A 576,716-nucleotide genomic window follows, 5' to 3' on the forward strand; every position below is an offset into this window, starting at 1 on the left:
AATAAGCAAAGTGTTGAAGTTCTCGGGCTTCATGTTCAAATTTGTTTTCTGAAATCACAAAGCTCTTTCGACTTACATGAACAAGAAACAGCACTTTAAGGTTTTTATTTTGTGCCTTTAAGCCAGTCAAATTTTCCCAGTAAAATATATAAGTGTACTAATTTCATGAGGATTTTGAACTTCAATTTAGATTTAACTTTATTGCTTTTCATACATGTAACAAACAGTAAACACCTTACGTTCATAAGAGCACTAAACTAAGTTCAAAAAAGACAACTGCAGTAAACTCTACACTAATATTACAAAGTATTATAAATCAAAAACCTTTGTTCACATAGTGTCTACTAATAAGCCTGATATATAAGAATTTAAAGAGGCAGTATTACGTAAAACCAGCGTTTTTTTGAGTTTTATGTCATTCTTCCTATCAAAAACATACCTGGAGTGCTGCTTTGACTTTTTCATGCATGATTGAGAAATCCTTTAATCTCCTAGAGCAGCCATTCAGCTGCGCAAAACGCCTGGGTGGACCAAGCGCCACCTTCGAGGCGTAGCTCCTCCTTGGAGCTGCAGTTTCTAACCTTCTGCCTCACAGAGCAGCCATTCCCTGCAAACTCCCCCACTAAGTTCTTTCAGACTAGCCAGCAGCAATTAGCAAATCCCTGGTGGAACTGCACTCATTATACCAATTACTTCTCCGTGAATTGCTGGTAAAAATAATGTTAAAGGTTTAATAGAGGAGCACTGTTGTGATGACTTCCTGAAGGCAGAGTTTCAGAAAGAGCAGGAGTTTTTAGAAGTCTATGTCCAAGCCTTCCATGAAGGCTTGATTTATATGTTTCTTAAATCAGCTACAGTAGTTCAAACATGCCCAAACTTGTGATATCCAGATTCTGGCTACAATAATACTTGTCATACCTTATTTGCTCTAAGTATTTGCTACTCTTCTCTTTCTTGTCTCTCCAAGCTGCCTAACGAGGCAGGATTAGAAAATCGCCCATTGCCGTACACACCTCTTCCTCAAGGATCCAGAGATGCCAGAAACCACAAAGGTAAGACAAATCGATCAGCCTTTTTTTTTTTGTTCTTTTTTTTTCACTTTTTAGTCAGGATGTCTGTTCTCATATCAAATTAAACAAGGCAAACCACAAAACTCCATAACTTAAATTCTTCATTGAGAGCCAAGGCTCTTGGATTATGTAAATCTGGGGCATACCCCTACCAGCTGAAGAGGGTGGGAATCTGCTGAACTTGAGCATGTGCTGAAGTTATGTTATCTATTCTTATTGATCTCATCGTCTGTGTGATGAGTTGATAGTGGGAATAAATCTGAGTGTTGGTGCACAGACTTCTACCACAAGATGAAGCATCCTTGATCTGTAGACATACACATTGATTAGGCCTCACCTTGACTGAGTGTAGTCAGTTATTGTAATTATATAGCAACTTCTCAACATCAGACAGTGCACTCATCATATTCATTAAAAAGACACAATGTTGTAAATCAATCCTGAAGGTTATCTTCTGAGCTTAAAGCATGTTTTAAGGTAAGAATGAATACAAATAAAAAACATTGGTTATTCATTTAAATTGATAATGCATTTCTCATATGTAAGATTAACCAAAAGCAGTCTTGTCCATAAACACAACAGAGATGGACAGAGTGGGATCTCGAACCAGAAATTCACAGATTACTGTGGATTACCACCCTAACACCTGCTTGAGTGAGAAGAAAAATATAAAATTGTGAAACAATCTAATTGCTGTGAGAATCATGTGACTAGGTTACAGTGAAATCCCAGCAGTGCTAACATTAACAAGCTAACTCAATTGTTAATGAGTCTGGACTGCATTTAATCATATTTGGTTGAAACACATGAAACACCAAGCCTATGAGAATCACAAAACCGATTTATTTTGTGAAAACACAAGACATCGTTACTGTTTCAGTTTTAAGACAGAGCAAAAGACACTCTTGTAAACGTAAGGTGTATCATCTCATCTCATCTAGATGTTTTATTATACCCCATTCATGCACTCATGAAAAATCTTAACATGTTAAAGATTTTTAAACAGTTTCTGCCAAAAGTGAAAGTTTACTCTGCCTTTTTCTGTCTTTTATGGTGGCTATTGTAATGAGCTGACCACCACTGACTGAATGACTTATTAGCAGTGAGTGTCTCTGCCCTACACAGAGTAAACTAACAGCCCAATTTGTTGTACCAAGGACAGATCTGTGTCGTTAAACCCAGGACAGTGGCAGCTCTTGCGAGATGCGAGTACAGAGATGCCTTGTACTTTGTCAAAATCAGACCGGTTAAGAACAGCCCATTTAAAGGTGAAAGGATCTGACACGTGGAATATTTCCCCCCTCTGTCTTAGATCTGAGCAACAATGACAGTCTTCATTTGTTATTTTTATGCTGTTGTGCTGCAGTCTTAGATAACACAACCCTCATATTCGCCCTTCACCTACGTTTCATATCCCTGCCGGAAGCCCCCACCCCAACAGTTTTTTGGGGGTTTTTTCCACTGCATTTATTTATCCTCTCCTAAACTTTGCAGTTTTTTGTACTGAGAGCTAGATGGTCACGGCATGTTCTCATTTAGAGGGAACAAAGTAATGCCAGAAACATTCCGTTAACAGAGAAAATTTTTCAGACAGTAATTCCTCTGTGTTTACTCAGCTAAAACCTGGATGTAAACAATAGAGGGCAGACAAAATGCAGCAGGATTTTAAGCAGGTTACTGCAATGTTTTTGTCTCTGGACACATTTTACATTTAGCTTTTTAACTTTGCTTTAGTTTTTTTAGTCACACTTAAAAAAAAGAGTGACTAAAAAAACAGTTTTCTTTAGTCAATCTTGAGTGTCATTTTGTCAGCAATGACAAAAAGTTCTCTTGTCATTGCTGCTTTTTCAGCTTTGTGAGGTACTTTGTAATCAGTGCCTGCTATAGCATATGTTTAGTAACTCAGCATTCAAGTCTGTTTTTTTTGTTGTTGTTTTTTTGTGGGGGGGGAGGTTTACATTATGTGAAAGTGACAGACTTTGCTTAAAAAGTTCATTTTAAAAGAGTAACAGGGAGGCCATCTAGTTCTACCCTCATTCTTGCAGCATTTCTGACATCCCTCCTCTGGACAGCGCAGAAAGAACCTCTCTTTCCTCTTTTCAGTTGTCTGCACCCACCATGTCACCTGTGTGGAAGCCCCAGAGCCTGGGTGCCAGAGGTAATTACAGCAGCAACAAGCTCTCAGAGCAGGGCAGCACTGGCAGGTCACTGCCCGAGAGAGAGGGGTAGAAACCATGGCCACAACTCATGTCGTGATTGGTGAAGGAATCAACCTGGAGGAGTTAAAATAAGGCAACAGAGACAAGAGCTGACGGGTAACAGAGGAAATGTGTTTTTGGTGTGGTTATAGACTCAAAAGTATACTTTTTCATCGCAAAAAATAATTGGAAAAAGGCAAACAAGAAAAGTCACAGAGAAAAGGAGCATTAAATGTTGAAGATTAGACATTAAGAAAGAGAAAACTAGACAAAAAGACAAAGTGAAGGAGAATGGGGGAGCTTTAGTGTACTTTGGTGAAAGCGTGACATAGAATGCCATACACAGTCTGGCAGAGGGGCCTGAGGATCTTCCACTACTGTCACCTTGACTCTAACTCTTGATGCTGGTCCAACTGCCAGCTTAACTCTAAATCTGGCTGTAGAAAATGGAGTCTCTGCCTAAAGTACACTACGCTTACACAAAGAATGGTATGTACCTTACGATTAACCCATGGCCAATGACACTGCATTCTTTTCTATTTCCATGATAGCTTTTTTTTTTTTAAATCTGTCTATTTTTATTGAATACCACATAAGGGACATGTACCTTTCTTCTCTATTTGTATTTGGGCTTGTTGTTCACAATGGATATGTTCATATTCATAATACAAATAACAAAACATATTCAAATAAAAAAAAGAAAAAAAACATGAGCCCAAGACAGCCAAAAGTGGCCAGAGAGTAATGATGTTCCAATGTTTACATGGAGAAAAGAAAGAAGAAATACCATCAGAAAGCAGTAGGCATCCTACACAATGGGCTTCCTACACATGGATTTAAAAGCACCAATAGCAAAATCTCCCTGTTATTCATCTCTGTGGTAAATGGCTATTTGATAAAAAAAAAAAACTGTATTTCAAGATATAAACGTGTTGTTGTCATTCTTTAATACACAAATGTGCACCAGCACTTCTAATTCTTTCCACTGCTATTTGGCAAATGTGTGGGGATCGTGGCATGTACATTTTTCTAAAAAAGAAACAAAAAACTATTTTTACTTGTGAATCAATGCAGTACTCTAGTGGTCAAAATGTTATTGCAGAGACACATACTACTTTAACTCCATAAATCTGTAAAAATCCATGTTGTTTGGTCCTAAAATATTACTTCAAGCTAATGCTTCACGTCTAGTGAATGGAAGGGAAGTTAATTTATTTAGACAGCAGCTGCAGTCAAATGGCCTCTTCTTTAGCTCAGACACAGAAACAAAGCTGATACAGCTAATCTTCATAAGTAAACATTCAAGAGGAAACTTTGAGTATGTGGTTAACGTATTTTTGTAATAAATTTATCAATGAAAATCATAGATGTTCTGTTTAAAAGCAATGAATAGTTTATTAATTTCAAGATGTTTTTATCATCTGTCTTTACAATATATTTTGCTTTTAAAATAAGATTAATTATATAGATCTAACTAAAGGTGTAAATGCAATTAACTCTTTCACTTGTTCTGTTATGCTAGACACTAGTCACAACCTTTTTACTGATTTTAAATCATTTTTACTCTTTGCATATTTCTGTAGTTGGAGTATTAAATGGAGTAAACAGACAAAAAAAGATTCTCTGAAATATGTCTTGCAATACTGCGACAGACTGGTGACTTGTCCAGGGTGTACCCCGCCTCTCGCCCAGAACATTAGCTGGACATAGGCACCAGCACTCCTCCCGACCCCACTAGGGACAAGGGTGTACAGAAAATGGATGAATGGATGGATGGATGTCTTGCAATACAAACGTAGGGCCCATTTATTCCTGTTGTTTTTGGTCTCCTTTCAGCTACTTTATATGTATGTATCTTAAAATGTGCACAAAGGTTTTTTTTTTTAAATATCAAGAAGAAAACTGTGTTTAAAAAGGGGGGGGGAGGGAATAAACTTCTTCCTGATGACACCCATGGGGCACCTCACATTTCTTTGAAAGTTGGATTTTATTGCACATTGGTTATCCGCACCAAAACTCCAGCAGAACCTCACTTTTGCATTGTCAGTACCCTCCCCCTCCGAAAAAGAAAAAAAATAAAAATAAAACATAAAAATGGAGCGATGGGAACAGATCCAAGCAAAGAGCAAACTGCTTTACAGTTGCTGCACAACAAATAAACAAACATCTGGAAGCATTCAGAGCACCCCATTAGAAGGGCTCTGGGCTTTGCCAAAAAGGGGTAAATGATGAGGAATGGGCTGTCGAGAGGCTCGTGGAGACAGGGGAGAGGCCAGATGATGGAGCTGTGGGTGTTAAGCACTGCCTTTTAGAGCTCAGCTGGGCTCATAGAGATCTACACCTGCTGCTATCTCCTCCTCCCCTTCTCTTCTGCACCAGACATCTGGATGGGATACATGACTAATGGATGACTAAACTGCTCATGTTGAAACTTAGTTGTCATTATGAAGAAAAAGGTTGTTGGTGTGACAGATGACTCAATGTTATCTCTTAATGCAAAAAGTGAAACTAAAAAGTGAGATTGACGACTGAAAAGTGGTGTTGCATCAAAGCATTTACTTAATGTGTGTTTCTCGTTTTTTTATATTAAGCTGATCTAAATGCCTTGCTTATAACTAAAGGATAATTTGCATGTTGTGAGGTTCTGCTGGGTTTATATATACAGTATCTATATATATATATGTGTGTGTGTGTTTGTAAATTAATTGAATCATTACCCAACAGACATCTGTTTCTTGACTCTAGTTAGTCATTGTACGTCATTATTTCCCACATTGTTCATGAGTGATACTTTAGCTCTGTTTGATATCATTCCATAAAAACTCCCATCGTTTCCCTGAAATTCTTCCCGTTCTCGTTTGGACTGCCCCGACGTGTTCTGTGAGTATGAAAATGTCCTCACTGGAACTTTTGAGAAAACACAGAACACCTTTGATGTGTCCCTTTAGACTCCATGTCCAAGCTCTGAGAGATGTTTTGCTCAGGCCCATAATGAATATTTCAGCAGGATCTGTCCCCTGATAAACATCATGGTTAAACACCGCTCATTAGTTATACAAGGGCGCAGGCCCCTGTGTTACTAAAATGAGTCATATGGAAAAAGCAAAGAGTAAACGTATCTTCCAGATTCTTTTAAATGCCATTTGCAAAACCACTGTCCACAAACCTGGGTAATAAAGCAAGCAAAAGGTGATGTGAGCACTCAATATTGATGGCAGATGACAGAAGATAAAATGTTATTGAAAATTATACTGAACAGATCAGACTGCCAGATTTTCAGCTCTAACAGCGAAGCGACACAACCTCTATCTAGAATGTGCTGAAATTATTTTATTAAACCTTTAATGAATTCAGTTTATACTTTTTTTCTTGGTGTTTAAGTTGACATTATTTGCAGGTTGTGCATCTTAATTGATTTAATGTTTATTCTAAAACAAGGTGAAAGTTCAATCCTGTCTGCCCCCGGATATAAAAATCCTGCTGTTCTTTGTAGCCTTTTAGATACTGCCTAAAAGCTATCAAAATGTCAATCAAGCTATTTTTACCTTTGTTAAACAAAGCTTTACATGTTGCATAAAGTTTTTTTTTCTTTTAATTCATATCATTAACCATCTTTTTATCCATCCAGTTGTAATTTTTGTCACCCTCTGGGTGGTGTCTATCTGTTATTTGTACCATTTCAATACTCATGAACTAATAGGATTAATCAATATCCTTTATGGATGGATGTGCCCTGAATTGATGTGCCAATCATTTGAAAACAGTTGTTATGTATTATAGAAGAATCTGGTCCTTAAAATGGTTTATCCTTACAGTGCTAGAGCTTCTCTTCTTCCATCTAACATGAAATTATGATGAAAAAAACAAAAGCTTTAAAACTCTTTCACAGTCACATTTAACTTTCTCTGATTTCATCTGTTCCATATCACGACTGTAGCATCAGTATTGTAAATACTCCCCTTGTATTATGCAGCCTCTATTTCCCTTATCTGACTGAAATGATGCGGCATTATTTGTCTCTGGAGTGGATTGGAACAGCAACAAGAATATCCATTTAAGTCAGTCTATGGAGATAGATGAGGGTAGAGGGGACAAGGGAAACAGGGCCTGCAATCCCTCATCGTCGCTGTAAATGAGAACACTGCTCCACTCGCATCCAGAGCTCTGTTTTTTTATTTACTTATTTTTTGTTCTTTTTTTTTTCTTTTTAAGGCGTGTCTGTCCTTGTTATTGCTAGCCCTGGAAATCACCTTTCTGCATTTTCTCCTTCACAGTCAAGCTAGATTAAAATGCCAAGATAACCTCCTCAGCGTCCATGACAGGCTTCACTGCCAGCATCTGACGAGCAAGTTCTAAACTGCTTTGAGAAAGCAGCCTTCCACCAAGTGTCATTATCTCGCTGTTATCGGATGGCACTTCTCTAGCAGTGTGTGAATAATTCTGTTTGTGCTGGCTTTGGGGAAATGTCAGTGACACTATTGTTTTTTACCTCGCCCTTTGATGTCGCTGAAAGAGTCTCCTGAGTGTCTTGGGTTCTTAAACTGATGTTAGGTGTATACAGCAAAAACTTAAAGTGAAAAGATAGCACTGTCAACTTCTTAGCCACCCCTAAATATTTGTGAGTTCCTTTGCCACTGTGTAAAGGCAAACACTTTTCTCTGTGATATTCTGTTTCATAAATATTGCGTTGTTCAAGTTCACATCATTTAAATGTACTTCTAATAGGCCTATTAAAGAGTTTTATTATGATGAGCAGAAGATTTCAACCATCAGTTTTGGTTTTCAGAAATAATTGTTGGGAGCAAATAAATCTGATCCAGAAGGTTTTGTAAACCACTCTTGTGTTGTTGATAAACGAACATCATTTCCACTTAACTTGGATCTACTTTAGAACTGTTCCATCCATCTTCAGCGTAAAATTATTATGACGTTTGAGTCATTTTCTCAGCAGCAGGAAAATATTTAGCCTCTTAAATCTTTACAGTCCGTGACCATTACAGTCAAACTTTTCTTATTTTTGATGACACAAAGCCAGTTGGACTCAACTGTTAGGACTTCCTTAGGCACACAGATGTAAGTTTGTTGGCTGCTTTGCATGATGTCTAAGGCAGCTAGACAAGGACATGAGCTCCTGCCAAGCACACCCAGCCCTCTTGGAAAATCATACAGCTGGTGCTCTTGACACTGGTCCATATCCTAGTTGCTCTGGTCATTCTCAAGGAAGCAGCAGAACATGAATCATCCAGTGTGGATAGGTCTGCTAAACTCAGCTCTGACTCTTATGTAGCAACATTCTTTTTTTTTCTGTTTTGCTGCAAGCTTCAGCATATCAGGATTGCAGAATATCTATTTGTTGTGTACTTTTTACCTCATACTTATATGTTGTCCAGGGCTTGATTTTGTAGAAATGACAAAGTCAAAACTTATGTTTTGTTTTTGTAGCATTTGTGAATACTAAACTGAGAATCCATTATAATGCTTAAGGTCTCGTCTAAGCTGCCAGATAGTTTTGGGATGAATCTGCTTCTGGGAAGCCACTTATTAAGCTGGCAGATGCTAAATCCCTTGGGATTCTGAATAGGAAATGATCAGATCAGTTAGCTTCTAAGTGCTGAGCTTTCCAGGTGTTATTATACAGAGTTAAACCATTTCTAATTTATATTAAGAAGAATATGATACCAATTTGTTAAATCGTGTGGGTTTGTACTTCATTTGTCTTAATCTGTCTGTTCCTCATGAATTATATTCTCAGTAGACTGTAGACGCTAATGCAGGATAACCGATCTCGCACTGTAATCATTCAAGATGAGCACATGTCTTAATTCTGCTCTGTTTAATGGTTCAAACTAATTAAATTTCAGTTCAGTTATTAGCTTGTTTATCATGCTACTTTTCTGAGCAGCTGTGCCGTATTACCAACCCTTTTGGTCCAGTATAGTAACGCATAGTGACTAATCAGAAGTAGTCAGTGTAAATTCATACAGCAGTATGAGAACAAATGTTGGACAGAACCTTATTAACATATCAGTAAAGTTTTAAATGTTTCAGAATTGCACTAAATAGATGATTTTTCACATCCACTGATATGTTTTTCACAACTTTTGTAAAATATCTACACTTGCATTTTTGATAGACATTAAAAGTGCCAACTTTGTATTATTTTCTGAATAATGACACTTTAATGCAAAGTTGGCACTTTTAATGGACTTTGAATGCAACTTTTAGGTCAACTTGGCATTAAAGGTGTCATTATTTACTGAATGATACTTCATGACAACAGTCATAGACATTCATAAAGACTCCTTCATGTTCATTACAGGTGTTATGTCATGTTTATGACAGTGTCATGTCAGTCTTATGCACACCCCTTCAAATAAAGTGTTCCTGACATACAAATAGCAATAATCTTTTGTGGAGTATTGACTGGATTGTCTGTAGAGGAGTCTGTCTGAATACATTATTTGAGGAGGAGTTTTGTGCCTGTAATGTGATACACTTCAGTGCCCTAGAATTCTTTCATAGTGTTTTAATCATAATTTCCATCCATTGTTTACGTCCAGATTTATCATGTCTGGCTTCTTCTGGTGCAGAAGAAGCCGGACATGTCTGATGTAAAACTCAGATGAAATGTGACAAGACTGGTTAGACTGCAGACTCTTTGAAAACAATTAGTTATGTATCCATTTTAGTTGTACATACGAAAACGGCATAAATCTGGCGGGGGTTTTGGTGTGAATAGGGGAAAGTGTGTGGTGTGTTGAAAAGATTGAAATTAGGCCATTTAAGATTTCATGGAAAGGTCAGATATGGGTCACATTTGCCTGCATAGCCTTAAGTGTGGATTCTTTAGGCTGAATTTTACCAAAATAATATAATAATTAGGCTGCATTTTACCAAAGTAACAGAGTAAGATAAGTTGGAAAAGTTTTTTTGTATTAAATTTGACTGTACTGTAAGTTAACACTGCAAGTGAAAAATTTATATATGACTAGCCTGTCGGGATTAATATAATTTTTGCCAAAAATATTTATGGCATAATAAATATTTTGCCATGATTTAATCACTTGTTTTATTAGACAATTGTGGCCCCTGAAACAATGCACACTTCAACACACTCATTCGCAGGTACCCTCAGTGCTCAAAGCTATAGCAGTGAAAAGTGAACTCATCTGTCAATTACGTCGGGCTCCATTGGACCGTTGTCTGAACTGTTTTTTGGGGGTTTTTTTTACTCTCTGGATACACTCTGGTGGATCCAGTGATTTATTGTCAGCAGCCTGTGCGTCAATATACAATTGGGAGACACTGAGCAATAATGTCTACACAAACTATTGTCAGAGTATCAACATTTCTCACATTAAGCACCATTCAGTTTATTCACTGCATTAAACTGTCGGAAATCCTATTTGGATTTTCTGCTTCGAAACAGAAGCCCATTACCTCCATATGTTTGAGTACCAACGCAAATAATGGGAGCTTTTTCCTGCAGACTTTCAGGCTTTTCTTATTCATTTATTTATTTGGTTATTTAAATTAAGTGCATTATTTAATCTTTAGAAAGAAGAACCTTGGTTTCAGGAGGTAATGGACCTTTTTTATTTCTTGTGTAGAGGCATCAAACTAAAAATGAAAAGAGCGAGGTCACTGAAATGCTACCAAGTCCAAAACAACCTTTTAATCTGTCACATTGATTTCCTCATTAAGCCTCTTTAAACAGACAGAGCAGGTTTCTCTGTCATGGTAATACAAGTGGACAAGTTATTTCACCATCAAGGGGTTGATATGAAAATAGTTCCTGGCATGTAGCTGCAGTGCAAGATGACTGAGCAGACAGAATATTTTCTTCGCTTTGCATAGGAATTTAACCAAGATTATTATTTTTTTCAAAGGTAGTGGAATTCAGTTTTTGTTGTTTTTGTGATACCTATCAACAATACCTTATACTTGCATTGCATTACCTTAAGCTAAGGTAATGCAATGCAAAAAAGAAAGAAAAAAAAATTCTTCAGGAAGGCTTTATCCAACCTCCCTCTCCTACCTCCCGCTAATGAATAGTTGTTTTAGTAAAGTAAAATAGACGCTCTTTTTTTTGTATCAAGTGTCAAATGCCAACAGAGCCTCATAAGAAAGCTAAAATATGTCTCGTAGCTTGACATCATTAGCAAGTGTTAACACATGACCTTTGGCAGCATCTGCAAATGACTCCACACCATTTTTGGCAACTTCTACAGCAATAACCCTGACTTAAGGATCTGGACAGAGGGATAACAGAAATAGGGCAGATGGCATGATATTTGCTAGATGTGGTTAGCTTTGGGAAATTTAGATTTTTTGAAGACCTTAAGTTACAGGCTTTCCTGGCCAGCACAATGCATTTTTCTTCTGTTGGATCGAATATGTCAAATCACCTTTTTTATTTTCTTAATATTTATACTGTTCCTATGAGGAAAAATATATTTTGAGCCATATTCCAGATTATTCTTAAGAAATTAAATAATATTTAGATAACCTTGGATTGAGGTGATGACAGAGCCACAGGCTTCTGTTGTTAGAGGTCTTCTGTATTTTTTATTGTTTACACTTCATAGTTTGCAAAAGTATTGATAGGTCCTAAAGCTTTGCACATTTTATTTAATTTACTGCCTTAATCTTTACACAAGATAGTAGAGAAATATCTAATGGAAGGAATGGGATTTACTTTTTGCAAGTAAATACAATTCTTAAAGCATAGCGAGCTTTTGTATTTTGCCCTCTTTACACTGATGCAGCTAATTTCAGTTTTATTGACTGAGTTGTTTACTAATAAGTTACTTATTACTTATTAGTAAAGGTAGTCCAGCTTGGCATAATTTAATCTCAGCATAAATGCAGCTGCACTTTTGAAGAGAGAGCAGTTATGGAGACCTTTATAGCAGGATTATTGATATAAAAGCAATACACCAAGGTTTGAACATGTAACAGAGCATTGTTCAATCCATCATTCAAGAATATAAATACATATGGCACAACCTCTAACCTAATAAGACGAGCTATCTCCTAAACTGACGCAGCAGGCAAAGAGAGATTTAATGAAATAACCTGATAATAGGAAGAATTTGTCAATACAGCCCACAGTTAAACATGGTGGTATGAGGTTTCATCGCAAGCATTGTGTCGATGTTTCTCTTCAGATGACGATTAACGACTGCAAAAGACTTGATACTGGGGTGAAGAAGACACCTTCCAAGGCGACAACAACCTTAAGCCTACACCCAGAACTATGATAGATTTGTATAGACCAGCAGTTCTCACAATTTTTTACCACTGACTCAATAAATGCAATACCTTTCAACCAGCTCTATCCTGACAGTTTAGAAACCATGGACTTTTTTAGGGTGTTTTATGTGTTTTGTTATAAAAACAACAACAACAACAACAAAACAATTCTGTTAAATGTTTGATTGGTTTCATCTTGTGTTTTATCTCAGGTTATACGATTCCAGAGTAAAAGTTTGGAAATAATGGATTTAGAAAAATAATATTTGTGTTAGAATGGCCCTGTCAAAGCCCAGTTTTAAAATTATTTGAGCAGTTGTGCCAACCCTTGAATATTGCTCTTTAGACACTACTCGTCCAATCTAACTGAAGTTGAGCTATTTTGGCAGAAAAATTTAAAAAATGGACAGAAATGTTAAGAATCCCGTATTATTTCCTTCTCAATATGTTCTACATTGAAGCTTGTTGTTGACAAAACATGGATACATTTAAAGGGTGTGAATTCTTTTGCAAGGCTCTGGATGTAAAATTGCTTTATTGTGTTTTTTTTTTTTGTGTTAATTTGTTGTTGTTGAAACCGATTCCTCGCTCTACTGATAAGGTGATTTGTCGTTACCTGTCAGGGCGTGGCAAGGTAATCTTGATAAATACAATGAACAAATCAAGGGCATTAGCGCTTTGATGTGAGGTCGATAATATTTGGCTTCATTAATTCCCATGCCCTGAGATGACATCCCACCCCTATTAGGTTTGAAATCTCATCCTCTTCTCCTCTATACCTCAGCTGTGACTCAACCAAGCAGCCAAGCAGATAATACGCTCTGAGCTCTGAAACATGTACCATTATAATTAGCTTTGTCAGGTCCTAGCCCTTATAACCCTCATGCAGATAATATGATAATATGTCTTCATAACCGGCTGACCTTACATGCTCAATATTTCTCCCCTTATGAAGATTACATGTCAATAAAGTAATTGAGTCCCGGGGTGTGTGGCAAGTGAAGATTTAGGTTATTGGACTTTTTGGGGCAGTGATGTACGAGCGTTATTATTCTACCTGTCAGGAGATGTGGAAGGGCTGAGGACAGTCCGAGGGTGTCAGGGGAGGAAAAGGAAAGGTGAGGAGAGGAGAGGAAAAGAGAGGAAGACGGAGATCAGTGAGAAGAGAAAGAGACAGGAGGATGCTGAAAGAAATGAAGTGAGCCAAAGAAGGACACAGACAAGGGAGAGTGAGAGAAAAACGGAAATGAAGAGGAGGAGGGAGCAAGACTGGGGGAGAGCAAAGAAGCTGGACTCATTTCTCACAAGGAGGGACGGATCCACAGTTAATCATTCCTTTATACCTTCAGCTCTCTATCCCAGCCTTTACTCTCTACATATGAACAGGGGATGTGTCATATTAATTAAAAGAAATAGAGTTACAGTGGAGCCATTCATCTGAATGGGACACGGAGAGGCCAGAGGGGCTCGAAATATTCCACACAACACAAAGCCATCATCACCTCAGCCTCACATCTGGCTGGCAACTGTGAGCTCATCATTTTAAATTCTAGCAGGAAGTGACAGCTTGTAATTTAACAAAGGCATATTTTTCAGCTGCACGTGGTGTCACCAAGAATCCATTTTTCATCACTTCAACATTAGCTGATGCTACATTTAGATATTCAGTCTTGCAACTTTTAAAGCCATGTACCTGATTAAAGATGATTTTAAGCTCAAAATAATATCTTCATATGCATTATTTATTCTCATATTTTACATACGAATCAACATTAAGTCAGGCAATTTTCAGATTTAACCCACTGGCTGTACTCTTCAAAGCCCAAAACAATGCATATGGATGGATAAATAATTTATCCATAGGAATAATATGAATAATTTATCCTATAGGATAATAATTTATCATATATATATATATGTATATATATATATACAGTACAGACCAAAAGTTTGAACACACCTTTTAATTCAATGAGTTTCCTTTATTTTCATGACTATTGACATTGTAGATTCACACTGAAGGCCTCAAAACTATGAATAACACATGTGTAAATATGCACTAAACAAAAAAGTGTAAAACAACTGAAAATAGCCCTTATATTCTAGTTTCTTCAAGGTAGCAACCTTTTGCTGTGATTACTGCTTTGCACACACTCTGCATTTTCTTGATGAGCTTCAAGAGGTAGTCACCTGAAATGGTTTTCACTTCATAGGTCAACCTGCCCTGTCACGTTAATAAGTGGGATTTCTTGCTTTATAAATAGTCATGAAAATAAAGAAAACCCATTGAATTAGAAAGGTGTGTCCAAACTTTTGGTCTGTAATGTATATATATATATATATATATATATATATATATATAATATGTTTTCCCCCTTTTTTTAACATTCAACGGAAGAAAATTAGGAACTAGCCTGATTTGTGCATTTTCATTCTGGATTAAAGTTGTAAAAGTAGGGGCATGCTGTGGTGGCGCAGGGGGTTAGCAGCAATATAAAATCATTGCCAAGTATTTATTTTTGAATCATTTCTTTTTAAGAAGTCTGATGATAAAGTAAAATTACATTAGCTTAATTTATGTTTATTTTTAACAGTGTATTTTTCTCTACAGTATGTTCTGATCTCTGCTTCTTTAACTCATTTTTTTCTTGCAGCATTAAGTGACACACTGTGCTAAATGCTATGTGTCGACCTACCATTTTGCCCATCATAATTTGACTGTTAGCGCTGGAGACAGAGGAAATGGGATGTGAAAATGAGCGTATTCGATTGAAGTCCAACAATGAAGGTTACAAACAGCTGTGAAAAGAGACAGAAGCAAGCGAACACACAAAGGCGGGGTGGACGAGCAATGTTAAAGGATATTTTACCATGTCCCTTTGGATTAGGCCTGGAGATTGATATCTTCCAGTCAGATGAAGCCCTGACGTGAGTGATCCAGGCCTTCCATCATTGTGACATGCGGCTCTTGGCTAACGCTCATTCGTGTTGATGGGCACACCCTTCGCCACAAGGGCCTTGGCTAACATGCCCACCTTACTCCGTCCCTATGTATGTCTGCCTCACTCCACCATCTCTGTTCTTTTATTTCTATTGCCCTTCTCCCCTGTTTTCTGTCACCATGTCATGTCCAATCACTGTACGGCTGGATAGGCACTCAGTTGGATAGGCAGGAAGCAGGAGCCCAAGGTAGAGAGCTGCCTAACAGGCGTCAGGATGGGCACTGAAATGACTCTAATAATGGCGTCTCCATGTGGGCCAGACTGGACAGTCAGTTAGCAGAGCCAAGACGGAGAGTAATAAGTGTTTGATGTCTGCAGGCAAAGGAAGTGTGAAGGAGCATAGCCAACCATGGGCACTCTGGTGAGACAGGTGCAGCTAGCTGGGCTCTGAGGCTGAAGATTGTGGAACAAGATGTCAGATTGGTGTTGATATGTCACACTGCAGGTCACGAGGCTGTTTGTTTAAATAAGTGTCTCAGGGCGGTAGTAGCCATGCATTAATTGATGTCTACATCAGATGAGAGAGTAGAGGACAGCCTGATGTGTCTGTCGCTCAGGGAAAGGTGAAAGCTTCAATAAGCAATTGTCAATTTACCAGCATTACCAGTGAATAAAGAGTACAACATGAAACTATATCCTCAGTCCATGTTCATATGCATGTGTAAAACTCCAGCAGTGCCAACTCTTGTGGGTAAAGTTCTCGGCCATCTTTGATTTGATGGAAATTGCTACTGACAAGCAGCGAGGTGCCATTCTGTCTGCTGATGCGTGAAGTCCATCATTGTCTGTGTAGTTGAGTTTAGTTAACATGACACTTAGCGACTGACATTGCTTCAGAGCCGGCAAAACACTGTCATTGTCATGTCATTTATCTTTTGCTAGCCAATTTACAATGTGTTCCTTTCTGAATGCCTCACTGAGCACCTCTTGGTTTTTACAGCCGGCATGAGTGGCTCGACAGAGCTTTGATGCCCTGCGAGTGTATGTCAACCCCTCAAAACATTTTTAAACGCTGCACCTTCCGCTAATAAAGCCACAGCTGTCCTTTCTGTTGTGGCTATCTGGTAACAAGCTACTTCCCTTTGAACAGTTTTATGTGGTTGTAATTGACCTGACAATGGGGTTCATTATGCAGTCCCTTTCATGCTGTTTTGCCTGATAATTATTATTTAATGTGTTCAGATGGAGAGCATCATTAATTCATCCCTTCCTCCAATGTCAAAGAGATGAACAGTGAAGTTATCACTCTCTGGTGATTAATATTGCGCTCTTTTGTTATTGAATCCTGTCCCAGTGATTAAACCTTCATTGAGTGACTCACCAGCCGCTCTTATTAACAGCACCATTAAGGAACACAGTGAAACCTCTAATTGGAATTTTTACTTTTTTCGTCTATTTTGGTCAGAGGTTTGAACCACTTATCTGTGCTTTTCTTTTAATTAGAAATCCTGGGTGTAATGAAGTACTCAATCGATCAGTGTCAGGTCATGCAGTGTGCATGGGTGGTGATTTGTGAGCCACATATTAACTGAGAAAATGAGCGCCTATGATTACTTGCATCGTTAGTGGCTTCTTGTGCCCTTAAGGTAGATGAACTCTAGCAGTAAATAACCTGCTTGTCATTGTTGTGCTTAAAGTTCTTTTTTGTTTGTTTTGTTTTTCTTGAATCATGCAAGACGTTTGTATTCTGGCTTGATAGTAGAGAAAGCTCCATAGATATCTTTGACTTTGTAAACTGGCATACATCCACCATCATTATCTTATCTCCAGACTTCAGAGCTACTGTAAGAAATGTTCTTCCAGGCTGTGTGTCAAAAATGTCACTAAAATTAATTTCACATATTTTTAATTAGAATGCCCACAATGGCAACATAATACTGATGTGAAATTGCTTTAGATCCAAATTCAATTCCCTTTCTGTCCTAATAGAGTGAAAACATTGTGACTGGTAACATGTTCAGCATGTCTTAAGTTTAAGTTGAATGGATGTATTACTTAGTAAAGCAGGACTTGATTTGAAAGGTTTCTGAAACTACACCAGTAATCTTCTTAAACACACTGTCCCCACAGTGAAACATGTCGGTGGCATCATGCTTTGGGAAGTTTCTTCTTTAGTAAACATGGTCAAAATTGAAGAGATGAAGCTAAATACAAGGCAAAGAATTGGTCAAAGTTTTAATCCATAGAATTGCAAAACTGGCTGGACCACACTCCATAAGACTTGCAGCTGAAATTGCAACAAAAAGTGCTTTTGTAATGTATTGACTTAGGGAAGCTGAAACGCAGATGTATGCCAAACTTTTCATATTTTTATTTATTAAATAGTTTAGCATGTATTCTTTTTCTTCCACTTTTATGTGCTACTCTGTGTTGAGGATACAGAAAAAGAAACAATTTGTTAATGTTGCTCTTCAAAAAGCTTCATCGAGCAAAAATCTGCTTTCTATTGATTAGGGCTGGTTGAGTTACGACTCCTCAACCTTTCTCAGACAGGCTATCAGCCTTTGGCAACAACAAATCTTTCAACTTCTTATCTCATGTATGCAAACTCCCACACCATTTATCCTCCCTCTACTGGCACTTTTGTGTTATTTTGTGACCATTTTGCCCACTTCCTAAATATTTGTGCAAAAAACACTTCAGTCCATTTTTAACAATTTACCTTCTGATATAAAAAAATGTAGAACTTTTACCTATGATACATAAAAATATTGTTAAACAAGTTTCAAATTCCCATTTCAAAAGCTGAATGCTAATATAAGAAAAGTACCATGTTCTGTATGTCTAAGTATTGGTTTAAGCTGCAGGGTGTTTTACAATTTATTCCTGACATGTTTGAGAAGTACTAATGTTATAACCTGTTTAATATTTCCTTTCATTGCCCCTTCTCTTTACATTTTCCCTTGCCTCCCACTCAGTGAAAAATGAGACACATTTCTCTGATAGCCTTTGTGAATGTTGAGTATTAATGGCTAATGAATTGCCGATGAACATTGATGTAAATTAATCTCCTTGATGTCCCAGGGTGATATGGTGGCCATTTAAAAGTTTAATCAATACACTAAAGTCGAAAACATGCAGACGATGTTGTTGAATGGATGCAATAAATGATCAGGAGGTGAACAGTGGAGGTAAATAAATAGCTGCCATGGACCATAATGGCAGCTATTTATGTTCAATGGCTTAAGTAGTATTTTTAGCTGTTTAGGCCAAATAAACATTATTAAGCTTAATTAATAGAGACAGACTCACAATAACACACAAACTGAATAGAGCAGCAGTCCATTGCCTGTATCATGGTGCCTTTAGCATGAAGTAATTTGCAGCACTTGTCTCATGTCACTTTAATGCTGAAAGTTACTTATGGCTGATTTATTTGAGTTTCAAAAAAGAGACTGTAAGCTTAGCATTAAAAATGTAACAATGTTGACCTCCCATCGTAATCACTTTGTGTTACTTGCAGTTATTCACTTTACTCCATTTTTTTCATTTGACTCTGGCTTCATCTTCCTGATACACAAACTTACCATAATATCAAGTAATCAAAAAATTTGATCTGCCTTTATGTTGAACATGATGACATGAAAGACTTGCTAATAGTGCTCACAGACCTGCACATCTACCTTGTTTTTCAATGTTGTACAACAATATGTCAGGTTCATCAGTCCAGTATCATATTTCTATACATCAGTAGCATCCATTAATTGTTCTTCAGTTCCTCCAATCTGTTGTGAAGCCCTATTTCCACAATACCACTGCTGCAGTTATGCAAGCACTAAACAAATATTGCATCAATAACTCGATAATTACAGTAATAAACCTCCAGCCCAAGTTGGAGATAAATATAGAGAAAAATATAAAACACACTACGCTTCCACCACTATGTTAATTTTAGACCTTCCACCTACTGCACAGACAATATATTTGCTAAAGCAATATCATAAAACAACATCCTTCATGTATGTGACATAATCTCATAGTTTATATAAAGTGCCGTATTTGTTTGAATTACAATGTTCCTGAATAGCATTTCTAGATATGCCAACATACTGTATATATCAAGATAAGACCTTTACACCAGCTTAAAGATTTGAGATGAAAACTTTATAATGCCAATAATATACAATAATGTTTACCCACATTTCAAAGGTGCTCTGTAGCTTATGTGACTGTTTATATAGTTTAGATTTTGTAGACTGATTAAAATTATGAGTCGTCCTAAACTAACGATTGATCCTGGTGAAAGTTGACTTTAAGGAAATTGGTTGTCTGAAAATGTCCACAGGTTGGCTGCAATTGCATTAAAGGCATGTGATGCATCATAGAGATAATGTGCTAAAATCCTATTTTCACGCAAGTGTCATCAAACTTATGTCACTTTGTTGGTGCTTCTGTCAGTGCTTATTCCACCTAGCTGTTTTAAAATGGCATGGGTTTAATTGAGTTGCTTCTGTATTTTCAGTTAGTTTGGTAAGAACAATAGACAGAATTTTGTGTATATAGATTTTTTTTTCAGCTTCTTTTAACCCATTTGACCAATCCTAATTATTAGCATGATGTGTAGTATTTTTAATAATTACATTTTTTGCATCTACTTGATATTGTTGAAGAATTGTTCTGATGCACAGAAATAATGACTATGTGGTCCAAGTAATGAGTGTGGGTCAAAACAAGGGAGGTCAGAAAGAAAAGCAAACACTTGAAAACAATCAGAAAATAAAAATAATGAGCTGAAGACTCCAAAGAAGAGAAAGGATACTGCAAGGGAGAAAAAGAGAAGTGTGTGCAGTCAAAAAAAAAATGGGAGGACAGATTTGGAGAAGGGACAAGACAAGAAAATAGGAGTGTGCAGAGCAAATTCATTCTGAGAATAGATAACCTTGATGTTAAAAGCTACATCCGTTGGACATGTCTTTCTGTGACATATTGATGGCCCTTGAAAAAGAGTCGAGCTGATTTTATGCAGGGAGCAGTCATTAAACCCACTCCATCTCCCATCTCTCTCTAACTCCCCTCTTGTGAGTGTGTGCTGATTAAATGCAAAACTCTGGAGCAGGCTTTTAGAAAATATGGGAAGGAATTCAGACAGATTCATGCATGCAGATTCATGGAGGTCATACTTTTTCATCTTACGTGTTTTCAGCGAACAATCAAATTCAAAAATTCAAAAAAACACTTGCATTTCCAGTGGTTATGCACATCTAATAGAGGGTCTATTAGATGTTTTGTTTTGGCACAAATCTTACCTTAAACCTAAACTTGGCTCCTATTCTACATCTAAAGGTCAACGGACAGAATCAGAGTAGTCCTGCAATGTTTGAATTTGTACCCAAGACCACAGTGATATTTTTGCAGTATTGTGTGATGTAGTGACTGCTAAATTACTGGCCTGATGTGGTTCGGAAGTGCCTCCTGGGCAGTATAATTTTATCATTGCTATGGAAAACTCAGATGGAAGGAGCAGCTTGGACTTTGTTGATACTTGTCACTTTCAGGTCAGGTAGCAGAACTCTAAAGGCCAATTCATGATGTCCATGCCCACAAGGGTCAGAGTGACCTAAATACTGTAATCTGTCCTATTTTTCAAGAATCGTTACACAGACCAAGACTGGTAAACTTCAGAAAAGTGTGCAGTACAAAATTAACTTCAGTGTGTTAGGGAAACCAACCTAGTGTTTATTTGACTTGATGTACAGTCATATTTCATGAATTAGAATATAAATTGCAATAAGGTTTGTTTGTCAGATTAAAAGTACCTATACAGGCAATAAACATACTTTTCATGACGCTATGTTGTATTAAAAATGCTTTTAATGGTCTGATATAATGGTCTAGTGTTAAATTTGTTTTCATTAAGCTGCAAGTGGAAAATGTGCAATGTGCTTTACTAAGTGAATCGGTTTACCTAAAAAAATAATAATTTTTAACAGTATTCTAATTTATTGAATTTGTTCATAGTAGATTCCTGTTTTTAGGGAATTTGCCTTTAAAATGTGTTTCATTTTCTTCAAATGACCACAACCAAAGCAGAACAGAATGCTTACACTAATGTTAGGAGAAAAGTTTTTTTGTCATAAAAGCATTCACCCTATGCTTGTGTTATTGTAGTCTGATACAAAATACCAAATCCAACTAAAATCCATCCATCCATTTTCCGTGCACCCTTGTCCCTAATGGGGTCGGGAGGGTTGCTGGTGCCTATCTCCAGCTACGTTCCAGGCGGGAGGCGGGGTACACCCTGGACAGGTCGCCAGTCTGTCGCAGGGCAACACAAAGACATACAGGACAAACAACCATTCACACACAAACACACACCTAGGGAGAATTTAGATAGACCAATTAACCTAACAGTCACGTTTTTGGACTGTGGGAGGAAGCCGGAGTACCCGGAGAGAACCCACGCATGCACAGGGAGAACATGCAAACTCCATGCAGAAAGACCCCGGCCGGGAATCGAACCCAGGACCTTCTTGCTGCAAGGCAACAGTGCTACCAACTGCGCCACTGTGCAGCCCCCAACTAAAATGATACCACAATAAATTCTATTTAATGCACCATTTTGAATAGGATAGCCACTTTATTTATTTGTGCATTGTCAAATCATTTGAACTATTGGCATTATACAATACAACAATATGTTCCTGTGAAATTAAATATTACTGGATTTTTACAGCATTATTTTGCAAATAAATCAAAAGGTTAAAGAATGTAATAATTCCTTTGTCAATGCCATAAAATCCATCCTTAATGCTGCATCTGCAGGGGATAAAATGTTTTGAAGGTTTTTACATTTTTGGTGGTGCTAGTTTGACTCAGGAAAAAAATCTCTTTTTTATATACAACAAGATGTGTAGCGCAAAGCTGTGACTGTTACTCTACCAGACCATTATGGAAGCAATAGCCTACTCATAACTTTGTTAATCTGTCACGTCAATGGGGGTTCCCACTGTTCTCATGGAGCGCAGTGTTTGTGTGCTGAAGATGTAAATATGTATGGGAACATGACAGTCTCAGTGATATAAGCACACTCAACCATGGCTTAAGATACACAGAGGATACTGTGGAGCACTGAGTTTGGCATGGTAATATTTGTCATTAAGTATGAGTTCATCAGGCAGAACCCCAGAGGCATGAGCGTAGCCTCCGAAGGCATTATGTAAGCGTGAGTTTGGCATAGTTACTCCCTTTCTCGTTTCCAGCAGGCCAATCTTTCTCCTGGTTTCTCTTGTACTAAGTGCAAGCTCTCGCTGTGAAGGGGAAGAAAGCAAGCTGGAGTGTGCTGTTTATGCACACAATGCAGCACTTAATGTAGTGCAGAAATGGAGTACTGTCACATTTGTGCACTTTTTCACCCACTGGGAAGCAGACAGCAGCCCTGATCTTTGTTCTTCCATTTCTTCTAATTTACTCCTCTTCCTCTTTATTACACACAGGCGTACATTAGCGCTGCTGGAGAGCTACAGGTCACTCATCGTCCAGACCTTTCCAATTGGTGCCGGAGAGCTACAAAGTGTGGCCTCTCCAATCATTCTCAGTACCCATGGGCTGAAGTTGAGTTCAGCAGAGTGTGAAGGCTTGTGGGGGGGCCTTTACTTTAGTTCCTTCATCTGTGAAGGTTATCTCTGAAAGGCTTTGGTTGCAAACCTACAAATATATCCCCTCTAGGTAATGTCTTATAGGAGACTTGGTTCTGGTACCTCAGTGGGTAATCTCTTTAAGGGCCCTACTCCTGGAGAGAGTGAGTTTTTCGCTGGGTACACTGTGAATATGTGAAAGATCCTGGCAACCATTTGATCTGAGTGCTGTGAGATACCCTGAGTCCTGTGGTGTCAAGCCCAGTATACAACCGTGGCACCTTTGTCCCAAGGCAAATCACGGCAGCTGGAATTCATCCCCCCATTCCCCTACACTTCCAACCTCCACACTGTCAAAAAAAAAAAAAAAGCATATACACACTCATGCACACCCCAACACACGCATGTATACATCTCTCATACACCGGGGGAGCAGGCAGGCATGGAGCTGGTCTTGGATTTTATCGGAGGTGACAGCTTCTCACACTTCAGTGTTTGGATCACCTCAAGTAGCTGGGCTATGAGGGGAAATGAGCACTGCTCCACTACAAAGTCCAGATTTAGATTGACTGAGCTTGTCCCCGGGCCTGTGGGCTTCTGCTGCTGCCGTACTGCTCCTCCGCCTGACAGAACACCCACCACTGCTGCAAGGGACTGGTGCGCTGTGTGGGTGCGTGTGCATCTCTGTGCACCACATGTGTGCACTTGTGTGTGCGTGTGTGTGTGACTTGGTGGAGCCTACTTTGAAGAGTCAGAGAGCGCGGGGAAAGAGAGCGATGTGTCAAGTTTGGTTAGAATTGAGGGTGGCATCAGAATATGCTTGGCACTAATATGGCACCAGTATCTCTGTCCCCGTTCCTGCTGTCTGTCACTTAGTTGCCATTCTCTTCCCTCTCTTGACAATGTCTTTTTGGATTATCTGATTGGACTTACCACTTGGAGCGTCCCTCATCCCTCTGTGACACTGCCTCCCCCATATGTCTCTCCACTCCTGCCTTGTCTCTGGCCTGCCTCCTTTCCCCTCCTCCTATAATGCACTTCATGTCTATTTAGAAAAGCTGGTGAAAGCCGTATCTGTTCTGCTGTCAGAGGATCATTGACAGCACTAATGCCACTTGTCCTTGTCTCATTTGGAAAGAGATGACACTGAGGTACAGCCCTCTGCACTAATCAAGATGGGATGTTAGTGTTTGTGACGTTAGCATCACAGCAAACTGACCACAGAGATTTGGGCCGGCCATCTGCCTGAACAGCACCACCTCTCTGTACAACAGAAAACCACCACAGACAACCTTCAGTTTTATAACATTATAGTTATGTAGAGAGGGACCAAAGAAGTAGATGCATATATTATAGCTTAAGTTTGTATTTCTATTTAACATTTTTAGGTGTAAATGATTACAGGTTTATCTAGTTAACCTCTTCTTTTGGAGCTAATACATAAACTTATTATTCTTCTTTCAATATTTAACATAATTACACAATGAAAACACTTTGAAATTACTAATATTTGTTCATTTTAGTCAGTAAAATATATTTTAAAAATCTAATTTTTATAAAAGACTAGTTTACCTTTGTAAAACAATATGTATGTATTAGAAAAGAAAACTAATAATTTAAACCAGGGGTATCAAACTCCAGTCCTCAAGGGCCGGTGTCCTGCAACTTTTAGATGTGCCTCTGCTGCACCACCTGAATAGAATAATTAGGTCATTAGCAAGACTCTGGAGAACTGAGCTACACAAGGAGGTAATTAAACCATTTCATTCCAGTGTTTTGTACCTGTGGCACATCTAAAAACTGCAGGACACCGGCCCTTGAGGACTGGAGTTTGACACCCGTGATTTAAACTTTTACTTGAATACTGTATTAAATATATTAATTTATTTGTAAAAGAAATGTACCTTAGACAGTTATGATAGCAGCTATAAAAACTAGATGGATTTCATGTGGATCTAAGTTGATTTCACTTGTACCAAAGCAGCATTGTGTCTGATCTCTTAGGCAAAGTCATTTTCTCTATACAAGGAGAAATGTTTGTCAGTTCAAACAATTTGTGTAATTTAGAAAGTAGATCTACAGTGTTTCGGTGCTATTGTCTCCAGGTGTCAAATGACCGTTTTTTATTTGTTTTGAGAGAAAATCTTTCTTTAACTTTTTGTTGCTGTTTTATATTTTTTACTTGCTTTCCTGTCATCTGTATATCTGTACAACTTTGCTGTGCTTCATGGAAATCAAGCAGAACTGCATAATTAGTTGTATAAACAGCATTTTTATTTTTGCCTTTCTGTTGCAAGTAGTGATGAATGATTCATATTAATAGCGGAGGCAACTTTATATCATGGAGAAGTCATAAATCAGTTTTACAACAAAGAAAAATGATTACAGAGCTAACTTGTTTTTTAACTGTCTTTGTTGCTTATTTGGAATCAGTGCAGTCTTTTTTTCTGAAAAATGTGGTGTTTTAACTCCACTCTGAGATTTTATAAATGATGCTAAGATTTTTTTTTGACAAACCTACAAACTGACAAACAGGCTTAAACGAATAAAACAGTGCAGCTCTGCTACAGCCATTCAGCCTTTCTGTTATCTGCTACAAACCTCTCTCACTTTTTACAGCTTAAATGACGTGTCCTTTTAAATGACTTGCCGCACTACATCCACACTGAAGAGTGTTACTGTCATCATGAACAGCAGTGCTACATTTGTTTCGCTCGCTGATTGGAGAACAATTTTGAGTGTCTGACCAGCCGGTCACCAGACAGGCTGATCAAGCTCAAAACTTTGCAGTTCTGGTCACAAGTCGATTTTTCTGCTTCTCCAGTCATAAAAAGATATCCATGATTTACACCTAAACTTTGTTTTATTCTCTTTTTAGGGGTATTCGCCAAGTGTCGCTACATCTACTATGGCAAGCACTCAGAAGGCAACAGATTCATCCGAAACGATCAGCTCTGATGTCCACAGGATGCTCTCAGAGGAGTCGGGGTTTTTTTATTTATTAAAACCACCAGGGATTTTTTTCAATCACCTAATCTACTGCTGGAAAACAAAAGATACATTTTAACCGAATATGCTGTTGTACTTATGCATGATGAGTACTTTCTTGTTCATATAAAATTTTAGAGCCATTGTTTTAGTCTCCTCTTCTGAGCTGAGCCTACTTCTGTTTTCTTGCTTGCAGCTCAGAGTCAGAGATGACACTCCCACTGACATGATCGCCTCTAAACATCAGTTGCAACACAACTCACACACACGCACAAGGACCTTCTCCCTGCCTTATTGTCTTACACACAGCGAGCAACAAACATATCCAGACAATTGCTTCCTTTTCTTTGACACCCATGATGGATCACTTGTCCACAACAGCTACTAATCAAGGGTGAAGGGGGTGGCGGTCCCACACCTGGGCCCTGACATGGACTCATCTTCTTCATTCTCAGATTTTCCCTTTCTTTTTTTCTCCTGCGCTTGTGCTCCCAACTGCTATTTAAGTCATTAAGATAAGAGGTGAGAGAAACTGGTGAAAGCAGCAATAGCTGAGAATTGGTGTCTTCAGTAACATGCACAGCAGCATTCCAGATTTTGACATTGTTCTAGACAGTGAAATTGTATTTGTGGGAGCTGTAAATAGGTTTCTATTCTTATTGCTGTTTACATGTTACAGAGCATTGTGGGATTACATCCTCCTACACCATTTGATATGTTTGGCCCATCTGGAGCCCTAATTACCTGCATGCCCTTCAAAACCTGAAACTTTACTCTTTTTCTTGCCATTAACAGTTCTCTTTTTGGCACCTGCTCTGTTCTCCACTAAATCTGTTGAAATTTCTACTGGATTCACTGTTAAATTGGAAGATTTTTATTTTTTTATTTTTTTACAATTTTCTCTAAAAACAACTACCTTGGTGAGGATCCCCAATAAAAGAATTCATACTTCCCATAAATTGACATTCTTAAAGATTTAGGCACCCTGGTCAAGTTATTTGACAACTGATCTCCAAATTCAACTCAAGCAAACAGTTGTAACAAGTTACAGATTAAATATCTGTAAAACCATGCCTATGAAAAATGTTCATAAAATGTCACCAGCATTTTATGTTTAAGGTAGATGCTAGCAGTTTATCACCATAAACACGAGTGCATATCTAGCTACTGACTTGTGCAATGTGCATAGTTCACCACACATGGTTTATAAGCCCTAAAACAGTTTAAAAGAAATGTGACAAACATTGATGTTACCAAAAAGAGAGATACAAAGTGAACTTATATCTCTAAAATATTGAACTAAAATCATTAACACAAACCTCTGACTATATGCTTATCACACAACATATTTTTTCCATCTGTCCATTTCTGGTAGACGTTTAGTGAAGTCTGATCAGATTGTTGTACAGTTCTAAATGGCGGCCTGTGAAGACTGATGAGGCTCGTTCCAATCTTTTTTCTAACCTAACAATTTAAAACAGCCCAGCTTCTCTCCCAGGAGTAGCTTTGCATGTGTATGACAACATGACAACAGGTAAAACTCATCAAATGGAGTGTAAAATTTATCTTTGGGATACTTTTCCTAAAAAAAGAAAAAAATGTCTGACTGAAATAATACTTTAGTATTGGATTCTCATAATTCATCTAACATTATTGTTCTTAATCCTGTTGAGTTTTTCCCCACTATGTCTTAGCCTTTGTACTTGCTGTGTTGTTTTCTTTATTTGAACTGAGATACACTTTCAAATTTAAACGAGCTGTGAAGATATACACTGGAGTTTCTAATTGACTGTTCTGCTTATGTGAATTTTCCTGTTTTTATTATTATTATCAATCTTGTACACTGTGTTTCTCGTACTATGGCTTCAAGGGAACCTTCCAGATGAAGATTTTGAACAAACATTTAATTTCTAACAGCTGATCTAAGAAAAAATATATATCATTGCTGTGTGATTAAAAGGGCTGGACTCAAATATGTTGAAGTTGTGTTGCTATTTATGTCCACTCCTGGACTGGTTCAATACATTGATACCTAACGATGAAATATTATTAGTTTTACATAAATCCTATAAAATGGATCAAAAGTTATTTCAGTGTTACTTGTTAATCCAAAAAGCTGAAATTTTATTTCTTATCATGACTATGTTTTAGTGCTGAGAAGAACTAATTTGTGAGAAGATTGAGAGGTTTAATATCTGTGGGGCTCAAAAGCAACCATGTTTATGTTCAGTGCAGCATGTCATTCATCTACAAGCAGATAAAGAAAAGGTCAGAGATAGCCTAATGCAATGTTTGTTCACAATGTCTCTCTTTGTTTAGTTCCCTGTTTTTATTAGCTTAAACACTTATTCCAGTTTCAGAGATGTGTGTATGCGTGTGAGGAAGAGAGAGAGAGAGAGTGCCTTCCTGCATGTGTTTATACACTTTACAACTTCCTACAGGATTGTGTGACCATATTTCAGATGACATGCTGCTCAGGAGCCTGGTCACTAGTGCTGGAGCTTCAGAATGACAAGGTTTATTTGTCTGTGTTTTGATATGCTCAGAGGAAACTGGGGCTGACAGCCGGAGGAGGCAGGAAGAGGGGAGCCACAACAAGTCCCCCCCCTCCACAAAACACAAAATGTCATCCTTCCCCTGGCTGCGGCATGCACCCAGCCATCCTGCTGAAAAGAGCAGACATTTAAAACTTTGTGACATGTGTCACAGGCACTGCCATTGAGCCTGTGCCACTGACGGAGCTGGAATTGACAGGCTCCAAGCCACCGGAGCTGGCTGGGGGACACACCGAGTTTGGTGTGTGTCACTTCCCATCCTTGTCAGGGACGCATCCTGAGCTGCCACACCAACACAAACTGCATTACAGGGTGGGTGGGGACTGCCAGAAAGGGTTGACATATGCTTGACATGCGCCTCTGTGCATGTGAAGGCATGAATGGGACGCTCAGCATCACAGACAGTAGATTAATTAAGGTATGAGCCACAGATCTACCTGTAGGCAATGACCCTCGTGATCCTCGGCTCTATTGCTGGTGCTGTATCTTAGGAACTTCGCGGATGAACACACCACTTCATCACTGCAGATTACTGACATTCTACAGTAACCCTGGAGGCTCAACTAGTAGCCTCAGTGTGTGCATATATCTGTCTGAAGGGGTTCACTTACATGCTGTAGATGGTCTAACTTTTAAGCTCATTATTTTTACTTTGTTTGCACAAGCCTTAACTAGCTGCGTGTGTGCAGTTTTATTTATTAGTTCCCTGATTGTGCCAAGATGAACGTTAACGTTGCACAAACCTCATAATCCTGTTGTAAAATTTAAAGTGGAGCTTAGTTAAATGTTACTCATTAAGATCTACAGATAACAGCTGGGGTGCACCAAGAAAATCTTATAACCCACCTCTGGTCATCATTTTTGTAAAGCTCTGACCTGATGTATCCAATTTGAGTAAATTCCAATTTATTCTTATGAACTGCACTTGTTTCTCTTTGTGGACAAATTCAAAACTAAATTGTCTTAGCAGGAAAGTTTGCAGTGCAGTTATTTCTAGGTTGTCTACTTTTAAGAAATTTGTAAAAATCTGAATAACCTTGTTCCACATTATTATAATATGTGTAGAATTTTGCAGAAAACGATTAATACAATTTGTTATAAGGCTGTAATATAAAATATGGGAAAAGTGAAACACTGTGAATACTGCCTGGGTGCACCGTAATTTTAAAATATTTTTATTTTTTATTAGTAACATGTGTCTCTCTCTGCTTTGTTGGAAATGTACAAATACAATCAAATCTTCCAGGTTGTGGAGCAGCAGTATCCATCCAAACAAAACCTAATTAAAAAGAGGAGTCTATTTGTGATTGGGCAATATTTATTTAAATTTGAACTCATGGCATCATCCCACTGTGTGAGTGCACATTCAACATTACACAACTGTGTAGATGTACAAGATTATGCTTTTATTTAAAAAAACAAACATAAAAAATTATTTGAGTTTACTTTTAAAACTGTCTTTAGAATTGTACACTAGTAATCTTATTACAAAAGTACATGGATGCCAGAATTATAATCGCACATTGAAGAACTGATGGCATACTGTTGACAGATGTGGTGTTTCTACAGACTGGAAGTGAAGTTGACATTTTGGAGGGGTCCAACCAGAATCCTGCCTTCCACCCTCAAAAGCTTGAAGCTCATCACCAAAGATAAATCCTCAAAATGCTCTTGATTTCAATGCTCTAATACCAAAATGAAAATAGCTAACTGATCTCTCGGTAACAAGTTGCACACCAGATTGTTGTCTTCAGCACAACCTGATTGGTATGGGGCTTTCACGGATCATAAGAAAGGTTGGATTTTTGAGTTGTTATAAGCTGATAACTAATGAGCACTGGTCAAGAACAAAATCATGTTCACTGGCTGATTTTCTGATGAAGCTCTACATTATGATGCACTAGATTTTAAAATGTTCACTGCTGTAGAAAAACATATCTTAAGTTCTAGAAATAGTCCATGCTATGTTGACTTTATCGAAACTTGTGGAAAATAGTTTCAGATTTCCGGTGTATTAATAATGTGTTCAACTTTGTTACTTTTTTTTAATATTATGTAAGGCACGTTTTCTTGTATGGAACATTTCAACAACAAACAATTCAAGGTTTTTTACATAACAACAAACAAGCAACAAAACATTACATTTTCTCAAATGTCTTAAAACAACATGAAGTTACTAGATTATTAGAGATAATCTACATTCTAGTTATAATGAATCAAAGGCAACTCTAAGCAAATGAAATGTTAACCTTGATTTAAAGGAACTCGGCGTTTCAGTCCTTGCAGTTTCCTGGAAGTTTAATTCCACATCCTGAAAAGCAGTGGGATCTGCAGTGAGAGACAAATCACCCCATCAGCAGCAATCAGCCCACAGCCTGATAATTGATTGACATTACTCAAGTTAAAGAAGATGGAAGTCAAAAAAAAAGAAAAAAAAGACGTCTTTATGAATGACAACTGTCCACCGTACAGAGGAGCAGCCCTCCTTGCTTAAGCAACATCTTCTTCACGTTCTCGTTCCTATCCTCCATCTCCCTCTCTCTCTGTCTCTTGCTGACATGCAAACCCTGTCTCTCCTGCACCTGACTACATTTGGCAGCACGCTGCTGTCTCATTTGATCCAGAGAGGCTTGAGGGGGAGAAGTGGCCGTTATTTCCGGGCCTGGCTGGTCCTCGATGAGTAACATTTGTCATTCAAGGTTGTGCTGTTGTAATTAGCTTGTCAGTGGACACCGGGCTGAGCTGGCTCTTTCTGCTAAGAAATATGGACAGACTGACACGGGACCTGACAGCCAGTCGATAATGTGGCAATTAATGTCATAAATAATTCCACTGCCAATTATATCAAAATGGACCCTGTTCTTTCACAGGGCCTGCTAGTCCCTTATCATTTCCTCTGATAAGGGGGAACACCCATCTCCCTCCTCCCTATAATTATTAGGCTTTTTATATGTAAATATAATCTCACTTCTCTAAGTGTTTATAGAACAGGGGTGCGCAAGTAGCTGGGAAGAGACAAGAACAATAAAATGCTAATACAGTGCCTTGCAAAGTATTTTTAGACCTTGAAATTTGAACGTATTTTATCGAACTTTCACGTGTACATACAGTAATGCATCATTGTGAAATAGAAGAAAAAGCACTGTTATACATATAAAAACCTGAAAAGTATAGCGTTCATGTGTTTAAAATCAAGCGCAACCAACTTCCATCCAACTTGTAATTAGTGGCTGCAGCTGTTCTTTATGTGATTATAGAACAGGGGTGCGCAAGTAAATACAGCTGTTCTGGGAAGGCCTCAGAGGTTTGTTAGAGAGCATTTGTAAACAAACGACGTCAAAAGATCAAGGAACATGGCAGACATGTCAAGGAGAAAATGATGGAGAAAGTTACAGCAGGGTTTAGGTTGTAAAACAATATCCCAATGTTTGAACATCTCATTCAGTTCTGCGCAAGTCATCATCTGAAAATAGAAAGAGCATGGCAAAACTGTCAGCCTATGAAGACATGACAGTCCATGCAAGCTGCCACTCAGGGCAGAAAAGCAACCAATAGGCAGAATAATCTGTTAGCGTGACAATTAATAGTCTTGTTCCCCAAATCTGGGGAGCACGACTTGGGAAGCACGTAGAGAACATAGTAAAAATGAGGATGGAGGTGTTCTGGTCAAATAAGACCAAAATCGAACATTTTGGCCTACATCCTCCTCTTCGGCATCGGGAATGATATCACCCTGAAGACACCATCTTCAACTGGAGACATAGTGGAGGCAGCATCATGCTGTGGTGGAGTATTTCTTTCTGCAGTGATACAGAAGTTGGTCACAGATGATGGGAAACTGAATGGAGGTACATGCAGGAGAATCATGTGTATAAATATACAAACAGAACTTTATTGGAAATATTTCTTAAAGCAGTCAAAGCCCAGACCTAAATAGAAATAAGATATGTTACAATCTGAATTGACTTACGCTAATTTGGAACTTGCGCAAATAAATCACTTTCTAAATATGCAAATTCGTGTGGCATGCCCCCAAAACAGCTGGAGCTGCGGTGAAAGCTGATACAGCAAAGTTTTGAAACATGGGGGCTGAACACAAATGCACACCACACTTTTCAGATATTTTTTAATTAATTAATTTACTTTACTTAGCATAATTTTTTTTCCTATTTGGCATTATTGTATTTTGTTTATCTCATATCCCAATCCAAATAAATCCCCACTCCGATAAATTACTCAGATATTTAAAGTTGGAATATGACACTATTCTGAAAAAGTCAAAGCACATTATGGGGCCTTGGCCTTCATGTAGATTCAACAGGAAGACCAGATGTCACTGACATGATCAACGGTGAGGAAGAAAAACTTTACTTGAAAGTGTGCACAATGAAATGAGAGGTATCGATTTGAGCTGATATTCTAAAGGTTGCAAAAGCTTAACCAGCAGTGAGAATATTGATCCTGACATCAGTTTGTTTGGTGGGAAAAATTATATCCATTCCCTGTCTTCAAGATGCAGGTCAATCAATTACAGCAAGTGAGAATAAACGATGAGTCCAAACCCACACGGGGTTCACTGCATAGTAAATGTGCGGCACATTGGAAGGAAGTAAAAGCGGAAAAAAGGGGAATTTGCCCAGAAATGCGTTATTATCCAGCTCCCCGGCCTGCTTCCATGAGCTCATTTGTCTCCACAAGTGACTCACTCACTGTGAACGGCCCCCATCAGCACGACACTAAACTCTCCCTGTGAAATGTATGAGCAAATAAAGTGAGCTCAGCACATGTAAAACCCTCCTAATGCATTGTAAAGCAGCTTTAAACACATCAGATGTATCTTCGGCGTCTGGAAGGTCGCCTGGATAGTAATAGATGGTCTACGCCGAGGAGTCTCAAGGTCGTGTCAAATTCGACTACATAATGCATGATTTCCCGTTACTCACACTGGCACCAATCACACGGTGCACGGCCTTGAGATGAAAATTTTGCAGAGTAAATCAGCCTCCTCAATGGCGTTTCTATTACCCTCCATGTGCAGTGACAGAGTAAATGAATAATTCTAAATAATAACACATAGCAACAAATCATATTTATTAGCGCATGAGAGAAAAGCAGCAGTGGATATAAAATTGTTTTTTGTTTCATTCTTTCATCTTGCCTGTATGGCTTTAACATCTTTTTTGTTGCTGTTAGTTGTGTTCAGATGTGTAAACATGTCCTTTGTACTTTATGGAGATGAAGGTGTCACTCCTCCACTTGTCACTGTCCTCTTGTTAGATTGTGTGTATAATTATTGTGTCGTTCACTGCACGAGAGCTGCTTTCTTTGAATCAGGCAGTTAAATGACCCTGTTAGCATAATTAATTTAAGCATCCTGGGGGGGCGGCAAAGTTGCAGACTCATGAATATTAATTATTGTCAATTTCAGCTCTAAATATTGTAATGAAACACGCTTTTGTTTTCTGTTTGTTTTGAAGTGATATGTTTGTTACATCAATTCTTGATTTTTACCTCCCTCCAATGCTCCTTTTAACAGATTTACGTAGAAAATGGCAAGATAAATATTTCAGCATACATTTTCATTTGTTTATTTTAACAATCATTGTGCAGAGAAACATTCATTAAATATACAGTTATGCGGCAGAGGGCATTTGAAATATGTATTTGAATGTTAGGTCCTACAACTACTCTTCATTCAATGCATCAAAGATTGATTTTGAACAAAAATTTCAAGAGAGGATTTTGGAAATATTGGCATGGAAACACTTTTTCGATAATATCCAGAGGGAACAAACCAAACTGTAACATAAACATTTTTTCTCACAATTATTATCTTGCAAGACTCCTTATTTCATAAAGAAGTAAAAGTATTTTGCATCATAAGACATGAATCAACTACTAAGCCAATGTAGCTTGATAATAACTGAAAAAGTAATTTATTTCAGTAAAACAAGTCAAAACTGAAACTCTTAAAGGCTCCCCACATACTACTCAATCACCTGAAAAAGAGACGATTTGACTAAAGGTAATTGCTGAATATGTTGTATCTGGTGTCCATTAACTTTGAGCCACAATCATCAAAATTAACCAGAATAACACCCTATGTTTAATTTTATAAATACAATAAGTCAAACTAGAAAACTTCTAAAGAAATTGAAACGGGGCCTGCTAAAGTGTACCTGTCAGTTTTAAGCCAGCCGCTTTCCGCGAAATCGGAAGCTGACATGCAAAGTGTCCATTGTGAGGGTCATGTGTAGCCCTACTCGTTTGTCATGGCACCAATGTAGCCTTCCTCGCTTGGTTGTTTGCCACCTTCTTCATTAGTACAATACAGAATGAAACACTCTTCACAATGTGACTTTGACTGCATGCATGTAGTCCCACAGCTCCACCAGCATTCCTCAGAATTCTTTTCGTATAGTTTAAACAATAAAACAGTTAACAATTACTCAAAAACAAAACAGAACTTCTTCCATGAATCATTCAAAAATAACATCCAACAACACAAAAGAGTAAAATAACAGACAACTGCCATAGCAGCTACAACATTCACAAAACACTTTTTTTTATATATATATATTCATAAATTTATACTTTATACCCACCTACTACAATGCAGAATGAAACACTCTTCACAATGTGACTTTTACTGCATGGAAGTGGCCCCACAGCTGAAAAATAAGCTGTGCCCTGACTGAGTGGTCAGCCACACACACCAACTGGAGCAGCTCCCACTCATAGGGTCATATTTTTCCAGCCCAACCACCAGAATACTTTACAAATTATATTTGTAGATGTTAAATGTTCTTACAGTATTTGGTTAATTGTTGAACTAGAAAAATATGACCCTAAGTAAAAAAAATGTAGTGAAGAGCTGCTTCACTCGCATCTACCTCCACCAGCATTCCTCAGAAATCTGAGAGTGCCTGAAGGACCTGTTGCATGCAGTTACTCATCACACCACTAGGTGGTTCTAAACATATGCATCGATTAAAAATCTCATTATAAATATTTATTATTATTATTATTATTATTATTATTATTATTATTATTATTTTGAATAAAATTTACATGCACATACGTACACACTATTCTCTCTGTTACACATGCAATATATGTATATAAATGAAACATCCTATGAAACAAATCATGGACCTTGAGTGTTGTGTGAGCAAGGGTATTTCCTGTGGTATTACCTGAGGCTCTCTCCTAGGGGTCCTCTGGAGGGCAGCCTTCTAAAACCGCCCAGCTTGGCCTGGCAGATGACGGTGACATATGGAGGAAGTCAGGTTTTGACAAACAGCTGTGAGTAATGGTGGGGAAAAGGTGTGGGAGATCTGTCTTAAGATGTGGAAATCCAGCTTGCCTTCCCCGGGGTATGGCTAAGAGCAAATGAAATCCTTGAATCATGAATACTCTAGAGGTAAAGGGAGTACTGTATATACTGCTGCCAATCTTTGGTTTTCTTGAGATAATAGTCAGAGGTTTGGTGCTCATGTTTTAAGAAGGTTTTCTTTATATGCAGTTTGATCTTTGGAACAATTACAGATTTCACTTCGTGGGGAGTTTCCGAATTAGGATGGACAAACTCAGGTTTGTTCCCTTTTAGCATCTACTGTCTTGTTAAAAACCAAGTGGTTAAAAAAGTGTTCAGAGCTCAAAATTCTTAGAAAAGCTTGTTTATGAATACACATTGGGAACATTTTGCATCCTATTATAAATCAACGCATGAAGAAAATTTAACTACACTCAAAAGAGAGAGATGGGCAATATTTAGGTACGTATATAAGACATTGTTTTTGAAAACAACTTACTTAAAAAACTTAAAGCTAAGATAAATAATGCTTTCCTATGAATCACTGTATATTTTAGGCTCCACATATGTATCAATTTATTTTATATTTTATTTTTTACAATGCTCATAGGTGACTGTTGGCCAGATTTGATCATCCTGGAGCTCAGAGCTCCAGGAACCATCACTAACTGGATGGTTCAGTACATTCAATCTGTCTTGGTTTGGTTTCCAGTTTTGAACATTTGAGATCATTTTACAGGACCAGCCTATTTCTGACTCATTGTATATATGTTCCCAATCGTTGTTCTTCTGTGCCGTTTCCAGACAGTACAATTTTACTCAGTTTTCCAGAGAGCAAAGCATTATGAGTAATGTACACAACATTAATTATTTAAGCCACACTAGTTCGTTTTTTTTTTTTTGACAAAATAAGCATTTCTGCACTACTTTTATGTGGGACACACCTCTTTTCAATTATTGATGCAGTTGTAGACATACAGTATCATCCCTTCCATCATTGTTGGGCCTGTTTTTCTTTTGTTTTTTTGTTTGTTTTCAAGTATTTCCCACATGTACATGTAATTACTATTAAAAATGCTAATTGATTTGGAAAGTGATGCTGGACTGCTGTTACTCGAGAAACAACTGTATGTTTTTGAATTTGCTTGTGTTTCTCATTGAGCTTCATTAAATGCAGGTCTGTCAATAAATGGTTACTGAGGACATATAAAGTTTGATTGTTTAGCACTTTCGTATCCAACCTAAGGCAACTTGCCAGTGTGTTTTGTAGAGTTCTAGATCACATATCAGACACTTCCCTGCACCTTAACTTTAAAAAGACCGGATGATTCAAAGATTAATTAGCACTGAATTAAAAAGCCTTATCATGGATTCAGCTGGCCATTCAAGCTGCTTATGTTGAGCTTATTGTTCTGTTTTGGACAAGTTTCATCTGTGAGGTCACCATGACAGATGAAAAGCAATACCCAAAGGAAGTTGAGAATAATTTCAGTCAAAGTCTATATGCTACAAACACTTCAAATCATTTACAATTCCAAATATGCTTGTGGAAATGTAATTAAGTAACAGAAAATATTGATCTCCTCACAAGAGTTAGTTGGAATGTCCCTGAGCTAAAGCTTTATTGGTTTTTATGCTTCTCATCTAAGCATGCGTACAGTTCAGTTGTTAACCTTCCCAGTTCTGAAATGATTTATGTTCTTTTTCTGTTAGAAGGGCTGAGAGGCCTAACCTTGTCTGTCTTTCCAAACATATTGATCAGCTTGTGAGAAGAGATAGGTTATGAAACCAAGTGCAAAAGCTAAGCTACAATTAATTATCTTTGCTCTAATAATATGCAAATATTCCAAAATAGAAGTTTCAGACTCTACCTTTATTTTATTACTGACAATTACTGATGGCTAATAAAAAACTATAGTGTTTGTGCCAGCTTATTTAATAAGTTTGTATGCTTTATTAAAATAAGGATCTGCCACATGTAAGTCTAAGCTCTGAGTTTCAAATTAGAAACCTTTGACCTTTGTCACATTTGACCATTTTACAACCACAAGCTACAATATATTATGTGGAAGAGTCTTTCTGGTCAGATGAGACCAAGACTGAACTTTTAGGCCTAAATGCAAAGCACAATGTGTGGTGAAAAATCCACAGTCCTAAAGAAAATCTGTTAGAGGCTGAGTTGCGTGTCTTCCAGACTCTGTTTTGTAAGAGACAGCAAAAACCTGAGACTGAGGTGAAGATTCAGCTTCCAGCAGGAGAACAACTGTAATCACACAACCAGAGCATCAATAGAGTAGTGTAGATCAAAGCTTATTTGTGTATTAGACTAATCTAATCAAAGCCCAAATCTAACTCCTTTGGAGATCAACACTAAAGTGTGTGGTTGCTATGTGACAAATGAGGCAAATGTGGAAAAAAAAGTTCAAGCTGTGTACACAGATATTAACACACTCACTGTTTTTGAGTGTGTTAATATCTGTTTTTTGGATAAAAAAATCCTCCTATCAGCGATAGGATTAGACACAAAGAACTTCACCAGAAGAAGACATTCGACTCAAATTACAAATGGCAGTGTCAGGCAGAAAAAAGGGAAAAGCCAACCCTTGTGCCTTTGTTGTTCTGCTTTAATTCTGTTAATCGCCCCAAGGTAAAGATTAGCTGCTCTTGCCAATTTAATTCAGCCTCAAATGATGTTGCTACAAGGTCACTACTTCTTTTCTTCATCTCTTATTCTTTCTTTTTACTCTTTCCTTTCCTTCCTCCCCCTCCTTTCCTCCATACCACCTTACACTCTCCCCCATTTCTCTTTCTTGGCGAGCAGGATTGAGTTGTCATGTAGTTCTAATAGGCAGCACGGGGAATCATTAGTCCACCCCAGCTCCCTGACTGATGGGTATTTCACTCCAATCATCTGAGTACTGTGCGTGTGTTTGTGTAGGTGTGTGTGGATGAGAAAGAGGGGAGTGTCTGGCCTCCCCCTCCAGCACACACACACACACATTTTCTGCCACGGACACTCCCGCCCACCAGCATTTCGTCCCGCAACGTGTGCCTGTTCTATTGACGGTGTGTCAGAGCTGAGGAGAGATGTCTTAATCAACTTGGACACACAGGGCATTGATTTGACAAGCTGCTGTAATGACCTTCTTGTTCTCGTAAAGGATCACTGTTTATCTGGGCCGCAGCCGATGCACGGAGCATGCCTCATTGTCATGGAAACTATTATCATGGATTCGGAACGATGCTCCGTCTGCAGATCTCTCCTCTACTTCTCTGTCACATAAAGAAAACAAATTGTAACTTTCACACTACGCTGCAGACGTTGATACAGTTCGAGGTGGCCTGTGTGAGTGTTTGTTCGTGATTGAGATGTTTAACGCTTCGAGACACAAATTGTCAGGGGTCAAAAGGGAGATGGTGTAATTGGTGTCAACATCTTTCATGTCAATGTTATGGAAATCATTACAGACTGAATGGATTGGCTGAACAGGCTCAATACTCCCTTGACGGACGTTACATTCACTTGCCTCTGAGCTCTTTTGGCAAATGCTATTAAACATTATAGCTCATTGATTTACTAAATGACCCTTGAGTACATCTGAAACTTTCAATACAAGTCAAAAATTTAATTTTTAAACAAACATGGCGTTGTGCGAATGTACTCAAAGCCATCAAAACATCTTCATATTTTGTTAGAATTGCAATCACAAACTTAAATGTCTTTTACTAAGATAATAAATAATATGCAGAACATAAGTTTGAAGGGTAATAAAAAAAAATCAATCATTTTCAAAACTGTTTCTAAAGTATCTAAAAAAATGTGGCATGCATTTGTGGTCACCTCTCTGAGTCAATACTTTTCTGAAAGCCTTTTACAACATGTTTCATAGATAGTTTCTTTAATCTGAGTTGCAGATCTCTGAAGCCCACTCAGAGTTACGCAAATGATGGCCAAGTCTTAGCAGATAGTAAAATTATGGAGTGAAGTTCAGGTGGGCTCCATCTGCCATTTAGTTGACTTCTCGGGGCATTTGAACAGCAGAGTTTGTTTAGGGGTTACAGTAAAAAACCCTTTACAGGATTTATTTGCAAAAAAAAAAGAGTTAACCACATTCTCTTTTCTTCATCTACTTTGTAATTGTAAATTATAACTTTATAATTTATAATTAATTTTATTGTAATGATAAAATTACATTTGTAAGGCATTGTAAGCAGAAATATTTTAAACCATAAGTTTATTGAGTTATCCCTGATTGGTTTAAGTCTCCAATTTAGGCCAATGAATGTTGAAGGCGAAGAGAGACACGATCCTTTTCGTGTTTAGCCTGGCACCGCACCACATGGCTCACGACCACAAACTCATGTTCCTTTCCTTAAAAGAAGAAAAGAAGACGAGCTGATTTGTAGGGATCTCAGGTTTCGAATGCTGTCAGCTTCTGTCAGGGCAATCAGCAACTATCAGCCTCCCTTGAATGGCCCCGCAGCAGACGGTAAATATTATTGGCATCCTGACACCCTCTCGCCGCAGCGAAGTGTGTAAAATTGTTAATAAGGGACATGATGGGCCCGCTGTGTGCCGTCCTGAGAATGGAAAAAGCTCACTCTTGTTGGCAATTATCTAAATAACAGGATGAGGCGAGTGAGCACAGGTGATTTAAATCCTCAGCTGAGTGGTGGAGAGCTTTGTTTTGGCAGGAAGGAAGTGAAGGAAGGTCAGCGGGGTCGCATGGTAAATGCCGTCCTTGTGCTTTATTCATCTGTAAAACTTCTTATAAAACACGCAGAGATCCTTCTAGGCGTTGTTTGTTAAAATTACTGAAGATACAATTTATGTACAGTACAAGGTACTTTAATGCTTGAGGGCTATTCAGCGTTACATATAGTAGTAATCTCCAAGATAATAAAAAGCCAAGGCTAAAGGTTGTTGGAGGTGTCAGCTTTAAGTGTCGTTGCTTGTTTACTGAAATCCGCTGTGAGAAGTTATTTCAATGCATCCTTCTGAAAGTCTCAATGTGACACTGTGATAAGGCAGCCGCTGTTCTGCTCTTTGCATAGAGCAGGTTGGTCATTATTTCTGAAGGCATACTATCTCCAAGTTGCAGCAGGACGCTTTGATGGGAGAATAAAGTACATAATCGTAAATGTTTATGCTGGTATTTTTCACTGTATGATTACATTTTTATGGGCCGTGCTCTGATAGGGCTTGTTTTCCCTGCCACCGGCAGAGAAATGAGACTGGGGGCCCCGCGAGGCGGCATTTCTCCTCTGCTTTATGGCGAGGGAGGATGCCTTGAGGAGGGTCCTGCTCGGCCTCGTTCGGTAAACACACTGCCAAGCTAAATGGCTGATCAATCAATTTCAGTGGGATCGATCTGCATCAGTTCTGCTTGCATGCGCACACCCGGAGCCACTTTATTGTAAATCAATCATTTTGAAAACATCTCACAGAGGGGGCCTGTCCTCACTAACAAGCCATCAATTCCAGCTGCCTCGTGTAGCACCCCCTTATCAGGCCCACAAATCAGCCGCCACACTAACATCTGCTCCATTTTCATCGCATTCTCACCCCACCTCACTCTGTCTTTCAGACTTGCTCTGTCCTCTCCGCTTGCCGGATTTTGATGGTGTTGTCTGGCAAGAAGCGGACAGAAGAGGCTGAGAATCTTCACCACACCACTTAAGATAACCCAAGGGTAATAGTGTTTGCACATTTGAGAGAGAAATGAGGACAAATGCCAGGGTGGGTCATACGTTCTCCTCTTGAGCAGCTGTTTGACGTTGGAGTGTGAAATCGCACACTTCAGCTCAGGAGTATAAAGGAGGAGGAGGAGACCAGGGTTCAAAGATGTAAGAGATGTCCTCTGATATTTTCATTTTATTATTATTTTCTAACAGACAGGTCATTTCAGCATGTTTAAAGAATTCCTAATTAGATATGGCAGTTTTGGACATTGTAGAATAGCTTTTTAAAAGTGTACACACCTCTGTTTATATGGCGTAAAGAAAGGGAACCATGATTAATCATGTCAAAATTTTACCTGCAATGTAGCATGTGTTCAATTGCAAAACAAATCAGGTTTGAGAATAAAATGGATAATTAAATGCAATACACTAAAAGTATGACTTTGTTGCAAAACCTTTTGAGCCAATTTTAGCTCAAGAAAATTGAGCTAAAACAAGGTATAATTGTTGGATGCAATTATAACTTCAATTATAGTGAATTTGATTATCCAGAAGTAAAGTTCACCTGTTATAGTAGAATTTTCCTCATTTGTGTCCCTTAGGGTTAAAGAATAGTTGGCAGCATTGTTACATGGGATAAAAATTACCTAAAAGGCATCAGTCAGGAGAACTGTACTATTTCATATGCAAAGCTCTGAAGACAGTCATCGATGAGTTGAGAAAACAGGACAGAAGGATCATAACACTTAAAATGCTGTAGAAATTTCTATTAAAACTTTTGGGGCATGGCATGCTGTTTCTTTTTACCAGAGGTGGGTAGAGTAGCCAAAAAATGTCAAGTGGCATCAAGTCAAAATGTGGCTGACAAACTCCTACCTAAAAAGAATTAATGCAGAAATTGAAGCAAGGTGCTTAAACAAAGACTTAGTTTAATGGAGAGCAGTGGATTATTTAGCATTTTTTATTTTGCCATCCAATAGATTTGTTTTTCAGGTAAATATGGCTCACATATTTAAAACATTCACATTATGAATGTTATGTGAAACCTTTTGAAATGAAGAAATAATCACAGTCTCTGTTCTTTACATCACAATAAATAAAATTTTTAACAGAAGTAAGTAGACTTCTGGGAGTTACTGAAAGTACAAGCAGATTATTTGAGGCGCAAATCTGTTCTTGCCAACGTTAAATGTCCTTTAAATTTAGCGCTGTCTAATGATACTCTTATCTCTGCAGGCTTTGCTTTGACATGTTATTGCTCTAGCGTGGCAAAAAGAGGATTATTTCCTCAATGAATCATTTCCTTCTTGAATAACTGTATCTGTGGGCAGAATCCACATTAAGAAGCTAAGCATCCTGATGCATCCACATTCACAGAACTGATAGTGAGATACCTCCAGTGATGTCCTCTGCTCATCTGTGGTTGTTGTCTCCGTCCAGATATATGAGCCAGCGTGGACAGAATACTATTCCCACCCATCACCGAGCATGCCAACCTGATCGACAGCCTGACAGGTGAACGTGATGGAGCAGCTAATAGCATGTCAGCAAATATAAATCAACAATAATGCCAGAGCCAATGGAAAAGCGGATTGGTGGTGCAACTTGAATGGTGGGGTCAGCAACTTTTGGCATGGGGGAGCCGGTCAGAGGACTGATAAACTACAGTGAGCATTAATGTGAATCTGATACTCAAGGTCACTAACATCTCCTTCTCCAAATGTCTTCCTGCGCTATTTTTGCAGCACACACTATGTCCTGATATGACATGCAAACACACACAGGTAGTATGCATGATATTTCTCGTATTACCAAAATTCAGATTCAAGCCACTTAAAAACAGGCTTATACCCATACCAAATCCTAGTGTAATACCTCAGTACTGTCAATGTCATGCAGAGCCAGTTCAAGGTTGCATTAAGCCATAAGAAGATTTTTATTTGGGACACACTTCTTGCAAATCTTTTTTTTTTCTTTTTGCAAAAAGGTAATGTGGGCCACAAACAACACCAATACTTTCATTAGCTTTGTGTACAACTGGCAAAAACATTACACCTTTCCAGACTCTTGTCTCTATAGTTTTAATTCCAGTCTACTGCTGGATAGATGGGGATAATGGGAAATTAAAGGGAGTCTAGAAATACAAATGTTTCAACATTTTAATTTTTTTTTTTCCCCAGACTGTGTAGGAACCCTGAACTGTGCATCTCATCTGCCGTATGGATTAAAGACCCTGACAATATTTACTTACTTGAAATCTTGGCAGCTTTAGAGTCCAGTTAAAACACACATTACATTTTATTATTACATATACATACAGCTGTATTATTGAAAAATCACAAGTTCTGCTTTGGCTTTGTTTGATGCAATGTGTGACACATAGATAACTTGGCTTGTAAAATATTTCAGTGAAGGTTCCAGTTAATCCTTAGTGAACACAATTTATGTAAAAGGTTGTTCTCCTGACCACTTTGCTTTGAAAGATGTAAAATGTATTAATAGTGTTTCAGTCAGATGGGCGCTGCACTGCAGAGCACAACACTTGAGACAAGCAGATAACTGAATCTGTTTTACTAAGAACATTAATGTAAAGGTTCAGGAAAACTTTGGAAAATAATCTGATGGACCTATAAAACACGTTTGCAAGTCCTGCACATAAAAACAAGCTATCAATTTTTAAGCTGTTCCCTGGAGAGGGAGGCCCCTTATACTAACTAATTCAATCTGGTGGCAGCAAAAAACCGTCTGAGTTTGTGTTTGGAACTAGATGTTTACATACACTGAATAAAAGAATTCATACCCCTTTTTCCATAAATATATATATTCTGTGCACCAAATATACCTCCATACATATCTATTCATTTGCAAATGTTAGTAAATTACTATACTATGGTCCCTTCTGTGTAGAATAAAATGGTAAGAAAAAGTGAAATACATGAGGACGTTTCTGGTAAGAATAAAAGACAGAGATCCAAACCTTAGAACACAAATACATCCATTTTAATTTGAGAAAATACAAAAAGAAACCATGTACAATCTATGTACAAACTTTTTTGTACAAGACAGAATATTTATCAGCAGATTATATTTGACAGAGTCAGGTAGATCAACTCAGCACCATCAAATAATCCGTTTATCCTTCATATCTAAAACACATCCAAACTAATTAGAATGCTATGTCAGACTCCTGTATGCTGCAATGACAATATGTTAACAACTCCTACCTGGGATAATCAACAGTAATATTCTGAAATCTTCCTGAAATGATAAAAAGCAACATATATTTGGACAAAAGTGCTGAACGTAACTTTAATGTGTTATTAAGACTTGAGACCTCCCTCCATTCCCCATCTTATATATCATACCTAGTACAATGTCCTGCAAATAATTCATATCCATCTGTTACGGCTAAAAAAAATCTAAACAATAATACTGAAAATAAAACTAATGCAACATACTGCCACATTAACATATTCTTTGATCTCAGACTGAAGTTGAAAACCATGTGTGAAGTAACATCTACGGTCTTGTGTGTGAATCCTTCAGTCATCCATATCTCACTGTACACTGTGACAAGACCTGCAGCAGAGACAATATGCATGATTTGACCTCTGGGGGTTCTAACTCCTTCTACTCTCTGCTCCAACCTCCTGAATGCCACTTTTCGCTTTAGTGGGACTTAATTCTAGGCCCTTCTTCTGACCTACTGCACTGCCTGGCACTGTACTGGCATGGAGGCATTGGTGGCTTGGATGTTCTCCATGTCAGTACAAGACTGTTTCTCACAGTTGGGGGGGAGAAAAAAAACAAGCACTTGGACTTGACTGGATGACTGAAGGATGCTTGCTCAAACAAAAATTCATGGCACTTAAAAAAAAAGGTTTAGAGGTATACAATACAAAGACATTGTTAACAGTGCAGGAAGAAGACACATCTTAATCCACTTTTCATAACGCTGGTTTGAATGAGTTGCATGATGGGGGCTCAGGTAGAAAAGTCATTAAGTATATGGAAAATAAATTCATGTGTTGTCAGTTTGAAGCATTAAATGCCTTAAAGGTACCGTGTAAACAAATCAGAAGCAGTTGTGACAGTTTGTGACAGATAATGACAAGCTGACAAAATGGAATGTAAATCTCGGATTATAACAAAGTAAAACCCAGGAAAGCTAACAATGTTCTCTCTTTTGATAACCATTGCTGAATTGGTGCTACCTTCTACCTCAGATGTTTAACCACATCTTACTTTTCCTTAAATAGTCTCTGCATTCTTAAATAAAACCCAATATAATTTTTTTATTCTTAAATTTGTCAGTTCAGTTTGAGTCATTGTCACATTAATAATTTCTTAGCATTCAGGCTAGCAAATCTGCTATAAACATCCCAATTCTACAAATATTTTACTCACTTTTTTTTTTTAAGAAATCTATTTGCTACAATGTGTGACAATGATGTAATCACAGTTCCAAAAGTTCACTTCAGGACAATGTGTATGAAGCGCCATTATAGTTACACCCAATAGACAAACACTTAAGCTCGGATCATTTTGTTTGAGAAAGACGTGTGCTCTATATCATGGGTTGAGTTTACACAAACATATTTAGCACAATATATATTTTTTTCCATATTCCAAAAGGGCCTCCTATGTTTGGAGTTACTTTTCCTTTACAGTCTATAGAGAAGAGAATCACTGCAGTAAACAAACAGCATCTCCCAGGCATATTTATTTATTTTACTAAATTATTTTGTCTCATGAAAACACTAGCACACTGTGCTGTAATTTTCGCATCTTCTTTCCCCACACTAGAGACCTAATTTAGGTCAAACATGTCTCCTGAAGGTCAGTTAGTTCTGGCCTGGACACAGTGGGAGCAACTTCTTCTTCTTTGACTCTTCACTCCAGTTGCTGAATTCCGTCCCCCACCCCTCAAAAACATAGTTCACCTCCACCTACCCTTACACATGATTTCATAGACACAATGCACCTAAACTATGCGTAAGGTGAGCTCAAGTTCATTTCTGCATGCACTCAGTGGAGCCGAGCTGTGAGTTTTGTCTGCTCCGGAGCGATGCATTCTGTTAGAGGGTGCAGCGGGTGACGGAATTAAATAGTGAAAATAAATAGCGCTTTTTATTTCATAAACTCAATTGATATGTTAAAGATTCTGAATATTTATCTTCCAAAGCAATTCCTTCTAGATTATTTGTTAGAAAAATAAATATAAATCAGTTATGTTTATGGTATAAAATAAAGTTTAAATATAGAAATTCACCACCACATTTCTAGAAGGCTTAGTCCATAACAGCTGGATTTGGATCTACAGGCGTAAGCAGGCCGGCATTAAGAACACAAGCACATCTTCAGTGTACTTCAATGCTGTCTGTGGACTTGTTGCATTTCAGCCAACTATGGTTGAGCCTTACAGGATAGAGCACAGCTGGTTAACTCCTGAAACCTTTGAGGGATGTGACATCTAGATTGGCTGCAGAGAACATCCAAGCTCTTAACTGCCTCTGCGCCAACCTTGTGCCAGGCAGTGGCTCAGATCAGAGAAGGGCTATTGATGCCCACTATTATGCGCTATGTGGCATTTCCTGCTACAGAGACCAACTTTAGGGTGACACAAGAAAAAAAAAAAAACATTCAGAAAATGCAGTACTGTTCTTTTTGATCCCTAGTCTGCCGCAGATGCCACGGCGATATGTTTAGGAACGCCAATCAGCTGCCGTTCATGCTAGACCAACCATAGTTGGGGCTCTTTCATTTTACCTTTAATGCAACTTGACTAGTTGTAGATCCAAATCCTCTAGTTTTTATCATTGTTAGTAACTTTGCTTTAGTACTAAGATCATACATGCAGTTCCCTCCAGGTGCAGACCAGTGCATACATTCCAGTGAGGGTGGATGCTTTACACTGACACAGGAGATACAAGTGGCTGAGATGCACACTTTTACACACACAACTTAATGGATGATGCAAACACTATAGTGTTTGTGTTAACAGTGGCGGTTTTTGAAGTGGACCACGGCCCACTGCGCAGGGTAGCACACTGCATGGGGCATTCTGGCTTTTCTGTTTATTTGCACATCCAGTCAACATTTAGCAAATGCTACCAAGTTTTTTTGCGCAGTGTAAACAGAGTTAAAACACACATTAGAAATGTCTGATTATGTTAAATTAAAAACCAATTTCATCATTTTTGTTTGATCTCGACTGGATTTGTTGAAAATCCAAAATTCTTAGGCTGATCACACCTGAACAGTAAATTTCTATACTGGACAGAAATTCACTGAATACTGCTGAAATATTCTGTTCCATTTTCCTTCTATTCCTCTGAGGATTCAGACGAAGGGGCTTGCCTAGGGTACCATTTATATAGGAACCGCCACTGTGTGCTATAAACAGGGATTAGGCACACATTTGAGGTTGAATGTGAATCTCAGCCTCGGTATTTGACATATCTGCAGAAAACATATGGGTACAGAGTTGTCTTTCAAGAAAGCATGAACCTTCATTGCACCATTTTGAGTTAATAGATTTCTGCTTTGCAAGGTGATTATGTTCTGCAGGGCTGGAATGCTCTTGCTCAAAGTGACGATTCAAGGTAAATCTGCAAACCATAAGTAACATGATGGATAACAACCGAAGAACAAGATTAGTATGCATCCAAAGCCCAGCACCCCTTCTCCAAAGCCCAGCACCCCTTCCCTTTCTTTTCCTCCTCCTTCATTCCATCCATATGCAAATCTCCTCTGAGACAATTTACTGCTGAGGGGGTGGGGATGGGGGTGGGGGGTTGATGCTTCCAGTTGTTCTGTCAAAAGAAGCCTTTTTTTCTAGTTTTAGTGCAAATAGTAAACAGAAGCAGACAGAAGATATGATGACGATGAACCCAGCTGGTTTTTACGCAACGCATCTGGGTGGATCTTTGGGAGATGATATTGTCAGTTTATCGCTTGAATCCTCATTCTCCAATAACTCATCACCACCTTAATCCATGGTCTTATGAAGAAGTGAACTATTGCAAAGAATAACAGGAAGTACTTTTTTTTCTTGTCAATTCTTAAAATAATTCCAAAAAAGTGCTAGAGGGAAGGGGCTGTACAGTCCTTATTTGATTGTCATTATGTACATCTTTATGGATACATGTGTAAATTAAACAGAGTCCAAAGTATGGAATTAACATTTAGGGTATACACACAGGAGGTCCCTTCTTGTCCGTGTTTCTGTCCAACCCTTGACTGGAAGAAAGAGTGAAGAAAAATGTGTCAGTCTTCAATACCCCTGGGGGCATTATCATCCACTGGTGATCTCGGTTCGTCTCTTCAGACAGAGCGCACAGATGTCTGGCGAGTAAGCAAAGAAACCCTCATGCCTCTGTTCAGCATTCATCTTCAACTTCTCTGATTGGTGGAATCAGGCTACTAGTGGATTTGTATTGGTTGACTTGGTTGGCCATGTGAGTGCTCATGGGCTTGATCTGAATGTTCCTTGGGTAGGCATTTTCCGGTTCATCTGTAAACCATTTCTTTTCTAAAGAAAACAAGGCAGAAGAGGAAGAAAACTACAAGTTAGCTTGGAAACGTTTGCGACGTCAGGTTACTTACAACCAAAATGCCTCAGTTTAAGTGAGATCAGTATTGGCATGGCACTGTTTTGCAGTTAATCTCAAAGTGTAAGGCATATAAAACAATTGGAAGCCAATTTGAAGTTCACACAGTGGCATACATTTTCAATACATCTTCGAAAGCACATGTGAAAATATCCATTTCAGTTGGATAAAAGACAGTAATAATATAGTAGCTTTAGTGCTACAGAGTGAAACGTTTGGTTATGTGTACAGGCTTTAAGACATCTATCTTTAAAAGATTTTGGTTTCCACCAAAATATAGAACTAAGAATAATGTTTTAATTTATGTAGCAAACCTCTTGCTTCAAGAAGTTTAGGTTGTACCATTACAGAAATGTATGTATTGTTGTAGAATATTGAGGTAAATATAGTTGTTGCAGATTTTCCAAAGTTTTTATGTTGTTTCTATTGTCACATAGTCCTAATATGTCTGCGAGCTTTAACATATTGGTCACCAAGATCGACTTAAGATATCATAAGCAGCAACAAAAGTCCATCCAACTGTTTAAGAATACCAAAGCCTATCATATATTACATCCAAGAATGAAGATAATGCACACATTAATAATGTCATGAGGACTGTGATTCTAAATATTAGTATTGTTTGATATTAGTCAGACAGCTGGATGCAACAGTTTTAATTTTTGTTTTAATGCTGACCATGCCATTGAACAGTTAATTTATAGTTTAATGACCATCAATGTCTTATTGTGTATAGATTTTTTATATTTGCACTTAGGGTTGCCTACAATTATTGTAATTTTCCCCAGAATCTTATGTTTCTGGTTAAAATGTACAATATTTAATAGACTTTTAAAAGCATAATGCCAAAGTTAGTCCAAGCTCACATTTAGTGATGTAGTGGCCCTGAAGGTGTTTGCCACTACTTTCTGAGCACATGCCACTAAAGCAGAGAGACTGTTTCTAAATTGGGCATAGACAGGAAGAATTTAACCTTGTATTGTTTTTTGTGTGTTTTTTTGCATATAACTAGCTGGAAGCAAAAAGTAATAGTATACCGACACTGTGATTAGTTAATACGAAAGAAATCAATTGAGAAAAGCTAGTAGGAAGGGAAACTGTTTAAGCAAAATATAGTTTGGAATAGTGTTGCTTCTCAGGGTAAACTGCCCTATTTGTTTTAATAGGCTTCCTGCTCTAATGCAACCAATTAATATGGATAAACTGTGTCAATAGCTTCTACTAAGCCTTGCAAAAGCCCTTTGAAGCAGGGAAACCTGCTACACTTGCAAGATAGTTTGCCTTGAAGAGGTAGGCCCAGAAACACTGATCAACATAAGCTTATCATAATCGCAACTCTTTAATCTAAAATCAATTTGGAGTTCACAGATTTAGCAAAATAGTTATTGTTTTAGAAACACGTTTTCCATCTTTAAAAGAACATGAGTACATTTCTGAGGTGAGTGAGGAGTGTATTGCCAGTTGTCAGAAGTTTGTAAACCCTCACTCCTCACATATCCCTTTCAGGTTTAAGTTGTAACAACAAATTTTAACTTTGCTAGGTGGAGAAATGTGTCTGGGTGTGTGTGTTGGCTTGAATGTGTGAAGATTCATTTGTGAGGTGGGGTGTCTGTGTGTGCATCAGCAAGTTTAAGGCTGCAGGGCTGTGTGTTAGAGCACAGACATTTGATGTGTAGAATCGTGCCCGAGGTGAAGCAAGATGTCTGCCATCTCTCTCCGCAGTCTGCTGTTGATACGGTAACTTAGTGATGTCGCCTCTAACCAGCATATCAGGTGAACAGGGTTACAAGGAGGGAAGTTACAGACTCATATCCCCCTCTTTAATATAAACTTTAAATTGGTCACACCTCCCACTTCTCAGTGTGACCGATGGCACAGGGCTGGACACACTTTCTTTTAAATTCTGTGAAACGGTAAGTAAATTCACTACATCAGGGAGGGGGAGAAATAAATGAGTCTGACCTACATGCGAGTTAACATGTGAGTTTGCACAGTTGAAAAACTTGTTGCCACTCTGTGCTTTAATTAAACAGTTGCTAGGAAAAAAAACAACAGTATCTTACAACACTGCATGGGAACATATGTGTGACATCTTAAAGCCTGCTACAAGTCGTCTGACAGCATTCAAACAAGAGGGAAGATGCACAGACACACAGACCTCTCACACAATGCAAATCATCCCAAGTTCAAACAAATCATAAAAGGGGGCATGGAAAATAATGTTAAAAAGAATGCATTTCAGAGAAAAAGAATACTTAGATCATCAACTAAGGAAAATGCACAAAAAAGTGGGGAGGGTATTGTCTCAGCCTCATGCAATGTGGAGATGGGCCTGGTCATGGCAGATAGGAGGCAGGAGCAGCAGCAGACATTTTGCTTTCCACATGAAAGCAAAGCTTAAACTGAGGCATGGTTTGCTCAACATCTGGAGAAGAAAAATAAAGAAAGCAAACTCCCCTCGTCATAACAATATCCACAGGGGACATAGTTATGAAGCAGAACCCCAGGTAAAAGTTGCTAAGTCATGCAGAATCGTTAACTTGCATACCTTGGCCCATTCTATTCATCCTTGTTGCACTTCAGAAAAAGAGGTAAGTAATCTACTGTAAGTAAGTAATATTTACAGTCAATACACAACGGACAAAATTACCAACCACTCTATTTAAAGCTTGCATGTTGTTACTTCTGCATTTGGGTCAGTTTAATACATCTTAATTTCAAGATGTATTGAGAACATCTCATCTTCACTTTGGTAAATCCTGAGTGTAACCAAAACAAATCTGCATGCTTTTAGTATCTTGTGTCACGGTTTTAAAATTCATTTTTATATCTCAAGCATAATATTTTAAGGGGAGAAAGAGCGGAAAATGAATACGGCACCCTTCACAGTTATCTGCACCGTCTGACTTATGGCTTATAATAAATTAATAATTTCTCGCAGTAGAATAGACTCACAAATGTTTTTAGAAAATTCCAACATTTAACACTGAACATTTATTCAGTGAGGGGACAGAATCTCAATACCTGCCTGATCCAAGACATTGCAACTTGGATCAGAAGTTGCAATGTCTAATTTCGGTGTTGTCAGATATTTTGTGTTTTAAATTTAGGTTTTTGAGTTGCTGCTCCCCACTGAGGTAGATTACATGGCACATTAGGCTCATGATGAACTACTTTTAAATGTTTCCAGACGTTGCCAGTTTGCTGAATCTCCAAGTTTCTGTCCTCAGATATTTTTCCTGCCTTTGTCTTCTCCACTGGATAAATCTCATCTCATCCAAATCTCATCTCACTTTATTAACTCAAATTGGACCTGTAGACTTTTCTGTTGCTATTTTTGTCTTCAGTGGCGTTATGCACTGATGCCAAAGTTCGGCAGTCCAGACTGAACAATGTCGGAACACTCGGCAATGCTGCTGAGCAGCCTTTAGTTCAGACCCATGGCGATTTTTGTGCAGTCACAGCTGAAAAGACATGTGCAAGCAGGACATCCTACAAACGTTCAAAAAACTATTTGACACAAATCATACAGTTTAAAAGATAACTACACAAAATGAATGTAAACTTCTAAATGTGAAGTAAAAAAAAAAGGATTTAGGAAATTAAAAATAATTCTAGTTATACCAACTGACCGAATATATAAACATTTAATTCAAAATTATTGCTTTGTTTAAAACATGGCTATGTGTGATTTAATGCAGTGTATGTAAACATTTAGTTTCAACTATTAATTTAAAAACCCAGCAACAGATAAGGGAAGGTTTAGATACTCACCATTTCATAAGATCAACACATATATGCTTTACGTGAATCAGATGTTTTCTAGTCTTTCCATTTTTGAGATATGGTTTTTGAGTCACTTCATGTTTATGCTCCAGGGAAACTAAGGCCATAATGGACTACTAATAAAAAAATTGTGATGCTTTAACCAAATGTATAATCTGATTCATTTGCAAGTTACATTCATTTAAAAGAAACTGGTTAGGTCCAGATAATTTTGACAAAAGTACTGAAAACAAGCAAGATATGAAAACTTTGCTCAACTTTTTTTAATGTGAGATTATCCTACTTCAATGAAATATAAATTTTTTAAAGAGTTATTACACTTTTTTTACCAGGGATACTAATAAATGTGGAGGGTGCTGCAACAGAAGTAAGAATCCTATACTAAACTTGAAATAATTTTAGAACTGACTTATAAAAAGAATAGAAAATAAAAGCCTTGTTAAACACGGACATGCAAAAAAGCACAACAGATGCACCATGATTGAGAAAATATCAACACCGCTAATGGTGAATGATCTTATGAATAGTACTATATCTAAAAAGCAGATTTCCTTTATTCTCAGCATATCCCACTATACATCACGGAACACTACAACCATGATCTAGTCACTGATCATGTGAACAAATAACCACTAAACAACAACTACAAACGGCACAAATACACCAAGTTAGACATGAAACAGCTACACAGAACAGGTGGACCCAACAACATACTAAATGTTTGTTATGATGACATTTTTACTATAAGCTTGTTTCCAACAACAATCAGTGTCATCCAAGCAAGAAGTTAAATTATATGCTTTGCCAAGAATCAATAAGAAACAAGTGTGAACCGTTTTTCTAGCAGTTTTATTGATTTTATGGTTTTTTTTCCTGTTATGATCGCTATGATGTGAGAGTGAAAACTGCATGCAAATGGTTGTGAAGAAAAATAAAAACAGCACAAACCACACATTACATTGTCATCACAGCCTGCACACAAATACACACAGCTAAAATACACAGGTCATGTGTAAAACACTTAACATGCAGATCAACAGCACACAGTACACACAAGTGGCACCTACTTCTGTTTTTCCCTTGCCTCTCTGCTCTTACTGCTGCGGTTCTGCCGGTTGGAGGGAGGCACCGAGTGCACAGAGGAACTCTTTTTGCTGGAGGAATGGGAGGAGTGGGAAGAGTGGGATAAGCTTGTCCGTGACTGGCCAGCATTGTGGTCAAACTGCATGAGGCAGAAGATCAGGTCTGTGGGCACCAGTTCAAACTCGTACGGGGGGTTTGTGATCACATATCTGGCCAAAACGAGAAACATCGGAAAGGTTGATGCACGACTCATTTTATTCCCAATAATGATGAGCTTTGGTGAAGAGAAAGCTCCGACACTGTACCGTTTTGTGCACTGGCTTGGTGTGCCGAGATGAGCATCTCTTAATCTGTAGATCCCAAAACACAGCATGTTGTATGTTTTCAGGGCTTTACAGAACAAGTCACCGTAGCAGCCACCGTCCTGGTGAACAACAAAAGAAAAGTATGTTAGCTAATGAACTCCTTCATTATCAGTAAAATTAATCAGCTCTTTACTTGCTTTTTATTCCAAGTGAATGCCAACTTTTAGCACTAGAGACTGCAGCAATCAACAATGTTTGTGCACCAAGCCATAATGTATTCTAGAGGAAAAAAATCTGCAGAACTAGAAGCTCTGAATAACAATAAAACCTTGTAAAAACAGGTTGGAACCAATTCAACTTGGTGTTTCCTTTGCAGCACTCTTTGTCCTCTATCAAAGTGTTCTCCGCCCACTGAGGCCTGCTTTTTGTGATTACTGTTGCTCGCATAGGATTAAGGATTGCAACAAGCAGAGGCGACCAGATGTGTGCTGCTGGGTAATGCCAAAACGTTGTCATTTCCGCTCAAAGCATTTGCTTACCCCTAAGTCAGCAAACGGGCCGTCATACAGGGCCAGCTGGGCGACGCGACACCTGTCTCTGTTGGCCAGCGTCTGTGGCGTGCTGTAGCCTCCTCTGAGAGCGTTCTCCTCAGCCAGCAGGGCCTCCAGCTCTGGCGTGGCTCCTCCCGTGACTAGTGTCCGGATTAGTGTGAGGATGTTATCGTTGAAGTATGTCTGAGGGGGCACAGATGGGTTCTGTGTTAAAAAGAAAAACCTCCCCCAGTCACCACTAGAGGTGTGATATGAGAATGGAATAAACAGACAGCCAGTTATGTTGACCTTTACTATGTCTCCTTGCAAAGAAATTAAAAAGAAATGAGCTGATGACCCAGGGCAATAGTATTTTTCACCTCTATATTTTATTGACTGAAAACCTAAAAAATATTCCCTTGTGTTAAGTCTCACAACTGAGAAATAGTGAAAATATTTTTTTTAAAGAGCTTCCCTTTATTTTTTAGGCCACTCTTCGTAGCCCCTGATTCAATTTTGGGTCTTAAATATAAATTATATCTGATTCATATGCTCCATTTGAAAGCCTATTTTTTCTAGTACTCAGTCCAAAATACAACATGAACCCCCATTGAAGTTTGAAATTTTGGGCAACTTTGAGACAGACAGTGCTGTCCCACCTCTGTTTCTAAATGTTTTTCTTACCATGTAAAATATTTTCTGACTATATAAAATGGACTGAAAAGACCATAACATTTAATATCTAAAATTGATGAATTATGTGAAATGTAAACTTTTAGTATATTTTAAATTTGGAATAACTGATAAATGTACTACTTGGAAACATGTACAAGCAAATATTTAAAGATAATAGTCATAATTTAATGCTGCCAGATCATTTGTGTTGCTTGTTTCTATGATGTTATACATGTTACAAAAGAAATAATTGATCGTTTTTGGTGTCTGCCCTTATTGTCAGCGTCAGTACTGAAACATTGTGCAACAGATACAAATTGCAGACCCAGTGAGTAAAAGAAGGAAATAAGCCCAGCTTTAGAGTTTGTGCAACATGCAAATAGTCAAAGAACAATTTATCAGATATATTAGAGGATCATGGTCTTAAACTGAAAGTGGGTTCCGAGAACCGATCTTACCAAAGGCCCTATTGTTCAACCTGGCCAGCGGAGACTCTATTTAATTCATAAGTTAGTCAGATAGAAATGTTTGAGTTTACCTTTTAGAACATTATATACCTCAAAAAGTGGACAAGTATTTTCCACTTACCTACTATAAATCATAGAGCTGATATTTAGTTTTGTATAGCATAGCATGGATTAGCCTGAGTATATTTCTGAAAGTCCTTACCCATTCTTTAGCTTCAAACCTCTCAGATCTTCTACATAGCTCCTTTAAGCTGTTTTTAGATCAAGGTTCGTTGGTTAAGAAGGTCTTACCTTTAAAGAAAAGGCATAAAACCTTCCACTGATGGACAATGTGTGTTAATCAATTATTAATTCTGGCTCACATTGTGAGACTTTTTTGTTTTTCAAGCCTTCTCATAACATACAGCAGCCTTGATAAACCAAACCACTTTTACTTACTTTTTAAAAAGGACTTTTATGTAGTTTTTTTTAACCTAAATACAAATATTTCTCTGATTTCCTGGTGTCCATGGGCATTTTCCACACAAAAAAGCAAAAGTACTTAAATTGTCAGTACTCTAGTGTGAATGCTGTTCTACACACTGAGCAATATCTTCTTTTTCTTCTGGGAAACCAGTTAGACTGGCCTCTGTAGGTGTCTGGTTCACTTGTCCTTCAAGCTGTTCAGGCCCAGCTTTTTCCTTACGCCAAGACAGCCGATGTCACTCGACGGTGAGGCCAGAGTGGCAGCGCCTCTCTCTGGGCCCCTGACAGACCTGCAGAGCTTCATGATGGATGAGCAGTGTCCATTAGCCGGTTTCACCTCTGACCACTTCTAGACTACAGCTGATGCCTGTTTTACTCCCTGCGCAGCTCAGCACCTCTCGGCCCCCTAACCTCTCATTCAACTGGACGACTGCAGGAATTAAGTCATCACACCAGCAAATGGCGAGGGAAAGAATTACGGTTGGTCGTGAAATGGGGGGAAGAGGATTTACAGAAGACTTTCCTCCATCTCCTTCGCAATTTTATCTCCACTGAAGCGTTGCTGTTGTCAAAAGATAGAAGAGGGTTCATTTGGTTGTTATAACCAAGCTTGTGTCATCACTATTGCGATAACCTTCAACATTCATTTAGTGTTTAAAGATCTAATGAGGTTCTTGAAAATCAAATTTATGATAGTCATGTAAAAAAAATTGTTTTAGACATCAATAGAACTGGCAGGTGGATGTGATCAATGTGCTTAACTGACTCAATTACCAAAACTCTTAAATGTTACATAATGTTACATTTTTAATCCAAATTGTATTAATCTCCTTCCACAACATTATAGACACAAATAACTCACTAAGACAGTGTGGATTTCTTTAGGGTTTTGCCAATTTATAAAAAAATATATATATATAAAAAACAAAAACACATAAGTTTTCACAGCCGCTTTCTACTTTGTTGATCGACCTTTGGCAGCAATTATATTTTAATGTCCTTTTGAATATGATGCCTAGCAAACCCATCTTCAGGCAGTTTCTTCCATTCTTATACAGTTCTTCTCAAGCTCCTGTCAGGTTGAATGAGAAATATCTTTGCATCCATTTTCACATCTCTTCAGAGATGTTGATGCAACCATCCATCCATAATCCTTCCCCAGATTTGTGCCTCAAAACAAAACCTCCTGTCTCTGAGGTCTAGAGACAATTAGTTTGATTTCATGTTTGGTGTTTGACCTCTGATCTGCACTTTCAAGTGTGGATCTTATATAGTCAGGTGTGTACCTTTATAAATCAAGCCCTGTCAACTGAATTTATCACTGATGGACTCCATTTAGGCTGTAGAACCATCTCAAGGATGATAGGTGAAAACAGCTCGATTAACCTTCATCAAAATATTACTAAGTTAAGGCTATAAATACTTATGTAAATGTGATTGTTTCAGGTTTTTTTATTTTTAATAAATTTTCAAAAAAACTCAATGGAAATAGATGAATCTAATACAGCTGAGAATACGAGTGCAATGTAACAAAATGTGGAAAAAGCAAAGTGCTGTAATACTTTTCAGATGCACTGGAAGTGTCTAATATTACTACCTATAATGACTTTTTAAAATGTGTGTCACTTTGAAAGGGCTCTCAGAAAACTGTGTGCTCCAACATAAACTATGCAGTGAAATGTAAAATTACAGCAATTTTGCAGCATGATGAAAAGCTCACCGCACTCATCAGGGAGTCGAGTACACTGACGGCAAAGGCGGTGCCGCAGGCGAAGGGCTGAGTGAGGTACAGTTCCGTGTCTGGGTCGTCGTCATCGTCTTGGTCCAGGAACTGAACGTTCGAGTCATTCACTGAGAGACGGGAAGAAAAGCTGAGTTAGTTAAGGTCAAAGTGAAGGCCACACACGCCAGCATATCTGAGAGAAATGTATAATTTTAGTTTATCTTGGTTTTGAGTGTTGGGCAATAATGTAAAAGGAAAAGACTCAGGTACACATGTATCACTGTGTTGAAAATTGCGTTAATTTGTACAAAAGTGATGTTTTTCAATGGCCTAAACACTGTGCCCTGAATTAAAAGCCGTAGAAAAAAATTATCAAAACTAAATAAACAAAGACAAGGTGCAAAGCATCTTGTCTCTTTTTGCAGTAGCATAATCTCACATTTAAAAAAAATAGCTGCTAAATGATTTTTTTCAGGCTACAAAGTTTGGATGGATTGATGGGTGGACACTTAGATATAACTTTTAGACAATGTGAAATAGAAAAGCTTCAAAATTGTCTATTTGTTTTTCTTCCTCTCTTTTCACCTTCTTACTTATCAATATAAAGAATTAAATCAAAGTCCATTGAGAACTCAAATTCCCTTTAGCTAAACTGTACAAATAGGCAAAATTAAACTATTTTCTTGCATTTTCATTTCCTGTCTTATGAAGAAAAATACACATCACCCTTACTTTAGTAATATTAGTTTAGTAGTAGAAATATGTCACTGTGTCAGATCATATTTATACCCCAGGAAAACAAGAAATCATAAAATTACATTTCATTAATATTTTGATGAGCTTTAACAATTAAAGATTAAATAAAGTGTAAAGGGTTGAAGTTCAAATGGTGGTTAATGGTTTATATACTGTATATATATATATATATATACTGTATATATATATATATATATATATATATATGATGTATACACACACACATGAATAATGTTCTTTAGCTTACTTTCATTACCGTGAGATCATGCTGCCGCAACAAAAACATGAATTTATTTGAAACCATTTAACAAATCTCTATCAGTGGTTTCAGTAAATGTAAATGGGGCTGTATATTTAATTGTAGATTAGTGCTTGAATATGAAGGACTGTTTCCTTCACATAACATGCAGGACATTCTCACACACAGTTTCAGAAGTATTTCCTGTACATCATTTTCGTCATACACAGTAGTAACCATTGCAGAAGGACCCAATTTTAATGCATTACATTTTGTTGTTCTTCACAACACCACATGCGCAATATATCTTAAGCATTGTTGCTCTCTGTATTTCATTTAATCAAGAGTGATCAAATTTAGTAGGATGAGAATCTCTTTGCTGAAGAAAACTTCTCATCATGATTTACTGTAACTTCAACAATGGCTATTACGTCACATATGGACATCGTGCACTTATCAAATCATGCTTTGACTTTCAGAGTTTTCCTTGATGCATGTGTTTGTCACATCATCATTGTTTGAGAAACTTACATGTTTACCTGTTCCCTGAAATTCAAATTAAAGTCAGGTAACAACACAGTTTTGTCATCAGGTGCAAATGTGGTCTGCTAAGTGAAATGGTTCAGTGTGAATCACATCACAGAGTGTTTTGGATTTTAGGCTGAAGTATCAGCATTACAGGTCAATCACAATAAATTAGAATTTCAACTAAGAGTTGATTAGTTTCTTCAGTGATGTAAAGTTAGTTTGTACTTTAAAACAAAACATATACATTCATTGCATACAGATTTATATATCTTGATAATTTTGGCTTTTTTTAATGAAAGCCAAAAATATGTTCGTCCACTGTGTTTTATCATAAAATTTGGGCCGATATCCATGCATCCATTTTCTAACACCCTTGTCCCTAGTGGGGTTGGTAGGGGTGCTTGTGGCTATCTCCAGTTAACATTCTGGGCGAGAGGCGGGGTACATCTTGGACAGGTCGCCAGTCTGTTGCAGGGCAACACAGAGACAGACAGGACAAATAACCATGCACACACACACACACCTAGGGAGAATTTAGAGAGACCAATTTACCTAACAGTCGTGTTTTTGGACTGTGGGAGGAAGCCGGAGTACCCGGAGAAGAACCCATGCATGCACAGGGAGAACATGCAAACTCCGTGCAGAAAGACCCCGGGCCGAGAATCGTGCTGCAGGACCTTCTTGCTGCAAGGCAATAGTGCTACCAACTGTGCCTCTGTGCAGCCCTGGGCCAATATCAATATCCAATATTAGTATTGTTTCTATGGTGAATATATATCATATATATTTCAGATCCTTGCAACACTTTTACAAAAAAACCCCTCAACAACCACAACACTGACATTCCTTCTCATCTCCAGTTAAAAAGCCCACAGTCCTCCACCACATCATTATTACACATTTTCATTACATGCCAATGAAAACACCTCATAGCCAACCCCTTTCCCTTCCCTCAAAATGAACATACGCAAACGACAGCAAGATGGAAACGGATATCAGGTATTGATATCGGCCCAGTTTTACTTATGCTAGTTTGTACTTTACCAATGTCTTAAAAAGTGAATACAATTGGTCAATGCTAGTGGTAACCCTGATTTGTTGTGTATCCCTAGTCAATTTCTTTAAGATGTAGAGCTAAAATGTTAATCAAAGTGACAATGAATCAATTGGATATTGGTCAAAGAGCGACCGGTGGAATAGGGTAAGGGGTGGGGCAGCCCAGTGTACAAGAGTGTTTGGAAGAGGAACGGGAAGTGGAGTGGAGGTGCAGGGTAGCATGTCGCTATGAAAACAGCCAAAAGGACAGACCGCACGTGATCAAAGGGCTAGTGATGCATTGGAAACACACAAAAGGAGGGCAAAATCATTAAAAACATGGCCGTCAATTTCAACTAGAACAGAGAATAAAAATGTTTTTAAAGTGAAGCCATGGGAGCAACGAGGGCCTTGAGTGCAGCTAGATAAATCAAGACAAGCTGATGAGGAGCCAAGCAGTGGAACAAGGGATCTGACGGCAGCAGAGGACAAAGGCTCAGCTTACCCAGCTCTGTTATCATTTGTATGCTGGTTCCACTTTTACTTTCCTGACTGAGAGAAACCAATGGCAGTAGTTTGCCAGGTTTAGCTAATGGTGATGAGACAGTGCAGAGAGGGGGAGAGACGCCATTGTTATTGAAACACTTTCAAAGGCTTTTCTAAAAATAAAAAAAATTGTCAAAGTATTGTTGTGTCGACTCCAGAATTATGCTCATGGTTCTCCAGTGTCTCTGAATTAAAGTGCATACAAAGCCATAGGTGTCACAGCACTAACCATTTAAAACCACAATCAGTTTTACCACGGTAGCACAGAACAGGGGATAAACAAGGTCTTATCCACCAACAAACCTCCTTCACACGCCATGCAAGGAAAATTGATTATGCACCTTTGATAGGGAGTGTTTTTATGCTTCAGCTTTAATCTGCTCCTGGCACAGTACCCTGAAGATATGACAATGTAATTACAGCACATGGTTCCAATGTGACATTCCAGGCACTCTCCCCTCTTGCTTGTTCCTTAACTGTGGGACAATGTTATCACATCTAGATTTGATTCTTGCAAGAAAGAATGCAGCGGCGCAACGCCAGTACTTGCTACCATTTAAGTGAGTGACTCCAACCGGACTTGGACAATAATCTTTGCTGTCAGAAAGTGTAATGGGAGAACCTCCATTCAGGTAATGGCTGGCTTGCATTAGGTAGCAGCTTTCTCTGTCTGGCCTTTTCTTAGTTGGCCTCACGCTCTATTGCTCCCTAATTGGGTCAGGGGAGACAAAGTAGCTGGTCTCTGGTGTTTGAGAAGGCCCCTTAGAGATCTGAAAGTTTCATGAGTCCCCTCACCAGTGGGAATACAACCAGTGGCATTGTTATTAATAAATGGACATATTTTGCAACCAAGGCACTTTTTGTCCTTCTACCTTTTCTCCCTCTTTCACTCTCTCCATCTAGCTGAGTTTGTCTTGTCCATTAGTGAACAAATTGCAGGAGATGGAGCTTTTGTCCTAAAAGTGCCGGCCTGACATCTTCAAATCAACTTGTCATTTGAAAGCAACTATCCATATTGAGTAATGCAGGGGGGGGGGGGGGGGGGGAACAAAAACATTAAGGTAGACTTGAAGGGAAGCAAAAATTCCAAACGATGCATTCCTCAGTCAATATGACACTGAATGAGTTGGAACTTTTGATAGCAGAATGAGGTTCTTGAATTATCAGCTCGGTTTGTCAATGTCTGGGAATGAATTATGAGCTGATTTGAGGTTACAAGGTATGGCATGCGATATCTGTGTTAGAGGTGGGTGGAAACTGGTTTACCTAGCTCTGTGATGATGGGGATGTTGGATCCGGTGGTTACCGAAGCCTGACGCACAAAGCCATGTACTGGACTGCTGTCTGGAGATGACCTGTCCATTCCAGGAGGCGTGAAACCTGGAGACAGAAATACATTGTAACAAAGAACAACCAAAAACTCATTTTAGCAAACATTTTTTTCAGGCTAGAAACTGTGGCAAATGTAAAGGGTGTATCTGTGTATTATTGTTTTTACTACATTAGGGAGGCTTTACAAACTATTTGGATTTTGTGACAGAAATTGATAAAAAAATAACCGTGGATTGTGTTAAACTTTTCAAATTAATTACCTATTATTCACATGTATACCATAAATTTTAAAAAGTTGAAAAATATATCAAGACGTTTCTATGTACTGCTTTGCCTTGCAGGGTAGTGCCTATTTATTAAATTACAGTTACGATTAAGAGGAAAAAGGCGAAAAAATCTGTTCCAACTTTAAATGTATTTTACTTCAAAAGTATCATAAGAATGAGCATGTCACCAAGGTATCTATATTTATACATTCTGCTCACATCAGCTCACCTAACATTTAGTTTTTTATGTCCCCTTTCTGCACAATTTGAGAGTGTGGATTAGGAGGAAGAATAAAAGAAAAAGAGCAAAGTGAACAAGGTGCATGCTTAAAAACTGATAGTTATTGTGCTTTTAGAGGTCAGCAAAGACAACTTTAGCATTCACATCCCTCCATCTATGGGCAGACATAAATTTTATATGTTGTTCATTTTGTTACGATAAAATTGGTGAAGTGTATCCTGAAAACCTTTTATGGTGCGGCACAGAACCATGAAATACAAGTGCAAGTGACAGCAGTACGAATTCACATGACTTCACATTTTTGCATTTTCTCAAAGTGACAAGTAAACACCCTAAATCTGTAATGCTATATGCATAATGCATCACCTGTGTTTTGACATCCATCATTTAGTGCTGACTACAGCAAAATGTCAGCTTATAGTGCCAAGGCCATGGAAACATAAGGCAAGGAATATATTCAGGTCACAAAGTTTTAAAAGCATTGCAAATTCAGTGTGCGTGAGTAGGGGTGTGTGTGTGTGTTCTTTTCTTGTCAAAAGTCTCAATATGCTGCTCACATTACAAAAGAGAGCTTTCAGGCCTTTGCAACGAAAAGACACCGAGCAGCTTAGGACGGAGTAGAAAGCACACACTGAACCAAAACCTGGTTGATCCCAACTTTTGTTAAACCAATTATTAAACAAGGTCTGACAATGCAAGTCAGCCAGAGAGCATCAGCTCCAACATCACACTGTCGAAGTCCATAAAGCCGAGCAGTGTGATACAGAGTTCTGGGGGGTTTTTGGGAGGGGTTTTTGTATTTTGCCTCTTAAATACTGCTCTAACAGTTTTTCACAGCAAACATGAAGACAGTGCAAAGATGTAGAAAAACAGCCCCTGTTTAATGCAGCTCATGCGTCAGAAAACGATGCTGGTGGGAAACATGAGGCCTACCGCTGCGCTTCTTTCAAAAACATGTTAGGGTTACAGCCTAAAGCTGCAACTCAGTATGAGCTGAAAGGCTCCAGAGAGCTGGATGTCTTTATTGAGAGTTAAATGTGTTATCTTGTCTGATCAACCTACAGTTCTGCTAAATTACCTGAGAGAATTTAATCTCAACATGAAGCATTAGCATATTAACCTAAAAAATATTGCATCCCCAGTATATAAATCAAGTCAAAGGTCTGGCTCTGTCTCTGGATTTCAATTGAATTATGTTTGTTTTTCTAGGACTTTATATATTTTATGTTCTTTTATTAAATTAATCCGGCAAAATACACCACCAGAAAGTTTTAAAAGCAGTTTCATTACACAAAATCCTCTCCATTACATTGTTGTTCACAGTGAGAGGCCGTAAAATAGTGCCTTTTGAGCTACAGTGTACAATAGACAAGCAAGATCTGGGTTACATACCCCCGTATCCTTGTAGCCCCGCGGGCACAGCTATGCTCTGCGGTTGACTACATTCTACAAGCAGCCGTGAGAAGCTCTCCCCTAGGAAAGCAAGTGTTTACTTATTCATTTGCACCTTCCAAATTCCACAGATAGCGTCTGAACGGGAGCGATGCCAGAAGGAAGGAATCCCTGAACAATAGCAGCATTTGGGTATGTTGGTGCATTTTCTATACTTTGTTTATGCATGACTGCATGTCACTGTAAATGTGTGTTTTCTTAAATGGGTAATTCGTGTAAGACACAATTATTGATAACACTCAGCTCCATGCATCGATCTGGGGAGAGGGACCGAGACCAAGAAGCTTTTGCACGGAGGTGGCTCTCAGTGAGTAGTGCTCCCCAGAGCAATGAGCTCTGAGGTTCGCCTACTGCTTATTGTTCTTTGGTGGCACTGCCACTGAAAGCTAATCACTCACTCACAGCTGGGGAAAATAGCACCACTGGCATAAACTACCAACTACTCATTGGTAGTTTATTTTAACTACCAATGAGTAGTTAAAATAAAGAATTTCCCGTAAAAGTTAAACATGTGGAAATGTTCTTTATAAAAAATAAAGACAATTCTGGTTTGCATAATAATCACTGCAGTGCAAAGATGTACACAAATCATTTTTATAATTAAGATTTATATTATTGTTGATTACATGTTTTTTAAGGACCTTCTAGAAAATATGATGGTACATCTAAAGGGGTTATCTGTGAAATAAATAAATAAGTAAACAGATAAATTGTTTTCAAGTCTCTAATAACTGAGATAACCCTTCGTTACTCAGGCTTATAAGATTGCATTGTTGTGAGTAATAAATTCCAGTTTTTCTTGTAGAGTTCCCTGCAAGAGTTTTTGGTGTTCTGCAGCACTTACAGGTTATTATGTTGGGATGCTCTCAATTTAGTTCCACCGGCTTCTCTCACTAAATGAATTAAAACATTGCAACAGGATGACGCCATGAACAATGTGTTTCATGATGGTCAGCATATGTTTAGGGTGTTCTGCAGTGTTGCTTTTCTCCCACATATAATGATTTGTATGAATTCTGAATGGTTAAATTTTAGTTTCATCTAACCAGAGCAACCAGAGATATCATGTTTGTGATATCTTCTTCATGGCTTGTTGTGAACTTCTAATTGGACTCCCGTTCAACTTTTGTGACTCCTGTAAAGAGACTAGACTTTTGGAGTGTATAATTAATGGTTGTTCAGTCAAGAGATTCTTCCTGTGGATCTCTGCAGATCCTCCTGAATAATGTGCCATGAATAATCCTCCTTCTCTCTCCAGGCCTGTGAGTTTCATGTAGATGTCCATGTTTTGTTAGGTTTGCAGGTATGATATACATTTCATTTATTTTTTTAATTAACTACGGATTACAACTGCTTCAAACCTCTCCTCAACTTCATCCATGATATGTCTGCCATGTTCCTTTGTCTTGATTATTATGTGTCCTCACTGATGTTCTTCAACAGCTGGTTTTATGTTGAGATCAAACAACACATAGGAAACAAAGCATAGTTACTAATTATGGGATTTCTAAAAGCAGATTTTATTTAGATTTTGTTTTGAGGACAAAAGAGTAAAGGAGATTGAATACAATTATGTGTTATTTAGTGTTGGTCTATTGCAAAACAAAAAATCCTAAGAAAATATAGTGAAGTTTGCCGTTGTCATGTGATAAAATGTGAAAATGTTTCCACTGTGTTCATTCCAAAGAAAGAGTAGTAAAAATATTCTGAGACTTGAATCAGCATCTCTGCTGTGGTGATGCTCGCTGCACTGAGATCAAGGCACGGCTTTCAAGGTAAACATAAACTGAGGTTTACCTGTGGGTGAGTGTGTCTGCACAGATTGCCTTGGCATGAATCCGTGTGTGTCTAAACTGATGCAAACACACCCACACAAATGCGGAAAGCGTGTGCCCGCATGTGTCGCTGTTTTGTCGTGACTAATGAGGAGCAGCTGATTTGGCCTGCCTGGTGATTTGTACTAGCTGCTTAATGATGATGAGGCCTGATGGGATGCCAGGTTCATATGTTTGTCTGCAAACATCAACAATCTGTTCCAGACGATCTGCCAGACTCCGTACCAGGGGGAACGACATCAAACGGCACAGTCATGTTGATTACATCATTAAAAAGTATTATCAGAGAGGTTTAGGAGCATTTAATTACCAGAGACAACACTGAAATTGTCAGAAAATTGCACAACATAAACTTTAAAGAATTGACATAGCAATCAACACAAGATTTTCAGTGTGCACATCCTCATGAGCGGCACTCATGTCAGCCTATGGATAATACAGTAGACTTGCAGAGAATTTTGATTAAGAACATTTAGCACTCTCTATTCCTTCCAGTGAGGCTGCTTCATCCCCTCCCTGTCTTTTCCTCTCCTTTTTCCATTCTTGACTACCGTCTTCCCTCCTTGCCACAACCTGTCCCCTTTGGGCAGCAGTGTACATGGAGTCTAATAGGATGCTCCTTACCTTGGGAATTAGCCTGTAAGACCCCAATGCTGTCATCAAACTGCATAGACTTGATGTTGAGTGATGCCAAGATGCATTCCTTATCCTGCAGAGAGGCATCTTCGATATTGTTCTGATTGGCTGACAGTATTACGCACATGTCACAGAGGTTGATGTTGACAGCCCTTAAATCTGCCCGACTTAATGGTGTACCCTTCAGGGTGAGGAGAACACAGAGAAAAAGAGCGAGACAGCAAGAGAGAGAAGAAGGGAAAAAAAACAGAACAGAAAGACATGGGGGAGAGAAAAACAAATTTAAGAAGTGAGCAGAGTGGAGCTTTGGGAAATTAGTTAACAAGTATTTTTGTTTTGAGGCAATGACATTCCACTGATCTAACCAGGCATTAGAGATTCATAGACATGGACTAATATAAAGGCTAGCCTGCGCTGAGGGCTGTGTTTGGGATTCTGCTCTGATCATCAGTCAAGCTAGGCCTAACAAGCTCCAAGGCACCAAGCCATGCCATCTGTGATGGGCACTGCAGCTACAGCATTCATAAACTCCACTTTGGATATGCAGGATGTGTCTCTCCTTAAGATGAAGGAGGTTTACTGAGCTCTCATGGAGTGATCTTTCAATCGAGCGACGTGTGTGATGGAATCAAAATGACAGCGGCCCTTCAAGATTTCAATATGTGTCTAACTGGAAAAATTCAAACTGAGCACTTACAGGTAAGATGGAGACCTTGGGGAAGTTGTGTAAAGTCTCCCACTCTCTCCGAAGGTAATCCAGCGAGCCCACAAAAACTATAGGCTTTAGTTCATGGTAGTGAAAATTGCTGGCTCTTAAAGGCATCACCAGGTTTCGCAGCCCCACCAAAGCGGACGTGACATCCCCAAATATACAGACCACTACATGGCCGCTCAGCACAGTCATGGAGGCTTCGCTCCGAGTCTGCAGGGAAACAGAAGGGCATGGGTAGATAAGGGGAGAGGAGCACAGAAAGGAACAGGGGGAAAAAGTGTTCCAGAGAAAAAAAGAATGAGACGATGCAGTTGTGCATGAATGTTACTTTCACTTGCAAAATAAGGTCTGAATCCAAATCTTGAAATTTGGCTTCATCACCAAAGTTTAGCATCGACATAACACAATGTTTAGCTAAGAACTATTCCACTCAGAAGTGGGGTAGTCTTAGAATAAAATAAATTGTGTTGGTTTTGTAGGATATAATTCAATCAGGCTGAAAAATACAACTCCAAGCTCACACCTTATATAGATAATACCTTATTCTTAAATAAAATAATAAAACAACCTGCTTTAATAAAACAGCCTCTGTCACCTGTCACATAAACTCTATGTGTTTTAAATCATATTTTAATTTACATTTGCTTCTACAGTACAACTTTGCAGACAACACAGAATATGTTTAACACCAATCAGGGATGATATTATGACTATTAACAGGCGAAACAAACAATGATTATCTCATCACTACGTTGGCAGGTGGGATATATCACACACCTGAATATTTTAATTTGACGTGTTAGAATTATGAAATATTGGCAAGAGTAAAGTTTTCAGCAATCTTGTTAAAGGCTTAATCAGATAATCCCTTTTATGGGTTGTTCCTAGACTGTGCTGTCATCTCAAGGTAGAAACAGCAGTGAAATGGCAAAAGCGTTGCTTTTGCATGAGCGAAACGAAGGCTGGTGTGCTCCAGCTACAGCAGCTCAAATTACTGAAGTTAGAACAAAAGCTTCAGAATACATGGCGCATCACTGAATAAGGGGCTCAAAGTGGCTGTGGTATTCAAATGTTATGCCTGATTGCTATGTCTGCAATTTTACATTGCTAAGGAATAAATATAATAGATTAAACTTATAAAGAACAAATATCATTACATTCCTTAAGTTTTAGGAAGGGTAGGGTAAAGGGTAAGTAAATCTTTAAAAACCAGCAGGTTGACTCAAGTGTAAGTCACACAAAAGAAAAACAAAACAAGGTTAGCAGTACTCAATTAAATATCAATGAAGTATCAGTAAACCTCTGTGTGTATATGTGTGAAAAGATTGAGAGTGGACTTGTACACAGGAAATTAAATTAAACAAACTCACCTTGAAACAACAGAGAGGCAGTGAAAGAAATTTCAGTACAAGTTAGAATATTTTTTTCTGTTACTGCAGTGTTGATCGGAAATGTTTGCGCCCAAGCAAAAATTATTTGCATGTCTACACACTACAGGACTGCAGCTGCAAAGCTGTGAGCATGCTTACCAGGATGACTTTCTCGATTTCTTTGGAAGGGCACCAGTGAAACATTCCCGTCGAGTCGTACCTCTTGACGTTCATGTCCATGTTCTCAATTTGTTCATTTCCAGGAATTAGGAGGGGATCATGTCGACTGAAAAACAGATAATACTTTTGTTTAATGCAAAGAAGATTGATTTCCAATAATTCTCTATATTGATGCACTTGCACAGTAAAATGAAAAACAAAAAAAACTGCCGGTGACATGAATTGGCCAATTTGTTGAAACCAGATGGACTCTTAAAAAAAAGCTTGTTTTCTATGGAGATTATGCGCCCTAATTAAGTGCCACCCGGTCACACTGACAATATTTACATTTAGTGTGTTGTTAAAAGTTGTTACTTTGAGAAGTCGCCACTATTTTGATTAGTAAGATGTTCAAAAAGAAATCAAAGGAAGCACAAGAGATTTAGGAAGCTCTTAGGAAGGAAACTATATTTTCTATGGAGGCATTGGAGTTGATCTTTCAGGATACAACAACAGAGAGTTTTAATGTCAGCAGCTGACTGTAAGTTAAATGTTTCACAGAAAGATGTTTTTTTTTTTGTTTGTTTTTTTGTTGTTTTTTTTTCCTTGATGCTGGATTTAGAATTTTTGTCTTTTGGGGATTTCAGAGCATTTTATTTTACTATTTCACCATTATCTTACTAGGAAATCTCTTGAAATAAAACTGGGGAACCCTGAGCAAGGGTTACACTAGTGCGGTCTACTGTGTACTCAACTAATAATTAAAATGTACAGACAATTAAAACATCACACAATTCACATAAGAATAAGTTAAATAAAATAAAAACTAAATAAAATAAGTTATACTTAATGTGTCTTAGAAACGAATAAATAAGATATTGTGTAATTGTCTTTCATTAATTTCATTTCACTTTATTGTATTTGCAGTGATGCAAAGAGGAAAACTGAAAGTTTGGTATGTTTTGGGGAAATTATTGTAATATATTAGTATAAAAATGTTATTGTGAAAGACTGGTATATTTTAAATATGTGGACAAAGAAAACAGTATTTAAGTGTTATTTTTAGCGAAATCTGAACTGGTATCTGCTACAAAATCTCAAATTTGTGCATCTTTAGTTCTAAATCATAAGGGCCTCAATGACAAAGTATCATTAACCCATCTTTTCTTCCTACTGTCAAGAGCTCAGAGGCCTTCTTTGTTCACACTGGAATGGAAAAACAAAAGCTTGAGCTTTACAGCCTGAAGGGCATGACAATGCAAGACCAATTACTGGCTTGTACCCTCCTTTTCAGTTCCCACTGCCATGTAGGTAGCATGCAAGTAGTAAATGCTCAGACAGGCTCTGATTTTAAATATTTTAAGAATTTGCCTAATCACATTTTGCTCTCTGAAATGATGACCAGAAATGTTTTAGCATCATGTCACAAACAAACAAGCTTAATCCACACCGGTGGGCTCTTGAGCTTCATCCGGTGTAACACTGACCATGAAGGGGCAACACTTACAACCAGTCCACTGTCCTTTCACTTATTATACAAGACATGTTCTCACTTTTTCCACAACCTGAGATACAGAAGTTATTGTATTTACTGTGTAACCCAAATAAGCAAGCGGCAAGTGCAAACTCCTAAAACACAGAACCGCTGAGAGACAGACGTGAATATTATGGGAGAAAACGTCCCAAGAGTTTGACATACATCTCTCTCACTATCACTTTCTGTTTCCTCTATCAACACTGCCATTCAATGACAAGGCTTTGATGTCATCTCCTCTTTCCCTCCAACCGATTGGAGAGAAAGCAGGAGTTAAATAAAAAAAGCTGTCAATTAGCCACCCTCTCTATCCAGCTCTCATTCCCCTTCTACCCTCCATCAGTTAGAGCAGGTGATAATAACACTGACAGCATTTAGTGTTTTTACACTCAGCCTGAATCTTTCATCCAGAGCTGCGTGTTGCGCCAATCAACTCCGCCAATCTGCTCGGCTCAGCTCGCCTCCTCGCGCGGGCTGACTAGCGCATGCAGGCGGGCTGCCGCTCCACCTCGCTCTGCCAAGACAGCTATCTTTCACAGAGCTGTCAGCAGTGTGACTGGCAGCCTGTCACAGGTTCCGTGCACCTCCTCCGCCTCCTGCTTCCCCTTCCTCCTCCGCGCCTCGGGCTGAACCTACCACAAGGCTCCGGGAGAGCAGACACCACTTCTGTGCTACAGGGCCACGCCCAAGGGATATCAGCTGCTGAGGATCCTGTGACATCCTCTGATAGTGGAGGCATGTTGTCAGTCATGTCCCATCTCAAATGTTTAGAGGTGTTAAAGCCATGTAGTTCATTATAATCTCATTCTATAGAATGAGATTGCTGAACAATACTATTTTAAAAAATAAACACAACCCTTAATGCAAATTTGTGATCCTTAGTTTTTTCCCCCGCCATATTTGTTTAGCAACAAAACCAAGTGTAATTCCGATATCAGATTACAAACCAAATATTTTCTCATTCAGGGTTGAAATTTTCATGACCAAATTCAATACTTTTCCATACTCAAATTACCACAATTCCTTATTCTTTTTAAACATTTTAAAGTGTTAATACACAAGTCTTTTAAATGAATTTACAGGATATATTATTGAGCAATAATAAATACAAAACTCATAAGAATGGATGGATGGACACTCAAAATACTCAAATCAACTTTTATGTCTTTCCAGAATTTTCCAAGCAGCACAGGATCCTTTAACATTTTTGAAGAACACTTTTAAGGAGCACAAGCAGTAATTCCCTTACATCCATTCTCCCTCCAGTGCCTCATGCCCCGTTCTCCCTTTATTTCCAGCTCTTTCCCGCTGTATACATTTCAAACAGAGTTGAGTTATTCCAGTGCATCAGTCTGCAGTCACAGGCTGGGGATGGGCGTGCTCCCCCAATCCCTCCCTGCCAGACTATGAAGGCAGACTCTTGCTTTGAAAATTTCCCCATCATGCAAACTGACAAAGGCATACTTTTCAAAAGCCCACAGCCAATCTGTTGATCATTATTTATTTACAAAGACCTTCAGGCAGCAAGTCCTATAAAAAAATAAAAAATAAAATACTTGATGCGTATGTTGGCTCTCCTGCTAGCTTGCTATTGTGTTTTCCCTTGCCTTGACTGGTGAATAAAGTTTCCCTGGGGCTACCTCAAGCGATCACTCTTCATTGTGCATTAAAATCCATCTCATAAAGTTAATCCGTTATATATATATATATATATATATATATATATATATATATATATATGGTATTATATGTTAACAGGGGCACTAGATTATAATGGATAATGTGATGTTCTGCTACGGGCAAAGTCTTGGAGAAAAGAAAATCTACACGTATAACAGAGGACCTGTCATGCCAGTACCCAAGAGCCAGCAGTATACAGAAGCCCCCCTAAAGCAGAGAAAACTTTGACACCACTTTGAAGTGTTTTGGAAACTGAGTAAATAACTCGCAAGGATTATTATCACTGTGAGATCAAAGCAGAGATGCATATATTACATGGCAAACAGGGACCATCTCTTAAGCAGAACGGGATGAGAAGAAAAGGTTTTGTGCTTTAAGTTAGGCAAACTAAACAGCCTTTTAAACAAGCAGTTAGCTGGAAATGTGCCAGTGTCTTGTTTTTGTAGGGTTTTTTTCTTCTTTTTTTTTCACCCTCTAAGCAAGGGCATCCTAAAATGGTACTCTGTTGCAAACTAGACTGAGGGGTATGACTCTATGTCGAGCTAATGGTTTGGCAAGTGTAAAGGCTTATTAAGTCCTTGTTTTGTGGAGAACTGAGGGGGAGGCAAGCAGGCAGGCAGGCAAGTATGCTGGACAAAATCACATAGGCACACAAGTGCAGAAGGAAGATCGCTGCCTAAGGGATCCTAGGAAAAAACTAACATACAAAGAACTACGGCTGAATATGAAGACAATACAGAACAATAAGGCATCTGTAGATACAATAACAACAAAAGAATATATACATCTTTTCAGTTTCGCGTAAACATTTTATGAGTTAATTTATTATTTTGCTCTAACAATTAAAAAACACAACTAGTGTAGCAGCACAAATGAGAAGGGCAACAGTCAGGTAATATTTAAAAAAAAACAAATATGAAATTTAAATTATTATAAAAAAAAGTGTAGCAAACTGATTTTGTGTTGTAGCTATTACAATTGTAGAGTGTTTAAGAACTGTCATTAAGAATATGCTTGAGAAAGTTTGAAGCAAGGATTTCATTTTATGCCAATGTTTAGCGACAGTGCTAAGCTCAAGCTTGCCAACGTGCGAGCAGATTTGACAGCTAGCAAGCTGAGCTTCTTTTAAGTCTGACAAAGTCATTTCTAATGAACACAACGTCTTACCTGTTTTTCAGGTAAAAATGTTCCATGCTACTTTGTTAAAGCAGACATAAAAGGTTCATCCAGTTTTAACACTAAAGAAGCGTTAATGTCAAAGTCAAAACATGGTGGCAAGCTACACTTTCTAAGCCAAAAGCGTCTGTTGCCATTGCATGGCACGTTTTAGCTGTTTACATGCCACCTTGATGGAATAGTTTAAGAATACCATTTCAGTAACTATTTAAGCATTTCATACCTAATTCTTAAACCAGTTCTCACTTTTTTGTTGCAGAGCTTGTTAGTCATGAATGCAACCTAATGCTAAGGAGGACCCAACATTCATCCAACTTATGTTTGAGAAATGTTGAAATAACTGTGAAACTGTATTCTTGTAAATAAAGAGCATTTGGTATTGATCAGTTTGCACTTGTAGGTTTTAAATATCTTAAGTAAGGTGATTCTGGATGAAATATTATAAATGCACAGCATTTATCTGGTGTTTTAAAATTTTTGATTTGTTCTTTCAAATCAAATTATATAATTAAACAAAATACTTTGAGTAAGCAAGTGAAAAGTGTTATAATTTCATTTTGTTGATAGTAAACCATTGAAAAATTGGTTGGAATTTGGTTATATTTTTTAAACCTAAATCTTTGTTAGTCAAATATATTGATTGAAAGCTGCCCAAATAACTAGCAAAATTGGTACACATTATTTTATGATTAAAGTCTAAAACAAATGTGTTGGTGTAAGCTCGGGCGTGCTGCTGTGTGTCTGACACAGCCTCTCAGTTAGAGGTGCACAAAAAGAAAGATTAAAAAGCACTGCCCCTTTTATCTTTCAAAATCAATTAACAGCAGTTTAATTCCACGGGACAGGATAAAAGGAAGGTAATATCCAAATTCATATTTGATTGCAAGGATACATCTTGCATATGGCCTTAAGTACCAGAAATAGTACTCACAGGGGTTCCCACAATAGAGCAGTAGCCTGAGGGCAAAGTAACCATGCAGGTCTCTCTGATTGGTTGCCGGTGTCATTAGTGCCAGCATTGTTTAAGTAGTACATGCGGACCAGACTGGAGGAGGTGACAGCTGGGACTTTAAAGCCAGAGGAGTTTTCAAACGGCTCCTCACAGCTGCTTTTCATGACAGAAATATTATTTCAGCTCTGTCATTAACAGCTGACAGCATGCCACCCTTAACAGTCAGAGCTTAACAGGGCATTTCTCCTCTCTTTTTTTCCTTTTGCTGAGTTTCTTACCTCGCTCTTCTGCCACTCCTAATTTGCCCCCTCCCATCCATTGAAACTCCCACCATCAGCAGCATCTCTGTCAGACACAAATTTTACCCACCCTTCTTCACTTCTATCCATCCATCTACCCATCCTTCTTTCCTCCCTCCCTCCCCTTTTCTGTTTGAAGGCTGCAAGGAGAATAAGATCATTGTCTCTTACCTCATCATTTTGGGCGAGCAGTTGGGCGAGTTTCGCATCCCCCCATTGCGCTGCTTTTTTTTGGGTGAGAGAGTCGATGGATGCTCATCCTCAACTGCAAATACATGTGCAGAGTGTTAGATCAGGGAAAGGCGGCTGGGAAAGTGAGTGATGGACCGCATATAAAAAAGTAGCCAGCTAGCAATCAATAATTGCAAACAAAATTAAATACTCAAATAAAATAAAATATTGCATAAATATAATCTAAACAGAAGAAAAGGAAACTTAATGACTCTGTGTCAAATTGAAGATATATAGAAGAAGCATTAGTAACAGATAATGATAAGTCAGGAGAGAAAATATGCATAGTAGCCTAAAATTGACATTGAAGGCTAACATCCTAAATACGCCTATGTTTACGTTTCCTTTGAAGTACATTTTCTTAAGAGCCTGTACAGAGAAAGACAAACATCTAAGTGGACCTCAAGCACTTTGTTTATGGTTTCTGGCCAAACATGTCACTTTACAACCACAATATTCAGTGTATTTCATTGGGCTGAATATAAAAGACCAACAGAAATGTAGAACTGTGAAGTGGAATAATACATAAAAAGGTTTTTACACACATTTTCATTCCAGCTAAGGGGAGATATCACCACATCATGATGCTGCCAGCTCCTCGCTTTACTTTGGGGATGACGTGTTCAACTTAATGTACAGTGTTACATAATTTTATATTTATGCCTGAGCTTTGGATCTCTGTAACTCCTTCAAAGTTAAAATTGGGCTCATGGCTACTTCCCTGATAAATTCTTGTCTTGCAACTTCAGTGAACTCCTACACATACTTGCAAGTTTGCATTTCTACCACAATCTTCCCATTTACAAATGAAAGAATCAACAGAGCTCTGTAAGATGCTAAAAGCTTGAGATATCATGTATAACCTAATCTTGCTTTAAACTTCTCCACAATTTTCTCCCTGTCTGCTGCGTTCCTTGGTTTTTATGATGCAGTTTGTTCAGTGATGTGCACTAATAAACCCCTGAGGCGTTCACAGAACAGCTGGATTTATACAGAGACCTAATTACACCCAGATGGATTATATTTACTAATCAGGTGATTTTTTGAAGGCAGTAGGCCGCACTGGATTTCATTTGTTGCCCTCACAGCAAAAGCGACTGAATACATTTGTACTCCATGGTTTTCAGATTTTTATTTTTGAAAGATCTTTGAAAATGTGGTTTTTTTTCTCCATTTTGCAAATATGCACTACATTGTGTTAGTGTAATAGAAAAAATTCTAATAAAGTGCATTCAATTTTGTAGTTTGAAAGAAGGCAAAAAGCTTCTCACTTCTCCAAGGCACTTTAACCCTCAATAATATTTGCCATTAAAAGACTTATACTATCACTGTCAGTGGGGCACAGACAAAAGCATCAACAATGAAATAAATGTGTGGTGGAAATGAATCTTAAATACATTTCTTAAATTTTATTTTTGAAACATAATTTCAGGTCCTTCTGCAGAGCACCACTTCTCCTCCACATGTTTATCTCAAAGATAAAAGAGGATTTAGCATTCAGCTCACATAAAAAGGTGAAGGAACATTAACAAGCTATAGATTAGTGAGCTATAAATTCTGAAAGCAGCTTGTAAAAGCACATTATCGTTGAGTATAAGAAAGTCATGACTGGTGTTATACGTTTTAATGAGATGAATGATTTCTGTTAAAATTCGATATGTGTGTAAAGCTTTGATGTATTCGCAGGACATTGTTCTTCAGGCACTTCTCTCCTGGTTTCTTGTCAGCTATGTTTAGCTTTGTTGAAAAATGAGAGTCTTTTTTTTTTAACTCTTTTGGGTCTCAGAGCCAGAGTGCGGCCAGGACCAGCCGTCTGAAGATTTCAGTCACGCTAACAGCAGTCTGATCTTCACTACTGTCGCCTTGTAGTTTTCAAGAGCTTTCAGACAGGCATCCAGATACTACTCTCCAATCTGCGCTCGCCAAGCCAAGTGCACCGTCACTTCAAACCCCCATCAGTCCTTTGGTTAGAAATCAATAACACAGCATGATATTAGTGCGAATCAATGTGAACGCTGCAGGACGCAACTGTTCCAAGCATGTAGAATTGTATTATTATTTGAACATCTGATCTTGTGCAACACTTACTTCTTCTTGTAAAAGATAAGAAATATGAATGTCATTTTATGATATTTTGTTTGTGGAGATGGACTTTCAGAGTATCTAACAACTTAAGCTGTTTTTACTCTGTAAATAATTATTTCTCCTTAAATATAATGTATCATTTTCCCCATACTTTCTCCTCTTTGATTTAAGATTTGATGCAATGTTTTTTCAATTATACATAAATAACACTTTAGCATATACATTTTTATAAGCTTTAAATCACATCCTAAAAGGTTTTCGCTGAGATTTTTATCCTCAAAGAACACCATGTCTGCAATATTTCTGAAAATAAATTTAAAAAGTAAATCTTTTTTGTTAAATTTAAGGTGATTATTTTTTTGTAGTTCAAAAGTCACCTAGTGAGATAACTATTAGATTGGGAGGCAAAACGGCACGGGCAACAACAGCTGCATCGGCAGTCGAGTGAACAGTCGTGTAGCAAACAAGAAACGGGAGAGGTGGAAATACAGAAAGATGCTTCCTGGTAAATGGGGACAACCTATAGTGCCTAATGTGACTAAGAGGCATGGAATTAGCAGTATTTCACCGGCAGACAGCACTGTCTGCAGACCTGGATCAGGGGCTGGCCGTCATTTCTACCAGACCTGAGATCTCGAGGCGTGATGGCGCAGGGTCACCCCCAGGTCCCAGCTCCATAGGGAGTGAGCATCCTTTACGGTAATTAACAAGGGGGATGCTGGCTGTTCCACAATTGACCAGGAGGTCTTAGTTGGGGGTGCTGAGCATTAGGAGGGAATGCATTGGTAATGTTGGAGACAGAAATAGAGCTCCTGAATGTAATGATTGGCTTTAAAAGGATCGTCTCACTCCATTTGTTGTTGTTAAACGGGAGGAAAAACTGAATGCAAAAGCCTGTATTGGTCTCTACTTATCACACTTATTACAAGTATGATTTTATTTATTAAAAAATTGTTCCAATTTATATGTACACAATGTAAGAATAATAAAAAAAAAGTAATGTAGTTGCAATAATCAGTTTGCTCTTTTTTTTTTAACTTATTTTAGTTTCAACTAAAAGCAGAAGCACCGAGGTCATGAGAAAGCAGTGATCACATTTCTTTCCCCCTGAAACTGGTGTTGAAACTAACAGAAATGTTCCTAGTGACATTTATTTTGCATTTAGTGGCAAACATGAATTAATTAGAAGCTTCTCAGTTCTGGTTCTCATTTGTGCTTCTCTTTCTGCTAACACAAAGCAGAGACACGACTCAGCTCAATCCAGTCAAATCCAATCAGGCGTTGTCATTTCAAGCATAATGTGTAAAACAGTGCTTTCATTTCGAGAAATACGAAACTGTAACTAATAATTTATAAATATTACTAATGCAAAACCTTTTAGCCATTAAAGATGTATTGCTTTCCTTTTGGATTATGTATAAAGATTAATTTCAAACAAAAAAAAATCTTTGTTCTATTCTCAAACAGTATGCTTACTTTCGATTTAGCAAATGACAATCACCAAGTCCGATGACAAAGTGACATATTTAACATGATCACATATAATTTGTATACATACAGCTAATGTTCATCCAGCAATGTGACGAGACACACACACATACATACATATAATCTGACTATGACTGCAGTCTTGACCTGTACATCTAAATGTACTGTAAAGGTCACAGCACACTGCAAGAAGACAAACGAGGAATGTGAGTAAAAGATCTGCTTGCAGAGTTGATTGCAAAGCCCTTTTCTTCTCTTTGGTACAGAAAGATGGTTGGTCGGTTGGTTGTTTGGGCGAGGGAGCAGGCTTGGGTGGCCCCGGGCAATAAACAGACGTTTATCTCAGCCGTCAGCTGCCGCCTTGATTTACAGGGCGCCACCGATAGCTCCTGGATTCATCTGGCCCTTGTCAAACACGTGCAGCGTTACACGGTGCTTACCCGCCCTGGCAGGTCCACTGTGCATCCTGAACAACCCAGACGGCAACTGTCCCTTCTTGAAATGCTAATCGCGTGATGGTACTGTCCTGCATGCAAACCTTATCAGATCGCTGTGTCCCAACGTAAACTGGATGACGAGGCGGGGGGCATATCAGTTAAAAAATGTTTACCGTTCCACGTGAGCAAAGCTGGCTTTGCTTTAAGTGTTAACTGCATGAACAAGCTTTGTTCTTTAACTGCATCGCCACAGCAATGGGATTGCTCTTTAAGCCATGCAATTTTGTATTAATACAATTAGAAATAAAACTGATATTGATGCAATTTCTTTTAGTTCTGCTCAAAAGGTAGCCATCATTTGTTTTAAAAAGGAAAAAAAAATGTTTTAAATATCAATGTGCCTTGCAAGTAAAAAAACAAAAAAAAACATAAAATGTTAAACATGACAATTAGTCTTTAAAAATAAAACTTATTCTTATCTGATACAGTGACAAGTAATTAACTTAGCAGTTATATACTACAGATTTACCTAGATTGCAATCAGCTTTGAATCGAACGCCAGCCTCTTTTTGGCTTCCACTGTTCCGTGGTGTTGTAGCGCCATCTGCTGCTACATGCAGCACAATACAAAATAGAATAGAAGAAGAATTTTTCATGGAACTACATTCCATGCCATTCAGAAAACACAAAAAAAAAACTTATTTCTACTACGTATAAACACCAAGAATGCATTAATTTATGATTAATATGTGATTAGATAAAATAGTTATGGTTATGTTTACTAGTTTCGTTAAATATTTAGCATGACACTTTTAATTTCAGTTTATAGCTACAGTTTGGCTCCTTGTATGACACAGAGACAACAGAATTACATTCTAAAGGAATTTGGGACAACAAAGCAAACACTACATGACGTGATGAGGGTGGCTACAGTCTAAACACAAAGCTAGAGCAGAGTGGAGAAGGGCAGAGAACACACTTACGTGATCTGACAAATCCATTATACTTATATTTAGCTGAGGAGACTGCAAAGACAAGTAGCAGGTCACACAGAGGGACACATCAACACAAGAGTGGTGGAAATGATTAAACCAAAGCAAAATCAGATGTGTTATGATTTAAGAGGATGAGGAAAAACTAAAAATAAAGACAAACTGACAAAATTCAGATGGCAGTGCTAAAAAGTCAAAGGCTGATGGCAAAACAAAAATGGATAAAACAATTTTTAATAAATGTACATTTATAGTGAGCCATGCCTTTAGGAAAGTGTATTAAACTTGTAGAAAGATGAAATGACGTCTAATGGTAAATTTAATAAAATTTCTGAAGACATAAATGTAACATTATGCATATAGTGCAGATATATCTTTTTATATGTGTAGAGGTATATATTTTTTAAAAATAGAATGTTGTTACATGTGTGTTTAAAAATGGCAGGGATTACCTAGTTTGTATTTAAGACAAAAAAAGAAATAATAAAAAAATACACAAGAAGAATCATTCTGTAGTGGATTGAGAATATGCTACACCCAAACTGACAGAGCGCTGACTTCTTCACATGTGCAGTCCAGACGGTTGGCACAAACACACATTTTAAAACTGGGATCTTTCCAAATGTGAATTTAATGCTGCACTTCCAATCTTGAAAAGGACGGACCATGTTCTCCGTTTATGTCCGTGCTGTTAATTCTCCAGGAATTACCGCTTTTGACCTTGACCGACAAGATAGTAAAAACTGGTACTTCCTCAACTGCTACTGCAGTGGGCACTTGAACTGAGCTCAGAGCTGCTGAAGAGCCTTGCTCTTTTTTCAAAACTATCCCCCAGCAATAAAGGTCACAGCGAGGGCCCAGGGCTGACCTATGACACAGATCTTCAAAACAGGGACCCACAGTGGCCCTGGCATCTGTCTCCAGCAATCTGCCTGCACCACAGAGGCGGCAGACTAACTGGCTAGCATCTAGGGCGTATTGCAGCAACATAGGATGAAGGGTTGTGGTGGGGCAAGCCTGCCTGGTGGACAGGAGCTGTCAAGGCAAGTTTGGTGACAAACCAGCAAGGCTGGGAAAATGAAAATGCAAACATAATTTCTGTGTCAAAACAGATAAAAATCCTTTGGAATGAGATGTAGATTCACACACATGCTTAGACACAAAGATAAAAGTGAATGCACTCATAACGCGCTCTCCCACATGGGCCTGGGGGCTGTAAACGCCTGAAAGCATCTTCATAGCCCAAAGTCCACAGTCCATGTCCATACATCTGCTACACATGGGCTTCTTTCTCTTTTTTTAAACAATCCATGTTGGAACCATTTCACATATTTTCTGAGATTTTTTTAAATTATTTTTGTGGTGACTAGCTGTTCAAGCAAAAACAATATGTGAACAATTAAGAGGAAAGCATTTACACAAAATAACTCAAAATTATTATTTAGGTTAGATTTTTATCTCTTTAATTCATAATTTTCTCAGATTTTTTAAACTTGCTCTAAGTCATCTACAGTATGCTGCATATTAAAAAAAAAACTGAAATTATTTTTCAAATATAGCTTTATATGTCCACACAAGTGAACAAGCATTAAGTCAAATAAATAAGTAATACTATATAGAGAGTCAGAATTATAAAACATAAACTGTGTATAAATAAACATATTTTACTGTGTTGTAATATTGTTTGGTAACTTTTTAGTCCCATTCATCTCCAAGTCAGCTATTTGTTTCAACTCTTTAGGCCCTCTCTATACTTTCCTCGGCTGAAATGTATATTTTAACGAACAATTCTACAGAAACTACCAAAGTATTGTTTGATTGTATTGTATTGATTCAGGAAATTGGTAGTAGAAAACTTACCAAAAAAATCAGTTAATTCAACATAACTACCACTCAGCGTTTATATGTCAGGTACTGTATTATTCCAACTTTTAAATTGGAAAGACAACGAATAACCACACAACTGAATTAACCTACAAACATTTTTTAAGTTAAAGAGAGTAGTAATACATTATGTTGCTTTTCTTAGCATAATATAAAAATAACTGCATTCAGATGTAGGGGTAAAATATACTATGTGATGCATTACATCTGCATTACAGGTTAATACTTACAATTTTCTTCACACAAAAATCTATAGTTGAAATGTAGGTATTATGTTACTCTATTTTCCAAATAAACAGCAAAAATGATTATGCAGTACTAGATCTATCGGTTAATTCACTGTATTCAACAGAATTGTAATAAACTGAATCTGTTAGTTTATAAATCAACACAAAAATGTCTGATATAACCCCATTATAAAAGGGTCTGTGTGTGTGTTACACCTGCCTTGAATTGGAGCACAGGCTGTACTAACTAAAAAACTCCTATTCATCAACTTCAATAAAAGTGTCTAAAATCAATTTGTAATGAACAAAGCTGTGGTTATTATAAATAAATCTATCTTTTCTTCTCCATTTAGTAGGAGGAGGAAATCCAACCACCCCTGTTTGACAAAGCCCAGTACTCTCCATCACTAAAGTCTTTCTTTGTTCATTCATATTTAAAAAGGGAAAGAAATCTAAGACAGAGGAGGCTTTCCCTAAATCCTACTGAGGGTTGAAGGAAAAGTGAGATCAGTAACCATGTAATGGCCATTAATTGGTACCGAGGGATATCAGTGCCGGCCCAACTACAACAGGCCAAGCCAAACTCATCATGCTGTGTTTGACACTAATCTAGGCTGAGTCGGCAGACGGTGGGAGAATGTTGAAAAGGAAATCAGATCTGTACGTCTGAACCCAAGGCTTTGATAGCAAGGCTTACTGCTGCCATGTCTAATTGACAGACAATTTAGTATTTCCACGTCCTCTTGTTAAAAAAACAGAAAGGAAGGTCTCATCGGGAGCTGAGTCCTCTCACCTATCCTCAATAAAACCAACATCACTTTTAACTTATTTCACCTCTTTGCTTTTTTCTGCTCTTTTTTTTTTTTACAATACAAAACCTCCTTCCCTTACCCCCTGATTTTTTTTTTTATATCATTCACCCAAATCATTTAGTCCTAATGAGGAAAGTGTTAATTGTGATCCATTAAAAACCATACACAAGTCATCAACAAGAAGAACACTCAAAATGCAGGCTGAATGAGACATTATCAATACAATTTCATAAACCATCATAAAAATTAAGAAAATTACCTACATGTGTGTTAGATGCAAGCATTGCATCATTAAATCCTATAAAAATCTCCAGAAAACTTTTTTTTTGTTTTTGCCTTCTATCTGAAATGCTCAATTTTAGCAGTTTTCTAAAGTACTCAGGTCTGCTTTAATTAGTTAACTTACTGGTCAAAAAGCGGTCAAATGTGAGTTGTTTTTTTTTTCTCTGAGATGTGCCAAACTAGCCACAAGGCAAGGAATATATTTTGGTGAATATAGGAACAGAAGAAAAGCCTGAACCGTTAACGAGGCCTTCAAGGAGTTCAGGAGCAGCATAGTGTGTGGGAGGAAATAACTTTCTTCAAAGTGCGCTTTGCACTTTTTCACTTTCTAGAAGTAGTAAATATGTGGAAAAAAAATCTATATAGTGTAAAACACAAAAAGAACTATTAAACAAAAGCACAGTATGTACACTGCACTTTTATTTTACATTCCTGGACCAGAGTCTCAAATAACTCATTTTCTGCTCTGCTTCTTATTAAAAAAATAAATTCAATATTTGCACAACTAAACAAAAGATGCAGAAAAATTTTAAAAGTAATAAAAACATCTAACTAAAATATTGTATAAACTTAAAAGTCTCTAAAAACATCAGGCAATTATGCAACAATCAGCAAATTACAGCAATACAATTATTGCGAGTGAATCGCCATTGATGTATGTGCAGAAATCTTACCTTGAACAGTTAAAAAACATTTAACATCACGCTTGAGAGGTGACATTTTCACACAACTGCATGACTGACGCAGCATGCGGTAGCCACGTATCTAACACCTACAGTACTGTACAGTACCACCACAGAGCCACACCACTCAAAACTGCCATTTTGAAACATTATACCGCAATGTAGAGCAACAAAAATAGCTAAGATATAATCCTAAAACAAAATTCACATCGGCCACAGCTTCACAAACTATGGTGTCACAAGAAACAGGTCACACCACGTAGACGACATACAAACACACTGAATACCTCCACATGAGAAAAAAACAAAAAAAAACAAAACCACACATCACAGACATGTAACGACATGTGTTGGGCGGTGTAACTTACAGGCACGTAAAGTGGTTGCGCAATCATGAACAGAGACAGAGGAAAGTGGGTAGGCCCTCTGAAGGGTGTCCATGTTACTATGTACACTGCCTGACATGCAAGAGCAGTCTCGCTCTGAACGGCCGCAATCAAAACAACATGCCAGTTTCATTCGTTTGTAGACGGACATCTTGGCTACAGTCATGTTTTGGGATGAGAGGAGAGGAAAAGCAGCAGGTTAATGGCAAAAGGAGAAATATTCATTTAAGGGGGAGTTGGAAGGTAACTGTATCAGAAAGTGCAAGCCTTAGCCACCTGCTTCACAGACTTGAACCCCAATTTACATCAAAATGCAGTCATTTACAATTTACTAATTAATTCATCAAAGTTCACTCAGTTTTGCTGTTTGACAAAGTTTAAAAGTTTTTATAAAGGAACAATCACATGGGTTCTGGAACATTTCTGATTCTTAAGGAGGTCAAGCTGTGTGCTAAGGCTGAAATAGGTTCAAAAGACAAAACTGTAACTATGGGAAAGAGAGGCAGAGAACAAGGGGAGAGTGAGGGGGGAGGCATTCAAGGAAAAAGAGGCATGAGCAATATTTTCAGCAGCAAACCTTATATGTACATTCTTTCATACATCTGTACATCTTCTATCTGTTTGCCTTCAGAGCGGATCACGTACCTGTATCCCATCATGCAGCCGGAGGCTGTGTCCATGGCATCACACTATTCTACTTTACTAGACTGGTCACTTCATGCTTTTTCCAAAGCCTGCAGTTTCACTGCTCCATTCCCCAAAGGGTGTTCAGTCTGCTGTGAATGTTGATTGGTTGCTAATCTATTGTATAAACGTTTAATGGATTGCTTTGGTGTTATTATGCTGTGTTAATGAGACCTGGTCAACTCTGAAGGGAGAAAAGCCTTTTTTTCCCCGGGTAGAAGGAAAAATCAATGATAAAGTCAACCTGTTTAAAAACAGCTTAGAGCTTTGTTGCTTTTTATGACTTGTAGTATAAGTTAACTAACACCAAGTGGCTTTATTCAAGTACAAACTTATTCAAAGAATTGTTTGTATTATTTGAAATATCACTTTTGATTAGAGCTGCACCAAGCAATCTGCTGAAACTGTCTGATTTTAGAGCCTGACCAGAAGTCAGAAACTCAAAAATCTAATCTTTTTTCTGATCAATGAATTCCTCACTTGAGCACTGCTACATTGCAGAGAAACTCACTGTAAGCTACTGTTATGTCTCAAACTCAGAGAAAGTTATTTTAAACAAAACTGTATTACATAAAGATCTGTCTTTGGTGTAAAGATGTTCTATAGCAACAATAGTCTCACATACAGTGTGACATCACCTTTGCTTCCAGTATAAATAAACAATGTCTGCTCACAAGAAGGCTAGAAGTAAATACTTTGAATACTGTTCTTATAAATACTCATACCAAAGGGAAATAGTCCATTCAATTCATACTCAAAAAACAGATTTTCTGAGTTTGTAATCAGGAAATCTTATTAAAAAGACCCTTAATGTAGGAATTAAGCAAAGACTGACTTTCCAGGCAAATTGAGAACAGCCTAGAATTTAATTTGCATTGGTAAATTACAGTATATTATGTGTTACATAAGTAACATTGCATTACCTTAAACTTATTAATGACCAGTCAACCACATATGCATGGCTATGTGTTGGTCTGCATTGTATGAAACCTTGAACCCAAGGGGGAGCAGTGAAAATCCCCAGAGCTGCATCTGTAGATTGCTGTGACTCTGGGCAGAAACAGTCCATGATCCCCATTCTCTCAATGGAGGGGTGCAAATAGACAGCACAGTAATACAGTCTGGCACCCGTGCAAAGACACTTTCAACATCCATGACCCATGACTCAGATTGGGAAAGCAGATCATGAATGAAGTAACAGGTTTAAACTTGGCAGAAGGCATCAGGGACTGTTTTATCGAGTAGCATGCACGTATGCTTCGTGAGCATATGAACAGCATGCAAAAAGTGCAGTTTTGCTGTGAGCAACAGGAAAAGGAGAAAACTGTTCACATTAATGAACCAGTTCTGGGGGAGGCATGGGCAAATAGGTGCAGTGAGACTGTAACATCATGCTGAATTTGTTGAAACTCAGAGTTTTTGCATGGCCACTTGGTACACAGTATATATAAGTAACAATGAGGATTTCTAACAAAATGGAAAGGGAGAGATGGGGAACAAAAGACAATCATACATGTACTCACTCACACACATTCTGACAATGTCTTTCACTTCTGACTTCACAGATAACCAGATTCTGGTCGAGGACCATGAGCTGTTCATTATAGGGCATCGGAACTGATAATTCAACATAACATAAACCGAGATAAACTGTCTGCATGGGTGTTTGATAAGTCCCTCCCTCTTACATTTCACCGGAGGACATCACACTCAAACAGAAGCATTCGGAGGTGATATGTTGAATATAAAGGATGTCCTCAAGAGAGCAGCATTCTGATATAAATCCCCTCCAAAAGCTTTTTTTTTATCATTATTCAGCAAGAGTGCAAGGAAAGTGATACAGATGGCTCAAATCCTTTGAGCAATGAATGTATCATGTAAACATAAAACATCAAAGAGTACAAAATGACACAACAAATTAGGTGTGGTTAAATCTGTAAGACATGTTAAATTTTTGATTACATGTATTTGACAAATCCACACATCTATCCTTGTATTTTTGCTGAACAGCTTTCAGGAGATTTTAGTTTCATCCACAGACATCAACATTTACATTTAGTACTGTACATGACTGGAAAAGTATCGCCATCTAGTGGCAGCAGAATGCTATGACATTTATTGTTTCTGCATTTCTACAGGACTTGTCACCCAGGGCAGCGAGTCTAAAATATGAAGAGCCCAGCGACTTTCCAGATTTGAAACGTGCAACACTGTTGCAGCGGCATTTCAAGTCTGAAGGGAGAAGATGATCTCTGAAAACTCAGCCAGAGTTGAGGAAATATGGGGGCTGAGATTACAGAAAAAAGTGGGACAAGAAAAAGACCAGATTGTTTTGATTGTGTTTTGGCAACTTCGTGTGTTAGGATTTAACAGAACTTCCCACAAGGACAATTTCTGCTCTCTGGGAGAGAAAAAAAAGGAAAAAAAAAAAAGAACAGCCGCACAAATGTTCTTTTGAATGAAAACAGGTCAATTTAAATGTCACCAGCTCTTGCCTGCATATAGTTACACTTTGACATCTTTGACCCAAAAGCAGATTGGTTTTTACATAAAGAAGATGAGATTAGATTGCTTCTCAATTTGTGACCAAAAACGTCAAAGGTCCATAGTCACATCCAATTAGGTTGAACTTAATTTCTTTTCTTCTAGTTAGTCTGTGTGTCGGTAAAGGAAAATAGGAGAAGCCCTGATGCTGGTTTTAAGTTTGATTTATGCTCATTCACTTTGGTCTGGTTTGAGCACAGTGTAAGAAATGAGAGGCGAGGAAAGGGATGCAGAAGCTACACTGGTACATGCAACATAGATACAATATACTATTGGCTAAAGAGGAAAAATATAAAACACACTGCACTCTGGGTAATAAGACACCCATTTTTTGTTTTACTCACAATAAATCACTACCAATGAGTAGTTAAAATAAAGAGGTGTTTTCCAATGGCAGCAGGGAAGGAAATACATCAAAAGTTTGTCACTGGTCATAAAGAAACATGGAAACAAAAACAATAAAGGATAACAGAACATGATATACCAGAACATACTGCAGGGCAGGGTTCCACAGTAGTGAAGGAACAGATGCCTCTACAAATGCAACCTTTTGGGGCAACTTGTATAATATCATTCAAGATATTGTTGCGTCCAGAACATATTATGAATCCTGATGTTTTTTCTACTTGAAACATAAGTGGCAGTGGTTTACCTTGTTTTTTTTTTTTTCTTCTACCAATTGGCTAATATTAACTGGCAACTGACATAAGTACAAATATTATGCTATGTTTTTTTATGCTATATCTAAATTGAATTTTACAGACAAAAGTTCTGCGCCTTATGCTGTCAATGACTATCATGTACAGCACCCTCCAAGTTTTTCAAGGTCCCTTGTAAAGTGTGTAACAATCTCTAGATTAGTTCATATTTTATTGTCATAACACAATGTCACACTGAAAAATCCTCCATTAATCTTGTTTATCACAGCTCCAGTTATTTGAAATTCATCAGCATCAATAGTTTGAGTTGACATAAAATTTTTATTCATTTAACTTTCTTAAACCATTAAAAAACTGTTTATCCTCACTGAACTGTGTGTGAGCAGAAACCTCAGGGTATGATCAGTAAGGGTCTGGGGTGTGTGTTTTTGTGGTTCTGCACCAATAACTGGCCAACGTTCTCCATGTTTGTAGTTTAAAAACAATCATGGCAGAAATAACAGCTGCTTCAGTGAATACAAGTTTATAAAATTACTTCAGTTTTCAAATGTTCCAAATGGTTTAAAGAACAGGAGTACTAAGATGACAATATACGGGGAAGTCTGATTTCCTTGGTGTAACACAGTAGCACAAGAGTGCTGCATGAGTGTCTGAATACAATATATGACTCCACAGGGGTGAATAATAAGCTGATAGAAAAAGTCCCAATAAGTTGGTTTTGTTACTGAAGTAGGACATGGAGTCTGTTTGCAACATTTTCCTCTGAATAAATATGTGTGAAAACATTTACACCACAATCTGGAGTCACAGGTGGTTGTCTAAGACTGTGCCTGCCCATGTTAATGCAGCATATCATATATTTCTACATATGTTTCAATCACATTTAACTGTGATGTTGTCAACATTTAAATAAATAATTTTCCAAAAAACAATACAAACAGCCAATAAATGGAAATCATTTAAATGGAAAAGTCACATTTTAAATAAATGGGTTTTCTCAAGTTCCTAATGATTGAAATTAGTCCTATTTTAGTTTATTTCCAGTTCAGTCTTATCATATTTGACATTTACAACATACTGGTTATTAAGATGTTTTGCTGTAATTAAACTTGTATACATTCACTGTATACATTCACCAACATTTAACTTGTTGGTGAGTTGGCACCTGATATGTGGCTATAATTCACATTTCAGTATTGTAATGTTTTTACCTATATTTTATTTTATGATCTGCAATAAATGCCAAATTTGGTTGTTGAAACTAATTAATTAAAATAAAGTTGCTTTTGATTTTTGAAGGAGAGATAAGTCAACATTCATCAATTGGTTGAAAGAATTTGTCATTCTATTAATCAAATAGTTGTTGAGGGTTTTCTAATAGACATTCCTGCACTTATGAAAATCACTATTCATCTGGCTAACTCAAAAAGCATATTATTTTGCCTTTCCCATATTGAAGAGTGTCTAAGTAAAAACAACCTTGTAATATCATATTTACATCTCAGAGAAACAGGAACTCATAAATTACCGAAGCTCCTAGACATTGAAAAAGTTAAAATTATGTAAAGAGGTTTTAGTTACATTTACTATATATGAAATATGAGAAGTGCCACAAAATACAGTATGATGTACATGATTTTAAGACTTTTTACACATCTAAGTGTGGAGGGTGATGTACATGAAGTTGTTTAGAAGGGCAGCTCAATAATAATTGCTTTTATTATTATGTAAAATGACTTGGTAATATTACATTATATTTGAATATATTTAATATAATGTAGAGCTATAAGGGTACAAATTGTTGGATATACTGCTATTAATTGTTTCAAACATTACAAAGAAAACTTGTTTCTTAAGTCTGTTAATAATGGCATTTCAACTTGATATATTGTTTTTATTACACTTTCCTTCATTTTTAACTTATTCTTAGTGTAAAGTAGTTATTTGTTTCTTACACTCAAGGAAAGATGCACTGTGACGACAACATTTAAATATTTACCAAAAGACAAAGAAACTCTGGACAAATGAGCCTACCATAATGGATGATATGGAAGTTCAAATGGGACCCATATCAAACACTTTCCTATGAGTATAATGGTGTGATGACATAAAACACATTAGCACTGAACAGAATAACAATGGCACAATGAAAGGCTTTTAGATTTGTGTTGTAGAAACCTGATGTGCTAAAAAGAGACAAATAAACCCACAAGTTGGTTTAGGGATGAGAGGAAGGGGAGGAAAGGTGCCAGTGGTGTCCAGTACCAGGACAGATACTCACGTCGTTTGCAGCCGCACTTTTTGATCCTTTTGGGGTCTGTGATGTCATCGTGACAAGCTTTGCAGTAGAAAAATGCTCTAAAAATGACAGGAAAATGTTAAGCACTTCAATTCCTCAATCCCTAGATTTGTTTGGAGGTTTCTTTTCCGTCAGGGATGTATAGTTACCGCTTTACTTCTTTGGCATCGCTAGCAATAAAGAATCCCAGTGTTCCCTCCTGCAGCTTGACGTGATTGCCTGGATTGATGAGGATGCTGGGAAATCAAGGGCATACAAACAGAAAAAAGGCTTGTTAATGTCCAGACATTACTCAGATCATGCCCACAACATGCTAATCAAGAGGAATGGTACACACACTTGTTAAGGCTTTCAATCTGACTAGGACAGTATCGATATGAACTGAGTTTTATCTTTCTGTTTACTCCACTCTAATTTAGTGGTTTTATGTGTGTCAGGTTAGTAAGAACAGGTATATATCCTTGGCTTTAGGGCAATTTGTGTATGTGATACTCACACAGATGGACAAAATGTGCAACAGTATGATCGGACACTGAATTTTAATTCTTTTCTCTCTCACAAAATGATACTGGATTGGTCAGTGGGTGAGAAGAGGGACAGAGAGGTACAAGTAAAAGGGACAAGCGCAGAAAGAATTAAAATCATGGCCATGGAGTGGTTTTAGTCTCAGCACTCAAATACAGTCATCTTGGAAAACAAAATTTATGTTATGATGACCACTGAGACACGACTGCAGTATAGAGAATGTACAGTTATAGTAATTGTTTCAGTTAGTAATTGACAGCAGGATGCAAGGGAATGAACAGCTCTTTCTGTCAACATTTGTGAAAATATATTTGAGTGCTATATGAAATATGTTATTGGTTACAATAAAACATAAGAAAAAATTAAATAAGTCCCCTTTAAAGTAGTAGTACCATTTAAATTAATATGGTAAAAAATACAAAGTTAATATTTAGATCTAATTTTCACTAGAATAATGTTCCATCACAGGATATATTCTAATATTAGAAATAGTTGTTTTGGGGGTTTTTTTGTGAGTGGATTCAATTCAAAACTCTTACAGTGATTGGCTGTATCATTCCCCATTAATTAGACTACAACACAGAATACACACATATATACTGTAATCACATACACCCCCACACGCACACTGGTCATTAATGGTTACCTGGAGGCAACAATCATCAATGATATGGGTGTCAACTAAGGTTTTAAAACATCGACCCAACGACCCTTTAAAAATTACACTCCGTCAAAATAAAAGCTCAGATGACAAATTATTTTGTTTTTTTTTGTCTCTTATACTTTTTTGAATAATTGAAAAAGAGGAGATGTTTCCTTATTGTCTTGATTTACATTAATAATTATAGACACGTGTTAAAAGTGACAGCTGTTTTTAAACAAAAATAAAAACAAAACAATCTTTCCTCTGAGCTCTAGAAACAATAACATTGAGAAAATAAAACAAACATCAATCAGCCATAGCATTATGAACTCCCATTAAATATTGAAGAGATCCCTGTTTGCCAGTAAAAAGGCTTATTTGTCCTGGACACTCAGATCTTACAAAGGAAGCATCTGGAAGTGTCTAGTACAAACATTCTGGGTCCTGTAAAACATGTGGTAATGTTTTTAGATGTTGTGGTTGTTCCCGATTTGCAGACATAGACAATTTTTTTGGCATCACACATAAGGATGTGTAAAAAGCCTTAAAATAAATGTATCTTTCACTTAGGTAGCATTACCTTACACTGGTAAAAGTACAAAAAACTAATCAACTGTCTACATAACAACTGTAAGATTCCATCTATGTGCCATCCAATCAGTACTTTGAGAAGCACAGAAAAAGATAGTGCTGTCCCTCAACCATTAAAATTAACACGGAAAGTTGAGAAAATGCCACAAAAACTGAAAACTACTATTGCTCAGTTCTTCAGCATCTAACAACTTGATCTGGATTTTTGGTGAAGGAAAGAATGAAAATATAGAAACACACATGTTCATCATATATGTATATATGATGGAGAATCTGTGATTCTGAGGGCCACTTTGTCTTTCAAAGGCCTTGGAAGCCTTGTTAAAAGAGCAAATACCAGGAGATAATAAATTAAAGCCTCATCAATGCCACCAGTCAACTGAAAACAATCCATTACTGAGTCTTTCCAAGGGATGACAAGTGAATAAATCAAAAAATTACTTAAACTTCTATTGTCATCTCCATGGTCATAAAAACTTCCTCTTAAAGGGGGTAAACAGAAGATGATAGGGTAAAAAAAAACAACTAGTCTAGAAAATCTAGACAGAATAATACTCCAAGTCCCCTCACTTTGTATGCTCCAACCTTATGAAATGACACAGGTGAAGTCAGACAGCAAATTAGCAAAAGGTGCTTGTACCAAGCATTAACAGTGGAGTTACAATGGGGTGTATTAAGTTTGAAGGCTTTAATATTCCAAAATGTAAGCTTATACTAGTGAAACAAAGGACGAATTGAATAGTAGACTTTCTACACATTCCTGCTGGAAGGTGCCAAAAAATTTGTTTGCATATCTTCAGATCTTCCAATAATGTATCTGAGAAGTTTGTGAACTCCTTACTCTGTTTTTTTCTTACTTTTTCAGGGCAGTTTCTGCCCTTAAAACACTCTATAAGATAGTGCTGTGTCAAGAGAATCATTCAGTCACATCACAGATGATCTGTGCTACTGTGCTACTCACCCACATTATCCTTAGGTAATCATAACTCCATGGCTGATCATATATATATATATATATATGCTCATATTTGTGGTCATATTGCACCAGTCATGCAGATCGAATTGTTATTTCCATGTCTATGATATACAGTCCTTCATATGGGATGGCCCAAGAGAAGTAGACAGGCAGTATCTCTGGCATGCTATGTAGTTAAAAGTACATCAACTAATTCCTCTAATACAGTTCCACAAACATTGCTGCCCAAATCTGAGATTTTACAGGCGTATCAATCCATGACATCTTTCTGAAATCAGGTATAAACTGGTGAAAGTCAAAGGTACAAAACCTCACATTGTGAGCAACAAGGCAAGCATCAAACATCTTATGTGACTGTATTGGAGCATGCAGTTACCAAACAGCATGAAGAGGACAGGAATCAAACAGAAAGGCATAGCCACCGCAGTACAGGTATAAGGACAGGTACGTAGATGCAGACGGTTGCAGTAACTTCTGTGCAGTTGGATTGTTTCTCAAACACCAAACTGACAGGAAGTGACCTCACTTAGGAACATCTACTCAAGAGACGCACAAGCATGACTGTACATGGTGGCTGAGACGCACATGGAGAAAACAAAATGCACATCCAACCACAAAAATCACCCTCTCAAGGTAGTCACACATACTCAGACACACAAACATGCACAAATGGATACACATGTAGCACAGAATATGAAAGGGTCATGGAATGCAAAAGTGAATTGTGGTGCTTGTGAATTTAAAGTTTAGCTTTGATCAATCTACAGCTTTCCAAATTCAACCGCTCCATGCTTTTTCTAGAGTACGGCATTATCAGCATAAAAGGTTGACGTGAGACTGGTATTAAATCCATGAAAGCAAAAAACATGCTGCTGTGTCAGCCACTGTCTATAGCAATGTAAAGCAACGTGTCTGTCTAAAAGTTAATATAAGCAGATCAGTGCTTATCAACACCACATCTGATCCAACATGTTTGCACATAAACTAATCACTGATTCTGAGACAAGGAACCACAAAGTACTGCTCTGACACTGATATAAAAACACCAATGAGTGGAATGCTGATCTTCTCTGAGAAAACACACATAAAAAGGGTTTCAACTGAGCAACACTGAAAAAAATCTGAACGTGAAGAAAAAAGAAAATCAATCAAGAAGGTTAAGGACAAAACTGAAAAAAGACCAAAATTGAGGTAGATATGAAGAGGGTGAGAGTTTGGCCTTGGTACACCGACAACAGCAAAGACAAAGAAACAGCACTTCTACAAACATTTCCAATTTATCTATCCTCTCTCTCTGCCTGCAAAGAAGTTAGTGCATTAAGCACAACGGACACCATAGAAAATCAGAAAAAAAGAGGCCTGTGAGATAGTGTTTGGAAAAATATCCTTGGGGGAAACTCCCAAAGTCAGAAGCTTTAAAGTGGTGGAGATTGGGTGGAACTTTGGAAGTAAGATAAGGTAGAGGGCATACCGCTTTCGGCTTCTGCAAACAACAAGAAAAAATCTCAAATCAAACAGTTATCATTGACATAAAAAGAAGAGGATAATGTAACTGTTGCTACATAATTCTCTGCATGTTCACTAAATAGCCCTTATATGGCAGCATTTGATGCAGGTCCGATGGTGAAGTCTTTGCTCCTAAAAATGACCTTATGATTACTTTAAAAAAAAAATAAAAGGTTCTGTAAAGATAGATTCCCTTTAACAATTGCATAGTTGCACATATTTTGTAGGCAGTTCATGGAAAGGCCTGAGAATACATAAGAAAAGAAGACCATGATGCCATTAAACTCAATATACAGTGGCTATCAAAAAAGTATAATGATGATAAACACCCAAGTTTTAGGATAAAAATAAAGACCATAAAAATGTATTCAATGTTTTTTTATACTTTTTATATGAAAAAGGGACAAGAGCATTCAAATGAAAACAAACAAATCTGTGAAAGGGGAAATGTAAAAAAGTAAAGCTTCAATAAACTGGATGCACATGTGTGATACATATTTAAAGTAGATTTTAGTTTTAGGTTTTTTTAGTTCACAGCTCCCAACAATTACAGTCAATTTACCTAATCTATAATAATGTTATCTAGTGCTGTAATTTTCAGAGAGGCAAATAGGAATCAAAAGAGCATACAAGTCGCTCCGAAACAGACAGAAATATGATATAAAACTGGCCAGGCAGGTTGAAAGAAATTAAAGAAACTTTAACTTCTGGGCCACAATTCCAAACAACGCTGTGCATCACAAAAATAACACCACACAGGAACATGTGTGGTGTGCCAGTGGTGGTGCCAGTGGTGCCAGTGTCATGATCTGGGATTATTTGTTCTCAGATGAAGGTGACGTTGAAATCAAGAATGTGGAAATTATAAACTAGTCTCAACACCCGTCAGTTTTCAACCAAAATTATACTTTGTCAGACAGTTGCAGGTGAACATGAATTTTGTTTTTTAGCATTACAGTAAGTCCAAGCATACGTCCAACTCAAGAAATGATTGATTCACAAGACATCTGGCTTTGAAGTAAGTACTTCAAAGGTTGTAGTATGGGATGCTGATGGACTCCTATCAAACAAGTGCACATGAATACAGATTATTGTAAGCTTTTATTTTACTAATATTTTTATTTTACATTTTTACATCTAACAGGTTTGTTTGTATTTTTAGTTGATTTATTGGTTGTTTCTCAAATTGAAGAAAACAAAGATGTGGAATAATGAATCGTGCTAAAAGAACATTTATATCACAAAACCTACATATTTTAACAAGGGTGTTCTTTGAAAACCACTGTAAAGGGGATCTGTTTAAAGTGAATCAATTTGAAAGACATACAAGCAAACAGCATCATGTTATAAAATGTTAATATTAAATGAAGTACCAATGTCAAAATGAGCATTTCTGTAAATGGACATTATCATGCAGCTTTGTCAAAACACACAACAAACCCATTTCACAGGCGAAATGGGGAGGGGTGGGAAGGATTTGGCAATTGAGGTAACAGAAGAAAAAAAAAACACTTTGTGTTGTCATGTAGTAAACACTAAAGCAGAGTAGGCTGTAATCAAACACACTCAAAGGGAACACTATACAGTTAACATCCGGAAACACAATGTGGAATTTGATTGCTCAGCATACTAGCAATGTAAATCTGCAAATGGTATTGATTGCAATAGGAAGGTTTTAATGCAACCACTTCTTAGTTGTCTAAAACTATTTCTCAATACAATTAAGCTCAAAGATTTTCATGTCTAACAGTTTTTAATTAATCTTTTTAGTGGCCTAGTCAGAGTCCTGACTTGAATCTAATATAGTCTATGGAGGGAGAAAAACTTAGAGCACATCACCAAATATAAATAATCAACATATGAGTAGAAATAGGCAAAAAGCTGGTTAGCAAAGTTTCCATTGCTGTAATGCTAACAAAGATTTTTCTACTGATTATTAAGAGGTATATTAAAGGAGTTTAATGTGTAAAAAAACTACTTTGGAGCTTAATATCATGTTATGTTATTGACTCATAACAAACATACCTGGTAAGTTGCTTTGATTCTTTCATATTTGAGGAATCCTGGAAACTCCCGTGGCAGATATTTACAGGTGCCTAAATGCTTTCTGTCACAAAGCGCCGCCTATTTCCACAAAGCTCTTCCTTGGTTCTCTAGACTACAGCTGAGCTTTCAACTCACAGCGTACACTGCGTACCTTCCCACTCAGTTCCACTAGGCTAGCAACTGCAACAATTAGCAAACACCTGGTAAAACTGCAAGTCTACTGAGATTGTCATGCAATCTCATTCTCAGTCCAACACCCTATGAATGGTTGCTAACGACCTAAAGAAGAACATTATTATGATGACAGCTAAAGAGCGGAAAGAGTAGGAGCTTGTTAAAAAGACAGAGGCCAATTTTCAAGGAGTTAAATTTCTTTTAAGATATGCTTGATATGTTTTAAGTTATGCTATACAGCATTTGTATAACAATTGAAGGTAGCCTATTTACTAAATTGTGCTATGAAATACACCTGGAAAATACACAATATCCTCCAAGTAATTTTTGACATTTTTTCGTAATATGTAAATGAAAAGCAGTAAATGTATTTCAGATTTCCTACTGCATTTTTGTTTAGATGCCATTTCCAACCAGAATACAACTATTTCAAAATCAGTTTCATTAAGTCTGAGGACACATCTACTGCAAGACAATCCAATGAATACTGCTTGAAACTAACCCCTAAGAAGTTAACTGTTACCACACAGATGTGACAGAAACATTCACTTCACAAACCTGCTCTCTCTCTGCTCAGACTTGAATTCAATGGCAATAAGCAACAGCTTCAACTTCACATAGCACAACCTGGAAAACAAAAACTCTGTATTAGCGAAGAAATATACAAAAGCACTTGATGTGTTTGAGCATTAATAATGTTATTTACATTTTTTTTAGAAAACACAACTTTTAGCAAAGAGTGATACTCACTCGCACACAGTGGGGAAGGAGAGGCCTACAAAGGCACTGGACAAATACTCTGTGTACATCTCATTAGCTACTCCTTCTAGGTAATACTTCTGCCATGTGTCCTCCTCAATCTGAGAAGAAAAAGGATGGAAACCTCAAATGTGGATTTTTTTTTTAAATATGAGAAGGAAAAAGCAGCACAGTTTCCTTTCTAACATCTGTCCAATGTGGACTGCAGATGTTCTCCTGCAAAGCATCAGCCGGGTCATTATTAGATGATCCATCATCTTTATGACATGAAAACGGGTCTTCAATAGAAGCAACCGCCTTAGTGTTGGGCCAAAGAAACACTGAACAGATTCCAGATGAGTTGTCACAAAAAAAAAACACATGCCAAAATGACTGTAAACACTGCAGTGAAAGCCTTTCTCTGCACAAGGATGGTGAAATTCCCACAGACCTGGCCCATCCGTCACCAGATAAGATATAAAACAGAGGTTGTGTTAACCTCAGCTTCAGTCATGTCCAAAAACCATCTCCAGAATGCTGAGAATGAAATCTGTGACACTTTGGTGTGTCCAGATGGATAGACAAGGCGAGTAAATTTGTTCCTGTGAGTTACCTCAATGAAGGACCTCATGGAGAAGAGATTGGCCAGCATGGTCGACAGGCCCTGTGCCAGACAGCTCTGGGCAATGAAACCAGCCTTCAGCTCAGCCAGGCATATAGCATCATCACCTTCCTTCCAGTTCCAGCTGGGAATGTTCAGCAGATGGGCCTTCAGAGCAGGAGAGGCAGAAAGGTCATAAAACAAAGAAGACCATAGAAACGTTTGGTTCAGACACTGCTTAAGAAGTAGTTCATTTTGGCAAACAGTTGATACAATCTGGACATTTATACGATCCATTTAAGGTTTGACTCAACTGACAGCTAGAAAACTGTCATTTTATACAAACATAGCCAGTTTAGCTGGCTTTAGTAAACTGTAGCAAACTACCAAGATTATTTAAAGGGCTCTCACTATGTCTAAACCTCTTATGAATGTGAAAATACAAAGCACACATGAGACAACCAGCAGCTGGTTAGCCAACTCAAAACAGTACAAAATTACAAGTGCAGCATCAAGCTATAGAATATATAAAAATATATTTTATTTATAATTTGTCCTCATTGAATAGACAATTAACATTAAATCAATCAAATACATAATTCTAAAGGTTTTATGTAAATAGCTAAAGAAAATTACAAAATATAAGATTATCCATCTTAATTTTAATACAAAAAAAAACAAAAAACGTGATTTTTTTTTAAAAACATATTTCTGATTTCACTTGTTTCTGGCCTCACAATTACACTGATACTCCAGTCTAGTAGGGACCATAAAGCACCAAGTTTTTCTGCCAGCCACAAAGAAAATGCTCGCTGTTTTATCACATGTATATTTGGTTTGATTCTGTCATGTAAATTTATTTGAGCTGAATTGATAAATATCGCAATTTAATGTGATAATCAAGCGTAATTAATTGTACCAGTGCACTCCTTTAAACTCATATTATACTCTGCTGTAGCACAAAATGTATGCGAAAATACTCTTAATCTTAGCCATTTATCATATCAGTAAGTGCTTATGTGGTTTTCAAAACACTACTTTGCTCCTACTGTTTTAAAATTAGCAAATAGTTTTTAAATGACCATTGCTGAAAAGGTACCATTGTCATGATTTTAATATGCTGTGGAGCCCAAGAGAAACATAGTGAAATCTTACATACTGATAATTGCTTTAACACTTACCTTATTGTGATACTGTAGCATCTGTGTTATTATTCTGATCTTGGGATGATAGTTCTTGATGGATATGACCCTTGAAAAACAACCGCAGAGATTCACCATCGAAATGTCACCATAAACAAATTATTTCATACCGATTTCACTTTCCACAGGACATTATACCTCATGATGTTAGAAGCGTCTTCAGCATCAGGATCTGCACAATATTTGTTGGCCAAAATTAGACAGGCATCCGCTGACTCGATCTTTGTGGGAAGAACCAAATAAGCAAATGGTTTTAAAACACAATAATGGCAAACAGAATACATATTTTATCCAGTCTTTTGTTTTTACCACTATCTGTTTTTGAAAGCATGTTATTATTTCTCGCAAAATAGTCTTTTTCAAACTTGAATGGTCTGCAGAATGAATGCTATTTATTTTCAAAAACTCAATTTAAAAGTAATTTTGACCATGGCTGTCTGAGTGTTGTTTGGATTTTGAGGGATTTGGTCAGGAATGATACCTTCACTCGGGCCAAATCATGAGGGTTGAGAACCGATCCCTGGTAGAACTCGACTTGAGTAAAATGGCGTTTGAACAAGGCTTCCAGCTCAAGATTAGGGGAAATACTATCATACAAAGAACACAATGAAAAGGATTAGAAAATGTGAGGACACCTTCTATAAAGCATAACGTTCTGCACCATCTTACATATTTGAAGAAGGAAAATATGAACTTACTTATGGAGAAAAACAATTTCTACATTGACATCATCCCTGTCCTTGTGTAGGAAGTCTTTGAGGAAGTTGGAGACACTTTCGAGGGTAATATGACCACAGACCACAATGTGCCTGAAAGGGGGGAACACATCTTGAGTGGCCAGCATAAATCACTGCAGACACTGGCATATCTCCCAAAGAAAGTCAGACAAACCAAAGCAGTACATTAGCTCAAATAGAAAGTGGAAAAAAAGGCCTCAACCTCAATGTTAAGTAATGCATTTTCAAAGCAAACCAGTAACTGAATTTAATCTTTTTTGCCATACGAGTGAATTTTCCCTCCCCCCATTTAATGGAAGAAGTTAAATTCAGTGCAATCAAATACTTAACTCTGCACCACTACAGAAAATCTAAGATATAATCACACATCCCACAATGCTTGGACTGTCATCCGTTCTCAATATAAAAACTGTCCCTTCAGCCAAACCAGCCCTTTGTGAGCATAAATGATTTTGACAAAGACATATACATCAATAACCTCGTGCTTTTATACAGAGCATTACTAAAACTCTCAAAATGATTCAGAGGCCTGTGGCTGACACAGACTCTAAACAGGACCACAGAGTATTTGACAGCTCCTTGGCAACTTTCAGCATTATGACTGGGGAATCTGACAGAGAACGCATAGAGCTGATTACAGCCAAAAGAGAGACAGGAGTTGCTTAAGATGATTCTTAAGGCTAAGGCTATGTCCCTGTTTTTCCTCAAGTTAAAATTTTTAACTACTTTAAAAAGAAATTTAAATATTAATTGTTATGTCTGACCATGTGGTACTTCAGATAATTACTTTTTTTGTGCCACAGATCTAATGTGTAGGAGTTCCTGTTGATGAAATTATTTTGCTTAGTAAAAACTATTCCTCTCTCATTCAACAAGTTGGTATATTTTTAAGAGTAAAGCTGTATGTAAGTATTTTGAACACACTTCTGGACATCTTGGTGATTACTACTTCTGTTAAAATATCACTACAACTGGAGGTAAAATACTTTTAGTACTACTGCACTATCGCCATTGTGACTGGCGCTTTGGAGTTCCAGCATCACGATTTTACACTGACACTATAGCAATCTTATCTCCAGCCATGCCAGGTTGGGAGGGATAATTTTAGTATATCAGAAAATCATCTGCTGGGAAGGTTGCATTTTAGAGACGACATGTAATATGGTTTCATTTTTGTTTTTTGTTCCAAAATAACACTGTAAGTCAATTATTATATTTGTTTTTTCTGAAGTCTTGCTGCATAGCAGTGGACCACCCTTCAACTAATATTTTGTCAGAACACCTTCTGGTTATTTTAAGCAGTCTTCTTAGTTCACACCTATCATCAATTATGCTGAATCTGATTAACTTGTAATAAAGGTCAGCTGTCCTTGGATTTTTGATTTTATTATACAAGCGCAACCTTGGTTTAAACCCATAGTTTGCAGACACGTTGTAAAGGATTAAAGAGACCTCTCTGTATGAGGGTACAAAAAATTCCCACCATGGCACAACAGGGAAAATCATGAATAAATATAGAAAATATGGGACAATATTAGCATGGCAAAAAGTAATTGGTTAGGAGACTGCCAAGAGGCAGACAGCAACACTAAATGTCAATGTGGCAACAACTTACTGTATTCTCCACAGATCTAGGATAAACAGAGTTTACTTTTCTTTCAAAGCAAAACAACCATTGCAAAAATGCCTGGAAAGCTTGCAGAAGAACATGTTATGATCTGATGAAACCAAACCAAAACCTTTGGGCCAGGATTGCAAAATGTAACTTCAGCAAAAACAACAACACTGAGTATCAACAAATGAACATGACTTCCACAGTAAAATTTGGGAAAGGTGGCATCATTCTCTTGGGTTATTGTTTTGTTTTGTTTTTTTAATCAAAATCGGGGTTTTCCCAAGAGAGATGAAATTGTTAATACTTCAAAATACCAATAAAATAACATTTACTTCTGACCCAGAAGCTTTATTGTCTCCAGGCATACATCACAAGCCACATTAGAATTGTTTGGCGACAAGACAATTAAAGGTTTTTAGTAGGCTGGGTATGTGCCTGAACTAAATTTGACAGAGAATATATGAAGAGGGCTATTTCCTCTAAATCTGAGAAATTTGGAGAATGATTGCAAGGTAGATTGGGCGAACACCATCAAGTCAATATGTGGCTGCTAAAGAAAATAGTCAGGTTGCTAAAAATTAATTAAAGTGGTTTGTCATATTATTAGTTTAGTGTATGGACCTATACAAACAAGTCATTGAGCTTTTTTCATTCCAAAAATTTTTTTTTCTTGGATAAATTGTACCACATAACTAAAAATACATTTTGAAAAAAAAACCCTGATATTATAGCAAAGTGAACGGCTCTGAGCAACAAAATGCAACACTCTCAGCAATGACAAAAAAATCACTACTCTCATGCAAGGCTATGCAAAATCTCTAACAGTCAAGATCATGCCAAATATTAAAGCAACTCCATCAACACTGAAGACAAACCAGTTTTCTGATTAATTCAACTGTTGAATACTTGACTACTTGGGGGGAATTCATAGCCTGTGTGTAAGTTATAGAAATTAAATACACAGGCATTTGGGCAATAATTAAGTATGGAAAATACATCACCTTACTGCATTGGTAACATAACAAAAGTAACTAAATATACAAATTAGGATAACAACAAAAGTGACATCCATACTTAAAAAGATATAAGGCTTGGATGTTTTTATTAAATGTGCTTCATTTCACCTGATTTAAATACACATAAAACTACATTTTAGATGCACCAAATAAATTAGAATATTTAAAGGTGTGATGGTTACTTTATTTTCTGAAACATATAGCTTGTAGAGATGGATAGCTGTTCATTAGTAGATAGATTTAAACAGGAGTAAAAAAAATCTGTTATTGTATGTTCTACAGTATATAATACACGTTTTATAAACTGTGTGCAAGGAGTTACAACCTTTTACATCATGCAATTGATCGAATTAGGAACGTTAAATAAAATCACTCTAAGATTGTTTTACTACCATTATTAAAAAAACAATTTTTTGGTTTCAAGTTATGATTTGTCTCATATCAAAAAATGAAAATGAAAGCCACTTTGAGAACTTAATTTCCATGGCTATAAGCTACTTTCCTAGCATTTTATTAAAATCTCAAATATATTGTACAATTTAACTGTTTGGTATTGTTTAATTGAGTCCAGTCTTCATATCGATGAGGATTAGCTAAGACAGGAGGCAGATATACTAAGTATCCTATGAAGACATGTACAGCAGCATGTGTCATGACCATGTTCTTTTTCAATACTTGATGTGCCAGAAGATAATTGAATCTCTTCAGTTAAAGTGCAGTTTATTCCAAATATGTTGGAAAGATGTCATGATCTGAATTAACACACTTTTTTCCTAAATAAAATTTACAAAAAGCATTTTGCAGTCATATTTTTGCACTGTGTAAAATCTTATCACCTTTTAATCTACCATAATGCTCTTATGCACAAAACGGAAGCTCTGGTGAAGATATTAACCTTTAAAGTCAAGACTTAAAACTGTACAGAACATTACTGAAGTCTGGTTCAATCTGGCTTGTTCAAAGGAAAACGTATTTAGTGGTGTTAGATGAAAACCATAGTCACGATCACTAGGTCTTCTGCGCTGAAACATATGGTCTTGGCAGGACTGAACTGCAGCAGACTTGGCAAAGTAATGCCACAGCCATATTAAGAGAATGACAGTTCTGGGATGTTGTGGGACAAAATGCTTTTCACAGATGTTGCCTCTGACCTTTACCAGAAACTAATGAGTAGTTGTGATCAAATGTTTGGCTAGAGCAGAGCTAAAAGGCAATTGTGTGGTCTCACTAGCTGATGAGCTGAGATGTCTGTGAGAAGCTTGCTCTATCTGGCACAAGATGTTTCTCATTTCTTAAAAAGTAAAAAATAAAAATAGGTAGTGTTCCCTTATTTGAGTAACCCCTGTATTAGTTCAGAAAAACTATATAGGAAAAACTGTACAGAAAAACTATTTGGTTGAGCATAAGATTAGAAGTGCCAAATACACAACTGAAATTAAGAGTCAAGATTAAATTACTGTAAAGGCCATATCCAGAAAGAATGTATTTACATATTAACAAAAGAATTTGCTGCTGTTTTTCCACAACTAGGATTTATTGATAAATTAAACATTATTTCTCCACATTTAAAAATATTTTTCCCACAATCAAACCAATATTTAGTCTTAAGAGAGAAGTATTTACTTGACCGAAGTCATGGATAGTGTTGTATTTTTCACCTTTCTTTCTCATAAAGGTGGGTTCAAATATAACAACATTTTTGGGTTTATATGTGTACAATCCATACTCGCTATAAGGCAGCAATGTGTATTGTTTGATCAAGAAACAACCTTACTCCCATCTAGTTGACATGTAATTTGCAATTTTGCTGAATCTAAAGTGCCTTGCAAAAGTATTCATGAACTTTTTTACGTCTCATCACATTACAAATACAAACCTCAAGGTATTTTATTGATATGGTTAAAAATCTAAAAAGCAGTCGTTTGTATTCAGTCCCCTTTCTTCTGATGCCCATAAACAAAATCCAGTGCAACAAATTTCCTCCACATGTTACCAAATGAGAAAATAGAGCCCACCTATGTTTTCTTTCATCCAAACATATTTTCAGTTTGTTTTGTGAAGACATAAGGGAAGGTCAGTAAACAAACATCATCATGACACTAAGAAACACATCGGACAGTTTAGGGAGAAAGCCCTAGAAATGCATAAACAACAATCATCTCCAGTATTAGGTATGCCATTTTATAAAAATCCAGGTTTTATGGAAGAATATTGAGGGAAAAAAAGCACTGCTCAAAGAAATCTTTAAGTCCTGTTACCACAAACATATGGATGGAAGAAGTTGTACTGATTAAATGTGTGCAGTTTTTAATTTGGACTGTTGTTCTACCTAATAAGATCCCCCAATAATACACCACAGAAAGCAACTGTAATGTAATAAAGTTGTAGAAGTATGAATACTTTTTTAAGGCACTGCATCTAAAAAACAAAAATAAATAAAACAAAAAACACATTATTGACACAGTTCTTTACGATAAAACGTAAAAATCCAGAAACTTAAAACAAAGCAAAAAACAAGCAGCACAAAAATATTAAATGCAACAGGGTATATAATTGCACATGCACACAAAGCATGCACATAGACAACATCCCGGGATGTCCTTAGAGGAAACAAGGAACATGAAATGAACACAGAGCTCAAACATCAGCAACAGAGGTCACTTAATTGCTACTGCTCTAATCCTTAAGTCAGCGATGAAAATTTATGTAAAGCCTGCCACAAAGATGTGTCATTTTCAACTTTAACTCAATGTTAAGTTTTCAACCCACTTTCAGGAAACTGTGACAGCAATAGGTAATACTACATCTAAAAGCTATGTACTTTACGATGTACCGCCTTTCTCTTTTTGTCCAGAGTGAATATGTCTTGGTCTGCACAGTTCAAATGGATAACCCTTTTTTTTCCTCTGACAAGGTTCAGCCAGGTTTGAAATCAGTTTCCATGCCAAACCGTCGGCTGAAGTCTGGGCTAATGGAAACCACAGTCTCATAATGGAAACCACAGAGCCCAAAGTACAGTGGACTCCAACAGAACATAACCCTTGTCATTACTACATCAACATACGAGCTGTCAGTGTGCTCATGGGTGTATGCTACAGTGTAGCAGGAAATTTCACCAAAGCTAACATTAAACACAAATCTAACATCAGGAGTAATTTCAGTTTCCAAATAGCCTGAAAGGTTTGTTTTAAATGACAGCAGAGTTGAAACCTTAGTTGCATTTGGAATAATTTAAAATGTATCATGATCTCATCGATTGAAAGCTCCATAATCAGTCAGTTGCAATAATCTCCTAATCTCATTTCCATTTTGCTTTTCATGTGTTGACAGCTGCTATATGGTAATGTATGAAAATCTAGGCACTACCAGAAAGCCACATGACAAACCAATTTTTGATAATAGCCTCTTCCTAAACTTATCTAAATTTGTTCTGCAAAACTCCAGGGCTCCTCAGACTTTGCGTGTTTTGTGGGTATCTTGTGATTGTTACCATGTGTCTGACCAAAGGGAGTGACGGAAAGTAGTGCAGCAGGAGAAAAATAAAGTGAGAGGGAGAAATGATCCTCAGTTTTGACAAGGGCTTCACTCAGCACCCTTCTACGAGTGAGAGCTGAAGTCACTGGCTAAACAACATTTCATCAATCTTATCTCAGTGGCAGGCGGGTGTTACAGAACAAAGGCTTTTTTTCTTTCCTTCAAGCCTTACTGTTCTGCTGACTCTACAGATTGTCCACCACTGAGAAGAGTGACTGAAATTGATGGGAGCAACAATGGAGAGGAGTGAAAGAAAGAAACAGAAAAGGCAAGATGGTACCATGAAAAATTTGCAGAAAAGAGAGAAAAAGAAGAGGACTATCTGTCTGCTCTGAACACATACAGCATGCTCTTTAAAATATAATTTTTTTTTGCTGGCGTGCTAAAAACATGTTGTATTGGTCTAAATTACTTTTGCCATGACATCACCATCTCCTTTCAGTTATTTCTTCATAGTAAACAATCAACTGAACACCTGGGCATAAGATGTAATGCTTTAAGAGTGCCCCCAAGTGGTCAGATAAGTACTAATGGAATTATTCAGAAAGCATGGCACATGATGTAAAGCACTTTGAAATGCCTTGCTGCTGAAATGTGCTATACAAATAAAATTTGATTGATTGATTGATTGATGTCTACCATGCTGGGGCGCCACATGGCTCACTGATAGAGCAGGCGCACCATTTACAGAGACTAGTTTTCGACATAGTTGTTCCCAGTTCGACTCCAGTCCCCAATTATTTACTGCATGTCTTTCCCTTGTCTCTCTGCCGTTACTCCTATTTAACTACTGTTGAATAAAGGTCATTAGTGGCATAAAATCCCTTAAAAAAGAGCAACTAACATGCTAAGGTGACTGAATTTCCATTAGTGCAGACAGAATAGGGTGGCCTGAGCATAAAATTGAAGCTATGACTGAATTAAATATAAATTTCTGTTGCAGAGGTGCAAATATGCATGATGTATGAAAGCAGCAAATGTTTGCTGTGGAAAATTTTTTCACATGTCCTGGTGATTAAACTGTGTGTGCTACAATGACGCTGAACTGAAAGGTAGATACCCAGTAGTGTGATGGGGCTTAAGGTTTGAGCCACAAAGGGAAAAGAGGAGTAATGTACAATAAGCATTGTGGCACTCTTGTACAAATAGTAAACTGACCAAAGAGTCACACAGACTTTACAGTCAAATCCACACGCACGGCAAAACAAATGCTGACACCACATAGACACACACGAGAACAGAGGACCGAGCAGGCAAAAAAACCAAGCAAAAAGCAATTGAGAGCCTCCAATGGGAGCGAGGCATCCAGCATTCAAGGGTGTGGGAGCTGACTGAAGATCAGGGCCAGAATAATGTCAAGCACGGATGATGCAATGTGCTACAGCAGTGACAAACGACGGCGATTAGGGCTTTTTCATCGGGTTTGCAGGTAATGAAAAAGCGACAAGACGGCAGGTCGTAAAGAACATCCCAGGTATGATGCAGCTGAGGAGAGGATTAAGGCATGCAGAACTAACTCAAGCAAAATAAAATAAAAAAATAAAAATAAAATATAAAGTAAAAGAACTTATATCCTGCAATGGTCATTGTGATTGATGATGCTTGAAAGGACCACCAATAATAATGCACTTGCAGATGTTTCAGTCTTTCTATGCTCTCGTGGGAAAATCCTTGAAAAGTGGATAGTAGGGATTTCATGACTCTTTGCTTCATTTTATTTATTTATTTTTTAAACTGAACCCTTTTATGGATGCATTGGACATTTGTATTGCAGAGAAGCACCACAGGTCAGCGTGTTGCAAGACTAAAACGTTTAGCAGTCATGAAAGCTCTATTGTCCAAATTAAATTATAGCGCAACACAAGATGTGTTGAGGTGGACAAAAACAAGAAAATAAACAGCACACTGATGACTTAAGGAAAGTGTTGAATGAAGGAAAGAGAGAAGTAGATTCAGAAAAAATGGTAGGTAGAAAAAAAGTGAAAGAGTGAAAGCAAGAGTGAGGGGGCATGAACATGTGTGTCCTAATGGCCAAGGTCTCCAGTCACGTAGTGTGACTTCATCTAACTTTATTTTACTATTGTACTCAAACTTTATGAACATGAAATGTCAAGTTAACCAACCCCTGATATCTTATAAACTTAAAACAGGGGGTGCACTTTAGTCACACAACCACACCTTGTCTGGATTTCAACTTACTTTCTGCCTCGTGTTGAGTTATAACTCCCTCCGTATTTCTTCCGATTAAGGATGAGAGCAGCAATTTCTGGCACGTAGCGAGCAAACATGGCCTACATGCATGGAACAGAAAAAAAAGAAAAAAAGGCATGCAGAGAGGGTTCTACCGCACACTTAAAAACAGCAGAACCATCTGGAATACTTACTTTCTCCCATTAACCGCACTATAGGAACCACCATATTTCTTGCGGTTTCCTATTAACTCTATGATTTCAGGGACGTAGCTGGCAAACATGGCCTAAGGAGGAGATAGAAGACAGAAGAAGAGACTAAAAAAGAGACTACTATGCCAAAGAGTGGGTAGTGGAGAATGTGCATCCAATTTATTATTTTTTTTCTTAGATGGGACATGTTTTTGCTTGCTAGAAATCTGCTAAGATTCATATATGGGCAGAATGTCTTCATATGGAAAAAGATTTTATTGCATTTCATGTTTTAAGCCCCACTATATTCAGACACAAATTTTGTCACAGCTGAATAATTGTCAGTCTGTGATGGCACCAAAAGCCTTTCTTTGGGTGGCAGAAATTTAAAACTGAAACCTATGTGCCATGTTTTGTCCAACAAACACAGATGATCTGGCAGGTTGATTTGAAAAGGCCCACCTGATGGTTCACAGCTGCAAAACACATCAAGACTCATTTGTTGGGCTAGAGAATGAGCTGGATGCATTTTGCAAAGTTACACAGCTTCGAAAGGGATAAGGGTTGAATTCAGTAGAAATGCCGTCATTAGGTCAGTCATTGGTGTTCATTTATCAGTAAAAGCTTAAATATCTACCATAAAGCTATAAGGAGAGGACATGCGTGAGAATTAGGCTGGTCAGCTCAGACAACTTTAAGTTTGACTGGCTCTGATTACTGACTGGACATTTAGAAATGTAAAAAGAAATGTAAAAACATCTTTCTCTGATCAATGTTAATGTCAGCTTGCACTACCCAAAACACTCTTTGGAGTGGAAGTTGTTATTGTATCTTAAAGATTCAAAGCTAGCGATTTTTAGGATACAAATTAAGTCAAAGGAAGAACAGCAATATCAGGAAAAACTGGGTTTTTAATGAAGGGATGACAGCAGAAATTTACACATTATGGGAAATTAAAGGATATTTCTATTCTATCTATTCAGGCTAGGAGTTAGACATTATCAGCACGGACTAAACATTTCACTCCTTCACCATGTTATATTCTTAAGGTTTTAGTCAATTTGTTTCACATCAACGCTGACATTGGAATATAACATGGCTGCTCTGAATTAATAAACACCTTTATTTTTATCTCTTCAAATTATTCTCCAATATAATACTACATGTCCTCTGTTGCCGAACATGTAGTTAGTCTTTCAAATTACAAATTTAGAAAAATGCACACTTTTTAGATTGCATTGCCAATAGTAGTCACACTGCTCACTGAGCATATAATAATAATAATAATAATAATAATAATAAAGACAATTTTTAAGTTGGAAAATGGCTAGACTGTGCTTGGACTTGTTCCCAGCACAAACAACCACCGGCACTTGGTCCTATTAAACTTCTGTCTGATTTAGTTTCATACTGAAGCAGACTTTCTAATTTATTTCACTGCATTTTTATTTAGAGAATAACTTAAAGAAGTGAAAAATGTGCATGAAAAACTCACATTCTTTGTCTGTTGGAGTTCTAGATCACAGACAGTTTTGCCTTGCAAATTACAAATATCAAAATTTCTTCTGGGAACCACTAAAAGCAGCCCAAGTACCCCCTCTACTGCTTTTACCACAGTCTAAGAACCACTGCTCTAGAGAATACACACTGAGGTGAGTGTTATGTTAACTGTGCTTATTGAACTAATTACTCATAAAGGATGTTAACAACACAAAGTTTCACTTCCTAATAATTTCATTAATTTCACATTAGTAAAAGTGTTTTGCAGCAACTACTGTCTCTCACACACATTGCAAGTCATCACTGGGCTGAATAAACACAATACTATCATTATCAATGCCCGCTGAAAGCAGGGAGGCTACAAGTAAAACTGATAGGTATGGTTTTTAATGAAAAATCAGGTCAAAGCTTAACAACAACGGAATTTGGATATCAGGCCAAAATGTCATATTGGATCAACTAAAGTAAGGAGTAATGTTAGGGGTTTAATTTGATCTATGTTTCTAAAACTGCTCCAGACTGGAATCATTTTTCAGCCACTGGTGCTGACAGAAAGCACGCTAAGTTGCTTACATAAAGACTTCAAGAGCTTTCAGCTCTCTGAAAAACACACCATCTATCATCACAAGCACAAAGCTACATATCGTCACACATGTGTAGGTAATATTTAATCTGTCATGGATCCAAATTTAGAAATAAAAAAACTAACTGTGATTAGGGTAAATCCTTAATCCACAGCCCTCCAGCTTTGTGCCGGTGCTCATGAGTGCTTACAGGTGTGCGCATTCATGCATGCCTGTGTTTACGTTAATGTCCTTGTAGCAGCCCAACAGGATACTAGATTGTAAAGAGGTGAGGGAGGAGGGGGTTACTGTGGTACCAGTCAGGCTGGCCTGAGCTTCATCTCCCTGCCCCTGTGTTTGTTGGAAATGTGGGAGTAGACACGGAAGGAGGGGTGTCCTGAAACCGCAATTGCTTTTATAAGAGAATAATATAACAATATTATGAGACAGAAGCATATACTTTAATCCAACAGATATAGGATGGACACAAGGGGAGCAGACAAAGAAACACCGGGACCTATAACTAGAGCAGACAGGATACAGTAGGCTAAACACAAGGATACTGACATATAAATAACAAGTTCAGGTAAAGGCAACGGAGATTAAATTATTTAAAAACATACTTTGTTAACATATCACATATTTAATACAATTTGCAGTCATGATTTAAATTAGGTCTAAATAATCTATTAAGGAAGGATATAAAAGTGAGGATAGGGAGGAAAGAAAAGTTTGATTTTACCAAACCACCAAGGATGAAGAAGACCATGAACAGGCGGCCCAGGGTGGTTTTTGCATAGACATCCCCGTAACCCACTGTAGACATCGTCACCATCAGCAAGTAGACGCATTCCCAATAAGACAGCGACTGGGAATTTTCAAAGTTTTCCCACGGATCCCCTGAGTTTTCCACCTACAGTGGAAATGGGAACAGAAATAGTGCAGATGATTAGACATAACACTCATCAGAACTTCCAAAACAAATTTCTTAGAATTTAATACATTCAGCCAGCTGGGATATGTTTTTTCATCACATCAAGCTTTGACTACCATCTAGTGGTGATATTTTATAATGCATGATGTGTTGCTGAGCAAGGCTGTTATATAGTTTATAACAAATTAAATAAATTATGTCAATTTCATTGTTTGGCTAGTTAGTGTTCAACAGCATTTAATGAAAGAAACAAGATAAATAGGGAAGAACAACTTTGGGCCGTTGTCATTATTTACATATTGATTTTATTTCTGCACAGATATAATAATCATTAATTACCAAACAGGGCTTCAAAAATAATACCTGATGAAAATTTCTGTTGTTTATATGTCAAAGATAATTTTTCTATGAAGTGAATAAGATGATTACTTTGCCATGTCAAATTGTTGCTTCAGTGTCACTACAAGATGTGTCTCCATATACAGTTCTGATCAGATGTTTGTCAATTCTGACATTAGGATCACAATGTTACTGTTGTTATTGGGGTTATCTATTATTTATTTGATTATACACAATATATTTCATCTTCAATATGAAACTATTTGAGAGAAGAATGATGATATCTCAAAACAGGGGTTGAAATAAATATTTAAAAACTTTGGGTGAAATTCTTGCATTCATGATTATATACAACCTTCTGACCAGAACTGAACAACCTGCAGTCAGAATATTTCAAAGAAATGTAAATATAGCAAACCATTCTCAACTCGGGTCACTCAGTACACTGTACACAGTACACATACTATGTGTACTCAGTACACATAGTATACACTCATTTTAGTATACTATGTTAAAGTTTACCTACCAGATGTATAAATCCAGCCGCCGTGAGCCACGTGCTTATAAAGATGGAACACAAGTTCACCAGCTTGATGGAATTGCTGGGTTGGAGACGAACAATCAGACAAATTACAGAGAAACACCTGACAACAACAACTGGTTCCATACTTCCAACTGGTCAATCAAAATTAGCATAAATAATAATCAATGAGAAAAGATATAAATTCATAATGTAAAAGCAAAAATACCTTTTAAATACATGTGTAGCTTGTATTTACACATGTAACTAGATGTGTAAATACAAGCACAAGTATTTACACATGTAAATACATGTGCATGTATGTATGCATATAACATGCATTCTCTGCATGCATGTTACATTTGCATGAAGAGAAATGATTACAATTAGTAATTAAATATGTATAAAAGTTAAGTCAATTTAAGATGAAGATTATTGGATATAAACATTAAGGTGGTAAAATTTTTAATTATTGTTTCAAGTTTTAATACATAGAAAAGGTATTTTTTTCTTACCTTGTTTTCAAAATATTTAGGAACTGTAATATTTCTGAGAATTGAATCAGTCTTAGTGCTCTCAGAAATCTTAAACCTGTTTGAAATAGAAACACATACAGAAAGAGAGTGAGAATACAATGTACAACAGAAGAAAAGAATTTTAAGGAATAAAACACAACTTCAAAATAAAGTATTTGGATAGACACAAATGGTAGAAAATTATTTAGTCATGGCTGGGAAAATATTCATACAATGACAAACATTAGTAGGGATGTTATGTGGAAAAAGACTCCATGAAGGACCAGCAAATCATCATTGTTGTTTGCTGCAACCGCTCTAATCCCATGAGAAATGTATGTACATCTTTAGGACCAAAGTAAATTGTTGTGATAAGAATTTCCACTAATATATTCTGCACAATCAAAAATGTCTGACCATTTAATTGAATATTTATCAGACAACTAAATAAAACCTAAACTCCAGATTGAACATATGTCAGTGCTAAGGCTCTTACCCCAGTTGGAGAGAATGTGCATACAGGACCAAAGTGTATGGTAAAATCCAGTCTGCCCTCTCTTGTCATCCTGGCCATGATGGCTCTGCCTCACCCTATAGCCATTCTGAAAGAGATCTCCGCAAGACTTCTTTCGCCTCCAAGTCTCCTGGAGGTTCTCCAAGTTAACATCGCAGTGTGTACGGCGGTAGACGAGCAGTTTAGGAGGAATCATTGTTTCAAACCTTCCAATTGTAGTCAGAATATTATTTGAGAAAAATTCTGTCTAGGTTTCTGATACAATTATAAGAAAAATGTCCAACAAAAATCAAGGGCTTCAGACTGAAGAGCTCTAAAAGTAAACGGTTATCATGACAGTCCAGTCTCAGAATGTCTATGTAATCAAAATGTCAGCTCTAATAAGTGTTTTTTTCCCTCTCAGTTGTGTTACAGTGCCCTTAATCCCCACTACACAAACCGATTTACCTTTCTCTAGGCCCCTGTCAGAGCATTACCGTTAACTCCTGCAGAGCTCTCTCTCCCTCCATCAGCACACAGCTGTGTTGCACCTAATTTTCAAAAAGGTCTGCATCCTGCCAAGGATTAGCAGATATGAAAAATAATTCAGAGGGGAAAAAACAATAATCCTTATTCAAAAGGGGGTGTGTTCTGCTTTCATTGTGTCATTTCAAATCAACTCTAATGGTGGAGAAATCTACAGTGGCATCATATTATCATTATTCCCACAACCCTGCAGGCATAAACCGGTATAGACGCTGGATGAATGATATGATAATAATGATAAAAATTACCAGTGTTGTATAAAGTACTGAAATCTCAGAGTCAAGTAAAAGTACAAGTACCTCTCCAAAATATGACTTTGGTAAAAGTCGAAGTCACTGACTGAAATGTTACTTGAGTAAAAGTCTTAAAGTATCTGAAACGTCTTGTACTTAAGTATGGAAATTACTGTAAAAATGGATGTACTCAAGTAATGTAATGAAAAGTACAAGTAAAAAGTAAAACAAAGCAAATGCAGTTTGAATGACATTTTTTATATTTTGGTAAACTTGTCAAATACACTTAAAATAATGTACCCAACCAAGTGCAGGCAAAATTAAACCTGCTAATAGATATACCTGCAGGCATCATTTAGTTAAGAAAATTAGGTGCTTGCTACTTGCTAATCAGTAGGTGGGGTCAAAACACTTGCGTGGGTCAAAACACTTTGTTTCTCTCTCTCGCTTTTTTGTAACGAGTAACTAAACCACACATTGAAAATGTATCGGAGTAAAAGTACGCAATTAAGTTCGGAAATATAGTGAAGTAAAAGTGAAAGTCATCAAAAATTTTCATACTCCAGGAAAGTATGAAGTACTCCAAAATATACTTAAGTAAAGTAGTGAAGTATTTTTACTTCGTTACTATACAACACTGAAAATTACTAACGATTTACATTTCTTATTAAATTTTCATTGTGAATCAAACCTAGCATCTATGAACAGCAGCCAAACAAGAACACATTTTCACAATTACAGACGTTGGAATTACAAAAAAATGTGTCTCAGCTGACGTATATTTTTATGCACTGTTTGCATGGAGTGTTTGTTCTCCCCATCTCCTCTTATTCTCAGTTACAAATTATCTTGTTCTCACTTGCTGCTTTATAACAATGCATGACTCAACATTAAATTATTTTTTAAGGAGTTGTTTAGGCTTTGTTGCAGCTCTAGGGGATATCTGTGGATTACAAATCTCCTTCCTATGCATTTTTAGAATAAATTTGTAAAATGATCTGATTAAAGATAAATTTTCTGTGAGAGTGAACATGTTACATTGTATATTTATAATGTTGCAAAACGGAAATAACACTGTAATAAATAACATTTTGTCATGTGATATTTATAATATTTCAATAATACTATCGACTTCCTAGTTGGGAAATTAAGAAATGTAAAAACAGAGTTCTCGCATATAAGATTAATTAAGTATTTAGGAATAAACTAATCAGTCAGTCAACTACAACTTTAACAGATATGTTGTTTTTTCCCCCCTAAAACAGAGACTGCTGGGAAAATTTATATTGAAGAAAGACAGTCTTTCAGAATGTAAATCTTTATTTGCTTTTGATGTAATTTACATAAAGATACATAAATATGGGAGATGTGTTCTTAAATATATGCAAATTAACTCATTCTAATGTGGGGCAACTGTTCCAGTGCAGAGAGCCGCAGAGCTATTTGCTTTGTTTGTACTATTTTAGGAGCAGATCTGTCTGTGCAGGTTGAGATTTTGGTTAGAATAAATTTACCACTTTTCAGGCAACAACGTGGCTTTGTGACTTTTCTCCTCTGTGATTAGCTGTACAATTACATGTCCAAGTAACTTTACTCTGGTGAAAATGATCACAGCATAACAGAATGGTTTTACTGAGGCAATTTTTTAGTGTTGACAACTGCCCACTTTGATATATATTCGAGCTATTGAGTCTATTTATATTTCTCTTTCATTTTTGCATTTTTCATAATTTAAAGTTGAAATATCAGTATTTGTGCTGTTTGATTTTCATTCTAGAGCGATTAGTGCTATGTGAGAAATCCTTTTTTGATCAACAAAGTCACACCAAAAAGTGAGTCGATATTTGGGAATTAAACATTTTTGCACAAGACCCACTGGTGGTCCTTGATCAGTGGTTGGTTATTACTATTTCCCACCTCTACGCACTACAGGGTGACGCTGACAGCAACACTCATAGGTGTGAAAGTTGTTGTCTCAGCCAGCTATTTTCAAGTGTTTAAAATTAAATTTCAATTTTGGTCAGAAGAAGCACAAAAGGTGTAGGATGCTTTTAAAAAGGAAATTGATGTCATGTCAAGTGTTCAAGATTGCTACTTTTAAACAATGAGTGAGCACTGAGTAAAAGCAGGAAGCAGCAAGGTGCTCTAGTATAATCTTTAAATGTTTAGTTTATAAAGAAAGTAGGAAGCAGTAGTTTGTTGATATTTGTTAAGAAATCAGAACAGGCTAAACTTAGAAGAGATTGGGAAAAGTCCGCAAAATCCCTCATTAGTACAAAAAATATATTTTATTTTTATTTGAGAAACTTATGTTTATTTAAGCTTATGAATGGGCTTTTATGATTACAGCCATGTTCATATTTATCTAAGAATATTCTCATATGCAAATCTCTGAGCTGTTGGATAAATAATACTGAGTTTCTAACTTGGACTTAGATTTCTCAAAATTAGTTCCATCACACAGCAACACTTTGGTATATGGTTGTTTTTACTCAGTATGAAGCATTTGTGCCCTGCGACAGACTGGCGACCTGTCCAGGGTGTACCCCGCCTCTCGCCTGCAACGTAGCTGGAGATGGGCACCAGCAACCCTCCCGACCCCATTAGGGACAAAGGGAGAACAGAAAATGGATGGATGGATGGAAGCATTTGTGTTAGTATTCCGCTGTGTATCCGTGTATGTCAGCAGTAGTTTTTTGATGTCCTACACACTCCTTGCTCAAAACTCAGAAGCAAATAAAAAATTAAGAAAAATCAAACACATAAATATAACAGATGTGCTTAAAAGTTCTCACTAATATGATATTTTACATGCATTAGCATCCACATGTCTAAAAAACATCTCAATGAAATTCCCTTCCATTGAGTACATGATTTTGAATGTGAAAATCTCTTTAACACATGCCAAATCCTATTGCACTGGCAACTATCATGAATACATACACACACACACACACACCAGCTCACACGATGCTCATTCAAGAAGGTTTTTAGGGGCTGTGCCAATGCTTACTTCATTGAGGTTAACAAGGCACAGTTCAGCCTCTAAGTCACGTGTTTTGGCAGAATTGTTTTATCAATCAGCAGCCAGAGATGTTTCATCTGGACTAATACTAACAGTCAACTAAGCCAAGCTTAGAATACACGATGCTGAACTGCTCTTACCAAGCAAACACAATGACCAGTGGTTCTTCTTTCATTCATGAAGAACACAAGATCAACAAATATCAATATCTTCGGGCTAAGATAGCAGTTATAACGCCAATGTTTGCCCTTTATATGTTTACTGCCAGTAGCTTATAGGACATGCAGTATAAAGCAGTTGCACTCACGACCCTGTCAGGCACATAAGCCTCTTTCATCACCATAAGGGATAAGAGAACGGTTTACTAACTCTCCACTAGGAGGCAATAGAAAGTAGGAATTAAAATCGCTGCCTCAAAGCTACAACCCTAGAACTTCAATACTGCTTTTTCACCCTGCAGTAAACAGCTGAATATCAGCAGACAGATTTGCACAGTCAAATATTTTATTTATGTTTTAAGTAATTTATTGTAAAAGTAATTTCATGTTGCAGATGGGGGAGAGTGTGAAAGCAAAGGCTCAGTAGCCACGAGATCTATGAGCATCCTTCAAATATCCACATGCTTATCCCACCCAGCCTCTCCCTCGAGAAAACATGGGTTAAAGATGTTAAAGAAGATTAATTTCTCTTCCTGTAGAAGCAGAAGTCTACATGCTCTTCTAACATCAGCCCCACATCATTATTCTCTTAATCAACATCTAATTTAAAGGAGCAGAAAAGAACAAGCACTGAGTTGTGAAAAATCATATATTCTTCTATAGGATGCATAATAAGTGGATACTCCATGTCAGGTTTGCAGGGCAGAATCTCTGGCAGGGGCCTTTTCATAAGCACACCTACAGCAGACTTCACATTCAGTTTACAGAGTGTACAGAGGTGTGATATAATTGTGATGTACTATAAAGATTCTGTGGGTTCTTTAATGGTGTATGGAAAGTAATCTGGGGGAATTAAAAGCACAAGACCCGTCCTAATAACCACTCTGACTTCTCCTAAATAAAACCTGAATAGAAAGTAAAATTTAAAAAAATAAATTAATCAATTAATAAAAAAAACTTGTGTGTTTACAGTTTTCATAGGAGAGATGTATTTCTGGAGTGTTTCATAAGAAACTGGTTAACTTTTCACTTTTTACTGCAGTTGTCCAACAGTTGGAGATATGTTTTACTTCCCTTAGGATCCTTCTCAATGTGCATAATGCCAAAAAAAGAAGAAAAAAATTCTCTGACATTGCTTATTTAAACAATTAAATGATTTCCTTGACTGTATATACAGGATGGAGCAGTTTTAAAAAATAAAGTTCAAGTAAATTACAGATTAAAAATAAATTCATTAGGTACATTTGTATTTCAGGAATTGTTCAGGGTTTTAATAAAACAAACACCAGTGATTTTGTAACACCAATAAAAAATTATTTCTGGATTTTTGAGATGTTTTTGCTACTTTATATTATTGCAATAGAGGATGAATTTCTTTCATTCTTTACACTGAATGAACATGATTAAGGGGGTTGCTGCAGGTTTACTAAAATAAATTTAGTAATGCTTATAAGACACTACCCGTTATATGTGCATAACCTACTTAAATTGCCACCACTTCAAATTATTCACCTAGTTTTTTCTTATTCTTCAACACATTACAAAGACAAAAATGTCCTGAGGTTTAGATGATTATTTTTCCCCCTCCATTCTGTTGTTAGTTTTCCCTTATTTATTTATTTTTCTATTGTCTTCAATAGCTTTCCTTTGCTAATCTTTCTGCTTTGTAAAATCATTTGAATAGGTGGTGAAAAGCAGGACTGATTTTAACAAAAAGGGACTAAAAACGTCCACAAGATTCTCTTTTTATGTCAGGAATTCTACACTTATTTTTTGGAAAGAAAAAAAATATTACAGCTACATTACTTCCCCAAAAGAAATATACTCATTCCCAAATTCCGGCACAGGGATTTTTAATATTCACAGGTGATTCCTCACTAAAATAATATTAGCTAGCGGTCACACTACTGTTTCAAACTTTTGCATCATCCTCATCAAGACCCTAACACTCACAGCTTCCTTTGGCTGAGATGAGGACACCTTACATCATGAGTAGCAGGAAGAAGAAACACTCGCTCTCTTCATTCATTATGCTGTTTTTCTTCTCTGTGAAAATGTTCAACCATTCCTCAGAAAACTTCAGGCTCTGAAGTAAGGCTTTTAACTATTTTAATTTGATTTCTATGGTCAATAGCAGATTAAATACTCTTATTTCATCAAAAGAGAATTTTGATCCACTCTCCATTTCAAAATTTGCTAAAAACAATATATAAAAACGAATGTCACCTTCTATTTACTTTATTTCACTGAATTAACAAACTCCTACATTAGTGTGCTGATTTGTGAGCTTTTAGTTGTGAATAAGTAAAAAGATATACAAAAAAACGTAAGTATTATGAAGTGATTTTTTGCTGGATTTTGGAGATTTTCAGATATTTCTCACTTACACTTCATTCCCATATTATTTGTGGACATATTTAGAATTTATGTAGCTACAAACATGAAAGTAGGCATGAAATAATCATTTTTAAGATTATTGTATATTAAACGTATTAACTGATATGCGGTGCCAGCATGGTCCATTCGTATAACACCATGACCAAAAACAACATCAAATGTTCAGGCACCCTGCAGATCAGACAATGTCAGTATTGGCAAACATTTAAATGTAGATGCTATGGTCATAAAAGAACCAAAAACAATTCCTGGATTAGAGCGTCTTTGATTATCAGCCTGATGTTTTTTCAGCATCTTATCAGAGGTAGACACAAAGTGAACTCAAAAAAAGAGCAGACTTGGAAAGAAACTCTTTTCTCTGCAGTATAATTTAGGTCACGGTTCTCTGAACACAGTGGGAAAAGTAGGTCGTTATGTAATGCAGGTTAGGGTGTTTTCCAGTCTGCTCATGCATGCGTGAGTGCAGCAGTGTATACTGGGATCACACATGCTTTTGCATTTTTCATGTGGGTGTGAATAAAGCCATTAGAGGGCAGTTATTGACTGCTGTGAGGCATTACAGATGCAACTCCTTAACAAAACTACTAGATAATCTAAAGCCACACACACACAGAGAAACAAGAAAACCACAGCCCCATTCTTTCACTCCCATCAATCCATTCACTCTGCTGTGTCTGTGTTAGCTGAAACATCAGACGAACCTAGCCCTGTCACTTCTAATGATGAGGGAAAGTTGACTGCAGCCTCAAGCAACAAGGCCTCACAGACATGCCCCCACCAAAGGGGAGACAGACGGGAGGACCGGGAGTCTCAGGGAGAAACGTAGAGGTATGGAAAAAGAGGAGGGCATGCAAGGATAGAAAGAAAAATGGAATAGGGAACAGGATTTGCTAAATCTTACCATATATATTTAAACTTACCAAGCCAGCTTCTGTTTAGGTATACAGAGACGAACACAGGAGGAACGGTGAAGAAGTCGACCACTGAGTTGACCTCCAGCCAGAACCACAGCTTGTCATTGGCTGCTATAAACTGCGAGAAAAGAAAAGCGACAACAATGCTACTCAGCATAGCGACTAACCTACTTTTATTTAAACAGCAACCACAAAAAAGCCCAGTTGTTTTTCAAACTTGTTTGTTCCTTCAGCAATGATGAAGAGCTATTTAGATGACAAAAGCTTCATCACATTTGCTGAATCATGCAAACCAATGGCAGTGTAAGCAGCTTATGTATTTATTTATCCATTCATTCAGGATGTCAAGCTTGTTTTTGCTAAATTAGATGGCTGCTTTGGTCATTACAATAATGTCAGTTTAAAATGTAGAGATACTTTATGTATGATCCAATGTGGATTTCCTATAAAACAGTGATTTTAATACCAATTGCACATGATTTATTGAATTTAAATGTGTACTATCACATACAAAAATATTTAGAACTCAGAATTATGTATTAATGAGGACAGTAACAAAACAAGCTTTTTGAAGGATGCTAAAGCTTTTGTGTAGAAGATTCTGTGCAGCATTGGTATTCCCTCTGAATTAGACATTAGTATAAAGCATGGGCCTTGAATTCAGTTATCTTGCTTCTTAAACATCACTGTATGTCATTTATGTGATAGACTCCCACAAAAATAGTATGGTTTTCAAAATATTCAATTAAACCCCCGTCCATCCTCTCCAGCTTCCCCCATTTACTCTGATAGCCAGAAATCACATCCAGTGCAATCACCTAACTAATAAACCCAGCTGTTCTGTGAAGGCCTCAGAGGCTCGTTAGATAACAACCAGCATTATAGAGACCGAAGAAAACAGCACAATGTCAGTGATAATGTTGGGTTGTGTAATACAAAAATATCCCAAGCTCTGAGCAGCTCCCTTTCGTTCCCATCACCTTGAAATGCAAACAATATAGAGCAGCTGCAACCTACCAAGGAGAACACAAATCAGAAAAGGAGTCAAGAGCCCAATTATAACTCTGATGAGCTGCAAAGATCCACAGCTAAGGTGGGAAATATTATTATTATAACCATTAGTAGTACACACCACAAATGTGGCTTTAGAGAACAAATCACCTATTGTTGAAAGGATGGCATGAAATGTACAGTTTAAAAGTTTTACCACAGCCCTGTAGGGGACACAGAAAAGATGGGGAAGAATTTGAACTGATCAAAGGACTTACAAGTTGCTTTTACAATAAAATACAATAAAGGTTCAAACCTAAACACAGTCCATGCATTCTGATTGAGTTTAAGCTATTTTTGAAAATGAAGGCCAAGGGTTTCTTTCTTTAAATGTTCAAAAATGATTTCCCAGACATGCAGCTGTAATTGTGGCAATGTTTTTTTTATCTGAGGGGGACTGTATGCAAATGTACCCAACACTTTTTAGATTTTCATTTATGAAAAGAAAATCTGAGATGCACTGATAATTTTCTTTTGACTGAAGAATGTGTGCTTATACTGTATATGCAGGTCTGTGTGTGAATGCATGTGTGTCAGCTTACCCGCAAGCCAAAGTACAGGAGGAAGAAGACATTGAAGGCCATATCGATTTGTAGTGTAAAATCTTTGTAGAAGTTCTGGCAGGATTCTATAGGACTGAAACACAGAGGCAGAAAGAGAGAGAACAGAACATTATGCTCAGGTCAAATGCTTATGAACTGATAACATACAGTATCTCCTCTACTGTACACCCAAGTTGAGAGGAGCTTAAATAAAATGATGCTGACGATGTCAAATTATGATGCTCATCAAATATGGGTTACACAGTCTTATAAGTTACTAAGCAACCTCTGGTAACCTCTGATAAAAGTAATTTTATCAAAATGCTGATTTCAAAATTTCATAATTCAAATCCAGATTTCTGCATAGCCACTACTTGTAATTGTTGCTTGTATTCGATCCAGTGAGCCAGACGAGGACTGAGAGTTACATGAAAGCCTCATTGCAGTGCCAATCACACACAGATGAAACAGCTGAAAAAGAACTGAAACTCCAAGCTGCTTTGATGCAACAGCATGGTTGAATTATTTAGTGAGTGTCAAACCCAAATATTATAAAGGATATTTCCTCAGCTAAAGAGAATTCAGGACTGAGCTTTTTAAAAAACAAAAAAAGGAAGCTGGAGATAAATTATCTGCAATCTGTTTGTTCTCTCCAAAAATGTGCCTTTGTAGAAACAAAGTGATGATTACCCATTAGGAAGTGAGTGTCTAAACACAAAACAAGTAATCAACTCTCTCTATTGTTCCTTTGGGTTTGGGCTCATTGGATTTTACTAGAGTAATGGGGGAATTCTGCTTTTGCAAAAACAGCAATCTGCTTAATCCATAGACTCCTACCAAAGTCCAGTCAGTATGTTCAAATCAATCTGTGCTATGTTTTTTTGTGTGCTAACAAGACTAAGAGACAGAAACAAATTCATACCATAATGTAATTTACAGAGGTAGAAGAAAGGCTTAATCTTCATATTAAAATCACATTCAGTCACATGCTTTATTAAAGCAGCTGAGGTCATTATGGAGAATATCTCCTAAACAGGACAAACAACCAAATAATTTATGATTGAGTGGCCTGACATAAGTATACTAACTAGTAAGACCTTGGGAGTAAAAACAAGAAAGGAAAATCAATCTTAGTACCAGAGTTTTGGTTTTTTTTATTAGAGCCAGAGGGAGGAGTATGCACACATACTAATCAATACACTCAATACAATACTGACAAAACATTGTGCAAAAAGAAAAATTACAAAATTACAATAACACCAAAGTTAATTTTAAGTTGAAATGAATTTTTTCCTTCTAACCATCCATGCTCAGGTCACAGGGGCAACAGATCCGGGAGGACGGCGTCGGCAGAACCAGAACCAAACATGGAGAAGCAACATTCCGTCTTTTTGCACCACATACACACGGCACATATATATATACACTCATACGCATAAACACCCATATCTACACAAACACACAGATGGTGAATACTGAAGACACCATTTGGAGTGGTCACTGCTGTGCTCCCCCTCAGGCTAAGGTCTGGCCTGATTCTGAATAACTGCTAATCTTAAGTCATGTGACCCAAAGCACTCTTGGTAACATAAAAATAATGGCAGAAAGCAGAAGGATCCCTAGAATTGAAGGAATTTGCTTTGCTTTATAACTCTGAGTGCGCACATTTAATTTCAGTTATGTACATGTTGCACTGAGCCTTATCATTGACTAAAGTACTTGGAAAAGTACACAGTGGTTTCTCTGTTATATTAAGATCTCAATGGGAAATGACAACCTCATCATTTCACCATGTGGGTGTTTTTCATTGCTTGTTATTTCAGAGAAGCTGAGTGTGTTTCAAACCACTGAAATTCATAATGTGAGCCAAGAATAAAAGAAAAAATAAGAATCGACTCAATTTTTAATACAACTCCAAACTCAGATGAGTATATACAACTCCAGTCAGGAGTTATATTAACTCAGACATTAGTGTCACAATAATTTGGGGCTTTTAAGGATGCATTGAACCCTTTTTTTCCACACATACAACTTCAGTGATTTTGGAAAAATGAAAATGGGTTCACAACTTTGGCTTTTTTGCCTATTTTCTTTTATTCATACTGGGTCAAAATGAACAGGTTTTGGTAAATACATACAGTCATGAAGGCTAAACTACCAGAAGATCTGGAATAAAGATCTTTAGGGCACAGCCAGGAAACAAACAAATTGGCCATTATTTAATCTTTCAGCACAAAACGTATGGTGAATGTATACAACAGAGATCTAAGAATGGTGGAGGAATTACAGATGAAGCACTAGGGGGAATAATCAATTGCCTTTACTTCTCTTTGTATGCTTAAGCATTATCAAATGTTTCATGGGAAACTTAAGTGCTGTCCTATTGGAAGGGGGTGGGAGTATTGTACAATGTTTTAATACATTTAATGAAACTGTTTGGGAGGTGTTTGTTTTTTTTATTATTATTTTTCAAAACCTTAGCTGCCAGCAAGACTTATTTTACTAACCATGAGGAGATGCTGCAATCTGCGAGTCTGCCACTAGATGTCAGTAAATTTAATAACCTGCTTGTTTAAATGGGGCTGAGAAAACGGTTTGCGTCAAACATAAAAATATACTTACAAATACTTAAAATTCTATAAAAACAAACAAAAAGAATACTACCACTGAAAATAAGATGTGGGTTGTATTGATGCAATGAATCAATCAACAAGGTTAAAGTAAATGTCCAGAAGTGATGTTTTTAACTTCCACTCTTCACTAGAAACGTGATGCACGTTGCACACAATTCAGCTGTATGCAAAATGTAGCTTTATTTACTGGGCTTAAATTACGTCATACTAACCAGGTGTTTGTGTCACTGAATTCCTTCACGTGAATTCTTTATCAAAGAGGCGAGAGGTAAGACAAGACATGTTGCCACCGTGTGATTTCAATGTCACTTTACACTCTACAATCACAAGGGATCTCTGGCAACACATTGCCAGTGTTCTACAGAAAATAGATCCGCCACAGTTCTTATTACTCTTTAAGTGCTGGCACAGCCTGGGGTTACACCATTCTGACTGACAGGAGGAGGACACCAGAGAAGAGAAAGAGCATGGGAAAGGAAGAGCACTTGAGGTCAGGAGATCTAAAACTGATTTAAAAAGGCTAAGCACATCTGTACTGACTAACAGCAATGGAAGAAGAAGATCCACTGTCCCAGTTAGCATAGACAAACTTTTCAACCACCCATGTTGTTTTGTCTGGAGCATGGACATCTATTTTAGGATGCACAATTCTTCCCCATCATTGTGTCCTACAATCAAGAACACCAGAAAACACAGCCAGAAAGGTAAAACCCATTATTCTCAAGGGCAACAGAAGGTGTTGACGATGACATTCCAAAAATAGCCCAAAACACCTTCAGTCAGTCAGTAGGAGCCAGTCCTTCGTCAGCCCGGACATGACCTTGGATAGCTGCAGGAGCGACAGAAAGGCCGTCCCTCGAGCAAACAATAACAACGCACTGCTGCCCACTTGACTAATGCTCACAACCACGGTACAACACACACCAAATAAGAGTCATTTCTGTGCTGCACAAATGTCTTCCTGCTCTACTAATCTTCAGGGAGAGGTGAAGCTGAAAGGAGACCAGATTTGCACTTAAATGATTGATTTAGGTCAAAGCACCATTACTAAACTAAGAAACAGTTAAGTGCCTACAAGGATAGTGGACAAAAAAAAAAGTCTTCCGGGGACGCTAAAAATAGATGACTCCGTTTTTATGTGAACTGAAATGGCTCGCATCCCACTACAGACGTTTCCCCTACCGAGTCATTTAAAGCACTCTGTGAATGAAAATAGCACATCACCAAAGCAAACACAGGCATTGTGCAGTGTGTCTAAAAACAAAACAAAAAATAATTAGCAAAACAGCAACTAAACCTTTAAGCAGCAAAAATTACAATGCGGATTGCTAAACATGGAAACCCCATGCACACATTATCCTGTTCTCTTTTTAGCCTGACCTCAGGTAATTTTATCAAAGCAAAGAATTACTTCAACCAAAACAGTTGTCTGTCAGTAACACAGATGTTTCTCTGAAAATTAAGATATCATTGAATTCAATTATATTAAAAAGTGAAACTCATATTATATAAAATCACTACACTCAAAGTGGGATATTTTATTTAAGTAATTATTTCAGTTAATTGTATAGTTATAACTTGCAGTTTCTCACTCAGAATAAGTAAATCATTTGTGTCAACTAGTATTTGAAGAAATTATCCAAATCAGATCATTTACACCTTGATTTCTGCAATAAGATTAAAAATATCTTCTCTTGATAAGTAAACACACTATACTGAAGGCACTTTTTAAAGTAGGAAATTAAAGTGAAACCTTAAGCAACTCGTCTGTAGAATAAAATTTTAATTATAGATAAAATTAAATACGATTAAAACATTTCATACTTTTTCTTTTTAATTTTCTAGGGCTAGCAGAGAAGGTCCTGCTGGCCCAGACAGCCCACTACTGTTTAAAATGTCTTATGCACAAAAGTTGTATTTGCACTTGTTTCCAACTGACGCTTCCTTTCAAGACATGAGACACAACTTTTTACAGTGTGTTTTAAGTCCATGATCAAGCCTAGTCATACACTAGAAGGTCTGTACTGAAATAAATGTTTAAATACCAAAATCTTACTGAGCAGGTCAAAAACATCCATGAACATTTAGATTTTTTTTATTAATATTTAACACGCTGGTTTGGGCAAATGACATATTTTGACCAAAACTTTAGTAGCTTCTATACCAACCACTTTAGAAATGCTGCAATATGAAAATAATCTAACCAAAAATTTTATAACACCAAATGACATAAAGATTTCATAAGATTAAAAAAACTTTGCACCAATAGGCAAACAATTATAGCTATGTAATTAATTTGAATGTTGTTTTGTTCTTTTGCACACAATGATTATCACCAGTCTTCTAGTCTGGTGGGGTGCTGCTGTCCATGGTACTGAGTAGTCAGTTTGACTTTATAAGTTAAAGAAGTACAATAGTCTAACATTTAAACTATGTGGTTTATTATGTATCAATCAAGATAACTTAAAATGATATAACTTAAACTTAAAATTATTTTTCTATAGCATATTAAAAGGTGGCCAATGTAGAGGTGACAGGGGTTTTGGTGAAATTTATCCAGCAACAACAAAAAAAAGGAAAAATTAAGAAAAGGCAATGATGTGTTGATTAAGACCTGATTATATAATTTTACATGGATTTTAATATGTATCATTCACTGTAAATGATGCACTGTTATGCAGGAACTGCAGTGTAGGTGCAGCACAACACCGTTATTGGGTAAAGCATATCTAGACTGTGGACATCCAAAATGAGTCATGCTATTTTAAACTCAATGTAAAAAGAAACCCAGCTAAATGATTGTCTTTGCTTCTCACACTGAATTGAATCACCTCTAAAGCATCTGCTGTCACCAAAATCTCAATCAATCAATATTTCTGTACTTTATGGATCATCATTAACCCCCCAAAACTTTATAAGACAAAGGGATCAGAATAAGCAATTACTTTGAGTTTTCTTGCAAGGGATTGACAGTAACAGAACAAATGACATCAGCTATAATTCAATGAAATATTCTATGAAAACATTTGATAAAACCTCTTTTTCTTTGAGAGAGGCAAAGGATCCAAAATAATAAGTGAATGCTGTGATTTTTCACAATAAATGTCTTTTTATCTGTTAATATGTTGTTGACGCCCAATTAGTAGACAAGACACAAAGTTAAAGTGAGAAAATAGCCTTTAGTTAATAAACTGCTGGCATTCAGAAACTACACCTTATTCAATTAGTCATCAATTTTAGCAAAACCTTCCCCTTTGTATGTTTTATAAACTCCTGTCATTCTTTTAAAGACTAAAATGTCACCCTTCCTACATCTAAATCCTATCAGCACCCAAGAAGGAAAGGTCCTACTCAGGGCTACCATTTGTCGTCAGAAAGTCTACAGAGCATGTCTTGCTCCTCTGCCATATTTCCCACCTTACTCCATTAATTAGGCATTAAATGCTGTTTCTTTTTTCAGAGCTGTCAATGATCTCACTCTACTGGTAGAGTTACAGATGCTGCCTTTAAGGTATCTTGAATGCATTTTAAAAAATTACACAGCTACTCCTGCCATTTAACGTGACTGTGCAGGAGCGTTCACGCACACACGCCCGCACACCCACACACACAAGTATGCATGTGTGGCACAGTGAGATCGAGAGGGGAGAGAAATAGAAACTGAATTGGAGCAGGAACAAGGGCATCCCTTTAGGAGCAGCCTGCAGAGACTTTGTCCTACATTCCTCTTTGTTTCATGGGAGCACAGAGGAGGAAAAAAGAAGGGATGGAGGATAAAAGATGAGCCAAGGTATTAAAGCAGATTCAGATGTGGGTGGGTTAGGACGCACGAACCTCCCATTGAAAACGCTGTGAAAATAGAATTGGTTTGGCAAGCCGAGTGTACTGCAGAGGAACAGAACAGGCAGAATACTGTGATAAGCAACCACATTGTGAAAACAAACAGTATGAAACTCATTTATATTAATATTGCATCTTGAAAGTTAACAATCCCCTCATTTAAAGTTTGTTAATGCGCTCTGGCAGAAGGGTTTTCTGTATTTTTCTGCAACCAGGATAGCACCCTACAGAAAGGTGGAAACAGCACGGAGAGTGGTTGTGCTCTACTCTAGTAGGAATACAAAATACATATTTATATTTAAATATATAGAAGCCCCTCGCATGGCTCCAGGCTGCCAAGATATGAATCAATGCCATTTATTTTCCCCAAATGTCTCGTTCTTCAGCACTCAACCACTCCCTCTCATTAGTGTTGCCTTTTTTCCAGACAATTTCAGATTGTTTTGCACTTAATCCAATGGCTAAAATAGAAGATTGGTTGTTGGTAGACAAACCATTGGAGGCTGCCGGGTCCAGGAGAGTGTCCACCTTCGGTATTTGGGAGAGTAATTGCTTCCATTAAAAGAGCGACCTATAAATCTGTGCCTATTGATTGCTCAGTTATTAACATTTAATAGCAAAGGAGGCTGAGTGGGGAGAAGGTCATCTGTGAAGCAGTTCACCTTGTGAGTATGAATAATACTGAAAGAAATTGTGTGAAACATAATTTTCTTATTTGTAACCAACCTTTCATTAGAATTGTCAACATGACACACATTGGACTGTTTAACAAGCGAAAATAAAAATGTTTTCTGTGCACATTTAGTCAATTATATGTGATGGAATCAAGCGTATAGCACAATCTTTGGGGTGTTAGTGATGTTTAAAACCTCCAGGGTGGGATGAATCTCTAGTTTCCAACACAGAAGCATGTGCACATCACAGTGACAAGCCTGACCTAATCACTATGATGGTTTTCATTGTCTCAATGGGAGCACAAGAGATCAGGGAAGAGCCTCTGGGTAGCCCAATCACAAGTAAATACAATCTAGAACCAAAAAGAAACATTGCAGACAGAAATCAAAGCTTTATGTTAACAATTATCACTTTCTGCATGTTTGCTATATGTGGTACATTATGTTTTCAATCATTCATCTTTGTTGTATTTTTGTGTTTCTTAGGTAGAACTACCAACCTGGCTGAACAGTCCACCACTGCTCTGTCTGTGGTTTAATTAATGGATCAGTGTAACCATGTAACCAATCATTTAGGATTATTGTTTATGATTTAGATGAAAACGATTTAACTCAAAACATTTTTAAATCATTGTTTGATTATTGGAAAGTAAATTGAAAGACTTTCCCAAGATGGAATATTGTCAGAAAGAAATATCACAGACAAATGACAAGATACAGGCACGAAAGAGTATATAAAGCGAGCCAGGATTTAGAGGTTTTTATCCTGAGGTACAAAAGATGACTATATTCATGCTAAGAATAATTTTCTACTGGTGCTAAGAGATAAGACTGAACAAGCTGGATTGTACTTTAGATTTATTTCAGCACATTTTAAACAGTATCTCTCTGTGCCTTTGACTAACTTTCCTTCAGGACATAATTTCACAGCTAAAAGACTCCCAATTAAAGTGAAAACACGCCACAAAAATGTGCATATGACTTTTATTGTAAAATCCTGCACACCATCTAAGAGGGAAATAAATCTGATGACAAAAAAACAAGCAATTTTATTGACCTAGTTTATAATTTGATGTCATGGTAATTAATAATAGAATAGAATAGAATTACTTTATTCATCCCAGCAGGGAAATTACTTCGCAGTTACAGCATAGAGACAAGACACAACAACAACCACCACTGAGTAGCAGTTGTAGACAAAATAAAAAATAAAAATAAAATATAACATGCTGTCAATATAAAAAGCAAGTTAGAGCAGTCCTTGCAAAGATTCAAAAAATGCAGATACAGTTGTATATGTAAATATTTGTACAGCAAGTGTGCCACAATGCAGTTGTGCAAAATTGGACTGATTAGTGCAGAACAATGATTTAGCTTTTATTGTACAGTGAGATGGCATGTGGCAGGAAGGATTTCCTGTATCTGTCCCTACGACAGCGGAGCTGGAGAAGCCTATGTGAGAAGGTGCTCCGCTGTCTGTCCACTATGTTGTGGAGAGGGTGCTGTTTATTGTCCATAATAGACAGAACCTTCTTCAGTGTCCTCCTCTCCACCACAGTTTCCAGGGACTCCAGCCTTAGTTCCAGTACAGAGCCAGCTTTCCTGATGATTTTGTCTAGTTTATTAGAGTCGCTGGCTCTGATGCTGCTTCCCCAACACACAGCAGCAAAGAAGATGGCACCGGCAACAACACTGTGATAAAAGGTCTCCAACATCTTGCTGCACACTTTGATAATAAGAAAAAACTTTAAAAACTACAGATGATGCATTAAATACCTAAAGTTTTCCTTAGTAAATACAATACAGCCAATTCCAAAGTACAAGCAGCTATATTTTTTAGATATCTTCATTAAAAGCAAACCTGCTGCTCTCTATCTGAGAAAACGTGAGCCAGATCTCAATGGGTTATCGTGATGTTTTGTTGTAACTCTCAAAGTTACAGTTTTCATTTATTTTGCTGCAGCTCAAAATTAGTCAAAATTATTATTCATCCTTTAAAAATGTTTTTTTTTCTTCTTTTTTTAACTGACTTAGCAGTAGAATTTTATTTGACTGACCATAACAGTAGTAGTGCTTAATTGTGAAAATGAGACATGGCATTCAAACGACTTTTTACAGATAAAAGTGTCAGAAAAGTGTGGCAGGCATCTATATTTATTTATATGTTTTCATGGTAATTGTGCCTATTCTTTTCTGCATTGTATCTCAAGCTCCATATATCATTACCTTCTAACAGTGACAATATTTACTCTACTTTTTTTGATCTATTCAATAAAATCTAAAACGAATATATTGATATTTGAGGTTGTAATGTGACAAGTGCAAAAAAGTATGAATATTTTTGCAAAGAATTGTATTATGCATATTCATAGGACTAGCACGGCATGACAGCAGAGTCTGTTTCCTCTGTCTTTCAGTCAGCCTACTCAAGTGGCTTCAATGGCAGCAATTACAGTCACACTGCACACATTCTCTCACCACCTATTAAAAGGACTTAGAATGAACAAAACGATTTAAGTGTCTCTTGATAGCTGCTGTATTCTGACTTTTTACACTGTGGTACACACTGCAGAGGTGACAAAGACGATAGACAGACAAAGACAGTGAGAATCCTAAAATCCAAGCTATCCCTCTAAAAGCTAGAAAATAAGTCAATATGTTGAAAAACTAGCGGCAATGGGTATGGGAGAGACGCCAGGACTGCAATCTGTGTCTGGGCGAGCACCAGCAAGGGATTCGCATAAACTGACAACATCCAGAGTCCTGTGCACACACACGGAGCTGCCTTTGCAACATACACACCGAGTATCCCTGCTGCCATGGAAACTGATAGGCCTCCCATTGACAAAACCTCAAACGCATATGGGTTTACGATAGCATGCATCCTTTCAGTGGTGAAAATATGTCTATTAAATCTTCAGTACACATAAATCTATTTATAAATCATAGTCAGTTCACTAGCTAAGAATATAGAATGAGTAGTGACTTGACTTTTAGAGATACTTACTCTGAGGAGTCTATAAAGTATATTCCAAGGGCTCCAATGCTGAGAGCAAAGACTAACACCACCTGAGGAAAGAATGACAAAAAGGAAAGATTACTTGATGTACTCAGTGGCATTAATCTTCTAAATATGCTGATTAATGTGGTGGTCAGTAAAACAGGAGTTGTGTTCAGCAGCACTGAACATAATCCACAGCAGTAGTTACAGCCTCTGTAATTAAATAGTGCATTACCTCCTGCTTTACCTCCTGTCGATTGTAGGACCCTAGACATTTCATAGAGCATGCACTGAATAATTAATGCCCCCTATATGTCAGCAAATACAGTCTATTGAACTCAGTCAATCCAGCACAATGAGAAAGAAAAAAGAAGAAAGAAAAAAAGAAAAGGGACACACAGCTGTCAGAACTACTGACAGAAGGTCAGTGTTTAATTCATAGTGTTTGAGGATGGTTGACAAGTATGGAACAGCATCCATAACATCCTACATTGAGTAAATACTTGGACTGTGAACATTTTAATTATGCAGGAAAGTTGCGCATGTGCGGATGTACCTCTATTACTCATGAGTTTAAGTAAGAAGCAGGGGTATGAGAAAGTATTCACATATTATTATGTTGCAAACTTAAAGCCCAATCTATACAAAAGCAGCCTCTAATGCCATCATATGCAAGGACTGTGCAGCAATCCCCTCCAGCAGCGCCATCTTGCCAAAATGAGATTTCACATCCCCATCATTATTGCAACCATTACAATCATCATCTTCGCAACAGCTGAGCAGTGGAGCGATACATAATGGTTCCTCCCCAGCGGTCCTTCCTCCCATTCAGCCATCTCACAAAAGAAGCCCACTGTCCCCTTTGATTGGGCCATCCATTATTGATGATGAGAGCTTGATTACTTTCATGCGGCACTCCTTTGTATCCATTCAATGCATTGTAGCCGATATATAAAATAAACACCAACAATCCTACTAAATGTTTTATGGTTTGCCACTGGGGCTGAGGATGGTAGCACTAAAGCCTTTTGAACCAAAGACATCAATGATGGTTTACACAAAGAAGACAATGTGAAGGCTCAAACAGGACACTGTTATAATACCAGTCATATTTCATAGGAGAAAGTCAGAAAGGTATAAATAGACTAGAAGGCATGGTATAATTCAAATACTATAAAAAAAATAAACACCAAAGTCAAGCTGAATTAACACAAACTGAACATGGTTAATGAGTTCTGTATGTTCAGGAGTGTCCGAGAAAATGAATGTGTTGCTAAAAAATTACAAATCCTATAGTGGATTTTCTATTGTCATGTATTGTCAATTTCTAACACTCTGTGGCATTTTTGTGATATGGCTAACTACCGATGGTGCCAGGGCCACGGCGACAGTTTAAGTACTCAACAAATTAAAAAACTTTTTCTGTAGTTGCAACCTGGTTCTCTATCAGGACTCTACAAAACTTGACGATCTGCTGAGAAGGCAATTTAGCCATTTGTATCAGGTATGTTGGAGCATAAATCCATCTTTAAGATATAGTCACATGACTTGGTTGATGCAAGTCTCAAAAAGTGAAGATAAGTGTTTTATTTAAAATTGACACCCTGTTACTCTAACTTTTTATTACCAAGCCAGCAAATAAAGACTGTCTATTGTCTGGCCACAACACTCCTTAACTTCCACATTTAAAAAGCTTTAAACAGCTTTAAATTGCTATATTTTGGACCTCTACAGAAAAAGGAAAGTGTGACAGAGAGACACGCCAAATTAAAACAAAGCAATTACAATAACACTGAAACTGGCTGTCCTTTAGTCACAACATTAACAACACAAATGGTCTCATTTCCTTAATGCTACCATTTAAACAATGGGATGCATTTCATCATCTAGTTCTTTATTGAAAATAGACTAACCAAACTATGACTAGATAATTCCAACTGAACAGAAATTCAGTTGCAGTTTAAATCACAGTTTAAAATTCATAAACTCTTTCTGTAAAAAAAAAAAAAAACACTTTCTAATGAGTTGGCTGTATTTTTACACTCTTACATAAAACATAAATTTTATAAAAGGAAATTGTGCTCCTAGTGTGGCAGTACTTGAGGAATAAAATGTGAAACAGCTTTCAAACTGAACAGAACCTATTTAAACAGTAAAATCAAACCACCAAGTCTCTAGACAACCAACAATAGATTTATGTTGTCTTTAATATCTAAAACCACAATTTTAAGAATATCACACAAATTGACAACACATTTATTTCTTTAGGACATTGTATTCTGGAGCACTTAAGAGAAAATTAACATTTCCTTGAAGATAAGCTTCTACTCCAGCAGCGGAAGCAAAATAAGGGTAGGAATAGAGGGCTGGAAATTGGCCGAGAATGGAACGGTTGTTGAAAAGCTGAGCAGATAACAGTGAACACCCAGAGATGAGCTGAAGAGATAAGAAACACCGTGATCTTAAACTGACCCAGTTATTCAGCTGTTAACAGCCCAGCCACCACCTTCCACCTCCTCTTCCTTCTCTCTGTGAAAGGGTTAGAATAATTTGTTTCAGAAAATCAAAACCCAGCATGTGTTGAAGTGTACTTGCTACCACTGTAATCACTGCAATTACTTTAAGGTTTATAAATTATAAGCGTAGAGGTTGAGAGTGAGTCATACTTGTTACCAACTGCAATCATGTCAGCAGTACAGCATGTGACATATGTGATGTCTGTGTTTCCTCTTAAATAGCTGTGTAGGTTTTCATCGGTGTATCCCTTTCTATATTTAAAGTGCTAAGCTATATCTGTCAGATGTTTTCCAAGGTGCACTTTAGCAGGCAATAGCGGAAGAGTGCAAGTATAAACTGGGCTGCGACAAACGTGTGTAGGGGTGTGAGTGTCTTATCTTTAATGTGCGTGGGTTTCAGGTTCCAGGTACTGCAAGCCTGCTAAAGACGGCGCCTCTCACATGACACCGTCAGAATTGTAAACACATAATAATTTACCCACCCTAACACACGACACTCTGTGTTTATTTGACAGTTAAAATAACTTTATAAGCACACAGTGGCTCGCATGTGGAAGTGCCTTAAAAGTGAGCCAAAGTCTTACACTCGACTTCCTCCTGCGACAGGGATCATGTCTGATAGCAAAGAGCGCCGGCCCTGTGACAAGAGAGCCGCAGAGTCTCAGAGACAGGTGATGCAGGCTGACAACTTACAGGATAATCACTTCACATAAGGGTCAACCACCAAGGTCAACACACCACTGAGTAAAAATTACTTGTCCTCTTCGAATTTCTGTTCGAGGCAGATTGGGGATATGAAGCGTGTCTGTACAGTTAAATGAAATTCATAGAAAAGCATCTTTTTAGGGTTAGTGGGTAAAAATGACAGAAAAAGGTTTCTAGTTTAAATCGAAGCAAAATCAAAAACTTGAAATCCTGTTTCAGATGTTTTAAATTAAACATGGAAGACTTCCCTGAACTGCCGCACACCTTTCAATTGCAAATTAATTTAATTTCCCTCATGGTAGAAATGTGAACACAAAGTCATTTTGCACTTCTTGGAAATTCTGATCTTTTGTTGGACTTTCTTACCTGTGAGGCATGAACCTCAAAATCCTGAAGACACTGTTATATAGATCAATTTGTAATAGGGTACAGCTTTTATTAATCTCTAAATTAGTAAATTATCTATTAATAAACGTTTAGCAGTAGAAATAATTGATAAGTGAAAGCTCTGCAGTAATTTCCTTTATTTTTATGGTCAAATGTAGTTTTTTTAACGCAAGTGTTTAACATACGTAAAATATTTAAATACCAGAAGAGACAGCCCGCATGTGCTACATGTGTTTATTTAATCTTTTAGTGGTTATTGGTTATAAAAATACATTAAGTATGCAAAAGGGAGTTTGGCACCAAAGCTTTGAGAAAGGATCACAAAAGTATATGATTTAAAAATGTTAATTAACTCTCATATATGTTTCCAGTCTTCATGTATTTGAAGACTGGAAACTGCAGCTATGGTTGAGTTATACAGTCTCAGACTAGAATACAGAGTTTGTGTTTTTGACAGACTGCCAGATCACATATACTTCCATGTAGCTGCTTATCACCCCCTGCCATTTGTGCCAAAGAAAAAAGGGGAGATAACAATGTGAGCTGCAGTATGGATGGATGTGTGCCATTAAAGTTTTATGCGGGTTTCATTAGTTGACATGTCCCTGAGAGGCCTACACTCTCAACTAATGCACTGACATGTTATTGGGTTTTCTTGTATGTTCAGTTCCTTATTTATGCAGTGAAGCAAAGACAGATAATGCTGGAGTGCAAATTATAAAGGCAAACCCTTGCATGCGAGTGCATGCAGATTTGTGCACTGCAGTAAAAACCTTGTGGTGTGAGCTCGGATAATTGCATCTCTTCTCTTCCACTGTCATGTAAATTATGAGTAAAATCTATAAAAACTATGAATGAATATTTATGCACTGCAGTCCTTCTCATTTGTTTAAAACCTGCTTTGAAGTTTGATGCATGACAGGCTGAAAATTTGCAGATAAAAACCATAAATAAGCAGAAATAGTAAAACAGCTCAGACAGAATTTCGCCTGGCTACAGACCTCTGAAGTCTATTCCGGCTAAAGCATCAGACATGCTTTTAAAAGCAAGCAATATTTTTTCTTTGGGATGGTGGCACCAAGCAAGGCTGAATTAATGAACATGCTTGTGCTGGTAGCAGAATTTTATTTATTTATGTTTTTGTAATTTCCTAACCTGGTTCCAACGAGGGCTGCACAGTGGCGCAGTTGGTAGCACTGTTGCCTTGCAGCAAGAAGGTCCTGGGTTCGATTCCCGGCCGGGGTCTTTCTGCATGGAGTTTGCATGTTCTCCCTGTGCATGCGTGGGTTCTCTCCGGGTACTCCGGCTTCCTCCCACAGTCCAAAAACATGTCTGTCAGGTCAATTGGTTTCTCTAAATTCTCCCTAGGTGTGAGTGTGTGTGTGCATGGTTGTTTGTCCTGTATGTCTCTGTGTTGCCCTGCGACAGACTGGCGACCTGTCCGGGGTGTACCCCGCCTCTCGCCCGGAACGTAGCTGGAGATGGGCACCAGCAACCCTCCCGACCCCATTAGGGACAAGGGTGAACAGAAAATGGATGGATGGATGGATGGATGGATGGTTCCAACGAGTCTTGTTCATTTAATCTCAGAAATAATGTGAAAGAAATTTGATGGGAAAAAGTAACCGAAGATCTAACAATTTTCTCAAAATCTTTCTATGCATTTTATATAAGATGTGAACTGTATTGGGCAAATGCATATGTAGTTATAAAATAAGGACTAATAGTTTATTGCAGATAAAAAATTTTTTTATAGTATTTAAAAAACAACTTGAATGACTAAGACAAAAAATATTGTTCGTCTTAAATTAACAAGTCCAAAGTCATTTTATTTCTTTTTTACTTGTGACTCATTACAGTTTCATCTGCTACAACTCAAATAGCCAGAGGCCTTTTAAAATATTAATACATTCTGGGTATTTATACTTTCAGTCAAATCTCTCCTGTACTTCTGACCTGAGGCTCAATAAGAGTTTGAAAACAGAATGCATCTCGGTGTGTGCCGATGTGACAAATAAACAAATTCTTTGATCTCACTAATGAAGCAGCCTGCCAATAAGATCGTTTTTATGCTGTGTGTTTACAGCTGCTGAAGTTGGTGTGAATAAGAAAGGAGTATCTGTCTAGGAACATTATTTAGATCAGTGGTGTCAAACTCCAGTCCTCAAGGGCCGCTGTCCTGCAACTTTTAGATGAGCCTCTGCTGCACCTGAATAGAATAATTAGGTCATTAAGGCTCTGGAGAACTGATCTACTCCAGGAGGATTAAGCCATTTCATTTCAGTGGTTTGTACCTGTGTCACATCTAAAAACTGCAGGACAGCGACCCTTGAGGACTGGAGTTTGACACCTGTGATTTAGATGGATATAGTCTTTAGAGACAAAGCAGTAAACGATTTAGTACTATAAGCAATCCTTTATTATCATATAAATAATTCCCAGTACACCACAAAATTCATTTCAGTTTTTCTCAGTTTATTAATACAGCAAAAGATCATAGTAAAAAGCACATTTATGGCACTCAAATAAATGTAATTATATCGAGACTCAGTTGTGTAAAAAATGTGCCTAATGGATGCAATACATTGTATTGAGTGTTTCAGGGAATTTCTCATCCTAATAAAGCATGAGCTGATGGCAAACAAGAAGCCTCCTGGTGAATGATTTTTGCACAGCACTAATTTAAGACTGCTTTATATACATAATCATGATTATGACATGATTTTACTACCTTTTAAAAATGGTGGCACAAGGACTTGTTGACAGCAAAGGGATGAATTAGATAATGATAAAAGTAATGGGTTAAAAATAAAACATTTGTGGTTGAATGTTATATTTATGTTCGTTTGAGCCTGCTGGTTTCATAAAAGTGAGTGAAAGAATGAGATGGTTATGCGAACATTGTGAAAATCATAAAAGATAATTGGGATGATAAAATTACTCGGTAATTATGTGAGCATTAAAGGAGCATTTCAGATTTTATGAAAATGGGTTAGGTTTAAAGATCAGAAAATACCGTATTAATAGAGGACTTTGTTGTGTTGAATCAATTCAAATCTAAAAAAAATCTCATAGTATTTTATAGCATGCAGACATAATTTTATAAATATCTTTTTTTCCAAAGCAGAATTCATTCAGTGGTTCCAGTCAGGTTAAAACAACACGAAAGACAACTAATGCAGTACAAAAGACAACATATTATTAACTTAATTCTTCCCCCCTTTGCCTTCATTCAGAAACCACTAGGCTACAGAACCACATCAGTCTTCCAGGTGTCAAATATAAAGATGCAAAGGCTCAATTTTAATCACACTCAAGCACCATAAACATTCACCAAAAATGCAAAAAGAAATGTGAAGTTTATCATTTTGGTGAGAATCAAGCATATTTGGGTGTTTATAATAAGAAATCAGTTTGATCAACCAACTTGTTCTGTTTACAGTCAGTATAGCACATATGCACTACTGCACTATTTAAAAAATAAGACAGAAAAAGAAATATCTACAGAAATATGTCACCTTTTCATTAGTTCACTCTGCATCTTCTATTTCATGCTTTTGTGGTTTCAGTCAATAGTTTGAAAATGCAAACAAGCAAAATATCTGCAGGAGATTCAGTAGATACAAATAAGGTCAAATGAATTACAGAAAAGTTTCTGATTCATAATTGTTTGCCTACAGTCTTGTGTTTTCTAATTTGCTGGATTTGAAAACATGTTTTGGAAATCTTAGTAATACTATGTGGTTCTAAATTCTCCTAAAAAATACACACTGAATCAGCTATTTAAAATTACTTAGTTGTTTGTCATGCAAATGGCATTTTAAAAATACATCAGCTAAATAAAAGAAAAAAAAACAAAAAACATTTTTTTGTCTTTGGCATAAATCAGCTAATCTCTCAAACACAGAGGATCATTTCCTCTACTCCAAATATAGATAATGAATGGCAATGTGATTCAAACTGCTGTGACTAAGTCCAAGCAATACAAAAAGAAAATCAGGGATGGGAAATCACCTTGCTGCATTTCAAATTCAGATTTTAGATACTGCAACACAAAGTTCACAAAACAACTGCATTTGCTGTGTTACTACATCTCAAGACAGTGGAAAGAAATGGAAACATTTCTACTAAGTCCTCACAATGCTGAAAAGTCAACTTCACACTGTCTGCTAATAACCAACCTGTGAACAAACCCACTAATCACAGAAACGACACTTTTATTAAAGATGCATTCCTTTATTAATACATTAAAAATGTTACATTATTTTAAGAAACTCCTAATATTCTTGTTTAATTTCTAATAACATCCCAAATATGGACTTCATTTGAGTAGGAGCTACACCAAGATGGAATAAAATGTTGCATACTAACGCACTTTTTTTTTGTCAAGGTTGCCAGGAAATAGTGAAGGCAAAAATGAAAGATGAAAATAAAATTAAATATAGAAGCTTAATAAAAACAATTACTCTCCTGCTCTGAAATGTCTTCCTCAACTTTTATTCTGGTCATGGCGTGAACTTGAAGCTCTAGATCTCCTGATACATTTCATCCACCAGCTGCTTTTCATTTCAGTAGCTGCTATATGTGCAAGTTTATTTCTATGAAAACTGAGTTTTTATATCTGATTTCTCAGGTGAGCGTGGAGGAGGAGGAAGAGACTGAAGGCCTTATATAACGTAGAGAGAAGCTGCATCACGCCTCTTATCACGTCTTCTGCCCGACTCAGTCCCCAAACTCCTTTTGTGTTACCATCCAAGGTCGTACAGACATCATCTCTGGAGATGAAACCCTGCGAATAAAGGATTGCTGGAAGGACATGAACCTGTCCTTCATGAGGCAGCTTTTGTCATTCATCTATAAAAGGCATACTTTGTAAAAAGAAGAAAAAAAAAAGAAAAAGTAATTCAAGCCATCTGAAAATGTTGTAGCAGAAGTGAAATACGAAATTGCTTTTGCCTTTTTGTAGAGGTCCTGATATCTGTCAGTTTATTTCAATCTATGAGCAGTAAATAGCAATCAAACAAAACATCCAGCTCGTGATGGAAGACCACATACAAAGACATCTAAAGATGGAATGAGATTTAGATTATTATAAATAAATTGACCCTCATGCATATATGGGGTATTTTGCTCGACAACTTTTACAATAGTCAAAACGCCAAAAAAGCAAAGAAAATGCTGTTTTTGTCTCTTCACAAACAGAATGTTTTAAATCTCAATTTGTCTTAAGGAAACTCTAATCTGTGTAGAATCAAACTAGTTCAGGTTTGATTTGTTAAACTGGTTTAGATTTTGAACTAGATGTGATTAGAAACAGTGTGAACTTGGCATGGGTCATCATTCAGCATCAAGACTTTGCGAAGTTAAACGCGCCTACATGCTAAAATTTTAGGTTATCTTTTGGTTTTAAGTGGTTTTTAAATAAAGTGCTGGAAAAAGTGCCAGGATGACCAGTTTTGGTACCAGCTATTTGCAAATAGCTATAGGACAATAAAGTAACAGACCACTGCCCTTCTTTCACCTGTTTATGTGAACTTCTGATCAGCTGGCTGATGAAATAAAGTTAATGCACTTGTTATATTCCTGGTTCCTGAAATTATTATGTGGAAACTAACAGAATCAAATATATATTTTAGGGGGGGAGTTGTCTTTTTTTCATCATTTTTTTTATTTTTATAAAAGGCTGTATTGTCATATATATATAATTATAATCTGTAAAATAGCCATTTAGTTTCACGTCAAAGCAGATTTTAGCTATAATGTTGTCCACAGTTACCATATTCTCTGTAATGATACATCGTTTTTTACTTGTCACTTTTTCAATATTTCTTCTTTCACAAAAACATTTAAAACATTGCCCAATGTTATCCAGTACTTTTATAACAATGTTGTTAACCAGTCCAATGAAAGGTCCTTTATCACCAACTCAAGCAGGACAACTCAAGAACTACTTTCTTTCTTTCTTCAGAACAAGACTCACTCAGATGGATGTCCAACTTCAAGCACATGCTTCCTTATCCAGGAAACATAATAATAGCCTGCACTTCACCAGATGATATTACATGCTAACAGCCAGTGAGCAGCACTTCATGAGCCTTCGCACCTCAATAAATATTGTCTCATGTAAATATAGGGTTCACCTCTAACTCCATTAGCTCCCTCTCCTGTTATTTATTTTGACATTTTTTAAGATCCTAACATCTCATGCATTATAAATCTTAAAATTAGTAAACGTTTTAAATCTTTTTGAAAACAAAACCTGTTCATGTAATGAATTTCATGTGTTTTTTTTTTTTTTTGTTTTTAATTTAACACTGTGACCTCACAGATGGAAGATTTTCAGTCAAAACTGGATATTTGCATTTGTTTCTGGGTAGAGTTTGCACCATCTCCTTGTGCCTTTTTGGGTTGTCTTTCCACCAGGTGCACTGGTTTTCTCCCACAGTTCAAAACCCTCATGTTGGAGTAATTGGTAATTCTGAATTTAGGTTAGCCGCGAAAGTGTGTGTGCACGGCTGTTTGTCTCATTTGTGTTGGCTCTGGTGTACTGTACATTGGCAATCTGTTCAGAAAGAACAAATGCCTGTTCGCTCGTGACAACTGTGAAAGGCTCCCAGGCAGCATTTAACAGGAGGAGGTATTAGTCAAAAAACCTTACTATGAAGGAAAAATAAACATTTTTTTAATATCTAATCAAATTAAGCCTTGGGAATTGTGTTCTTTTCTTGTTGTTTTACCCAGATCTGTCATATTGTATTTTATTCATAAAAAATTATTTCTCTATATGATTAAAGATTGTTGGTTGACACAAAATTAAACACTATTGATCGCTGAACTATGCTTGCTTCCAAAAATAATAATTCAGTTTTTACATCACAATGGGGAAAAAGCATTTACTTTCATTCAAAATCAAAAAGCACAATAATGTTTGTGTCAACAAGATCTGTTTGGTAAATGGAAACATCTGAAAAATTATGAGGGGCTCCAAACAGATTCTTACAGTTTTCTTCTTGTCACTCTTCCAGCAAGGGGAAATTTGATTAGAGCATGATTTATAACTTTATGCTAACAGATTCTCTCCCATGAACAGCAGACATCAGCAACTACTTTGAAGTTAACACTGGGCTCTTGGCTGCTTCTCTGATTTAAGCTGAGCTCTTAGTAGGTTTGTAGTTGTGCCATGTAATTTTGTAAATGGTGATCTGTCTACATCTTTGTCCCCAATCTACCTGCTTGCTGTTTCTTCTCTGATGTTCCGCAACAAACCTCCATGCAATTCACAAAACAGATGTTTATATATATATATATATATATATATATATATATATACACCATTTAAATGTTAAATATTATTAGTGAGAAAAAAACCTTCAAAGTTTCAGAAGAACTGTCCCTATACTTGATCAGCTACCTCGGGGTGTTAAAAGAAGTTGCAACAACCCTACCTGGTTTGGATCTGGATTACAGATCTGCAACAGATCTGGGCTGGATGTGGTCCACAGGTGCAATAAAAATACTGCATTTGGCCCAGATGTGACACAGATTCAGAGTTTTTATTTGATTTTCTGCCTGATTTTGCCCAGACTCCAACTGAATCAGAGCCAAAACAATTTTTGCAGATGTCGGGAAGGCTCATGATCCCAGTCTGGTGCGGAGCTGGCTCATGTGTGTAAATCTCCTCTGACTCTTGTGCAGAGCTAGTGACTTGTAAATGCATTTGGCCCAGATATGAATACTGTCCAAGACCACCCTATCCCACCCCTCTGGCTATCAACACAGTGTGCTCAACCCAGCCGCAGTAGTGCAGGACAGGGCCAGGAAGGCCCAGATCTGCATTCCAGTGGCTCGGTGCAGGTTTCCATGACGGGTCATGCACAGGGTGCAGCACAGCAGATGAAAAAGCATACAATGGACAAGGCCTATCAAAGCTATCATATTACGCTACTTGAATACATTTCACAAAAAATTATTTAGTGCAACGTATCGTAATTGTGTTGTGAAAACAACAGTTCTGAAACCCACCCCATGAATAAATGAAAAGTATTCCTGCAGAAATTAATGTATGTCCTGCCGTTGTTTTCTTTTCATCAGTATCTTACTGGTGGAGGTTGTCATGTCCAAAGTAACCACTGTACACCTGTTGGCTTCAAGATGCATTTTCATGTTCCGTTGCTTTCTGTCGGCTGCTACAGAATCCATCCTCGGATTTTACTCTTCAGAAAGTTTGTTGCAGTGTTCCAAAGTGCAAAATGTTGTTGGTTTGAAGTAGCCTTTCAAACTTGCACCTTATTGGCTGAGACCAATAACACAAGCATTTGAGTAGCCAAACAAAGACAGTTATGCCTAATGGTCAGTTTTACTCTGTTAACTAGCTGACTTAGAACACAAAGCATTCTAGAATATCCAAAATTGGTATTTAAAACCTGATTTCTTCTTCCTTCAATTAGTATATTTTACAAAAACTAAACAAAATAAACTCACTCACAGTATGTTTCTTTTATTATTTTTCTCAGTCTTTGGTCTGAAGACTTGTTCCTGGTTTTACTGTAGAAAGTCACATATTTACTCACCACACTATACATATTTGTATTTGTAAACAATTATGCAAAACTCTGTCAGTCTATCATATAAAATCCCAACACATAGATGTTTGTGGCTGTAGTGAGACCAAATCATGAATACCTTTGCATGTGAGTGCATGAGCATTCCATGCAATTAATGAGTACCATCTTTGGGAATTTAAACCTAAAGAAAAAACAACATAGTATCATATTGCAACGTCCTTTTTTTCCATCTCTGATCACAAATCAAAATTCCATGTTGCTGCACTCTAGGAAATGGCTCCCTTTAACCTATGAGGCCCATATCAGACAAATGCCCACATACTGTTGCACCTTAGTAACACAGACAGCAATTGACAGAGGAAAAGGTGGAAAGGGGGTCGTTATGAAGGAAAACCTTTTGGATCTGACAGAATGACAGCTCCTAAAATGAGCACCTGTCTGTGGGAGATGAACAGAAGGTCTGCAGGGATTTGGTCTATACACATAGGACAACCTGTCTGAAAAATCATCTCTAATAGCTTCTCTACGGCATCTTTGATTCTGAAAAGGAAATATTTGTTGCCACTTGTGCAAAATGAAATTGCAACGCCCACGCATAATTCATGTGAAATGCATTGATACCAGAGGAAGGTAGCCCATCCTTCCTCACAGCATCACCTTTGAAGGGCGGTCTTTTGAAACATGACCTTCAGGGAGGGGAGGTAGGGAAGAGTGGAAATTAAAAAATGAAAGTGAGGTTGGCAGACGATGGAAAAGATGAGGGAATATTGGATAGAGCACTTCACTTCCAATGAGACATGGGGTGCATTAAGAGGTGGCGGGAACGTGCAAGAGCAAAAAGAGACAGGAGAGGAAGAGCTTGAAAGATGGAGAATATTAGAGCATGTCCTCAAAGGCACAGCAAGAAATTAAAAGGCACAGCATGTTCACGTCTGCACAATGCATCTTCACCTCACTATGCGCTTGTGAGTGCATGCATACCATGTGTTCAAGTCTTCACTGCCACCATATGTTCAACCTCTGACTTTGCCTTTGTTCAGGAGACAGAAGGGAGGAGCCTCGTTGGGATTTATCCAGCACAGAAAAGATGAGAGCGCATGTCACCAGCCTACAAAGAGCTTCTGACAGAGGGAAAATTCTCCACCATCACATTCAGTGTCCAGCTGTCATCTAGAATATGAAGTTGTAGATGGTTTCCAAGGGAAACTGCAGAATGTTAAATGAAACCTGCTGCTACAGCACCGAGTTACCACAATATGTTTAATGCACATGTGTAATACCCGGGTCAGACTCTGGCTCCAACATGTAAGGTTGGATGGTCAAGTTTTTTATTATTGACATCTTTAATAAACCTTGGAATAAAAAGTTTCCCTGCTGGTAGATAACTGTATCGATACTATCAAACTACAAAATGGCCAAACGGGGTGAAGTGGAACGCTCTGCGATCCGGAGGGGGCGGAGTGTGAAATGTTTCATTCACATTTAAAAAGACAGCAGCAAAATGAGCTGCTTTAAAACACACACCAAATTAGTGAAACAAATCAGAGCTCTGCAGTTCTACTTTATATAAACCATAAGTGAATGATTTACAAGTGATAAAGAAGGATTTTTTCATATTCATAAGGCTGTAAAGTTTTAAAAAAGAACCAGAAAATAAGTGTACACAGAAAATCATTTGACTTTGAAAAATTAATCTAGAGAAAGTAAAGTGACATATGGAACACAGAAACTTAAACCACAAACTTGTGGCTAAAGTTTATGAGTCATGAATATTAAAGCTATTATTTTAACACTTGATTTAAGAAGCTGAAAATGCTTTAGACACATCAACTGAGTCGTACAGATGAACAGAGTTACAACAATGCTTTGGCAGATCATCCATCATGTTAACCTAACCAAATGTGAAATATGATAAAAACACTGCGTTTTACCTATTTTTGAATTAATCAATCAAACTTTATTCCTAGAGCAAATAGGAAATTAAGATAAGTACACAACATAATACAAATTGAAAAGGAGACACTGGATACAGAAGAGGGTTTTTGAATCTCTAAGATTTTATATAAAATTCTCATAAATGGATTTTGCTAAATTAACATTTACGTTAAATTCTGTCACAACTGTCAGAAAGTACTTTTAAATCCTAAGTCACATTGGGGCATATGCACAAGTTGTTTTTAAGAAGAAGGAAGATACAATGCCATTAGAAAAATAAAAATCTAACATTGCCTTACTTTGCATTTTACACCATAACTGACATAATTTTATTACTAGATCAGCTGGGCAGCCACAGATTTTCTAGGCATGCTGAATAATTCTGCAGTATGAGCACCATAGCTCTGACACACCATGTAAACTGCATACATGCGCGATTACTACAGAATCTATGCACCTCTGATACAAATGCTGCATTTCCCTTCAAGAAATTAAATTGGACAAATGTTGTCTCACCATTTCATTGCAGCAGAGAGGAGATAAACTATCTGTAGGACTATGCTTTTTTTTAAAAAAAAAGACAGAAATTATGGCATATACCCACAATACATTTGAAACAGGATTAATAGAGCATATGATATACAGTGACAACAAAAAAGGACAGCCATTAGATTACAGCTAACTAAAGAAAGTCCAATTGTTTCCCCTTCCCTCACCGAAGTAAAGCGAAGTAAAGACCGCAACACCTCTCCTTAGCCTTCTGTCAATCAGGGAATCCTTAAAGTTTTAAAACTGGGTATGGCATCTGTATTATGGCATTTGTGAAACACATAAGTGAAACAAAAAATCTGAGATAATCTTGCTGATTTAATCTGGAGCAGAATATCAATTTTATCAATTCATGGCTGTACAAGTGTTTAATTCCAACCAGGAAAAACAGATAAAATAAGCATTGCATGAGAAGATATTCTTTGTGCAGCAATAAAAAGGACAGCATTTACCTCGACTCTGAAAACAAACCAATACCATAATAATGCAATCATAAAATGTGGATCTGGCAGGATAAGTAAAGACAGTTTACTTTCTATATACTAAAAGGCTGTGTTTAAGTAGCTGTATGTGGTCTACAGACCATAATATATTCAGGTCACTGCACAGTTGGCCAGGCAGCAGTTACTGCCACACAATCCCATTATATACGTTAAATTACAGCATAAATCACTCCTGCCAAAGTTAATAATATCAAAACTTTATCACACTTTTGCCTTCTCTGTTGCCGTTCTGTCAGTGCAATTACTTTGCGTGATGCATATTACACAATTCAGCACAACCTTTCATTTCTTCCCCTAAAAGTCTTAGTGCCTTTGGCTGCCATGGGAACAGCAAGGCCTTTGCAAATATGGCATTAGGAATATTTCTCCTCTATAAGGTAGAAAAATTTGCTTCCATTTAGGTAATCAAACTGTGTGCCTGTCCTATATTCTGTCTAATTTTCTTTTAAAACTACCTCAGAATGACACCAAAACATCCCCCTATAGATAGCTTGCTTCGTCTCTGATGAGATGCAACGGTGACATGATCTTTATCTAATTAAATCAAGGTTTCGTTTAATTTCCTGAAGGTTAATGAGTTTATCATCTGTGTCAAAGCCCACTTTCTCCGATGAACAATGTAGAGATTCAAGTTCTGGATGAAAGCCCAAGCGCAGCAAAGAGATCACGGAGACGGAAAGGCTGCATTTGTGTCCTCGATTGTCAACTATCTCTCGAAAAGAATAACAGCATCTCAGCGCGTTCTGCCTCTGTTTGTGTTCTGCTGCATCCAATCAGGAGTCACACACACAGCCTACAGGACTAAATAACAACACATGACTGATGCCTTCACCCTTTAATAACAGAAGGGAAAGTGTCACAGTAAGCCCCTCAGCAGCTGTTTTTACCAAACAAAACCCACAGTTAACTGCAAGGAGCAAATATAATTAAAGGAAATGTCATAGTAAGTTTCAGTGTTATTTAAAAAGCCTTCTGTGTATTATTATGGTTTTAGGACACTGGAGTAGCAGAGGAACAAAAAGGTAATTTGCAAATGGTTTGTGGCCAATTTTCCCACTCTGGTGTGTATTAATAGATGAATTTGTGCTGCAAAGTACTTCATTTGGTAGATTAGTCTGGATCCCACAGCTAAAAGTAATTCAACTCCATTACAAAAAGTATTTCAGGTTCATTTTAGGTAGAATCTAAAACTCATCATTCAAGCTTTTAATAACTTTGATATTGCAATTCAGTAAGATTAGACTCCAGATTATAATAAAGATACAGCACGGGGTTTAGAAAACTCTAAACCAGCATTTTATGGTTTTTGAGGACAAAAACCTCAAAAACCATAAACCATCAGTTATAGTCAAGTGAAAAAAGCGAGAACACCTCATTAAATATTAAATTCTTTTAAAACGACTTTTTAGCTCTAGTGAACCTCATTTTTACAGTAGATTGAGAGGAAAGTGGGTTGTGAGAGCGGGAGAAAATATGAGGCAAAGGTCAAAGGGCCAGAACTTAAACTTGTGATGGCCATGTCAAAGACTGAGGCACTGAGGTACATGGGTCTCTCGTTCTACCACCTGCGCCACTATGGCATCCATCCCCTCAAAAAATTCCTCTTTTAGTAGACTCATAATTAACAATTATTCACTTTAACCCAAAAGTATGAACCAAAGGAATTGTCGGTGGTTTAAACAGGACAAGCCTCCTTCAAAATGTTAAGTACCAATGTCCAAAGCTTTTCAAAGTAAGAAAAAAGAAGGCTTATAGAGTGTCTTTCATTCTCAAAGAAAAAGCACCTGTTGAAGCTAAATGCTCATATGGTAATGGCTTCACACAAAGTCCAGCTCATTTTACATTTCCACTGACCATGGCATGCTGGCTTGATTGACTGCTGACCACCACACAAACAGCCATATCAATACTGAATATCCAACATGTTCCTTGGTGAAAAGTTCATCTGTCTGCGGCCTCAAATGCAATTTACGTGATTAGAATTATTTGACTAACTTTATAATTTAATTATCCTATCCAAAATTAACCTAAACTAAAGGTTAATTTTGGTGAAGTTTTTCTCTCTCCTTGCTCATCTTGTCCAGTCATTTCCCCTTTTGGTCCTTCATAGGGTTCTATTTAGTTCTAGTTCTGATTTGAAGACTTTGCAATATATATGGGATAAACAAATTAACATACAGTATAAGGGTCAAACTACTAAATTTAAATATAATTTACGTAGACGAAGTATAGGTGTAGGTTTAAATCTGGGCTACATTTAAATTTTAACATTGACCTATGTCTAAATGAAGTCTATGTCTGGGCTAACATTACTATAACATCATGTGAAATCTATAAAAAAAAAAAAGAACTGCAGCGTTTATTTTAGTTTAGATTTTAGATGTACACGAGAGTTTTCATCTCAAATGACACGATCAGGATGATTCCAGACATCTCAAATGAATTATAACTTTCCAAAAGTATCCCTTTGAAAAAGTGTCTATAAAGAGAATAACTACCAGGAGAGAAACAAAACAGTGAACTGAGAGCACAAAGCTCATTCCATTGAATAAGAGATGTGAGATGTTGCCTCGGTGATATGCCACTTGTGGGAATAACTGTGAATGCAACGGGCCAAGAGAGCCAAACATCTACAGCAAAGTAATAAAACAGAATAACAAAATGGAGACATTATTCAGTCTTCAGAGGATTGCTGGTCTGGCCTTTTAGTGCCGTTGTCAGGTGGAGGTTTATGTCAGTATTACCTCAGCTCAAAAGTCTGAGGTATCTCCCTGCTATGCTTTGCATTTAGTTTATAGAGACAGTTATGTCAAACTATATTACACTAAAAGAAAATAAATGGTGAAAAGTGATATGAGAAAAATAAGTTGGAGTATCAAGTCTCCACTTACAGCTTATCCATCATTGAATAATGTATTATTAACAAGTTATATATAGGTGCATCTCAAAACATTTTAATATCATTGTAAGGTTAATTTATTTCAGCAACTCATACATTATTTACAGCCTTCCTACCTGTCTATTTTCATAACCATGGCTTACAGATAATGTGAGCACAGGGCCTTGAATAATACAGAACTATAAAAATAGATTTTTAACACAGAAATGTCACCCTAGTGAAGATTATGTTGATTCTATGTCTTTCCAACTCTCTCTCTCTCCATAGTCTTCTTACAGGGAAAGCTTAATGTAAAGTGGTCACTTGACGTCAGCATAATAGTCCAATCATGTTTTCTATGAAAAGGTAAAACGCTTCCAATATTGTTCCTGGTTCAGGAGTTGCTCAACACAACACATTTCATTGTTGTAGTCTATATTTCTATATTTTGGATTCATCCAGGGTGTGCTTTTTGAAGCACTGACCCCAACAAAAGCCTGCATTTTGTGAAACACAAAAGCTTGTTGCTTGCGCTACCACAAGCAACAAGCTTGTGTTTTCCCTCTGCTCAGTTTTCCACTAGGATGTTTGGACACGGTTCTCTGTGAACAATCAGCTTCTTTTGCCTGCTGAACAGCTGTCAAGTCAGCAGTCTTAAAAATTCCTGATATTGATTGTCATTTGATGTTATCAAGTTAACAGAAATTAATTTTTGTGTCTCTCTTTGGCTTTTTAAAATAAAATAAATTTACTTTGTGATTCAATTTACATTTACTGAGCTGCACCTGTAACAACGTTTCTCCTCAGAATGACATTTAATGATTGAATAATTTAATAACATTTCCCTTTAAATCATCCTGTATGACATTTATCCATTTCATCTAAATTATGTGAAGCATACGTTGTCCTTTTCAGGTACAGACAATAAATTGTCACATTAGTAATATATATCACATATTATATGGTGTTAAATACATTCTGCTTGTAGGATGCCAGGAAAGGACAGGAGAGGAGAGAATAAACCGAGCCAAGCTTTACTGCTTCTGGTCCTTCTTTGATGCACTGAGGCTTTGAAGTCAATACTGATGTAATTTAGGGCCGGAGGCAAAGACAGGCCTACAAACCATTTAATTAGCACCTTGCTATTGCTCTTAATAGGAGAGTGAGGGAGTAAAGAAGCCAAAAAAAAAATGACCTCCTTTTCTCTGTGTGACTAACATGTAAGACTGGATCTTGTTAAAATATTTAACCAAACTTTAACAAGTTGAACCCATAAAAAATAAAGGTGGTAGAGGAAATCAAATATGTGTATTGTTAAGACGAGACAGAAAGCTGAAAAGGAAAAAAAAAAAAAAGTTTGCTGAAATACAAACCCCGGACCCCCTGCCAGTCATGTGAAAACCTTCTTCCCTTCCTGTGTCTCTTACATCACCTGGGATAATACCTTAATGATCTCATGGAAACTGTGAGCAGTAAGTGACAGCCTGGTGGAGGTTATGTGTTTTAGGGACGCACTGCGGCCATCCCATCCCAGGAAACAGAATCCCAGTGGGGGTAAACGGAAACCTGGCTTAGCAGATGGTCCCCATTGAGCTGACTCCTCTGATAAGCAATTAGAAGAGCAAACAAAACACAAGCGGGAAAACACATATTCAGGTAAAAAGAAAAAATAAAGTGAGTGTCGCAGCCTTTCGTTCCAAAAAAAAAGCAAAGATAAACTCCAATAAAGGCTGTGGGTGGTAACGGGTGTTTTGGGATTTGTACGCACTTTGCCGATTCATTTATTGTTAAAGTTGAAATAAAAAAGTCTTGTAACTTAGTTGAAATAATAAAAAAAAATAAATAAATAAAAAATACTTTCCATTTACTGTCCAAGTGCTCAAATGTTCAAGTGTTCAACTGTTCAAGTGTTCAAATGTTCAAGTGGTCAAAAAATCATTCTACCAAAACCTCCCGTCCACCCCAGACATTCACCAAACAATCCACCAAACAATCCAGCAAACAATCCACCCCGCACCCAGCACCCGGTGTGTTCTTAATCGCTCAAATTGGTGGGCGGGTCTAACGATTAACAATGTAATCTAAATAATTCCAAATATAAAAATCAACCACCAATTTTGAATCTAAATTAACTTAAATATATTCCTACTACACAAAGAACAAAACAAAATTGGTAGAAATTATAAACTACAAAACTTTTACATAAATGGCCACGACATCCCGGCCCCTAATTCATGTACAAGAATTACATCTAACATCTGCATAAGTGGCCATTAACAAATGCAAAATTAATATCATTAGCAGACATAGCTCTTCAACAATATTTTCTATTAACAAATACTTCATTTAAACATTAACTTATGCAGTATACAATGTTTTTTTTTTTTTTGTTTTTTTTTTTTAAGTCCATATGTCTTCTTAGTGAAAAATTAAAAAAGGTAAAAACAGTCAATGTTCCATGACTTCCACGTTCTTCTCTTGTCCATGTGCATGGTCTGTGTGTGTATAAAAGTGTAGGTAGTAGAATGAGATGTACAGCATGTCAGTAAATGAGTATCAGTGTAAATGTAGAGCCAGAGGTTCCAGAACTTAGCTTAGTTGGAGACAAACATTTGCTGTCGTCTCTACACAGCCTCCAGCAGGAGACATATCTTGTTGATCGGCTTCTCCAGCTCATTTGTTCTCGTCTTTACTCGCACACGTCGTACCAATCCACTTGCATCTGCCATGGTTTCTGTGATGCGTCCAATAGGCCAAGAATTTCTTGGTGCAGCCTCGTCAACAACAAGCACCACATCATCAATGGCAAAGTTCCTGCGAGTCTTGTTCCATTTCCGTCGCTCTTGCAACATAGGGAGATATTCTTTCACCCACCGTTTCCAGAACAGGTCCACAATGTATTGGGCTTGCCTCCAACATCTCCGCGTGTACAGGTCCTCCTTTTTGAACAAACCTGGTGGCAGCACAGGCTTACCTTTTAACTGGAGCAAATGATTTGGAGTAAGAGCCTCTAAATCATTGGGATCTTCAGAAGAAGGTGTAATCGGGCGATCATTTAATATAGCCTCCACTTCACATAAAACTGTGTGCAAGCCTTCATCATCTAGTACTTGCTGGTTTGTGATGGAGCACAGTATTTTCTTTATTTCCTGCACCAGGCGCTCCCATACACCACCATGATGGGCTCCATAAGGAGGGTTAAAAGTCCACTTTATGCCATCTTGTGCTAAGCATTTTTGGATTTTACTTTGCTTTAGCTCTAACATGGCTTGCTTCAAACTCACGATTTGAGCTGACAAAGTTGGTTCCGTTGTCCGACCGGATTTCCTTGACTTGTCCTCTGCGGCAGATTAATCTCCTGATGGCGTTTATACAGGAATCTGTATCAAGAGAATGTGCCACCTCAAGGTGAACTGCACGACAGGTTAGGCATGTGAAGAGAACTCCATATCTTTTTACAATAGTTCTCCCTCTCTTCACTTCTATTGGTCCAAAGTAATCAGCACCAACATAAGTAAATGGTGGAAGATCAGTTGAGATTCTGTCAATAGGAAGATTTGACATTTTTTGCTCACCTGGCTTTTGTCGTTGCCTTTGACACACCATACAGTCTCTGATGATCTTTCTGGTTGCTGAATTAGCATGAGGGATCCAGTACTGTCGTCGAAGGGTAGAAAGCATGTGATTTCTTCCTCTGTGTCCAACCTTTTCATGGATATGTTGAAGAATGAGCTTTGAAACATGGCTTCCTTTAGGCAATATTGCAGGATGTTTTGTTTCTTCAGGTAAGGCTGCTTTGCTCAGTCTGCCTCCCACTCTCAACACACCATCATTAACAACAGGATCAAGCTTGTACAGATGACTTGACTTCTTCACTGCACCAGAGCTCAGAGCAGCCATTTCATTGCCATAATGTTTTCTCTGCACAACTCTCACTATGGCTTCCTCTGCCTTGGACAGATCATCAGTTGTGAGCTGAACATCTGTTTTATTGTCCTGTTTATCACACATTTGATTTCCACAGTGTGCAGTTAGCAACTTCTTTGTTTGTAGCATTTCTTTTAGTTTCAGGAGCCATGCTACACTTCTTTTTAGCTTTGTCCAACTGGAAAAGTACATTAGCAGCTTGGTGGTGGGACACACTTCTTCCAGCACAGCTGCACACGTCAGGACTTGATCTTTAACCTCTGGATCAGCTTCCAAATGGACAGGTAATTCTTTAATCACTGCTGGCCATTGGATCTCAGGTTTTGTGAGGAATTCTGGCCCACTGATCCAGGTGGAAGACTTTAAAAAAGAGCCAACCTTCATGCCTCGAGAGGCTGCATCAGCTGGATTCAACTTTGAGCTGATGTATCTCCACTGAGTAACCTTTGTAAGATCACGAATGATGGAAACTCTATTAGCTACATAAGTTTTGAACCGTGTTGTTGTGTTTGCAATGTACTGCAGGACGGTTGTGCTGTCAGACCAGAAGACTGATTCACTCAGACTGAGTCCAAGTTGAACTAACAGCATTTTGTCCAGACATACAGCTAAAACTGCAGCAGCAAGTTCAAGTCGTGGTATAGTGATTTGTTTTAATGGTACTACCCTTGCTTTACCAATAACAAAGGAAACGCACACTTCCTGTTTGCTATTAGTTAGCCTAAGATAAGACACGGCACCAAACCCAGTTTCACTGGCATCACAAAAGTGATGCAGTTGTGCATTTCTTATTTCCCCAAATCTTTTGGGTGTGATGCATCTTCTGACACTAAAGTTGTCAAGAAGAACTAAATCTTTGATCCATTTTTTCCAAACTTGTGCCATTTCTGGTGGAATTGTCTCATCCCAGCCAAACTTCAGTTTACATAAATGTTGAAGAATCTGTTTAGCAGGGAGAATAACTGGAGCTAAGAAACCCAAAGGGTCATAAATAGAGCTGACAATGGACAAAATACCACGTCTTGTTAGTGGTTTGTGCTTGTTTACAATGCTAAAGGTGAAAACATCCTGGTCAACATCCCATTGTACCCCCAGGGCTCTTTCAGTGGGAAGCTGGTCCCGGCTAAGATCTAGCATCCTTACACCTGTTGCTCTGTTTTCCTCAGGGATCTGCGAGAGGACAGAGCGCTCACTACACACCCATTTATTGAGCCTAAATCCCCCCTTGGCACACACCTCAGTGAGCTGTTGATAAAGAGAAATGGCCTGCTCAACTGTCTGTACAGACCTGAGACAGTCATCTACATAGAAGCTGTGTCTGATTGTATTAATAACCTCTTCTGGGTACAGATGTTGGTTGTCATCAGCAGTCTTTAAAAGTGCATATGTGGCACAACTAGGGGAAGAGACTGCACCAAAAATATGGACCAACATTCTATGTTCAACAAGCTCTTTTGTGATGTCACCGTGGGGCCACCAGAGAAAACGTAAGTAATTTACATGTTCCTGAGCAACTTTGACTTGGTGGAACATCCCTTTAATGTCCGTCATAAGGGCTATTGGACCTTGCCGAAAACGAATGAGTACACCTAATAAGGTGCTAGTCAAATCTGGTCCCTGTAACAGCTCTTTGTTCAGTGATGTTCCAGCAAACATTGCAGCACAATCATAAACAACCCGCAGTGTTTTCTTACGGGGGTGGTAGACCCCATGATGAGGTACGTACCACACCTTTCCTTCCTCATGTTCCATTTTATCTTGTGGTACGATTTCTGAATGCCCTTCCACACTAACATTATGCATAAATTCTTTGTACTCTTCAAAGAATAACTTATCCTTCTGAAATCGTTTTAACAGACATTGCGCCCTCTGCTGGGCCACCTGTTTGTTGTTGGGCATTTTTACTTCAGGATTACGAAAGGGTAACTTCAGGTAATAATGACCATCTTTAAGTACCGCTGACTCTGACATGATATCTATGAACTGTTTGTCTTCTACAGACATTTCAGTTCGCTCATTGCACTTGTGCTCTACAAAATCCTGATTATACTGACTGACCAGCATTTCTTCCAAACTGCTTATTGAGATACGGTTCACCTGAATAGAATTAGCAACATGTCCATTTCCTTCACTACCCTGATTGAGTGGACCATTAACAACCCAACCAAGGCGTGTTAGCACAGCATAAGGCCCACTACCTTCACTGTTAACTACTTTCCAAGGTTCCAATGCTTTGGGAGAATTTACACCAATGAGCAGCCCAATGCCGGCATCTATTGGTGTCAACTCAACAACTTTCAGATAAGACCATTTTCTTAAGTCTTCTTCTTTAGGGATGTTTTCTTTAGTGACAGGAATGGACTGTTGAGTATAAACATCAGGCAACTTCAAGTACTCATTTTCTTTTAAAGCAGCTACTTCCAAACCAGATAATCTATAGCTACTTGCGGGTTTTTCCTGACCCATGGTTTTTAGCATGATTTCCACTTTCTTTCCAGGTGCATTTAACTGCATCATCAAAGCCTCTGTACAAAATGTTGCAGAGCTGCCTGGATCTAGAAAGGCATAAGTCTCCACAATCTTTGTCCCCTTTTCCAACTTTACTTTTACTGGGACGACTGACAGAACACACTCATTAGACCCGGCCCCAGTGTAGCTACCAACATTCAAAGATACAAGAGCATTTGAGATTGGTGACTCTTTACCCTCAGCCTTAAATGCTTGGTACTGCTGCTCTGTTGGTTTAATATGCAGAACAGTAGGGTGACTTTTATTACAGGTGAGGCATGTTAGACGTTGTGGACAGTTCTTACTCATATGTCCCTTCTGTAAGCAACCAAAGCATAAACCCTTACTTTTAAGGAATGTCACCTTTTCTTTGTTGGCTTTCTGCTTGAATGAGTCGCATTTTTCCATGCAATGATTTCCATCACAAAATAAGCATCGAGCTCGAACCAGCTTTGTAACCTCATGGTTAAACTGGACCTGTTTGTCACTGGTCTGTTTAGAAACCACAGCAACAGAAGTGGCAAAACTGCTGCTTTTAGTTTTAAAAGGAACCTTTGATGGTTTTAAAGTCATCTTTTCTTTTGCAGTTTGACCTTCTCCATAAACAGGATCTAATGCAGCTTTTGTTTGTTTTTCCAGAAAATCAAGAAGATCTTTAAACCTTGCTCTACGATCATACTTTTCTGCTATGTCAACCACAATTAGTCGCCATGTATCACGAAGTCTAAAAGGCAACTTTGAAACAAGAATTCTCATATTGGTTGAGTTTTCTAGCTCTTCAATAAACCCAGTTTCATCCATTGTGTTGAAACAACTTCTTAAAAAGAATGTATAAGCTCTTAAAGCTGCAGCATCATCAGACTTTAAGACTGACCAATTCAGAGCTTTGTCTATAAATGCAGATGTTATTTTTGATCTGTTACCAAAGTTCCACTCAAGCTGTCTTTTTGCTTCCAAGTAAGCAGTTTGTGGACTCATGTGCATACAACTTCTCACTAAAGCTCTAGGCTGACCTGTGGTAAACTGCTCTAAGTAATAAAGCTTGTCCTGCATGTTATCTGTCTTAGTTTCTATTCCTTGCTCAAATGCCTTAAGAAAGGACCTAAAATGCAAAGGATCTCCACTAAAAACAGGGATTTCTACAGATGGCAGGAGTGACAGTCTTTGTTGTTTTACAAGCATCTCAGTGATTTCATTCTGCTTCATCATAATCTCTGTTAATGCACTACTATGAACATCAACCTGAGAAGATATTCGTCTTGGGCTTTCCCCTTCTGGTTTCACTTTTAATGTTTCATTAATAGGTGTATCTTGGGGCATTGGCAAAGGTACAAGAGTAGACAATGGTTTCTGCGTTCTTGGAGCCTTTTGAGCTGTAGCAGCGGGTATGAACTCAGTAGATATCGCAGAAACTGATGTATCCTGATTTATGACACCAGAGCTGGAAACATGACTTTTCTGATCTTGCGTAGAGTTGTAGATTTTCATCTTTGCATCCGCCTTCACCAGCTTGGTTCTCAAAACCAATGCTTCTTTTCTTGTTTTTAACTGAAGTTCTTCCAGCTCAAGCGCATGTTTTTCTTGCAGCGCATCCACCTCCGCTTTCAGAGCGGCTCTTTCCACCTCGGCTTCCATCAGCGCCATTGAAGCCGCACGGGAACTTTTACTCCGCGAACTAGAAGCCTTACTCACTATACTGGGCGCTGTGCTGACTGGTTTAGCTGCGGACCCAGATAGCCTTTCAGAGTCTTTGCCGATCCTTTGTTGCGCAGTCTGTGATACGCTGTCATCCGGCTCAACGTTACGGTCATGAGATGCCGCCTTTGATTCAACGTTCAATGCTGAACATGCTTCGCTCTTCTGTGCATCTGGATCGCCATCCATCCAATTTTCGATGTCATCCAAGAACTCTTTAAAACTGATCAGCTTTGGTTCGTACCAATCGCCGTGATCAGTTTCTTTTTCTTCATCGCTAAGCAGTCTTTGAACTGAAGATTGCAAGTCCATAAACTCCCCTAAATAATTATTTAAAATTTTCATATGCTCCTCTATGGAGGATTTTGATTCTCCAGCATCAATTAAAGCATGAATGTCATTTCTTTTTCTTGTCAGCACGCTGAGTTTGGTTCTGCGCCTTTTAATTAAATTAAAGAGTTCTTTTTCTTTTTGAAATTCTTCATCTTGTTCATCCATTTTCAACACAAATTTCGTTTCTCCAAATCCAAAAGAAAATTGTCCAAAACAAACTTTTCACTTTGCAGTTCAGTCTCTGCTCTTTCCAACAAAGCACCGCATTTACTCACGAACTTTGCGTCCTCTCCAAGTCCATTACGTGAAGTTTCAGTCCTCCAAGTTCGATCATCCAAACGTTCCAAGCCAGTCCAAGAAAAATAAAAATATAATGATTTTTTGACTTAAATGTCGCAGTCTTTCGTTCCAAAAAAAAAGCAAAGATAAACTCCAATAAAGGCTGTGGGTGGTAACGGGTGTTTTGGGATTTGTACGCACTTTGCCGATTCATTTATTGTTAAAGTTGAAATAAAAAAGTCTTGTAACTTAGTTGAAATAAAAAAAATAAATAAATAAAAAATACTTTCCATTTACTGTCCAAGTGCTCAAATGTTCAAGTGTTCAGCTGTTCAAGTGTTCAAATGTTCAAGTGGTCAAAAAATCATTCTACCAAAACCTCCCGTCCACCCCAGACATTCACCAAACAATCCACCAAACAATCCAGCAAACAATCCACCCCGCACCCAGCACCCGGTGTGTTCTTAATCGCTCAAATTGGTGGGCGGGTCTAACGATTAACAATGTAATCTAAATAATTCCAAATATAAAAATCAACCACAAATTTTGAATCTAAATTAACTTAAATATATTCCTACTACACAAAGAACCAAACAAAATTGGTAGAAATTATAAACTACAAAACTTTTACATAAATGGCCACGACAGTGAGTATACACTGGGTCCATCCTCAACAATACAGGAAGCAGAAAAAACAGACAGAAAACTATGCAACACAGCAGTGTTCTTATATCGAGTTAGCACTTAATTATTAGCCCGGTAAGGATCTCAGCAGCACATTGAGAGGGTGCTGAAATAAAATGTCACATGACAGCTGCTTTGGCCTCTCTTATGTTCGGCTTTTACGGAGAGAGGATCCTCAGCATCCATCTTCCACCGTGGATTTTGCTGCAATAATAACCCGTCCACCTTATAAAGCAGAGGTTGGGATGAAGTCACCCCCATCTCCACTGATCCCTGCACTCCCACACTCACTCTTTGTGTGTGACTCAGACCTGCTGATGTATAGATGATGAGACAGGCTGAGAAGAGGAGGCTGTTGCTGCACCACACAGCAATCGACATGCACCATTGCAAGCCTGCATCGAGAAAATGTGGAATGTTAACGCAATGCCTCATTAATACCCTTAGGAAACATTTTTAGTGGTCCATGTTCCAGGGAAATGCAACACCCCAGGATAGACATCAAGGTCATTTCCATGTCATTCTTACTATTAAGTATTTAAATGTGTGGTACCAGTTTTTAAATTTAGGATGTTATACAATATTTATTTTGGTATATGGAAAGCTAACTTAGCTATTTATATTTAGATACCAGTTTGTTCATATTAATGCTACAATACAATAAATACTGGTACCGATATAAACTAGAGTACAACATGCATTAAGAAACATCAAGTCCCATCACATTTATGAAGTCTCGTACTTTTGATGCCACCCCATTTTGGAAAATATGTGAGTATTGGGATCAAGGATGTAGAAATCATGGTGTTGTACCACTGTATTATGTCAGAATTGGTTTTGATACCTTTTGTGAGTATTTGGTTTTTCTGTGTGTTAATTTAGGTTTCTGTGTTCAGTTGAGTCTCCGTGTTGTCCTGCCTACGCCTTGATTGTCTCCAGCTGTTTCTGGTTTCCCCTTGATTATTCCCTGGTGTATTGAACCCCGCCTGTGTCTGTGTTTCCCTGTCGGGTCCTTGCCGTTTGTCTATTCAGTCGTGCCTATTCTGTTGGTCGTTTCTGTCTCAAGTTGTGTCATTTCTCAGTTGTCTTCTCTGATGCCAGTGCTACCAGTGTGAAAGTCATTGCCGTTACTCGCTTGTGCTGCCTGGCTTTTATACCAATTGCTTGCAGTGTCTGAGCTCCTTGCCTCTGCTCACCTGTGCTGCCTGGTTTGTGTATTTTTGTATTTCATCATTAAAAACATCATCATTCACTCTACAAACCTGGGTCCACCGCATCTACCTCACCTACAAACTATACAAACCATGACACCTTTGCTGTGATGTCACCATCCCAATTTTTTCCCCAAAATCAGGGTTTAATGACCATCTGCAGATAAAAGACATTGTACACTGGGATACTTAAGATCTCATACACACAGACAGAAAAGATTGCTGGACATTAGCCATCGGAAATTTATTTTAAGAAGTGTTGATTAATCTAAACAGAACATGTTCAAAAAGTATAGATGTAAACTAGTGAACAGATGCCAAAGGTGTCTATTCTTTAAAAGAAAATGATAGGGTCATAATTGTTGAAACACGTTTTATGACACTGATGTGTGGCGTACGTTATAGCTCAATAGGTGCTATGAGTGCCACCATGTCATCAAATAATTATTAGATTAATTAATTACAAAGAAAGTTACCCTGTAGTCTCTCTCTCCACTGGCACAGGCAGAGCAATCTCAGATTATTGTCTGAGATTAACATAATTTCTAGCTACCTGCTTCTAAAAGCCTTATTGCAGTAATGGAGAATATAAAATAGTGATTCTACAATGCAAAACATATACCACTAAATTTGTTACATACCCAAAATATGTAATGAAATTATTTATACTGTAGTATACAATGCATAGGAATGTGATGCTATAGTTTTATTTACCCCATGGACAAACTGCTTCTTATCTTGCCATGTTTTGGCATATTAAAAAACATGGCAATAAAAGTCATATTTCTATATAATCACTTTGTCCTACATCATTGAAGTACATGTTCAGTAGTATCAACTTGCCAGAAAATGATACAGCAGCTAAACCTTGGATGAAAGGGAAAAACTGTGTAGGTGCAAAGCTATAAATTTGGAGACATGAAAAGCTATTCCACATTTGACTTACATTATACAGTCTAAAATAAAAATGGATATCACTTGAAAACACTGCATTGTTGCATTTTTTGAGACTGTCCATTTTGTGCTGAAAAAGCATGCAATTCCGTGTGATGATAATTTGACATGACAACAGTTTTTGTTTGTTTTTTTAGCTCATATACCATCTGCTGTTATTAGCCGGTTTCACGTGTCTTGTTCCCCAAAATATTTTGCCATTTGTGTGATATTGTGGGAAAAACGACATGTATAAGAAACCAGTCAGTTGCAGTGCATGAACCGATATCACAACAAAACCATCTGTGTAGAAAAAATGACATGGATTTAAGACATACCAAAAAGAAACATACATGTTTTACTTTATACATATGGTAATTAGACCAAATTTCTGTTGCAATTACTAGTTATACCAGATACTACAAGTCATTCACGCAGCCGTATTTACAAATCAGCACACAATCAAGCACCACACTATTATACATTAAGGATAAAGACCATGTCCAATTTTTCTTTTTCTTTTCTTATAAGAAGTTATTCTCTACATATGGTAATATGTACATTACTTTTGACCATTTGAATTTGCTGTGATGATCAACAATAGCTATACACTAACTAATATGATTCTACATATTATACTGCAGTGTCCTATTTTTTTTCCAATAAATTCCATTACATTTTCTCAAACAACTATGTTAAACAATATATAAACAAAATAGAAAATAAAAAAATATATATATTTATTATGCATTATTATTTATCCCACAAATTATTTATTATTTATTATAACAAAAAAATAATGCAACTACAGGACGTGCTAGATGATTTGTGTTTTCTTTTTGTTTTTCTTGTGCCTGTCTTGGTTTTTGCAGGTTGGTTTAATAAATCCCCAGAGTCCAATTAATGTGTAATTTTATTCATCTTTTTATTCACTTCTATAAAGAATAGTAAAAATTTGCAAACCCCTAATTGCTGTCCATTAATTACTTCAAATTTGCAGAAAAAACAACATGGAGAAAAGCCTGTCTGTCCAGCAAAGCAGTCAGCTGCACAACCATTATTATTGACCTATAAGGCCCTGTTTACACAGAGCCAGTTTTCAGTTAAACTGACATTTTTGATGCCATCCAGGCTAGCGTTTACACAGTTCTAGTGACCGAAGTCTCCGACACAGGCACTTTTTGAAGCCAGGTCTCAGAATGACTCTTTTCGAGAATACCTCCGGTGGAGGTGTGAAGAACTCCGCAGGTGTGACGGCGCACATGAACAGACTGAAAGGTTTGAACAGACTGAAAAGTTTGTTCTACACATTCAAGGGTAGGTAGCAACAAAACAAATGAGAGATAGCCTTGTGTTGTGTAGTTAGCATAGATGTATTGCATGGTTTTACATGTATTACACTCGGTTCATTGAGACATGTTACTGTTTCCTTAGTGAAGTGGGAGCTGAGGGTAAAAAGCACATGTGCATTTCGATGACATGTTTAAATTACAGTACCACATAGAGGCCTGGCATGACAACAGCAGGTTCTAGGTGCATTGGCGGTCTCATGTAAATGTACCCTAAGGGCACTTGTTTCTTTTAAAGAAATTAAAAAATATATTCTAAAATGTGTATGCTCAACTTACATATAAAAAAGGCACTTTTAACTTTAGCATAGTAACCAAATAAATTGTTTTAACTAGTGTTTTTCAATGAGATTTAAGAAATGTGTCTGGCAATCAGAATGGTGTTAGGTGTGGGAGGATTCATATGAGGTCCTGATCCATTAGTTGTGAGTCATATCAGTGGTACTGAGTCATTCAGTACTCCCTCCAAAGACCTTACAAGGTAGCCATGACAGATCAGTCAAGGAAAGGTGACAGAAAGCTTCAAATGGCAAATTTGAAGCTTTGAGCCACTCTGTCTGTAAAAATAGTCTTAGCTTAAAATCCATCAACTACTGTCAGTTGGTTGATAATACTTAGATTTTCTAAAAGCTTGGACATTTTTTTCTTTTTTTTAAGAGTAATAGTGGACTTGCCAAATAATAAGCTAATATGATTTTAAGTAAATTTCAGGGCTACCAGCAGCAGAGATGTTTCCAAAAAATAACACAAGTAATTTCATTTTATTTAATCTGATTTGTGAATATTTTTAGAATGAACGTGCCCAGGCTGAAAGAAACAAATGAATGCAGACTGTCGCCACAGAGTCTGAGACACTTTGCTTAACAAGTCACAGGGCAATTTGATCTAATAAGGAAAAGGCTACGGAGCCACCAGAGCAAAACATCACTTTTATGTCAACTCTCTCAACCTTTTACTCTGTGAAACAGTTTGAAGGTGGGTGGAATAGGCAGAGGGCAGGGGTCCCTGCAGTTAAGGAAGATGGTCGTAGGCCACTGCGTTTTTAGCAACAGAGGCACAGGTGGCAAGTGCATGGGTTAATAGATAGGGGAATGCAGGAAAAAAGCAACAATGAGTCATCCCATGGAACGCCTCAGAGATATGACAGGCGTAAAGGAGGGATGCAGAGAAAGTCATTCATGAGGACAAATTGAGACCAGCCATTTCGGAGATGTAAAACTCTCCCCTGTGCTCTGCAATTTAAAAGCACTAAAAAGCTGAAAGATAAAATGTAACATAGGGAGTTGTGCACTACGCAGTATTAAGCCTGTCTTCTGTGATTTATTCTGCAGTTAAGAAATGTAAGCTTGACAGAAGGTTTTCTGATAATGAGGTGTGCTGTGTCAGTACACCGTATAGGCATGCTCGGATGTGCAGCACTATGCTAGCCTGTGGTGAGAAAGCTGTGTGTGAATTTCTAGCAGATGAAAGTAGACAACACGATACCAGAACTCCCCGTTTGTTCCTACTGTGACACCCTGCTTTTCCTCTCATTGCCGCCTCCAGTTCCTATTAAAAACTTTCACCTTTCAGCTTATCTTACTTACGTGGCGGCTGCCCAGAAATACTACGGACAAACCTCAAAAGTCTAACTTGTGGGAAAAGAAATTATTTCACAAATACTGGATTTTATACACTAGTAAAACATGTTATTTGTCCTAAATGTCTTTAAAAGCATAATAATTTGAACTTCACATATTGTGAAGTTATTAAATTGATACTGACTGGGGGCAGTAACATGTAAGAGGCAGAAGGAATCAGGTGTTGACCTTTTACAATCTAATCTTGTATTACAAACATTCTAAAATTATTCCAAAGGAAAAACAAAAATAGAACTGCTTTGACGGAGAGATAAAAAGTCCCCAGATTTCACTGAAAGATTAATAAATATACCTCAAAGTGACAACATAATATACTGGAAGACCAGATGCTATTTTTATTATATGGTTTGGTGTGTTCACCAACTCAAAGAGCAGAATCCATCAAGTAACTATATATTTATCACAGAAGAACCATATGGAAATGAACCAAACATTTGGCCAAGTTTGATGTTTTTTGCACTGTAATGAAAAAAAACATTACAGTGCAAAAAGTAATTTGATATTAAAATGACCCTGATCTTACAACTGTGGTGCTACCTTAAATATTTTCAGTAAAAGCTGGTACACAAAAGTTTAAACACGTTATGTTTGTTTATGTGTATGTACTTCCTGTTTTGTTTTATTATTTGTTTGTTCTGCTGCCTTTCCTGATGTGATTGCAGTGGCTGTAATTTCCAATGCTGCAAAATCTTCAGATCGAGACATCCAAGGGAAAAATGGCATTGTTGCTCCTTACCTGTTAACTGAATGTTAAGAACAACAATCAGCTAAGTAGCGTTTTTATACTGTCAGAGTATTACAATTGTTCTATAATCAAGTGACTAATTTATCTGTTTTATACGTGTTATTTTGATATTCAAATGGTTGTATTAATATTTTTAATGCATCAGGTGTTTCGTTGGCCTTTTCTGTCTGCAAAGTTGTTGAATGAATTATGAATTGCACTATAAGAATACACTTATCTTGTTTTGCTTTACTATTTCAATTATTTTCATCACCATTAGTTCTTTTTTTTTCCTGCGCCATTTTGTCCTTATTTTTAGCACTCTCAGCTCACTACATTGTCAGTTAATTGCTTCCCACCAATAAACCTTATAAGGACTAACTTTTTTATTATGTCTTGAAAAGTAAGGTTCAATACATAATAAAAATAAAAACCCTACCCAGTTAAATATCCAGTGGTATCATATATACCAATATTTTTGAGGTTTAACAGAAAAAGTTCATGACCCAGCCTTATTGCAATGGTTATCAAGTAAAGTTTTTTGATAAACAACGTAACTTGGTACATTTAGCATGTGACAGTCAATCAATTTAAACTGTAATCAGGCCAAACACAAAATTAAAAATCCTAATATTGATTTCTGTTGTCAATATGCTTTTGTTTCATCTTTGAAAACAACAAACGGTGTGCTAGCTCCTTTGAGTCAGTTTGTTATCCTAAGAGCTTGCCAAGCCTGCACCACACCCATTTCTTTCCTTCTACTCCTTCCATCTCCCTCTGCCTGCTGCAGGGCACGTCTGCTGAGGTTTGCCAAGCATAAACAGCAATTCATCCTCGTAAAGACAAATCACATCAATGCTGAGTGGATTTTTTTTGACGGAACTGATACATTTTGGCAAATAACCAGTGAAGACACTGTACAGCAAAAACAACAAGGAAAAAGGTGAGAGAAGCTCAAGATGTGGAGGGCCTGAGGGGCAACAGTTTCTAATGAAGAAATAGGAAGGGAATGGAGTAGATGGTTAATTTAAAGCCTGGATTTAAACACAAAAGACATGACATAAAATACAAAGAATTGTGGATTTGGTGAATTACAACCATTTTATATTAAGCCAATTTTCATGTTCTTGTGATACCACTTATTTTGTGAAATGGACCAATCCCGCTTGTAGTAAGAGGGAATGGAAATTGTACCCAAGGATGATCTAGACACATTAACGTCCACCATTTTCTCCCTGATGTATATAGATTTTTCCATGATGTCACACAAGGAAGCAGTGTTTGAGGTGTATTTTAAAATTCACACATTTGAGTTTAATATTTAAACTTAAATGTATGAATAAACTTATCACAAACCACAACATAATTATCTGTATTTTCCAAACTTATTAAAGGGAATGGTAATCTTAGTTTTTCAATTTTAAATAATAAAAACATCTCTAAAAGATCATTCTGGTATTTATGATGCAGAACATATTTTGGTAAATCTAAGAGAACCAAAGTACAAAATATTAGGCCTGATTTATCAGAGTACAAAAAAGCGTGTTACTTTTTCACAGTGTATGTAAATATCTGGTTTCAATTCTAAAGAAAATATGGTGTGACATTTTCCTCACATAGGTAGACACACACATTACAATGACATAAACAATGTCAGGCTGAAAAGTGTGAATGACAGCTGTTTTCTGGGCAGGGAGGAAGGCAATCATGGGGATGTGAGAAAACATTTATTTTCACCACAACGGGATGTTTGAGGAAACACGGAAATAAAGTAAAAAAACAAACTAAACAAAAAACAACAAAAAAACACCATTTCAAAATGGTACATAATCTCTCCTTACTGCCAAAGCACACAGATATGCATACACTGAGCAAGTTTGCATACACAAGCTGATAACAGACGAGGACAAAAATGCTGGCAAAAGCACACAGAGAGAGGAAAAAGTGGCAAAGAAAAATGATGTGCCCTGTCAGAGGTTTTACTCTCCAACATGACTGTTTGAGCTGGATTTTTGTCGCTTTATATAACAGTGATTAGAATGCTTTCACTTTTTTGTGTAAAGACAGACAGATGTGTTGCATTTATAGTGTTTCCAGATGATAGGGGTCAAAATGCAGAAGGCCAAGAAGTGTGAGGGTGGATGGGAATAGGCAGAGGGATGACCACAGGGATTAGAGAGCGAGCCGTGTGAACAGATGGTCCCTGGTTGCCACCCAAGATCCCATTAAGAAAGATGGCAGGCCTGACCTATTTCTGGACCCACCATGGCATGTAAATCCACTGTCCATAGAGATAGGGAGAATATCTGCATTCAGGTTTTATAATCCTTGCTATTTTTCTTGGACATTATAGGATTACATGCATTGTTACAATACCAGATGCAAAACATAGAAATCGACTTTGTGAGATGCTGGGATAATGTGGCACACAAATCCTGTCCAAGTAGTCGCTTCCTTCTTCATATACCGCGCCCTTCAGAGCTTAATGAGGTTTTTTGATAGAGCAACTGGGATGATGTGGCTGTCAAAGAACCGATGAGTTATCCATTTCGAGGCCCTCCCACCTACAGAGGATGGGCTTTTCTTTCACTCTTCTTCCAAATGCAATGCCACTGTGCAGACAGCTGAGATACTTCCTCAGTCGCAGGTAGTTTATCTCTACCAGCGACGATTCACGATTAGTTGTAGCAATAAACTTTATTTGAGAAATATTTATTTTTTATGTAAAAACAATACAGTAAAAACACTGTATTGGTTTTTAGAAATTGAAAGGAAATGTCACACGGACGTTGCCATGTCGTTTACGTTGCAATGCATTCTGGGTACATGACGCATGCTAGGTTCCAGCTCCGTTCAGCCAAAACTGCAACGAGTAACGTCGTTAAGCCTTTTCAATTTGAATGGAAGCACATGAAAATTTGTGACATTGTAGAAATCACAAAGGATAATGAAGATGAAGAGAGGCAAATGGAAAAAGGAAAGATTCGGCCGAAGAAGCTGGTGTTTTTGTTGCTTCTGCCACCTTCAGCTTCCTACATGAAACAACGAATGACATGTACCTCTGGTTGGACTGTGTGATCCGGTCAGTAGTTGACGTGCTCTTAGGATATGTAGCAGGTGAAAGGGAGCTTCATGGCAACAGTGAGGCAAAAGTCAAAAACCTGACAACAGTTATCAAGTGTTTAGAGCCTGAGATGATAAATGAACAGCTGAGCAATAAGCTTGCAAAGAAAACGCTGGTTTGAGTGACGTGAAAGGCAATTGTGGCAGGTAGAACAGGCTTGCAATCCAAAAGTTGTGGGTTCAATTCCAGCCTCCTCCTGCCTTAGGTTGATGTGCCCCTGGGCAAGACACTTAGTACAAAAAGAGGTTCCAATCTATTAATGGTATTTGAATGTGTGTGCATGTTGGAAGCTGAATATCAAATGGTCTAGGAATATCTGTTTGAAATCCCTAGATATCAGATAGACCTCTGCAGTGGTTATTGCACCACTGCAGAGGTGATAGCAAACTAAATAGCAAAAGCTGAAGTCCTACAAGGAGTAATTATAGTAGCAGCAGCAGAAGAAGAAAAGATGAAATGAAGCTTTAAGGTGTGTAAATGTATTGTCTTTCAGAATGTTGTTTACTCAATGTGTTAAGAATATAGCGTGTAGATGTACACTAATATTGCAGGACAAATTTAAAGTCTATGTATCTGTCCATCTAGGTATCTAGAAGTTGTGTTGTACTGCATGGTAGGCATAAAACGAGTATTATCGCTCAAGAATGAGAATTAAGAATGAGCTAGCAACTGTTACTCCCACGCCTAGACAACTAGACTCCCTTCTGTTGTTAGGGTTAAGCAAAGATATTGTTTTTCTATTGAAAGTCGATAAACATGTTTTGAATATCAGCAGACTGTTATTCTACTCAGACCTCAGTCATTGAAAACAGCATTTCACCTACAAACTAACAAGGAGCCGTATGGCAATGATTGAAATATAAATTCCGGTACTGTTCCAGCTTTGACAAGTGAAAAATACGACTGCATATTTTATATGCACTGCAGATGTGATTGTTTTGAAACATAAAAATAACATATGTAAGAGAGTTCATCACAAGATATATGACAACATAAAAGACAGCTTGTTTGGCTAGACCATACTAAAAGTTTAATCAGTCTACTTCATTCATTCCATAACAACTTTTTTGGTGTGTTTCAAACCATTTTCCTGTTGGAAAAACCCAACTGTCACCAAATAAACCTTTCTGCAAAATTTTGCAGGATGCACAGGGAGTGGAATTATGAGTTTGTCAGAAAACTATCAAATAAATAAGCTCTGTGTTTTCTAATAAGTACAGTGGTGAATTTTCCAGTCTGCGCTGCTTGCATGTCCACAATAATACATTATTCACTTAAAGAAGTTAGCAAGTAGATATTCCTGTGGTTTGAATGTGTCCGGCATCAAATTGTCTGCCGTTTGGCTAGTGAGAAAGAGTCAACCTCATACAACAGTGAAACCTATTAATTTCAAAAAATTTTATACTGTAAAATATGTTTGCTGAATGAATTACTTACTGATGCTACAGGAAAAATGTTATGCATGTGCAACTCTAGAAGAAAGGGTTGCAGAGAACTACATAACTCCATACCAAGTGAATATTTGCCAGACAATTCAATAAGTTCGAGGGTGTACTTGATCTTTCACTAACAGCAAAGTCATCAAGGGAAACAAATGATCAGGAATGGAGGGCTCTGACTAACACAAACAATCAATCTTTATCAGGTTTTGTTTCTTTTGCCACCAGGATGGAATGAAGAAACTTATTTTTTGTTTGTTTTGTTTTTTTTTGTCCTAGCTTGCTTTCCCCAGGCAGACAAAGTCCTTAATGTCAGATGACTGAGCACCGCCACACAGCAGTTCCTATGGTTACCAACCAGGTTCTGCATACACGGATACTCCTTTCAAATTCTGATCTGCAGTGAAACACTGATGGAAGAGCAAATTCTTCAAAAAGAAAAAAAAATCACCTCACCACCCACATGTGAACACATCCACACATGCACACATATACCGAAGTTTTCATGCTCCTACAGCATGTATGGAAAAATACTTTCAAACAAGAACTCACAGTTGCACACGTTCCACCCACATGATGAACCAGTCACTCACCTGCATGGAGCAATTTTGCAGTGTTGTGCTGCATATCGTTACAGAGAGCATGTAAGTAAACACAGCCTGCTGGGCTGAATTATCAGCTTCACCAGAAGTAGCGCATATCACAGTAGGTGATACACAGGGATATCTCTCTAAGCCTAGAAACCCCATTCAAAGCAGCCAGTGCCTTATTTCTCCTTGGCTGGAACAAACATACTGGTTTACTTTTAATTTGCTTCTATGTTTTTGTTGGTGTTTCTCTCTGCCCCTGATTTCCTTGCTTCAATTCTCTCCCTCACACTTCCAGCTAACAGAAATATACATACAGGGCAAATTGGGAGCACTCTGTTAGAGCAGAAGATGAAAGGAAGAAGAGAGATGCGTTCCATGCCAGGAGAGCTGTGTGAGTGGGAAAGTGATGAAAGAGAAGCTCATTTAGTAAATTGACAGCTCCCTTCAGGATTTTTCATCCTCCCCACTATAAAAGGACGGAGCCTTCCTCAACTCTGAACTATCCTCATCAGGCATGAGGAAGCTGTCACATTCCAGCAAACGTTAACAATGACAGCATTCGTATTTTATGTTGGATTCATCTCTCTCTCTCTATTTCCAACTCCCACGGATGTTTCATTCAGTCCACAAATGCACAGTGGATGTCTGTACAAAACAGACCAAGTGTGACTGAAAGAGAGCTAGAAAACAGCAGAAAAAGAAAAAACAAATGTCCTTAAACATAAAGTCAGCTACACTAGCAGAGAATACCAAAACCCATCGACTGAGAGTATAGTAGTAGCGGTTGATATAATTGATACAATTTGTATTGTTTTAGTTTGGTCAAAATTGATATAAACCGAAAAATCTCATCTCCCCAAAGTGGCACACAATTTCACACGACAATACTGCAGACAGAAAGATGTAGATGAAGTTGCAGAATAAAGGTAAAAAACAAATATATTGGTCAGATGAGTAGGGATGGGCTGCACAGTGGCGCAGTTGGTAGCACTGTAGCACTGTTGCACTGTTGCTGCAAGGCAACTGTGCCTTGCAGCAACAGTGCTACCAACCCGGGGTCTTTCTGCACGGAGTTTGCATGTTCTCCCTGTGCATGTGTGGGTTCTCTCTGGGTACTCCAGTCTCTCTAAATTCTCCCTAGGTGTGAGTGTGTGTGTGTGTGTGCATGGTTGTTTGTCCTGTCTGTCTCTGTGTTGCCCTGTGACAGACTGGCAACCTGTCCAGGGTGTATCCCGCCTCTCGCCCCGAACGTTAGCTGGAAATAGGCACCAGCACCCCTGCCGACCCCACTAGGGATTAGGGTGTTAGAAAATGGATGGATGAGTAGGGAGGTTAGCTACTCCGGGAATCAATAGAAAAGTCTTGGTGTTGCACTCTAAACTAAACCAACACCAGATCATGATGGCCTATTTTCGGCCAAATAATGTTCACGAGTATTTGTACTGGAACACACGTACAATACACGCCGACAGACTGACCCAAGAGAGGGAGAAAAAAGTTGGGCTACAGCTTGCAGAACTACACCATCAAAACAGCAGAGATTAAGCAGCAGAGACTTGTCCAATGTGGAAAATGGACAAGACAAACTTATTCCGACCAAAGAAAAAGTTTGCATAGAAGTTTGCATAGAGAATAGCCAAATAATTTGAGGCTAAAACATTTTACTTGATCTGAATTGTTGATTTAGGTCCGTTGTTTTCATTCATGTCTGAAGAAGAGAAACCTACCAGAACCCTGCCTGTGAGTGTCTGAGCGGAGATCATGACACCAGCCCAGTCTTTGACTGAAGTCATCCATCCCACCTCGCTGGCTGCTGCCTCCTCCTTCTCATCAGGACCTTTTGTTGTCTTGTCTGCTGTCGGATTGTTGGCAGGGTTATTCACCTTTTGAGCCTCCTGGGAAAAAAAAAAAAAAAAAAAACAATCATATGAGTAAATAAAATGGAAGAAAGTTCATTTATGTTTGTTGCAAGGATAGGGATCATGCCATGCCGACTCCCATCTGCTATATACCAAATATGTATGTCCATGTATGATTTCACATAATGACAGAATGTGTTGTGCTCTAGCCGAGCTGCACAGATGGTTCTTTATATTAACTGTCCCTAATGTCACGCAGGCATTTCAGCACTCTGTCTTGCATCCGAATGACTGAACAGAGTTGCATTGCAGTTCGTTGACATGCTATGCTTGGCAGAAACACTGCGTGCAGCTGTTCCTCTCCAGCCATTCACTCACTCCTGACTTGACACTAGCTGGCATTTAGTTTCCCTCTGCTCCTGGCAAAAAAAATCTAATGAGTAGATTTCTTTGTGTTCTGAAGCCCCTGAAGCATTGAAGTCCTCCCATTTAACATAGATTCAAATATACCAGGAGGTTTTTCGTGCATAGTATGGAACTCTCTCATTAAAGCTGCGGCTGGGCCTCAGTGATTGCCTCCGAAGAGAACCAATGGAACCACATAACCTTTAAACGTGTGATGTCAGGATTAAAAGTTGACCCAATCAAAGGAGACACAGTAAGCAAACCATTACTCACTTAGGCTTCACATGCACTTAAAGCAAGTCTTAAAATGCCACTCTTCACAGTAACAGTGGACAAGTAGCCATCAAAGCAGAATGTTTGCTCTGTCAACGCAGCAAAATGTCTTCAAATGTTGGATGTCAAATGATGACAGCTTTTTTAGTATGGCCTTCCTTTGGCTGCATCTAAAAAAAAAAGATGATATAAACTGAAATAAATTGTGCTTAGACTGACTTTTCTAAAAGCGGCAGAGGCCAAAGAACCACCAAGTTGATCTAATCTCTGCGAACATTCAATATTCAAGAAAAGCACAGTGAAAACTTACTACGTCTGCAGGGTATAAGAACAGAGCTGTTACCCATGAACCCAAGAGTGTTCTGTCCATATCAAGAAGCTTGCTGGGTCAAATTGAATTACATTTCATAATGACATGGCATGGACACAGCTGCCATTTTCCTAATTTCATTCCGACCCCATAACAATGCTAATAAACTGGGCCTAAAAAAGCCTGACTTAGTCATCAGATCATTATCTGTTCATGCCATAGGGCCTTTCTGTGCTCCAGTAGATAATTCATTTACTTGAGCTTTATCCGGGTTTCTGCAGGGTTTTAAATAAAGCCTAAAAATATCTCAAAGCTCAAGAAATATTTTAGTCTAAATCTTAACTTTCAGCATGTAATTAGCTTGGGAACCAAAATACAAAATCTCAATTACGCTTTGCCATGGATACATTTTTATTGTCGCAGATTTATTTTGTTGGGTTTTTTTTTTTATGTACGAGTCTGTTTATCAAATAATTTTTTATATCAGAAAAAGATGGCATGAGCAGAGGTGGACAGAGTCCCCCAAAATTTGTACTTATGTAAAAGTACAACTGCTTCAGCACATGTATAGTTGAAAGTAAAAAGTAGCCTCTAAATAAGTCAGTGAAGTAAAAAAAAAATGGTAACAAGTCTATTTAAGTACTTTGTAACAAATAACATTTGATTTAATCTTTTAAAAATTATGCAATTTTGAAAATCATATAATGAAATAGACTAAAATATACATTTATGCACAAAGTATTTTAAAGGCGTATATCTATATATTATATTAAGTAAATATTATAATTACTAATTAACAAATTCAGACACAAAACACTTTTCCAAATTCCAAAGACTTCTGAAACCAATACTTTCAGCAGGTGGAACAGGGTAAAATACTTAAAGTCACAACCTCTACTGTCAATAGTTATTAATTTGACCTCCAAATGGTACAACAGGCTCAGCAGGTAGACAATAAAACAATGAAGCTTGTGGACACAAAGTATCAGTTTAGCATAAACTGTGGGTATTTGTGTCTGGTTTTTGGTTAAAACATGTTTAATCCTCATTTAATTGTTTCTCATAGTGGGGAGAATTTCTAGAACTGTCAAGCAAGAGTAAAATTTGTTTTTTTATTTTTCTAACGTAAAATATAAAAGCATGGTACAGTAAAATTACTCCCAAAAGTACTTTTACTTTACTTGAGTAAAATAATTTAGTTAAGTAAATGTAACGTACTCCTTGTAATCATCAGAATGTTTCTATGCCAATACGAGATGAGACTTTATGGTCATTTCCATTTTGGAAAAATCCATGGCTGCCATTTTTTGTCAAATTGCTTTCTTACTATAGAATTATAAACATTGACTGAGGTTTGGTGGAGTCCTAAATACTTAAAATTTGCTTTATTAACAGACTGATGATGTTGCTTCTTATACTATTAAATTTCATTAAATGTGGACATGATGTGTTACTTTCCAAGATATTTTAGCTTCCTTGAAGTTGTCAAACAGCTTCTGTTTAAGCAAATTCTTGATTCTACAGCTCTGGAAATTTACCTTTTACATTTAATTAGCATTTAACAGGGGGTATAATACCTTTCTAAATAGAGCCAGGTTGATTTGGATAGCTGTAGCTATGCTCCTGTATGCATCTCTGCTGTCTTTTGCTGCAGTTACTCCGCATGCATGCAGATCATTTTGTGCTGGGATGTGTGAAGTTTCACAGAATAGTTATGCGGGTGTGTCATACACCACGTCATTTACTCCGTATACAGAAGATCCCATCCTCATGTGCACACAGCACACACCACTAAGGAACAGAAATCACATCTAGTTTGTGAATTCCAGGTCTAGCTCTTTCTGGCACGTGTGTGCATATTGGATGCGATTATATGAATAATGGATGCAGTCACAAATTGATGGCTTTGCAGATCAGAGGAGATAATGTAAACAACGTATTTCTTCCAGTTCATTTGAGTCATCCACAGTAGGCTAGGCTAGGGGGAAGAAGCACTGAAGCATACTGTTATGGGAGAATCCATCTGCTAGCTATAAATAAACCCCTGTGATGTCAAACTGTTGGGGAAGACAGGGAGCAGCCGCAATCAGAGGATATTTTGCAAGAAAATGGCAGGCTTTGCCCATTTTTTTCTTTAATATTGTTTTTTAATAACAGTTTTCACTGCTCATTCTGCATTAACAAAATGAATGTACATTTTTGATACTAAAACTCAGTCACTTTTGATGTCATCTCTTTTATAGCACTCTGTTTCTCCTTAAGGTTTTCATAACCAATCAAAAAATATATATTTTACAGGCATAAGTTCAAGCTGAGAGGCAAAAAGTAAACAAATCCTATTTCCTATTACCACTTTTGGGTAATTTTTACATTGGTAACAGAACAGGGAACCAGTTTTCGCAGTGAGCTATGACAGGAGCTGCAGGTAGCAGGCTGTGCACGTCCGACTTCCCACCAAAGCAAACAACTTCACCGCACCCCGCTGCTGCGTGAAAAACTACTCCAGACATGCTCGGCAGGAGATCGGGTGATGCAAACTTTTAGTGACAGACTTAGTTCATTTTCTTTTAAGAGCTCCTCAGAGTGTTTACTGCGATACGTAACCACTCAATGAGTTTTTACCACAAGTAGTAAGCACTGTTGTAACCAAATCATACGAGACTAAGCGGCACTAAAGTGTCAGTGAAGTGCTACCTTTGAGACCTAGATGATGCAAAGTGATTCCTACTTGATTGATTACAGTATCGCTTCTTACTTGCACATTTGATGCACAAAAAATATTAAAATGCCTTATTTTTCTTGGATTATTATGCAAGTTATTAGTGTCTGCTTATTTATTCACATAATATGAACAAATATCACATAGACAACATCCAAATGACCTCATTAGGTTGTTTTTTGTTTTTTGCTTTCACCCCTGAACAACTCAGTCTTAAGCACACGTTTTGAATTTCCAGTTTTAAATCTTCTTTATCTAGTTCATCTGCCTACATCAGGGGATCTTTTTATGTAACAATACAGATGAGCATTGTTAATATTAGGACTGTTCCAATTATGAGAATAGTCAAGGGAGGTCGGCTAATAATCTGCAAGACAGTGACAGAAAAAAAAAATCCTTGACACAAGAAGGAAGTCACAAATTAACTGACAGAGCAAAATCTACAGGACAAAGACAAGAAGACAAGGCGGAGAAGTCATCATATACCAATAATGCGAAGATAGTAGATGTAATGTTGATAAGCATGAAATTAAAAGACATCATGAGGCAGACAATTGTAGCAAAAATGACACCAAGAGAGAGGTAGGACAGCCACTGAAAGTAAAAAAATGGGCAATTGAAGAGATCAGATGGGAGACAAAAAGATAATGGTGATGTGTAAGACTAAAAGAAGAGGGAAAAGAGACAGGAGGTCATGCCCATCTGACCCCGCTTATCTAACAGAAGTTGGCTTCTAGGCAGCTGTTCCTCTGGCTTCAACTCGCATCGCTCGGGAAAACTCTACTCCAGTGTGGTGGGTTATTTATAGCCTCAGCCTATGAGACATGAAAGTATTGAGACTCATAACTTGCCGCAGTTACCCTGTGTCCCTGGGTTACAGGCCTCCACAGGGTCAAAACAAACAGGAGAGCAGGAGTGTATTTAAATATTTATTTACAATATTTCATAAACATCTGCTTAATCCATAAAAAGGTCAAGCTTGTTGATCCATATAGAATGATAAGGCAAAATGGTATGAGAAAATCACTACCAGATCACCTTTTCTAGGGCATTACTGCAGACAATAAAGCAAAAGGGTCAAAATTAAGCAAAAAAAAAAAAGTAATTATTTTCACTTCAGACCATAGGAATGTTCAGGTGAACTTTACTGTTCACCTGAACAGTAAAGTTCTGTAGTGTAGATCTTCAAGCCCAGTGTTTGCCCAGACTACCATGTGTCTGATTTAAGGATTACACAGACCGTAATCCATCTGATCAGAACAGCGACAACGTGAATCCATATCCAAACAAAATTCATGCACAGGGAATGAGAGGAAAGCCAGTAAATCTTCATATGTAATAAAGTGGAAACTGCGATCACTTGGGTAGAGAATACAAAAGTAAAATATATTGTAAAATATCCAAGAAAGCAGAGTCAACAGAAACAAATCTATGCCAAAAAACACAATGGGCTAGAGAACACTTCAAAAAATGTTTTAGATCTTTAGTTTTCTGTAAAATATTGTTAGTTTTCTTTGTCACTGTGTGTATATGTTACATCCCTGAATTTTGCCGTGCATTTACATGTGAAATGATGGAATCTGCTTTGTCCCGAGAATTCACGCAGGTTACTGTGTGCCAGAATGTGTAAGGCTTCGCTGAATGGCTGTGTGGGTGCATCATACGGCAGTGTGGAGTGTCAGCACGGCATATCATAAGACGGGTAATGTTATTATTCTGTCATTGCAACAGAATCTGAGTAGCACTTATGTAAAATTTATAGCAGTGCTGCAAGTGTGCGATATATGCGGATTTTCAAGGTTGTGATGTTTATTCATTGTGTCAACAAAAAAAAACTGCCAGTCGGGATTGACTGGCCATCAGATTGTGTCTCCAAACTATTGTGTCAGATGCATGCAGAATAATTATTTACTTATAAATATCTCTCTTCCAATGGCTATATTTTCTACTTCATCACTTGTGGCTTAGTAGAGAAAAAAAAATAGTAATAAATTTTTTTTTTTTTTAAATTCACAGAAACAGCTAAGGCATAAAATATAACTTTTTTTATGGTAAGTCAATGACTAAATCTTCGGAAGATACAAAACGTTCACCAATCTGCAGAATGCCATCATTCCCTTCATACTACACTCGTTGTGAAGCTTTGTAGACACCAAACTATAATGTGGGATTTACAATACAGAAAAACAGGGAAAAAACGCCACTAGTTTACGTCTCTTTGCATCCCCTTCCGGAAAGCTCACCCATCTGCATAACAGGAGAAGAGCTCTCCACCAAATTGCTGAACTCCAATTCCCCTTTTTGTTCCAACTGTGACATCCCTTCAACTGGCAGAGAGAAACAATAAGACAGTGATACACAAAACCCTAATGTAAGCCTGGCAGCGCTTGCTGTCCAAGACCCACATTCTTTCATGTCTCTTAGTTCAACCAAAAAAAGAAAAAAAGGGAAGAGCAATGCATCTGCATTAGTGTTACTTTCTTACATTCGCAGGGAAACTAAAAGAAAGAAATATCTTGAATGTACAGGCCTGCTGATTCATAGCGCTGGACTAAACTTTGTCCATTCATATAGCATTATAAACTTCAGAGGGCATGGGTAAAAATCGATTATGGAGTGAATTGTGGGTGACTGAAACATCAGATCATAATGATAGTCAGATCATTTCATATAAATCTAAAAAATGCTTTTTTCAAAAGTAAAAAGTTAAAGAATGGTCAAAAATCTGTTAAATATTTTATGTAATAAACAAGTTCATGCCTCATTAGCTGAATGCATCACAAAACAAACATCATAGATTTTCTTCCACTGCCTTGCATGAAAATTCAGTTACTTTCACAAAACTCATTGTAGTTTAAAGGTATTTTATGTTATAGACTACATCATAAACACATTCTTGGTGAGATTTAAGTCTGAGCTATAACTCTACTCCCACTACTGTTTTTCAGTATGAGGATGGGTTAGATAGTTTTCCTTAAAGTGAAACTGTCTAAATATGTTAGTTAGGGTTCTATCTTTATGTTTCTGCACAAATGTTGAAATTTTTTTAGTTATCTAAAGAGGAACGGAAAATTGCAGCAAATGTGATGTTATTACAGTGGATAGCACTACATGTCCATCATACGTGCACATCTAATAATCGGTTGTTTTCAACTGCCAACCCATTTAATTCATTTTCCTCACGTCAACCTGGACATGGCTTGTTACTATGGTGATACACCAAGCTCGTGTCCGTGTTTTCTATGCAAATTAGGTGCAAATGGAGTACGCTTCAAGTTGGCCCATTTAATACACCAGGCAAATCTGCTTCAAGGTGATTGCTGACATGAGGAGACTTTAGGAGGGGCAGTTATTGTACCGAAAACACAAATTAAAGTAACACATTGTTTGCAGACTCCCTGTTATAATTATTATTAGTATTACCTCCAACATCACTTTTCCAGAGGTGCATACTGTACACATTTTTAAGTCTGTCAGAGGGAAGAAAGGAAAAAAATACCAAAATTAAAAACATTAACCTTTAATTATGCCACCTGAGGCTAATTTCCACTTTACTGTACTCTGATGTGCGAGCAAATAAATGTAAAAGTAGGACAATTACGACAAACTCAGTTAAACGTGCCAAATCAAAGTCCAAAATGATTTTGCAGTCAGATCTCGCAGATGTCTTTAAATTTGACCCCTCACAAGCCTCGAAGCAGGCTGCACATCATAAGAGCTAAGTGTACTAAACACTAAAATGCTGTTGCGGGTTTTTCAAAATTATGTCCATGTGATACTCTTCCTGTTTATCTGATGATAGCAAACAAAATGGACTTTATTTCAGAGGAACAGACATGTTGATATATACAGTATGTGCATTTATGGCATTTACTAATTTCCAGTTTGGTAAAATAGAAACTCTAGTTCATTTATCAGCACAGGGTCCTGATTAAGCAGTTTTTAAATAATCAGGAATAAATGTCCCAGACTGAAGCTGTACTTCTGGTACTTGCTGTTTGTGATTTAATCAGAAACAATTGCAGATAAAAACGCCACCTTTAAAAAAAAAGTTCCTCTCATCTGAAGTGGTTGTAAAGCTGTACTAGAGGCTGTGGACATTATTGTGATGATCTAACAATCTGGTGGTGCAAATTATTTGTCATGCAGAACAGAAGCGGGCAAGCAGTGGTGTTCTCACATATCCAATGACTGAAATAAAAACTGCAGCCTCAGACTCACTGACGCAAAATACCTAATGAAAAACCGATGCAGTTGCAGTGTGTTACTTTACAGCACATACATGGCAATTACTTTAGTTGAGTAAGAGACTTGGACTTGTTATCGGCAGGTTCCTGTTACCAACAGACTCTAATCTTGTCACGGGCAAAAAAATCTAAATCAAGACATCCCCACTCATGGCATTAATACAGAGTGTGTTCAAGCTTGTCTGGATGTCTGAGCCATACAGCCTGTGTCAGAATTCATAACTCTGTTATTACAAGCTTCAACGGTGGGACTGTAAGACGCAATAGTGGTCGGTTTTTAATAATGCAAGATTTTAAGCATGAGTGGTTATTGTAGTGCAATATGATAGATGAGCAAAGTGGAAAAAATCTAAAGCATGAACATGTACAGTTTTTTAAAGTTTTAAGTCTATGAAATTGATTCCTGGTTTTGATACTTGTCTCAAAAAGTACTGTTCAGCAAAACATCTTAAAATAAACCAATATGTCTACTATTTTAACAAATAGATAAAAAACCCTTACTATCTCAATGTCAGACTGTAGACTGGCTGATCTTTGGACTGCTTCATGTAGCCAACAACAGATTTTTCATTTTCAAGTATAAATGAACACATCTGGTGGCTTAATAATTAAATAAAAAAACAGGTATTCTTGTTTCTCTTCATTTAATGAGCAATTTTGTAATGCTATTTTCTAGAGTCTGTTAAACACCAGAAGTCAGTGAATTTTGAGAGTAGTACCTCTGACAGCAACAAAACAACCCTATCAAGCAGTCACCTGTCTTAACCTTGATCCCCCAATTACTCTCAGAACCCCTTAATGAGCCTTGCTCCTGAATACAGACAGACAGACGGCTTGTTTCTCTGTCAATAAGTGACTCAGCGAATAACAAGCAGAGCAGCTGAAGTCGGGGCCCCATTATCTCGTGCACAACAGGCCGTTGAGGTGTTTTCCACAAGCGGAAAACTACAAGGATTGAACCCATCGCCCTAATTGGCTCCCTGCTGTCTAACCTGCACTGATCAATGACAGTGCTCTATAAAGAGCAACATCCAAATATAAATGGGAGATGAACTTATCGTGGAGCATGGCAGTTGGAGGATCAGTGGAGTGGAGAAGAGATTTCAAATCAAACATGAAAACAGGCACATCGGAATCACAATAAAAGATTTAAGCCAAATAATTGAGTACATAGCAGAATAAGTTCAGGTTCATAATGTACTTATAACATGAACACGTCCTCACATTCCTCAAAATATTAAACATTTACTAATTCTTCTGTTTGGATTCAAAAGGAGAGCCACCTGGTATTTAATGAATCAGCTGCTCCACACAACATGGAACAATCAAAGCACAGAAGTGGGCAAGGCTGAATGATCCTACAGTCTTTGCATAATATATTAATGACGAACTGGTCCTTCAGCACTACAAGTCAACAGATGGGCATGTATGCAACACTATGGCCCATGCAGAAGGATTTTGGTAAACAAGTGTCGAAAATGCATGTCTATTTTTTTCTTCTGTTAAAAGCAGTTTCATATACCAGCACTGGAACATGTGCAAGTGCTTTAGTCATTTTCATTACTCTCACAGGAATGATTACCCCAACAGAGACATATTCTTCTTTGCCTTTACCTGCATGACTACCCTTCCCTGGCTGCAAAGTGAAGGTTAGCAACTGGTTTAAAATCTTCTCCTTGGTTCATTGACCCATTTAAAGCTTTGGGTTGGTTGTAGGTAACACTGTAGGGGAAGACACCCAGAGTAAAACTACTCCCAGGTATAGCATCCACCTGCCTCCACCTACAATAGGAACTGGGAGTACTTGACCTTCTATTAGACTATTTGACTAAATACGGAGGCTATTAGACCTCGACACAGGGGGTCAGGGTTCGAATCACGACTCTGGGTCCTTTACTGCACGTCTTCCCCATTTTCTTTCTCTATCCATTTCCTGTAAGATCAGCTACAAGTAAAATGCCACTTTTTCCAGAAAAACGTGGTTGGGTTTCTTTATTTTACAGCTTTGATGAGACATTTTTGCCTCTAGATCTGTCTCAAAAAGTTATTTCCTCTATATCTACACTTATCTGCACTTAGTCCATGTGATATTAAGAAAATAAACAATGTAACTGTCAAATGTGTGCTCTGAGTATCCACATATTGGATATCCCAAACACATAACCCAGTTAGTACCATCACTGCTTGTTGGAGATGGTGACAATGCTTACAATTAACTACTGTTATTTTATGTGGGAAAACATGCACAGAAAATATGTATAAGCAAAGAAAACACTAGTAATTTCTTTCTCCCTTTAATATTTGAATGTTGCTTCAAAAATTCCCCCTATACTAAAAAAAGTAGCTATTTTAAAAACTACATTTTAATTGCACTAAAAAAAGTTTCTTCAGATATCTTGACACCGTTGTATGAGAACAAATCCTTAATTATTCCACCTCATAATTATACCAGCTCTCCTCCTGTATTATACCTATGCGCTTGTCTCTTTGGTTCTGCTACATTTTCTCTTGCTTGCACCCATTTTCTCATTTCCACTTCACTCCACTCCACAGGATTAAAAGAAGCCAGGAGAGACCAAGGAGATTAGGGTCTCTTTGCTTGAGAGACAGCTCTCATTACCTCCATGTTCTCCAGAAGCAATAATGCTGCCAAATCTTTCAGCCATGTCAGTCATCACTGGGGGCTAAATTAATTTGTTTACACCAACTCTAAGCCTCTAAATTGATGTAGAACAGCAGCAAAATACATATGAGTCTAAATAAAAATAAGTATTCAGGGTTAAATTATGTTAATTGAAAAACCCTAATTTGGCTGATTGGAAACCAAATAAAACCTTGTCTGGTTTCTTAAAATGTATCAATTAGGTGCAGAACGTTTGTTCCACACTGAAGGCGTGGACAGAAGAAATGTGTTAGTTAAAGGCAGCAAAAAGGGCAGTCATCTGTGTCTAATGATTTTGAGACTTGCCCTTGATTCAAAAACAGCTCAGAGGCTAACAAATGGAAGTGCAAATGGTTTTCTAACTCTAGGCTTATTTAATCATTTTAAATTTAGATCTCACGCCTCCCACTGGGGAAAATAAATCAGTTTCCTACATAGAAAATGTGCATGCTTTAACCCTGCAGTTAGGAAGAGGAAACACCCCCCGGATTATCATGGCCTGTGTTCTATCACTTCACAATATGGCCCTCCAGCTTGGTCCACAGGGAAGGTTGCATTTCTTCATCATAACCTCAGATAGAGAAGACTTTGACCTCAGCTAACAAGATCTATTAAGGGAAGCTGGAGTCTCGATGAGACGTCGCAGCAAGTTTGTCTCCATGTTTTAAAGCGTCCATAGATCAGTGCAATTACACAAGATGGCAGCACAACAAACCAATCTGTGCATTTAAAAGAAAGGTCACTGCCTGTGGTGGAACAATGGACTGTATTTGAGCAGCATTAAGTCTCCATGTGATGTCGAGTGTAAACTGGGCTGCTGGTGAGGACTGGGGCATTGTCTTCAACCCAGACAGCATTGATGCTCAACTCTACCGAATCAAAGCTTTTTCCACTACAGAATCAAACATCTAAAAAAAAAAAAAAAAAGACAAACAGGCCGCACACACATCTCAGAAGAGCCGTGCTGTCTCCAAGCTGAGTTCTGTTTGTTTGTGTTCAGTATGAGATGCGCATTGGCTCCGGTTTCCGCTGTGATCTGCCTGTTCCTGTTAGTGCCGCTGCAGCCAGAACAGGTTTGAGATTTGAGGAGCTGACAAACAGCATCGCAGGAATTGCCTTTCGCCTGGAGGTCGAGGGAGGCATTTCCCGGTGATGGCACAGTGAGGTTGGGGGGGAGGGATGAAGGGGTGGTGTGTGCAGGTAGAGGTGAAAAGCACCACCTCCCCAGAGTCAGCAGTTTGACCCTTGCAGGCTTCATGTGGGCTGTGTCGCCGAGCTCTAATAACACTGAAAATTCAGCACAAACATTAAATAAGCGCTGTCAGGGTGAGTTAGGCAGAGAACTGGCAACAGCTTTCACATGGGATGATGTGAAGACTGAATCAGCTCTCCTCTGCTGTCCAAACTGTGGGCATTTGATCACTGTAGCAATGTTCGAACCCAAGGACAAGTCAGTGGGTGGGACACATGAAACATGTCATGGCTGCATTTGCATGACCGAGGGAATGTCACACAAAATAAATGTCTCGCAAAAATATTTACACCTTGAATTTTTGCACATTATGCTCAGCTTAGACTTGGAGCGTTCTGCTAGGATCTTATGAATAAGATCAACCTTATATTTAAGGTTGTCATATTTACTTTGGTAGTATTTAATACATTTTTTTATATATAACTACAGATGCAAATCTATTAACAAATTTCTCTACTAACATTGAACATCTAGGGATTCTTCTCTTTTTTTCCTTTTACAAAATTTAAATTGTTTTTAAAGATAAACATCAGTAAACTGCATATCATTTCTCCTGGATTATTACTGAACACAGTCACATTGCACATACAGTTGGAAGTCTCTTGGGACTTTAAAGATTTGGAGGCTGAAACGTTCCCCCATATATTTTAGCAAAAGAGCTGGAGCTCAGTCAGACTGAATGGGGAGCATCACTGAATAGCAGGTTTTAAGTCGTGCCACAGAATCTGAATTGGTTTAAGGCCTTCCCTCAATTTTCAGGACTTTTGCCTCTAACAGGTTTTCCTCGAAGATTGCCCTGTACCTAGCTCCATCTTTCTCCTCATCAGCTCTGAACAGGAGGGGTTCAGTTGATGTGCAGTGAAAATGTTCTGCAACACATTGATTTGCATGGTGGTGTAAAAGTTTAACTGTGGTCTTATCTGACCAAAACATACTCTTCTCCACATGTTTGCTTGTGGACCCCTTTCAACTAATGCTCTCTTTTTATTTCTCTTCCGCAGAGGCCGCATCTATGCAGATATAGCTATGGATTTCTGCAGTGCCTCCATTTTTTTTAAACTCGCGTAACAGCTAAATTTATACTTAAATTAAACTGCTAACAGGTTTATTTACCAATGAGATGATACCTACAGGCAGCTGGCTGCTTTGAATTGTATCTAGGGGTTACAGAGGAAATGGAGGCTGAATACAAATGCATTCCAAGTTGTTTTTAAATTTGTATTAACATTTTTAAATATTTTAAATCTGTCATTTTCCTCCCATAAGTATGACCAACTTTTTTTGTTTGTCTATCATGCAAAATCCCAATAAAACATGTGAACGCGTGTGGCTGTAACAAGATGAAATGTGTTCAAGTGGTGTAAGTTCTGCATCTCCTTTTTCATTAACACATTGACCTCTTGCATGCAGCAGTAAGAAAATTCACATCTTTAAATCTCAGGCTTTGTTCTTTTATTTAACCAGCTCTGGATGGCCTGTGAAGGTTCAAAGTAAAAGAAAAAAAAAAAGGAAAATCCTCCTTCCACTTCACTAGCTAATGGCCACTGTTAATCAATACTGTTGTAAATGCTTTTTAGCTCTCAGCACCAGGCTCATTTGTCAAAATAAAAGTCGTAAAAGGCCCGAGGGACTAATCAAGTGGAATGAAGCAACAAGGAATTTTGAGACCTGGAAACATAAAAACACACTTGTAAAAGGATGTTTTCAGGCTAATTCACATTAAAGTGAAAATGTGGACATCAATATGATTTCCTATATGATTTGACTTGGCGTATTTACATTTTACAAGAGGCAGTATCTTATTTCTGTGTTTAGAAAACATTAGGTTAATTTTAATGAGAAGCTAAGTCACAAAAAACAAAATGAGAGGCAGATAATTCAATTCAGTTTCGTAAATTAAAAATAAGCCCCTAATATTGTAGTTAAAACTAATCTGATTATTTTTCTTCCCTCCTCCCCTCCCCCCGCTGAGGAGAATTGCAGCGCTAAAGAGAAAGGTCTATGTGAAAATGGCACAGCAAAACGATGAGATCATGATGGACAAACGTCTCTTTTTCTCTCTTTCAAGAACAGTCCAGTGCTCACCGCTTGTCGCCTAGCAACAAAGACCTGGCGGGCAGACGGTAGGTGTTTGAGACACAGCGTGTGGGTGGGGAGGCTCGAAGGAGGAGGTGGTGGAAGAAGAGGGGAGGTTTGTAGAGCAACAGGAGCAGAGGAAGAGAGGAGCAAAAGACAAAGAGTTAAGTGAGAAAAAATAAAGGGAGACGGTCAGTATCACCTGTTAATTGGTAATTGTCTCAAGCCAGATAATAGTGAAAAAAACCCATCAAAAATTCATTAACTAAGCAAGTTTATTTGGGTGTTGATTTTAAATCTAGTGAAACAAGGCGTGTATTTGCATAAAGCCACTTCAACGTAATACTTAAAAAATATTTCTATTTAAGTCTGTAAATTGATCACATTCACAGTTTATATAGTTTAAGTTTTATACTGTATGTGCACATTTTTCCATATAAAAAGAGAAAATTCAAAGTTTTTGATTCCTTGTGTTTGTTGTAACAGGAAATCAATTTTAATTTTTGGGGGGAGGTTTTGTCTGAAAATATACTCTTCTTTATCTGCTACTCTGATAGATGTTTTCCCCTTTGGATCAAAGCTGACTGATGATATTTTCCAGATTTGACCCGTCAGTTACACAAAACTGTTGTTGCAGCAGTAACAGAATTTTTAGCAAATTGTGTTGCCAGTTTTTTGGGGTTTTTTATCTTTTAAATTATTGGGTAAATGTGCTGAAATCACAGCTCCAGTAGCCTGAAAATGTCTTTCATTTGATTCAAATGGAGCATATGTAAGTGTCGTAAACACAACCTTTGCACGCCATTGTACCACAACCAATTCACTCATCCTGAATTTTATAAGGGATCAGGAATGAAAAATTGCCACATTAGCTTTCGAAAAGGCCACTTGACAATGTGAAACAGTTTGACATTTAAAGATTTCCTCCTCCTGCACAAGCTGCTGCAAAGCAAACACCTGCTATTTTGTGACAGTTGTAAAATTTGCCCAACTTGACAAGTTAAATGTTAAACCTAATTTGTTAAATTGATTTTGTTTAGTTCATCTCCGAATAGTTTTAATGTCTCTACTGAAGGTAATGTAGAAGAATAACCTTGTTATATAAATTGTTTTATTTCAGCTATAATGGTTCCTGAGTATGAACAGTCTGCTTAAGGTCATTCAATTGAAGAGTGACTTAATCAGGGAAGAAATAAACTTAGGAACATAAAAAGAGTAATAATCAGCTTGCAAATGTAAATGCATTTACATCCCTTATAGTAAGTCTCTAAAAGTACACCATGTTATTTTATGATTTGTTACAAATAGTAGTAAAAAAAAAAATCCCAAATGAAATTGTCAAGGTTGCACATGTCTGATCAATACATTGAAATCAAAGATGCAACATTTGCAAGGGAAAAGTGTTCTAATAATGCAAGTGACAAAATACCAAAATATCATCATGTCATAAATAGCTTGTCAGGTGGTGAAAAATAGTCCAAGTGCAACCCTGGTGCACATTAAATCCTCATGGACCAGGATTTACAAGACATACTCTTCTGCATTCATCTAATGTCACCAACAGCAGCCAAGTCTCAAGGAAATGTCAATGACAGCAAATAGACTGTGCTGAAGCTGCAGCAGAATCCAGTAGCTCATATTGGGCTTTTACGTTATATTTTCTTACACTACATCCTTCAGAGCTCCTACAGATGTGTCACAGGTTTAACATGCTCTGTTGTTTAAAATTATATATATATTTATTTAGTGGAATTTGTGCCAGACCAGGCAGTAATCAACCTCTATGTTTATTTGGTAATACACCGATGTAAAACTAAATATTTAAAATATGTTCACACTAAAGTAATTTGGCAATATGCTAATTAAAGCAGATTTGATTGATAAAATATTTGAGCACAAAACTATTATCCTGAATATATATTATTATACTATCAATGGGCCAGATTTGAACCTCCGGTCTTGAGTTAGACACCTGATGTATGGTTTTGATTTTGCTAGATACATTTTTCTTAAGGAGTTTGAAAAATTAGAGAGTATATCAAATCTTCAAATATTAAAACAAAATTTTAAAAGAAACTAATTTATTTCTCATCAATGTGAAATATGGCTCATCAAGCATTATTCAGTACAAGTCTGCATGTGGCTTCATCTGATAAATTATAGTTATTGTGAACTCCAGATATAAAGGTGTGTGCTACACAGGCGGTGACCATGACTCACTGGGTAGAGTTTAATCTTTAGCTTCCTACAGATCTGAAACTGTAGCACTGTATAACTTTAATTAATTTGCCATTTACAAACTTTCCATTTTTACTGGGAATTTTTTTTTTTCCCAGCATGTTATTTTTGGACTTGTGGCAAGTTTTTTTTAGACAAAGTTTGTTACCATTGCTATGTTTAGAAAAATAATTCAGTCTGTGAATCAGGTGTTGGTTAAAACGTCACATTAGCATGCTAGGAAAGGTGGAAGGGGTTCATCCAGTAACCAGTGAGTTGCCGGTTCGAACCCCCGCTCTGTCTGTCTCAGTGTTTGTCTCCTCGGGCAACACACTTCACCTGACTCACCTGCTGGTGGTGGTCAGAGCGCCCGATGGTGGTGATAGCTCATCACCACCTCTGTGTGTGAATGTGTACATGAATGACTGAATGTAGTATTAAGCACATCAGGGTCCTCCACATTAGATAAAACGCTATACAAGTACAGATCACGTAGTGTTTAGTTTATTATTGATAAAATTCCTAAACATGTGTTTTCTTCTGCATTGCTAAAGAATAATATCCAATCATTTTATCAAACTTTTGACTTAAAGCAGAACAGGAAAAATATTTCAAAATAAAAAAAATGTTCCTCTTATTGGTCTTAAATAAATTGGAGTACTACTGAATCTACTTTCAGAAATTGGCAACAGCACAAAATAAAATACTGTTTCGCCATCAGCTACTACATCACAACAACTCTGTCAGCATTTCTAAAGACGTTCAATGAAAAGATTTTAAGGCATTGTTATGTGAAAAGGAGGACCTGAGGCCTGATCCTTCACAGACACTAGACAATAATTTACACTAGTTTACATTAAACATTTCAAACAGCCATCCCATTCAAAAACCACAGAAAGATCGATAAAAATGCTGCTGGTGTTTCTTTCCTTATAATGCTGCAGTATGATGATTTTATTAAGATGTGGCAGCGATATGGGTATCCTCAGAATAAAAAATTCTGAGATTCCACTATGTTAGCTTCACATGGTAATTTAAAAGCTGACCTATTTAAAGTTCTGCAACCTTTATCTGAAGGGGTGGAAAGAACCCGATAAAGGCTTAGAAACGCACCAGGTAAAACAAAAAGTTGACACAGATGACTACCAGCCTGCCAATAGCTTTGAAACAAAGGTTTAAAGTTGATCCATGTCAACCTAATGCATTTCTCATGTCACCAGAAGGGAACAGCTGTTACGTACTGTACAAAGAGGTGTGAAATTAGCCAGATATCAGGATCAGTAAAGGACAGAATAAGTCCTATATACGAGTTTCACAAAAGAGATTACCAGCAGATGTGAAGTGTTTATTTTGAGCTGCATAAATCTTGTTAAAGTTAGATATCCTACACCCATCACTGATCCTCTTATGCCAGATCTCTCTCTTCACTTTGACAGTTTTAAATGTATCACTTGAAATATGTGAAGTTTGCCTTTAGCATTTTTGATGACATTTTAAGAGCAGATTCGTGAGAACTACATGGTTAAAAAAACAAACAAAACAAGTAGTGTAATTTGAGACTCGTAAACCAACGTGGTGATGGAAAATATCCAAATAATGGACCCAATGACAGCACTCTAATTCAGTCATATACAGTATGTTGCACTTGCAGTTAAGCTGCCTCCAAATGCCCCTGTCTATTTTAAACCATGCTGAACAATGACAAACCAACAAGACTTCAATATGCCTGAAAAAATACGGCAAAAATAAAACTAAGCGCCATCGGTGAACCTCAGTGCCAGCACACAAATATTCACAATGAATATATAATCTTTAAATGCTACCAAAAGTATTATTTACCTTTTGTCTTTGAGTTTAACAGGAAATTCAATTGCATATACTTTGATGACAGATTGCTAGAAAAGCTTAGCCAAAAGCATCTTTCATTTTATCATAAACGGCATACAGTGCAATAAGAAAAATGGCAAAGAAGCATCTTAAGCTCATATTGGGCCACATTTTTTTTGTTTTTACATTTCGTCCAATATAAACTTTGAAGAGCAGAAAAACTGTGTGTGAGGTTTACAGGCACACAGAGGGTATTTAGTTTTCTTGCTAATCAGAGCACATTGATGCCCTACAGCTGTCGATTACTGTTACAGCTGGATCAGGGCCAAGTTTTGCTGTGCAGTTCCGCGGGAAAACCACATGGTGTGTTCACAGGGTTCCCAGAGATATATATATATATTTTTTTTTTTTTGGCAGTGTCAGCCTGGAGGGGAGGAAAAATCCAAAAGACATTAAAAAAAAGGCAGTCCAGGAAGCCATTGCTCTCTTTCTGTAAATTACAACAAATAAATATTTGTAAAACAAATAAACAAATAAATATTTGTAAAAACAAATATTTTAATTACATTCTACTTTGAACAAAAGCAACAGTAAATATTGTTGATGCCTAAGAGTGCAGTGCATGCTTCCTTTGTAGATGTGAATTAGATTTTAAGGTCTTGTTATTGATTCAGAAATACAGCATCAAGGTAGAGAACCCAACTAATGTTCCTCTCCATCAATAATAATGAAGCTGCAAAATCTGGGTCCACACAGCAAACAAAACACGCCATTGATAATATTCTACACATAATCAATGATTATATACAATAATCACTGTCATAGGAGCACTTTTAAAGACAGTGCTCAAAACAGCCCCAGTTGAAAGCAGTTTAACTATTGGCTCCAGCAGAATAAGATCGCTCACACTGCAGGCTACCATTTTTCGCAGTGTTACAATTAGTGACCCCTGCTCTGATATGAACTCGTCGTGAGGAGGTCGCAGGCCTCCAGGAGTTCAAAAGTAGGTCAGGCTTTACAGCAGAAAGCAGCCTACAAGCTAGAGGAACTACCATACTTAACTACTAACGTAATTCAAACTGACAATACGTAACACTATATACAGTATAAGTGACACAGTGTATGCGTGAATATGCACTCTGACTTGTGAAGCGTCATGCAAGATTAAGCTAGTGAGATAAGTAACATTAGATAACATTTCGATCATTCATTCTTGGTCTTTCTAATCTAGGCCCTTATGGTAAGACAACTCTTCCCAGCATTAGCACTGGTTTCTGCACAGTTAACTGAGCTGGCTGAGAGGACAACCCCTTTCAAACTGTGATTTTCGATACCTATTTCTATTTTTTAAGGTTTGCTGCTGTTTGCTCTTACTTTATATTCAATACCCAAATATGAGTTGAGCAAATGTAAAAATGTAAGAAACTTATTTATGTGTCTTTCCTAGCAGTTACTACGTCTAAGCGCTGTGACAAAGCAGTTGCACAGAGAAGCAAACCACCGCCCGTGTGGCATACACTGACTAAAATGTCAGACTCCTAATGCTGCTAATAGTCTGCGTGTGTGTGTGTGTGTGTGTGTGTGTGTGTTGCATTTGTGAAGAGAAACAGCAGGACTGAAGCAGACCTTGAGAAAGCAGTAAATCACATTATGCATTGCGATCTCTACATATCACAGCCGCTGCCATTTTACCCACTGACTTCCTCTTGCTTCTGTGTTTCATTCTTCTTAAAATGTGTCCCCCAAAGAAGAAAAACAAAAAAAAAGTGATATTTTCAAAGCGTCAGGATTGATTTAATTATTCGTTTGATCAAAAGTTTTTTTCCCCCCATTATTATTTGAAGAAGCAGTTTAACAAAAAAAAAAAAAAACTCCTTTAGGTGTTTGAACAGAGTGTAGAGATGACTCTGGGAGCCCGAGCTAAGAGACAGATCCTCTTTATCTATTTATAACTAGGAGCTGTATTTCCAGACTCGAATGTCTTTGTTCTTATTGCCCAACATGCATTTTTAAAATCAGATAGACCTTGTATTTCTAACACCTCGCCAAGAACGAGATGCTCTGATTGACAGGGAGCGTGGCCGTGATGGCCAGAGAGTGTGTTGTGAAGTAATTACAGAGTAGCCGCACAAGCAGGCCGAGTCTGGTCCTGCAGAAACAGGACAGAGCAGCAGTGGAGCTTACAAAACGAGGTTTCACTTCAAATGCCTTCATTTGAAGTGAAATGAAGGCATTTGAAGTGCCTTCTTCTGTTCATTGCACTGTTACATGAGAATGTGCAATGGCTAACTCTCCCCAGAAATTCTTGTCAACTTTGACCCCGACCCTTTCTGAGACAGGGGATGGGTTCCTTCTGGTCACACCTCTGAGCAGAGGTCTGTAACCTGAAGTAAAATTACCATGAAGACAAACTCAATGTGCTCATAAATACTTGGCATTTAATCTCTTCTTGCTGTCTATCCACCTCTCCTTCACCCTTTTCTTGTTAGGCTTCAGACAACCAGTGAGGTCAAGTTGATTTTATTTCCCAGAGGAGAGAAGACGGATTGTAGAATGAAAGCTTTGTGGCACAAACCAGTTTTGTCCAACACTCGTCAATAAAAAAAAAAAATTCACTCGGCGTAACTCTTTTGGGTAAACAAGATGGAAACATGAAGGTCAATGATGGATGAAAATCGTTTTAGGACAGAATAAAAGTTGAAAAAGAATAAACGTGTGCAAAAACAGAGGGGGAAAAATAAGCTACACGGACAATAAATGAAACAAATGAAGCAGACTGCTTACACTGCGGCTCTGATAATTCATCAGAGTTCTCATTGCTCACGTTCACTTGAGACAGATGGACTGTGAATCTTAATTGCCTCCTGCATACAGATTAGAGCAGGGGGCAGCAACACCATCCAGACACACCCAGAGAGAGTATTAGCATGAATCCATACGGACTGATCACTGCAATCATTTACTTAACCAGAACATTATTAATGCATAGAAGCAATAACGTCTAAAGTGTATTCCACCCCATCAATAAAGTTAGAGAGGCTGCAAATTAATTTGAAAACTATGACATGAACAGACTTCTTCAATTCCTCCCATTAATGCAGTCATATGTCATATTGAAAATTTGACATACGATAGTTCTGGTGTTTTGTTTATTTTAAACACAAGTAGGAATAAAAATAGCAATAGGTATTTTGTTCCATATAACACAGTAGGAGTGTAACAGGTAAACCTTTTATGGATGCAAACCTGACTAAAAACCCAACTGTTTAGGATTGTATTTGAAACGTAATCGATTACAAATTTATTGATGGAACCTGACTTAATGTCGTGTTTTGATTGTTGATTCTATGTTGCATTGTGTTTCTGTGTTTGATATGATGTAAAGCACTTTGAAATGCCTTGCTGCTGAAATGTGCTATACAAATAAAATTGGGTTGATTGAACACTACAACTGTTATTAAATCCTATGAAATTAAATTCAAATATAGATCAAGATGGAAAAAACCCTTGCTAACTACTCTTTACCAAGCCAACTTCTAGGCACCATTTTGTAATAGTGCAGCATTTTCAACAAACATCTGACTTCAGAGAAGAAAGAAAACCTCTGAAAGTCTGAACGGTTCTCATCACTCTCACGCCCACCAAAGATTTCAGAATGTTGCTGTCATTTTGCTGCAAATCCGTCAACCCACTGGAGATGCTTCCTCCTGAGATTAGGATATTTTTCAGTATTTTTGATATTTGGCTTGAAATGCCTTGCTGCATTAGTTTAGGTCCAACATGTAGTGACCATTTGATACATATTTTATAGCGTTGCTACTTGTTTGAGCATGTATTATTCACTCCTGGAAATTTTAATGAGCACTGTTTTTGAGAATTGAATTATACCAAGTTGTGATCGGAGAATAAACTTATAATGCAATCCTAAAACAGCGTACAGTACCTGACGACCTGTGACCTCTATGTTAGGTGTGTTCCTGATTCAACACACCAGCATAACACTTTTATTTCACCACATCCTACAAAAGCTTTACAAAAACACAGCCATTTAGATCAACCCTCATAGACATTTAAAACATGTTCAATACCAGAGATGCTCAACTCCATTCCAGGTGAAGTCTGTGAAGTCACAGTAAACTGCAGGACACAGGAATTTCTGCTGAGCCTCAGAAATGCCTTATACAGTATATATTATATTTACAGTAGACTTAGATCATGCTGGACTCCTAATGTCTGACATGACAAATCTCAATGTTATCTTTATGCTTTCAACAACTCTAGGCTGTAACTATTTAGCTATTATTTATGACGCAGAGCAGTGATTATTTCCTGAAGCTACAAATTATGTAAAATTTGACTTTGAATAGCCTCCCGCATTTCCCGAATTATCCATTATTAACCTGACTTATTAAATGCATACAAAACTGTATTACATATATAAATGTTTATAGCAAATCCCAAATTGTATTAAAGTGAACTATTCCAGTCATTAATAACTACCATATTATCCGACGGACTTTTAACACATATACCAATTAGTATCCACATTTTCTTTCCTAAATGTAACAGATGGGTTAGTGTGTGTGTATTTAGATAATTATTAGTTAATGGGTTAAACAACTGAGGGAATGCCCTCTGATTGCTGATTTCAGATTTTGCAATATTCCTTTTACCTGGGCATTTTTCGATTTTTCATAATGGAGGGAGTTTTGTTCTTCCATGAGTTATCCATAATATTATTTTTGTGGAAATATGACTCCAAAATGTATGAAATCTGTCAATTCCAAAGACTCATAAGCTGCCTCCTGGTTTCACCCCTTAGGCAAAATGTCAGCTCTGCACTTAATCTGATGTAATATGCATGATCTAATAAGCAGATCTGAATGTTAAATTTGCAGAGTAAATGTTTCCAAAGGGATAACTTCTCTTTTTGCCCTGCATTCACAATAAACAGTAAATCCTTTCACTTGTCAAGCATCCAAGAATTTAACTACGGTTCCTCATGCCAAGCAAGTCTTGAAAGGTAAATCTAATGTATGAAGTTTTGTACAAAAACACAAAATACCTTTTGATTTAAGGAAAGCCTATAAACAGATGCCAAAACCCAGAGGTTAAACATATCCACCAGAGCAGCTTTTAATTTAATAATTTGTTCTTTAAACCTTTTATTCCAAATTATGTTTTCTGTAAGATTCAATAAATTCAAGTTACTGTCATATTAAATCAGTTACCCCATTATCAGCATATTTTCTTTTGAATCACTCAGATAAATGATGGGCAGGCCAAATCAGAAATAAAAATGCTTATTATTGAATACATTTAAAACTAAAAATCACTTTTCCGGTCTGTAAACACATTGGCCTATTGTTGGCGTAGCACATTTGGTGTTTTTTCAATTCAATTTGTGTAACACAAACAGCAATTTGCTCTAATTTTTATAAAATAATTTTGGGATGGGTTTCCCCTAAATGCACACATACCTCATTAAATCCTTATGGCATTTAGTTGAAACCATCTTAGAAGTAGTTCTACCTTTCCATGAATACTAGAAACACACTTAGACTCAATTTTACCCACATTTAGCAAATACTTGGTTCTCTGTGCAGTTTTAAAAACAAAAAATTATCACAATCTGGTTTTGTTCAATTTAATTTTTGACTAAGAAAGCTTCTTCTTAGGGTGTGGCGTTGGCACAGGAGTTAAGCGTGTATACGGAGGCCTAGTCCTCAACACGGCCGTCTTGGTTCAAGTTTTGATGACCTTTGCCGAATGTCTTCCCCAGTTATAATAACCGGTTTTCCTGTCTGACCACGCTCAAAAAAAGAGGAAAAAACATTAAAAAAAGAAAGATGCTTCTTAATATACATTATAGTACAGACATCAGCAACCATGGATTTGGAGGAGAAGCTTTTCCCAGTTTCCCTCTCCAGAGCTCTCCGTGGTACTGAAAATTCTTCCACTTACAGTGAATACCTGGGACTGGTGGCCACGTAAACGTTAGATGCTGCCAAAACACTGCGATGGAGTACAACGGCTGCGTAACACTGCAGCCAACAAATTCCACAACACTAGATGAGAACTGCTGATAGAGTTACACCATCTGAATATATCAGCTAATCCCTGCTGCTCCCCTGGTGAACATTAGAGTTGGATCACACATTACAGGAAGGACTGCAAACAATCCAGAAACATACAAAGTAGGAATCTTGACAGATACGGTACAGAAAACCATGGGTAAAATGGCTGCTTTGTCAGGATTAGTTGCATTCTCTCCTTTAATAGAGAAAGAAATTTCACTTTATTTAATCATTAACAGAGCTGCCACACAAGAAGCTGGTTTACTTACTGGGAGCCATTTCAGCTCAAGTGTTTCCCTGAGGGACACTTTAGCATCCGAGGAGGAGAATCAGAAGCGTCAGCCTCGTAATTACTGAGCATGTAGTAGTAACTATAATTAGACGCATTTCTTTGACAAATAATGACAACACAGAGTCAAACCACCTCCATATGATCATCCACAATGCTGGATATAATACCTAGAACTACAAAAAATGCAAACAAACATTATGTTTATATCTAAGCAGCTTTTGTTAAAGGATTCACCTGGCATCAATGATGGGATAGATTGTGTCTAATAAACTTGATTTTACTGCCCCAATGACATCAACTCTGAAAATGTATCTTTCACTTATTGTGGGAGACAACTTTTGATTAAAGAAATTTAAATGCATGCTATAATCCTTTTGGTTACAAGTTATTGATTGTGCAGCTCTTGAAACATAAATTGACAGCAGGATGGAGTGTTTATTTAAATGTAAACATGTATTAACAATTCAATTAATAAATTTAATTTGGACTTTTAGCTACGAGTAAAAATAATTTTTTTAATTGTTGGAATTTTGCACATAATGAACAAAATTATTCACCGATACATACATGCATAAAAACGCTAACAATTACACTTCATTTATTGGTTAAACTCTAACAGCTTGTTTTATCATTGTGCAGATTATTTGTGTACATGAATTCAACATATATTACAAAAGCACATTCACCAAGATGTGTGCAGTCATGCAAACTATTGTCTGTTTTGCTTTCATCTCATAATTGTATTGAAATACTTTATTGTCCCTGAGGGACAATTAATTTGCAGTACAGTTTACAAAATCTATATGCAACAAAAGACAAAAAAAAAAACACAACAGAAAGAAAAATTAAAAATACACAATTTTTCCAGGACTCCAAGTAGTCCACGACACTGATAATATTATACACCGACATAAAAGTAACACTGCAGATAAATATTTTCCAAAGTGGAAAACTTTGCAGAAAGCCTAACCCTCCTCTATGAATCAGTTACAAAAGGATATTTTAACTGAGTTGTATAGTCTGCTACAGAGCCGCATGGCAGCTTGGCACAGTTATCCATCTTTAATGAGGCATCCAGCAATGAACCCATACTCTCTGTGCATCATTCTGTAAAAATCATGTCTACACATGTTGTCATTGGAAGCTCAGCTGCAGAAGCATCGTTTTACAACGCTCATGCTGCTCAGAAACTGCTCCGTCTCGCTTTGTTCGCGTCAAGATCCATTTCACAGCATTCAGAACTGTGCCGGGCAGTGGGGGAAACCTGAGGCCGGTGAGGCCTTCTGGGATTTCACTTTTGCGAGCATCAAAAACAAGGTAGTAATTGACAACAGGGCTATTCATTCTGTGCAGCCACCCTGAAAACCCCAGAAGAAGCCATAAGGTAACCTAAATAAGTCTCGATAATGTTCATCTTTTGTCGTCATTTACACTTTTGTTTTTCGCTCTGTAACATCCCATTTTATGCACCGACTGGAGTGCTGCCACATGAGCTGCGGTACTAGCATTGTAGCATGCATGCTACGAGGGCCAGCGAAACCTGAGCCTGCTTTTAGCCCACTAGGAGAATGACAATTAGCATATTAGTCTGGCCCCCTCTGAGGTTAATTGGGACCAGTTGCTGAGGGAGGCGGTTGTGGTGCTGATATGTAATTTTAACACATTCAGAACCCTCCCCTGATAACACAGGTTGTATTTTTGGAGGAGCGGGGGGTTTATTTGCTTGCCCACAAGATTTTATTTTCACTAAAGTTGCCAAGAGAGTTTGAGTCCCAAATAAAAACCAGAAATATTACCTCTGCTGGGGATCACTGAAGGTCACTGCCATGTCCTCTACACACACTCTGTGTGCATCACTGCACACAGCTCAAAGCTTCAATTAAACCGTTAACTGCGTTTTGATGTCTGTGTAGCGGCGCTGATCTCTCAGGATGGGCGGTGGGTTAAGGGAACTGGAAGAAAGCTGGAGGGTGGGGGGAGAGAAGGGGAGACTAGGAGATGTCTGGCTCTGCCTGATAATCAGCTCCACTAAATATTAGTTGGAGGGCAGCGCATGAGCTGAGAGACCAAGCCAGGATGTCTTCTGTAAAAGACAGAATTATAATGTGACTGCATGTCTTAATTTGAACACAGAGTTGGAGAGAAAACTGTAAAAGAGTATTTAAAAACCCTTAACTAAGAACACAAAACATTTCAATGCAGTTTCCTGGAAACCAGCTGATCATTTTTCATTGCGTCGCCCTCCATAAGATGTTTCAGTCAACTTTCCAAACACTTTAAATTAAATTAAGCATAACCTTACAACACATTCATCCATCCATCCATCCATCAACTTCTGCTAACCTGACATTGGGCCATAACCACAAACACAAATGTATCTGATTATGATGCAGTTAATACTAGTTAATCTGGATATTGGTTAGAAATATACAACTGAACACACATCCATGGGTAAGCTGAAATTCACAACCAGAATGTGTAATAGCAAATTGATTTTAATTCAATTACTTCACAATTCTAACTCTAACTCACTCTATGTGTTCACATGCTGAAAACATGGCAACAGATCAATAAAGTACAATCCATAAAGGCCAACAATAAACTGATTATAAAGTCATGTACATCAAAATGGGAGTACAGCAAAAAAGATATATAAATAAATGTAGTAATAGCTTTCTAAATGTCAGTAAATTTTAAATATACAAATAAATGATTAAATGTGGAAATCATTCATTACAATTTAAATTGATGTTTATGTCATATATAATTTATGTATTTAATTAATTATTTTATAGAATATGTGCTATAGTTCTGCATGAAGTTTTAAATTTATTGCAGTTTAACTTTTAGTCTTTTAGTTAATGAACTTTAAATATAGCAATGATTACAATCTCACCTGATAAAATTAAAATCGGTCAGCACAATTTGCATATTGTATAACAGCTCACAATTTTAAGGCTCAGTTACTTCTAAATGGTCGTACTTTAACATTCACTACACTCTGTTAATTATTTGAAATATCCAAAATGTAAAGCGATCTTTCTTTAAATGTATTTTAATTTGTATTCGCACACCCAACTTGCAAACGTACAGTCTTATTCTGATTTCAGCCGAGTAAAAGACAAAAACAGCTGAAGCGTAAAGCTACTTAACTCTTAACTATGAAACACCGAATCATCCTGCCGGCTACCCAGGCAGGTTTTTTTCTACAACACCTCAGCCAAGCTGATCCCAAGCAGCAGAAGACACTCAAACACACCGAGGATCTGTTGGCATAAGACTCTGCGGTATAGTCCCCATGATGGGGAGAATTGGTGGAGCCACATTTACAGTTCCCACTTTGACCTCAGAATATTTGGACAGGCGTGTGGCTGTCCTTTAAAAAGTCCAGTCAGTGTCTGAGGAAGCCGTAACATGACAAACAGCAGGAGAGCATCGTCTGGGAAGTGTTAGGGCGTGGATGCGACTTATGTGATAAACATAGAGTAGATTCTGCTTGTCGGTGGATTAACGTGCATCAACGTGGCCCACTACAGTCGCCCCTAGATGGCATCCAGATCACACCCAGAAAATTAGGGATTAGGGTCTAGAAAAAAAAAAAAGAGAGAGAGAGGATCAGCGCTGAATAAAACTCATGAGTCACACTTTCCACATTAGGAGTATGAGAAAAGAAAGTCAATCAGAGGTGCTGAATTTAAAAGGTTTGGAGGAGCTCCTGTTATATCCACTGTGATTCTAAAGATTAGGGTCTATTATTTCATCTGGCTGGAATTTAAAGGCAGAGATTAGGAGAAAATAGAAGGAAAGAAAAGAACAGAGATTGATGGACTCAAATACGTCTCTTGTTAATCAGCAGGCTATCGCAAAAGTTACATGGCACAGTATTTTTAGACATTCATAAAAAAAAAACATGCTCTGTTTTTATTGTTGGCATTTTATACATTTACTTTTACGCCCTGTTTTACAAATCTTAATGACTTTACTTTACATTTTACTTCACAATATTTGTTTGTGCTGATCCTTATTCCAGAAAAAAAATATTTTCTTTATGTAGCTTAAAAACTAGACAAATATTAACCTGCCCATTCAGGCATGGGTGCACTTTATTTTTTAAAAACAATAAGCTTACAATTGTAGACATTATGGCTAAACAGCTAAAGTTGAATTTTGCTTAAAAATGAAAGCTTAGAAGATATTTCAGCCAAGTTTAAGACAGTGAACAGATGTGGATTTAGTCTGAATTTAACCTTATAAGTAGCTTGAACCTCTGAGCTCTAGCTTTGAAACACGTCTATTATCCAACTGAGCATCGGGGTCACAGTGAGAAGATTGCACCACAATAACGTTTCAGTGTTTGTGTCGCAGCTCAGGGAGCAATTTTAAACTCATGCAAAATGATTGTTTTCAATCCGACCTCCATAAGGTTCAATGTTTCAGCTAAACTGGATGAGATGAGGGTGGACATTTATTTTCAAGTCTTGCCATATTTTATGGGCATTGACTGGGAGAGAGAAATCTAAAAAGGCATGCATGCTTTCGGGAGGCACTGTAGTAATCCACCTATTCAGACCTATAAATGTAAATGCAATCGCAAGTTTAGTTACGTCAGTGTCCTAATGGGATTAGCATTTAATTTCTTCAATTACATCTGGAATTCAAAAAACTCATGTGGGATGAAATGGGTGAGCTGGGCCAAGTCAGGGTGTGGTTAGTGAGAGGGACAGCTGATGGTGGAGGGGAGTGTGCTGCTCTGCCAACGTTCAGCTGGTCTGTTGCCAAGCATAAGGGAACACACAGACTCACAATATCTCCTCTCCTTCCGTGGTCCATTTTACTTAAAGGGTTAATACATTGAAGACCCAGGCCATACATTCAGCTATGGTCAAGCTACACAGAGAACCACAAATGTAGCAAACGCTGGACTGGGTTTGATTAATTTCACTGCCATGTAAGCCAGGCCTTAGAGCATAGAAATCAATAACAATCTTCCTTTATGAAAAATGCCCAGAGATGATTTAAAGATCACCAAGACTGCTGTATTTCATTAGAAACAACCATGAGGTAGACTTCTAAACCACTAGCTCACACAAAAAGAGAGAAAAATGGGGCCCAGATGCCCAATGTACATAATCAGTGAGCACACTTAAATTCTAAGACCCACATTGCATACAATCGGTAATTACTACATAAGTTTAAATTTCCAAAATTATTATGGCTGTTTTCACTTTTTAAAAGTAAAAAAAATTAATAAAATGCAGATCCTGAAGTTACATCTCAGTCATAGAACTACAAATGCTGAAACTAAAGAGACTCAAATGTGTATGCAAAGAGCAAGCTACAGTGGGGGGAAAAGAAAATTGTCTCATTGTCTTGAAAATCTGCTCATTCTCTTTCACACTGTGTCAACACCACATTTAAATAATTGCAATTTTTGAAACAAGTGAGCATCCCTGTAATCCTTACAACAGAAGAAACTACTTTCCTGGGGGGAAAAAATGGTTTGCTTTAATGTGATATGCAGAGAACATATCCAAGTATTACCATGTCAACCTGAATAGGTTTGAAAAAGTAAGTAAATCTGTTCAGGCACAGCCAAAAGCACATCTCCATCACAGTTCCTCTCCTGTTTGGACAGAAACTGCTTTACAATTCTGGCAGCTGGTGGCTCTTAAGTGTACAAAGACACTGTGTGATGCATCCTCAAAGGGGTTGTGGAGAAAGCAGAGCCATGTTTGGATAGAAAATGTCCTTTCTGACTTATACAGCAGATGTATGGTCTGTCCATGTCTAGGTGACACCATTGTGGTTCAGACAGTGCAAACAGTTCATTGTTGCCTCAGAAAACCCAGTCTTCTTATTGCAAAGTCACAGATGCAGGGTATTTTAAAACGCCCAAATCAAGATGTTTATGGGGATACAAAATCAATTTAAACTCAAGCCAAAATCATAAAGGAATATAAGTAGAAGCTGCATGGCTCAGCGGCAAAAGAGGCAGATCATAGATGACCGTTATTCTGTGACATAGATGTATCCTGCACAATTCGCTGAATGTCTTCCCACGCTCTTCTGTAACTCCTTTCCTGTCTGGTTAATGTGATTAAAAGCCACTAGAACCAAAAACTTATAATACAACATGGAACCATGCAGAAATCTTAAACGTAGTACAAAAAGCAAGTAATTCTGCGTTTTGTCTACCATTTCTTTTCTTTAACAATCCATCTTGGCAACACTTCTTATTTCAAGGAAGCTTGTTTAAGTCGCTTTTAAATAGAGCCACATTTCTAACAAAAATGCATTTGTATATTGAGTGGGCAATGAAAAAATTGCAATGCTAAACTGACTATTCTGCTATCGACTCTTGTTTGGCGTCATCTCTTTTAATGGAAAAAAAATACAATTTGAAGAAACAAGGCATTTTGGTAATTAAACAGTTTGTTCAATTAAACAGGGGTTTTAGTAGTGTGTGAGAACGGAGTACAACCATAAGAACCTGGAAATGCTCCTTCTGCTGATGAGCTTGGTCATACACTGCTACAAGATGACATTCTGCCTTTCAACCAGCATTTGTTGCAGATCGACAAATATGGTTGCATTAGTCGCTCTGGTAGAAGTTGCACATCTCATCTGATCCCACGTGTGTTTAGTAGGGTTGAGGTAGGGACAACAGGGCGGCCATTCAAACCTCTCCACTCCAAAGTTCTGGAGAAAATCTCTGAAGGGTTTGGGGATTGTCCTCTTTAATAAAGTTTGCTCCCCAAATCACAACACAAATTTCCCTATAGTAAGCGATTAATTTATTCATCTGGTTATCTTAAAACTCCTTGCTCAGTTGTTATGTTACATTCCAGCTATTATATTGCAAAAAGCAACATGTGCCAATTCACTTTAATTATTCATTTTAGCATTTTGAATAATGTGTTGCATAATATGCAATATTTCAGTTTTTTCATTCACTTTATGGGTAGAACATGATGGTGCCACTCATAATGGGGCTTTGAGGAAACTGTAACTGGGTTTCTATGCTCCTTCCCACTCAAATAAGAGAGGCATCACATAAAAACACTCACAGAGGGGGCAGGATTCAGAGAGGATCTCTAAATCTCAAGAAGGGGAGCACTAGGAATTAGAATAAAGACTGACAATAAACTCCATCATATTCATTTACAATTTATTAACACAATGTTTACAGAATGACTTCCTCCAGTGTTCATTCAGAATGAGTCGTCTCTGGCTGCAGTGTGGACACTGCAATATTGTAGCTTACCCAGGAAACCTGAGGATGAGCGCAGGCTGGGGAATAACGGTGAATCAAATTACACATGTGGCTGATGTGTGGTTTAAAACAGCATCTAGGCATAGTGAAACAACTCGCTCACTTACTTGATTTTTCTTGTGCCGATTTTTATTTTATAATCATTCTATCTCAGTCTTTTCCCTTCCCTTCTCTCTTTCTGAAATAAAACATTTCAGTTTCACATAGAGTCAGAATACATTTCATCATCAATTTCTCCTACAGCACTTAGTATTGCAGTAATAAGATGGTAGCACCTTTCAAGTTTTATTCTCAGAGGTTAAACTGTCCCGATTCCAAGAACTAAAAGCACATTTCACTTTGCAACAACCTTTCCTACTTTCTGCATGATCGCTCCGCCATGTGCTTATAATCCTAATAGAGATGAAGGCCATTATAAAGAACTAGGAAGCAGCTGTGTGTCATTGACTGAATCCAGGCAGGGGACACTGCTCTGAAAACCTTTCATCGTCCTCTCACCCGCCGTTTCCACATCCACATCTCCCCGCTCTCCCTCGGAGCTCCCACCTCCATTTCCTCGCTTCTGATTCCAGGTTCCAAGTAACGGCGCAGAGAGGCGGCCACGGCCCCAGGCCAACTATGCATCCTGTATGAGACACTTGCCAACTTCACCGGCTGTACCAGTCAGCTAGCTGAACAGGGATCCAGTTTCACCCGTCTTAATGCCCCTAACAAGCCTTTTCCCACTGTAGCCAAGTGTCAAGCCTTCCAAAGTCACCTAACAGGATGACTCTGCCTACCCTACATACACATAGGGGGAAACCAACAGGAACAAGCAGTTGTTTTTAACAGTTTCCTCCTCATTTACAAGAGAGAAGAGACAACCAGATACCCACCAGCAGCCACAAGATGGATCCCTAATTATATCTGCATGGCTGGTTTTCATCACGTTACGAGTAAGATAGTGAAAAGTCTGAAGGGTGACATAGTTTAATGCAGTTTTTGACGACAAAGTCTAAGAGTGTAGCAACGTGACAGTGAGAGGACAGTCAAGCAGTGATATAAATAGTACACAGTGCAGAGTTAGTTTTATGGTGTAAAGGAAAGCTGTTTGAATGAGACATAAATATTTGCTAATGTTTTGTTCAGCTCTGCCAATACCTTGGTGGACTCATTGTGAAAGCCTCAGTTAATAGATGCCACTGTGGTTTGAGTAATGCATTTGTTCATCCACCTATTCATTGGATACATCCAGTCATCCTTGCAGAGTCATGGGGAGACTGGTGCAAATCTCCAGGAGTCATTGGGACAGCAGTAGGTGCACTCTGACTGGGTCACCACTTCATTACTGGGCAACACCAAGACTCACAGGGCAAACAATTATGCATACACACACTCATACGATATCATAAAGGTCACTGAGAGTAGCCAACTCGGAGTACCTGGAGAGAAGTCAAAAATGCAAGATCCCAGGCAAGGATTGGGACATGGGAACTTCTTGCTGTTCAATTTTATCTTGTGGCATTAACCTGATATGTCACTTTGGCTAAATTAAAAGACAGTTGCAAATTTGTTTCTGAAATATGTATATCGTAAAATGGTAGGTACACTGCTAAAAATATTCACTCGTCTACTCCGAGACATGAGAGCTTCAGTGACATCCTGTTCATATATTCATGAGGTTTGACATGAAGTGAGTCCACTCTTTGCTGTTATAACAGATTCAACTCCTCTATGAAGGCTTCGAATGAGTTTAGGAGTATGTTGCAGCCTGCAGCTCCAGGGCTGAGTGCATCTTTTGTAGCCTCTTATTAGAAATAAAACGTGTTTTAAATATTTGAAGAAGACGCAGTTGAATAATTCCTTTGTTTTAATAAATACCTGCATTGTATCTCTGCTACAGAAAGACAGTTACAAACTATCTCCTTTTGTCAAAAAATATAAATAATCTTTAAATAAGCTGTAGGTTTTTAAACATATATCTAGCTTTTGTATGCTGGATATTCATCAAACTTTAAAGATGACCTTTTTATGAGGGCCATGTAGGATTTGTGGTTCTAATCATTTTTTATTTTCTTCTTTATTTGAATAGTAAAGGTTGCTGAAAAGTTCCTCGGGTCAACAACGTGTCAGCAATAATACAGCACATTAATTTAAAACTTACAAAAATTATGTTCTGCTCCCTTCGTTGACTAAAACTTTGACCAACGTTACCAGCTACAGAATTATAGTCCAGGTTTGCATACTGAAACACTTAGTACATTATGCAGAAGAGTACTTCTTTTAATCAGACGGATAGATAATAATAATAATATCCAATATCAAACCTGGACATTATTTTGAACCATCCAGAACCAGCAGTAGTAACAGTACATATGGGCATTAAAGAGAAATCAAAACAACCCTATACCAAACCAAGATAAAAATGTGCTGAATTGCATCAGTTACTACTGAGCCAGGTTTAGGAGAAAAGGTGATTTTTTGTAATTATTGTTTGACAAAGATGCTCTTTATGCTCTACTTCCAGCTCATTGTTTCAACGAAAGAGACAGGAAAAGGTCAAGAACACATAGCATGAAGGACGCAGACAGGATGCGACAAGGACACAAAATTTAAATAATTTTTTCCCCACCAGTCTTCACTTAATCAATTATTACTTTTTTTTTTGTAATATTTTTTTTAAATACACATTTCACACCATCACCATTCAACAGCTCCTCGATCCATCCAGGGGGACCACTCTCACTACACGCAAGAGTGTGAGTCACACATGAACTAAATGTGAATCAGCTATGATTCATCCACCCCAAGCAGGCAGCATAACAGGCATTCCATCTTATTATCCTATTTCTACATTACTCCAGCTCATAATTTACCTTCAGCACTATGCCGACATTTAAGGTAGAGCGCATTTCAGCCATGTGAAAAGCATTAAAGAGGGTCTTGGTACACAGAAATTGGAAGTATTGGGGAAAGACCTCTTGCATGGCAACCACCACAGCTTCTGTGACTGGAGCAATGTAGCTATTATCAGGACACAATCAGGAAACCGGGAACCAATACCTGATAATATTAACGTCAGTCGCTCTGTACCCTTACAACAACCACAGTAGGGACTAAAAACAGATCTGAATTGAAAGGCTTTTCAACCGACAACTATCACAGACCTCAAACAAGTGATGCCACATCTTTACAATTACAACAGAATGTAAACCAGCCAACCAAAAGTAGCCTGAAGAGAATATCAGATGTTTTCTATACTCCTGTCATATATGGGGTTGTATTCAAAATGAGTGTGTTGTATAAAACAAAATATGGCATAAATAATAAACTAATAATTGTGTCTGCAACTAGCGAACACAATCAGTGGCACTGGCTATATTAACCAGGTGATATTTATAAAAATATCATTTTTAAATTCAGCCTTTTAATTTTACAAGTTAACAAAAATAAATAAATAAAAAAGTGCCAAAATAAGTCTTAAAATAGATTGGTCAGTTTCATCACAGATGTACTTTAGAAATAATCATGAATTAATTAGCATTTAGTAACAAATTAGCTTACAAATGATTTGAGACTGTTTTTATTTTAATCGCGCAGGATTTGACTGATGTAACTGTGAATAACCACATTTTTCTTGTTAAATTTCACAAAAGACACTTGGACCTGATTACTCACAGACATGTAGCGTAAATAATAAAATATTTGTTATTACTGATTGAACAATAAATTCTGCTCTCTGCTAAAAAATTCTCAAAGGAGACCTGAAAATTCTAGGATGTAAATACAAAAACAGAAGGAACCTGATATGGGCAAATGCTTTTTGCATACATATAGTTCACTAACATAATTTTAGGTGTTAAAAAAGATGAGAAAATGAGTATGTTTTCTATTTTTAAATCTGAAAGACCAAAATGTGTATTCTGTTATGATAAAAAACAACAGGTTCTATGTAATATGGTTTATTTTATTCTTACTTTTTAATTTTCAGCTTCAAAGCATGCACGGATCATTGAGCAACATGTCCTCTGACCTGAGAAAACCTCTGTATAAAAGTGAAAATGGTGGAAACCCGACACCTCCCCACCCCTGAAAAAAAAAAAGGTAATTCTCCCTAGGGGCTCCTATAACCTTGAGCCGCCTCTGCTAGTGCAAAATAAAATGAAGGAATCCCTCTGCTCTTATTCCACCCATAGCCCTCACGCAATATCACCCCCTTCATGTCAGAGTGGGAGTAAAGAGCCCAAGGAAAAACAACAACCACGGTGTGTTCACAACTGCAATAGGCGCCTCATGTGTCTTTATATTATCCAAAATAATACCAAAAACCATTTGATATATATATTTTAAAAAATCCCATTCTGACTCCCACAGCATGTTGCATCAGTGCTTCTGCGTGGATATGATTGCTCACACAGTTTCCAGCCATTACCTTATGTTTTATGTTGCAGTGGCAGCAGACAGTCCACAGATACTTCAGGGTCCTCCATAGCAGGATGATGAAGAGACCCCCGAAAAACGTCACCATGGAGGAGGCGAGGAATGCCCACCACATGCGCTGTCCATAGTCGTCGCATGGCACCTCAGACGTGTAGGGGATGACAACGCCTTCCATCTTGGATATTAAGATCGAAGAGTCCGGATTGTTGTTATTATCGATGCTGCTTGTCCTCATAGAGCTGTCGCTTCCATGGGGATCCGTGCCATGTGCCTCGGCTAGCATTGAGGAGCCTTGGAGAGCCTGTGCCAGCGTCCCCAACCCCACTCACCAGCCATATTGCTTTAAAAAACAGAAAGAAAGAAATGTATATATATACACCCTCCCAACCCCCTTTATTTTTGCACTAGATTTTGACAGCCCCACCAGATTATCTTCATAAATATATAGTTTCTAATGCCAGAGAATTGTTTATTATTAATGACAGTGTCAGCCGCCGCGTACGCAAAGCAGACCAAAATAGCGCCTCGGTGGCCCCTTGGAGTGAGGCATTTAAATCCGCAATAATAACGACGAATCTTAGGCGCTTCTCATTCTGAGGGGCTTTTCTGCCCCTTTCACGCCATACGCCGCGACAGGGACGGCGTCGTTTGCAGCCGCCGAGGCTGCTGTTGCTTTCCCCCCAACCCCCCTCCTGATAATGCAGACACACAAACAGCAGAGGATTTAAAAAAATAAATAAAAAAATATTTTTTTTAAAAATGTTGCGGGCTGTGCTCCTTTCCCTAGCCGTCTTCCATTCAGGAATCCTGTCGATCAGCGGATGAAGAATCGATTTGAACTCTCCTTCAGTGTCGAAGCTTCGCGTGTAATTCAGTCCTAAAGGTTGAAGGGGAGCGGGGGGGGGAACAAAATAAACGCAGGTCAGAAGACTACATATTCAAACAGGCGGTTTGGGTTGTCGATTCTGCGTTAAGGAGAGGACTGGCGCGCCGCTCGGTTGGATGTCGCTGCCTCCATTCGGTCCCCCTGCAGCCCTGGCACGGAGCGGCCAGCTGAGCGAGCCTGTCAGATCCGCTCCAGAGGAGAGGAGAGCGGGGGGAGATTTACAGGTAGGAGGGCGGAGCCAAGCGCTAATAATAAGATGGACAGAGGAGCTGCGAGATTGCGACGACGCTTCTTTTTTTTCCCCCTTCTTCTTCTTTGAAAAAATAAAATAAAAAATGTTCCAGGAGCTGAACTGGTCCCTTACACTGCTTTGGCTGCTAAACTGCGCCTTTATTGCACGCCTGTGACGCACGTCGCAAAGAAGAGGCTGTATTGATCAGTCATAAATGAAAGGGTTATATCTTGCTTTATAAACATCAAGTGATGATCGTCTCCCACGCACACAAACGCAACAGTGCCCCGAGTATTCGGCTGGCGCGGGAAGGGGAGGGGTTAATATTGCGTTGATTTCTCATCAAGGATAGTGCTCCTATTTTTCCAATTACTGAGATAGTGGCTTTTCACCCATGGAGGAGGTCCTGTTTTTCATTTTTTTTAAATTAGAGCGAGAGAATGAACGTCCTTCGTGATCAATTAGTGTAAAATCCTCACAGTTTTAGCCTTTATATGAGGTCAAAACAGGTGTAGATTGGTGATCACGGTGAGGCATGGCTGACAGTAGTTCAAGTATCCAGTCAGTGCAAAGTATACGGAGTAAACAGCTGACCCTAACGAACAACTGACCGCATCAGAACAAGACAGGTGCCCATGCATTTGTGGCGGCAGGGTCCAAGAGTTCTCCAGGCTGTTTGGCAACAAAAAAGTAAAATTGTTCAGTGCTTCGTTTATGCAGGCACACTTTAGTAAATCGGAGCATCATTGAATACCATTGGATTTCAGTTCTTCCGATCAAAGCCTGAGTTCATTCTACATGCAGCATTGTACATTACACATAGGGTTATGTCATGTATTTATTTCTGTCGTCAGTTGCTTCCAGCTCATAAAAAGCCAAAAATTTCTCTAAAAATTATAATATTGCATAATAATGTGGTATGGCCTGAACGGGAACTAAGTAGGCCTGGGTTGATTCTTAAACAGTAATAATAATTGGGTACAATAGGAAAGTCTATGCTGGGTCTTAAATGATTACAGAGGAAAATTTGTTCAAACTGCTCAAACATTAAGGGCTTACACGGGGATTCCTGAGAGTTGTTCTGTATCAAACATCTATCGACAGTTGGCGTGGGTCCATTAAGTAAGCTACAACTGATCAGGTCTGGGGTCTGGTTCCTATCCATACAGGACCCAAATATAAACGTTAGCTGGATCACTGATAGCCTTCACAAAGAGCTTTTCACAAACGTGAACAACTGGAGTCTTGACATGACTGTGAAGCAAAGCCAATTTAAAAGTTAAGGCGATCTTCACACGGCATGTGCTCTAAGTATTGACTTCGGTACTATAGAAAACAGTATTTTTTATGTTTTTTTCTGGGAAACTGAAATTTAAGTTTTTGGTAATGCCTAAAATCTGTGTTTGAGTATATAATGAACCTATAAAGGCGTTAAACTGACATGTACTGTATAACTCAAGTTGAATTTGATAGTTTTTTTGTTTAGATGTATATATATGAAATTATCAGTATAATATTAACACTCAATGTAAATTCTCCTCAGTTTGACATACAATTTTGAACCAGTTCCGTCTGAGGAAGTGTGGAGTTTAAACACTCATTCTCAGGCGTAAATGTTCTGCAAAGAAAACACGTCTAAATATGATATGCATGCTATCAAATTAATTTATTACCCAGGAAATATTAGTGCTTCCACAAATATAGCCCCTGGTAACGGCTGGCTGTCATTTATACTAGGAGCAGATCTGAGTTGTAAAACATGTAAGACAATCCGATATTTGAATTATATCTCTTCAGAGTTATGACTCTATGTGCAAGCGGTTTAGCTCCACATAAAACAGGCTGCTGATCCGTCCCGACGTAGCTATCCACTGTTTGGATGCATGTTGTATATTAAATTTTGGAGCGAGAACAAAACCTAAAGTCAACAAGTTGGTTGAGTTTTTAAGTTTGATTTGCTCTGCCTTGTAACCTCTGAATATTTTCACTTTGTCAAATCACTACCACAAAGTTCAATGTATTTAACTGGAAGTTTAGACAATAGACCAACAAAAAGTAGTGCAGAATTGGAAAATGAAACATGCTTTTCGAAATGTATAAACCATGCATTTGTATTTACTTTGACTAGGCCATTCCAACATATGAAAAGCCCTTCGGCTGAAGATGAGCAGTGCCCACAGCATCATGCCAGCATCTCCATGTAGCTCCATGGATATGCTTTATTTAGGATGATTTGTAGTCTTAGCTTTACTATTGTATTATATGCTGCTTTGTATTACCGGTCTATCAATTGAAGTTTGTGGTCGTAAAGCGACAATATAAATATCTAAGAATGTAAACAATTTTGCAAGGCACTGTATGCTTGGTATTAATTTACCACAAACAGCCAGCTTTTTTAATATATATATATTCCCTTCAATAAAATATCTCAGATTGTGCTCACAATGCCAAAATTCAGTCATTAAAATTAATCATAAGCATCACAGGGGAGAATTTCAAATAATGCAGAACCAAAGGCCAAGATTACAGGCGAGATGGCAGGTCTGTGACAGCATGGCATTTCTAACACGCCCAGAATCACAGGAACAACCCACATCTGAATTCCTGCTGCTGGACTGAAATTACGGAGAGGAGGTGAGCACTCCAACAATAAGATCCGACACGAGTGCAGAAAGGCCACGGCGTCCCGGCACCGACTACAACGATCTTCCTTCTGTCAGGCTTAAGACTTCTCAAGTTCAGTTGAGCTGTCAGCAGCTGTCTTGAAACAGACACCCCAGCTAAAGGGTTTGAGGCCCGGCTTCTTTCTAAAAACAGGCAGGAGGGGACTTAGAGGACATAAGGAATTGGGACATGGCACCACACAGCTGCACGTAACAGTACAACAGATTTAGAATGTTATTAGTGACCAAAACCTTGTGCAACCTTCTCCTGAGAGTATTAAGTAACATCAGACAAAATGTTCTTGTACATGCGGAAAACTTAAGTTGACACTTTTTGATTTGATACGTGGCTCATACTTCGAGATGCTGGGTAGTTTCTTGCCATAAAGAACTCGACAGGCAGCTGGAGGGTCGTCATTTATTGTGACATTATTGGCCAGGAGACCATGTGACTCATGCAGCGCTCAGAGGAATTAACCCCAGGCTACAGGCACTCAATCAACCAGCAAGGTATGGCACAGCTCCAGGCTGTCTGAGTGGATGAAAAACATTTGGAAATATAATATTGTTTATGATTTTAAAACTGAGTGATGTTTGTTATGCTCCTACAGGCCTGAAAATTCACTTATCTGAAAGACAGGTAAAAAAAAAAAAAAGAATGCTGTTACACATTTGTTAAAGTAAACAAAGCGGGAAAGTCCATCTTTAGACAGGAAAAATAAAACGCAAACATGCAATGAAGCTCCACAAAGTGTTGTAAACATAAGAGCTGATTTCCTGAACACACTTAATTACACTGAGCAGCTGATACTAATTATGCTGACAGATTTTTTAAAACATCAGAAATTAAACGGTGCTTTGCAAGAATGGTTTAGTTTTTCACTTTACAAACATAATCATTCACGTACTCTGTTGTGATTTTGTATGATAGCCTATCTATCGCATTCATTCATTCATGTTTCATTTCATCCACCACTGAGAGGCCAAAACAAATGGGAATAAAAATATAAAGTGAAAGGATAAGGATACTTTTTTCCTCTTAAACAAAACTTTGAAATTATTGTCAGGTTTCTGTAAACCATGTCACCCTCCAGTCTGATGTCTTTCCAGACTTTAACAGGTTTTCTTCCAGCATTATTCTGTATTTAGCTCCATCCATCTTCTCATCAACTTTGACCAGCTTAGCTGTAATTGCTGAAAAACCCTATTCCATTATGATAATGCTGCCACCGTCATGTGACACTGACACCATATTAATAAAATGGCTAAAAGATGAAATTTTACAGTTATCTTATTTGATTACTGTACCATTACTTGTCTTGGATTACAGATATATATAGTATAGATAAAATATTAACTTCGGGGTGGTAAACCATTTCTCCGTTATGCCACACAGCTCTCCAATTCTGATTTGCCAGTTTGTTACCAGACCTGATTCAACACATTACTATAGTGTCCACTGACCATTTTCTATTTTCAGCAACACTAAGAGCTACCATCCTCTTTACCTGAATAAAGACCATTTACTTGTTTAGCACAACTTCCCCTCAGAGCCAGAGTGCAGCTGCAACTCCACACCTGTGTGTTGTAGAAATTATGCAGAGGGGCTGTTGGAAAACAAGCTGCAGGAGGCATTTTGTGTCTGGAAGAGCTGTTTACCAAATTATTAATAGACATCAATCATTTACTCAAACTCCCAATGTTGACAATTTTGACATCATCTTTCTAGGGTTTTTTGTTATTAGTCTCAAACTTACATTTTGGTATCTTGCTGTTTTACAGATTACATTTTTGTCTCATTATTGATACTGTCCTGATGTCCATGTTGTCTCCACTGGCCATTATACCCTCTTGCTTTCTTTAAATAAAATAATTGTCTGCTTTAATTACTTTCACAGTAAACAGCAGTCTTGTAAAAGGATTGGAGCCATGCTTCAAGGATTCAGTCCTTCAGACGCTTTATGTCGAAATCCTAAACAACCAATCACTTTAACACCTCTGTAATCTTACCTTTGCTGTCCTGCAACGTTTGGATGAATGCCTGTTCCAGCCACACCTGAATCTAATGAATGCATTCCCTCATTAATGAGTCACTCAGCTCTGCAGAGGCGTTCGTATGACTCAGGTGTGTTGGAGAAGGGACGCCCTCTAAAAGTTGCAGGTTAGTAGCTCACCTGGGCTACAGCAGGATATGTGGAGGAAAGCAGAGTTATGCTCCACATCTTTGCTAATAATACATATATCTGACATTGCTTGTGGGTCCACTTTGGTCTTATGTTGTTTCATGAGATTTCAAATTGGATTTTACTTGAAATGTTTGACATCAGGAAAACTAATTACTCTGAAATTTCGGTGTATTATTTTGCTAGCGGCAAACTAAAACCCATAATGAAAAAAGCACCGCTGGTCCTGGTTTCACAAGAAATGAGGTCCATTTTAAATTGTCCAAGGCTGAGATCCACAGACAGGTTCTCCCAGCTGACCGGACCTGTTAATATAAGACTAGAGTTTTTTTTTTTTCCATCATGAACTTTATTTTGTATCCAGTAAACAAAGAAATAAACAGAAATTGTGAAGAATAATTACTTTTTCACCCATCCATTGTCCTCTGCTTCTCTGGAGTCAGGTCGTGGGGCAGCAGTAAATAATTACTTTTTTCTTTGGTTGTCATCTTGCAAATCTGGGCTTTATTGAAAAACTAATAAGCAGCTCAATTTGCAGCTTGACACAATCCATGTAGGAGAACCAGCACATTTGAAAAATGGATTCTGATAAAAAGAACAAATTAAGGTTTTGGCCTTGAAAGCAAAATGCTATGTTGTGGAAAATTAACTCAGACACTAACATGGTGGTGACAGCATGCTATGGGAATGCTTTTCTTCAGCAGGGACAGCTAAACTGGTCAGAGACAACTGGAGGATGGATGGCGTAAGATAGAGGTAAATGCATTAAGAAAACCTGTCTGGGGTATCATATGATTCAAGCCTTGGGCAGATGTTCATTTTCCATCAACATAAACACAGAGCAATAATGGAATGCATAAATAAAAGCAAAGGCTAGAACTGGAATGGCCTAGTCAAAGTTCATCCTTCATTCCAAGTAAGAATCTGTGACAGAATATTGCAGTGTGACTGAAAGTTGAGCTATTCCACATAGAACAACCAAACCTTTTCTCTGGTATAGATATATCCCTAACTGCATGAAAAGACTGTCCTACAAAGTTTTGAACATAAATACACTCTGCATTTTCAGATTTTTATTTTGTAAAACAAAACAAACCAGATATCACTTTCCTTCCAACTCACAAACACTACTTTATTTTGATCCAATAGTATAGATTAAAGTTTATCATAATGCCATAAAACCTTTTATAAATGCAGGACTTATGCAACCTATTCTATGTAAAATGTTTCTCATTTGCTTTTTGAAACATTTAGAAGGCAATTTGCCCCAACAAATGATTTTTCCAGTTCCAGTAATAATAAATATAAACTAAGCAGAGGGCATTTACAAGAAAAAAAAACTGCATACTTGTATTCTTTGGCCTTAAGAGCTTTTGTAGATGGGGAGCAGAAAATTTGGATCACATAAGTAGTCACAGCTACTTATGTGACAAATAAACAGTTAACCTAAATACTGTACTTGGGATGTAAGATTATTATTATTATTTTTGCTTAGAGCTTAAAAGATTTTAAGTGGGAGGAGATTAAAAAAAATGGCAGCAATTTATGTCTCACATCCATGGGGGACAGAACCAGTGTATCCTCTGTTGTCTACCCCCCCGCTCCTCCATGTTCTCTTTCAGAAAAGGTCACATTTAGCTCTCCGAGATCCACAGAGATTATGTCACACCTTCCTTATCTAATCTTTGCCACTGATAGCATTTTATCAGCACCTTTTTCTATTGACATGGACTGGGCTTTTTGTCCTTTAGCAAGAATTCAGAGGACTCGAACATTTTTCTTTTCATCCTGATTCATCCTGATCCTGATTTATATTGGTTGAGGCGGCACAACGGCATGTTGAAAATACAGGGCATTTCACACAAAATGTTTCAGTGGAATAGAAAACAAGACTAAGATACAGACTGAGTCTGTGATGTGATACAGAAAATGAGTTTATTCTCATGTTAATGCTTCAACATACAAATCACATTCTTTTAATGAAAGAGTTCAATCAGTACCTGGCATCTAAACACTTTTTTTTCTCTAAACAGACAGCCATCTTATGTTGCATCTCACTCTAAAGTTGGTTTACTCTAACTACTCAGAAAAATAGTAACATTACAATTTGCTTCTTTTTCCTTTAGCCCAATAGTCACACTCAACGACAAATTTGCATTAAAAATGTGCAAGGACAAATCCCTTTTTAATAACTCAAATAAGAAGTGATCCTCTTTTTTTTTTTAAATCAAGAAATAAAAACAAAGGCCAACGATGAAATGTAAGGAACTGATGTGAAACATAAAAACATGAATTAGTTACAGTAGAAATTATAGTACCTATCTGTAGTATGCTGGAAACAAGAACAGTAACATGTTTAGGGTTCACAGATAAACATGTGCAAAAAGGAAATATAGGATATTATATGAGGATAAAGGTGTTTCAGTGGATTTTGGCACAATAAGATATAGGATATAGCTTTAATAAGGGTCATTATTTGGGGTTTATTTTTTGCATCCTGAATAATAATAAAAAAAGAACAACAGTTAAAAGTCACTAACATTTAAAGAGGTTTGAGGAAAATCCCTAAAGGTATTACCCTGCAAACTAAGCTTTGTAGCATGTCTTTAAATTGTGTGGTGTGGCGAGAAGTGACTGACAACCAACCACAAGGGAAAAAAAACAAAAAACATAATACATGCTCTTAACCTGTTGAGGCATGACATGACTGCCAAACACTTGTAGGAGTATTACCAAGTGACAATACATGGAATATATAGCTATATACGTTTTCTTCCCAGATTTAGCTGCATACTACATATATGTGGCATACTCTATATTGTTAAATAAGTGTTAAAGCAACAGAATGAGTTACACAGTGGTTAGTCTGAACTTGGAGTGCATTCTGAGGAGTTAACCTTTTGGCCGCCGTGTCGGCCTAACTTCAAATTCTCACCATCGTTACTCGCTAAAACTGTGCTGGTCTCAGATCAGCCCCTTCATCATTTGTCAACAGGTTAAGGTGAACTTTTGAAAGGAATCTAAAACAGGTCTTAATTAGTGTTAAATGACCCACGGTTGGTTTCAGATTAATATTCTAGTGTAAAGGCACTTCTGAAAGGCCTACTATCTGTCCACACACCTGGCTGCTATGGGGACCATGCATAGAGCGAAACATGAGATTGTTGGCAGGCGGCTTCATTAAACCCACTGCTACATTTTGTTATAAAGATTAAATGCATTCATTTGCATTGTTGAAGAAATGTCATGACTGATCTTGACGCTGGTATTCCACTTTCATATCACTGCTACAAACCACAATTCACCTCTGCAGAAAAACGTCATTGCGGTTTAATCGTAAAGCTGTGTTCTCACTTTTCAATCCACCATGTGCACAATAAAGAAATAAAATTAAAATAAATTATAATTAGTTGTCAGTCATCATCAAATGGGTGCATATTTGTAGGGAAACCACAAATGTCAGGAGCGGCAGAACTTCATTAGTGTTGAGGTTTATGGTCAAGGGACACTTGTATCAAATATTGAACACCGATATTCAGACTTATCTCAGAACTGTAAACAGACAATGCAGCATAACGAACACACCGACAGAATCCTCAGGGAAGACTGATTAAACCTTAACGTTAATATGCAATGCTACCAACCTGCTTCAGAGTACATCAGAAATAAAGGAGACTGATTATAAAACATAACAAAGACGAAATAAAAAATATATATATCAATAATTTACACAACTAGCTCATGGTAGTGTACCTATTGGTAAAGTGTGAAAGAGTTAATTAGTGTTTGGGGAATGAAAAGCAGAGCCACGGCTCACTATAGTGACGGCCAGGCTCCTCTAGGGGGAGCCAAGTGGAGTCCACAGGACTTTACTTTGTTCTTGATCAACTATAGTGGTGATCTGAGTGCAAATGTACGGGAGGTTGCCGCCTTGGACAATACCTGAATAGAATAAAAGAAATTGTTTAAAGATTATGGATCATTGATCACATCACAAAAACATGAAGATATTTGAGTTCCGTCTTATTTTTCAGTGTGTTTTTGTTTACCGACTGCATACACACCTGTGAAAAATTTGCTGTATTCTTGTTCTATCTTCTGCGCGCTTTCAAATTGCTCCTTGGAATGTTTTTGAGATACTTTATCCTGGAGAAAAATTGGATCCTTCTGTTCCCTTGAGGAAAAAAACAAAAACAAAAGATGGTCAAAATTGGGTGTCAATTTACAACAAAATTTTGTTGTTTTAAAATAAGAATCTAAACACTTAAAACATTTCAACACAGAAGTTAAAATTTGTGTTTTGATATGAGGTAAAGTGCTTTGTTAAACTATTTATACTCCTTGACCTTCAGAGTTCTTTATTTAAAAAAAGAAAAACTCAGCAAAGTTTAAAATATGAAATTTTGTTTAACATGTCAAGGATAAGTAAAAAACTTTGTGGTATTATTTATAGTTTGATTACTTTAATTAATTTGTTTTCAGTACTCATCTCCCCGCCAAAAATAGTTATTTTCCATATAAACACATGTTGGGGAGTTGTTGTAAAACAAGCCTTGGTTGTGTCAAGGAAAAAGCATTCATTTATATGTCATATTTTTGTGTAGCGGCAGATTTAAAATGAACCATCTTCTGAAGTCATTCATGTAAAATGTCCCAGTGACTCCAATATAAACAAGTATTTACAAACTCACAGCTGTTACAAAATATAATGTGTATAGTCCACAATTAAAATTCCCGACTGACGTTATTAAATCAATAGATTTTTTAAAACACTTTTGAAAATGATGCATTATTTTCCATCCACTACTTTGTGTTGGTCTGTCACATAGAATGCAAATGAAATACAGCAGTTTGGAAGACAAAAAACAAACAAAAAAAATGAACAATCTTTAATTGAATAAAACAAGTGAATGTTTATTCTGCTCTATTGTATTAACCACACACAGAGCAGACAGGGGTATCACCACCATCTGTGTCATGAAGCGAGTTGAAACTTACTTAATCTGCTTGGCGTTCTTGTAACGAATGAAGACCACAATAGGATAGATGTGAACACTGTGGAGTCTCTCAATGGCGTGCGGGGCGATGTCAAGCAAACAGTGACAGCCCTGTAATTTTACAATAAAAAAAAAAGAAAAACTGTAAAGTTTCTGTCACCACCACAAATACGAATTCAACAGAATCCAACACTGATCAGCAGTAATCTTGAGTTATGAGCAAAAGCAGAGATTAAGTACAGATAAAAGCCACTGGACTCCTGATAGATAAGAAAGGAAAAGGTGCTACCTTATCTGTTATTTCCTTTATCGAAGCAACGGTGGTGACATCAAAGTGTCCACTCCTGCGCTTGTAATCAATAAAGAGGCAATCTTTGACACCACGTTCAATAGCCTGCTGCGAGGCCTTCATCACCTCTGCAGACGTGGCAAAAAGAAAACTATTGATATGATGTAAAAAATAAATGCCCGTAAAGTCTCATCCCTTTGGTTAGAAACCTTAAGGATGATGTATTGTTTTTCTTCTTATTAAAAGTGAAACATCTGGATGAGGGCATCTCACCCAGCAGGCATCTGCAAAACTTCCCAGGAGATTCTTTAACCAGCATTTCCTTGACTGGGTCACTGAGAGGCCCGAGTACCAGTACCGGTCGGGGAGAGGTGCACTCCACCTTCTGGACTCGCTGGTATGCCAGGCTCACACAGTCTGACAAAGAAAAAAAAAAAAGTTAGATATAAAGCCTCCTGCTATTTCTACCCATAATTCCATCAATGTTCCTCTCACCATCCAGGAAGGGGATGGAATCAGTGCTGATGGTGTCCAGAGCCACCATCTCTTTACTATCTTTGGAGCTGCTGCGCTTGTGTTTCTGTTTCCTCCTGAAAAACGATCGGCGGGCGGCTGCAGAGAGAGTCTTGCTGGAATCTTCCTTCATTTCTGTCACACTGTGTCTGCGATAAAACTCTTGGTCCATCCTACATCACACATACACACACACACAAAAAAAACCCCAAACATTCTCTCTAAAGGTCTCCAAACTAAAAATCTTGTATAGTTCGTGGGTTGCAGCAGTATGTGTGTCGTTGCTAGAGATGCACTTGAATGGTCAGAGGCTAAAAATGGAATGGTTTTGCTCAACAGTAAATGCACCACACCGTGTGCTTCTGCGTTGCACATGCAAAAACTCTCTTCAGAGTTGAAGTTGTTACTGAGGAAAGAGGCCTCAAAGTTAGCTGTTTTCAGTCTCAACAGGGTGTTTAAAACAAACAATATTCCTATAAGGAATCAATAAAGGTGCAAGGAGCTTCTAGAAAAACATCCTACACAGGCATGTTGGAACTGAAAGCTACTTGAAGCTGAATGTCTTACTTTTGACGATTCAGCTATTATAGAGAGAATACACAAACTACAGCGATTTACACCAGAACTCTTTGGTTGGATTTAAACGGACCAAAGTTTGTTTCCCAGGTAATCTGCTCTGTTTTTGCAGAAAAGGTAGATCTCCGATCTTTTGGAGGTGACATCTCAATTTTTACATACATATACAACAGCCATAAATGTTGCTATGGCTACAGACAGACACAAAGGCTTCAAATGTCAACTCCTTACTCATTTTTGTTTGGAAATGGTGAAATCTTGCTTAACCACAGAATTGTCCAAAACGTAAATTAAGAAAGTAATTTGCTGATTTTTTTTAAATCATAATTTGCTAAATTAAAAGTGGCAATACTACGCAATACAAAATGAGTGTTTAAAAAGAACAGTACAGAGTAATGCATTTCATAAACCTTCTGATTGGTGCATCTCCAGCAAGTCGCACCCTAGTTTTATTTATTTTTATTTTTTTCCACCCACATGTATTTGCTGGGGATCTGTCCTCTCTGGATCTGCTGTGCGTTCTCATCTAGCTGCCAGGCCATCCAGGTCCCAAAGCTGCCCTTTGGTAACGACTCATCCACATAAAGGATGTCATCCTTCTTAAAACTGAGGTCTCCTTCAGCCTCCCCCACCCTGTCGTAAAGTGCTCTGTTGGGAGGCAGAGACATAGATAGATAGGGAGTTATTAAGAGAAGGGCGGTAAGAGGGCAAGACGAAGAGCGTGAAGCTGATAAAAATGGGAGAGGAGATGAGGTATGAGGAGAACCAGATTAAGGATCTTCAATGCAGTAGTAGGATGACAAAGGAGGTGCAGAGCAAGTTTATCTAGCGACACCAAAGGCCTTTTCTTTGTCTTACTCGAGGCTCGTAAGTTATTCCCAAGCAGTCTATCTGTGTCAGCCAGGCAAGCTGAGTGTATTTACTGCAGATGACATCACAAACCTGCCTGTCTATTTGACGAGTGACTGTGGCAGCTGTGGAAACAAACCGAGAATAAAAGCGAACCAATTCAAAGTTGTGGTCTCCCTTTTGAATTTAGTGTGATTTTAAGGACTAAAGAAAACAATGAGGACGAAAAGGATTAGACGACCTTAAGCGATGGCAAATTAGAATCACTGCGGTAACACAACGGATCTGTGACACAATTGGCTCGGCGAGAATGGGACACACTGTCCGAAGGGCTCTGGAGGCTATGTATAGCATAACAGAGAGCAATAAAGCTGTTACTGCTTGGTTGAGGTCCTTTCCTGTACCGTGTTAAAGAAAGTCCAAACAACAACGTAAAATGTAAAATAAATATAAATTAATGTAAAATAGATTAAATACAGAGTGATGCATTTCAAGGGTTTATTTCTGATAAGTCTAATGATTACAGTTAACAAAAAAATAACTGTAATCACTGTAATCTAATTTCTCATATAATTAGAATATTATTTAAGACCCATAAAAACAGTCCATAATTGTACATTACACCACAGTGGAGTACTTATTTTTCCTTTCATTTTTTTTCTTCCACCTGCCTTCACTAACTTTGCCATCAATAACTGTCTCCTGAACAGAGGTCAAGTATGGCAACTTCTCCATGATTTTATATGTATTAACATTGCATTTCAGTACAAAAACTATTGAAATAGCTCGCAATAGCCATAAATAAATAAAAAAAGACAAATGCTTGAAATATATCACTATGTGCAATGTATATACAGTATGTGTTACATAGATTTTTGAAAAGAACTACTGGAAAAATATGATTTTTCAAAGATAATCAACTATTCAGAGACACTCCGCTGTTCATGTAAATACGCACCGAATATAAAAGCCATCTCCGGGTGCGTCTTTGACCGTGCTGAAATCATCAGGCCGATGCTGCACCTTTAATGTCACTGTCTCTGCAGGTTTCAGCATCTCAACGTACACTTCTTCAGCCGTCTTATTCTTCATGTTCACCAAGTTATACTGAGACAGAGGAAATAACAAAACAAAACAAAGTTACAACAAAAATACAGACCAGGGAGAATGTTGTGTCACAAAAAATATAAAACTCAGAAAACTAATGACTGCAAAAACAATTTCCCCCGACTGTGAAGGCTCTGCTAGTAAATAGCCACATTTTCTCCAAGCTTTCAGCGCCATTAAAGTGTCGCAGTATTGATTTGTGTCACGTATGAGGGAGGAAAACAAACAAGGAGATTGAAGGACAGCGTGAAGCTGTGCGGTCTGATGACAGAACTGCATTGCAATTTCCACAGCAGACTCTCTGTGGCTGAGAGCTTAAGTAGGAGCATGCCAAGAAATGTCTAGCAAGAATTTGAGGTGTTCTGGAAAGATTACCAATGTGGAATGAGACTGAGCAGATCAATGAGATACAATGACATGATGGAAAGCAGTAGCACCTCGTGGCAGCAGAGGAACACAAAGCTTATTAGGGCAGAGAGGACTGAATAGCTGCAGCTTTGGCAGCAGGTATGGAACAAGATCTGCATACTGCTGAAGAAAAAACAGATCAAAATCCCCAATTCTCACCTGAAAACACTTAATATTTCTAAAGCAGCAAGTCTTTGACAACAGCATAAAATACAGTGAATACATGTTAGTACCTCTAGGATGAGATCCCCAGGAATAAGCCCATCTGGACCTCTTGCAGGACTGTCCTCATCCAGACTCTCTATGTAGACGCCCCGCAGGTTCCCCCCACAGAGAGTAACGCCCACCTCTACCCCAGGCCGGTGGACTGTCACAAGTCTGGGCTCACCAACCTTCTTGTTGCCCTCAGGTGGCACTCTGGAGGAAGAAAGGAGACGCTTTCAGGTGCTAGTAAGGTTTTTTCCTCGCATTTTTCTTATATTTTAGCTCAACTGTTTTTTTTTTTTTTTTACATGTTTACCTGACAAAACTGTTGGGGCTGGTAGTAGGGGTAGTTTGCTTGGAGGAGGGAGTGAGTGTGCCCTCGTCCTGCTCGCTGAGCGTATCAATAACAGAGTGACTGTCTGGAGTTGCAGTCCCGCTCCCCTGTGGGGTTGACTGATTGCTGACTGAGGGCTCGAGACGGGAACTGCAGGGAAAGAAAAAGAGATTTCAGCTGAATGGAATAGAATAAAATAAAATAGAATAGAATAGAATAAAATAGAATAGCTGAGCTCTTAATTTGCCCCCAATATGGGACAAATGATCCTTTAGTATGAAGTGAATCACAAATAGCAAAAAATAAATACAATAAAACACTACAAACATGTACATTTGGCAATAAACCAAAAATGAATAAAAAGCATAAAGACTGTAGCAAATTTGTTTTGCAATCCTTAAGGTGTGTATTGCAATAATACAAACTTATCTACTGGTAACAAGGGCCAGAAATTCCTAATGTAGACTTTCAGTGAGAACCACAAGAGCTCATCAGCTGCCTGGTTTAACTCATATTTAATCATTTATGGCTTTGCGCCTCAGTGATTGCTTTTGCAATGTGGGACGGTTTCTCAAATATTTGAATTTGCAGAAAAGATGAAGAATTGAATTTGAGTTAATAGTTTGAAAATCAAGCAAATAAAAGGGAGCGCTGTGACAAAATCCATCCGGATCCCTTTCTGTGCCAACCAATTCCCCAAAGGCTTCAACTAGGCCAGCCGTTCAAGCTGTATTGGTGGGGGAGGGGAGGGTGGCGGTTTTTGACAGGACTGCAGTTCAAAGGGAAGAGCTTTCAGGTCTGATTGACGGTAAAAAGACTCAGATTGTTTCCAAAGCTTAAATGTGTCTTAATGACCTTAATGAAATCAAGCATCTAAGAAAAAGATCTTCGCTAAATTTAGTGAATCTTACCAAGCTTTACATCTCTAAAACACTGCTCTACAAAACATATTGAAATATTATTTCAACTTTTATTTATGAAGGAAAGTATAGCACATGGATTTCTGAAAAACGTCTCAAAAGGTAGATTTAAAGCAAAAAAAAGAAGAAAAGAAGAAAAAACAACAGAGAACAATTTTACCTGGAGCGAGAGTGGTTGCCCAGCTGGTACATATGTGGGTTGTACTGGGCCATGATGGTGATGGTGTCACACTGCTGTCCAATGATGAGACGAGCTTGCTGCTCTGTAGCATTCCGCAAGTTGATACCGTTGAACTGATAAAGAGGAAAAGGTATAGTAATAGAGAAAATGATGAGGTCAAAGGATGTGACACTGAAACAGAGTGTGTGTCCAGATTATTAAGAGCTTTAAATGATTAGAGCTGCTTGGGGGTGAAGTTTGTGTTAACTGTCAGGGGTTTGGATTATACAAAATTCCTGCTCTACAAATTTATAGTCATGTCAAAAGTTATTAATGAATATTCAGCATTTTTCTTTTTAATACACATGAGGCACGAATTATTAGAACAACCAAAAAGAGTTTTCGTTCATTAGTGTGTGAAGTAGATTTATGGAATGGATTGAACGAGGAGTTCATAAAAAAGTGCAAATATGAACCAGCTTAAAAATGAATGCAGGTTATCCTGCATTAATTCAGGATAACCTGCAGAATTAATGCAAAGTTAGTAGCACAATTACTTAGTTTATGGAAAACCAAGTAAATAATCACATCAAAACTATAAGTTTGCTTCCTTTCATGTATTTGAGAAAACCTGTTATTTTTGTAGCCTTGAGATACGACCTGTGACATTCAGCAAGTTGTTCTTACCTCCAGTAATTGGTCTCCATACTCCAATCCTGCCTGGTGGGCGATGCTCCCTCCAGTAACTTTTGAAACAAAGATTCCTCCGTTCTCCCCACTCACAATAGAGATCCCCAGAGGCTCGACACCTTTGTGAACGATGACGTTGCGCGGTTCCTCCAAGTACGGCCTGATGTGAGAGAGGGATCAAAATTAGAAGGGAGCATCGCAGAAGCACAACTCAACACAAAAGAAGAGAAGGACAAAGATGACGGGGCACCATCAAGTTACTTTACAGGGTTTGGTGCTAAAATTTTGCAAATCAAAAGAATATCAACAGAAAGCTTGTGTTGAGATTTAAAAATGCTTGAGCCAGAGATTAACTAAATGCCCCTTAAATCTGTGCACTGATTTTCAAGCCTGATCCTCAGAACCCAGTGTCCTGCATGAATTATCTGTTTAGACTCTTAAAGTTGAGCACTCAAAGGTTTTTTCTTTGATAATAAAACACAATGTTCTGAAACAATGTTCTCATTTCTTTTTGTTGTTAAATTACCGCTATAGCTTCAAAGCTGATTAAGGCATTAATGAAAAAAAGAAAGTAAATCTTGTGCCTGCAAAAAAAAAAACTGTCATGTCCACCATGTCTGACAAATGGAATAAAATGTTTCAGCAGTTTAATTAAAAGCATGTGGACAAATCTACGTAGAAATAATTCACTGGACACCACATTAACTCCCTTACAAGGCCACCTCAGTCCACAGATGTAAATCCTACAAGAAACTTGAGGAATTAGCTAAAGAGGAGGAAGAAAGTGGTGAGGACCAAATACTTAGGATGATCTAGAAAGGTTCCCAGAGCATCAAAGATCTCTTGATGTTTCAAACTTGTGATATATTCAGTATTCCTTAGAACAGAGTATGCCATTATGCGATAATCTCATCCTTAATTTTTGCATGTTTTATAAATACTTTACCTTTGTGTGAACCTATATGCCTGGACACAACAGTCACATCTGAATGTCCCCACTGTGGGATAATAAGAGATATTTCTATTCAATTCTACAAGCAGCAGTAGTGCTGCCCAGTAGACCAAGAACGGTTACACAAAGTGTAAACAGTGGGGATCTTAATAATTAGGCCTCCAAAGATTTAATTTCTTAATGTGGAATTTTTACACAAACTTGATACATTTAATTCAATTTATTTGCATTTTTTTTTTTAAATTTCAGTAAGAGATTAGGCAACTGCAAAAAAGTAATTCATGTACAAGATCTTTTATTTATTTGCCAACAGATATGCCTAGAACTGTAGTTTTAGACATGTAGGCATTTGTACTTGTACATTTTCTTTTGCCAATACTTGTACAAAGGAGAAAAGAGGCTCTCTAGGCCTATTTGTGAAATTTTGTATGAAACATTCTTTACTAAAAAAACATCTAAAGCAAAACAGTAAAACTCAGGACGATGCAGGGCAGTGGGTCTTGTGGAACGCTACTGAAAAACACAGTTCTGGAGCTACTTTATACCGAACTTACAGACGAGAGTGGAAGGGTTTAGATCACACCACATAAATGCAAAGTGAGCAGTAAAAACACAGGAAAACGCCCTCATTTAGAGGAGACTTGTATGAACTCTGTGTCTTCATAACAAGGTTGGGCTTGTAACATGCCTTCCAAATTCATAAGCACACAGGAGAAAATGGATTGCAGCCAGAGACTGGGGTAAACAAGAGTGCTGGTGTATGGACAGAGATATGACCCAGAAGCTGGATGTTGAATAATACATTGCATAACATACATACTGCAGACTGAAGGGTGATCTGGCCTAAGGCAAAGACGCACACATGCATACAGCATTATTGGGACATGCACTGAGATTCAAGTGGGTCTTTGGACATGAACGGGGCAATGTGCAAGCACAAAAATAACACTGAACCTTTGAAGTTCACCAAGTGTAGCTAATCTGAGCTTGTGTGTTTTCCTAAGGCACAAATCATACTGGTGCATGCAAAGAAACAGAAATCTCCAAATTAAACCGTTCTCCTGGGGGGGCTGGGTGAAAAACATCACAAAACCTCTTTTTGCATTCCACAAAGTGCACGTAAACTGCAAAAGAGTGTTCTGCTCCTTCGGGATATTCACTTTCCATCCAGCATCTTATCTGCTCTAGAACATGTGAAACACTGTAGAGACTTGTGGGGCAGGGAAGGGTAAGAGTGGTGGCATTCCCTGCTTTGCAGCGTGGGTGATTGAGGACAAACCTGAGGCTCCTGAGAGAGGAGAACCTCGGCCTTGCAGCCAGAGGAATCCTTAGAAAAGAGCGATTACGATAAAGAGATCTGGAGGGAGAGGGTTGCAAAGAGGCGGGAGGAAGATAAAGAGAAGAGCGGGGAGAGACAGATATCATAGAGAGACAGACACAGTGTCAACGCCAGAGACGTACCGCAACTCCTGTGAAGTTAGTCAACAATAGATCAAATGGTGGATTATGGTGGCACTGTAGCCAGGCAACGCTGTTATACTACATCTGAGAGATGATGCATCACAGTTCAGTTATTATAACTAAAATCTTTAAAATGTACAGTTTGGATTTTGACATTTTTTTGCATCTTCTCCCTTTTTTAAGAGGCAACTTGGATACACTTGACAAACACTTCCAACATTTAAAAAATGTAGTTATGAAGTGAATAAACAACACAAACATGTCGTCCACCTTAAAGCAAGCCATAGGATCCATTAAAATAGATACCTGTCTTTTCTGCGCTCCCCTATTGGCACAGGACTGACTGAGATACGCGGTAACGTGGAAATGGAGCCTTGTGATTGGCTGCTGGCAAACGAGGAAGTCTCCAGGTTGAGTGGCGACTGCGGAGGGGTGATGAGGCTGGGACTGCTGCACTCGGAGTGTGACAGAGAGCCTAGATTCGTGAAAAGAGGAGCAGAATGGGAGACAATGAAGGTCTACAATTATAATTAATTTGGAAGTTTATAAAAATCAATGATTTAATTGTAAGATAAAAATGATTCCGCTTTATTCCACTCAAGCAACCTTTAATTTGTGGTGAGGATCTTCATTTTAGTGCTTATTTATACACATTGAAAGTACCAATTCCTGTTCATTAATCCTATAATATTAATAACCTTATTTTAATTTTAATCACAGTCTGAAAGAATTAAGTGAGGATTATGCTGTTTGCATCTGAAAGTACCTTACCTCTGTCTGAGCCCAGCATGGAGCGGGGGTAACGGGGAGTTGAGGGGATTTTGATCCTCTCTGTGCGGTACTGGACGTTACTGGAAGAACCTGGAGATAATAACACGTACAACTGAAAACCTTTGTCACAACATCCAGAAGGACGAAAAAGTGAAAAGGAGGTAAAAACCCTTCATATGCATTTGTGTGCATGCGTGGGTGTCAGACTGACCGAGCCGTGCGCTGGAGGGCAGTGAGTTTGTACCGTGTGACGCTCTGCTGCTGCGTGATGAGGACGTTTCAGAGTAATCGCTGGTGTGCTTCTGCTGGCTCAGGTCCAAGCTCAGGCGACCCTGGTGTTGGGGGCTGCATGGACACACAAAGTTAGAATTGTGCATAAAATATGCCCTCTAAAAAACAAGTGTGCGCTTTTTTTTGTTTTTAGATTAATCAATCGGCTGACTTACCCACACACACACAAAAAAAACAAATATTAAGACATAGAGGAAATTTTAATTAGCCAGTTTGGCCATTGGGAACAGAATAATTGGAATCAGTAATTTTATTGGTGTAGAGCTACTGGTTGTAACTCTAAACCAGTAGAATTACTATCTACTTAAGTTCTTTAAGGGTCCATAAGGAGCAGAACACTAAAAGTTGTGTAGTAAGACCACAAAGCAAATTTCAAATGGTCTCACAAAAGATGACAGCAATAACTGAAGGCATCCTAACTAATGACCATTATGATTCTGCCCGCAACTAGATGACTAATCTAATTAGAAAACATAAAAGAGAAACTCAATGGTCAAACTAGCATTTGTCTTGCGGATAATTAATAAAGTTACTCTGTATTAAACTGCATTTAAAAAGCACACACATCGACAGTGAAAGAACTGCAAAACATAGGAGAAAAGAATGAAACAACTATTGAATATACTGACATAAATGTTTTAATTTTTTCTGTACGAATAGTTGAAGATTTCCAAATAAAATCAACAGTAATCATGGTTTTAGTCTTTGAATTAAAATTGCTCAGGTTACCTTTGCAGTGGCATTAGCAGTAGCATAAATAATATTCATAAAAATTAAGTGATATTGGTCACCACATGAAATGTAGGGGGCTTATCAGAAAAATGTGAAAGAGCGGTGGGCCTTAGTTTGAACCTTGTGGAACACCAGTGAGGTTTTATTTTTGCCTACTGAAGTATAATAATTCTTCAAAGTCTAGATTTGACTAAGAAATTAAAGATGATGGTGGTAAATTGAAGCTAACCTGGTGTGGGTGTGCTGGTGACATATCTGAGATGCTACAGATGGACAGTTGCTAGTATGAACGCGGTGACTGCGCACAGTATATACAGGATTCCTCATCACAGCCGTCACAGCAGGGCAAGGAGACAGTCCACGATGGGCTGAATCTGGTGAGACACACGCACATGGCAGGATGTTATAGGAAATGTCATCGAACATTCTGGCAATAATTAAGCATGCAAGCAGCTCACTAGGAGGTAGGGAGCCATTGTAGACTGCAGGTATCAAGCCGACACTGTGGCGATTTGAGGGGCCGGGGGAGTGCAGTATGTCCCTGGACTCTGGTGAATGTTCATCGTTGGAGTAGCCCTGTGGAGAATCAAAGACAAATATGTCTAGGAAAGCATTTATGACTCTTTATTGGAAGCGTCCAATGAGAAAAATGACAGCAAGAACATCCTACAAAATAAAATGAATGTGTTGTGTTCAGGGGCCTGGAGATGTAACTGAGGAGGGTTGCTTAAAATCCAAGCTCTGACCCAGTATTTTTCCACATTTAGCTCCAGCCATCATCCAATCAACTATGACCAACTTCCCTGTTCCTTCTACAAACAAGCATCCCCACAGAATGACCCTGCCACCTCCGTATTTTCATCATTTTCCTACACAACCCTGCTCTGTGTTGGTCTATCACAAGAAATCCTAACAAAATGCACTGACGTTTGTGGCTGAAATGTAAAGGAGCTTAAAGGGGTATTGACACTTTTATGGACTCCATATTCATGTGTAATCTACTTACCTGGAAGGGGGGATGAGTGATCTTTGGGGTCCGACGTCGAAGTGCAGGGGCAGATTTAGGACGAGGCCTCTTTACCTCTGGCTCCTCCATTCTGGTGCGCCCAATGTCCTCATCGCATGACTTTCTTGAAGTCAGGACCTTTCCTTCCAGGAAGTAGTGGTTGCCATTTCTGTCTCTTTCTCGTTCACTCCTTTCTCTGCTCTCTCCTGCTGCCATGGAGGTGGAAGCCTCCCCTTTGCCGTCGGAGGTGATCGTGCAGTCTGAGGCGGAGCTGCTTTGATGTTTGTGTTTGAATTTAAAAGAGTCACTGCGGGTGGGAGGGGTAGGAGGAGTTGGAGTAGGGGTAGAAGAGGATGAGAGAGATTCTGTCTTTGAAGACTGTGGGGAGTGTGAAGCTACAGCTGCAATCTGATTGGCTGCCAAGTACTCCAGCTTGGAAGAGGGAGTCTCGGGGCGCTTGAAAGTGTCTGGGTCAAAGATTGACTTCCTCTGCTTGGGTGATTTATAGATGGAGAGTTGGGTGGCTGCTGAGATCTGACTAGTGTTGTCTGGAACAACCGACATACCTCCGACCATCATCTTGGGCCATGTGCCGCCACTGTGCTTCTTCTCCAGGGCAGTCTCCATACCAATGCATTCAGAGTGGGAAATGGGCTCAAACGGCAAGGAGGAAGGCGCCTTCGTATACGAACAGCACTCCTGAAATGCGCTGGGTCCGTAGCGACCGGTTCCCAGGTCGGCCAGAGGTCGCAGACTAGTGGCGTGGAGGGAAACGCTGGAGAACGGTTTGCTCACATCGCCATAAATCTCATCAGGCTCCCCTCTGACCTTCCTCCTCTCCCCAGAGGTACTACCAGAGCTGGCGCTTCCACCATCAGGGCAGAAGATGTCGGTTTGCGTCGAGCTGTTGTGTTTCAGGTTGCGGCTGTTTCTGGAGTGGAGCTCAGATAACAGAATGCGTCCGTTGGACTTCTCGGATGAATCACGCAGGCTCTCGAAGATGTTCTGGCCTGATGTGCTGTGAGGGAAAAACTACGGGAAAACAAAGGAATGAAGCAAAAAATAGATTTATTTTAAAAAAAAATGATGGATTTATAAACAACTAAGAGATATACCTTCTGTTACTAAAGTTTCTCAACTATTTAGGGCACACAGAGCTGGAGAGTTCAGGAAGAGATATTAGAACAAGCTCACCTTCATAAGGGAGAGGCTCAGCGAGTCCCTGCAGCTCCGCAACAGAGCCTCACACTCTGTCACAGATTTGTCATCAAGAGCAATTCCATTAATCTGCACAAAGACACAGTGAAAATAAGGACAGGTCACATAGGACTAAAAAGCAATGAAAGTGACTCTTCTAAAATCCCATAGGTGTTTACGAGTGCGTCTTTGGTATCAATATTCTTAAAAGAGGTGCAAAACTACAACACATTCAGGAGAGAGGATCAGTAGCTTGAAATGCGTCTTGCACTCTTACAATGGGAAAACTACAAGGAATCTAGGTCAGCACATTTTAGTTTGCAGTAAATTCAAACAGATTTCCACCATAAAAGATTCAACTTGAGCGCTATCTTATGAAACTGAGAAAGTCTGGCATTTATATGCACATAACAGACCCTACTGTTGAAAATGATTAAATATTTTTGTTTCACTTCATCATTCTTGAGTGTTTTGAAAACAATTATCCAGACTAATACTGTCTGGAGCTAATGTAGCAAATAATATATTATTTAAAGCTCTAATGGAAAAAAAATGGACATGAATATGCTGTGCAGCATGTTTTGTCCTAACTTTATGCATGTCATTCACATTACTTTAAGAGTTTATAATGCCACCTGTATAATTGTGTTCAAAACACTTAAGAATGCTGAACTGAAACGAAAATGTGTAATCATTTTCACTAGCAGGGTCTATTACGTGCATATAAATTTGGGGTGCACCAATATATAAGCTAGCCAATAAATCAGCCCCTGATTTCCTTAGCTGGAGAAAAGTCAGGCGAGTCCAGCAAGTTGTCTGGAATCTCATTAAATATGACTTTAAATTGGAGGAGCAGTATAATGGAACATTTTGTGTTTTTTGTAATCAGCTCACTTAACAAAAGGTTGGTTAAGTATGGACAGTAAAGCTCAAATGTTTAAGTTTAATGAACAGAGAAACTAAATCTTCTCTTTCTGACAGATTAACATTACAGACATCCTTACTACTCGTTACCAATTTGTTCAGTGGGAGTTCGCTGCTGTATCTGCAGAGAAAGAGAGTCTTTCAATCAATCTCTTCTTCCAAGGATTTAAGAGAAGGGATGAAAGTTCTGGATACAACTAAATCCCACCTAGCATGTCAATTCTGGATTGGATTGAGATTTGGATTACTGAGTTAAAGGAATCTGTGCTTACTCCAAAGCAATAAATGTTGAGTAAAAATTGGCTAACATAAAAAAAAAGAAAAAAAGAAGTGATTTCAAGGTGTCTAAAAATTACTCACAGCAATGAGTCTGTCTCCAACAGTGAGCGAGCCCTCTCTGGCTGCGGGACTTCCCAGGGCGATGGCAGTGACAAACACCCCACTTTCCAAACTAATACCACTGTCTGAAACACAAAGGAGAAAATCAAATGGCTACAGGGGGAAATAAAATTCACGACGACAACTATACAGACAAAATAGCAGAGTTTAAATTTAAAAAATTCAAAACTTTCACCAGGTCCTGTAGAAGAATAATAGTACATAAATGATTCAAACACAACATGAATCTGAAGAGATAACAGAAAGGACCCCAGGACTAGATAAGCTAGAAAGATTTTACAAACCATAACAGTGAAATATCCCTCTCACTCTGTCTGTTTCAACCCTGTAAGAAGACAACTCCTCCCATCGTTTCTGTGTGTGTTATTAAAGTGTAATGTACCTTTATGTCCCATTAGGTTGATGTGAACAGGGGTGACCAGCCTTCCTCCCAGAGACTTCCTTCTTCGTACCACCATGTTGATCAATCCGCCTCCATTAACCACAGCCTTCACCACCTGTTTTCTGTCCTTATTGGTCAAGTCGATGTCATTAATCTTCAGCAACCAATCGTTCACTCTGGAGTCCAAAGAGAAGAAACGATGATGAATTTAACAGACGTCTATCAACAACAATGTTTATTAAGTAGGTTCATACCTTAGCCTTCCATCAGCAACACTTCCTTTATCCACCCTTGTAACAAATATTCCACAGTCTCCAGGTAGATAGGGATCATTTACGCCCTCGGCAATGTCAAACCCAAGAGCCTTCAAGTCCATGTCCTCCTATTAGGGCAATGATATGCAGGTCAGTCAACTTATTTCTCATTACATTCGATTTGCTGTTCCCGATTTCAACTTCAGCCTCAGTCTTACCCTGTCTTTCTCAAACTCCACCACCTCCGTCTCCCATTCCAGGGAGTCCGTGTCAATGGCGGAGTCGTGAGAGCTGTGTGCCATTAGCTGACAGAACCGGGCCTCCTTCTCCAGCTGGCTCTCCATCTTTTCCCTTAACACAGAGCAGCAGTGTCAAAGGTCAGTCACCAACACATATTTAATCGGACTGAACCACATTTTTTAAATCAATACTTTTTCCTTTATCTGCCTTTGCAATTCTACACATTCTGTAGAATGTAGAAATCACAAACTTCAATGTATTGCTATTGGCACTTTATATGGTTTACTGGTGTTTGTATTTGTTTTTAACAGATGCAAATCTCAAATCTGGGCATAGATTTAACTCGCAATACATCACTTTGGAGAACCACCTTCCTGTAAAACCACATCTGCAAGTCTTTTGGTATTTTTCACCACCAGTTTTGTGAATCAAAAGATTGAAGATTGTCAGAAAGATTCTCTGTGAACATGATTTTCAAATCCAGCAACAAATTAACTGGATTTGGGTCAGAACTTTGATTGGTCCATTCTACCAGTCAAATAGACTGGTAGAATGGCCATTTGCCTTGGAATAGTTTATACCAAGGCAAATGACTTGGTATAAGTCAGCAAATGACTTGTATCAAGTTGTTGGTATAAGTCATTTACCAAGTCATTTGCCTTGGCATAAACTATTCCACTGTAATTTCTGGCTACATGATTAAGGTTGTAATATTCTGTCTCATGCATTTTATCAACATTGGCATCTTTATTGCCACTCTGCCATAAAAGCAATATTTGTAGCGTGGAAGAAATGTCTTTGCCTTGTGGACAGATTCTCCTGCCTGCTCCTCCAGAGTCTCAGTTGGTCGTTTGATTAATGTTCTCCTGGCCTGAGAAGTCAGTTTTGATGTATATTGGACAGAAGCTTTGGATATTGTTTTAAAATGTAACCTGGTTTCAAACGGTTCCACAACATTCTCCCCGAATTGTCTGCTGTGTTCATTGGTCTTTGTGATGCTGATTAGTCAATCAATCGATCGATCGCATTTATTTGTATTGCACATTTCAGCAACAAGGCAGTTCAAAGTGCTTCACATAAAAACACAAACATAAAAAGTCAATAAAACAACATACAGTCAACAATTGACAAACCAGTGACAAACATTACATTTTGACGAGTGCCATCATCAAAATCAATACAAATTGAATATATTGGTCAATGTCCCATTTCTTATGGTTCAAAAGCAACTGTAAGCAGATGGGTTTTTAGCCTTTATTTAGAGAAACTCAGTGTTTCAGCTGTTTTACAGTTTTCTGGAAGTTTGTTCCAGATTTGTGGTGCATAGAAGCTGAATGCTGCTTCTCCATGTTTCGTTCTGGGGATTCATTTCTCACAAACTTTGAAGATTCACAGAACAGCTGCAGTGAGACAAAATAACAGAGCTGAACACTGTTTACTAAATAAGAAACATCTTAGGGCAGCTGGACTTCATTTAGCACCTAGTTTACATACTTTAGATCATGATTAGATTATTTTTCTTCTTATGCCCTTTCCTTTTGTTTGTTATTTTGTTTGTATTTCCTTTTAATTCATGTAAAGCACTTTGTATTGCCTTGTTGCTGAAATGTGCTATTTAAATAAAAGTGCCTTTACCTGTACCTTTAGGGTCACTATTAGACTAAATACAATTTTTTTTAATTATAGGATTTCTATTTGCAGAACATTTCGATAACAGTGGATCACTTTCCTTCTCTTTCACTGTTATGAGCTACTTCATGACAGGCTAACCATTTAAATTCTAAACAAATTAAATTCAAGTTAGTGGTTATAATATGAGATGTTTTTTAATTGAAAGATACAAATACTTGTGAGGTACCACAGTAAATATTATCACAATTCAAAGTTCTTAAAATAGAGCTCAGAGTTTATTTTAAGACATTGGATGTCTTTATAAAAACTTTACTGCTTTGTGGGTTGTGGAATATACACTGTATTTAAAGCAGAAAAAAACTAAAAGCAGACTGGACTTGTCAGCAAGATGTATGAGGTCCTATTGAGGCCTGCCTACAAGGTAACAATGACATTCAAAGCCCAGAGGTACAAGATAAAGAGGGAATGTTTTTACCAAGTTACTGCATGATCTGAAAATACAGGAGAAGCAACTGATTTTAAGGCTTGAAAGAGAAAACAGGCCACATAGGGTCTTGATGAAACCAAAATTGTAGTCAGGTAGCAGATTCAACTTTATGCAAAACTTAAATTCAAGCCTTAAAAGTCAACAGCTCTTCATTCAAAGCTTTGACTTAGAAATGCCTGTTATGTCCACTTTCACCAGCAGATGGAGCCTTTGCATGCAGCATAGAATAACGCAAACAGAATTAGAGACTGTGTGATCTAAAATGTTTACATGTGCTTAAAACACTAATGCTTTCTGGGATAAAATGTTAATCTGTGTAAATGGAAATGAGGCCAAAAAAAAAAAAATTACCACCAAGCTCCACATTGGTTCAGTATAAGAGGAATAAGGGAGATGAAATGCAGATAAGGAGTGGAAATGTGCACAATTACTCTGATCAATAAAAAAGAATCATTTTAAAAAAACTTGAGAGGGAACTCACTTTAATTCTTTGAGTTCTCGCAGCGCATCGTTCTTCTGTTTCCTCATATCGTCCAAATTACGCAAGGCGTCGGCCAGGTCGCTGACGGCCCGGTCCCTTTCTCGCCGCAAGTTATCACACAGAGTTCTGAGGAGAGAGAGAGAGAACAGATGGTGGCAGGATGTAAAGGAATATGTGCAAATAAGTATAATGTAATGAGTATGAAAGCCCCACTGATAGTGTCTTATGTTTAAAATTAAATAAATAAAAAGAGGTTTGAAAGTACACACTGACCTTATGCTCTCCCTCTCTGCCACTATTTTGTCCCTCTCTTGGAAGGCCCAGTCCCTTCGACATTTGGCCACCTCTGCTTCCTGTGTGGCCTCCTTCAGTTCCTGGGACATGGCTTCATACTGCTTCCTCAGCATCTCTATCTCCTTATTGGCTCGTTCCATGTCCAGGGTAGCGGAGTCTTGTTTCTGAGAACATAGATTACAAAAAATCAATAAATAATGATTTCAATAATGTCAAAGTTTGTATGCATATCAAATACTTAGATGTGTAGTGAAAAATTATTAGCCAAAAACAAGAGAGGCAGAGTTTTAAGTCAAGGAGACATGTTGACAAGTCTTATTGAATATAAACCTTGAATTTTTTTCTTTATTTTTTTAATTATACAACAAATAACTAGGTAAATTATTACTTTACTTATTTATGAGTATGATGTTCTACTGAAATTATCCTGGGCTTCATGTTAATGATTTGAGGAATTGCTACTTAATTTCTAGAAATTGTCAAACATGTTAACATATGTGCACGCCACACACAGATTCCCATGAGATCTACAAGTTTTACAATCATTTCCAGGACTGACTGCAATTGTAAACTTTCCTGTACAGAAAAATGAAAATGTTTTAAGTTGTCAAACTTTTCCTATACAAATTCCAGTTCAGGACTTTATAAGTGAGGTTCAGTTAAAAGGTTATAAGTGGTGTGAAGAGCAAATGTATAAATACTATGTTACGCTATAACACTTTACATGTTCCTATTTTATTGGTGGTGCATCGCGTCCTACATACAAAAACAGAATCAAATAAACAGATGCCTTTGAGAGACTTTAAGAGCAGCAGAATGAGTGATTACTTGTCTGGCCTGGTAGTATTCTCGAAGCAGCTGATCCCTTTGAATGATGGCCTCGGTCCTCTCCTTGCGAGCCACGTCCCTCTCCTCCCGGACCATCTCGATGTCCTTGCAGGCCTGGCTCAGTTCCTTCTGGGCTTCTGCTTTGTCCTTCACTTCGTCACAGTACTTCTCCAGCAGCTCATTCCGCTCGCAGATGGCCCTGTCCCGGTCCACCAGTGACGAGTTCAGCTCCTTTACCAAAACAAAGGTGGTCAAAATTACTTGCACTGAAACGGCAGTTTACCAAACCAAATGCACCTAGCAGAAGACACTTTACGCAATGCTGCTTATGTTTTGTTTTTTTTTATGTTTTGTTAATGGTCATATTAACTACTCTGGAACACGAATGAAATGAAATTACACTGAAACTACATTTACAATCTAATGTAGGTATTGCATGTTGTTGACTAATAATATTCAATGCAACACATTTGACTGTTCTTAAATAAACATTGGATAAACCAACACCATTATATTGCATTTGGACTATAATCTTAAACAAATATTGGTTTAGTTCATAAAAAAATTTACAGACTGCTATACTGTATTTCTAATTAACCAAATTGATCTTTTCTACTTGCAGGATTCTCTGCTCAGAGAATGTGACAAACAAGGGTTAGAAACTTGACCTGTCGTCAAGCTCCTCAATAAAAATATTACAGACTATGCACGACCAAAATTATGAATTCAGTCAAAGAGTACTATCATTTTGTCAGGCTGCAAATTGTAGATTTCATAAGGATTAAAATATTGTGGCAGCAGAAGATATGCCGCACCAAACAGCCCTTTATATGTTCAAATCCACACAGCCAGAAGCAGAGGGAATCACAACCACTGTGAAAATACGCAGTCGTTTTGAGCAGGATTAACGTCCAGGTTTGCTCATTTTGCTTCATAGTGTAATTCATCCATTTGTTTTTATGTATGGGTTCCATCCCACTGTGTCTCCAATGACAACGTCAGATTTGTGCAGATCTGCATCTAATTTTCTGTGGCTTTCTTGTGAAGCCTGTAATGTAAGAACTTCACAGTATGTGGTAATCTAAATTTAGCACTGTTTTCCTTGTAGATTTGTTGGTAAGATGACAATTAAACACCACCACAGCTAAAATGGCTCATAGTCAGAGCCCTGTTTAATTTTAATTGGAGATGGAGCAATCAGGCTTTTACTGGTCAACACATATGTAGTGCTCTCACGCACCTAATTGTCAGATTGAGATTTTGATTACTCTCAGAATTATAACACCATTTTTTTTTGGTATTTATTATTTTAATCTAACAATTAGATGCTGTTGACCATGAAAAACATGCAGCAGCTTTTTAATGAGTTTGAATCCAACAGCAAATGAGGGGATTGCAAGATTATCCCCATGCGCCTAACCTTTATCCGATTTCTATTGTACTCAAAAAAGTCGCATCATAGTACATAATATTGGTGATGCATATATAGATCAAAAAAAGTGGAAGCTTCAATCCTTTTAATGCACATGACAAAAGACATTTTTAGTATCTGACCTGCCCCACTCAACCAAAATTATTTTGTCCAGTACCTGACTGATTGATGCATCCCTTATATTTACTAATAATGTGATGCTAATCTGCTTCTCATCAGACATGCAGACTAAAAACGGTGCTCACTCAGCCAGTGAGAGGGTAGAAAGCAGCGAGGGCTGCGTTTACATAACAGCACTACAGTAAAATTTGTGGGTAAAAGGGATGAAAATAAAGTGTAGACTGGGTCTGGGTGATAAATGTCTGTCAGATGCACAAAAACACAGCAATTCATGTCTGATGTAGCATCTGCACTCCAAATACAACCCCACCAAACAAGGAAATATTTCACACTCCTATTCAATCTGTTTATCTGGCTCACAACCCCTTTTTGCCTAGCAATATATATCTACTTAAAGATACAGTAGCTGAATGTTATACACAACATTTTTACACTGTATAAGTATTATAAAAATGTACTTACTCTATACATAAAATTTTTATGTATAGAGTACTGCAACTATTTTTATACATTTTGAACTTTTTCATGATTTTCTTTCATGTTACAGTGTGCAACATTTAATGTGTTTTAATTGGATACACTACGACAAAGAGGCACAAGACTATAATAAGGAACAAAAAGAGTATATGATATGTATATTTTTTAACAAATAATCTGAAAAATGTGCTCTGCGTGTGTGTTGAGCACCCTTTCCCCTTAGACTCCATAAACAAATCTACCAAATTACAGCTGGAAGTCTTTTGGGGTAGGTCTAAAACAGCTTTGCACATCTAGAGGTTAAATCATCGATCCGTCCTTCTTTGCAAAATAGCTTAAGTTTTTAAATTGGATTTGGGTCTAGACTTTGACTAGGTCATTCTAGAAGAAGGATTATGGTTTGAACTAAAATATTTAATTGTTTGTTTTGTAGTGATTGTTCTGCAGATGTTTATCGCTAGTATCCCATCACAGTGTAGATTAAAAAGTTCAGTCTGACCACTTTCGCATATTTCCTGTGTTCCCTGCGTGGCTTTCTGCTGGCCACTTTTCAATAAAAATGTCAGATTTGTGCAGTGCAACACCAATACATGTCCTGCCCATAGGTTTTTGTCACTTGAACTTTGGATTTCTGCCCCTCATCTGGAATTATGTGCAGGGGTATCAGAGTAAAAGGGGCTTTAAATACCAAATGTCATTTTCCTTCTACTTTACAAGTACTTACTACTTTGAGATGGTCCATCACATAATATCAAAATGAAATGCAATAAATAAGTAAAGATATATCATAAGAAATTTGTAAAATTCAAGGTACATAAATATTTTTGCAAGGCACTGTAAGTAATATTAATATGTAAAAGTATGATTTTAATTGGATATTGTCCAAAATACTCAATCTGTACTTTTAACTACAGTATCTTACTTGGAAAATGACTCCTCTTTATGAAAAACTATTTTTTAGGCAAAACTGCTTATGCAAAATAGATGAGTCTCTCACCTGTCTGAGTGCTTCCAACTCCTCACTAGCCACTACCCGCTCTGAAGAAGTGTTCTTCAGTCGTGCTTCAGCCGCCTCCAATTCCGTCTGCAGCTTATCCAGCTCTTTGATCACCTGGTCCCTCTCGCTCATGATGAGGCGGTACTCATTGAAGACGGAATCTCTCTCCTCCTTGTACTTCTCGCAGTCCTTGGAAGCCTTCAGCTGCAGGTTTTTGTAGCGCGTCACCTCCGACTGCAGTCGCTCCATCTCCCTCTGCAGCTCCTTGTTTTGAGCCGATGACTTGTTCAGCTCCTGCTGCACTGAATCAAACCTGCGAACCAAAGGATCACGGTAAGAATCAGCTCAGAGTTTCACCACCAACTCCTGAGACGTTTTGATTAAATCGTGGTGGGATTTCAACTTCGCCTCAGTTTGTGCTTTCACCTCCTCATCGACGTGGAGAACTGCTGCTGGTAGTGCATGGCCGAGTCTCGCTGTTTTAGCAAAGCATCTATCTGCTTCTGCAGCCGGCGGTTCTCCTCCTCCGCCTGCTCCAGACGACTCAGGTCAGTGTTGTGGTTGGCCACCTTCTCGCCGTAGCGCTTGCTGAGGGCGTCATAGTCCTTCTTCATGCCTTCCAGTTTGTCCATCGCAGTGTCGTACAACTGATTCAACACCTCCGACGAGCCTTTCTCCCTCATCACCTGGACAGGACAGCACATGTAAAACAGTAAACTATTGTCTTGCTATTGCTGTGCACCACGTTAGAACCAGATGGCATCAATATGCAGAGAGATTTCTATTTACAATCAAATAAAATATGATTTATAAAATTAAGCAGACTCATTGACCTGCACTTGTGCTCTTGACTAAAACTTAACAACTTAAACTGATTATGTACAGCGTTTGTCCTTCAGACTCAAGTCATTCTCAATAAGACTCTCTCTCTTTCTCCTGACAGTTTTGCTGATCCAGTCTTCCCGATTCCTGAGAGATCTGCTGTCACCCTAGGGCTGGATTGACCTCGGCTAAGCAACATATACTAGATATACTGTGAACTTGTAGCAACATGGTTTAGATCAGAATGCCCTTCGCCGAGGCCAAGCCCTTTTCTTCTGTGTTTGCCCTTTTCAGAAATGCTCTGCATGCATCTCCCTCCTCTTTCCTGCCCTGTTTAGAACTGCAGCAGCGTACCCATGGGGGCTGTGTAAGAGAAATTTACAGTAATACAATAAGGGTCACAATTCCCTTGGAACAAACTGTTCACTGCATAGAACATAAAAGGGTAGATTTCTATAATTTAAAAAAGAAAAGAAAAAAAACTGAAACCGTTTCTTTCAGCACAGAAACAAATGTTAATTGAATTGTGTGTCATATTCACAAAACGGCATCTGAGCTGCTTCATCATTCACTCAGTGATGTGTTTGTGTCGCAGCTGTACCTGCTGTTGTTGCAGCCGAAGGTCTGCCAACTCCTTCTGGTCTTGACTGTGAAGTCGTTTGAGCTCCTCGCAGTTCTGTTTCAGGTGGTTGTGTTCTCGGACAAGTTGGGCGTTCTCTCTCCTGACCGTTTCCATCTCCTCCTTCAGCTGAGCCTGGTCGCCCAGGACGCGGCTGTGCAGCATGCTGGGGGAAAAGATGAGCAGGAATATATCTGAACTGTTGCAGTCACAACACTAAAGCAGTTACAGGGACAGATTTTAATGGGATTTTCTGAATATGGTGACACAGTAAAGACCCAAATACTTCCTCGTGCTTTTCCAAAAGGTTACAAATTCCTGTTTCAGTATAAGCTAAAAGCCAGAATTTTCCATATTTCAAAATATTCCAACTCTCAAGCAGGTAGCACATGATCATAATCGTGGCCTCGGTTCCCAAGCTGTTACGCTGAACGATTCAATCTCATAAATGCCTTCATTTTCAAGCTTTTAAAAAGAGTGCAGGATTTCTGTACAGCCAGAGCTGTTAGTGTGAAAGCTGGCTGTAGCTACAAGGGAAGCTCTTTCAATTAGGTTAATGGAAGCACCATGCCAGCATTTGGTACAAATGTTGTAAAACAGTGCAGTAAAACTTTATTATTCCTAGCAGGTGGCTTGTGACAGAATGTTCAACCTACATTTTTCAGAAACGAGCAGAGTGGCACAGACACCACTGCTGGCTAATCTAAGCATATTGCCGTATACTGCCTTCATTATTAATGTGGAGATGAAAACAGGTGTTACTGGAGGGATGCTTACTGGTAGAAGTCGGCTTCCTTCACGGCCTCCTCACACCTCTTCAGTGTTTTGGTATGCTGGTTCTGAAGAGACTGTAGGTCTCCCATGGCCCTCATGCACTGGCTTTTCAGGCGCTCGTAGTCATGGCTGGCTTTGGGATTTGGCCTATAAAAGAAAAGCAGCAAGCAGTCAGAATTCTACCCCATATTGTTTAATAGCTCTAAAAGATGTGAAAAGGCTGAGATTTTCATTGTACTGAAGAATTTAATAAGAGGAAATGTCTCTAGCAAACAAACAAAAAAAAAAGATATGTAAGCAATGATCTCTTCTATAGCATATTGAAAAGCCTAAAGACTAAAGCTCATTCAGCTCAAGGACAAATACTCAGTGTTTGTAGAGTCAACATTATTCCAAAGTGCAGAGAATTAGCAGATGAAAAGACAGCAGAAAGAACTGATGACACTGTAATCCCAGTGACTTTGCCTTCCTGGATAAACAAACGTTACTGATCAAGCTATGCTGCTCCCATATCACAACATATCACAAGTCAAAAAAAAAATACCTTAAATGTCCAAGAACAACGTTTCAGTCCAGGTTTGTACCTGCAGTCATCGAAGGTGGTCCCAGGCGATGCCAACGCCAGACGCTTCCGAAGCTCATCCCGCTCCCTGGTCACCTGGCGGAGCTGCAGGAGGATGGTGTCCAGGTTGTCGCCGGCGTGACGGTTGTCGTTAACGGCTGGGGGAGGGGAGGACGCTTCACCGTTTACAGGGGAACCTGTAACAATAAGCCCATTAGAGTCACTTATGACACACAGCAAAACTATTGAGCATATTAACTGATTGAGTAACAAATGGCTATGAGAAATATTGAATATTGTGATAATTTCAAATATGTAACTTTTACTACACAGCCTGTCTTTTCCCAACTTTCATGATCAGAGTTTCTGTTCTGATCATGAAAGTTACATTTTGTTTAACTCAAAATTTTTAAATACTAGTAAAATGATGAAAGTAAGAAAGACGAGACAAGTTTAGGATGATCCACTCTATCTAGTAACACAGTATTAATATTATTATTAAATGGTTTATTTGAGCACTTCTATCAACAAACAACTGACAGAAAAAACTGAAATTTGGATTTTATTTATTGGAGCCATTGTTTTCAGTTTTAACTCTAATAAAATTCTTCAGGCCACTACATAGATTGTAATACTTTTCCACTTCAGTAAAGCATTTATGCTTAATTATTGTAAATCTTTGTTGAGTAGTCAGATCAGGAAGATAATTTTAGAGTCACATTCAGGATTGCTTTCTTCAAAAGAACACCCCCGGCAGGAAGTCTGGGGATTATGTGCATCTTTGAGTCAACTTTTGGATCTTTCTTGGGTTTATGTAACAGCTGAGTCACTTGGACCTCTGTCAGAAACAGGGAGAGGCAGACATGGCAAGCCTCCTTAGAAAATAGGGAAGAATTGGTAGAGTGTTTTTTGCACACATTGTGGGCTTTAAAAGGACAAATAAATCCAACTTCCTGTCCTTTAAATCAGGCATTTATAAACACATTCCTTCATTTTCCTGGATATACTTCAGCATTGTTTTGGTCCATTTTGGATTCCAATCTCACCCACCCACTCTTATACAAAAATGTGCAGCAGAAGTCTTTCATTATTATACATACCAACGCTACTGAGAGAACTGCTGCTTTCCGAGTCTGATGGCATGGTGGACAGGACGCTGTAGGTGGAACCTGCCAGGACAGGACAGCCATTCAGACGCACAGCATGAACAGAATGATAAACCCATAGTACAGTGTGCTGAGAAATTAATAATATATACTCAGCTCTTTATTTAATGCACAGTCGTGTGATAAATATGGAGCCGTGTTTGTACTTCACTTCTTCTCACTGGCTCTATATTAATTCAACTACAGTAAATTGAATTAATCAATTTTTCTTTCAGCAGCCAAGTTAGAAATCTGACTTTTATACTTGTTATATCCTATGCATTGCATTTAATAAACCTTTGCCAGATCAATGGAGAACTTGATAGAATTTTTCCGTTTGTTTTCAGAGATCAGATCCAAGCTGAGTTTGAGGTGTGCTTTTTGAACTTCCAGGCCGGTTTCTGTGGGCCTCCTCAGATTGTTACAGAATAATAACACGAAGAACAGATGTGTGCAAGATGTACTATATTTTAATGGTGCATCTTGAGCAAAAGCATACCACATATATTTTATGGAACCGTCGGGAAACTGTGTCATCCTGTGAAAACAGGGCATAGCGTGGCCAGCTTGGCTCTGAAATGCTCCACTGCCAACACTGCAGTCAAAAACCCAGAGAAGCTCAATCGAATGCAGGCATTACAAACTACGCTTCATGTAAATCCAGGTGGAAACAAAGACACACACCAATTCATATAATCTGGACAGTTTTTATTCTAACCACAATAATCTTGTGGTTAGCTCAGAATCCAGGAACTTGATTGTGTATAAAAAATAAAAATCGGGATTTAAAAGAGAGCTGAAATGGTGGCCAGCCTCATCAGTGGCAGTGAAGTCGCAGTTTGACAGCAGCAGTTCTTGACTTCTACTTCTGTCCTTGCTTCCCACTGGCTTTAGCTGCAGCTCTCCTGTGTGACGAGGCCAAGCCTAATTAACTATGAGCTCTGTGCGACTGAGCCACTCCATCTTAGGGCTGGCAGACGGAGGAAAGGAGAGGAGAAACACAAAGTGGGCATGGGCAAGTAGAGGATGGATGAAAAGAGATAGCCTAAGTAAGTCACAGAAAAGATAAGGAAGAAGTGTATATTGGAGAGGGGGGGAGGGCGGGGAAGGAGAGAAGCAAAGAGCAAAGGCTTTTAATATGTTCTGACATTCCCCGTCTGACGCTCAACCCTCCTGCTCTGCAAAATGCTTCCAGCACACAGCTTTGATTGCATATTGTTCCACCAGACATGATGAGAAGTGCTGTGGAGTTGCACAGCAGTAACTCTCTACAATCAGCACATCGATGCAAAAAGCGGTTCCTTTTTGCTTGTTGCTTTTCAATGTCTTTGGTGGCTTTCCAATGCAATATTTGACTTCTTGAACCCAGTATGTGACTGACGATGTCTCACAAAAACAGACAGGAGCCACTGCGAGGCATTATGTCAGCTTAGTTGCAGGATAAATCTTTTCATAATATCCTAGAGGCAAACTCAGTGAAGCTCTGATACAAAGAAGAAAAAAAAAACTAGAGTATTTGAGGGCAACCTTATGGCAAAGTTATGAGGACAGATATTGGATGGACAGAAACACCCTCAGATGATAAAATTCACTCAGTAGTTGCATGCATCTCATTCCTCTTTTTTTAAGACTGCCACATTTGTTTTTCAGTTCAAAATTTTTAGACAGATTGATCCTGTTTTCTTACTTTTTATTCTAAGGACTAAAACAGACTAAATATACTACAGGCTATTGAACACAGACAAAATACTAACTACCCTAACCTAACCTACATGCAACTAACCTACAAAATTGATCATGATGACTAGAGTAGTATGTCGACTGACTTTTCTTTAAAAGCATTCTTTATTTTCGGGGTGTGCTGTGGTGGCGCAGGGGGTTAGCACGCCCCACGTTTGGAGGCCTTAGTCCTCGACACGGACGTCGCGGGTTCGACTCCCGGTCCCGACGACCTTTACCGCATGTCTTCCCCCCTCTCCTCACCCTCCTTCCTGTCTGCCTACTGTCAAAAAATACGAGCCACTAGCGCCGCAAAAACTCTTCGGAGAAAGAAAAAAAAAAAAAAAGCATTCTTTATTTTCTTTAACTTTTTTAACTAAATACTAAAACTCTTTTTTTATGGTAAAATCACTAAAAAGCTACAACCAAGTTGTTGCAGTGCCAGAACCCAAAAAATGTTTTCCAAAAGAAGTATATATTTTTGTTGTTACTAAATACAAGTCATTGGTTAGCGTTTCTACTATGATACTTTGCTTTCCTTGAGAGTCGTACTCTTCACTAAACAGGTCAATTTTTTTTATTCATTTCCAGTTCACACATATTTTTTGAAATTCTAAACAAACATTTTTTTTTATTATTATTATTTGCAAATGTGTAGCTAAGGCTTTAATTTGTTGTTTTTTTTACTGTCATGCTGGAGGTAACATCTCTAGTATTTAGTTTAATAACATCTTTACATATTATTAAGTGCACTCTTTTTATATTTTTTGTGATAAAAGTTAAGAAAAAAAAGAAGAAAATAAATTTTATCAAATAGAAAATATCCAACAGACAGCACCAAACTAAATTCACCAAGAAATGAGGATATAAGATTATTTCCATTTATTCATCTTAGCATATTTCTCCAACTTTTACCAGATTTTCATGATGAAGAAAAAAAAAGTCTGAGTCAGATCTCTGGCTGATCTACTGGTGCACCTCTAAACATCACCTTCCTTAATATTTCGCTGTGTGATTTGAAAAGGCAAGCTACGGTACTTGGATAAATCCCTGTAATCTACTAAAGCCACTCACCAAATAGCATACAGCTATAACTCCTACGCTTGCAACAGTTCTGGGACAATCTTTGGAAATACACAACACGCTTTCTCTGCAAGGACGGATGTGTGCACCACAATTTCTATAATGAGATTAAAATCCCCAGCTGATAATTCAACCCAGCATGCAGCACGGAGGGACTCAGAGTGGCAAAGATGACTCAGTGGCGAGAGGCCTTTTTTATTATCGATACCAATTAGCACCAGCCACAAACTGTGAGGCTGATCATTTGTAAACACATTCACTGTATCAATAAAATGGAGCTCCATTATTGAACCATAGATCTGATCTCCACAGTGGGAGAAGGTACCAGTCTAACAGTAAGACGAAAGAAAAAGGACTGGAGGAATTCTATTAAATAGCAAAGTAAAATGTCACTGCCAAAAGTCATCGTATATTTTAACAGGAGCAGTTACATGTTACAACACACTAGCATCTAAGGTGGGAATTATTCCAGTGGAAGTCCTGAGGCAATGGCAACAAAGGCCCTTTCGCTGTCATCTAAACAGGTCAGGGGAGTGCTTGCTCCACCGATGAGGTTCCACTTCCCCCACTACTCCGTCTGCTTCCCCTCGCAGTCACACCGTGTACTACGCTACCAACAGTTGCTTCAGACAACCAGATTATATTCTTCAGCTCATAAACCAAGTCGACACACGTTGCCATGGAGAAAGTGGATGAGAGGAAAACTGACTTTGCTATGTGCTAAAAAGAAGGACACACACAACATGCAAAGTGTGGCTCCAACCTTTCGCAGTTGGGTTACACTAAATTCATTTTTAAGTCTGCCCCTACCAAAAAGATAACTAAAAAATTACAATAAAAATATCAGCTCTTCAAAATTTGTGTATTTTAAAAAAGAAAAAGTTTGATTTATTTTATTAAAGCTTATAGTATGAACACAAATTTATCTGGAAAACTCCAGATTTTATTTTAAAGCAAAACCTGAAGAGAGAAACAAAAATCTTATATTTCATTTCAATCCACATAAACTTAAAGAGCAATAAATATCAGGCTATTCAAAAGTTAGCAGTGTCTGCACTGCGCAACACAAACTCAGTGTGAAAAATAATATTCTATTCACTTTCCTGTGATTCAATGAAAAAATATTTTGTAGTATAATCCCTGGAACAAATTAGTACTTTATTTGCCATTGAGAAATGTATTTACTAAGAACAGTGGCCAACCTGGTTAGTAATGTTGGATTGCTGTGAGCGTCTGTCAAAAGAGATATTAAAAGATATTTGTAAAAGAGATATTACGGTACAGTTTATACAATTGTTCATAAGGCAACATAGTCTTATCTTTCTGTCAGTGAGCCACAATGAGTCTACATATCCCTCAACTCTAGTTTCCCCAGCTTCACACTCTTTAAACTATAGAGGAGCAAATACAACGAGCTAATGCTGCTGAAAACTACCGACTGATTTTACTGCCTATTTATGTGTAGCTAAAGGATGTGGCAGTATTAAGCCAGAAAGCAGAAGGATCGTCTTCATAATTTTGACAGCTAAACCCTGACAGGGGCTCTATGCACTATACGAATGATGTGGTTTAAATAAGAGACATTTCAGTCCCACAAATGTTTTGCAATACCGTTTCTTATTCCTCAACTTGTCGCATTTACAAAGATTGAGCACCAACCCAGCAGCAGAACTCCTTTATACCTCATTTTCAATCTATATTCTATGTATATCACTTTCTGCAACAGTTAAGGCTAGGCAATAGAAAGCTATGTACACTCCATATCTTAAACTTAGTAGATTTATAGACTGAAACAAGCTATTTTTCACACAATTCCCTTCAAGGCTTGAATGATGTCTGTTTTGCATGTGTTCCCAGGGTCTAGGAAGGATGGCGGCTCAGAGGGTGGGGGTTTAACTTGCTGTGTTACTGATATAACTCTGAGTCAGATCAGAGCTAGTCACATGGATGAAAAAATGCGTTTTGTAAAGGAGGGCTTGTTATAAAGAAGACTGAGCTCTGTGCATTTTCAAACTTTTTCAGAACTGTTTGCTGCTTCTTCTCCTTTGCAAATTAACATTTGTTCTGCCAGTTTACATGACAAATATATAGAGATGATATTTGTTAAGTCTTTCAAAAAAAAATCCCATCTAATAGGTGCTTTTTTAGATAATGAATTGAACAGACCTCATGCAATATTAATGTTTAAGACATTAATTTATAAACTGACCCCGTCTTAAATGTTGGCACAATTTTCTCCCTGACCTGTCTGCTGTGTTCTGTGGTTTGATTACTAATGTTCTCTAATAAAATCTCTGAAGCCTTCAAAGAACAGCTGTGTTCAGAAAGAGATTAAATTGCACACAGGTGGATTCCGTTTAGTAGTTGCACTGGAATTTGTGTAGAGATTATATTAAAGGACATAGTAAATGTGCACAACCTTTTTATTTTTTTTTATTTTATTTGTTAAAAATGTTAACCATGTACCCCTTTTCCTTTACCTTCACAATTATGCCATTATTTTGTGTTGCTCTATGATTGAAAAAAGAAAACATTAGAATGAATTTAGGCTTGTAGAAACATGACGACAATGTGCAAAAACATTGTTGAGATTTGGGTGAGATCTCTGGAGGCAAGATCTCACCCAAAACTCCTGGATGAACAAACTGAGTGATGACAGCTTAGCTGTAAAGGAGGACCTCATGTGATACTAATGTTTTGTGTGCAAGATAATTAGTTTTAATTTCCACTGTGTTCAAATGAGGTGGTTTAGGTCAGCAAATGTTTTCTTAGCAATATAGTAAAAAGTTTTTATATTAGCATGCTTTAAGTTAAAATAACTTTCATTCTAAGAGCAAAAGGCATAAACATGGTAATGGCTTTCATATGTAATCACATCAATCCATTGTCTATACCTGCTTATCCTACGAGAAGGTAGCAGTGTGTGTGTGTGTGTTTGGTGGGGGGCGAGGAGGATGAGGATAGAGGTAGGGGGTGGTTTGGGTCTGATGATCATTGTATGAGGGGCGGGGTGCGCAAGAACCAGATTGCCAGTTCCAAACAGGGCGACAGAGAAACAAACAGAACAAATAACTGAGCACACAAGCACACTAATTAACCTGCCAGTAGTACCTGAAGAGAACCCATGCACGCACAACATGCAATCTTCATGAAGAAAGACCCCAGGGCCAGGACCTTCTTGCTGTGAGGCAACTCACACAATGCTATCATAAAAAACATATTTGAAAGCGCTGGTCAAAATTCATTGACACAGACAGCAACACTGGTTCAAAAAAAGTTCAAATCGTCACTATGTAACTTAAAATTGCTAAGTAATTTTATACATTCTTTACTGTGTACTGGTACGTTACTGTAAACTGTGAGTGGGTCTGATTTCTGGGATGGTAGCAACACCACAGATCAGAATTCTGGGCATGGAGCCAGTGAAACCTTACAGACAGAGTGAAAGATTGATCATCTGCCTTCGAGAGTTTGTGCTTGGCCAAAAAACAATGACCACTATATGATGACTCTATGAGACAGGAATACTTCCAGGCTGGCTACATGCTCCCTGCCTCACACCTCAGTGCTCATCATAGCATGGTAAATCCCACACATCTTTTTTATATAGAGGTCCAACTCTGGCCTCTGGTGCATCTCAAAATAATATCTGTTCCACTATTGACTGAAAATCAAGACTGCCATGAACAGCTTGAACCCTAGACGTGTTTGGATCTCTGCAAGTCATTTGGGACACAGAGAGAAAAGTTTAGTCCAGTGAACCTGTCACAGCCCCTATGCAGCACTGGAATCCTAAAAAAAGCACATCGGTGCCATCCAGACCAACCTATTATCTCTATGCAAAGAGGCCTAGCTCAGCATAAACGAGGCATAATTTCCTACTGAACAGCTTGCCTCCTCCTGGGGTCAGAAATAAAAGGGTGAAAGATGTCTGCAACATGTCCTCCAAATGCTGGGTAACATGCTGCAGCTAGGACATACACAAGGCAAAACAGAGCCGGAGCAAAAACAAAATAACTGCTGAAATGTTATAAATCTTTACGATATTCCAGTCATGTTTAATTACAGATTTAGAAAAGACTTCGTGGGTTTCACTTAAAAGAGCATAACATGAAATGGCAATAGCTAAAAAAGATCATGATGAAAAGGGCATAATTACCGTACTACTCAGAAACAATGCTCCAGATGTGAAAAATAAATGTTCAGAATTTAGCATCAGATTATGTGGAGGGAAAAAAAGATCTGGATTGCTTTAGAAAATGGGTGTTCAAAAATCTTGATCATTTATAATTCCGTGCACATACTTTCTTTATACCAATCAGATGGAGCCTAAAGACACAGACAGTGGTTGATTCTGATTTGCAGCGATAGTAAGGCACATATCAGGGGACAGAGCAGATGAGAGGATAGGTTTTTACTGATCACAAATTAATTTGCAATCATAGTGCTAAATCTAAATATATTGGGAAACCAGAATTAGAAAACAAAGATTTTATTAAAAATATTACTTATTAAAAATGTCAGTGGTGTGTCTTTTGCCAATAACCCTGACTTGATAAAGAGGACAAACATGTAATGCGAATTTGGGTGTCATCACTGGGAACATTTTGTTTAAGAGCTTTAGCAAAGCGAACCATTACTGCAGTAAAACTGGGTCGGTCTCTCCTTTGTTCAGTGGAAAAGAACTGCATGTGATTTCCTTCATCTGCATTAAATTAAAGTAAGGACTCCAATGGAGAGGTGAAAGCCAGGTTTCTTCTACTAAACACAACCTGTTTTCACAACCGATAACTCTTAGGTTGTCTTAAAGCTGATTTGAGCCAGCAGACTCTGAGACTGCTGGCTGTTTTGACACAAGTACTTCAAAAATCAGTCAGAGCATTAAAAATATGGTCATATTGTGTGTGCACACATGAAAGGGTATTCATGTTTTATTTTACCATCCACAGCCATCTGTTTTCATTATTCAGAGGAGGAAAGTGTTGTGGTTTGTGCAGGAATTGAGGTTACAGATCAGAAGGTTTTCTTTAAACGGGCAATGAAAAAGGCTCAAAGCATTTGAATTTTATTTCAGCATTTTTTGGACTGAAGATGTGAAGAGCGTGGTAAACACAAGGAAAATTGACAAGAAGCAAGCCAACATCAGTTGGAATAATAGAAAGTGCCACTGAGATGGAGAATGTTTTAAAATAAGTAAAAACATTTTTACTTTGTTCAATATAGAAATATGAATAAATATGGCTTTTCCTACTCTATAAATGCTGAAGCATTGACTGTGAAGCCAGCTTTGACTTTAAACATTTTAAATAACTTGTTACATGGAGTTTGCAACTCAATGCTGATGAAAGGTTACAGTGTCAAACTGACAATTGGTGTCATTTACAGCAACACCAAAGACGCAATATATGGTAAGCTATTACAGTTGAAGCAAGATATTTAAATACATTCTGTAAAATGGCACGGATACATTTCCCCCCTCACTGTCTGACATCAAATCAGATTAATGTTTTACTGTTTTAGTCATATTACCAGAATCTATTCGCTTAATGGAAGTATAATGCATCAGAAAAAAATCTTTAGTCCATTTTACTTTCATCAAAGTAAAAATTGTAAATGCCAGCTTTCAGAATCTGGTATGACTTAGCACAGTTGTTTTGTGCATCCTGCCACAAACTTTCACGATAGTTTGCTGGACTTCCGTCGCATTACATCTGACAGTACTGGTGCAATTATGTCAGATCTGTAGATTGGCTCGCTCACACACACCTTTCCAGAATTCCTAACTTTTTTTTTTATCTGGCTGAGATCAGGGCTTTGAGATAACCATGCCAAAATATTGATTCCAATGTCTCTCAAAGTCACTTTGTAACTATTTTGACAGTAAAATTAGGACGATTGTCTATTTGAAAGACTCATTTGCACACAGGTTTTTAGCTTTCTGACCGACATCTTGAGATGCCATTTCAATATTAATAAAATATGTTCTGTCTTCATCAGGCCATGCATTTGTGAAGCGCAGCAGTTCATCCAGCATCAAAACACTCCCCCAATATGGTGCAGCTATCACGAGGAGTGATAGAAAGAGTTTTAAGTTGTAAGCTTCTCCTACGTCCTCTAAATGTAACAACGGTCATTATGGCTAAAAGATTCAATTTTAGTCTTGAACAAACTTGTCTGAGGACTTTTCCACTGAAATTAAGTTCTTCTTGTTGCCCCAGAGCAAATTTGTAAACTGTAATTGGTTCTCAATGCTGCTTTTGAGTAAAGCTTTCTTCATGTGCGAGCAGTCTTTAAGTCCAGATAGGTTCGAGACTTGTTTCCCTGCTGATAGCATTCGTCTCCTATCAGATTCTTGATCTCAAGAACTGGAGTTCAACTGTGTAAAGTCTAAAAATTTAAAAATGCAGATAAGCCTAAAATTAGATAATAATTTGAGTGGGAAAGTTAGTAAAAGTAATAAGGCCATCCTCGAGCAAGTAACCATCTAAATATATTCTAACAGCTGGCAAACTGATGGGTTCCTCTGTGTGTTCACAACACTGCTCTGAGGTGGTGAAGTCAGAGGAAGGTACAAAGAGCAATGAAGAGTAAGAAAGTAGGGTGACAAGGTAAGTGGTGGCGTGCGTCACAGAATGACAGCTACTGACGCAAACTCGGACTGACAGAGAAAGTAAAGCCAGGTCGAGCTCTTGGGAGGTATTTAAAAGCCTTGCTGGTGACAAAGAGCACCACGGTCATAATTCATTTTGTCTGGAAAGAGTGGTTTATAGGACAGAATTTCATTGACATAGAGGACAGCAACCCTCCTCCTATAACACAGAAACACTGCCCCATGTCCTGGGTTGCTGTACACAGAGCAAGCTGCTGACTGTGCACTTTGGGGGCTGCTGAACTTCTCAACAAAAGCCCTGTTGTCTCAGTCTCTCTTGCTCCCTCTGCCTATCACCCGCCTCTGTCTCACTGGCAAAACCTTTTAGCGTGCAAAGAAATATAGCTACTCGCTGGGATAAAGACTCTTGGTGAGTCGTGGTAATAGCTTGGAGGAACAAAGCCTATGAGTCCTAAAAAGGGAAAAAGGAAGATCAGAAGTCCCAAAAATGAGAAAACAAGTCAAGAAAACAAAATAAGCAGACTAGACGACCAATATAAACTAGGGCATAATTAACTAAATAAATGAGATGTTGGTTTCAAAGTTTATGTACAAGTGCATTTGTAACCAGATCCCTGGAATCACCTTTTCCAAACGTCTTCCTATGAATATATGATGCTGCAACCATCATGTTGTTACAGTGAGGAGGGTGTGTTCAGAGTGATATATGCAGTGTCACTCTGATATCACGTTTAGCATGGAAGTAGGAAAAAAAAATCAATTTTGGTCTCATCAGACCAAAAGTTTACTGTGTCTCTGTTGTTGTGTCCTTGGACAAGACTCTTCACTCACCTTGCCTTTTGGCAGTGGTCAGAAGGGCCAATGGCACAATATAGCTGCCTCGTTTCTATCAATCTGTCATAGGGGAGCTGTAGCTACAATCCAGTAGCTTGCCATCATCAGCAATCGAGTGTGTACATGAATGGAAATAACAGATTTCTTGTAAAGCGTCTTTAATACTCTTCTTGCTTAGCCTGTCAATTTAGGTAGACAACTATGACCAAAATACACTGACGTTCATAGTTGTAAAGTTGCAAAATGTGAAAATGTGTTACCGCTCTATGGATATGAATATGTAGTGTGCAGAAATCAGTACACTAGCAAGGGAATGAATAGAGCCTAATTGCTGGTGTTTACATTTGTAAAAATGTATTTAGATAAATCTGAGAACATAGAGACTGCTTTCTCTTGTTGAAAAGCAGGGTCAATACACATCATTCATGCTCAATATTTAGCAGAAATCTTTTGCAACAGGAAAGCTGCAGTGTTTAGGTACACAAATGTAAAAACAGTGCCTAAATAATCCTCTACAGAAAACATGAAGCAGTTTGCCATCTTTGCCACTAATAATTTACAGCTTGTGGGCCCTAATCAGTGCGTATTAATGTGTGCACCTGCACCATTTTCCTTTGGCAGAACGACGTGTCTTTGGATGATTTTGTACATGCGTGTCTTTGGAGGCTTTGCTGGCATAGGCGGCAAAGTAGAGAACAAGAGCAGGCAGGCAGCATGAGACGAGGACATGCTGAGAGCAGGTTGCTATCAGCAAGACACATCACATTCAGAATACCTCTCCTCTTCTCTCACACCCTGCCTTGTTCACAGACACACAACCACTCTGAGGATTTCATCCCCAATGATCCCTTTCTACCAGCTTCTCTGCCTGAAGGTACACAACTTGTCTTCAGGCTCTTATAAGACAATGTTAAAACATTAATTTGATCACCCTCACCATTCTCTCAAAATGACAACAACAAAAAAAATCTAATTAATGAAGACCATAACTGTGAAAAGAGTAAGCCAGAAATGCAGCAACTAATACAGATGACTGCAAATGAATTAAAAAGCGTGTCTCGCAGAGAAAGTTTAATCCCAGAGTGAGGAGAGCTGGCTATAATCCTCTGTTGAATAACCACAGACTGACAAGTCAGACCCACTAGTTGTGCTTTCTTTCTCCAAATACAACACATGTCACCTCCAAGGCCTGGTGCTTTAGAATAAAAAGGTGTGTGCTAAAGGGAAGCCCAAATCCACACTGCTGAGTGTTATTCTCCAGCAGCAACACTCAATACAAGGAAGTAATAAAGCTTAAGGAAGCATTAGTGATCCTGTCAGCAAAGCGGCAAGAAACCAACTCAGCACAAGTTGCAAAGGTCTACTTTCAACCAATATACTAAGGCCAACTTTGCACCACTGAACAATAGATGTAGTACTCCCAGGATAAGGCTGCTATGTTATGATTTGAAGCACTGCCTGCAAGGTTGCTTTTTTCGTGTGAAACACTGTATGTGTCTTCATCTCCTCCAAATTTCTGGATCTTAAGGCTCATCCTGAATTCAAGCCTCCGGGCCATGATGCCAGTTGCGAGCGAGCCACTGACTGGCTTTAGTCACTGGGACAAAAGCAAAACTAGGCATGACTTTTACACTTGATTTCCCTTTGTCTCTGTGAAACAGCAACCAAAACCAGTGAAGTGAAGGCAGTAGCTGTGAAGAGAGGAAACAAATCAAATGGCCACACTGGCTCTTAGTCCTTCAAATAATACGCTCATTGATAGACTGAACAAGTGGGGTGGGTCAATGCTGATCTCGTTCAGATCCAACAATGGCTGACCAGGACTACTTTGTGTAATTCAGCACTGAAAAATCTGCTAAATACAAAGATCACATCTGGGGTCCATCAAGGCTCAATTTTCAAGCCATTCAGATCATAGAGTACTATAACTCTCTCCTAAGCATCAGAGGTGTAATGGTACAGGTAATCAGTGTATAACGTAGAGGCTTTTTAGTTCAGCATGCACATGAACCAAAAAAATACAGTGATGTTTTAAACCAGACCACATGCAGAATTGCCACAAAAAAAAACTCCTCCCCAGCCAGATCAGTACTGGGAACTTTTTGAAATGCCAGAAGGCAGCACTGCTTCAGCACTATAGCAATAGAAGCCTAAATCTACCGGAATAGGCCAGATGCCAGTTGAAGGCTGTACAAAAAGGCTCCAGAAACAATCAAGCATCTCGCAGCTGGGTATAAGATATAAGCAGAAAAGGAATTTATGATATCTCATCACTGGCTGGTATAGTTTATAGAAACATCTACAAACTAGAGATCCCTGGGTCACAGCAGCAATTATCCCCCAAGGTGGTGAAAAATTACCAAAAGAAGATCAGATGGGAGCTCAAGATGCAAAAGGAAAAAAGGTAATGGCCAACAAACCAGATTTTGTGATTATTGACATTATTTATCAATGTGGTCATTCCAAATGATGGAAACATCTGGAAAAAGTAACACGTAGAACTGTAGAAATACAGTTTCTCCAGTTTCTGAAGAAAAAAGCCCCCAGGCCCCATTCTAGGGGAGCCGAAGAGGCTCTTTGTAGGGGAAGAGCTAGAAAGAGCCTGGCTAATGACGGCAGCTGTAGTGCAGGTCATTGGAGCCCTCGGTGCAGTTACACCCACACTGGAAAAATGGCTGCAACAGATACCTGGAGAAACATCTGACATCTCAGTCTAGAACAGTACAGTTCAAGAAACACTGTGAAAATCCTGGGCCTCTGGTAGAAAACTGGAGCTTGTGATGAAGAACTATCCTCCCTACCCAGGAAACAGAGGCGAGAGAGAGATGGAGAGCTAGAGTTTTTGTTTTTCTTGACTGAACCCCAAATTAAAAAAAACTATACTTTCCTAAATTCCTAAAATTAGGAATTTACACACCAGACAAGAAGTTTGTTATGGTATTGGAATCAGACCCAAATATCAGATCACAGTAAAATTACAACATGCTTTCTAGTTTCAGTAATTTAGATCTTTAGATTATTGTAATAGTCTCCTTAAAGCTCTCGGTACAAGAAAAAAAGGTGTATATCATGAAAATTAATCCTTTCACACCTAATTAGAGCAATGGCTTAAGGTTTGCAAATTCTACATTTAAAAGGGTTATGGTTATTGATCTAAATGGTATTGGACTGCAGAACTTTAAGAGTTGCCTGTCAGGTCTGAACCATCTAAATCTTTTCGATCACCAGAGAATCATTCACTCACAGAAACAATCAGCTCAACAAGGAGAGGCTGATTTTAGCTTCTCGGCTTATCAGCTCTAGAACTATCAGAAAACCTGATATGTGGAGAAACTGCTGAATCCTTCAGACTGGGGCTAAAAACATTACAAAATATACTAGCTATCCCATTAAAGGGGACATATTGATCTATTAGTTAATTTTTTAGCATGTCTAAGCAATATTTGTGCTTAAATTTGAACTTTGCCGTTTATTTCTCAATGCTACTTTTTCTGTTATATCAAATCCATTTCTTGTTTTTTCATTTCTCTTAAACATATTGTGGACCTTGAATATTTATGGTCCCATACAGGTAAACCCTGCTTTCCAATAAGACAATTAAAAATATGAATGCACCATCATCACAGTTGTTCAGCAGTTTGGTCTGCAACAAATGCATGGGTAGGCTGCATGCACACAGTCATGTATAGGTTGATATGGACTTAACATGTCAGCAGCACATCTGTTGCCATGGAAACAACCCAGACTACATAATGTACAAACTATAATGCCAGCTCATGACAAACTAGCGTTTGTGGTGGATTATAGCAAACATCGTTTGCATCTAAACAAAGCTACAATGGGAGTGATGATCTCCACATCGGGATGTTTCTGTTTTGGCAATTTGCTGAAGTCCTGACTTTCTGCTGCACTCTACTGATTTTAAAAGTCAGTCAATGTTTTAGCAACACTTCCACACGAATATGTGCAGTAACATTCCCATGCTTCCAAAATCAAAAGATTTTTAGTAGTTTTGAGCTGATAGTAAAACCAAGCTTCACGTCTTGCACGTTTTCTTGCAGCAGACCACCCAGATTGCACTCATTGCAAGGTCTATGCCACGACTGGGATCGCTCATTTCTGGATTCAATCAGCAGGCTTTTTATGAGAAGTTGGGGTCTGGGCTCTTACCAGTGGAGTGGTCCACGGGTCCACCGCCGTTGTTGCTGAACAGGGCAATGTACAGGTCAGGGTATGCCTTCTCCAGGGCCACACACAGGTCGAGGAAATGGTCGCTCTCCTTGTTCATCAGCATCTTCAAAAGGTGATCGACTTTCTCGGCGCTGGACGAGCAGTTCTGGTCCAGTTCGAACCTGTCCAGTTGACTCAAAGTACCCGAGACTATCAGCAGCTCGATCACTCGGTCCGCATCTGTTATGGACTCCAGTAAGTTCTGGTGGCACTGGTCTAGCAACTCTTTGTGCTTTGGCTCCATTGCTATCTGCCGTAGTTCCGTAGCTTTCCCAGCTAACCCCAGACGGCCAAGTGGATGTTGGGATCCTCACTGATCAAAAGTACCGAACGATTACCGAACTGAACTTACCGCTGCTCGCAGAAGTTCGTCGGAACCACCACGGCATTAGGTTGCACGGGAAATCGATTTTTATAGCATATTGAAAAAGGCACAAGAAGCCATATTTGTTGCCCAAGGCTGTTGACTGCACTAAACAGCGATACATGTTTCCATCTTCCTAACGTGGAGCAGTTCCGGTCGTTTTTTGCTTCCCCCTCACGTACTCGTCAACTGAACGCATTTTCCTCTCCTTCCGGACCATTTCAGGCTCCTTTCGCCAACTCAACTGCTGGGAAAACTCACTTAACTCCGCCGCTGATCCTCAGTTACACTGTACCCTCCGCCATGTCTGAGCAACTCAGCAGCTGCTGCCCACTGTCAATCAACGCTCCGTACGTTTACCATAAAAGGTAAAGAGGGCGGCGTGCCACAGAAAAGACGCCCATTTCTTCAATGGGCGTACACGTTCCTCTAGGTATAAGTCTAAAACTCCAGATGGATGAACCGAGAACGGAGATGAATGTTATCCAGAAAAATTAAACGTGTGTTCGTTACATTAAAAACGAGTAATCCTCTACCATAATTTAACAAAAAACTTTTAACTGGCACCGTACAACAGTGATTCTCATTTCTTATAACTTCACCAAGCGCCACCATTTCACCATGTGTTTTAAAATTGTGGGACAGCGGAAATTGAACTTTTTCCAAATGTCCCTTTTGGCACATGTAATTGATAGAAGGACCTTATGTGTCACTCTGTGACAACTTCTTTAACTACTCAAAATGTCATATAAAACAGAAGTATTTGTACATCTAAACGGTCATATTAGGTCTGTTTAAATTAGAAAGCATCTATAGGTATGCAAAATGTTACATTTTACGTAAAATTTATCAGTCTGTAACCCAGCCACTATTAGAAAAGAGCACAAACAGAATAAAGTCAAACATCTTGATTAGGCATGGATCCATGGGAAATTTCTAATGTATGGTAAACTTGAGTAAAAATACCAGAGAAAAACACAATCTGTTGCTGCTAAAAGATTATATATATTATATATATATATTATTCATGTATGACTTTGATTTTGATAGAGACAGAATTAAACAAAGAATTGTTTAATTAAGACTTTGTTTAAAACAAAGTCTTAAAACCTTAAAAAGAAGTTTTAATACTTCTTCTTAAAACAAGAAGTATTAATTCTTGTTTTTCTTCTATACTTTATAAATTAAAAGTTGCAGTCAATATGTATGCTAGTTTGGCTATCTGCAGGGGGCTTCTTATACTTGTTGGCAATTGTATTCCTGAAACAAATATTCCTTACTAAGTGTGGCAGGTGGTCTCTCCTTTATCTTCCACACATCGACTATCAGTGTTTTTAACAAGACACAAGTCTACATACTAGGGATGATCTACCGGTACATGGAGTTAAACTTTTAGCATGACATTCTTTGTGTATGTTAAACAATGATGGAAATGACATTTCTTTGTCCATAAGGTCGTCCATGATTTCAGTCTGAGCCTCACAAAAGCAAATAATAAATAATCTGAAAGTAAAACTTATCAAAACACAAGCTTCATTCAGTATTGCAGCTGTCCTACTAAACAGTACATAATAATTGCATATTTATATTTTCAATCAGAAATACAGCAAGCACTTGCTCATGCTGAAAGTAACAATCCCAACAATGCTAAGTTGTTGGAGTCAGTTGGAGTTTACTACCATTAGGCACAAGAAGACTCATTTTCATTGTAATATTTTTACCTAAAATAACAATGAACACATGGGTTGCACAGTGGCACCATTGGTAGCACTGTTGCGTTGCAGCATGAAGGTCCTGGGCTCAAATTTCCGTTAGGTTTCTGCATGGAATTTGCTTGTTCTCCCTGTCCATGTGTGGGTTCTTTCCAGGTATTCCTCCCAATTTAATCATGAGTTATCCTGAACATAATGAAGCACTGACCTTTTTTTGTGTTTGAATGGGATATCATGAATTATTTATTTGCTTTTTGCCAAATTTTGATGGTAACTTTGGCATGATCGATGATCTTGCAAATTTGCAATCCAGCCCAGACATTTTATTTGAAGAAACACCGGAAGAAAAGGTCACATTTGAGCGTGTGAAATCTATTTGCAGTCAGTTGCCCTGTCACATTTCAATCCTAGAAAAATAGGGCTCTGTTTCCCTGAGGAGCTGCATGCTGCTCTAGCTGGGACGTGAATGCAGTTTAATTAAACTCAAGAGTCTCTATTTTCGGTCTGTAAATTTATCACATAAAGCCTGCATTTTGTTTATTGTGGCTAACATATTTGTGCATTTGTCCAGGGGGTTTCAGTCGTAGTTAGTGGTATAAATTACTGAAACAATAAAAAATTTAATCAAGAGAACTGCATCAAATCAGCTGTCTGACCACATTAAATATTTTATTTAGTGAAAAATGTCATTGCAATGATAAAAATTGGAGGATTTATTTATTCCTTGCATAATGCCGCTGCTGTAGTCACAGGCTTATGCACCTTCTGAGCTGCAGCCAATTTCATAGAGTGCTCTGTCTCCATGAAGGGATAAAATATAAGAAGGCTGCACATTGTTTATTAACAACCAAACCACATATGGGGATGACAAATGAAATGTGTCTTGTGCAACACAGTGTAATGACAATGGATGCGCCCTGCTTCCCAAACTGCAGCTGAACAGAGATTGTTGGCACAGGGGCAGGCGACTGCAGGCATACCTCTCAAACCGTGACCTTATTCATGCATGCAGTGAATCTCATTGTGACATCTGCAACTCGCTCCCCTCCTCCTCTCTCCTTCTCTTTGCCCTGATGGCTACATCGCTTGTGCAACCATGTGCCTTCCATTTGGATGAAAAATGAATTACATTTCATTCATATCAAAGGGAAGCAAGTCCCCTCTCTGACACACATTGGACAATTGTGTCTGTATCTCTTTTCTGAGGACCCTGATGTGAATGGAGGGTGGCCTGATGGTTCTTATCTCGAGGGTATGAATGTGTTTATTATTTAGACGACTAAAGTGGTGTTTCAAACTGTCTGACTATTCACTGAAATATTGTTTCAAAGATTTGTTTGTGAGTAATTCTAGAACAGTTGAGATAATAGCCTTATCTTTTGCTGAAGAGACTGTCAGCAAGTATATCCATCACTTATGGCCTTAAAGGAAAAAAAAAAATCCCTGCATTTTATAGATTTTTTTTTCATCGTAAGCTTGAGTAGAGATTCAGCTAAAGCTGTCAGAGCTAAGGATGGCAAAACAATTACTGCAGTGTTCGCTCATTTTTCACACTCTTTTACTCACTGCATCACAGGAATGTATCTGTTTTATTCAAATCCTGCCAGAAAGCAGAGCATGATGGAGCTTCCAATATGTTGAGTGTTCACAGCAAATAACAAAAAAGTAAGCTGTGAACAAAGGGGATGAGTTTATTTATGCCACTTGATTCAAGATAATAGAATATTTTACAGCGACCACCATTCAGTAAATCATGACACTTTTAATACAAAGTTGACATTATTCAAAATGTCTTCGTTATGATAACTTGTCATTAACCTAGACAAAAATGTCTTTGTTATGACAACTTGACATTAACCAAGAAATCATGATCTGACAAAAAGTTGTTATAAAAGTATTACTGATTAAACTTTAAAAATTATGTAGCTTTATGTTATTAAAGCTAAAGTTTAATCAGTAATACCTTTATAACAAATTTATGTCAGATCATGATTTCTTGGTTAATGTCAAGTTGTCATAACAAAGACATTTTGAATAATGTCAACTTTGTACTAAAAGTGTCATGATTTACCGAATGACACTTTATGACAACAGTCATAAATATTCATGAAGACTTACTCATGTTCATGACAGGTGTTATGTCATGTTTATGATGGTGTCATGACAGTCTTATTCACAACCTGTCAAATAAAGTGTTACCCTTTTCAAGTGATCCCTACCATTTTCTGTCAGATTCTGGTTCTGGACTCTGGCTAAACTGTTGCACAACCTTAATTTTCCACTCAGAAAGTAGTTTCAGGTTGTTGGAAACATTCCTCTGAGATTTTGGAACCATTCTCTCCTTACCACATAACTGCTGTTCATTGGGTAGTTTTTTCATTAGTGTGAATGCTGTAGGCATTTACACTCTTGAATTCCTCCACTTTTTTCCATACACTTTTCTCCACTTAACTACTTCTGCATACTTTATGCTATTCAACCATTCTGCTTTACCATATTCTGTTCATTCAGGACATTGCAGCTATGTCTTTTGGTATTGATATCTTCTATGATTTATGAAATATTTAGCTTTTTGTGATCATCTTCATTTTCCATCGAAATGAGTGGAAAATCCCATAATTTCTGAAAAATTCTGCTAAAAACCTTGCACTCTTTCACAGATAACTATCTACTCTTGGAAGGATGGCTACAATACAAAAACTGGTCTTCTGATCTTCTAGGTGGAAGGCACAATATTTGTCAAAGGCTAATTTAAATGATGGGCTGTGGACTACGCCAAATATTTATACGACAGGGTAACTTGGTGGACAAACTGTCAAACCTCTATTTCTGCCTGATTTCAAATTTCATAAATCCATAAATAAAGCCTGAGAACAACTGTGTGGAAAATGTTACTTTGTTCAAACTTTTAGGTGCAAAGCCAGGACGTTCTACTGAGACTTGAACTTAGAGCACTGGATCCAAAAACCAGGGTGTTAGCTATTACACTGTAGAACCCATACATGACAAAGTGATAGTTGGTTTGAAGGAGCCTTGATTTAAAAAATTGCCAGCCAGATCCCACAAGTGAAACCCTCTATTTGGCCTACAAACCCAGTTATAAACATGACTTAGGGAAAAACTCTTTTAAGTGTGCTGGAAAATTGTCATTGTTATTAATATTAAGTAATTATGTTGGTTAGTTAAGTGTTTTAACAGAGCGTTCTAACTTTTCTTTTGAGATTAGAGTGCGGAGAAAGTGTTAGTCTCTGATAAACAATTATCAAGTCACAGTTGTGGGTAACTGACCAACATTCTCCATTTCACAACAAACTGTCGGCACGTTGCCAAGTCTGTCTGAAACATGCCTTTTAATAGTTATTTGGTATGTGCCACTGATGTGAGATTACAAGTTAAACATATAGGCTGCTACAGTGTGCATCCGAAAACTTGTGCCTTTGAATAAGCAACGACAAGACTGGCTTTCTTCAATTAATTACCAAGACTCTTTCTCACCTATTTGATAAACTAAATTCCACTATACAGATGAGATTTCAACAATAACATACTGTTATTGTAGGTCAACACACTAGTACTAGCCTTGATGCTATTATTAGTATTTTAGCCTGTTTTAGTCATCAACTAATTGTAACTTTTACATGGGTTTCAGCACACTGCATGGGGTAATTTATTGTAGGTCAACTTGCACCTACAGTAAGGTGACCAATTTACTGCAGGTGCATCATTAGTAACATGTAGGATACTAATCAAAGTCTATGTGCTATGATTCATATTTCGGCTAGCTTTAGCTTTTTAGCTCACCTTATACGTTGTTGTGACCTTTCAGTATAGACTTGAAAGCAGTATTTTGCAGAGATTTCTAATAGTCTTTGGGTTGGATTTTTGCATTAACTGAAAGCTTTCACTCTTCTTCAATAATTTTTAAATATGCATTTTGTCAATTTCTGATATTCCTGCAAGTTTTCTGCAATTGAATTCACATTCTTCTCCAGTTCCCACAAAAAGTTTACAGCATTCACTCTGCATTTTCACAGGAAATGCAATTTTTTTTTTCTAGTTTCAAATTGTTACTTGTTAAGTCCAAAGGAACCCTTCTGGCAAAACAGCGATGCAATCTTTCTCGAAACACCCTCAGTAGCCTTCTAATTTTGAAATCCACCAAGCACTTTTTTTTCCAATTTATTTTACTGATGTGCTCTAAAACCACTCTTCCATGTTGGCTTTGTTCAATGTCCCAAAGCCTTTTACAGCTGCTATCAGTTCCACAAACCCCCTCCTGCCGATCCCCAACCCCACCTCACCATTATTGACTGTAGTGCAGAGTCTTCCTCCACACTTCTGTAGCCAGCCAAGCGCAGTGGCCAGTCTCTGCAGCCAGGTGTGTTGAACAGCATTTTAAGTGAAGTCAATCAGGGTTTCTTTAAAAGTCAAAAAAGTTCACTGAACAGCCACACAAGTTGGCTTCAGATAAGAAAGATGGACAAAATATTTGTTTGTATATGTTGAGCAAAATGTGAAGAATTTAACAACAACAAAAAACCCACTAGCTCCTGGCATTGATCTGAAAGCTTTCATCATTTAGCTGTACAGGCATTTTGTTGCCTGTACACATTTTAACCTTTGTTCACAATCAATGATCTAAAACACAACAAGGAATGATCCATATAAGGTCTGGAGAATGGAAAATTACATCTTGGGTGACACTGTAAAATTTTAAAATTACATCACTGCCCTCTGCTGGCAGGGAAATTCAACAGTGCACTGGTACTATCCAAGTAGCCATGGAAACACCTTGATAACTCAGGATTTAAAGAGTATTCAGACTTTAATTGTTTCGCATTTATCAGGATAAGTTTATCAAATCTCTAAAGCTCTTACTAGCTGACAGGTTGTCAGTTCGTACTTCTAGTTACGCATCCAGGTTTTCTGTTGCTCTGTTTATGCTTGCAAAGTTGTATTTATTGGTGTTTCTATTTTTCTGCACATTGGTGCTAAAAGGGTTGGGATTCTATATTTTAAAACTTTTTGTCATTTTGCAATTTAAGCTTCACTGTGGAATTTGATAAGTTTGATAAGTTTTGCAAATGCTATGTGTGACATCCCCCATGCAGATGCTTTTGCATATTTTGCATTAACAAAACAAACAGCACTGAGTTATTTTTTGAATTTGCAATTTATTAGTTGGCATGCCTAGTTTTACAGCAAACACTAACAGGCACACTGGCAACCCCCCTGAAATATCAGTTGCAAACACAACACAAATATAGTAAACAGTAATGTGTAATTGGAGACAAATCACATATTAGATTATACATTTCCCAACATGACCCTGTACTTTGGTACTTCAGCATTTCTTGAAATCAAAAAACAAGATGATTTATGTTTAAAATTTCTTTTGACATGTAATCATGATGACACACTTGTAATAAAAATCCTTAAAAATATATAGCAAATGTTTATATTTCAGATTTCAAAATATATACGTCATAGTAATAAACTATTTGAAAATCCTGAAAATATATGGCAAATTTAAAAAAAAGTCTACATAGAAAAATAAATTGTTACAGGTGCTGCTGTGTAAGTGTAGCGTTTAGAAGCATTGGCATGGTGAGCAGGTATGTCATTTTGGATATAATTCATACAGAAGAGGCAGGAACATGATATTCATAGAAACATCTTAACTTTGCAAATGCACCTGACTGCTCATGGTCTACTGCAGGCTGTGTCTCCTCTTCAATCATTGCCACCGCAGAGCTTAATCAGCAGCTTCCTGTAGTCTCCTGATGTGTCTCCCTGTTAATTAGAAGTATAGCAAATTAATGCTGATATGCATCTTGCAAAAGCATTGCATTTAAAAAAATAAATAAATACAATATTTCTGAATGAGGATAAGTACTTACATGGATGTGTGTGTACAGCGATTTTCCATAGTTCTTAACATATTCCTGACGGATATCCAGCATGTCAATCTCCGAACGGGACACCATAATCCGGATCAGGGTTCTGTCTTTAGTTCCAGCTCCCTACAAGAGTTCCATATTTACACATACTTAAATAAGTATTTGGACAAAATATACATACAGACATAACTCAATAAATTAGGATAGTATAAAAGTTTCAGTAATTCTAATTGAAAGGTGAAATTCATATTTAATTTTTAATGATTTGATTATTAATGTTTGCTGTACCTTCATGGACTTGTAAAGTCTCTCTGCGAAGTAGCCTGGTGTATTTTTAATGCACTTCACTGCAAACAGAAACATCAATTATTAGCAAAAAAACAAACAAAAATGCTCAACACAGCATACACAAAGAGAAAACCAGACTAAAACACATCACGCAAAACACAGCAAAAATAATTACTACGGGATAACTATAAGAAAAACAGATAAAGGAAAATAAGTGAAACAGCCTGGGGGAAACTATTTTTCTTTTAAAAACATGCATCTGATATGTTAATTTCTACAATGGAATATCTATCAAGATACAAGTGAAATGAAATGAAACAAACCAACAGCACCAGAACGTAAACACACGAGTGAATAAAATCCAAATAAAATGTGATATCAATATTCAAATTTAAATAAGTTACTGTACCATAAACCTTATAAAAGTTTGCAAAATACAAAAGAAAACAGATTATTAGCATTTCCCAACATTTTTAACATCAAAAGTAGGTCATGGGCTGTAAAATATTAAAGCTGGAATGAACACAATATTTGTGCAGCCATTTTAGCAGATAAATGTTCCATCAAACGTAATATGGTACACTTAAAAAAACAACATATCTAATTTATGGAAAAATACAGAAACATATTGTAGTTGCCAGAATTTTATTGTATTTGTACTGTAGTTGTCGGTATTTTACCGCAAGTTAGAGACGTCTTTCTCTCCCTTTTTTTTTTAAAGTGTAGTCTTCCATGATAATACGGGAGGGAAAAAGGGGATACTGCCTCCATACAGCACTGAAAGGGTGTCAGGAAAAACTCAAACCGGTGAGAATGCATTCTTCTTACCCACTGCCAACATGCCGCTCTCGAGGTCTCCAGACATCTCTCTGTTGATACTTTTCTCGATATCTCTGCCACACATCTTCTGGTATTCATAAAACACTACACACACAAAACACACACACTGAATCAGAAATATAGACATTAAAGTGGAGATTTGAAGGGATGTAAAACAAATGACATTTTTAATGTTATTTGGGTGTTTATGTCAGGACCCAATTCTAACTAAATTAGACACTCATTTGGCACTGGAATTCTTAAGTAATGCCATAAAGCATTTAATTATGTTTTTATAAGCCAATTATAAAATATATATTATTTTATTTTGGTTTTCCAAGCCTGAAGTTGTAAATTTTACCTTCCAATGTAGTCACATTTAAGAGAACCTCTACTCTAAAAGCAGAGAAATGGGCCGACAATAAATGTCCGACATCATGGGGCTGAGATTTTGACGGATAAATTGCATGTATTAACAGGCCTGGCTGACTGTTACATTACTTTGTGTCAGAGGTGAGAGTTTTAATCAGCCTTGATCCATTCAAAGTATGACTCAGCTGCGGAAGGGATGCCCTTAAAAGCTGCAGAGTAGCAGCTCTCAAAGTCTGCACTTCAGCACCTCTGCCCCACCAGTTTGAGAAGAGAGCTACTGTCCAGGGTTCTTTATGAATTTTAACAAAAGCATAGAACACATTTTCACAAGAAGACTGGGCAGCTTGTAAACATGGGAATAATGGCTCTCGAATGTCTTTTTATGTTTTTGAACGTTTACCTGGATTGTGTTTAAGGGACACAACAAATATTTTCTTGCAAAAGTACCAATATCTAGCAAACGTTTTCACATCTTGTCACATCACCACAAATTATAATGCCATTTATGGGCAGTTTGTGTGAAACATCAGTACAAGGTTATGCATTCAGTTATATTAACAAATGTAGAGAAAAAAAAAACTGTCTATCAGCTTTGCACACACCAACAGTTTTTTTCTTCCTTATTTTCTATTTAGAGAAAATATTTTCTCTTAAGAGAGAAAATAAGGAAAAAGTATTAGTATATGGAAAAGTGTGTTAACATCAATCTGGACCAATCTAAAACACTCGTATGCTTTGATCTAAATCTGAAGTCTTTTGCAGCTTTTCACTCTTTTCTTTTAGAATTGCCCCATATTTAGTTCCTATTTCCCCTCCCTGACCAGCTATGCTGGCCCTCCTGAAGAAAAACATACCCACACTATGCTGCCGCCTCAATCATGTCAAAGGGATGTGTGTTTAGGGTAATAGTATTTCTGCATGGTCTTCCACTTGTTTGCTCTGTCTCCTACATGGCTTGTCACGAACTCTAAACTTGTGGTATTCTTGTAAGCCAGTCTTCCTTAAATAATCAATCATAATTATGCATAAAAATATATTCAGGGATATGAGATGAAGAGGAGCTAAATGCATACAAACTCCACACTTCTCAGATTTTTGTCAAAAATGAAAATAAATCGTGTGCTTTTTCTTTATATTGATACATCACAGAAAATCCCAATAAAATACATGGACGTTTAAGTATGTTATGTGACAGAATAGTTTAACAAAAAGATATATTCTATTAGGTATTGTTTTTGTACCTGTTCGGAGATGTGGTTTGCTTCTTGCACACAAAATGGCATTGAATTTGGACTCATCTGTTCCAAGTTTGTTTTCTCCAGCAGCATACAGTGCCTGCAGCATAAAAAATGGCACATGTATGTAGAATCATGTGCAAATGGCAGTGCTGACCAATTGGAAAGGATTGATCCCAGCCTATTTTTTTCTAACCAAGAAACAAGTAGGAAGTAAATTGTAATCTGTTGGCAGTTTCATGCAGAGTACAAACAGTAATCCCCAACATGAGATCAGACTTCACCTGAGCATCTTGTTGAGCCAGACTGACATCAATATTCTCTCTTTCATCTCGATTACCCTGCAAGATACAAAACGGCAATACACTCATTAGATTTGACACGGTTAGGGCAACAGAGCAGCTGCAAAGTTACATAAGTCATTTACAACACAGCTGTACCTGAGCCAGAGAGATCAGGAGACGACAAAAGTGGCCTGAGGTATCGCTTTTAATGGCATCTTCCAGGGACTTCTTATAGCCTGAAAAGAAGAAATTAGACAATGAATACAATCAACCTGTAGCTATGGCAAGCAGATATGGTTCCTGACCCGATTCATATTTTTCCACCAAGACTGGAATATTTTGATGTTTCAATCATCTTTCAACATTTAATCATTCACTTTTCCCCGCTTCACAGATATCAATTATTGTGATTGTGCATATTGAACTGTATTATTAGAAAGCCGCATATTCACAGTCCTGACGTCTCTTACTTTCTTTGTAAATCCGGTTTATTTCTTTGATTTCAGCATTGGAGCGTGAGGACAAGATCTCTATCATGCAGGCTTCGTCAGTTCCAGCTCCCTGTGAGGAAGAACAGAGCAATAAATACACTTTTTTTTTCTTCCAGAACAGTTTCCAGCATTTGAGGGCAAATTAACTCAGTGGAATCATCATATATCTTTCTGAGCACTTACCTTCATAGCACTGTGGAGTTCAGAGGCGTCCAACTCAGCCGGGCTTTTCAGCATGGCCATGACCAGGTTCCTGAAGTCTCCAGAAAGCTCTGAATGCAGATCTTTAATCAGGTCCTGGAAGTGGAAAAGAATTTTAAATGACTCACAACCCTCACGAGCTGGAAGCTCTGTGGTCAAGTCAACCTTAAGGATATTGGATCTTCCCTCCACTTTACTAATAACACCAGCAGCAGATGTCTGTCTGTCGCTCATTTCAGTTGAATGGACTTGGAGCCATGTCTGTCACTATGTTTGTAAATGGTGTCAACTATTTTTAAAGGAGGCTATTCTAGAAAGCAGCCCTATAATAATAATAACCACAAACAGAAACATTACCTTCCCGTAGGACGTTTTGTAGGATCTGAGTAAAGGTACCCGCTGCTTAATGGAGCGACTGCCCAGCAGGTCGATTATGGCCTGCTCGTCAGTTCCTGCACAGACAAGTTGAAAATGTAATGCTAGGCTCAAATCAGACAGAAAAATGGGGCCTGATAACATTTTATATTCTAGTTTTACACACAATATAGCATTAATGCATTTTTTTTTACACACTAATCTGTATGTCAAAAATATTTAGATATTTATAGACAGAGGATTTTTCAGCAGAGGAAAAATAGCTTCCAAGTTCCACTACCAATGTTACTATCATTTACAGCAGGAATATCAACATAATCTCAGGTTTTATTTAATATTTCTGTACAGTGTGATTAGGGCATCAGCCTACAAAACTCACCAAAGCCCTTCATAGCTTTCCTAAGGACCTCCACATCTTTCAGCGGATCAGCTCCTGGGAAGTCTTTGATTGTTCCCCTGAATACTCCCTAATGTAAAAGTACAGAAATCAAGATTTGTATGTAAAAATGTTTGCATGCAACAGACAAATCAATTTCTTTTTCTTTTTTTTTGCATCCCTTACATTGCTGGATGGAGCGACCGGCATGGCTCCTCCTCCATAGGCTGGCATTGATGGATTTGGTGACGGGGCTCCTCCATAGCCAGGCATGGGTGGGTTGGGTGACGGTGCTTGGGGGTATCCGGACATCGTCTGTCCAGGCTGACCGGGATAGCCCATCCCAGGATACTGTTGTTGGGGCATGGTGCCTCCTGGCTGTGGGTACAGGCCACATGACTGTAGGTTAGGAAAGAGGGCACCGCTTTCACCCACATGGGGGGCAGGTGGGTACCCTCCCGGGGCAGGTGGGTACCCCCCCGGTACTTGGGGGAGCATGGATGAGTTTGGAGTAAATGCCCCCATGCCAGCAGAGATCTGGTTGGCCTGTGAAAGATTGGCATTTAAATTAATAATGTTATAACTAGTCTTGGTTTATTTATTGCAGAGAATGTGTAGCAGTTCACACCTTGTTTGCATCAGTAACAAATATCAGTGTCTTAAATTATGGATTAATCCCACAGAAGAGAAACTTAGGTTATTGTTTCTCCTGTTTTTTGTTGTTGGGGTATTAATTTATATGAGTTCTGGGCATCCAAAGTGTGATCATGCTAATTAAATACACTTTTTGCAGAAAATGAGAACCAAAACAGACAGAGATGATGAAAACAATGCAGGAAAGAGAAAAGAAGCATCAGATTAATGGGGAAATATGCATTAACGAGACTTTAGCACATGACTGATTTTCATGCAGTAGAACAAGAGGAAAGTTGGCAAAGAAAACTGCAATGCTGAGAACTTTAGGGAGTATACTTCTGGGGTAAAATAAATCTTACCGTTAAATGTAAGAGCATCAGTTTCCACTACAGGGTGTGCAACTCAGCCTAACTGCAATACTTAATGCAATAACCTGAATATGGTGCATTACAAGTTTATTTTAACAAATGTATGTTTAATTAACACTTGAGGGCTAAACTCACCATGCCTGCATTGTATCCAGGATTGGGATAGCTGCCAGGAGCAGTGGAGGGATATCCACCAGAGGGGCCGCCTCCCCACGTGCCTGCAACAAAAAGTAAACATGCAAATGTATTGTGGAGCAAAGTGCCCAATAAAGTTGAAGGACATCCTCCTCAGTGGATTTACAGCTGTTCTGTTTGTTTAATATCTTGATGTAAGAGTGCTGGACAGAGAATGGGAGCAGTATGTGAACTGTGGACAGCAGGATTTACCTCTCTTAGCAACAGCAGAGATGTTTGCTTTTGAGGGAAAAGCCAGACTAACAAAGGGTTTTGTCTCATGACTATTGTTGCCTGTAAACACAACTTAGCTTACAAATTCTGCCTGAAATGTCCCAAAACTTGAGCGCGATGTATTCTAGAAAATACACTTACTTCCTTTATTTAATATCCCTTTGCGATCAAAGTATATTTGAATTTGAATTTCTAAAGACATAGATAATACAATCTAATTCCTTCACATGTATACTGCCAGAGTTTTAAATTACTTTAATCTTTTAAGTTAGTAGACAGTTATAACAGTTCTATTAACCAATGTATTGTGGCTTGGTTATTTTATCCATAACTTAAAAAAAGGATGCCTTATGAGTAGACAGCTAGGGAAAATGAAACACTCCCAACAGGCTATAACAGAATTTAACTTCTACTTTACTAAAAGGATAAAGTATTTTTGAGCTGTTCTTATAATTGTAAGATGATTTTTTAAACGCAATTATGCAATCTTGTAATTCTGAAGTCAACCAACTAAAACAAAATTTTTTTTTTTTTCTTAAAATGTTTGCTTACCTGTGGGTAATGGTGATGGGTAGGCTCCAGCCTGAGGAGGATAGGAACCAGGCTGCGGAGGATAGGCACCGGGCTGCGGAGGGTAGCCTCCCGCTTGGGGAGGGTAGCCTCCCGCTTGGGGAGGGTAACCTCCTGCTTGGGGAGGGTAACCTCCTGGCTGAGGTGGGTAACCTCCTGCTTGGGGAGGGTAAAACCCAGGCTGCGGTGGGTATGTGCCAGCTGGAGGGGGGTATCCTGGGTAGCTCATTGCTTTAAACACAGAAATGAAAAGCTAATGAAATATGATGCCTTGCAAAGTGTGAAAACATTTCACATTTGTGACATTAAAACTTTGTATTTTAATGTGGGGGATTTTATGCGAACAATGTGGAGCATTATTGTCAAATTACAGGCATGACATGCATAGTTTTCATTTATTTTGCAATTAAGTTTAAAGAGTGCCACCCATGATTTGTATTTAATCCTTTAACCACCTTTTTCTCCAATCATTTCTGAAAGTCTTGGAAAATGTCTCTACTGGCTTAGCACATTTAGATAAAAAAAAAGAAACTTCCATCCCAGTCTTAAGTCTTTTGCAACCTCTGACCAGCTTCCACTACTCTGATGAAGAAAAGCCCCCTCCCAGCATGATGCTGCCACCATCGTGTTTCACATTGGAGTTGGTGTTGTCAAGGGAAGTGCAGTGCTAGGTTTTGCCGCACAGCATTTTCAATATAGGCCATAAAGTTTTATTTCGGTCTCATTTAACCAGAACATCTTCCACATACATGGCCAACTTTGGAATTCTTAATTCTGTTTGAAAATCTTCCACAAGAAGTAAATTTGTGGAGAAGTGGTCCTGTTGACAGACTCCTAAACCTGAGCTGTGGATTTCTACTGCTCCTCCAAGGTTCCTGTGGGCCTCTTGGTTGGTTCCCAGATTATCGGTCTTCTTGCTAGATGATGAATTGAGCTGTGTTCTGCTAGATGTTCAAGAAATTGTTTTCTAACCTAATCCCCAATATTACTTTAAACCTTTCCATAACTTTTACCATGACCAGTTTGCTGTGTGCCTTCATATTCATGATGATGTTTGTTCATTAATTTTATCTGACCAACCTTCACAGAACAGCTGTGTTGATACTGAGATTAAATGACATGGAGGTTGGACTTGATTTACTCACTTTGTTCTGAAGGCAATCTTATGCCCAGTTTATGTCTGGAAACAGCCATGTCTTTAGCCTAGAGGTGGGCCGATTGATCGGTTACTGATCATAATTGGCCAATTTCCGTGAAAAAGTATAGGATTGGTGATCACCAATCACTGTCTTTTGTTGCCGATCATAAATTGGTTTACCAGGAAGTGACTGAAGAACACTTATTGTTATGTAGCATTCAAGTCATTTTAAATACAAGGAGGTAGTAACAAGTAACTGGAAATATCTTTCTCCCCAATTGGTTTTATTTATAGAGTACATATACATGTACATATGTACTATGCATGCACCGGTGAAGAGTTTGACTCTATATGCTGGCAGCTGGAGTGAAAATATTCGAGTAAAGAGGAAAGAGAAAGTTTAATTTTAGTTGCATTTGGTAAGAGAAGTTTGTGCTCCACTGGACTAAATTGTTCCATGGTAAAACTGACCTCATTGTAGACGGTCTTCAGCTTTGCATTCCCAGTAAAAAAAAAAAGTAGTTTGAATAACCCCACAAAGCAAATAAGATATTCAGTTAAATAAACACACTTAAACCAGATGACATAAAGCTGATAACAGCCTCTACTGTTCCTCCTTGGCTTTCAAGGATAGTAACTTTTGAAGTGTATTTATAGCTTCTACAAATATTAAATTACTTTCCAAACTCCAGTTGGTGGCTTTCAAGTTACACAGCTAATATTTACTGCTGTTTAAATGTTTTATCGAAAGAGTACAGGCATACAGTTTGCAGACACAAACTCTTCAAGTTCAAACAGATCTAATATATCCTGCAAGTTGTCAATAGAACAAGCCTCGGGCCTTTACAACCTTTCTACTGTGGCGGAGACAAGCTAGCAGATTCACTTTAATCTACCTACCCTCTTCGGCTACATAGCCATGTTCTAAGTATCTATGTAAATTTGCCAACTCTAAAACAAAGAACCACTGTAGTCTTAGCATGAAAGAGGTGCTGCATAAAGCTGAAGCTATGGCAACTACGTGGCTTGGCTAAAGGAAGTAACACAGGCTAACTAACAACGTCAAGAATGCAGGAGTAGTAGTACACTAAGCAGAGAGTCGACACACAAACAGATTTACTCTCCATAAAGCGTAATACTGAGTACCATTAGTTCTGATATTATATTTGAATTAACTTAGCAAGTACTTACTTTGTGTCCGTTTCTCTTCTCTTCCTGGAGTGAGAATGTCTGCTGGGGTGAAGCAGTGTGTCAAACCTTAATGGGTGGGACTCAAATTTTCCATGTAGGGGAGCCGCCCATCCCTGCAATGACGTAGCTTTGACACGCCAACTAACAGCGTGAAACCAAGCAACAGTGACATCGGGGGGACATCATGACGTACTCTGTTGTTGCGCTATGTCCACTTTTTTACAGGATCCATGCCCAAGGTATAGACCACCTGAGTATATTGGAGTATGTTGGCCACATGGATTTTCCGCCCTTCAGACAAAAATAATCCATTGTTACACAGATCAGGTGATTCGTCTAAATGTAATAAAAGATGTCACCATGCTATTTTTAGTCAACACCGTTGGAAAATGTGCACAACAAGCCAAACGTGTTCCTGCTCAAATGTACATAAGTATGAGTAATGACAGATACATGTAGACAATATGAGAAAGAAGTCTTGGGGTTTTTGCTATTTAAGGCTTTAAGCCTCACTCTGTCCCATTCTTGGCTGGGAAAATATATGTTATCTTTTTTTTTTTTTTACATTAATCTAATAGCTCATCTAAGATAAATAATTAACTGAGTTCTACTTTATTGACATGTTTCGTAACGTCTTTCCTCATGGCTGTGGCTCATTGAGGAAGAGTGTTAGGATAAGGAGTAGTGCTACAAGCCTTATGGTAAATTTGATGTATTCTTTTGATTGGGCTTAGATGTACTAAGTGGAAAAGACTTATGTTTGCGTAAATATTATTGGTTCCATTTATTGTTTTTGATTCAAATTATTGTAAATATTGTTTCCTTGTTTTATGATCGCTCCCTTTCTTAGTTCCTTCCTGAGGTTCACTGAAGGTAGTCTGGGTACAAAAGGCAGCTAGAAGTTGTCAGTGTGTGATGTTGTTGGTGAACACATGACATACTGTTTGATAAAATCAATCCACCACAAATTTTGTTTTATTGTCATGCTTCTCTATTAAACATTGAGACACCACCGGTGTCTCAAAGGTGTTTCGGCCCTGCAGAAACTGAGAATGTCCAAAGTACTTACAAATAGCTAATTCAGTTGTAAGCTTACAACTGAATTAAAATCTGTTATACCAGTAAAATCACAGAAAACATTGTCTCAAGGCACTCAATGACAAGAAAAGCCGGGGAATTGTTCTTTAAGTTTAGTCTAGTGTTGTTGGGTTTTTTTACACAAATCCCCACACAGGTCTAATTCTGTTTCAGCTAGATTCGCCACAAGAGGGAGCTCTTTCAAAAGTTTTCTCTTTCATACGCTATGCAACGTCTCATATGGTCTGTAAGCATTCGGTTTTCTGAATGCATGCAGGGAAGACCAATAAAAAATATAGCCTACGTGACAGAGAACTGTAACTCCTTAATTGATACTGCCTGTATGATTGTTGGACTGAGTGGTCATTGCTAATCTTACATGAAGATATCTTCAGAAAGCTGAGAATGAATAATCATAACCAGAAACTGCCCAAAGCATAAGCAAACCAAGCTGCTGCTTTGGGTCTCCAGGCCTGCAGAGGGTTCTCAGGAATGCCCAAATTCTTACAGAGTACAGGTTTATAAACATCAAATTGTTGTTCTGACTTTGAAAAAATGAGCCTACACTTGACGTTTTATAAATTTAAAAAAAACATAAACGATTTGATATGTAAGAGAGCTTAAAAATGCTGGAAGATGGCCCTGGGTTTGAATTGTTTGCCTGTTCTCCTCATGCATCCCTGGGTTTTCTCTTGGTACACCAATTTCAACTCCAAAAACATGCATAGTGGGCTAACTGGCCCCTTTAACTTGCCCATAGGTGTGGGGGTGTGCATGCATTGTTGTTTGTCTGGTGTCTCTCAGTGTTTTACTGTGATTGACTTCCAATCTGTCCACGGTGCACTCTGCCTCTTAACCATTGATCTCTGGAGATAAGTTTTTTGCTAATATGAGCCGTTGTACGTACAGTCTAAAAGCTAACAGGAGGAGCAACCTTTGAAACAACTCTTTTTTCCATTTAGGATCGTTTCACTTAATGCAGAAGCTTGTCACTTAAATAGCTTTGCAGTGCAGTGTTTCATGCATGGGGTGGAGGACAGTGACCAGGAGTGATGTTAGTTTGGCTACAGTTCTCCGGTGACACACCAACTGCACTGGGTCGAGGGGACATCCCTGCACAGATATGCCCTTCCTGATCAGCTTATCCAGTTATTTCCACTCAGTTGTTAATAAGAAGACCACGGAATAGATTACTGATGCCAGAGCAGAAACGAAAGGTGTTCAGCAGCGTTTCATGGACTCCAAAATACCTCGGTCTCCAAAACCCAATTTAAAAAAAAAAAAGGCATTTAGAGATAAACTTTCCAATGCATTTAAATTCTTGTAGAGAAAAGAAAAATCACAGTTCTATCAATTACAGAAAATCATCCAGCTTTTGTAAATTTTGATGTGATTCACACCCTTCCAAAGTTCAACCATCTCATCCTTCAGAACATGTTCCCTAGCGACTCAGGGATCACCAGTTTCCTTTGTCAATTGTGAGATTGGTCTGATTGATTTCAGTTAATGAATGAATGAATGAATGAATGAATGAATGAATGAATGAATATACTTTTTTAATCCCGTAGAGAGAAATTCACATATTTCAGTTCAACCTGTAAAAACATTTAGGCAGCCCTTCACCCAGAGAGGGAGTGCCACCCTTCAGTATGATACTATTCATTTTTTAAGCTTATACTTTAGCTTAGCTTATTTCTACAGGTTAGTAAAATTGAACTTCTATGAAAAATATTGCAGTTACAGAGTGGCCCAGCCAGACTTCAGACTTGAATCCATCGAGGTAGCTCAAGATTGGCAAGGAGGCTTTCCAGCTTACAGCAATATTTCCCAACCCTGGTCCTTAAGGCACACTGTCCTACATGTTTTAGAGGTTTCCCTGCTTTAATGTGCCTGATTCAACTGATTGCAGTTCAACAAATTCCACTGATGACTGATTTCCAGTCATCAGTGGAAATCAGCTGGATTTCCACTGATGACTGGACTGAAGCAAGGAAATACCTAAAACATGCAGGGCAATGTGCCTAGAGGACCAGGGTTGGGAAAACGCTGCCTTACAGCTTATTGTAAATAGCAAATATAAAACATCAATATGTCAGTGGAAACAATTAAGTCAAACCCCTGAAACTATAGAGTTGTCATGTCTTTAAATATTTGTCCATATATATTTCAGAGATGTAAAAAAACCCAACTCAAATCAAATCTGATTTAGTTAAGATTTTCATTTATTGCTTCATCTACCAAAACGTGTATGAAAACTGTACTTCAAAGAATATTGATACACTTTACGCTGATTGGCTGTGCGTCTAAGATGACGCAGAGCGCACTCATTGAATATTCAAAAAGAGCGTCTCTGAGCTGCTGCATTAAAGTCGGATAGCGGACCATGGGGAGAAAAGGAAAAGTTTTAATTCTGAGATGTTAGCGCAATGACTTTTTAGTAACAATCATATGGGACGAGGCTCCCCGGCGTGAGGAGGGCAGGGTGATTTACAGGAAGAAGCGACACCGACTGCCGGGGCAGGGTGAACGGGACAGCGAGAGAACTTGGGAGAGTTGAGACGAGTGCAACAGTCAGCGGTGGAAAATCCAGCTTGCGCCTATTGATTTGAAAGATGAGCTTGCTGTCTGCCATAGATACGAGCGCCTCCGTGTACCAGCCCGCGCAGCTTCTCAACTGGGTCTATCTCTCCCTGCAAGACCCCCACCAGACCAGCGCCTTTGACGCGTTCAGACCCGAACCCAACTCTTCCCACACGGATCTCAGCTTCAGCAAGACTCCCGCAGCGGCGGACCTGAGCACTTCCCTGAACTCCAACTATCTCAACAACTTTTTCCAGCTGCAGCGCAATGAGGTGAAACATGCTCCGCAACACACAGATCTGAGCCTGTTTGCGATCATGTCAGCTGAGCTGTGTGGGCAGCAAAATGTTCCAGGGGGTTTCTAGCAGGACGGCTATGCGGAACATCATGCATACACTTTTTATAATTACTGTTTGGTGGACAGCTGTAGAATATGCCTTTAAACAGTATTAGCTATTAAAATATAATGTTTATATTTATTTACAGGGCCGGCCCTATTGTTTTTTGGGCCGCACTAAACACTGTCAGTCACTGGAGCTCCACTAATGGCACCCATGTTTAAACATTGATGCATTACACATCAAACTTGGCCATTGTTATAGCAGTTTGGTAACAGGTGGGGCATATAAACCACAAGGCTACTTCGTAGACGTTAACCTATGCAACATAAAATATTCTACTTAGTAAAAATTTCCTACAGTCTGACTACATTATTTTACATATAGATACCTATATTAAACACACAAAAAACTATTGTAAACCTGACCTGTGCTAGTACTCTCTAGTACTCCAAACCCCCCATTGGTTTTGGAGCAGCTGCTTTGATTTGGGGCCCTTTAAAAAATCACAGCTCGATTATTGTCATCTTTATATTCATAGTCACTTATTTATGAATTATGCATCTAAGATCATCATTATTGTTGTTATTGTACAACAATAGAAATAACTGTGTCAGTTGTGTGACCATATGCTGTCTGTTGCCCACTCTTGGGGCCAATACTTAGTTTTTCTATGCCTTAAGTTGATTATTCACATTTTATAAGAGAGTTATTTCATGAAACTTAATGCAATATATATATATATATATATATATATATATATATATATATATATATATATATATATATATATATATATATATATATATTACTCTAAAACTGGATCCCTCTAAATCCACAGAAATAAATCTGGTAAAATTATGAAAACTTTGAGATGCTCACATCATAACATGAAGATTTTTTTTCATTCAAGCACACAAACTTAATTTCCCCTTCTTTCCCCATTGTCAGTGAATAATCCCTTAAAGGGGTCCATTTTCTACATGTCAATATGTTTCAATTAAGGGTGAATTGGAAAATATTGAGTTAAAATATGCATTGCTTGGATATATTTCTGTGCTGCAGATGAAAATAGAGCTCCTCTCTGTCTGGAGAGAACTGGCCACTGCTGGGGTCTGCTGTCTCTCCCTCCTTCAAATAGACCAGGTTGTGCAAACAAAAATCTGTACTTGTTTACATATTGTCTATTTTTGTAGCTCTGTGTAATTTTAGGGACAAATATGCTTATAATGTGTACCGGGTGCTAATCTGATACTCCAGACCGCAGTGTGCAAAAAACAGCACCCAGGCAGGCAACCGCACCCCTAAACCTCAGCCCTGTAAACACACATGTGTACATGCAGCACGCCATTAAAAAACAATTACTTACTGAACATGCTAGTGCAAAAATATACAGCTATACGTGTTAATTACACATCAGTTTAGTTTACCCTAGGTCAAGTTTTGGACACACCAAGTTTTGGACCTAGCATATTATAATACGGTACCCAGGTAGAGCTTTTTAACTCATTTAACATAAGAAGTGTGCAGGAAACTGCACTTTCACATTGCATATGACATGCAGTTGCTTAATTCTTTTCAACCCATATGGTTTTGAAGTGTTTTCAAACTGTGAGAACACACAGAGTCTGGAAACGGTTTAAAAGGTGGGGTCATTTTCAATTTAATGCACAGATCAAGCCAAGCGAAATAACCCACTGCAGACTGGTAATGGATGAGATGAGTAATGCTGAATGCTATTGTTTTTGCAGTCTAATTGGAGCGAGATTGGAATATATTGTTCCAACATGTATTCCACAGAAAATATCTGCTGTCAGTTTAGATTTAATATAAGCTAGTTTTTGGGAAAGTATTTAAATGAAACCTTTTAACCTTTCTCAACATTTTGTGCAAATCTAAATCATTCTACACATCAGTTAAATCCACTAGACGGCTCCATCCTGCTTAAAATATATCAGTGTTTGATTAACTTCCCCACATCACATTGTGACAACTCATCCTTTGGATCTGTTTAAACAGCCGCAGATGTGCTGGACTTGTTCAGATCTCTTTAGCACTTGCTTGAAGAGAGACGGTTCAGAGGTTTTTAAGCCTCTATTTAAAGGTTACAAGCAGTTAATGTATATCCTTGAGTAGATAACTCTCAGGATGTATTAATTTAGTTTAAACCAAAATGATCAGATCCCAGAGGTTGAAGATAGCAGCTAGAGGAGACAGATTTGACTTCTTCAGTCTTAAATCAATTCCAGTCTCCAGAATGCCATAGCAGGTTTATCTGATTGCCGTGATGCGAATCATGAAGCCATTGTCAAGTGTTCAGTGGGTTGTTGTTTACACAGAGACCAAAGATTATTTATACAGAAAATAAAGTTAGAGGGAGATGAGGCACCAAAGATCTTCTTGCATGAAACAAGTAATGAACATGTTAAACTTTTGAGATGAGGAGTGTGCGATTTCATAACTTCATTTGGTTTGGTTCTCTTTCTCAATACACAACAGACGAGACCACCTTGGAAATGTTATGCAGTTGCAACATCTGCTTGTTTGTGGTGATATCACAAGAAGCTGTCCAGTATGGCAAGCCATTAGTATTTATTCGAAACATTTAATCGAAACCTATTTCTGATTCCTATTTGAACTATAGATATCTGAAATGAGAGTATCTCCTGGTACATGTTCAGACTGAGCATTCACATTACTAATTCTAGGCAGGACGGATATGTAGGTGCAACTGCGAGCCCAAAACCCATGGAAAGTGTGAAGTTATTTGACCTTGGGAGAATGAGGTTTGATATGAGAGAAATATTGATTATAGATAGAAATCAGATCCAATTCTGCAGCAGTGTAGAAAATAAAATGGAAAAAGAGCATATAATGGGCTACTGGGGTTACACAGACACAGAGTGAGGACATAACATTTTCAGATCACACAAACGTCTTCTTTGTGTCTGCTCTATCTTCTCAAAGCTACAATTGCAACAGATGGGTGCTAAAACTGAGCTGGGTTCTACTAGTGGTCTCTTGCTAAAAGGGAGATTTTTCCTTTCCAGTGTTTCCACATACTTGCTTGGAACAGGGGATTGCTGCAACGTTAAAAAAATTATCCAATTTACTAGCTATTGTCTATCTAGCTATATGTTCGTTCATTTGATAGTAAACCTTTTTACCAACTTGCGTAATAAACTGAGCCTGATTGCATTTTCTCATTAGTAGGATTAAGATGGAATAATGTAATTGGATTTTAATCTGTTCATATAGTATGAGTGAAATGGAATGAATAGACTATATATTTATATTCATAAATGAGATGCTCATCTCCTACCATAGAAGGGTGCGTTTGATTTATTAACCATGGACAAGTCCTCTGCAACTGAACTCTGTATTAAATAACGTTGGGTCATTTGAAACAAAATAATTTTACATGATCTCTGACATCTTGTTATCTCTGTGCTGACCTAGTGCCACTACAAAGACTCTTCAGTTGTCTTTTTTTTGTTGTTGTTGTTTTTGCATTTTCCAAAAATACCACATTAACTGGTGTTTATTTTGCTAGTTTTCTTTTATCGTAAATGCATATGAATATTTGTAGTGGGGTAAATATTACATCTTACTTTCAAAATTATTCACAACAGTTAACAACATTTATTTAGATGTTAAATTGAATGTCTCAAGCTAGATTTATGTGTAGAATGATAAGAATTTAAACTCAGGAATCTACAGCAGCTCTGTGTTTTTTTTCTGAGCTGTGTTTTAGTGAGACTAGATGAAATGCCTCCAATAGGAGAGTCTTAATTTCACTCATTAGAGACTTGGGACTTGACTTTGAAAAAAACAATTTAACAAGTCTTAATAAATTCTGGTCTAAGGAGTGTGTCAAACTGCCTGCAGAGCTGCTAGTGCCAGAAGACGATCAGATGGTCGGGAAAGTACAGCATTCACATCGAATCCCACTGAATGTTGTATTAAATTAATCAGGTGATAATATAGACATTTATTTGCATGATTATTGAGCCAAATAATGCGATTTGTATAGCTAAGCTGTGTTCCTATATGGTGATAATCTGTATAAATTCAAATTAAAGCAGCTCAAACATTTAATTACATTTTTTTCAGTTTATTAATATAGCACCAATTCAAAATAAATATTCTCTCAAGGTACTTCACAAAAAAAAATCAATTACATTCATTGACTTCAGATGTGATGCTTATAGAATTGTAATGTCGCGGTGCGGCACTTGCTCTTGGCAGTGAAAACCAAACCAGTTCTTCCAGAACCAGTAAGGGTTCTGAAACTGCTCTGCTGGAAGACAGGTACAAGAGATTTAAGTCCTTTATAGCTGTTTTACAAAACCACACTAAAAAGATACTGAACTCTCCCTCTGAATGGCAGAGTGCTTCCTCTTTAGAGTTATCTCTTGTAGCCACTCACTCAGACACACAAACACACAAAATAAACAAACTCTCCCGCTCCATTAGCAGAGGTGTGTGAAATCTCTTTCTCTTGTGTAGGCAGATAATGGTTTGAAGCCAAACAGAGAGGGAAAATGTGACACATCATAAACAGAGCAAAGTTGTTTTGTGTAATTGTTAAAATAATTTCACAATCCTCTCCAAATTTTTCTAGTTACAGACGGCAGAGAATCGAAGAGGCTCCTGCCAGCAGAGAAGAAACACATGGCACATGGAAAACTCCAAGAAACTAAAGAGCTGTAACGTTTGATTTACAAAGGCTGCATGTAATAAATGAACATGAGTCTTAAGGCTGGAGCTGTTTAGCAAGACAATCTTACAGCCTCCAGATAAAGATTTGGCTTTCAGTCGTGGCAAAGCTGCCAAGGCTAAAGTTTCTTTGCTTTGCAACATTAAACACCAACAGTAACATTTCAAGCCAGACATAAACCTGAGTCTCGAGAGTTTCTTATTTCTTATGGCTGAGAGTCATAAGTAATAGTGAAAGTGTGGATTTCACTCTGTTTTTACTTGCAATTTGTGTATCACATATTTGCTATTTAGTTAAACTGCTCTGATTTAAGGCAGATGTCAAGCAAGGTTATCTATTGCTATGTTCCCTCAAGGTTAATGAGACTGCTTTGTGAAATATGTAAGCTTGCTCTAAAACTGGCCTACTTTTCCCGAGAAGCGGGTTGCTGTCTTGTGTTTTGTATTGCAATTTAACTGGGGAAGACAGGGATGGAGAGGAAAGGGGCTGCAAGCATTGCTTTCCCTGTTTTTAATATGCAGAGGGCATCCTCTATGAATTCACTGGGCCTGGTTGCATGCAAGGCTGTGTTCTGTCGCCGACAACAAACCGACAGAGGCTAGTTTACCGCCAACAGTGTGTGGTGACATTGCTGATGGCTGATGGCTCTATGGCTGGCCATAGAGAGCATGTCTCTCATCTTGTTTACAGTGAGTCATCCGTTGTAAAGCCCTGTCTTTCTCCATGGACATGCTCAGTACTTTTCCAGTTCATAAGCACAGCTGGGCTCATCGCCAGATGTTCTGAATTAAATAAGAGAAATGGTCTTGGAGGCCTCACATGTTTTTCTCGCAGCAGAAAATAGAACCGTTAAATATGAAGTGAAAATCTGTTGAAGGAAAACAAAGACGGCACATTGTGTAAAAGCACTGTGTTGAATCGGAGTCTTGTCTGTTCCTGTTTTGTAGGCCATAAACAACAACGTTTATAAGAATGTATCTCCCTATGGATCGCTGAACAACATCGTGGATGGACTCAACTCCCTTACGGACCATTTCTCAGACCTTTCCCTTTCTTCAGAGCCAAGGAAACCCAACAAAAGACCCCCACCCAACTACCTGTGCCACCTGTGCTTCAACAAGGGCCATTACATCAAAGACTGCCCTCAGGTGAGACACACATGTACTCTGGTCTTCTAATGACACTTATATTATATATATATAACAATGGATTTATCAATTGGAGGATATAGTTTTCCAGTACTTACTTAGCAATATTACACATTGCATTAAAAAGTTAAGCATTCATATTTTGCCTTCCTACTATATAATGTATAGTATTGACACTCCTTGAACTTTACCACATTCTCTCATGTTAGAAACACACATTTCTATTTATATTTTAGTGAGATTTTATGTAATAGACTAACACAAAGAGATACATTGCTGAATAAAAGGAAAAGGTTGCATGGTTTTCAATGTCAATTTGCAAATAAAATCAGAAATTGTGCTGAGCATCTGCCCCACGCCCCTGAGCCAGCATGTTTTAGGGTTATACACCTACCAGCTTTGAACATCTAAACTGAACGTTTTGACCCTTTTTCTTTACACACATAAGGTGAAGCTCCACTCCAGTTTCAATGCTGTTGCAGTCACCAACTGACTTTTATGTCTGCATTTAGCTACATCCATTTTCCTATCCTCTCCTTGCTTAATATGTGTCCTGTAACCACTACCATGCTAGTGCTAAACTGTAAACAGGGATTCTTGTAGTTTTTTTTTCAGCAGTGACTTTCTTCTTGTCCCTTCTCCTTTAAAGCCAAATATTTGACGTACACAATTTATGTTTGTCCTTAACAGACTCTCCCACCTGAACTATGGATCACTGTAGCTCCTCCAGAGTTAACATTCTGGCTCTACAGTATATCTGATTAATGCTCTCCTCTCCTCACCAAGCCTGTCAGATTATCTTCATATCTTTATAGGTTTGCAATTTTGTAGTCCTTTCTTTTTAGGGTGATTGGTTGAACTGTGCTCCATGAGAAGTTTTTGCTTGATGTATTGTTTTATTACATAACCGTGCTTTAGACATCTCTATAACACCACCTCAGACCTACCTGCTGTGTGCCTTTGTCTTTATTATTGTAGTTGTTCTTTAGTCTTCTCCAACCTCTGATCCCTTCACAGTTTTTTATTGATTAAACATGTGAACCTTTTCACAATTGAAATGAAATACATCGAGGTTTGTGGTTGTAACATGGCAAACATGGGAAAAAGTTCAAGGGGTGTGAATACATTTGTAAAGCGCTGGCAGCCAATGATCTTGCTTCAGTCAGCTCCTGCCTTTCTCTCCCTCTCTGTTTCTCTTGCTCTTGTTGGACCTGGACTGACCTACTTGTTGAACAGGCTGGCCTCTGTCCCCTCCAGTCATGTGTGTGTGCGTCTGTACGTACACTTGTGTGCATCTTCACAGCAAAACACACACTCTGACTAAAAAGATGTTTAACAACCAATAATTTGTTGAGATATTTTCATTTTTTCCAGATAAAAAGTAGATCTGCGTTGCATCATAAAGTGTTTGTATGTTTAAGAATCAAGGACCATGATCAGTCAGTCAGGGATACATTTTATCTTTAATGAATTTAAAGATAACTGATATAGAGTTACATTATCCACTCTTCCAGTTTTGTGCAAACTTTGCCTTTTAGGGTAACTAATGAGTTCCTTCTGCTTTTTTGCTAACTCACAATATGAACTTGTGTTAACCTTTGCCTAAAGAATCTTGATGTTTAAGCTTCTGATTTACTATTTGCTGAAGTTAATAAGACAAGGTCTTTGTTTCTGCTAAATGGTCCCGGGTGATGCAAGATGCACATATTTAAAAGTTCTAAAATCCACTGGAAAGAAACAAAACAATGACCAAGTTACATAATGATCTGTTGCATCAGCTACACAATATTCAGACGTCGCAGGAAAAAAACCTCTAGGTCAAGTTGCTGCCGGCTGCTGTTGGCAGGATGAAGGAGGCATCCTCACACATGAGGATATGAGGACACACGAAGTTCAGAAAGGGAAAATCACTGCAACAGGCTGAAATTAAAAAAATCTTATAGTCTTTTATGCTTTGTGCTTGAAGATGGGATGAAATTTAGTCACATACAAGTGTAGAAATCATGGATTGGTGCTTATTTTTTATTTCTGGTGTTAGTTGTTTTTTTGCATTTTGCCTCAGATTTAGTTTGATAAATGAGTTACAGAAATAATGTTTGAATAATTGCTAGTTGAGTGAGTAAATTCTCTAATCTGAGCACCAGGTTCTATAATGCGTTGATATTTTAGAAAAAATTATAATTTCCTGAAGGATTTTTCTTTTTTTCAACTCGGAAAAGGTCATGGAAGGTCCTATGGTCATATGATGACCTTCCATTAATCTATTTAGGACAATACTTAGCTCTCTCATCAATGATGACTGCTTCAGCCACTCATTACTAGGGGTACATAATATATTGCTAATGTATCACCATTGCAATTTTCATATTGCAAAGAACCACTTGGATTGTAACAAATATTATCTAATTATATGTCATGACGCTAAAGCAGACCAACATTAATACTCGTAAGTCAAAATGTCATTTTGACATATGACTTACATGATATTCCAAAAACATTGCATGTTTTTATAAGTTGCAATAAATCATAGAAACATATAAAAACACATTTTTGTAATACATGCAATGTGTGTATTATAAAAACATACATGTATTATAAAACATGTATGCACAGTATTATAAAAACGTTGCATGCTTTTATAACACTATGCTGCCCTACTCACTAGGCAATTTTGAGAAACAAAGTCACAAATTATGATCTGGAGCTTACCACTTAGTATGTAACTACTAACTACACTGACAAGAAACAAGACAGACAAAAATTCAAAGCTAGCATCTTCTTACAAAGCTATAAATGCAGTCCATAACTTTTCAAACAGTCTGTAATGCTGTCCTTTTTCACCCCCACACACACACATATACATATATAATGAGGGCAAACTTTATAGTTGGGACTGAAGCCTGAATATGACCTAATTTCATAAAGGGAACAGCATGGCACCATGGATGTCAACAATGTTTACTTGGAGATGTATTTTTTTGTTATTGGACTCAAGCTCTTACTAATCTTTGTTGGTTCAATTCCTCCCTTTTTGCCTCCTCTCCTTTGTCTTCTCTCTCTAGTTGAGTTACAGTTCAGCCCAGGCCTCCTAAATTACTTTTCTATGAAATAGTAATGAGGAGCACATGTGAGATTAAATTGTTTTGACTTGTTTTGTGACATATGATGACTGGTCTCAGGAGGTCTCTAAAAGACCTGAGTGCTGATAAAAAAATTTCCTGGACAGCTCAGAGCTTAGTCTATGGGAATTAGATCATCTAATAAAAACTCTAATGGGAATTTCAGGTTTTATATCATGCAACATGTAACTTTTACTTTTGTTTTCCTTGGAGTAAATCTTCACCTTTGACCTGTAATGAAATTATATCACTTAATAAAGGGAGAAGGTGTATGCTAAGTCATTTTTAGTACTTACCTGTATTAATGTACATAAATAAATTAGTCTTATTGTCCATCAGATGTCAGATGGATGAATTATTGTTTTATCTTTACCAGACAATTCAAAATGAAACTGGAGATGATTAGCACTGAAATCATGATGACATTTCAGTCAGAGATTCGAAGAAAAGCCAACTTTCTGTAATTAATGAAAAGCAAAATGTATTATTAATCAAGCTATGATCTTACATGTATTTAATTAAGCTACAATAAAAATACAAATCACTAAATGTAAAGAATGATAATAATGCAAATTTTACAATTATGTCAGGTGAGAAGAGAAAGTATTGAGAAGGAATTGAAATGTTCAAAATATTATTTAAACTTATTGAAGATTCTAGAGTTTACTAGTTTTCATTAGTTGAAAGAAAGGTGTTCAGGATCTGATTTTCGAAATAGAACAGAAATAGAAATAGAAACAGTCTTTATTGTCCCAGAGAGGGGAATTCAGGTGGAACAGCAGCAGGTATAAAGGTCCACACAAAGAAAAGTTCTTAAAGTGTTAGAAAATATATATAGAAAACAAGAATAACAACAACAATAACAATAACAGTACACTGAAAAAAGAAAACAAGTGGTCCAACTAAAAAAAATGAAGTAATTTGTTATGTTGTTAATTTAAATTTATCCAAATAAATATATTAAGTTTATGAAGTTGTCACGCTAAACAAATGTAAATAAATAAAGTTTGACAAACTTAATTTGATCACAATTTAACTCAATTATTTTTAAGTTGGAGCTCCACTCTCCTTTTTCAGTGTATTGACCATAACAGAAAATACAGTGGAGTTATTGCAAATAAAAATATCAGACTCAAGATCTAAGGGATGTGCAACTGAGTCGGATCACTTTTCATAAAATGTGCATAATGTGAATGTGTATTGAACATCAAAAAAGACATACTATTTACAGTACAGTATGTCAGTTCAGAAAAACAGATGTGCAATAACAGCGGAAAAAATATTTTAAATAGATTTTGACATATTTTCTACTTAAATCCAAGAGGGACATAAATGGCTGGATGACTTAAAAGTATCAAAGCTACTTTTAATTGAAACAACAGAACCCTCACTGATCTAATTGAATCACTGCAGGTGTGTGGTTCCCACAGTCCCATCGTTCAGCTTGACTTATGGGGAAATATTGGCATGAGAGGCTGTTGTTCCAGCTGGAAGGTCACTCAGACTGGAAGGCTGATTGTTCGGTTCAAGTTTGTTGGATGTTTTGGTGGTTCCACGATTTGGATTCAGACCACGGTTGACTAAAACAAAGATTTTTCTTCAATTAGGTTGCAAAGTGATAAGTGATTACTTTTGAGGTGTGGAGGAAAAACAAAGCAAAAGTCTTGCAGGAAAGTCACATAGTTTAGATGCATGGAATAAAGGGTATAGCACAGACAAGAACATTTATTGCAAGCAGTTTCTGCAGGGTAATGAGGCTTTACTATGACTCAGTTAGGCTGGGTCACAATCAGTGACTTCACTGGTCCTTTTTTTCTCTCTATCATAGTCAAAAACCCACCTCAGCTCTTGACAGCATGTGCTTCCTGAAGAGGAGTTGTCAAGATGGGCTGGCTCAACCAATAACAAGTGGGCTAGTTTTAACATCAGAACTATGTCACATTGTAAAGCCAAGGAAACGATAATATATAGAGAGATCTATAATAAAAACTATTGTGATAGTAAAAATACCTCTCACCTGGAGCAAGTTTCATATTTAAGGTTTCAAACTTAATATTATTTTTGAAAAAAGGCTCACTTTTCACAACTTAAGAAATCGGTGAATATTTATTAAAATAATTATGCCTGTATTATTTAAAAGCGTTCTGATCTTCTCATCTTCTATCTCAGCAAAATTAACTAATTTATGCTAGAAAAGGTTTGAGATTATATACACAAGCATTCAAACTTATGTTACTCCACTATTTATCCACACATTATGTAAAATATTAAGTCTCATGTGTTCATTTGCACCACAGTTGTGTAATAAAATATGTCAACAGTACTTTTAAAAAAATAAACTGATACAAGTTTGTAAAAATCAGAACAGTCGGACAGCTGGAGCTTTGCAGCTGATTTAGGAATTCATCTGAGCTTGTCAAAATCACTTTCAGACGTCCTCTGGTTTGTATTTCAGCTGGTCATTAAACTGCCAACAGTAACTCAAAAACTACCAAAGTCTCCAAACAGGCTCTACAGTTCAGTCCCATTGCAGTTATTTAGGTTTCTCCTGGGTTCTTTTATCCATCAATTTACCTACCACATGTGCAATGTCTTTTAAACTCTCATTGAATGCTTTGCCAGGGACAGTTATGCCTTACATCTGGCCCTTTTCCATCACATAGTTCAGGACAATGTTTTAAGGCTGGTGTTTTTCTTCAATAATTTTATGGCTCAGAGTATTGCCTAAAGCTGGCACTTTATGTACTTATGAAATGAAATGTTAAGTCTTTAATCGCTGATTGAAGAGGACCATGATTTTGAAGCTCTTCCCTGTTAAAACGCAAACATGTTCAGCGTCATACCCAGAATTCCATATTGCTTTATAATTCTCAATATAAAAGGAACGGTCTGCTGAAAAAATGAAAAGCTGCCTTGCCAGTAAACAAGGAGGGTAAGTTAGTCTGTGTTTCACCACAAACATCCCACAGTATGTTTGTCGAAGAATTGTTAGATTTTTAGTATGATATTTTCTCATTCCATATTTCTCAGTTGCGCAATATGCAATCTTGACGATGTTCCTGATTGTTTACCTTGTCTGGAGTTGCTTTGCCAGTTAAAAACGAAGCGTCTGGTGAACATAGTGTGGCTAAGTTTATCAACTTGGACAACATGAATAAGCACAATCTGATGATGTAGAAAATGTGGTGAAGAAGTATTTGCCCTCTTACAGATTGGCTCTGTTTTGTCTTATTTGTCATGGCTCGAATGACTCAGATTGTCACACAAATTTTAACATCAGACAAAGATAACCAGAGTAAACACAAAAAGCAGTTTACAACTCACAATTAATCAAGGCCAGATTTCTGGTTGACATTTAGACTTAAGAAATCACTCATTTAACAACTGTCTGACAACACAAATAAGGCAAAAAAATCTATCAAAAATCATTGCAGTCTGGAACAGTCTGGAAATGGTTACAAAGCCATTTGTAAGGCTTTGGTACTCCAAACACAGTGAGAGCCAATTTACGCAAATGGAGAAAACACAGAACAGTGGTGTGCATTCCTAGGAGTGGCCAACCTATCAAAATGACTCCAAGAGTGCATCGACAACTCATCAAGGTCACAATAGACCCAGAACATATAAAGCACTAAAAGCTTAGTTGCCTCAATTAAGTTCAGTGCTCATGATTCATCAATAAAACAAAACAGCACGAAGAGCTGTCTTAAATTTCTGAAAGAAAACATTTTTATGATCCCCAAGAGTTTTTGGTAATGTATTTTGTGGACTGATGAGTCAAAGTGGAACGTTTTGAAAGGTGTTCATCCCATCTGGCCAAAGTGTGTGATGGTCTGGGACTATTTTGTTGTTTCAAGACCTAGATGACTTGAAGTTATTAATGGAACAATGAGTCTTTTCCTTTTTTGAAACTCTTGAGGGAGAAAATTTGCCCATCAGATTGAGGTATTACATTCAAGCACTTGGGTTATGCAGGAGGAAAATGATGTTAAGCACAAGTCAATTTCTAAATGTCTCCAAATGCACAAAAGTAAGATTTTGGAGTTGTCTATTCAAAGTCTGGAGTTCAATCCAAACCTAGTTGATATGCTGTGGTATGACCCTGAACAGACCACCAGACTGCTGAAGTATAGCAGCTCTGCAAAGCAGAATGAGTTAAAATTCCTAACACAGCAATGTTCTTGACTTTTTGACAGTTATCGCAAATATTTTTTAGGGTTTGGGAGTAGCTACTTTTTCCACCTTTTTTCCTTAACGGATGCCATCATTTTCCAAAAAGCAGAATTTTTCTATTTGTTCACTTTATCTTTGTCTAAAATTAAGATTTGTTTGATTACCTGAAACGTTTACGTGTCACAAAAAAGGGGACAAATATTTTTATATAGCACTGTGTAATATTCCACCTCTACTACTTACAAGCTAGGACTTTACAGCTTAGCAGAAATTATCTTTTATAGATTTTCAATATATAACATTATTTATTCTTATTTATTTGGTCTTACTTCTTTTTCTTCTCAAACATACATATTGAAAGCACAGAGAGTAGGCATGTGAGAATTGGAAGAAAACTTTTTTGAGTGAAAGCCACAGGCCTGGCAGCAGCTGCCCAGTGCTCCCTGTCATGGGGACAGAGGTGTTATGTAAACTGGCTTTTATTCGGAAAATGAGGTCGGTCCCGTAGTTATGAGCAGAATGCCTCTCATGGCTGTGCTTTGGCAGGAGTTCAAGATGTCTTCCACTTGCACTTGTGCTTTGGTTTTTGCTCAGAGGCCTGAGTCCCTCAGCAGCTGGATACAGCTCTGATTTAAGTGATCAGAGCAATGGCATCTACTTGCTCCCTGTAGGAAGATTAATTCAGAGAATGCCACCATAGTGAGGGTGTGTGGGGGTGGGTTCTGTTGTCGTTCATGTTTTTTTGTGTCGTGAAGAGAGAGTGGGCTCTTGGGTATTATTCCTGCTCTTCCTCAAATGTTCAGGCTCTCATTCGTATCCTTCTGAGTAAAAAGCATGTATTATTTATGCATTTCTTAGAAAAGAACAAAGGAAATTCTTGTGGCATTGATTATCGGTCACTAGAACTGACAATTTGACCCATCATTTTCTTCAAGTATTTTGTGTTTTTAAATGTAGAGATATGTTTGAATTAGTACATTTAACATCTAGAGTACATAAACCAGCATTTTTTTAACATAAACAAAAACTGCATTATTTTATATTCTTCTTTACATGGCTTGATTCTACATTACTTCAATGTCATGTTTCCTTCCAAACTACAAGGAAGCATGTTTAAATGTGCAGGACAATGTGATCAGGGCAACTGATTTATATTACTGAGGCCGAAAAAACTCATGTGAACTACTAATAAATAGTTCTAAGTCCTGAACAATATGCCACTCCTACTCCCTTTGAGATTTCAGATTGTGATAAATTATAAATACAACAGCTTCTTATTATATTACTGTGTTTTTTTATCAGGATAGCACATAGTGACTGCCAACAAACATTTAAGTGAATATAAATATGATAAGTATATTTTAAACCTTTATATATGTGTAAAAAATGACACAAAACTATCTAGCTTTCCAACAAAATGTTTTCTATTGCTCTACTTCTCATAAAAATAAGGCAAAACAAAAAGGTTGAGTGATTTGTAATGAGACAAAAGGATTAATTCTAGGTCGCATTCGGTTCTTTGTTGATGTTCTTCATCCAACTCTACTCTTCTCCCAGCAGTCACATAAATCTTGCAGGTTGTCATTCTGAAATTATATTTTGTATGGCTCAGAAATTCCTCCCTTCTGTTGATGGAGCTACATTTCAGTGTTTTTAATTATTTGAGAATCTCTCCTTTTGGCTCAAAGCAGCTAAATATGTCAGACTTGAGCATAATTAAGAATAAACTTGTTTAATTTTCTCCAAAGGTTAAGGTCATATTTGTTAACGCGTCTGGGACAATAGCCATACGTGTTATTACATTTGCAAGGGATACTGCATTAGTTATCCTAATAATCCTTTGTAAGTAAGCTGAGGCATATTTTTCTCAACTCTTTACAAAGCTCTTCAGGAAAATGACAAACACTTTTCATTCAATCCCAATTCTTACATGGGGTTTTAGATTTTCCTTTGTCTGGAACTTATTCACAAGTAAATACATTTTTGCTGCACGCTGCTCAACCTTTTTGTTATCTGTTTAAAGTGTTGCTCTCTCTCTGTATCACTTGGCATATTAATTACTTTTAAATAGCTGCTTTTGCATTTCCTCTGAGCTGTTGTTCTAACCACTTAACTGTCTCCCTTACATGTAAGTAAATGGGTCCATGGAAACACAAGTGTCATCAAGGCAGTTAAAAAGTAAAAATAATAATTATAATAATGATGCTGAAAATAGATAACTCTGAGGCTTCTTAACTCAGTAAAAGAGTCTATGCTGAAGAGTGTTGTTGATTGGAAATGGCATTTTTGAGTTTTCAACTAAGCGGTCCCTGGTCAAGGCTGATAAAGCTGAAAATCATCTGATTAAAATTACAAGACAATTTCTCAGGGCATCTCTAGTTCCTTCAGTAGTATTATCAGACTTTATGTATTCAAAGGACAATGTTTGCAGCGAATTGGAGCAAAAATGGACAGATAGTTCAGTATATGAATTAAAAATGTTTGTTGAATAACCGAGGATGGATGTTATTTTATTATCTTCCCCCCCCCGGTGTTAGTCAGGTAAACCTATATGATTTAGCTATGGCTGAAGCTCTGTTAGCATTTATCTGAATTGTATCTGCGGCCATATGTTATCCAAGCTCCTGTGATACTTCCTCACAACTCATGTGGTGTAAACTTCAGCAACAGTCTGTCCTCTTTAGACAAATAGTCACCATGGTCTCCCCTAGCAGTGTAAGGACACTGAGACCCCAAAGGGCCTCTTCACACTAGATGCAAATCACACTTGGAGTAAAGTGTGAGTTGCCAACATGTGTGCTTTTCCTTCAGTCCTGGTAATAAACATAATGACTTACCATTACAGCCCACCATGACAAACCTCAGTGGCTGTTGTTCTCACAAAACATGTTTGTTTGCCAGTGTTTACCTCTGACCAAGCTTTGATGCCTTTTTTAAAAAAAATTGGCTGGTTGTCATGCTGGGATAATTTGCAGCATCTAAAAGATGTAATGTAGAGGGCATTATTAGAATAAGATAGTACTAATTCAAGGTATGTGTGTAGGTTCAAACGATGGATGGGAGATGTCGGTAAAAAAAAAAAGTACAATTTTTGCCTTTTATTGTGCCATGCATTATCGTTGGATTGAATTGTGTTTTCAAATTTTGTGATTTTATGTTCTCCTATGAAACCAAAATTGAAAAAAATGGATTGTCCAAACAGCAAACACACCAATCCCAACCAACCTGCCTGTTTTGAGGTTTGAGGGTCAATCAAAAATGAAAAGTGATTGTCATGATAAACCAGAATTGTTATGATTTTAATGATAAATTGTCTTTTCTTTTCTTTTCAAGCAACATTTACTACATTTCATGAGGAAATGGATGAGTGACAATTTTTATAGTGATGTGTAATTTGTGGCTAATATTCAGAACAATTCTGCTTGAGGTTATCAATCCTTGCACTAAAGACCTGTAATTAAATGCCTTAACCGGATTACTGGTTTGTTCTTTTATACACTGTCTAGTGCTTCTACTGTTCCAGAGGTTATAATAGCCTTGAAGTAGTTGAAAATATTGTAAATATTTAAATGAATCTGTATATTGAAAGCAGTGCAGATGTTAAAAGAATCATATTGTTTTTGCTCTTGCTGTAAATAACATAAACAAACTTAAAGGTAGGGCTTTAAGTATCCATTGATTTGTCTTTAATGCCATCCATAATAAATGTTGTCAACACAGAGTAGGTACCTTTAGATTGAGTTTGACAATTGCATTGTCTGTGGGGTGAATTGCTTTCTAAATATGCTTGTTAAACTTTTATTTGGATCCTAAAATGAGCCCCTCAGAGATATTAAAGCAAAATGGGTTCAATGATTAAAGCAACACTACAATAGCCAACATTTAATTGCAGTTTATCCAGATACAGAAGCTGGGAGCTCCTATAGTGACGTGTAGCTTCTATCTCACATTGAGAACAGCTCTGCCTTAAATCTGCGGCTCAAGATGTGTTAGTTCTGGGTCTGGACACATGCAACTGAATTTATTAACGGTCTTGGTAGCTCTCTCTTTGATACTCAGCCTTCTGCTGATTTTGCTATAGTTCCAGGGATTATGTGGCCTAGACGTAGCTTTAGATATTTCCTGTGTGAGTGGAAAGAGCATAGATCTACATTTTTCCATTAGCTTTCTTTAGTGTGTGTTTAACCAGCTCTCACCAGAAATGGCACACTTTTGTATTTCTATTTCTTTTATATTCTTCCTGCTGTTTGCCTCTTGTGGCTTTCTAATCCATTTTCACCAGCACAGTCACGCTTCAGCATTTGTCAGGAGAGAAGGCTTCACATGTCACCTCTGTGATCCTCATCACTTTATAGAGAACGTTCTGACGTGGTTATGACTATTTGCTATGACTGGCAGGCGCTTTAGAAGGGTCCCTGTCACGCCACTCAGGGTTGTTGTGTTTGCATGTGGCAGGTTTTCACAGCACAGTCTTGAGAATGGCACTGAATCTGGAAGGCAGCAGGAGACGGTGACAGGGGAGTGAGGGCACTTCCCCCGAAAGGAAATCAAAGTTAAAAGAATGATAAACGTGTTGTTTCCTGCCAGCTGGTTTGTGTTCTGGACAGAAATCCCACTCTTCCTCTCAATTTTTACTGAGACAACAATCGCACCACTTCCTGTTTTGTTAACCGTGACACTGAAAACCCCGTTTCTGGGAGGCGCCGTGCTGTTACAGCACTGAAGTCAAGTAAAGTTACAATTTGATGTGGAAAATGTTGACGGCTGATTTAAAACCGCAACTGTTGTTAAAGGACAAAAAAAATGGGCATCTACTAAATAAGGTCTAGTTGACCATCAAAAAAGAAAATGTAGGCTATAATTTACAAAGATAGGAGTACGAGATACATTTAATGCTCAGTCTCTCCCCTCGCAGAGCAGATGGCTTTAATTACATACTGATGCACTCCTGCCAGGTCCAGCAGATTCGAGGAACTGTGATGCCTCCTTTCATGCCAGGTTGCAGTGTTGCTCGCTTCTCAATCTAAAACTGACTTTCTGCAAAAAAAAACAAAAAAACATAGCTGGTACAGAAGTGACAAAAACATAGAAACATATTCTATTCTTAATCTACAAACATATCAGGATGGTACCTTTAAATCGATGGGCCATGTGGATTTTTTCAGTGCACTGCTACAGATTGCAAAAGACACTGGAATGATTCATATAGTAGCAGATTTTTTTCCCCCAAGAAGTGAAGTTTAAAATTGATCACCTTAAACAATTATTACATGTATTTTAAACATTAAATTACTAAATAAATTATTACTCATTGTAATACTTTATGACATTTATATCAGGATAAAAAACCAAAACATAGCGCTTATACATTACTGTGGACAACCAGTATAAAATGTTCATGATATGATTACTATAGGTAAAAATAGTTTGGAATCCTTGTACATACAAAGATTCAATACAAAAATGTATAAAGTGATCTAATGGTCATTACTTTAAACACAAAAGACACCTGGATAAGAGTGAAAAAGAATGTGGAACGCCTTAAGTTTCTACATGACTATTGACTTGTCCTTCACCAGCACCAGGGCATAGCAACAGGTGGTGGAGGGGCAGTGCTAAAGTACTCTATATGCCATACAGGTAGGCAAAGCTTTAGCAATTCTCATTTTCTGTGGGCTCTCTATAAGAAAGACTTAAAGTTGAAGCACACAGTAGGAAATGAAGGATAAATTACACTTTCTGTTATATTCCAGGCCACTTTTTCTAATGTGAGTTGGGCAGCGGTCCCTTTTGTTTTATTTTCTTCTTCTGGGTAAAATTAACCGCCTGCTTTCAGTTAATTGTAAGCATTCCTCACAATCTACGTGTCCTGAACAACACTAGTCTTTGAAAATGCCACGATTTCAGCTCTTGTTTACATAAATATGCATGGATTTTGGTGGAATTCTTTCCATCCAAATGCATGCATGATTCTGCATTTAAATGTGGAGGAACTGGGTCAGCACATAGGGTATTTGCTTGGTACCACAGTTTTAAGAAACAGATTTATGTATGTTTTAATTTTGCGAATTAAATGGCGTTCAGCATGAGGCATATTGTTTTGTGGGTTTATCTATGGCATTGCTTTGGGATGCTCAGATGCTTCTGGTCAGGTTTTTTTAAAATATAAATAGATTGTACACATTTTACCTTCTGACAAATCAATTTCTAAACCTTAGAATAATGACATTCTGTGAGACTGCTTCATTAGCCTTGTTTGTGTATAGTGTGTTATGTAAAACTTTACTAAAGAATAATTTTTTTCATTCACACCGTTAAGCCAACTCTGTAAAACTGAAGCTGGTATAAATACAAAGCAAATAAACAGCAGCGTGTTTGGGGCGTTCACATTACCTTATGTAATTTGTTGATTTCAGCATGAAGCAACCCAGGTCAGCTCTCATTTTAGTATTCCAGCATTTTCTTTAGTTAAAAACAACACAAAAGCACCTTAAAAGTCTACTTTCATGTTCCTGCTGGAAACAATTTTATTTTACCTACGACCTGTGGTGGAGAATATATGGTGACAACAGCTCTTATTGTGAAGCAATAACATTTCAGCCTGGGGTTTTAACACTGCTACAGTGTAACAGAGGTCATTATGGGATGAGGTTGACTTGAACTTGAACTCACATAGGACGAGCTACTTTTTACTGAAGGTCTTGGGTAGGCTGGGAGTTCAAAGGTCACAGTTTCACTATTTCTCACTAGAGTTTGATTTATTTGTCAGTTACAGAAGAATTAAACTTTATGGGATTATTCTATTTATCTATGTTTTCTTATTTATGCAGTGAATTACATTAATATTTTAAGTTAACTTTTATTGCTTCATCTATTCGTTCGTGAATAATGGTAAGCTAAAGTAGGAAAAAAGTTAGAAAATGTACTTCTCCACTTCAAATTCTGGATAAGTGTGAGATAGGTGGGATTTCTGAATGATCCAAACACTGAACAAGGGATTTCCCTTATTATCCCAACTGGTTTACTGGAACTTGTTTAAACTAATGAGCTACTGCAGCACCTTTGATTTTTGTCAAATGGAGACAACAGCTTCCTTTGCGATGAGAGCCTGGACTGAAATACGGAGAAGAAGACGAGACGAGCCTGGAGCTGCGAGCGTTGGCTCCCTGGACAGGAGCTGGTGTCAAGAGATCAGGGACTGACACTGCTGGCTTTGTGTTGCACTTGAATGGGCACCTCAGGGAGAGGCTGTGGTTATGAATGGCCACCACTGGGGAAAGACCTAGTGGTGGGAATGGAGTCTGGTAATTAAGGCAGTCATTGTGTGTGTGTAGGATAAGCTAGACCGAGAGGTCAGGAAGGCAGGGCTGTATTGTTCCCCCAGCAGGGCCCTCTCAGCATTGCAGTGGTGTGCCAGACTTAAGTATGTTTGGGCAGAGGTTTTACATCCTAGCAGGGAAAGAAACAAGAATTTCAACAACAAACGTCTCTGTTTTGGTCCTGTATTGTCTTCTGCTCTATATGTAGGAGACTGAGGCTTCTTCTGTAGTTTGATTTTGTTGCACATTTTCCCACTCTGTGTTGACATCCACCTTTTTAAGGTTACAAAGAAACTTTACTCCTTTTACACGTCATTGCTGTTTAAATAATACCCCATTATACTTGTTTCATTTAAAAAAAATCTGAAATAATAAGTTAGCTGTTTAGGGAGCTCTTGCTTGCTGTAGAGGTTTCCCTGGACCCAACATCTCTGAATCAAATGCTGTAAATAGATTCTTAGCAGGATCTCTCTGAAACCGTCAAGGAGATCATTCTTGTCTCTGTTGGTTTGTCTGCTGGAAATATTTACGTATTTCCATTTTGTTATGGTATGTAATTTGACTTGGTTACTTTTGCTTCTCTTGGTTTCCTTAATATATTGTATCCCTCGAATTTTGACGGCTGTTTTCCATTTGTGCTTTACTTAAATTTACTTTCAGTCCAGTGTGGCACCTGGACTCAAAGTAATATCTGTCTGCTAAAAGTGTGCAAGATCCTGTCTCTTTGGGACAGAATGCAAAATTAGGGTCACCAATGAATAGGCTTGGACCAGTTTTCCTTTTAAGAGCCAAAGGATAGAAAAGCAGCATTTAAAATGTTATTTGTCCAGCTCACTGCTATAGGCTGTTGCTAATTATTTTTATTAGTTGAAAGGTGAGGATACACTGTGTGCATGTGTGTGTGAGAGAAAGAGAACTCCCTGTAAAACACGGTTTTACTACTATTTTAAAATAAAGACAATTGAATTACAGAGTTCTTATAAACTGTCTCTTGCAGTTTATGTTAGCAATTTGTGCAGCTAGCACAGATGAAACAGCAATCTCCCTGTTTATTCTTTAGATAATGTTGATCGTTATCTTGACTTAGAGACTTCCAAACATTTTAAAAGGAGAACATGGGGTAACTTTGCTGTCTCTCTTAAATGCCATTAAAAATAGCTAAGCTTGTTGTTCTTTAGTGTTGCTGTCTATGGAACCCAGTAGCACTTGCATATAATGCGTTCCCTGATCAGGAAATCAATTGATTTTTTAAATTTCCAACATGTATAAGGTAGAATAAATGGATATGCTCAATCTCATCACTGATTTTAAAATCAAGTTGCTGAAGTAAAACAATCTACAGTCAATGTTTTTGCTCTAAATACATAAAAGGTATGAATACAGTTTCTTAGTAATACTTTAGTTATTTGTTTTTTTCTGTTTGTTCTGTAACCATGTTCTTTCACCCAACTGATTACAGGGCTTTTTGTGGCATTGCTTACTCGCTGCTATTATAAAGAAAATAAAAAAGGCAATTTGTGTCTAAATAAACGATATGTGTTTTATTGAGACACTTTCTCTGTCTCCTCTTCCTCTGTCTGCACTTCCCTGTTGAGACGTTCCTGGCAGGGAAAAGAGTTGGTGGGGGGAGGTGCTCCATGGGAATGTTTTCCAAGTTTGACCCCTGATCTTCCTTCCAGTTGCAGCGAAGGCGTCTGTCTCTTCCCAAGCACTCACTCTGTCAGGTTACCAAAGACCGGAGCCTGAGAGCAAGCCGAGGCCCTTCTGCAAACAGATAAGGCTTATCGCGGATGCAGGGGATCTGTATTATCAGCTGTGTTTTCTGTTTCATTGTGTCACATCAGGCAGAGGACCATCATCACTGCAAATAACTCCAACTGTCAAGATGTTTTATTTTTGAGGAGTTAAACAGAGAAGGCGTTTGTGCTGGGCTTGCCATTGAGAAACCATATAGGGCCATAGGTCCAATATAGAATTCAGTATGAGTGACACTCAGATTAGCAACACACATGCACAGCGTATCCGGTAAAGTAACTGTCAGAAAGGTGACACTCAGACACACTCACACACATAAGAATTACTGCAGATCTCCTGCAAGTTACATTTAAACCAGACAGCAAAAACACTCACTTCCTGTGACAATGTTTTGTGCACCTCTGTATGTCCCAGCGTGTGCACCCAACCTGGCCTTGTCATTCACTGGACTGGAAACATAACCCTGCAGCGCAGGAGCACAGCTTGCTGGGACTAGCTGAACTGTGGCTCAGTCCAAGGCCGAGAGAGGGCAAAGGGGAAACTCGTACCCACATCTTCACTTTGCATTGGCCCTCAACACCAAGTAAATGCGTTATGTGTGGGAGAAGGACAAGCGTATCCTACAACGACTTCTGTGTCAAGCTGGTGCGTGTTGATTCTGTGCTGGTCTGTGTTTGTGTTCTTGATGAATATGGTGGGAAGTACAAAAAATGATCCAGTGAAAACCATCAGGTTTTTAAAGAAGAGGGTGTCTTTGTTATGAATCTAAAACCCATACCCTTGACTCTCAGGGATATCCATCCGTGATCCAAGAACATGACACTGAGATCCGTGGCCGATTAGGGAAGCTGGGTTGTGGAAATCTAGGAATCTGGGAATTTGCTTTTGGCGAAACTATTCTGACCTGATGATATGCCTTTGCAGCTGTCTTGGACAGCAGCAGCAGTGATGTGTTACTGAAGAGAAAAACACAGCTTTATATGGTGTGCATGGTGTTTTTGCATTGTATAGCAGGTCTGGAGTTTACATTAACAGCTGTCCTTTGGGGGCTGGGGAATCTTGTAAGCTGCAGTATTACCGTAAATTAAAATCAAATAAGTGTATTTCCTGTAGCAGCACTAAAATCACCTGCTTGCAGCAAATTCATTATTAAAAAAAAAAAACAACCTCCACCTCCAGTTTATAAAAACAAGCTAAAATTACAGGTCATGACATTTCATTTGTGAGGAATAAAGTTAATAAAAGGGACTTAATGAAGATTTGGTTTAATCTACATCAACAGATCATCATATTGGACGTTAGCTTCCAGAGCTTTGTTTCGCTGAGCTTTGTATAAAAGCTGCATTGGTCCTTGCAACTCAAAAGATGTATTGCTCTTTTCCCTGTATTTTACTGTTTTGTCATGTTACATCCAGAAACCCTGGTGTGTTTTACTGGGAAAAACCAACAAACCAACACAAAGTAGAACAACATTGTGGTTTTTGGGTGTTCTTAAAATGTTTTACAAATAAAAATCTGAAAACAGCAGTGTGCATTTGTTCCCAGTTGTCTTTAACACAACTAAATCGAATAAAGAGCAACCAAGTGCCTCAAGAAGTGTCCTAATAACTAAATAGACACCGCCTCTGCGTAATTTAATTTCAGTATAAATCCAACTGTTCTGTGAAGGCCTCAGAGGTTTGTTAGAAAACATACGTAAGTGAACAAACAAAATCGTAAAGACCAAGCAACAGCTGTCTGGTGTCTTTAAGGTGTTATAACCTTGAAGCAGGTTTAAGGTTATAAAACCATTTGACAAACACTGAAGCTCTTTGGCATACTGTTCAGCCCGTCATATGAACAGTCATAGAGTATGGCACAACAACAAAACTCCCAAAACATGGCCATGCACCTAAGCTTACAGGGAAAGCATTAATCAGAGAAGCAGCCAAAAGGTCCATGCTACCTGCAGGAAATGCATAGATCCAAAGCTCAAATGAGACAATCTGTTGACAGAAAAAATACTAATACATTCCACAAAACTGGCCTTTGTGCTGTAGAAGAGTAACAATAGCAAAGTCGTGTGTAGCATTCAAAGAACCCATACAAGCCCGGTTAAGGCAGTTCTACAAAGTATTGGCCTGTAAGCATGCCGCTGTTTTTAAATATTTATTTTTGAAACGCATAAAAAGAATGTGTTGTTCCCTTCCGTTTTATCATCACAAGTGTTGGTCTGTCACCTAAAACCCTACAAAATACATTTAAATTAATGTGATGTGATAAAATGTGTAAAGGCTTTTGATATATTTACAAGAACTTGCAATTATTGTCTTTTCTTGGGGTATTTTCATGCAACAAATGAAACTTCTCTATTGGTATGGATGCCGTTAGAAAAATAAACAACATAAAATTGTCATGTATTTTTAAGCAATATTTCCCAATGTATCCGGATAACTGGAAGCAGTGCGATGTTTTCGTCTTTGCTACAGCTTGTCTTGATTTATCTGTTTTTCTGGGTGATATATCTGCATGTCAAAGGACAGACTAAACAGTAATGATTCTCTCATTACTGTTACATAATCTCACTGCAGTCTGAAAAAAAACCCTAAAAAGAGATCCTAATTCAGGTTTAAGATTGTGTGTGTACTGTGGTCTAGGATAAGTCTCCTGCAGTGTAAACGCACCAGGCAGGACTTTGATGTGCAGATTCTCACTGCAAGCTTCTGCCAGTCAGGACCATTTACTAGAAGAAACTCTTTTGCCATTTCCATCGCTCTGAAAATGGACTTTCGGCAATGGCTAACATAATCGTCCTCCGCTTCACGTCACAGTGAGATAAAAGACACATCTATGAAAACATGTGATCACAGAGGTTAAACCCAGAAGCACATTAAGGAGACCCTGAATGCCACTGCTCACATAAAAGTAATCAATCATATGCAGACTTAGCCGCTGGATTTTCACCGATCTGTTTAGACACATCCATTTGGGTTTTGGAGGCTTTTAGGAAATGTTGCTCGGTAAGACTGCAGTTTTGAAATAGCTGTGGATTTGATTACATACCAAAATTGTTTGTTTTTGTCCACATACCACATTTATCACTTTTTTAAAAATCCCAATGCACCAATTTGGTTAAATCAAAATGGTACCTGACAGAAATTACAAATAAAAATCACCTCATTTTGCATTTTAAGATCTGAGAACAGGTGGGTTCTTCTGCCTTCTTTTAGAGTAATAAATGGCAACATATATAAGAATAGCTAGAATAAAGCGCTTTTAGAATATGAAACCAGTTTTTTAAGAATAGCCCACAGTGACCCACATGAGTTCAGAGCAGGTGCAGAGGAGAGCTCTCTGAGTAGATGACAACCATGATGAAAAACTTAGAGGGGAAGTTGTATTTAGTGAGAGGTCATTCCATCTGATGACTAATATTAGAAATATAATGAGTGTCTGCCTGCTTGCGTATTTATATCATATTCTGGCTTCTTTATTATTAGAGCCTGAACATTTACAGGCAGCATATGTGAATGTTTCTGTCATCTTTTCAAACCATGTATGCTCACCTTGCTGAACATTATAACTAGGTTATTTAGTGGGACTAAACTATAATGGACATTTATAGGGTTGATTATATTCCTTGCTTTAAAAGGATAAAAAATTATATTCCTGTAAGTATGTATAATATCTTCAGCGTAAACATATAAGCTGAAGGTTTACCATGTTGGTATTCATCGAAAGGATATGATGCTTGGTGCAAATTTACACATGTATTTTAGTCTAGAAGAAAATCAAACATTTTTCGTAGATGTGCAGATTCTCACTGCGAGCTTCTGCCAGTCAACAGACTGGCAGCAAACTACCAGTGAAGTTTGCTTCTGCAAATCCTTTCACTTTGTGTGAAACATCCCGTTTCAGGTGATATCTCTTTAAAGATGCTTTATATTAAAGAGACACTGGGGAGTTTTAATTGTTAGCTATGATTGCTCAAATCTCACATATGAGAGAACTAGTCTTTCTCTTCTTAGGCTTTAAGACCTTTTTAACGCAACTAAAATATATGAAATATGAACGAATCATTGGTTATAGTTTTATTGCTGAAGATTTTTACTAACATTTACATAACAGCCACCTTGATAAAGGTTCAGGGTAGCATAATGAAAAGATGCTTTAAGAAAAACAACCTTCTTTTTCTTATTTTTGTTGACATGTACATATCCAGCAAACAGTAATTGTTGCACGAAATATATACATAATGTATGCCAATGCAAGATCAGCCAGTCAATTTATTGATTCTTGGCCATGTTCTAATTTGTTTTATGTTTTGGTAGTTTATTAGTTTGTGCTATTTTTTCATTTTTACTTTGAAGTTTTATTGAGTGTTACTAGCTTAGTGAGTTTTTCGCTTAAAGTATTTTAACTGGAAGGTTGAATTATTTTGTTATAGATAAACATATTTTGGAGAGAAGCTGTTCGTGTTTATGTAGTATGTGTGTAGACCTTTCTGTTCAAATATGTTAGTGATGAACTTAAATCTTTCACCTGTTGTTATTTAATACCTTAAGCCATTCCAGACAGTTATTCATGGGCCTTAAGTGAGATTTACTTAAGGCCCATGAATAGAAGAAACTGTTTTGCCATTTCCATCGCTCTGAAAATGGACTTTCGGCAATGGCTAACATAATCGCCCTCCCCTTCAAACAATTGAGGTAAGATTAAAGATAACCAGAGACTGTTATTTGTCTACGTGGAGCGTCTTGACTGTCTTTTATGCTGAAACATAAAGTTAAATCTGCCAAAACGTTCCATCACCTTAGCTAAAACACTCTTAGGTTTACAATTGATTTCCAAAGGACTATATCATTTTGTTCAGTAAGTTTTGAAAAGTTTTTAGTAAAAGTGCATTTTACTCACCGGGATCTTTGAACTTCCTGAGGCGCTAGGCTAATGTTAGCATGTGTCCTCTCTGACTTGTCAATAATTTGGCACATAGCTTGTTTTGTTAGAGTTGTCAGTTAGTTGAATAAGGATGAAAACTACGAGTTGTTCTCCTATTTTATAAACTGTTGCCTTGAAACTCATAAATATTAGCATCTAGTCTCAAAGCTGCATTTTCTGACGTGGCTGCTGGGTCAGCTTCAAATGAGCGTCCCCTAAAAATAAGCTGAGTGGGTTGACTTGCCCACTAGTGCAAAAGGTCCCCTAACATAACGACTGGTTCCGTTGTCTCTGGTGAGATTTATTAGACACATTTAAAAGACAATTATAGGTAAGGCTACATTGTTGAATTATCGTTATTTGCTATTATTTCATTTTATGAGTTTGATAGAAAACTGTGATGTATTATGACTTCTATGCTTTGTGAGCTTGAGCAGACTTGGAGCCCCACTCCATGTTCTGTGTCTGCAAAATAACTTGCAGGCTTTGTTATGTGTGCTTGGTGGTGCAGCTATTACTAAGTGTTTGAGGTGGTGTGCAGCAAATTATGTGTGATTCTATAGTTTATATTTAGAGACAGTTAAAGAAGATAAGACTGCTTATCTCGGCTTTGTGGTGAAGTCTATGCACAGCGCACACAAGCATCAAAGTGGTTCAGTCTCTATGAGCAACATGTTGAAAATTTAGGCTGAAGCAAAAGCAACCAAACCAAACCACATGATTAATAGATATGGAGTTACTAAATCTCTGGAAATATTTTCTGATATCTTAGAAAAGAATCAGACTTGATTGATCCTTTGATCCTTTTGATGTTTCACAGAGGAGAACAAGTTCTCAGGTTCAACCTCTTGTCCAAGTTTCTGCCCCTGCAGCATTCATCACAGAGCCAGGGCTAGCACGCTAACTGAAACCACATTAAAGCAATTAGAAGCCTTATCAGAAATACCACGCTTAATGAGCAAACCAAACAAAAACCCAATGCAAAAGGCTGAAAGCTAACATTGTGAAGTGAACCCTGTCCTCGCTATCTGTCAGCCTATCTGTTTCTGAACTTCAGCCAAACTCAATACAAACTCTGAGATGAGGACACAAGACCAGACACAGGCGCACTTTTCCCACTCACGGGCACATGGATATGCAATACACACAAGTTGAGTGCCGTTTTGGCATTCCTGGACTGCTCTCTGAGTGATGTCCTGGGGGATGTGGAGAGTCAGAGCGTGGCCTGAGCTCCTTCGCTGCTCCTTTGTTTACTCTGATGATTTCCAGATGCGAGCCGGTGACTGGAGCTCAGCGGAACACTGGGGAGCGGCCCAGCAGTTCAGAGGCAACTTGGACTGAGGCAGCTCTATCGTGAACGCTTGAAAAACAAACCGAGGCTCATTTAATGACTCTGCAATTGTTTCCAAAGGGTGAGAGGGTTTTGTGGGGGGATTCTGTATATGGTTTGGTTTGTCCTCATTAACACCAGCATCACGTGCAACTGCCAATGACGTCATGGGCGATTAAAGGTAATTATTAGTTGCAAAATGTAGACCTGGATTAATTTCATCTGACTGCAATTAACATACTTGTTTTCCAATCTGATTGCATGTTTCTTTTAAAAAAAATACTAGCCAAGCCTTTGTTTTGAAGCTGATTGCAAAGGAAAATTCTGCACCCTATAATTTACCCCAACTTGTTTTTCCTGTTACTTTAAGTATATTGTCTGTCTACTCTGTGCACCCTCCTTCAGATGAGATTATTTTCACGAACAGAGGTACATTGTGCTTGATTCAGGCCAAACGTATCCCTCAATCGGCGCACCTGTTCCTCCCATCACTCTCAGCCTCGGCCACTTTTCCTTACAGGCATTATGAAGAGACAGCTGCACCAGCAAAGGAGCTGACCAGAGGGAGGGAAGGAGGTGAGAAAGACTTCAGGGAAGAAGAGAGAGGGGGGGAGAGAGAGAGACGAATGACCAGAAAACAGTGGCTGTATTTAGAGCTTGCAGTGCATGGTGGGATTGATAAACAGTTCCCATAATGCACCTGGCTGAGGTTCTGGCATGGAGCTGCAGCTGTTTACCCCAGTGGCGGAAACGAGCAATAAAAAATGCTTGTCCTGTGCGCAGTGGGACACAGCTGAGGTGGTGACAGTGCCATTCTTTTGAGGTGCTTGAATTTGCGACCATCTGCATGCCCCCACTTGGTCCAGAGTTCTGGCCGACAGGCACCCTCAGATCTTTTTTTCTGTCATCTCTGTTATGTCAGACAACACATTAAACGTGATGGTTCCACAAACTAAGTTTTCCTGTTTTCACAGTGACAGGTATACATATCTCTTCCACATGTGAGTTGCCTTCATGTGGTCAGCCGAACTATTCCCTCTGGGAAGAAAAGTTCTACAAGACTGGTTTTCCCTAAATGACCCAACAAAATGTTCTTGCTTTTAACTTTGTGGTCTGTAAAACAACCTCAGACATTCTCTTTGAATAGTTGACACAGTCTCAGTTTTCACAAAACTTTATACTGTGCGAATAGTTTAACACGTCGAACAAAATCACATCACGAAGTGGAGTTTTGTGCTGCATCGTTAACTTGACTTAAGCATTAACAAATGGAAAAAACTGAGATTGTGACATTTGACAATTAATTAATTAGCTAATTAATTACAGAGGCTTAGTCGAATATACAGCAGTGTGAAGCTTAAAGTTGCCTTTTTGCATCTTTTAGCTTACTTCATGTTGTCAGACAGATTCTAGTTTAGGTATTTCTATTAAATGAAGCCAAACACAGCTGTCCAAAGAATGTGGTTCACTACAGTTAATTTATAATTGAATATGTGGAAAACGTTTTCCACTTGCAGGTTGGTTTGGATTGCTTGTTGCCATTAATAAATGAAGTAATTTGAAAACAGTTGTTTGTATTTAATCAAAAATTGATCGATGTCTGAAAAAGTGTGGCTAAAAACAAAGACAGACTAAATCTCTAGAGCTCCACATTCATTCACCTGTTGGTACTAAGAAACAATGGAGTATTGGTAGTATCTAGCATAGCGGACAAGATCACCAAGTAGATAACGGAGCACAGACCAGGTGCAAAACTGGTGTGCAACTCTTGGCTGAAAAAAACTAAACATACAGGTAATGGGCTTAATATATCAACTCAGCTGCAGTTCTTCTAAGGGACTGAGCCATCTGTTCTGTCATTGATTACATGTGCAAATGTTTGCATTGAGAAACGTCACATAGGTGAGGAGATTTGGCGTGAAAACCATGAGACTGCTTCAAAACAAGGTAATGTATTATTCTCTGGTTTACTCAGAATAGCCTAGTGAGCAGATTAGCCTAAGTCTTACCTAAACTTTCCTTTAGGTCAGATGCCAACTTACCTAAAGGGAAGTCAATATGTAGTTTTACAAGACTATATAAATAAATGCAAACCGGCTGCTTTTTATATCAAATTCAGCTTCTTTTTAATTTAAGTGGTTTAAGCTACTATTTCTTTAGTATTAACATTCTTTATCTTAAAAAAATAGTATGACATATCAGTCTCACACTTCCCTCTCAAATACCCGTAAAGCACATTTTGAAAATTAATTGTAAACTCTGGTCCTCATCCAGCCTCATTTGACACCAATTGAGTTGTTTTAGACTTTTTAAGCGATGGTCTTGTAGCCATTTCCTAATCTATGCAGATCGATGCATGCCTGTCTTACTTAAAGGCATCTGCTCTAGTCTGTCTTTTTTACAAGAGTAACTAGAAATGTTTTTTTTTTTTTATCAAATGCATTAGAAATAGTTCTGTTATCTTTATTATATATTGGGGTGACTTTGTACTGCAATAAAACTATATATTTACAGATTAGATCATTTTTATAGATGTCCTAGATGCTTCTTAAACGACTTTACTCAATTGTTTTACTCGCATAATGCTGAATGAGATTAGGTATTTGCACAGAACGTTCTGTAGACTTTTTCTCATACTTTTTTTGTGGTCTGACCTCGGGTCTAATATGAAGTCCTCACTGTCAAAGGTGCACGTGTCGTCCAATATATTTAGAGAAAGTATGAAATCTTGCCCGCAACCTTGAAAGCAGCAAGCTCGGTGATGATTCCCGTTAGGTTTGACTTGGATGAGGGTTTTAACATTAAACCAAGGCTAGCCTGTTTAACAGAGGACTAAGGTTTCAGGTTTTGGGGAGGTGTCTACAGTCTGGGGTCTGTCCGCTGGTCATTACTCGTATTGATATATGAGATCAGCTTTGACTTCAACACCACCTTGAAGACAGTGGTCAGGGTTGCATTTTTGTCCATGGTCGGTGATAGAAATATGCTTAAAACATTCACTAAAAGAAAGCTTTTACATGGTTTTGTGGCAAAACGATGTCGAAACTGGAATTTTATGATTAAATGTCTGAACCACATGCCTTTTTTAATCAATTTCACCCTATTACCTGGGTGTCGTCTTGCCTGGAATAACTCAGACACACACATTTTGTCTAATGTAGCAATGTACATAGAAGTGGTGCTCGTGCTTCGGATTCCTAATATCACTCTATTTGTGCATGTCTGACACATGTACAGTCCCTCCTGAAGATTGCTTTTTTTCTTGCCACATTCCTTCACATAATGGGTTCAGTCCAGTGTCGTTGTGGCCAGAACTTCAGTGGTATGTTAACACTGTTTCATCCCCCCACCTCTCTGTTTCTGTTTCTGTGTCTCTGAAATGTAAGGTCTAATTGAATGCAGAGCAGCAATTTTACGACAGCTCTCAGTGTTCTGCCCCTATGGAGGCCATCTGCTTTGGATTTGGATTTCCTCCTCCTTCTCCTTCTTCGCCTCCTCCTTTCTCTGTTTCACCTTCCTCCCCCCCCTCAAATATTAAAGGCTGATTGGAAGGTCTTTCTATAGTTGCTCATTGAATTTGTCCGCTTTCCTTTTCAATCACTCTGCAGGTTTTTTAGTATGTTCATCAAATCCTAAAGAAGTTTCTCCTCCTTCTCTCCCATTTTTTGTTTCAGTGTTTCAAGTTCAGCTCTGTTTATTCTATTTAATGCAGTCTGTGAGCTCATTAATCCTGCGATACGAGCCAAGGAACGACTTGTGTACTCCTGGGGGGAGTGGGGTGAAACAGAGTAGGAGTACTGCCGGAAACTGTGAACTGAGACTTTCCAGTCGGGCCTCGAGAGTGCAGGAAAACCCGTGGATGTGGAATCTGTTCAGTTTGCGTGTGTCCACTCTAAAGGACTTTGAAGCAGTATTTGCTCGTGTCTGTGTGTGGCCACGCTCGTCTTGACGCTGCCTCTGTGAGTGTGTGCATCACATATGCGTACATGCCTCAATTAACAGCTCACTGACCCAAAGTGTGAATGCATTTGTGTGCGATGCGAGGACGTGTTTCTTTTCTGAGCTCTCTGTCCTCTACACACTCTCTGACCCTTATCTTACTTCAGCTCACAAGCCTTCAGCCTCGGGACTTAAACAAACACCAAGCACTGTTTAAAAAAAAAAAATGCAGTGACAAACTCCACTTGCTGCCTTTTGGCACAGAAGTCAGCAGCTGTTTCACAATGTTTTCCTGGTTGACAGACAACTAAAACGCTCCAAATTGCTGAAATATGTCCATTTAGGTTTTACTCTAAGCTTTTATTGAGTAGTCGAAAAGGAAAACATTCACAAAAAAAAAAGAAAAAAGACTTCCCATGCAGGCTCATCTCCCATAGCGCTGTGTGGTGTGATGACGCAGTTTGATCCCATTACTCACTGAGCGGAGTGCATTGTGTACAGTTAATAAATTCAGCTTTTCTGGAAATCAACTCTAAAACATTTACAGCGGAGAGTTTTAATCTGCTTTTCACCGCATAAGTAAAAACAGAATGACAAAAGTCTATATATATATATAAACAGACCTATCTGTTTTCCTCTGCTCTCTCCGTTTGTGCCGGCTGTTATGACGCGGCTATCCAGATGTTGTTGTGGCATCGTTTCCCACGTGTTTTGTGGGGGTCTGGTGGATTGCGCAGCACCATCCGGGCCTGCAAAGTTGGTGACTTCAGTTCCTAAACTCGCTGCTTTTGCCTGAGACCTCCATGACAGCCAGAGTGTTGCAATGGCCCCATAACAGCTGACCACAGTTTAAGTGCAATGTCGAGATTTACAACTTCAAGTGTCCAAACGAGCTCTGTGGTGATTTGCAGCTATGCAAAGCCAAATTTGCACAGGGAATGTACATAAAAGTGGATCATTTTAAAAATAAAATATAATCAAAAATGATTAACACACTTTTTTACAAGAGGATTTAACTGAACAAAATTAATTTAATTGCTTAGTGGATGATTTTGATTTGAACTCTTTAGTTTAGTGTTTCGGTAAATTAAGAAGATACTTTTTTTAAATACTAATATATAGAATTGAAACCAGATTTTTACATACACTGAATAAAAAGACAAAAAGTTTTTTTAATCACTGTCTGAAGTTCATACAAAATATTTCTTGTTTAAGCTTAGTTAAAATCACCAAAAGATATTTCTATTTACTAAAAGCCAGAAAACACAGTGAGAAATTTTTTTAGAATATTTTTAGCAACTTTTCTCAATTTCAGAAGTTTACATTCTTTGTTCAGTATCAGAAATAACTGCATTTCAAAATGTATTTATAAACATAAGAAGTTTCGGTTTCTTTCCACAAACCTCTGATAAGTTAACTGACACATTTGAGTCAATTGGAGAAACTCCTGTGGATGTAATTTAAAGCCACATTTCTGTCTTCCTCGGTATGATGGCCAAAAGGAAGGTCAAAAGAATCAGCCAAGATATCAGGAAGAAAATTATGCAGCTGCACGAGTCTGGTTCTTCCTTGTGAACAACTCATCAATGCTTTAGGGTTCTGTTCAAACAGTTTCATAGAAGTAGATACATGATGGGAATGTCCAACTGCTCAGAAGGAAAATGGATTCTGTGTCGTAGAGATTAATGTATTTTGGTTCAATATTTGCAGATTGACTTCAGAACAAATCCAAGAAACTTGTGAGGATGCTGGTTCTTCACAAGGAAGAACCAGACTCTTGCAGCTGCACAATTCTCTTCCTTATATCTTGGCTGATTCTTTTGACCTTCCCATTGTGTCAAATAAGACAGCAATGTGTTTCAGGTGTGGCCTTAAATTACATCCACAGGTGCGACTCCAATGAACTCAAGTGTGTCAATTAACATATCAGAGGTTTGTGGAAGAAAGCCCAAAAAGTTTAACCCAATTCACACATTTTAAAAAACAGTTACCCCTGATGAGTAGGTGTTTGAATTTGAGAAAAACTACAAAAAAAAATTCTAAATATTTTCTTGCTGTTTTCTTTCATTTAGCAAATAGAAATAACTTTAGTAATTCTAAAGTTGTGTTTGTCTGAACTTCCGATAGTCTTAAAAACATGTTTGTGTCCTTTTATTTAGTGTATGTAAATATCTGGTTTCAACTGTAATTTCATTTCATTTTTGAAGAATGAGAATGTTCTATTAATTGTTTGGGCCATTTTCAACCTTTGTGATATTATACACTTTGAGCCCTGATTAGACCAAAAACACACAGAGTAACCAAATTTTACTGGAGTAGATTATGAGTAGATTATGGAAAGAATACTGACATCATTAGCTGTCCACGCATGTGAATAAATTATTCTGTGTACATACAGTTCCCAATGAAAGAACTGTACATAATGAACCATGTTGTGTTCTGTGTCAAATGTCTTACCCATTAAAAGTCATGATGTGTACAACATGATCAAAGGTTTAAAATTTAACATCCATCTTTTTCCTACAGCTTGGTCGTCCAGAGAGGTCTGAGGTAATCTGAAAGTCTTAAAGCAAAGGCAGATCGTGATGTGCAGCCAGAGGCCAAGGGCCAGATTCTGGAAACTAGCTTGGAGCAAAATAAGAAATGGTCATGAGGTGAATGAGTTCTGTTTCTGTTCTGCTCAGTCTTGTTTGCAAAATCAGAGATTTTAGCTTTCACATCAGTACAAACAGCTCTAGCTGGAATTATCTTCTGCATTTATTTCTAAAGGAATATCAAGGGTTAAGATTATACCCTCCGGGTATTAAGCTCTGTGCGCCCATACATTTCCATAGTGTTTACATCATCGTATTTAGGTTTTTACAAACAATAATGTCAGCTGGTTTATACTTGGACCATATAGTAGATGCATCATTTGCAGCAAAGTTTCCAGCAAAACGTTCTCATAGCACTGATTGCTATGACTGCATCAAGAGAGCAACACCAGGCAGAGTGAATAAGGACTGATGTGGATAAGGCCAGCAGGAGTCAGATTTTCCAGGCTGCATGCGTTCTCAGTTGAAGATGCAACACTGACAGTTGGGGCTTGAGGTCATGGTCCCATAGAGCCAGATGGAAGCCCAGCCCTGCATACTTACTCCGGACCTGCTAGTGATGATGCAGAGTGCTGACGTCTTTTTGGAAAGCACCAGATGCTGCTGATTTAAGTTTCTATTACTCACACTCAGGCTGGGAGGAACGGCCAGGAATACAGTGCCTTGCATAAGTTTTCTTAGACCTTGAATGTCTTCGCATCTTTTACTGGTGAGCGATTGTGAAGTGGAAGGAAAATTGTACTTGGTTTCAGCGTTTTTGATAAATTTATCAAGGAAACCAAATCATCTGAAAATAAACGGCTGCAAAAATACCAATGTTTATTTGTGCACCTTAGCTGACTGGATAGAAAAGGAGATCAATGTAAAGTTTATTATTCCCAAGGCTAATTTGCTTAGAAAAATACAAATACCATTGGTAGGAATACAAATAACCACAACATTCATGATACAACCAGGAAACGAACATAGGCATCTTTTAGGTTTGGGCATATCAGGTCAAATAACTTATGAGGCTAACACTAACAAGAACAAATTAACATTTATACCTTTTTGCATTGCACTTTATTACCATATACTGGCAGGTTGATGGCATTAACTTGTAATTGATATGGTAAAGAGAGTAGTTTCGATCAGCAAGGGGAACTTTGACCTTTCTTGAAACTAATTCAGTAGAACTGACAAAGCTCTTCAAGACTTATTCCCATTATTTTGATGCACATTTCCACAGTACTGTTTGGGCTGTGCTTATTTTTTCACCAACAAATAAAAAAAGTAGTTTGTAGATACGCAAATCAGGTTAAGACACGTAACTAAAGACTGTAACTTTAAGCTGTGGTGCTATAAGGAATTAAATCAGGGGGATGAGTAAAAGTGCATGTTGCAGATTTTTAAAAAATATGTTAAGAATCATATATCATTGTCCTTCCCTTATCAATTGTGTGTTATAAAATTATAAAACGAAGGTTGTGGTTCTAACGTGACAAAATGTGAAAAAGCTCAAGGAGTTCATGTTCGCAAGGCACTGCTCTGACTGTCACCTGTCTTCTTGTTCCCATCCGCCCCTCATCATCCACATCCAAGATGTCTAAAAATGATTCCCAAAATGATCTTGCATGGAGTCAGGAGTGTCAAGATAGTTTAGATATCACTTAAAGGCCAAAGAGCTTCCTGACCTTTTGGAGAGCTGCCATCAGCTGCATGCATGCTGTGCATCAAGATTTTTTTTGTTCTCTGCCACATCTGATATCACTCCATGCAAAAAAGGCATGTTGAAAATGTTCCTTGATTCCACTTATCTGACAGAGAGCTGGAGCCGAGCAGAGATTTCAGATTGATAATGACACGCTCTAACAAACTAACAGATACATTTATATTCGGGTTTATTTTGGCAGCCTGTGATTTATGCTGTTGATGTCATCTGTGGTGTATGTTTGCGACAATCTTCTATACGGGGGAAAAATAGTCTCTTTACCAAATGTTATTATAGTGGCTCAAAAACAGCTGCCAACATGAAGTCATGGGGCGGCGCCTTTTGACAATATCGTCCTCGGGCGAATGCTTTTTTTTTTTTTTTCATGGCTGACTGTTCGCAATCATCTCCCTGTTGAGAATCAGAGGAATAATTTAACACAGCTGTAATGGAAGCAAACGTCATTTAGATGACCGCATATCGAGCCAAAACTGTGTGTAGGAGTGTTCTGCTTGTGATGAACTTTGATATATGAGTGTAACGAAGATGGAAACACCCAGTTGTTACCCGTGTGCTACAGAAGTGTGTTTTAAAATGTCCCTCTGCAGGAAAACAACAACTTTGGGCTGTTGCTTTTTTGTTTTGTTTTGTTTTATCATATCAAGGATCTAAAGCCGAATGAAATTCTTATTTTTCTGCTGTGATAGGCCAGACCCAAGGGGGAAGGACTGACACCCTACCAAGGGAAGAAAAGATGCTTTGGCGAGTACAAGTGCCCCAAGTGTAAGAGGAAGTGGATGAGTGGCAACTCCTGGGCCAACATGGGACAGGAATGCATCAAATGCCACATCAACGTCTATCCACACAAACAGGTACATCAGCCAACATATCGTGACTTGATCTGAGTGGGAAAATGTTGCACACGGAGTCTGGCTCATTTCAACTAAAGTTAACTGAATTCAGACTGGTTCAAGGATTTTCCAGATGGCCTCACTTAAGGGAAATAAAAACCACTTTATCTACACTGATGTACAAACATTGAATAAACAAATTACATTTCCTGATGCATAAATATTTATAATTAGGCAGTTAGTCTGCTCAAGACTAAAAGAAAAAGCATTTATGAATGCCTCACGTAGAAATTTATGCCACTTAGGAAGTGGCAAAAAGTCTTGTCATGTTCAGGAAGAAAACATGAAATCATATTAACCATAATGTTTTTTTTTTCCAAACCATACATGCTGCAATTAACATGGTGCACAACCAGTGTTTTGCTTTCTGTCCAAAAAATGTTTCTCAGAGCTTATTTTGGTGCAGAGGCGAAGAAAGAATCCACTGTTTTCCAGCTGGAGATATATTTATCCCTAACACTTCATCTTTTAATATTTATGTTTCTCCACATTCCTGCAATTCCACTTCCAGAAATAAAATTAGGCTGACTGCTAGAGGCCCAGCTCTCTGCTAACCTTTACAAAAACTGAAGCTGAAAATAAAAGATCTCCCCCATGTGTCACAGGTGAAACAATTGAAAGTAAAGCTACAAATTTAATATTTGGTTTTCATAAAATTTCAGCTTTGTGATCCGATCCCTAAGAATATTGACCAAACTAACTACATTCTTCTTTTTCAATCAATAAGCTTTAAATTGTTATTTTTGATTTGAACTGTATCTGGAAGTCATGCCAGGAATTTTCAGCTTTGACTGATTGGGTGTCAACTTCTTTTTATTCAAACTATTTTAAAGGAACGGAGTTATTTTTTTCCAGGCACATTTTGCCATTTTATATCCTTTTGTATCTGAACTATATAACGGTTTTGGGAGCGTTGAACTGAGACGTAGTTTGTATAATGAGCTCAGCAGATTCTCAGTTCCAACAGGTGTTTGCTAGTTACTGCTGCTGCTAGTCTGGAGGAGCTGTGTGTGGGAAGGGTGATCTGCTGGAGACTGCAGCACCAAGAAAGACTTTTGTGGAAATAGGTGGTGCTTTGTGAGAGCAAACGTTCAGGTATCTACTTTAGGATAGCAGCATTTGAAGTGAACAAAAAGCTCAACAACCAAATACCTAAAAAGTTGCCATTTTAAACTTTTTTTTTTTTTTAGCATTTTAGTGATTGATGGCCTGACTGAAACACAGACATGCTCCAGATCCTAGAAAATGCATAACTTGTGTCTTCTAACAGAGTGCTGACATTTCTACATCGCATTTTCTCCCTGATAGAGTATGAGAGCTCAAAAATCTAAACTAAAACAACTTTCTGATATTTAGTCAGCAGCTGTGGCCTTTTATGTCTCCTCTGTAAAGTGTCACTGCACATTGTTTGCTTTTATGATGGGTTTTTGGTTTATTTAATGAGATTCCTGGTAATGCTATATTATAAACGTGTCCAGGAATATTTCGACAACAAACAATCATTCCTGAATTGGGATTATGCATCAGTGGCCTCACCCTGATATCTGATCTAAGAACAACACCAGATCGGATCAGAACAGTCCCAACTCTAATATTTTCGCACTTCATCGAACCTTGATTTCACAGCATCCCACTGTTATATCACACAAACTAGTTTTCAATAGGACAATAGTAGCCAATTAACTTCCTCAGTCTGAATGAGTCTCTTGCTCGACTGCAGTTCAGCAGGAGTAAGAATGTCCACCATGGTTCCCTGAAACCACTACGGAAGCACCATAAAATCGCCATTAGACTTTCCAGTTTTGCTTTGGGACTTAATGTCTTTGACGCAGCAGTAGTAAAGCCCCAGATCTTGCTGGAAGAGTCATTAGTGGAAGTCTGAAGTATGTCTTTGTAATGACCCATACTAACCAGGTTTCCTTTAGTTAAAGCAGTTGGAATAAATAAGTGTTTTGAGGGGGGAAAAAACTCCAGAGAAGAAAGGAATAAATGAGAGGGAAAAATTTCCAGATGGGCTGTTAAAATCACCTCCAAACGTGCTCGCTCTGAAACATTTCCTTTGTAGCTGATAATGATTCCAAGAAACCTGATGCTAATATTTCCAAACAGTCCATTATAATCAGATGAAAATTTCCCTCTTTTCTGGTACATGCTTTACAGCAAAAGCATGCTGAGGCTTTACATGTCTCTGAGCTAACTGTGTTTAGTATAAAAACCTGTTTTATGAAGAACTTCCATGTGGTGTCCATCAGGCCAGACATACTGCTGATAAAACTGCTCGCTCTGTAGTTTATAGTGTAGTAACTAACAGCTTTACTTGATTTAAATGTGCATAATCAATTCAGTTTTATGAGTCTCCATAAATCATTTTGAAATCTGAAAATGTCAAATTTCCCCTTCTAAGTGAAGGATTCCTATCACAAACAGGGGATTTATTTCTGACTGACATCAAAATGTTTACGCCTCAGTTAAATTGGAGAGATTATAAGAAGAAGAAACTTTGTGAACAGGATTTGATGTAAACGTTTATCACCAGAGAGACTGCGCCTGCCGATTTAGGGAAGGAGTTAAAATGTGGGACTATTCAGCCAATCAGAGTCTGGGCTCTGGTATCGATGTACCTATAAGTATTCTGCCAGAACTGAGAATAGCACTCTGCGACATAAAAACATTCAGATTTGCACCATCTGTTGGCAATAAGAGGTTATGACTTTATTTGTAGGATCTGGCAAACAACCTGATGGAAAGCACTTCCTTGCAGTTAACAGGTCAAAACCAAAGTGCCCTTCTTTACTTAATTAGTCTGACTCATTATTTGTTTTGTTTGTTTCTCCAGCGACCTTTGGAGAAGCCAGATGGCCTGGATGTGTCTGACCAGAGTAAAGAGCATCCACAACACCTGTGTGAGAAATGTAAAGTCCTGGGCTACTACTGCCGCCGCGTGCAATAATCATCTCTACCCAGAGGGAAAGAACTTTGCCATCATAACTCATGTTATCTGCCTATTGACAAGCAGGTCTTCCCTTCTTGTCCACTCTGCTTCCAGACGGTAGCTCTAGTCCTCTCTTTATTTCTGACACCTTCCTTCTGTAAGATCAGGATCATTCATCTTGCACGCTTTCCAACAAATTGTAAAACCATGTACTAGAAACTGCATTACTCCAAATGTATATTTAACTCCAGCAAATTAATGTATCGATGAATTAGCACCAAGCATGTATCGTATTGGTGTCACTGACGATATGTTTAGTGTCAATACCTCACCTTGGGGTTCGTTGGCTTTGTGTTTACAGAGATCTGCTTTCCTTTTTCTTGCCAAGTGAAGTATGCGATGTGGTGAACATTTTAGTCAGAGGGCTTCTAGCGATGGTAAAATGAAAAAGAAGGCCTTCGACCGCTCGTTTTAGGGGTCAGCAGCACATCTTACTAACTGTGAATTAATTGAGGGATAAAGTGCCATACATCCCGAGCTTACATTTCACATATTTATTTCCTTTTCTTCTAGTGTGCAATTTGAATTTTAACTGGGACATATGGAATATTTTTTTTCTATGTTTGTGTATCACATTGTGTTACTGCTTCCATGTGTATTTAGGAACTACTGTAGGTTCAGTCGTATAGCGTCGCTCCTCAGATGGATTTTTGAAAATGTTGACAGAAGCGGTTTCACCGAACCCCTCTAGGGATTTTTCTTTGCTTTGCAAATTTGGAGATAGCTGTATTGAGCAGCAGCAGATGTTGGACAGATTACTGTAGTTTCAAATCAAAAGAAGAGTCAATCTATAGTTTCAGTCTGAATATGATCTTGTTAAACAGTATTCTTTATAGCAATGAAGTTCTTGCCATGCTTTGAATTGAATTAAAATTTATATATATATATATATAGGGCTGCACAGTGGCGCAGTTGGTAGCACTGTTGCCTTGCAGCAAGAAGGTCCTGGGTTCGATTCCCGGCCGGGGTCTTTCTGCATGGAGTTTGCATGTTCTCCCTGTGCATGCGTGGGTTCTCTCCGGGTACTCCGGCTTCCTCCCACAGTCCAAAAACATGACTGTAAGGTCAATTGGTTTCTCTAAATTCTCCCTAGGTGTGAGTGTGTGTGTGCATGGTTGTTTGTCCTGTATGTCTTTGTGTTGCCCTGCGACAGACTGGCGACCTGTCCGGGGTGTACCCCGCCTCTCGCCCGGAACGTAGCTGGAGATGGGCACCAGCAACCCTCCCGACCCCATTAGGGACAAGGGTGAACAGAAAATGGATGGATGGATGGATATATATATATATATATATATATACAGTATATATAAAAAGCTTAGAAGTTAAACTGTATCATTTGACAAGCCAGTAAATGAATTGAAATACATTGTAGTTATATTTGGTAGTTATTTCCAATGCCTTCACCATTTGTCCAGTAGCTAACTGAATAGGGAGGCTATGCAGGAAGGCTACAGGTATGGTTCAGGTTATTTGAAAAGAGGTTTTGTTTAAAAGTTATGATGCCTGCTTGCGTTTTTATTTTATATAAATCCAAATTAGCTGAATCCATAGGCTGAAGCTAACCTCTAGTCTGAGAGGGGCCAGCAGTGTGTAGGAAAAATGTCTGGTAGGAACCTTTAAAGTGCTATCACTTTTACAGTGGGGGTTATCTGCACAGGAAGATTATTGGTGCTCTGTCTCCTACTTTCATTATTTTCCTAATATTAAAAATAATAACTGACTTTTGTGTAAAAGCACCCCAATGCAAACAATTTAAGAGTTTTCAGGTTCACTAAGTAGTGCTGGCTTAAACAAAAAGTTTTGGATTTGGGAGAGCGCATGAGCTGGTTTCTGATATTTAATCCTCCTGAGGTTTCAAAGATACAGTTTCAGTACCAGTAAATGTTTCCATTATACCGTTCATTCAGTTAAAAATTTTATGTTGAGATTCAAAAGAGACTGCAGAAGTCACCAGCATCTTCTTGGACAGTATGGAGCAATAAGTATCTTTATACTGCCCCTCCCCCATGTGTTACTGTGGACTGCCAGATGTGTGGCTGAAAGAAGGATACTAACCTTCCCAATTTTACTCTACAAAGTAAAATCATAAAATCAAAAGGAAGTACAAGAACAGAAAAACTACTACTAAATCTTGTGGGTGCTTTTTAGAGTTTTTAAGTCTATTAAAATAACTGTAAGCAATTGTAAAATATAACATTATTATAGCAATAATTAGCAATATGTTAATTATTTAGCAGCAGTTAGAATAATTGTCGCTCTCCTGTTATAAATTAATTAGGCATGAAATGTTTTTTATATATATTTTTTGTATTGTCACTCAAACTTATCATACTGTGATAATCTAATACTGGCATGTGCCTTGTGTAGGATGGTAGCTGTTCGCTTTGGTCTTTGCTTTTCTTTCAGAAAGTTATCTACTGCTGGTAAGATGTTGGTTAATTATAACTTTTCGATGGAACCTCACTTTGAAAATCCTGAAGTATCTGTTTTAGCTCAGAATAAGTGCAGAGATAATTTATAAGTGGAGGAATTGAATTTGAACTCTGGCTAAGTGAAAGGCAAAGCTGATAATTGTTATGTATACTGAAAGTGATGTAACACAGTTTTTCAGTGCCTTCTATCATAAGCTTTGTGACGTCAGGAGGTATTATCAAACTGTACATCTGAAGAATTACAGAGGGAGTTTTATATTAGTTTCAAATGATTGGAATCTACCTTTAAAGGATTCTCTTCCATGCGAGTTGTGATCCCCATTATATGTACTGTATCTGAAGCCTTTTAAACGCTGGTTGAGTATATTTTTATACTGTAACATGTACGTGCCTTCAAAAGATTTCAAGAGTAAAGGGTAAGTGCCGTGGGCTCAGAGGTGGAACTGTGTATGTGCTAACTGATGTTCAGAAAGTCTGATGGAGGTTCAAGATGTGACAAAGGATGAGAAAAAGATTAAAGCCCCTCTGTTAGCGGTTGAACTGGCATGGCGGGTGTTTGCTTCAGAGCAGTTTGCTGGACCAGCGTTTCCAGCTGGCAATAACAATCCCACTGAGGTCTGTTGTCATGGAATATCAACATAGATGTTATTTCTTTTTAGATCCTCACAACAGAACGAAATGCTTATAAAACTTTGGACCTCACGCTTCGTTTTGTTTCTCCTTATAATCTGTTGTGGTTGCATTTATCCAGGAAAATATTGTTTTTGTCAAAACAAAAAAACCCATCCACATTTACTTGCAGTATTTGGAGTCATACTGGTACATTGCTGTGTGTGTGGAAATGAAGCTAAATGCCAAACGTTTTCAGTTAAAAGGGCACTCCAGGGATTTAGTTCACAAAGCTGAAAGGCTTAACACTAACAAAAGCAAATGTCTTATTCACTTTCAGTCACTTGGAATAAACTCAAAATCCCACTAACTTGTTTTCCATATGGTCCCATAACATAATCTTTTATAAACTACACTGCCTGTTAAAAGATGACATCACACCTGGCATTAACTTGTGTTTTTGGGATGATTAAATCACATATGGAGAGCTGGAAGTACATCGACTCATGCCTGGCATAAATGTGATGTAATCTGATTTCCCTGCTAAATACAATTAGCTTACAGAATATTTGTTTGCAAAGACTAGATGTTTTTTGTTTTGCTTGTTTATTTTACCAGTTATGGGCTTTCGTGCATTTTCATTCCTCATCTGCTTGCAATGAAATGCTTATGCAAACAGTTGGCACCTAATTGTAGCACAAAACTTGTTGCTTATTGAGTACTAAAGGCATTTGGCCATATGGCTACATAAAGACCACCTCTTACTGTGCTATTAACAGTAGGATCACATTGCATTCACAGGACAGGTGTAAAGATCCCTTGTGATTTGATTTCCTGTGAATGCCATGTGGTATCAATAGTCAAGATGCAAATATTAGAGATCTCCAACCTGTTGCTGACCATTTTCACCAATTCTGACTTCTTTAAGAGCTGCACAAAACAAAACTGTCTTTTTTTGTACTTTCCGCACTCGAAATAAAATGCAATAAAACATCAAACTAAACAATGATTTTCTCCAAAACCAAAGTTAGAACACTGAAACTGTAAACAGCAGTCTCTTTGTGTGCATTTGATGTAAAAATAAATGGACTTTTAGCTGATTTCCAAAACAAAGCCAACTCTTTCAACTCCAGTACATTTCATAACAGGCAAAACTGGATCCATTAAAGAGGAAAAAACAAAGGAACTTAAGTAAATATGTTTGGCTCCCTGTTATCTGCAAATGTCTCGTTCCCTGTTTAAAAGTAGCAGTCGGAAGGAGGAGGCAAAATGTCTATAGAAAGTTGTTCCTTTCTGGAATCTTCTCACACCCTCTGTGCTTTACTTTATATCACCTTAATACTGGAACAGCTGAGTCTTCTTTCCTCCATTACAACTTCCACACTCAAGAGTGTTGTTAGTGTAAACAGTTGACTTAGCTATGACACATTGACTGACATTAAAAATGATCAGGTATAGAGCTTTTTAGGGATAAAGTCAGTCCTAGTCATCAGTTGTCTTCTTGATGCATTTCTGCTTAAAACTCAGAAGCCTTTTAATTGGTATTTCCAGATGAAGTGAGATTACGTGTCATTAGGATGCTGTTGACGTAATTTTCTCAGTCTACAAAAAGGTGTTGCTTTTTCAAAACCTGAGAATGGGCTAACTTTATTTATTAAACTGGCGGAGTGCCCCTTTAAACAGAAGATTTGGGATTTTTTTAATTTTTTACAGTCATCCATTAATGGGAACAATCCATTTGTCTTACTGTTAATGTTCTCCGTTTGCTTTGTTCAGTGACACTAACTGGTTTGCCAGACTACATACCAATGTTGCCTTATAAATTAACCTCATGAGTAACAGTGTTATTATGGGAGAAGAAAATCCCATCAGAAAGTTTGGTTCCACACAGAAACGGGACATAATGGTGCCATTATAAATGACGTCTCTAGAATCGAATGATGGACGACATTAAAAACAGAGAATGAACTTGTAGACTATTTTGAATTTTCTAGTACATCACCAGATCAGAATTTGTTTTTTGTTTTCTATAAATAAGATGTGTATTTTGGAAACATTACTAGATGTTGAAATTTCTAAAGCAATCTGCAACTTATTTCCCTGACTAAGATGTTTTATGTATATATTTGATGGCCATGAGTTCTGATGTTTATCAATATATAGCTTTCTTTTGTTTGTCTATAAAGAAGGGCCTATTGCTGAGAAATAATCAAAGCTGGGAAATTGTTTTTGTTTTATTTTACACTCGTCTGGAGGAATATCCTGCAGAAATATTTATGGACTTTTTACAACACTTTTTGTATAGAATATGCAACAAAGTTTCACGAAGAAGGAAATATTGATGTCTACATAGAATATTATTAGAGAAAAAGCTGGTACATAATTAATACCCTTTCTCATTTATAAGCCATTGTATTTTCCATGTGGTAGCAGTGTTAAATAACCCACATAGATATGCGACTAACCTGCCTTAAAGCCGTATGTATTCTTTTTGTAAACACTAATATGCAAATTCATTGTGTTAACATGCAGAGATGATGTTTTTGTTGTTTCTTATCTAGTGATGGATATTCACCACTGTATAAGCACATTAAACTGTGAGATGTAGTTTGCTTAAAGCAGCAACGACAGGAAACTGTTAGAAGAAAATGTATTTGTAGATTAGGACGTGCTATGCTTTTGTCAGGAAGGTGTGTTTGACAAATAACTGTCCCGAGTTTGCATGTGCATGTGTTTGGATCTGGATGAAATATTACTTTGTGCAATTTACACTTATTTAAATCCTTTACAGTAGTTTTAACATTATCAGCAACTTTAGTCCTGAAGTATTTCATTTAACAGAAGTGTATCCTCTATGATTAACACATATTTACTGAATGTAATGTGTTAACACTTAAATGTGGTCGAGCTGGAACGTTCTGTTTCTCTCTGTGGGGTGTGCGTGTGTGTGTGTGCGGGTGTGTGTGTGTGTGTGTATCTCTTGAGATGTTTGCAATGCAATATTGCAATAATGTTATGTTTGAATTGGACGGAACGCAGGCGAGAGGTGAATGATTTTTTTATTTTTTATTTTTTGGGGAAATATTGACCGGAGAGGTTTGGAGCGTCGGCCACAGGTCTGTTTTTCACGTCCATGAAACGGCATTCCAAAATGTGCCTTATTTGATAGATGGGAAAACATTTTAGTGCTTTGGAGCTGTTGAGAGCTTGATGAATAAAAGGCAAATTTATATCTGCTCAAAGTGTGTTTTGTTTTTATTTATCTTGTGTCTGGTTTCAGCCAATACCTCCTCACTGATTCCTGATGTCTCCAGTGTAGAAGAACTTTCTCACATTTTAGCATGTTGCAACAACAGATGAAAGTCGTTTATAAGGAATTTATAAACTACCACAACAGAGTAGTGCCATCTACTGTAGTTAGTGGAAAGGATACCCGAGTTTTCAGGGGGTTTTTTTTCTTACAAATAAAAGACAAAAAGTGAGGTGTCCATTTGTATTTAACCCTCTGAGTTAATAGCTTAAAGGAGAGTCTTTGTAGGATGTCTCTACCAGTTTGCACATTCAATGACTTTCTCCCACTATTCTTCCTGGCGAAACAGCTCCAGCTGCACTTTGGCTTGACCATTTTAATCATTTAACAGGTTATGATTTAAAATCTGGCTCTAATGTTTGGGGTCATTGTCTTGCGAGAAGGTTAACCTTCCACTCAGTCTCAATTCTTTTCCTGGCTCTTGCAGCTTTTCTTCCAGGATTACTCAGTATTTTTGCTCCATTCCTTTTCCCATCGACTCGAACCAGCTTCAATTCTGTTGGGAGACGAAAACTTCCCCCGAGCATGGTGATGTCACTGCCACTTTTTATTGCTAGAATAATGTGTTCGGGGTAATGTGCGGTGTTAGTTTGCCTTCACACAGCACAACGCATGTCATTTTTAGCACCTTCTGCATGTCTCTTGTACCATACATGGTTTCTTACGAACCTTAAATGGGGCTTCTTTTAGCTTTTGTTGTGTGTTGCCTGGTCTTAGTGATGCCATTTGCTCCCCAATGACCTTCTGACCCCTTTACAGAACAGCTGTATTTATACTCGGATTCAATTAGCCACAGGTGGACGTTAGAAACTAACAAGGTTGTAAGCAATTAGCTTCACTGGATTTTATCAAGGGATATCAGAGTAAATGGTGTCTACACCCTCTTTCTAACACTTTACAGTAAAGCACTACTTTATGTTGGTCTATCACATAAAATCTCAATAAAATGCAGTGAAGTTTGTAGTTGCGATATAGCTAAAGGCTATAAATAGTTGTGCAAAAATCTGTTTTACAATCGCTTCATTTCTATCTTCGAAGGCTCTAGCTCCTACACAGGACATAGATCACGGTGAAGAGGTTCCTAATGGATTATCCATGGTAGTTGTGTTATGCAGTCGGGTGAGACATGTTTAAAACCCTTTTTTAAAAAAGAAAAAAAGAAAACATTCCGTGAAAGTGCTGAAAGATAGCAGACACATAAAGCTGCCAGGCCTCGCATTTCAACACCCGGAGTCTGGCTGTGGATAGAACCCCCCCCAAAGACACATAAAAAAAGGACACTCGCTGACACGTGTGCTGGGTGATAAATATGAGTCATTTCGCTGAGAAAGTGGCCGGTCCCAGCTGTCAAGACGTCATTGTTTTGCACGTGTCGAGAACAGCGCCACTCTCCTCCAGGTCGAGCTTTCTTATTCACAATATTGAACACGCATTTCAAATGGCTACAAACTAAGAGAGGGTGGAGACCCAAATTATACCAAGTTTGTTACATCTTTTAGCCCAAACAGAGCGTGAGCAGGGGAAAAAAAAGTCACTATGGCAACAATGTAATCTGAGAATTCAAACAAACGATGGAAGGTCAGGACACATGTGCTTTCATTTAGGGGCGAGAGCTTGCCTTTTCACGTCGCTTCATTATTTACTTTCATGAAGTATTAGGTTGATGAGCAGCACCACCCACTCTCAGGCTTTCGGGTTGGCCCGGGCCTCCTCCCCTCTTCCTTCTGCCTTTCAAATAAAGATCCTATGTGCAAATCTAAACACATCCTCAGGTTCCTCTGTGGTTCCAGAAAACCAAATCATTTGCACTGACTGAACCCGGAGTACATCTACTGTACTTCACATGTTCATCATCTGGTAACTGTATTCAAATCGGGGGGATGTCACATCCTGCTCCAAAGGACAGGAAGTCACTTGTGCTGAAGTGTGAGTCTAAAAAAAGCAAGTGGAACGTTTTTTTTTTTTTTCCTCGGGAAGCTTTAAAACCAGCAGGGTCGGTGGCACAAGGGAGCACATGTCCTGTAATCAGACCACAGCTTGTAACAATCTGTAAAACAGCTTCTTAGTTGTGCATGAAAGTACAGAGTACGTCCTGCTGTTGTACTTTTAAAATCTCATCTCTAAAAATAAGGAGATGTTGTAAAACGTTATTTAAATAACACAGCAACGGAGTTGAGTATAAAGGAGTGCATAGTGTGTGTGTAGCAAAATTCGGTTATTGACAAGGTTTTGCAACAAAAGGCGAGGCCCTTCAGAAAATCTTTTCACGTCACAACCACTGACTTTATGGATTCTATTGTAGGTTATATGATAGAGGAAACACACATTAGTGCATAGCTGTGATGTGGTAGAAAAAAATGTTTCACCTTTTTTTTTTTTTACTAATGAAAACCAGACATTTGTGGTATGCATTTGTTTTCAGTTCCTTTTACTTTGACACCCTTAACTAAAATCCAGTGCAACAGCCTAATTTAGTATTTAGAGTCTCAATATAAATAGTTGTAAAAAAAGAACATTACGACACATGCAGACCAGAGCAATAGAATGACCCAGTCACAGTCCAGACCGAAATCACAGTGAGAATCTGTGGCAAGAAATGAAAAATGACATTCACAGTCGATCTCCATCTGACCTGGCTGAGCTTGAGCTCATTTGCAAATAAATCTGAGCAGAATTTTCCGTCTCTGGATGTGGAAAGTTGTAAAGGCACATATCCTAAAAAATGGGCAACTGTTTTTGCTGGCGAAAGTTGGTTCCACAAATACTATCCCTTACAGATGCATGCCACACTTTTTGCATTTTTATTTGTGAAAAAAAAACATGATTATCCATATCTGATTTTTCTTTCATTTCACAATTATGCAGCACTTAGCGTTGGACTGTCACAGCAAATTCTAATGAAAATGTGTAATGAGAAACTGTAAAACATTCACTGCTCTTACTTAGCTTTTGAAGGTACTGTAGAAGTCAAGCTTGAGTATTTTGTATGTAGTAATAACAAAAGATATTTGATCCTTCTTATCACACAGTAAGGAAAGTTAATAAAAGCTGTATTTGTCTGAATGGTGTTCAGGTGTTACCGTGTCTAAAAGCAGAGGGAAGGCTCAGATCAGTGAACACAAATCATTACTGCTCACACAAAGAAGGTGTAAGCCTATGTCATTAAAGCTTGACAGAAGCTGAGTAGGAAAAAAATTAAAAAATATCTAAAGAATCGGAAATTGTATTTCACTCTGACAAATCTGGGTGCTGCATTTAAAAGCTGAGCTACAGGCTGGAGTCATTCAGTATCTCAGAACCCAGCTGTGACTGTGTGTGTGAGTGGGTGCATGGGTTCTTGGGTTAGCTGCACATCTGTGAAGTCCCCGCTTCCCCACACACTAATGCTAAGCTATATCCCATATACACGTTTTGGATCAACACAGTCAATGTTCCCACGCAGGCGACATATTTGGGAAGGTTACATTTCAGCAGAACCTACATCAAAAGTATCCATAAGGAGAAGACCTTCAGTAGCTGAACAAGCATCATTCAGTCCCGACACACTGAAACATCTGCCTCGCCACAAACAAAACAACAGAAGCAGATAGCTTGACTCTTAGGCAACCGAAACCCCATACCAAGAGACAATTGCAAAACATTTATGATAGAAACAGGGTTCAAAAACAGAGGATGTGGAAAAACCCATCTGATTTTATTAAATGGATTGCATAGATAAGTCAGATTGTACAAAGTGTATTCTTAGTGTATTTTACTGAGCAGAATTCTCAATAACAGGAATATGTCTCAACAGTACTTATTGCATTATTATATCAATAAAATCTTTTACACATTTCTAAATGTTCCTCACTTGAGATTAATCATATTGTTACCGTTTTGACCAATATCTTGATAATTTAATATTAAGATAAATATAGCTGTTAAACAAATCCTAATTATAGTGATTATAGTGAATTATAGTGAAAGCATAACTGCTGCATTCAAGAGCAGTCTGTGGTTTTTATTTGATCTCTCCACAGTCAGTGATGACTATTGTCTTGAGCACTCCCCCATCATGTAGACCAAAGGACTGCATCTTCATGACTGCATCCATGCCATCCGTCACCTGCCCGAAGACCACGTGTTTTCCATCCAGCCTGCCAATTGAAACACAACAGCTCAGCCCCGTAAAGAGACACACTTGGATACAATGAGATTCTGTGAAGACGGGCGAGTACATACCACTCGGTTTTTGCTGTACAGATGAAGAACTGCGAGCCGTTCGTGTGAGGCCCCGAGTTTGCCATCGAAAGTGTCCCTGCGGAGATCGAAACACCAAGTCGGAGCGTTGTCGCACTCCAGAACACCTTTGTGTCCCCTTTTACTTTACCCCTGATCCAGGGACATTAAGGCCTCACTGAAGCAGATAATAAAAGTCAAGAATTGTGTGAGGGGAAAAAGAGGCCTGTTTTTCTTCCTCCACGACTTACGCAATCTCTGATCGCACAACAGAACGAGCCCTGAAAAAATAAACTCCATGTGAAAAAAAAAATGTTGATCTGAGAAAAGAAATTATTTTGATTTGTGCATGTTGGCTCATTGAAAAGTAGGTCATTCACATCAGGATTGCAAAATCTATATGACCAGAAGTTTGTGTGGCTTCATGAGCTTAAGAACTGCCATCTAGTGGAGAGGAACAGTAAGTTCATCACTGGGTTTTATTGAGTTTATATATATATATATATATATATATATATATATATATATATATATATATTATTGCTGTTCATCTTCTTTAAATAAATCACAACATTCTGTCTGGTGAAGTCTGTCAGGCTTCAGGCCCATTTCCAAACTGCCTTCTCTTTTCTGAACAAAATAGTTTTCATTTAGCAAAGTCACTGGTGAATAATAATTTAATTATGGACAGTGTCAGTCTAATTTTAAACAGTATCACAGCAGTAAAATGACATTTAAGAATTTTAAATGACTGCCTTTTAATTGTTGATTCTGCCAAGTCTGCTGTATTTCATTATTTTGTTGCCTTCTGGTTTCATCTTTAGAAGGGAATATGTTCTCTACACTGCTTTGCTGGTGATATTCACATCTATTTACATATAAATCTGATAATAGGCTACTTTTTAAAGTGTTTATATATATTTTTTTTATATTAAATCATGAAAATAAATTTAATTAAATTGAAAATAAAAATAAAATCTTTATGTATGGGAGGCCACACTATAATCTAGGGCCCTTTGGCTCCTTATAGTCTTTCCCATGTGAAGAACCTAGGTGTAATTCTGGAAACAGTTCTTTTAAACATCAACACAACAAACAAACAAGTTCTGTTTTGGTCCTAAAAATCGGAAGAAAATCTTTATCACAACCATGCGGACTGATCTAACTCTGCGTAAAGGCATCACTCAGTCATCATCTGCAGCTGGTGCAGAATGTAGCGTCATCTCAACTTATCACAGGAACTTGGGAGCGGGGGCGTACAACTCCAGAGTTGGCTTCACTCCACTGGCCTCCTATTCAGCGTGGAATTGCCTAAGATTTTAATTTTAACTTGTAAGGTTCCCATCGGTCTGACCGTGTCAGATACGCAAGATCTTTTACATCACCAACTTTCATCTAGAACACTGTGAGGTCTGACAACAACAACACTTTAAGATTTTTTTAACAGTGTAGGTCACAGATGTCAAACTCCAGGCCTCGAGGGCTTCTGTCCTGCCACTTTTAGATGCGTCTCTGATTAGCTGGACTCTGGGGAACTGGACGGTGCTGAGAAGCTAATTCAGTCATATGATTCAGGTGTGTCGGACCAGTGGAACATCTAAAAGTTGCAGGACCGTGTGCATCTAGGCCTGGAGTTTTACACCCCTTTTATAGTTGATTACACCTCTTCTGTTACTATTCCTATGTTGTGAAGCGGCTTGCCTTTTCTGGTCCCTGTCTTTCAACTCGAGCATAGATTGATGACATGACTTTATATATATATATCTGTTTTTATTTTTTATACCAGCTACATTTTATTGTCTTCTTTAATTGACTAGTTAATTTAACACTTTTATTTCTTCAGTTATTAAGGTGATATTGACCATAAAACCAAAACCCAGGCGTGAGAAACCTGAGGGTGTTTGCCACGTCAGGATTTTTTTTTTTTATCCACAGAATAATCAGTTGGGAGAAAGTCTTCATCACGACCATGCAGACTGATCTAACTCTGCGTAAAGGCATCACTCAGTCATCGTATCACGTATAAAAACGTGATAGCAAAATGTGCTGACTTATACCTGGACCGGTGTGTTTTATCTTGAAGTTCTCATCTTTGAATGTTTTCCCATATATAGACTTGCCTCCTGTGCCATTGTTGCTGGTGATATCTCCTCCCTGTGACAGAAAACACAAAGAATGGTCACCACTCTGCAACTTTTCTTTTTAAACACTGTGCATCACTTTGCATTATTTTGTCTCTTTTAAAAAAAAAAACCTCACCTGACACATGAAGTCAGGGATGATCCTGTGAAACCTGCAGCCTCTGTATCCAAAGCCATGTTCTCCTGTGCACAGGGATCTGAAATTTTCTATTCACAATTAAATTTGCATTAGTTATAAGAAATAAATCTTTTTTTGCATGTTTCTTTAAAATTATACCTGCAGTCTTTGGCACTACATCCGCGTTCAGCTGCCAGATAACATAGACAAATGAGTTAATATGAGATATGAGAGTGGAATCGACGTCTATGAAAGAGGCTAGTGTGTTAGCTGGAGCTACCTCAATGATTACTTTTCCAAGAGGTTCGCCGTCGGCCTCAATGTCCAGAAACACGACGGGGTTCTTGACGGGGCCTGAGGAGACCAGCCTGGCAGCAGCGAGACCCAGCGGGCCGTACCGCAGGCGGTTTTTAATTTGTAACATATATTTAGCTGGCTGAACGCAGAGGAACTACCAGCGTCTCTACGGCCGTAGGTGTGCTGCTGCTGTTTACATGTGACGTCACAGCAAGGAGGCAGACCTGCCGCAGAGTGAAACAGCGACACCACGAGGAAGGTAGTAAAATGACAAGACCAACTTTATTTTGTTTCCTCTATTTGCTCCAAATGTTTGGCTATTTCTAGCTGACTTCAAAGCAGTTCAGTGATGTTAATAATTTCCGCTATTCGTGCTAAAACAAAAAGTAGGGGTTTTATGTTGCAACACTTTATTTGGCCCTGGATGTTGGCAAGATTCTACAACTAAAACTAATTATTATTAATTAATGAAGGAACTTTAATAAAATTAAAACATTCATGTGTATTTTCAAGAAGGACTTTTTTTTCTTTTTTAGCAGTGAACATATACAATGCTGTGCAAATTTTGTGTGCCATCCAAGCACATTGTTTTTCTTGGTTTCTTCAATTAACATTAATCCAGATCAGTTGGTTCTGGAAGCTAAAACTAACCTGAAGGGAGCCAAGGGCAAACACATTCCCCCTTCCCCCATCCCACCTTTAAAGTTTATGCTAACTCCATTTTGCGAACCAGTCATCATGTTTGCATTGGATAGTTATATAAACAATGATGATTTACACAGGAAATAGAAGTAGGAGCTGGTGCACCACCAATGATCTTCCTGTATCTGAGAATGGGACATGTAAAGTATTTCCGCTCAAAGGAACTGCTTAAAAGAAAGAAAAAAGGAGAAAGAGAAAAAAAAACAATAGCCTTCACCTAAATTACAATATATCTTTGCCTTTCACACTAGTGACTTTACATCAGGCACCGATTCAAATGCTACACTTAGGAAAGTGCTGAAATAGTCTCTTGCTGCTTCTGGTTTCTGTGACCTAATTGTGGACTCAGTGTACGCCTCCTGGTTTTATGTTGTTTTTTATTTAGGCCTTGTATTCTACATGCATGGGCAAATAAAACCCAATAAGATGTTAATTTAATATATTTAATGCTTTTCATCTTCTGTCCTCAGTGCCTGATTCATATATGAAAACGACGAATGGCACATTACCTCCTACATCTGTTTCCCACGTTAATAGTCATTAACTTTTTATGAAAAAAACCCCCCAACAAAACAAACTTGCTGACAATATAGGGGTCATACAATTCCAGTTGGCCCTTCTTGAACTACCAGTTAGCTTCACCATGCATGACCGGCTAACATTGATTCAGGCAACATGAAGACACCAAGACATTTGGTAATTGTAAGTAAGATTTTACTGTTTGTGATGTTTAAACAGAGCATTGCTTCAGTGAATCTGACATATGCCTTTGAATATGATCTCAATGCTTCTTCAAGCATGTCTCCAAACTTTAATTTTTCTAACATATTTTTCTTCATTTCATTCATTCTGTTTTATTTCATAAAAAAAAAAAAACTTGACAAAAATGTTTTATTTCTCATATATATTATAAGGATTGTTATATTTCTGTACTCTTTAATTTGTGATAGTTTTTTCTCACAACAAATAAATATGATCAAATTCAATTCCTTTAATTATGTTACTCTGATAAGAAATGATTAGTTTTAGCCTTTGTAAACATTTTACAGTTTGTACAGATAGCATGTTAAAACAAAAGCCCATAAGCAGTTTAGTGTGTTTCATCTGAATACATATTTATTAGATAAATATTAGGATGTCACATCATCTAACTACATACAGATTTGCAAGACTAAAAATCACAATGTTCTTCTGACCAGTTTAGAATATGAAATGATTGTACACAGAATGTACAAAAACCAAATAAGACAATTGCCACTTGTGCCAATCGCTTCAGATTGTACCTTTACAGCACATTTGCCAAAGTTACAAATTTGACAAAATTTTTGTTTCTACAAACTGTAAATTTTTGGATGCCACACTCGGGAGCCACCCGAGACTCAGTTATACCTCAAAAGCTTTTTTTTTTTCTTTAATAATTTCGTAGCACCTTTAAAAAGTACACAGGTAAGAGTGAAAAACACAGAGGTTTAACATTACTCAAAGCAAAACCCTCTTTTTTTCTGTTCCTGAATCCCGTGAGGAAGGTGGAATTAAGTATCTTACATTGAACAGGCGTGGTTAGAGAGGTCTGCACAGAGGCAATCAAACACAGACTGGTTTTCCCAATGCAACGTCTGACAGGAGGATGCAAGCTTTACAAATTCTAAATACACTATGCACACTCCCACTGGAGAAAAATGAATACATTTCTGTTAATGTGTCTCTATTTTGTCATTTACATTATGTACAAATATCCCTTACATCCCCAAGCCCTGCCCAAAAATCCCCCCCTAAGGAGAATCCTCCTCAGAGTTCATTTTACAATATCAGCCATCCTCTCTTTGAGATCCCTCTGTTTCATTTTCAACATCCGCCATCAGAAAATACAAATCGGATCGCAAAATTACAAGACATGATTCTGTGGGAGCTTATATGTATCATCACACACTGTGCAGGGGGTGTAAAATCTCCCAACGCGGCAGTGCATCGTCTTAAAACACAATTTGATTCTGGAAGGTGATCTGAACTGAAATTGGGAAGCTTCTTTTTGCTAAACAAATAGTTTTTTACTGCATTACAACTGCATAAACCAAATCGGACTGGTCGTGAAAAAACAAAACAAAAAAAGACACTGGACAAGAATAATTTAAAACAATAGAAAATATGATGAAAATACACAAATTCTGCTAAGTGTGGAGATAAAACGCTCGTTATCAGGTCTCGTTTTGCACATTCTCACTTTAAATAAAGAGGACACGCGTGTTACGACAGTAAAGAAAATAGATTTTTTTCAGACAAATTTGGACCGTGAAGCTGCATGAACAATCCTTTAGAAAGAAACACAAAGCTTAATTAAAGCTGATCTGATTTTACATACATATAGGATATAAAAATAAGAAAAATACCTCAGAATAGCCTGCAGGATAGTTTTAAATATTCTTTCTGCTGATGCATTGTAACAGGTTTGGGGTTAAAATACACAATACACTCAGTACAAGGCCAGTGACAGTGCATAGGGATAGATTTCTTACAATATTAGGTTGTTATCAGGGATTGTGTATGTGTGTGTGAGCATGTGCAGGCCTGGACAGACACACAGTACCATGACGTAGCCACTAATAGTTTTAGGTACAGCACTGTACAGTCACAAGGGGATATAATACACACGACAAGTTTGCTGGATCATCATGCACAATGTTTTTTTTTTTACCTAAACGTATGCTGTTTAAAGGTTAAAACATGACAAAAGGAAATCATGTACACCTACACATGTTTGTCTTCCTTTGTTTCGCCGTGTTTTCCAACACGGCGATTTAAAAAGGTCGGATCAGATTAATTACAATGAGCAGTGACTATCAAACATTAACAAGGACAACGAGACCATCAGATCATGAGATTTAAAATGAAGCCCCACAAATGAAGACATGATCGCTTGAGCACGTTTGGGCTGGACAAAGACAATAAGGAGTGTTGGCACACATGCACTTGTGATGAAAATGGTGCAAAACTTGACAAGGAAGGGCAAATTATCACGGGGGCGTGGGGTACAATAACGCCACCAACGCTCTTCTGCTTTTGAGCTGCTGCTTTTTTCTCCTACTCTCTGCCTTTTATATAAACTCATAAGCAAAGAAAAAACTGGACGTGTTCAAGTGCATCTCAATGAATCAGAAAACCATCAAAAAGTGGACCTGTTTCAGTAATGCTAAAAGGGAAACTCACCCTATAAATTCAGTACACGAACTAATGTGATTCTGAGATTTATTTCTGTTAATTTTGATAATGATGACTTACAGTTGATGAAAGGCTACACAACAGTCTCAGAAAATTCTATTATATGTTATAAATTAAAAATATGTTTATGTAATGTACGGTATGCTCTCAATACCTTGTTGGGCTTTTTGTTGCATGAATTACTGCATTTGTGAGAATGATAGTGCTGAGAAAACCCAGGTTACATCTGCATCGATGACTCTTCTCTCTCATCTTCCTGCGTAGCACAACATTTGATGAGGTGAGTTTCCTAGTAGTGGTACTATGGTCACTACACCAGGTACCGGTTCTTTTGACACTGTTGGCAGTTGCCAAGTCCTGCTTAGGAAATGTATCAAGATCTCCATAAAGCTTGTCAGCAAAGGAAGCTTGTCAGGGAAGTGTGAAGTGCTTTAAAAAAATACTGGTAGGCAGCATACTTTTTTCTTCCACTCAACTTTCCATTTAAATGCCTGGATTCTGAACTCAGTGAACAGCAAGATTCTTCAATTTTGACTTACCTCCATTGTTGACGGTGTCAAATCAGCAGCTTTCCGTATTATTGTGTAGGCCATAATATAAAATGTCTATTATTACAAAAACAAGTTTTTTCGTTTCATGTAACATTCTAGTTTTCTAAGATTCTAAATTCTGGGTTTTCATTCACCAATAGGACATGATCATCAAAATTAACACAAAACGTTTGAAATATTTTACTCAGAGTTTAATGCTTCCATGTAATGTGAGATGTTTATGCATTTCTTTATGAAATAAACGGCTTTGCTTTGGTCCGTACACAAACAAGAACAGAAATCAAGAAAGAACTTGTAGGATAATCCTAGCGTAGCTTGCTACTTTTGCGGTATTTCAGAACTACATTTAAACCTAGTTAACATTACTTTTAACAAAAGGTCTGTTTATCTTTTTCACTTTTATGCTAGTAAGTGCACTGGGTCAAACATAGGTACAAGTGATTTTGTTTTACATTCAAATGTTATTCTACAATTCACTGCAAATGAAATTGCCCTATGTTGTCAATAATAACTAGAAGCTAATAAATGGTATAAATTGAATTGAGCTAGTTTAATTCAATTAGGGAAGTTTAATAAATTAACTTTTCAATGATATCCTAATTTATTGACATGCACCTGCATATAGACAAACATGCAACGCTGCACAACATGCGCTCACTTCCTCCGCAGACACAGATATCAGTGCTCTGAGTCAGAAGAGTTACTCAGCTGTCACACACACATACTGGGAAGTCTGGGGTTGTGTGTGTAGAAGATTTGGAAGAACAAATTTAGTTTGGGTTCAAAAAGACACTTTTACAACACAATGCCTTTCCCTCTGACTCCTCTAGTGTCAAGAGGAAAATTATATATATATATAAAAAAAAAAAAAGAAAAGAAAGCTACAACACAAGGCTTCTGTCTCCTCCGTGTTGTCATGTATGATTATAGCTGCACAGTTTTCAGTTGAAAAGTCACATATATATATACTGTATATATATATGCTCATATACACATATAATGTATGTGTATATAATATATAAATATTTTTATATCAATTTAGTGCCCACCAACATGGCTACGAATGGTGGAGCCAGAGGAGGTGGAACTGGTGTGTGGAATCTTTACACAAGCCGAGTAAAAATGGGGGAGTGCAGGGATCGAGTGTTGACGTCCCGCTTCCTTCACAGCCGTGCTCCTGTGCCGCACGCCCGTCTTCAACACGGAAACAGTTCGAGCAAGTCCGCGTGCGTGAAAACAGGTAGCTGCTCCAAGTGTTCACAGGAAGAGGGCGAGGAGGGGCTAGTTGTTCTCAAAAAGGGAGAGTAGGTCGTCGTTGCTGTTGGAGGGAAGGTCGGGGGGGTCCAGGTAGGAGAGTAACTCTTCCGGGTTGGCTAGCTCTGGAAGCAGCTGAGAGGGAAAAGAGGAAAAAATAAATAAATCAGTGACGGCAAGTCGCCTTCGGTGTCTCGTTTCAGTTCAGTTGTCTTCATAAGCGATTTGTGGTAATCAAAGCAGACAGCAAAGAGAGATGAGAGCAGCTGTAGCAGACATTGTTAGCTGTTAAACAGGTAGCTTACAGCACCCAGAGCAAGGCTCACTTACATCCAGGGAGGGTTCGGGCATGTCCTGAGCTCCCTGAGCCATCTGCGTGTCTGAGGAGGGGTTAAAGCTCAGGTCGCCGTGGGGATGGCTGTTCTGGCCAGGGTGCTGCTGCTGAGGCTGCGGCTGCGGCTGTGGCTGCGGCTGGCGAGGTGGCTGTGATGATTGGGCGCTGTGATGCAGGGGCTGCCCTGACTGGCCGCTGTGATGTAAGGGCGGCCCTGATTGGCTGCCAGGGTGCGGGGACGCATGCATGCTCGGCTGCATGGAGTTATGGGACTGATCTGAATGGGACATCTGCAGGTGCGAAATGCAAACAGAAAGCCAGAGAGTGAAAAGGAAGGATAGGGTACGAGATCGGAAGACACAGAGGAGGAGGATAACGTGTTAAGGCAGGAGGAGGAGGGGAGACTAAATGAGCATGAATAATGTGGAACATGCCTTTAAGATGGAAGCATGTGCATGTGAGCATGACTGAGCACACATGCTGGCTTACAGGGACAGGCTGCACCTTGTTCAGATTACAAGACTGTGGTTTCATTTTAGCACGACATCTGCAGAGTTTCTTCTCATAAAATGTAACACAAAGATAGATTTACAGGATACAACAGCAGGATTTATAACCCTGACATTTTTTTATTTCTTATTTGGTCACGTTATAACTACAAGTTTTACTTGAATTTTACAAGAATGACTGCCACAAAATAGTGCATATTTGTGAGGTGCAAAGAAAATGAGATAAAAATTGTTCTACAATTATTTACTCAGCAAAATCTGAAAAGTGTGGCCTGCATAAGTCTACACTACACTTTATTTAAGTTCTCCAGGAAAATAATCACAAAAAAAGAGGTAAGCTTGTCACAAATCATGTGGGGGATACAGCAAAGACTATACCAAAAAACAAAAAACAACCCTACTTCAAAATATTGTTTAGCAGAACGATGGGGTGGTGCTGCTTTTCTTCAGCAGTAGCAGTGATGGCTTTCAGCTGTTCTTGCAGCTAATGTGGTTTAATAAAATGACTCAACAAGTCATAATTATGTACATAAAATCCTATTAACTCATAAGTTTTTTGTAGTAACATGGCAAAATGTCAACCTACTCTTTCAAGGCATTGCTTATTTCAGGACTCGAGTGCAACAATCTCTTTTTTCACAAGTTACAGAGATTTACTCACCGCATCGTTCATGCCGTGGCTAAGCGGCTTGTCCTGGGGGAGGAGACCACCGGGTCCATCAGGTGGATGGGACAGCTGTGGCCCGTGGATGAAATCATTCATGGGAGGACCACCTCCTCCTCCTCCAACGCCACCGCCAACGGATGGGTTCCCGTTAGGAAAGTCAAAGCTACCTTGATTGTGGTAGTTGTTGCCTACAGAAAAAAAAAGAGGGAAAAAGCTTGTTTGTAACAGAGAACACGTGCCTGAGGGCTTTGAAAAAACAGAATGTCTAACAATTGTTACTTTATTACTGCAGAGAAACAAGTATCAGAGAAGAAACAAATTAAAGTGGCTGTTCCTTCGTTTAAAACACAGGAGTCACATCTGTCATTTCAGCTGAAGACAAAATGAAAAATAAAAACAAGGTTCTGCTATATTTTTAATACTTTAACTTCATATTTTTACAGACTCAAAGTGATAAGAGTTCCTGACCCAGTTTAGATTCATTTTTTAAGGAGACATAAAAAATTCATTATGAATTTACCACTGATATGGACGGATGTGGGAGGAACAGAGGAAGGAATGTGAAGATAGATTGACAGACAGGTGACAGAGCAGATGATGGAGGGATCCATGACAGACATATACAACATGTGTAGACAATGGATGATGGAATAAAGGGTGGAAATGAAAACACTTGTTTTCTTGAATAAACTTGAATAAACCTTTGCTCCCCTGACTGCTTCTTGGTACCTGCTCCGGGGTAATCTCCGTTTCCGCTGGGATGCTGTCCAGGATGGTGGGGGTAGGAACTTGGACCCGGACCTGGCCCCTGCCCGGGTCCATGTCCTGGACCGGGCCCCAACTGAGCGATCATTTCCATCACGTTGGGCATGGTCATCTGACTTGGACTCATAGTCTTAAAGCGCTTCGCCAGCGGTCCGTCTGGATCCTCCTTGATGTGCAGCTCAGACTTGACGGGAACTGGTCTCCAGCTACATGTGGGGTCTATAGTGACCTCTTCAAAGTCTGAACTGTTGGAAGAGACAGCAGACCGTGTTAGTTTGAAACACACACATTAAATGAAGAATAATTAACCTTTCAAGAAGAGAAACTTACTTTTGGATGGCATTAAGAATACCCCACATATACTGGTCAACCTCCAGACCTTCTAATAATGCTGTTTTACTAAAGGGAGAATAAACAACAACTATTAGAGTAATTCTCAATAACTCCAAGTTTTACTTTCAGAAAAGACCAGACTTTCACCTACTTGCACACAGGACACCTCCATGTCCCTCTCTCACAGTTGAGCTGCAAGTAGGACTCCAAATCGAAGCACTGAAGAGGGCAACAAGCAGGTGTTAGAAAAACCTTCTGTCTTTATTGTTTTTATCTGCTCTCCAAGGTCAAAACAAACCTGCACGTGTTTGCAGTCGTGGCCCCGCGCGGGGAGCTGGATGCGTCGAAAGGTAATGGGACATTTTAGCGATACTTTGATGGCCGTCTGCTCCACGCCGTCCTCTCCGTTGAGAGTGGTGTTGCCCGCCGACGCCGCTACGCTGCTGAAGTTCCTCTTAACTGCAGACGAGACGTGTTTCAGAGGGAAATTTGGTTTGTGGACAGTGGCAGGTGTTTGTTGACGGCTGTTTTAGAAAATGAACATAAAGAGATCCAAGCTGCAGTAATGAGTCATACTCTTGGTGATGCAGTGTTCTGCAGGAAGGAGCCTCTTCTTCAAGAGCCCCTGGAGGACGGAGCGCACAGATGGCCTGTGGACCAGCTGCAGCACAAACAGGTGGGACTGGAGCGCAACAAGAGAGAGAGTTAGCCACCTGCTTCTTCTGTGTAGTACACCGAATGGAAGAGATGCATTTCATTGTGCTTGCTGTGAACACTCACACAACAGCAGGCGGTGACCGTGATCTGGATGGTGTTCCTCCCCGGCTGGCAGACGTGCTTCAGGTGCAGTGGCTTGTGGGAAGTTTTGTTGTCGCCTCTCTCGATGGTGAGCGGCGTGGCGTTCACGCTGACCTGGACGGAGGCCGGCCAGTTGGTGTTCATTTGTCTGTCTTCATGATGGTAGCACTTAAACTGGAGTTCAAGATCTGACCTACAAGAGGAGCAATAATATGACAGTTATGTATAGTGTATGGACGACTTGATAATGTATAAAGAATCAATTAACTTTTATTTATTTTGACATTTTGTGAGCTTACAACCATAAACCTCACTGCAGTGACAGACTGACACAAACAGGATAAACCTTTTTTTTTTTCAGAATAAAAATCAGAAAAGGCATTACAATATAGAAATACCTTTCACTGAATTTACTGACGCACATCTTTTGGGCTGTATCTCTGCAAACTAGACGCTGTAATTCTTTCCCACATTTCTTTTCAAATCAGCTCAAATTCAGTTTATATGGAGAGCATCAGATAACATATATTTTTAATTGAATTCCAGCCTTAACTTTGACTGGGCCAGTCTAACACATGAATATAGTTTGATGTGAATCGTTGTAACTCAGGTTGCATGGTTAGGGTTATTTTCTGTTAGAGGATCAACTTCTGCTCTAAAGTCACAAAATGTTCCTATTCGTGAAGAAGAACAGCATTGCACGAGGCTGCCTCCATCATGTTTTAAAGTGGGGAATGCATGTTATATTATAATATTAATATTATAACTAATATTAATCAATAATTGGTTGGATAGAATTTTGGTCATGTCAAAGGTTAAACATAAAAGTGCAACAGAGTTTTCATATCTTTTCTTTTCAGTAAAAATTGTTGAAAAACTATACAACTTTTTTCATTTGTTTGCCAGTTATGCACTACATTGTGAGCCTAGATTAAACAAAAAGTAAAATCCACAGCAATACATGAAATGTTTAGGTAACAAAATGTGAAAAGGTTAGGAAGAAACACTCATTGCATGTAGGTGAAGCGAACTAAGCTCATGACTAGTTTCTCTAAAACTCTAAAACACGGTTTAAATGTACCTCCACATGAGAGTCTGGTGGACGGAGGGTCGCAGATGGAAGACGTGGTTACTGACAGCCAGGTTGTGCTCCAGGCGGAACGGTTCCAGCACCACCCCGTCCCTAACTGGGAATGTCAGCCGCAGCTCCTCGTTTGGGTTGCCTAAAGAGGAGAAACACTCTTTAATCCTTGCACGTGAAGACTAGCAGGGAGAAATAATAAAAAAAATACTCAGAATATGTGAACCCCTTTGTTTTAGACCTGCTGCCTAACTCACCCGGAGGGGGCGGAAGTGCTGTCATATTTGGTTTCATGTCGGGTGGGAAGGGGGGCTTCACGTCCTGGTTTGGCGACAGATAAGGGGGAATACTGCTTCCTGGGGTCATGGGAGGTGTTGGGTTTCCAGGGACTGGAGAGTGCGGGTAGTTACCAGGCCTCGGGGGCTGTGAAAAACAGGAAAAGGGCAATAATAAAAGTTTATTATTGCACTTTTACTACAAGTAAACTTGCACTTTTATTATTGCAAGTTTACTACATGAAGTAAAATAATTTGTTCAGGGGACAGCTGAAATTGAATGGTCTGAAAGGAGGAAGTTAAAACACACCCCACTGCCTTGGTTATAGGAGTATCCGCCACCAGTGAAGCTAGTGTTCTGACCATTGAATGGTTCTTGCTGTGGGTGTAAATAAAAAACACTGATTGTTAAGTTTCCAGGCAGATACAAAATAGTTTGACGCTAACTGTGGCAGGAAGTGTGGAGAGTAAAGCTGGTGTGGGAAAACTGACCTTGTAGTACTGGCTCATGGGCATACCAGGGGGGTACTGTCCTTGACCCTGCTGCACTGGCATCCGCTGGCTGGGGTAGTTAGGGGAAGGCAGTGGCCTGGAGGGATTTGATGAGGAGTACTGTCCCTGCTGAGGCTGGAACTGGCTGTTTGGCCCATACTGCTGACCCCCGTAACTCCCCTGAGTATTGAAAGTCAAAGACATTCAAGTTGGAAACTACAGGTGGCGTTATTCTGAATGTGGTGCAATTGCTTGAAGGTTTCACTGACCTCCCCAGGATACGGCCTCTTCATCCCCTGCATGGGAATGCCTTGTCGTGGCCCACCAGGGTAACCTTGCTGAGGCATCCTCTGACTGGGACCTCCAAAAGGCCCCATGCCTGGTGTTCGAGCCTGGCTCATGCCTATTGGAGGGCCACTCATGTTGGGGTTGTTCATGCCTGAGCCCATGGCGGCTGGGTTCATACCTCCAGGAGGCCCTCGGGGGCCCGGCTGGTTCATGAACTGACTGTTGTAGGCTGGTGCAGGGCCCATCTGGAACGACGGGCACATCTGCCGGGTGATAAAAGGTTTCAGTGTTAAACAGACTTTATTTGGGTCACAAGCAGGCAGATGGATGGATGGATGTTCTCAGGTGGGTTCTGTACCTGTCCGTACTGGTTCATCTCTTTATTCTGAGTTTCTTGCAGAGCAGCCACTGTGGCAGTCGCTGTGGCCGTGGCTGTGGCAGCAGCTGCAGCTACAGCTGCAGCAGCAGCTGCAGCAGCAGGGGGAGTGAAGTCACCAGGGGGGCGTGTGTGGGTTGTCATTCCCATACCGCCAGGAGGGGGGTTGGGGCCTCCAGAGTAACTAAAAACAAAATAAAAAAATCAATCGTTATGCTAAAGTCTAATCAGACCTGTTTTCTGTCCCCCCTGCCACTCACTAAAGCTCCTCAGAGAAACACTGTTTTAGCAAGTAGATATAAAAGGTGTGTTAAATTAAACATATAAATCTTTCTCTTCCAATCAAACCATAACACAACTACACCCTGCTGATAATAGCCTTGGCTTTTGACCCACTGCCAAATAAATATTGGCTTGATTAAGTGTCTCACCTTCCACTGTACCCCCCAGGACCACCGGGGTAGCCAGGCCTGCCGTACATGCCCTGCTGTATGTACGACTGGCCGGATCCTCCTTTGCTCGGGAACTGCTGCTGCTGAGTGCTGAACTGAGGCGAACTGAGCCCTGCTGCGCTGGCCGACATACCCGATCCCATGTGGTTTCCCCCGGGATTCATGTGGTTGTTGCTGTTCGCCATAGGATTACACAGCACCTACCAACAGAAGTTAACTGGTTTCACAAAGATCATGCTCATAAAAAGTGAATTTATAGCTCAAGTCTGCAGAATAAAACACAAAAAACAGAGAGGCTGTTTTAATATGGATGGATACCTGACTTTGTGACGTATTAGTCACACCCCACACTGTTGTAACCACAGACAGTGAACCTGGGGGCTGGTTGGTGTTCTGTTGCCAAGGGACAGAATCATACGGAAACGATCCATCACTGGAAAACAGATTAAAAACATTATTATTGTGGTGTTTGAGGCAAGATAGCATACAAAAGAATGGAGAATACATTTTTTTAATTGACTTGATAATGAGTTTTCTTATTAGACACAGAAAAGAAACTAAATATGAGCAATTCTTACAGCTGGGGAACAAAATCCTTGGATATGAATAAGAAGTAAGCAGGAATTTAAGTAATTTTGAATTAAACAAATAAGACAGAGTCTGGTACATCGAATAAATAAACTAAAGCCTCTTGGGTAGAGACAAGTGGTCTGTGCAGAGGGGAGTGAAATGCTGTTTTTGGAAAGCAGTTTGTTTTCTCTCCGAGGTTAGTTCTTGGAATGGACGACATGTTCAATATTTCCTCATAAAAGGCACAATATTCCCCCAAAGATCCTCAGCGGAGGCAAACAGCACTCATAGCTAATTCCAGGATTTTCTCTTAGAGGAAAAGAAAAGCAAGAGCACACAATGTTCTTCAAAAATATTACTTCACATCACTGCTGGTTTGCCTCTCCACCCCAAATAAATCCCCTTTTGCTCCTTCCTCAGTGATTCTGGCTCTTGGCAGAACAACAGGATTTTTTTTTTTTCCTTTACTTCATAGTTGATAGAATGTCTTGGTGGCAACATTTTTCTCCTTTTTTGATTTTTTTTAACCATTCTTCTTTGTTCTTTTGACAGAAACGCATTCTCACACATGTAACTGACCTGTGTGTGAGGCCAGGCTTCATGCTGTTCATGCTGGGCTGCATGGGAACTTTTCCCTGTGGTTCGTTCTGCCTGTTCTTCTGATGACGCAGCAGGAGGAGACGACCCAGCTCCTCACACCACGACGACAGCAGAGCTGCATGAAAAGAACACACATATAAACACATTAGTCAACTCTGCATATTTATGTAATAAGACATCTACTCTGGTGATCATATTTAAAGTAAACTACAGGAATCGATTTTAGTTCCCTACTCTAACACTGCACAAAGCTCTATTTTTCCCATTGTTTTAATTTAGTATAATTTGGTCATTTGTGAAGGGTCCAGAGTAGAGCCACTCCTGAAACAAATCTTTGTTCCAACAGGTTCTCAACTCAGAGACTAATAAATTCAGCTAATTTTTATGCCAAGACAGGTGATCCTTCTATTGTCACAAAAGATCATTTAAACACAATAAAGCTCACTTCATATACATCTTAGCAATCTAGCTAAATAAAAATTATTCTTTAAATCTAACAAAGATGATTTATTGAAATGAATGAGAATATATGTTTTTTTTAAATATTGTATGGAAATGGTTTTTTTTTTTTACCCATTTGCAACCACAACAAAAAACTTGTTCAACTCTCTTCTTTCTGTGTTAGAATATTGTTGCATGTATTGCGTATACGCATGGTTTTAAACTAGCGGACATTAGTGGTCTATATCAAGGAGAACTGTAATGCTTCTCCTTTATGTAGAGAAGCATTGCAATTCCTCTTTCTTGTAGCTCCACAGACCCCTCTGAGCTGCAAGTTTTAGGGCAACTCGTTTTGCTGTGGCTCTTTTAAATGTGAATGAGACATTTCAAGCCCTGCCTACTTCATGTCGCAGAGCGTTCCACTCCACCCCGTTTGTTCGATAGCAGCAATACAATTATCTATCAGCAGAGAAACCTTTTATTCCCAAGTTTATTAAAGATGTCAGCAGCAGAAAACTTGACCATCCAACGTTACATGTTGGAATCAGATTCTGACCCAGAGCAGGAGAATGAAAACGACAACTCTGCAGAACCATGCATTCAAATGAATGCATCACAGTTTTGTTATTACTGTATTTACAGTGTTTTCATCCATACCAACTACCTACAATTTAGGGAAACATTTAAATAAAAACTATTCAAATGTAACACGAAAGCATAAGATATCTACACAGCACTCCTACATACTCAGAGTACACAAAAGAGAGACACTTCATGTTTCTCATGCCTCTCTGTAAAATGAAAAAAACAAGCAACTGTTTCAATTGGCCTTTTATTAGTAAGTAATTTTATTGCATTTTAGGTTGTTTGGATTCTAATATTTCTATAAACTTATATAATTGCAGTGTTTCTGTTTTTTCCCTCCTTCTTTTATCTTTCATGATGATAATTATTTTTATGAAACTGCTTCAGTTTACGTTTATGCTCTTAATTGGAAGGAATTCTCTCAGCAGCTGCTTCCTGGCTAAATAAAGGCGGTATTGTGTTTCTATTTTAAAATAAACTCACAGAAGCCCGGTTGTGAGCTGGCCTACTGTGTCAATGCTGCACTAAAATGCACGCTTGCTTCCAAGGCCTCCAGAGGGCAGCCTAATGCAGCACAACTGACTCGGATTACTTGCCGCTTTTATATTTTTTCTATCCCATCATATCTACCTGCAGTGTGAAATCAATCTGCAGTACAAAAGGGACCTCCTGGCTCTCTTTCTAGCGAGAGGCAGTAATGTGGTGCGAGAGACGAAGAGAGAGACAGAGCGACTGGGGTTACAGATAAGATCAATGTAGGAAGTAAGAAAAAGTGATATCTCCACTGTCCTTCACTTCCTGGGTTCAGCACTGCCACTGTACGCCAAGAAGCATCTTCTCAGATCTCCCAGGTGTAATCAGACTGCCTCAGCAAGAAAGCAAGACATTTCTTCTTTAGGCATTCGTGCTGATTTAACTTTTTAAAAATGATCTTTTTAATCTATCTTTGTGGCCCATTTAAATTTCATTTTTATCTCCTCAGACAAAGTGCTGTGAAATAAAACAAAATTTGTTCACTCTTTAACCTTTTGCCTGTAATATATAGCATGCTAACAAAATATTTATACTTTTTTCCGAAAGATAAATGGTTTGTTGGACAACTGCTTACTCTCAATGTAAAAATAGAAAGAATAAAGGGCAAAGAAGAGGAGCAGCAGTGATTTCTTCAGTAGGGTGGAGAGAGCCAAGCCTCCTTGTTAAAGTGGAATTATTCCACCCTGCCATTAAACAAAGCTTATCTCCACACTAAATCACCACCTCCACACAGTGTGACTGTCTCTTTAACTAGCAACCCACCATTCGGAAACCAAACTCTGAGAATGAGTGGCAAAATCACTTTAAAATACAGATGGAGAGAACTGAAAAGTGTTAGCCAAATCAGAATAGAAGCAAATTGCAGAATCTTTCTGCAGTCAATCACAGGAATGTTGGGTCTGGACATTGTGAAATATCCTCACAAGTTTATTCATTTGACCTTTATCTAATCTCACAGTCCTTTGTTTGTGACAAACCCCCTTGAAAACACCATCAAAGTCTGGGACTACATCGTCACCTCTTTACAGTTTGTCTCTTTTATTTACTAAACAACGTTAAATACCAACAGTATGAAGTGGTCTTTCTGAAATCTTCCTCATTAAAAAGTTTGTTAATGTCATCGGCAGAAAAGACAAAGCACCTGATGCCAAGAGCGGAGACAATCGGCCAACAAAAACGGGAATGAAAAAGCCAAGGTCCCTGTCTAATTACGCCTCTCTTTCATCTTTTCACTTATTCCGACTTCATTTACACTGAAGTCTTTACAGTTTAATTGCATACTTTATAATGAAGACGCTAACAGCAGCCTGATGAAGATGAGTCAAGGTTAACAGCTCACTGGCTTTCTGTTAAAGCCTTTTCCCCCACAACCACACTTATATAGAGCTTTACTGGAGAAATCAACATACTCCAGAGTTTTTTTTTTAAATGACATGAATGGAAAAAAACAAAAACAATTTATTCTTTTAACCCAAATGGTGGATTTAGACATTGAGCAATTTCCACCAATCAATGAAAAAAACCTTAAAACCTGACGTCTACAGCTGGTAACAGCCCTGCAGAGCATGGCTGCAACTTGAAAATGTTTCAACACTCCACAGCTATGGACAAAAACACAATGCTGCTGCACTGTGAAACACAAAGCTTATTAGAAACATGCTACATTGGTCCCAGAGGGCTTATCCTCCTGAACTGAAGGGATGTTTGTTGCTGCTGCGCATTGAAGCGCTCAACAACTCTAACATGAGTGTTTCAGTCTATAGCAGCCTCTACAGGGAAGTTAGGTGGCAGTTACACAACTGTGGTGAATTGTAAAATATGTAAATGGGACCATGGCTCCACTGTGGATCACAGTGTATTTCCTTGATTACCTCACCCATTCTACGACAGAATATCAAGGTATCTTTGGTAAAAAAATAAAACATTATAGGCAACTAAAATATGTGGTAAGATCAAAATGTTTATTTTAAAGTCGAGCACATCTGTTCTTCCAAAAAAAAAGCAAGTTAATACCCTCTTCAAAAGAAAAAAAGAAAAGAAAAACCCTTGTTTTTAAACTTTGTTAAGAACCGCTAAGGCACTAATCTATATAAAAACGGATGAATACTAAAAACATATCCCTACTTGTGAATATTTTGGGCTTTATTCTCTAGACTGTTAATCTAATATCTGGTAAACTCCGAACTTAGTAATAAAAATATTAGTAGGACAACAAAATGTTTACGAGATCTGCCCAAAACTAATCTTTTAAATTTTTATCTACTGTTTTGTGTGGAAAAATGTCTCTGCAGTTCATCTAAAGTTCTGATTCACCGCACACCAATGTGTTCTCATCAGCTTATTTAACAGCAATAATAATATACCAAATTTTCAGAGCGATTTTTAGGACAATGAAAGACGCTTCTTTAACAGAGCGACTCTGTAACAAGTGCTCTGTCCAGCAGTGACATCAGGACTTAAGCCGGAGCTCCCAGGAAGCTCCCTTTCTTAGAAGCTGAGGAGTTTTAATTGAGTAATGCCCGGTAATGACACATGGGACATATGGGTCCTCCACACTCAAGCTGTATTTAACGTTGTGCAGCTGACTGATAGATTGCGGGAGCTCTGGCAAGTTCTCACCTCAACTCGACCGCTCCTCCTGGGAGCAGCCGGGAGAGACGCAGAAAGCGAGCCAGGCCCATTAACTAATGACAGAGTGGTAGTACAAGTCCTTTTTACAAGGGAACCCGAATGCTAATTACTATGAACTGTGAGGGTGCTGAGCGTGCACAAGCATATGCGGATGTGTTGGGGATTTGCCTTTTCTGTGCAAATATTTTGTCAAAGAAATCACGACCCTCTGGATGTATTTAAAATGTGCCTACTCTAACATAAAGCTGCTCGATGGGTAATCTCACTTCCTTAATGAGCATCTATTGTGTTTTAAAATAAAGTTGTTGATCTGCTACATAATCAAACACAGACACACACACACACACACCCCTACACCAACACTACGCTGATGCAGAAGCAGCAACAGAAAAGTGTTAATAACTTGCATATTTCCCAGATGTAAACTGCTGTATAAAAACCTGATAAAATTCTACAAAAAAATAGTTTTAGAAAATGAAATCCAATTTATGTCAATTTCTCTCAAACATTTATGATTAACTTCAGTGTGTTATATTCTCTTCCATGAAACCAAGCAGGAGTGTTGTCACTTATTCCACAATTAGAAGAGCATAATCATGAAATATGGTTTAATCTTGAGATAATCAACAACAATAAAACATGGTGCTGCAATCACTGGTTTGCCACTTGATTTCTACAGCAGTGAGTTCATCAGCATAAACACATTTTATTATCAATCTTATAATAAAGGCTAAAAATAATGCAGACTACTGGTATTGAAGCATAACAAAGTTTCAAATGATTAGGTTTTGGTCCTTTTAATGAGTCAGTGTCATCGTTTTTCTCTGGGGTTTTGGAGCAATGTAACAACTCCCTTCTCCCACTCGTTGCAGAGCACTTCTGGTCAGCTGGCATACAAATAAGGCAACTACTTTCTTTGCATATCAGAAAAATTTGCCTGTTAAAAATGTTTCCAGGTTGTTTCAAATTTCCCCATAGACAACAAGAGAAAAACAGAAATACAGAAAAAAAGGTGACAAGGCGTTGAAAGTAAAACAGAACAAACCACCACTATTCTTTAGGGCAATGTGGAAACTGGAATTGCTGCTTGAGTTTCAGTTGCCGTCACACTTGAGGAAATGAATTTTGTCAAGCACTAAATTCTGTCATGTCTAAGTGTTTTTGCGCTCCATTTTGAAATTATGAATTTGGGTTGCACAATTCCAACTTGGAACTTGCCGTGTTTAACTGTGCAGGACTAGGTATATTAGTTTTGCCGTTCCATCAACCGTCTCATTTTAATATTATTAAATGACCCTCTAGGAATTAAACTTGAATGCTTTACGGGAGCCCATGTGTTGTCATTTAATTATTAGTAGAACTAATCAGAAAGTAGGTCATTGCATGTGTATTACTTTTAGCTTCCAGCATCAAACATGCTGGTGTAAGTGAAGCGTTTGCATGGACTAGGCTGACATGAAGTGATGTTGTTAGTGAGATATTTCGAATTTGCTGCTGTGGTGAATATATGGAGCTTACATGATGTGTGAAAGGTGTGACTGTTATGTAGCTGCATTTATCCAAGCAACAAGTGGTGCTACCTGAAATGACAGCCTGACTAATTAGCCAGCTAGTATAGGGATGCTATTTGTATAAAGAGCAAAATGTCAAAAAGGTGTAATAATCAGCACATTTGAAAACTACTATTATGCAGGGTGGGCCATAAGTTTCCATACATAGAAGAATGCAAAATGTATATTTCCTTTATATTTCAGAAACCCAAAAAGATGTGTTTGACAAAAGAACAAAGAATTGAAATTATACTGATGGATGGCAGTTGCATGTTTGCACAAAACTTTAACAGAAAACATAGAACGAGCATCACACACGACACTGTGGCAAAACTTATTTGCAAGTTTCAGAAAACTGGAAACCACGAAGTGGTCCAAAACGTGCAGCGGTTACACAGTGTCCCACAAAAATAAAAACGGCTGTCCAATATAAAATGTTTATTTTTTCTATGTATGTAAACTTATGGTCCACCCTGTATAGCAGGTGCTTGTTCTCTATTTTGCGTTGCATTATTATGTATTGAAATTGAAACAAATATCCTAGAAAGCTCTAGCATAGCTGTAGTGATTATGTAATTTCGGTGTCAGTAGTTTGTTTTTAAAAAACAAAAAAAAACAATTACATAATTTATTACTTTTTAGTTTACATTTTTTGAATAAATACCATGATACTGAGAAACTACTATTTTTTCCTATATATAACCAATAGGAACATGATGAAATCTTGAATATGATAAGATACGTTACAGCATGCATCCTTCAAAATACAGCATTTACTAGAATGATATAATTAAAACTAAAAACAGCAAGAAAATACTTCAACTAAGTTAAATGAATCTAAGATAAAAGAAAAGACTGTTTGAGTCAAAAGACATCAACAGTATAAGTTCAGTTATTCAGAATGTTTTAAAACTGAATGAGACCCACTGCCTTTAAAGCAAACACTGGCAAATTTAAAGCACAACTCTGAAGGTTAAATGAAAAAATTGAACAGCGTGAATTAAAGTCTACATCAGCTTTTGTCATAGGTTATATAAATGAAGGAATTACTAAATGAAAAATTAAATTTTTTGAGCGAGAAACAAAGCAGCACTAGACAAAGAAGCCTTCTGAGACAATGTGTGGGATGATAAAGCAGTGATTCATGATAGATATTAAAAAGCAAAACTCTGTAAAACACCGGCAGGTAGTCCTGTACTGTGTGGGCACACGGTATTATGCAGAGGAAGAATATGGAGGGGGGCGGGTAAAATAAATCCTTTGAATTATAAATAAAAAAAAAATAAAGTCATGCTTTTTGCTGAAGTGTAATGGAAGCCATTTATGTGGTCGATGATATCCCCTTTCCTGCCCCCTCTCTGTAAAAGCCAACTTCTTTTAAGAGAGAAGCATATCAAATGAGCTTTAGTCTCAACAGCTCGGAGGCGGAACAACCTAAACATGCCCTGCAGAGAGACAGCTCTGTCAGAAATCATACTTAGCCAAACCTAGTTCACAGTCAGAATATTTCAAATCTAAAGCTCCTGCTACAGACAGGCTATTTTGGGAATTTGTTTTTCCAACAGTTTTCTGTCCTGCTTTTAAGCATCTGAACTGAAAAAGAAAAACAAAGTTGTTTACAAATCTGACTAATTTGACAGTATCCCCTCCACAGCCTGTGGTGGTGCACCAGATCTGAGACCAGACAGTGGGCGGGGGGAAGAGGAGCAGGAGATGATGAATGAAAAGACTGAGAACAAGTGGAGATGAAAGGAGTGGGCAGATTCCCGCCTCCCCGGCGATGCGTGTGTGGTTTCACAAAAGCCAAATAAATGATGCTGCAGCCCAGAAGGGAGGGTAGCTCTACCTGAATCACTCTGACATCTCCTGCAGGTGCTGGTTTCTGTGGGGTTCAAATTACAGATTTTTAAATTGGGTCAATGGTAGAAGAAGAAGAAGCATAGACACCAAACAATAATGCAATGTGATCTGACCAGAAAGCGAATGCAGGGCTATTTTAGTCACATTTAGCCACTAAATAACAAAATATTTGTTTATTTTCTTCTTACGGTATACTGGTTTACTAAGACCTATGCTGAGACTCAATGTGAAGATGTGTAAAAATTTTTTAGGAGATTTCGAAAAGTTCTTGCAATGAGTTATCTACCTTCAAGATGTTTGCTGTAAAAGAGAAAAGTACAAGAATCAAAGTTACTTTTTGTTTGTTGCTTTGATTATTTTTTCAATTTAAGGCATATCAGAATCCAAAAGTACATCTAGATCAGAAAAAAAATATGAAGAGAAAATCAACTTTTGGTCGACGTCGGCCAGCATTTAAGTGACCAAAGCTACCAGCGCTTCAAACACAACTTACCAAATAAAATCACTGCAAACAATCTGAGCTGATTTCACTGGTTCATCTGGGGAAATTGAAGAAAAAAGTACCTCCCAAACAAAAATCAGAAACAGGCTGCGATAGAAAACTGGCAAAAATCATAGAAAACAAAGAATGGTGATGTTGAGAGATGGAAGGAGCTTGCAGAATTGTAGCAATTCCTACAAGTCAAGGATTTGCAACAAAGTTTTAAACTTTAATTTTCTTAATTTCATATATGTTCTATGACGTCAAACTCCTAAGTAAGAGGCATAGTGACATACTTAGGTAAGTACCTCTACCTACTACCAACAAAATACCTAAACTTTTCAGGGATTTTGTGCAATATGTGAATAGTATGGGTTCATTTTCTATTCAGCATCCCTCCTTCAACACTTTGTGAAATCACCTTTTTCTACAGTATATTAGGATCTTTTAGAGCTATTTTTCTTTGCAAAATGACTAAAGGCTAAAATAAAAGTGAACATCAATTTTCAAGTCATATTTTAAATGATCAAGCAGGTTAACGCCTAAGTTTGAGTGGGTCATTCTAACACACTTTAGCTTTTGTAGCTATCGGGGTGTTGTTCGTCCTGCTGGAAGGTAAGCCTTCACCACTGAAAGTCTTTTCCATCAGGTTTTCTTCAAGATCGCCCTGACCTTAGCTGAGTCCATCTTCTTATAAAGTCTGACCAGCTTCCCTGTCCCTGCTGAGGGAAAACGCACTCAATCAATGATACTACCACCGCCATCTTTCAGTGACGGAGTTTAATGCTCATGCCCGTGTGGACTGTTCCTTCACACAGTTTTTTCATGTAAGTGGAAAGGTTCAATTGTCTCATCTTAAATGAGCATCACTTTCCCCCACATGGGCTGCAAAAAACTGTAAACATGATCTCTCATTATGGCCTTCTCTAAATGCCAATTCGTCCACGAAGGCCAGGCTTGAAGAAAACACAACTAACAACGGTTCTGTCAACAGATTTTCCCACCTAAGCTTTGGATCTTAAGCTGCCCCTTGGCTGCTTAGAGTTAGCTTCTCTCCCTCTATGCTGCTCTTATGATTAATGCTCTCCTTGCCCGATATGTCAGTTTAGGTGGAGGCCCATGTGTTGTAGGTGTGCAGTTATCCCATACTGGTTCCATTTTTAGGTAGTGGATAATAGTGCTTCATGAGATTTATAAAGCTTTTATGACTTACGCTAGCTTTAAGCCTCTCCACAATTGTATCCCTGTCCATGATCATTTTCTTTTAATGATTCCGTTTGCTCATTGCTGTTCTCCAAGAAACCGCTGAGGCCTACACAGAGCCGATGGATTTATAAATTAATAAATAAATTAGACGCAGGTGGATGCTATTTACTAATGATGAGACATCCGAAGGCAGTTTGTTACGTTGGACTTTATTTAGGAGAATCAGAGTAAAAGGGTTTGACTATTTCCACAAGACACTGTATTTCTTGAGCTCATGCATTATGACTTTAACCTACAGGCATGACAGACATAATGGGATGTGAAATTCAGGTGACCAAAGTTGCAGTGTCAGAAGTTTGATGACCGTCCTGCTCAGCCTTTTACATCTGTACGTGACATGTCACAATCCCAGCCATCATCACAGCAGCGCCCACGCTCACGTCGATGAGAAAACAGAAAATATCCAACTCAAAAATAGTTACAAATCCAGCTAATGAGCAGCTGTGAGGACACAAGCATGCATGCTAAGATAGAAAAAAATAAATAAATAAGCAAATGTGGAAACCTAAGTGTGCATTAATGAGTAAACAAACAAATTCAGTGTCTGGGCTTTGTGAAGATGAGCTTATGCGGAAAGGCGCCTCTCGCTGGCTGTGAGGAACATCAGAGAACAGTGGGCTGTGAATGAACTGCTCTTATCAGCCACGTGCAGTTCCCCACCACTGGAGGGGAACTAGTAAATATCACATGCTTAATTATAACCAGACAGCTACTTGTCTCAGTTTTCACAATGACGCTTTCATCTCGCTCTGCTGCTGCTTCAATGAAAGCGTGAGAGTGAAAGAAAAAAAGAGGAAAAGGGAAGGTTTCTGAGATTTCTTTTCATTCTTTAAAAATATCAGTTGAAAATTAGGAAGTTTTCAACATTTCTTAAAAGAGATCTGCTGACTATATGAATCAATCCTGCTGCTCAGCCAGGAGCCGTCTGTGAGCTCCTCCCTCGCCGTTATCAATGCGAGCCATCAGCTTGCACTGCTACACATTCCTTCCCCAACTGTCAGACAAGCTCTTGTAGCACAACTTAATATGGCCACTTGCTGCTAGTGGGAAGAAGGAGGCGGCTGCCAGGCACGACAATGATTCACAGAAGAAGAAGAAAAAAAAAAAAAGCAGAAACAAGCTGCAAAAACAAACGTAGGCGCGCTCACACACTCCAACGCCAAATGTCACCAATGAGTCACTAAACAGTCTGATGGGAAGTGCTCAGTGAGCTGTCAGAGGAGGTCACTGCAGTGCGTGGAGTCAGTGATACGAACAAAGCGTTGAAGGGAAGGGAAAGAGGAAGGTTGAAGAGTTTGTAGTGTGTGGCTGTCGGCTTCAGGATGCAAATGGTTTCAGTGGTTTTTCACCCTGTGCAGGCTAACAGAAAGTTAGCTGGCTCGGCTCGCTGGAAGCACCGACGCCTTATCACGTTTGCTTCATGGGTCAGCTGAAGAGTGACGTGTTGGACGCAGGAGACGCTTGACTAATTAAGTTGTCAATTTTAAGGTTAAACACTGATTGAGAAGCTCGCAGAGAGCCATTTTAGTTTTTATAGTCCGACTGCCCTTTTACGCATTCAAACTGTTTTCCTCCATGAGACACACAATTGACAATAAGGATGCCATCAGAACTGGAGAGCTCAAATGGAAAGCACGGCTCATTTTAAGGCTCCGTTATAAGTAATGAGCGGACATTTTCTGGCTTCTAGCAGAGTGGTGCTTTTCAGAAAAGAATCCACAGTGGGAAGTGGGTCATCTTCTCTAGACAGAAATAAAACAAAGTGTAAATATTGCACTCTAACCACTAACATGCATATGTGCTCATTAAGGTTTCATAACCTTAATGAAACCTTAAGGTAAATTGTTTACAAGATAAATTGTAAACATTGAAACAAGATAAATTGTTTTTATCTTGTAACCAGGTTGCTATGTATTGCAAATTTTTGCTCAGGTCCCTCTTGAAAATGAGATCTAGATCTCAACGGGGTTTACCTGATTAAATAAAGGAATATGAAATATAAACTGGAAGTAGTTATTGAGGTAGGGGCTTGATAATTTACATCAATAAATCAGTCTCAGAATCAGCCTCATTATCTATCAAATATCTGTCTGAAAGATTAATTCTTTCATTCCAAATGAAGGAAAACCATCATGCATTTAAAGAAGCGAGAAAAATTTACACTTCAGTTGAGTAAAAACTGTAAGCGTAAACAAGATTCTTTATTATTTAATTGAGTAAAAAGAAAGATAAAAGCAAATTTATAAAAGCAAATATGCCAAACACTCTACAATCTAGTATTTCAAATATAAGGTACATTTTTCTAAAAACAAACTTTAATGTTTAAAATATTTTCAATGCCGATTGAAGTCTAACTCTAAAGTCTCATCTCAGGAACCAAAAACATTACTTGAAGACAAATTTTGAGCTCTGACAAACAAGTGTAAGAGGAAAAAAAAAGGAAATCCGAGCTTTGATCCATCTTTGATCCATCAGTTTCAACGTCAGATCGGCCACGATTGAACAGGAAAAGGAAGTGCCAGTGTGAGTCAGATGGAACCATTTGCATTTCTGCCATCTCTGTCTCTCACAGGTCACTCAGAAATGCTAAGTGGTACTTGGTTTCCTGGCTCAGTTAATTGGATGTTGTGTTGGTTTCTCTCTTTGGGTTTGAACTTTGATGACATGAAGGAAAATATTGTACAACACAAAAATCTAAGGAAATGAGGTGAAATGTATGTTGCAAAAACTATAAACTTGTAAAAACAGAATCGTTTATTCCAGCAAAATCCCAACAAACTGGTCAGGGTTTAAAAGCATGGAAAAACACCCAAATCTGCTTCTAGTTGTCTTTGTTTCTCATGACTGAGTTAGAACACTGTTCTGCTCAGCAGAAAGAGCTTTGGGGAAGGAGTCATCACACGGCTCTAATTAACCAATTGGAAATAGACTTGGGATAATGCAAAGAGATTCATTATGTTAGATGTGAAAAAGACAACACCAACAACATGTGAATATCACTGCCAGTTTCAATGACAGCAGAGGCAAGAGATAAACACACTTTACTGAAAGCATACACAATCTGTGTGGAATAATATTTTTTAAGATAAATCTAAATGTCCAGCAAGATCATTTGAAAGAAAACAGTTGTTGCTCAGGCATGTGTTTCCTGTTCACTACGCTGAATGGATGGACATTTGAATCTAACTTCATATTAAATTGAATTAATTTTATGTTCAAACTAAGTGCAAAGTCCAAAAAAAAATCATGAATATAATTCAGACTGATTTATAAATCTGCCAAGCTTTCATCTGCCTAGTTACCAGTGCCAGAAATTAAGCAGCATCCTGAACCATGAGTGCATGCTTGCACAAAGACAAAAACCCACACAGAATAACCAGAGGGCAGAACAGCATGTAGGTCAACCTGTGGTCAGCTGATCTGGACTGATCCTGTCTCTGTGTGAGTGAGTGAGTGGCTGGTGCTTTGAACCAAAGTAACACCAACACACATCTCTCTAGAGAAGGATTTTCAAGTCTAAAACGAGCACTTCTGCTTTTTGACTGGTCAAGAGAAAACCAAACTAGTTCTGCTTCATTTACAACTCATTTTCAACGCAAACAAACCTTTGAATTAAATCAGCCGTCCGTCCACCCTTTCACCTTTGATCCTGCCTCGTCTGTGAGAACACAAGCAAAGAAAACAACACACTCTCACACTTACCGAAAGCTGAGCAATGCTCCACATCTCATCTAATTTCCTCCATAGTGCAGAGGAAAAGACTCAATTGTCACAGATGCTGGCGATCCCGCAGAGGCCAGTGGCAACTCTCGAAGCTTTCGCTGCTTTCAAGCCTCCTGCCAGCACCTTCTCACTCTCCCCCCTCGCACATATCCTTTACCCTGTTCTCTCTCTTTCTTTCTTTCTTTCTTTCTTACTCCCCCCTGTCCTCCTACTCCTCCTCCTTCTTCTGTCTTTCTTTTTTCCTCCACCCTTGCTCTCTGATCTGTCTCTTCCCCTTGTCCGGCGTCTGCACAATATACATCAATTATTCAGAAGCAGTCTCCCAGTTTCTTCAACTTATCCAATCAGAGTGAGGCTCAGCGCTAATGGGCTCCTGCTGTACCTGCTACCGGCTCCAACACACTCTCGAGACATTGGGTTGGGGGGAGGAAGAGTGGGAAGGACGGAGGGAGGGAAGGAATAGAGAGGGGGAAAAAAACAAGAGAGAGAGAGCAGTGGAGACAGTCGAGGAGGAGCAGAGGATGAGAGGAAGTGATAAAGACAGCAAGCCAACGAAGACAAACAGGAGAAGAGATTAGGAGCCAAGATGTTCGAGTGCTTCTCACCTTTGTCGTAATGGATGTGTTCAGTCTAGCTCTCCATTTCCTTGTTTTTTTTAAAGCGTGCACAGGGAAGCACACATGCATAACACAACCTCTGCAACTGCCATTTGTCAAAGAAGGGCAAAGAACAACAGAATGAAAAAAAAAAACGTTGCAAACTCAGTTTGCAAACTTGCATAAAAGGGCGGAGCTTAGTTTGTGATGCGGGCTGGCTGGGAGGCAAAGCGCAAGAGAGGAAGTGGAAGAGGAAGAAAAATCAATCTATTTAGAGGCAGACAAGTAGTAATTTATTTGTCTTATCAGAAAGAAAGGGGGTTCCTTGCCTGGAGGACAATGTAATCTGATCATGTCCCCCTTTGTCTTCATCAATGGATCTAACAAGCACATCAGAAGTGAGCAGAATATCTGAGAGAAAACGAGGAGAAGCGGGTCAATGAATTGGAGTTCAACCCGACAAGAAGAAACAACCGAGCTGTCACCTAAATGTAGAGAAGCAGGCTGAGAAAGAGAGAGAGGAGAGGAGAAGGAGAGGGGGTTGGGGGAATCGAAGTGGCCTCGTGACAGCAGAGGGAAGTTTTTGTTTGTGTGGCTTTTTGTGCAGAACACTCTGTCATCAATGGTTTTCACAAATACTCCACGCTGCACTGAAAAACACCCACATACATAGAAATATAACTTTACAGGGTGTGTCAGAAGCCCCCAGGCCTCCACTCGTGGAGGTGGAGGGGCAGCGCTGGGGTGGGGGAGTTGAGTCCTGAGGTGTGGGTGCCGGATCAGTCAAGCAAGAACAAAAAGAGGATTTAAATGATTTGCTCATCCGGTTTTGTATGAGAACAAAGTCCTCTGTGTTTGGATTACGAAGTGCAGGCACAGCTTGGGATTCAACCGGAGAAACGAATTTGCCTGCAATTGTGCAAACCGAACCAATTAGGCAGAAAGTGACGGGAGGACCTGATCAGCTCTAACGCGTCCTCCTCCCACCACGCGGGCTTCACTTCTGTAAACTCCAGAGGAAATGTTCTGAGGGTGGATTTGGGACTGCGAAGGGGTTTCATCATCTGAAGCGCAACCGCTAGAGAGTGTCAGAGGAGAGGCCTGCATGCTAAAAATAACTCCAGTTTCTTCTTAATAATTCAGGACACTGCTCTTACTCAGCAGTAATTAAATATAAAAGTATGTTGGGTTGATTAGGTCAGTGATAAAGGATCTATATCCTTCCATAGTTTTAATCATTCAGGGAGAAGATGATCAAAATGGATATACTCCTTCCAGAAAGGTTTTCTCATCCTTTTGACTTTTCTTAATGTTGTTATGTTTCAACCACAAACTTTAATATATTTTTGGGATGTGTTATGATGGACTAACACCAATGAAATAACTTTATTTTCATAAAACAAAATGTGCTGTGCAATAATAATCAGCTCCATCTAACCTCATACACCCAAACACAATCCGGTGCAACCAATTGGCTTTAGAAGTCATCCAATTAGTATATAAACTCCATCTGTGTGTAATTCAATGGCATTATAAATAAAGCTATTCGCTGAAGGCCTCCGTTTCTTAGAAAACATCAGTGAAGAAACAGCATCGCAAGGATTAAAGAACACCAGACAGATCTGGGAGAAAGTTGTGGAGGAAGCTGGGTTGTGCAACAGAAATATTTCCTCAAGATCTGAATATAACACAGAACTCTGCTGGATCCATTAATTGAACATTTAAAAAGCATGGTTCAAATGCAAACCTACCGACACAAAGTCATCTACCCAAACAGGTAGCATTAGTCAGGTTTGTGTTTACCCTGGAGGAGCTGCAGAGATCCATAGCTCAGGTGGGAGCAACATTGGACAATACTTCTTTTAGTTGTGCATTCAACTAATGCGTTCTTTACAGCAGAAGAGCAAGAAGTAACCAATCGCTGAAAGCAGTTTGCCACAATCTAGATCAGCATCACTGTGAGGGAAACGCACCAAAATAGCTGCAGCTGTAATAGTAGCAAAGGGTTGTCCTAGAGGGGTTGCAAGCAACATTTTATAGACCTGTACTTTTAAAAACTTAAGAAAAAACTCACCAAACATCTTCTATCATTAGGACATTAAATGCCCCAATGCATTTAATGTTTTTGTTTTAAAAAATAATCATGATGATTATGGCTATTTTTCATAAAAATTGATACTTTGGAATGATAATAATCCCAGTTTTTGACTATTTGTATCCATTTTTTTGTGTCACAAGAACATCTCAGTACTTTAGCACCACCCTATGCAACTTGTGTGCTAAAAAAGTTTTATTTTCAGAGCAGTATTTGGCTATATATAGTGGTAATAAACCTTCAAATCTTTTTTTTTTTATCACTTTTATTAATGTTGGAATAAATAGCTTTAGTCATATTGCCCATTCCTAGAAGCATTGTGACAAAACGTAAAAAAGAAAAAGAAAAAAAAAGTTTTACTTTGGCATCTGTAAGCATTACATCGTTGTCACCTAAAAGCAGAAAAAGTGAGGACACTCTTCTAAAAGAGTTTAATGGAAGTGCCTGGGTTCACTTGTCTGCTTTAGGGTTGTGCGTTGGTCAGAGGACACGAGGTCAGCTGCAGCCACACCCGGGAAGTTTTCTGTCACTGCTGACAGAACGGCTGTCCTCCTGATGTGACTGCAGCAGGTCTCACTCTGTACACTGACTGAGCTCTGACAGCTTCTGTCTGCAAAGGTAATGCTAGTGATGCATATGTGAGCATGTGGGAGGGATGCAAGCAGTCAGAGGAAGAAGAAGAAAAAAAAGAAGCTTTGTTATTAGTGTTGTTTCCCACCAAACTTTCGTTCTTCATCAGCTACAGCCAACACATGACTAATACTGAAACAAATGTTTTAGTGCTGTGTAAATTTCTCAGCCAAGAATACTTAGGATAGTCAACCGGGTCAGCAATTTAAAATAAATAAATATTTCTCTAACAACACAGAGAACCAACGAGCAGCTACTATATCTGATTGAATCATTAAAAAAAAAGAAAAAGAATAAATATCACTCCAAAGACAAATTATCTGCAACCTGGAGAATGCCTATTCAAGTTCAAGATACAACTCATTTGAAAATGTAACAGTTTTGACATTTAATCCGAGTTTATCTTCATAAAGAGAATGGCTACGAGCTTGATGACAGACTGGCATATTCACCGAGGATGGAAACAGCAAAACCCTGGAGGGATTACGGCGATAATCTGATTTGCTGTCTGCTGAACTTCACAGTATCCCAACAGCTCAGTCTGTTGGGTTGGGTTGTATTTGTAGGGCAGCTGCACACCTAGTTTATGACAAACCTCTAATGAGCTGCAGGTCTGCTGCTAACAGACTACAGATTATCGAGTACGAAATGCTTACAAGGATTTGTGAAGAACGTTTAAAGAGACAGCTTTGTAGAGCACAGAATGACGACGCAAGCCAAACCTCAGTAACCACCGATCAGAGACTGAAAGCTTCCAGCCACAGGTACAAGAATATAAACAGCATTAGAGCCGAGTTTCTTTACTCCAAGAATTAACAGTGGCAATGTTACATTGCCTAACAGCAGATAAGTCTCTTCACTGGCTGATTTCAGATTACAGCAGCACAATAATCCTCCAGGCTTCACTGCAGGGTCACAATGTCCAGACAGCTCATCAGCAGCAGCCTGCTGTTGCTGAAAATCTCTCCGCTTGGTTGGACAGGTCGCACAGGGAAGAAGCCTTCTTTTCATTTTTCATGGTCTTTCACAGAACCAGGCCTTTGCAGTTCTCTGAAATCTACAAATGGCTAAAAGCTGACACACAAAACAGATGTCATTTGTACTGGATACTAACCTATGCAAGTTTCTCTTGTGGCCCATACTGACAGCAGACGTTTCAAGTCAATAATTATTAGTTTTTTATTATTCTGAATCTGATTTTTCTTGTAATGAAAATGCAAACACCTACTCAACCACCTGAAATGTTGGCCTATCTTTTTTTTTGTCTTGCATAGGTTTCAGTTTCACTTATCTTCAAAGTTTAGTCCAAATCAACAGAAAATGGCCCAAATCTAAGGGCTAATCATGGTCTGCAGAAGTATTAGGGCGTCCTCTAATGTATACTGTACACTGCTGTAATATCTATTTCAATTTACACTTAAATTCGATTTCAGTTGTAATTTTTTATGTTACTTGCACAGCTTTTCTTTCTTCTCTAATTGCATTTTTAAGTGTCGTATTGTTGCTGAATCAAAACAATTTCTCTCTCAGGATCAATATAAAGCCTAGCTTTTATTAAACATGTCTGCCTTGAAAAAAATAGCTTAGCACATTTCAAGTTTGATTGATGTTTCGAAAGTAAATATTTCCTTGACGAATCATTTCCTTGAGGAGACTGAAGACATCACCCCAGACTCATTGGCCCTGTTCTGGGCTCTCAGGTGTCAGATGCGCAGGCCTCTGTCGCCATGCCGACTGTCAGAAGATTACGCTGAGGCAGCGCAATTGGGCATACTTCCGATGAATGCACAAACTGATAGTGCGTCTTTCAAGAGGAGGAATACTTCTTCAACTTTTTCAGAACACAACCGCAAACGTTATTTTTTTCTGGTTGAATTTTACTGACACAAAGCAGCGCACAACTGTGAAAGAGAAAGAAGAGATTTTTTTGTAACTGAAACTGGTATTCAATTATATATTTGAATGCTATACAGAACTATTTTCTTGCAATTATAGCTGAAAATAGTCTGTTAACGTGTCAAACAACCTTTTAAGACAGAGGCATCAAACTCTCCTCATTTTATTTGAAAAACAGAATAAGAGCCGGGTAAGAGCACTTGTAAAGTCTTGCACTGAGGACTGTAGTCTTACTGAAAGGTCAGTTTGAGATCGTTTGCAGCCTCCAGTGGGTTTAATTCCAGGATTCAACAAGATTTAGGTCCATTCATCTTCCCATTAACTCTCATTTGTTAATTAACTTGATCTGTATTTAAGGGTAACAGAGTAAAGCAGGCTGAATACAAATGAACGTCACCCTTTCCAGATTTTTTTAATAATGAAAAGATCTTATTTTATTTTTTAAAATTTATTTCGAACATGATAGAAGTATAAAATTATAAATTACGGATGGGCATTTATCATAATGCATATTATTTATATTTATCAAGAAAAATTTCAGAAAAACACAAAACTGACAGTGGTTGTAAATGTTATTTTTGCGTTTTTCTCCGCTGTTGGTTCCTTGAGAGCATCAATAAATATAACTAAACTCTAAATTATGAATAAATGCAGTTACTGTGTGCAGTTGAGTGGGATAAATCATACTTTTAATTAAGTGGCATCCTGAAGAAGCCTATTTTAAATGAGAATGTTTTTCAAGAACAACATCTCTGTTTGTGGCCGTTTGAATGTTGTCACTGACATAGTTACCTAAAAAATAAGCAATTTAAACTTCATCAATATAACAGAAGGAAAACAAAATATCGCGCTAAAATTTTAAGTACATTTTGCCCACCACTAGGATGAATCCTTCTCCTTCCAAATCACAAGTATGAGCAAAATTTTATTTGTGTATCATGTAGGATGGAAAAAATGTGAACATTCATGTGTTATGAACAGAACAGTGAAGATAAACCTAATCTGCTTTGTTTACTTTCTCCTCCATCCCGTCTGGCTTCCAGACAAATGTCCATGTATGGACGATCCCCCTTTACTCACAGTCCGCCTGCCATCCTCATGTGATGAATGCCTGGGTCAGATCTTCTGCTCTGACCCTGCATAATTACACTAAATCTCCCATTTGTCCAGCATACGTATAAACAGCTTTTCCTGAAACTCCACATTGCCTCCTAATAGATCCCAGAATCATCAGTAGCCCTGAAGATGATTCTGACTGTCAGCCGGGCCCAGCCAGCCAGTCCGGGCCGTGCCTGGACAGCAATCACATTATCCCGACACAAGAACACAGACAGACAGAGAAATACAGCGATCAATATTGTGCGCTGACGTCTGTCAGAGCACTTAGGGTTCCTCCCAACAAGATGCTGTCTGCCACAACTGAAAGAAGATATTCAGCTTTAGTAAATGTACTTATCGTGGACAATGTGAGTGAAAAACGCCGAGGCTGATACGTTTCTGCCTTTTGAGCGGCAGGCTGCAACACAATGGGGCTTGCATAGAGAATAATGGGATAAGATTACAGAGCGCTACTCTCAGTCACCGCAGTTCCTGTTTTGTGCATGTGAGATAATTGGCTTGTCAAAAACCACAAAGAAATCAAAGCGTTTAATCAAAATATTTAACTCTCCTGCTTATCTAACCAGCTGAGCAAAGGTTTATCTGTGTTTCGTGTGGCTGCCGACGGCCTCGTGAAGGGTCCAGCACGTACGAGCGACACATCTCCAGCTATCCATCTCTTTATTTCCCTCCCCTCCCTTCTCCATTCTGCCTCGGCATGCTTCGCTCTGACAAATGCACAAGAACCAGCTGCTGCTGGTGAAGCACGGGAGGCTGGGAGGGGAGGTATGGATTGGAGGAAATTGGATTTGATAGATAAATGTCTGAGGATAGCATTACTGCTTTCCCTTCCCCGTTACATGTGTGTGCACGCCTGCAGCTCACACTCCACACGCAAGCGCACCCACACAGGTAGGGCCACACAGCCTGCTAGTGTTGAGTAGACTGTTTTTTTGAGGGTTCCACTCAGACAACTCATCTCAATAGCACATTAATGTTTAATAGGATCTAAAAATATCGTGACATTATCATACTCTGGGCTTTTTGTGTGCTGTCTGTAGTTGCTGTTGGTGAAAAGAAATCAAACACTTCCAAATCTCAGATTAATGGGGACTTTAACATGTGCATTTATTTGCTTTTGAGCACTTTATGGTTATAGGTCCACTACATAATCTGGTAAATTAACAAGTTAAAAGCAGTGATTTAATGAGATAATTTTGTTTTTCTAAGTCAGCATTACTAAATGGCATAATGGATGAACATGCTTCAGCTTGCATTTTTTGTTTGGCTGGAGGGTCTTTACCTGCAGACTTAGGAGTGAATTTGTCCCGGTTGGCAGCGCACACAGCAAGCAACCTGTAGCCCAGGTCCAAGTCGAACCCCTGCTGAGCAGCAACGCGGCTCACCACCTGTAGAAGGAGTCATAAATCAGGAAGAGTCTTTTTAGGCTGTGTTAAAACCCGGCAATCCATATTTTTTAACCTCAGTGACTTGCATGTGATTTCTTTACTGTACATAAACCTTCAGCCCTGATCAACACATTTTAGTTGGTTTTCAGTTTAACATCTTCTCCCTCACATTTTTAAGCTTTGACAAATATATTAAAAATATTGTAAACCCATTCAGATAAATAGAAATGAAAATGATTTATCATTTTGAAATCTTTTCTACAAAAACAATGTGTGATATGCATTTGAAGTTAGCGCTGTATAATCCCCAGTCACTTAATCAACTCCATTTTCTTGTTGTTGCTAAGCTAAAACATCCCTGGAGCATGACGCTGCCACCACCATGTTTCACTGTGGGCATGGTGTGTTCAAGGTAATGTGAGCTTTTAGTTTTTTATTACAAATAACTTACTGCATATAAAAAAATGTAAGGGTTATGAATATTTTTGCAAGGCCCTGTGTATAATGCGAAACTTCAGATTATTTCCCTGAGTGGGGAAAGGTTGAAATAACTTCAGGGAGACGTCAATTATTCTAGAGACAATAAGTAAAACCTCTAGACTTTAACATGATATTACAGAAAATTCTGAGGGATGTGAAATAAGATTAAAGAGAAATATGCAGAGGGGAACTACTTCAACATACACTTTCTTTCATCTAATGAGCCTTTTACAACCCCAATAGATATTCGTCACAAACAACAAAGCAAATATATCAACGAAAAGTGCTTAAAATCTGTGCCAGCAACTAGATTTATTAGGCAGGAATTAATCATCACAAATAACCTTATACTTCTAGTGAGTGTATTACATTTATCTGGACATGTTTAGGCGTCATCAGCACGTCAACATCATCCATCCGGCCAAAACTATTATGCAACCTCTGCTGAAAAACGGTCAAAGTAGTTGCTGTCAATCGTTTGATTTCCCTCGTAAGTGGGTTGGCCCCTCGGTTTACACGAGGCAGGCGGCCAGCTACGAAGGCCAGCCTAGATTCGACATGGATTTAACAGTGTTTCACCTCATAAGCCTTTTTTTCAGCCTAATCTCCCTCGCAGGATGTACATGCGGGCCCATAGTTCTGTCAATATGAAAACAGTGTTGGAATAAGTGCTGCGAGGTTAGTGGGTTGCTCAGATTTGTGTTTATCTCTCCTTCCTGGAGAAAAAATTAAAATAAAACAAAACAGCTTTGTGATTTAATCCTGCTTGTTGCTTGAAATGGACATCCTATTTTGCCTCAGGTCAGCTTCTGATTGACAATAACCTCTGACAGGTCCAGAGGAGACGGTTCTGTAAACTGCCAGTTCATTTAATTTCATACAGTTGCCTGGTACAAAGATCAATCCCCTTTGCACAATTCTCAAGATAATCCAGAGTCCTGGGACCTACAATTTCCAATCATGTCAGGCAAATATGTGTTTTCTTCTTTCACACTATTAGAACAACCAGTTGGCAAGTAGATAGTTGGAGATAGCATGTAGATAAAGACTTAGTGACCCCAGGTTGCCACTATTTGCAGCAATTCTCTAACAGTCAGCCTCTGGGATATTTACTTAAGCTTCTCAAAATAAGCTTGAGATCTTGTCCCATCTTTTTCACTTCAGTTCCAGTTGTTTTAGAGTTTTTAATAAACCCTGACGGCGGATTTAAGTAAGTTTAAACATCCATCCATCTTGGCAGTTTCATGGGGCAGCAGGTACCTGTCTCTAGTGGTTAGAGGTCAAGAGGTTGGACACATCTTGGACAGATTGTCAGTACTCCCTAGAGGTACACAGACACATAGGACAATTAACCATGCACACACTCAGACCTAAGGGCAATTTAGAGAAACCAATTAACCAAAAAGGGATGTTTTCAGAATGTAGGGGGAAAGCCGGAGAGCCTAAGGAGAAACCACACATGCATGAACAGTACATGCTAACTCCATGCAGAGAGACTCCAGGGCATCCAGGACCTTTTAGCTGCAAGGCAACGGCTTAGGTATGTGATAATTTTCATGTAGTCATTTCTTCATCTATGAATTTGATTGCATGTGCGCTACTTTAAAGGTGCAGTATGTTACTTTTATGTAAAAGTTTTATATATATATTTGTTGAAACTGTCACTATGCTGTGGCAGTTTCAATTTACTCAGTTTTTTTGATCTGCCAAAAAAAAGAGCACCTCTGCCTCCAGTGCTAACTAGAAGCAACCAATCAGAGCTCAGGGAGAAGTCAGAAGAGATCGATCTTTTCGCTGATTATCTGTCTCATATTACACTGCCAAAACTTTTCATAAAAGTTAAATATTGCAGATTTAATAGAATGCCCCTTTGTCTATTTTGAACAGTAGATAACTCCACATGTTTTCTGTCATGTAATGTCTATACCCAGAGAACACAAGAAGTTATGCATTATAAAATAACTGCAAGTAAATAACATTTTAGGTTTGCTTTTCAACAGAAATAAATTGCGTAGTACATCTGCATCCACTGAGTTTACACACCTACTTGATAAAGAATGCACATATACAGACAAAAAGCTACAATTACATCTCAGGAAAAAAGTTGAAGCAATGGCAGCAGCTGTGTCACTTTCATTGCCTCTGGTGCCACCGTGGAAGAGCTGTACATGCAGAAGATCACAAACAGAACAAGCAGCCTCGCATGTGGGATCCGTTTGATTTGCAGTTACTCATAAGAATGCTCCGACTTGTTGCTAGCAGTAATTCTTCAGATAAGCAGCAATTTGTTCTCAGAGTCTAATGAAACAATTTAGCTGATGGAAGGAGCCCCATGCTGAGAGGGATTCTGGCAGTGGGCTCCATTGTACAGCTCTTTATCACCCTTTAATAGGCTTTTATTTTTGATTTAGACGTTAACGATCATTTATCTGTTTGCTCTCACAAGAATATTGGCTGGAAACAATAACCTTGGAGTTGGGCTTTTTTTGAAGTTAAATATTTATGCCTGTTGGAAGGCTCAGGTAGAACTAAATGTGTGCATGTTGTTAGAAAGAAAATCCTTTATATTGTTCCACCAATTTAAAGAACAGAATGCCAGAGAAAGTGCTGCAGGGGCTGAAATTCTCCGCATGTATGGCCCGTTGAGAACCCCTCTTCCATCTGTTGCTGCACACTGACTAAGAGAAGACTGAACCTTTCCCTAAAAACCTTTCCCTAAAAATTTTTTTTTCCCATTTTTCATGTAGCAAAAAGAAGACTGTAGGAACAACCTGACAGATATAGTGCTGGTATGCACCTTCTCTTATTTTACCAATAACAATGTGTCTGAACAGTTCCAGTCTAGTTTACAGACACGGTACCTGTATAAATGCAGCCCTGGTCAAAATCACAATTGACTGAATTTGTGTTGTTAACCATCAATCAGAGTTTTGATTTTGATAATATCTCTCATTATGTTCTCCAGCAGAGATTATAATCAGTTCATACCATTTGATTAATACCTTTTGAACTTCAACTGGTCACAAATGCCGCTGCCAACGTTATTACCAGACTTCCTTCTGCCGAGGATATTCTGCCATTCAATAACTTCATTAGCGTCCTGTTAAATACTGCATTGATTTTAATCCCCTCCTTCTTACTTTCAAGCCTCCCCATAATGTTGCACTTCCATATCTGTTGTATATTGACACACTGATATTCCTTCACAGATTTTGAGATACACATCTTCTACTTCCTTTGATTCAACACATTACTCGCGATACTAACACTGATTTAACACTGAGCAACCATACCTAGGAAATCTCTCCCACAACCAAATTAAAATGTATTAAAACATTTTTTTTTTTAGTTTTCTTAAGATGTTTAATTTTGTTCTGTTCTCTGTTTTTTTTTTACGTTGTGTTTTCGCTTTTAATAGCCATTTCCTGCATATTGTGATTTGGTACTAGAATTGTTGTCCTTGAGCATGCTTTTATTTGTTTAAATCTATTGTTTTAATACTCAAGGTTATTCCTAATGTGAGAATCTCATACCTGGTTATAATTAGAATGCCTTGCCGATAACCTTTTATAAATTGCCTTTAAAGCAATTTGCAGAAAAACAAAGACACAGTCCAAGCATTGAAACATAAAAGATGTGGACACTTTGTCTCGTCTTCTGTTTTTGCACTAAACTATGCACGTCTAATTATTGTTTTGCTCCCGTCTTCTAAAAAGTACCTGAAAAAAAATCGACCAAAACCATAATTGTAGTTTGCATACCGTCAGACATCCCATGAGACTTTGCTCGAAAGGTCGCTGGAAGGCCCGGGGATCTCCACACCAGTCGAGCAGCTCCGTGGCAGCCGAGTGGAAGTTGGCCGGGTTCTGTAAGTGCTGTGCAAACACACATAGACCCATTAGAAGTGAAAAGAATAAGAGTTATTTCTTTCCTCACGTTTTAGTACAAATTGAAAAAAAAAACTGAAAACCTAATCGTTCTGCAGCCTCCAACCTGCCTTGATTTAACGTCTTGTGTTTCTGCACAACCCTGTGAGGACCTTGACTCTTTCCAATCTACGCCCACTTGGAGTTCTGCTGCATTGTGGGAAGAAGATCACACCCATATCAACAATGATGCCAGTGTTTCTTGTTAATCTCTCTTGGCAACACCCATCCCTCGCCTCCATGACCCGCACAGCAAACGAACCGTTCCCTCCAATCTTCTCTCTCCCTCGCTCACTCTTTGCCTTATTCATTGCCGGTTTTCAGAGTGTAACACACCAGAGGTCCACTGCCTGACTTGGCTGCGTACAAAGAAAACAACCTTGGTCCTGGCAGCTATGTGTGCAGGCTCAATGTGAGCCGTTGGTGTGTTGTCTAATCTCTTTCACTCTCTGTCTGCCTCTCGCTTGTTCACTGAGGCCTGAAACAGTCGAGTCTTTTCTTCTCACTGTTTGAGGGCTTCTGAGGCTACCAGGACACAATAAGCGGTTTTTAAAACTGAGCTCCCTTTCTTCACTCCTCAGAAGGTTAATAGCTCTGAAACGGCACAGAGCTGTGGCTTGCTCAGTTGGCGAGACTGGAGCCCACTTGAAAGCTTTTATTATTCCTATCTGGAGCTAAAGCATCTTGTTTTGTGTTTTCCTGCAGAGGAGGTAAAACTATTGTTCTTAGAGGGCAGCGGAGGTGAGTGTTTCTGAAAGGGCAGCTATTTGATGACAAAAAAGGACCTTCCTTGCAAACATGATGGGGATGCCTATAGAAAAACCCTCTTTAGTGATCTCATGGGCTTCAAGAGAGACCTTGGAAGAGTTGGGTTTGGACTCTCGAAGGTGTTTGACTGATGGCAAGACAAGAACAGCAAGTGAGAGAAAGTGAGAGATGCTCTTGTTCATTAAGAGTGAGAGAACAAGAGCCTCTTCTGGATGAGTGATATCATCTGGCATTACTGCTGCCTGATGGGAGGCGTATCAGCCTCCAGCATGAGGAAAATCAGACCTTGCACAGCAGGGGCTGTTTGTCTTGATCTGAGCCCAGCTCCGCCTCATGCAGCGGTCATCAATGACAACCTCAGCTCTGGTATGAGGGGGGAAGAAGATGATGTAAAGAAATATCTCTTCTGAGCTGGTGAGGGTGGGACATTTTACAGTTGTTCCTGTAGTTATTGCTGTTCAGGGGTTGGATAAGGATAAGAACGAGGACTGAAATGACCACCAGTGGTGACTGCAGCACGAAAGGAGCCAAACAACTGACAGAGTGCTCTCTGTGAAATGATTTACCTTCTCTTCAGGCAGCTTTAAATTTGGCTGTTCAGTTTCTACCTGGCTACTTGCAATAAAGTACACTGCTCAGCTATCTGCCAGATTTCCCAAAACCAAAGAAACACCCTTCTGGCAGCTCAACCCTCAGTGAATAGCCCTTTGAAGTTGGCTTTACCATGACTTATTTTACAGCATGAGCTGGCGTGTGTATAAACTCCACTAGAGTTCTGACTTTCATTAACTTAATCAAAGTAGCAACAAAAAAAGACATAGGTTACTTGATTTTAGGAAATTAATTTGAAATCGCTGACAGTTTCAATCAGTCTACAAACCACTTGAAAATGTATTCTTACAAACCACAAAACATGACTTGTTTTGACAGGACAACCATTAGTCATGAGCTCCACAAATCTGGCATTTATGGAAGAGTGGCAATAAAAGCCAGGGTTAACTGAAAGCTATGCAAGAAGTCACATTTGCCGTTTGCCACAACCCATATACGTAGGAGACAAAGACAAACGTGGAAGAATATGTTCTGTTCACAAGACAGCAAAATTAAATCTACATGTGATGGAAAGTTAATCTATTATGCTGTCATCTTAGACACGCCGCACCCATGAAAAACATTGTTTCGGCAGCATCATGGTGTGGAAATGATTTTACTCAGCACTATTCAGAGCTGACGGGATGATGAGTGAATTGTAGAAAACCTTGTAGAGGCAGCAAAACACTAACAACCAAAGTTCACTTTCCAGCCCCACAACAACCCAGGGCGACAATGAAATAGCTTAGATCAAAGCACACTCATGTGCTATAATGGCCCAGTCAAAGCCTAGAACTTAATCTAAGTTGTTGCATGGTTCAAAGCTAGTTGAAATCCTTTGTCACCTCATAATTGATTAAAAATAATGCTGTGTACAGTTACAATCATTAACTGGAGCACATTAAAAAAACATTTATTGACTTTATTTATTAGCATTTAACATGTGACAACAACATATTAGCTGAAGCTCTTTCAGCTTCAAAGTACAATTGTTCGATGACAATAAATTACTGCATCATTTATTCAAAACTGCTGTGAACAGATGCTCCCAAGCCAATTTGACAGAGTTCAAGTTATCTTTGTCCTCACAATTTTACAACTATATACTGTTGCTTAAAGGGCATGAATACTTTTGGACCAGCTCAGGCAATCAGTTAATTCTGTTCAGCAGAAACACAGAAGGAGAGAGGTGTCATCTCATAATCTCAAAGAGCTATTATTTGTCTATTTTACTCTATTACTATCCTCTTCATTAATTTTTTATTTTAGTATTATAAGACAAGGCATCATTTAGATGTTGCAAGATATAAAGGCTCACACCCACGTATCATAAACAAATATGCCATCAGCCAGCCACCAAGTCAAGCAGCCCATGAGCTCTACAGACCATTAATCACACGCAGAGGCGGACACACTGGGATATGTTAGTGTCTGTGAGAAGTCTTCTGAAAGCTGACAGTCAGGGAAGCATTTAGGCAAAACGGCAGCGAGGGCTGGCATACGTCAGGAGCTGGCAGCATGATGTCAGAGAACACAGAACGGGGAGAGACAAACTCTGAGTCTGCTATGCAACTTTGAAGTCTGCTCTTGTGTTCATAGGCAGATTGCCTCCTTCTGTGGCCCTCTGCAACATGATCTGTATGACTAAAGCTAAGGGCCCAGACACACTGATGCCTAAATAAGGTGGTGAAAGGAGAAAGTAAGGCTGGGATTTCTTTCTTTCTTTTTTTTTTTTTCTTTGCCCACTTGGAGTCCGTTTTCAAAGAGCAGTAAAAAAGGAAAAGCAGGAGTTTCACTTTATGCCCACCTGTTTGATGCACTGCAGCCTGTCGTTGGTCTGCTGGATATGCCGGTCCATTGATGGTAACGTGTTCATCTTGATGTCTCTACCGGGACTCCATTAAAAGTCTTTTTTGTTTTTTACTCTGCAAAAAGAAAAAATACAGGAGATATACATCTGTTAGAGCTGTCAGGACCATTGTGTATGGAGTTCTAAGCCTGCGAGGTTCAAACAGCATTTCAGGCATTTGAACAGAAAACCTGTTTGCAAACTGAATCACTGAAGATCAGATGGATGACTGGACCAACAGGGCCATTTTTTCATAATCTCTTTTTTTTCCATAATCTTTTACTAGACCTGTAAAATCTTGAAATCAAATTCCACATGTTTCCATAGTTTTCCTGAATGCACAGGAGCCACGGGTTACCATGATATTCTTTTCGGATCAGTGAGAAGCAACAATCTCGGCCCCATACTCTACAACTCCAACCATCTCACAGTGGACGATTGAGTCGGGATTAATAGGTATCGTGCTGGTTCACCGATGAGGCCTCCATCCCCTCACCATCCCTCTGTGTTTATCTCTGTCAGCGTTGGTCCTTCCCACATTCCTTCACACAAAAGCCCAACTGAGGAACCACAGGTGGGGGGGTACGGGGGCAGGGCTCCAGAAAGCTGCTCGGCACTGATAAAGGGTCCCCCAAGATTCCCCACCGAGTGAAACCAACATAACAGAGGCAAGACACTCGGTCGGGGAGTTTTCATTTCAGTCTGGAGTGCTTATCTTTGATTGACTGCTGCATTTATGCACAGCATTTAACTTAGACAAACACATTTAAGAGCATGTGAACTCAAAAAGCTTGAATTCTTTACTTTGATAAAAGCAAAAAAGGTGGAAAACTTCAAAGGAGCACTTTGAGAATGACACTGTATTGCTAATCCTCTCCGGTTTAAGCATTACCAGGGTGGAATTACCTGGAGTGCACTTAAACACACAGCTTGCATGAGTAAAGAGAAATTCTGGAGGAAATAATTTGTCAAAAGACCTTATTTATTCTTATCAGCTTCTACTGAGTGGTGTTTATAAAAACAGTCAAAACTGCCTTCCTCTGGGTCTAACTGCACAAATCATAACCATAACATCGGGTGGCCTTATCCTGCCAAGTTGCTGTGCCTCCCAGTGTCCAGCAGATGTCTCCCTCTCCTGCTGCTAACCACCACCTCCCTCTTTCATACTTTCCACCTGCAGCAAGTCGTCCAGAAAGGGCTCCTTTAAAGCCTTTGACAAGTGCTACAAATCCCATTCAGCAGCAAACGGCTCTGTCTGCTGCTAACAGAGCACGCACCAGCCCGACGCTGGCCATCTGACCTTGTGGCTATTGATTAATTGGTCCTCCTGCAGCTCCACACCCGGCCGTCCCAACACAGTGAAAAGCAAAGATGTCACACCTCTTTTATGTTTCTCTGTCTGTGTTTATTTTACACAGTGGTCTCACCTCTGATGGAAAACATGTACCACCATTGTTAGTCAATGAAAAGACAGGCCCTTAGGTTCTGAAAGGAAAACGCGAGTGAGGTTGAAACAGCTGAGCAGGCGTCGTAACCGACATGAGAATCCACCTGACAGGTCTTTTAGTGACTGTTGCTCGAGCTCTGCACCCCTGTTCAAAACGATGTTGTGTGACCAATTAGGTTTCCCTGCAAATAGAGCTGAACTCCTTCTGTTTCCACCATTTTTCAGAAAATATATACTGGCCGTAAAAAGGCTCCAAATTGAGCATTTGTACAGATTTGTCTCCCACTGCAGTTTGACAACAAAGACAACCAGAGTACAGTGCTCTGCTTATGCTTTTTCCACAGATCAGTGTTTCAGATCCACATTTAAGTTTAGATATCCAAGATAATAAAAGTAAATACAAAATGCAGTTTTATTTTTTATTTAAATAATAAAAAATCAGCAATTGGCTGCAATCTCTGGAGGACTTTTGGTCCACTCTTTTTTTGGAAAATTCTTTTAATTCAGAAAGTTTTTGCGTGAGAATGGACTGTTTAAGCTAATCTAACAGCATCTCAGTTAAGCATAGACTTTGACTAGACCACTAAAAAACCTTCCCTTTGTTGCGGTTGGCTTTTGAAATGTAACTGATTTCTCAAAACAAAACAAAAAAAAGCTGAATCATAGTTAATTCATAATATAACAAGGGGTGGGGCTGATTTTTCACATAAGACAAGGCTGATATGAACAGCTCATCTCCCCTTAACAAATGAAATCACAATTTTTCTAATAGTACCTTTGACATTAAAATTTGTTATATGAAATTATGTGTGACAAAAGGCCAACCGGAAGAAATCAGTTACAGATATTAAAGTTATTAGTACAAATTAGACATTTTACCACCACTGTATAGAGGTGCAAAACAAACAAACAAACAAAAAAAAAGCATTACACATTCAGTCATGAAGTGCACATTACAACCTCCTCTTTAAACAACCGAGGGAGGATGCAGCTGTGTATCAGAGAAGGGTAACAAGCCACATGTGACACCAACATCCGAGGAAGAGTCTGTCTCCTCCTCTTGCCGTCTTTCTTTGCTACCCTCCCTCCCTGCATGTCTTTGTTTTCTGAGCAAAACAAGCTGGGGAAGCGGTGTGGGGAATGCGTGCTCTGAAACAAAAGCACAGTAATACGAAAGGCGCTGGAGTATGGAAGCAGGGGGAGAGCAAGAAGGGCTGGGCTTGACAAGGAAAAAAGGCAGAGGAAAACACAAAGAGCGTGTTGGAATTATCTTGTCGTTACACGTCCACACACACTTACTGTATGATCACTCGCAGCATGAGCGAGTTCTCATTTCAGACAAATGACTACCACATTAGTCAGGTGCAATGTGCTGCGTGAAAGTGATCAGTCACTGAGGGTTACATGGAAGTATCCATGCTGGCGGTCCTGACAGATGTTAGTACTAGCAGAATTGGATATCGGTAGATATCAAGTTGATATCACATGTTGCCATGGCAGCATTAATACAAAAAATATATAAAAAATAATAATAATTGTTAGTTTGTAAAATTCAGCTTTTCTGTGGAGCTGTGTAACATAGGCTGCTCTCCCTCTATCACATAAAACAAAGTAATTGTGAATCAAACCTGCTTGCTAAACCTGTAATTGATAGCTCGTATTTATTTTTGAAAAGATCTTGTTGAAGAAACACAAATCTCTTGTGAAGTGTAGCACATTACATGTACAGTACCTGTCTGGTAAAACAAGATAAATCTGTCGTAAACCTGTAAATGAAGTGCGCTTTAGTTCTTCTTCAGCTGAGTTATAAAACATGAAAAGTGAAACATGTTCTACATTTTACTGTATTGTTTGATTTCCAGTGCTATACTTATTTATTGAATATTTATTGAATGTCTAACTAATAATGAAACATAAAGAATTTTTATTTATTTATTTTAATCATAGTAGAATCAGGTAGTCCTGGTAGAGAAAACTAAGAGAATTTAATTTGAAGTACATTTTCTGAACTTTATAAATTTTTTTAACATACTCCACATTGATTGATTTTTTTTTTTTAAACGTGCTAAGCTATAAATAAATCTAATTAAAACTATCCACTAATGAGTAAAAATGACTTTTTCATGTTATGAGGAACTGTGGTTGGTTGGCATTAATATTGAAATATCTGTTTTGGATGTCCACTGCAGTTGTCCTCTCAGTGTTATTCTTGGCAGGACAATTACTTTTTCAAGTATCAACAACAAGCCGTTTTGCCAGTAGCAACACTCTGAGGACACTTTGCTGCCATGTTTATCCATTTCTAAAATAGTTTGATTGATGGAAAACTGTCCTATTTCATTTTCTTTTTGACTGCTTTTCAAAGGTTGCTTCAAACATTCACATCCCTTGCCTGTTAGGTTTATGCATCATTCAACACCTTTATCAACATAAGGACACTTATAGAAGTGCACAAATATTTTTAAAAGAAATTAATGACTTTATTTCATGGGATTAGTCCAAGGTTAAAATGCTGTCATTGCAAAGCAATAAAAAAACAAATCAGTCCTATTACCAACTAAACATCCTGGAGAAACTTGTGAGTTTCAAGATGAGCCTTAAGGGAATATTTTTCTTAAAGCTGCTGATGACATTTTTAAGGTTTAGGGTTGAATGGATTTCAAAAAGGCCTTGAGAAGGAAGTACATTCAATACGTAAAGAGATGTGCTGCTCTGGATGGCACTTTCTTCTAAAAAGAAAATGAGTAAAGGCATATTAGGGAAGGTGCTGCTGCTCTCTCTTCTTAAGCTCTGGTTATAGAGAGACTAAAGTGCAGAGGACACCAATACAGAATATAAAAAAGCAATTGCTGTGAAGTTTGGCATGATATCAACTTCATTAAGGAGAGGAGGAAACTATTCCTCCTGCTCCCTTGACAGAGAAGAAAATCCTCCTCTCTTTTTCAGGACCACACATCCCCCCCTTCACCCCTGAAGCCCCTGGCCTCTCTACCTCTCTGTGTGCTTTATGCTCTTCTCCTCTGTAGCCCTCAGACATCATTAGAGCCACCCAGCATGCCACTTCCCTAACACCACCTTCCATTTTCTGTTCGATCATTTTCCTCTCCTCATCCCTCATATCTCAACACTCCTGCCACTCTCGCACCCCTCCTCTCTTCCTCCTTTTAGCTCTCCTCCTCCACCTCTTCCTCCTCCTTCTTCCCGTGGCCCCAAGTGGGAGCTGCCATAACAGGAGGTGGAATGGATTCATTTGCTCTAATGTGGTTTGGGCTGCAGCGTGGCACGGCGCAGAGCGACACTTTATCCCAGCACACAGGGCTTCTCTCCCTCACCGTCTGCAGTTCATGTGTTTTCAAACAGGCCAATCAACACCATTCAGCTGCACTGGCCTCTATCTCTCATTCCCTCCCACATACTTCGCTCTAAGTATGTCTGCAAAAAGCCACCAGCCATCTCTCCCTCTCTTACACACACACACACACACACACACACTATTATCTCTAATGGCAAACTCTCATAGTCAGGCAGTCCCCTTTGCTGCCTTAATTTCCCCACCGTCCAGTCTGGCCTGTCTGCTGCTGGTTCTTCATCGCCTCCAAACTGGCCTCCACCATCGCATCTCTGCCTGTTTGCCTTGTTCCTGCTTATTTTCTTGACTCTGTTAATCCTCTCCTCCATTTAATCTCTCTTGCTCTTCTTTTCCCTCTCAGCAAAGCCAACTATTAGTCATATTGCCCCCACTGGGCTTTATAAAACTCAGCCCTCTGCACACCCTCACAACCACTTGGCTCTATAAAAATGTGAAATGACTTGTCCCACGGGTGGAAAAAAATAAACTCCAAATAATCCCGTTTGTTTATCTTCTGTTTTAATGTGACAACTACGGGAGCGGCGGGCAGCTATGTGACACCCAACACTGCAATGCAAACGGCTGTGATGTGGAGATACATGAGCCGCTCTGTTTCTGCCTATAAATACGGACCTTCAGTTGTGGACTATTTCAGGTATGCGCCACGAGATCCTCCCCCTGAGAACTGATGATTACTTCACCGCTGAATGCGTGAGATCAGAAAGTGAAAGCAAAAAAAGTTCAGCTGATTCTGCATGAGATTTTAAACACTGTAAAGACGTAAACCACACCACAACAACAATAAATACAATACAAGGACCACTGTCAACTAATACAAGGTTGCTTTAAAGATAATATGTACTGTGTTTGTAAATTTGAAACAAAAAAAATGAAAAGATAATGGCGGTGTTGACATTCTAACCTGCTATTAGCATCTTATTATAGCAACTAGCAAGTTTAGCAAAGCTAGCATTATGAAACTTTCCAAAAGGCTGCCAGCATTTCCAGATCACGCATGTGATAACTCAAAGCAACTTTACCGCATGTTCAGTTTGTTCTTCCTGTTGTCTACTGAAAGTTGTGCTGTCTTACACCCTTAAGGAACTACACACATGCCTAAATTTGCTGAATTAAAATTAAAAATAGTTAACTGAGTCCTTTTTTTATGTGTAACAGCATCCACACCAAATAGTGTTGACAGAGTTACCTTGCAGTGCTAAATAGGATATTTATCGATTTGAAGATTTTTGAGTCTCTGACTCGCAGGTCAAAAGTCAGTGCCACCAGTTGATGTCTCTGTGTATCTTTAGTGTTTATGCATAATATCGCAGATGAATGTACTGCAACAGATTACCTGTTCTAGGTAAGCTGGATCAAGAGATACGTTTTGCTTGTACCTTTTTCTTGTAATCTACAAATTGGGACGCTAGATGACACGAAATCTCACAAAGTGAAGCTTTCAACAATCTAAAGTGATGCTTCCAAACCTAAATATTCACAAAAAAGTCAATGACAAACCAATAATAAGGAGACAAAAATACAGGATTGTCTTCCGTTTGTGCATTTTTATCTAAATGAGCCTCTAATTAAAATCAGTCTAAATAGATAGTGGAAGGCACCAAAAACTCAACAACTGGACAACAGCATGGCTCTCCTGCCCTTCAGGAGAAATTCTTCATTTAAGGTAATGGAATACCGAAAACAAATGCATTATTACCACAGCAGCATAACATATGACAGTTTCATTCTTAAACAGGGGCTTTTACTGTTTCTATAAACATCTCAAGGGTGGTAAGGTGCTAATGAGACATTTAGAACTGTTTCATCATAGTCAATAGGGTTCCGGTTAACCCAATGAATGAACACTACAAAAGGTTTCATCAGATAGAAGAATCAGCATATAAATTATGAACTGTAGCTGTGGATTGGTTGTAGAATAGGAACCATCTTCCGTTGGGGGTTTAATCCCGAGCACTCTGAAGTGCTGAAATATCCTTGGGCAGAGTACTAAACTCCAATTGCCTCAGATGTGTGAGAGTAAAATTCTTTGCACATATAAAGTGCAAACATGTATTATAAATGCTCTATGAGTGTGTGTAAATGGCAAACTCTTTGCAGTAGCTAGATAAAGTAAAAAAAATAAATAAAAGGTGTTACATAAATGTGGACTATTCAGCTGGAGCTGCAGGTTTTTCTCTACCTTGAGGAAATCCTTCACAGCTGCTGCCTCAGATCAGCGCAAGATAAAAATCATACTTACATCAAATGCATTTCTGGGGTTTTGTTTGTAGTCTCCTTTAGCAGATTGTGTTTTGGCTTTTTACATTCTTCTGTGGACTAACAGGGAGGGGTCTTCTGTTTACTGATGAGATCGAAAATCAGGTCATCTGTGAGCAGTAAAAAGCTCGCGCATCACATGATGAATGAATGAACTCCTTATTCCACACAACGTTCCAGTTGCCGAAGACTATAAATACCAGCTGCGGAAGATTGTATGTCCTGACTGCCACATGCAATTTTCCAGTGTCACGAAAGACAAGATTATATCACTCGTGATGCTCAAGACGTAGTATGTGTGTAAGGAGAGAGCTCAGGGCAGGAATGTGCATATTTTAAGTCGCTGAACCAGGTCTGCCGAGGAAAAGCCCAGAACGCTGAACCGCCTCAGCGGGCCGCACAAGGTTTATTAAGTGTAATCGCATCAGTCTTCTGTGATTTTAGAGTAAATGTAAGAAGATTTGACAGTATATCAGAGAAGAGGAGCATGATTGACAGGGCAGTCTGACAGGCTCGTGTAAAGCTAGCCTTACGGGCCCTGCTCCAGCAGAGCTGTTAGCTCACACACCGCCCCCTGTGGCTGCTGAATGGGTAAACTGACAAATTCCATGTCCTTCGGTTTCAGCACTGACAAACTGCTGACCCACATGCAATTAAACAACATCCACCGAGGGGCGAATGCAACACACCGGACGTACGGCAGCAAATGAGCGGTCTTCTGCAAGAGGACAGAGTGATGAAGTGTGTGCAGCAAAGAGAAACAGAGAGACAGGGGCAGAGAGTGAGACTTACAAAGACCGAGTGTGATTCAATCTGCTCACCAAGCCATGAAATGGTATTGGTGTCATTAGGGAGAGCAAAAATATATCTGTGCCAGCCTGCCCTCCACTCTCCTTGCCTGTGACACTAAAAGCACAAACCTTAAATAGAAGAAAAAAAACCGGCAACCGGTTCAACCTTTCTTCACTTGGTGGGACTAAACAGTCTGCACTGCAGCTGAGGTTTTATTGAATGAATCTTATCAGCTCTTAGTCATTTCCAATTAGAAGCAATGCTGAAAACACTGGGAAAAAGTGCAAAAAACATGCCTTTTCCTGGAAGTCTGGCAGCAAAGTAATTATTAGGCGGCTCAAGGACTGTTTTCAAAAATAACGCTTTTTCAGTCTAAAATGTGATTTTAAAAAAACAACATGACCTTAAGCTTTCAGCTATCACAAAACTGATCAACAAAAGTAATTTAATCACACTGATGAAGACAGTGAATGTCTTGTGACTTGACAACTCAGGAGTACAAAGCATCAAGAGTACATGATTAAAAAAGTCTCAGCACTGAGTGTGAGAATTGAATGTCAATGAAACAACTTCTAGTACTTTCATCTGATAACAGACAGATTTGGTCTTTTTGTTTCAATCTTAAAGAGAAGAAATAAAACACCTGCATACCAGTTTGTTTAATTATTCTTTCTGAACACAAACATGGAGCCACCATTTGGACGGTTTTAGTGGTAAGTCAGTTGTTGATTGGATCACAGCTATCTCAGGAGCTGCACTGAATGCAGGGTTCATGCGTATTGTTCAGGCAGAAACTTTTCCAGATTGCGAAGGATGCCTGTGAATATTTAAACAATGAAAGCAAACAGTGTGTAAGTGAACAAGTATACAAGAATAGACAGGAGGTTTGTTGTTTCTAGAGTTCATTTTCCATTAAAAATAAAGTAGCTATTTAGCCACTATATTTGAATCTAGACATACATTTTTTTCAAGTTTCATAAAATGTATATATTTTGAGTAGCTTTGTATCTGAGCTATTTCTACAGGTATGCCACTGGAGAATATGATTATTACGTTGTCCTCCCTCTGCTCTTTTCTCCTGTTACTCCCCATTTCTAAATAATGTGCAAGTACTGCAAGCTCTAAATTATGTGTCAATTAACTCTCTGTTCTTCCCATAGAAGGTGTGAAAGATCTATTTTTTTTCTCTATTTAGCTATGTCTCTTCCTGGAACTCACAGAGCTCCTGTTATTACTAACACTGTGTGTACTCTGTTTTTGTTTCCCATAGAAAGTATTCCTAACTTCGAGAACTGTTATCTCAGTGTCTTTTTTCCCATAGAAGGTAATCCTGCATCAGTGCCTCAGGGCTTACCTGTGAGTCAAACCCAGAAGAAGACATTGATGGCGCAATAGATGCCATTCCTCTTATGAACTGTATCTCATTGCTTTTTTATCATAAAAATTATGTCTTAGTGCGAGAGCTGGGCGACAAATGATGTCAGTATGCATCGCAAAAATCTCCAAATTGGAATTAGTTTTTTCACATTCTGAATAAAGATAATGAATATTTTATCCATTTCCATCTTTGAAAGTTGCTGAAGTTTGCACTGAGGATATACAGAATCAAAAGTTATTTTCTTTTCAAACACGGACAACATCTATTTTACTATTTCAAATTTTTTTCCATTGAAGCCTGAATTTATGTTCCAAATCCTATTCTATTCATTTGACATAAACAAAAGAACGTGTCCATTTTTGTTCTATTCTCCTGTAGTGGTTGAAATTTTTCGTTCAAGGCTCTTTTATTTATCCAAAGCAGTTGTACAATGTTTGATGATATATTTTTCTTTCAGTTAAAAGGGAGTGATTCCTTTCTACTGTCTCCACATGCTTGCTCACGGTGAAGAACTGCCACAAAGCCAAGAGCTCAATACAAGCTGAGTTTCCTTTCACCACCTGGCATAAAATGAGGAACCACATTCAGTGAGAAAACAAGATAATTTAGGCCAAATTAAATTAGATCTAAATGATTGTGGCTAATCTTGGAAAGATGTGATGTATCTGAACAGATCTCAGACTTAAATTTTTCTTTTTATGTAAATATGAACTGGATGTCTTGCAAACTGCATTGTTGTGAATTGGTGTGACATAAAAAAATGGAATTGGAAAAATAAATTTGATGTCTACAGAAAAAAGTAATAAAACAGATTAAGATATTCAAACGTGCATTTAAAAGATACAGCCGAAAACCTCCTGACCTTTCAAGCAGAGGTCTTGAAATGTTTAACAGAAAAAAAAAGGTTTATTCAAGGACGCCGCAACAAAGCGGATATTTAATAGTTCATGTACCTTGCTCTCTGTTACAAAAACAGCCTGCAAAACCCAGCGATGCAACAACACAAACAAAATCATGAAATCTACTGACAGGGTAGCTTTACACAAACAGCAAAATCACCTTTGAGAGACCTTCCTACGCAGGAACATGGGAGAATGCTGCACTCATTCATCTTGCTCTGTTGAGTTTTTGTTCACCGCTGCGCGAGAGTAAGAGCCTCAGCAGCAAAGACGACAAAACATCTGCTAGCTGCAAAAAAAAAGAAAAAAAGAAAGGAAACGGGCCTAATGGCGTACACAGAGGCTCCAGATTCATTCACTGAAGGAACAATTCATGTTGGTATTATCTAGCACAGCGAGCGGATGAAACAGTGCTGAAAGGATAATGTGTTCCACTGCAGGTTTTACAAAACACTGCTGCTGTGTAAATGTTTATTTGTAATCTTAAATGTGTTCCGTCAACTTGTCTTTATGCAAGCATGTGTAACGTGATGTTTGACATGGAAGGCACTGAAACCGCGAGAGGCTTTAATGTGTGTCACTGAGCTCCAACGCGCATTTACTGTTAAATATTTCTCCTCTGGCTGAACTTGGAAGCGTCGAGGTGTACGGATGGAGGGGAAAAAAAAGAACAGAAGAAATGACAGTCATGCGACATATTACATGCAGGAGGAGGTGGGGGTGAGTCAAGCAGAGAGAGATAGGGGAGGATAGGCTGCAGAGCAGGAGGGAGATGGCGAGAGGTCATCCTTGGGTAATTTGTTTTGGTCCTCTCAGAGCGCAGACACACGGGGAGCAGGTAAACCAATTACAGTGTGACATGAATCACTAAGACCTACAGGCAGCCACACAGCTGGCCATCCAGCCAGAACACATGAGCAGGCTGCCTCTTACCCTAAGTGCTGGTCAATCACTAGAAGCACTGTTTGTCCCTCCTGTGACCATGACCAGACATCTGGAAGAAGCTGAGCAGCTCTGACAGCTCTTTAATTGTTTTTCTCTGACTTCTGCGAGAAACGTTGTTTTCTCACACCAATGCTGAATCCACCGTTAGCTTCCCGGCAACTTTGATGGTTTCAACTCCGGAAAAATAAATCTAATCGTTCTGATTTCTCAGTTCCATCCAATCTGTATGTCCAGAATAACAATGATAACAATGACTCCTCTGAAGACACGAGGCTGGATGTCAGATCCTAATGGATGCTAACGCTATGCCAAACACTCCAGGCTAAGTATTTACACGACAAAGACTTTAGCAATTAGTTTAATTTCGTTAATCGGCTGATGGCTGCCACAATGATGTTGTGTCAGGCCTCAGTCATATCAACGCCACCGGCGATTCAACAGAATCGCAGGAAGGAACTTAAATAAACAAGCATTTAGTTCTCGCTCGCTGTGGAAACAACCATAATCCTCTGGCTGACGTTGAACTGACAGCACTGCTGCTAAAGTCAAGCCAGACCCGGAAAAAAATGGAGAATAGAGGAGAGGAATTGGACTGGATTAGATGCTGCCTTAACATTTTGGTGTGTTTGCAGGGTGCTTTGTAGATTGAGATGGGGTAAATATTTGATGAAGAGTGTTGGGCAGCATTTTGCCAAGAAGTACCTGAGAAAGACCTGAAGAGCGAAGAGGAGTCTGTTGCACCATCATCTAGGAAAGAAACTTTGATTTCTAACCCTAAATAGTCTAATTTCACTGAAAGCACCATTGAAGCTACATTTGTTCACCGTGAAAAATATTTCTTTGAAATTCCATTTCAACATCACAAAGAAAATCAAGTGCTACATTTTGTAATTTGGACTTCATATGAGTGAATGGATGACTTTTAAAAATGTTCTGACCTCGCTATATGCATATAGTGAGTTATGATTTTCAATAACTTTTACATGTAATCATGGGTTTTTGTATGCAATTTTCACCAAAAAAAACAAAAATATGTTCATTTAAAACCTCGCTCTATTGAGCTAAAGCAGTTGCCAATCCGACATCAGTTCACTAAGTGCTTCTTCTGGTTGAAGAACTGCAATGCTTTGCAGCCACAAACCCCTAAATGTGCATAGTTTGGCTACAGAGAGGTGAAGTTGGGTGGAGAATCTCTGAGATGTTAAATCTACCATCATCAGGCCCCTTGATATTAATAAGGACCCCTGGACTCTTCTCTCTGAGCCACTAACTGGTCATTTGTACCGTCTGCCTCCACAGAAAAAGGACCTCTGGAATTCCTCTCTTCTTCTCTCCATCATGCCCTTTCCTTTCTGTGTCACTCCCCCCCTTACACTTCCTACATTTTCCCTCCATGTCTATTGTCTTTCCTTCATCTCTTCACACCAACTTACCCCTCCTCTTCTGACTCCTTGTTCCCTCCCTCCCTCAATCTCTCCTTCTCTCCCTCTTCCTCCCACCTCCGCCTCCTCCTTCCCTTTTTTTCCTCTTCATTCCTCTGGCCCTAAAACCAACCCCTTGGCCGCCCGCTTGAGCTCGCTCAGATGGCTGTTACCATGACAACCCCGTTCTTTCAGCTCTCACAAAATAATGAAGACAATGTGTTTTCCATTTAGATGAGTTTTCTAGTGCAGCAGGGAGATATGGAGTGTCCATCTTGCCTCCTCTTTCTCTGCGGAGGAAATGTAATAAAAAAAGGGGTTTCTAACCTCTGTCTCCCCCGACTCTCCTTCACTTTTGCTTCGTAGTCGTCTCTACAGAGCGCCGCGCACACAGGTGAGGGCGCAGGAAGCCTGCTGGGAGCTAAAGTAAGCTCAGCCTTTTTTGTACAAAAATCCAGTGACAAGCGGCGAATGCGGCCAAATGTTACCTCTAATTGAACAAAACGTTTACGTGCAGTTTCAAAAGAATGATAAAACTACAAACCAACTTGTTTTGAGATATATCACAGCATCCTGCTCTGAGCTGTCACATTGTAGCTGTGACAATGATAAACGGTGAACACTTCACATCTTTTTTTTTTTTTTTTGGATCGCCCTGATGATATTTTCACAGGATAATACTCCACCACTAGAAGAAATGCCATGATAACCTACATTGATGGAGGGAGTTTTCCTATCAATGTCTCGCATGCTGGATTTATTAACTTGAGGAGCGAGCGAAGGGGGAACTGCAATACAGCCACTTGTTAGAGCTAAAAAGCAACATTTACGCTGCTCTTAGATGTAATTCATTTGAAACACGCAGGTATTTTCCACACTGGGGTTCAAGGTAAACAAGCTAATCATGCCGTCTTTCGTCTAGCGCTTCGGAGCAATCTATAATGACAGCTGTGTCATAAAAGGAACTTGGGATGTGACAATATAACACAGATTTTGTGTCCAATTACTCAAAGTTAAATTAAAAAAAAAATATTTGCCAATAAGCAGCTTTTAGATAACTATATTACCCTAAAAGAAGAGGTAGAAAATCTGCCAGATCAGTAACTGGTTTTCGGGAGCTCACCATCTGCCACATCGTGCACAGATATACAGCTTTCTCCCTGAGAAACATATGAGAGAAACAGAGGTGGGAGCAGTATAATATTTGTATGTCTGTCTGTTTACAGTGGAAATAGTGAGTCTGGGACGTTTTTGTTTTTTTTCTTTGGGTCTCTTTTCCAGTGTTTATGGAGAGCGGTGAGGAACAACACTTCCTGAGAGGAAAGCCAGCTTTCCGAGTCCAAACCCCATTCCAAGCTGCTCAGACGGGGAACGCTCTGTCTCCAATTTGTGCTTTCCACCCAGTTGCAGCGTAAACACGTGGACGGAGAAACTGGCGCGCTGAGGCACTTTCAGATAATCTGGGCGCACAAAACAAAGGCATACAAGGAGACTAATCACAGACAAATGAGCCAAAACTTCTCACGCAGTGTTTACCAGCTTTGGTAATAATTCGTCTTTGACAACGGTGATGCAAGAACATAAAAATACAAAGGTAAAGCTTCACTGAAATCCCACTCCCCTGACCTCCACCCATCTATTCCACAAGCCTTACCTTCACTGCGCCGTCAACGCAGGTGAGATCAAACATACAAATTAAAAGAAAAGACTCTTCCCTGTTCCTTGTTTATCTCTCTCCAAGCCAGCCATCCCCTTCTGACTTAATTAAACTTAGATCAGACAAATAACAAAGTCAATTTTATTTAAACAACACCTCCAAGACATGTCAAATCAAACTATTGGCTGATTATGTTTAAACTCAACAGAATAATTCAAAAATATGTGTAGAACAGTACTAAGTTACAGTAGTAATTATTAGCTATATTAATCCCAATGTAAGTCAGGCTTCAGCCAGTTGCAGCCACTCCAAGTAACTGGCATGCGGTGGATTTCATAATCCTTCTGAGTGTAGACTAAGTGTCTATAGATTGTAGCATGAGTTGAAGATGTTATTATTGCATACATTTCATATTTTTTGACATGTCTAAATGTTTTGTGTACTTAAAGCTTTGCATCTTCCTTCGCCACTGAAGCAGATAAAAAAATACTACACCAGGGTCTTTATTAATGTTGTGTAGACAACTATTGGACTTTATAACCACAAATTTGGAATAACCCAAAAGATTTACATTTTTATCAGGAATCAAAATAACTGGTTTCAAGAACAAGATTTAAAAACATATAAAGCTGATCATATAGAAACAGGAATAAATCATGAATGCTTTTGACCAAAAGTTTGAACACAGCTTCAAATATATATATATATATATATATATATATATATATATATATATATATATATATATATATATATATATATACTGTATATATACATTTTCAAGACACCCCTATAACAACAGAAGCAACAAATTCATCATTGTATCACAGTTTTGTGGTGTTTTTGTTGCAGTTTTATTTTACACAATTTTGAGTGTTGGAATTTGTTGTTCAGTCTCAGACGATACAAAGGGTAATTTTGCTCAGTTACGCAAAGTTTATCACTGAAATCAAATTGGTGGAAAACTCCCACGGGAAATGTACCAATAAAATGTTTATTAATCCCACATACTCAAACAAAAAAGAAATGAAAATCCCTTATTATCCAGAAACCAAAGATCCAATGTCCACAATGTTTGCTTAGGGTTAGGGTTTGTCTTCCCAGAGAAGATTCTGGGAAGTGAAAAATCCTGGTGAAACATTTTCAGATCACCTATTTTGTTTTCCTCACACTGTTTACTTGCCTGCAATGGTGTGCAACTTTTTATGCTGGATCTCTAAAGGGTACACTGCCATCGATTCTCATGAAAACGCATGATCAAACACAAGGTGGGAGGTTGCACATAATGCAGTTCTATATGCATCCAGTAATTGCAGCAGTGTAATGAACAAGCTGCTTTTATTGGGAGGCCCCAAAATGCTCACGTCACGCAGTTTCTTCTGTCAATATGGCATGAGGTCGGGGAACGCCCTCTGATCTTCTAAAGACACAGTGGTAAAATGTTTACATGTGTACTCAGTCTCTGCCTTTCCACTGTAACATCACCCTCTTCACTGCCACCTGCACTGAAGGTGTCCACATTCTGCCCAAACAAACACAAAAACACGGTACTCCATCTCATCCTGTGAAAAGTCTATTTAGTCATGATCCAGGGTGAAGACAAACAGGGAGATGGAGTGAGAAAAGGATGGAGAGGTGAAGAGTGGGTTCATCATTACATGGGATTGCTGAGCTGGTCAGAGATTAACAAGGAACATGCACTTTTCATTAGCATATTATAGTTAATTTTTTTGCCATTTTTTAGCCATCACAGCAGAACTTGCATTAGAAGCAGGAATTAATCTTTAAATATTCATCTTATCAATTACAGAAAGTAAAAGCAACAGAGGGTAATATTTACTTTTATTTATTTTATTCAATTTGTTTAATTTCACACTAAATTGCTTGCAACTCATTGACTATTCTTCTAATCATAAAAGCCATCATACATTTTGACTCAATTTGCGACTCTTTTCCACTAGTTTGTTACAAGATTAAAGACGTTTGGGTAGAAAGCAATTGTTTTGTTGAGTTTTATTAATGTTCCCTCCCCCCTCACAAATCATAAGACAACAAATTGCTAAACAAATTACTTCACAATCTTGTGAACAGACTTATATTCTCTTTAAAATGATTGCATTATCTTAAATTAAAATCCCTCAAACTAAAGAATTATATTTAACAGAAATAAAAAAAAATAAAATAGATAATAGGAACAACGTAATTTTGAAAGCTATATGTTTGTTTTACTCTTAATGGATGGAATTTTTATCTGTCTCTTACTACAAAAACAATTCAGCATTTATGTATTGGAAGTTGATATGTTACATTTTGTCTTGATGTGCCCACAGCATAAATCCTAACATGGTTTATTCTTTAAAGTCAGCCAGTTAAGAGTCACAGAAATCCAAGGTCAATTTGTCAACTCTGGTTAGTAGCTCTCCATTTGTGTTGTGTTTGCACACTATTCATTATTTTCCCCTGCATCACTAGGTTACAATTAACAGCTATTAAAATAAGTGGCTCTTGGAAAGACACAATTAGGAGAACAAATCAGGAGAATTTGCGCTGTAAAAGTTCCATTTCCCACAAAGAATGTCCTTGAAATGAATTATTCTAAACAAGATCTCATATTACATACACTTATTTGGAGATACGGTAACTATTGTATTTAAGTCATCCATAGTGAAAGTAAGATGTCAGCAATTATAGCTTAGCAATGTAAAAAATGTATTTAAATAAATCTAACAGAAATACTTTAAATCAATAAAGAATTAATGTTTAATTTTAAATTATTCAATTTTGTTGTTATTATTATAAGAAAATTAAATTTTTCTGGTGGTGGCCAAATCACACTAGCAACTATTGAGCTGTCCTAATTACATATGAGGTATCTATCAACCAGACATACCGTATCTACATGTATATATACAGTTAGCAGAAGAATGTACTCCTGTACACTGTTTGTGGCTTACTAAAACTTAGGAAAATTGTTGCTATTCCTTCATTTTTGAATGGACGCATTACCAAAACTCTTTAGCACATTTTAAAAATGTATCAGTTACACTCCAATAAAAAAATTATATACATTTTTGATTCAGTCACAATCAAAATCGGAACCAGTCAGAAAAAGCCTGAATAAAATACAGTAGGTGCTCAGTCAATAAGATCAGCTCTGTTATTCGTACTCAGCAGCAAGACCCTTAGCAAATAAAGCACTGACCAGCAGCAACCAGGTCCTCTGATCTGTCAAAACATCCCATAATGTTCAGACTGAGTAATGTTTTACATGGCAGAAGTCTCAAGTGAGCATCAGAGGAAACCAACCACAAAAGTTAGGAGACTAAGTGTGCTGACAGCAAGAAAACAGAGAAGTGCATCTGAATTAAGATATCTATAAGTCTTTTGCCCTAAAGGGCCCAGCCTGGCCTGGTTTTAAACCTGGACTGGATGTTTTTGCATAAGCCCTCAGGGCCCAGTTCCAGCCCACTCCCTGCAACCCTGAAGGCTCCAGGAAGTTCGTTTTTGATACGGCGATTCCCGCCCACTTTCCAGGGGACACTCTGCTCAATGCAAACACAACCAGGGCCAGAGAACAACATCATCAGGCCAAATGCGGCTGGACACGTACAACCCAAAGATGATTTCATCTCTCTTATTTTTTTCTTTTAAAAGGGAATACTACCTGAACTACCATGTCATAACAACATTAAAAACACTGCAAGGTAAACTCAAAAGAAAGCAATCTGACCCAAAGAGAAACAAAAAGGTTAGGAATTCAAAAGAGGTAGTCGGAGGGATAAAGAAAAGGAAGACAGAAGGGAAAGATGGCAGCTGGAAGGAGTTTGATTAATGACATGTTCCCTCTCCAAACCCTATGGTACTTCCTTCAGAGACCCCACAGACCTCCCTCAGCTTCCCGCTCTGAAGCCCTCCACAAAATCTCCAGTATGGGTCCATCCATCAATGATAGAGCCAGCCACATTAGCCTTCCTGACTCCCTTGTGCTGAAGCCCTAATTCTGCCACAAATGAAGACGCCCCCCACGCCCGCAATACTGACCCCCTCCCCCATCTCACCGTCTGTCTTCCCACCTCTGAGAGCAATGATCACTTCAAATAGTCTAAGAATAGCCTTAAATAGATCTACATTTAACAGTTCAGAGCGGCATCTTTTTGAACTTGTTATATAATAAGGAGAATAAATGGCTTCCTGTGACCATATAAGGTGGGTGCACGACCTATGTGCTCTGTACATACAGTCCATTCAGGTTTCTGTTTAGACTGTACCGTGTCAGGGTGGTTAAACAGAGCATGCTGTCATCAGGTTGTGGCTGCTCTCTTTGATGTGAGTACAAAAGCTCCAGAGCGGATGTGAGCTTTCCCCGCGCCTCCGCCACCGCACATCCCCGCCCCGCCCCGCCCCGCCCCGCCCCCCCTTCGGCCAGACAGCCAATCCTCTCCTCCGACTGAGCAACAACTCCACACAAAAACACACGGACAGAGCTCAGCATAAGCATCTGGATCACACAAATGAATTCTATTTTCTGACAGCAGACAGACGGACCCGCTGGATGGCCGGCGCTAATCTGCCACCATTCCTCCTCCCTCCTCCCATCGCCACCTATAATCCCTGCAGGGGACACAGAGAGCGAGAAAGACAGAGTTTGGGACAGTTTGAGGGGGGAATAAAGCAGAGAGACAGAAGCAGGAACATGTGCATGCTGGTGAAAATAGGCTTGATCTTATCCCCGTGGAATGAACGCTTTCCCCCGATTGGCTAAACACTTGCAGGCAACTTTGCTAATACTACTCAACACAATGGAAGACAAATGATGTTTCAATCACAGTTTTGGCTGCCCTGTTTGATTTGCTCACAGAACACAGTTTATATACCAGGAAAAAATAATAAACTTTATCGTCCAGTGCGCGGTGCAGCTGTGTGCCTTCACTTAAGGCTAGTTAGCCAACCGAAGACGCGATGCCAAACAGATGAGAGCCATCTTTCTTCCAGTAAAACAAAACTGACTGGTAATTTAGCCACGATATCCTGTGGCTTTTTATGTGACCTCTACCACTGGGGTGAGCAAGTAAGGAGACATAAAAAAAAGTGTGTTTTTGCACCACAGTATGTGCTTTGTATTCATTGCAGATAACAGGAGGCCGTTGGAGTGGGGGCAGCGGACATTGATTTTGTGTGCTGGCCAGGCTTTTCTCCGGTCCAGAGTCTGGTCGATACATACACTGAGGGCAGGGAGAGCTGGAGTAGTAATGCACCGCTCCGGACAATGCATACTAGCACTGACAAACATCAACAGTCAGCGACAAGTGGACATAAGGGCCACCAGGTAATCACGCCGACCTTATTACCTGCCAACACGTTCCCAAACAGATGCAGAACATGTACAAACAGAGGCAAATACCACCACTTTGCAAACATAAAGAGCTTGGTGGAAGATAGATGATCAAAGGGGATTGAATGAGGATAATTTTTTTTAACTGCAATGAGGTGGGGGGCATGTTGCAGCATTAAATCCTTTATCAAGTAGCCAGCAAATCAAATGCCGGAGGGCAGCACGGACCTCCCTCATTAACCAAGGCACCGCAGACCACATACACACAACAGCGAGGGCACAGCAACAGCAGCCGCTAAATGAATTTCCTGTTGAATAGTAAAAGCTGAAAATATGAACTGGAAGGGAAAAAAGGGAGAAAAAAACATTTGGAAAGCTATTCTCTGTGTGGCTGGATTTGATTTGAAGCCAAAGCAGGGCAGCTTTGATCAGAAATGAGCAGCCTCACCAGGACAAAGTGGCCATCAGAGGGGCACAGTGACAAAATTGGCACTTCAATTCATGTTAATGTTTAATGACATGAAAAAAATACGCTGTTTGTTTTTGTTTTTTTTTTTTATTCCTGCCCATGTTGTGCCATTTGAATATCAGCACATCAAAATATGACAGAAATCAAGTCTTTACTGATCTAAAGAGTAAAGAGTTCAAACTCCTACCTGCTCAAACTTTTCTTCAGGTCCTTCTTATGTGATGAAAGAAAAGAGAAAAACAAAGCTGTCAACCTGTCAGCGCAAAACGATATCTTGACAGAAACAGGAAAAGAAAATTTTGACAAGAATCTAAGTGCAAAAATAATAAGCAAAGTAGCCCATTTGGATAGACGCAGCTGAAAACAAATTGAGTACGTATGGAAACCTATTAAAATCAAAAGCTTGGTTGCATGAATGATAACACATCAACACTACTATCTGAATTTTTTTTACATACATGTAAATGTATATTCTGTTTGCATATACTCCGTTCAGCCAATAGTCCTATTTACATGTTAGAGAGCACAGTTCTGAGTCATGTCCTCCAAACAAATGTTGGTGTCCATCTAGGCCTCCATTTTATCCATATTCTTCAAAGAACATTACTGTGAAATGTCCTTGAATCTCAAACTACATCATCCTATTATCCTGCTACCTATCTATCCCAGAGTTTCAAGATCTTATAACATAAACAAGTCATCTCAACTGTAAAATTAGGCCCAAAACAAGGAAGATGTTTGTGAAAATACAAAAACCGTGTCATTAGCAAGCACAGAAAGTGCTAAGGATCCCTTCACTGGCATTTAAACTTCACTCAAACATAAAAATAGAGACAACAGTGAAGTTTAGAATGTATTGTTCAAGATATGAATTCTCTTCCCTTTTTGTGTGCTAGCGAGCATTAGCACTGCAGCCTAGCTAGCCCTAGAACCTATTAGCTATTATATCAAAACTAAGAATTACTCATAATTATTTAGCATGTGGTGGTATTTTTGGTAACCATTAGCCAGGTAATTAATAGTTGCCGGGACTACTAGGTGTCAGTGAGGGTGCTGCATTAATGTTGGGTGTTACTAGCAATCATAATTACAGTTCCTTAAGTACTGACTCATATGCTGCCATTAAGCCAAATCTGTGTGCTCATACTTGCATGCCAGAGCATAGTGATAGATTGCCACAGTCAGCTCAGTAACTGCTTTGTGAACTTAAGTTTTTAAAGCCCTGTGTTGCAGTTTTACTCACAGCTAGTTTTTCTTAAAAAGAAGCAATCCTATTTAAACCAAAAAGGTCTAGAAAGAAAATTACTGTTCGACCTGAAAATTGGTTTTCATTGGTTGTCAGCTGTATTTTGCTGTTTTTTTGTTGTTCTTTTTCTCATGCTGCTCAGTTTTCCATCAGTTTTGTTGATATTAGTCTACAGTCACCCATAGATCAGGGTAATAATATACCACAGTTGGCAATTCTCACTTTTCTAGAGTGAAATTCAATCTTTTCTTTAATTTCTGACTTTTTCAATCCAATTAAGCAGTGCCTGCACTCAAAGCACAATACCTTGTTCTACACTACTGTTTGTGACTGCATATAGAAAATATACTGGAATTTTGCTTTTTTGGTGCAACTGCAGAAATAAGGTCACACAACAGGAACCGGTTGGTGACAGAACCAGATCAGAGACAACTCATCCCAGCTATGTGATTCTTCCTAACTCTTCTAAGTAGCAAGATGATTCAAATCATTACTCTGTTGGTAGTCTAGAATCTGCAGCACTTTTCTTATTCTGTGTTTTAGTCCTTAGAATCCAGATTGGTCAAAAGCTAAATCTTCAAACAAAACTGAACATTAGAATAAGCATAGAAAAGGCCGATCAATGAATCTCTGTTCTTTATCTGTTCGTATGCCAATTTTGTGACTATCATGGGCACAGTGATTATAAAAACAGATATAATAGATGGTTCTGTGTTATTTATTCCATGAGTTAAAACAATTGACTGATGGAATAAATAACACAGTTAAAACAATTGTATTTCTATAACCGCACACATAAAATGCCATTATTCGCCGTCAATTACACAGCATACAAACAATACATTTTAATGAGCACATCGGACGAAAAATGTCAAAAATTAAGTAAAACAACACAGAGCTCACTGAGGCATCTCTTCAAACCAGCTTACTCTTGTGAAATTAAACTGTTGTGACATTTTAAGCTATTAGCCGAGAGCAAGTCTGAGACAGGGGACAACGAACATGCACACACAGGAGTCCAGAAACATACGCATGTAAAAGATACACGCAAAGGAAATTAGGAAAGCAGGCTCAGGAGCTTTGTCGGTTCCTATGTTGAACAGGTAAGAAAGAGAAAAGGTGGGGAATAAAGGGTGGGAAAACAGAAATTTTCAAAGTTTATCATTTTAGGACTTCTGTGGATTAGGAATTTTACAAAAGTAGCCAAGAAAAAGTCGCACACACATCATGCACATTTCCCCACACCCAGATTAGTATATTAGTACGTTCATTAAAATGTCTCACAGGAAAAGAAATAATTCAGATGAACCAATGTGTCTGTGCTTCTAAAGCAGTCCATTCTTCTGTGCCTGAGCAGAATAAACTTTAACCTCTGAGGCCAAAGGAGCAAGACGGGAGAGTCACGCTGAAATCTGATCTTCTGGGTTTCCTCTTAGACACAAAAACAGACACCTGAGCCCCGCTAGGGAATGTGGACTCAGCTCCATACATAAAACCCACAATCAACAACACCCGGCCATCTAATAATGCAAAACATCATATAAATAAAAATAATAGTTAAATAATAGTCTGCACTCAGACAAGTCTCGTGAATCACTGTCCTTGTGTACAGGAGATCTCACTTGAAGAAGGTGTGAAGGTATCTATTGTATGTGTGTTTCAGAGAAGAAAGCATGTTTCTGAGAAGAATTGGGAAAAAAAGAAGCAGAAAGCATGTTTTCCAAGAAGTAAAATCTGGTAATTAACAAGCAAAGCTGGAACCAAATGAAACTGGACCAATTGGTTGTGCTTTTAGTTCACCTCCAAAAGATTCTGTTACTTTCCATTTCAACTTTTTTTCATAGAATACAATAGCTAATGGAATCAATAATTATCTTGATTCACTGGAGATCCTTCAGCTTTCATAAATGATCTTTGACATCGACTGATTGAAAGTTTTATATCTTCTTCTTTCAGCTGCTCTCTTGAGGGGTTGCCATGGTGTCTCACCTCTATCCTCTTCAACTGTTACACCAACTATCTCCAAGCGCTCCAGTTGTGCCCATCAGTCTGCTTTGGCGCCTTCCTCTTTTCCTCCAGTCAGGCAGCTCCAACATTCTCCGTACTACGCAGCCATCGTCTCTCCTCAGAACATTTCTGAACCATCTCAGCATTGCCTCTCTAACTTCACTCCAAACCACCAAACTTAAGCTCTTCCTCTGATCTAATTTCTAATCATTTGCATTCTGATGTCTTCAATTCTTACCAAAAACATCTGCTGTTTAAAATAACAGCAGATATAACCCTGCTATTACAGACTTTATTGTTATTACTGTCATCAATTCCCATTTAATACAAAAAAGGAGCAATGTTATGCAAACATATTTCTGTTCCATAGGTTTTTCTGGGATCTATTGACAGGAGGAGTGTGTACGGATTATAATTACATGTTAATATTACTCTGTACTTAGTAAGGTGTTAAAACTTGCGGCTGTACTTTATTTGTATAAAGAGAGTTGAGCTACATTATAAACGGCCTGTCCTTGTGTGCGCTTGTATGCAAGCATGTCTTTTTAATTTTAGCAGTTAATTAAGAGCAGCCACTTCAGCAGGAGCTGAATGGGGGAGCAGCAGCTCCAGGCTCATTGTAGATCCACTAATCCTTCACTTATCTGCACAACGTCAAAACTCCTGCTTGGCCCCCCACCATACTGTGCTTGATTCTCTCCTTATTCTTCCTGTGTCCTTCCTTCTACCTAACCCTTGCATCTCTCCTTTCAGCCTTGTTCCCCTTCCTAGTCTGCTTGAAATCCATCCTTTTATTTACCCTTTCCTCTGGACAAAACAGGCAGGTTGTGGGGAGTAATAAGACAGAGCAGCAGGGGTGGTTTAGCTCTACTAAGGTTATTAGGGCTCACGCTCAAACACACAGTTGCTCACATGGTGACTGAGGTGAAGCCCCATGAGGTCGGGGGCCATTTCTGCTGATAGGGGTGTGTGTGTGTTGAAAAAGCATTTTATGTGTTCATGCTCTGAGGGGGGGAAATGATGAGACCACACACCTTTTACTGAGTCTCACAACTGAAGCTGCTCTGTGCTGCCAGAGAGTTCAATAGAATGATGATCAGACTGACCAAAATCTCTTTTCTTGAAAGCTGGTTAAGCATGCAATTGCAAGCCAGCATTTGCCTGTATCAGTTACCTTTATCAGAGTGTTAAGCTACAGCAAGGATTGAACATTGTCAGAGCTTATCTGGCAATACATTTCTGCCGTTTTAAAGGTTTTTGTAAGATTCGGGTTGCAACTTATAGCCCCTTTTCTTGTCTTTGTGAGTTTTCCAAAAGGGCTGAGGCTGCAAAGTGGGGTTGAAGTCAACCCACTACTGTTGTGGCTCCGAGTCAAAACAGTGAACTTCTTTGAGGGTTAGCCATCTTGACAGCAGTGTTATATTGCATCATTGACAGACAATTCTGGTGCAATGAACACAAATAACTTCTTGCCATTAACACACACTGGATGTGTGTCTGAGAAACAACAAATCCCTCACTCTAGCTAGCTTCTTTGAATGCTCGTATGTGCAGATACTGGATAAAGTCACCTCAATTGATAATTCTGCTTATGGTGGATTTCAAATGGAACTGTTTTGTAAAAGAGGCAAAAAAGTAGAGATGCTGCAATATTTCCTGCGTGTTCCTGCACCTTCCGGTTCAGCTGGCTGAAGAATTAACTTTTTATTCATTCACAAGAAAAACAAATTTGTCTGTTTAGGAATATTTCTAGTTGCAAAACACACACATTCATGCTATACACTGTCTTACTGAAGGAGACTAGACCAATTTTGTATTGTAATGTATTTACATATTTGTATCTATATAATTTATCGACTTTGATTCTTTTTTTTCTTTTAAATTTGCACTAAAACTGAGCAACTATAAGAACATAATTATAGATTTTAATTTGATCTACATTTTGACAAGCCGTAATATGCTCCCTGGAGGTTATCATGTAGTTATAAACCCTTACCGTGAAATGCCTAAACTGCAACTTGGAAGACGACGTAATCTAAGCGAGACCTGCTTTATTACAGTCTGTGACTGCCAGACTCTGCAGTTGGCTAACTATAAATACATTGTGCATAAAGCTGTTGGATTTGTCAAACATAACAATGTGCACAGTCCACACAGAAACTGTTAGTGGAGTCACGTGACTTATACATTGCCTTCTAGTTATGTAGTTGTAACTAGTTCTATATTCACAATAGTAACGATAAAACATGCTCTGGCTGGAAACTGGAAGTTGGTACTGCAGTGCAGTGAGTGTTTTTGAATTTTTTAAACCAAGCGTTGCCATTTCCACTCATGCCACAGTGTGCATATGTGAATGTGGGCATGGTGGGGGTGTAGTGGGAGACTATCAGACATAAACACAAACCCCAGAGACAGTGACAGAAGATGGGAGGGGCTACCAAGCGAGGAGTGCTATGGCCCGTTTCTTGCATTTTCCAATAGCGCAGCTCTGACAACATGAGGCTGGGTCCTTCCTCACTGCTCAGCTGAGCAATCAGGTCACCTCGTCTTGACAGACACAAAAACACAGACATAAACACACGGCGACAGTAACACACATGCACAGACACACTGTGCATGCAGCCCGCAGCTGTTGCCAATGATGTCAGTCCTGATTTGGCCAAACTAGCCTTTTGTTTCGCAGCATGAACGCAGAGCAGAAAAGGAAGCTTCATTTGGCAGTGAAGCAGGAGTATTTTCTATCCCTAAGACTGTTTGGATTAGGACTGAGCTACTGGTTGCTGACTGGAAAGCCTCAACACAAAACAGACCTTTCTTTCAGGATTTAAAATGGAAACCTTGAAGTTGACGGTACCTTTAAAAACTGGGTTATTGGTCAGTTTTAGCAACATAAGTGCAACACAAACACTTGGAATTAAGACGCATGTTAACGAGCCCATCAAAGTCAACACAGGACAGCTGTTGGAATGAGTGTGAAATTAGTCAGGATGCACTGAGATTCAATCATGAATATTAAAGGCAGATGTAACTGTTGACATTCATCAATGGTTTCATTGCTCCGACTGGAAAGTACAACAATTATTTAACCAAAGGAAATGATGGGCAACGGACGTGTTTGATGAGCAATAGAGGAGAATATCATTACTGAGTTATGAGAGACCAGCTTCGGTTAATCTGGTTTATTTTATTGTTCACTTTTAAATGAACTTTTCTTACATTACATTATGTTCACTAACAGGTAAAAGGAATGCCACTAATTTCCTCCTATCATGTTCGCAGGTGGGTTAACATTAACCGGCAGGTAACTATTTTGTCCTCAAAGTCGACGTGTTAGAAGCAGGAAATATGGACAAAAGTAAATATAGGTGCAAATTTGTGCACGCCAAGTTGTGATGGATCAGATGCTCACTGATGCGCAAGAGAAGAAGGCTTGCTGTGTGGTCTGCTCAGATGATTTACTGGACTCTAAATTGCTTAGGTTAATGGGGATTCTAATAGAAAGGTGGTAGAACAGAGCAAATCAAGGTCTGTTGCATATGCAGCAGCATCAAGTGGCCATGTTGACCCCTTTCCACCATTATAGTGGAAAAAAGTGGGCTGGTCTGGCTTAAGGAGGAAAAAAAAGATCCAAATTCCTCAACAATGAAATCCAGCAAGCATCTGTGGGACAAATAAGTATAATCCACAGAGGCTCCGTTTCACAGCTTACGCCACAGATACCACAGCCCAACTTCAGGGGTGTGGTGTCCATGCCTCAAAGGTTCAGTGCAGCTTTGGGAGCAAGATTCAGACCAACGCACTATTAAGTAGGTGGTAATAATGTAATGCCTGATTGGAGTAGAAGTATTTAAGATTAAAATGATCCAGTGCATAAAAAAGTAAGTTCCCATAACATATTAATAATCCTATTTGGTGCAAAATTAAAGGGCAATTTCATCCGTCTACTGCATCTACTTAATTCAGTGGTCTATGTTACCAGAGTCAACCCAGGACAAATCACTAGTTCATCACATGGCACATTTCCCAATGAAACCAAGGAATTACCTAGAAATCAGTTTCTTCTTATGGATGAATCTATGTGTATGAAGCAATGTCGTACGAGGTAAAAATCAAGGGAACAAACATACAGCCCACTTGTACTTTAGCGACTGAGCACAAAACTGTCAACAGATAAATATGAAAGGCAACAAGCTCTTAATAATTGTCAGCCTCCTCTGCAGGTTATGAAAGTACAAAACCCCTAAAAACATAAAGTTTGACACAGTGGCTGTGGTGAAATACCCCCCCACCCCCTTATCTAACATGCGCACACAGACACATGCACACAACACTCTCCGCCTCCAATCCTCTGATGTCTGTTGGCAGATCTGTCTCAGGAGCCTAATTGGTACTTTCTTATTTTTTTCCCTCTTTCTCACCCTCTAACTCTGTCACTCTCTCATTCGGCTGTGTGCGTGCATGAGAACTCAGATGCGCTTGTGTCTGTTGCAGCAGATAAAAAGCATAGGAGTCCTGTGTGTCTTCATGGCAGGAGGATAAGAGCGTGGGTGCCACTAAATGAAACAGAGGCTGAAGCAACTGCACACTCTGCGGCTATGTGATAGGGCGAGCCAACTCGGTTAACCAAATCTTGGAATGAGCCACTGAAACCAGGCGTGCGCCACTCAAGCACACACACGCATGCATAGCTACAGACGAACACAGAGACACACACTGACAAAAAGTTGTCCCAATGCCCAGGCAGGAATCCTGCTGCCAATAATGAGGAGGTTTGGAGATGTGCATTTGTTTGAGCAGATCCAAAAGACACACTTTAATAGCTAACTGGATGGCTTGCACACACTGCCTATCGCACACCAGTTTTAGTCCACAGATTGTTGATTTTCTGTGTAGCTTCTTTTATAACGAAGCACACACGCTTACATATCACACCTGCTGACACGAGATACAAACATAACACAAGGCATTCTGCTACTACTGCTATTATTCTGTCAGTGACATTTTTTGAAAGCAATCCTTGTTCTCTTGACATTTCACGCGGCAGCGGCTGCTTACAGTAAACTCTTGATCTGAGATGCGTTTCTTGGAAGCACGGCAGCCGGGGCTTGCTTGTTGGAGCGATGATTTGATTAGGGTTTTGCGCTGATTACAGTCTTGTTGGTTACAATATACAGTTCTGTCGGGGAGAGCAAGAGGGCAGGAGCAGGAGAGATTGAGAGTGGGAACGTCAGTTTGTCAAGCTGTCAGGAGCGATACTGTATCGTGCTTCTGAGGTGTTTGTGTGTAGGCGAGACGCTCAAAATGAATCAGTTTAGATCAAAGAGTACCAGAGAGGGTATTAATACAAATCTTTTAGCAGCTATAAGCACTCAGCAGGGCCATACATCTGAGTGCATGTGTGTACGAGTTCCTCTAAATTAAATGGCGGCAATAAGGAAAAGGAAAAGCATACCTGAACTGGGCTTTTCAAAAACCAAGTGCCTTTTCCCTCACAGTTGCACTGGAGAACTGCAGAGTTGCAGCAGCTCAGCTCTGGTGCCCAACGTTAGCTAAGAACAAATAATATGAAAAGCCTCAAAGACCTTTTCCCTTTGTAAGCTTTTTAAAATGTTAACCAAATCAATCTAGCTTCCTTTTTTTACTCCAAGAACCTGCCGTGCAGTTACTGATTCCCTGTAAATCGACAGAAACTCCTGAGATTATTTCAAAGAAATGCAGCAAAGCATTTGATAACTGAAAGCCTGGGACAAGGTGTAATTATTCCCTTCCATGTGTTGTGCTTTCCATTAATTGGACGTATGCCACTGAACCTTGCTATGATCGTTTAATTGACAGCAGCAGAGACACAGATGCCCATCTGAACGCAGGCCGTATAGCCAACATAGAGTGTGCCTGGCAGAACATGTAATTATGACGCTGTGTGAGACCTAATCGCAGGTCAGGTCTGTGTTGCCCCCTGTGAAACGGCATCTGAACACTAGAGAAGCTGTGATCTGACATGTGTTGACAGCTTTTGTGAAGCTTTAAACTATGGACACAGATTTTAGACGATTCTCCGTAAGGGTTATACCAAGATGCTAATTATGGAAAGTAACAACATACTTGGGCCTTTTTCATATCACAGTCACGGTCATAGTGACTGTGATAATAAAGACATTGTGCAGGACATTGTGATGAACAAAAAGAAAAAATAAGAACCACAACGATATGGGTTAATCTTAATCAATATTCACAAAATTATGATACAGGAATGCAATTACACATTTTCCTGGGCGTTGTACAGCCTTAATTAAAATACTGTGTACTAACCTCCCTTCTGTAGATCATTTATATTAAAATTAAAACCAGCAGAGTTGCACATCTGACATTTTAAACGGTCTTTAGCATCTTCTATTTAAGATTAGAGTGACATGGTGTATCAAAACAGCAGCTTCCATCTGTATTACCTAGATGAATACAGAGAAACCTTTCCTCTAGGATTCTCAAAAAGCTCCCAACATTTCCAAATGTCTAACCCTGAGCCCACCTGCAGTCAAAACTACAACACTGAGGAGTGTTGCTGCTGCTAGTGTTTAGCTATGCTGCATTTACTGATCTTTACTGATCAGGAATGTTGAGTTTCTGACTGGCCACTCTCCAGTTAGGGCAGATCAGGCTGAAAAATGTCAGATTACAGCAATCAGTCAATTCCTCGGCTCATGACTTAAGAAGATTAATCGTTTTTTGTTTTTTTTGTTTTGTCCAGATTTCTAGATGTCTTTAGTCAAAACAAAAGAGCAAGTTTTACTAGCAAGCTGAAAGAGTTTTACCTTCAGAAACATGCAAAGTAAAAAGGAACACAAAGTAAATCAGAAAATTGTCTGAGAGGATTTTATAGATTGCAGATTGGGGGGAGGGGAGAGGTGGGGAGGCAGCGAGACAGATCAGAATTAATCCTCTTTACTCTTTGTTTGGTAATCTGATTTAGTCAGATTTTTCTGCTTCTATCTCTGGTTGTGGTTACTGATGCTGTCCCTGGACTGACCACAACGATTTTCACCTTCAGTGCCCCTTCCACTCCCACCCATGTCCCCTCCTCGTCCCCTTCTATGTTGATGTTTTAGAGGGACATATAAACAAAATGGGGGTAAACATAAATCCCTCGCTGTGTTTGCCAAATCCTGCTATGTGTCTGCGTGCAAACTATATTCCGTTGAAGAGAAGTACAACAAGGCTGTCCCTGCTCCACATAAATGACCTACTTTGCACATTAACACACATTTACATGACAGCGAGATCCAAGGGAGCTTCATATTTTCTATCTAGCTTTAAAGTGCAATATGACTCTTGTTCAATTCTTAGAAGCTGCGGCATTTTTAGAAGCCTCCTGTCATGTTTGAGGAGATCACAGAGACAGCAAAGCTGACTCGAGTTCTGTTAAGCCACAGTAGGGAAAACGTGCTCATAATGTGCAGAACGCTCGCGAGCAGAATTGTACTTTTGTCGTGCAAGTGCGTTAAAGGGAGATGAAGCTGAGACAGAGGCCCACCTAAGGTGCTCTCAGCTCAGGCAGAGCTATTTCCAGACCAGCAGCCCCTCCCGTCCCTGCGCCTCCAACCTTTGGTGGGGGAAACCACACCACTGCTCAGGCCCAAGTCACAGACACGACTCAAGAATGGATCCATTATTCACACAGACACACATACCATACTCAGGGGACTGGCACACACGGCTGGGATGTGGTAGCGCTGAACGAATGCTCACTTTTACTTAACTTCACTTAACTAAAATGCCCCAGTAAGTCACATAATGAGATTCGAGTTTGTTTGGGGTTTTTATTGGCTTTTTTAAACTACGCACTACTCAGCTTTTTGTGCCATTAAAATTGTCAGGCGTACCCTCTGTGATTTGAGAACACAGAGTAACTGAAACAGCCTGGAGCAGAATAGATTTGCTTCTCTGTGAATGAAGCGTAGAGTAGAAATGCACCGATCAGGTCGATTTCTGAGTTTCCCCAATTGTGACCAATTCCTCTGTTTTCCAAAGAGTGATAACACCATACAAGAGCAAAAGATGTCTTAATAAAATTAAGAAATCAAGAGAGTTATGTATGTGAGTATATGCTCCCATATGATCGGAAATTAGTTTTTGGTCAGACGTACTTAATGAAAAAAATGGGGGGGGGGGAAGTCAGATTTTTCTGTTTTTGACCAATCAAGGGCCAATTCCGATCTCTTGCTGGTTGATTTGTGCATCTCTATTGTAAACAGTGCACAAATATATATATAAAAAAAAACCAACAGTCTAAGAGTGATAAAAGTGAACACATTGTACAAAGTTTAGAGAACGCTTGATGGCACAACACAACTCCACAAAACTTGACATGGATGAATATGTAAGTGCTCTCCCTCTCTGTCTCATACACCGACACGCACGCATTCACAAAGAGCCCAGATTGCATTCGAGTTTTGCTCATGGACCATGATAAGAAAATGTGGTAAATGCATAATCTGATATGCATGACTGGAGGTTTCTCTCTGCCTTTCTTTCCCTCTTGGAAATCGCAGGTTGCATCCATAATTTACACCAGCCTCCGTCTGTTTCTCTCTCTTCCACGCGGCTCCCTCCCTGTTTTTCTTTCCTCTCCATCTCCCCTTCTCTCTCCTGGCAATCTGGCTTTTGCAGCTTTGCTCATTAGCATACTGCAAAATGTGCAGATGCCACCAAAAAGTATTCACCTTCCAGCACTCTGATGCTGTTTCACATGTACACAAACTACACCGTCGACATTTTGCACAACTATCCCCAACAAAGGCGACAAGATTAGATCTCCTTTCTTTTAATGTGTCTGAGAAATAATATGGAATCCTTTGGTCTGCTGTCTGTTGTTTCCTTGCAGCCTCATTCAACCCAATTACATCATCCATCATGGTGGTCAAAGGTTTTCGACACTGCGATGATGACTGCCATGGGTTTAAATAGACACTTAGAATTTATGGAGTCCAAGGGATAGGCAAATGCATAATACTCATGCTGTTCAAAGGCTAATTGAAGACAATATTCATGCATGTTTTTGCATGAAATTGATCCTGCAGATTGTGGAGCACGAAGCTGCTGGTGAAATCGAGATAAAAATTTGTCCTTCTTTCAAATAATATTATTGATGAAGGCTGGTCAATGGTATTACGTGCTGAGTTCACACTGGCTCAGCACTGCTCGGCTCATTGAAGCTGACAGTGCAAAAGTATTCATACCCTTTGAATCTTTTTTTTGCATTTGGTAATGTTGAAACCACAAACCTCAAAGTGTTTTATTAGCATTTCATGTGACAGACCACTACAAATCAGTGCATGTTTGTGAAGTGGAAAGAAAAAAAAACCATGTGGTTTTCAAATTCACTTGCAAATAAAAATCTGAAAGGTGTGAAGTAAATTTTTACTCCGCCTCTGTTAGCGATTGCTTGCAACCACCTTTTGCTGCAATCACATGGTAAATTTGTTTTTTACAAAACTGAATAAATGCAGTCAAATTGGGTGATATTCTGTGAACACCAATCTTCATGTCATGCCACAGATTCTTGGTTTACTTCTTGACTTTGACTGGGCCATTCTAATGCATGCATTCAAGCCATTTTACTGCAGCCTTGATTAATTTGTTTAGAGTTTATGTGCTACTGGATGGTGAACTTAAAAGGTTTTCTTACTAGAAAACCTTGTATTTAGCTTCATTCGGCTTCCCAGCAACTCAAAACGTTCAGTTTAGGTCTTGTCTGACCAAATGAAACTTCCGTCCACAAGTTTGCTATGTATCCTACATTGTTTGGTGCAAACTGCAAAGCTTTCCTTCAGCAATATTTTTACTTCTATATAAGGAAAATGTGTGCATTGCACATATCAGCTCCTCTTTTGACAGATTCTCCAACCTGAGGTGTTGATCTCTACAGCTTCTCCAGAACTGCCATGAACCTCTTGGTTGCTTCTCTGATTAAACCTCTTCTTGACTGTCAGCTTAGGTAGATGACTTGGTAAGTCTTGGTCAGCTTGCAGTTGTGCAATTTTAGACAAAGCTAAAATTTTTATAAGAATGTTTAATTTTGCATTGGTGACCCTAATTTTCCTCAATAGTCTCATTCTGTTCTACCATAACAATGTTTCCATAACTCACCCTGAGCTTTCTGGTTAGGATCAGGAGAATCTATATCAGTTGTCTGCAAAAAGGACAGTAAGAGTCTCTGTTGTACACACTGACATTTCAATAAGGACTTTGATTTAATGTATCGTTCAGCTCTGAGATGTTCGAAACTTGTGGAGATTGTTTTACAACCCAAACCTGCTTTAAACCTCCCTGAACTGTCTGATTCATGATGTTTGTTCACAACTGTTCTCTAAAAAACCTCTGAGGTCATCACAGAGCTGTAATTATCCTGAGACTAATCAACGCACAAGAGTGCTAGATGTACTAACAAGGCACTAGATTTTATTCAAGTAAAAACCCATTCACAGCTAAGCACTTCGTTTTTTTTTAGGTTGTTACATATAATATCCATTAAATGGACAGAAGTTTGTGGTTGTAATGTGACAAACAGTGAAGTAGCTTAAGGGGAATCAATGTTTGTGCAAGTCACTGCATAAGATTGGGGTCTTTCTATAGACATAAGCCACAAAAACCACATCAGAAGTAAGAACTGTTCGCTATTCTCAGAGACTGAAACTGTCCAAGTGGCAGGTGCAAGTTGTCTAACCGTCCAAAGCGGAAACACAATGACATAAATATACACATATCCATATTTACAGTAGTATAATGAAATGAAAATTGTTAATGGTTGCACAATGGTCGGTGCAGAAACAAATGCTTTTATTTGCAAATGACTGGATATTCAGATAAAACTCTTTATATTCTTTTGCTCATCAAAAACAAAGCCTGTTTTCACACTCTCCTCTGCTTTACTGTACAACCTGAACAAAGTGAACAATGCTTTCCTGGGAAAAAACCTACTTGTTTAAAGAGGCAAGGGTGACACAACAAAAATCTAAATTGAAACTGTTGCTTCTTATCTTGCATTTGAGACCAAGTGGTCATATCGACATTGCAGCTCACACCAAGGCACTCGGACACAGACAGGGGGGATAAATCAGGAGTCTTACCGATTCGGATGAGGAGGCTCCTGTGTTTGCTGTTGGGCAAAATCAGCTTCTTAAACTTCATCAATCACAGAGCAAGTCTGAAACCAAAACAAAACACAATGCAACAAAGGTTAGCGAGTGTTACGATGCAAAATGTGGTTTTTAAGTAATATGAATACACGGAAAAGCTGGTGTCATTTATTAGGACGGAATAAAGCACCCTGCTGTTCATCTGACAAATTGGAGGCAGAGAACTGGGGAGCTAAAGAGAATATGTATCCACAATTCTGTCAGGTGTTAAACATAAAATACCTAAACGATAAACACAAGACGATTCCTTGCAGAAGCAGCTGTCTTTGAACTCTCCAGGCTCTAATCAAGGAGCAACTATTCTTTTCTTTTGCTTCTGGCTATTTTGTAACAGAGATGTGTAGATTTTCTTACGGGACCTATTAACACACCACTGCATACTTCACAGAGCTGCATCCTTAGCTCACCTAAGCCTATGTTTTAAACTTGACACCGTTTTTCAGCATGTGAACAGATGAAAAAAAATTGAATTAAAACAAAACATTACCCAACATTTAATTACTATTAACACCAGTTTGCAAGCTAAAAGCGTATCCATGATTTCCCCCATATCTGAATCAAATTAAATTAGTCATGTGAGTTTAATTAACTAAATACAATCTGATGCTGCAATTTCACACTTGGTTATGGGGAACAGAGGACGGTGCTTGAATATGGAGAAAGAAAGGATGGCAAACCTCTAGTTGGTATGATTCTGTGTAGTGGGAGGCTTGGAAGTTGAAGACTGCCACAGTTTGGTGAACAGATAAATCATTAAATGATTACTTAACCCTCAAGCCTGAGAGAAGTAATACTTGCCAGATTATAAAAAATGGATACTTTTAACAAAACAAATGATTTATTTTCCCTTTGCATTATAATTTTCAGTCTTGTCATTATCATGAACAACAATATTTACTCTGTAGGCAAATGGGCACTTTTGCAAACATATTTATTCGGCGCAGCAGGTTCTCCAGGAAGTGGAGGGCTCAGTTAGAAGTTTTCAGGGGTTAATTGTTTATATAATTTATTGCTTGTGTACAGTATATACAATGAGATATTTAAGGCCATTTAGGAAACAATAGTGCATGTATTGTTTATAATTATTTTATGGCCAGTTGCTGCAGCAATTAATTAATTTTATCTGTCAACTCTCTCCATCAACATTACTGGGTAAGCATAACTATAATTGGTCTGAAGATGACTACACTTGAAGCTGATGAGACATTAAGGTCAATATGAGGAGGCACATTCCCAGTATACATTATTTCATGGTGCACTAAAGCTTAAGAGCCAATAAAAGAAAGAAATAATAGTAGAGCTGAAATTATTCTGTTTTAGGCACATCTTTCTTTCTACTGTGGCTTAATCTTTACTGTGATTTTATTAGAAATGACTTTCGCAATGACATTTTGAGATGATATACACTTTATCAATTATATTTAATCAGAAATCTGATGAGAAAAGGGTAAATATTCCTGATTCATGGACAAAAGTGTATTTGTGGAGGAAAAAAACTATTCCTATATTCTATTTACAGATCCACTAAAACATTTTTCAATTTATTTATTCACGGTTTAATTTTAGCTATGTTGTAAACAAAAAAACGTATGTTGATTTATTTTATTACATTGTGGCACCTTTGGCGCGCCACAAATATTACTAAAAGCGACATTAGCTGGATGACTCAGGATGCTCCTAATCAGGGTTTACACACTGGGAGGTTACCTTTATGTGTGAAGAAACAGAAGCACTCCTCTCACATCATTATTCACTGCTGGTGTCAGTCACTGAACCCTAACTAATACAGGTAACACCCTTTATATTTTCTGGAACCAGCTAATTATTGCTACTAAAGGCAACAGAAGTGAAGCTCAGAGGATTAAAATAGAAACAAAAACGAGGACAAATAAGAACCAAAACTCAAAAATTCACACGTTTATGGCAAAAACAAGGTGAACATGATGGTCTGTTGGGCCTCTAAGGAAAATGGCTTATAAAAAAGCTTCTGCTCAGTTTAAAAATAATGAATACATGCTTGAGAAAAATATTCCAAACAGTAAAATATTGTAGGCACTTATCTAAGGAAGGGTCATCCTTCTGCAGTGAATCAATAATGCTCACCAAGACTGAAATGCATTAACCACAGGACCGACTGTGTGTTCTTGTATTCATCTGAGCCAAGTAATTTCTACTGTCTTTGTTTGACTGAGAAGTTCTATAGCACAATTTCCAATGCTGGTATTATTTTCCCATTCATACAGAGGCTCCATCATGTTGCTAAATGAGCTGCAGTGGGTGATATAAAAGAAAAGAGAAAAAACACACACACACACTTACATACACGGTAATTTACTGATCCTCTGTAATGAAACACGAAGCCAGCCAGGCATGTTTTCTCACTCTCTCCAAGAAAAAATACGGCTGCTGAGATCTACAGCGCCTCAGAAAAAAATGCTGTCACACCGCCTAAAGAGAAAAGGCAGAATTATAAGAAAGAAAAAAAAAAAAACTAAACAAATGGAGCCATTGATTCACTACTTGTTTATTTACAAGCCTCTCTGGAGAAGAGATAAATTCCCCTGTTGAGGCTCTGTTTCCCCATCACACGACACGACGGGATGCATGAGAAGAGGGGCGAGCGGGCCGCGAGCGCAAATGTGAGCACGCAAACACAAACGTCTCGCATCTGGATTAATCTCCAATGGGCGTCATCGCAGATGCCATTAAATGTAGCAGAAGGCGAGAATCATTCAAGAGAGAGAGAGAGAGAGAGCGGGAGAGACTGCCATCTGAATAATTTATTCCGAGGCTCATCTTGTCTCGCACCGGGGGGATTTCTGCTTTCAATTTACACCGTTTTCCTCCCCATATTCGAATCAGGAAGCAGATTTGTTGTGATTGGCACGCGGAAGGTCACCGTTCGAAATCTAGTGTTGTTGGTGCTGCCCTCGGTGGGGTTGGTGGGCCAGGTCTATTAGCACGCTAGGAAGAGGCACCGCGTGGTTTTTTTCCCTTTTCTTTTTTTTTTTTTTGTCCGCCTTTGTTTACATGCTCAGTGACGCTGGAGAATAAGGCCCGTGGTGCATGGAGACATCAGTGTGTCTGAGCTTATTAGACGAGCTTTCCAAGGACACAGGATGATCTAGAAATTACACTGGCTGAGGGGGGAAAAAACACTATAGCTAATCACAGCAGGAGGATGTTAGGAATGCAGACGCCAAAGCAAGGAGCAAGGGAGGGGGACAGAAAGGACAAGACAGAAAGGGAAGGACAGAAGGAAAGATGGAGGAGTTGGGAATGAAAGCATGAGAGGAGGAGGTAAAAGTAGGAGAGCGCAAAATGAAGCCATGGCTCTTATCCCTGTCCTCATGATGTGTGTCACAAAGGGACTGAGAAAAGGACACAGAACAGTTCACGGAGGCTCAGGTCAACTGTGACAGAATGAGCTGCCATTAACCAGACAAGCAGAGGGAGAACTCTATCTGAGTGACAAACTGTAGCTGAAATCTGCAGCCTTCGATGCGGCTCGAGGGATCTGCTTTGTTTTGTGCCGGTGTTATACAACTCCTCTGGGAAAGGATCAGTCTATTCCGCCGCGCACTCAATCCGGGAGACGCACACGTATTGGGATGGAGGGTATGGACTGTGAACGTCCTCTGAAATGTAATCGAAACTTTAAAAAATGGATTATTGAGCAGCTTGAGTCGGTGTGCTTAGCAAGCAAACTGCCCCTGGAGGAGTCAATTGGTGTGAGCTAGCTAGTGCTGGATGACAAGACTTGGCTGTTTCTGGCCTCGCAGGCATGAATGGCCCTGCAGCAGGCAGGCACAGCGCAGCGGTTCAACAAGGCCTCTTTAACCAGCAGAATGACAGGCAAGCAGACGGGCGGCCAGCCAGACACAGTCATGCAGCTCTGGCTGCTGCGCCGGTGCCAAATCAGTTCCACCACATGATGCAAGTGAAAGAGACTGGGAGAGGACAGTCTAAGTATATAAGTGTCTCCACAGTTAGGTCACCAGACTGTATATATATATTTTTTTATCTTGTTTTCCATGTATCCCACCCTCCATACGGCACCAGTTTTTTCACCATCGTCTGCCAGCTCTCTTACGTACGCTCTTTCTGTTTCTGTGGAGAGTATACGAATGACTTGTGCCTTGTTAAACTTTAAATGTAGGAGTCCACGGCCTCAGGCGCTGCATCAGTCCCTCTGCGCGCTCTCCGCCTTGTGGAAATCTCCGTGAAAACTGAAGGGAAACTCGGCACCACTATGACACAGCATGCAGGAATGCACCAGCGGATGTGGTTTGCTCGTTCGCTCTCTCTCTCTCCTTAACTTCTCAGTTAGCCCTCCTCCCCCCTCTCACTGTGGGCAGGTCCATATGCACCCAGTAATTATCAAGGTTATTTTCTCCAGAGGACCAAATCCCTGTTTATGGGCATAAGCGTGTGTCACCAGGGCCTTGGCTGTCAACCCCACAGGACGCTGACTCTAGTGGACAAGCCCTGGAGAGAAATCTCTGCTTCTCACACAACGTAGCTGCTTCTTTTCTTTTCTTTTTTTTTTCACTTTGTACACACACACTAAAAGAAAACATTTGCAATTCTCGGTCGTTGTGCTATGACCTCAACTAAGACATCAAAACTGATGTTCCTTAAGAGCCTCAAACCTTGGATTTATCCTTGAAAACCCTCAACTAATGAAAAGATATTGGCTCAGAAAGGGGGCTATAAATCCTTTGACAGCATATTAAAAAAAATTAACTGTAATAAACAGATTTTATATACTATGCCTTGCAAAAGCATTCATGGACTTCAAACTTTCCACATTTCATCATGTTGCAGCTGAACAAATGTAAGGCATTATGGGGGATTTTGTGAGGCAGACCAATACGGAGAGAAAAATACTAGATGGTTTTCAAAGACTTTTATAATAGAACTCATATTTATGTTCACTATTTGTATTTGACCCCAATTCCGTCTGATGCACTCAAATACGACCAGTACAACTAAATAAATGCCTTTAGGAGTCATCTAAAGGACAGCATGAAGACCAGGAAAAGAACAGATTTATTTCTACTAAGAATAAATTACAGATATCTGAACTCCACTGAGATTAGTTGACTTCTGAATTCAATGGTTTGCTCTGCATTTTATTTTGGGGTGTCAGATTAATTACCAATGCACACCACACTTCACCAGCCACCAGCTTTTCACATCCACTGACTGGAATATTTGTGTCTTTAACATGGAAAATTTGAACATCTTGAAGAGGAGTGAATCGTCTTGCAAGGCAGTTTACGTAAACTCTTTAGTTCCTGCAGTCGTGAGAGCAAAGAGAACATGTTTATGTTGGCTGGAATGAACTCTAAAAAGGACATTATTTTTTTTTTTACTATCAGAAGTTCAATTCATTTCCCCCCCCAGTAAGAGATTCCCTGGAGAATTGGGATCCAGGCTACAGCACACATTTCCTTTTTGGCAATGGTTTATGAGGAAGCGAAGACTGGAAACAGCCAGTGGTTAACAAGGCCTGTAAAAATCACTAACTAACACAACAAGGTAGGCATTATACCTGTTAATTAGAGGCAAACAGCAGGCAACTTTGTTTTGTGAATGGGACACAGAGTAGGCTTGTTCTCATGGTACATTTGGCTTGGGAGCAAACAAGAGCCCGGAGCAACCTGAATTGCGAGCTCAAGAGTATATTTGCATGCAACAAACTGTTAGCTGGGGTCAGTAGTGCACACGCACACACACCCCCACACGCACGTACTGAGAAACTGGCTGCTCTCCTCACACAAAAGCTGCTTCCTCTTTGTTTCATCACGCAGGCTGGGCTTTGTTGGTGTGCGGAAATACCTCCAGAGGGAATGAAAATACTGGCAAGTCCCTGCAGCTCTTTCTGGAGCGAAACACGGGCAGCAGGGTCGGTCCTGCAGCTGCAAGATCACTCACAACGTGCATGCATGCCAAGTGCCTGTGTAGGCTCGGAGCTCCAGTTACGTACGGAGATAACCATGTTAACCTAAAGAACATAAACACTGGGGTGTAGTTACAGGGCTATCGGGGAACTAGAAGAGCCAACACTGACAGAGCAGAAACTGAAGCTGGACTAATGCTGTCAAAGAGGCTACAAAGTTACTAGCAACGTCACTGCTAAGATATTAGCCTGGGAAGAACTCGGCGACTTCACTTCTTAGGTTTACTGACTTCTTGCCAGAATTTGGTAAAAGAGTTCAAGAAAAGGTCAGCAGAAGTCGAGATGTTTCAGGAATAGTAAATCACACTAAGCTGCATGTACTTGGGGACTCTGCTACTAATTCGTCCAACACTGGGGCGCACACATTCACCCAACCTCAACAAAACTGGGACGCCAGAAAAAACATACATTGAGTCCAAAAGAACCTTCACTGTACCCAACTCCACCACGACGCCCAGTACCACGCTTTTCTCTTTTCATATTCCATTACCTCACTCCACGGACATCCATACAAGCAAAAAACACGTGCTTGTAATCAGACGACAACATTCTCCACTGATGACTAAAAATCAAAGACTTAACGATCTGCACTTAAGGCAAATATACGCCATATTTAGTAAGATTTCCAAACCTACAAGTAGGAGAAACAGAAAAATTTGGTCGTCTGTGGAGGTAAAGATGGTAAGTGATGAAAAGACACATTTTTGGAAGTATTTCAGCCCAACTCTTAACACAGATGGATTTTTAGCTTTGCAGTCTCACTTTGCTACCTACGCTCATGTTCCATTGACCCAGGAAATTAAAAACGACTTGCTATTTTCGTCAAAAACTTCATGTCGATTGCACCTCCTACATAAATCTGAGCGGCTACAATATCTTTTCAGTATGGCTACTACATGTTTGTTGGGAAAAATCCTACTTCTAAGCTCTGTGTGGAAGTCAAACGTACAGCCTATTTCAGAATCTCCAACACATAGTTGAAAGTTTGAACATATCAGCAAAAATGTGAGAAAAATCATGGGAAAAAAGTTTCCAGACAGGAAGTGCATACAGGGGCTGACAACAAAAGGCTTCTAGCTCTACATTTTGCACAATTTATGAAGTCTCTTTTTCTTTTTTTGTGTGTAAATGCTGCATTACCGAGGCTGTTTTAAATCTGAACAAGGCAAAGCACTTCACAAAAGGCAAAGATCCAGCAAAGCACAAACACACCACCTCGTTCTTAGCAGTGGCTGCTAAGAAAGATGCAGCCAGAGCGAGTCTGGAGATCAGCACCATTCTTTATAGGACACCTATATTACACATATTTATATCAATCTGTGGTAAATACTGATGTAGTGCTGTGTAATTGCAGATTTTGCTTGGCTGTACAGTACCAATCAGCCTGTTAGGTGACACCAAGATGAAGATTAGTCATTATCGGGGCACTGCTTGAGGCCAGAGTTGCAGATAAGTATTGCTTGACTCAAATGTGCTCAGCAGGTAGTTTTGTTCCTGCCCTACCTAACAAGGATTGTCATTATACCAGCCCCCGTGGTTATCAGAGAGTGGGAAGGGGATGGGTGAGAGAGTCCTGGGATGAAAGGATCTAATGTTTGAGGGTGATGAATTGTGGTTATCAGCTGCTACTTGTTAAACAGCTAACAGCTGATTGAACTGTGCCAGATTGCCTGTTTTCAAATTAAGCTTCCTTTGACTTTTTTTTTTTACAGTATTTTACAGAGTTCTAATTAGTGGATATAAATAGTCTATACACTTATAATGTTCTTGTGATGCAAAAAAATATCAAAGACCAAGATAAATATAGAGATTTTTTTCCTCTTACAAAGAGGCTAATACTACTGCTAAAGAAGCTGTAGAATATTGTGTATAATTGGACATGTAAAAAGTAGTCCACTGAACTCTCCGTATATCTAGACAACGAAGTGGTGTGAAAGACAGAAGATTTTCCCTTCAAGGGAAACATGTGTCTCTTTGTGGGAGAACAAGTTATAGTCTGATGAAACCACAGTAAAAGCTTGGCTACAGTAAGATAAGTAAGCTTGACACGAAAACAACATGGAACATCAGCAAAAAACAATACAGACACAGTGAAATGTGGAGATGGCATCATCATGTTCTGGGGTTGATTTTATTTCAGATGGAACTCTTCTTTTGTCCATCCATCCATCCAACCTCATAGTTTAGAATTAAATATGAAGGCGAATCTGTGAGGCTGCCTGAGAAAGGCTCTGAACAACAGATGGGAGTGGGAAAATATTACCAAGCAAAGATCCGGGATGGTGACAAACTACTCTCAAAGACTGGATGCTGAAACTGAATCAAAAGATATGACAAATTATCCAACAAATGATTTATGTATTTATACAATTCCTTCTTCTCTTATTTGGGTCCTAGTGCGTTACAGAACAGGTTCTTAAGTTCTCCTATTGGCATACAAATGTTTGAACGGTTATGCTTCACAATGATCTACTTTAACATTACGTTCAGGGTAAAGTAGAGAAGATGGGGTGGACTATGTTTAAAACTCCCCATTTTTAAATGTCTTTTATAAACACCATCCCAGGTTATATTTAAATGACAAATCACCTTAATTGAACTGTATCGCTTCACTAAACTGTAGGGCATGGATGTCTTTTATACATAGAACAGACTCATGCAAAAACAAATGTGTGTCTGAATAAAATTAGGCACTTAAATATTAGATTCTTGCAAGAAAAGCTGGCTAAATGAAGTTGTTATAAAACACATCTGTATGGGACAAGTCCCCAAAGAAACCAGAAGAAAAACACCTTTTTGATATATGATGCAGATTATGGGCGATGGCCAAGGCCCACTTTCTGCTTTGCAGTCGTCTTTGGTTAAAAGCTTAACAAAAAAAAAATCAGGTCGTAAGCAACTTTCTTTCTTGTCAAGCTAATTTCCATTAAATCTTAATAAGTAAGCTGTGCAACATCCTGATCCCCCCAAAGTGCTAATTTCTCAGCAGAAACACTCCATCTTTTGACTAAACAGCAGAGTAAAACAGCACTGAGCAGATATCAGGGGGAAAGCAGATTCTAGATGTAGTGACAGAGGGGAAGAGCTTTCAAGACAGCTGCTTAAGTTTCTTTCTATGTCACTCTCACTCAAACACACACACACACAGGCACACACACCCTGAACTCCCTCTCTCCTTTTTAGCCAGTGACAGCAGGCACCCAGCGATGACACGAGGAGTGTCTCTGGCAGCCTGTAAGGCAGCACTAAACAGACAGAAATATCTGTTCTGACAGACGGACAGACCGTCACCCAGTAATACATGCATGCAGCTGTCACAGAGCGTACTGCACCTCTTCTCGCTTGATTTTTTATTTCTTATTTTAACTCTTCTCTCAACACCGAACACAGATTTAGTCATTCTTCTTCCTGTTGTATTGATTTTCCACTCCTACATTTACGAGACAGCGCCGAACATGGTTTATCTTAAGGCTGGAGAGAGTTTGGACTGAGTTTCAGTGTCATGACCCCGACATTTGAACATACGAGCCATCCTGCAGCTAATCAACATCTTTGCTGCTTTCATTTGTTTATTCATCTCTTACTTTCCTTTCAGGAGAGTCTGTTCTCAATTTCTCCGGCTGTTTAGCCTTTTCGTTCTCAGGAACAGCCGTTCCCAATTAGGAGGGTCAGAGAGCGGAATAACTCATTCACTGGTATCTGACTTTGGAAGATCCACAGCAACAAGAAACTTCTGCTATAAAACTGCCAGGTCTAAAACTTGTCCACAGACTGTGTTTGCATGTGCATCTGTGTGCATAAATCTGCACTGTGTCAACAGGTTGTCAGGAGACTCTGACATCCATGTTTTACAACATGCGATTATGACAAACCTGCTTATGTTGTGATCGATGTAAAGGTGCAGTTTATAGACATTCATCTGAAAATATAAGGTATTGAAACAATGAAAAATCTCTCCTGATCAGTCAGGCGCACCCATGCACCAAAATCTGCACCCTCTGAAAGAGAGCTGCTTTAAGGGCTTTGTTTCAATGGTCCCCCCTGCATGCTGTAGAAGCTGGCAGCTGCAGTTTAAAAGGCACATCTGCAGGTATTGCATTTCAAGCAGAGAAATTCAAGCTGTGAGAAAGAACATATACACAAACATTGTCACAGACGGAGGAGTATTCAGACGGGTTGCCTCTTTGTCTCTTGTAAAAAAAAAAGACATTGCAGGTGTGAGCTTTTCTACATGGCACCAAGTCTGAAAACAATGGCACGACTGAAGAAGGTATGGTGACAATCTGTGTGTTGTTCAATAAAAATACTCACTTTAGTGTGAAATGATGGACAATATATGGCCAAGTGCACCATAGTAAGGATAGGACTGTAAAGAGAATGCGCTCATCAGTGAAGCGTCTCAGCTAAGCACACCTTACTGAGGCTGAGTGCAAACCACTAGCCCATAGACCTACAACTGTTTTGTGCATTTACAAAAATAAAGGTGAGTTTCTTACATCCTTTTGTAAAACCTAAATTAAATAAAAAGAAAACAATTTACGTGGATAATACAGTGTGTAGTTTTAGACACTTGAGCTCAGATTTGAATAATTTTAGAAACTGGTTAAGACCATATTTGACAATCAGAAGGAAATCTGATTCATACTGATTGGTGTTTTCTGTTCATGCATCTTCAACAACTAAGATTCCTGGTGATGTATCTAGATATACATCAAATGAGCCATGAAGCACATATAACCTACATATTCCTGTAGGCAGGACATTGGACTGGAGCAAAAGGGAGACCTTCATGCAATTACATTTCCTTGGCACACCTTCTTCCAACACAGACTCCTCAATAAGCAGCTCATACAGAGAAATTTTCACCATTTTAATTCATAAGCTCTCACAATAATGTCTCTGAGAGAATCAGATCTATTTGTTACAGATGAGAGTGGAGTGGTGTGGAGGATCATGGGTACTATCTCTCCCAAATCAGGGAAAGAAAGAGCAATCAGCAAAGCTTCAGATGGCATCCAACAGATTTAAGCTCCTTTCTTCAAGCACCGCTGCTGTGGCGCTCTCACACACTAGTGATGTGTTGCATGCATTTCTGATCATTTAAATATGTCACAGATGGACAAGAACATGTCTAATTGAGAAACATATGCATCACACTTACAAAGAATAATAATTCCAACATGTGTGTCGTTTTATTCAGTTCTCACCGTTCATTCACCACGAGTTGCAGGAGACCGAAGGTGGCATTTTCCTGTACAATTTGTGAAATTATGCAGATGATGACACCGTGTTTCTTTTGTTTACTGCTACCGGGTCGGAGTGTTCATGAACATTATTTTTCAACCTCACACTACAGTTACCACTCCTTCCTCTCCTCAACCTCCCGTCTTTCTCTCTCAGGGAGTCCTGCTTCGGCATTGGAGGAACGTCCTCGGCATTATGAGAAGCCATTAATGAGTGTTTGGCGTGGCATGTTGTGATGCGCGGCATATTACAGCCATTCATCAGAGTCATGAGACACTTGACAGGCGGACAGCCAACAGGTTGTGTAATCATATAACACAGCCATGTCAGGCCTGCCACGGCTCCGTGTCCCATTCAGGCCTCTAATGTTGTTTTCCTCTGGGTAATTGACAATGCCAGACATAGAGACCCAGTGATGGATAACATAATGGACCCACTGGCACACAAAGATGGCGGCCGACTAGAATGATGTCATCTTCAAATATACAAGCATTTAGAAATATTCAGGATTTGTTATAACTCAGTCTTTTTCCCTTTTTTTTTTAGGTAACATTTATTAGGATGACTTTGTACCTTGAATTGATCCTCATATTATTCTAGTTCAGCATATTTGCTTGTCAACAAAGGGTTTTGTAAGGAGCTAAAAAAAACAAAAAAAACAATTACTTCTGTCACTTAATCAATAGAATATTATATATATATTTTTTTTTGCCTTTTTTTGTCTTTATAAGAATCACACTTAGTGTAATATGCTCTTTTTTTTTTTTTTACCGTTGGGCTATCCCGTCGCGGGTTTGCTTTTCTGGAACAAAGTTTGGCTTGTTGGTGGTGCATGTTACCCTCCAAAGGACTCCCTTTTGTCCCTGACCTTGTTTGCGGTTTTTCCGGGCAGAAATTTTATGGATAGTTATGGGAAAAGATTACTTTCGGTTAAGAAACCACAGAGTGTCATCCTTCCTTTTGCAGACAATGGTGTTCTGTTGGATTCAACGCTCACTGGAACCGTTCATGAGTCCGAATGAGAGTCAGCTCCTCTAAATCAGATGCCATGGATTCAAAGGCAGTAAAAAGTGGGTTGCTCCCTCCAAGGTGAGGGGCTGCTCAAGCAAAACAGTTCAAGGCTCTCCATGTCTTGCTTAAAAATTATAGTAGGATTGTGGAGAAGATGGATAGATGAATTTGGGCTCCTCTAGTCTGTCATAATAGAGAAAAAGCAAAGCCAAGAAGTGAAGCTCTTGATTTGGCTAGCCAAAAAGCATGCCAAACATGGACAAGAAGAATACTTTTTGAGATCATGTGGGATGAATATAAAGTGCTTAAGAAGAATGAAGCTAAACAAAAAGGAATGCCATTTTCATGGTCAAGCCAACAGCTTGAAACAATATGCTTTTACCAGATTTATATATGAAAAAAATATCAGAGAAAACTACATTAAGATTCAAGATGAAAATGTCAGCATTAGTCTGAGACAAAGCTTGGCCTTGGACAGAACTAAACCAGCATCTCTAACACAGTATATTATTATTTGTCTCCTAATTACTGCAGTAGTCATTGCTTTGCAATAAATTATCCCTAACCTATAATGAATGCATCACATTAGTTTAAGTCACTTTTTGAATAAATCATTGAGATAAATTGATTTGAGTTTATGCAATAATTATGCACATGGGTAAAAAACAAAACAAAAGTCAAAGCGAGACTTTAGCAGCTTCAGAGCTCTGCAGAAACAACACGATGCAGAGAAGCGTTTAGTTTTTAACTAGACAACTGCGTCAAAGAGGCAGGGGTGACCTCAAGGCAGGGTGAGACATTGTTAAAAAAGGAAAGTATCCTCACACAACCTGTTCTGCTCTGTCCCTAAGCTGGAAAGGAAAAGACAATGTTCTTTCTCATCCTCCCACTCCACACAGCTTTTTTACCTCTGGTTGTTTGTGAGAAATCCTTTGCAGTACACAATCCCCCCCAAAAAGGGCCGGTTTATAAAAGTGAAAAATGGGCTGCTAGATGAAAACCAGAATGAATCCAGCAGGGATAAAAATACACATCCTTGCCTTTTGAACATTCTCGCTGTTTCCCGAAGGTGGAGATAGGACACCTAAGGGAATCATATGTTTGATCATTCTACCATTTTAAAACACTTGTCTTCATTTATGTCTGGATCTGGTTGACTGTCAGAAAAATAATGACAGCACAATAATTGACGGTGTTTATGTGAACAGGCCATGTGTCTTCAGATTTGCTTAAACAGGTCCAGCTTTCTACTAATCAGAAACAATCTAAACTTCATTGATTACAAAAACTGTTCAGTTTCAAGAGCTATATTTTAGTCTAGTTTGGCTAATAAAGTTAATGTTGTTATAAATATTAATAGAATTCAGTCTAATGACAAGTGAAAAGGCTGAAAATTAGAATTCCGGTCAAATCATTTTTAAATGATTGGCACTCTCTGATCTCTCTCACCAAACATTTCCCTGATAAACTCAAAAAGACTATCTGCCTCTGAGCTACCTCTGGCCTTTCATAAATCACAAGAGGTGGCAGCGATATCCTGCGCAGCTATGGGCTTTCAGAAATGATGCCGGCAGTGTAGGACAGGAGACGTGGTGCAGCGTGGGTGTTAGCACATTAGACCTTTGCCTCTCCATATCGTTCTTTCCACAACAATAAACACACTGCGCACAGCTTCAAAATTCAGTTATTGGGGCCTGCCATAGGATTATGTAAGGAAGGGCAGTGACTGCCTTGCGAAACCAAACCACTGTTACACATGGGATTAGTTTGGCCATTTAAAATTAAGCTTACTGAAAATTTCAAAATAAAAGCCTTGACATTTTTTTTACATCAGGTAACTGCTCTTTTGGGCATTATATAACTGGTTTACCCCAACCACTGTTACACATTGGATTAGTGTGGGCATTTAAAATGAAGCTTACTGAAAATTTCAAATTAAAAGCCTCAATATTCCTCTCAGGGCAGTGTACCATCGTAGGCTGTTCACTAATATTAGCCGTTCCTATCTTTTTCTCTCAGGTGACAACACATTTTCGCCATTGACTATACTTTAGCTAAGCTTAGCATTGATGCTAATTTTTAGCATCAGAATGCTGGGTTCCAACCGACGGGCACACTTTGGCAGGCCCTGGTTAAATTTCTTCAGAAATTTTCTAGTCTTTCCTTCTTACACTTTATTGTCAGAAATAATTTCCGAGGGTTGTTTAAGTTGTTAGTTACGGCTGGATGGTCGCTGATCACCATATACAAGTCAGCTGATTCAGTGCTGCAACTACCTGATTTGGCAACTCAGTCACATGGAGATAGCCAAAAGGCTTCTTATTCTCGCTATAAGATGTTTTGTGAACCTGACTTCGGTCTAAAACCAACTACCAAAGTCTATTTTTTTGCCCAATAGATACAATTTTATGTTGGTCGCAGCTCAAGTAAGCCTTGTGGTCGCATTTAAGAAGATGATTTGTTCTGATCTGTTTGCGTGTCCTTGGCTTTCAGAACTGTACTTAGGCCATGCAGACAAATTTAGAGAGCTAATAAATTTTGGTTTCCCTAATGATCGTGTTTTTCATCCTGTCTGTCGCTGAAAAATGAATAAGGGAGACTGCAATGTCCGGAGAGTCACAGTTGAGTGAGAGTACTAAGGTAGAAGACCATTACTACTAAAATGTAGTGTGTTATTCTACTGTAATCTATGGTAAAGTTCTGATGCTACTACTCAGATTGGAACTCTGTATCTGCAAATGCCTGATTTTAAACTACTCAGATCGCTATCTGAGACGAAAAAAACAAAAAAAAAACTCAGAGTGAGACATCCCTAATAAATCATTTTATGTAACATTTTGCAGCTCCTTTATGTGCTTCACTGAAAATGATCTGGCTGTATTTTCCAGCCTGGTCCTTCCTTATCTCAGATTTGTTTACATCATAGGTATTTTCTCATACACACACATACTCTGTATGAATGTGGGGGGCAGATGTTCTCCAAGCTGTGTCTCGGAATCAAGCTAGATTACCTTGCACCTTTATCTATTATCTTCGTTGTCCTATTTTTTGTTAACACCTGAGAGTAATAACAAAAGGATAAGGACAAATAAAAAAGTACAGCTGCAGCCATTTGGCAAAGTTGGCACTACAGTGACCAACTTAAAACAAAAACCTTTTTAATGTAGGAAAATTGAGCAAAGTTATCACCGGAACCTACATTAACATAAAACATTATGTAGTCTAGGACTAAAATACTGTCACATGAATCTGACAGCCACAATAGTGTGGATTTATTTTCTTTCCCATATCTGGACAAAGTGGAAAGAAACTCTGAATCATTCCATCATGTTTAAGTTGATTTTTCCAAGTATTGACACTGGCCACAGGATTCTCAGTAGAGTCTGGCTGAATTTCTTTCCCTGCAGAGCCAAACAGGATTCTGCCCAGTTCCTCATAAACAGCAGCTGGAGTCTGCTACTCAGTTTCCAGTTCCTCCAAAGCCACCAGCACTCGACGGCCCAATCAAAACCAGCCCCGGTGCTCCCTCGCTCTGCTTTCACAGAGTGCAGGACTGAAACAAGAAACGTCCACAATCAAAGATCCGCAGAATAAAAGAAATATCCTTTTACCTGCGTGACCTCAGAGGCGCTTGTGCTGCAGCTGGCACCCCCTCCCCGCCCCGCCCTTCATGTATTCTCCCGCGCGGTCCGATGCTGACCTCTCCTTAAGAGGAGATCTGAGAGAAGAGGAAGACAGAGGAGAAGGTTGTTAAATTTCCCCTTAATGGAATGCCGGGGAGAACCTGGTTCAGACAGAGGACAAATGTATCACAGAGAAACACACCATGGTGTTGAAAAATGTATGCAGGAAGCCATGAGGGAGTTTGCTATACTGCCCCATTTACTCTACCTCCTAACCCTGCTGGAGAGTCAATGAACCAAAGAACAACTGCACCACCAATCACACGCCCTGTGCAGCCTATATACTGCAGCAAACCTGTTCCAACACCCCAATCCCCCCCAATGCACAGGAACAATGTCCTTCCCAAAGGTTATCAGCAGTCTGGTGCTTGGTCAGCCCCTCATCCTGAGTCCATTACACACACAGAGTGGTGAGATTCCCTGCCTTAATACACCCCTCTTAGTTTCTTCTCACTGCTTCACTGCCTCCTTTAACTCCTCATACAAATCCAGCATAGGCCACGAATACACACCCACAGTGGTTTCTGGGATTAGCCAATCAGAGCATTTTCTGTGTGTTCATATGTATCTCAGCTTTGCTGTAAAAACGACAGCATTTGGCTTGATATTACACATCTAATTCATTTATTTAACTTCAAGTCCCAAGAGCAAATACACAATAAATAAAAGGCAAGTTATCCAAGAAGATGAGGAGAACAGGAAGGTAATGATTTGTACAGGTGTATTCAATAAATCAGAATATATGTCCAACTGGAATCATTTGTTAGGTTAAAAGCACATTTTGAAAATAGCGTTTAAGGAGGTATTAAACATACTTTCCATTAAGCCCAATAAATGATTGTTTTTGTCTGATCTAATATTCTAATCCTAAATGCCATGTTTTCATTAGTGTAAACAGACAATCTCCATAATTAACAGAAATAATGGTTTTAAAACATGAGTCTGTGTGTAATTAAACTACATAATTTGCTTCACTTAGTAAATTGACTTAATGAAAATAATGAACTTTAAATAATATTTAAATTTCCTAAACAGGTCTGTATGTACTCTGTGAGAAAGAATGGGTTTTTTCCTGAAGTTGGCTCTTGCTCCATCCTGCCCGTCATTTCATACTTCATAAGAAATAAAGTGCAGACATCCTCATAAGTTCCTCTCACTGCAGAATGTGTTAATGTTGCAGTGGTACCCACTTACAGTATCAATTGCATGCAGTGCCTTTTGGCACCACTATGTGAAATGTTATTTATTTGAAAATCAATTTCCAAAGAAGCCTAGCTCCCTCTGTTTCATTTGATTATGTTTGTTAGATTTACCTTGCAACAGCAATTTAACTGCCAAATAATGCTTTTAAAATTCTAAAACGGGCCAAAATCACACTAAGCAGCTCTATATATTGCACTGACTGACAACACTTTGTTACATGAGGATTTAAATGAAAACATATTTTGGGTGTGGCGAAAAACAAGATGTAAATAAACTTTACCAAAACACAACTATAAATGCTGCTGAAGTTATCATCCACTTCACAGCTTCCCATTGGTGATAAACTCAAGGGCAATTCAGCAGCTTTTTAAGAAATCTAGAATATACGTAATCATTTCTGGCCCAAAACCTAAAATCTTTTGGTCATATCTGTAAAATAGTTAAATCACTATACACTGAACTGAGATTTATTGCAAAAACTATAATGCCACATTTGTTGGCTACTATACTCCAAATGTTATAAATTTGTGCTTTTCTCTTGAAAACAAGTCCAACAATTTCTAATTACGTACGTAAAATAAACAATAAATCAAAATCACATGAATAGAACACAATCACATAGACGGGTTAGATTTCATGGCCCAGTCTAATCTGATCCTAAATGTGTGTAATTTAGATTATAGAGCCATTATGGTAAGAGTTGTGTATGTAAGACAATCCAGTCGACTGCACCAATCCTTCCTCCTCAGGAACCAAGTAGAGACATTAAAATCTGCAAACATTTCACAATCTACGCAGTGCATGTAGGTAATATTTGTGTTTAATATAGAAACTGTCAGATAAATTAAGTAGATCTGTATGGTTGTGAGAGATGTATGAAGGAATACATTATAAATGAAACGGATTATAATTAAAAGATTTTAGAATTATGCAACTTGAGCTCCACATACACCACAAAGCTAAACCAAGTTAGAAATTGGTGTTTTGTCTTGTTATTGGGCTGACAAGACAAAACGTTCCTTTATGTTCTGAAGGTTATAGCAACTGACAGCAACAAGTCCCGCAGGACGATGCAACATTTGTCTTTCTGTTTCACCTACAACGTAGGAAACAAACTTTCTTATGTTCAGCCTGACTTCTTATCAGAGTTTCCAGCACTGAACTATAAAAAAAAAGTTAATAATTTGTCTAATTGAACCCGGTGGATTTCTTCCACCGGGTTAGCCACCAGGGCTAATTTCTTTAGCTTAAGGCTAAAGAAATTAGCTTTAAGCCAAAATTCTGTGAAATGCACAGATAAAATAATCAAAAGTGATGTAATTTGCTTTGTTCTTGGAACTATATCTCTCTCTCATCTGGTGACATTCAGAAAAGAACAAAGATATTGTTTAGAAAGAAGGAGCGTGCGGAGAAAACTGAGCAGCCCCCGTACAACACAACACCTGCTCGCTCACTTAATCCACGAGAAGAAGGCAACACACTGAAGAACATAATGTGGGAAGAGGGGGTTGACTTTGGACGGAGGCCAAAAAACCAAGAGGACAGGGGGGGAGGAGAAAACCATAAATACGCAGGGAGGCGAGCAGGTGTTGCAGACAAATGTGATTTACAGCTTCTAAGTCTCATACACTGCTGACAGGTAAGCCTATTAGGTTGATATTACACAGCTATAACACACACACCGGCGGACCCTTTTAAAAGCATTTGTGTACTCGGTGTGCAAGGGTGACCTGTTAAAGAGAGATTATATCGAGTTGTTAAGGCAGCACGTTAACTTCCTTATGGTTTTGTTTTGTTTTTCCTTTTTATTTAAGATGATCTTAGTCAGTAGCAGTGAAACATAACCCCGTTTTATTACAGGTCAGATAGAATTGAAGGTTAAAAGAAGAGTAAATGAATGTTTTGTTCTCATATCATAACCTCGCAGTCACACATACATATCCCCCACCCCCACACAGCCATATTGTTCTGCACTTTGCACTGTCACATCATCTGTACTTTGCCATAATTGGACCTGCTGCTACTTCTTTGGTGTGGTTGAGTGCCTTTAGTTAATTTAGTTGTATATATTGTTATTATTATTATTGTGTGTTTGCTTATTTATACTGTATATATTTGACCTTTTGCACGGGAGCTGCAATGGAAATTTCGTTGAATTCTGTTCAATGACAATAAATGCTATCTATCTATCTATACTCTAAAAGTCTTTTAAATAGCAAACAGAGAAGTGAATGCTTCGACTGCGACCCTTTTTTTTTCTTTTTTGCATATTGGAAACTGCCAGGGAGCAATCACCCTGGAATGCAAACATTTATGAGAAACTAAATGCGCTAGAACAGCGAGATTCGCAATCGAATTTCACTTGTAATGCTACATGAGAGACAACCAGACTAGAGGAAAATTGCTACCACTTGAGCAGCTCGCTACAGATGGTGTTGAGAGCAACATGGCACAAAGCAATACGTTCCTTAATAACGTGGTGAATGTTGCAGTGAAAGGCTCCGCGGTAGCTTCTGCATACTCAAACTCTGTTTTTTTTTTCTGCACCCCTCCTGTCAGAAGTGCAAACTCTTTCATCCTGGATATAAGAGTCTGCAGTAAGAAATCCTCAAAGAGACTAATCGTGTTAAATGAGGTTTGTGTCTGTAGCCGTGACTTCTGAGCCTGTGTGCAGCAACGTCGGCTGGGGGTTGTAAAGGAGACTACAATTTTTCGTCACCCCTTAAAATCTGAGCTAACTCTCTGCAAAAGCCAGGAGATCTCTATTTTACGACACCAATTGGGTTTTAACACTTGACCAGGGTTAGGTAAGATTAACAAATTTTCTGTGCAAAGTCTTTAAAGTGATGCGTATGATGAAGCCAAAGTTTGTCTGAGAAAAGCCCTTAACGCTGTGACGTTTACTTTAGCTTTCTGCGGGGAATCCTCCTCTCTAGTGGCTACTCATTGACAAGCTCACTAATGTGTGCACATGTGTACATAAGCACACCTTATCATCCGGGGCTGAGGAAGCAGGAGGGCTATAAAGGCCGACCTCATCTCCTTAAAAACAGGCCGCACTGTCCCTGGGTGTCTTAACACAACTCATCAACTGTTAAACCAGAGAGAGAAAGGCCGAGCAGTAAAAATCAATGCCCCCAGCACAACAAACGCCCATCAATTATGCTTGGTGGAGGAGGAAAAGCAAGAATTTGCAATAGACAAGAAGCAACCAGAAGGAAAAGGAGGAAGGCGAGGATAAAGTCCATGTTAAGTTAAAAGCAACGGGCGAGTGCGCTGCCCGCTATTGATTACCTTTATGCAAATAAAAGAACATGGCAACCGGCGAATGCAATTTTCAGCAGCAGCAGCAGAGGCTTTGAAATCGATCGAAGCCAAGAGAGAAGCCATTTTCCTCCAGCCAAGATAAAACACTTTGCTATGAGCTGTCAGATACTTATCAGGAGGAAATTAGCAAAGGAATGCCATTTTCCCCAAACAAGCAGGTCAAGTGTTTCTCCCAGTGTTTCACTTCTTTCACTCACACCCAAAATTCCTCAATCTTTCCTGCGTGACGATGATTAGTGAAGAAAACGCTTGAGCATAGCATTCATATTCCACAAGCTTTAAAGTGGTGCTTTGTTGTGAAATGGCTAGAAATGAATGCCATTTTTAATATTTTGTACAAAAATAATCCAAAAACAGCACACACTTGTCTTTAGCCACCTTTAGTCGAATAAACCTGAACACAACCCAGTGCAACCAACTGCCTTCAGGCTTTTCCCAAACTTTGAACTTCTCATGGAGAAATGTCTAGTCTGACATGTGAAAACAGACAGAAGATGAGGAAAGACAGGTGTTATCCATTTAATATGACTTAGACTGAGTTGTTTTAAAAAAATCTCAGCCTATAGACATGCAAATCTGGTAGAGACATACACAACAACAACACAAAAGGCTGTGTTGGACTAGCTTCTAAAATCCTTAAAAATCAAGACTGTTTGTAAAGCAAAAAAAAATTATATTTTTCCGAGGCACTGTAATAAAGAGTACAGGCATCCATTCGGCATGAGCAGTAACAACTTGTTGTTTGAAACATAGAGGATGAGGTCTCTCTTTCGCCTTGGCTCCAGGGATTGACCCCGAAGCCTCCCAGCACCCGCACGTATGCACTGACGCAAGTCTGTCCTCAATCTGTGAGCCTGATCTCACCAAAACAATATTTGAGTTTTTGGCCTGCAGTCTTTGTTACTGGCTGAAAAGAAAGGAGGGGAAAGAAAAGAAGAAAAAAAAAGAAACAGAAAGCACACAAAGAACAGAGCGCAAAGTGATGTCAAAGCAGGCAGTGGCCCACACAAGACAGCCTTGTCGGGAGAGAGAGGGAGGAGGGCAGCACGGCGTCAACATCAACACCGCTTCTGCAGTCATCGCTCAGCAGGTAATTATGATAACAACGTGTTCCCTAGGCAGCCTCTCTCTGATTTAGTTTCCAGGCACTTACCCTTCCTAAAATCTCCCCTCGATAACATCTGATATGATTACAAAGTCGAGATCCTTTTCAAGGAGCGCCCACTTATGTGCCTCTAATTTGGTGTATGCTAACCTTCCCTCTCGTGACTACTCTGTGATGTTTCTGGTCTCGTTTTGTATGCTTAGTTAAGATGTTGCACAGTTTGGATTGTCGCATCATCTTTGGAGAATGCCATGACATCAACAGGCCTCACCTACAAACCCTATCTGTTACTGAGAGCGCTGCCGCCTCCGATTGTAAACACAGCGTGCGCCACGTGGGGAGAAAACTCGTCCTTTCATTGTGCCTCAACGTCCAGGTTCACCGGCGGGAGTCCAGCCCTGAAACGAGTCGGCCAGAATTGACCCTGTGATTACCTCCGCGGCGCGGCATTTTCCTCCGCTTGTCATCGCAGCCGACCTCCTTAAAACAGCCAAAGCTGCTCTGTAACAGAACTGGGCTGTTGACATACTGAAGACATTTAAGATAATCCCAGAGATGTCTCTGTGTTTTCCAAGATTACATCTTCAAAGGGGAAATGCGCCCGCCAGCCTCTACTTGAAAGGGAGAGAAACGCAGTGGGTCCTTGTTCTGAAGGAGGGGGTGGAATAGCTGAAGAATGCAATCATGGTTTTGGAGTGGAAGAAGGCCTGTCCTGGCTAGCTAAGCTGGCAGGAGGGTGAGAGGACAGGAAGGGGTGGAGGTGGCGGTGGAGAATAATCAGACCTGCAGAGAAAACACACCTGCTGGATGGGACAAAGCAGACAAGACTCTCACCTGTGTGACCTGCCACAGGCTGTAAATCACTAAACCCGCCTGCGACCAGGTTCTGCCTCTTCCATTGTTTACAAGTTGAAACTTTGATGTTAAATACTTAACCAAGACTCTTTTGATAAGTCGGTTATTTCCTATCCAGTCAGATTCAAATTCATTAACTTGAATATTTTAGAGAGAAAAAAAACCCATATACATTTATATGTACTATATATATATCTATATATTTCTTTTATCTCAGGAAAGAAAAATCTGCTGAGGGAATAACCTTTACATTCTTAGCCAAACAGGATAGCTTAACAAGATTTTTCTATTTACATTCCTAAAGTAAAAAATAGGATACTAGATTCTAGACAGAGGCATCTCAGCAACTAATCACCTAATCAGTTAGGAGAGGACAGAAGATCATTTCCTAATTGGTGCGTCTACAATATTTGTTGGTTTTTTTATTTAAATTGGAGTAATTCGATCATGGTAGCCTTTTTAGTTTTTCGTTTTTGTTTTAAATCCTTGTACAAAAATGCTTAAAATTTGTGCTATTTTTACTCAAGGCTTTTAGCATGTGATAGTGGTCCAAACCCAATTGGTATTTTATATCAAGAGAAAGCCTGTATTTTAAGCTGCTGCAGATAGTTTTCTGACACAATAGACACTGAGATATCAACAATATAGAAGCTAAAAACATTGATAAAATTTACACTTAATTATTGCAAAATCTTTGGGTCTAGACCAGGGGTCTCAAACTCCAGTCCTCGAGGGCCGCAGACCTACAGTTTTTAGATGTGCCACAGGTACAAAACACTGGAATGAAATGGCTTAATTACCTCCTCCTGGTGAAGATCAGTTCTCCAGAGTCTTACTAATGACCTAATTATTCTATTCAGGTGTGGTGCAGCAGAGGCACATCTAAAGGTTGCAGGACTGCGGCCCTCGAGGACTGGAGTTTGAGACCCCTGGTCTAGACCTTTAATGTGTCTGTGTTTATAAAAGTGTCAATATAGAGATAACAACTCATGTTAATCTAGTTGTAAGTGTGATTGTGATATCATGTTAAGGTGAGATTTGTCCTTTATGGTCAAATTGTTCTGTCAGTGACGGACTTGCATGCTGTAACTCAAGTGATAGTGACTTCATCACTCCTCTGTAGTCTCCAGGTCCCTGCATCCTACTTTATGCTTTACATCACTACAAAACATTTCCAAATGTATCTATCTGGAGAACAAGCATAAAATGTTTTTGATCAGCTGTGTCATATCCAAATTACTTGTGAAGTATTACATGAAAGCAAGAAAAACACAAGAAAGAAATTCTGACTCATATCTGCACAAATGTCAGCTGTGACATCCACCTTGGCTGTGAGCGCCTGCTAATGTGACTCAGAGAAGAGTTGGCTAACGTGGCTCTGACGGACATCACCGTCGCTCCGTCCGGGGGTGCTGACCGGCACAGCCACAGAGCTCCTGGTAATTATAGGCAGTGAGTGTTTTTCACACTCTCCATGAGTGGGAGCTGTGAGGAACACAGAACCAATAATAGCAGTTCCTACTACCAAGGCAGAAATTGGGTGTTTGTGCCTTGTTTCAGCTCAAGATGACATCATTAGTGGGTCAAAAGACCAGAGCCCCCTCCGACGAGGGATCAGAAAGCACAGGATGAGGTCTGTCCAGTATCACAGGGAACTGTCTGTACAACATGAGAGGGTTAAAAAACACCCAGACAAAGAGGCACAAGTCACTTAACCACTACAGGGTTATTTATGAGCTGCAGAAGAAAGGAAGACCGAGCAAAACAAATTTGTCATCTGCAGGAGGCAGTGAGTGAGTCCACCAGTCTGCTGAATCATAACTGAGTCTCGGAGAGAAGAACTTATTTTAGAATGAGCAGCGATGAACAGCAGTGCGTTCAGCAATGGGCACGGTGTTTTTGCTCTGGGTGAGCTCTGCGACGGGCCCCTCCTTGTCCCTCCAGCCTCACTGGCCACGGTTGAAAAATTAATGCAGCAAACTGACAACACTTAGGGCCTCCCTCCCTCCTTCCTCGTGTACCAAACAGGATCAATTACCAAAGCAGGGCTCCACTCAGCAGCGCTGAAGAAACAAGAGGCACTCTCCATCACAGCTGTGCAACTGTTTCTGTGTGCATGTGTGTGTGCAGGGGTGTGTGTGTGGGTGTGTGTGTGAGGTTCAGGCCAGCTTATGATGAGCAGAAAGAGGAGGAGGTGGTAATAGTCTGTTTGCTTCTCTCTAATGACAGCAGCAGAGTGGATTAGCGAGCCTCCTAGCCCATCAGCATCACTCCGCCCAGTAAGTGACAGAGCATGTAAATAACCAGTTATGGCCACCAGCAGGAGAAAAAAGAGAGAAAATGGAGAAAGTGAGACTAATATAGAGAGAGAAGGAGAGAGAGAGAGAGAGAGAAATGAATGGGCCATGTGAAATTGTGCGTGTGCCTTCATTTGTATGCAGGTGGAGATTTCAAGGAGTTCCATTTCTACAACATCAGCCAAGTTATTCAAATACAGCACATCTGACTGAAGAGGATAACATAAAGAAAGGCATCAGCAGAAATGGCAGCAGGCAGTAATCCCCTGGCCTGGGCCACTTGTGTTTGCCATGCAGACAGGCAACACTGTCAGCCGCTGCGCCCATACAGGCCTTATCAGTGACAGCCACGGGGCTATTCTAATAACCCTGCTGAGGCTCTGAGCTGCTGGGACAGACAGGGCGACAAGCGGACAGACAGGAGGACACTACCTGGGAAAAGATGAGCCTGAGAACCAGGTGTTGGCCGGTCACTGTGTGCGCTTTCTCATGTCTTTCTGACATGCTGACAATTTCATCCAAAAAGTACTGCAAAGGTAACACAGAGATGCACCAGGAAAGACGTTGGTGAGCAGAGTCAGAATTATAAACCTGATTTCCTTACATTGCTGGACAGATAATCTTTGTCTGACCTTTCTCAAACAACTCTATAGCAGAAACGCTGTCTCTAGCCACACCTCAGCTTGATTACTGCCAAACAAGTGATGTCCAACCTCCAATGTGGCTGAAGTATAACAATTCTGCAAAGATAAGCCAGAATTTCAGATGTTCTGAAGCACAGAACTGTGACAAACATCCAAAAGAATAGGAAATCAGGAAGGGGGCAAAAAAGTTTTTTTTTTAATACACCACTGTATATAGCATCAGAAAAGTTAGAAAATATATTTTAAACATAGTTCTTTTACCTTCTTATGTTACATGTTATGTGTTATGTGAGAGGAATCAGATTTGATTCAAACTGGCATTGGCAACCCAAAGCTTGACAAAAACTACACATTCGTAATTGTCAACAAATATTTGATCCAAGTATCTCGACAACCGACCCCACAAGTGTGCACTTTTTTCCATATCTGTGACATTGTTGTAAAAAACCCAAGGGTTGCTGCTCTACTCCCCCACAAGGAGAGTATCCATCTCCAGTTTCATCACCGATGTACAAAAAGGTCAATCAGACAGCTCCCAGGCTCTTCTTTGTGATTTATGCTTTTGTGTGTTCACATTCATCTCCATCTGTAAATCTAATCACTCTGCTTCACGGCTGAGATGCCCAGAGCTTTCAGGACAGAAGCCTACGGGATGCAGCTTATGTCAATACACCAAATGTTGACATAAGATGGGTAACAAGTGCTGCCTCGCTTCTCTGACAAGACACGACCACAAGAGGTCAGATAAGAAGAACCACGACATTTCTGTTGTTTCCTTTCATTGACAATCGCCACTTATTGCTATCTTTGCATGCCTGGATTTTGATAGTTGTGTCATATCTCCAGGGTTATTTTTCTTAGCTCCTCTTAAGAGGCTGCAGTCTGTGAAAAGGACAAAAAAAAAAGCAACCGGAGTGCTGCAGGGCTTCATTTGTAGTCAATAAATAACTCTAGTATTGACACCAGTAAGTGAGGGTGTCACTCAGATGATGCAAAAACAGAGCAGCGTTCCTACAGAAGTGCTTCAAGGCATTCTCTGTGTCTATGCAAGACATAATCATTACCTTGGCTTAAGAAAGCCTCCACAGCCACTTGAAGATGAGAGATGTAAAAACATCGACTCTTGCCTTGTCTCGAAGCATTTGCAGCAGAAGAGGCTGGACGCTTTGCTCGGTGGCTGCCACAAGCAGTACAAGGACTTAATCTGGACTCCTGTGTGGAGCTGCGACGCCGTTTTCTGGGAAGATTCCCTGTGCAAAGGCCTGATGGGAACCTTGGTGATGACACAGCGCACCCCGCGGGCCTGTCAGCTCGTCTTTAGCCTGCTTGAATCTGCAGTCAGCTCTGGAGAATTTCCAGTGCTGCACAGACTAGCGCTGAAACGCAGGCTGGCACGACTCTCCAGCATCACTTCAAGTACTTAGTACTTCATCATCATGAGCTCATGTCACAAAGTTCAATGTAAACACAGACTGAGTCAGTCTGGCTTACATATTAAATATTCTGATGCACGTAGAGAGTAGGAAATTTCAGGTAGGGATGACCCAATCAGGATTGTTGGTTCCCTATAAGGATGTTTTTGAAAATTCAAAATCCCAGTTCAGGTACTTTGTTCAAATTAATGCCATATGTGCTTGAAAACACCTCCGCTTTAAAGTGCAGTAAAACAGTACATACAATATTTCATGGTCTAATTTAGCAATATTTTCTGCCCACTTACACCAGCCACAAATGGTTTTCAGCGACATGTGGGATATTTTTTTTTTCTTGATAGCAACAGATATTTTGTTCTAACAGGAGTTTATACATAACACACTCTCTTTTTCCTACAGATACTGTTTCAAATTTGTATAGTTCTCTGAACTAAGGCTAGCAATGATGACAGAAAACAAATTTTGTGAGTTTCATGTTGGTGGGAATTTGAGGAATGATTATTTAATTCGAACTGATGTTCATTACTAAAGTCTTTTTCCAAACTACCATAACAGACTTAACATGTTTAAAAGTTCTTCTCTAATGCATGATGTTTGTCTCTAAGTAGGCAATTACTGAAGGACAAATAAAGGTGCAAATAACCTTAATAAAATTACCTTAACTTTTTTTCTCACTTTTTGGGTTGATCATTCCCTCTGCTCTTTTCCTGTTTCTAGCCAACACAGTGATGAGGCTCATTCCTGATGCCTGGAATCACATCCGGACATCCCTGATTTCAGGATTGTTGGATTAAAGGTCTGGAAACTTTTCCTTTATGTGACAAATAAAGCATAACTGATGCTATCACTAAAACATAATTTCAATCCATGTTAAAATGCACAACAAGCGACCCTTAGATGAAGAGAGTTAAAAATAAAAAACATATCAATGCAGCATCCTAAATTCCTTTGACAGATAATATCAACTCAAGATTTTAAGATGGTGACTGATTTTTTTTTTATGTGCCACCAAAATGCAAGAGGAGGACTTTTAATAATTGATGGCGCTGGAGCGGGAAGATAACCGCTCTCCTCCTGTTATCAATCATTAATGGAGTTTCCATCAAAAACACTTCAGCCCCTCAAGTATCAAATCTCTCTTGAAGGTGGAGGAGCCACATTCAAAACATCCCACTTAATCGAAGGGCATACAATGTGCTCTGCGTTTCCCCCCTTCATTTTCGCTTGGGCAAATTAGGATAATAACGTCGCAAATTGCCAAATTGTTCACGGTGCGAGCGTAAAAGTGGGTATTTTAGCCGAGGTCCACGTGTGAGTGATGAGGGTTAATGGGAAAATACTAAATGTTTAAATGGCGGCGGGGGAAACAGCCGGCCAACCTGGCGCTTTGCTTTCTTTTGCTCTTTGATGTGTGTATGCAGAACTGTTTAAAGCCTCCTCTGTTTATCTTGCTCGCTCTTTAAACCAGCAGGGCCCGTCTGGTCAAAGTCACACAGGACATGATGTGCTTCGGCAACACTAATAAATTACACCACTAACCTTTAAAACGACGTCGCTGTTACTTACACACAGCCCTGCGTACGTTTGGAAAGATACACAGACACAGGCCTCGGTTCATAGTGGAGTTTACGGAGTAATTTAAAGGATCAGCATGGGTTAAACTGAATAAAATGTATTTTCAGCATCCCGACGCCCTCGGATGTCACTTGCACATCATGCACACACTAGACGACATAAGCACTGCTGCTATAGCTACAGCTGTAATGATAGAGTATCTCTAATTACCCATCAAGATGGTTTTGACAGTGTTCTGTGTGCCAGCGATCAGTGTCGTGGCACGGTGCCAGCAGCGACTCGGTTCTGTGTGATTTGTAGCTGCAGCTGAGTAGCGGGTGGTACACCGCCGGAGCTGCAATGCCACACACTTTCATCCCTGTCCCCTCATCTCCTTTCTCCATCCTTCATCCCACCCTTTTTTTTTTTTCTTTCCTCTCGCAACAACCCTCAGCGGTGCAGCACTCGGGCTGCCCTGCATCACCACCCCGACCTTGCTTGTCATCAGTATTTACCAGGCTTCCCGAAGCTGCTGCACAGCCCAAAGAAAAGGGCCGCAGTGAGAATTCTGAGGGCAAACATGAGCTTGAGGCTTTCAGGTTTTAAAGTAGAGGGGAGAGTGGATTTTAAAATGGTAAATGTTATTATTTAAACTGGGTAAGAGATATAATTGCACCAAAGTCGTTTTCAGCCAACCAAGCTGCAGACATGCAAGCGGATCTGACACAGCAGACCTTTGAGCTATATGCAAACCGCAGCATCCCTCAAAATGATAATGGAGTCATAACGTTAATCATGTCTGCCGTAACAGTTCATCACATCAGCGTTTTATGGTTTCCTAATTAGTGCTGCCTGAGAACAGGTGATGGGGTTCACAATCATAGCACTACATCCCAAATAGTGTACACAAACATGTTGTTATTATCTTTCTGAAAGCAGTCAAAGAACAAAGCAGAGAAGAATAGAAATAAACATTTTCAAGAAAACGTGAATATAAAGCTAAGAGAATCAGTTCAGTATTTAGGTCGGTACTGTAAAGAAACAAAAAATTTAATGATTGGAGATTAGTGAAGAAAAATCCAATCCCATTAAGAAAAAAGTTGCATTCGAAATAAATATTCTTTATTTTAGCAGGGGAGGTAATGTGTTTTAAAGAAGGTACTGTTAAACAGGATTTTACTATTGTTTTCAAACACAGGCAAAATTATTGCAGAATTGGCCTTTTAAGCTGTTTCTGGCATTCTACGTTATTGATTGTAAACTGTGAACTGTAATCGCTTGTCTTTATCTCCAAGAGAGCCTAGATCCTTACATTTACTCTCAAGATTTACAAAAAGCTGCCATTGTTTCTAAACCCTGCACGTTTCCTAACAGATGAAAATAAAAACCTAAAAAGCCACTTTATAGTGCTTTGTTCAGCTTTCCTGTTCCCTGCTGATCAGCTGAGACTGTTGCCAACATCACCATTTTGGTGCTCAGTTATGGTGCATTATCTGAGTAGAAAAATATGTGATTTTGAAAATTTGCAGAAAATTAGATTCTGGTCACCAGTTGATTTCTAGATGCATCTGTAGATAAATTTTTGTAAATGTGATTATTTTTGGCTGTTTTATTTAGCTATTATAGAGATTGCAGCTAGTCGACTCACTAGTGAGCTGTGTGATGTTTAAACTATTCTAGGTTCTGCAAATCAGAACAGACTCAATCCATATTTTGTCCCAGGTTTTAATAAATCTTACGATGAAACAACAGGATCTTGTTGCTTTTAAATGCAGGTTTCGTATATTATGCTGTCTTCGTGTATTCTATTTGCTCCCTGCAAACTGTTTTCATCCTTATTGAAATAAACTGGTTACACTAGTGTTTGTATGTCATTTTTGGAATTCCACACAACCCAACACACCTGTAGTGAATGTTCCAGGTTTGGGATCGCGCTGCAAATAGTTTCAACTTGGAAAAAGTTACTGCAGTGAGAATGAATTGTTTTTTCCCACAGAAACTGTCATGTGGCAGGGACACACAAACCTTATCAACAAGTAAGCACAAATAACTATGACTGTGTAGATGGTGTCCATATGTATCTAATTAATAGGGGGGTATTATATATACTCATCAAATAGTGAGTGAGTGTTGAATAAACCAGTCAATATTTTATGTAAAATCTGCAGTGTGATGGGTTTCCTGCAGACTTTGTAAGTTTTATGGGAGGCAAATTGATCTAATCAGCAGAGGAAAATGACACCACAGAGGCTGGACTACATGTTAGCCTTCTGTCTACAAAATGTCAACACACACACATTTATCTTCGGTTTGACCTGAAAAATCATTTACATTCAAATTGTGAACCAGTTTGTGGGTTTGGGCTTCTGCCAGCAGTGCGTCACAGGTCCATTATCTTTCAAAAGATAACAGCCAACGTCTCTTCCTCTTATTGTGATTGTAATTTCCTTTACATTGATTCGTACCAAGTGAACAAGATTTACTTTGAAGGGAAACAGGTGTAATAATAGGGACTAATCTACATGTCACACATGTTTGGCTTTTATTGTGCGGTACTGCTGACTCAGGTTGGATGAGCTGAATCAAAGCAGCTTCAGATTCAGTGACTCTGGAGATTTGGCAGGCGGAGTGTTTCCAGAGGCTCTGAACTGATCAAATGGGTTGGCTGATTTATCAGAAAGAAACATAAAATCCTGTAGTTTGTAAGTCTTTCAACTGCTTGCCAAATCTTCTGCCGTTTTCAGCAATTTAAAAGTGTTTGGCCCTTTTATGGGTGTCCCGCAAGCAGACCGGCAATGCAGCATTTGGTATCAAAATCTCACTGAAAGAGTGAGCAGAACAACTTGAAACAAATGTAATTTACAGATATTATGATTGTGCAGGTTTTTATCAAGTTAAAAATGAACAGCTTCCATAATTTTTCTTCCTCTCCCAAACACAAAGCACATGCCAAAGTTATTATTATAACTATTATTAATGGCTTATCAACTAGTAGCAGTTTTCCCCTCAATGGTAATCTGCTGGTCAAACAATGGAAGATCTCATTTTCCTTATTAGAAGATGCAGGAAATCATCAAAATTCTTTGAAACGTATCAAAACTGAAAACATCCACTTTTTTTGCTCTGCAAATGGAAAAACAAACAATGTGATTTTCACAAGGACTTGGTTTTGAGTTTAGCTTACATCAAAAACCGGCTAGGAATATCTGATTTAAAAACTGCTATTATTTTTTAATACCTTTATTCTCTATTGAAATTAAAAGTATCACCTCTATCAACCTCTGTCAAGTTAGAGCATCTTTCTCAGTTTTTGCTGTATGTTTATTTTTCAGTACATTAATTTGTTTCTTTTAAAATTAAAACATAGTCAAATTAGCCAGAAGTAAAAAAAAAAAAAAAAAAAAGAAGGAAGAAAACCCCCCCACAAAAAATAAACAGGAAATCCATATTGGTCCCAAAAAGCCTGAGCCATGTATCCCCAGTTATTATTTCAAAGAAACATCTTGCATAGTTTTTTCAATAAAGTTGAGATTTTCAAATCTTTTTACGGTTGTATTGCTCCTACAATTAAGAACTGGATGCTTAAGTTAAAGTTCAACAATTCTTTCTACTGTTGTTTGACACTAAAACTGCAATTCAGAATTATTATTATTTTTTTTTTAAGTTTCCAGCAACAAAACCGTGGAGCAGCAGGATGTGGAACCTACTGGCAAAACAAACCCAGGCATACTTGCCGCTGCTGTCCTGCACAGTCATGTGTGGAAGGAAATTCATGTTCAGGATTTTCTCTGCCATTTGCATGGGGAAAAATCCCTAGTCCATATTTGAAAACGTCATTGCGTTTTTCTTCCTGCTGTTAACTGTAAAACTAACACACCCAAAGGCTTACTAAAATCTTGGCATACTACATGTACACATATAAAATCTTCCTGACAAGGTAAAACAGTGTCAGGAACTTTTCAGCGTACATGTGAAATACTGGACCTGGCCACTGACTTATTTTTGAGAAGTTCCTCCTCTTTTAGACACTCTGCCTTAATAATAAAAGTGATATATCCATCCATTTTCTGAAAACGTTTATCCTTGCAGAGTTGCGTCAGAGGCGTGATAATGCAGGAAATCATCAAAATCTTTTGAAAGGGTCAAATGCATTGTAATCCCTCATAAAGCACATAACATAGTCTTGTTCAAGACGCAACAGACAAATAAGTTACATTTTCTGATCTGGTAATTGTGAACAACCCATTTCTGATGCCACCCTGGGCAACTGCCCATATGATGTCCATCAAAAAACGGCCCATTTCGTAAATGACGAAACTACTATGATGGTACTCTGAAAGCATTGCTTAGAAAATATGTTAATATTTTCCTTCAAACGTTTTGTTAGTTTTGTCACTTGGCATCAAATCACCTGTTTTGACAAAGTACCTACAACTGAAACACCAATAAATGTCAAAACAGAGAGCGCTGTCCCGTATGCAGCCATCAACCTTTCAAGGAAGTATGCAAAGCACCAAACCTGGCTGCTTCAGAAGGCTTCAATCTATTGTTTCATGTTCCTTAAGCAAAAGCAAACAGTCACAATTAAAACCCTTTTGTTCTCTCTTCTCTCTGGTTTTGTCATTAATGACATTGCCCCAGGCACAGAGATCCAGTTTAACTGTCAAAATTGTTCCTCTCTGTTCGTCGCAACGGTTGACGGACAGCCTGATAAAATTCCTTCGCTGCAGCTGGGCGTCCAAGGCGTAGCTTCATGAGGAAGAAATGACAGTGTCAACCCAGTTTTAGTCACAGTCCAAAGGGCAGACGCTCGGCATAAAGACAGCCAACATCTTAATACTGTAGTGAGTGTTTGCTACTGCAAGCAACATGAATTTTAATGAGAAATTTATAAAAACGAAGGAAATTAAATATATTAAATAAAAACAAGGAGGCCTCCGTGCAACAGTTGCCTGAATGGCGGCTGCTACTCCTCATGACCCCGAAGCTTAGAGCAGAGCAGATCAGATCAGAGACGCTGCGTGACAGATGTCCACACTGGTGCTCTGTTCCAGGCACGAGCACGGCGGGCAAACAAACCAAAGAAAGCGAGTAGAGGGTCAACGTAGAGGAGAACCTGGATTGCATTAAAAGAAAAAAGAGACAATGAGAAAAAGAGGGAAATACAAGCAGAACCAAGGAAAGAGGAGCAGGATGAGGGTGGAGGAGGGTGGTGTAGGGAACTGGAAAACAGAATTCAGACATCACATCCTGCAGACTTTATCGCTGGAATAAGATCTGCTCTGTCATGTTTCCGTCAGTCAGCAACGAGTCGGGTCAGAAAGTGACACGACAGGTTTAGACATATCTCAAGCAGTTCCTGTCACTCTGACTGACTTGGAGGAGAAACGGAAGACCTCACATGCACTAAATCACAACCAGACATGGTTAGTGGAATCAAGGCAAAGTTATGGTTTCACAATCTAAAAAACTCTCCATCATACTGTTTTATCTCGTGTTAATAATACTAAAGTACTAAAGTGTCTCTCCTCAAGGTTATCATAATGTGAGAATCTCATCGCAGCCCAAGCCTAATCACTAGCAAATTAAAACAATAAAAGAAATTAAAAATACACAATAAACTGTCTTCAGAGTTCCATACTTTTCCCAACTTGAACTGTAATAATTACCTCTCCATTCAGTCCATTTTAATGTGTTAATACAAAGTCTAGTAAGTGGATGGATACTATTTTCTCTTTCCATACTTTTCCCGGTTTTCCAGACTGTATATTAACCACGTAAGTTAGAGAGCGAGAAAAAACTAAGTCATCATTCCGATCACAATACTTTGCTTCCACTCCGAGGAGCAAAAGCTCAGAAAAAAATCCTGATGAGAATAGAAAAGAAGAGAGCTAATTATAGCATCACAGCGGGATGTCCAGAAACAAACTTGATTATCATCATCGTCAAGATGGCACAAAGGAAACCTGCTGCTGCCACCCCCACCACCCCTCCTACATATCCGCCACAATCCAATAGAGGGGCTTTTAGCCCTCGTAATGATTTCAAAAGTGACAAGTCAAACAGATTTACGGTGACAGCCTGAAAGGAAGTGGCATGAGCACCATTACCGCTCATGTGATCGGACCTCCTCGCCTCTCGCCTGCATCCTCCCCTCTCGTCTCTCGAGCACCTCCAACCCACCCACAGTTCGAGAGAAGAATGAGGCTGGTTCAAAAGAGACCAGGAGCAAGCCTATTTGAACCCCCCCCCCACCCACTCGCTCAACACAAGCCCCTTTCAAATGAGAGGGAAACCCTCCACTCTGGAAGTTAGTTACTTAAAGCGACAGGCCACCAGATAACAATCTGGAGATGGAAAACCTGTGGCTCGGGATAAATGGAGATATCTCTGTACAACTTAAAACACCATCAGCCACAGTTTATCAGCTTTAACGAGCCGTGATCGGAAGGTGAGATTTTACAGCTTTAACTAGACGCTGACAACTTTTCGGCTGCTGCTGTTGGCCTTTCAGTAGCCTTGAAGCATGATTAAAAAAGGAATTTATTTACCAAGCGGAGCAGTTACAGAGGAGAATAGGCCGTTTTTTATTTCATCCTATTCCAAGATGTTTTTATCCAACTTAAACATACACTAATCAGTCATCTGAAGTTTGAAACTGTCCTCCACTTTAGGTTTGTCAAATTTTAAAAATCAAATTTGTGTTCATATTCATTAAATGAATGAAGTAAGAACTCACCACAATTTTAGTTTCCGAATGTTTGAACCAAAACCATAAACTTAGATGCACTTTTTTTCACTTTAATAAAATTTTTTTAAAAATCAGATAGAGATTAGACACATTTGCTTTGATAATCTTGTAGTTTAATTTTTCTGCTCGACTTAAAGCTAAAGCCTTTTATGTGTTATAGTTCTTGTGTAAAAATAGGAATTGCCAGGTCTCGATGAAAGTCGGAAAAAGCCTGATTGGTGCGTCTCTAATCTAAATTTGTCATGACTGAAAGAATCAACATTTGACTTGTAGAACATTGATGTTTGAGTAGAATCGGCTCCTCCGGGTGTGAAGGTGCAAGTCACCCTCCCTTCTGTCTGGAAGCTTAAAAGCACCTTTGCAGCGCCGAGCTTTGAAAACAGAGCTGCCCCTTACAGCCATCAGTGATGGCGTCAGAATGAGGTGAGCGGGGGACTTCTCAAGCTGCAGAGCCCCTGAGGCTACGCAGATTCAGTTTCCACCGTTCTGGCTCCAAAAACAAAGGAATTCTTGAGAAAATCAGGGCAGGACCTCACCCCAAGCAACCGCTGCTTCTCCTACACCCCTCTCATTCCCTGTTTCTCTCTCTCTCTCTCATACACAGACACGCACACAGTCAAACGCACATATTTCACATAAACACACAGCACGACAAAGGTGATTTCATGCCAACATCAATGAGGCACCCCTCCTCTCTTGTTAAACAATCATGTTAATTTGATATTCAGGGTGACGTGGTTGCAGAGACATAACACACAAAGGTGTGTGTTTGTGAATGTGTGTGCATAGGTAACGTACTGTCAGGCAATAATTCATACTTTAGAGTCTGATATTGGTTCCTGTTATTGTTGCTAACCAGCACAGACTTGCTCAAAGAGACACTTATTTCTTCACTGAGTAACACCCTTTAGGACTGAGGGTGAGGCTGGACGCAGAATGACAAACTGACCTCCCCCCTCAATCGTCCCACAACGCCCTCCACGTGAGTGTGTGATCTCCTCACATGGGCCTTTAACAATGTCAACATACGCCATTCAGCTTCCACTCGGCGGGAACAGACGTGTAAAGGGCGCAATGTGTCTGTGGAAGCGATACATTAGAGGTGTGTAACAACAGTGGCTGCTAGACAAGATCTGGAGTAATAAGCTGTAGTTTGGATGAAAACTGAATGGTGTGTCGTATCCTGCTGCCAAGAGACAATGGGGTTCAGGAGGCAAAATAAAATTTTAGTTTTCCAAATAAAGTTTCCACAAATCACAAACAGTGTTGCAAAGTCCGCTTATTACGAGCAACAATGGGCTTGTTTTTCTTTAAAGTCGCTTCCAAATCTTGTGAGTTGTGGTTTGCGTTTCTTTTGGGCTTGTTTTTGAACGTGAAGTTGCTTGTTTGGGATTGGCTTTCTATCCCCGTGAAACCTCTTGTTTATCTCGCAGCTGCCCACAATAAAGTAAAACACGAGTGGAAGATGTAGTCCATTCGTTCTTTCCACAGCCCCCTATTTCCTGGTAATCATGCCCGCTTAAGTTGACTCGTCAAACCGAGTGGGGCTTGCCAAAGAAAGTCTCTTTTCTTTTAAACAGTTTAAAGATTAAGGTTTTTTAATTGTGTTTACTCTCATTTTGATGTTTTGCATGCAAAATGCATTTCCATTTGTTTAGAGTTTTAAAGCATAAGTTATTCAAAAAATATATGGTTATTGAGTCTAGCCATACTTTTGTTGTTGCTTATGTATGATGCCATAATACATTTATACATTTATGCTGTCTACAAGTGGCCTCTGTTTTACACAGTATGGTACGCAGTGATGGGAATAATAGCATTAAAATAAATGTTACTACTAACGGTGTTGCTTTTTTCAGTATCAAGTAATCAGACACATTACGTTTTCCTTACCAAGTAATTCCAGTTACTCACAGTAAAGTGCGGAGCTAAGGGGGCGAAAAGAATCGAGAATGTGCTGGTTGTTGGATGAGGAAGAGTAACACAGCTACTGTAAACCAATCGGAGGTAGACTTGGCCAAGTGTTTAGACACAAGCAATGAAGAACTGAGCACACATAAACAAGGCAGACAGACAGAGAATACCCCCTGACTGAGGCCAGATAATCTAATGTAGCAATTTTTACCTCAAAGTCATTTTTGTCTCAAATCTATATGTGACAAGTAATTTTTGCCACAATAGCAATGTTGTTCTTCATTTCAGCTATAAGCATTTTGGATGTCATAAAGCACCTCTCAACATCACAAGCTTGAGTAAAACTAGTCACTGAGAATAATGTTGATGCTAGGAGTCGCAACCTAAACCCAGCAGAGGTTAAAATAAGCGCAGCAAATAAACCAAATGGGGCGACGCTGTCCAAGCAGGATTTCACTGATACCTGGAGCCTTAACTTTAGAGCACAACATCCAGGTTTTAAATCAATCTGTTGAGTGTCCATTTATTGATTCAGTTTTATGATAAACATTTGAATATATATTCTGAAATTGTAGTAAGAGGGGATCCAAAATGGTTTTAAATATTTAAATAAATTGTTTTGTTGTTATTGTTTTTATTAAAGTAAAGTTCTCTGGTAAGTAGTATTTTTTTATTTTTACAATATAGTAAACCAGTTACTTTCTTGAGAAAGTAACTAGTAACTATAACTAATTACTTTTTAATATAACTTGCCCAAAACTGGTAGTGAACCTTTTTAGGGCTTATTTTCTTAGAGCTGGTTGCTTGTTTCTCTCACGAGATCTTGCGACACCAATCACAGATAGTGTCTTAAAGTGAGGGTAGGACAGCTTTGACGAGCATTATTTTTTTAATGCTCGTCTACACAGGTTAATCTAAATGTTAGGCTGATTAAATTACCACAGTGTCAACTTGAAGTTAATTTTAAACTGAATGCTGAATCGGAAGCCGAAGTTTTAGAATAATTCTAAATGAAATATTTGCGTTTAAACTTTCTGCCCCATTGGGCAATGAATGTGGGGAGTGATAAACAGTTAACTTCATAAAATATCAATATCATGAGCCATCTTATTGTTGTTGTGTTTAGTTTGCACTAGAGAGCCTCAGAAATATTTAGAAAAGAGTTTGACAGATTATCCTTCTTCTGTCAGTACGACAATGAAGAGAGTTTATGTGAATTAAAGATTTGATCAGATCTGGATCGACCTCGCCCTGCGTTCCTTAATCGTCTCCCATAATTCATCATTCCCACAAAGTGTAAGCAATAAAGACAGCTGGATATTATTTGCTAGTACAATCAAGTGGATAGATTTTGTGAATAGTAACCAAGAATGTTGTAGATACATGGAGCGTTGCTGGTTTGTCAATAATATTTGCCAGATAATTAAACAGCCTTGGGAGACAATGATAAACATTGTTTACAGAGGGCTGATCCCTGGCAAGCGCCAAGCTTTGTATCATCGCTGTCTCCGGAAAACACACGATTACCCCGCTCTCATTACTGATATGATAAACGACGGATTGCGACGTGTCTTTGGATTGCTGAGAGGACACAAAACGAGGGGAGGTTAGAAAAAAAAAAAAAAAAAAGGAGTGAAACACACTGCCCCTGTAGCAGAGAGCGGGGTTATCTGTGTTGTGCTGCAGATAAAGCGGGGTTCTTTGCACATCTCATATCAGAACTGGTAGAATTCAAGCATATATGATGAATTCCAGTTTTCACTGTTTATTAATTCACTTTTTATTTATACTTCATCACCCCATGGCTTCCTCATCCCTCTCCCTTTCCGTCTGTGTAAAGTCAATTCCGTCGCCCACCAACCCGTCTTTCTTTCTATTTTTTTATTTTTATCATTTTCTTATGGTTGGTGTATCCACACAGAGGTTTAAATATACCCCTTTATCTGAGCCGCCCAGGCGGGAAAATGAAAGGGATGGCGGTCCTTAGAACCCTGGGAAAGCGGCTGGCTCAGTTGCCAGTGTCAAAACCGAGGGGAGGGCACTGAGCGGGCAAACACAACACACACAGTAACACACTTTTCTGCCACCAAAGAGAGAAATTGGGAAGAAAAATAGTCTTAGTAAGGCAGTGAGGCTTATGATTATATGCCAATATGATTTAAGAGGCTCCCCATAACAACTATGACTGGACGGGGAAATTCAACAGCTAGTGTACATCCTTCTCCCTGCTTTCCAAGACTACAGGGCCTTAAATCCCCTTCAAATTTTGACACATTACAACCACAAACTTCAATTTATTTTGAGGATATCTGAAATGGTAGACCACCAGAGAGCAGTGAATAGTTGTCAAGTGGAAGGAGAGTGATCGGGGGTTTTTTTCTACAAATAAATCTATTTTTTAATGAGTTTGAAATGTGTGGTGTTCGTTTCTATTCATCCCTCCTAAGTGAATCATTTGTAGAAGTACCTTACGTTCCACTTAGTAAATATTTTATGGTACACCTGTAGCTGATTTTATAGAGATTGAAATGTTTTGCAAAAAAACTCAAACTGAGGCAGTTTCAAGTCTTGCCACATATTCTCAGCTGGAATGAGATCTGGACTTGGTCTGAGCCTAAAAGAAAACAATGTAATTGAACCTCAACCATTCTATTGTATCTCTGGATGTATGTTTGTGATCTTTCTTTTCTCAATCTCAAGTCGTTTGTAGCCCAGAAAAGGTTTTCCTCCAAGCTGTTCATCTCTACATCAAAACAGATCAGCTTTTGTGCTCCTAATTTCATCTGACAAGAGCAACTTCTTTCATATGTTTTCTGTGGATCCTTCATTTGACTTGCTAAAATTTAAATAGGAGTTCTTAAGGTTTTCTTTTAACAGCACAAAAAAACAATACTGTAGTTGTTTTTTTTTATCTCTTCTGATCTTTGGATCTGTACAGGTCCTCCAGCGTTGCCGTGGGCCTCTTGGATGCTTGATGTCCAGAAATTGCTATATTGTTTCAATGACAAATTGGGTTAATTAAGAAGGCTATTGATTGCATTGAATTGCCCGTTTACCCTAAGACACCTTAGAGTAAACGGGCTAACTACAAACAAAACTACACACTTATCAAGAGCATTATTTGTGATAATCTTTGAAAACTATTGATACATATATCTTTCCTTCAACTTAGGAAGAAACCAAATACAATTAAGTTTGTAGTTGTTATAAACTAGTAGCTATGGCCTGTTATGTCCTCCATGCAGGGAAACAATAATTGCCATTAGTAAATCTTTGTTAATTTACTTTGTCAGAAAGCAAAGTCACATATCTCCCTGGAGGGCACGTTGGAGACAATTTGACCGCCTTTACAAAATATCAGCCATCCCTGTGCATCGCCCGCATATCCTCCAGCAGAAAAATCTGCATCAGAATCGGCACTCCTGCCGACTAGACAAGGAGACTGTCTAGCACAAATTATAACCACAGCATTGGGTGTTTTATTTTAGAAAAATGATTCATTACAGTCTTTGAGCTAGACAAAAATTGCAAAACGCTGTGGAAAGAGGGTAGGTGAAATTAATTCAAATCCTAGAAAAAAAAAAAAAAAACTCCATAAAAATCTATTGCCAGTGCTGGTTTAAAGCACAGCAAGTTATTGACTCCTGAATCCTGCAGGTGCAGAGGTTTTTCTGCCAGACTGGTCGGTTTGCTGCGCGAGCGGGAGCTCAGTCCTGTGGGGCTGTCTGACAAACGGAGTCATGTGGGATACAGTTTAAGGCGTGAGCGCCTCTTGGAAGAAGCTGCAGCGGCTTGCAGGAATGCATCTGTAACTAAAGAGAGAAGGCAAATACAGACGAAACAGTAAACCCACCAACCCAGCGTGAGCAGGGACTAATTAGTGACTGTACTTACAATTCAAAGAAAGGGGGATGAGGAGAAAGGAGAAGGAGGGGATACACAAACAAAACACACGCTCACACATACACCCAGCAGACAGTTGGAGGATGAGGACAATGAGTTTGCTTAGCTTAAATGGGATTTACAAGCCAAACAGACACACGCCAACGCCACTCACTCAGACACATAATATTGCTTTTGTGGCATGGCCCTTTTCTCTCTCTGTCAAACCAGCACATACTAGCTCAGCCCTGCTCTGTGCAGATTTCATCAATAGTCCCCCCAAAAAAGTGAGGGAAATTCCTGGTGATGGTGAGAAGTCCTGAGTGAAAGCGGTTCTGGTGGGCAACCGGATAGATAGAGGGAACATTTTGTTCCTCCTGTGTGTTCTTTGACTCTCAGACTGTTCCCATTGAGGCCGAGTGTCAGTTGATTCAAGAACCCCGGTCTCTCTCCGGAGAGGGGGAGAACAGGACGTGGCCATTGTGACATCCTCTGAATTTGTCATCAAAGAACAAACATACAGGAGACAGAGACAGGGTGGACCAGAAATTGTACTCTCCCCTTCCCTGTGCTCTGCTACAGCACTTTGCAAGACTCTGAATACTGCCTGAGCCTTTTAAAATATGCCCCATAACAACCACAAACTTCAGGGAACTTTATTAAAGTTTTATGTGATAGAACAATCTGTGGCTCCAGAGCCATATGTGGATCTTTAGCCCCTCTCACATCAGCGCTTAACAAGTTTGGCTTTTTTTTTTTAAAAAAAAGGCTGGTTTTAGCAATTCTTCTGTCTGAATAGCCACATAAAAATTATGATTAAATTCAATATAAACCAATTTTTTAAAAAATATACAGAACTTAAAGAAAGAGCACTTTTTACTTTTATTTTAGATTTTATGTTTTTCTTTGTTCCAAAAGCTACAAAACTAATTGCTGTGATTTAAAACCTCAAAACAAAACACAGTAAATGTATGATATCTATATATAAACGTTTTAGAAAAGTCCAATCAGTTGTATGGCTCTGCATAAAAATTCATTTTAGAGAACTAAAATGAATTTTAGTAGGGTCTTATTGTAGACCAACACAAAGTAGCTGACAATGGTAAAGTGAACGGAAATGAATGATAGAATGGCTCAGTCAAAGTCAGGATTTAATTCCAAGTGAGATTCTGCTGGACTTGAAACAGACACTCTTCATTCAATCCATCTGAGCTTGATCTGTCATACAAACAGTTCAAAGAATGGCTAAAAACTTCAGCATCTATGTGTAGAAAGCTGTGACAGACTTGCCCCAAAAATATACACTGAAGTTTATCATTGTCACGTGACAAAACATGGAGGATTTAGAAGGGTATGAATACTTTTGCAAAGCACTGTATGTTCTTAATTCTTTTAGAAGAAAAATAAAAATGACTAAAAAGGTCTCATTTCCCTGATGTTGGCACCGCTCAAGGCTGAAGCAGCGTCTCCTCAGGAACATTTCAATTTAATGTTTTGTCTGCGTTAAACAGCAACAACTAATTTCAAGGCAACGGCAAGTTACCGTGATATAGTCGTGGTTAAAACACAATTCGGAGCCTGCAGCTGGTATAATCTACTTCTCACAATGGGCTTTTAACAGCAGTAGCAGCACCCCACTCAGCACTCCTGGGACTCCTCTACAGTAGGTGGCCAAACAATGCCGCCCATCTCTCCATGAGGTTAAATGCCTTTCCAAGGGACTCAGCATTATTCACAATGACTCTGCCGCCCTCCTCCCACTGCCTTGCGAGTTCAAACCAGTCCTGCCTGATCCATGAGCAGAAGACGGCGGTGAAGAGCCTGCCGCCGAGGCTGAGGTTTTCTTATCCCGACGTCTAATCTTGGTCCATTTTGGCTTCCTGTACCACGCTGTTGTCATCACAGTCAGTCAGCGGGATGACTTATTATGACTTCTCTGCTGGCCGCTACGTTTCTCGTGTATGAGCTGAACCGTGATTACCAGATTTTAACTGGACGAGGGAGCTTACCGGAGGTTTATTACGATTGGGAAAAATTCCAAGGTCTAACACAAGGGACCAGGCTCATAAAATGCCTGTATTTTCAAAACAACACAATTTTTCCAATAAAAAATTTAGAAAACTGGTACAATGCAAAGCAAAAGATCAACCTAAAACAAAAATAAAGCAAGATTTCAGACAAAAAGAGAGACAGACGCAATGTCTGGCGTCCCCGCTGGACAAGTGGGTGAGTTCATACTGAAGGCGAGACACAAGACTACCACGAATCTGTGTCAAGAAAAGAAACCTCAGTAGGCAGTTTCACAGCACTCCTTTAAAACAGCTCAAACAGTCAGATGAAATGTCAGGCTGTCAAAACATTGATTAGCGATCGGCAGGTTTTTAGCACGTTCAGCAGGCTGCAGTCGCACAGAGAGCAGCGAGGACCGTGTGTGACTTCAGTGAACTGCTGAGCAACATAAAGTTAATTACTGCAACATGTGCAATTAGTTGTTTTCCTTGAATTCAAATGACCACCTCACCGCTTCGCAGAGGGCTCAAAAGCCTCACTGCCGTAGTGCCTCTGTGCACAGGGATCAGACGTGCCTGATGAATTGTGCAGGCGATTTATGAGCTGCAACTTGTAGCAACCTGACGTCTTTCTTGACACAAACATCTAATATTTCTTACTTTCGATGTTTACCAATTTGGTGCTTAGTAGAAAATATTTTCTATTTGTCTACTTGTTTGGTGAGGAAACAAGTATATGATTGCAAGCAAACCTTTATCTTCCTCATACTTAGCTACAACCTGCAGTTCTGTTGTGTTTTTATCTCAGGTTTCTATTAGTTTTCCAGACTTAAATTTTAGGCTTTTTAGTAATTTAGTAACAATCTGGACTTTGTGTAAACTTTACATTACCTTGTTTGGTTTAATCATTTGTACTCTTTGCAGACTACAAAATAACACAAATCTTTTTGGCTTCCAGTTTAGCAGTGTGTGATAAAACACTGTCTTAAACATCACCTGGACGGGGATAGAAAATCTTTTTTTTTTCTATAAGTGAATGCACCACAAGGCACTTTCAGGCTGTACTGAGCTCAACAGGCTTCAGTGTGGACGTTTTTACTGCAGGAACACTGTACGTTGGCTTCTTCCAGTGTCAGAAAGATGTTTATAAATGAATTCTTTATGAAACACAAAAGATATACAAATTTTCTAGAAAGAAAACTGTATTTTAGGTCAGGGAATTACATTTCTGGGTTAGAGCAACTTAGAATGCCTGTTTCCTGGAAACAGGCATAGAAAATATTGTATTAGTAAATATTGGGAGTCTTTTGAATAAACTCTGCAGGAAAAACAAACAAATGCTAATTATGCTAAATGCTAAAGACAGCTCAAAATGGCAACTCTGTAATCGTTTCTGTTTTGCTGAAATCATGTTTTACTACTGAGGTGTGTAACACATACTGCTCTCTGACACACGATGTGATGGTGATAGTAATGTAAATAATTAATGAAAGAATGGCTTCTTAAGACTTTTTTATGATTGTAATGGATGAATTGCCAATCTTAACACATAAAGGTAATTCAGAGCATTTTTTTCCTAAATATTGAATTAGATGCCATAGTTTATTTGGACATAAACTATTTTTAAAATGATCTTGCAAAAAATAACATCCCTTACATTTTTAGCTATGAAAAAAAGAAAAGTTAATGAGCTATAATCTGTCAGGGAAAAAAAACACAGGGTTTACATTTTTAACTCAAAAACACAATGGGCCGCTGGATGAATGACTGCTGAGCACTCCAACCACCGGGCTCAGCAAGTTTTCTGAGGGAAACCTTGAAACATATGATGTGATTTTTCACATTTGTCTTTATCTTTATCCTTCTGTCCCGTAACTCAGATATTTCACTATAATTGTAGATTTTTTTGAGATACAGAAAAAGGCGTCGCTCTAACTTTTGCATTTACAAAACAGGTTCAGTTTAAAACCCTGATCCAAAAATCTAAATGCCGAAAAAACAGAAAAAGAATTGTAGTTTTGTATTTGTGTGTCTTTATTTGTGATTTTCTCATCAAGTTAATAAACAAAACAACCAATGAACTAACAGGCTTATGATGATGTACATTAAATCATTTTTTAAAATCTACTTTTCAAGATAAAAAAGCCCTTTGTTTTTTTTCTGAGATTCAGAATACTATATTTTTGTTAATTTAATAGGGAAAGAAAAGACTACAGACTCCTAAGTTTTTCTTTGCCTCACATAATTAAATTTTTCCATACTTATCCAGACTTGGAACAAACTGTATCCCAGACTTTCTTATACTTTCCAAGCCCTGCGTGTTAAAGATGCGAGCATTTTCCCGCCGTATTTCCAGCGTGACCTCTTTGCAGTCTGGCACTCTGGAGAGCCAGAGAATCCAGCCTCACAGAGTCTGCTTGTATTTGCTTCCATCCTCTGAGCTTTTGAAAACATCCAAATTTGATTTCAGAGTGAGTCTACAGGAGCCTTTAGCCTGTTTACTGAATCAGACGCTTCTCTGTCTTGTCTCACAGCCTGCCTGCCTGCCTGCCTGCCTGCCTGGCTGGCTGGCTGGTTGCAGAGAGGCCCCAAGAGGGACAACAGACGGAAAGAAAAGTTACACATGCACACCAACACACACACATTTCCAACACTTGCAGATGACTTTAATTCCTCCTTCTCCTTTGTTGCCAATTTATTTGGTAACCCACTTTGAATGGATGCATCTTCAGTTTTTAAGTTGGTTTTTTTTTTTTTTGGAAAGAGTTACAACTCCTTTTGGTTTGTCAGAAGGAAGGTTTTAAAAGAGAAAGAAAAAAAAAATCTGAGCAGCAGCACTAATTAATGTGGTGCGCCTGACAAGTGTTGCTGCTAAAACAATTTCATTACATCACCAATTTAAATTACAGAGGAAGGAGACACTGGAGGGTGCGCTCGTTCTTAGTGTGTTTACACACTTTCTTAGGCAGACACAAAGAGGGAGTGGACATAACGACATGAACACCTGCAATCCAATGCAACACTTTTGCAATGAACACAACGCCAAATTCAAGTCTGCGATCAGAATTAGAGGCTTGTTGGTGAAATGTTCGGAGCTTTATAACTTGTATTTTTAAAATGAAGATAAAAATGCCTTCATCCCGTTTTATGAATTTGAAAACACTTTTAGACTGCTCACTGTAAAAATATAGGCTGACTTGTTTTACTCTTTGCCCCTCATTATTAGCATTTCTAAAGCGTGGTGTATGCCCCTTTTTTTTTCTGTATATCAGAGCACTAGCACAAAGGTGAGGTTCACGTCTGTAGCTCCTACAAACTGAGGCGTTTGCAATTGAAAACAAAAAAGGCAGATGCTTCCAGATCCACTCACAAATGTAAATAGTTTTCAGTCTGAAGGCACAATATCCACTGTAATGTTTAGCTAGTGTTCCAATATAGTACATTTGGTTTCACAGTTAATTATTATTATTATTTACCATAAAAAATAGCAGATAAAATGTTTCACTTTGCAACATTCGACCATCAGAATGACTTTTAAAATGTGTTAATTTTTTTTAACAAAAACAGGAAACAGAAAGGAATGTGTTCTTTTCTAAAAAAGAAATTATCACAACAAAAACACAAAAACTTTAAGTAATCAAGAAGATCAATATGATTTTCTTCATAGATCACTAATCAGAAAGTGCTTTGCAACTGTTTGAACAAAACGAGAACACAAAACAACAATCATACCAAACCGGTTAACACAAATAAACTAATGATTAAGACAACTAAAATAAATGCCATGCAAACTATAAAACGGAATAAACACAGAGTCTTAAGAGAGGAAACAGTAGCAATAAATGTTAAAAATAACAAAAATTTAAAATGTAATGAAAGTCTTCATTTGTAAAATACTATAAAACTGCCATCTAGTTTTTAGACTTCATGATGAAATCTAAAAACTAGAACATCTGCACTATCTGCTGCCCTGATCTTTTGAGTGTCGATAGAAAAAACAGGATAACAAACAACCAAACAGCAGAAATACATATCTAAACTCACAATTACATAAAATTTGACACAAGACACGTTTCTCTACAGCTGTGAATGGCATTGTATGTAGCACAACAATGAGGTTAGCTAAAGCCATGATAGCTTTACTTTCAGATTCACTTAAACGGCATATAAACTTATCCATCATGTTTCCGAGCAGAGCCTGCAGAGTGCTGACTCCGGCTGTCACAAACAGTTCACTTGCCCCAACTTGGTCTTTTCAAGACTCCAAGATATTTCAGTTTTCTCACTGACACTTTTTATATTATCTGACAGTTTGAAAGAAGAATATTTGCCTTTTTTTGTTAAACACGTCGTAACAGCTCTGTACAAGCATTGTACTTAAAATGATGTCCTACATTTTACAGCTGTTGAAAACCTGCACTTGAAGAACTAAAAGCTAACAGGATCATCTGCATACATGATGCAAGTAATTTCCAATAAATCCTCCAATAAATTCTTATAAGCACAACAAAAACTGGGTGGGCATGAGATTATAAGGATATAATTAATTAAGCCAGCTATATAATTAATTAAAACAGAACAAGTATGTACATATTATATTGTATAATATAATAACTAAAAACAAAGTGTATTTTAAATATCTGTAAGTGCACTTATTTATCAATATATTCTTGCATCAGATGACAAGAATTACAATGGATGAATGTTGATGTCTGCTGCAGGATGCTGTTCTCGTTTCCTCTTGTTTTGGGGTTTTTGTTTTGTTTTTTTTTACAGGAATTATCAAGTGCAAAGGCTCCAACGGTAGGAAATGGGATTCAGGCTAAGAATACAAGCTCTACATCACCCTGTCCTAAACTTCAGCTGTCCTGTAGCAGGCTGCAGGGTAATGAAAGAGCAGCAGTCTCCACCTCCTCCTCCCTCTTGCAATCCCTCCTCCCATCCTGAGCTCCCCCCCCTCTCTCTCTCTCTGTGCTGCGCTCTGCCCTGGCTGGCCTCACATCCAGACGGCAGGAATTTAACAGGGAGGGTCTGCCAGACTTAAGACACAGGGCTGCAGGCTGAGACCAAATGAGGCACTGCTGGTTACCAACACAGATACTGATTTTGGGTTTTGTGCAGAGCAAACAGGATGTGCAGACCAGTCTGTGGAGAAGGATCAAGGGTGGGTGTGCGCTGCAAGATTTCAGAGTGGGCACCAGCTTTATGGCCATCTGGACACTGTCTAACTGTAATATTAAGGGTACAGTAAATACTCTTTATTATTTATCATCTTAAATAAATAATTTTTAAAAATTTGATTTGAAAAATGTTGCAAGAAAGACTTTGATCCCAAATGTCCTAATTGACCTCCTACTGTGAGCCAGTGAGATTCTGAAATTCATTCAGTAAATAGTGTCATGCATTCAAACCGAAGTGCCAAACATCACAGAAGCTGCATGACAGGTGTTGTATAACACAGCAGAGAAGGAGTAACACTTGGACATGCCAGCTAATTGCATTACAACAGGTAGCCGATAATAGCCTTGATGGGAGTCAACAAGCCCAGACACACGGCTGACTGTTAGCTAAGTGACATACATTCAACCGAGCCATCAGCTGATCAGCTGAACACACACACACATAAAATAAACCTGCAGCCACTCTCTTCCGAACATATTTCCACGGCACTGTCCGAATGCCGTCACCTCCTTTTTTTAAAACAATCCCAATAAACGTTGCCGCTTCAGCGCAACTCGTTCGCACGGTGTTTACATACAATGGAGCAAGCAGTCTGGCTATTAAAGCGCTCCGTCGCGGCTCACGCAACCAGAATTTGCCCCCTTGACACCAGTTCATCAGCGGCTGTTAAAAGGTTCCCCGGAGGTCAGCCTATTGTTAGCAGGTAGTGGCCGTCCAGCGGGAGGCAGAAGCCCCACATTCAGCATTCAAACCTCGCTTTGCAACAATAATTTAGGAGAAAATAACCAGGCGCGAAACTTACTTTCTGCTCGAAGCTCAGTGGCAAAGCCGCGTATTGTTCCTCCGCGCCGCGTGTTTACGGCGCTCCGCTCCTTCGCTCTCTTCACTTCACAAAGACGATGTGAGAGAACCCCGAAGACGGTGTGACTGACTGACTGACTGACTGAATCAACTACCGTAGAGCACGGCAAGTTGAAGTGTCAGATTACACTGGCTATTCAGTTACCAGAGAGAGCCGTGCGAGGTGGTGGAAGGAAAAAGGCGGCCTAGATTTCCTGTGGAAGGACACCAGTGGTAAGACGTAATAGTAACATTATAACAATACCTCTGCTGGAAATATGCAGTAATTAACCTCTGTGACCTGTTTCTTCATGCACATATTATTATTATTATTATTATTATTATTATTATTATTATTATTATTATTATAGGCACAACATTTGTTAGAGAAAATATTTATTTCTATTTAATATTTATTATATCGTTATATCTTGGATTTTACCTGAATATTCTTTACTTGTAATTGTTTATTTAGTCATTTCAAATACCCGTGTTTATTTAAATTTTCAGGTTCATCTGATTAAATCAAAGCTAAGTACTTTTTTCTATTTTTTTCTATTTTGGACACGAATACAAAAATGTAGCAAAAAAAAAAAAAGCAATGGAAATTTACAACTGATTTCAGTTGTCTGTTAAATGTTGCGTTTAATTGCTTTTATTTTTGTTTTGTATTGTATTTTATTTGTTCAAAGTCTGGATCACTCCTATCAAGATATCAACATTTAATGTTTTTTTGTTTGTTTTGTTTTGTTTTTTTTTTTTGTCTTTTTTTAAAGCTACATTTGGTATTACATTATTTTTGAAATATAAATTAGTTTATACCTGATGGTAGTGGCATTTGTACACTCAATCTGTGTACACTCCAAATACTGTTAAAACAAAGTCTTTGTTGGGCATGACAGTATGTCAAGAAACAGCAGTACATAAATTATTATAAATACGCCCACAAGAAATGTGGACGGGCGTCTAAAGTTATTTTGGCGTGTATATCTTTGCATACTGGGCCCCGCTCCAGCAGCTCCATGCCCCGGTTTCCGTGTTTTGCTGGCGGCCGTCCTCCTGTGGAAGCCTCGGAATAACAAAGACGTGTTTGAGAGCAGCGGCAGGCTGGGCTGAGCGCTGACGTCAAGGAACAATGTCTCTCCTCCCGACACGCACCCTCGCACACACACGCGCACGCACGTCTGCACGCAATCTCTTTACTTCCCCTGTGTTCCCAGTCAGGCAAGGCTGAACTGCCCCAGAGGGAGGGCAGCTCAGCTCGCAGCGCATCAGATAGAATCATTCGCTCCTCATGCGCTGCGTACACGCAGGATTTCTGTAGTGTGCGTGCGCGTTGGGCTGGGAATAAACAATCAATGGACTCGTACATAACGTATACCACATAAACCATGAAAAGACAGAAGAAAAGCAAACAAACGAACACCCCAACTGGTCTTGCACGTGCAGCGCGCACCAGACGCGCACCATACCTCCTTTGGCTGAAACTTTTGGATAGAAGATCACCAACAAAAGTGATAACAATTTGCTGTGCTCAGTTTACGATTTCATTTCACACTGTGTCACAAGTCCAAGGGTCAGATTCCTATTAGCAGTTCTTGGCTCGGGCACCTCTCTTTGAAGGGAAGGAAGTGTCTGCCATCCTTTTAGCTTCCTGCCTGCAGGGTTCCTGACACTGATGCAGTGTACAGCCTGAGCAAGCTATCAGCAGTGGAAGGATGGAGGCGACTGGGTGGCAGTGTGGGTTTGGTGTGTGTGTGTGGGGGGGGGAGGGCGGGGTCTGTATCAATGTGTCTCAAGGACACCCCAGCCCTCTGGTCAAAGCAGCCATGATCACTAATGGGGACAAATGCAACCAGTGACATCAGCTGCTTGGGCAGTTTCTCATTTTTATATCAGGGAAGCATATTTCTACAATGGAAATGAGGTTAGCACTCAATGTCACATGCTGTATCTGGGAGCTCATGTTTTTTCTACCTTTAAATGGCCTCTGAAGATGACTTATGTCAATGTGTCCTCACTCTTTGCTCTTTGCAAGCCTCTCCTTCTGCAGATGAACCATGGTACTACGGTCATGAGAAAGAGATGAGGAAAGATTTTATCTTGAAAAACGTCTTGAGAAAATTTGAGTGAAACCAAGAGCACTCATTTTTGTGATGGTTTTGCAATTCACAATATGTGATTATTGAATAATTTGGTCTTTATAACGGTTTAGTTCCCTAAACTAAACCGTTTAGTTCCCTAAACTGTTATAAAGAACCTCTAGTTGGTGTAGGATGTGTGTTTCAGGTTTGTCAATATAAGTACATTCATCTAAGTACATTCATTTTTGATCTAGATTTAATGAAATGCTACTTTGACATCTTAAAAACAATGAAACATCCTTTAAGTTTGAGCTAATTTAGAAGCTGCAGAGGGCTGTGGGAGTTGGGAGTCAATGTTATTAAAGCGTAATGTTAGTATTCTCTGATTCTAAAGTAGAATAATTTTGCTGAGTTGGAATCAGCAAATGACATATCTATTGGTAATTTTTTCCACTTAGCTTTCAGTCTGATAATACTATCTCATGTTCTGGTTCATCCATCAAGTTTTTATTTTATACTAACTAAAGGCAATAGGGCATGCTATGGGTGTTAAGGGCCTGCAGATGGTCAGGTCATCCTGCAGTTCAGAAAAAAATGTTTTGTTGCTGAGCTTTATATTGTCATTGCATGGCGTGCACTTCAGCCTCTCCAGATAATTTAGTCAAATGGCTGCCAAGAAGATGGATGGATTTTAATACATATGGGTTCAGTCTGAATTGCGTATAATTTCACATGTGCTGCATTTTAAATGTTAAGCGAGTGCGTCAACGTAAACCAGAAGAAATAAACTTTGACAAGGTTAACCCATAGTGTGTTTTAGCAGATCAAATTACCATACGAAAACAACTTAGTCTTCAACACATTAATGACAATCAAGCCAGACTTTGTTTAAATACTAAATGATCCTCATTTCTCTCTGTCATCTTTCTGCTCCTGTCATTGCTTCTCTGTGCTAAAGCAGCAGGGGGAGCGATGGATGCCTCTTGTAGTTACATGATGGAAAGAGAAATTTAGTTGCGCTGAAGCTCTCTTGTTCACATGGAGGTGTGATGGTGGTGTACTGTGCAATCCAGTTGCTTGCACCAACAAACTTCAACAAATCACATTGTCAGGAGTGACAGACACCAGTAAAACAGTCTCTGGTTAAACTTGCGGCACTGTCTTGGTAACAAAACTCTTTCTAAAGTCAATTACAGTAGACTACAGTACCTCTTAAATATGGCTGTTATAGGGGCGTCAGTCCAAAACACTCAACCACGTCATATCGTACCACTTTGTTTCTAAATCACTTTAAAAACAAGGCTGAACACACTACTGAAAAATTATACAAGATTAAAAAATGCAAGTTGCTAAAAGAGACAAGATTCCCACGTTCATTTTAAAAATGCATTTGTGTCAGAATGTTCTGAACAAAAAAGACAAGCTCAAATTAACCAAAAACAGAAGGTGAAGAAGAAATTTGTCCAGGGTGTAGTTGTAAAAATTTGCACAAGCATTTAAAAAAGTGACATTTTTTATAGAAACTTGCTAAATCCTTTAGATTTAATCAGAACAGTTCCAGCTTGCAGGTCTCATGTTTAAAATACAGATTCAAATGTAAGCGTGCTTTCAAGGTGAAGATGTTGTAAATGGACTTAATTCATGTTGCACTTTTCTAATCATACCGACCACTCAAAGCGCTTAATGTTGGAGCCACATTCAACAAGTCACACTCACTTATGCAGGGCACCGTCATACACCCATACAAAGACCTGTAGGCAACTTAGGGTTAAGTGCCTCACCGAGTGGCACATCGAGATCTGGCAGCAGGAAGTCACAACTTCCGGATTGCAGGATGACTACTCTTCCCACTGTTGCTTCTGAGCCATGTAGCTCAAGTTCCATGAGATAATGTTATTTTAAAGTCACACTATGTGGAAGAGGACAAATTCTCCTAGAGAGAGATATAAATTGGTGATTACTTGTCAATAGCATGGCAGCGGGAAGAAATTGTTTGCAGCAAATGTGGAGCGCAGCTGAACAGAAAAATGGGAGATGTCAACAAATTTAGGTAGTAAAAAAATCCAAATTTGAGAGAAAAAAACACATGAAGAAAATGTAATAATAGTTTAATTTTCTGACAAAAGCAGATTTTGCCAACTGTGTTTACCACTCTGAAATGAAAGGTCAATTTTAACACGCAAATTTATGATATTGCTTCTCTCCTGTAAGGACTGAAGAGCAAAGGTCAACACAAGATATCCTGCAGGTGCTTCAGTATTGCTCTCATGTCAATTCCCAAATTTTAGCTTAATCTATCATGAGATCAGAAAATGGCAGTCAAGGAGAGTCAACTCAAAGCGGTTAGCAATGTTCTTCTGCAAAAAATAAACTGGCAGTCATCTTCATAAAAACAAAAGAAAATGTTTGGCTTTTGCCAACGACAAAAAAAAAAAGAACAAAAGAGATGAGGACCAAGACTGAAGCCTTGATGTATTCCTCATGGAACGCAAGTAGAGGCTGATAGAAAACACACTGATGCTGACACAAAAGATTTTACAGTGTTGGACTGAAACTAGCAATTACTCCAGTGCAGAGATAAGGAGCTTGTGATCCACAGCATCAAAGGGAGTTGTTGGGTACAACAGCACAAATCCAAAGTGGTCTGTTGCATATTTGTTTTTCATCATGATTGTTTCTTCAATATATAACAATGCAAATAGATTACAGTTCTCTAAAGTCAAGTCTTAAAATAGTTTTTCTCTACCCAAACTAAAGTCAGTGGACATTTATGCAAAAATCATGTAATATCCAGGAGGATTTCTATGAAGTCAAAACACATCAAAAGACAAAAAACAAAAACACAATGTTAAAAGATACAACGATTACACACTACAGGAAACATTTTTTATGTTTTTTTTTTTTTAGTTTATTGGAATGCTGTATTTTTTTAGTTGTTTGCTTTGTTTTCATGAAATGTTAACATGTTTTCTGAAATCCAATGTTCTTTTGTTACTTTTTGCAAAGCCAAATGTATCCTCTCACTTGAAGTTCTGCATTCTGTTTGTTGAGTTTTACGACTCTGAGTTTGAGTTTTGCAGCTTTCTGTTTAATTTTTGTTTGTGTTTATTTTTAGAAGATTTGTGGGGGGGGTTTTGGTATTTGTTCTGTCTCTTTGGAGCATTGTTGTTTGCTTGTTTGTTTGTTTTGTAGGCCTAGTGTATTTTTAAAATCAACAGAGTGAGGAGAGAGGGTGCACATCTTGAGCATCTGATTTTATAAAAGTGACATGTGAGCAGCAAAAATCGGCTTTATTGGAGGAGGTGAAACAAGGGTTAATTTTCTCGATATGTTGAGGAGCTGTGGGGTCAGTAAATGGATCCTCTCCTGTGGAGAAAAAACAGAAGAGCACTATTTTAAAACAAGACAAGTGAAGTCTGGTTGAGTACACCATTGATCTCTTCTGGCTGTGAGAAGAACGAGGAGCTGAGCGACAGAAACAGGGGAGAAGAGAAAGCAGATAATATGACTGCCGGCCTCTGGAAGCTTGGACAGCTTTTATAGACGCTGCCGCTGTCTTAGTGTCTGTGCTCATTCCTTTTCTCCATTTCTCTTCTGTGTTTCTGTGAATGTTGACCGGGTGGTCGCAAGACAGCACGGGGCCCCATGCTGACTGGCCTGACTGGCTGCGGAGAGCAGAGGGGAAATCAATGAGCGCTCACAATAGAGTGCCAGCATCCAGACAGCTAACAGCTCCCCGAGGCCACGCGAGAGAGGTGGTGGAGAAGAAGAATGGAACGATAGAAGAAGGGAGGGGGGGGGAGGAAAGAGAAAAAGGTAGAGGAAGGTTGAATAAGGTGGGTGTTTTTTTTTTTCTTTTGCTTTATTACAAGTCTGCCATAGGTTGTTTCCTGGCCATCAGTGGTTATAAAGAAAAAGCCCATTTGAAACACAGAAGCACAGAGTTCCTTCATGGGTGTGCATGTCCACCAAGGCATGTGTATCTTAAGGGTTCACACACAGTTCAGGAAGCAAACTCTCAGCTGCATCCGAAGCTTGACACTCGACTTATGAGATGTGAAGTCGAGAGTGGTGGTCCGACGCCCAGAGGGCGATGAACGCAACGTTATTTTTAGTCTGCTTGTTCTTTTCTTTATTGTTGCACAGTTTACTTTCTGCATGCTTGTGTGTGGTGTGATCCCGTTTTTTGTTACGTTATTATGCAATGCAGTATATGACCTTGGAAAGAACATGTGCCAGAGGGACAGAGAGAGAGAGTTGAGTAAATGTGTGACCACTTCAACCTCTGTGTCATCCTTGGCTGCACAACTAGCTGCCTCAGTAGTCACAGAGCGACTCTCGTGAGGACTCAGAGTATTATTCACTCAATTTGCCCGCTTGTATGTATTACATTAACACCAAATAGCAATGCAAGAGTTGAATGACAGAATGGAGGGCTTTTTCTTTTGCTTGAAACGACAATTAATGCCAAAGCCTACTCCAGAACAGCTTTCGGCTCTGATCTTTATGTTGCATCAAACAGCCTGTAACTAGAGTTAAAATGGAAAACAGGCTGCCAGAGAATCCACCTAAGCTAGCGCCTATTTCTCAGGATGACATTAATATAATAGGGCTGGTGCCCAAAACAACTTTGTATTGATTCGCATAACCTTTTAAGCCAGTCGATTGCAGCACTCTAACTCAGAACGCTGCAGCGTTTCAATGTTTTCAAGCAAGGATTTGTTGCATTGCTGTCCAGTAGACATTTTCCTGTTATGTCTTCATGCAAGCTGTGCCTTTCATGTAAAAATAAAAAGAAGTAGGTCAACAATAACCTCAGTGATGATAAGCTTGTCTTGTCCTGTTGTAATGTGCATTTACAGCTGCTTTGCTGAGTCATGATCCTCAGTAGGATTATTGCTCACCCGCATACAGACCGTCCTCAAAGACAGACGCTTTGGATTCATCCAGCAGCTACTGAACATGAAGTTGGCTCAAAAGCTGAATGAGGAGCTGAATACATTGCTAACAGTAAACAGGCCTCACTGTCGTCATTTCTTCTTGAATGTGGCCTCTTCTTCTGTTTGGCATATCTCAGATATTATAAATTCATGAATAAAAATCATAAATCAAATTGCTCATATCTTTGACTTTTTTTTTTTTTACATTTTCATGTACACAAACTTCATTGTATTTTAGTGTTATTTTATTTCATAGAGCAACACAAAGTAATATAAGTACAGCTATGTGTTACAGAGGAAGAGAAGAACAATTTTTACAAATAAAAATCTGAAAGGTGTTACACGCATTTGCATCCACCCCCCTTTTTCCTGACACCTCAAAATCCCGGTATTAGTAATGCAGAATTTAGTCGGTGTTTAAAACCGCTTTGAACCGCTCAGAGGTTTGTTGGAGAACATTAGCGAACAATCATCTCGTGAAGACCAAGGAACACACAAAACAGGCAAGGGATAAAGTTGTGGAGAAGTCTAAAGCAAGCGTAGGTTTTAAAAAATATATATTTCATGCTTGCAGCTCTGTTTGACCAGTTATCACAAAACAGAATTTGAACTGCAAACTTACCAAGACATGTCCATCCACCTAACTGACACGTCAGACATTAAACAGAAAAGCAGTCAGAAAGTCCCTAAAAGTTCTAGACGAGCTGCTGAGATTTATAGCTCATGTGGGAGGATTTGACAACAAATAAATCTTCCTCATAAAGCTGACTTTTATGAAACTCATGAAGGAAAGAGACTTTGTTTGAAAAAAAAAAAGCAACGACAAATCACACCAAAAGTTCACCCTAAGTATTGCAAGGAAGAAGGTGCTCTAGTTAGAGGAGAGCAAAATTAAACTACTCAAACTTACAGCCAAAACAGTTTAGATCAAACCATTCCCAAGTCTTAGAATGGCCCAGTCCAAGTCCAGACATTTGTGCAAATGATTTTAAAGGCAGCCCTAGGAAACAGATGTTTGCAGATGCTCCTCATCAAATTTGACAATGCTTGTGCTGTTTTTGCGAAGAAGTATGATCAAAACCATCAGTGTCTGGATGTGTAAAAGCTAGTACAGACAGAAGATAATCGCAGGATAAGAAAAGTATTACCTCAATAAGACTAAATAGCTATGCTCTGTTGATCTCACAATTGTGCACTATTTTGTGCTAATCCAATGTGTTTGTATATTGACAAGGTCAATGGGTGTCAAACCTTTAGGAAAGCACTTTATATCTGTGTAATGCTTATTTTAATACATATATCTGTTATTCAGGGACCCAAATGATCACATAATCATATTCTGCATGTACAATTTAGAGCACGCAGTGTATGATTTTAATAGGCTTCTTTCATATGGATATTATGACTTTGAAGTGGACTGGAGTAGAAGAAAGCATTCGTGATGTTTAAACGCTGCATGGGAACACTCACAATATCTGCTTAGCATCTTAACAACAGGCACACAGCCTGTAGCCTTCTTAAGAGCTTTAGTATCCCAAATCTCTGTGATTATATACATTAACAATGACTAATCATGTTATACAACCTGCCACTTCTCCAGCTCTCCAATGGGGCTGTGCGACTCAGCTCGCAGACTCTTGTGTGTCTCTGGAGGGGGTGAAAAAGAAAGTGCTTGTGCCAGAGAGTTCAGGACGGTGCCTCGGAGCAGCAGGAGGAGGGATTGAGTCTCCTCCAGAAAAAATAAATAACGCCCTTGTCTGCAAAGTGACCGGTGCTCGCTCCCAGACTTTCAAGGCAGCTCGAGTTACTGTGGCCCCCGGAGAGGAGCAGACAGGTTGTGTCTGAGAGGAATACCTTCCCACACATGACATCATTCCTGGGATGGCTGCAGCATTAAAAAAAAAAAAAAAGTTCTCAGCTCAACCAAAAGAGAAGCACACGACCTGATGTTTTTCAGCAAACACGTCTGAGCACATGACTTGATCTGGTGAGAGAACAGTGGGAGCTGTCAAAGGTTTCGGTTTGATTGCTGATTTTTCAGGAAGCTTGTTAGTCTATGGGAAGCTTCACTCTACAATTGTTAGCATTCAGGAGTCTGAGAGTGTCACCGCTCACACAGTGAAGTTCTTGATTTAATATCCGCACTCACTCACTCATTCACCTACACACGCACGCCCACACACACACACGCACACACACACAAAGAAATAATGTGATCTTACAAGCCAGCAAAAGACATGAGTCTATTGTGTGGGTTGAAATTAACTCCGACCGCCCTGCTACCAGTGAGGGTGGTCTCCCCTGGGCTCTGTGGATGACATTAAAGGGATTTGTCCGTGAAGATCCGACTCTTTTACTGCTGATAATGCGCTGGCTGAAAACCACAGAGAGATCAGAGGGAAAAGTGTGTGGCTCACAAATTGTAATCATGTATATCTTAATAATCCAAAGCAAGCTCAATCTGTTTCATCGGAATCACCAGATTCTTTCTCTGCAGAGCTACGGGAGCTTGCAGAGCTTTAAATGCTGGACCACAGTGATGTGTCTAGCTGACGGACGCGTAGAAAGTCAAAATATGTAAACCAAAACAAGAAGGATACCACAGAAGACAGCACCACCTGCTGGTTGAGTCTGGGAAATGAACAGGGGCGGGAAGGTTGATTCGAGCCCACAGATGTCACTGAGATGAGCACATCTATGACTGTTGCTGCTTAGCATGCCCGCGAGGGACTGATTGAGCTGCTGCACACATCAAGGCCAGCTGCTGTGCTTTTGATGCTAAAATGGCAGGTTGTAAAATGTCAGTTAAATCCCCGCATTTAATAAAGTTTGGGTAAATGGGGAATGGTCGGGCCCAGTGCCTTGCGAAATGCCTCTTGAACCCTTTCACACGTTTTTTTTTTTTTTGCAACTACAAATTCTATCTAAATAGATTGATGCTGTTGCCACTGCTTTTGTTTTTAAATCATGAAGATGGTGTGTTTAGGGTGATATTCAGTGTCTGGCCGTGGGTCAAAATTGACCCATTTATTGGGTGTCATGGCAACAGATTCCCCCACCTGAGCCGTGGGTCTCTGCAGGTCCTTCAGAGTTACCCTACCTACAAGAGTTTGAAAACATAGCCATGTCACACATTTTCATCTGACCCATCCACCAATTTTCCTCTAAGGTCAATGCTACGAACAACTTTGTGATGTTCTTTCACATCAAATTTCAATAACACTCCCTGAACTGGTGGTTGTAAATGATACATATTGTAAAGCTGTATCAGTGTCAAAAAATAAAAATGAAAAAAAAACACCAGGTTGCTCCCTTTTTCCCTGACAAAGATGTTATCTATCTTTCTGAGGTCATTCCTGCTCTCCACGATCTGTTGTTGACGTCTCTCTGCGGCATGACGCACCACATAACACTGTGCAAACATCTCAGCTGAGAATGGACTCCGGACCTGAATCACCAGTGCACTGTAAACCGCCACCTCACCCACATGTTGCCACATTCAGGACCTGCTGTACAAAAAAAAAATACAAAAAATACAAAAACAAATAAAATATAAATAAAAGCAAAATGACCCGTGGTTTTGTGGCGAAGGAGCCGCCCAGGTTAATCGGCAATGACAGTTTTCCGTAACACCACAGCACCTGACCCCAAGCTCACCTCGCCATGGCTCCGTCTTCCTCTGGCTGTTTGGACTACGTTGCCAGGCAGTGGTCTCTGTAAACACAGCACCTGGCCGCTCCGGCAGGAAACCACCATGAGCTCTGTGGAAAATCAGATGCCATTACTGCAAACACTCCCGTTTTGCTCGGATAACTGGATATCTTTGCAGGAGTCGAACCGTGTCAATCTGTTCTCTTTTGTTTTTTGTATGTTTCACAACAAGAATTCTGATTTTTTTTTTTTCATCCTCAGCTAATCTTATCTGAATGTTTGCTCATGAACTCCCAGCATCGGCTCTCATTCCTCCTCATTACTACAAGAAGCCTTTCTTGAACCAATTAACTCCCTCTCTAATTTACATTACAATTATGGCCAAGAAAGTGTCATTTACTGGACCTCCACGCTGCTTATACCCCATCTCATCAATTTCCTGTTATTGTTGGCAGTTGAGCTGAAGCCCCAGTATTGATCCCTCACCCTGGGAGAAGATAAGGTGGGGGAATCGAGATGGATTCCATATCTATTATCTAATGGAATTCCTCCTCCCAGAAAGGGCTATGGATTTTCTGCCACTGAAGCTGTGAAAATGTGTGTCTGTGCGGGGCCTCTTCTGTGTGTGTCAGTATATGAGTGTCCTCTCACAGAGTGGATAGTGACTCTTTTTTTTTTTTTGTGGGGAAAAATTAATGCCGTGAACAGAATATGTTGGAAAGCAGCGCCCAGGCTCTACGGAGTGCTGAAGCATTCAGGGAAATGCTCACTCTGTGAATGCGTATTGACCTGCTGCTCGTTAAATGGCTCTCTCAGGAAACTGTGGATATATAAGGCCATGTTCTTTGAGCATTGCATCAAACTATGACTCATAAGATAGAGCTTTGTCAGACAACTGCACAGGTTTGTTTAAGTATAATTTTTTTAAAAAGATGATAACCTACTTAACTTTAAATTTTTTTTTTTTCTCGCCTCCAGGGGTTCTTTTGTGGGCTCTAGTGTCCCTTATATGACAGTAGGCTGACAGGAAAGGGGGGAAGACACGTGGCAAAATATCGCCAGGTCCGGGAATCGAACCCGCGACGAGGACTCACGGCCTCCAATCGTGGGTCACGCTATCACCTACGCCACCACAGCACGGCCCTTTAATACTTTCTCAAGGAAAAGGTTTAATTGGAGTTAAATTAAGTAAGTAAGTTTTGCAGTGCTTAAACAAACACACACAGACACACAAAAGCACAATTTAATTATGTAGAGATCTCACATCACTGATCAAATGTTTCTAGTTAAGCCACAAAAACTGTTTCTGGTCAGCTGAAATTTTAAGAAGCAGTCGTATTAGAGCTGGCAGCAGCAGTTGGAACAGGATGATTGTGTCCATCTGTTGCATTTAATAAGCTTCCAACAAGACACAAAACAGAGAAAGACTAGGCCTTGCACACCAACCGAACCAGAACACAAACAAAATAAACATTTTAGGAAATGAGACAGCTGTTCACCATTATTTGCCTTTTGCAGTTTTGGTTGTTTTTATAGCCGAACGTGGCACCTGCATTAATATAGCTAATCCCTAAAGGATTCATAACCCCGGCTGATTCAGATGTAAAGTTGTTGTTTCTCGTAGGAAACATAGAAACACAACAAAATGTTCGAGAAGCAATGAGTCAATATACTTTTAACTGGTATCACTTTCAAGTGACATTGTTTTCATTCTCCTTTGCTGTTGTGTTATTATATCTTTTGTGCCCTGTTATGCTGCACATTATGGATCTTTGGTATTTCTGTGATATTTTCTCAGACATTGCCAGATTTAGCTTGCGAAGGTGAAACAGGAATCACAATAAACAGACCGCATCACCGAACAAAGCAGTAGTGGGGGTGGTGAGGAAAAAGCTTAGAAGAGCAGGAAGTCTCTGTGGAGATAAACGGGTTAATTATTTCATCCACTGTTAGTACAAAAATATTGATTTTTGCCACTTTTATAAATGGACTTCAGCCATTTACCAGGAGGTCAGAGATCAAATGATGCATTTATGGGGTACACCTCATGAATTAAAAGAACAGAACTGTACATGGATCATGATAGAAGGCTACAAAGACAATATTGCATCAAAAAAGAATACAAACCTTTAACTTCTTCACATTTTTGCCAAATAATACCTACAAACTTTGGTGTTTTTTATTAGAATGTTCTGTTAGACACCAGAACATGACTACAAAGTTTAGAAGCCAAAGGAAATAATACTTCTTTTTCATTTTGCAAAGGAAAATCTGAACAGCAAGATGTGCATTTGCATTTAGCCCCCTTCAATCCAGTACCCCTAAATAAAACTCAGTCCATCCAACTTGCCTTCGGAAATTAACTCATTAGTTAATTTAATCCACTTTGGAGGAGCTGCAGAGATCGATGGCTCGGGTAACAATGAATAATCCAGCTGTGAGGCCTCTGAACTAAGTCCACATTCTGGTGTTTCTGGGAATCTTCCTTCAAAGAACATGCATTTTTTTATGGCACACAAGAGACAGAGCCCTAGCACTTTTCCTGCAGGATTATTTATTATTTTTCCAGTGCGAACAGTTACCTCACCCCAGATTCTGTTGAACAGACAAGCACACAAATGCACATCCTTCTGTGGCACAAGTTCAGAAACAGAGACTGAAGTCAGTGCTGTAATGGAGAAGGTGATAGCCTTAGTGGGCAAATGAATGTCAGCCGCAATTAGAGGCCCACGTAATAGCATTTAACAGAGAGGCCTCGACGCAGACAGGTCAAGAGTTTACCATGTATCTCCAGAATTACACCCACCCTGGAGTGGACTGTTTTCACCCAAGGACGTCTTGAGGGCGGGGAAACAAGAGGACGAGCAGGAAGGCGGAGAGCCCAGCAGGCTGGAGAAATCCCAGAAGAATATATATTAAACAACTTGTTGTCCTTCAGCTTCAGCTGCAGCAGGCTTGAAGTTAGATGTGAGCCCTGACTCTATGTACTGATCTGAACTGGGTTAAAATGGTACAGCAGTGAGAACAGAAACACTCAAACAAGACTGTTACATTTTGACACAAGATACGGTGCCATCAATAAAATTATGTAATCCAATGAATGATAAATGAGAAATAGTACAAATATATATGATACCTCCTATTATTAAAGGTTTAAGACGAGATGTATTAAGTCATTTATATATTATCTTTTACTTGGAAACTGTTGCTGAAGATGATGTACTGTAAGCCGCTACTTTGAACATTTCGATGCGGCTGATGTGCAACTTTTTACTTAAAAGGTTTTGAAAGGCTGGACTACTGAGTGATGAAGAGGACAGCACAGGGCTCAAGAGCAAAATGAAGTGACATTAAGAGCGACAACAAAAGAGAGACAGAGGAAGTGTGTGTGAGGCTGTTCAATTCTGATGCCTTTGGTGGTTGTAGTGTGTAGGAGGAAGACGTGTTGACCTTTCTTGATAGGCCACTGTACTTCATGTGTTGGAAAAAACATTTACGGTATGCATTTCTGTTGCTGGTAAAAGTTCAATTAAAAGTTTTACAAAATCCTTTCTGTGTAAATGTCACAACGTTGTCATGAGCAACTTAGGGACAAGTGGCGCCTCTAATTGGAAGTTGTTGTTTTTTTCAAAGTTAGTGGGTGCAGCTTATATTTAGGAATGTTCAATAGTCCTAAGAATTGCATTACATAATTGTCTTCTTCATCTTCAGACCCCAGATAAACATCCTCTAACCGAACTCACTAGGAACTTTCTAGAATGTGTAAATGGCCCACATCAACAAGAAAAGGCCCTAGATTTGACAACACTACCTTTAATACATCTGTCCCTTTGTGCACAGTGTCAGAATACACAGTGTGATCTGGGTCCACATATGATTTATGTCTTTTTTTAACATTTGAAGCTGAATTTCAAAGGCAACAGCACCAAAAAGACTTTGAAAGTGTTTCCTCAGACAACAACCTAGCCACATGCTGCAGAGATGCTTTATTATCTGATTTGACTGTGAATTTCTGTTCATAATCTTCCTTCTGTCCTTTGTGGATCTGCTCCCGTTTGGATTTATTGCCAACTGCTTTACAAAATAATAACTTAAAAGGACATTTTCAAAAGTTACATTTGGACTGAAAAAAGATTTTTTTTAAAAATGCAGAGCTATATTTTCCATTTCTCTACTTGAAATATCAATTTCATATCGCTGAAATAAATTAATTTAAAATATGTTCAAATCTAACTGAGGGATGTTTGTAGAGCAATAAAACAGTGCTTGTCTCAAGTGATGAGACAAACCAAATCACATATGAAAGTTACATTACACAAGTATTCACACCCTTTTCAAATTTTCACATTTTGTCTCATTACAGCCACAAACTTTCTTGGCATTTGTAATCACATCCATAGGAGACAGAGCTCAACAAAGTGGGGTTGGAATGTGAAGAGGAAGAAAAACATGACATGGATTTCAAAAAGTTAGATGTGAAGAAGATGATGTGTTAGTCAAATGAGACCAAATCAAATTTTTTTACAAAGACTTTTCAAGTCACAGCTGATTGGAACTTGGTTGGTGGTAAAATGCTTAAAATAGTGTTTAAATCTGTAAAAGAATATAAACATATAGTCAGAGCTACAAAGGAATAGTAAACTCTGCGATTGGTTATTATAGAAATTTATTTTTCATACCAATTAGAGCAAAGAGGCAACTTATGCTTTTTGTGTTTATGTGAAAAAAATGTTGAAAATGATGCATCATTTTCTCCCTACTTTCAAATTACACACTATTTTTTGTTGGTCCCTCAGATCAGATTCTAACAAAATGCATCAAAGTTTAGAGTTCTACTGTGTCAAGTTTAAAAATATAGATATATTCTGCAAGAGACCAGCTCAAAAGTCTGACAAAACCAGCGACACGCCTTTTTAATTACAAAGAAAATAAATTTAGAAAAGCTTCCTGGAAAAATGAAGCTATATTTAATGTTATCCAGCCATGTTGAATTAGTACTTTCCAAACTCTTTAATGCATCCTGTGATATTACCCCATGTCCATGGTAACTATGTTTTTTTTTTTTTTGCAGCTCCATGGAGCTCAGGTGCTTGATGTTCCTCCACATGTTCCTCTCATACGCCCCAGCTAATGGCTCCTCTGACAATGCTGCGCAGTCGGTAAGGAGTAAATAAAATGAACACCAGAAACACTCAGAAAACTGTTACATCAACCCTTCCTGGCAAAGCCTTTCCTTCACATCTGCTTTTGCTATCAGCTCAAATGAGCACATCTCCACTGCCTGGGTTTGGATTTGAGTGAAAAGTCTCATCATCTGTTGTTCTTTTTCACATCCTCGGGGGGGAAATATAAAACGAGAGCTTGTGTGGTGAAGGGAGGGTACGACAGCGGTAAAACATGCATTATAAACAGTGGGAGTAGAAATGGCTTTTTTTTATTATTATTATCACACGTGGGATTATGGAGGATTTTACTTCACTGTGGAGACAATGTGATGAGTGACTCTGAGAAGATTGATGCTGTCGCAGATAAAAGGGTCAGTGTCGCAGAATACGGAGCGTTACATTATAATGCTCCTCTTGTCTGTTTGCCAATACGACCTTGCCTGTTGAAGATTTCAGAGTGCTATGATTGCTTGTACAACCTTCAGGAGGTTGTTGCATGCATGTACCCAATTAGATGTGAGCATTTCTGGACGCCACATGGACTGTGCAAATTAAGGCCAGCGTCTGTTCCCTCTTTCCCCTCTTTTGCTACTTTATTTCTCTATGGCACGCTTCTTCTTCTATGATAATGGCTAGAGTCATCCCCACTGCTTTTTTCAAACAAGTTGGGGATCAACGCAACTGCGCGGATCCTTGCTGGCTTGAAAACCACAATACTTTCAGAGGCACACACTAAGATCCATTGGTTTTCAAGAAAAAATTTTAGTGATATAGTAACAATGAAACCTAATAAAATGACACAGTTGTAGAAAAGAAAATCTAACAATTGAACAGCCTGGGAAATTTTAATACATAGATAGGTTATTACTTCCAACATGCAAAACCCCGCGGCCAAAAAAACAACACACACAATAGATTAAATGGTGATTGCAAACTGACTTTAGGTGCAATTTTACATGTGTTTTGTCCTGCGTGTCCTTGTGTTGTTCTGTGATAGTTGGGCCATCTACTGAAGGAGCACCTTGTTGGAGATATAGCATAAGAAGCATAAAGGATATAAATAGAAGGGTAAAATAAGTACAGCAGATGAATGTTCCTCCACATGTTCCTCTCATACACCCCAGCTAACGGCTCCTCTGACTCTGGCTATGTTTTGTTCATTGCTGTTATGAGTTGTTGTTTTTTTTTATGTCAGAGTTACCTCAGTGTTTAAGTCAGTTCATTTTCATTAAATAAAATGTAAATGAGAGCAAAGAGGAAGTGATCACTTTGTTAATGAGCTCATCTGAGTCCCATTCATTTACTGCTCAGCACTCAGAGCAATAATCTTAATGAGCAGCAGTGAATTGTCAAGATGGAGACACTTACTTGCTCTGCAAGAACAGATAGAAATAGTAATAATAAAAAAAATACTCGTTTTTAAAATTTCGTATGCAAATCATAAAAATATATATCAGAGAAAATGATTTATAATTAAGCTTATGCAAACACACGCCGACGTGACACACGGAGAAGTTTGTCTGTGAAAGCAAAAGTGTGAATGATGATAATTATTTCACCAGTTTCTGTCGCGAGGTAACTCCACTCCTGTTAGCGCTGTGGAAGTCCCACCCATCACACAGCCATCACTTTGCTTGTGAATAACCTCTCACTGGATCAACTGATTTGAAAATTGTGTTTTAATCCTTTCCATGAGTGATGAAATGGCGATGCTATTTTTTTTTTTATCATTCCAAATTCATTCCTAAATTATTTTTGCACTGACACTGTCAAAAGACATACGGATGTCCCAAAACTTCCATTTATGGTTTGGAAATGACTAGATTAAGTTAAATTCCTTCCCATTGAGAATAAGGCCCAATCAAGTCAAAAGCCCCTGTTGCTCATTGTCACATACCTGGTATTTTCAGATATAAAAACTAAATGGTTTCAATGAATAAAATCAGGCAAAAGCTAGAAAAGAACTGCAATAATCTTCTCCAAAAACACATCTACCTGTGTTGGTGGTGGGTCCAGTTACACTGTTGTGTTACTTACCAGGCAAAGGTGGGGCCAACACAAAGACTTGTTAGCGTGCTTGGCAGACAGTCAGCTCTAATGGTCGCTCTGTGAAACTGCAGTGATCCAGCAGAGTTCCTCTGTCTTTGCAGCCCTCCATCTGTCATTGGAAAGCTGCAGCGCTCCCCCAGGTGGGAGCGTTGTGTCAGCCTGGCAGGGTCATTGCAGCCAGGCCCGGGTGTGCCGCTGGTGCAGTCTGCTCCTCTACTGTCCCTGTCCAGCTCCGACCCCCCACCAGGTAGCAAGATCTCACACAGACCTAATGTATTCACTCTAATTAAAGCGTGCCAGGCGCCACAAGAGCCCAGCTGTTACAGGAATAGAAAGGCCAACTGTTTGTATCAAAGGATGGCAATGTCATGGACTCGCGCCCAATGCCACCTGCATCACCTGGACTCACAAGATGAGTTTAAATATGGACAAACATTTACTTTGAAAAGGATCCACCGCTGGGATTCTACCTTACCGTAATTAGATTTTTGAAACAACACAAGACCAAAGGAGAAATCAACATAGGAGGAAAAAAATGGAGTGTGAATTATATTTTTTGTCTTATATTTCAAATTGATTTACTACAGTAAACCTGAATATACATCGACAGATGGATGGTTTTTAAAAAGTCCTACTTTGTGCTGAATTTGTATAACTTGGATTCACATCATTGAATGTTAGATTGTTTCTCCAACATTAGCACATCTGCAGCAAGATGGCAATCTTGAGCGTGTCTGTGCTGTGTGGGGAAAGGGTGTGAGGAACGCATACACAAGCATTATTGAGACTGATAAGACACTCCTCCTAGCTCTGATTGATTATTTCTGACTGGGAGCTGTGTACTTCTGCAGAAATTCTTTTATAAAAGTTGCCTACTGCAGCTTTAACTGGGTTTTCCTGTTCTACCTGTTACTTAGGAAAAAAAATATATTTTTTTTACATGTCCTATCTGGGAGTGTGGAACTCATGTATTTATATGTTAATCTTTATATAACAAGTAGGTTTTATAGCATCCTAATTTCTAACCCCAGTGTTATTGTCTTTCAGCTGGCAGTCAGATCACGTTGGATATGCAGCATGACTGCTACTCTTGACTTGTCTTTGAACACTATTCCAATGATTGTCTTACCACGTATCGCGGCTGACCCGCAAGCCCTTGCCTGACAATTTGCATAAATCGCAGTCCAGATCTGACAGTTACTAGGCAGCACAGGCAGGGAGACGTGCAGCTCCCGTGCAAAAAACCAGGCCACCAACCTGCAGGATGGGAGGCATTCCTGCCAGAGTGACAAATGTGCTGAGAGCCCCCACTAAGATTCTCCTTTTGTTTGAGCGGTGTGCACAAGTGTCTGAATTTATATGCGGGATGTGTGCTTACGAGCGCTACATAAAAGGATAAGCTGATTTTAGTCCACATTCAGATACAAAATGTAAACATGATGCAGGGGAACAGAACCAGCACAGGTGAAATCCTTTAGGCCAAGGCACAGCACATGTGTGAAATGTTGTGAGCCATGTAAGAGAAGAAAACATCTCACTCAAGTCGATCAGGTGACCCAGAGAAACAATTCTACAAAAAAATATTCAAGAAAAAAAAAAGAAAAAGCACGTGGATCATCAACACAGCACACCATCGGATTCTCAGTCTATGTTCCCTTAATACATGGAATCATTGCCTAAGAAGAGCTTTTTGTATTTACCTAGATTGTCTTTGATATTAAAATTGACTTTATGTTTAAGAGTGTTTAAGAGTGACAAAAAACCAAACAAGGAAAAAAATCTGTAATATATTTTCAGTGCAGTTCACACATTTTTCTGCTTCAGTCGCAAAGCTTAATACAAGCCTAGTTTTTTATTTATTTTTATTTTTTACATGTGTTCAAAACAGGCCCGCAGCTGGCATTCCAGCTCTATCAAAAGAAAAGGTATAAGATTAAGATGTGCTTAGCAACAGCTACAGGTTAAATTTAGATCATTTACCATCATATTAAAATAGCACATACATTATAAATAGGTTGGTTTGTCAGATTAAAAGTACCTTTTGAAAATAACCTTTATTCAAGAATTAAATATTCTTTTATTTTTCCTATACATTTCAGTTTTAAAGAGGTTTTTCTATTATTGGTCTAATAATATTCTAGTCTTAAATATCATGTTTTCATTAGATGTAAGTGTAATAATCGTGATTAATAGAAGTAAATGGTTGAAAAAAAAAACATCAGTTTGTGTGGAAATTGATATTATATAAGGTGTTTCACTCATTTGATTGACTTGCTGTTGTAAGTAAACAATTCTGTAATCTAATATATCAAATGGGTCTGTACATTTTGTTAGAAAAATTATTCTCTAGGTTCATTTACTTATGAGTTTATTTTACGAGTTATGTTTTCATATTATTCTTTTTATATTATTATTCTCATATTATTATTCTGTTTTATGTTTACTTAACTTCTCTCTTTTGTAGTACATTATTAACTTTGTTTAGGATGTTTGCCTGGAAGCTAAAAACGTTAAAACATTCATGTGTTATCAGCTTCATGTGAAACTGATTAGTTGCGGTCAGCCACATGCCCTTATAAGGGCATGTCCACAGAAGGTTCCAGAACATAAAGATCGTTGGTCAATTTTCTGTGTGACTGTGTGAAGAAGCCCAACCTCCTTTTTCTATACATAATAAAGAGGAATACAGAGGAAGATCTGGCAGAGTTGATTCCAGACAGTGTTTGACAGCGATTTTTCGCGTCTGTTTTCAACTCTCCTGTTCTGCAGAAACATAATTTGTGTCTCTGGTTGATTCTTTGCAGGTTAGGACATAAAATAAATCTATCACATTCATCCTCTTTTAAAATCATAATAAAAATAAGATGGTTCATACCAGTTTACAAAATGATGTAGTCAATATGTCAGAAAATGGACTTAAACTTGGTCACATTTTAATAACAAAAACTAAACTAAGCTACATTTCAATTTGAACATAATAATAATAATAATAATAATAATAATAATAATAATAATAATAATAATAATAATAATATAATTAGACCTACATTTACAGACCAAAATGTAATTTGACCAGTCTGTTACAATCCCATGGAGGATCGTCTTGACTGATATGTTAAAACATTGGTCCAGTTTTAGAGTCTGTTAATGTCCAGCTTTTAAATGAACTCTTGCTGTTTTGGATCAACAAGACAAAATGGTAAAAAATAAAACAAACCAAAAAACAACAATCCCAGGTTAAATCAGGGTCCATCCGCTCTCACTTTCTAATTTGAGCCCAACCTCACCAAATTGTTATTTTTGACTCATGTTTTATTGTGACATATAATAATTCTCTTGAATGAAACAAACATATTCAAAACAGTGAAGCTCAGCAAGTTTCATTAGGCTGGCCTGTGTTGATGAATGTCATCAGGGATACTTGATACAAAAATGTCAGGCGCAGGAAAGGGCCACGTTTGCAAGTTTAATGAGTTTCTGAGTGCTTGAGTGGCCGCATTCAGAGACACCACAGGGCTTAAGATGGGTCTCTCGTCTCTCCAATTAGATATGAGTGGAGGCTTACTGTACTGCGAGGCCAATCTAAAGTGACAGTCAGGAAACAACATGGTGGGGACTGAGGGGGATAAACGACGGAAGTCAGCCGGAGCGTGACAGACCAGTCATTTCCCAGTGTGCAGCCCTGACTCTCACTCTCACTCAGGGTTATAGGGTTCCTACGGGGTTCCAACAAACTTTCACGCATAAGATTCAATACTGTTCCAGACTCAGTGTTCCAGGGTGCTCTGGTCTTTAAGCTTGTTGTAAAAAGCAATGAAGTTCAGTGTGAAATTATAGCAGATGTTTCTACAGGAACATGGACAAAAATAGAAGGAAAGGAAAAAGGAAGGAAGGAAGGAAGGAAGGAAGGAAGGAAAGAAGGAAGGAAGGAAGGAAGGAAGGAAGGAAAAATGGCAAACACAAGATAGGAAATAATTAATAGCAAAGGTGGTAGGGCACAAGTAGGAAATTAAAGCACAAATGAAAATTGGGAAAATAGAAAGAAAGGCGCAAGGAATGAGAAAGGGAGTCAGGGAGGCCAAAAAAAGGACACAGCATTAAGACAGTGTGATAGGGAATAAATGCCAATATTTTGATATACTGACTCTGTCTTTCTCCAGAATTTCCAAACTGCAAAAACACAGAATAAATGCATAAAAGCTGGTTATTTGAACCAGTCTAATCTTAAAATCATCATGCTAACAAAATCAATCATGAGATAAGTCAATGTCAAGAACTCATAAAACATAAAAATGTTATTTTCCATGCAGTACTCCCATCTACACTGTTTCCACCTATAATAGTATCATAGATGCTCCACATCTACTCTGCTTGTGACGCCAGTCGTCTGGATAGTATAATGTTTTGCCCATGTAAACTGAAAATTGACATTGGAGTTTTAGATCATCACCTGCCACTCTGATCCAATGGTTTAGCTCTGTATAATACCATCCCAGATATGAATGGGACACAGGCACACACAGCTGCTTGTCCTGAAGCTCTGCTTTTAATCCTGCTAGTCCAAGAATAAAAAGCACAATCCCTATGTTTAGCCGCAATTTGAGTTTTTATCTGGGTGCAACAACAATCCCAGCGAGACTGTTCATCTCCTTCTGCTTGCGCTGTATACCAATCAGGACTCAGGTGGAAACATTTAGCGCTGGTCTGACGAAGCCCCCAACACTTCAAAAGCACTTTTGATGTTTCCCCTCCGCTTCTTTCAGGCCAGTCATGCATCAGTACTTCTGTGAAAAACAGACTCTGAGACAATATTAGAAACGATGCCTGCAGGCGGGTCTTTGAAGCTGAACGGCGGAGCCAGTCAGGCCAGTCAGCCCCATTGATGGCATGCTACTCTCCCCCACTAGTTTGTATGATGCTGGATGGTTTTCAGTCGGGCTAGAGGGAATACAAAGCAGCCTCTTCCTCCAATCCTTGTCAGCAGAAATGTTAAATCTTAATATCACAGCCCGTGCCGCAGCAGAGGCCGATGAAAATCTTGCAGTAGTTTGCTCAGCCGAGCATGTAACATTTGGTATCAAGCAACTCAAGCAGCTCACAATGCACTCATTTCGAGTTAATATAACCAATGTCAAAGACTATCTGAGTGCCTTAAGACCTCTGTAGTACTGAGGAAATATTCATGATGGCACAAGTTCACATTCCACATGCTCCAGCTTCTTTCTCTATTTTATTTTATTTTTCCTGAGGGCACAAAACACGTGCAAAAGCAGCTACAACTCAAAGCAGCCAGGTGCAACATGCTGTTTGTTCAGTGACTGTTCTGATACCCCACTTAAACCCCACTGTGACAATACCACTATCCTAGCACAGCTCCCTGTCTTTTACTTTGATCAGGTTTCATCTCTAGCATGATTTCTTGCCTTTTTGGTTGCACCTTGCTGGAAATAAACCTCACCAGACATTTGTATCATAGCTATTCTTCTGCAGAAATGAAGAGCCTTCCAAAGGCATCAATTTGTCACTTTAAAAGCACATCCTTTGGTTTATTTTGTTCAGATTGTATGCGATAGAGCAACACAAAAACAGCACTTAACTGCAAAGTGGAAGGAAAATGATACTTGGCTTTCTTCTTTGGTTGTTTTGTTTTTTTTTTTACAACAAATAATCTAAAAAGTGTGTCAAGCATTTGTATCAATGCCCCTTGAATCAATACTTCTCAAACACCTTTTGCTGCAACAACAGCTGCAGGTCCTTTGGGGTATGTCTCTACCAGCTTTGCAGATCTAGAGACTGGAACTTTTGCTTGTTTGTGTTTGTGTGAATAACACAAGTTCAGCCAGATTGGGTGGAAGCTCTGCACTTAGACTGCACCATTCTCGAATATATGTTGAACTAAACTATTCCAGTGTAGTCCATCTCATATACAGTATTTATGTCTCAGTATCAAGCGTTTTGCAGCCTCTTATTTACTCCATTTTAGCTCCACCCATTTCCCCATTCACTCTGACAGGATTCCCTGCCACTGATGAAGAAAGCGTTCCCACAGCAAGATGCTGCCATCACCATGTTTCACTCTGAGGCTTGTGTTTTTGGAGTGATGACCCCTGTTGGGGATGAGAGCACATCTGATAAATTTTTTTTCAGATTTGTTTGTTTAAAAGGAGCCTGGAAACCATGTATCCTTTTTCATTCATGTCACAATTATGGAAAACTTTGGGCTTTTTCCATAATTGGGCATTTTCCAATTATTGGGCATTAACCACATTTTGGTTATAATCTAAAAATGTGAGGCTGTGAATCTTTCTGCTTGGCTCTATATACAAAAACATTAGTGACTGAAACTATATTTTCTTTGGATAGAACACAGTAAACATGGGTTTTTCTGCCTGTCCTGCAGATTTTGCAAAACCAGATGATGGTCTGAGTCCATTTTTAAAGCATTAAGAAAACAATATTTTTCTTTGTCAGCTTTGCTGGACATCTCCCATCTTGGAATCCATATTTCATAAACACGTCTTACCAATCTTACCATTCTGTCCCTCCTTGCTCTTTTTATATCCCGGTGCAGCTGCCTGCACAACAGGGAAGAGCTTATATTCTAGGTTCTCCTTAATTATTAATGTGCTTCTCAACACGCGGTCTGATCCAGCCACACAACTCGAAGTACTGACACAGGGAGAAACTGCTCTCTCAAGGGTCCAACCTTCCTCTCATAATATCAGACACTGATCCAGTTTCTCCAGGTTTTTTACAGAAGTACACGCTTGTTATCCACTAGAAAAGCTGCAAAGAGTGAATGGGCTATGACAAAGTTGTTAAAGAGTTAATCTGTAAAATTAACAGTTACCAGGACAATAAACACTACTAGTTTTCACTTTTATTTGCATGCAAATTCTGGATATTAATAGAAAATCCTTTACGTAACGGGGCACATTTTCTTATTTTATCCTGTAAGATTCATTTGAATTCCAAAGGTTAATGAAGTAGTATGTTGGATAGGCAATACCAAATGCTAAATTTAGATTGAAATGGTGGAAATAGAAGAACGGAGAGTGTATTTTAAATCCTAAAACAGATAGCTAGAGATTCGGATTTTGAATTTGTTTCACAAACTTTCATTATATTTGTGTTGAGACGTACTGTGCTTTCTGTAATTTCTATTAACAGCCAGAAAATACATAAAAAATCCTGACTTTTGCCAGCTGTGTTTGGACTAAATTATGGTGGTGGGTAGTTAGTAGTTATATTTACCCAGTTACACTTATTTGAGTAACTTTTAGAAAAAAAGCTTTAAGTTGTAGTTTTATATATGCATTAAATGGCAATATAGTGATGAACAAATATAGCAATGCCTTAAAATTTGTTTTTAGGAGTTTTGTCATTCTGGGTCAACATTCATTCTTCATCACCTCCTTATTGTAATAAAAACTCAAAATATCTGAAAATCTTTGCATTGAAGCAATCGGTAAAGATTTGCTTAGCAATTATTCAGTTAAAAACATTTGGACTTCTTATATTCTCAGATGTGGCAAATCAAAGTCAGGGTTTGCAAAAATACTTCAAAACTCATACAACAGTAAGCATTAACATAGCGGAAAGTTGAATAGTTACCAGAGATGTGGTGACGCACATGCTCATTTCAGGGTTTTCACCAAAGGACCACCAATAAACAGAATATCATCAATGCTTGATTGGGTCTATCTGATACTGACTAGAATCAGAATCTCCACAAATGCTCAACTGATGCCCAGTAGCTCTCTTTAGTACAACTAGAGGTTGAGTTCAGGCAGTGGGAGACACACTGTCCTGCTCTGTGGGTTGGGGGTCTCCAACAAAGCCTCTGACAGAGGTAAGGTCAGAGCCTATTGATTTTAACACTGCTCAATAAAGGAGCAGGCAGCTCAGAGCAGAAGATAACACTCTGGAGTGAGAGTGAAGAAACATGGCCTCGGCTCAGTTACACCGTCTGCAACATCCATTTCATGTAGGTGGGTTATAATGAAAAAGCAATACGGGGTATCTCTATATGATTGGCTTTCCACCTGGATGCTTTCATCCATTTTATCAATCAGATCAGCAATCAGCTTAGAGGAAAAGGCAGCAGGAATGTGGAGGTTTGTCCCTGCGGCAGCTTGGTGCAAAGCGCAGTGAGGCCTTTGAGTGCTCTGCAGTATGTATGGAAGACAAAAAGTGGAGTCTTTAAAAGGGAGTCTTTAATGTGCAAGGGAGAATTATGTATCCTTTTAATCATAGCCTCTCCCACCATGCAGCCGTTTATGATGAAAGTGACAGAGAGCCAACACAAAGCTAATTCCACAACTGTCACATTTAATCACCCCTTACCTTGTAAATGAGCAGTAGTAATGACAATCACCTCATGGCCCCTGTTCAAACACATTTATAGGGAGGGTGGTTGATAGAACCAATCTGAGTTAATGTGTTAGAAGGGAGAACATATGTTCTAGAGATGGGTTTTAACAGGCTCAGTCCCATTTGGATCACAGGTTCTAAAATCAGGTCATCTTCAAAAATAAATAGCATGATGGCGTACAGGTACAGCACCTTGCAAAAGCATTTAGACCCCTTTCCACATATCTTAGAATGTTATATAACAAACCAATAATACGTAGCACATACGAAGGGGAAGTGCAATCATAAAGGGTTTAGAAATTGTTCACAAATGAAAATCTGAAAAGTGAAGTGTACGTTTGTATTCAGCAACTTTGAGTCAATATTCTACAGAACTACCTTCAGATTGGATGGAGAGCAACTTTAAACATATATTTTAAATATACCCAAACATAAGTCCAAGTCCAAACATAAGTCCAGTTGGATTTATGTTTGAACTTGGTTTGGGCCATTATAGCACATGGACATGCTTTAATCTACATTCTATCCATCGGTCCATCTATCTATTCTACTTCTTCTGCTTAATCAGTTGGTTGGGGAACCAGCAGCCAATCTTTTCTCTCCTCAGCCACTCGGGTGAGATCCTCTGTGGAAATCCCAGGTCAGTGGAGAAGCACAGACCCTCCAGTGTCTCCTGGATCTTTCTTTGTATCTCCTCCTAGTGGAACCTGGAACACCTCAGCAGGAAGTTGTCCTAACCAGATTCCTGAACTAGTTCCTCTGGATGTGCAGAAGTAGCAGTTCTACTAGACCCTCCTGAATGACAGAGCTTCTCACGCTGTCTGTAAGGATGAGTCCATGACACTCTGTAGAGGAAACTCAATTCGGCCGATGTATTTGCAATCTTGTTCTGTTGGTCACTGTCCAGAGTTGTGACTATAGATGAAGTTAGAGAACATAGATTCACTGGAAAATCAAGAGCTTCATTTTTCAGCTCAGCTCTTCATACATATAGAACCACAAAGCAGAAACTACAGAAACAGTGATGCAATGGCTGCCACTGCAAATGCTGCACCAATCCACCTATCGATCTCCTTCTCCATTTTCCCTCTTTTGACAACAAGACCCTGAGTTACTTAAACTCCTCCACTTGCCCTGGCACTCAATCCTGCTCCCTGGCAGCACGCTCAATCCTTTTCCAGCTCAAGACCATAGTCTCACAATTGAAAGTGTAGGAATCTTTAATCTAAATTGTTGCCTTGTTAATCTGTTTCTACCTTTAGTGTCGTTGTCCTACTGGAAGGTGCACCGCAGAGTCTCAAGTCCTGCAACTGTCAAAGGTCAAAGGTCTCTTTTCGTGTTCCAATCTTGTAAAAACATTACAGAAATATGTGCTGTCTCCTATTAGCAAAAGCCAGGCTGTGCAAACTATTGACAGTTTGTGTGGTGGGAGTTAAAATTTACTTTTGTTAAACAGCAGTTTCTTTTTCATTCACTGCTCAAATTAAACATGGGACTTTTCTAAATGTTTCAGTTTAGTCTAATCCAATAAAATTGGCCCTTATTTTAGGCTTTTTACACGTCTCTGTTAGTGATAGTCGAATAATTTGTGTATTAGGTAAGACATATATTTGAAACGGAATTTTCACGTTCCACCAGTATTTTTCTCTTTCTGAGGTTTGGTATGTGCCATTAATTTAACAGTTTGATTTCAGGAGACTGGATCATTCATAAAGCTCTAACAAGGTGGTCTACACACTAACTATTTGAGAAATGATTAAAATTTATGAGAAAATATCTTATCTCACACTCAAACAAGGAGCATTAATTATTCAAACATCGAACTGCAATATTCTTGATTGGTAATTTAACTTTTCTTTCTTTTAGTTATGCTGAGCATCACTAACAACACCATGAATTATATATGTGTCCAGCAAAAGAACATATTATGGGATCTAAATTGCAATCTGAGCAGATCTTCCTTTTTATTCATCCCAGTCCTGTTTAATGACTCACAAGGAGATTGCTCTCACTGTTGCCATTAATCGAAGCTACTCGGCTTGCTTGATGAGGAGAATGTTATGAAGAGGAATACCAATGAGTGGAGGAATGTGCAAATGTGCAGGCAGCCAAGTGCTTTATGCAGGTTAAACACAACCTTTTTACATCCTTAGAACAAATTCTAATACGATCTGACGGTTTTTCACAATGGATTATATCAAACCTTTCTGTTTCTAAAACAATACCATTTAGACTTTACCCCATTAATGCTGGCCATTTAAAAGCAATGTGATGCATTTCCTATAGTATACATTTGTTGATTAAAAAAGGAAAGAAATGGCTTCTCTTTGAAGGACCCTTGGGTTTGTCAATGCCCTCCTAATGTTCTTGAAAAAATTATGAGCTGCATCGATTTCATTTCACATTTATTTAATTCATAAATAAAAATCAACGAGTACTGTAAGCATTGATGACATTTTGGTCAGAGGAATGTAAATGCCACTTTGTATGCAAGTTTGGAAGATGTGACACCCGGACTGATCCATTATTGGATGGCAGAGTTTACTGGTTGATATGACGTACCTGCCAAGCATGTTTACTTCATGGTCTAATGCAATTATGTCATGCAACTCCCTAAGCAGGAATTTGTTCAATCCTTTAAAAGAAAAGGGCCAAGGTATGGAAGAACTACAACCTACCAAGATATGGTGATCTACCTAAACTTACAGGCTGGGGAAGGAGAGAGTTACGCAACCACAGAGTAACCAAGAGGCAACTCAGGGAAGTTGGCCAGAGTTGAGGGAAAGTTGGGTGAGGGTCCAGGAGGGTCTCTAAAAGCCTAACCAGCCAGAGGTACAATGGAATATTTGTGCAATAAACAACCAAACAGCTCATCACAAAATATATTGCTAATTTAAGTTGCTTCTCCAAATCAGGCACAAAAATACACCTTTAATGACTGCTGCAGTTTAAATATTTTTTTAAATCTTCATGTCAAGCATCTTCAGTACTTTGAGTCATTTTGCTGTCATGCCCTGCAGCAAATGCGGTTCAGAACAGACAGCAGTTTCTGGCAGTGGTGCTGAAGAATATCAACTCACTCCTCATGCTACAACCACAGTTTTCAAATCCCATCAGGGATTTTAAATAGAACTTAAGTCAAGCAACTAAGATGGTCATTTTAGTATCTTCCAAGGTGTCCTCTGAAACCAAGTTTTGTTGCTTCAAGGTCCAAGCACAGCTTCCTCTCAAACACACAGCTTCCGCCCTGGGGTTCCTGATGCTTGAATGATTCTATCTCTCCCACTGAAGGTTCCCAGAGCCAGAGGAAGTAGAACAACACCAGAGTATCACTAAGCCACCACCATGCTTCACTGAAGACATGGAATCCTTAAACAAATACTTCCTTCTTGTGGCCTTTGGTCAAAAGGCATAACGCTCTTCAGTACTAAGTATGTGTGTGATTGTGGAAGTTTAAACTTTAAAGTTTTATGCAGATTTTTCCCCCCTCCCCTCCAGGGGGTCTTTTTGTGGGTTCTAGTGTCCCTTATATGAAAGTAGGCTGACAGGAAAGAGGAGAGGACATGTGGCAAATGTTGCCGGGTCCGGGAATCGAACCCACGACGGCCGCGTCAAGGACTCCAGGCCTCCAAACGTGGGTCGTGCTATCCCCTACGCCACCACAGCAAGCCCACGCAGATCTTTTTCAATCAGTTGAACGTTTTTGACCACACCTGATCTGCACACGAATAATTCTGAATTTTGCATATACGTAAACCCAATCTGCAGTGGGGCTTGCATCATTTTAGGAGATACTGTAACCTATATTTTTAAGCTTATATGAAGTGCCCTTCCTCTACAGCCCAAGGACACACACATGCCCACACAAGTCCTCGATAACGGCGCTCACGAGTGTACACACGCACACACACACCTCTCCCGGCCCAGAGAGCACAACCATCACACAGAGCATTCCATCATACTGTCACTCTCATCTGCTGCCCTTTCCCATTACAGCTCTCCCCTGATTTTGCCTCTCTCCTTTAGCTCTCCTTCTGTCTAAACCTTTTCATATTTTTTTTCTCCTCTCCACCACGACATCCACTGCTGTCCCCAACTTCTTGTTCCTGTTTTTATGCATATCATACTCCTAACCAGCCAGTTTTAGCAGTAGCAGAGGGGAGGATGCATTTTGTGCCAGTCCTGGGTCATTTGAGCCTCAGACGGAATGTTAGCGGGCGGCAGCGATGCTTCCGAATACCACACACATGATTGAGACTGAGAAGTGGGACACAACTGTCAGATATCATGCTTCTCTCATATGTGAGCCTGTAAAAATGCAGTCATGGAAAAAACACCAACACAGCAATTTGGCTTGTATACAGTATAATCATGGGAGCTGGGTTTTGTTTGGGCAGATGTGATTTGCTGCAGTCTCCGCATGAAAAAATAAAAATAAATTCCTTCCTTCCACCGCTTCCAGAGCGGGATAAATGACAAAACCATGTCAGGCTGGTGATGCAAAGAGGATAATTAGGATTCACGAAACACAGTTTGTCCTCAAAAGCAAATCACTTCCCTGGTGCTCAGGGGCTACAGAGGCACAGATCATTTTATATATCAGCACCTAGCAACTGGCAGATGGAGTGAACTTGGAGCAGGCTGCCAAAGCTGATAGGACACTGCAGGACTGCAAAATGAGCTGTGATGATTCCCCTGCTGAGGCCAACAAGGGAGACATACCTCATTAAGATGCAGCACATCCTCGAATGCCTAGCCACGCTCTGCAGCAGCAAGTTGCCCCTCTGCAAAAAAAAAAAAAAATATATATATATATATAATAAAATTGTTTGCTCTAAACACAGATAATCTAATGTGATTTAAAGGAGGAGATGAGTTACAAAAAAAATACATCGATAGTTGCTTATTTGATATTCTGTTCATTGTGGTCAACCAACACACTACCTGGAGGGAGACAGGTCATTAAAATGGCACCTGTAGTGAGAGTATAAACATATGGTCTTCATAAGCATTCAGCATACACCAGCATGAACACACACCTTTGTTGTACATGCAGAAGACAGAAGAATGTCCTCATTACACACCCCTTCCTGACCTGTAGGAGAGCACAGGCGTCTGCTCTTTTGAATTTAGGCGTCTCTTCTGTGGTTCGCTCATTTCTGAGGCGGCATCTACCAAATAAGTATCCTGCGTCACAGTTGGTTTGGAGCTAAACATCTCATTCATCAACGCCTTCTCTCATCGCTCCTTGTCAAACTTTTTCTTTTTAGACTCGCTAAAATCGTTTTTTATTGAGTTAGGTGTATAAAATTTCCAGCTTATGACATCCTCCGTTCCTGGAATAATGTGAAATTAAACTAATTTTACTTCTCCGGTACTGAGACAAAGGAAGGCAGACAGAAGAGGAGCAACCAAATTAAGAAGAAAAAAAAATTAGAGAGGGATGCCGGGAAACAGGGGCTGTTACAAGGAGCAGAGACAAAGACAGAGAGGCAGGGACTCTTGGGACGGACCAATGGGGCTGTGGAGAGACAAGCTTAATTTCCCTCCACCATCTGTTACCAGTCCCCGGGTTGAAAGCTCCACTTATGTCAAACCTCCGCAGCCTCACAGCCAGCAAAGCGCCACTGAGCTGCAGCCTTTTTAGTTGTTTGTCCCTATGAGTGGCTTCACATCCACACCATTGGTACCAGTCGACCCTCCAGTTCTCATGCTTCGTGCTACTGGGGAACTGTAACAGTGAAGGGTGTGCTCTAAGTCAGAGTGGCTTTGGATTTTGCGTGTCTTGCTTTGGTTAATTTTTGCTCTGTTTTGAACTCATTTCCCATAGTTTGGCCTGTATTCACACGCCTTGAAGTTTTTCCACCGTTTTACAAGTTACAACCACAACCTTGATTTTACATTTCTTTTACAATTTCTATTCAGCCTCCTTTAAATTTGATGTCTTTACATAACATAAACCTGACTTTAGACGTCAGCTAATTAGCATACCGGCCCAAGTGCCCCATGGTAACTGGAAAAACAACTCAAGTGGGAAAATGTTTCAATAGCACATCTATTAGCTGTGCACCCCAAAATGTCTGATGAGTATGAAAAAGAGATCCATTATTGAAAGGAAGTCAAAAGAAGTCACACTTGTAGTTTTCCCACAAACCTTGTTTACAGAAAGCATGTGGAAGGAACTCTTGTCATGTGACACCAAAACAGAACTTTTTGGCCTACATTTAAAACACATGTGTGGCTGAAAATCCGCAAAGCTTATCATCCTGAACACAACACCCAATGGTAAAATGGTGAAACGTAGTGGTGGCCACATTATGGTTCTAGGATGCTTTTTTCCCTCACAGGAAGGAAGTTGGCCTTTAATGGGAATTAATGAGAATATGGATGGAGCTTAATACAGGAGAATTCTGGACAGAAGTCAACATGGAGGTTGCAAAGATTGACACTGACGGTTTCCAGCAGGATGACCCTAAAGCCCTAAAATAGAGCCCAATCCAATTTAGACATACTGACTAAATGGGAAGAAGTTCAATGGGTCTGAATAATGTTGGTGTAGTTTATAGGACAATCACAGTAACTATTCTGATTAACCTTCAGTGTTTAATCTTTGCCTATTGCCTCTAATAGAATAATATCCACAGGGGATGCTGGGAGTCTATATATAGACCTCCAAACTGGGAAAGACACTCCGCACCCTCCACCCCCAACTCAAAATGTGTCAATGGACGTGCCTTTAAGCAACTGTTTCCCTTTTCGTCCTGGTGATGTAAGCAAAGAGGAGAGATGTCTGGCCTACATTGAAACATTCAAAGCCATTAAAAGATATGGAAATATGTCACAATACAAGGTAAAAGATAGTGTTAAAATATCAAAAATAGAGGATTGTACACTTCAAAAAAATATTATTTCTTGTTGAATATGAAGATTTGTTTCTAATCCATACACTTAAGCTCTCCAAACAGCGCACTCGTTCTGAAAACAAAGAATGGGCGTCACACAGTGACAGGTGTGGAGTAGGGGCTACCCCTAGGACAAACAATTTCCTGGCATTTTAATCACTCTATTTACAGTCTCAGGTTATTTCGATGCAAATTATTTGAAAGGTCACTTTGCGCAAAGGAATATGTATTGTGCTTCCCATGTTGTTAATTCATAAATTAAAAAAAAAAAAATCAAGTCTAGACTCTGTCAGACCTGGCTGTAGCTTAATATTCAGCACAAGCTTCAGAACATTTAAGTGGATTACTTGATTTGTTCGGCCATATACTGAATTTTTCCTGTCCAAAGTCTGAGTTAATTCAAAGCTTTCAGTGTAGGGAGCCCTCATGTGGTTGTTTCTGATATTACAACCACCAAAATAAGCCTGTGATGTCCTTGACTATTCGAGCGCTGAAAGTTTTAGATCAGAAGCAAATGGAGTGGTGTCATTGTAAAAATGCAGAAAAAGTAATATCAAATAGTTTTGTACGGCTGTCTTTTGAATAACATATTTTTAAACATGTTTACAGTCTTCTGAGGTAATTTAGTAAAATGATTTGAAAAGTTGTTAATGGAGACTTTAACTCAGCAAATTAATTTTGGACTGTCTGTCATCTTAAATTATTCCAGATTAGGAACAGTGTGCCATCTTAAATAAAAACATTAATGTTTTAACTTCTAGGTCAAACATTGGCTTAAACAGAAACACTGAGGCACATTAAATTTCAGTACACTGGTCAGTACTTTTCTTTTTATGTACTGCAATTTTCTCGTTAGTTTGCAGCCAATGTTTTTTTATAAGTCACTGTAATAAAAACTTAATATTTTCTGATAATTCTACAGTTTTTAGTTTAAAGAGCTTTCAATCAGGTACTAGAAAAAGAACCAAAATGACTTGAAAAATGTTCTGCTTGTGCCACTCCAGTGTGGCTGCAGATAGGAAATTGTCCAACAGCAATATTCTGGTTTCAAGTTGTGGAGTCAGTCATAATAAAAGCTTCTTTACTTTCTTTTCCCAGCACTCTGTGACCTTTTGTACCCTGAGCGCACATCCCTCTCAGTTATGAGGCTCGGCTGCAGTCAGTTTGTCCTAAAGCACGGATATTTTATGACGTCCGAAATGGGAAATTGTCATGTTCAGGAATGGTTTGAAAGTCAGAACAATTTTATAAATTTAGTTTCTTAAAGTGATATACACACGTTTTTACAACAATGCTATTCCTGAATTTCAAGAAATGTAATATAGTGATACCACAGAACAACCAGTTTTGAACATGAAACAGGTGTAACTTTTTTTGTTATTTTACATTAAAAAATAAAAAATATAAAACATGATGTGCACTGAACTTAATCACATAACTGTGAACAGGCAACATAAATGAACAGTCACAAGGTGCCTTTTTTCCCAAAACTTTATTTGATGACAATATACAAGACCATCTTGAGCACGAAGACACCCGCTGGCCGTCTGGGCTCACTGCAGGGAAAAAGCAGCAGCATTAGCGTCACAGCAAACTGAACTAAGAATGAGAGCATGGTTTCTACTTTCATTATTTTGAGTTTAGAGTAACAAACTGCAAAAATAAAACTAATTATATTATTAAACAATACCGTTCTTCACAGGTTTTAGACCTTAAATTTCAGCGTAAATGTTTCACACACAAGCAATCTTTAGATTCAAACGCCCCAGCCCCACAAACACACACCACAAAACCTTCTACCAACATGCAGCTCTTAATCTTAGGTTCAGTCAACTTCATGGTCTAATAAAAGCACTTGTGTTTAATTTTAAGTGAAAACAGAGGAAAGCCTAGTAGATAATCCCATTATATCAGAGAAAGTCTAAAACACAGAAGAAGAATCACTGAAGGAAAGCTACTGGGAAAAGTAGTGACATGCATGGCAGAGCTCATGGCTATTAGTTTAGGATGTGCAACACAATGGCACACCATGCTTTTCTGCTTTGATACCTGCAAAACTCAAAACTTCATTTCTGCAAAAGAAATCCATGGGAAGCAAAGTGAAGAACAAAAAGTGGAACAAAAATAAAATTGACATGTTAAAAAGTTCAAACATGGAACAGAAAAGATTTCTGAATGGACCTGCATCATATCCAAGGGCTAAGCCAATATACACAATATATTAGAATATGTTTCTTACTGCTACTTAAGCAGCTACAACAGCGCACTACAATGGACAATACTCTAAAGCCAAGCAAGCTTTGTAAATCCAGAGTTTAGAGTTAAAACACTTGGATCACAGACTGGTGCTACAAGGGTGACGGGTGGGAATGTACACTACAAAAACTACACCAGGGGCTGCAACTGGTTAGTAATACTGTAAAAAACAAGTCAACTAGTGAGAATCTCCTTTTACCACCATCACTTTTCCAAAAAATAAACTTCTACCACATTAGTTTTACTGATTAGTACTAGGAGGAGGGGGCAGACAGCTCAGTAATAATCCAAGGCTTAGATCATTTAACATTGGATGCAGAAAATACATCCAAATAGGAAAAGTGTTATGGCTTCTCTGTTAGGCCGGGGTACAGAGGCAGGAGTTAGCTGCCGTCTAGGATTCCAGGATGATCAACACAATGCAGTTAATCCTCTTATGGACTACATTTACCTTCTACAGTTTCCGAAGACAATGAGACAAAGTTGGAAAGATGAGGAATAAATTAAAATGGGGAAAAGCAGGAGAAAAACACAAGAATAATGATGTTGGAAAAAGAATAGGGTGTGCAAGGAAATGCCATAGAAGATTACAAGTTGTGTTTGTAAAAATGTTCCTTCTGACAAACTTTCACCGGCATAATAATTTTGATTTCATAAATGTGCTTCACTATCACTGTACCTTTTTGCCAGCAGCTCCAACACTGGCCTTCTTGATGCCTCGTACTTTCTTCATTCTGTTCTTGCGTTCCTTGCGCTGTTTCCTTGAGGTCTTCTTTTTCTCATACAGACCATGCTAAGGGGAAAAAACAAAACATTATTACTATTGCAGCTCCTTATTATCAGCATGCAGATAGGCAGCTGTCAAAGTGCAGACAAGTAAATCATGAGAGGTCAATAAGAATCTACTTTAACACGGCAGGCCCTTGGACAAATTACACCCAAAGATTTGCCGTTTTATTAATCACCAACTACCGATCTCTAATATATAATTACTTTAAATCACTGCTTATCAATGCAAGCCAATTAATGAAACGTCTCCCTAGCGACAATGATTTGATATACGATTGAAAACTAAATGATCAAAAACCTGAAAATGTATGAAATGGGCAAAGGCAAACATGAGAAGCAGCTGTGATATTTCCATAAATAGGAACATTTAGCACGATCTAAACACTTAAAAAATATACAGGTTGGTGACTTTAAAACATAGAAATGAAAGAAATTGAATATGTGACCAATACTAACGACCATTTATGGTGACAAAAATCTAAATCAGAATAATTTCAGAATCTTGTAAAAAATATATTCATACTGATAAGTACATGATTGTCTGCTGAAGGTTTTGCCATCAACAGGCCCCTCTCTGCTCAGACTGAGCTGCTTTTTGCTTTAAATCACATCTCACTGGTTCCACAATGGTCTTGTGTTCTTACAGATCAAACCGGAGATGGATCAGAAGTATAAAACCCAGAATGGCTTTTGGGACAAGATTCAAACTGCTTCAGTGCAGTACTGACTGCAGGATACAATCCTAGGAGAGGCACATAGGACTATGAAACAGCAGTGCATCACCAAAATACCAAAATCCAAGTTGAAGGTCTGCAAAATGTGCTCACAACAAACAATACTCCACATAGCTTGATTAGTTACTAAAGTACAACTGTAAGAATAAATGTATCAGAATTGATACATTTATCAATAAACACGCTAATGATGTGTTTTTTTTAAAAAAGTACTCCTTCCAGCATAGACAGCATGAAGGAGACCCACCAGAAGGTCATTTTATTGCTACCTGCAAACAACTTTCTATGAAACTGCATGCATGCACAGAATTGCATTATTATTCTGCTGAACAATAAACAGGGGAGCATCAATAACCCATATATTAAAAGTTGGGCAAGACGAACACCAAAAAGTAGTTTTATTTTTCAGCTTCCTCAATGGTACAGACAAAAAAAAGTTCCACACTCACCCTGGCAAGTCTGTGTTTGGGCTCATTCTTCTTGGCATAGTCTAAAGAGTCGTAGACCATAGCAAAGCCTGTTGTCTTGCCACCGCCGAACTGAGTCCTGAAGCCAAAGACAAATACAACATCGGGGGTGGTCTTGTACATCTTGGCAAGCTTCTCCCTGATTTCAGTCTTTGGGACTGTGGCCTTGCCAGGATGGAGGACATCAACAACCTATGAAGACATTAAAGCACTTTGTAAATATCTTTGCTTGACAAGACAAACTACAAAGATGGTGGCAGAGCATGAGAAAACTTACCATCTGCTTCCTCTGAAGCAGTCGGTTCGTCATAAACTTGCGGGTCCTGACTGTTACTGTGTCGTTCTGTAAATGAGGAAAAAGATTAACTACACAAGCTGTAGGTGTTAGCTGACAGGTTTACTGTTGAGGAACAGCTTACATATTTTGATGCACGTTTCTGAGGAAAGTGTTTGTAATAACTCAAGTACCTCTACTGGTAAGATGTTATATGCATGTGAAAACCTACCTCACCTGTCAGGTAAACAGACTGCTATTTCAAACAAGTCAACTGAAACTGTTCATATTTCTATGGGACATGTATAGCTAAGCATGCAACTCCTCCAGGCATTTAGTTGAAAAGTCACAAAATGACATTTATGTCTGATTATCTCCGTTTCTAAGCTAAGAATAAAAGGTGAAGATCTAAAGATGTTTTAACCTAAATTTGCTTTATTTCTATGTTTCTAGTACCCGGTTGTGGCAGCTGTGAGCATTTTACTGTCTTCTCACACATGGGCCGCGTTATTAGCATATTTAGGGAATGCATGCTAACGTTAGCGACATTAGGCTAACATTTGTATTTTACCAGTTAAAAACGGCACAAATTACGAAAATGTAAGTTGACTATTTCTGATCATAAATGCGAACAAAGAAATGTAAATGACTGAAACTCATTTAAAGCAGGGAAAACGGGCGTGTGTATTTGGCGGACAGGCATCAGTTAGGCTAAATTGTGAAATGTACTGTATAACTTAGTCAAAATTTCTTATTGTTGATTAATATTGCCAGGATCAAAAAAAGGAAAAACAACGTATCAGTTAATATGTGGTACGAGTGTGTTGGTGTACGGATGGCCTCGATATTGAACGGATTTTAGATGTATTTTTTCCCCGACACTCACCATTTTGACGCCGGCCTCGCTCAGGGACGTAAAAGAGGAAGAAGGACCAGCGGCAGCCCGGATTATTGCCTGCACAAAATGACGAGGGAGGGCGTGTAGTGGTAGTGCCTGATGTAAAACACGCATTATAAACATATTTACTGTACACACCCAGCTTAAATATTCGTTAAGCACTTTCGTACTACGTTGAATTGTCCGTGATTTCTCCATGACCTTACCTAGTGGGCAAATAAGTTAAATGGGAAGATAAATTGTATATTGTTTATAACACCCATTATTCTAAAATTTCAAGTAAGCTTAAAACAAAGATCTGAACTTAAATCATTGCGTTATTTTAAAGTTTTTTAAAGACTCATTTATTAGGTTACCTTGGGTAAGCTAGACTATTCTCATTGTAGTTGTTTGTATCCACTTGAGCTTGATTAAAATATTGAGTATAAACCGTTAGTTTCATTTTAATTATTCATTTAATAAAGCCTCTTATGTCAGTTATATATATATATATATATATAAACTATGCAAATATATTTAACTAAGGTGCAAATCAAAAATTCAATTCACAATATGATGAATAATAAATGAATGTCAAAAACATCAGTAGGAAGAAATGAGACAGGAGGCTGGTCATACCAAAGTCAAAGGAATGTAGTAACTAAGGCCATCCACACTGAAATGTGATATACTTCTTTATTGTGAGATGAAAGCTAACATTTGTTCTGCATCACAGCGCTGTCCATTACAGTTACACAAACAGAGCCAAACTAAAGAAATTATATTGTAAAATTAGCAGCAGATAGAATCACTCTGGGTAGTCTTCAGTTTCACGATTGAGAGGTGCACAACAGCATTTATCAGCTTACCCCTATTAAACCCTACATTTTTCCACCTGATGGTAATAAACTGTATGCATGATAGATAATCATGGTCAATGTTGCAAAATCTGCCACCTTTGCATTAAGTTGAATAAAATCAAAAAAAGACAAGGATACAAAATCTGTTACAGAATTTTATTGATCTTGCAGCAACAGTGTCCACTGGCATTGGAGTTTCATTTGAAATAAAAGTTATTTTAAATGTGAACAGAAGGTTACAGTAAGTTTGTGTCCAATCTCTTTCGAAGCATATTGTCTTACCCTCATCAAATCAAATGGATTGGAAATGAATCTGCCACCTGGATTACGATACCTTAATATAAAGACTTGTCGGATAAAAGGTGCGATGCAAACATAATTTTAAGCAACCTGTGAATGAAATTTTCACCAGACTTTGCCAAATGTCATTACAAAGCTAAAAGAAATTAAAAAATAATATTTGACAAACATCAGTCAGTGGCTCCTGTCAAACAGAGAAAGAAAATTGAATGAAAAACATGATTACTTGTTTGCCAAATAGCAGAGAGAACTTTGGAATAAAACAAATAAACTAAACATTGGATTAAAATGAGTGAGTGGGATTTTTACCATGATGTCATGTAAAACATCAGCCTCACATGCACACTCACGCTTCCAAACCTTATACCAATCCGAGTCAGAAAATCGTCAAGGAAATAAAATACCTTTTGCCCACTGACCAAGCAAAATATAACCTGTTTTAACGCTACTGTGAAAAAATAAACATCTGTCAGAAAATACAAATAGATGGCAAGGAAACTAGTCACTGCATTTCATGTTAAATAAGGCATGGGCAGGCAAGATGCATGGAAATAAGAATATTAATGTCAGATCAGTTTATGGAGAGCATCTATCAAGCCCAATGCACACACGGTTATCCGTTTCATTGACATGAAATGTAAAAGGCTTGGACAGAGTGAATGCCCCGGCAAAGCCTTAATACTAAAATTGTATTCAAATATAATAATAAATGTTTAAAAAACATTTACATTTATTCAAGTTTTAAAATGGATTTTGTTGTATCCCACGTACATAGGGATATTAACCACTCTGACGTCTGGATATTTAAAAACACCGGTCATGTTCATCCATATACCGCCTCCTCCTTAAGCTTATTAGCTATTATAACAAATCTGAGAAAAGGGCGGTGTTTATCTTTGCCGACTTAAGTTACTTGATATTATTGTACTTTGCTGAAATTAAATTAAAGAAATATTTTAAGCTACTTATGTCTATGCTTCATTTGATATTCAATTATCTGATGATTTATATCTGTTTAATTTTCCCCTAAATTTGTTTTTAAGCATTTTTTCCTGGAGGCTTACAAATGAAATATTGCAGCAAAATGTTGGGAAATTTGGGACTAAAATCTTGGGATGGTGTTAGGTCCTTTCCTAATAGAAAAACAAGAATAATACATCATTTCTTCAGGTACCGTTACTGGAATCAAAGCGGTCCAAGTGGTTATGGATCCTGGAGTTATTGGAGTAGTTTAAAAAAAAACAAAAAAAAAACCCCAGAAGTCTTTAAAATCAAAGTCGGAAAAATATCAAACCTTTTTAAAATGATTCCAAATTTTTTTTTAAAAAGTACCAATTCTTGCTCAAATTAGTTTATTTTTCCAGTTTGGTCTCACAGAAAGCTGTAAAATGAGCACTAAAACTAATTAATTTTTGGGTGCAAAATATTCAGGTCCCTTTTAATGAAAATGTTTGAAATTCGACTGCGATCCATTGTTACAAAGATAACCCTAGTTTTTGAACGGTGCCGCTCTGTATGTGCATGTAAGTTATACCGAATCGCCCTGGGGTTTACAAACATTACATCCAGCAGTGAGACAAAGAGCTAACAAAGATGGCTGCCATGAGGGCTCAAAACATTGGTTTCTACAAGCCAAGCCACTGACACACACAGTGCCAGGTTATTTTCTTATGCTGGTGTGGCTCCAGGCGGTTAGATGTCCATTTCAAACTGGGAGTCGTCACCTTAAAGATAAAGGAAAACCAGAGCAATTTGTTAAAAAAAAAAAGAACTACAGGAACACTTTTAATAATGCACTCAATTTATAAATAAAAAAAAGCAGTGATCATTTTGAGATGTCACATGAAGCATTTCTGAAACGCTTCATTCATCAACTCAGCTTTCTGTTGATTTACATGGATCCTTTGACTCTCTGTGAGGCTGAAATATGAAACCCCTCTTCATCTTCTGCTTTCTAGTAGAGGCCCTCGTGCTCTGGGTCAAACTGACCGGTTTGAGAACTGGTAACTTTTGAGGCCCAAAAAGGTCCAATTTGTTCTTCCTGGCAATAACATGTTCTCCCACGAGGTTTTGGGAGACTAACTCTAAAATATATTTACAGGATCTACAGAAGCCTCTTGCCTCTGTTAATATAGAATGAGGAAGTTTTAACTCTAAAAAATAGATAGATAGATAGATAGATAGCATTTATTGTCATTGAACAGAATTCAACGAAATTTCCATTGCATAATATATACATAAATAAAAATACATGGCACAAGCAAACTTTTTCCAGAGAGAACATAGATAAAAACCAAGACATCTGGAACAATGTTCTTTGAACAGATGAGTTGAAATTGTATCTGTCTGGCCACCATAACAGACGACATGTTAGGCAGGAACAAAATACAACTTTTAATAGATTGTATAGTTGTATATGCAATTATCACACAGAGAACAAAAGTATTAAAATACTTCATGGATAATTTATGAAGAGATTTATAAGTTATAATTTACCGGTTCAACCATAGCTTTGACAGAACAATGCCTTACCGTTCTTGCATGACAAAAACAACTATGCTGCTCAGCTGGTTTCTATATGGACATAATCTATTACATTAGGCTTGGTCTGAATGGTTGCAACTGTCTTTTAGATCCTTGTTCCCACCTCATACAGGGTGTTGCCATTTGTTTTCTGAAGTATTTTCGATTCTTGCCAGTTCTTTTTCCTATTGTCATGTGTCCAAAGGCGTGAACGTTACTTAAAAGCTGCAGGTTTCTGACCTTGGTCTGTCCATGTAAACACTGCTCTAATGCAAGTTGTGGTTTTGTGGAACTCTGGCTCTCCTTTTCTACCTAGATCCCATCACTTTCATAAATAAATAACAAGCATTGAAAACAAGCACAATCTTTTTATGCAACTCTGACCTGTAGTGGGTTTGCCATCATGGTTGTTGATGTGGTTGTTGGCTTCGTTCTTCTTGTTCTCACTCAGGATGTGTTGGCTGGTCACTCCAGGGATGACAGGCAGATGTGCAGGAGGAGTCTGAGCGATGGGAGAATTCCGCCTGTCCAGCAGAAACTTGCGGTCGTAAATGATCCGGGTTCCTTCAATGAGACGCAAGAAGTTTATTTTACTCGTCTTCCCTCCAAGTACCCTGAGGGATACTCTGAGTGGGTACAGCTAATACTTGTTTACACACATTTATGTGCCTTCAAACGCACTGAATTATGCCATCTGTAGTGTTCAGCAGTAGATCCAGAAACTTGATGATCAAACGCAAACGACAAAAATATTCACAGGAACAATATGCCTCAAGTAGATGTCAGCTTGCTTATTTTTGCAGATGTCTCATGCAAAGTTCTGTTGTAACTAAAAGGTACATCGGGTCTAAGTTTGAATACATGAAAGTCCTCTAAGTTCAAGGCTGATAAAAAATGATCTCTTGTTTCATTGTCAAATTGTTGGTTATATTTTTTATACGTTTACCGCTTTTATTTTTAGTAGTTTATTGTTTTTATAAGTCTTTTATCTTTCTCAACAAGTAAAAAAAATAAAAATGCAGAGTTGTATTCCTCTGTTAGGAATATATTGCTGTTGCAAGGACAAAAAAAAGCTGTAATACTTTACATTTATAAATCAATATGCATTAATGTAAAGTTCTTATATAGAGTTCAGAAATTACAAACATATTCATATTTACATTTGAACTAGTAGTCAATATGCTTGGAGAATATTAGTGTGGTATTTTGAAACAACAACGCATAAAGTAATTTGCTTCCTTGTATAAAATAATATGTGCTACCTGCACAATACTTGTGAGCATACAAGTCACAACTCGCCCTCCACTAACCACTTCCTAAATGAAGTGGAAAGAAATGGTGGCCTTTCTAGTCCTCACAAGAGAAGATTTTTCAGAAGCACCCTTGAAAATGAAGAGGTAAGAGCTGAAATTACAAATACCAACGTAGATATTTTAATAGTGTTCTCATTTCGATGGCGGTAACCTCTGTATCATGTGGTAAGAAGTGTTCTAGTGCATTGTGCTTGGTATAAGTGTTTAATTGTATAAGCATCAACAAAAAACAAGTTATTCTTAAACATTAATAGACACACACTCCGGATATTTATAACCAACCACTGCACTATAGCTTTGTTTAGTTTTTAAAAAAGTAAAAAAGGGGAAAAAAAACACTGCATTGTTTAGTTTGATGTAGGCTGTAGGGATAATAGTACACAACAACTCTACTTAGCTTTAGAACCACTTCTCTCATGTATGTAGTGAGTATTTTTAAAATGTACATATATAAAGATTTTTTTTCCCATCTTTGTACCCCTCAGAAGTAGGTGAAGACATAGAACCCAGTTATGCAGCAATACAGTATGTGGCAATATCTTCACTAAGTTCATAGCCCAAATTTTGCAATCAGCCTTGTAATAAGTCCTCCATCTGGCTCTGCTCCATCAACGTGATCCGTCTATATTCCAGTAATTTAACAGAATCACTTGTCAGATTCTATAGTTAGACTAGGGGTGGTCATTTTTCATATCGTTTATCATTTATCGTGATAAGCTTACTATCATGATAAGAATTGATTTATTATTGTTATGAGAAATTCCAAGTAATTTAAAAAAAAACAAAAAAACAAAGCTGTCTGTATTGTCAGAATTGTTAGTTTTACTATTTTCGTCACTTTGTTCAAAGAAATCATCAATAAATATCAACAATTATTAAATATGATTACTGCAGTTACTGTGTGTAGTTTAGTGATGCAAATCACACATCTTTATGTGACTGGTGTCCCAAAGTATTTCAAGAGCAATGTATGTGTTTGTGAGGCTATATGACACCCAGTCACAGTCACACAGTTACATCAAAAAGAAGCAATAATTATCGTTTTTATCGCCACATTTATCGTTATCACAACAGTACAACTAAATATCGTGATGAAACGTTCAGTCTATATTCCCAACGCTACCAGTTTAGACCTGTTCAAGTCCAATGTCAGGTAACGCAACCATGAGAATCTCTACGATGTTAAAAAGCCAATCAGGAAGCAGCTAGAGGCAACAGGGGTGGGTCTAATCTTTGTTTTTGTTTTGATCAGGATGACAACGCAGGCTGGGCCACGCAGATAGAAAACATTACCTGTTAAGTTAAGACAAAAACAGACAAGAGTAAAGCAGGTCTTCTCACCTCCAGGAGTGGTGGAAAATAAAGTGCCTCCAGGGGTGGTACAGTAGTCATGAGGTAGCTGCGTTGTGTCGTTGATCAACACCGTCCTGGTCGGGATGGCCCTGCTCTCGCTAAGCTGACGACTGGTCGACATTTTTCGGCGCCTGTTCGGTGACAAATCCAGCAGCTACAGAAAACTGTGGTGCTTCTCTCCCGACGGACGGTGGAAACCCGGGCCGTTCCCCACTTTTTTACAGCTTCCCGAAAGCTTTCTTGGCTCTCCGTTCGTCCTACCAGCCGTCAGCACCGTCCCCTCCCTCAGCAAGGCAGGAAGCACGACGAGCTGAGGGGGGATATGACGTTGCGAGCGCTACGTCACCATCTGTTTATGAAAATCTGAAACGATTGTCTGGTTGTGATTAAAGAAGCATTTGTGTTCGTGACATTTGTCAACAACAAAAAGATCACTCGCAACATTAGAAACACTGATAACTTACCAAATAAAACCTTAAACAGAAGGTTTTTTTTTTAGTTTCAGTGCTGCAGTTCAAAAAGTAAAATAGAATTTTTCAGATTTGTAAATTACAAAAGGTTTTTTTAAAATTAAAATTAAATCTTAATGCAGTTTATGGCTTACAAAAAAGAGATGGGTAGTGACTAACTACATTTGCTTAGATGCATTTCATCATTCAATCATCTTTTTTGGAGAAAAGACTGCTACAATACTTTTTTACTTTTACTTGAGTAATATAATGAAGCATCATTCCTCCTATTTTACTTGAGTAATATATTTTTTATATTTTTTACTTGAGTAATATAATGAAGCATCATTCCTCCTATTTTAGTCAAATTTCTGGGTACTCTACCCTCTGCAAGTAGCTTCACTGTATTAAGAACAAACACGTTTCTCTTAAATTGCATGAGACACAAACCTATAGTTTATCTTGTGCAGTCACAAGCCTTTTGTTATTCTAATGTTTCTTTCTATCTGCTGAGGCTTTTGTACAGTTTAACTTATTTACTCTTATTTGAATACAATTTTCGTGTACTATGTTCACCTCTGCTTATACATATTGATAAATTCTATTAGAATATTAAGGATAGAGTTATATCAGTTCTGGACCAGAATTTCTCCAAGAGATTCCAAGAAGGACAGGATACCCAAAATGTTTGACCTAAGTCACACAACTTGAAAACAAATGTACCAAAAATCAGAGTAATAATTTAATTTTGTAATGTGTGAAGTTGAATTTATTGCAGTTTCTAGCTTGGCAGAGACTTTGTACCACACATTGTACATGTACCACAGTATAAGAACCCTAGATCTAGTGACTGATATTCATTTTCTGATATAGATGACACATATTACCAGGAAACCTTTTGTATGTGACTGGCCTATGAGCAAAAATATGAGTCAGTTCTTTTTTTATTAAATCTGAAGGTGTTCATTAAACTAACATGACACATGTCCCCAGTTAAATCTTAGAAGGCCCTGCTTCTATTTTTAGAAATATTCTTTGGAAACCAAACATAATGAAACATACAATTTGGATAGAGAAAGAAAATCAGAAAATATTTTAACAGGCCACAATTTTTCAAAATGGTAGTTATAAAAAAAAAAAAAAAAACTATATTTATTTGTTTTACTTTTGTAAAGTTTTACTCCATAATCTATTATTCGGAATTATATAATTTACTAACAGTATTTCTGATTAGTTAAAATTTCATAGGAACTGAGATTGAAAACTTAAGTCTGTTAAAAAATAACATTTTACAACAAGATTTATAATAACCTAAACTTGAAATAGAGTGACGTTGCTATTTTTAGACAAGTACTAGCAAAAACACATGATCTGTCAAAACAAACAAACAAACAAAAAAATAATAATAAAAACATATATGCTGCTTGCAATATTAAACATGTCCTTATAGAAAATTTAATGTTCGAACAACAACTGAATGGTTTGGTTTGGTGTAGTTAGAAACTCTTTCTAGAAATCTGAAACTTTCTCCATACCATGTCAACTGTGATAAAATTGAGAACAATTTATTTAAAAATGTACAATATTTTGAGACTTCACTGTGACTTGCTCAGGCCCCCGGGGGAATCTTTTAGCCTGAACACCCTGCAGAGGAAGAGACCGAGGTAAGCCACATCTGCACAAAGCCTTCAAACATTTCAGTGCTTTCCAAACAGTCACAATACTTATATTGTCCATTTGTTTGTTTTATTTTAACAGGACACCACCAGTTCCAGATAAGATGACACTGCATAAAAACACATAATCAATAAAATACTTCAATCTGTTTGTACCTGTTTCTTTTATCATTCAACACACATTTTAAGTGTTTTCCAGCCAAATAATGAAGACCTTCATTACACATCGGTTAGGTCTGTGAAGTAGTGTTTCTTGTATATTACAAACCAATATTTGCTGCAAATTCTATAATATTTGTGAGAGGAATACGCTTATATGCTATACATAATGGGACGTGATTGTACAGACGGAATGAGATTAAATACATGTATGGTTCTCCAAAATGATCTTCAAACAAATGTGCCTATTTATTTCTTCTTCTTCTTAGTATAAATATTATTATAAAAAATTTCCTGCGTTGCGTTTATTTGTCAAAATTATTTCAACATGTTCGAAGCAAAACTTTCATAATCGTCCTCATCAAACATTCCCAACAGCTCCTGAAGGCAGCATGAACGAAAACTGCGAACGCATGCGCAATGGCTCCAGTTGCTACCAACCGGGGTCTACCGTGTTCTTCCGCCGCCATCCTCCATCCGTAAGCAGGCAACTTCAGAAACCCACACTTCAACATGAGCTTCACAGTCGAAGAGAGGGGAAACGCGAACTCTCTCAGCTACCGCTTGTTCTTTAGTAAGTAAACAATGAGTAAAAATAGCAGAGTTTTATCTTTGTTTGCCACTTTAAGGACTCTGTTGACACCGCAGGCCAGCCGCAATCTCCCACGTGTCAGTAATTCATTTATTCTCGGATTTAGTTTAGGGGAAACTACAGAAATGTAGGGATTCTATTTTATATTTCCTGCACGGCAACTTTTGAGTCATTCAATTTTCACTTTTCAGATCCATTTTATTTTTTTGCTTTTACAAAGTTCATACAATTTAGCGATGCTTCTTTACGTTTTATATATATTTCTCAGACATTGTTCTGTATAAGAACACCGCAAATTGAAACTTTATTTCTGGAAACCTCGCAAGGTGTTTTAACACGTCACATAGAAACCTAAAAGGGCGGGGCATCGTTCTCTCTGTATATAATAAGGGCATTGATGAATGTAATCTTTGAGACAAGCAGCTCTTTGTGTTTTCTGGTAGTCGAATGGTTAAATGCCAATTTTGTGCCCAAACCTAAAGAATTTCTGGTATAAGATATGTTTTAAAAAAAAAAGTAATAAATAGTAAGAAGTTGGTGCTTTTTACGTAATCCACACAATAATCTGAGGTGTTGAAGCGAAAGTAAAAGTTTGGGACATTATGTGTAATTTCTTAGTGTGCAACACCTGCCTGCTGACATAAAATGTTTCAGATTTGTTTGTTAACTTACCTGCTGTGTTAATTAATGTTCAATCTGACTACTTCACAGAAAATGCGGAAGGAAAGTACATCTCCCCATTCCATGATATACCAATATATGCTGACGAAAGCCAAGTAAGGAAGCGATTTCAGCCTTTGGACAAATAAATGTGTATAGTTACACTTTTATGCACAATTTAAGGCCAGACAGTGGTTCGGTTATAGCAATATTGCTGCAGTAAATGCATTTCTGTGGCTCATCTGTCCCAGCACACAACTGCTTTGGATAATACTTAGCAAAATATCAAGGTCATAGTCTGTTTAGAAAGCTGCACCCTTTACTCTTTGCTTTCCCTGGACTATGTCAATATCTCTCATGGCTGCAGTTGAACAATTGTAATATTACAAAACAGTTAATTTAGCTTATATTTTTAATGCGTAAGGTGTAATTGAACGTGACTGTTTTCTTTCCTCTCTTAGAGCATCTTCCACATGGTTGTTGAAGTACCCAGATGGACAAATGCAAAGATGGAGGTAAGAGGCTGTCTTTTTTTATGCCGTAGTTTATCAAACTATAACAGGTGTAGATTCTTCTGTATCACGGAAATACAGACCAAACACCAATGTTTGCATAAAGAAAATGTTTATTGTTATAAAAAAAACTAAAGTTATCATGGGATTAAAGTGCACAAGAAACATCTTCTGTAAGGGTTTAGTGAGCTCTTATCAACACCTTATCAGGTTTTTATTAAGACGTTAAAGTTCTTTCACCACTCTAAACACAAATTTGCAGAAAGTAAATGCATTTATTGACGTGTTGCACAGATATAAGTTATTGATATCTATCAATTTTCTCCTGCTTTGTTTGCGTACAAAAAGTTTCTGATGATTCAAAGCAATTTATTTATACAGCACCAAGTCGCAAGGAATGTTATCTCTAGACTCCTAACTAAACAACCTGGTCCACCTCTGAAATCACTGTCCTGCCTGATTCATGCCCAATTACATAAAGTCTGATTTGGTTATCTAATGAAGATGAGTTATCTACCTTGCAGTAATCCCTTCTATTAAGGAGTCACGTGGAGACAGTAGAGAGGACTCATCTTTTACAAAAAGAAACTTGCAGTAGAACAAGGCTCGGCGCTCTGACGCCTGTTGCAATGTGATAAGAATTGAGATTGCAGTAAGGCAATCTCACTGCAACTGAGAAAAATCACTGCAATATTATTCTTGAACTTCAGCATCTCGGGCACTAAGAACGTACATCCAATCATTTACAATATAATATACATCCAAACATTGAATCTAAGACGTCCTTTGCTTTTCAAATTGCACACACTGACAGTGTGATAACGGTGGTGAATCAGTTTATTGTGTAGCTCTAGAGGACAGGAATAAGTGCTGGGTCATGACTGTTTTATGTGATAAAGAAAAAGAAATGAAGTTAGTGGCAGCAGTGGCTCCATACTCATCAGAGTCATCTGGTAACTGAAGCTAAACCTGAAATTCTGGCTGTAATTATTAGTAACTGCTGCAACATCATGCCTACCTATTTTTATTGTTAGCAACATTAATGACATATTTTTAACAGACAATTACATCTCTAATTTTAAAATGTCTGATTTTCTGTTTTCCAGATTGCTACAAAAGACATCCTAAATCCAATAAAGCAGGACGTGAAGAAGGGGAAGTTGCGCTACGTGGCTAATGTTTTTCCTCACAAAGGCTACATATGGAACTACGGAGCAATCCCTCAGGTCTGTGTGCTCTGTTAGTATTTTGTTGTGTGCATTGGATATTATCACTACGTAACAGTAAACATTAAGTGGTAATAAGTTCCGTTATGGTGTTTCAGACATGGGAGGATCCTGCCCACAAGGATGGAGACACTGACTGCTGCGGTGACAACGATCCCATTGATGTCTGTGAAATTGGAAGCAGGGTACATCTTTCACTTTAATGTCTGTTTTTTTTATTGTTTGTACATATTCCTGGGACATTTTATAAATGATTGACAACCTGAAAACTTCCTCATGAAGGTGTGCACCCGAGGAGATGTCATCAAGGTGAAGGTGCTCGGTATCTTGGCCATGATTGATGAGGGAGAAACCGATTGGAAAGTGATTGCAATCAACGTAGAGGACCCCGAAGCCAAGGACTTCAACAGTAGGTTTTCTCCTCTTTTTTTTTTTTTTTTTACTGCAATTGCTCTCCTGAATCAGCTAAATCATGATTGCTACACCATTACTGTTGATGTTCAGACATCAGTGACGTCCAGCGCCTGAAACCTGGTTATCTGGAGGCCACGGTGGACTGGTTCAGGAGGTACAAAGTGCCAGATGGGAAACCAGAGAACCGCTTTGCTTTCAACGAGGAGTTCAAGGACAAGGTTGCTCATGCCAACACACCTCATTTATCTTTATTTCAGCTGTAAATAAGGTATTCTGACTAAATAGAAGTTGTTAATCAGGGTTTGTCATTTTCCATCTGGGTATCTTCATGTTCTGCTGGGAAAAAAAAAGGTTTTTAGCAACATTCAGGAGTTCCTACATAGCCTGAAAAAGTTTGAATCTTAAACATTTATCTGTTTTAGATAAGGATGGAAAAAGAAATTAAGAAGACAGAAGCATATTTGTATTTCCAGACTGTATCACCTAACTCACTGCCTATAAGTAGCATCTATTGATCCATCAATCATAACAATCAATCATTTAGTAGTGAAGGTTTCACGTTTAACTTCTAACCACGGTAATATTTTAATATGAAGGTAGCTTGAGGTTTATCTGGATGCTTAGCTCCCACATTAATGATTTCTCTTTTTTGTTTTAGGACTTTGCCATTGAAGTGATCAAGAGCACTCACAACTTCTGGAAAGCCCTCATTGGCCAGCAGACTAAAGCTGGTGAACTAAACTGGTAAACACTGCAGTTCCGTTGCTATGTTGATTTCAGTTTAAGCAGGTGAATGTGATGGATTCACATTCATTAAAATGTCAACACTGTCTCACGAACAGCAAAAACACGTGCGTCTCATCTGGCGACAGTCCGTACTGCTGCTCAGCAGACGAGGCCAAAGCTGCTGTTGGTGAGGTAAGATTTCTCTCTCCTCCTTCCAATTTGCAACACAGCAGAAGTTTCAACACAGGGACTCATAATTTATAATTTCACTATGATTTCAGACGTGTCCCTGTGGAAAAGGAGACCCTATCCCACCATCAGGTAGAGATTTGTAACTACTCCTGTCTCTAATTGAAAGATTGTTTTAAATTCCCGTTGAATATTATTGATATGTTTCCTGGGTTTTTAATTTTTTGTTTTACATTTGCAGTCGATAAATGGTTCTACTATGAGAGGAAGTGATCCTGGAGCTGAATGGTTTCACAAACAAAAATGATCATCTGTGACGGTTCTACTAAAAGATGAATTTAAATTTGACTCCAGTGGGAATGCTGGGAAGTTGGGTGTAGGACCTCTGTCTTCCTGTAGATGGAGTGCTAGTGGTGAGATACCGACTCAAAGATTTCATCATGTCGTGAAAAACAACTTTTTTTCCTAATTTAAACAAAGATCTCTGTGGAGATGTGCTGTCTGATAATGTACTGGCAAGGTGCCTCATAAAACCGTGTATGATGCTGACCTGCTTTAATAAAGCTTCTCTGCTTAATGTATTGAGTATGTGTTAATAAGTGAGTAATAACACTAAAGTGGAAAAAGATTTGCTTTTATAAATTTCTAAAATACTCATTTGCAGTCCTGCTGCCAAATGTCCATTGTCCCTCATATATTTTACTTGTGTAGATTAGTATTTGGAGAAGAGTTTTTATTGTGTGTAACACTATTGACAGACATAAAAAGTTAATACCAAACATTTCCCATTCCACTCCGGCTTGAACATCATATTTTTTCAGAATCAAATAACAGCTGACTGTTGTGCAATGATTATGAACTTAGTACTAAATATTCCATATTTCTAAATATGAATCTCTTAAAGGTTGTTAAAATGAAGTTTCATAAATGCTTCTAAGCTTATTTTCAAAAGTTGATTGTAATAGAGAAAATGACATACTTTCTATTAACACCACGTGGCTCTTTTTAAATGTGTCTTATTGTCCTTATCTTAAGTCATATTTTCACTGGCTGTAAGCAGAAAGTCACAACAGAAATAAAGGCTCAAAATTATCATCAGTCTTGTGCAATTAATAGTTTCTCTGGTTACGTGGTGGGACAAATAATCTTTTCACTAACATACAAATTTGAGATTTACCTGTATTTCTAACATATTTTAACTTAAGTAAATAACGCTTTTTGGTTTGATAGTTTAAAAATACGGAGCGTCTGAAATATGTTTTTAAAAAAAGTGTGCGAGATGTATTTGAATGCATCATGACGTCATCACCGGTGACCATAAAATGCTGTATAGAAGCGCACTTTCTGGACCAAATCTAACGGACGACGTGGTTTCACAACTTCGCTAGACCCAGGTAAGGCTGGATAATAATGGAAGAAGGTTAGCTTCCACATTTTCTGTTGAGATTTTTCTTTTTAATTATTTCTCCTGACAGAAAATATAGATTTATTTCGGCCTTTTAGCATCACTTCCCGCTCGTGTTTTCCAGTTAGATTGTTTATTTACTGACAGCTGATAAGCTACAAACCGACAGACACAGTGGTTATTGAGAAATTAACAAAACCCGTAAGCTCTGGCGTTTTTAATAAAAAAAAAACAAGCTATGGCACTTCTTTTTAAAGGCAGCAACTATTTTAGGCTTTAAGCAGGAATTATATTTCACTGTTAATCTATGGAGGATGGGCATAAATATCGTGCTTAAAGTGTAGGTTTTGTTGTTCACTGGTGTCCCAGCTTCAATAATCAACAGCTGGGTCATTTCTGGAAGCCTCCACACACTGAAAGTCTCTATTCAACAAGAACATTGAGTTACCAGAGTGACAGGTGCTGGTGTGTCCATGAGGCAGGGGACACTGTCCAGATCAAATGTCTTTCTCCAAACTTATAAAAATAGTCAGAGGAAGATCAGTGCCGCAGAGAGAGAGAAAGAGAGACCACTCTTAGAACAAGCACTTGGCTGCTTTTCTTTCACGCTTTAAAACTTTGAAAGTTTTAAAACGTGAGCTCTAAAACTCAGAGCTTATGCATACCAGTGGGGTAATCCAGGGCCAGAAATAACAATTACCAATGAGTCTCAGTGCTGGGCTCCATAATACAACAAGGTCTCTTAAATTGCAAAATATTAAATTCTGGTCTTGAATTCTAAACCAAATTGAAATCCACAGAAATAACTCTGTTACTTTTGTGAAAGTATAATAGTGTGTCGTATCTTGTATTCCATGACAGTTATCTTTATTTTAGATTGTGAACAGAGATGTCTTTTATATTTGACTGGATCTACAAGAGCTTCAGCAGTGTCCTGCAGTTATTAGGTATAGTATAATACAGAAATACTGTCTCTGTTTCTTTTCAACTACTTGACCCTGATTTGTCTAAGCATGTTTACATACATAGAGCCAAGAAGTACTGTGTTCTGTGCTTCTTTTTTTTTTTCTTGGCCATTCCGAGATAAAGTGACACATTTTGGAGCTTAAAGTGGCCATGAGAGCATACAACTTCTATTCTAATATTCTCATAATGTGTTTATATCCTAGTTGTTTTTTTCCCTCTGATTTGCACTTTCATGACCAACTACATGATATTTGGCATTATGGACTTTCTCTATACATTTATTTGGTTCGCACGGTTATAGAAACCCTTTACACTGAAATTAAGTTCTAAATATTGCAATTATAATATTGACTATTTTGCCTCACTATACTTTTACTTTCACGTCATCATAATGTTCTTATTTTTATACCTCAGTTTTCTGATCGACATCACTAATAACTATTTAAATAAATTACTTATCACTAATAATGACTAATAACTAAAGTGCTAATCACAATTCATCATGTGTAAAGAACAGTGAAAGTGCATCAAAGTTGATGTGGTTCACCTGAGATATTGTCTAAGCAATCCTTTGCCACTGCAGTATTGGACAAAGTGACTGCAATAAGGAAAATGATCAGATACATTATGTAGCTCTAGCTCTCATTTGCTTTTAGTTTGAGTTTAAAACCACACCATGCATGTACAGTGTAACAACAGCTGTGTCACTGAAAAGCTTCCACCGCTAATTAATAGAAGACATACAGTACAGACCAGAAGTTTGGACACATAGTTGTGTCCAAACTTCTGGTCTGTACTGTACTTAGTGGCAACCGCAGCCCAATATGTCTCTGAACGCCTGAATCCATTCCTTCCTGCTTTCCTGATTCTTCAACCAAATTTTAATGAAATAAAGATTTAATTTGTTAGCAATAATCAAAGTTTTTTTTTTCCTATCATCATTTCACTGTGACAAAACAAAACAGCTCAACAAGTCAAAAATCCAATATTAAGGGATTCATGGCAATGTTGAGTGTAAACATGTAGTTGTTTTTTTCAGTTAGAAAAAGTGTGTTTTTAATTTTTAATTTCAGCATTTTTAACAATTTTATGCAAAACATCATATAGAAATGTTATTATGCTAAAAAAAATAACTTTATAACAGCTCCTCCTGATCCTCTGGTAACGCACCAGTCTTCATAATGTTTGGAGCAGGAGCTGCACATTTAAAAAAAAATCTGTTTCACATGTTCTTTCTCTTGTTAGGGTTGTACAAGAAAAGCGGGAAGCTGGTTTTCCTCGGACTGGACAATGCTGGAAAAACAACCCTTCTGCAGATGCTCAGGGACGACAGGCTAGGACAGCACATGCCAACACTATACCCAAGTATATACAGCGAAACTGACGTTATGCAGTCCGCCTTGTGTTTTATGGTTTTATCCCTCTTCAAAACGTTGTGCCTCCTCTCTGCTCTCAGCGTCTGAGGAGCTGACCATAGCCGGAATGACGTTCACCACATTCGACCTCGGCGGTCACACGCAAGGTGAGAGTGCAGAATATGGTGCTGAAGAGAAATTTGTTTCAAAGAAAGATGAACTGATGCATTCGCAGATTAATGCCACATTAATCCTGAAATGCCCTCACAGCTCGAAGGATCTGGAAGAATTACTTCCCAGCAATAAACGGGATTGTCTTCATGGTGGATTGTGCTGATCATGAACGTCTAGCAGAGGCTAAAGCAGAGCTGGATGTGAGTTCATCACAAAGACACGACCTGTTTAATCAACACAGCTGGCTAGTTCTGACTGTGAGTGCTTATGTGTTCATCTGACGCTTGTTGGGAATAGGCGCTGCTAACAGATGAAACCATCGCTAACATCCCGGTTCTCATCCTGGGGAATAAGATCGACCGTCCAGAAGCCGTCAGCGAGGATGCACTCAGAGGAGTGTTTGGTCTCCATGGACAAACAACTGGAAAGGTGAAGGACACGGAATACGTCTTATTACTTGTCCATGCATGATGAAGCTGGACTGTATGAGCCAAGAATTCAACGCTTATATGTTCTCTCTCTATTTTCAGGGTAAAGTATCACTGAAGGAGATGAATTTGAGGCCGATGGAGGTGTTCATGTGTAGCGTCCTGAAGAGACAAGGTTACGGAGACGGTTTTCGCTGGCTCTCTCAGTATATTGATTGATTACACTTCCTTTGAAAAACAATAATTGGACTTCTGCTGATGCCTGTACACACAAAAGCATATTTTGCAGAAAACTACTTGCAGTATACATGTCTTATTAAATATGCCATCTCTGGTAGTTTGACTTCAAGTGAGAGAAACATGTAAACATTTATTTTGCTATTATATTGTACAAATAGAAATCTATGTGTCATACAGCACATTGCAATTGCTGATCTTCTCTCTTCAAATTGAATGTGAAGACAAACATTCATGCTGCGCTGCTACATTTTTTAAAAGCGTGTAGGAAAACGTGTGCCAGAAACATGTCGATGCTGTGACCCAGTGTCAGAGCTGGGCTTATATTTGGCTGCTGGTGTTGACTTACTGTAAAGGGCAGTTTAAGTTGATACATGGTTGAAGAACCTCCCACTTAGGTTAAATTGTACAGTTAATTTGTTGTAACTATGAAAATCGATCAGCTATTTCATGTTAGCTGATCGATCTACTGACTGTTTTACAAAGAGTTTATGATGGCAGAATACTAAATTAATGCCATCTTGAGTTCATTAACTGACTTTCTAGTCATAAAAATAAAGCTTTATTTAGATAAGATTTATTCAGTATACAACCGCAGTACAAATGCTTCAGCATCGCTACGTAATGTAAGAAACTCATAGCAGGAAAGATGCCAGACTACAATACATGTTATGACGAGTTACACCTGCAAATAAAACTTGAGTACTTTGTGACTAGTTGCTGCGAACAACATGCAGTAATTTTATGAGAGTACTTGCACTTGAATGCTTAAAATTATGCACATTTATTTCAGAGAGTAACCCTGCAAAAGGTGCATATATTTTTTTTGTGTCTAAAGTATCTTATTTATATTTGGAATGGATTGTTTGACATCGTAGTATAAGTGTTGCACTGAGACATGAAGTGACGTCTGTTACACAAATGTGATTCTAGTGTGGAATGTAGCACAATAAATACCTTTGACAATTATTTTCAGTTATTGAACAACTGTCATTTGTTTTGTTTTTTCAAACAGCATATTTATTTTTTGCCCAGTTGAGAAATTTTTCTGGGTGATAAAATCAAAGCATATTTTTCTCAAAGTTATTTCAATTTAATGGTTTCGATTTTAGTGTTTTTTCTTGTCACTCGTGTTTACATTCTAGGTACTGGACAGTCACAGTTTAGAAAGAACAAGGACATAAAAACCCTACTAAGAAAATAATTAAAGCATACAAGGAAAAGAAGAAAGTATAATAACTTCACAGACAGTAAACGTAGCTTATCATGTGCATATCTCTTTACGAAATATTATATTTTGTCACATCATTGTGTTATTATAAATACAATAACTAAAACAATAACGTAGAGATTAGATAAAGACTGTGTTTAAGTTTTAGTAAAACAATTTGTAATTTTATCTAACAGTCATTTTAAAAGTGACTGTTAGAAAACTTAATTGAGTTTTAATCACATTTGACTATGTCGAAACAATGTTTACTTAGACAAGGTCGATATGTTTTTATGGCTATGAATAAAACGTTGATTCTAATATACTAGTACTCATATTGGAGTCACCTAAACATGCATAGTCTAGTCAAGAGCACCAGTTCACCTGAATGCACCATGTTGTCAAAGCACAGCCGTAAAAAGCTGTGTGAAAGCGCAACTCTCAAACTAGGGGAGGAAATTATATTTCAAAAAGTTTAAAGGAATGTTTTTGTCTAAAATTTAGCGTGTGAAAACAGTTTTAGATTTTGCATTAATATAGAAAATGTTATAGTGTATGTAAACACAATGAAATAAATACGTAGGAGCAAATTATTATCAGTGCACCGGCAATTATGAGGATGCGGCTCCTTTAAACTACCGGTCTTCTCCTTCTTGTTTCCTATTGGCTGGATAATTTCAGATTTTCACCAATCGTGTTGAACATTGAGAAATAAACAGGAAGTTGGATAATTATTGGCGTTATTTGCGACGAAGCAGTACTTAAAATTTTTATTGATTGTCTTATTTTACCCTGTAATTTAAGCTTATCTTGTTATCTCATCATTGGACTGTAGGAGTTTTAAGTACATTGCTTTTGAGTGATTTTTCGTGTTATTTACTACAGTAGAGTTGATCCACGCTGCAGGAATATGGAGCTGAAAGATGTGGAAAAGTGCTGCTGTGTGATTAAAGTTTCTGGGACACCAGGGAGGAAACCCGCCAGCTGCAGTGGAGTAATCCTCCACCCTCGGTCTGGTACTGTCTTATGCACCGGCCTCCCGTTTTGCCGGTTTGTTACCGACAGAGAGCTCCTCTCCTCAGACGCCGAGGTCCTGCTTCCCCGCAGCTTCAGCGACAAACTAAAAATCCGCGTCTGCTTGTCAGGTTCCAGAAGGAGCGAGCCGTCCCGTCAGCGGGAGGTTTCAGGCGAGCTGCTGATGCTGCTGAACTGCGTGGAGTTCAAACATACCTTCATGGGAGTTTTCCAGGAGACAGACCAGTGGCGTTTCCATGGTGATGATGAGGATGCTGAGCTGATCAGAGATGCCCAGTCCCTCAGCTGGTTTGCAGTCCTCAGGGCGGGTGTGGTGGTGAACGACAACACAGACAGGGAAAGTACCCCCTGGCAGAGCAGCTCGTCTCTGCAGAAAGGCTGCCCGGTTGTTGCATGCGGCTCTCCTTTTGGCTCCCTCTGCTTAGACCTCTTCATTGGCACCCTCAGCCGAGGGATTGTCAGCAACCTGGCTGGAGAAGACAATGCTGTCATCCTCACAGATGCTCGCTGCCTACCCGGCACAGAGGGTGGAGGCTTGTTTGTGGTGGAGGACACAGACGGTGTCCGTCTCATCGGTGTGATTGTTTCTCCATTTGGCTGGAAGTCAAATGAGTGGATAGGCCTCACTTTGGTCTGCTCTGTTGACATGATCTTCAGGAGCGTCATCCGTTGCACTGGGGTCCGAGATCCGCTTCGTGGGGTTTGGGAACAAAAAGAAGAGGCAGATCTCTGCATGTCCAGGACAGCTCAGGGGTCAGACGCTGTTAGACTCCCCACTGTGTGCTTTGTGGACAGTGGACAAGCCTGGGGCTCAGGAGTTGCTGTCAGCGCTGGGCTGGTGGTAACTTGCCGGCATGTAGTCGGTGGGAAGTCTTCGGTCAGCTTGAAGTTTTATCAAGATGGCAGGTGATTCATTGTTTACTCTTCATTATCTGGTAATTGTTGCAAAACAGTTCAACAAGTGTAAATACTTTTGCGTGACACTGCATGATGCAGAAAAACCAGAAGCAGGATGGTAGTTCAAATGAGACAATAGAAGACAAGTGCGAAACAATAAAAGACATGCCGAGAGCATTGGGGAAACAGATAGAATACAACAAAATGAGAGGGAGAAACAAGATATGTTGATTTACAAGTAAACTACTGTCACAAAGTCAAAATGGGAAATCAGTAAATAATTCAAAGAGACTTTAATTGATTATTTGTCTTCAATAAATCGTTTTCTAGTCTGGTAACACCAAAGGGCATTTTCTGGTCGTTGGGATCATTTTTCTGAGCAGACAGAAAAAATTAGAATATAGTCTAACGAGCCGTAGCGATCTACTGAAATACAGCAGATAATTTGTGAGCTTGATATTTACTTAAAAACTTTTTTTTATTATTTTCTTTTTCAGAGTCCGAGATGCTGTGGGCGATGTTTTGTTCTCCACTAAACCATCTTCACCATATGATTTGGCTTTAATTGAGCTTAGAGTCCCTGTCCCAGAAGCTGTGATCCCCAGAATGTCAAAAGGTTTTCACCTAGGTATGATTTTAGCTTTAAAATTAAAAGAAAGAAGCGCTAACTTACCTTAACGAGAGTGCTGTGAGATTATATATATATATATATATATATATATATATATATATATATATATATATTTTTTTTTTTTTTTTTTTTTTTTTTTTTTTTTTTTTCAGGTGAAGCTGTGGTTGTAGTGGGATACGGCGGGCTGGGCCGAGTCTGCGGTCCATCCCTGACATCTGGTGTCCTCTCCAAGGCCATCAGCTTGAATGGCCAGCCTGTCATGCTTCAGACCACATGCGCAGTACAAGCTGGAGCCAGCGGGGGCGCTGTGGTGCAGAAACAGTCGGGAGAGCTGCTTGGTAAGAAACCCTGCACCTTCAAAGAATAATGATCTTCTCGAACAGTGGGGGGCGTGCGACCACCACGAGAAAACCTGTCTGTGATGCGCGTGCAGACAAAGAACCCAGCTGTGCCGCTCTCATCAGATCGCTGCTCTGCTGTGGCTGCAGATTTAAGGACGGCTTGTCTCATCTGCTCTGTCGCAGGGATCGTGTCGAGCAATGCGCGAGACCTGGCCGCGAGCGTAACATATCCGCACCTCAACTTCATCATCCCAGTGCCTGTTTTCCAGAGACCGCTGCAGGAGTTTCAAAAGACAAGAAATGTCGACGTGTTCAGTGTGCTGAACGCTACAGAGAGGGACGTGAGACGGGTGTGGAGGCTGCAAGGTGCACAAAGCAAACTCTGACCTGCGATTCATAAACTTTGAGAGGTGATGGATTCCCCTTAAATTCTTTTAAACAGACATTAATATACATAAAAAGGCATTATTTCCACTAAATCCTCACAGAATCATTAGAATATTAGAAAGATGACGCTAATATATTGTAATGTATTATTTTATTCAATTTGACAATAAACCTTCCTGTATTTTACTGAGCTTACGGTTGCACGCACTTTCTAAATGATCCCTATTATAACTGTATTATACAGTTTTGCACATCTTTATCAAGGATGCCACATTTATTGACATCCCTGATAAAGATGTGTTAAAGCCCTAAATTAAATATTTCCTTTAGTGCAGTACCCTAATCTCATAAGAGAACATCTAGAAATAAGCCTTTAATCTGAATATATTTAATCATCAAAGGAAAAGAAATCCTGTCATAATTTTAATTACGCATACCTTTGAACCATGCGGCCGTAAATAGGTGCAATAAGTTAGAAGAACCTGCAATTGATCCCCTCTTGTTTTACAGTTACAGCATCAACGGTACTATTTTTGGAAGCATTTGTGAGGATTTAAATCTGCTTCTGGTGCATGAGGTTTATTTTTTATTTTTTTATAAGCAAGAGGAAGGTTCAGCATAACAAGCTGGCAGGTTGCAGAAAATGATTGGTCCCTCTGGGTAGCTCGAGACGTCTGCTGTGTGTACATATCAGGTATTCAGACATCTGTTGGCAGGAACATTCACTCACATCGGAGGTTTCGCCCGATGGGACGTTACCGGTGCTGATTTCCATTATCACAGAAATATGAAACTGTGAGATGACATTTCCAAAGACTGGTTACTGTCAGTTTTCACAATGCAATGGCAGACGTTCCTGGCGTGAACTCTCGAAGACAAGGAGCGTTGCATACCAAAGGGGTTTCTGTTTCGCTGTTCCCAGAGTAAATCGTTAACAGAGGAGAGGCTTAAGCAGTGTCCTGAGGAAACACATTTTTCTGTAGGTGTTGTGCTTTAAGAGCTGCTCACATGCAGACCGAGGTCTGTATCCAATTTCTACTGGTTTCCCTACAAGCCACGTTTCACACAACGAGGGAAGGCATAAGGAACGTAAGCCGGCAACCACATTGTGTCAACACAATCCGCTTCACAGCGAACAGGCCACACAAAGAGAAGATTTAGAGATTTGCGCTGGTGATTTTTCAAATTGAGCTTCAAGAGGGGGCACTACGTGACATATTGTGGGAGATATTCTCGATTTTCATGTCACTAGAATAGTCTTATCTGAGCAACATTCCTGAAAAAGATTTGCTCCTCTGAAATATTCCTGAACTGAGCCAGAATAATACCGTTCGTAAAAGTAGCAGAATTCGGTACGTTTAGTAGATTAAAGCAAACAAACGGGTCAAAAATCTAATTGTACTTTCAATTGTAAAATGTAACCTGAGTAACAGTCTCACATTGTTTAGGCTTCTTGCTATGACTACCAGATGTTTTATGCATTGTGCTATTCCAAACTAGGCAGAATGAAGCTGCCTGAGAGCAACTGCTTTAAATGAGCTATTTGTTTTGATATTATACTTCAAGAGGGTGCCGTAATTTTATTGTTAAAATTGTACCTTATCTCCTCCTCTGAACTAAACCTATTCTGCAACTGTCTAGTTTGAGCCTTTAACCTATTTAAATCTTGTTTAGCCCATTTTCTTCAGCTTGATTACTGTTTATACTGATGTGATGAGATTACATGTAAAGTTCCCTCACGTTTGGAGCAGTTTGTGCACACAGCTTAAAATAAGATGTCGAGAATGATCATTGTGAAATGAATGGTTGTTATGGAAACCTGGTGACCTTAAGGTGCCACTCTTTGTTGCAGTTTTTTTTTTTTTTTTTATCAGCAAGCCTCACAGATTCATTTCGCCCTCCATCACCATCCTTTTCTTGGGGGGACAGATAAAAGTGGGAGCCTTGGTAGTTTTAAACATTTTAATTGTATGGGAATAAACATAAACATGAAAACAGGCAGATCATAGCCTGCTAAATATAGTTTTAAAACTGAATTACTTTTTTAAGAGAGATGAGTGGAGCTCATTTAGTTTCCAACCCATGACTATGTTTTCCACAAGCAGAAATGTTTAGAGGAAAAGTGTGGTAACTGTCAGCTGATATAAAGTGTGGAGCAATAATTGTGGCTCTATTCTGGCTCTATTCACTGTCATGCTGCCAGTGAATAGAGCCAGTAACTTGCTCTACCATTTTTGCAACAATAACTTTTTAAAACATTTGTGCTTGTTACCTTGAACTACCCTAATCCCTGCTTGTCTGCAGTCACTTTTTTCTCACTTTCCAAAGGTCCTTCCTGGTTTTTCTTTGGACTTTGGCTCCTTTTCACCCATTTTCAGTTGACCTGACCACAATCAGAGATGTATGTATTTATTCAGCCATCTAATGCTGCCCAAGTTTAGAACAACTCCTCAACTCAAACGTATGAACCAGATTTGTGCCCCGATATAAAATGCCTTAAAGACTTTCATTTCTCTTCTCACGGTAAATGATGTAATAAAAACATTGAATATCAACTATGACTGTGAACAAACTGTTAACAGAGCTGCTCCTTACTTAAATCTGACATTGAACAAATGAAAAGAAGAAAGAGACACATCACTGCAGACAACTTACCAATACTTCATTATATGGACAATTTTTCCATCCCTGGTCACTTTATGCACTAAAATGGAGGGTAGCGACAAAAAAGAAAGACTTCTCAGACTCAGAAGCACGGTGACCAGATCAGCCACATAGATATGATTTATTTGATGTTTTTTTGTTTTTTTATTAAACACAATAACTGATGCACATTATATTACGATATACACTTGTCAGCTAAGCTGTAAAGCTGCCAGTCTTTCAAGGCATTGACCAGCAGGTGACATTCTGTCTTCTGATGCACACGTTATGTACAAGCTAAGGAGTGATGTGTGAGAAATGTCCTAATAAGTCATGAATGAGACAGAGCACTACTGTCACATATGAGCCAAAGCGTATGAGGTGAAAACAATAAGGCCAGAGGACGCTTTTCAATACTCTACCAGGTTTCATTTCCTTTACGGGCAGATTTCTAACTAAAACCATAACCGGTTTCCATCTGGACACATAGAAGATAAAGAAGACCACTCTAGACTATTGAAATGCACCCAAACTGGATATATATATATATATATATATATATATATATATTTTTTTTTTAATGCAAACACCTGCAGCTTCTTAAAATCTCCATTACACATCAGCTAAAAACAGCTCGTAGATAGTTCAAAGGACATACAACAAAGGAGAACAAAGAATCACAATTAAAAGGACAAGATTTTTTTCTCTTTTTTTTTTTACTCCCACGCCCAAAATTTCTGAATCACATCTCCCATTTCCTGTTTCCCAAGATAAGAACACCCTGAAACAATAAATACTCCCATTAGCGTCTGACCCCCTTCCAAATCTCGACATTCCCTCATGTTTTTCTAACCCCTTATAAATCTGAGTGGAGTGCCTTTAACACGTCCATCATCAGCAGTGTATATGTGTGTGTGTGTGTGTGTGTGTGTTTGGGACCGTTAAATGCTCCCACATAGAGGTTGGGCTAACCCTTTTACCAGATATACCCCCCGTCATCCACCTCTCCCACCTCTTCCTCCTCCTCCTCAGCCTCCTCTGCAGTCTCCTCAGCTTCTTTCTCCTCCTCGTCTTCCCATCCAACTGCGCTGCCAAAATCCCCTGAATATGTCATTTCAGAATCTGCGAAGAGAAGCATGCAGAGTAAGTGAATTACAGCCACCGTGGGTGTGTTTGTGTGAGTGTCCTTTCGGTTTCAGAATATTGACGGCAGTGACAGCTAAGGGGGGACATGCGTTTGACTTTGTCTGGGTTTTAATGGCTACTTCTAAACTGTGCCAGGGGAACCATTCTTATCAGACGCAGGTTCCGTCCACCCAGCCCCTCCTCCCCACCCCAATTTATCTTGAAAGACTTTTCTCACAGCAACAAGCAGCGCTTTAGAATGCCAATGACTCTGGACACTAAAAGGTGGCACCGGTTTCTAAATTAAGTTGTGTTCCAGCGGGGCTCAGTCCTTCAAAACAAAAGAAGGTTTTGTGCTGAGATGCAACCTTGCAAATGCTTGCAAGGTTGCAGGCAAGAAGCAGGCAGATATGCTTCGGATATTTATAATTGTGTTCCTGTCGTTCAGATCCCCGCATCATTTCACAAACTCCCCGACGGCTGTTGAAACCTTGTCGAGGCTTACCGCAATCTGGCTTGCCGCGAATCCTAGACCCTGCGACTTCTCCTCCGTTTTGGTCGACGCACCAGCACTCGCCCCTGTCGCACTGCTGCTTCCTGTAGTAGCCGTCCTCGTTGCAGCTGGGGATGAATCGGCCTGCACATGCACAAGCTTAAATCAGTGAGAGTCAAGTGTGGGCCTTCCCTTGCAAGCCCCATTGAAAAAGAAATCCAGAATAGTGTTTGTTGTCCCAGAATGCCCGCAGTCTAGGTGGCCATTTATTTGCAGCAAGAAGTTATATTCCTCATACCATACAAAAACGTGTCCCCAGCAAGATGCAAAACAAATATCCACAGGCTGCATAGACTAGATAGCAATTTTCTTGCTGAAAGAAAGCTTCCTAGTGGGAGTGGTTTATTTTCGCAGCTTTCAAACTGGTCCTTGCCAGAACCAAAAGATCGGGACGAGGGATACAAGAAATGAGGTCAAAAAGAGCCTGAAAAGTTTTATTTTTGGACTGTTTGATTCACGCATAAGCAAAGAAAATTAAACTTCTCATATGCAACGACCGGTTAAAAATGAATTATCCCACAGACTAGATATTTATTACGTAGTTAAAATAAAAATAAATAAAAGCCAAACAGAGACCTAATCCAATCTTTCAGGGGAACATCTGAGTGTCTTGCTGGCAGGCAGCTCTCTGCTTGCCACTCTGTGTCCTTGGAGAGGCCTGACTCAGAACCCAGTCAGCCAACCAACCAAATTCTGCAGTACATACACACTCTCACACACTGATATACAAATCTGGATGCTTACATATTCATATACTTACACACTATACTGAGGATAGACAGAGGGCTGTGTGTTGTGTTAGCGCTACATAACTCACAGAGTGGATCATGGACTGATACCCATCTCCCTCCAGTTATTTATCTAACAGAACCACCAGATGAAGACATTCACAGCTAAACGTGTTGGTATGCAGCTGCAGAATATTAATACATACCAAACTTTTTCTTTCCACCGTCCTGAACTTGAATCCTCTCCAGTTCCGCTAGGCAGGGCGGCTCTTAAACAAGATAAAAGAAGATTGTTTTTACAAGAGGAGGTGGAACCGTTTTACCTGACAAAGTGACGCAAGGCTGAATTGTAACACTAATATTATTGGAGCAACAGATGGCACACAGGCAGCAGAAACTGCCAGCAGAAAGTCACAGTAGAGAGCCAAAGCTCCCATCAGCTCCAGAAATACTCACTCTCCCTCCAGAAGCAGAGGCACCATTCAGCCGTGGAAACCTTTCCATCCCTGTAGGAGTCGCAGGAGTTGAAATATGGCCGGATGCAGATCTCGTATTTGTCCAGGTTGATGGCAGCCAGCTCGGCCTGATCCAGGTAAAGGTCGTTATTGGTGTCGAGCTTGGAGAACATCCAACCTATGGAGTCCTTACAGCTGGCGACCAGGCTCCTGTCCAGCACTGCCGACACAAACTCATTTATTCTTATTCTGCAAATAGCTGCACAAATAATACTTATAATATAGTACATCAAATCAGAACAATGGTCTGAGGAGGTACACCATCATCCACACTTATTGGTAAAATGAGTACATTTATTCTGTAGGAAAAAAATACCAAATTTAGCTCTATTTCTCTTTCTGACAAAATCACTCATGCCACTCTTACTGACAACTTCTCATGAAGTTCATGTCACTTAAAGATGCTGCATTATATGTTTTTCAGGCTCATGGTGTCATTTTATAGCATAACCAAGTAACTATGTTCACTCCAGTTGTTGCAAAATGCTGCATACAATATATATCAAATATGGCTTATAAGAATTTTAACATCATAATTTAATGCCTTGAAACAGGGCCTAGAGTCTCTTTAAAAACTCTGTCACAGCACTGCTCCTCTATAAACCCTTTAGCAACATTTTTACCAGTCTTTCTCTGAGAAGTAGTTCATATAATGAGCTCAGCAGATGCTTAGTTCCACCAAGTGTTTGCCCATTTCTGCTGGCTAGTCTGAAGGAACTGAGTGGGGGATTTGCAGAGGAGGAGTGCATCCAGACTTCCTGCATCTTTTATCCTCCACCTTCTACACTTCTTATGAACAAAAGTTAACAATCTGAAATAAAGCTGCATGATATATCAGGAAAACATTTAATTCCAATACTTTTATTAAATACTGCAATGACAGTAGAAATTATGATCAAGGCATTTTTCTGTTCTTTTTCCACAACGTTGTCTACCAGCTTTAGCTTCTCGGCTACTGAAAACAAAACGTCTGATGGGGTCAAGAGTAGCTAAGTCAGCCTATTGGGCCAAATAACTACTGGCATGCAATTTGATACATTGTGCTACTGCAGTGTAATTCTATATGTTACAAAACATTATCTCTATTGATAAAGTATTACTAGCATTAACAAAATGCATGTGTCATCTGGTGGAAACAATAAGTACAGATCAGTTTTTGTTTGTTTTGATTAGAAAAGCAAAAAAAACATCTGGATGGAAAACCTTTATGGTATGGAAAGCAGTCTTACTAAAAGCAAGTAAGTGCTCATTGTTTACATCAGTGATTTGACTGATTTGAATTTTTTTATGTTATCTTAGAAATTAAATGAAATAAAACAGTGGATTTTGAGTTGCTGAAAACCCAAACCATGCAGCCCATGTAAATGTTTTCATAATGCTGTGGTGATTAATTGAGAAAAAGCTCTAACCTGACGTAGTGCTGGCTGCTGGGGATCTGGCCCCTTGCTTGCTGTTATTGTTCTGCTTGGCGTTGGTCTGCAGGAGCTGGAACCAGTCCTTCAGACGCTCGCCGAGATCAGACAGATCCTGCCCGGTGCAGCTCTCTGTGAAAGCCAGATGGAGGGATACGCATGACGTATTTTCTGCACGTAGAGGGCATGTGTCAAACTATTAAAAAACGAGGAGGCTGATATAAAATTGGCGTAGCTATCACGCTCATGGACTACGGTTATTAATTATTCTGCCACAAATTTGGATCTCACCGTGTTTCCCCTCCCTGGATGCAGGCGCCGCAGTTGGGCAAGGACACAGACCTGAACACTTCAGGGTGAGAGCTTTCCCAGTAAGACATGCCTGCTGCTCTAGCTTGCACTGCAACACACACACACACACACACACACCCACACACACACCCAGGATCATTACACGCAGACACACAAGCCAGCAGTGTCGACAAGGGGACACAAAGGTGAACCAAAATGAGTTATTGCTGCAACACAGATCAAATATTCATGAGGTGACTGACTGTAAACCCCGATTCAAATCTGAGACTTGCCCCTAAATGTGTCGACATCCAACCTCTGCTCACTCGCAAGGTCAGGAATAGTGATCCAAGAGACAAAGCATTAATCAATAAACACACAAGATCCTGTCACCGCGAGTTGCCAATTGGTCCCTCTGAGGTAGCATATCATGGCTCTTTGTCCTGGGTTTTTCCCAGGAGAAGCTCCTCACACGGCTCAGATCAGAGTGTTCTTCTGTTTTTATCCCAAACTACACGACACGCTGTCAGAATACATAACAGATTTATCGCTTTTAATAGCCATGTGTGTGTGTCTTCACGCAACATATGCTTCCAAACACCTTAAGTAAGCACTACAGTAAAGGTGATGTTTAACCAATGCATTCATTTCCATATTTTGTACTGCCTCACTAAGAGGAACGCAGCCAAGATTTTTTTTTCCCCTTTTGATTTTTTGGACGTTCTGTGATTATTTCTGTCTAATCTTGAGTAAATAAAATATTGTTTTATAGCCATCTGGAAAGGACAGAGGTAAATAATGAGTAATACGCCAATGAACACATTATCATCTCAAGAATATATAGTAAACAGGAGTGTAGGAGTGGATAATATGATTCAGTGGAACTGAGCTAACTAGTCATATTCAGTAATAGAATATTTTGCTCGTTTATTAGATCAAAAGTAAAAGAAAGACCTTCTAGCATGTATTAAACATACTTTTCCTTAAGCCTACATTTTGACATTAAACATGTTTCTTCTATTTAATATAACTTATTTAATATTCTAATATTAAATGTTTTATTTTCGCAAGCTGTATGCATAAAATCATCATAGCAAAATAAAGGCCTTAAAACACCGGTCTGTAATCTACATAGTGTGTTTCAGCTAGTGAATTGAGTTACTGATATAAATGAACTTTTCAATGATATCCTAATGTACTGAATGGGCCTGTCCTTGCAATAGTGAGGACTTTATTATTTCGGATTTCAACTAGAGAGCAAAGTGAACAAAGTACTAAATGTAAATAAAGCTCAATGACCAAGACCTTCTCAGACAACAACTCACAAAAATAAAAAGATTCCCCCATCAACAATGCGAAATCAGTACTCAAATGTTACACTTTCCATTCGGTTCTTTCCTAAATTTCATGGAAAAGACTTCTGTCTTGATGCTTTACTGTTTCATATTGTAATATTTCATATTGTAACAGTATTTTAAACTGTCTTCCTTCACCTTAGGTAAAATGTTTTCAATGTGCTACTAGTTTAGTGTAGTGAGCTTCTACAGTACGCGTTTGTGCAGAGCCTCTAAACATTGTTAAAACGTACCTTTGAGGCGTAGTTGTGTCCGTCTGATCCACACACTGGCCCGGTGGAGGAGATGGGACATGGCTGACAGTTCCCATCAGGAGAGCGCAGAGCGGGCTGCTTCAGTCTGTGGGATAGGAGACATGCAAGTACTTCACCCTTACTTCATCAAGCTTAGATGGCCACTGCCATATTAACTCAGAGTAGAGACTCAGCAGCTCCAGGCTGGGCATGAGATCATGATGCAAACAGTCCCCTCCATGTTGTCTGAATGTATTAGCTTCTCATTACACAGCAGGAGCCCTCTTATTGTTCCCACTCTGGCCAGCAGCAAAACACATCACACTCTAGCAGCAGTGTAGACTATCAGTGTTGACCTCATGTCAGTGTGCTGGAGGAAGTTTTCTCAATCTTCCTGTGTTTGGGGAATTAGCCAGCCAGTCAGTCTTTCTACACACGCTCACCTGTGCTCCAGCTTCTTGCGGTTGACGCACACAGCTCTCTGGTAGCCCTGGGCGATGCACACCTTGTGTCGGCTACACTTAACCTTCTGACAGGGGTCCTTGGTGGTGTCTACATCTGGGAAACAGACAGGAAATTAGACATGAACGGTGATGCTTCCACAGCTTCATTTTTCTGCTAACAAATAGACTCCTCTGCTTATAGTTTTACATTTGGCTTCCAGCCTCAGCTCCCACGTGGCTCGCCTTGGCTTACTCAGAAAGACCTGAGAGTTGGTCTGAATTATTACATAACTGCAGAGCTGTTGCTCTTTTGATGTCATAAAATTACATTAAGATCTGCATTGAACTGAAGGAAAATAAAGGAGGATGTTCTTACAAATAAAAGCTTAAAACACTTTGCAACAAAATTTTGTTAATATTTTCCTAAAGTTTTGTTTTTGTTGCTGTCACAGAATTCCACCATGGCTGCGACATTACTTTCTATTTTCCTCAAGGCCCACTGCCCTGCATGTTTCAGGTGTTTCCTTGCTTCGACCCAGCTGATTCCAATTGATGGCTGATTAACAGGCACTTGCTGAACTGCAATCGCCTGAATCAGGAATATTAAAGCAGGGAAACATCTAAAATATGCAGGGCAGTGTTCCATGAGGCCCAGGGCTGGTAAACACTGCTCTACACTACAGTATGCCAAGGTGAGTAAATCTTCCATCAGTGAAGACAGATTGTTTGCATAGCGTGGTATGAGGCTGCTGCTGCAACATTTATGCAGTGCTTGTGTAAATATTGCAGCAATAGTAATGGAAGGTAATGCTAATCACCTATAGCAGCATACAGTATGTTTGTACGTCATTAAAGCGCAAAATGTGTAATACTTTGATTGTTCCTATGTTCAAAACGGAGCACTTAGTCTTGAAGCTGTGTACCTGCTGCCTACAGTGCTACAAAAGAGCAGAGCCTGTATAAATAGAGTAAGGAAATGTTTGTTTTTCATGGCCTGTTACAGAAGGAATATGCCCTCTGCTGTGATCTGAGGACATGGAGGTGCTTTTTTTAATGCTGGATCAGTTTGCAACAAACAAATCTGAACCCTACGGTATTATCTGTTCCAACCTCTCTGCCACCATGGGTAGGAACAAAGTCGTACCAAAAGACATCTATGTGACATCATATTAGATCTGCATAAGCCTGGAACGAGCCTCAAAGCAGTCAACAAGAATCTGGTTGAGTTATTTCAATGTGGAAGAATTATAAAGTCATCATTCACTTCCTTTGTCTAGGGCTTCATAAAAGATATTGTTGTTGGTACACATTTTGTACCAGGCTGTCTTAAATTTGACACTGAACATCTAACTGATTCCAGAAGGAATTAGGAGAAAGTTCTGCAGTAATTTGAGAACAAAACCGGACTATTTGGGCTCAACTCAGAACTGCTGTGAATGCCCAGATACAGAGTCCTCACCTACTCAGAATTATTGGGAAACATCTGGATCGGTTCATGTACCAAGAAATCTTGGACAAGAACTTTCTTCTCTCAGCCATAAACCACAAAGGATGACAATGACTACTCTTATTTTAGTGCTACATCAATTAGTCACTTTTTTTGTATTAATGTGGTGGAACTGTTACAATCCTCTTTGATTTATTTATGGACATTACATACTAAACTTTAGCTGACTCTGACAGAGAAAAGCTTCTTGCTACTTAAACTAAATCTAAATTGCTTGCTCGGTGTGTCTCTATCTATCACTCACTCTTGAAGCAGCTAACGCTGGACAGTGTGTCAGACTTTCTCTATATGCTCATCTGTCATGGCTATCTACTCCAAACAGGCCTCCCAGAGCCTGACCTGGAAGTGGCCTTGCCGTCCTTTTTAACACCGGGCGGTCTTCCATTCATCTACATGTCCGCCTCTGTTCGCTGCCAGAGCAGCAAACAGAAAAGGGGGAGGGAGGCAACTCATCTGTGCGCCTGTAAATCATACTCGAATTCATTTTCTTCTCTCACTGAGTGCTGTTTTTATAGCTATATTATCATTAAGCAGACAGGCTTATCATCTCCTCTCTTTTTTTCCCTTCCACTGAATATATTAATGCGGCAAATTCCCGTGGATTATTGTAGCCGTCGGACAGATATCTGATTTTTAGAAGCAAATCCAAAACAATACGACGAGCTGTCGGGACTGAGATTGTTACATAAGTGACAGGCTGACTGCTCCGCTGCAGGAACTGTGAATGCCCAAATGCAGACTCCTCACCTACTCAGAATATCGACATTAAAGCCTTATATTTGGTAAACTTTCTGTATGTCTCCCGCAGCGCCACCAGCTTCCTCTGCTCTCCACCCGTTTTGTCCATTTTGTCTTTCTGATGCAGGTCTGTTGTTCAATACCCACCAGAACACAAGGAAAATACAGCACCTGGAGTCAAAAATGAAAACAGCTTCATGTATACAAAATGTAATTTAAGCAAACCTTTTACTGAAACAATAACGAAACAAAAATAATCTTGCCTTCTGGGACGGAAACATTTCTGATGAAATTTTGTCCCCTGTGAGCAGCTAGAATACTGGCACAGCGTTGTGTTGTGAGTGCAGAAGCATAAGGTGGCTGCCTGAGCCTCATGTTAACTTAACAAGCTTCCACGGATTAAAGCAGTGCCTGCAATGATGACGTTTCCATAGCAACAGGCTCTCCGTGGTCTGAAAATCATTTCTTGGTAGACTGTGATTTGCAGCTCAATCTGCTGCTTCTGAGAATCCTCTCTCTGGATGTGTTTGAAACCCCCGATGTCCGACTGTTCCACAAATCGGCATCTCTTTCACCTTTTAGCATTCCTTCGTGTGGCTTCCAACGTCCGCATCATGCCCTCTCCTTCTGAGTCTGCATGGTCTGTGCTTACTACTTCCTCCTTCCATCCGTCCTTTCTGCATCTAATTCCTGAAAGCCACCTTCCTTCTGAAAGACTCTTCTTTGGTATTAAACTAATGCCTGCAGAGGAAAACCTCTCCTAATTAGGCCTGCCAGTGCTTCTGTCTAATCCAATCCAGATTTGCATGAGGTTTATCCCATCAGATTGAGGATAGTTGGAACAGGGCTCAGGCCACATCCTCATCTTTACTCTTTTATCCTCTATTTACAAAGCCGGCCAGTAATGTCAGAGCTATGCGGTCTTCAATTGACGCTATGCAAAACTGTCCGTTGCACTTTAAACGTCACCACATTTTTCATCTTGCAACCTCTAGATTCTGGGTATTTTATTGAGATTGTCAGTTTTGATTTGTGATTCAAACGGTTGCATTTTCATGTGATCAGTTGCTGCAGAAACTTTCTAATCATGTATTCATTTAAGTCAGGTGTGCAGCAGGGAAATACCGAAAACATAGAGGACAGTAGGCCCTGAAGACCAGGACTGAGATCTAAACCGTTCCACTTTAGCTCTAGAATGAATATTTATGGTTGTTTTTATGCACGAAGGAGAACCTAAAGTCTAAGTCTTGTGCAGCCTTGAACTCTTTTATTTCCAAGACAGCCTAGTGTTCAGTTCTGCCAAAAGACTGTCACATTACTTCACAGTTCACTTCACAGTAAAGAGGACGTTGTTTCCTATCATACATCACATTTGCTTGTAGGCTTAAATGCAAAACTCATCTGACCAGAGAAACAGGATTTTATATGACTTTCTTACAACAATGGCTTTTGCTTTTCTATAAAAAACAGATTTGTAAAGCCCACTAATGTTCTACTAGTCTGGCAAATCTTTGAGATCTTTACAAGACAGCCATATTTAAACTGAGCTTAAATGACATCCAGACTCTAGTTACTTATTAGGTGATTTCTGATGGTAATTGGTTAAAGATTTTCTCAGGGGGTTCATTATAAATGCTCATCACTCTTTTCAGATTTTGAAAAAGATGGTGAAGCATTAATGAAATACTGAAGCAATTAAATCAGTGCCAATAAGATGGATGATAAAAACCTAAAAAAAAAAAAAAAAGGTACACTGGGTTTAATTTGAAGCCGTTCCATTTACAACCTCACGAGTATTAAGGCTGCATGTGAAGTGACTCCAGACATCTTTTAAGATGTGTGACAGCTGAGAAGTTATTCTTAACTTGTTTTCAAAAATAGTAGAATTTTTTTTCCAGCAAAAAACATTTGAACTGCTGGTGCTTCATCTGATGCAGAAATGCAGGACCTTGTTAGCAACCTAGTAGCATCAGTGTCTGTGCATTTGAAGTACCATGTCACCAATAATCTATCAAAAGCCTCAAGAGGTGTTAAACTCCAAACCTTGGAGCACTCAGCGCGTTTTACTATCTTCTTACTGTCTGCCATTGATCTGAAGCCAATGATTTGCCACAAAGTGTCTATTCACCATTCATCGGGCCTTCTGATATCGGTGTCTAAGGATCCGATGTAAACTGGAAAGTCCTGAAGGATGACGCTCTTCCGCGACCTGTGTGCAAGCCTTGGACTGCTAGTGTGGGTGTATTGTGCACACTTGTTTGCTCTTAGAAGTCTAAATTACAAGCTCCCCAGCTGCAGTGTTTGCTCTCTTAAGAGTGGGGTGATTCAATCAGCAGCTAGATTGATGAATCAACTGCAGAAATCAGCTCCAAATTACCCTGACATCTCTCTCGCTCAGCACACTGCTGACTTAAGAGCAGTCAGCTGCTGCCGCGTCTGAATGCAAATTCGAACGTCAGCCTGTTGTCTGCGTTGGCTTCCTAACTCTGAGTGTAAGGAGTGTTGACAGTTCTGAAGCTCTGCCTTCCTGTGCATGGACGCCTGGCTGAGAAATGACGCCCGTAGGCGCAGCGCTCCGGAGTAAAGACATCACACTGATTTAGGGATGTCTCAACGGGACAAATCTCTTTTCACTTCTGCGCTTCATTAGGCCACTCATAAAGGAAGGCAGATCAATGGTGGGAGGTAGAAGAGTCCCATCAAAAGTGAGGAAGGGAAGTAGATTAAAGGCTTGAAACTGCAGAAAATCAAAGAGAAATCCTCCTTTCTGAAGCGCAACTAATCCTTACAAAGTTACTTGATGAATTCTGATCAGTGACAGTTCGGTTGGCTGTGAAACCAAACAGCTGGTAAATAAAGTGATCTCCGATGCTTAATGACATCAAAACAAGCCAAATATTGCAATATTTGACATAGACACAGGTCAAAATAAAGAAGTTCCAACAATTTTTTTTTTTGCAACATAATTTTTAATGAGATCTCGTAATATTAAAAACATGATCTATTTCTTATGTAAATAAAGTTTGCCTCATGAAATGGCTGTTTACGATGCTAATGTTAAAACACGAAAGGAGTTAAACTGCTGCCCTGTTGTGCTAACTTGGATATGCTCAGTGAGAGCAATTTGGGTAAATGGAAGAAAAAAAAAATGTGACTAAGAAATTATTTGCAAGCATTGGAAAGAAAGACTGTTGTCTTATATTTAGCAGGCCTAATACAGATGTCCTCCCTTGAACAATAAATCAAAGTACATTAACTTCCACCCTATCATCTTATTTCACCACCTCTCTGTCAAGCTTTTTATGACAAAGTATAATTAGTCTTTCATTAAAGCTCTTGGAAATTGTGCTAATGTACTCTGCTCTTCAGCTGACTCCACTTAAGCTGCAAATCGCCCGACAAAAGACAACAATAGCTGACAACTCAACACTGTGTCAGGACTTTGCTTTGCGGGAACTCAATTAGGGCCGCAGTAGCTGCAGGAGTCGGGAAGGTGACCGCAGACAGCAGAGAAAAAAAAAAAAATAGTCGGAGGAAACAGAAAGAGGTGCTGCTAGGTTGAAATTAAGGCAATTCTGTTATCACTGGAGGCCAAATCACTCATACAAATAAAGCAGAACACTAACATTTTTCAGAGGAGTTGTTTTTATGAAAATTGCCTCTCACTACATAGCTAATGTTGAGCTCTCAAATGGAGGAAAATCTGGCTTTGCCTTGTGTGTACCTTTCAATTTCTTTAATGCATCTCTTAGACTTATCAAGGCTTTGTATTAAATTATACGGATAAACAACGGCTTAGACATACGCTTACAGCTAATGCATAATATTACCATCCATTAAATTTATTTCACAGGTTAGGAGAACTAAAATAAAAAATTTAGATTTTTTTTTGAAAGAAGTGAAAAAATGTCTTGGCCACCCCTGATTAGTGATTGTTTGTTCCCCCTCTGGGAATAACCAATCTCCAGTACAAGCAATTCCACTCCAAAACAGTTGGTGGCAGCAGTGATATGTGCTGCCACCAACTATATTTATTCACTTGAAGAAAAATAATAAATTATTTGGAAAATGCAGATGTGGCTCTGGCACTAATCAGTTGGTGGTCATCACTGAGTGAGCAACGGTCTCAACCTGGCCATCCCTAAATAATTATGTCAAAAAAAGACCGATATGGCTGGTTGTTGCAGCTGGTTGTTGAAACTTTGCTACAATACTGCTAACAAAAGCTCCTTGTTTGCTTTCAGAAACTAAAATAACCACACATTCAGACAACACAGGGAGTGTGAGACTTACTGTCGTTAGAGCCTTGATTTTCATCCCAGGTTCGCACATAATCATCCTGCAGAAACATTGATAAAACAAAGTGGTGTTTTTAGCAGCTGCAAGGAAAAACAACAAAGTGTTGCAGGTAGTTTGAAAGATATCACATCCGAGCATCACACAGTGAAAGAAATGTGATTTCTTTTATCACTGCACACCGACTATGATGTGAAGGCTGGCGTGATAAGTGACTATCAGTCGAATAAAACGGGTACATTCTGCTCTCCATGTTTTATGTAAATAAGTTTAACAAATCTGCTAAGTGGGAAATATGCCATTATTGGGAACTTGTCTTTTAACTGGACTTCTCTCCCCCCTCCCCCGCATTTTAATTAGAACATTATTTGTTCTAATTAAATTGCAGGAGACAGGTGAAGGGGAAAAAAATAAATGACACACAAACTTATAGTAAAAGACAATGAATGGAGAGAAGAATTGTAAAAAAGCAGTAGATAAAAGGAAAGACAACTGACCTCAACCTCCTGGCGAAACGAGAGCAAAAAGAGAGAAAAGAGTCAGTTTCAGTAAAGAGAAAAAAATTAATTTCAAGTTCAGGTATAAAGCTGCATTCAGTGATATTACAGTTTGATGATGGAAACACACAATGTGTTCCTTCTGTGTAATTTAAATCTGTCAAAAAGGCAAGAAAAATGCAAAAAAAAAAAAAGTTAACCTATAAGGACATTCCTTATCATAAGACCCGTACTACTATCAGTCAGATGTGAATAAAAACATGGGTTAGCAGTTATTTCAGTCTGGAAGAAGCCTAGAAAAATCATTCACACCAAAATCTCAAAACACCCACATTTGCAAACGCGTTAAAGCTCACATGATTAGATCTGCTTTAGATCAAACAACTCCCTCAGGCTAGGCTGCATATGTGAAGCTTTTAGTGCATATTGCCGCATCTGATATGATACAAACATGAGTCATTTCAAAATATTTCCTGTTTAGCCACACAAGCAATCCTTAAGCGATGACTTACTCATCACTATAAACATTTACTGCACCGGAAGCAAGAGCCAGCGGCTCCTCAGGAGGCAATAATTCCCAAACATGTGAAATAAACAGCCTTCATTGAAGCAGGGATCGCAGCCACGACTTTTTATATTTGCACACAAACATGGACTTAAGCATTACTTAAGGTGCATTATGGAAGTTTTCACACCTTTTGTACTTTACCAAGTTAGTTTTCTTCCAACCACAAACTTCTATTTGTTTTTGTGGGATTTTTATGCTGTAGATCAATACAAGATACTGCAGCAAATGCAAATCTAGAAACTGTGCTCGTATTCAGGTCCCCAAAGTTAACACTTAGTAAACCTAATTTTCATTGCAACTAGAGCGACACATCTAGAAACATTTTTTAATCATTATTTGAAAAAACAGCTGAAGCCCAATCAGATTGGATGAAGATGATTTGTGAGAAACATATTTCAAGTTTTGCCACTAATTTTAATTTGGATTTACACATATATATACTGCTCAAAAAATAAAGGGAACACTCAAATAACACATCCTAGATCTGAATGAAAGAAATATTCTCATTGAATACTTTGTTCTGTACAAAGTTCCATTTGCACAACAGCAGGTGAAATTGATTGTCAATCAGTGTTGCTTCCTAAGTGGACAGTTTGATTTCACAGAAGTTTGATTTACTTGGAGTTATATTGTGTTGTTAAAGTGTTCCCTTTATTTTTTTGAGCAGTGTATATATTCAGATCTAGAATTGTTCTTGCTGTGTGCTTTGGGCCGTTGCCTTTCTAGAAGGTAATCTTCCTCTTATCTCAAGTTTTTTGCAGCCTCTATCAGATTTTCTTTATCTACAATTGCCATGTGTTTAGCTTTCTATCCACTTTGAGCAGCTTCCCTGTCCAACGATACTACCACCACCATGTTTCACTGTGGAGATAGTGTTTTCAGGTTCAGTCAAAGTACGGTTTCAAAATGTGCAGGACCACATTCCACCATGGTGGGAAAGTGCAAAAGTGACTTCTTTGCTCTTGCCGCTCTTTCACAAAGCCCATATTTGTGTACAACTAATAGTTTTCCTGTCAACAGATTCTCCCACTTGAGGTGTGAATCTCAGCTTTCCCACTGTTTCCATGTGTCTCTTGACCGTTGATTAATATTCTTCTTGCCTAGTCTGCCAGTAAACTTGTGCTTGTAACATCCTCCCATTTTAAGGTAATGGACTTAGTAGTATTCTGCAAGATGTTCGAAGGTTGAGATACTGTTTTTATGATCTAATTCTACATTTTTTTTAACCAAATCTTTTTCCATGATCTATCTGCTCTGTTCCTTTTGTCTTCATGATGCTGGAAGACCACTAATGTTCTCTGACAGATAAAGACAAGATGTATATTTACTGATATTAGAAAGGGGGTATTCCTATAGACTGGGTGACTTCTGAAGGCAGTTGATTGGGAATGAAGAGGGTTAGATATAAATGTGTGTCGGAGGCGTGCTGTGGTGGCACAGGTGGTTAGCACGCCCCACGTTTGGAGGCCTCAGTCCTCGACGCGGACGTCACGGGTTCGACTCCCTGTCCCGGCGACCTTTGCCGCATGTCCTCCCCCCTCTCCTCGCCCTCTTTCCTGTCTGCCTACTGTAGCAAAAAATACAAGCCACTAGCGCCGCAAAAACATTTCGGAGAAAAAAATGGAAAAAAAAAGATATAAATGTGTGTCACACTTTTCCTTGTAAACATTTAGAAAAAACCATGTCTTTTGTTCCTTTCACTCCACAGCGTCGATCAATCACGTAAAATCCCAGGATACATAAATGTTTGTGGTACGTGGAAGACATCCAAGGGTATAAAGTGTATCCTCCACTTCCTGCAGTCCTTTTTATCACCAAAACATACACCTGCAGTGAGCTGTCTTTGTCGGCTGAGCTACATGAGTGATTGTCAGCTATGTTGTTCAACCTTGTCGGCTCTGACGGAGGCCAACATTACAGCCGGGTGAGACCTCAAACAGTTTACGACCTGGCCGTTAATCTGATGCCTCCCCTGCCTCCTTTATCGATGCCGCGGCTCCTGCATTATTTAGCAACCTTTCTGTATTTGTGCTCCTGCCAGCACAGATAAGGAAACCATCCTGCAGCACTGACAAGACTGAAAATCAATGATTTTATAAAAGAGAGGCAGCACAAAATGTATTTGGGGAAGAAATAAATTCTCCCTGAAGCTGAACACCGAGAGTGAGCTTGACGCATGGAGAGAGGTGACACAATGGGGAGGTTACACCGCGTGTATCTTCACAGACTGAAATGCAGGCGCGAAAGACAGCTAGGTTTAACACTGAAGTTATTAAAGGAAGTGATTAAAGGAGAGATAAAAACACTGAGCTATGTCCAGGAGCCGTAGGATCAAGCTGATAAGATCGCAAGAAACCGAGAAGCTTAGCATCTCTAACAAAGTGCCAAAATACTGAGTGACGGAGAATCCCAACCTTTGTGATGAAAAACATACAAACTCAGACCAAAGCAAGGTTTTGACAGACAGAAACTATGTCTGTTCAGCTGCAGGACAAAAGAACAAACAGTCAGGTGGCTGAAATGTGAGCATACGACTTTGTGGGTCTGTTTGACAAACCGCTTGTGTTGCTGACAGGCATTTCTCAGCAAATGTCAGCTGTCAGCTGCAGCCTGTGTTCACCGGAGGGGTTTGTGCATTGCGCGCCGCTGCGTCATCAGCACCAAAGGACGCAGTAATAACCCTCTTCTGTAGCAAACTGCTGTTACCAGATGAAGGTTCCTACTCAACCTTTTCTAGCAATTACTGTAATATTGTCCTTTAGTGGATTCATTAGCCACAATCAAAAATCTCAACCGGGAAAACAATGTTTGAAGAATCCCAGGCGGCAATGCGATTTATGCTTTGTTTTATTTTATGTGTGGCCGTGAGAAGACAACACAAGCATAAGGGTTTTAATCGTATTTGTAAAAGTATTTCCAACCTTACTAGGATTAAAAACAAATACTGTCCTTGTCCAAAAGATTTCATACCTTGGTCTTTCCACTCTAAAAATACTGAGCAATTTATACAATATTTAGGATTATAATCATTTTGAAAGCTTTATGTAACCCTGAGTGGTTCCATCCTTCCTTCTGTCAGTCAGCGTTAGCTGTAACATCACTTTGCTTCTGTCCCACACTCTGTGTTCTCATGCAGCGTTTCATAATGCAGCTGGATTCCCAGCGAAGCGCTTTCGTTCCTACTTTCTGACAACACACAACTGACCGAATGTGGGGAAAAAGAGACTGCAATGAAGCCTGATGGAATAGTTTATTAAGCAACATTCCCTGCCTCCCAAACTGTGCCATCGTTTGACTGGATCACCAAAGACAGAAGCTGGTCTTAACTCGGTCTCGGGAGGAACCGAGTTTGCGTGTTCAGCTCACAGTTGTGTGACTGACTGCGAAAGGCGGTCAGAAGGACATGTAGCAAGAAAAGCAAATGATGCTGTGTGTTTCTCTCTGTAGCATGAGCTACATACAGTATATTCCTAAGTTTTGTGGACCAAGTTGTTCAGCTGATAAACAGCAGAGGTCGTCTTGTATCTGTGAATTAGAAGGATACATTTGAATGTTCATGCAAACTTGTATTGTCTTGTTCAGCACAATATTTAGGATCTTGTTAAACAGTTATCAGTCAAGCCTGCAGTATTTCTTTAAAAATGTAATGTCATGAACCCTCTGGAACAATATACCAGAAACTCCACGTTAATTGTGCTGCAAAACCATACAGGCAACAACTTAAAACTAAGTATGTGAACATCACACAGGTAAAGTAGAGGAAGACTAAAATGACAAATATTCTGTAAACAATGAAGGCATAAAGTTCCCATAACCAGACAAGTGAAAGTAAACCTGAAGGTACGGCTAAAGTTTCTGTCAGCCAGCACCTGTTTGACCACATTTTACTTCCATGCTACTTTTGTAAATCTTAATCTTAACTCTTGGGTTTTTGGCTCTTGAAAATTGCAGAACACTATCCCCTACACCAGTGGTACCGAAGGTGTGGGGCACAAATCTCAAAATTATCTTTTTCTAATCAGACAAAAGTCCAGGCAGTTCCACAGACCTTCTGTGTTCATCACCTTCCAACATTTAAAATCCTCTGGTTTTAGTGATACATTTTATGATTTTATCTTCTTTTTATTGATCAAGACACTTTTTGTATACAAATTAATATTCTTCAGGTGGTACTGATGCATTTTCAAAACATCAACTTAACATACGGGACTTTTGAAACCATACGACTAAGCATTTCATTTATTTTACTTAAATCAACATTCATAAAACAAAAATCAGCCAAGTTAGTATTTCAGGTAGCTGGATTAAATGACTCCCAAACAAAATATACAATTCATTATTTAAAGAAAAACAGAAAGCCACTCTGAGGTTGTCGGCACTATAATATATAATACTGCATTCAACATCACTCAATTCCTCCCACCTAGCGTTTTTCATAAGCACTCACTAGCTGTTCACAGCTTCTCTGACTTGGTGTCACACAGAGCATGGCAGAGATGAAACAAAGGTCCCTCCCTCACCAATATTCTCATTCCATACATTCTCTTATCTTCAGTGTGCACTGAGCTGCAGGGCATGAGACACAAACCTCCTTATTCCTGCATGCAAGAGGACTCTAAGAGGATGCTTCGCGATCACAGCGCATAAGCATGAAATGATGAGGGGATGGAGGAGCGGGTTATACAAGACAGCTTTGAGTGATGGGTAAATAAAAGGTGAAGCAGAGGTGAGAGCATTCTGGGAACTGATGAATACTTAAAATGAGAGCGAAGGCAACAAAACTCCTACTGTTTTCATGTGAATTCAAGTTCTCGACAAGAGCAATTAAATTTTTAATCTTGTATGCTTATGTTATTTTTCCTCTCTTATAATATTAAAAAATGTCTAAAATGGAAAAATCTTGAATACTGCGACCACTTTTGAATACATTTTTAATTTTTTGAAACATTTTTGTCCACCAGTGAAACACTTAATGGAAACCCTAACAATTAAAAAAGTTTCGCAGATGTATTGTAAAATTTGTACTTTATTTTTGCTTTATTTTATAACCTAGGCAACACTCTGCTGTATGTTTGACTGGAAATATTGAATGACTGGGATTTTGTTTCGTCCCGACAGTTACAGTTTCTGAGTGAGTTGGCAATAACACTCCCAGACAGCGGGTGGCGCCAAATATGACTGAAAAAAGAATGACAGGTCATACAACAGGCAATTTCATAAAGAACTATTTTTAAGGATAAATGTGTTTTTTTTTTACCAACATGGATGGTTTAATGTTCAGGGACAAGGACACACAAACTCAATTGATAATTTTCATGAGAAATTAATTTCTTCTTTCTTCTAAGTTCTTTTCTTCTTCTCCTCTTCTGTTATTATTACATCATCGCTCTCCCAAACAGGCATGAATATGTCTGTGATTGCTCACAAGGTCCATGGAGAACATTCCATGTGAGGGAAAACAGAGGTCCATTTCTATTAACCTTTGGCCATTCGGCTGGACGAGGAACAATATTATAAAATAAATCTCCAATCCTCTCACTGCTGGAGAAACGCATCAAAGAGTGGCATCTTGGGGTCACCAAGTCACCGTAACACGCGTTAGAAGATATCTGCATGCTAATTGGTTGTTTTGGGAGTGAAGCTATAAAGCAAATTTTTTTTCTGACCTCACATTAGAAACTGAGATGAATTAATTTTGTTAAACTCCAGTGTGGTTTTAAGTAAAACAATGCAGTTTGATCGGATGAGGCTTAGGTTGAACTTTTCAGGAATAAACACTCACAGGTGTGTCTAGTGTAAAACAATGGAGGAAGATGCAGAAAAGCCCTTTAATGCTTACTCTAAAGTATGATGGAGGATCAGTGATGCTGCGGGCCTGTTTGTCTCCAAGTGGTCTGGAAAACGTGTTCATGTAATGCAGAACAAATATTTCAAATATATTAGACTAAATACTTCCAGTCCTTGAGAGCCACTGTCCTGCAATTTACAAATATTTTTGTTCAAACAAATGTGAATAAAATGAACAGCTCATTCTGCAGGCTTCTGCAGAATGTAATACTATGGTATTCATAAGTGGTGGAGCATGAAAAAGTCACAGGACACTGGCTGTCAAGACTTGAGTTAGACTTCCTTGATGTGGGGAGATTGTGCAAAGATCCCTCTGTCTGCATGTTCCAATCTTAAAATGTTATGTGTCCTGCTTGCAAAATACGGTTTTATAAAGTTTTATCACCAAGGTCACCAGCAAGTGTGGTAGGAAAATATGAATCATTTTAATCTAAATGCCTAAAAGAACTAACATACTTTAAGCCGAGGATCAAATAGGCATAGGTCAGTTACTGATATAAAGGTATTCAGATGGTTTAGGGATTCTATATCCTCCCTCTCCATCACCGTCTCGGTCAGCTGGATTTAAGGAGGTACCTAAATGTTTGCCTGGTCATGGAAAACACGAGCAGTTATTGTGTCGACATCAGACCTCAGGCAACATGGTGATGTGGTTGTCAGTACCTAAATGCTACTCTGATTTCAGTCTGGTCTCCTAAGGCTTCACTGGGCTTTATATGTTCCCTCTGTGTCTTCAAGTGCTCAAATCTTTTCTCACAGAATCAAAAGAAACATGCAGTTGGCCAAGAGCGAGTCTGTACATGCACGGTTGTCTCCGTGTTGGCCCCGTTATGGATTCTGAGATACTTTTTTTGACCTTGCTGATTTGCAGACCACACAAACACGCAGAAACAGACACAAAAATTCCACTTGTCCCACAAACTGTCTGTGCACTGAGGCAGGCCCTGTACTCACTGTCTATAAATAACAGTGGCCCTTGTGCCCCTCAGGGCCCCTGTGGGGAATAAGAAAACAGTCTGCAACTCACAAGAGAATCAGGTGCAAACAGCAAGACCCTTCACACTCCACTGGAGACACCAGGCTCGATGGAAAACAAGACTTGTACGGCAATGGAAAATCAATGGAGTTGCCTAGGTGAGCGATACGAGAAGGATAAGAATCGGGCCCCGCGATTTGAGGGAGAAGCGGCTAAAAGAAGGTATCTGAATAAGAGGCACAAATAGAACCACGCTAAGAGGGCTAAATTTGGCTCCTTCAGAGGAACAGCAGACTGGGAATGACATTCATTGAGATACTGGTGGAATTTGGGCGGATAACAACGCAAAGAATCCACAAACACTAACATATTTTAATAAAATCCCAACAGTGGATGTCCTTGGTTCCCGTTTATGCCTATTTAAGGTTGGCCGTTCCTTGTCTTGTTTTAGCTCAGAAAAACACTTTCTTTTTGCCCTAAATTTAGCTTAGTCAAAGATGCTGAAAGTCTGGCTTTCTTAGAGCATTTGATCAACCTGGGCTATCTTTCTGTCCAACATTTAGACATCATTAAACATCTACAGGTAGATGTAACTGACGCATTTCAATCTGGACTTAATCCTGCAGCTCTCATTTCTTTGTTCTCTATTTGTGACTGTGGTGATCTACCCAGCTTTCATTGAAAAACTTTGTCATGCTTTCATGCTTTCACAGATGCATTATATTTGATGACCTGACCCAGCCAAGATAAGAAGGGAGTGACTTCAGAAGCAAACTGTGAATGTCCTTGAGCTGCCCAGCCAGAAGCCGGACTTAAATCCACTTTGGCAAGTGGCCGTCTTCCCGTGCTGCCATGCCAATCTGACTGAGTTTAAAAGGATCTTTAGAAAAAAACAGGTGAAAAGTACGCCCCAAAGCAGATGTGCCAAACTGGGAAAAACATAACCAAGAAGACTTTAGACAACGCTTCAACAAAATATTATACCATGGGTGCAAATGCTTATAAAATACTGAGTTCACAAGCTGGGCAAAATGAAATGTGCACGGCTGTTTCTGTCTCATGGAAGAACAGTGTGTATATCTTAGGGAAAAATCCTCAAATGTGTTTTAGAATAAGCCTGAAATGTAAGTCAATCTGAAAAGGTTAAGGAATCGTAACCTTAAGGAAGATGAATACTTTCTGGTGTTGCCGTATATGAAATATATATGCAGAGTTGCTATGTGCGTGTGCCTAACTTGTTTTTTCCTGAGTTTTATTACTGTTAACACATTGCTAGCAAGGGTTCTCCCTGAGGCCCGAACAACTGGGTTTCTGCTGTTATTTGATCAAAACCTTTTGCATCAACAACTGAAGCTCCAGAATCTGAACTCACACTGGTTGTTAGTCAGGCTGCTTCGGGCTAAACATCGGTAATGGTAGAGACAACCACTGTGGCTAAAGATCTTATGGGACCTACTGCCATGTCTGGTTTAATATCCTTAATTTAAATCTGCATAACACCTCCAACTCCATTAAAATTACATTAGAGTTTTAATATTGATAAACAAAGCTGTCCCACAGCATGAGAGGGCTTAAAGACCCTCAAACCAACAGCGGCTAGAAAGAACTAGCGCTGTCATGAAAGTTGTTTACAAATGAACACTTTCTATTGATCAGCTAATAATGCAAAACAAAACTCCTACATAGTAATATATGTAGATCAGTGTAGTTTAGACTTGGGCGGACTTGCAGAAAATGAGAAATGGTCACAATCACAAAAAAGATACAATGCTTTCACACCTAAAATAATGCAAAGAAAACAAGTTCATGTTCTTTTAGAAACAACAATACTAATGTTTTAACTCAGGAAGAGTTCAGAAATCAATATTTGGTGGAATAACAAGGCTCTTCAATTTTATATGTTGGGCAGAAACTTCAGTTTTTGTCTGACCTGACCAGAGAACCCTCTGCCATGTGTTGTCTGTACCCCGTCCATAACCTCTGCATGAACAGAATACAAATAAATGCTACGTTTTACATTTACACAAAACATGCATTGTTTTCCTTTCACTTCACAGCTATGTACGTTTTGTGTTGTGTACACTTTTGCAGTTATCCTTATGTTTGCATACAAAAAGAAATGACACACCAATCTGATAAATGTATGATGTTCCGAACATCAATTTGGATCTACCAGCTAATTTAAAATAACTGGCCTGTCTTTACAACGCCTGTGCCTTCAGCTGTGGTTTAACTCCTAATGAAAGACTGTGTCTCTTCGGTCTTCAGTGCGATCACAGCCCTGCTACACCCCTCCTACCCAGCCAAGACACCCCACAGAGCCACCGCTAGTCATTTCAAGCCCTGAACAGTGCTGAACGGACCACCCATGCCCGAACAGTAGGCCTCAATTATGATGCAGTCCATCTGCCTTTGCTGCAGAGTTTCTGGATGTTCGAGGCCGAAATAAGAACCTGGAATATGATAAGGAGTGACTCATGGCCAGGGCGAAAGCATGGCTAGGAAGACTAATGGGTTTCAGATAAGCTGTTATCATCACCCATGTTATTAATGCATCTGAGGGAGTCTGGTTGAACATCAGGGAACGCTGGGTGGCTCAGCCAGACTGGGCTCCATTGCTGATAATTTACTGCTACTACAGTTTGTCTTTAATGGAGTATTTGGCTCTGTTGCTACAGATGCCATTATCCACAATTATGCTTTGTACACTGTAGTGTAATGATAAAACACTGTGATGAACATATATACAGAGGTTTATGAAGGCCTAATGCCAGTAAATGCAAATGAAGAGTAAAAAAAACATTGCAAAGGTAAAAACATTTAAAAAAGTTATCGAAATGTAAACCAAATAAATATCACATATTATTCATAACTGTTAAAAGCTTCAGCTACTGCCACCTCTTTGCACACTGAGCCCACTGACACTGATGAGGGGTCTGATGTTTTTGTATTTAGGCACAAAGGATTTACTGCTCATTAACAACAAACCTGAATGGAGAACAGGTGCAGGAAGGCTCAGTGCTGGATGCTTCCTGGCCGCCTGACTGCTGGGGTGTGCCTTTTCAGGATAAGGATTTAACAAACACACCCAGATGGCACCAAACCCTTTTGGATGTCTCTGTGCTGGCATGTGTGATGTGTGAAAGTAAAGATGACCTGCACAATCTAGCATGTCGCGTATAATGAGCGTTCTTTTGATTGCACTCGATTTGTGGTTTAATCTTAGATCCGGAGAATTATTACGGTAAAAACAACGGCCTATCTTCAGTGTACTTAATTTTACCGTAATGGTGTCTTTAATGGTCTTTGTATGACAATCTGCAGCTCATCCAAAAGGCTTCTGTCAGAGAGAACCGACACCAGAAAATGGATCACATCACACCAGCCCTTAAATATTTGCTGGCTTCTTGTTTGATAAATGTTAAAAACCAGGTCATCGGCTTTAGGGTACTGAGCCGTCATGTGCTTAAAAATATTTCTGAGTTGCTTCTCGGGTATGAACCATGACGAGCCCTCAGTTCTGGTCCAGTATTCCCAGGACCAGAACTAAACAAGGTGAGGCAGCATATGGTTTTGATTACCCTCCCTTGATCTCCAGGGAGATTCTGGATGAATCTCCCTTTGCATTTGTTCCTTCATTTTTTCTGTAAATTTTTTCTTATAAGTTTACAGAAAAATAAGAAAATTTGGTTTGATTTGTTAGTTGCAAATATTACATGTTTTTAATTTTAAAAGAACTATTTTTACATTTTATAAGAATCGAGTAATTGGATGATGACAGGAATTGGCCTATTTCACACTTGACATGTGCTATTGCTTAAAAGTCCATGTTTGTCCAGTCAGTGAATGCACCATACCTTCATGCTAACAGGTTGTTGTAGCGACAATGGTGTGGAAATTGGTACTGAGAGAAGATTCAAAGATAAGTTTAAGTACTGATGGATTTAAAAATGAAGCCAGAGGAAACAGAAAACTTGTTACAAACTCATGGAAAGGAGACTGTGCTGTAAGCAGAGGATATGTGCTGCTCAACCAGGCAACCAGAAAAGAGAATCAGATTTCAGGAAGGCTGGATGTATTACATTGTTCTAATGAAAATATATCTCATATTGATTTTTGCTCCAGGACAGCACACACCTTTACAAGACTTGTAAGGCAATGGAAAATCAATGGAGTTGCCTAGGTGATATATGTGTATATGCATATGTACATGTATTTAAGTAACCAACACAGTTAGAATTGTTATCAAAGAAAAAGAAGAATTTTAAAGTTTGTCATCTTTCATCCTTCAAGCTTACTGTGGGACTTGTGCTAGCCTTGAGGGAACTCACTTCTAATTTGGTAAGACTAAAAGAAATCTCACAGCCTAAATGCACTGCGCTGAAAAACTGCGCTGTGTCAAAGAAAAAACACAATTTGTGGCCATCATCAGTAAATAAATAAAACAACATTTGGTTCTAGGCGTGCAATGCTGGAAAAACAGAATAAATGACCATACATCACTGTTACTGTTATTTAAACTCAAACTGACACTAATGATGTTATTGTGTATAAAATAAAGTCGTAGATTTGCATTCATTTCCCACAGCCGTCTTTCCTGTTGCCCGGTTTATCTTTTCTTTTTTTTTCCTTAGGATTTAGTGCATTAGTGGAATGAAATGTTGAGTGCACCTGTCAGATTAAAGGATTGAAGGTATCCCCCCTTTATTATTTGTTGACTGTTACTGTTAAATTTAATCGCCTTGTCTTCCTGTGAAATAAATTGCATCGGAGCGTGGGAGCTGTTTTTTACTTGAAGCGAAAGAGCCTCTTATCCCGATTCTGCTTTTACATCCCGCGGAAGAATAAATATGAAATATTTACAGTGTGCCCTGCACACAGTCTGCAGCCGGTGCTGTGTGTTTGTGTTTATCTGAGTGCATACATGTGAAAGGATGGAGTGGCAGAGCTTCTCTTGTTGTGTGGCTTTTGATTATTGCTTCCTTGACTTGGATCTGTAATATTCCAGCTCTAATATCTCAGAGGAATATGTGCATCAGCATCAATTTATTTCTTTATATTTGTGTCATTGGCAGTAATTTGCACATCAACACACACCCATAAGCTTAAACTAGTTATTTTCTGATTCTTTTTTTTTTTTTTAGCTCAAAGGCCAAGATGAAGCACAGCCAATTAAAGGTTCATTACATTTACTGCTAGGCACTGCTCATTAAGAATAATGATACAAGCGGTGTAATTTCAGCTGCGGACGTTCACAGTTTTAATGATTTCGAGAAACTTAACCAAAAGGATGCTTTTTATTTTCTTTCTCTCGTTCCCTCCCTAAAGCGAAGCTGGTTAAGGGGATAGAGTCATCAAACTCCCAGGGATCTATCCTCCATCTCAGTGCAGGGGAAGCTGTTGCTACAGCAGCCAGCTGAAATCAAAGTGGTTTCCATCCGCGATTCCCGCAGGAGGTTTAGCGCCTCGCTTCTCTGATGTTTTTCCCTGTTATCTTTATGATCACCAGAGACGCCACCACTCTTTACTGCACAGGCGTCAAAATCCTGTTTATACGCTTGCGTAAGTATTAGTGGTGATCACATATCCGTAAACATCTGAATGCGCGCGTTGAAACTGTGCCGGTCGTGAAAGTGATAGCTGTCAGGGTTGCTTGTGTTGTTGAGAAACTCAAGACACTGGGGGAAGCAGAGCAGGGGACATCTTTGTGGTGAAAGGAAAGTTTTTAAAGGGTTAAATTTGGTTTCAGAGGCTCAGGTAAACCCTATAAGAGGTTAATGTCATACCTGCAGTAGATAACTGGTCTGATTTCTTTGCTTAGTATAAATCCAGATTAGTTGGACCAGGGATCTGAAGCTAACCCCTTAAAACAGTCTGCTGTCTTAACACAGCCTCAATCTTGGTTTATACAAAAGCTATTTTAAGACCCTTTAAACCATTGCCATGTTTGCACTGGACCGTTATTTACACAGACACTGATACTTACGCAGCTAATGGAGGGAAGAGGCTGTGCACCACCAGTATGGGTCTTGTGTGAAACATGTCTGAAGAAAAGAAGTGTTTCCTTTCAGAATTACTGCCCGATATAAATATAAATGGTGTGAAAGGTAAACATTTCTGTGGTCTAAGTAATTATTTTATTTATTTTTACACTGCCTTCTTTTTTGTAAATTAGTGGTGATGTAGCAATGAGATTTAAGCACTATTTTGTGGAAAAGTAAAATTCACTGATATTTTCAACCACAAATACACTTGATGTTTAATGTTCGGTTAAAGATTTTAACCAGCATGGAATATTCAAATTTAGATATAATTAGTCCCTATTTTGTTGTATTTACACTTTTCTAGTTCTGAGTCGGTCCCAATACATTGAAGTTGTACATTTTTATAAAATGATAAAAGGCTAAAAGGTTTTCTTCGTCTCAAAGTCTGAACCAAATGCAATACAGAATCAGGAATAAATTGTGAAAAACCCTTTTAACGTTTATAAGAAGCTTGGAAGTAGATAACCAGCAAGTTGTGATATTCTCATAGTATTTACTAACTGTGTGTTTCCTTTTTCTAACAAATAACTGATTGAAGCATTAAGCTTCAATGCTTCAATCTCATTGGAGCTCATAATAACAGCTTGCCTTCCTCATTTCAGGAAGTGACAAACTGACGTATGATGTCAGAGACGCTCCTCTTTAAGTATAATGAGAAATATGGTGCCGTTTTATGTTGCAAAATCAAGTGCGACAAGATCCTGTTGCAAATTAGGTAGTTAATCTGACTGGAAACATCTTACATGTTCTTTTGTCCTAACATGTTTCATGCAGGAAGATTATTGGTGCTACCCTGTCTCCAAGCTGCATTTCCTATAAATAATTCTTGGTTTTTCTTGTGTCCATTTTTGTGGTTGTGACTCCAGCTTAAAGGTTTATAATAAAAAGCATTATGATATTTTTGTTTTTGGACTTGTTTTAAAAAGCCACTTTGGTCATGGCTCTTCTCAAATTGCACATTGGCTTTAGTCTCCTAGACCAGCTGACTGAAATTTAAAATAAACAATTAAAAAAATACAGAGTTATCCACTGCAAGATATTAACTCATAATAACTTTTGTTCAAAATCAATTCCTATGAAATGTGAACATGTTCCAGTTGTGATTGCCTGTCAGTTGATTCATAGCTGTTTTTCTCTTTGAACCACCAACCAAGATGTGCTGAATTCAGAAGGTCATTGCAGGTGAGGCGAACCTTTCAGATCAAAACTGTTTAAATATAGATCGGCACCCAATGAGTCATAATCCCACAGTAATTCCAATTTAATCTTCCCATGTGCACAATTTCATGACTTCCTCGCAGTCCCAAGGGACATGTGTTAATCTTTAGGTAATTACAGTAAATCTAAACCTCTCTCTTTGTTTCAGGTCTTCGTTTTCAGGAGGTTTTTGCTAAACTGACACTACAGTCTTGCTAGCATAAAAATAAGCATATCCTAAGCATATCCTCACACACTCTCTGCTACTTCTATTTCTAATCCAATAATAACACATTTCACGTGCAGCATGCAGTCTCTCAGGATCAATTAAAACCAAATTAGCATCGGTCATATGCAACCTAATCCAGCTGCAATATACTGTCCAGATCCTGTTGGGGATCATTAGTAATCATTTCACAGAGCTGGAGGCAGAGGTGCATCCATACGTCCATAGACACAGTAATTTATCACCAGGCGTAGCCTGCAGGCTTTAATCAATTCCAGTAACCCAGATCAGTCCGTTCAATAGCTGCATGTGTGCACGTCAACCAATCAATCAGGTGCACTATGTCTTAATTGTTAAATTATCTTGTTTGTGAAATCCCTGGAGCCACATATGAGGGGGAAAATTTAACTGCGAGGGGAAGTATGATGATTTGGGCCCATACTGCCAAGCAGAAACAACAACTTAATTGCCTTCTATTAGAAACAAACAAACAAACAAAAAAACATTGCAGGAAGTGAGAGGATGAGTCAGGCAGAATGGTGTGTGTTTATAATATCTCATAAGTTTTCTGACAACATCCAACTTTGACTACCCAGATTTCCCTGGGATGAGTTATTTTTTTTAAAAGCTATAAATACTCCTCTCTCAAAAACATTTCGCTTCCAAACAAGCAAGACAATTAGAAATCACAATGCCAGTAGCTGAATCAAACTCTTCAATAGTCATTTATTCGTGATCCAGGAGTGTGGCTGGCTGCAAAACTGCAGAAAGAACCAAGTTTGTGTGAAAAGACGGGAGTAAACATGGCAGCGCATCCACACCGCATTCATTCGACACTTACGTCTCTGAAGCGATTCCAGTGCTTGATCTTGCGGCTGTACTGTGAAATGGTGGACAGCCACTGCTCGTCTTCCATGAAATTCCCGGATTTCTCCGCTTCTCGGACGCTCTTCACGTCCGCCTGCAAGGTGGACCCCGCGACCATCAGCAGCGGGGCGAGAAGGCACACCATATCCGACATTTCCACCATGTTTTACCGGAGAGGTGGAAGAGGGAGTGGGGGGGAGAAAAACACGCACACAGGACACCTCCTCGCACGAAGCAACACCGTCTGTCGGCTCTCCTCTTCTGGAAGGCGGTGGATGCTGAGGCTGGACGGAAAGCGCCACCTGATTAGCCTGTAAGATGCTCCTGCAGATGGGAGGGAGGCAGACGGAGTGAGGAAGGGAGGTTTAACGGTGGTAAATAAAGTGAGTCCGCCCTCAGGCTGCTGTGAGACACCTTTTGTTATTTCTCGACGTGAAAACTTTTGATTTATGCGCACTTTCTGTCAGAGCTACAAGCTGCTAAATAACTTTGAACATATATATGTAGCTTTTTTTCTTTTTTTTTTTTTACAAAAAGAAAAACATTAAACGTGTTGTATTTGCTAATAGCTCTCTTTTTAGATATTGTGGAACTACTACTCTCTGGAATAACAACTGCAAGTTTACAGCGAATTATAAAAAAAAAAAATCCCACTCTTCTTTTTAAATTTGCGAAAGCTCATTCAGACAGGATGGAGGACGCCTGCAGAAAGCACAGTGCTATTCTTACCACATATTCTTAATTAGATTTAGGTCTAAACTTTGACTGGGCCATTCCTACAAATTAATATGATTTGATCTAAACCCTTCCATTTTTGTGATAGCTCTACATTCGCTCTGTTCTTTAAGCCTGTGATGTATTCTTTGGGTTTTATTAGTCTTGGGATGTTTTCAAACTAAGATAGTCCATGGAACTCAGGTATAATTAGGCGAGGAATGTCAAAAGACTTCCCATCTTCACTTGGTTGGGTTTATTTTCACATTGAATCAAACTGGATGTCATCCAGTTGCTTGTATGTGGTGCACAAGTAACTGGTTGGTATGAGCAGCGAGAGAGGCACATTACTCTATGCAGATGGGTTGTATAAGCCGGAGACGGAGAAACTATAAGACATCCAAGATTTAAGCATTTTTAGATCACATATCATGTCTGCATCTCTTCCTCTGTTTGCTTTGCATTTCCTTTCAAAGCGAACAGCTCAGGTGTTCGTTGTCAATTGAACTGAGACTTAGGTTTTCAGCTGGATGAGAGCTAGCTTCTTTGGACGAGGTTTCACACCTGCCCACTTGAAGTTGACCATCAACACCAGCAGATTTTTTTCAAACAGTGGTTTATGCCTTTGGCCAGATGCATTCTTTTGAAAGTGATTTCTTGCACCACTGCACCGTGTTAGCTCGCTCTATGTTCATCCATGGAGAGATCCACCAAACGACAGCTTGTTACTGTAATGCCGGATTAACTGATGCCATTTGATCCCCTGGTGGAGTGTCTTGAGCCTGTCCTAATGAGGGCAGGCGCCCAACAAGGGGTCATCTAATCTTTTGGCTCAACCTGATCAAGTTCGAGGAAAGATAAGGAGACAAGAAGAGGTTTGAGCTAAGCATGTATATGTTTATTCAGCACAAGTAACTATGACAAGATTACCTTCTGGACACAATTGAGCTTGTCTTTGTGCAGGCACTTTAACAGATGTAAAAGTCTTACACGTGTGTGCTCATTAGTCATGCTAAATGGTCAGGTGGGAAATGAAATATAACCAAATAACCACAATACAGTTATTGGGAGTTTTCCTTTCTCGAAACGAATTCAACGTGTGGTCTTCCTCTGACCTATTTAAGGCTACCTCTCCAACAGCTGCAACCTGCTTTGTTCCCAGAGATTTTATTTAAAAATAATCAGTTAAAGAAAAACTTTTGGGGGTTAAATGATGTCCTAGTTTGGTCATGTTTTCGCAACAGAAAAGGAACAATAGAGCACAGCAACAATTCTCATGTCATTCACAAAGCGTCATTATAGACGCTGTAATTTTAAAGGATCAGACCCGTGAGTGGCTTTTATGTAATGTCGAACAAAACAAAGTAATCTCTATAAGTGTTGCAGTGCAGATTTTGTTTGACTGTAACCGGCTGCAGCTTGGTTAACAGAGCTGAGTGTGATGTCTTTACCACTGATGGTTCAGGTGTTTAATCTCAGTCCCTCAAAATGTGCCACAGTTCATCACCCAAGTTCTCCTCGTGTCATACATATGCCTCGTTTCCGCTGAGTGGTACGGCATGAGTCAGTGCAGTTCGGTAAGCTATTTTGCCGACCTGTGCCGTACCAGAGGTCGGCAAAATTGCCATATTGCCGTGGAAACAAGGCATTAGCGTGTTATCCCTGGTTTTCCACTTTCTGCAGTACAATAGCTCTTATCTCTTCAGAGTGAAATTATTCTAAGACTATCTGTAGGTTTATCTATTTATATTAATTGTGTCACATATTTTAAATGCATGGAGTTTTTTTTATCTAATCTTGTGAACCTGCAATTATTTTTAATCCTCATACTTGACTGTTACTGCAGTGGTAGTTTTTATGTTTGAATGTTTTTTCTAAGCACTATTTCTGTAAGAGCTTTTGAGACATTTCTGGGATATTTTTTGAAAATTGTCTTCTTCTTCTTGAGGATTGGTCATTTAAGGGGCTAGAATAGTTTTATACCTGGTATTGTGCTCACCTCGGAATGGTGTTCATTCTGGGAGTGGCTCTGATTTCCAGAAGGGTGAGAGACTGACCATCCTAACCCCATTATTAGTCAGTTCACCAAACCTTCACCAAACTAAATGTTTCCCATGAGGTCCAGTCTGATTGTCTGAGTCCAGTGAGACTATTTTGGGAAAATCCTCTATTTGGTTTCCATCAACACTGCATGCCTTTCTAGTCCTGCAATGCAAGAGAATATACTTTTTCTGTGCAAACCCCTGACAGACTGTGTTTTCTATCATTTCACTGGGAGCCTCTCTTAGCCACAGCTGGAAAATGAACCATACTGTTTTCTCAGAGGAACCAGCTGATACTTTTGGTTCTGTGGTGTTCTGACAGAGAAAGAGAAACATAAAGTTAGCTTATTTTTTTCTCCCTGTTTGCTGGGAGGCTCATATCCATACAATATGTTACTGATGCTTCCAGTCAAACTTGAGGTGACAGACGTGAAGGAGCAAACTTGGATCCTCACCCCTTTTACCCTGAAAAGTTGGCATAGAAATCATATAAATGCGAAGGAATTTTTCCTCTTACAGTTTTTGAAAACCCAACAAAGTCAGATTAACCATTAAAGTCTAGTTTGTCAAAGAACTAGACTTGGGTAAGTGCTTTTCCAGACACTTATCCATTGTAATTCCTATCAGTATAAGTAGATGTTCTAAATTGATACGACATAGATTAACATTGATTACACAATAGTATGAATTTATGCTGTGTTGGTTTTTGCTACATTTGCACAGGGCTGCTAAAGAGAGTGGGAGAAAAAGCAGCCAACTAAGTCCTGAGCAGTTCTGAACCATTACACCAATACTGAATAATGCAAATATTTCTAAACTAGGAGATTGTAGTTCACTTAAGGACAGACAGATATGTGAATACCTTGTAATTATTATATGATTTCTTTTCTAGGTAGTGATGTTTAGTTACCCAGTAGAGGATATATAAGGACTCTTACTCCAGCCAATGTACCAACAGGATTTTGGCTTGTATTATTAATGAAACTTGTTCAGAGAAATGGCAGTACAAATACTATGAATCCATCTCCTATGGGATTTTGATGTTACACTGGTAGAAAATGCGACCAAACCTTTAATTTATTAAAAATGTTCCTGTTGATGTTTGTTGTTGCTGTAGTGAAAAGACAATGGCTCATCATAACACTGTGTTAAGCACTGCGTCTCGGCTGAAAAAAGTAATTTACACAGCATTATGCAGCCACTATCATATGTGACCATGGGGATGGTAAGTTCAGAGTGTCAGCTTTTCTAAACATATAAAGTTGCATTTAGGCTTAAAACATCTATTTAGATTTTATCAGACCAGAACATCTCCTTGTTCACTTTGTCCTCCACATGAGTTGGCAAACTGCAAACAGGACTTCTAATGTCTTTTATGTTTTTGTTTAATGTTTTAATTTAAGGGTAATTGTTTTGCAGAACTTTTGTATTTTAACATAAAAGGGCTTTTTTCGGTAATTTTGTTTGACTTATTTGTGAAAGCAATGAAAAAAGCAAAACATAAGGCGGTAACATTGTGGTGTAACTTTCACAATACAATTGTTATAGTATTGTGAAAACCTTTAAGTCTGAGCTTAGATTTTTAAAAAATTCTATCATAGTGATATAGGAAAAAGAGAATATTAATCTAGAAATGGGCTAATATCTGGAGTAAAGCCCGTTTGAAAATGGCATGTAAAAATGTTAGGGCTCTGATAAAGAAGAGCATACCTCAGCAAAAATTGCCACACATCAGAGTTTGGCCTCCCCTGAGAGAGCTACTCTCTTTCTGCTTCCTCCAGCAATAAATCAAAACCTATATGTAATTCTGTTCGAGCTGCAGCTCCGGGTGATGCAGACTCTATAGCTACAGAGAGTCTTGAATCCAGCATTGAAGGATCCAATGACAAACAAGAGAATCATATGACAGAGAAATGACATGCTTACAAGATTAGGTATTTGACAAGGAGATGGAAAGCTTCACTGTCATCTTTGTTGAAATAATCCCCTCATTATTACAGAACCATGTTGTTGCTATACTCACAACCATAAAAGAAAAACACATAAAAACCACTGAAATCTGAATTAATGTTGGCATTTTTATACAAAGGTTGAAAAAGAAGCAGACATATGGTCCAAAAATTACATTTATTTCTTTGTTACATTCAGGTTTGAGTAAATAACTGCTCAGTAGAAATTGTCCTTATACATAACCATTTAGCCGGAGATCCAGCACACATAAATTACATCAGCTCAGGCTGCCCAGAAAAACAGCTCTCCAAGGCTAATATGAATTGCAAAACAGTCTCTCCCTTTTCACGTTTACATTTTTTTTCTCATAACAGAATGAAGGTAAACAAAGATAAGAAGTGTAAAATGATAACAAGGTCTGACCTTAATTAAACATACAAATTGGATGATAAACCGGGGTTATATCCTGATCATGATCTCAGCTACTCAAAACAAAACACATGCAGTCACAAGGTGCTTTAAACGTCGTCAGCAAGCACTTCACCGCCACCTTGTGGTAAATTTGCAACTTCAACCATCCCATCTAAGCTATTAAAGAAAGCTGGTTTTAAAACACAAGTGTTTTTATTTCTCTTCCACTGTGTTTAATTTATGTTAATTCACAAGATTGTAGCTAATGAGAATGAGAGATTATAGAATGATAAATCTAATATAAGTCTCTAAAGTTCAACATAAAAAAAAGAAACAAGTGATTTCTACACATATGGGTTCTGGTGTTATTTTTCCTTTAAATGTTTGATTTGTGTGGTGTTTGCTCCACGTAGATTTTTAGCAATATTTTTACTAAGATGTGGATGTGGAATAAATTCCACATTTTTCTTTTTTGCTAAGAAAAATGCTTTTCTTAGCATTTTTCTCATGCTAAGAAAAGCACATTACTGCTTCTGTCATTGGCTTACAAACTTACAAAGACAATTTTCCATTATTTACAGAAGAAACTTCCTGAAACTCACCATGACTGTGATGAGTTATTTACTCATCACAGAAGAAACTTTTTCCATTATTTACAGAAGAAACTTCTTGAAACTCACCATGACTGTGATGAGTTATTTACTCATCACAGAAGAAACCTTTTCCATTATTTACAGAAGAAACTTCCTGAAACTCACCATGACTGTCTTTAATCCAGGAGGTACCCTAAATATAAATCACAAATCAAGCCAGTGGTCACCTCCACTAATGTTATCTGTCAAAAATCACACCAACATCATGGAAGGAGATGAAAAGTGGAGAAGTTTGGGAACTTATTAGAGAAAATAAGTGTCAACTCTCTAAGATTAAGCACATTGGTGGGGTTTGATACATTTCAGTTTTTATCTGTTTGTATTCAGAGCAGCTAGAGATAAAACAATACTTAGCTGAAGTCCATGGATCCATTCTGTCTTGGGACACCAATATCTCCAGAGGGGAATTGTTGACAAACATTGTGTGTTTCAATGATTCTTGCATGTTTTCACTAAAGATTCACTTGCTAGCTGGAAGCACAGACCAACGGGAATATCTACCTGATACACTTAAGTCAGGAAGCCAGTTTTCCCTTTCAAAAGCTAATACAGGGGCTGTGAGTACCTCGCTGAACAATTTAGACAAGTAAAGCCAGTAGGTTGACTTTAACCCCCCTCACTGTCTCTTTCCTTGTATAAAGAACTAACAGGTGAAAAGACCTTTCAGTCCGGATTTGAATAGTTTTGTAGAAAGACCCGTAGGGCAGGGGTGCCCATACTTCTTCTCATGCAGTTCAAAATTGTCAAGGAAAAGGTATTCATAAGCCAAAAATATATGTATTTAAAAAATATTTTAATCACATAAAGCTATTGTGATATTTTTCCCCCCAAGTTTTACAATTGCATGCAATTTTTAATAGCCTGATCTTCTTTTTTTTTTTTATCAAGAAACATGTGTACATGTCTACAGAGATTTGCTTGTTTGCCTTATTAGAGGAAAGGTCTCTATTTTCTTTGGACTTGCTTGAACAAAGCAGAAAACAATCCAGTCTGTTCTCAGCAAAAAGAAAAGTATTTTGGTCACACTTTCTTTGAGCTTATAATGCAATCAATTAACAATGAGATAACTATGTTACCAAGTTGGCACAAAAATCCTGCATATATCAAACATAACTTAAAAGAAATTTGACTTTCAAATTTTACGCCTCTGTCTCTTTAAGAGGCTCCTGGTCTTTCCTGACCCTCCTTCAGTACGACACTGCTTTTCATCATGCCGTTTACAACCGATTTTAGGGGCATTAGACTGAAAATTTGTTTGTCCGATGAACTCAGCAGATGCGCAGTTCCACCAGGTGTTTGCTAATTACTGCTGCTGCTAGTCTAAAGGAGCTGAGCGAGGGACGCTCAGGAGACGGGTGCTCTATGAGGCAGAAGCTCGACTGGTCCAAAGAGGAGCAAGCGTTTAGGCACCCCAAATGGCTACCACAGGAGATTCCTTAAATATGCATCTAAGAACCAAGGTAACAGTCCCAGTATGCTTTTGATAAGGTGAAAACATTATAATGTGAAGCTCCAAAAAGTAAATTTTACATTAAAAAAAACCCTCTTTAAATTTTTAAAGAACATTTACATTTGTATATAATATTTTGCCATAATTCAAATTAAAACAATCGGTAACACTTTATTTGACAGGGTGTGCATGAGACTGACATGACACTGTCATAAACATCGACATAACACCTGTCATGAACATGAAGGAGTCTTTATGATTGACTGTTGTCATGAGTGTGATTTGGTAAATAATGACACATGCAAAATTGCTTTAAACGTTGCATTCAAATTTCATTAAAAGTGCCAACTTTGTATTATTTTGTAAATAATGATACTTTAATGCAAAGTTGGCACTTTGAATGGACTTTCAATGCAACTTTTAGAGCAACTTTGCATTAAAAGCGTCATTATTTACCAAATCACACTTCATGTCATAGACATTCATAAAGACTCCTTCATGTTCATAACAGGCGTCATGTCATGTTTATGACAGTGTCATGTCAGTCTTATGCACACCCTGTCAAATAAAGTGTTACCAAAAAATCTTAACTGGATCAACCCCATGTACTGGAAGATTTGCATAATTTTTGAATTGCAGTCGGAGATCAAACAAATCAGTCCAGGGGCCACAAATGGCCGCCGGGCCACACTTTGGATTCTGTTTTAAGACTTTAGGACTCCAGTGAACCACATTGAGAGCTATTTTGGATTAAACATTGAAACAATGGTGATCATCTCAGGAGCTGGAGGCCAACCTAAATTTCTGGCTGATTAGAAATAAAGGAGGACCATGTTGTTTTTAAACTACCATAAATAAAAAATGTTGTATTTTCTAAGTTTATCTCTGTTTGAGACAGAGAGTTGTTTGCCACTCTGAAACAACGTAAGAGCAACACAGGAATAAATCAGCGAGCAGACATTTTTTTACAGCACCAAACATATTCTTCTGCAATGCATTAAGTGTGCAAAGATGTAAGCAATTCCCATGAAAGCAGAAGGGAAACCCATGTAAAGTAAACAGGTGGAGGAGAGAACTATTCATACAGAAGTGACTGAGTCTTATTTTCTTGGAGGGCTGGGGAGGGGGGTTGAATGGAAGTACGTGCTAAATGACAGGAACTAGAGGAGTTACTCATAAAGTTTGGTTGTTTGGATTAGAAAGGCTCTCTGAGATGAAATGTTTCCCCATATTTTCATTTATGTCTTTGTTTTAACCAAAATAAAACAATGCATCCGAATGAGATAGCCATGAAGACTGCACTTGTTTTCTAGAAAGATTTGTACTTTCTGGAATATTCTGGAATAATCTATCCCTGCAGTCGCTTTAGACTTTATTGTAGACTCACCATAAGACTCCTTGTTTACTTCAGAGCCGTTTGTAAACGTGCGACTGAGCTGGTTAACATTTGCCAGTAGAAAGGCGGAGCCCCCCTCCTTCTGTCCATTAACAAAAAGACGGGCTCTACGTGCAATACGTGCCTCGCGCAACTATTCACAACAATTGATTTATCAGCTGCGTCTTCCACCGTGTTTTTCTAGTTCTGCTCTGTGCTGACTGGATTTCAGTGTTGCGAGATTTACACTAGGCAGCGTCTGTAAATTCGCTTTCCAGGACGGATTAATGTCCAACTATAAAATGATTAAGAGTTCAACTTATGAGAATGAGATTTGTGGGGCAAGTCGCTTGCCTCTCAGCCGTGGGGGAGGGTATCTCAAAGGGATAACAACGGTAACCAGGCAGGATACTGAGCTGAGGACGTGAGCGAAAACCTCATTGGCTAAGAAATCGGATGGACGGGGCTAGCGTGCGTAGGTATTTAAAGCTTTGTCCCATTGTTAGAGAGTGTGTTTCCCAGCTGATCCGACTCAGGAGCAGGAGAAGGACCATCTGTGACTGCCACCATCGCACTTCTTTCTTTTTGCTCTTTTTTTTCATGTTCTTTCGTGAATAAGGCATTTGTTTTATAAATGTATTTTTCTTGCAACCAATCCATCGATGGCAGTTTTCCTCCGTCCCCAGCGGAGGGCAGGAGCTCCCAGAGGCTGTCCTGGAGCAACCTGCTGCAGAAGCTGACTGAGCTGAAGGGACTCAATCAGAGGCCCTCAGCAGGTCAGTACTGCAGGAGTGAAACCGGTGAGTATGTTTAGTTTTCTTTATTATTTTCTGGAAAAACACAAAAGCAGCAAAATGAAACCGTTTTGCATCTTTAAATTTTTTTAGTTCAGACTTGAACTATTCTGCATATAAATGCAAAGCAAATTGCTCCTTGGGGTCAATAAAAATAAAGTTGATCTAATCTATTTTTACCTTTGTTCCAGGATCTGTGGCAGACCTATCCTTGTCGGAGTCCGACAGTAGCTTCTTCTGTTACCCCCTCGAGGAGACCTTGGCTGCAGAGGTGGTGGGCACAATCACACAAAGCCTTAATAATGCGTCACCCATCCTGTACTGCTCCAAACTCATCCTACCTGACCGTCTAATGTACAACATCAGCCGACAGCTGCTCCATCTGGCAGTCAATGAGCCCTGCGGACTGAGGGGGGCCATGATCGACCTGTGTGTGGAAAGGGGGGATCAAGGATTGTTGTGCACTGTGGATCAAATAGCAGTAGATGCCAGCCTGGTCCCGACCTTCCATGTGACCCTGGTTCTGAGGCCCGAGTCTGGAGGACTGTGGCCCAGGGTGAAGAAGCTCTTCAAAGGTGGAAAGCCTCCGTCGGCAATGTCTCTGAGGCGCCACAAAACCCTGAGGCTGAGCAGGAGTTTCAGGGCCATCAAGAGGAAACTGTACAGCTCAGGAGAACTGCTGATTGAAGAATGCCGCTAACCCAAGAACACTTATGTGCCTTTCTAGATGAACTGAACTGCTTTTAATCAACCTTTACTGCAGATTCACTTAAAAAGACCCGACAACTTTAATTGCACTGACATCAAGGTCCTAAAACAATTGTAATATGTGGTAAATCGAAGGACCAAACTATCTCATGGCAGCTACTCGCCTGATTGCAGGTGTCTGAACACGAGTCCTTTTTCTTTTATATGAATGTGGATTTCCACTTTTTAAAGGGAATGTGTCTTCTAGTATTACATATTACCTGCCTGAAACAGTTTTGTATCTTAAAAGATTATGAGAGAATAAATTATTTTCTATTACTCTGTGATGCTTATTTCATTTCTTTGTTCACACTATTTTAATTCAGGATTTACTACATTATATTATAGGGTATTTCCAATGCTTAGTCTCCTTTGTTCCTTTCCTTCAGGTGGAAGAATCAGAAGCCTTCAAAATTCACTTAGTGTATATAATTTTGAAAGGGTTTCTGCAAATGTCAAGACTAAAGCACATTTTATATTTAAGAACTCACTTAGTACCCTATATTTACTTTGCAGAATACTTTTATTTATTGAAAAACTGAATAAATAAATGAAAACAAATAGGACCTAGCATTACAGTTCTGGTCACACTTATGTCTTCATCTTAGTGTCCCAAGGATTACATTTGGGAGACTAAGAACATTATGATCTAAATTTATATAAATAAATCTGTCATACTAAGGTGAATTTAAGCATACTCAAGTCTTAGAACCTAAAAGGACAATGATTTAATTTTATAAACCAAATATTTAAGACTGACAACCAATGAATGAAAAAAGTACATTTAAAACCCAATTTAATAAAATGCAGGTCCCAAGTTCTAAAACTTCAACTGTTTAAAATCTTCAAAGTGAGTGATAAATTTTTAAGGACTATTATGTATTTCACAAGTCCAGTGCCATTTTATGGGACACTCAAGTAACTTTTACCTTCAGCTCTTAATTTTTTTTTAAATAAAATGTGACTTAAAAACCAGTTGACTTTGTAATTTAACGTCTCGTCTCTTTAAGAAGCTCCTGCTCTTTCAGAGACTCCAAAGTTCCTCCATTGAGCCTTTAACATCGTTCTTAGAAACGTACTGAGAAGTAGTTTGCATGATGAGCTCAGCAGATGCGCAGTTTCACCAGGCGTTTGCTAACTACTGACGCCGCTGGACTTAAGCAATAGAGAGGGGGAGTCGCGGGGAAATGGTGCTCTGTGAGACCGCAGCTCCAACGAAGAGCTGTGCGTGGAAGGCGAAGCTCAGTGAGAGCAGGCGTTTAGGTAACCCATAATGGTTGCCATGGGAGATTACAGGATTTCTACAAACATGCATGAAAGAGTCAAGCCAACTATCCAGGTATGTTTATGATGAGGGAATAACATTATAACATAATGTAAAAAAAAAAAAAAAAAAAAAATCTGTTTTACATAATACCCACTAAAAAGTCTCATACATAGATTTTGTAAAAGAGAGTTTAAAAACAAGACATCAGTCAATCATTGGACAACTTTTATTCAAATAAATGTATAGAATTTTAGGTTGTTAATTTAATAAATATGCTTTCCTTTTGTTTGTGCAACAATTGTTACTAGTTATGATCCAACAGGCTACAAGCAAATTCACAAAACAGTTTTGTAAATGACTACCATCCCCTGCACTGTTAAGTAAAATGAGTATTTACATCGGTAAGAACTATAAAAATGACAAAAACTTTTTATTCCTCACGAGTGGCTCAGACTGTCTTATCTGTGAAGAAAGACCTTCAGGTTTCTTCAGGAAAAATAAAAAATAAAAAGATCAGGACAGAGGAAGCTAATCTCAGCAGCCTTCTTTATCATTCAAACAGATAGCACGCTCAATTTCCGCCATGACGCCCGTCGGACTCTCACCACTGGTTGAGACAGGAGAGGAAGAAAATGTCAGCAGGCAGCTCGAAGCTTCTCGCAGCTCTACAGGAAGTGGATGTAGTGGCAGGGAGGCCCCTTAAAGAGGTGCCTCTGCACACAGAGTGTAAGGCTTGTTAATATTCTCTTGGTTTGCTGCAGAAATATGCTCCAATTAGAGTGGGCTCAGACACATTTCTTCCCAGTAGATTCAAGTACCGATGAACTATAAAAACAGAGACACCAGCAAGAATTAGATAATTACCTTAAAATACTGATCTGGACTTTAGTGACAACAGCAATGACACACATAGGCAAAACAGCTACAAAAAACATAAATAAAATGCCTTTTTTTTCCTACCACACTTTTTCCTTCTACTCTGCTTTCTATGAACATGCTTAGAGATAATATTAAAGGGTCAGTTTCCTACAATGACCTTTCAAAGCTTGCACTCCATGTGGAGGGTGTCAATGGACAACGGTCAAGGCAGCAGTCTTTACCATGATTATGTAGGTCTATAAAAATAGTGTTTTTATTTGTTTTAATAAAAAAAAAAAATCAAATTTCTCTTGCTGTAAGACAATTATCAAAATGAACAGAAAGAAATACTTTATATACATTAACATATGTGTTTAAAGAATCTAAATAAGTTTTACTTGTTTAGTTGTACAGTTAAGACAAATTCATTTTCAACAATATTCTATTTATTTAGAGGCAGCTTTAACAAGCAAACATCTGGAGTTTTATCCTTCAAATAGCAAGACGCTACTTTTAAAGTTTCATAGGTTTGTAAACGTATTACCTAAGTCAGAATTCTGTTTTCCAGAACAAAAAACAAAACCCAACAATCAACAGTTTTGCAAAAATGTGACCCCTGCTCAAGATCCATGAAAGTGACGTATCAGGTGACGTTTTTCCTCCAAAAAACAGAGCTGACCCTTCAGTATCAGGAGTCAGTTCCTGCTTGCAGCAGCATTAACACGTTAATAGAAAAAAAGCTGACTGAGGTTTCAGTTAATTATGGTGAATGAATAAAATAACGAAAGGCAAATCAAAGAAGAAAAAGCTTCTGAGTAACAAGAAAGTGGGTTAAAATTAAAAGCTATTTCTTAGAAAAAAAAACCCAATGTGAGTGAGCATACCCATGTGTGGGCAAGTCTCTCCTAGCCATCCAGTATGACCTGAATCTCAGATAGTCTGGAACAGCTAGGGGTCCCCATTCTCTGGGCCCTTTGGTACAACTCTGAGTCCCCAAAGTAACGAGCACGATACAGCAAGCCTTCCTCTGTAAGACAAAGACAGCATGTCAAAGGTCAAAGGTACAATACTTGGTCTAACAAACCAAGTGTCCAGACCTAGTATTTCAATATAGTCATATTCCAACAGGCTAACCTGGGGAATGTAAAAGACTTACTCTGCTGTTTCTCCTTCCAGCAGTTGTTTCTTAGGTTAGAGATATAGTCTTCTTCTACATTTCTTTCAACATTCTTCAGGTTATTGCCTGTAAATTCTTCATTGAAACGGTCCCCCACAAAGAAAGGCACCTTTAGGTGTGACGTATGCCTTTTGTGAATATGTCCGGCTGATCTGACAAACGGAAAGCAGGGAAGGTCAGACAGATGTTGAAACACTTTTGACGTAACCACAATCCCCCTCCCCACCACACTTACGGACGATAGCTAAGGCTGTACGGAGGCTGCGTGACCATCAACTGGCTGAGAGCAGAAACAACGATGAGAATTAAGATGGGCATGAGCTGGACCAGCAGAGCGAAGCCGCCCTGTTCAAAGAGAAAAAGAGATGCCGTTTAATGACAAAGTATACAATTATTTAAACTAGGCGTTGCTAAGGTATCGCAAATCCAGCTTACATCTCTCTGCTGTTCTCTTCTTTCTTGTCTATTCTGGTGTGCAAAATGCATTCTTCCATTCCTGTAAACATGGACGTTACCTGAGAAGAAAACAAACAATAAAAAAGTTGTTGAACATAATCACGCGACAGACTGGCGACCTGTCCATGGTGTACCCCGCCTCTCGCCCGGAACGTTAGCTGGAGATAAGCACCAGCAGCCCTCCCGACCCCACTAGGGACAAGGTTGTTAGAAGATGGATGGATAAACATAATCATTATCTGACTGAATAATATTAAATATTCCTTTAAAGAAATCTACAAATCTACATGACTTCACTGCAACTTTTGGGATACTGATTTGAGTGAAATACTGCATTGCATATTTAGTATTTTGTTGTATATACAGAACACGCTGGACATTTATTCTGCATACAGCAGAACTGTAGGCCAACCAGTCATTATACTTTAAATATGTAACAAAACAGAATAGGCCTGTCATGATAAATTTTGCTTGACGTTAAATTCTCCCACAAATTATTGAAATAGACGATAATATTGCTATTTTGAGACAATTTCAACTAACATAAAGGTAATAGCATTATAATGCAAATACATCCTCTCAAAGATCAAGAAAACCATAATTTCTAAAACACGACACAAGAACTGGAAGACATTTTTAATATCCAAAGGATCTAAACAAAACAACAAAAAATATATAAATAAATGAAACCGAAATAAAAACCTACACACAACCGAAACAAGAAATAAAATAGATTATTAAGTCTCTGAAAACAAAATTTCCCTTAGAAAAACATTAATCGTTGGTCTCAGATGGGGAAAATAGGCAAAAGTGCCAGTTGGGATTTTTGTAAACAAAAGGTGCAAACTAACAACAGAACACTGCATATGAAAAACTCTGACTCACTACTCCTAGCAGGAGTCTCATGCTATCAGACCAGGTGCCTGATGCAAGAGTTCACAGCTAAGGCAACAAGAAGAGGAGTCAGTCAAGACTGATGCACCAGAGCGAAGCCTTTTATCACGTAGTCTGGTAGAAAGACAGACAGGAAGAGAATGGCGTAATTTGATTTGTCACTTATTGTGACAGGCAGCAAAGTTGTACCAAATCTCTGCGCTGTAATTATGTTACAAAATACTTTTTTTAAAAGTATTGCTTCAAAAAAAAAAAAAAAATAAACAAACAGCAAGTCAAATGGTTCTAACTATCCTCGTTCATCCAGAGAATGTTTGATAGTAAAACCTAACAAAGCTCATTAAAAAGATAAAGGTATAATGAACACTGACATCATTGCACTTTGTACTGAAGATGCCTTACTTTATCCACTCACTAGAAGTCAAGCGATATGTTATCTCCCTTAAAAGGGGCCATCATACCAGTGACCATATGTAACTTTGTCAGACGTTAATGCTTTACTATAAAGATCAGGAAACAAACAGGAAATATAACTAGCAGTTCTCCAGCAGGTTTGCTGCTATTTAACTAAAATCCTGAACTCCACTGACCGCAATAGATTTGTTCAAATGCACTGATTTAAACCAATGTGATGATAGATTTAGACACAGACTTTTTGTTTTTTAAGAATGACACCTATAGTCTCACTTGATTTGATTTCACTTTGAAATATTTTGTGGAACAGCGTCCAAATACAAAAACAACTTTGTAACTTAAAAACACCTGCTGCTTATTGCGGGGTAGAGTTTGACTGTGCAGCACAGCCATAACACCTGCACTTAGAGCTGTCATCATGTGTCATTAGTGAGTGTAAGCAAGTTCTTATTATGTATTGAGAAACGTCTAGTACCAAACGGATATAATTTTTACGAGGAAGAAACATGTTCAAAAATGTTTTTTAGTTTGTTTTTGGAACTGTTTAGTGGTAATACCCCACTGCCCAAGAACACAATAAATTTAGAAGCAGCCCTGTACATCCCTGGCATGTTTTTAATATAATTTTGCCTCCACTCACTTGTAGGGAAGCCTCCACCAAAGAACATGTTAAAAAGGTCCTCAGGAGAAATGTCTGCTTCAAAATCGTGATGATGTCTGTGTCTGCTTGGTTGTGTTCGCTCCTCCCCATACTGGTCGTACTGTCTTCGTTTTTCAGCGTTACTGAGAATAGCGTAGGCGTTGCCAATGGCTGGAAGAGACACACAGAGGAGTTGTTAGTACAAGCTCCCAGAAACGGCACAGAAAAGACATGGAGACACGTAACTTACCTTTAAAAGCCTCTGTAGCTCCAGGCGCGTGATTTTTATCCGGGTGAAATTTCAGGGCAAGCTTCCTGTAGGCCTTCTTAAGGTCCTCCTCAGAAGCTGCCTTTTCCACTCCCAGAATTTGGTAGTAATCTTTACAGCTCTTAACCCTGAATTAAACACAAAAGTCTCCGTTACGACATGAACGGAATTTACTTTGAAACAAACAAAAGAAAAGAAAGGAAAAGTGCAGGGGTCAGGGACAAAGCACCTCAATTGACCAACTAAGGTGATGGAACCACAAGGGGTGTTGCAACTACTCGGAGATCACACTTCAGTTTCCATTGGAAAATCCATACTGGGATGTTGCAAAGAAGAATTTAGCTGACAGTAAAACCTATGATTCAGGAGGAGCAATCTGGCTGTCTTGACCTGGTCACTGAATAGATAATCTTTGACTTTGCACAGAGTAGAGCTGATTAAGGAAAAAAAACAAACAAAACAATGATAATCATGTTCACAGGTTTTTGTTGGGTGTGAATAGAAGCCAAGTCTCAGCTCAGTGTTAATTTCCATCATCTGCTCCTTTTATTTAGAAACATTTGAGAAGTTAAGACATTCCACTGCCTACAGGTAACAGATCAGGAAAACGTAAGTTATAACATAATGTTAAGTTACCGAAATAGATAGGACACGCTCAATATAATTTAGAGTCATCAAACATCGCCTTCTGTTGAATATCTTAACTGAATGAAATTTTGAAAAATGATTAGAGGTCTCTAACTTATCTATGTGAAGCTGACACCCCACCCAAAAATCCAGCAAATAGTCTTGAGTGACTAGTGCTCTGTTTGTGCAGGTTTGTGCCGTTAAAATTTTTGTTTGTGCAGCTTGGTTTCTGAGATATTAAAAATTATTTTTTAGGTCATGCAGAGTTCACCATCCCCCCCATCTTGCTCCAAAACAAACCAAAGTGGGCTACTTCGTTATTGCTCCATTTGTGCAGGTTTATGCTGTTAAGATTTTCGTTTGTGCAGCTTTTGTGTTTGAGACATTAAAAGTTATAATTTTGGCCGATGACATCACCAGCCTCCCATCAAAGTGTACTACTTTGTTAGTGCTCCGTGCAGGTTTGTGCGTTAAAACTACCGCAGCAAAGTTGTTTTCAAGTTGGATATTGGATACTAGTGCTCTGCGCAGTGAGCAGCACCTGCCTCAAGGTTGATCCGATTTCTGAATGCTAATTTCAGCCAGCTGTTCTCTACCGCTCCCTCCTCAAGCACTCGGAGGTTCACTTAGGGACTGTCAACAAATTTTCGAACCAAACACTCCTAAGAAACAAATGTAAATAGATATCTTGCCTTGTGACCAACTGACACGAAATTCATCCTGTTACACAAGATGCACTGTTCTATAGAGAATTTTTAAGACATACTCAATATTTGTAATAATTGTAATATTAAAAAGTATATATTTTTTTTCTTAACAAACCTGCACAAACGGAACACTAACCACTCAGGCTATTTGCTGGATTTTTTGACGTGGGTGGGGTGTCAGCTTCACTCAGCTCTCAAAGCTCAGTCCTCCAACTGTTAAACGCATCCTGAGTCCAAAACAAAAATGTGTCCCAGTACCAACAAACCTTAATTTAATTTCCCTTTGGGATTAAAAAAGTATTTTAGAATTTAATTAAAACCACAATTTGGGTCTCCTCTGTCCTGTAAATGTTAAGATTGACTTCTTCTTTTTGTGAAACCACTAAATTTACAGACAGAGCTTTCTTAAAGAATGTTAAGCATCTTTCGCTTTAGGATCGCAACCGTTCACATGTTTCAGAGTAAACTGAAGAACTAAATCATCCCATATTTAAAACTTTTAAAACACACTAAGTCTAATTTGGGAAACTGTGGCTGAGCGGTAGAGTGTTACAATTGGAAGGTTGGGGTTTGATTCCAGATTCCTCTCATCATATGTCCATGTGCCCCTGGACAAGGAACTTAACCCCAAGATGCCTACTGATCTGCCTATTTGTGTAAAAATGTGTGTTTGTGGGAATGGGTGAATATGCCTGTAGTGTAAAGCGCATAGAGAGGTCGGTATGAATGGAAAAGGCGCTATATAAATTCTGTCAATTTTTTATTCTACATACATGATAGTGCAATCATTAGTGGGCAATCCTGGTCCTCCAGGGCTGGAGTCCTGCAACTCTTAGATGTCTCCCTGGTCCAACACACTTGAATCCACTAGCTGAATCACCTCCCAAGTGCAGTCAAGTTCTCCAGAGTCCTGCTAATGACCTCATTATTTGACTCAGGTGTGTTGAAGTAGAGAAACCGGCCCTCGAGGCCTGGAGCTGCCCACCTCTGAATACTTGTTCGGATGAAAAGTTTGACCTGAATCACAACTCTTTTGATAAAAATATCGCTAATATACCAGGAAATGGACTTCAGCATTGTAAATCACTAACAGGAGAATAAACACTGCAAATATGTCAACATACGTGTTACTATATAACCAGACCGCTTGTGTTTAAGATAATAACACGCATCGGGAAAGAAAAATAAATGTGCTCTCACTTTCTGACCGCCTCCAGCTGCTCTGCTGTGTAAGATTTATCGGACTCCGAGGGGCCCTGAGACGCATTAGCTCCGTCTCTCTCGCCGCGGTGTCTCAGGCCGGGTCCGCCTCCGTTTACAGCACTGCCGTTCTCGTCTGGAGGCTTCCCATTCTGCGCTAATGACTCCAACAGGTCTGCAAGAGGGCGCACATGACCAATTTGCTGCCGTTTTAAGTTGCTTGCCTTTTGAGTTAATTCGCTGCTTTAGAACGCTAACATTTAGCATCGCTACCGTTACAGAGAACTTCAGCACCAGCAGTGAGTAAGTTAAGCTCGATTTAAGGTTACAAACAAGTGAAAATATTAAATAAACAATTGGTGGTAGCTTTAAAAAAAACTACAAGTACCAGTTACGGCCTGTATCTATCAATGACAGCTATGTTAGCATTAGCTTGTTCGGTCTGCCAGCTCTGGCCCTCCACAGTAGATAGCGTCGCAAACAGGAGTTTATTCGACTTACTTTTAGCCTTATCTGTCGGAAATAGGCGCTGAGCCTTCTCCAGAAACTTTCTGGCTTTGTCCGGCTGATTATTACCGATTGCATTTAATGCTATTTTAATGCAACGTTCCGCTTCGTCCTTGTTTGAGTCCATCGCGACACAGCGGAAATGTTTACTTGCCCCGGGACGCAAAGAAATGACGTCGACTCACCTTCGGTCTGGGAAAATAGACGTAACAAAACGTTGTTTATTCCATACTGAAGTGTTTTTTAGTTAGATAATAAAAAAAACAATAAACTAACGCATGAATTAATTAAATGCATTAATAAATAAAGCATTTTTTTAAACGAAATTCTAGCTGACACAATATCAAGTGTGATAAAGATATCAAAATAAGTGTTCATAAGTGCTTTAGATTGAGTCATGTACACCTTGGAGTTAAGGGTGATCAAATTAGCTGCAGCAAAATGAACTATCAAAACAACTGTTGAAATGACAATGGAGTTTGTAATGAAAAGTTTTTTAAAAGGACAAAAGGTTTCATCACTGATGCCCGTGTCACATTTTTTTTTTCCATCTTTTAATATGGTGAATGTGGATATTTTCTATTTCTTGCACCGTTTTACAAGAAACAGATAAATTGAGCAGATAAAATCTTATATAGGCATATGCGAATTTTAAAGGAAAAAATACAATTGAAATTCAAATATACATTGGGCTATTTATATTTATTTCTAAAGAATTGTTGATCATAAATTAGAGTTGAAGTCTCTTTAATTTAACAACGTAAGACTATTTTACCAGGAATAACACGCGCGCTGTTTTCCTTTTTTTGCTCATCGTTCACACTCCAGTCCAGTAGGTGGCGTTAACAGCGCCAAAAGGTGACTTTCAAACAAGAAGTTAGTGTGGATCTGAAGCATGTTTTCCAAGCTCCCGAGACTCTGATGCAGGTCTTATTGTGGGTGTTGTATTTTCAATGTTTCATAGTCTCGCACTTTTCTCGGAAACATGTCTTTAACCGCGAAATGCTGCAGGTCAGTCATGGCTTTCAGACCAAATATATTTTATCCGAGGAGATCCTGCGTGCTGTTTTCAACTAGCGTTAGTCCAGCTGACGAAGGGACAGCGGGGTCGGGGTCACAGAAACGACGGAGAAGACGGCAGAAGAAAGCGGCCTGGACCGACGACCTGTCCTGGGAGGAGAGGCTGGCCGATGCGGTCACTCCTCTCTGGAGGCTGAGCTATGAGGAGCAGCTGGAGCTCAAGCAGAGCAATCATCGGAGGATCCTGTCTGAACTCTCAGGATCTCTTTCACCTGATCTCAGGTCAGCTTTCCCAGCACCTGCCTCAGCTAAACTCAACTTCCCTGTCCTGCCTGTTCTGCCCTCCCCAGTCAGGGATGGCTACCGCAACAAATCCACGTTTTCAGTCAACAGAGGAGTGGATGGGAATCCAAAAACAGTTGGATTTTACCTAGGGACGGCCAGTCGGGGAAACATTGTCTGTGTGAACGGAGATCACCTGCTCAACATGCCGGAGAAGCACACACTAGTAGCCAGATGTTACCAGGACTTCATCCGCCAATCCTCTCTGGAGCCCTGCCTGCTGTTCCACACCGGGGGTCACTGGAGAGAGGTCACAGTGAGGACCAATGCGCAGGGACACACCATGGCTATAGTGTATTTCCACCCACAGATGATGACCGCAGAGGAAGTGGCTGTTCATAAGGCTGAGCTGGTGGAGTATTTCTCAAGGGGTCCTGGGTTAGCCTGTCAGCTAGACTCCCTGTTCTTCCAGGAAAGCACCATGACTCGCTGCACGCATGAGGAATCCCCGTACCAGCTGCTGCACGGTCAGCCATATTTGTATGAGGAGGTGAGATATTCTGGATTTACCCAGAATCTGGAAGTTTACTGCTCAAACTCTGCAGTTCCTTTCGGAAGTATCCATAACCCTTGAACTTTCCACATGTTGGCACGTTTACAACACCCAACTAAAACATGTTTTAATGGGAGTTTATATAAGTTTTACATAATGGTGAAGTGATAGGCAAACAACACCTGGTCAAACTGTTATAGTGAAGGAAATACTTGAGAAAATCACTAAAGTTTTCCTGAGCAGCCTGAATATGTTCATAATGCAGTATACTCAGATTTTCTTATCCCTTAAAACTTAAATATGTACAGTCAGTTTTTTTTACTTTGTCATTTTGCATAGTTGTACAAAATGCTCAAGGCACAAAATTAAAGATGTTTCTTTTTAAATTAAGTACAAGATGATTGTGCTTCAACCACAAATGGACATCATCTCATCTTATCATTACATCAGCATCCTTGCTAGCTGATTTGGCAGGTGTCTGTACTGTATAACCAATTACACACTGGTGGACTTTGAACTGGGCAATAAATCCATTATAACATTTTATTGAGGGAACAGAAAATTCTTATATCAGGTTTCAAAATTCAACAATAGCTACTGCAGAAAACTTAAGACTCTGTACGTTTAGATTGCAGGTCCATTTTTGACTCAAAGGTTCTCTTATACTTATTAAACACTGAAGAGAAAGTATTGTCCGATCTGATGTGTTTCTGTTCTTGTATGTATTTTGCAGGTCCTGGGCTTCAAGTTCCGCATATCTGCCGATGCTTTCTTCCAGGTGAACCAGGCAGCTGCTCAGGTGCTGTATAACACGGTCAGAGACCTGTGTGTCCCAGGAGGAGCACAGTCAAAAACAGGAAGTACTCTGCTCGACGTGTGTTGCGGCACAGGCGCCATCGGCATTATCTCTTCTCCCAGAGTGGACAGGGTTATCGGTGTTGAGATCATAGAGCAGGCGGTGAGAGATGCCGCACACAACGCCGCTCTCAATAACGTAGAAAACTGTGAGTTTCTCCCTGGTAAAGTGGAGGTGGTGCTCCCTGCTCTCATGTCTCAGTTGAGCTCTGCACCCGGAGTCCTTACCGCTGTGGTGAATCCGTCTCGAGCGGGCCTCCATCCCAAAGTAGTCAGAGCGCTGAGAAACCAAGAGGCTATCCGCAGACTGGTCTATGTGTCCTGTAAGCCGGACGGAGAGGCGATGAGGAACTTCAAGGAGCTTTGCTGTGCTCCTAATCAAGAAAAGAAGCTCACAGGAGACGCTTTTTCTCCCACTCTGGCTGTCCCTGTGGACATGTTCCCACATACTCCTCATTGTGAACTGGTGCTTCTGTTTGAGAGGTAGCGCGTGTCATTTTTTCGTACTTCCTTTCTTAACTAGCCTGACTGGATTAATGGTGGATTATGGCAGATGAATTTATTGTTACATTATTTTAATATGTTTGTTTTCAGAACTCTGTGGTGATATAAAGATGCTTTAAATTATGTTTTTAAATGAACATGTTTGCTTATTGAGCAAACATGTTCATGTTTGCTCAATGTTTGTTCATTGATTTGGTTTTATTGCACATGTAAGCAAAGACAAGTACGGTGGATTTCCTTTTTATTTCCAGCCCGAGCTTCAAAACTGGCAGATATCAAATAAAAATGAACATATTGTTTAGGTTTTTCATCTCATATTTGTGATATAACTTGCAATGTTAATATTCATGTTGTCTCAGCTAATATTCAGGCTAACAACATGTGAGTTTTTATCCTTGATTTAAAGGAACTCAGTGTTTCAGTTGTTTAATAGTTTTCTGGACGTTTGTTCCAGAATTGTGGTTGATAGAAACTGAATGCTGCTTCTCCATACTTGGTTATGCTCATGGAACCAACAGTAATGGCGTTAACAAATCTTAAAGCTGATTTAGCTCTTAATGTCTTGTTTTTCTTTAGCCTCACTAATGCAGCATTAGCAGCAAATATGCAATAAAGGGAATAAAATGGCGTTAAACCCTGCTTCAGTCTGCTCCAGACAGGCAGTACCCGCATTTATACAATAGAGGGTGCCATTACCTCTTCTCCAGATTCTTTTAGTCACAAGACTCGCATAAATCATCTGATTTATGATTATGAGCTCATCCCACTTACTCCAGTTCACTAAAGGTCAGAACACAAGCAGGGTACAGTAGGAGGGCAACAGGTGTTCTCCAGAGGTTACCTTCGTTTATCTGAGGTCATGTTTCTGAACTAAAGTTGCCTTGTTTTGCTGGATGAACGTTTTCAGTGTCAGCATATGGAAAAAGGACACGGAAAGGGACTTTTTGAAGTTTGCATAAGCACTGGCAGAGTACAGGTTCAGAATAAGTCAAGGCCTAGAGAATCTTTGTAAGGTTTAGCATTTAAGGATATATTTCTTTGCATTTTTTAAAGTTGCATCATGCAAGGCAATGTGTATTTTTTTTTTCTTGGTTGCAAGGTTTACACAAACTATTTTAAGTTCAACTGGAAGGTAAACCGAATGGAACCAAAATAACACGTTTTCCACATTCCCCATGTATCCCAGCAAAACATTTCTGAACTTTATATTGGAAAAAAAAAGCCAAATTGATCTGTGAACAGGGATAAATTGCACAGGTATAATGTCATGCAACAGAACTCATTGCTGGATGACATCATGGTGTGAAATGGAAGACCTTTGTTTGCAACCTCTTGCAATGATTAATCCTGACAACATCAGCCGGAGATGCTCGAGAAGATTGGGTAAGAGCTCCAGGTTATATAAAGATTTAGTTGGAGAAAAAAAAAAAAGTTAAACATTGTTGAAGCAAACGGCCAATAGAATGCTCATACCTGCTGACATATTTCTCCAGCAGGATGTTGCTTTAAAACCACCTCAGGGCAAGAGACGAGTTGCATCTGTTACTGTTGCCTACATCTGTCCTGGTGCAAGAAGAACAAACGGTAAGAAGTTTCTCCAATCGCAATCATGTTAACAGCAATTTCCGTTGTTCTAGTAACTGCTCTGAAATACGTATCTTATCAATGAACTTGAGTCTGAATGTTTATTTTCTCCGTCGCTCATTATCGTCCAACCTTTCTGGAAAGAAAAAAATAATATAACATTGTGGCAAAATACGTTTATCAGAATCTGTTATTGCTGTGGCATATTCTGACCCTGAAAATGTTGGGGAAATCTTAAATATTAATTTGCTGATTGAAACACTGAATGTAGAGGCATTTAGTGTTTAACTGTGGCCTCATCTGCTTCTTTTACCTTTTTTTTTTTTTTTAGCAGTGAGATGAAGCTATTGCGGTTTAATGCAATACTTCAGTCTCTTGCTCAACCCCTTTTGACTCCTCTCTTACAAATCGTATCTGGTCTTGAACAGTTTATGGTGAAATTATGGTCTTTTCTCTTTTGGATTATGCCTGCAGCTTAGAAAAGCAGCTGTAATGTTATCAGTATGTTTCTCAACATTTAGTGTTTTTTTTTTTTAAGGTTTCTTCAGTTACTATTAAATCAGATGTTATTGGTTAGCACTTACTAGTAGGAGAGTTTTCTAGATGCTGACAGACTTCAATTGATTTTTTGGCTTTTATGCTTTTTTTTTTTTAAA

General features: G+C 38.7%; 17 protein-coding genes across 62 annotated transcripts in view; 8 read left to right on the top strand and 9 right to left on the bottom strand.

Moving 5' to 3' along the window:
• lrmda (leucine rich melanocyte differentiation associated) overlaps positions 1–28,064 on the top strand; it is a 235,907-nt gene extending 207,843 nt beyond the window's left edge. For 2 of the 3 annotated variants that reach the window (XR_003594218.1, XM_028007722.1), the window contains 2 exons: positions 968–1,052; positions 25,978–28,064. Coding sequence is in view for 2 of the 3 variants with exons in the window: in XM_028007722.1 (XP_027863523.1) it covers positions 968–1,052; positions 25,978–26,057 (165 nt within the window). In the remaining variant the exon portion in view is untranslated. Of the gene's footprint in view, positions 1–967; positions 1,053–3,173; positions 3,370–25,977 lie in introns of those variants that run through there. The other variant, XM_028007724.1, reaches the window with a different exon arrangement.
• Positions 28,065–44,617: 16,553 nt separating this feature from the next.
• Positions 44,618–210,625, bottom strand: kcnma1a (potassium large conductance calcium-activated channel, subfamily M, alpha member 1a). Of its 27 annotated transcripts, none has more exons than XM_028006206.1 (35): positions 209,262–210,625; positions 173,089–173,256; positions 132,895–132,956; positions 122,741–122,834; positions 121,155–121,266; positions 113,383–113,458; positions 112,874–112,949; positions 111,817–111,987; positions 109,015–109,106; positions 100,427–100,537; positions 100,210–100,315; positions 99,867–99,949; positions 99,708–99,777; positions 98,539–98,694; positions 97,938–98,047; positions 97,746–97,814; positions 94,933–94,944; positions 90,876–90,962; positions 90,709–90,785; positions 88,113–88,121; positions 84,523–84,696; positions 80,258–80,299; positions 79,804–79,881; positions 75,205–75,298; positions 69,393–69,519; positions 67,849–68,073; positions 67,140–67,332; positions 62,656–62,769; positions 61,349–61,432; positions 58,284–58,414; positions 54,966–55,160; positions 54,427–54,545; positions 54,106–54,330; positions 51,801–51,829; positions 44,618–49,173 (listed from the first exon to the last, which is right to left on the bottom strand). In XM_028006206.1, the coding sequence occupies exons 1-35, from the start codon at positions 209,550–209,552 to the stop codon at positions 49,022–49,024; spliced, it is 4,014 nt and encodes a 1,337-aa protein (XP_027862007.1). In that variant the 5' UTR covers positions 209,553–210,625; the 3' UTR covers positions 44,618–49,021. The 27 variants fall into 27 exon arrangements, with proteins under 27 accessions (XP_027862007.1, XP_027862005.1, XP_027862009.1 ...); XM_028006204.1 differs by having other exon boundaries at positions 79,804–79,884; XM_028006208.1 differs by lacking the exon at positions 94,933–94,944 and having other exon boundaries at positions 79,804–79,884.
• Positions 210,626–217,146: 6,521 nt separating this feature from the next.
• On the bottom strand, positions 217,147–260,731 carry dlg5a (discs, large homolog 5a (Drosophila)). Of its 3 annotated transcripts, none has more exons than XM_028006459.1 (33): positions 259,976–260,731; positions 245,515–245,583; positions 244,437–244,611; positions 243,856–243,999; positions 243,061–243,244; positions 242,064–242,323; positions 241,638–241,950; positions 238,612–238,842; positions 237,763–237,947; positions 237,490–237,615; positions 234,868–235,000; positions 234,650–234,777; positions 234,396–234,571; positions 233,975–234,078; positions 232,688–232,780; positions 231,494–232,525; positions 230,946–231,063; positions 230,717–230,861; positions 229,709–229,809; positions 229,465–229,554; positions 229,000–229,168; positions 226,278–226,440; positions 225,591–225,724; positions 224,493–224,660; positions 224,206–224,389; positions 223,416–223,564; positions 222,086–222,256; positions 221,015–221,205; positions 220,793–220,936; positions 220,520–220,647; positions 220,232–220,341; positions 219,298–219,407; positions 217,147–219,175 (listed from the first exon to the last, which is right to left on the bottom strand). In XM_028006459.1, the coding sequence occupies exons 1-33, from the start codon at positions 260,277–260,279 to the stop codon at positions 219,072–219,074; spliced, it is 6,036 nt and encodes a 2,011-aa protein (XP_027862260.1). In that variant the 5' UTR covers positions 260,280–260,731; the 3' UTR covers positions 217,147–219,071. The 3 variants fall into 3 exon arrangements, with proteins under 3 accessions (XP_027862260.1, XP_027862259.1, XP_027862261.1); XM_028006458.1 differs by having other exon boundaries at positions 229,676–229,809; XM_028006460.1 differs by lacking the exon at positions 245,515–245,583 and having other exon boundaries at positions 229,676–229,809.
• Positions 260,732–267,265: 6,534 nt separating this feature from the next.
• anxa11a (annexin A11a) lies at positions 267,266–276,913 on the bottom strand. The gene is made up of 15 exons (XM_028007538.1): positions 276,764–276,913; positions 274,417–274,665; positions 273,592–273,674; positions 272,639–272,830; positions 272,456–272,543; positions 272,059–272,153; positions 271,684–271,797; positions 271,480–271,570; positions 271,166–271,245; positions 271,010–271,066; positions 270,732–270,825; positions 269,128–269,223; positions 268,300–268,358; positions 268,012–268,134; positions 267,266–267,904 (listed from the first exon to the last, which is right to left on the bottom strand). The coding sequence occupies exons 2-15, from the start codon at positions 274,661–274,663 to the stop codon at positions 267,845–267,847; spliced, it is 1,479 nt and encodes a 492-aa protein (XP_027863339.1). The 5' UTR covers positions 274,664–274,665; positions 276,764–276,913; the 3' UTR covers positions 267,266–267,844.
• Positions 276,914–280,171: 3,258 nt separating this feature from the next.
• On the top strand, positions 280,172–321,908 carry zcchc24 (zinc finger, CCHC domain containing 24). The gene is made up of 4 exons (XM_028007715.1): positions 280,172–280,692; positions 286,426–286,626; positions 318,170–318,334; positions 321,210–321,908. Exons 1-4 carry the CDS (start codon positions 280,453–280,455, stop codon positions 321,321–321,323), a joined length of 720 nt encoding a protein of 239 aa, XP_027863516.1. The 5' UTR covers positions 280,172–280,452; the 3' UTR covers positions 321,324–321,908.
• A 9,481-nt stretch (positions 321,909–331,389) lies between these two features.
• On the bottom strand, positions 331,390–334,696 carry ppifa (peptidylprolyl isomerase Fa). The gene is made up of 6 exons (XM_028007849.1): positions 334,474–334,696; positions 334,353–334,383; positions 334,194–334,282; positions 333,992–334,088; positions 331,938–332,013; positions 331,390–331,852 (listed from the first exon to the last, which is right to left on the bottom strand). Exons 1-6 carry the CDS (start codon positions 334,615–334,617, stop codon positions 331,717–331,719), a joined length of 573 nt encoding a protein of 190 aa, XP_027863650.1. The 5' UTR covers positions 334,618–334,696; the 3' UTR covers positions 331,390–331,716.
• Positions 334,697–336,281: 1,585 nt separating this feature from the next.
• On the bottom strand, positions 336,282–459,653 carry zmiz1a (zinc finger, MIZ-type containing 1a). 7 transcript variants are annotated; one of them, XM_028006542.1, is made up of 25 exons: positions 459,434–459,651; positions 426,405–426,511; positions 410,505–410,581; positions 376,121–376,238; positions 372,790–372,903; positions 368,443–368,548; positions 355,341–355,376; positions 347,733–347,868; positions 346,902–347,016; positions 346,563–346,783; positions 346,114–346,315; positions 345,737–346,018; positions 345,468–345,647; positions 345,286–345,354; positions 344,958–345,123; positions 344,701–344,842; positions 343,602–343,812; positions 343,398–343,503; positions 343,120–343,280; positions 342,973–343,040; positions 342,819–342,887; positions 342,453–342,733; positions 341,718–341,911; positions 340,544–340,837; positions 336,282–340,348 (listed from the first exon to the last, which is right to left on the bottom strand). In XM_028006542.1, exons 4-25 carry the CDS (start codon positions 376,187–376,189, stop codon positions 340,241–340,243), a joined length of 3,330 nt encoding a protein of 1,109 aa, XP_027862343.1. In that variant the 5' UTR covers positions 376,190–376,238; positions 410,505–410,581; positions 426,405–426,511; positions 459,434–459,651; the 3' UTR covers positions 336,282–340,240. The 7 variants fall into 7 exon arrangements, with proteins under 7 accessions (XP_027862343.1, XP_027862347.1, XP_027862344.1 ...); XM_028006546.1 differs by lacking the exon at positions 340,544–340,837 and having other exon boundaries at positions 459,434–459,653; XM_028006543.1 differs by lacking the exon at positions 426,405–426,511.
• Positions 459,654–494,111: 34,458 nt separating this feature from the next.
• rps24 (ribosomal protein S24) lies at positions 494,112–498,145 on the bottom strand. 5 transcript variants are annotated; one of them, XM_028007854.1, is made up of 7 exons: positions 498,042–498,145; positions 497,159–497,224; positions 496,864–497,073; positions 495,571–495,684; positions 495,343–495,345; positions 494,685–494,707; positions 494,112–494,191 (listed from the first exon to the last, which is right to left on the bottom strand). In XM_028007854.1, exons 1-6 carry the CDS (start codon positions 498,042–498,044, stop codon positions 494,702–494,704), a joined length of 402 nt encoding a protein of 133 aa, XP_027863655.1. In that variant the 5' UTR covers positions 498,045–498,145; the 3' UTR covers positions 494,112–494,191; positions 494,685–494,701. The 5 variants fall into 5 exon arrangements, with proteins under 5 accessions (XP_027863655.1, XP_027863656.1, XP_027863654.1 ...); XM_028007855.1 differs by lacking the exon at positions 495,343–495,345; XM_028007853.1 differs by lacking the exon at positions 495,343–495,345 and having other exon boundaries at positions 494,685–494,713.
• An 889-nt stretch (positions 498,146–499,034) lies between these two features.
• eif4ebp2 (eukaryotic translation initiation factor 4E binding protein 2) lies at positions 499,035–504,692 on the bottom strand. The gene is made up of 3 exons (XM_028006832.1): positions 504,370–504,692; positions 502,100–502,279; positions 499,035–500,916 (listed from the first exon to the last, which is right to left on the bottom strand). The coding sequence occupies exons 1-3, from the start codon at positions 504,500–504,502 to the stop codon at positions 500,885–500,887; spliced, it is 345 nt and encodes a 114-aa protein (XP_027862633.1). The 5' UTR covers positions 504,503–504,692; the 3' UTR covers positions 499,035–500,884.
• Positions 504,693–507,073: 2,381 nt separating this feature from the next.
• Positions 507,074–511,565, top strand: ppa1b (inorganic pyrophosphatase 1b). The gene is made up of 11 exons (XM_028006830.1): positions 507,074–507,239; positions 507,969–508,033; positions 508,379–508,432; positions 509,536–509,655; positions 509,754–509,840; positions 509,938–510,064; positions 510,160–510,287; positions 510,728–510,813; positions 510,912–510,987; positions 511,077–511,116; positions 511,226–511,565. The coding sequence occupies exons 1-11, from the start codon at positions 507,179–507,181 to the stop codon at positions 511,255–511,257; spliced, it is 876 nt and encodes a 291-aa protein (XP_027862631.1). The 5' UTR covers positions 507,074–507,178; the 3' UTR covers positions 511,258–511,565.
• Positions 511,566–512,277: 712 nt separating this feature from the next.
• sar1ab (secretion associated, Ras related GTPase 1Ab) lies at positions 512,278–516,533 on the top strand. Of its 3 annotated transcripts, none has more exons than XM_028006903.1 (7): positions 512,278–512,378; positions 513,266–513,336; positions 514,601–514,720; positions 514,812–514,877; positions 514,981–515,084; positions 515,182–515,313; positions 515,415–516,533. In XM_028006903.1, exons 2-7 carry the CDS (start codon positions 513,279–513,281, stop codon positions 515,529–515,531), a joined length of 597 nt encoding a protein of 198 aa, XP_027862704.1. In that variant the 5' UTR covers positions 512,278–512,378; positions 513,266–513,278; the 3' UTR covers positions 515,532–516,533. The 3 variants fall into 3 exon arrangements, with proteins under 3 accessions (XP_027862704.1, XP_027862703.1, XP_027862705.1); XM_028006902.1 differs by having other exon boundaries at positions 512,305–512,378; positions 513,251–513,336; XM_028006904.1 differs by lacking the exon at positions 512,278–512,378 and adding an exon at positions 512,386–512,404.
• A 916-nt stretch (positions 516,534–517,449) lies between these two features.
• On the top strand, positions 517,450–522,605 carry tysnd1 (trypsin like peroxisomal matrix peptidase 1). Its single transcript, XM_028006899.1, has 4 exons — positions 517,450–518,700; positions 519,189–519,319; positions 519,475–519,660; positions 519,847–522,605. The coding sequence occupies exons 1-4, from the start codon at positions 517,670–517,672 to the stop codon at positions 520,047–520,049; spliced, it is 1,551 nt and encodes a 516-aa protein (XP_027862700.1). The 5' UTR covers positions 517,450–517,669; the 3' UTR covers positions 520,050–522,605.
• A 198-nt stretch (positions 522,606–522,803) lies between these two features.
• On the bottom strand, positions 522,804–552,475 carry spock2 (SPARC (osteonectin), cwcv and kazal like domains proteoglycan 2). 2 transcript variants are annotated; one of them, XM_028006900.1, is made up of 11 exons: positions 552,086–552,473; positions 536,387–536,395; positions 535,887–535,932; positions 529,349–529,463; positions 528,906–529,011; positions 527,318–527,426; positions 527,024–527,158; positions 525,556–525,774; positions 525,306–525,368; positions 524,324–524,455; positions 522,804–523,815 (listed from the first exon to the last, which is right to left on the bottom strand). In XM_028006900.1, the coding sequence occupies exons 1-11, from the start codon at positions 552,272–552,274 to the stop codon at positions 523,670–523,672; spliced, it is 1,269 nt and encodes a 422-aa protein (XP_027862701.1). In that variant the 5' UTR covers positions 552,275–552,473; the 3' UTR covers positions 522,804–523,669. The 2 variants fall into 2 exon arrangements, with proteins under 2 accessions (XP_027862701.1, XP_027862702.1); XM_028006901.1 differs by lacking the exon at positions 536,387–536,395 and having other exon boundaries at positions 552,086–552,475.
• An 8,368-nt stretch (positions 552,476–560,843) lies between these two features.
• Positions 560,844–562,529, top strand: LOC114137526 (DNA damage-inducible transcript 4 protein-like). 2 transcript variants are annotated; one of them, XM_028006161.1, is made up of 2 exons: positions 560,844–561,482; positions 561,692–562,529. In XM_028006161.1, the coding sequence occupies exons 1-2, from the start codon at positions 561,341–561,343 to the stop codon at positions 562,198–562,200; spliced, it is 651 nt and encodes a 216-aa protein (XP_027861962.1). In that variant the 5' UTR covers positions 560,844–561,340; the 3' UTR covers positions 562,201–562,529. The 2 variants fall into 2 exon arrangements, with proteins under 2 accessions (XP_027861962.1, XP_027861960.1); XM_028006159.1 differs by having other exon boundaries at positions 560,850–561,506.
• A 1,193-nt stretch (positions 562,530–563,722) lies between these two features.
• dnajb12a (DnaJ heat shock protein family (Hsp40) member B12a) lies at positions 563,723–571,435 on the bottom strand. Its single transcript, XM_028006696.1, has 9 exons — positions 571,257–571,435; positions 570,756–570,930; positions 568,204–568,349; positions 567,954–568,124; positions 565,985–566,064; positions 565,785–565,894; positions 565,529–565,701; positions 565,257–565,399; positions 563,723–564,339 (listed from the first exon to the last, which is right to left on the bottom strand). The coding sequence occupies exons 1-8, from the start codon at positions 571,387–571,389 to the stop codon at positions 565,278–565,280; spliced, it is 1,110 nt and encodes a 369-aa protein (XP_027862497.1). The 5' UTR covers positions 571,390–571,435; the 3' UTR covers positions 563,723–564,339; positions 565,257–565,277.
• A 135-nt stretch (positions 571,436–571,570) lies between these two features.
• trmt2b (tRNA methyltransferase 2B) lies at positions 571,571–574,777 on the top strand. Of its 2 annotated transcripts, none has more exons than XM_028006692.1 (2): positions 571,571–573,114; positions 573,851–574,777. In XM_028006692.1, the coding sequence occupies exons 1-2, from the start codon at positions 572,248–572,250 to the stop codon at positions 574,457–574,459; spliced, it is 1,476 nt and encodes a 491-aa protein (XP_027862493.1). In that variant the 5' UTR covers positions 571,571–572,247; the 3' UTR covers positions 574,460–574,777. The 2 variants fall into 2 exon arrangements, with proteins under 2 accessions (XP_027862493.1, XP_027862494.1); XM_028006693.1 differs by having other exon boundaries at positions 571,571–572,880.
• Positions 574,778–575,798: 1,021 nt separating this feature from the next.
• scdb (stearoyl-CoA desaturase b) overlaps positions 575,799–576,716 on the top strand; it is a 9,944-nt gene continuing 9,026 nt past the window's right edge. Inside the window, exons 1-2 of the mRNA XM_028006694.1 lie at positions 575,799–575,859; positions 575,970–576,060. Coding sequence (XP_027862495.1) covers positions 575,814–575,859; positions 575,970–576,060 — 137 coding nt within the window. The 5' untranslated portion in view covers positions 575,799–575,813. The remainder of the gene's footprint in view (positions 575,860–575,969; positions 576,061–576,716) is intronic.

The sequence above is a fragment of the Xiphophorus couchianus genome, chromosome 22 (genome assembly GCF_001444195.1).
Source record: "Xiphophorus couchianus chromosome 22, X_couchianus-1.0, whole genome shotgun sequence".
Classification (NCBI taxonomy): domain Eukaryota; kingdom Metazoa; phylum Chordata; class Actinopteri; order Cyprinodontiformes; family Poeciliidae; genus Xiphophorus; species Xiphophorus couchianus.

Bases quoted from the DNA above. Each gene is read 5' to 3' on its own strand.
- trmt2b (XM_028006692.1), top strand. From the start codon at position 572,248: ATGTCTTTAACCGCGAAATGCTGCAGGTCAGTCATGGCTTTCAGACCA. The intron at 573,115-573,850 runs GTGAGATATTCT...TGTATTTTGCAG, and splicing joins AGCCATATTTGTATGAGGAG to GTCCTGGGCTTCAAGTTCCG.
- dnajb12a (XM_028006696.1), bottom strand. From the start codon at position 571,389: ATGGACTCAAACAAGGACGAAGCGGAACGTTGCATTAAAATAGCATTA. The intron at 570,931-571,256 runs GTAAGTCGAATA...GCCCTCTTGCAG, and splicing joins TCCGACAGATAAGGCTAAAA to ACCTGTTGGAGTCATTAGCG. The intron at 568,125-568,203 runs GTAAGTTACGTG...TGTCTCTTCCAG, and splicing joins AGCTACAGAGGCTTTTAAAG to CCATTGGCAACGCCTACGCT.
- rps24 (XM_028007852.1), bottom strand. The intron at 497,074-497,158 runs GTAAGTTTTCTC...ATGTCTTCATAG, and splicing joins TGCTTCAGAGGAAGCAGATG to GTTGTTGATGTCCTCCATCC. The intron at 495,346-495,570 runs GTACAGTGATAG...CGGAAACTGTAG, and splicing joins TTGGAGCTGCTGGCAAAAAG to AAGGTAAATGTAGTCCATAA.
- sar1ab (XM_028006903.1), top strand. From the start codon at position 513,279: ATGTCTTTTATATTTGACTGGATCTACAAGAGCTTCAGCAGTGTCCTG. The intron at 514,878-514,980 runs GTGAGAGTGCAG...ATGCCCTCACAG, and splicing joins CCTCGGCGGTCACACGCAAG to CTCGAAGGATCTGGAAGAAT. The intron at 515,085-515,181 runs GTGAGTTCATCA...TGTTGGGAATAG, and splicing joins AGGCTAAAGCAGAGCTGGAT to GCGCTGCTAACAGATGAAAC.
- anxa11a (XM_028007538.1), bottom strand. From the start codon at position 274,663: ATGAGCTACCCAGGATACCCCCCTCCAGCTGGCACATACCCACCGCAG. The intron at 269,224-270,731 runs GTACAAAAACAA...TTGTGTGTGTAG, and splicing joins CAAACCACATCTCCGAACAG to TGTTTTATGAATACCAGAAG. The intron at 268,135-268,299 runs GTACAGCAAACA...GAACTCTTGTAG, and splicing joins GACTTTACAAGTCCATGAAG to GGAGCTGGAACTAAAGACAG.
- eif4ebp2 (XM_028006832.1), bottom strand. From the start codon at position 504,502: ATGTCGACCAGTCGTCAGCTTAGCGAGAGCAGGGCCATCCCGACCAGG. The intron at 502,280-504,369 runs GTGAGAAGACCT...GTCTCATTGAAG, and splicing joins ATTTTCCACCACTCCTGGAG to GAACCCGGATCATTTACGAC. The intron at 500,917-502,099 runs GTCAGAGTTGCA...TTTATCTTTAAG, and splicing joins TGATGGCAAACCCACTACAG to GTGACGACTCCCAGTTTGAA.
- kcnma1a (XM_028006204.1), bottom strand. From the start codon at position 209,552: ATGCTAGCCGAGGCACATGGCACGGATCCCCATGGAAGCGACAGCTCT. The intron at 173,257-209,261 runs GTAATGGCTGGA...TTTTTTTCCCAG, and splicing joins ACTGCAACATAAAACATAAG to GAGGCTCAAAAGGTGAATAA. The intron at 51,830-54,105 runs GTAGGTGCCACT...CTTTTTCTGAAG, and splicing joins GAGGCAAGGGAAAAACAGAA to TGCAACAAGGATGAATAGAA.
- zcchc24 (XM_028007715.1), top strand. From the start codon at position 280,453: ATGAGCTTGCTGTCTGCCATAGATACGAGCGCCTCCGTGTACCAGCCC. The intron at 280,693-286,425 runs GTGAAACATGCT...CCTGTTTTGTAG, and splicing joins TCCAGCTGCAGCGCAATGAG to GCCATAAACAACAACGTTTA. The intron at 286,627-318,169 runs GTGAGACACACA...CTGCTGTGATAG, and splicing joins ACATCAAAGACTGCCCTCAG to GCCAGACCCAAGGGGGAAGG.
- LOC114137526 (XM_028006159.1), top strand. From the start codon at position 561,341: ATGTATTTTTCTTGCAACCAATCCATCGATGGCAGTTTTCCTCCGTCC. The intron at 561,507-561,691 runs GTGAGTATGTTT...CCTTTGTTCCAG, and splicing joins GTACTGCAGGAGTGAAACCG to GATCTGTGGCAGACCTATCC.
- ppa1b (XM_028006830.1), top strand. From the start codon at position 507,179: ATGAGCTTCACAGTCGAAGAGAGGGGAAACGCGAACTCTCTCAGCTAC. The intron at 510,065-510,159 runs GTAGGTTTTCTC...GTTGATGTTCAG, and splicing joins CGAAGCCAAGGACTTCAACA to ACATCAGTGACGTCCAGCGC. The intron at 511,117-511,225 runs GTAGAGATTTGT...TTACATTTGCAG, and splicing joins AGACCCTATCCCACCATCAG to TCGATAAATGGTTCTACTAT.
- dlg5a (XM_028006458.1), bottom strand. From the start codon at position 260,279: ATGGAGCCAAAGCACAAAGAGTTGCTAGACCAGTGCCACCAGAACTTA. The intron at 229,555-229,675 runs GTCAGTCTGACA...TATTATCTCCAG, and splicing joins GCCCTCCAGCGCACGGCTCG to GTTCTTCCAGTAACGTCCAG. The intron at 219,408-220,231 runs GTAAGTTTCAAC...TTTTTCCTCAAG, and splicing joins AAGAACGCCAAGCAGATTAA to GGAACAGAAGGATCCAATTT.
- zmiz1a (XM_028006543.1), bottom strand. From the start codon at position 376,189: ATGAACACGTTACCATCAATGGACCGGCATATCCAGCAGACCAACGAC. The intron at 343,041-343,119 runs GTTTGTTTTGAC...TGCCCTCTTCAG, and splicing joins ACGACTGCAAACACGTGCAG to TGCTTCGATTTGGAGTCCTA. The intron at 342,734-342,818 runs GTAAGTTTCTCT...CTCTTCCAACAG, and splicing joins ATTCTTAATGCCATCCAAAA to TTCAGACTTTGAAGAGGTCA.
- spock2 (XM_028006900.1), bottom strand. From the start codon at position 552,274: ATGGTGGAAATGTCGGATATGGTGTGCCTTCTCGCCCCGCTGCTGATG. The intron at 527,427-528,905 runs GTACGTTTTAAC...TGTGTGTTGCAG, and splicing joins GACACAACTACGCCTCAAAG to TGCAAGCTAGAGCAGCAGGC. The intron at 525,369-525,555 runs GTGAGTATTTCT...ATCTTGTTTAAG, and splicing joins CCTCTGCTTCTGGAGGGAGA to AGCCGCCCTGCCTAGCGGAA.
- ppifa (XM_028007849.1), bottom strand. From the start codon at position 334,617: ATGTTACAAATTAAAAACCGCCTGCGGTACGGCCCGCTGGGTCTCGCT. The intron at 334,283-334,352 runs GTATAATTTTAA...AATTGTGAATAG, and splicing joins TGTAGTGCCAAAGACTGCAG to AAAATTTCAGATCCCTGTGC. The intron at 331,853-331,937 runs GTATGTACTCGC...TTCAATTGGCAG, and splicing joins TGTACAGCAAAAACCGAGTG to GCTGGATGGAAAACACGTGG.
- tysnd1 (XM_028006899.1), top strand. From the start codon at position 517,670: ATGGAGCTGAAAGATGTGGAAAAGTGCTGCTGTGTGATTAAAGTTTCT. The intron at 518,701-519,188 runs GTGATTCATTGT...TTTCTTTTTCAG, and splicing joins AAGTTTTATCAAGATGGCAG to AGTCCGAGATGCTGTGGGCG. The intron at 519,320-519,474 runs GTATGATTTTAG...TTTTTTTTTCAG, and splicing joins GTCAAAAGGTTTTCACCTAG to GTGAAGCTGTGGTTGTAGTG.